Source organism: Aethalodelphis obliquidens, unplaced genomic scaffold (genome assembly GCF_003676395.1).
Source record: "Aethalodelphis obliquidens isolate GAN/ISIS:26980383/991018 unplaced genomic scaffold, ASM367639v1 scaffold33, whole genome shotgun sequence".
In the NCBI taxonomy this organism is placed as follows: Eukaryota; Metazoa; Chordata; class Mammalia; order Artiodactyla; family Delphinidae; genus Aethalodelphis; species Aethalodelphis obliquidens.
Window position 1 is genome coordinate 3,904,153 of NW_020837977.1, and position 544,552 is coordinate 4,448,704.

The 544,552-nt window shown below is 39.5% G+C and overlaps 3 protein-coding genes and 2 pseudogenes across 14 annotated transcripts; 4 read left to right on the forward strand and 1 right to left on the reverse strand.

The window, feature by feature from the left end:
• The first annotated feature begins 5,212 nt into the window (after positions 1-5,212).
• ELOC (elongin C) lies at positions 5,213-23,231 on the forward strand. Its single transcript, XM_027127893.1, has 4 exons — positions 5,213-5,387; positions 14,407-14,460; positions 16,369-16,512; positions 21,391-23,231. Exons 2-4 carry the CDS (start codon positions 14,457-14,459, stop codon positions 21,579-21,581), a joined length of 339 nt encoding a protein of 112 aa, XP_026983694.1. The 5' UTR covers positions 5,213-5,387; positions 14,407-14,456; the 3' UTR covers positions 21,582-23,231.
• Positions 23,232-49,561: 26,330 nt separating this feature from the next.
• On the forward strand, positions 49,562-125,658 carry UBE2W (ubiquitin conjugating enzyme E2 W). 2 transcript variants are annotated; one of them, XM_027127894.1, is made up of 7 exons: positions 49,579-49,660; positions 90,797-90,888; positions 98,376-98,478; positions 107,714-107,869; positions 108,346-108,395; positions 111,088-111,163; positions 120,206-125,658. In XM_027127894.1, the coding sequence occupies exons 1-7, from the start codon at positions 49,646-49,648 to the stop codon at positions 120,305-120,307; spliced, it is 594 nt and encodes a 197-aa protein (XP_026983695.1). In that variant the 5' UTR covers positions 49,579-49,645; the 3' UTR covers positions 120,308-125,658. The 2 variants fall into 2 exon arrangements, with proteins under 2 accessions (XP_026983696.1, XP_026983695.1); XM_027127895.1 differs by lacking the exon at positions 108,346-108,395 and having other exon boundaries at positions 49,562-49,660.
• Positions 125,659-139,542: 13,884 nt separating this feature from the next.
• LOC113631586 (uncharacterized) lies at positions 139,543-139,688 on the reverse strand (annotated as a pseudogene).
• A 23,546-nt stretch (positions 139,689-163,234) lies between these two features.
• STAU2 (staufen double-stranded RNA binding protein 2) lies at positions 163,235-472,967 on the forward strand. Of its 11 annotated transcripts, none has more exons than XM_027127896.1 (16): positions 163,979-163,997; positions 171,900-171,965; positions 190,804-190,933; positions 195,751-195,896; positions 206,276-206,435; positions 214,841-214,976; positions 275,613-275,772; positions 277,037-277,144; positions 279,207-279,419; positions 287,380-287,517; positions 295,992-296,123; positions 310,346-310,406; positions 340,822-341,129; positions 364,866-364,979; positions 470,637-470,725; positions 471,854-472,967. In XM_027127896.1, exons 3-16 carry the CDS (start codon positions 190,894-190,896, stop codon positions 471,945-471,947), a joined length of 1,899 nt encoding a protein of 632 aa, XP_026983697.1. In that variant the 5' UTR covers positions 163,979-163,997; positions 171,900-171,965; positions 190,804-190,893; the 3' UTR covers positions 471,948-472,967. The 11 variants fall into 11 exon arrangements, with proteins under 11 accessions (XP_026983706.1, XP_026983704.1, XP_026983703.1 ...); XM_027127897.1 differs by having other exon boundaries at positions 195,766-195,896; XM_027127898.1 differs by lacking the exon at positions 190,804-190,933 and having other exon boundaries at positions 163,956-163,997; positions 195,766-195,896.
• Positions 185,278-185,371, forward strand: LOC113631583 (uncharacterized; annotated as a pseudogene).
• Positions 472,968-544,552: the final 71,585 nt, after the last annotated feature.

Sequence of the window (544,552 nt, forward strand, 5' to 3'; positions counted from 1 at the left end):
AGCAACTAAGCCCGTGCGCCACAACTACTGAGCCTGTGCTCCAGAGCCGCGAGCCACAACTACTGAGCCCGCGTGCCACAACTACTGAAGCCCATGTACCTAGAGCCCATGCTCTGCAATAAGAGGAGCCACCACAGTGAGAACCCCGCACACCGCAACCAAGAGTAGTTGCTCACAGCAACTAGAGAAAGCCCACGCAAAGCAATGAAGACGCAGTGCAGCCAAAAATAAAATAAATTTATAAAATAAAATAAAATATATATGTTATTGGCATAGGGGAGGAACAAACTAATAGTCAAAAATAGTATCACCTTCGCAACTCCAAATCCTGTCTACTTTTTTCTGGGTATCCAGAAGGATAAAATTATACTATTTCTTCATGGATAACTTCACTTTCTTTCTTTTGTTTGTTCATTGAAGTATAGTTGATTCACAATGTTGTGCTAATTTCTGCACATTATATATTATAGCAAAGTGACTCAGTTACATACATATATACGTTCTTTTGTCATATTCTTTTCCATTATCGTTTATCCCAGGAGATTGGATACAGTTCCCTGTGCTATACAGTAGGACATTGTTGTTTATCCATTCTAAATGTAATAGCTTGCATCTACTAACCCCAAACTCCCAGTCCATCCCTCCCCCTCCCTCTGCCCCTTGGCAACCACACCTGTTCTCTGTGAGTCTGTTTCTGTTTTGTAGATAGGTTCATTTGTGCCATATTTTAGATTGCACATATAAGTGATATCATATGTCTTTTTCTGACTCATTTGCTTAGTATGATAATCTCTAGTTGCATCCATGTTGCTGCAAATGACATTATTTCATTCTTTTTTATGGCTGAGTAATATTTCACTGTATATATACATATATATACACATATATATACACACACACACACACATATATATATATACACACATATATATATACCACATCTTTATCCATTCATCTGTCGATGGACATTTAGATTGTTTCCATGTCTTTGCTTTGTAACTTCCCTTTTTTAAAGTTATCTTCCACTTACCTTTCAAAAACTCTTGTTTTAGTGTAATTCATATTACAAACAATATCAATTAGCCATTATTGTACTGATATGTATGTAAATTTTTCTGTTCATACAGTGTTTTTCTTTAATAGCTTTAAAAAGATAAACTGAGGCATGCTAAAATTTTTGAGTTTATTTGAGCAAAAATTTATTCAAATCGGACAGCACCAAATCTGGAAATGGTCAGGAGCATTCCACTGACAGGAGCTAGGGGCAAGGTTTTTATGGAGAAGATGCACATGCAAAGCAAGGAAATTATTTGATTGGTTATAGCTTATGCCACACTGTGAGGCATGTAGGATCTTAGTTCCGCAACCAGGGATCTAACCCATGCCCCCTGCAGTGGAAGCGTGGAGTATTAACCACTAGACCGCCAGGGAAGTCCCTGCTTATAGCTTATGCTGTTGCATTATTTGAGAAAATCTAGTTGGCTGTTTGTGATTGGTTTGTGATTGGTTGAGGTATTTATAAGAATTGAATCTGGCTTAGCTTTTGGGTTGCTCACTAAACTACCAAGGCATCAGCGCCATCTCAGTCTAATGGCCTCTTTGTATGATTACTTCAACAATACATTGAGGGACTTCCCTGGTGGCACAGTGGTTAAGAATCTGCCTGCCAATGCAGGGGACACGGGTTTCGAGCCCAGGTCCGGGAGGATCCCACATGCTGTGGAGTAACTGAGCCCGTGCAGCACAACTACTGAGCCTGTGCTGTAGAGCCCGCGAGCTACAACTACTGAGCCTGCACGTCTACAGCCCCTGCTCCACAACAAGAGAAGCCACCGCAGTGAGAAGCCCACGCACCGCAATGAACAGTAGCCCCCGATCTCAGTAACTAGAGAAAGCCTGCACAGCAACAAAGACCCAACGCAGTCAAAAATTAATTAAATAATTAATTTAGAAATATATATTGAGAGAACCTGAATTTTTATCTTCTGTTAAGCTTAGTTTCTTCCTACAGAAACTGTAAGCAAATGGAAATAATAATATTTGGTCTACTCAAGGTTTCTAAGTAGCTAAAATGAGATGATATTCTGAAAATTCTGTGCTATAGAATTATATGAAAGTGTCATTCATGGTTAAAAAGATTTCCCAATTCTTCGGCTTCCCTGGTGGCGCAGTGGTTGAGAATCTGCCTGCTAATGCAGGGGACACGGGTTCGAGCCCTGGTCTGGGAGGATCCCACATGCCGCGGAGCAACTAGCTCCGTGAGCCACAACTACAGAGCCTGAGCGTCTGGAGCCTGTGCTCCGCAACAAGAGAGGACGCAATAGTGAGAGGCCCGCACCGCGATGAAAAGTGGCCCCCGCTTGCCACAACTAGAGAAAGCCCTCGCACAGAAACGAAGACCCAACACAGCAAAAATAAATTAATAAACTTCTACCCCCAACATCTTTAAAAAAAAAAAAAGAAAGATTTCCCGATTCTAGTAGTTTAGAGACAATTTTTGAATATATACTATTTGAGTGCGATTTTAGAATGATACTAAGGCTGTTTACAAAATAAGCCTTGATTCCCCATTCATATCATCTGAGAGGGTCCCTTTAAAGATGGAGGGTGATGGAAAAATTGAAAATGGCTATCACTTGTAGAATGTATGACCACCATTATTGTATGTATTTTTTGTGTGTTTTTTGGCTGTCTTTCCTCCCCATCCACCAGCCCCCTTCCCCTCCTTTAACATGAGCTAAAGGGCAGAATGGTGTGATGGAAAAAAGAAAAGAAAAATTGTGGTAAAGCTAGTATTTTGATAAGGACCCTAAATGCTTCTTTATGCATTACTAGTTTCGAAAATAAATTACGAGAATCTTCGGGGAAAAGAATTTGTCAACAGATTATCAAGATCTTTTAAAATGTTCATATTCTAAAGAAATAGAAACATGGTCAAAGATTTCTGCAGATACTGAACACAGTATTACATGAAGTGATTTAAAAATGGAAATATGGTCAATGTCCAACATTTAAGGAAATAAGTGAGTCATGGTACATTTAGACAATGTTAGTATATACTGACAATAAAAATGATGCTTGTTGAGATTTTGGTTACAGAAGTGTGGGTTATTGAGGTTTGTTAAGTTGGAAAATAAATAGTATAAATAACCATATATATACACTGTATAATCTATGTAAAAGTGTATTAAAAAACCAAATTTATCTGTAATTTCTGCATTTTTATAAGCATATATTATATTATTTCTGCATTTTATAAGCATATATTATATTGATTACATAATCAATAAAATTTTTAAGTAAAATTTTGTGTTTTTTAAAAAACAGTCCTAGACTAGATTAGCCCTAAATCTGGCTTTAGCTGGCCTCAGTTTCCTCACCTGGAAAATTCTATCATTCTCTAGGTAACTAATAGTGACCCTTATAGAATGTGATAATGCAATGAGGAAAAGGGAAAGTTTTGGAGAAAACAACACTTCTGAAGTAGAGGAGGAAAAGTATAATTGAAAATGGGCCCACATCCTTCTCTTCTCACCCCATTGCCTCTCCTCCCCACCAAATTCTACTCTGAGCTATTATAACCAAAAAACTTTGTTTAATAATTTTTGCAAAGGCTTTGAAAAATTTACCCAGAACGGTCTGTCCGGTATTGCTTTTGCAACACCTTTTATCTGCCAAATGAACTAAAAAAGTCTTGCAGGCAAAAGTCACTAATTAGGTCAACAAACTTTGGATCGCCTGTATCTGTTTTCCCTTTGCGGACATCATTACACAACAGTAGGAGTTGAGCAACTTGCAATGGTGAGAGTCTTGGCCCTACATTCCTTTCATGCCACAGTCCGGTAAACAGAGGGTGAACTTTATTTAGCTGTTTCACCCTTCCTGGAAGGGTGCCTAAATTTCACCAAGGGAAAGAGAGCAAAGACGGCTCTGATTTACAATAGTTCGACTTACAATTTCTTGACTATACGATGGTGTCAAAGCTATATGCATTCAGTAGAAACCATACACAATTTGAAATTTTAATCTTTTCCTGGGCTACCAATATGCAGTATGAAACTCTCTCCCCGGTGTTGAAGCTCCTAATCAGCCACCCCAACAGGAGGGTAAACAACCAATACACTTATACAACCATTGTGTCTTTCACTTTCAGTACAAGTAATCAATAAATTACCTAAGATAATCAACACTTTATTATAAAATAAGTTTTCCATTGGACGATTTCTGCCCAACTGCAGGCTAATGTAAGCATTCTCAGCACATTCTAAGATAAGCTAGGCTAAATTATGTTAGGTCTATTAAACGCGTTTTCGACTTACGACATTTTCAAATTCCACTGGGCTTATCAGGACATAACCCCATCTTAAGTGGAGGTAAGATTTGTAAAAATGATAGGTGGATGGGGGTTGGGGGGAAGCGCGCCGGGGAGAGACCGGGAGAGAGAGGAGAGGAAGGAGGGGCAAAGGGGGCGTGGAGTGACAAAGATGGTGTCAGAACTGACTACTGGTGGCAGGACTTTCGGTGAGTGATTTCAGAATCCAGAAGCTGAGCAACCCTGTGGCTGGGAGGGGGCAGGAGGTGGGGGAAAGGCCTCAGAGTGGGGGTGGGGGGCGTGGTTAGTTTTCAGTAAACACTGAAAGGTACCGGGAAGAGAGGAAATGAGGCCAGCGATTTCGCGAGCTGTTGGGATGCTCTTCAACAAGCTCTGCAACTTTTCAAAAAAAAGACAAGCTGCTTCATAAAGAGCACGATCTTGTTAGCATAGCAACCGCACTCCCACTATCCAATCTTTCCTCTGCAGATAGTCTCCGACCTCTACGCGTACCCCCAAACGAGCGGCAGGAACAACCTCCAAAATTACAAGGTTCTTAACATTCAGCGTGAGAAACTACAAGTCCCAGGTTGCAGTGCTGCCTCAACCAAACACGACACTACCCGCCAGATAAACTACAAATCCCAGGATGCAATGCTGCCTCGGCCCCCACCCCCCCAGCCCCCCGACCCCCAGCACCTCTTTGAGGATGCAGTCCCCGCGGAAATCAGATCAGGATTGGCGCTGCATGCTGGGAGTCAAAAGACCCAGAATAGGATTGGTTGAGACTTTCCAGGGGCTACCGTCCTTTTAGGCTTGGCCTGTGGGAGAAGGGAGGGGACGCTGCGCACTTCCTGTAGACGCTGGCGGGCGACGGACTCAGGGAGTCCCCGCCTCACTAGGTACTAATCTCCCGCGCGTAGAAAGCGTCCGTGACCCAGCGGAAGTGATTCCTCCAACTGCCCCGGAACCCACGGCGGCAAGCAGCTGGGGGTGGGGGGGCGGCCCTGGTGTAGGGGCTGTGGCGGTGCGCGTGGACCCGGTGCGGTGGCTGTGGTTGCTGCGTGGCTGACGAGTGAGTCTCGGTCTGGGGTGGGAACGGAGCTCCGGGCCTGCGTGGGGGACGGGGGAGGCTCCTAGTGGGCGCGCTCGCCATCCCACTTCCCACCCCTTCCCATTTGGGCGGGGAAGGAACGGAAGCTCTTAACCTTCCCTGGCCTCTTCGGCTCTTGGTTTGGGGGAGGGGAGAGGAGGGCGGCGGGACCTTTCCTGGCGCCGCTCGGTGGGCTTGGAAAAGGGTGGAAGGAGGGGCGGCGGCCGGCGAGACTGGGCCTCCTCGGGGTTAAACGCGGGCAGGGTGGAGTTAGGAGCATGGCAGCCCTGTCTCTTTCCCTTTTTGCTTTCCCCGGGTGCACTCAGATTCATTCTTTCCTTGGGGTCAGCCCCTAGTTATAGAAGAGGGCTTTCGCTCTTCCCAGTTGCGGGACCCCGAGAAGTTTACCAACTTGTTGGGTGATCTCTGCCCGACTTGGTGTTTTGGGGCTGCCGTGCATCTGCCTCCCAGTCTCATCTGAAAGGAGGTATCTAGTGTCAAGTACAGTGGCCATTAAGTTTCTCTTATGGAACCTCTTTAATACAGCTATGGAGTTTGAATTATTAGTGCGAGCATTTCTACTCTGCATCGCCTTCAGTGTGGAAAACAACCGCAATCCTTTAGAGTTTTAAAACCTCATTTTCAAACTGCCAGATTTGCTTTCTGATCCCCAACTAGTTTCCTTTTTTGCTTAGTGGACTAAAATGATACGTCTCGGATCTCGTTGACATTATAATTGTGGTATAATTCATGATGTTGAAATATCACTGTTCACACGTGGATTCATTCATTTTGGAGATACAGTGGCAAGGAGACAACTATGGTCCCTGTCATCGTGGGTATTAAGTGCTTATTGCCAGTGATGATTTTGGCTTCATGCTTAATTTTTAAATGACTGTCCTTTTTTTTCTTAAGTGTGAGATTTACCTAATAACTACCTACCATTCCAAAAAATATATATGGATATAAATTTATTTCAAATGGAAGATACTAGTTTCATTACATTATGGTAATTCTGTAATATAGTCAGTAGTTTGTAGTCAGAAGTTATAGTCAGTTCTATGTATCAAGTTCCAAAGTAATATTTATATCTTATAAATTGCTTGTTTGGGTTTTTTGGGTAGATTTTTTTCAATACTAGAAAATAATCTGGAAAATCTTTGTATTTACACTGGTATGTGTTAATGCATTTCAGCTAACCTGTCCTAAATGTTTACTGTTCCGTTATTAAATAAGATCAGAAAAAGCTCACCCAGTGATGCTCAAAATTTCAGGCCTTGGTGATTAAGAAAACAGTAGTGCCATTCACTCAATTCTTTATTGAGCATCTTTTGTATGCTAGGTACTAAATGAGGCCTGCCCTCACCGAGCTTGAAAGGAAAGAGGCTATACATTATGTAAGCAAATACAGTTTCAGGTGGTGATAAATGTGAAGAGACTGTATCTAGATTAGAGTTAGATTAAGTTAGAGGACTAGGGTGTGGTGTCTGCTTTTGAAAGGAAGTGATCAAGGAAGACCTACCTCTCTGAGGAGTTAATGCTTTGCCTGGAGACTAAAATAATAAAGATCTGAAAGAAGAGTTTTTCAGAGAGCAGTAACTGTAAATGCATAGACCTTAAGGGAGGAATGAACTTGACCTATTAAAATACTTAGAAGGCCAGTATGGCTGGACGTTAATGAAGGAAGAGTGATGGGAGATGAGATCAGAGTGGTTAGCAAGGAGTACCTAAGATGGAACTTTACAGTCCTTGTTCTGTGTGTAATGAGAAGCCATTAGAGGATTTTGTGCAGGGGAGTGATACCTGGCTTATGCTTTTGATGACTGATTGCTGAGTGGCAAACTGAGAGTTGGAGGAAAGTGGAAAAACCAGCTCCTAAGGAGGCTGGTAGTTCAGTTGCCATGTGGTAGCTTGAACTAGAGATGTAGAGTTGGAAGTTAGTGAAAAGTGGTCTGATTTGGAATGTAATTTGAAGGTGGAGCCAAATGGTTCTTACCTTCGCCCCAGGACAAAAAACAATTTGGAGGAGTCACCTGTTTTGCCCGAGCATCTGGGTGAACAGTAGCACCATTTACTGGAATGAGGAAGACTGGGGCAGGTGAACTGGTTTCTGAGGAATAAAGCAGGAGTTCTGTATAGAGTGTACTCAGGTGGATGACTTTATACCGCTCAGAATATGTGCAGTAGGCAAGTAGGATATCCACTGCTGTTGCTCAGGGGAGAAGTCAGGCTAGGGAGGTAATCTTGGAGTCATATTTTACATGTGATATTTAAAACTATGGACCAGAGGACATCAAGTAAAGAGTATTAGTGGAGAAGAGGGCAGATGTCTGGGAGCACTCGGGTCAGAGGAAGAGCAAACAGTGACAGAAGCAGAAAGGCCAGGAGGGTGTGGCATCCGTAATGCTAAGGGAGGAAAATGTTTCAGAAAAGAGGGCGGAGTCAACTGTAAAACCCTAAGAGTAAGATGATGATGAAAAATTGACCCAGAGGGGACTTCCCTGGCAGTCCAGTGGTCAAGACTCCGCGCTTCCAATGCAGGGGGTCCGCGTTCGATCCCTGATCCAGAGCTAGATCCCACATGCATGCCGCAACTAAGACCCCCGTGCAGCCAAATAAATAAATATTTTTAAATGAATAAATAAAATAATTTAAGAAATTGACCCAGTGACCAAGTAGTTGAAATTTGACAAGAGCACTTTGCATGGACTAGAGGTCTAAAAAGTCTGATCAGTATGGGTTACAGAGAAGTGTATGGTAGTGATGATGTTACAGCATTTTGATATGTTGAATTGTGGCAGGACAAAGTCCTTGGATCACTGTGCTTAGCTGGAAAGGTTGGCCTTGCATAGGAAGGATGATTTTTACTCAACTTTTGAAACAGGAAGTATATGGTATATAGATGCAGGTAGGATGAAGGTGGAAAGATAAGGCAGTTGAAGTGACTTGTTTCTGTTTTGCTGGTGAAATAAGTGAAGTTGTCAGGGTAGGGAGGAGAGGTATGTTGGAGGTTTAGGGGATGCCGTGAATTTTCTCAGAGTAGGAAAGCCAGTTGACTAGGTAGGAGGATCAGTCCGACACCAAGTATCTGTTTAAAGTGTGTGGCCATAAATTTAAAATTGAGACCAGTCACAATGGTTGTGACTTTTCTTCAGCCAGTTCAGTCTTTGGTTGAGGCCTGAGCTCGGTGGAGAATCGGGTTTGGCCAGGGTTGGGATTTGGGTGGGTAGCTACGTCAGAGGAGAGGGCAGGGAGTTAAGGGTGTAAGGGCGCATGGTGCCAGTCTTCATGAACTCTTCACAGTGGGATGAAGCAAGGTCAGGGTTGCGTTTATATTTGTTCACTTTCAGCCCATCATTTAAAGGTTCTTTTTAATTGTTTTATTGTGTGTAGAATCTATAATTAGGTACACGCTATATAGTGAAGTACTTGTTCATACTTTTTAGACCAAAACAAAGGAGTTCAGAGATCACTGTCTAAGAGGGAGATTAGGTAGGTTACAGGGTAAGGCAGACAAGACAGCCTCAGTGGGAACACACAGCACTCTAGAGCTCTTGAGTTGTGTGCTGTGTGGGAGTGACTCTTGCTTAATAAAGTGGGAAATTGGGAGTTATGGGCAGTTTGTTGTAGAGGGAGGGTGAATTTCACATGGGTTCAGTCATGAAATGGTAGAGCTGGAAGGGACTTTAGGCACAGTTGAGTCCAATTTCCTCATTTGGGACATGAAGAAACAGAAGTCTTATCATTTAACCTATCTGGGTCTCAAGATAGAAATGCGCAGAGTAGAAATTCAAATATGGACTTCTAACGACACTGAGTTACTTTGCCAAAAGTATTAAAACTGCCTGCACAAGAGTTAAGTACTATAGGAGCATTGTTATAAGTTGAATAAGCCAGAATGAGAATTTTATCTCATCCTGAGATAAATAAATTCAGCGACACTATAAGCACATTCTAGGCAAGATATTCTGATGTCTTGTTACAAACTGGAATTGTGTAACTTCTGTCAATTTGTATTAATGGCTAAAGCCGCTCTTCTTGCCTCTTCAGATAGGCCTAAACATTAGATAATTTTTGGTTAATGTAATTTACTTTGTTTTCCAAATTAATCATATTCTTACATATTGTTAAGAATAAGTCATCAGGCTGACTGACGATTGTTTCCTTCATGAGTGGCTTAGTTCCACATACTTGTTTCTTTTTAAAAATCAGTTTTAAATCATGGTTTCCTAGTTATTTGTACTTTCAAACACGTATTTTTATGATTTTTTTTAAAAAATTGAAGTATAATTGACGCACAGCACTACGTTAGTTCCAGGTGCACAGCATAGTGATTCTATATTTCTATACATTACAAAATGATCACCACAATAAGTCTGGTGCCATCTGTCACTATACAGAGATATTACAATATTATTGACTATATTCCCCACGCTGTAGATTTCATCCCCATGACTCAGGACTCCTAACTGGCAGTTTGTACCTCTTTATCTCCCTTGCCTACTTCACTCATTCCCCCACCCCCTCCCCCGTGGCAGTCACTGGTTTGTTCTCCTGTATCTGTGAGTCTGTGGTTCTGTTTTGTTGTGTCTGTTCATTCATTTTGGTTTTTAGATTCCACATATAAGTGAAATCATGCAGTTTTTGTCTTTCACTGTCTGACTTATTTCACTTAGTATAATACCCATGTTGTCACAAATGGTAAGATTTCATTCTTTTTTATGGCTGAGTAATATTCCATTATATGAGTAATCTTGTAGCATGTATGTGTGTGTGTATCATATCTTTATCCATTCATCTATCGATGGGCACTTAGGTTGCTTCCATATCTTGACTATTGTAAATAATGCTACAGTGAATGTAGGGATGTGTGTATCTTTTTGAATTAGTGTTCTTGTTGTCTTTAGAAAAAATACACAGAAGTGGAATGCTGGATCCATGGTAGTGCTTCCATGCTGTTTTCCATAGTGGCTGCACCAATTTACAGTCCCACCAGCACTGCGTGAGGGTTCCCTTTTCTCCACATCCTTGCCAAAAATGATGATAGCCCTTCTGACAGGTCTGAGGTGGCATCTCATTGTGGTTTCAATTTGCATTTTCCTGGTGATTAATGATGTTGAGTATCTTTTCATGTACTTGTTGGCTGTCTGTGTGTTGTGTGTCTTCTTTGGAAAAATGTCTATTTAGGTCCTCTGCACTTTTTTTTTTTTTTGCGGTATGCGGGCCTCTCACTACTGTGGCCTCTCCCATTGCGGAGCACAGGCACGGGATGTGCAGGCTCAGCGGCCATGGCTCACGGGCCCAGCCGCTCCGCGGCATGTGGGATCTTCCCGGACCGGGGCACGAACCCGTGTCCCCTGCATCGGCAGGCGGACTCTCAACCACTGCGCCACCAGGGAAGCCCATCTGCTCATTTTTTAATTGGGGTTGTTTGGGGGTTTTTTGATGTTGAGTTGCATGAGTTCTTTATATATTTTGAGTATTAATCCCTTATCAGACAGATTGTTTGCAAACATCTTCTCCCATTCAGTAGGTGGCATTTTAATTATGTTGATGGTCTTGTTTGCTGTGCAGAAGTTTTTTACTTAGTTTGATGTAGTCCCATTTGTTCATCTTTGCTTTTGTTTCCCTTGCCTGAGGAGGCATATCCCAAAAAATACTGCTAAGACCAATGTCAGAGAACGCACTATGTTTTCTTCTAGGAGTTTTATGATTTCAGGTCTTACATTTAAGTATTTGAGTTTATTTTTATATATAGTACGAGACAATAGTTCAGTTTGATTCTTTTGCAGTAGCTGTCCAGTTTTCCCAACACCATTTATTGAAGAGGCTGTCTTTTTTCCCACTGAATATTCTTGGCTCTTTTGTCATAGATTAATTGATCATATAAGTGTGGGCTTATTTCTGGGCTCTCTGTTCTGTTCTATTGATCTATGTGACTGTTTTTTACATACTGTCTTGATTACTGTAGCTTGTAGTAGTGATTTGAAATCAGGGAGCATGGTACCTTCAGCTCTGTTCTTCTTTCTCAAAATTGTTTTGGCTATTCAGGGTTATTTTTATATTTTTTTTTTCCAGCAGAAAACATGAGGTTAATAGGTGAGAAATCCCTCACTTTACTTAAATGACATCAACCTGTACCTATCATTCTAATCTGCTTTTTAAAAAATTAACAGTTTATCTTGGTATTTCCATGTTATTATATATATAGGTTTAACTTTTCCTTTTCACTGCCCCATAATATTTCAAAAGTATAAATATACTATTTTTGTTTAGTATCACCCATTTCCCCTTCCCTCCAAAACTTGGTTCTTAGCAAGTTTTAATGTTTTAGTTTTCTTATTACCATTGGGGTCAAACATTTTTATTCAGGTCTATGAGCTATTTGTATTTTTTCTTCTGCTATTTTTCTAGAGTTCAGTGGGGTTTTTTTACATTTGGTTCTTTAAACTGTAGTGTGTTTTTGTGAGTGATGTCGGTTAGACATCTAACCTTATTTTTTCCAGGTAAATAACCAATGTAAAAAAGCAAAAAGATACAAAGAATAGATTTGCAGCTGTTGCTCTCATCTAGTTAGCTAATCCAAGCAAGTCAGCTGAAAAACTATTAGAACTAATAAGAGTTTGTGAAGATCATGGAATACAAGCTCAACTTACCGAATTTAAAAGGTTTTCTTTAAAACACCAGCAATAACCTTTCAGAAAGTATAATCGAGAAAACAGATCCCATTCATATGGGAACTGTAAAGTACCTAAAAGTAGACCTAATGAGAAATGTGTAATAACAAAATGTGGACTTGCCCAACTCCTTAGCAAAAACATGTTTATCACACTATTGTAATTAAAACAGTGGGGATATTGGTCAGGTATAAACAGATTGATGGAACAGAATACAGTCTAGAAATCCATGTAGTAATATAGTATATAAGGGTAACATTTCAAATCAGAAAAGGGATGGGCTGTTTAAAGATCTTTTTGGTGTTCAAAGATACTAGGATAAAAACTGATTTCAGTGTAGGCCCTAGGCTCACCTAGAATTTCTAAGTATTTGTTAGATAATAAAAATCTAAAAAATAGAAAACTATAAAAAAGTAATGTTTCTATATAACACTCTAAAAGCACAATGACATCGAGTCTTTGTTCATGTCTTCTGCCTGGAACTATTCTCAACCCACTGTCCAACCACTTCCTCTTACCTACCTAATGCATGTATACCTAATTCGGTTGTGGAGTAGATGTTCAGATGTTCACACTGAGATTTTGTAGCCCCAAACTTAGATTTGTATAGGTTATTTGTGGGTTAAGTCCAAATTTAATCATATTTCAAATATTTTTAACTTCCACGTAGGAATCAGTGTTTACTCCTAATTGTTAGTGTTGATTTACTCTTTCTTTGTTAGTGATGGGGAGCTCCCTCCTCCCGCAACCTTGACCCTTGTGTAAATGATGGAATTGATTTACTCTGTTAAGAAGTCTGTAGAAAAACTGTTGCTACCCAAAGGGCTTCTCAGGTGTGACTTTTCATGGTTGCTTAGCTACTGCTGGTTAAGTAAACAACCTGGATGTTTTGCTCTGGAGATTTTCCAGAGAAAAGTTGGCACTTGAAATTCTTCTTCTAGCTTTTCTAGCATGTTTTCCTTTTTTTGTGTTTTAGAAGGAGTACAAAGCAGTATGAACAGAAGAAAATAATAATGACTGATAAATTTTTTAATTGCTTACTACTTTGACCAAAAAATGACAGAGTACTGTTTTTAAATTTTAGATAACTATCTAAGGATTTATATCAGCACCTCTCAGCAGTAGTGGAAAAGAAGTTTTAACAGGAGCCAGAATTTGTTACCATGGTGGTATGGAATAATGGAAGGGAGCGTAGGCTCTAAAGCAAACCTCCCCAGGTTTAAATTCTCATGTTGCCACTTAAGCTGTAGAAGCCTTGAGCAGGTAGCAGCCTCCTCATGTTTTCTCATCTCTAAAATGGGAATGATAATTCCCCTGTGGAAGTGTTGTTTTAAAATAAGACAATGTATGCAAGGCATTTAATGCAACGTTTACACTCATTAGGCCCTCAAATGGTTGGTAAAAACGTTACATTGCCCCTGCTGCCTTTCTCTCACATTAGACATGGTACTTTAAATACCTCCCTACATGCTTGGGGAGTGTTCTAGACTAACATTTAATTTTTCCCCTGACTCTGTCAACACCTGGAGCATTCAGCTTCTCTATACATCAATGATGTTTTTTAAGGTGAGGGATTACATAGGTTTATTGGTCAGGAATTTCTTAGAGAACAGGATAATTAGGATACACTGTTTTTCTGATAATGACATAAAAAATAATATTCGGATGAAAAAATCCTCCTTCGAAGAAATGCTGTTAAAATACAAATTACTGAAAACATGAGCTCTTTTCCTTTGGTAGTCATTTCTTTCGTGAAATTTAAGATTTCTCAAAAATTAAAATTTTTTTTAACACTTCGTTGTTACATCTCAGAACTTTGGTAGCCTCTGTGCAGAAGGGATGGAACACTAAAATGTATTATAGATGTGCACACTTACATAAGAAGAGGGCAAGCCTTACCTTTTTTATTCACAGGAAAGCTACTTCACATCCTTGGATTTATCATGTTGTCATTCATTTAGCAGATACTTGCTTTAATGTTTGCCAGTATCTAGTAGCTATAGTATACAGAGATGATTAAGGCCAAGGGTGTCTCCTTCAAGTTCAGTTCAGCTCCTAAGGAACAACATATGTGTTTTTAAACTGTTGTCAGAATAGTTACCTTAAAAAGGCGGGGGGAAAATGTGTATTTAGACTTTACTGTCCTGGAGGTGATCATCTTCTCTCAGATGTTCAGAAACTTGATACTGTTCCATATTGTGGTGGCTGGGAAACTTACATAGCAGAGAGAGTCCTTGCACTTGTAACACCAAGGACGTATTAAAAAATAATGGGAAAACATGTTATTCTGGCATTAATCTCAATATAGTATTGTTATATTTCAGGAAACTACTAAAGTTCCTGTGGACTCAAAGTAGAATTTCATAAGAACATAATGGGTAAGTTATATAAAAGTCATTTTGTAGTTCAATTAGTTGAAGCTTTCTTCTCAAAGATAGGCCTTTGAAGTCAGTGAATGCAAGTAAGAAAGTAGAGTAGACTGAAATTAGTTGTTTAAATCAGCAGCTTATGTTTATTATATATTTCTAAAAAGCAGATCAGTAACATTATTATGCCAAATTTAATTTGTGATTGCTAGTTATTGAAATTAGAAACTCTCCCAACATACATAGAAAGTGGTTTCTCTTGCCAAAAAAAAAAAAAATACTGGAAGTATAAATTTAAATAATTGATAATTTTTATTTTTGTTCTCAGAGGTTGGCAAAAACTGCTAAAAATCTGTACTCTTGAATAGTCTATAATTAGAAGTTACATGCATCTTTATGAGTCCCCCAGCTTTTTATTATGAAAAATTGCAAGAATAATACACTATAGCCTTCACTAGTTAACGTTTTGTCATATTTGCTTTTCCTGCGTGTATACGTTTGTATGTGTTTATGTACCCACATATACACACAAAAACACACATAAGCTTTTTTTTCTGTTCTATTTATTAATTGTACATGTAATACTCCACACCTAAATGCTTAAGCATGCATCTCGTAATTCAGTCCATATTCAGAATTTCAGTTTTTTCAATAGTGTTCTTTACAGTGGGTTTATTATTTTTAAATCCAGGGTCCAATCAAGGATTTACTTATTGCATTAATTTATCTCTTTTGTGTTCTTTAAACAGTTCCCTACTTTTGGGATTGGGTGAGGAGTGAGGTCTTTCATGACTCATTTAAATTTAGATTTGTCTGAGTATTTCCTCCTCATTAGATTCAGGTTAAACGTTTTTGGCAGTGGTAGTACGTAAGTGACTTTGATATTTGTTAATCTCAGTTTTAGGGATTTCTAAATTAATAACAAATGAATGAGTAAATGGATGTTTGTAACTGAACAGTACTTCAGCTTCATCCTCTGTACTTCTCCTCGCTAAGTCTTCCTAAGTTTTTAGAATAAGCCTTAAGATATTTTCTTTCAGATATTGGTACCATAAAAATTAAAATTCTGTCGGTACAAAATTGTAAAGTTATACGTGTGAGAAAAGATCTTAAAGGGTTGTATAAAAATACATACTCCCTCAGAAAGTTACGTTGAGCCAGTTCCTGTGGCTGAAGCCGGCATGGTGGCATTGAGGATAGCTGGTAGCTACCTCACCTCTACTTTGAATTTTTAAAGATTGATTATTTGTCTGTAGTCATTGTTTCAATATTCATGCAATAATTTAAACTGGGCAGTAAAATTTTTTGATCGTTTTTTTATGGATCAAGAGTAAAATGCTGAGTAATGAAGGCCCTAAATTTTAGAATACGGGGCTTGTCAGAAGTTGCGCTCACATGGCATATGAACATTTATTCATAAACACACTATGCATCTTACTTTAAAAATGAGTATTTCAGGTCATAGAATTAAAGTTTTACTATTTGAATATTTTCTTTTCGTCTTCAAATTTAAATGTGCTGCTGTGTTCACAAATTGTTAATACTTCCATGAAAAATACTGGTAAATTTTCATCTAAAGTAAACATCCTTGGGAGTTCCCTGGTGGTCCAGTGGTTAGGAATTGGCGCTTTCTCTGCTGTGGCCCATTTTCAATCCCTGGTTGGGGAATTAACATCCCAGAAGCCATGTGGCCAAAAATTAAAAATAAAAATAAAGTAAACATCCTTGAATGTAAAGTTTATTCTGATATTGGAAAATATTTAGAGAATAATAAAATAAGGAGTTAAAAAGTTTAAAATCTTGGTGGCTATTACTCTCCAGAAATGTTTCTGCTCTGAGTTATTCATATACTAACCTTGGTAAACCTGTTTATTTTTAATAAATTTTGTGATTCAAAAATTATCTTACTACATACTTTAGATGGAGAAGAGAAAACCTATGGTGGCTGTGAGGGCCCTGACGCCATGTATGTCAAATTGATATCTTCGGATGGTCATGAATTTATTGTAAAAAGAGAACACGCGCTAACATCAGGAACAATAAAAGCCATGTTGAGTGGCCCAGGTAGGTACATTTCTTTATTTCCTCTTAATATATCCTCACTTTTTTAATGTTTGATGAATGTGTTTTCAAGTTGAATTAAATGACTCATAACATTAAAAGAAAGATAGTAACTGTTCTAACATTAATTACTGCATGGTTATGTTGCATTGGGAAAAAAGTGGCTTCTGCTATTTCCTGTTTTCAGTTATTTACCATAGTTTCAATAAAACCTAATTGATTCTTTTGTAATAGGAAGGATCATTTTCCTATGTTTCCATGGTCAGTTCACCACAGAAGGACTCTGGTGATTTTTGCTCCTGGTTACATGTAAAGTTTACCTATAGAAGTTATTGCTTCCCACATATCTACTGTTCCCATTTTACCTCAAGAAAATTTTTCTTGAGGGTTGGAATTTCCGGAGCATAGGGTAATTCTGTGTTTAACTCTTGGAGGAAACGCTGAACTGTCTGCACAGTGGCTGAACCATTTTACGTTCCTGCCAGCCGTGTACAAGGCTTCCAGTTTCTCCACATCCTCCCTGACATTTGTTATTTTCCATTTTTCTGATTGTAACCATCTTAGTGGGTGTGAAGTGGTATCTCATTGTAATTTTGCTTAGCAATTCCCTAATGACTGATGAAGTTAAATATATCTGCTTGTGCTTGTTGGTCATTTGTATATTTTCTTTTGACGCATATCTATTCAATTTTGTTGCCCATTTTTTAATTGACTTGTCTTTTTGTTGTTGAGTTTAAGATTTCTTTATAAATTCTGGACACTTTATAAGTTCTTTATAAATTCTGAACTTTATTAAGAGTTCTTTATAAATTCTTTATACCTTATGAGATAAATGATTTGCAAATACTTTCTTCATTCTGTAGGCTGTTTTTTCTTGATAGTATCTTTTGATGCACAGAAGTTTTTTATTTTGATGAAGTCCAATTTATTTTCCCTTTTGTTGTTTCTGATTTTTGGAGTCCTGTCTAAAAATGCATGGCCAAATTCAATGTCATGAAGATTTACCTTATGTTTTCTTACAAGAGTTGTGTTTTAAGCACTTACATTTAGGTTCTTGATTTTAAGTTAATTTTTGCATATAGTGTGAATCAGCTTCATTCTTTTGCATGTGGACATCCCATTACTATTTGTCAGAGAGACCATACTGAATGGTCTTGGCATCCCTGTTGATAACCAGTTGACCATAGGTATGTAGGTTTATTTTTGGGCTCTCGATTTTCCATTGATCTATGTATCTGTGGTTATACCAGTATCACGCTGTTTTGATTTCTGTAGCTTTGTAGTAAGTTTTGAAATTGGGAAGTGTGAGGCCCCCAACTTTGTTTTTCTTTTTCAAAATTGTTTTGGTTATTTCGGATCCTTTGCAATCCCTTTTCTATATTTTTTACTATGGAGATTTTAGAACATACACAGACTTGGAGAGAATAGCATAACACACCTTCCTGTACCCATCAACTAGCTTCAATAGTTGTCAACATTTTGCCAGTTTTGTTTTGTCTATTATCCTAACTTTTTTTAAAAGAGTATTTCAAGCAAATTCCTGACATTAGGTTATTTCACTTGCAAAATCTATGATAGTCCCCCTGCAACCTCCCCCCTGCTTTTTTTTCCAGACTATCAATTTTACTAGAAACAAAGTTATTTGTATAATGTCCACATCCAGGTTATACTTAATCATGTTTCATCTTGTAAATTCATAATTAGAACTCTAGAGCCTTGAACAGAATCCAGTTTATCTTTCTAGCAAGAATACTTTATAGGTGGAACTCTTGTAGTCCTATTGTATCATGTCTTTTAGCAATGTCAAGACTGATCAGTGGGTTCCAGAGTTATCAAGCTGATTTGTCCATGAGCAATTCCCCAGTCAGACTTTCATATAATATTTAGTTTTAGCATTCACTGTGATTATTGCTGAGATTTACTTCATTTGGAATTATAAAACAGAGATTTTCTAATTCTGTAATTTCTTCTGCATTTATTAGTTAGAACTCTCCTATAAAGAAGAACTATTTGGTTACGCTGAAATACAGTCTGTACGGGAAAGAAAAGATAAATGCTTGATTTTTTTTTTTCCCCTTTACGTGCAATTTTTCAGAGTAAAGAATTGGTTCTCCAGCATCCTCCAACAGTAAAGAGTGTTTGTTTTGTTTGTTTTTTTGCATATATACTTTTTATTGGATATTTTTCAGTTAGGTGCAGTCATTCTTACTGATGCTCAAACGGCTCCGTTTTTATGCCAGAAGGAGCAGATCAGGTTGGCTCCTGTGTCCTTTTGACACAGTTTTATTAGCCTTGAATAGCTATACTACTTTCTGTAATAAAAAAATTTCTCAGGTTCATTTTGTACATTATTCCTCAATGCTAAAAACAGCCATTCATTAAAGAGCCCTGGGGTTTGGGGGGGGTGGGTTTTTACGGTTTGATTTTTTAATGGAAAATGGTACTTAGATACCCCACTGTGGGTGCTAGCAATACTCATTGCTCCTGGGTTGAAGTGCTTTTAGACTTTTCTACTGGACAGAACTAGGATGTACTTTAGGGGAAAAATCCCGATGCCAACAAAATTTTAACTAAAAATTGAGATTAAAGGACTTTTACAAAGTCTGATCTCCTTTAATTTAAAAACAAGAGTTTTATCTTTGAAGCTTCAAACTTTCGGCACCAAACTAATGTTTGCATGAAAAGGAATGAAGTACTGATGCATGCTACAAGGTGGATGCACCTTAAAACATTATGCTGAGTGAAAGAAGCCAGACACACATTGTTGTATACTTCCATCTGTATGAAATATCCAGAATAGATAAATCCATAGAGACAGAAAGTAGAGGGGAGTTCCCTGGTGGTCTAGTGATTAAGGATTCAGTGCTTTCACCACTATGGCCTGGGTTCAGTTCCTGGTCAGGGAACTGAGATCATGCAAGCCGCGAAATGTGGCAAAAAAAAACCCCAAAAACAGAGAGAAAGAAAGTAGGTTGGTGTTTTCCAGGGGCTGCGGTGTGGGTTTTATTTGGGGTGGCGAAGATGTTTTGGAACCAGATGGAGAGGATGGTTGCTCGGCATTGTGAATGTACACTGAATTGCACATCTTAAGTTGGTGACTTTTATATGAATTTCTTTTTTCTATTATTATTAATTTTTATTGGAGCACAGTTGCTTTACAATGTTGTGTTAGTTTCTTGCTGTACAGCAAAGTGAGTCAGTCATACGTATACATATATCCACTCTTTTTTAGTTTCCTTCCCATTTAGGTCACCACAGAGCATTGAGTAGAGTTCCCTGTGCTCTACAGTAGGTTCTCATTAGTTACCTATTTTATACATAGCAGTGTATATATGTCAGTCCCAATCTCCCAATTCATTCCACCCCCTCTTTCCCACCCAGTAACCATAAGTTTGTTTTCTACATCCGTGACTCTACTTGTTTTGTAAATAAGTTCACTTGTACCCTTTTTTTTTAGATTCCACTTGTAAGCGGTATCATCTGATATTTGTCTTTATGTGTCTGATGTCACTCAGTATGACAGTGTCTCAGTCCATCCATGTTGCTGCAAATGGCATTATTTTCTTTTCTTTTGGCTGAGTAGTAGTCCAATATATATATATGTACCACATCTTCTTTATCCATTCATCTGTCAGTGGACGTTTAGGTTGCTTCCATGTCTTGGCTATTGTAAGTAGTGCTGTTGTGAACATAAGGGTGCATGTATGTTTTCGAATTAGAGTTTTCGTCTTTTCTGGATATACGCCCAGGAGTGGGACTGCTAGATCATATGCTAACTCTATTTTTAGTTTTTTAAGGAACCTCCATACTGTTCTCCATAGTGGCTATACCAATTTATATTCCCACCTGTTATACGAATTTCACCTAAAGAAAACACTAATGTTTGTCTAGTGTCAAAGGCTTAATAAGTGCCTATTGGTAATATTTCATACATACATTTAAGAAAGAGAGTTTTCGTTATTGGCAAACAAAAATTTACCTCATTGCTATGAATTATCTGCTGAATCCTTCTTTCCTTTCTCCGCATCCCATCCTACCCCCAACCAATAGACAATTACTAGAAAACTTTTAAAATACTACATTCTCAGAAAGTACATTTTTCTGCCTTTTATATTCAGTGCACAGTGCTAGTGCTAGACTGCCAAGAAAATATTTTATCCCAATAGTAAAGAAATCATAGAGCTAAAGAAATTGAGAGATCACTAAAAACAGTGTATGAACTGTTATTAAACAAAGGGAGGAAGTAGCTTATGAGAGCTCATTAACATGACCGTATTTTTAAAAACTAAAGGGGAAAACAATGCATTTACTCTCTTGAAAAGATTCTTTAAGGATAGTGTTTTCACTTATTTATATTTACATGACAACATAGCACAGAGCTCTTGCTGGTCTATAAGTACTTAATTCCCTAGACTGAGTCGTTTTAATAAAGATTTTTTTTATGTTTCTACTCAGAAATCTACATATTTCATTTGATGCTAGTTGGGTTTATCCTTTTTGCATTATATTAGTTTTGCTAGGGCTGCCATAACAAAGTACCATTGACTGGATGGTTTAAACAGAAATTTATTTTCTCACAGTTTTGGAGGGTGGAAATTAGAGATCAAGGTGTTGACAGAGTTGGTTTCTTCTGAGGTCTCTCTCCTTGCCTTGTAGATGACTGTCTTCTTCCTGTGTCTTCCCACTGTTGTCTTACCTCTGTGTGTCTGCAGCCTCATCTCCTATTCTGATAGGGATGCCAGTCATATTGGATTAGGGCCTTAATTACCTATCTCCAAACATAGTCACATTCAAGTATTGGGGGTTAGGACTTAAACATATGAATTTTGGAGGAACACAGGTCAGCCCATGTATCACGAACAAATTCCTTTTCTTTTCCAGGTCAATTTGCTGAGAACGAAACTAATGAAGTCAATTTTAGAGAGATCCCTTCACATGTGCTATCAAAAGTATGCATGTATTTTACCTACAAGGTTCGCTACACTAACAGCTCCACGGAGATTCCTGAATTTCCAATTGCACCTGAAATTGCACTGGAACTGCTGATGGCTGCAAACTTCCTAGATTGTTAAATAAAATAAATTATAATAAACTGTTAACTTTTTTCAGTATTTAATACCTGTAGTTCAGTTAGTAATTTTTTCATATATAGCATGTTGCCTGTGTGCAATTGAACTTTAAAGTTCATTGCAAAGCAGATTATCTTGTTCTTTTGCATAGCAATCAGAGTTGAAATTTGTTTGCTACATCAACAAATTAAGGACATTTTCACAAATTGAGAAATAAACAAATATGCCAATTCGTAGGTGGTTTTGCCTTATCCTTTGGATGTGATTTTTAAAATTAGAGCAGTGGTGATATAGTAAATGCTGAAATTTAGGCATAAATTCAACACGTTCTACAGGTAAATAATGGGGCTACATATTTTTATGTTTTTAGTGTTTTTTTAAAAACCTATTCTGATCTTATAGCTGTCATTAGCATTACTAGGGTTATGCAATTGCATATAATTGCATTATAAACATGTTTATAACTTAGCCAAAATATTGATTTTTTATAACTGTCAAAGACATGAGAGTTGAAATTTCTTATGTGTCTTTTGATAAACTGCAGTATTGTTTAAGTGTATCTTGTCTTTTTGTTTATTGCTACAATTTAAGAACTTTATTTAAAATCAATTTTGGAAGATTACTAGGTACAGCTTTTGGAGCAGAGACTTTTTGAACTTTAGCCACATGGTCAACAAGTAAACTACATGACTTCAGTTTCATGTGCATTGTGCATTGTGGCCAATCCATTGTATAAAGTTTCCTTTGCAGTATTCATTCTTACATAGTCCCTTGTTGTGATTACACTTCTCATTATTTAAATATGTTTTAAAAGACTCACTATGAACTTTTTCATCTAGATCCTAAGAGCAAGACTTCTCTGACAATTCCAGTCTTCCTCCATTCAACTGAAATATTATAAAATAAGAAAAACGTGGAGAGATGCAGTGCAAATCTAATAATGCACTTTGATCTAGTATATTAATTATCTTCTATTAATTAAAGTATGTCCCACTAGATATGATATCCATAATCTGGGTCTTCTACTGAACTCAAACTTATAGAAGAGGTCATTCAGCTTTTACACTAAGACAAAAAAAGTTTGAAGAACTATAATAGAGCATCTCTGCTTAGTCGTGGAAAAAGAAGCACTAGAGTTGGGTTTATTATTGTCTCTATCTTAGTAGTAAAACAAAGCTGTTATTATAGGGTCTACAAATTTAAGTCTTCAGCTTACTTAAGACTGGTTCAATATGGACCAGTTTTTCTGGAACCTGCAAAGACCATAAACAAGATCAATAAAAGTAATTTTTCCTCTTAGAAGACCTAACATTGTTATTGAAAGCAATTAAATATAAATGTTAGTTGCATATATTTTAGTAACATCTTAAGACATACTGTTACATATTTTAGTATAGAATTACCAAGTACTAGAATTATATTCTGCTACTTGGTGACAAATAATGCCAATTATAAACCTAAGTGGTGATCTTAAAGGTCAAGGTGATAGCTAGAATACAGTTTAACTTTGACCCATTTTAGTAGGTTACTTTATATGTTAGGTCCAGAAGTTACCTTAAGTTCAAAATATTGAAATAGAACTGAAAGATTAGGAAAAACTGTATAGCTTGCGGCAAATGATACTTGCATGTTAATAAAGACTATTGACTGAAAGGTTTGATGAACACTTGGTGTTTGATCTTTTTAGCCTTAATTTTCTCTTTTTCTGAGGATGTATGAAACTATTGGCTTCAGGACATCTTGCCATATGATTGAATAGCAGGAATTTTTATTTGGTTCAATTTAAGAGATGATTTTATATAGTATTGAGACCTTAAATAGTTTTCTGACACTTGGTGATTAGTTTACTTTTTGAATTATGTGCAAATCTACCCAATACTTTTTCTGCACAGAAAATAGTACCACAAAATCAGTTACTATTTCATTTTTGTATTGTCTAGATTATTTTATGCTTTTTTAGACTGCTTATCTTTCATGCAATTATTATTGGCAGATAAGTCTCCTTTTGAAGAGCTGTTAATATTGAGGAATACAATCTACTATAAGTAAATTCAGCTCATGTTAAAAGAGAAATACATTTAGAGACATCTTGCTATATATGGAGCTGTCATCTTAGCTGTGGGTCGTTTTGCTAAACTTATCAATTCTTTCAAAATGGTACAGGTATTCTGAGAAATTATATAAAGTTGCTGTTAAAGATCGAAGAGTGTTTAAAGCTAGTAATTCCTATCTGTGTAGAGGAAAATTCATACAAATTAACAAAGCTTGGTTGTATTTAGACTTAGCAGTGCTAAGTTGAGCTTCTGCTTAGTTATATCTAAGTTTGGTAAAACACAAGATCTGGAAATCAATAGATGCAGTTGATTTTATATATGGTGTTTTATTTGCAATATATAAATCTCATTTAATTCCAGGCTAGTCATATTTGTGCTAAGTCTTTATATTCCTATTAGGCTATAATAAGAAACTCTTAAATATTATATATCACACCTAATGGTTTGTTGGTTTAAACAAATATTTATTAGTCTAGAAGTATTTTGGTATATCACAGCACCAAACTAAGAGTTAAAAAGTATAAAATCTTGTGCTAGTAAGCCAAGTTATCTTGAACAGGGGACTGGTTCTTCATTTCACTTCTAGGAAATTAAGGAGACTACACATCAATAGGGTGATGTTTACCACATTTTTTAATGAACGAACAAGATTGTGGATGTTGCTTAAATCTAAGATTGTAACATTACAGATGATCAGATTAGAAGAATTATAAATGAGAAAAAATGCCTTTCTTGCTGCATCTTTTAAGTAACAGTCTATAAATTTCAGCTTTTGCTACTTTTGATTAAGCATTAAATATTACACAGCAGTACTAAATACATTAACTAGATTAATTTAGATACTTGTTTTCTATTGCCTGCTATATAAAGAAAATTCAATTTTAGTGATGGTCATCATTAACTTTATGATACAAAGGGAAATTTATGTGCAGTTTTCGTACCAGTATATGCAATGCCAGGTCAACCCTAAACTCAGTTTTCATTTATGCTCTAATATAGTATTTATCCTAAATTAGGTACATATGTATTTTCTTTATTTACTCCATATTTCTTTATCTGAAAACAGAAGACTTTTGTTTTAATGCCCTATAGAATCTTCAGTTTCCTTTCTCCACATTCCCTTAGTGGCCCACCGGCCCCCCTCCCTATACACACACACTGTATGTTTCTTAAACTGGGAAAATTATTTTTTTTTTTTACATCTTTATTGGAGTATAATTGCTTTACAATGGTGTGTTACTTTCTGCTTTATAACAAAGTGAATCAGTTATACGTATGTTCCCATATCTCTTCCCTCTTGCGTCTCCCTCCCTCCCACCCTCCCTATCCCACCCCTCTAGGTGGTCACAAAGCACCAAGCTGATCTCCCTGTGCTATGCGGCTGCTTCCCACTAGCTATCTACCTTACGTTTGGTAGTGTATATATGTCCATGCCTCTCTCTTGCTTTGTCACAGCTTACCCTTCCCCCTTCCCATATCCTCAAGTCCATTCTCTAGTAGGTCTGTGTCTTTATTCCTGTCTTACCCCTAGGTTCTTCATGACATTTTTTTCTTAAATTCCATATATATGTGTTAGCATACGGTATTTGTCTTTCTCTTTCTGACTTACTTCACACTGTATGACAGACTCTAGGTCCATCCACCTCATTACAAATAGCTCAATTTCGTTTCTTTTTATGGCTGAGTAATATTCCATTGTATATATGTGCCACATCTTCTTTATCCATTCATCCGACGATGGACACTTAGGTTGTTTCCATCTCCAGGCTATTGTAAATAGAGCTGCAATGAACATTTTGGTACATGACTCTTTGAATTACGGGTTTCTCAGGGTATATGCCCAGTAGTGGGATTGCTGGGTCATATGGTAGTTCTATTTGTAGTTTTTTAAGGAAAATCCGTACTGTTCTCCATAGTGGCTGTACCAATTCACATTCCCACCAGCAGTGCAAGAGTGTTCCCTTTTCTCCACACCCTCTCCAGCATTTATTGTTTCTAGATTTTTTGATGATGGCCATTCTGACCGGTGTGAGATGATATCTCATTGTAGTTTTGATTTGCATTTCTCTAATGATTAATGAAGTTGAGCATTCTTTCATGTGTTTGTTGGCAGTCTGTATATCTTCTTTGGAGAAATGTCTAAGGTCTTCTGCCCATTTTTGGATTGGGTTGTTTGTTTTTTTGTTATTGAGCTGCATGAGCTGCTTATAAATTTTGGAGATTAATCCTTTGTCAGTTGCTTCATTTGCAAATATTTTCTCCCATTCTGAAGGTTGTCTTTTGGTTTTGTTTATGGTTTCCTTTGCTGTGCAAAAGCTTTGAAACTGGGAAAATTTTAATGTTGCTTTGAGATAGAACTCATTGTCTTAATCACCATATTGTTCTATAAGTTTTGTGTTTATGTTATTATTCTAATATAGGACACAGTTGCATCAGTATTAGGCTTGTTTCCCCCTCTTTATAGTACTAGATGCTTAGCATCATTTTTAATACAAAAATGTTACATTTATTTAGGTATATATTTATACGCTAACACCCTTATTTGTGATAGCATCTATTGCTTCATTATTTAGAGAAGCATGTATAAGATGACAGCTTATAAGAAAAATTCAAATTTCATGTTTTTTTATTCAACCAGAATTGTCTAAAATATTTTAATTTGAGCCGCCTTTTACATCATGAAGTAAAGCTTGTGATTAATTCTGCCTATGCATACCAACTGGCCCAGATCAACTGTTAGGATTTTTTAAATACATCAGTAGAATTTTAACTATAGGCGTATTAAATGTTGATGCAAACTTATCAAATATATTTTCCTTTTGAATCAGTATAGTGTCATTTCTGCTCTAGAAAACGTCAAGGATCTGTGCATCCATCTCAAGTATAATTTTGAATTGTAAAGTACATTTTCTTCAGACCATCAAAGAAAATTTTTGTTTTTCCATAATTTCACTCAGCTGTTTTTGAAAATGCATGTTTCCTTAGTTTCTTACAGCCACCATTTGAATCAGCCAATATGTTCCTTTTTGATATTTGTTTTTTGTTTTAATGAGGATCCAAGACAAAAAGTTACGGTAATCCAAGGTCACAAGCTAATTTATGGTGAGATTCTAGATCCAGATCATAGTTCGAATTAGAACAAACATGGTGCTTAGATTCTAGAAACACCCTATGAATGGTACATCTAGAAAAGATGTTTGTTAAGAGTACTGAAATAAATAATATACAGAATATTGAAATGGTGGAATTGGGATAGGGAGTTAATGCATGAGATGGGCTTGTAAAGTAATAAATGCCTTTTAAAGTACATAACATTTCTATCCAAATGAACATCATCCTTAGTAGGGCGATTGTTGCTCAAAAATGTTTCTGGAACTGACTTCAGAGCTTATAATAAATGTTCTTTTGAATAGCCTCAGTGGTGGGAGATGCTTTTCTTTGAATGTTGTGCAACAGTCAATGAATGTTTTTGATCCAAACCTACTGAATAAAGATGAGTGGCCAGGCCAGGTCAGGAAGAAGATATATAATTAAAGGAATTAGAGTAGCTTTCTCATGTAGCCAGTAGTCATGCCAGGAGCATGACATGTCACAAAACCAAATTTAAGAAAGTTGCATCAGAGTTGTGATTCAAATGGGTTTTATAAAATTGCTACCTTACGGTGTAAAACATCATCTGTGTTACTTTGTTCAGAGTAGACAAGGTTTAAGCCTTGTGCCTCCAGCAGTTTGGTTTCTCTGCAACATCATATTAACAGACAGTTTGGGGAATTCCCTGGCAGTCCAGTGGTTAGGGCTCTGCACTTTCACTGCGGGGCCCAAGTTCAATCCGTGGACGTGGAACTGGGATCTCGCAAGCCGGGCTGCATGTTCCCCGCCCCCGCCCCCCCCCCCAAAAAAAGACAGTTTTTCTGTTACCGGGAAGAGTATGATCTACCTGATAAAGTACCATTCCGCCCTTAAATACTGAAGGAACTCTCCAATGAAAACTTACATTCCTAAAGAGCTGAGTCTATGAAGTTACTTTGACTGGTGGAATGGCAATAGTAAAGTCATAAAAAGCCAAGAGCTAATGAAACCACAATTTAAGTTATGTGATTGTTCTTAAATGGAACTGTTTTTCTTCTTTTCCTAATGGCAATTTTTGCCTTATCTTCTAAAAATTAGCTTGTAAGAAAACAGGAATAAAGAAGGGAATTATTTCATATTGTGAGGGGGTGTTGATCTCATTGTCTCTCCCAGTCCCTAGCAGGGTGCTTTAAACATGGTAGATGTTCAATAAATGTTGACTTGAAACAAGCTCATTGGTGTGGAAAGGCAGTACCTCAATCATATTCCACTGGATCCTTAAGTTTTATGTCTTAACGTTGAAATAAAATCTGTCTGAGCCTAACTGCAGATGTCTGCACATCATCTAGTCTGCCATTTGCAGGGGAGAATACTGAATGCGAAGGCAGGAAAGCTGGGTTCAAGATTGTTGTTGCTGCACTAGATTCTTGGTGTTCTCCCAGGAAAAATAATAGCAGTCTCTGAACAAACATTTCTCCAAAGAAGATGTACAAATGACGAACAATACCTGAAAATTTGCCCAAGTCGTGAGGCATTAGGGAAATGATAATCAAAACCACAATATGATATTTCACACCCCGTAGATAGCTATAATAAAAAAGATGGACATTAACATATTGACCAGGATGTGTAAAAATTACAACTCAACCTTGCAGGTGGAGATGTGAAATGGTGCAGCTACTGTAGAAAATAGTTTGGTGGCTCTTCAAAACGTCAAACCATGTGACCCATCATGGTATAGGCCTAGGTATATACTCGAAAGTACCCGTTGGAAGTTTTTAAACATCAAAATAAATAGCCACAGGGCTTCCCTGGTGGCACAGTGGTTGAGAGTCCGCCTGCCGATGCAGGGGACACAGGTTCGTGCCCCGGTCCGGGAAGATCCCACATGCCGCGGAGCGGCTGGGCCCATGAGCCATGGCCGCTGAGCCTGCGTGTCCGGAGCCTGTGCTCCGCAACGCGAGAGGCCACAACAGTGAGCGGCCCGCGTACCGCAAAAAAATAAAAAAATAAATAGCCACAGAGAAGAAAGTTATGATTGAAGACTACTCTTTAAAGAAAGGATAGAGTAACATTTTATGAGGTGCAGCTATCCATCCTAAGCAAATTCATAGCCTTTATTATATATGAGAGAATGAGAACACAAACTAAGCATTAAATTCAAAATGTTTGAAACTAATGCCAACAAAATCAGGATGAAAGAATTAACAAAAATAGCAAAAACAATTAGAAAATAGGAATTAGTAAATTAGAAGGACATTTATAAATAGAAGAGCTGGTTCAGAGCAGTAGAAAAACATGGGACATATCAAGAGAAAAATGAGGAAGCAAAAATATATGGATGATATAGAAAATAATACTCAACATTTGTTATGAGAAAGTTAATACCCCAAAACAGAGAAAAGCCCTTAAATTATAAGAGATTATTATTTATACCAAATTTTTTAATTGTGATTGAGTGATTTTCTAGGAAAATAGAAATTATGAAAATTAAACCAAGACAAAATCTGAATACATCAATAACCATGAAAGGAAAGTGAAGTAGTTGTCAAGATATTTCTCCCAAAGAAACGTAAGACTAGATTATTTTTTTTAATCTTCACGGAGCATGATTCACAAAGATAGCAAATTTCTAAATTCCTGTTACAAAGTTAGTATAATACTGATATCAAATTCTGAGATAACAGACTTAAAAAAAGAAAATCCTATAGGCCTATACCACAGGTATATAGAGACAACAATCCTAAATAAAATACTAGCAAATCAAATCCAGACTGTAGTCAAAGTATACTATACCATAACTAAATGTGGTTTATTCTAAGTAAACATGGATTGTTTAAGGTAGGAAATTTTATTGATATAAATTTACTGAAAAAAATGTAGGATCATTTCAATAGAGGTTTAAAAATAATTTGGCAAACTATCATTTCCACTCCTAATTTTAAACTAATACACTACGAGTAGAATGTTTCATTTATTATTTTAAAGCAACATTAAGCTAAAGTTATCATTCTTAACAAAAAACATTTATCAAAGGTGCTCTCATTGAAAATGAGGACCACTTAACAAGTGTGGGTGAGGATGTGGAGAAAAGAGAACCCTCATGCACTGTTGGTGGGAATGTAAAATGATGCAGCCACTATGGAAAACAGTATGGAGGTTCTTCAAAAATTAAAAATACCACTACTGTATGATCCAGCAATTCCACTTCTGGGTATTTATCCAAAAACAAAACCAAAAACACTAACTCAAAAAGATATATGCACCACCACCCCTGTTCATTGCAGCATTATTTACAATAGCCAAGATATGAAAACAACCTATGTCCACCAAAGAATGAATGGATAAAGAAATTGTGGTATATAAATACAATGGAATATTATTCAGCCTTTAAAAAGAAGAAAATCTTGCCATTTGCAACAATATGGATTGACCTTGAGAGCATTAAGCTAACTTACATAAGTCAGAGAAAGACAAATACCATACAATCTCACTTATATGTGAAAACAAAAACCCAAGCTCACAGATACAGAAAGCAGATTGGTGGTTGCTAGAGGTGGGGGGTGAGGGGTGAGCAAAATGGGTGAAGAAGGTCAAAAGATACAAACTTACGGGGTTTCCCTGGTGGCGCAGTGGTTGGGAGTCCGCCTGCCAATGCAGGGGACACGGGTTCGTGCTCCCGGTGCGGGAAGATCCCACAAGACGCGGAGCGGCTGGGCCTATGAGCCATGGCCGCTAAGCCTGCGCACCCGGAGCCTGCGCTCCGCAACGGGAGAGGCCACAACAGTGAGAGGCCCGCGTACCTCAAAAGAATCGAAAAAGATACAAACTTCCAATTATAAAATAAGTCATGGGGATATATGTACAGCATGGTGACTGTAGTTAGTAATGTTATATTACACATTTGAAAGTTGCTAAGAGAGTTAATCTTAAAACTCATCAGAAGAAAAAAGATTTTTCTGTGTATAGTGACAGATGTTAACTAGACTTATTGTGGTGATCATATTGCAATATACACAAATATCAAATCATTCTGTTTTACACCTGAAAATAATATAATGTTACATGTCAACTATACCTCAAAACAAAAAAAAACATGAGAATACTTGCTATCAATACACTATTTAGCATTTCTTGGAAATATCCAGACATTGCTGTAAATTTTTTTTATGTAAGTATAAATACTGGAAAAGAGGAGACAAAAATATCTGCAGGCAATATAGAATCTCACAGGAAAATCCCAAAAGTCTCAACTGAAAGATTCTTAAATCTAAAAGAGAGAAGTAGAAAATGTAGTGGACATTTGTAGAATCTTTTCTTTTCTTTTCTTTTGGCTGCACAGCATAGAAATCCCCATCCTGGGTTTGGGAAATACCATTATCTAAATTCAGGTGAAGGGGGCATCCCCACACCCTGCTACAGAAATCAAGAGACTTCTTGGGGACTTCCCTGATGGCGCAGTGGCTAAGACTCTGTGCTCGCAATGCAGGGAGCCCAGGTTCAATCCCTGGTCAGGGAACTAGATACCACATGCATGCCACAACTAAGAGTTTGCATGCCACAACTAAGGAGCCCATGTGCCACAACTAAGAAGCCCACCTGTCGCAACTAAGACCCAGCACAACCAAATAAATAATAAATTTTTAAAAAAGACAGAGACTTCTTCCCTGCCTCCTGACTGCCAGGGCACAGGAACATGACCAAGGAACCCTCCACATCCTTCCAATAATTGCCTTCTCTTTTCTACCTAGGCTTTCTGTTGAGAATTATAACTCCTACAGAAATTGATATTAAGGGTAGGTTGCAGGCAGCAAACCCTCCAGAAAATGGAGGAATCTAACTGTGATTACTTTGCCCAGGTAGGGCCCAAAGTGGTGGCAATTCCACAATATTCATAAATGGGGATCTGAAATCAAACAGCTCAGGAAAGTTAAATAGCTATTCAAGTTATTTCTTGACTGTTGAGGACAGGGCTTTGGATGATTTCAATGCACCTATGAAAGAATAAGATGGAAGACATCAAGAATTAATGGTGTGAAACACAAAAGACCCCGGAATAGCCAAAGCAATGTTGAGAAAGAAAAACGGAGCTGGAGGAATCAGACTCCCTGACTTCAGACTATACTACAGAGCTACAGTAATCAAAACAGTATGGTACTGGCACAAAAACTGAAATATAGATCAATAGAATAGGATAGGAAGCCCAGAGATAAACCCACACACATATGGTCACCTAATCTATGACAAAAGGATAAAAAACTAAAAATAGATCTACCATGTGACTCAGCAATCCCATTACTGGGCACATATCCAGAGAAAACCAGAATTCAAAAAGGTACATGTACCCCAATGTTCATTGCAGCACTATTCACAATAGCCAGTACATGGAAGCCACCTAAATATCCATCATCAGAGGAATAGATAAAGAAGATGTGGTACATATATACAATGGAATATTACTCAGCCATAAAAAGGAACAAAATTGGGTCATTTGTAGAGATGCAGATGGACCTAGAGACTGTCATACAGAGTGAAGTAAGTCAGAAAGAGAAAAACAAATATCGTATATTAACGCATATATGTGGAATCTGAAAAAATTGGTATAGACGATCTTATTTACAAAGGAGAAATAGAGACACAGACATAGAGAACAAACGTATGGATACCAAGGGGAAAAGTGGGGGTGGGATGAATTGGGAGCTTGGGATTGAGATATATACACTATTGATAGTATGTATAAAATAGATAACTAATGAGGACCTACCATATAGCACAGGGAGCTCTACTCAGTGCTCTGTGGTGACCTAAATGGGAAGGAAATCCAAAAAAGAGGGGATATATATATATATATATATATATATATACACACATGTATAGCTGATTCACTTTGCTGTACAGTAGAAACTAACACAACATTGTAAAGCAACTGTACTCCAAAAAAATTTTTAAAAAAAAGATGCATGCACCCAATGTTCATTGCAGCACTATTAACAATAGCAAGGACGTGGAAGCAAGCTAAAAGTCCATCAGCAGAGGAATGGATAAAGAAGATGTGGTATATAAATACAATGGAATATTACTCAGCCACAAAAAGAACAAAATAAAGCCATTTGCAGCAACATGGATAGACCTAGAGATTGTCATACTGAGTGAAGTAAGTCAGACACAGAAAGACAAATATCATGTGATATCACTTATATGTGGAATCTTAAAAAAAGGGGTAAAAATGAACTTATTTGCAAAACAGAAGTAGAGTCACGGATGTAGAAAACAAATTTACGGTTACCGGGGATAAGGGGGAGAGGGATAAATTGAGAGATTGGGACTGACATATACACACTACTATATATAAAATAGATAACTAATAAGAAGCTGTTGTATAGCACAGGGAACTCTACTCAATACTCTATAATGGCCTATATGGGAAAAGAATCTAAAAAAAAAAGAGTGGATATATGTATATAACTGATTCACTTTGCTGTACACCTGAAACTAACACAACATTGTAAATCAACTACACTCCAATAAAAATTTAATAAATAATTTTTAAAAATCTAATGGAAATAATTTCAGGAAAAATTAAAAACTCATCAGTTGATATTTTGTTCTGAACAAAAGCCAAATGTACTAAACTCAGTTTCTGATTTTATCTTACCACTAGCCTGTACTCCAATTATCAGTTAAAATGACTAAACCCTGTTTTCAATTAAAGAAAACAAAAAAGAATTAACGGTGTGAATTTATAGCCTGAGAAGTGGAATGGTTGCTTTTCTTTTTTATTTTTTTGGCCACGCGTGTGGCTTGCAGGATCTTAGTTCTCTGACCAGGGATCAAACCCGTGCCCCCTGCAGTGGTAGCATGGAATCCTAAACACTGGACCACCGGGGAATTCCCTGGAGTGGTTGCTTTTAATGGTACTGGATGGCTTAAAGAAAGAGGACAACCTCAAATCCCACAGATTTCAAGGCACGGTAGAATTCTAGGAAATTTCTAGTATTCTGTTATTTAACCACAGATAGCTTTCTGATCATTTTAAAACCAAACTTGAAGATTGATCCAATAAGCCGAATTAAAATGTCAGTTCAGTTAGTGTCTGGTGGTTATATGTCTACCATGTAAAATTTAAGATATTGATTGAGAAAAGGGTGGTAACCTAAAAAACTGAACAGGGATCATATTGAACCCCTCATGACCCTCCTCAACAGTTAAATCAATCTGCCACCATCTTTTGGTAAGAAGCAGGGACTCCCTTATACCTGGAGATACCTTCTGGGGAGAGGTAATTCTCACCTCACCTGCTGTTGTTTCAGAGTAAGAATACAAATGGATCCCTGGGGACTCGCAGGATTCAGCATCAAAGTTAATGGAAGATTACTGCCAACTCCATAAAGACAAGATCACCAGGAGTTTAGATCCCTCAGGAATAAAAGTTTAAGTCACGCTACTGGGTAAAAAACTCCAGCCAGGAAGTTTACTGGCTGAAGGCAAAGGAAACAGTAATGGAAGAGGAAAATCATAAAAACCTGCTTTGACCTTACTACCCGTTGTAGAAATAACAATTACAACTTTTCCTTTATATTCTTCCCTGCTATGCCCTGTGTATATTTATATGTGTTAACTACCTTCCTTTTTTGTTTTTCCCACCATCTCCTTTTTCCACCACTATTTTATTTAGGTCTTTTGGAGGGTTAACTTTATAATTAGCCCTTGAGGGGATCAAAAGAGAACTAGACAAGAAACTGATATTATTTAGAGAACTCAGATTTTTTTTTTTTTTTTTCCGGAACGCGGGCCTCTCACTGTTGTGGCCTCTCCCGTTGCCGAGCACAGGCTCCGGACGCGCAGGCTCAGCGGCCGTGCCTCACGGGCCCGGCCGCTCCGCGGCATGTGGGATCTTCCCAGACCAGGGCACGAACCTGTGTCCCCTGCATCGGCAGGCGGACTCTCAACCACTGCGCCACCAGGGAAGCCCAGATTTTTTTTTTAATTCAGTAATTGGCAAGACAGTTGCTCCTCTTCAAGAAAAGAGGGGCTAGTGCTTATTTTTCCCAGTTTTACTGAGATATAATTGACATGCAACACAGTATAGGCTTATTTATCCATTCCACTGTTGATGGACATTCAGGTTGTCTCCAGTTTTGAGCCGTTACAAAAAATACTGCTATGAACTTTTTTGTACATGGTTTTTAGGGCTCATATATACACACTTTGTGTAAAAGCCAGAAGTCAATTTGCAGATTCATAGGGAATGCATATGCTTGGTGTTATACGTTTTCAGCTAACGGTTTCCTAAGGTGGTCGTACCAATTTATGCTTTCACCAGCAGTGTATGAGAATTCCGGTTACTCCACTCTTACCAACCATTCTTACCAACCAACACTCAGTATTGACATTTTTATTTTAGCCATTCTAGTGGAGGTGTAGTTGTATTGCCTTTATTTAGATATTCTCACCCACACACCTGATGCTCAATTAATCTACGACAAAGGAGGCAAGACTATATAATGGAGAAAAGACAGCCTCTTCAATAAATGGTGCTGGGAGGGGACTCCCCTGGTGGTCCACTGGTTAAGACTCCGCACTTCCACTGCAGGGGGTGAGGGTTCGATCCCTGGTTGGGGTACTAAGATCCTGCATGCTGAGCGGAGCGGGCAAAAAAATAAATTATATATATATGTAGTTCTGGGAAAACTGGACAGCTACACATAAAAAAATGAAATTAGAACATTCTTTAACACTATACACAAAAATAAACTCAAAATGGATTAGAGACCTAAATGTAAGACCGGGTGCTGTAAAACTCTTAGAGGAAAACATAGGCAGCAAACACTGTTTGACATAAATCACAGCAATATCTTTTTCAATGCATCTCCTAGAGTAATGGCAATAAAGACAAAAATAAATGAATGAGACCTAATTAAACTGAAAAGCAATAAAAACAAATAAATGAATGAGACCTAATTAACTGAAAAGCTTTTGCACAGCAAAGGAAACCAATAAACAAAACGGAAAGACAACCCACAGAATGGGAGAAAATATTTGCAAATGATGCAACCAACAAGGGATTAATCTACAAAATTTACAAATAGCTCATGTGGCTCAATATCAAAAAAACAACCCAATCAAAAAATAGGTAGAAGCAACTATACTCTAATAAAAATTAATTTTAAAAAATGCACGGAAGACCTAAGTAGGCATTTCTCCAAAGAGGACATGCAGATGGCAAAGAGGTACGTGAAAAGATGCTCAACATCGCTAATTGTTAGATAAATGCAAATCAAACTACCATGAGATATCACCTCACACCAGTCAGAATGGCCATCATCAAAAAGTCTACAGACAATAAATGCTGGAGAGGGTATGGAGAAAGGGAACCCTCCTACACTCTTTGTGGGAATGTAAATTGGTACAACCACTATGGAGAACAATATGGAGGTTCCTTAAGAAAGTAAAAATAGCGCTACCATATGATCCAGTAATCCCACTCCTGGGCAAATATCCAGAGAAAAACATTGAAAGGATACATGCACCCCAATGTTCATTGCAGCGCTGTTTATGATAGCCAAAACATGGAAGCAACCTAAATATTCATCAATAGATGAATGGGTAAAGAAGATGTAGTACATATATACAATGGAATATTATTCAGCCATTAAAGAGAATAAAATTAATGCCATTTGTAGCAACATGGATGGACCTGGAGATTATCATACTAAGTGAAGTAAGTCAGACAAAGACAAATATCATATGATATTGCTTATGTGCGGAATCTAAAAAAAAAAATGATACAAATGAACTTATTTACAAACCGGAAACGGGAATTCCCAGCAGTCAGGGGTTAGGACTCCGCACTTTCACTGCTGAGGGCCTGGGTTCAACCCCTGGTCAGAGAACAAAGATCCCACAAACTGCGAGGCAGGGCAAATTAAAAAAAAAAAAAAAACGGACTCACAGACTTAGAGAATGAACTTATAGTTACCAGGGGGAAAGGGTCGGGGAGCGGGAGGGATAGATTGGGAGTTTGGGATTGACATGTACACACTGCTATATTTAAAACAGATAACCAGGGCTTCTCTGATGGCGCAGCGGTTGAGAATCTGCCTGCCAATGCAGGGGACACGGGTCCAATCCCTGGTCTGGGAAGATCCCACATGCCGTGGAGCAGCTAAGCCCGTGAGCCACAACTACTGAGCTCCCACTTCCATGAGCTTTTGCTTAAATGATTCTAAAATTTAGGACCACATTTTCCCTTACCCAAGGATTTTTTTTTTTTTTTTTTTTTTGCGGTACGCAGGCCTCTCACTGTCGTGGCCTCTCCCGTTGCGGAGCACAGGCTCCGGACGCGCAGGCTCAGTGGCCATGGCTCACGGTCCCAGCCGCTCCGTGGCATGTGGGATCTTCCCGGACCGGGGCACGAACCCGTGTCCCCTGCATCGGCAGGCTGACTCTCAACCACTGCGCCACCAGGGAAGCCCCCCAAGGATTTTTAAGACACTAATTCACTGTTTGCTAATACTAAAGTGGAGGATTCTGATGATAAACTGATTTGTTCTCCTTGATTTTTTTAAGGCAATATTTACAGTTTTTCTTTTTTCTTTTTTTTGAAGTATAATTGACTTACAATATTATCTTAGTTTCAGGCATGAAACACTGTGATTCAAAATTTTTATAGATTATACTGCATTTATAGTTATTATAAAATATTGACTGTATTCCCTGTGCTGTACGATCACCACCCTTTATGTTTAAATTCCAGTATTTTTATTAGGCTATGTCTCTGCGCTGATTGAGCTGTATTACCTTTTCAAAATTTTCATTAAAACACACTTTTAATCTTTCCATCAATTTTTATGATAAAAACTTTCAAATGTTGAGAAAAGTTAATAGTACAATAAACATCCATATGCCCTTTACCTAGATTTAGCAGTTGTTAACATTTGACACATTTGCTTTATCTATATCTATAGCTATTATTTTATCAGTCAGGATTCTCCAGAGAAACAAAGCCAATAGGATATATCCATATCTATCTTTCTATCAATCTGTAGCTCTATATAGATATAAAGTTCTTTTTCTCTCTTTCCTTCCCTCTCTCTATAGATAGGTAGATAGATAGAAATATATAAAACAAGATTTAGTTTAAGAAATTGTCTCATGCAGGACTTCCCTGGTGGTCCTGTGGGTAAGACTCCACGCTGCTCCCAATGCAGGGGGCCTGGGTTCGATCCCTGGTCGGGGAACTAGATCCTGAATGCTGCAACTAAAAGATCCTGCATTCTGAAATGAAGATCCCGAGCGCCGCAACTAAGACCCGGTGCAACCTACATAAATAAATAAACAAATATTTTTAAAAAATAAAGTCAACTGGATTCTAGATGTACTCATCTACAAAGTACAGTTGTCCCTCCTTTTCCCAGGAAATTGGCTCCAGATGACCCAGAAGCCCCTGTGGATACAAAAATCCTCCAATGCTCAAATTGCTTATATAAGATAGCATAGTACAGGGACTTCCCTGGTGGCACAGTGGTTAAGACTCCACCTGTCCCTGTAGGGGACACGGGTTCGTTCCCTGGTCTGGGAAGATCCCACATGCTGCAGAGCAACTAAGCCCGTGCACCACAACTACAGAGCCTGTGCTCTACAGCCCGAGAGCTACAACTACTGAGCTCACATGCCGCAATTACTGAAGCCTGCGCACCTAGAGCCCGTGCTCCACAAGAGAAGCCACCGCAATGAGAAGCCCACGCACCGCAACAAAGAGTAGCTCCCGCTCACCGCAACTAGAGAAAGCCCACTCACAGCAGCAAAGACCCAACGCAGCCAAAAATAATAAAATAATAAAATAAAATAAAATAGCACAATATGGATACTGTCGGCCCTCTCTACCTGCAGGTTTCACATCTGCGGATATGGAGAGCCAACTGTACTGTCACAGCAATACCTTGATTAGTGTTTGATTAAATAACTCGGTACTATAGCCTAGCTGAATTGACACATCAAGTTAACTATCAAAATTATCTATATGGGACTTCCCTGGCAGTCCAGTGGTTAAGACTCCACGCTTCCACTGTAGGGGGCACGGGTTTGATCCCTAGTGGTGGAACTAAGATCCTGCATGCCATGAGGCGCAGCCCAAAAAAAAAAAAAAATTATCTATATATTTCTCTATATGTCTATAGCTCTCTCATTATATAGAATACATATACGTGTGTGTGTGAAATTTGCAATTTTCTGAAAGTTGCAGAAATCCTGACACTTCACCCATAAATACTTGAACATATTTCTCCTAAGGACGTTATTCCCCAACATAACACAATACAGTGAGGACAAGTTAATTCAACTGATTGGATAACAGTAAAATTTCCCAAACTGTTCTAATAAATTTTAAATCTAGCATTTATTGAAGATTATTTATTGCCTTTAATTGTTTTGTCTTTTTATTTTTCTTTAATTCCAGAGGAATCCTCCACTTTTTTATTTTTTTGGTCACACTGACATTTTTGAAGAGCCCAGGCCAATTGTGTTCTAGAATGTCTCACAGTCTGGATTTGACTGATTGTTCCTTCATGATTAGATTCAGCTTAAAATTTTAGTCAAAGAATACTAAATGCATAATGCTATATTACTGCCTAATCCCACCAGGAGGCACATAATTTTAGTTTGTCTCATCATTGGTTTCATCACTTGGTTCAGACACTGTCTGCCAGATTCCTCTATTAATAAAGATAAGCTTTCCCCTTTAAAATTGACAAGGAATCTGAGGGTTGATACTTTGTGATTATCCTGTTCCGCAACAACATTTCACCTAATAGAATTTGTGTCCATTGATGCTCTTTGCCTGAATCAGTTACTACATTGGTGGTTGTAAAACAGTGATCTTCTAATTCTATCATTGATTCTCTCTCTGTGTTTTTGGCTGCATTGGGTCTTCATTGTGCGTATTATGATTTAAGAAGCTAATAGGAATCTTTCTCCACATCAAACCAAAGGTATGTGACCCACACAGCCTTCCCTCTTTAAATGCCTAACATTTTCAAATATCCTCCTCTACTGACTCCTTTTAGCTTATGATAATCCTCAAATCACTTTCTGAAAACAAACACGAAACAAAACTTCTCCCTATTCTTGACCTTGCACTTGTCACTAGTGCAGTCTTATCTCCCTTTTTCTCATCTCCTCCAAGCCTTTGATGTCGCTTTTTTTAAAAAATATAAATTTATTTATTTATTTTCTGCGTTGGGTCTTCATTGCTGCACACTGGCTTTCCCTAGCTGCGGTGAGCAGGGGCTACTCTTTGTTGCGGTGCACGGGCCTCTCATTGCAGTGGCTTCTCTTTGTTGCGGAGTGCGGGCTCTAGGCGCGTGGGCTTCAGTAGTTATGGCACGAGGGCTCAGTAGTTGCAACTCGCAGGCTTAGTTGCTCCACGGCATGTGGGATCTTCCTGGACCAGGGATCGAACCCGTGTCCCCTGCGTTGGCAGGCAGATTCTTAACTACTGCTCCACCAGGGAAGTCCAAGCCTTTGATGCCTCTTTATCTACACTTACCAGTTCGCTCCACAGTTCACTACAACAAAAAGTAATCTGATGAAGAGCATTGACGTACTCCACATTGCCAATTCAGTTTTTGTTTGTGTGTGTTTGTTTTACAAATCTTGAATGAATTTACATTATTGATTACTTACTCCCTCCTCAAGACCCTTTTGACTTCTAGGCCACATTTCTCTTAAATGTTGGTGTTCCTTTAGCCACTGACCTCAGCATTATGTTTTTTTTTCTCCCCTAAACTCTCTCTTGGAGTGATCTCTTTATTTTCATGGTTTCAAATGTAATCATTTTACTGAATGAGCTGGACTCCATGTGGTGCTGTCTCCCATTGTCCTTTAAAACCTGCTCCGTGGGTTTTCCTTGCCTTGGATGAAATCTCAGGAAGGTTCCAGAATATCTGCAGTCCCTCTGTCAGAAGAACAGTTTCTTTAAAAACAAGAACAGTTTCTTATTAGTCATTAAAAATTTCAGGCCACGGGCTCCCCTGGTGGCGCAGTGTTTGAGAGTCCACCTGCCGATGCAGGGGACATGGGTTCGTGCCCCGGTCCGGGAAGATCCCACGTGCCGCGGAGTGGCCGGGCCCGTGAGCCATGGCCGCTGAGCCTGCGCGTCCGGAGCCTGTGCTCTGCAACGGGAGAGGCCACAACAGTGAGAGGCCCGCGTACCGAAAAAAAAAAAAAATTTCAGGCCATCTAGTATTACATCATAATCCAAAACTTCACTTAAATGAAAGCTCCCCCCTATCCTCTCCCAGCTTAAGCCTGTGGTGTAGAATGTCTGCTGAATATATTCCAGTTGAGATGTAGTAGTGGACATCTGTACTTTTTGTCTCTCTTGCATCTCTTATCTCCCCTCACTCTAGTGTAAGAAGCTTCTTTCTTATGGGAGGTCTCATTTCATGTGATTTGAGTGGGGCTGGCTCCACTCCCACCCATGCTACAGCCCAGGCCTGATCAGTCAGATCACTGATTGGTTGAGAGATGAAGCTGATTAGAGCTAAGTCAATTGGACCCCCCTCCCAGATCTTTGCTGTTAGAATAATCCACTGGGGTTACTGAGCTGGTAGGTTGGCTATGAGTCTGGAGACTAGAGGCCATCTTGAACCCCACAGAGACTGACAGAAAAAGGGCCCTCCACATCAGCTGAGCCTCTGTTCCCAGGATTTCCTAGTGAATTCATTTGAGATAGATTTTACAAGTTTCATTTTTAAAAGGCATGACAGATGACCTATGGGAAACTTTAAATCCTCAAATATGTCCAAAATGGAATCATTTTTTCTTTCCCTTCTATTTTCATTTCTTCTGTCTGTACCAATTCCTTTACTTTCAAATCAGAAACCTTGCATTCAACTCCTTCCTTGTCCCCTATATGCAACAAATCTCAGTCCTGTCTGTTCCCCTTCCTAAATATCTCAAGAGTCCTTTTTCTACGTTCCCTAGTCCAAGCCCTCATCCTCCATCTGTCAGGCCCTTGCAATAGCCTCCTTTTCTGATTTTTCTTTTCTGATCTGACCTGATCAAATCTGTTCAGAACAGTCATTTCAAAATATAAATCTGGCCTCACCACCTCCCATCTGAAAATAACTCTAATTTGCCAAATGATTTCTTTCTTCTTCTTCTTCTTCTTTTTAATATTTACTTATTTGGTTGCGTGGGGTCTTAGTTGTGGCAGGCAGGCTCCTTAGTTGAGGCATGTGGGCTCCTTAGTTGTGGCATGCGAACTCTTAGTTGCTGCATGCATGTGGGATCTAGTTCCCTGACCAGGGATTGAACGCGGGCCCCCTGCATCGGGAGCGTGGAGTCCTATCCACTGCGCCACCAGGGAAGTCCCACCAAATGGTTTCTAAGATAAAGTCCAACCTTGCCAGCCAACAAAGCCTTCCATGGCCAGATCTTGGCTGCCTCTTGTCTCTCACCTCCTTCCATCAATGATTTAAGGTATTTCTTAAAAATTTGATTTAAGAACAGGTTTCCATTTTTTTAAATGTACACCTGTAACTTATATAATACTGTACATCAACTATATCTCAATAAAAAAAATTGTGATGACAGTACAAAAATTCCCTATATTCCTCATTTAATTTCTCATATTAACATCTTATATTAGTATGGTTCATTTGTTACAATCAATGAACAAATATTGATACACTATTAATAATTAAAACCTATACTTAAGTCTGATTTTCTGCATTTTAACCTAATCTCCTTTTTCTATTCCTAAATCCCATTATATTTAGCATCCTGTCTTCTTAGGTTCCTACTTAGGCTGTGACAGTTTCTCTCAAACTGTCCTTAATTTCAATGACATCGACAGATTTTAGGAGTACTGGCACATTGACAGATTTGAGGAGTACTGATCAGGTCTTTTGTAGAATATCCTTATTTAAGATTTGCCTGATGTTTTTTTCTCATGATTAGACAGGGGTTATGTGATTTCGGGGGTGGGGGGGAGACCACAGAGGTAAAGTGTCATTTGCATCACATCTTATCAAGGGTACATACACTCAACGTGACTTATCATTGCCGAGGTTGACCTTGATCACATGACTGAAGTAGTGTTCGTCAGGTTTCTCCACTGCAAAGTTACTTTTTTTTTTTTGCGGTACGCGGGCCTCTCACTGCTGTGGCCTCTCCCGTTGCGGAGCACAGGCTCCGGACGTGCAGGCTCAGCGGCCATGGCTCACGGGCGCAGCCGCTCCGCGGCATGTGGGATCTTCCCGGACCGGGGCACGAACCCATGTCCCCTGCATCGGCAGGCGGACTCTCAACCACTGCGCCGCCAGGGAAGCCCAAGTGTTACTTTTATTTTAAAACCTCACTTACATGGGTCATTAAGAGAATGGGTTTGGAAGGACAATATGGCATACTAGTTAATGAACTCGATCTGTAGACTAATGGAGTTAGAGTTTCCAAGGTAAGATTCTGACTCTTCTATTCAGAAGCTGGGTGACTCTGGCAAACTACCTAGTCTCTCTAAGCCTGTTTCCTAGCCTATAAAATGGGAATTGTTTTAAAGATTAAATAATACAGGAAATACAAGTGCCTCTCACAGTGCCTGTGTGGCACATATAAATACTCAATCCAAGGTAGCTGTTCTCTTGATGGTCATTAATAAGGGCAGATCTGGGAGGATGCCATGTGGAGAAGGGCAGTGGTGGGGCCGGGAGATACAAGGTTTCAACCTTGAGTATTTGTGTATGGCAATTTCAGTTCAGAGCACAGTGTCCAGTCTCTTCTATATTCACAAACTGGTGTGAAATTTGGGGATCTTGACATGGGTATTTCTCAATCACTGTCATACACTCCACTCCTTAGCCAGCATCTCATCCGTCCACTGCAGAGAGAACAGAGTATTTCAGAAGAATAACTAGGCATCACCTCTCATCCATGTGGTGATGTGCCGTTCACCAAGCTCCTTCACATCTATGATTGCATCTGGACTCCACCACCAACCACGTTGGCATTTTCATCCCCATTTTACAGATGATGAAACTAAGGTTCAGAGAAATTTATTTTGTTTTTAATTTATTTTATTTTTGGCTGCGTTGGGTCCTTGCTGCTGCGCACGGGCTTTCTCCAGTTGCGGAGAGCGGGGGCCGCTCCTCCCTGTGGTGAGTGGGCCTCTCATTGCAGTGGCTTCTCCCGTTGTGGAGCACGGGCTCTAGGCTCATGGGCTCAGCAGTTGTGGCGCACGGGCTCAGCTGCTCCGCGGCATGTGGGATCTTCCCAGACCAGGGCTCGAACCCGCGTCCCCTGCATTGGCAGGCGGATTCCCAACCACTGCACCACCACAGAAGCCCGGTTCAGAGAAATTTAAATGACCAACTCCAGGTCACAGAACTAAGAAGTAGCAGAGTTGGGATTCAAAGTCTAGCCCTCTGATTCCAAGTCTAGTGCCTTTTCCAATACGTGTTAAGTGGAGATAGGCGAAAAAGAGGCACACACACGCACACACACACACACACACACACACACAAAGGATGGGAAAGGTAGGCAGGAGGTAAAGTCATAGGATAAGAAAGAACTGTCTGGCAGGGACAAAATCACTAGGGCTGCTATCCCTCCTTAAACAGTAGAGGAAGGGTAAATATGTGTTTGGGCAATGATGGCTTTATAAGTAGATAAAGAAGGACAGTATAAATTATGATAACACAATTGTGGGATTTTTTGACAAGGAAAAGAATTTATCTGGAAAGCTTTGAAGAAACCATTGACTCTCCATTTTACAGATTAAAAATCTAGACCCAGGGAGACACCTGAGCAGCCTCTGATCTTATATCATTAATGGGAAAGCCAGTCTGAAGGCCAGCTGGGACTTACTGTTATGGCTGTTTTGTTAAAATATTGAAATGCTCTTCTCTGTTTTTAACAGCTTTATTAGGGTATAATTCACATACCATAAACATCACCCATAATAATTACTCAATAATTTTCGGTAAATTTATACAGTTGGTCAATCATCACCATAATTTTTAGAACATTTCTATCACTCCCAAAAGAAAATACTGAAATACTTTTATAGTGGTGAGTAAATAGCCACTGCCCGCAGATCCCGAAAAGAATCTCCTTCTGTGGCCTCGGAATCCCCCCCACAGCTACCCATGATCTAAATACAGGTACCTGGCCCTTGGGGCAGGGAGCAACCAGGCCCTTGCTCCAGCACTGAGCAACTTCTGTTCTGCACAGTTGGTACCTGTGCCACATCCGTTGTTAAGTAAGTTTAGTGTCACCCCTGGGAAGAATCAAGGTAAATAATCAACTCTTCTGGTTCCCAATCCAGAACTTTTCACATAGCACACTGCTTTTCAGAAGGACCGGAAAATAAACAAGTGAAAAAGAGAAAACAAGGGCTATGAAATTGTGTCTCCATAAAAGATAGACAGGTTTTGAAAAGGGCAAAGGGTATCCATCATCACCTCTTCAGTAGAGGTGTTCTTACCTTGAGGTTTACAAACTTCCGCCAAGGGATGGACTTCTGAGGGTCAGGTAACCCCCTAAAATACAAAATTTTATGAGTATGAGCATTTTTCTGTGGAGTGGGCCCATGGTTTTCATTCGGTTTTTAAAGGGTTCCTCTTTCCCCGCAAAAGGATAACTTTCTAAGAGGTCTAGGGGAGAAGCAAGCTAGGAATGTGCTCAAGGTCTGCAGACCTGGGTAAAAGAATTCTTGACAGGGAGACAAAAGGAAAGCTGAGAAAGTGAAGACAAGGTTCTCCGGAGTCACAATCTTATCTGCAAACCAGATATGTATAGAAATCAATCGTTTTTGACATGTAAAGTAAGTCACGCAGAATAGGTCACATATACAAACCATATACAAACCAAATTATTTTGTTAATTTTCATTGTCTCTTCTTAGGAGATCCACATGAAATGACTAGTTTAGATTCAAAATTATAAAAATAATACTTTTGTTTTGTAGATATGCTTTTTTTAAAGTATCACTCTAAATCATGAATTTGGAGTTTTTGATACTTTTTTTTTTTTGTCTGCGCCCCTGCGGCGTGTGGGATCTTAGTTCCTCGACCAGGGATTGAACCTGGGCCCAAAGCAGTGAAAGCACGGAGTCCTAACCACTGAAACGCCAGGGAATTCCCCTGATACTTTTTGAAATCCCATTTACAGCTCAGTTGGATTACATTAGCATTTTTAAATTGTTAACTAAAGCACCCCAGTATTTCTACAAAAATTACAATGAAACCAAGTTCCTTATTATACTTATAAAAGTGATTTTTTAAAACTCAAAATAGTACATCATGTCCATTGCATTTTATCTTAGACTTTTAAACATAGTATTTTTTTTTTTTTTTGCGGTCCACGGGCCTCTCACTGTTGTGGCCTCTCCGGACGCGCAGGCTCAGCGGCCGTGGCTCATGGGCCCAGCCGCTCTGTGGCATGTGGGATCTTCCCGGACCGGGGCACGAACCCATGTCCCCTGCATCGGCAGGCAGACTCTCAACCACTGCGCCACCAGGGAAGCCCTAAACATAGTATTTTAAACACATCATTTCAAATTTTGATTCCCTCTGATAGGTGCGTGGAATTTGACACCTGGAAAGAAAACTTGGAGATTTCAGTCTGATTTACTCATTTTATTGATAAGGAAATAAACCCAGAGACATTAAGAGCCTTGACCAAGCTTGCTAATGACAGAGCTGGGCTAAGAATACAAGCCTTGGATTCCTGGCCTGTTGCCTTTTCCAATCCAATAACCAAGCTGCTGGTTGCTAAACTGCCTCTGTTTCTCTGATGAGATCAGCCAGTGGGAGACTAAGAATAAACCACTCTGGGGAGACACAGACTCAAGTAAGGACTCGTCAGCTCTGCCTCTTCATCCTCCAACAAGCATATTCTCATAGGACTGCTCCTAACTCACCGGTCTACTGAATCACTAGAACTCAAGCATTCATAAATCACATGACATTATCAATATTGCAGGATTTGCCCATTGATCCCTTTGTCGGTCCTTTAAGAAATTAGACTATTTGGTTTCCCATATTTCTTCTTTTCTGCCAGAAAGTCCAGCTGCTTTTAGTCCCCTGTGTCACAGGCTCTGCCTTTTCCTTGGCAGGGAAGACCTCAGGCACATACACAGCTTGTGTACGTCCTGGTTTTTCTCTTCCAGGGAGATGGAGGTGGGGGTAGTTTGTGAGGTGAAGGAGAATCACTTCCTTGAACCTGATGGTCATTTCTAATTGCTATGGAAATTAAAAAATGAACATCATTATCAAATCTAACAAAGACAGCTATTATTCCTTAATATTATCTGATACCTATTTTCTGCTTAAATTTCTCCAGTTGTCTCCAAGATATCTTTATTTTTTAAGAGAGAACTTTTATTGTTTTTATTTTTTGGCTATGTTGGGTCTTTGTTGCTGCTCACAGGCTTTCTCTAGTTGCGGCGAACAGGGGCTACTCTTTGTTGCGTTGCGTGGGGTTCTCATTGCGGTGGCTTCTCTTGTTGCAGAGCATAGGCTCTAGGCTTGCGGGCTTCAGTAGTTGTGGCGTGCGGGCTCAGTAGTTGTGGCTCGCGGGCTCTAGGGTGCAGGCTCCGTAGTTGTGGCACACAGGCTTAGTTGCTCCACCACAGGTGGGATCTTCCTGGACCAGGGCTTGAACCTGTGTCCCCTGCACTGGCAGGCAGATTCTTAATCACTGCGCCACCAGGGAAGTCCTCGTATAGAGTTTATGAGAGCTCCACTTCCTCTCCTACTTTTGGAATTGTCAGGCATTTTGTCTTTTGCCTATCTGATAGGAAGCTCCACTCTGTAAAGAAATGAGATGTGTAAAAAACAAACAAAACAAAACAAAAACTGAAGAAATGAGATGTGAGCCTAGTCCTCAAACACTGTATAATCAATTGTTTTAAATATAAACATTTCATGCTTCCTGGAGATAATTATATGCTCCCGCCCCATCTGAAAGTGACTGTTTTAGCTCCTGAGTACATGAGGATCTTTTATATATCAATGAAAGAATGAAGAAGGTAGTGAGGTAATTATGTACTATTTACTATTTCCTGGAAAGATATGACTGGTACTGACTTTTCCCTCCTATGAAGATCCTCTTTAACACATATAAAATCCAAGGGACCAGATGTTGATTTTACTGTGAGGAGTATTAGGATTCCTGTAACCCTTTCTTCCTTATTAGTATTTGTCATGGCAGGTTGTTGATTCTGATGATGTCATAATGCTTTGTTTGTGGGGTCATCTAAAGACACATACCTTAGGAAGAATTGGCTTTTAAACAAAGTAAACCTTAGATGGTAAAACGATCAATTTTCTGAGATCATAGGGATAAAGATCTCCAGAAGAAAATATATCTGGAAAAGCTTTCCTCTTTCATGATATGAGTTTTACTCAGTTGAAATGTAGGCAACACAACTGGGCTGACACCTGGTATGTTTCTGGATCATCCTTGGTTGCCAGAAGCCTGCAAACATTCCTCAAGGACACAGTCATTTTGCACAACAAAGGGAAAACCAGCCCATTTCTGGCAATCGGGTGGAAGTCTAAGAGGAAGAAAAGTATACCAATATAAATTCCTCTCTAGCGATGAAGAATAGGGTGTTTAGTATTATACCATAGAATAAGTAGGGTATTTTAAGGATCTTTTTTCCTTTTTTGAACACATTTTACCTTAGAGAATTTCACAGAGAACATAATGATCTAAAGAGTGGGAAGGATGATATCTTACATTGCTCTTATATTTAAATCTTACATAAATTTCTTAAAAGAACTCCAAGTTAATAAAATGACAGATTTTTAAGCTTTCATTCTGGTAAACTAAAAGCCTTCTACTCATGTATCAGCCACCTACATTTAAAAAAAAAAAAAAACAGAACAGGAAGTGCAAGCATTTGGCTTCCATTTTCCTTTTATAAACCAATAACATCTTCAGTTCTATGTGGCTTCTGATAAATGTTGGCAGAACTGGTGCACTCCCAGAATAAATTCTGTGTACTCAGCTCTCCCTACTCATATACATCCCTAGGTGGAACGACCACAAAACTGCCCACTACAAAACAGGCTGAAGAGAAATCTGGATGTGACAGAAGGTATGTGTATATTATAGCGTGACACTGATACATTAAAAACAATTTCATGTCTAGGGTCAAATCTCTAACCAAGTGTCAGTGCCGTAACACTATAACTATTACTGATACACGTGAAGTTTCAAACTGAGGGGCTAGGGTAACGGGGCAGAAATTGCACACAAACAAAAGAAAAACTTCCAAATGTTCTCTTCCCCTTCAGGCAAGTTTCAGTTCCACAAATCTACCCTTGCCTTTAAAATATCAAAGTGCTGTTCTGCCCTCAATTCTCATCCCGTTGTGCAAGGAAATCTGTGTCTCTCTTCCCCAAATTAGGAATATGAGAAGACTTCCAGGTCCGTAAAGACCAGAAAGCAGCCCTGCGGCAAGTTTTATCTTGCCCCAAAGCTGTGAAAGTGGGCATGGTAGTGTGGAAAAAGCATCCGAATGGAAAAAATCTGTAAACCATACACCTGTGGTTGGAAAAACAAAACAAAAACCCCAAAACCCCCAGATCTGGACATCAGGATCTCGAGGTATAGACAGAAAAAAGAGAACAATCGTGGCTCGGGTCAAAACCCGAGTAGCGTTTCCTAAGCGATCGGGGTAGCGAGTGGGGATCTTAGTGGAGGCTGGGGAGCTGGATGTGACCGAACGTACCGACACCGCCATTCACCGCGGCCGGGTCCGCGCCTCCCCCTCCGGACGCCTACTGCGCCAGCCAATCCCCTCGCGCACTCCCCTTCCCATTGGAGGCCCCGCCCCCCGCGCCCGGGATGCTGGGCCCCCGCGGCGTGACGCAAGCACGGCAGCTCCGCCCCCTGCGTCTCTGGCCTCGCCGGTCTTGGGGGGGATGGTTCTATCATGGCGTCAATGCAGGTAAGAGGAGTTTGCAGCATCTGGGCGGGCTCCGGAGCCACAGGGAGGATCCGAGCGTTTCGTCCGAGGGGGTGTCTGGGACTCTGGGCACCTGGGCCGGCTCCGGAGCGGCGCCGGTAGCCGGTCCTTCCCCAGCGTCCGGGTGTTGGGAGGGGTGAGAGGCGGCGAGAAGAAGGGGGTTTCTCGGTCGGTCGAAGCGGACACCAGCCGGCCGGGAAGTTGGGGGATAAAGAAGGCTAAGGGGAGGAAAGGGCGAAGTTTGATGTTCGCTCAGGGGCAGTGGTCTCGGAATCATCTCCAGCTCACCCGGACGGCTCCCGCTGGCCTGACCCCCGCCCCAGGGATGTCTTTTCCTCCGCGGTCCCCGGCTGGGCGGAAACAGCTGCTGTCGCCGTTGTCGCCGGGGCAGGGGCGGCCCTGAGAGGGGCTGAGTGTGGGGAGCTGAAAAGGCGTTCCCGGAGAAGGCGGCTGGCTGCAGAGGCGTTTCGCGGCCTCTGTTCAGGCCTCCCACGCCCGGCCTCCCTGGCCTGCTCGGCCCCTCGACTCCCCTTTTGACTCTTAGTCCTTTGCCCCAGGGGTACCTTCCTCTTTCAGCCTCCGCACTCTCAACGAACATACGTCCAGCAGCCCATTTTCTCACTCTCCCCGAAGCTGCAGTTAGCCCATCAAAGTCATTTGCCGCCTAATATGCAGTCTCCCCGAGAGACAAGCCACCAGCTCCCCATAGCTCCCGGGATAGATAGCTCGCCCTCAAATCTTTTTATTTCCTACGGTGCCCCACCCTTGCGGTCACGGTTAGGCTACAGCCTTTTACCCCTCTTCGCCAGATCTTTAGTGGAACCTTAGTTTGGTAGGAGGTGTTTTATTAACCCGTGTTGTATTTACCTGCCTTGGCAATGCGTGGTTTTCTGGTTTTCCAACTTAATAGGCTCCTTTTTACCAAATCCAAGGAGTTTGATTTTTTTTCAGGCAAAGATGGCATCCACAGTTGCAGTTTTGTAGAGATTAACTCTGCATTATCTATAGCTTGCATTTAATTTACAGATGAAGACTAGCTCTGTCAAAACATAGAAAGAGAAGGCAGAACTCCCGTTTGGAGTGTCATCTGAGCGCTTTTTAGAGTTTTAACAACATCTTAAAGAAAGAGACCACGTTTTTCTTGGAAGGATTTTATGCTTTTGTTTCTAGAAGAATAAGCACGTTTCCCTGTCCCTTTTTTCCTCTTTTTAGGAGAGAAAAGTGCTTTTCTTTCATCTCTTCTCTTTTCTGAATCTTCTTCCTCTTCTGTGCACGTATTTGCTTCACATTTACTTCTGTGCTTTTGTGTTGTCTGTCCCCTTTCAGCCTCTCCATTCAAGACTCTTTTTACTTTTGCTTCTCCCTCTGGACTTTCCTGCAGAATAGAAAAAGAAAACTGTATATAACATTCCTAGTTGAAGAGATGTCATGAAGTAATCCAGAGAAAAAACAAGAACAATTTCAGGAAACATTATACTTTACCCTAATCTCCCCAGAGACGTTAGAGAAGTTTCATCATTTGGGCCAAAAAAGGAACTGTAGAACACTAGTTGAACAGTAGATCGGCTATATGACCAATTTAAGATTATTTGTATTGAAAGATTAAAATCCACTATACTTGTGATTATATTTGGCAGGAGGATTATAGGGATAACTAATTTGCTGATTAGATTTAGACTTTTAGTGTCTGGAGAAGACAGATTTCAGTTTTTAAGAGAGAAAAACTTGAGTCGGTACAGAACAATGTTGACAGTCTTGAATTTTACATGGCGACTTAAGCAATGGAAACAATACTAGGCAGTGCAATACTGCGTTTTTCTGCATCCCAAGTACTACCTCTGACTGTCTTTTCATCCTTTATTCCTTTGTGTCTTCTGATTAGAGGAATGGAAAACTGATGTTTCCTATTTTAATTAAAACTAAATTCTTCCTTTTATTTGTATTTAAAAAATACCTGATACAGATTTTCTGGTAGTATCTTTTTTATTAAAAATTTTTTTAATCGAAGCATAGTTGATATACAATAGTTTATGTTTCAGATGTACAATGTAATGATTCACAATTTTTAAAGATTATACTCCATTTATAGTTATTAGGAAATATTGGCTATATTCCCTGTGCTGTACAATATATCCTTGTAGCTTATTTTATACATAGTAGTTTGTACGTGTTAACCCTGTCTCCCTATCTTGCTCCTCTCCCTTTCCCTCTCCAGTGTTAACCACTAGTTCTTTATATCTGTGAGTCTGTTTCTTTTTTGTTATATTCACTAGATTTACTTTTTAGATTCCACATGTAAGTGATACTGTACAGTATTTCTTTCTCTGACTGATTTTATTTCACTGAGCATAATACTCTCCAAGTCCATCTATGTTGTTGCAAATGGCAAAGTTTCATTCTTTTTTACAGCTGAGTAATATTTCATTGTTTGTGTGTGTGTGCATGTGCGCACGCCGACATCTTATTTATATGTTCATCTGTTGATGGATACTTAGATTGCTTTCATATCTTAACAATTGTAAATAGTGCTGCTTTGAACATTGGAGTGCATGTATCTTTTACATTAGTGTTTTCGTTTTCTTCTGATATATACCCAGGAGTGGAATTGCTGGATCAAATAGTAGTTCTAATTTCTGTTTTCTGAGGACCCTCAATGCTATTTTTCATAGTGGCTGCACCAGTGTACATTCCCACCAACATTGTACAAGGGTTCCCTTTTCTTCACATCCTTTTCTGGTAGTATCTTGAAAAATATTTTAATATAGATAAACTGAGCTTTTTGAAACACAACACTTTCTGTGTGGTTATTCTGTGTCTTAGAACAAAATTTTTTCCTGACCATCTTAATGGCAAAATTTAACTCCTCAAAACAAATAAATTATACATAAAACTACAGCTTAATTATGAAATTTGTTCATTCACTCATCAGTTATTTTTTTGAGGGCCCACTATGTGTCTGGTATTCATCTAGGTGCTGGGGATACAGCAGTGAACAAAAGCAGGCAAGATTTCTGCCCTTGTGAATGTAATAGTCTGGTTAGGGGTAATGGATAAGAACAAAATATTTAAGTTAATCGCTATTATATTAGAAGGTGATAGTGCTATGGAGAAAAATTGTGGAAGGAGGTTAGGAAATATTTTTTGGATTTTAGTTTGAGTGCTTAGGAAAAAATAAGCTATACATGAATGCTGCTCTAACCATGTCCTTACCTAAAAAAGTTTTCAGTAGATTTCTTTATCTTAACCCGCACCAGGATATTATTGCTGATGAGGAGGTTACTTAAGCTGTAAGAGGAACTGTATTTTAAAAACATGCATATTATACAAATGTAACATAAGACTTGATTACTTACATTGATAAAAATAAATAAATGAATAAAACAAATTAGCCTTTAGGATCATCAGGATATCAAGTAAAGGTAGACTTTGAATTTCTTCTTTGGAGAGTATGTTGTTGTTTTATCTTTTTTAAAAAAATTTTATTGAAGTATAGTTTATTTACAGTGTGTTAATTTCAGGTGTACAGCACAATGATTCAGTTATACATTTATATATATCCTTTTTTAGAGTCTTTTCGGAGAGTATGTATTTTAAAGTTGATGTTGTAACTACTGCAGTATACTCTATCAGTGCCTCTCAGCCTTTTTTTAGGCTGTGGCACACACAGAAAATACGTTTTGAATTGCACACCAGGGTGGGTGAGATTGTTGGAGGCTAGAAGCACCTGGCCAAGCAGTTCAGAGTGAAACACTGGGGATGAGGATCAGTATTCTGGTACACCTGTAATGCTGGGGAAGCTCTGCTCTGTAGTTTTGCTAGAGTTGTTCTTCAATATATAGTTCAAGATTGTGGTTTTCAGATTTATATGAGCCCTTTGAGATGTTCTTTCCCATTTTTTTATTTTTCTTTTTTCTTCCTAGAACAAAGTCACAAATCACCAAGTAAGATATGATTAGATTATGTTTTAAGAAACCATTCTTTGAGAATGGTGGGTTCATGGTGATACTTAAAATTGGCAGGAGTTAGAGTAAAGAAATAGATTTACGTTTAATTTTGATGATTCTAGAATTCTTAAAATATTATGTGGAAAGTTGTCGATAACAAATTTTTAGATTTAGCATTTTCGGGACTTAGATAATTTGGTACAAACTTTCTATCCCCAAACTACAAAAGCATTATTAAAGTGAATTTTTATGTGATTCAAAAAATATCTTAAAAGTGTAGCAATATTAGGGTATTCTGTTTTCAGCTAAACCATAAAACAGTATTTTTTGTGTTATGTTTCTTTTTTCATTTTGTACATAATCTTTTTTTTCCCTATTGGCTCATTTCATAAAATAATTAATATTGCCTCCTGGATATTTCTGATTTTAGAATTTAGCTGTTTGATTCAGCCTTTATGTTAGAAGTTTTTAAGTATACCTGGTATACTTTTCTAATTTAACCATCTAGATTTACTGATGTAATGAACTACTTTTACCTTATGTCTTAAGATCTTAGAAAGTCAGTGTATAGTAGTTGATATTTGTCAATTCCAGAAATAGTGATATAATTGAAAGAAATGGTCAGTTGAATTACTCTTGCAGATTTTCTGCGTTATCTTCCTCTCTCTTACTTAATTGGGTCTCAATTATTTTGGATTATTCACAACTCTGCATTGCTGTTTACTCAAATAATTGGTGTAGTGATTGAGAGAGGTAGAGTGTGGCCTCTTGCTGACATTATTGTTGTCATGTTACCTTGACAATTAGATTTCATATGACTGTTGACATCATTATGAAGGGTTACAGCATAATTAAAAGTTAGAAAACTGACTGTCATCATGGATCCTGAGGCTTACTGAGCACTGGAGACTTGGGGTGTATAGCTAGAATTACAGTATCTGAGAAGGTTGGCTAGGTACTCTGGCTAGGAATGGGGCTGACAGAGAGCTGTTGGAGCAAGTGCTGAAGGAAAAGGGGAACAGCATAGAGTAGAATTGACGGTGTTCTGTGTGAATGAGAAACATAAGTAGATAGTAGACTACATTGTGAACAAAAGCATAAAGTTGGGGTCATCATCTTAATTCTCAAAGCAGTCATTGTGGTATTTTTCTTTTTGCTATTAATCAATTACTACTTTACAAGATGCCTTCTATTTTTGTCCTAAAGTGTTGGTTTGGGTCTTTCATTTAACTTTTTAGGTCTCTTCCACTCCTCTGGGCCATAGATTCTATTAGAATAGGAAAAAAAAATCCTTTCTCACTGTTCCTTAAATGTGCACATAGTGACTACAGTAAATGCTTGTCAGTTACTTGACATAGCAAATTCTGCATTAATTTAGTTCTATTTTAGAGAAATCCAAAAAATTTCACAATTTGTTTGGAAACACAAACGATCCCGAATAGCCAAAGCAATCTTGAGAAAGAAAACGGAGCTGGAGGAATCAGGCTCCCTGACTTCAGACTATACTACAAAGCTACAGTAATCTAGACAGTATGGTACTGGCACAGAAATAGAAATATAGATCAGTGGAACAGGATAGAAAGCCCAGAGATAACCCATGCACATACAGTCACCTTATCTTTGATAAAGGAGGCAAGAATATACAATGGAGAAAAGACAGCCTCTTCAGTAAGTGGTGCTGGGAAAACTGGACAGCTACATGTAAAAGAATGAAATTAGAACACTCCCTAACACTGTATACAAAAATAAACTCAAAATGGACTAAAGATCTAAATGTAAGGCCAGACACTATAAAACTCTTAGAGGAAAACATAGGCAGAACACTCTAAGACATAAATCACAGCAGGATCCTTTCTGACCCACCTCTTAGAGAAATCTAGTAAGCAATTTTCTTATAGTAAGGTTGAATACCTATAAAGGAATAACAAAATTCATATTTATAATTACATGTGTATTCCCCCCAAAGTTTGATTATTTTCTTGATACATGTGTTTGTCATAACTTTGTTTTTGAAAGTATTTTCATTTTCTTCCTCTCTGGATTCTTATTCCAACCTTGTAAAATGGGAAGTCAGATAATCCCATTTCATTCTATTAGAGAGAAAGAGTGACTTTTGATAAGTAATCACTTACTTGGGAAGTGACTTACCCAAAATTTCATAGCAACTGAGTAGTGAAGCTGAATTGGAAACCAAGCTCTAAAATCTACTGATGCTGTTAAGTTGGAGGTAATGAACATTAACAAGTTTGGTATTGTTGAGAAATCATTTGGATAATTATTTAAATCTTCAGTCAAGAATTTAGCATTTACTAAAAAATATTTTATAGCTTCTATAGTTAAGAAAATGAGAGGAAAATATTCCTTATACTTTAAAATATAAAGTCACTTTATCAAAATTTTTACAAAGATTCTTTATGCATATACTTGTGCACTGAGTAAAATTATAATGGCAAATCTTTACTGTTCAAAGATAATCTTTATTAAGGAGAATTTTTAAAGGGGTGATCTGGCATTTTTCTGAAAATATACTTCTGCATAGTATTTATCTAAATTGAGCATTTGTTAGATGAATTTTATTGCATCTTTATATTATTGTCTGCTTCATTATTTTACCTACATAATACATTATCATGTTTGTCAGGTGTTTTAAGAATGTTTTTGTTTGATAGCCTTTATTTGGGAATGCAGTTTTTGGAGTACCAACAAATGGTGCATACCTTTGAGTTACTTTATTCTGAGAAATACTGTAGTTTCATTCAGTTGCTTTTGTAAAACTTCATTAGAAAAACGTGCTCAGGATCTGGAATCAAAAGACCTGGATTCAGGTTCTGTTTCACTACATAACAGTTGTGTTACACAAAAATCAGTGTAGTGAAGTGGTTAAGACAAAAGTAGATTAACAGAGAGGTAAACATTTGTAAAACTCCTTTCTTGGTTTCCCTTCCCAAACTTGTTCTTTCTATAGTATTCCCCATGTGGTACATGGCAACTTCGTTCTTCCAGTTGTTCAGTCAGAAACCTTGGTTTCATCCCACTCCGTAGTCAAACCATCAGCAAATTCTATCCAGCTCTACCTTCAGAATAAATCCAGAATGCAACTCTCCGCTCTTCTGCATCATTACCTGATGTAAATCATCATCATCATCTGTCATCTGTATTATATCAACAGCTTCCTAACTGGTTTCTCTGCTTCTGCCCTTGTTCCCTTATAGTCTTTTCTCAACTCATCAGATTCTTTCAAAACAAAAGTCAAATGTCACTTCACTCACATCCTTACTGTGGCTTCCCTATTGTACTCAGAATATAATCCAAAATCCCTGTTAATGACCATTGCCCCACCCTCCTCACTTCTCTACAGCCTTATGGGCCTCCTTGCTATCTTTGCCCCTGTTATTTCCTCTGCTTGGAGTGCTCTTCTCCACATATCTGATGGCTCACTTCCTTTTTTTTAAATCTCAGATCTTTGTTCAAATGTAGTTTTCTCAGAGAAGCCTTCCTTGATCACCCAGTACAAAACAGTCCTTCCACTGTGGCACTTGCAGTGCCCCTTTCCCTGCTAAATTTCATCTTCATATCCCTAACATATTGTTAATTAATATACTATTTCTCCTGGACATACCCCAGTGCCTGGCATGTAGTAGGGCCTCAGTAAATGTCAATGGAATAAGCATAGCTTTTGGATTCAGATAAACTTGGTTTGAATTCTAGCTTTGCCATTTAATATCTGTGTAACCTTTTTTTTAACCCATCCTATGGGGTAAAATTACAAATTACTTCATGTTATAGTTCTTTGGAATTGTTTGTGAGTTATATCTTGTAATTCTATAGGCCTCTTATTTTAAACTACCTCTATCAAGTACTCACTTTAAAAAAATTTTGATTCCTGGTCCTGTGTTGGCTACCAATGGAAAAAAACAAATTTCCTTTATATGAAGCCTCTCCTTGTATTTACACACCACAGGAAGGAGAGAGGAAGTATGATTTCTAATTAGCATGTATTCTTTGCCAATCTTCTTCAGAATTTGAGAGTTAGCCAAGTAAAATTTTGAGCCTCTTACATCAGTTTTACATGGCATGTTCAGTTTTTTTATTTTTTTTTGGCCGCGCCACATGGCATGCTGGATCTTAGTTCCCTGACCAGGGGTGGAACCCATGCCCCCTGCAGTGGAAGAGCAGAGTCCCAACCACTGGACCGCCAGGGAAGTCCCAATTTTTTTCTTTTTTTAATTGAAATATAACTCACATATCATAAAACAACCTTTTTTTAAAAGTATAAAATTCAGTGGTTTTCAAAATACATTCACAGCCATTGTCACTAAAAGAATATACTCACAAAGTCACCCCCAAAAGAAACCCCATACCCATTAGCAGTCAGTCTGTTCCCAGTGTATCATGTTATCCTGTCCCCCACATCCCCACCTCCACCCTTGGAAATCCCTAATTTGTTTTCTATCTTTATAGATGTGTCTATTTGGGGCATTTCATATAAATGGAATCATACAATATGTGGTCTTTGGGACTGGCTTCTTTCACTCAGCATAATGTTTTTGAGGTTCGTCTATATTGTAGCTTGTATCAGTACTTCATTCATTTTTAGGCTGAGTAATAGTCCATTTTATGGTTATACATACCACAGTTTGTTTATCCGTCAGTTAATTGACATTTGGTTTGTTTCCTGTTCCCATCTGTTAATTGACTGTTTGTATTATTTCTGCTTTTCTTTTTTTTGAATAATGCTGCTATGGGTATTTATGAACATGTTTTTGTATGGACATGTTTTACTTGTCTTAGGTATATACCTAGGAGTGGAATTGCTGAGTCATTTGGTAACTCTTATGTTTAATTTTTTAAGAAACTGCCAGATGTTTCCGTGGCAGCTACACTATTTTACATTCCCACGAGCAGTATGCAGAGGTCCCAGTTTCTACATATTCTGGCTAATATTTGTTGTCCATTTTAAAAATTATAGCCATCTTAGTGGGCGTGAAGTGGTATCTCATTGTGGTTTTGATTTGCATTTCCCTAATGATTAATGTTGGACATCTTTTCTTGTGCTTATTGGTACATTTCTTGGAGAAATGTCTATTTAAATCCTTTGCCATTTAAAAAGATAAGTTATCCTTTTATTGTTGAGTTGTAAGAGTTCTTTATATATTCTGAATTTATCAGACATGAGATTTGCAGATATTCTCCTATGTGAGCTGTGTTTGCACATTCTTCATGGTATCCTTTAAAGCACAAGTATTTTTAATTATGATGGAGTCCAGTTTATTCTTTGGTCATTTGTACTTTTGTTTTCATATCTAAGAAATCATTACTTAATTCAAAGTCATGAAGACATACTTTATTATACCTCTCTTCTTCTGAGAGTGTTATAGTTTTAGCTCTTACATTTATGTCTGATTCATTTTGAGTTAACATTTGTATATGGTCTGAGGCATATTTAGCTTTTATAGCATTAATATGGCAGGTTGTTTTCTTTTTGAAGTTGTATAGGTCCAAGATGAGAGTCCATCAGGTTTGATAATATCCTGCTGGATTCAACTTATTTCTCTTGGTGAGTGGAGCTTTTAGCTCTTTTTCAGATAAGAATTTATATTGCAGCCCTACTACTAAAAAATGTGATTATAATCCTGATAAACTATTACTGAGAATATTTATGTATTCATATATCGGCTTTTATTATAATTGAAATAGACACACGAACTTTGGTTTATAGACTTGCAAAAAGCATTGAGCCATTGGGCATTTTAGAGGTCATCTAGTCCAACCATCGTACCTTTAAATCATTGCTGCGTTTTGTGATTAGAGCTAGTTGATAAAATGATTACTTTTGTACTGCATGAAAGGAAGCTATATTGAGCAAATTGATATATAGTTTTTTTAGTATATAGATTTGATATGAGAAAAATTGTTATATTTCCTTAAATAGGAAAACCAATTTAAGGATTTTAGTGGAGAAAATTATGTAGCTGGGCATATTGGTGCCATCTTTGCTCTTTATGTTGCTGGAAACCTCAAATTCCTATCTTTATAACAGTTAGTTTGAGCTACTTGATTTGATATTTCTACAGTCTGTCCACATTATTCATGAATTCTGTATTTGTGAATCCACCTACTTGTAAAATTTATTTGTAACCCTAAAATCGATTTCATGGTGGTTTTGTGGTGATTTGTACACATGTGCAGAGTGGGAAGATTTGAGTTGCTGATGTGCATGTTGCAGCTCAGGTAAAACAGGGCAACTTTGCAGCTGTCATACAGTAAACAAGTGTCCTTTCTTGGATCTGTTTAGTGCCACTTCCTTTCACATGTTGCTTTTAGTGATTTCACTGTTTAAAGTGGCCCCCAAGCATAGTACTGGAGTACTATTCGGTGTTCCTAGTTGCAAGAAGACTGATGTGTCTTGTGTAGAAAATATGTGTGTTAGATAACCTTCATTCAGGCATGTACTGTTGCCCTTGGGTTCAGTGTTACTGAATAAACAATATATATTAAGAACTCCAAACAGGAACGCACACAAATTAAGGTTGAATGTATGAATGTGAGTGGAGGATCACAGAAACCTAACCCTGTATTTCCCCTAGGAACAGTGTTTCACTGTTTGCTAATTAAGTATTTGCTGTGACTTTACAGAATGTAACTACTGTGAATAATGAGAATTGACTGTATTTTGATTTAAATTTCAGTCCACCTTTGATTTGAAATGTACTGAAGCCAGGTTAAAACTGGCAAAATGTAATGTTACTACATTCAGGTTCCTTGTTTGCCTTTTTCCATTTTCTACTGTAGATAACTACCGTCCCCCAGTTTTTTTCTTGAGTTACCCACACAATCCAAGTTAGTGGTTTTCAATTTTGGCATTATATTGAAGACACCTGGTGAGCTTTAAAAACAACAGCTATCCCCCGAGATTGATTAATTGGTCTGGCAGCATCTTGGGTATTGGAATTTTTCTCAGCTCCTTGCTAAGTCTGATCTGCAACCAAAGTTGAGAACTCAGCTACAATGGGAGAATTTAGCTGTGCAAATTATGTAAATTGGATAAGATATAATAAATCTCCAGATTTAGGTTTCAGGAGATGGTAGACATTTCAAAGTTGATACTTCTGGAGAGATCTTTTTAAAAACCAAATTTGAGACTATTAAAATGTTTATGTTTCTGGCTGTTTACATGATCACAGTTCTATCAAAGAACATCCGTTTTCTGTACATATCAGAGCAAATGTTGACTGCCTTTTCAATTTTTGTGAAATCTCTTGTTTGGTGGCCATTTTATACAAAGAACGTATCTGCCCTGAAAGTTCTTTGTGGAGGAGGATTAGTAAACAAAGTACATTAATATGCTGCTGCTGGGTGGTCTTCTAGGCTTAGTTATGAGCTTAGTGATTCTTCTGTGCCAGTTGTCTACCTAGACAAACTTACAAATTTTATATCAGAAATCTTTGGAGTTGAATATGAATAATTTCAGTCTTAAGAGTTTTTTTGTTTTAGTTTGGTTTGGTTGTTTTTGATTGTTTTAAATAATCTTAGGAGGCCTGTATTAAAATGTGAATAGCCCTTGGAATGTTAGTCTTGCTTTTAGTCTTTTGGCCGTTATTGTTGTTACCCCATGCAGCTCCCATTTTAGGCCTATGCTGAGAGCTTTTTGTCAGTCTGTTAAAATCACTGAGAATCAGGCTGTTTATGATTCTGGGTCCTGGGTCTATCTTTCCTGTCTTTAGGCTGAACTGGACATTGCTGCAAATTTGTAGATTCTGTCAGTAGCCTTTTCCTGTTATGAATACTTAATCTTTTTACTCACTTTTTAATAGTGAGCTTCCACTTTGAATTCTGGGTATTTTCACAGTTCTCAGTCTTGTCTTTTCATTGTTTCTGAGATTTTTTTTTAAACTTATCTAGCTAACTTACCTAGTTAGTCCTTCTACTCTTTGTCTGTCTTCTTGTTTATTTATTTTTTAAAACTTTTGGCTGTGTTGGGTCTTCGTTGCTGCGCGCAGGCTTTCTCTAGTTGCCGCAAGCGGGGTCTACTCTTCGTTGGGGTGTGCGGGCTTCTCATGGTGGTGGCTTCTCTTGTTGCGGAGCATGGGCTCCAGGTGCTCAGGCTTTAGTGGTTGTGGCATGAAGTCTCAGTAGGTGTGGCACGCAGGCTCTAGAGCGCAGGCCCAGTAGTTGTGGTGCACGGGCTTAGTTGCTCCACGGCATGTGGGATCTTCCCGGTCCAGGGGTCGAACCCGTGTCCCCTGCATTGGCAGGCGGACTCCCAACCACTGTGCCACCAGGGAAGTCCCTGTACTTTTTGAATTCAGATTTTACTCGAAATCCCCGTTAGTTCTTTAAGTCTTTATATCTGGCATCATGAATCCACCAAACTTAGCCTCAGTCTCACAGCTGTACACACTTTTTCTTACCTTGTGTGCCCTCACAGCACCTTTTACCTCTTTCATAGGATTTTTCACTTCTGCCTGTACTTACTATAAAGGTACTTTATTAGATTTTTAAGTCACTAAGGGCAGTGTGCTACTAGTAGTAAGCACTCAGGTGTTTTCTGAGTAAATAAATAGAACAGCAACTCAAGTAAATACTTTTTTCAAAATAGGTCAGAAGTGATATCAGAACATTGCTTTTTTTGCCCTATCTCTGATTCCTTTGATGTCTGTCTTTTGCTTCAGCTTCTGCCCTGGCCCGATTAAAGAAACTAAAGAATTGAATCGAATAGGAAAAAGTATATAGTATTTTAAAATTAATGTTCATTTCCTGTTAATTATATACATCTCTTTCAACTAGATTAATATTTGGTTTGTAATTCTTTCACTTTGGACATAATGCTTCAATGGAAGTCTTCTTTTTTTTTTTTTCCTTATGGTAGGTTTTTTCCTTAAGCTTCGAGTCTACAACGCTTATTTTGACAGCAAATAATTTTAGGTCTTGCTTCATTGAGACTAAAATTATGTGATTGCTCTCTCCCTAAGTCCAAATATGTTGTGTCTCAGGATACTTCTCATTCCTGAAATTGTATTCCTTTTCTAAATGTTTTATTCCTAGGGTGTGTCTGGGTGTGGATCTGTTTGTGCATGTGGGAGGAGGAGGTATGAGGTTTTATTGGGTGGAGGGGTTTTGGTATAGGGAGTTTGTGATTGATTCTTTCAGATGTAGCAGAGGACAGAACATCTGTTGATGGTCTGTGAAGTGTAGACTGGACTTACTGATAAGCGTTATTACCCATAAACATAGTATTGACTTAAAGAAAGCCATAAAACATAAGAGTTATGAGTTTAAATTTTATTCAGGGTCTCACTGAGGACTATAGCCCAGGACATAGCCACTCAGTTAGCTCTGAGGAAACTGCTCGAAAGAGGCAGGGGAGAAGCCAATTTATATATGATTTTTGGCTAGGAAATACATGCAGTCAAGTATACATCTTGGTAAAAGATTACTGTTAATCACCGAGAACAGATATCTCAATTGAATGATTTTAGTGCTTTTCTGTGTATGGGGAAGATACAAGCATCTGGGATCATTGAAATTCTTCCTGAGATATGCATCTATATTTAAGGGCCTGTTTATCCAAAGCTCAGAGTTCCTTATCCTGTTTTTCACTCTGAGTTCCTCTCAGGTTGTACTGTTGGTGGGCAACTGCAGTGGGTTACTACTTAACTCTTGTAGAACTGGGTGGTGAGCAACAAGCACTCTTTGTTCTTTATCTGTGGTAGTGACAGTTTTTTCAAAGTGACAGAGCTTTACTTCAGATTTTTTCAATTTAAATTATAATGGAAGAAATTGGTCAATTTGGAATACTTCTACCAAAAAGCATAAAAAACAACCCTTACAAGGATATAGATGTCTGGCTTAATCCTTGCAAGCCTCTAGTTTTCATAAATTTGATGACAGTGATTGAAGTACCAGAGGAAACTAAGACAAGTTAATGGTGATGGCTTGGAAAGGATTATCTGTGATCCTGAATAGCAAAAGTGGTGTGAATAGGTGTTACTTCTTCCTTTTTTTCTCAGCACCTATTCTAAAATTGACTGTTGTATCTGATTGTGACTGAAACCAGATTTTTCTATTTAAGATACATTGAATTTTTTTTTTTTTTCTGGCTTGTGGGATTGAACCCGGACCACCACAGTGAAAGCCCGGAATCCTAACCACTAGCCCACCAGGGAGCTCCCCCATTAATGTTTTTTATTATCTTATTTTAGATCCTCATAAACTGGCAAAAATTAAGACTAAATTTTTTAAAATTCAGCAGCCCTTGTTTTTGTAATTGAAAAAAACAATTGAAAGGTAAATTGATAATTTCTTAAACTGACAATGTAGGATGCCAAAATTGATTTTTTTTTTTTTTTTTTGCGGTACGCAGGCCTCTCACTGTTGTGGCCTCTTCCATTGCGGAGCACAGGCTCCGGACACGCAGGCTCAGCGGCCATGGCTCATGGGCCCAGCCGCTCCATGGCGTGTGGGATCCTCCCAGACCTGGGCACGAACCCATGTCCCCTGCATTGGCAGGCGGACTCCCAACCACTGCGCCACCAGGGAAGCTCGTGATTTTATAAGTCAATCATTTATACTTTCATATTTCTTCATTCTTTATTAGAATGAAACTTGGTATAAATACATTTTATGTTCTCTTTATTGTTTTAATAAACTGAGTTTTACATTGCTGTCTGAAAAAAACGAGTTGTTGGTTTTTAAAAAAAAAAATTAAATCCTAATGGCCTTGTATTTCTAGAGATTTTACATATTAATGTTAAAGAAGTTGTTGACTTCTGAGTTTGCATAGAGTGAAAGAAACATACTAAAGGTATTCTTTCTGAGAATCTCAGAATCATACTGTTGCTATTTTTGACAATGTGTAATTTGTAAGCAAAAATTGTTTTAAAGAAGACTTAGAGATTTGAATTGATCTTTATTTAAAATAGTGGTGTTTATACTGTGTAGCTTTTTTTTAAAAATAAACTTATTTATTTTAAATAAATTTATTTATTTATTTTTGGCTGCATTGGGTCTTCGTTGCTGTGTGCGAGCTTTCTCTAGTTGCGGTGAGTGGGGGCTACTCTTCGTTGCGGTGCGTGGGCTTCTCACTGCGGTGGCTACTCTTGTTGCGGAGCACAGGCTCTAAGCGTGTGGGCTTCAGTAGTTGTGGCTCGAGGGCTCTAGAGCGCAGGCTCAGTAGTTGTGGCGCACGGGCTTAGTTGCTCTGCGGCATGTGGGATCTTCCTGGACCAGGGCTCGAACCCATGTCCCCTGCATTGGCAGGCAGATTCTTAACCATTGCGCCACCAGGGAAGCCCCTGTGTAGCTTTTTAATAACACATTGTTATTGTCTTTTATAAAACACAAATTGAAACTTCTGAAGAAAATCAGTTTTATTTTGGTCACTTACATACACATGAGATATTCTGCTGTCTACCTTAAACACCAGTTCTTAAGCGTATTGCTGTATTCCTTATGTTAAAAAATCTTCCCGTCAGCATTAAATGTGATTCTTTTTTCTTACTTTCTAAAGTTAATGAGTCTAACTAGTATTATAAAAGTTTCCATCTACATTATCAAGAGAAAATGTTGGTGGAGGAAATCCCTAAAATCACAGCATAGCATAACCGAGCATACACATACTGAGGAAAAACAAATGGCTATATACATTGAATGTAACAAAAAAAGTTGCCGAAGCTGTCTTTTCATTAGATGGATATTTGGGTTTTGTGAGGTAACTAACCTGGAATGTTAAGGTTAGTAGTTCATTTTATAAATTATTTTATTTATTTATTTTTGGCTACGTTGGGTCTTCGTTACTGCACACGGGCTTTCTCTAGTTGTGGTGAGTGGGGGCTACTCTTCGTTGTGATGCGTAGGCTTCTCATTGCGGTGGTTTCTCTTATTGTGGAGCACGGGCTCTAGGCGCGTGGGCTTCTGTAATTGTGGCATGTGGGCTCAGTAGTTGTGGCTCCTGGGCTCTAGAGTGCAGGCTCAGTAGTTGTAGCGCACGCACGGGCTTAGCTGCTCCACAGCATGTGGGATCTTCCCGGACCGGGGCACGAACCTGTGTCCCCTGCATCGGCAGGCGGACTCTCAACCACTGCGCCACCAGGGAAGCCCTGGAAAATATTTTATACTGACTAGCTTTTCCCCAATACTATTTTTAATTAAAACTGGAAATTTATTTGCCTTAGATAAGATACAAGGTAATGATAACATGAGTTATGAACATATTTGGTTTTATAGTGGTAATTTGTTCATTTGGTTAACAAAAAGTTTGTGCTAAAAACAGCTTATAGTTTTTTGGAACATTTTTAAACCATTATAGTTATGTAGGGATATGAATATATATAAAAAACACTACTCACATTAGATGAGGTTATTATAATATCATACAAGATTTATGAGATAATATTGAGAAGTGCTTAGAACCATAATGAGAATATGTATATCACTTGTAAAATTACAGAAAAGTAATTATAGGTATATATGACTGAATTAGGCTGACAGTATGTGGAGGAAGCTTTAACTTGTGAAAATTAAGTAGAACCTGGGTTGTGGAATTTTTGAACTAAAAGAACTCTAGAGAGGGACTTCCCTGGTGGTGCAGTGGTTAAGAATCCGCCTGCCAATGCAGGGGACACGGGTTCAAGCCCTGGTCCGGGAAGGTCCCACATGCCATGGAGAAACTAAGCCTGCGAGCCACAACTACTGAGCCTGCGTGCCACAACTACTGAGGCCTGCGTGCCTAGAGCCTGTGCTCTGCAACAAGAGAAGTCACTGCAATGAGAAGCCCGTGCACTGCAAGGAAGACAGTAGCCCCTGCTCGCCGCATCTAGAGAAAAGCCCGTGCGCAGCGACAAAGACCCAACGCAGCCAAAAATAAATAAATAAATTTATTTTAAAAAAAGAACTTTAGATAATTTAAGTTAATCTTTTTTTTTTTTTAATGAAAAAATGGGCCCAGAAGTTAGGTAACTTGCGTAGGTTTATGATACTTAAGGTGTACCTGCAATTCAAGAAGTGGCCTCCCTAATTTAAAGTATTTGTAATTTGTACTTTTCAGATAAATCTGCCTGACAGAATAAAAATGTTCTCAAATTATTTATAGTATCAATTTTATTTATCCAAGATGAGTGCCATTGCAAAACCAGGTTTTATGTTCACTGAAAAATGTTGAACGTGGAATAGTAAAATTTGCAGTACAAATGCAGTACATCTTTAAGAATACATATTTGTTAGAAGAGTATTCTAACAGTAACCAGATGTGTGTTCCTTTGAGACTAAATCTAGAGGAAGGATAAATCTATGTAACTAAGATCCATCTATTTTTACAGCTTAAGAAGAACCTTATAAAATCTTTTTAAGTCACAAAACTTTAAAGATAAAAGTTGTGGAAGCTGCCTTTTGGTATAGAGTGTTGAGCATCAGTACTTGTTCTAACAGTATGTCATGATCTAATTAGCAGTATTCCTGTTTCCACTTTTTTACCATTGTAAGCTGCATGTGTGCTGCTCCCTCTCCCCCCACACCCAGTTTTGTGTTATTCTTTAGGGTAAGTTTTCAAGAATGCTGTTACTAAGTCATAGAATTGGTATTTTCTGGGTCTCGAAATACTTGATAGTGAATTGAAAGTTGTGAAGGAGCACACCAAAAATGCCAGAAAACTTTGCTCTGGGGGTGCCTACAAAAAGAGGGCCTTGGGAGTAAAATGTGATTAGTATCGCAGAAATAGGAAGGGAGCCAAGTTTGGTACAATAGAATCAAAGGGGGAAAGGTCTTCACATGGAAGATTGTAAGTGATAAGTCTGTGAAATTAGACCTCCAGTAGGTTTAATGAGCAAGTGGCTTGAACTCTGAGAAGCTTGCAGGGATTGAAGTTTAAGTGAATGTATTAGAGGGGAAGTAGAGGCAATGGGTGTTGACCGAATTCATGGAGTTGGACAGTGAAAGGAAAGGAAGGAATGGACAGAGAAGATAAATGATGACTGTTTTAAAGCTAGGAGAGACCCAAATGATGACTGAGGGGAAGGGGTTATGGACTGGGAAAGAATGAAGTTATTAGAAACCAGATTATTAACCCTGAGAACAATATCCTGGATGAGTTGATAAGGCATGAGATCCAGAGAGAGAGGTGGGAGGGTTTCAAGAAGGGGAGAGAATTTTCTTTCTCTGGGAGTTAAGTGAAGGACCAGAGATTGACTTTAGGGGTGGTGTGATTTTTATTTATTTTTCTTTTAGTTATTGGCTAAAAATAGGGAAACAAGTTGGCAGTTTGCATATTTAGCATTTTTACTTAGAAGGAAGCTTTTCATTAATGAATTTTGGAGAATATTTGTGACACAGTTTATAGATTTGAGCTGAAAGAAAGCCAAAGTTTATTATTTAAAATATTACCCCAGGGAATTCCTTGGTAGTCCAATGGTTAGGACCCTTTGCTTTCACTGCCAAGGTCCCAGGTTTAAAAAAAAAAAAAATTCCTCTAAACAAATGAAGTTGATACATATTTTCATGAGCTTCAAAATATTTTTAAAAATTTCAAAATATTGTTAAATTTGCTGACCCATCTCATTCTAACAATCTGAGATAGATATTTAATTATGTAGAAATTAAGCTACAGATTATTATTTATCCAAAGTCACACATATTATACACTCCTGGAAAGCAGGTGTTGAGTTTGCCAATTGAATATATCCTTTATAGCACTTGTATTCTTTCTTTTTTGGGGCGCTGCACCACGTGGCTTGCAGGGTCTTAGTTCCCCCACCAGGGATTGAACCTGGGCCCCTGACAGTGGAAGCGTGGAGTCCTAACCGTTGGATTGCTTGGGAATTCCCATGCGCTTATATTCCTAAGGCTTGAATTTTACTTACATTTTTAACAAATAAGTGACAGATCCTATTATCCTAAATCCTAATTCTTGTCTTTTGTGATAGATCTGCAGTTTGATTTGTAGGTCAAACCAAACTTTGCACTCAGCATATTTATTTAAGGCTTGATGTGTGCCAAACCCTGGCTGTAGTCTACGTTTTCCACTACATAGCATGTTTTATGCTTTATGACATTGTTGTTTCAGCAACTTTATTAATACTTATTAAAGCCTCTCAATGTAGCCCAGCGTAACCAAATCTGGAAGGTATAATAAAAAATTTGTAATTGTACCTTTACAAGGAAAAAACCCACCGCATTTAAATATTCTTCCAGTGTCAGAAAAGGTTAGCTAAAATGAGACCTCAACTCTTATCAGGCTTAGTGCTAATTACTGCTTTTTACCTATAGCATGAAATGTAGTGATCACAAGGGCAGAACAGTAGACTCAGAACTGTATTTTATTTCATTCAGAGTCAAGGTTTCTGGGTAACTTAAATAATTTATTTGGAGCATTAATTTCCAAAACACCGGACAGATAACTTCTGAACTAGCTTGAGAAATTCGGGTTTGATATTTTATTTGGAGCATTAATTTCCAAAACACTGGACAGATAACTTCTGAACTAGCTTGAGAAGTTCGGGTTTGATATTGTATTTGGAATGTTAATTTCCAAAACACTGGACAGATAACTTCTGAACTAGCTTGAGAAGTTCAGGTTGTGAACTCATTGCCTCCTGGAGCTGAGGTAGTTTAAAAAGTACACATGATGGATCCATTAGGTTCATGGTAGAGAGCATACCCAGCCTAGAGTTTTAAAAGGCCAGGGGACTTCCCTGGTGGCGCAGCAGATAAGACTCCGTGCTCCCAGTACAGGGGCCCCCGGGTTCGATCCTGGTCAGGGAACTAGATCTACATGCACACTGCAACTAAGGAGCCTGCCTGCTGCAGCTAAGACCTGGCGCAACCAAATAAATAAATAAACAAATAAAAATAAAATAGAAGGGCAGGCTTCACCTCTGGTTGATTCAGTTATTTTTGTCTATCTGAATATTCACGAGAAGCTTGAATCCACAGGTCCAAATCTCAGCTGCCTCCAACGCCACATAGACAGAGACTGGCTGACTCTACCTAGTCCTCCTCCTGTATTTGTTTCAGATTAATAGTACCACCATTACTCAAGCTAACATCCTGGAGTCATTCTCATTTTTTTCTTTCTTACTCCCCCCATCATTTACTATTGAATCCAGTCTTTTGTATCTTGATTGTTCACTAGTAATGTCTCACCTGTTTATTTTTCTAAGTAGTTTTCAGTATGGCTTCCTGGCCTTCATTCTGTCTTAACTCCTCCAGTACAGCTGCCACACTGTTGTCAGTTATCATTCATTTTATTAAATTTTTATGTATGTTCATTGTTGAAATGTTGGAAAACTACAGATTAGTAAAACGAAAAATCACTACCCTGAGAAGATCAATGGATGATGAGATTAAGGGGTTAATTTTTAAATAGTTTGGTTTCTATCTTTTCCTTATAAACATGGCATTTAACATTGAAAAAACAATTCCCTTGTAAAGTCAGTCCCTAATCCTAAACATCTCCTCACAGATATTTCACATATCAGTTATCACTCCCCTTTCCTCTTTTTTTTTGATTCGTCTCATAAATATTTACTTATGCTAAAGTTTCTTCTCCGTCCTTTCACAACCAAGCTTTTTGAAGTGGCCTTAAAAAAAAAAGGGTATGATGCATAAAAAAGAATTTAAAAATCATAAGTGACTATTTTAAGGAATATTAATAAAATAATAAAGAATATTAATATTCATCTAGCTTAAGAGATAAAAGTTACCATTCCTTTTGAAGCCACCTCTATGTACCTCTTTTAATTGTACCTCATTCCTTCTCAGAGTAAATTGCTCTCCTGGATTTTGTTTATCATCCCCTATTTTTCTTTACTTTTTTCTGACTTGTTTAACCTTTTAAGATTAATCCATCTTGATGGATGTAACAGTACATTTTTTAGACTAAGTACTATTCCATGTTACAAAGTCTTTTTTTTTTTTTTTTTTGCGGTACGCAGGCCTCTCACTGTTGTGGCCTCTCCTGTTGCGGAGCACAGGCTCCGGACGCACAGGCTCAGCGGCCATGGCTCACGGGCCCAGCCGCTCCGCAGCATGTGGGATCTTCCCGGACCGGGGCACGAACCCGTGTCCCCTGCGTTGGCAGGCAGACTCTCAACCACTGCGCCACCAGGGAAGCCCTACAAAGTCTTTTATAATGGTTTATTTTACTCCTAATTTATTGTGAACATAGCTGCTTTAAATATTGTAACACATCTTTCCTGATGCACATGTGCATGATTTTCTCTGGGGTATGTATATGTATCTAGGAGTGGACTTGCGGGGTTGTACTATGTCTTTGTTCAGTTTTACCAGCTAATGTCAAAAGCGGTTAAATAAGTTTATGTTCATGCTGGTAGTACCGGAGTTCCAGGGATACCACATACTCCCCATTACTTAGTATTGTCTGACTTAATTTTTGTGAAAGACATCTCATTGCATTTCTATTTCACATTTCCTTGATTGATAAAGAGGTCAGATATCGTTTTTATTTGTTTATGGGCCATTTGTGTTTCTTCTATGGAATGCCTATTGACTGTTTTTCAGTTTGGTTATCCTTTATTGATTTTTATAGGAGTTCTTTTTTTGTGTTTTTTTGTCTTGTTTTGTTTTGTTTTTGGCAGTACGCGGGCCTCTCACTGTCATGGCCTCTCCCGTTGCGGAGCACAGGCTCTGGACGCACAGGCTCAGCGGCCGTGGCTCACGGGCCTAGCCGCTCCGCGGCACGTGGGATCTTCCCGGACCGGGGCACGAACTCGTGCCCCCTGCATTGGCAGGCGGACTCTCAACCACTGGGCCACCGGGGAAGCCCAGGAGTTCTTTTGTATGACTAAATTCTTTTCTCAGTTTAAGAGTTGATTTTTCACTTTCAGTGTCTTGATGAACTGCAAAGAGAATTTATCAGTCTTTTTCCTTTTTGGTTTGTACTTTCTCTGTTTTAAGAAATCCTTTTCTACTGTGAGCTCATGAAATTTTTCTAAAATTTTGTCCTAAACTGTTGTCTTCTAAAAGTCTTGCAGTTTAGTCTTTCACATTTAAATCTTTAATCCCTTATGGGTTGAGTTAGGCATCCAATTTCTTCTTTTTTTTTCTTTTAATGAATACACAATTTGTCTTAGCCCCATTTACTAAGAAGCTTTCCTATTTGGTCAACAGTCAAGTTTCCAAGTATGTGTGGGTCTGCATCATCTGGGTTATCTCGTCTGTCCCATTTGGCCTGTATGTGTCCATATTTGAGTTTATGATGAAATCTTTTTTTTTTTTTTAACATCTTTATTGGGGTATAATTGCTTTACAATGGTGTGTGTATGATGAAATCTTGATGCCTACCAGGGCTAATCCTTCTGCCTTTCAAATCTAGATGTCATTTTTGAAAAAATCCAGATGTTAAAAGAAATTAGCAAAAATGTAAGATAAAGCTACTTTAAAAAAAATGAATAATTGAAAGGAGTTTTATATTTCACTTAACTTTGCCCTTCCTGATCAGAGTATGTTTACATATGTTTGTATATCATATGTTTACCTTTATTTTTAAGAGCTTATGCTTCTCATTTTATTTTTTATTGAAGTATAATTGACCTACAATACTATGTTAGCACAACATTTAATATTTCTGTACACTACAGAATGATAATGGTGAGTCTAATTACCATTTGTCACCATACAGTTATTACAGTATTATTGACTATATTCCCAATGTTGTACATTTCATTGCTCTGACTCATTTATTTTGTAACTGGAAGTTTGTACCTCTTAATCTCCTTCACCTATTTCTCGTTCCCCCACCCACCTCCTGTCTGGCAGCCACCTATTTGTTCTCTATATCTATGAATCTGTTTCTGTTTCTTTTTGCCTGTTCATTTGTTTTGCTTTTTAAATTCCACATATAAGTGAAGTCATATAGTATTTGTCTTCCTCTGTCTGACTTGTTTCACTTTACATAATACCCTCGAAGTCCATCCATGTTGTCACAGATGGCAAGATTTCATTCTTTTTTATGGCTGAGTAGTATTCTGTTGTGTATATATACCACATCTTTATCTTTTCACTTTTCGATGGACACATAGGTTGCTTCCATGTCTTGGCTATTGTAAATAATGCTGCAGTGAACATAAGGATACATATATCTTTTCAAATTACTCTTTTTGTTTTCTTCGGGAAAATACCCATAAGTGGAGTTGCTGGATCATATGATAGTTCTATTTTTAGTTTTTTGAGGAGTCACCATGCCGTTTTCCATAGTGGCTGCACCAATTTACATTCCCACCAACACTGCATGAGGGTTCCCTTTTCTTCAAACCCTCCCCAACATTTGTTATTTCTTGTCTTTTTGATAATAGCCATTCTGACAGGTGTGAGGTGATATCTCATTGTGATTTTGATTTGCATTTCCCTGATGATTAGTGATGTTGATCATCTTTTAATGTGTCTGTTGGACATCTGTATGTCTTTTTTGGAAAAATGTCTGTTTAGGTCCTCTACCCATTTTTTAAAAATTAATTAATTTAGTTTTTGGTTGTGTTGGGTCTTTGTTGCTGCGTGCAGGCTTTCTCTAGTTGTGGCGAGCGGGAGCTACTCTTGTTGTGGTGTGCGGGCTTCTCATTGCAGTGGCTTCTCTTGTTGTGGAGCACGGGCTGTAGAGCACAGGCTTGTTAGTTGTGGAGCATGGGCTTAGTTGCTCCACGGCATGTGGGATCTTCCTAGACCAGGGCTCGAACCTGTGTCCCCTGCATTGGCAGGTGGATTCTTAACCACTGTGCCACCAGGGAAGTCCCCCTCTGCCCATTTTTAAATCAGGCTGTTTGTTTTTTTGATGTTGAGTTGTATGAGTTCTTTGTATATTTTGGATATTAATCCCTTATCAGATAACATTGTTTGCAAATATCTTCTCCCATTCAGTAGGCAGCCTTTTTGCTTTGTTGTCAGTTTCCTTTGCTGTGCAAAAGCTTCATATTTAGTTTGATGTAGACCCATTTCTTATTTTTTTCTTTTTTGCTTTTGTTTCCCTTGACTGCAGCAACATCCCCCAAAATATTACTAAGACTGATGTCAAAGAGTGTACTCGTTAAGTTTTATTCTACAAGTCTTTTGGTTTCAGGTCTTACATTTAAGTCTTTAATCCATTTATAGTTTATTTTTATGCCTGGCATGAGATAGTAGTCCATTTTGATTCTTTTGCATGTAGCTGTCCAATTTTCCCAACACTGTTTATTGAAGAGGTTGTCTTTTCCCCATTGTGTATTCTTACATCCTTCCTTGCAGATTAATTGACCATGTAAGTGTGAGTTTCTTTCTGGGCTCTCTTTTCTGTTCTATTGACTTATGTGTCTTTTTTTGTGTCAGTACCATATTGTTTTGATTCCTGTATCCTAGTAGTATAAGTTGAAATCAGCAAGTGTGTTGCCTCCAGCTTTATTTTTCTTTCTCAAGTTTGTTTTGGCTATTTGGAGTTTAGTGTTTCCATACAGATTTTAGATTTGTTCTAGTTCTGTGAAAAATACATTGGTATTTTGATAGGGGTTGCATTGAATCTGTAGATTTCTTTAGGGAGTATGGTCATTTTAGAAATATTAATGCTTCCAATCCATGAGAATGGTGTATTTTTACATTTGTTTGTGTCGTCTTCACTTTCTTTCATCAGTATAGTTTTCCGAGTAAAGGTCTTTAACCTCCTCAGTTAGATTTCTTTCTAAGTATTTAATTTTTGATACAATTGTAAATGGGAATGTTTTCTTAATTTTACTTTCTGATAGTTTCTTGTTCATGTATAGAAACAGCAGATTTCTGTATATTACTTTTGTATCCTTCAACTTTACTAAATTAACTTAATAATTTGAATAGTTTTTTTGGTGGCCTCTCTATAGGGTTTTCTATGTTTAGTATCATGTCATCTCTAAACAGTAATGGTTTTACTTCTTCCTTTCCAATTTGGATTTCTTTTGTTTCTTTTTCTTATCTGATTGCTGTGATAATGCAAGTCTTCATATATAATACATTTTGTATTGGAAACAGTTATTTTCATAAAACAGTGTCTGTTAATAAATGATGAATTTATTTTTAAATAAATTAACAACATTTAAATTTTCACAGTTGTAATTTCTATCGCAGTAAATAGCAGTATATCTATATTTTCCCCCTATAAGCAAAAGCTTTTTGGGTTACTCAAAAATTTGTAAGTGTAAAAGGCTCCTGAGACCAAAAAGTTTAAGAGCTATTGCTCTAAAGTAAACATTTAAAATTCTTAATATATACTTTGTTAAGTACACGTTTAGCTATATTCCACACCTTTTGATAGGTAATATTTTTGTGATAATTCCTTTTTTTTTTTTTTTTTTTTGGCTGTGCTGTGGGGCTGTGGGATCTTAGTTCCTCCACCAGGGATTGAACCTGGGCCCTTGCCAGTGAGAGCACGGAGTTCAAACCACTGGACCGCCAGAGAATTCCCATGATAATTCATTTCTGAATATGTTCTAGTTTCCTTCTTCTTTGATCATTGAGTTGTTCGAAGGTGTGTTTTAAAATTTCCAAATGTATGTGGGTTTTTTCCAGTTCTTTTTGCTGTTGATTTCTAATTTACTGCATTGTGGTCAGAGGATGCGATTTGTATCACAGTTCTTTGAAATTTGTTGAGGTAGACTCTATGGCTTCACACCAGTTTTTATAAATGCTTTGTAAGTGCTTGAAAAGATTTTTTTCTCTAGTTAGTGGTAGTATTTTTAAAATGCTCTATTCATCAGTGAGCAGGTAGGAAAATAGTAAATACTCTAGATACTTTTAGGTAGAGAGAGATTTCATACAGGTAATAGGTTACAAGGGTATGGTTAGGACTAGAGCAGCAAAAAGGGTAGAGAGGGTTTGAGAGGAAGAGGGAGGTTGTCTAGGTTGTCTAAGGATCTGGGAGTTGTTACTACCTATGGCTGGAACCAAAGAGCCTGCACTTGCTACTAAGCTGCTGGAGCACTGGTACAAGTTACTGCTACTTGGTAGAACCATACACGCTCCTGCAACTCAGCAAGAACCCAGGAGCTCAACTTTTGCTGATTTTTCTGGAATCTACAGCTGCCAGCTCTTGACTTCAGTAGGAAACACCTTCTGTTGGAGGTGTTTCAGAACCAGGAATAAAATGGGAGGGGGAATGGCATTTTTCTTCTACTTTTTTTCCCCGCAGTACCTTCTGTTGGCAGAATGGAAGACAGGGGAGTCTGACAGAAATAGTTTACGGGCTTTTTTGTCTGCTTGATCTATCCATTACTTTGAGAAATCTTAATAAAATTTCCTACTATGAAGGTAGATTTGTTAATTTTCCTTTGCTTGTCTATTTTCAAAGGTAAGTTGGGTATATACAAGTTTTTTTTTATCGTTTAAATTTATTTTTTTACATAGCAGGTTCTTATTAGCTATCTATTTTATACATATTAGCGGGGTGTATACAAGTTCTATGCTTTTGATGAACTGAAGCTTTTATCATTATATAGTTTGTTTTTTTAAAATCTCTGTATTTTTGGTCTTAAAGTCGGTTTTACTTGATATTAGTGTAACTTTGTCAACTTTATTTGGCCTGGTATCTTTTCTGTCCTTTGATTTTGAACCTTTCGGTGCCCTTATCTTTTAAAAATCACATAAACTGTATATTGTCACCATCCATTTATCTTTTAATTAAAGAACTTTCATTTTTTTGCTGACTAACTGATATAATGGAATTTTTTTCATTTTGTATGATTTTCATTTATCCTTTTTTTGTATCTGTGTCTTAGTATGGATTGATTTCTTCTTCCTTTTTCTCATTTTGCTTTTTCCACCTCTCCACATCTGGAACTTATACACTCCTATTCTTTTACAGGTTACCGTAGTTATTTTTGCATTTATTTTGCTGTTATCATTCTAGTTTTTATTTCATACTTTTAGTTACGAAAATTTTAATCATGAGGAAAAGTAGAAAAAAGTACAACATCTCTAGTCTTTATTAAGATTCAACAATTAACATTTTCTGTATTTAGTTTTTCTTTCATTTATTTTTTTGTTTAATAAACATTTTTTGTTTTTGTTAAGTCTTATTAAGAAATAATGCACATACCATGATCATTCAAAGTATACAGGCTAATGGCTTTTATTATTCAGAGTTGGGCAACTGTCACCACAGTCAAGTTTAGGACAGTTTAATAAATGTTTTTACTAAAGTATGTGTAATATACAGAAAAGTACGCAAATCTAAATATAGAGTTCACATATTCACAAAGTGAATGCATCCTTGTAACCACCACATGAAATAGAATAATACTCATAATACCCCAGGAGCCTGTCTTATGACCACTCCTGATGACTGCTTCCTTTTCCCAAAGGTAACCACTGTCTTGACTGCTAATGCCATAGGTTGCTTTTGCCTGTTTGTGAGCTTTATGTAAATGAAATTATATGATACAGGTTTTTTTAAATGTTTTGTTTTTTGTTTGATTTCTTTTGCTCAACATTAGTTTATGGGATCCATGTTCTGTGTAGAACAAATTCATCTTTATTGCAGTGTATGAATATATCACAGATTATCTACCCAATTTACTGTTGACAGGCATTTGAGTTATTTCTGGTTTGGGCCTGTCATGAATAATGCTCCTATAAATATTCTTCTACGTGTGTTTTGTCGAACATATGTATGTTGGGTATATACCTTAGAATGAAATTGGTGGGTCAGAGCATATGTTTATTATATTCAGGTTTACAAAGTAGCACCAAATCGTTTGCCAATTTACACTTCAGCCGTGTATGAGATTTCCATTTCTTGAACATATATACTTGTCAGCTTGGTCTTGTCAGTTTTTAATGTTAGCCATTTTGGTAGATATATGTCATTATTGTAATATGGCTTTAATTTGCATTTTTCTGTTCCCCACTGAGGTTGACCCTTTTTTCCTATATTTATTGGTCATTAAGATGCTTTCTGTCAATCATGTGTTCTAGTTTCTCACCAATTTTTCTGTTCAGTTTGTCTTTTTTTAAAAATTAATTTGCAGGAATTGTGATAGCTAATTTAAATACATAGTTATCAAAATCTAAAGTTTTATCAGTATGTTTGCACTCTTTTCAAAATATAAAATGACCTTGGAAGGGTTTAACTCCCATCATGTGCCTACCAGTTTATATGTTGATTGCCCTAATCTTACACATTAGGCATTTCTGGCTAATATACTTCATTGCAAATCCAAAATCTAAAAAAAGGCTTAGACTCACAGATATAGAGAACAAATTAGTGGTTACCAGTGGGGAGAGGAAGGGGGGCAGGGGTGAGATAAGAGGCACAAACTATTACGTATAAAAAAAGCTACAAAGTTATATTGTACAACATAGGGAATATAGCCAATATTTTATAATAACTATAAATGGAGTATAACCTTTAAAAATTGTGAATCACTATATTGTGCACCTGTAACTTATATAATATTTTACATCAACTATACTTCAATTTAAAAAAAGAAGGAGGACTTCCCTGGTGGTTCTGTGGTTAAGACTCCGTGATCCCAGTGCAGGGGGCCCAGATTCAAACCCTGGTCGGAGAACTAGATCCTGCATACCACAACTAAGAGCCCGCATACTGCAACTAAAGATCCTGCACGTGGCAACTAAGACCTGGCGCAGCCAAATAAATAAGTACATAAATATTTTTTTTTAAAAAAGCATAGGAAGAACACTGACATAAATCACAGCAAGATCTTTTTTGACCCACCTCCTAGAGTAATGAAAATAAAAACAAAAATAAACAAATGGGACCTAATAAAATTTAAAAAGCTTTTGCAGGGCTTCCCTGGTGGCGCAGTGGTTGAGAATCTGCCTGCTAATGCAGGGGACACGGGTTCGAGCCCTGGTCTGGGAAGATCCCACATGCCGCAGAACAACTAGGCCCGTGAGCCACAACTACTGAGCCTGCGCGTCTGGAGCCTGTGCTCCGCAACAAGAGAGGCCGCAATGGTGAGAGGCCTGCACACTGCGAAGAAGAGTGGCCCCCGCTTGCCACAACTAGAGAAAGCCCTCGCACAGAAATGAAGACCCAACACAGCCAAATAAATAAATAATAAAGCTTTTGCACAGCAAAGGAGACCATAAGATGAAAAGACAACCTTCAAAATGGAAGAAAATATTCACAAATGAATCAACGGACAAAGGATTAATCTCCAAAATATATACACAGCTCATGCAGCTCAATATCAAAAAACCAAACAACCCAATTAAAAAATGGGCGGAAGACCTAAATAGACGTTTCTCCAAAGAAGACATACAGATGGCCAAGAAGCACATGAAAAGATGCTCAACATCACTAATTATTAGAGAAATGCAAATCAAAACTACAGTGAGGTATCACTTCACACCAGTTAGAATGAACATCATCAGAAAATCTACAAACAATAAATGCTGGAGAGGGTGTGGAGAAAAGGGAACCCTCTTGCACTGTTGGTGGGAATGTAAATTGATACAGCCACTATGGATAACAGTATGGAGGTTCGTTAAAAAAAACTAAAAATAGGGGGCTTCCCTGGTGGCGCAGTGGTTGGGAGTCTGCCTGCCAATGCAGGGGACACGGGTTCATGACCCGGGCTGGGAAGATCCCACATGCCGCAGAACGGCTAGGCCCATGAACCATGGCCGCTGAGCCTGCGCATCTGGAGCCTGAGCTTCACAACGGGAGAGGCCACGATAGTGAGAGGCCTGCGTACTGCAAAAAACAAAAAACTAAAAATAGACTTAGCATATGACCCAGCAATCCCACTACTGGGCATATACCCAGAGAAAACCTTAATTCAAAAAGACACATGCAGGGCTTCCCTGGTGGCGCAGTGGTTGAGAGTCTGCCTGCCGACGCAGGGGACACAGGTTCGTGCCCCGCTCCGGGAAGATCCCACATGCCGCGGAGCGGCTGGGCCCGTGAGCCATGGCCACTGAGCCTGCGCATTCGGAGCCTGTGCTCCGCAACAGTAGAGGCCACAGCAGTGAGAGGCCCGTGTACCGCAAAAAAAAAAAAAAAAAAAGGCACATGCACCCGAGTGTTCATTGCAGCACTATTTACAATAGCCAGGACATGGAAGCAAGCTAAATGCCAATCGACAGATGAATGGATAAAGAAGATGTGGTACATATATACAATGGGATATTACTCAGCCATAAAAAGGAATGAAATCAGGTCATTTGTAGAGACGTGGATGGACCTAGAAACTGTCATACAGAGTGAAGTAAGTCAGAAAGAGAAAAACAAATATATATTAACACATATATGTGGAATCTAGAAAAATGGTACAGATGAACCAGTTTGCAAGACAGAAGTAGAGACAGAGGTAGAGAACAAACATACAGACACCAAGGGGGGAAGAGGGAGGTGGGATGAAATTGGAGATTGGGATTGACATATATACACTAATATGTATAAAATAGATAACTAATGAGAACCTGCTATAGCACAGGGAATTCCACTGTACAGTAGAAACTAACACAACTTTGTAAAACAACTATACCCGAATTAAAAAAACAAAAAGTACTTTAAAAAAAAATAAAGTGGAAAAAATAAATAAATTTAAAATGGCTTAGAAATCAAAACTTTTTGGAAGTTGATTACAAATTTTTCTTGTGAAACCTGAAATGAGTGGGTATGAGATTGCGTAGTGTTTTTTAAAATTTCATATGCTATAAACATTCACATATTTCAGTGCTAAATACTAATTAGTTTGGTGGGGTGCGTTGTTATTATTTTTATAAAATCCAGAAAATTCTTAATTTTGAAACATCTGGCCCCAGGAATTTTTACATAAGGAATTGTGAGCCTGTGTTGTTTTATACAGTCATTGTTTAGATTTACTTACATATTTACGTAGTTTTGCTTCCTATGTCTTCTTGCATCTTTCACCTGTCATTTAGGATTATTTTCCAGAAGGAAATTAAGATTTATTGTTTAGCTGCTCACTGTTGGTGGTAAACTCTGTTCTATCTGAAAATACCTTCTTTTCACCTGTGTTCTTGAAACTGTATCTAGTTTTGCTAGGTGTAGGAGTTAAAATTGTCAATTATTTTCACTTAGATGAAAGATAAAATTCCACTTGTTTTCTAAATCATAGTATTATCTGACTTCAATTATTGCTCTTAAAATGATAACCATCATTCTAATTTTACGTATCTTTGTAGGTAATCTTCTATCTCTAGTTTTAAGATTAGCTCTTTTTCAGTTGGTGTTCTGTACTTTCACAGTGATATGTGTGAGTTTGGGATTCTTTTTATTTATGCTGTTTGGAATTCATCCTGGACTTGGACTTGAGGATTGATGTCTTGAACAATTCTGGGGAATTCTCATGCATTATCTCTTCAAATGTTGCCTCCTATTCTCTTGTATTCTCTTTGTCTCATGTTTTCACCTCTGTTTCTCTGTTATATCCTGGAAAAATTCTTCAGACATCTTCCTAGGTGTTAATTCTCTCTTCACCTGTGTTTAACCTATCCACTGAGTTTAAAAAGGTTTTTTTTTTTTTTTATTTAGATACATTTCACATGCCATAGAATTCATCCACTTAAAGTGTACAATCAGTGATTTTTTTTTTAGTATATTTACCCAGTTGTACAACTGTCCCCATTATCTAATAGAAAATTTTCATCATCCCCAGAAGAAAACCTTGTACCCATAAACATTCACTCTCCATTTTCTTCCCATCTGCTGGCAGACACCAGTCTAATTTTTATATCTATAGATTTGCCTCTTCTGGGCATTTCATGTAAATGGTATCAACCTATATGTGGTCTTCTGTGACTCACCACTTTTACTTACCATAATGTTTCTTAGGTTACTCCATGTTGCAGCATGTATCAGTACTTCATTCTTTTTTTTTTATGGCCAAATAACATTCCATTGTATGAATACAACAGATTTTGTTTACCTGTTCATCAGTTAATAGACATTTGGGTAGCCTCTATTTTTTTCTGTTATGATTAATGCTGTTTTGAACATTTGTGTTCATGTTTTTATGTGGATATGTTTTCTTCATCCATTGAGCCTTTAAATCTAATTATATAAGGAATATACTTCTACATTCTTGTTGTAAAAGAGTCATAATATGACAGTATATAGTGTAAACAGGGGTGTCCTCTTTCTCCTCCATTTATGCTGCTAGGAGGGAACTACTATAAAATAGCTGGATGTGCTTCCGTCTCTCCCATGTGCGTTTATATGACGTTTCTATAAATCTCTTGCTTTTGTTTTAATATAAAGGAATTATATGTATTTTTGAGGCTTTTTTTTTTTTTCCATTTCAGTATGTTTTGGGATTCTTCTGTTGTTGTTAGTACACAGAGATCCACATCATTCTTAATGGCTGTGTAGCCTCATTTCCATATGCTATAATTTGTATAATTATTGTTAGACACATATATTGTTTCTGGATTTTGCATACAGTGAAGCAGTCAACATCCTTATTAATTTTTTTTTTTTTTTTTTGTGGTACACGGGCCTCTCACTGTTGTGGCCTCTCCCGTTGCGGAGCACAGGCTCCGGACGCGCAGGCTCAGCGGCCATGGCTCACGGGCCCAGCCGCTCCGCGGCATGTGGGATCTTCCCGGACCGGGGCACGAACCCATGTCCCCTGCATCGGCAGGCGGACTCTCAACCACTGCGCCACCAGGGAAGACCCTTATTAATTTTTTAAAAAAGCATTTACCGAGGAAAAACATTTGTCAGGCACAGTTTTGAATGCTAGGATTACAAAATAAGTAGACCATAATCTCTGCCTTAGGTTGCTCACAGTTATATAAATGCTACAAGAACATTAAGTAAATTAATTGGGGATCTGGTGCTTTTCCAGCTGGGAAGATAGATTTTTATTGCATCAGGTATTTTATGCTATTGTCTTCTGAATAATTTCTCATTTGGTTCTTACTACTTTTTTAAGTATTTTTCTAGATTCTGAAAAGACAAATTGTTGCCTCAGTGGATAGAAATTATATTCCCCAGGATTTTTTTTTTTTTTTTTTTTTCTTCTGTGAGTTGCCTGGGGCATTTCTTCCTTAACCACTTGATTAAATTCTTGCCTAAGGTTCTCAGCAGGAATTCAGACTCAGACCCATGTGGGTGTCTGCTTGAGATTTTGACATTTCATGGGAGACGTTTTTTCCTTCCTATACCCATTGCTAAGTTCTAAGCAGGTAAATTTCATTGTTATCTCTTTCTGTGCTGTTTATCTTATTCACTATTACACTGAGGGGTCATAGTTTTATGCAGGTCTTCCGAGAGATTCCTCACTTTTTGGTCTTGTCCCCCTTGGGTTTGGTACTCCCCTTGGGTTTCGCAGAAAACCCCAAAGTGAAATCCAACCCTGATCCTTTGAATATTTCAAAGTTCGTGTGTTCCCTTTGTTTTTGTTTTCTGTGGAATTATTCAGAGTATCTACATTGTGCTGGAAATAAAATTTTGCTTAGTCTTTAAAGGCATTCTTCCTTTAGCTTTCAGTATACCACGGTCCTGGTTTTTCTCCCCTTTGATCACTCTCTTTTTGAACACTGCTGTACCCTGAAAGCATGTAGAGATTATTTACATATTTGTCTCTCTTTTTAGACTGTGGGCTCTTCACAGACAGGACTCATTTAGTCTTGTCATTTTTTTGCATCCCAGTCTGATTTTTGAAAATGTTAGTTTAATTTTAAATTTTTTATTCTTTTGGCCATGCTGAGCAGGTTGTAGGATCTTAGTTCCCTAACCACTGATCCAGGTCACTGCCAGGCCCCCGGCAGTGAAAGTGCCGAGTCCTAACCACTGGGACACCGGGGAATTCCCCAAAATGTTAGCTTAAAATAAGAATGAACGCCTTGATTTGTTGAAGGCTTTCCATTTCCTAAAAGGGGGAAAAGTTTCAATAAATAAATGTTAGAATTAAGGGCTATAGAAGTATACTTAGGAAAAAAGTATTTTTTTCTTAATTTGCATGAATCAAATTCTACCTTATTTTAAAATAAGGTAAAATCATTTCAGTGCCGTGTCATCTCACCCTGAAAGAAGAAAAATGTTGTAATTGTTTAATGTTGTTGGGGGGAAAGTAGTAATTTATTAGTGAAATGATGTTAATGTATATGGTATTCTTATTATTTTTTCTATCACGTCCTCCTATTGTTAACCTTCCACCTTTAGTTGATTGTTAGATGAAATTAGAGAAAACATGTTGGACATTTTATGTACAGTTGCATTAGCAATCATTGTTGTAAAGCTCTACATTTTTAATGTTTTCCCCACTCTTGTTTATATTTCTTCCTACCCTAAATAAGGATTTCTACCCTTTAGAATAGTTTCTCAAAGTGTCAGTTTTAAATAAAATTTTGCAAGATGTGAGGCCTAACTCTCCAACTCCTTAACTTGCTCCATTTTTCATCACATTTTAATATACCATACACTTATTTGTTTTTGTTATTATTTAATTCCCTTCCCTCACTAGAGTTTAAGCTTTACAGGGCCAGGAATCTTGTCAGTTTGTCCATTGATGTACTGCCATTATTAGTATCTAAGAGGGATATATTCTCTCCTGGTTTTGATTCATAACCATAAGAGTATCATTTAAATATTTTGTGGCTTGGTTTCAACATATATTAGTGTGGGATGATACTTACACAGATACATTATGTAGAAGCTGAACTGTTTTATATATGAATGAGCTTTCTAGGATGCTATTTAAAATACTTAGTCTAGGGGCTTCCCTGGTGGCACAGTGGTTAAGAATCCGCCTGCCAATGCAGGGGACATGGGTTTGAGTCCTGGTCCGGGAAGATCCCACGTGCCCCGGAGCAACTAAGCCCATGTGCCACAACTACTGAGCCTGCGCTCTAGAGCCTGCGAGCTACAACTACAGAAGCCCGTGTGCCACAACTACTGAAGCCCGTGCGCCTAGAGCCTGTGCTCTACAACAAGAGAAGCCACCACAATGAGAAGCCTGCACCCCGCAACAAAGAAGCCTGTGCCCCGCTCACTGCAACTAGAGAAAGCCCACATGCAGCAGCGAAGACCCAATGCAGCCAAAAATTAAAATAAATTAAAAAAATTTTTTAAAAAATACTTAGTCTATTTTTCTTTTTTTTATTAAGAGCATTTCATTGAGCGTGGTATTCTTCATTAAACACTAAGGTTCTCTGTCATACAACTGTAGTAGTACTTTTTTATACAGTCATACCCATCATCCTCAGCTGTCTGAAAAAGCAAAACTTGAACTAATATATAAGCATGAGCATTGATGAAAATGATCGGAAGCCGAAGAGGTAAAAATGGCATCACTGGGATGACACACCATGTTTTAGCACTGTGCTGCACATAGTGTGGTCTGTGGACCTGTTACTGGGCTGTGCTTTTCATTTTATGAGGACTTGGAAAAATTGTACCTAATTTCTCCGGTTAATTTCAGTGGGGGAGTATAGTATGGTTTAAGAGCAAATGAAGCAATAAGTGTTAGCCAGTGTTAAATGCCAGCACTGAAGATTGGTTAGGATTTGTTACACGAAAATAATGTGATATATTCACCAGAATAAGTAAACCCTTTTGCTTGGTAATGTATGGTGGGGCTAAGGAGGGGGAAACAGCAAATAAAAGAGAAAGAAAAGAGGAGAAAGAAAGAGAATGTCAGTGACTAGAGGTTAGATATTATGACAAGTTATTGATAGTCAAAGAGCAGATGACAGTTAAAAAAGTGAAAACTGGGGCTATCAAGCTATCAGAACTATATACTGAAGGATCATGTGGGCTTGTAGACCTCACTGTTGTCTGAGGATGTCACAATAGAGTAATCATTATTTTTAAAAAAAACCTTTTTTTTACATCTTTATTGGAGTATAATTGCGAGTAATCATTATTAACAGACTAAATTATGTACAATACACATAATGTCAGGGATCTGTATTAGAGTTCAGAGTTTTACCATGTTGATTTAAAATTGTTTGGATATTTAAAAGTGTTAGTCTTCATTTTATCTCATTTCCTGATCATGCCAACACATTCAAACTTGGTTTAACATTATGGGTCTATGTTGGGACAGGCATTGATATTATCAGTTGGGGGAAATGGAACAGGACTGATTAGAACATAGTGATTACGTGTTTTTGTTTTTGTTTTTTTTCTTTTTTGGCTGTCCCACACGGCATGCGGGATCTTGGTCCCCTGACCAGGGATCAGACCTGTGCCCCCTGCAGTGGAAGTGTGGAGTGCAACCACTGGACCGCCAGGGAATTCCCATAGTGGTTACAGTTTTTAAAGTGATCTTTAAATTGCTTTTACTCTTTTGTATAAAAACTGTATCTTGGGCTTCCCTGGTGGCGCAGTGGTTAAGAGTCCGCCTGCTGATGCAGGGGACACGGGTTCGTGTCCCGGTCCGGGAAGATCCCACATGCCGCGGAGCGGCTGGGCCCGTGAGCCGTGGCCACTGAGCCTGCGCATCTGGAGCCTGTGCACTGCAACGGGAGAGGCCACAACAGTGAGAGGCCCACGTACCACAAAAAAAACCAAACTGTATCTTGAGCTTTCCGAGGACTTTAAATCTCAGAAGGCTAAGAGTAATAATATATGTGTCTGTTTTATTCTGTTGGCCTTTTTGTGTCCCCACACTCGACCTTTGCTGTGAAGCAGCTACTCTAGTGATTCTTGGAGAAGTGGTAGTGGAGAAGAGGAAACGTTAAGCTCCTGGGCAGCCTTTTCATGTTACATAAATACTCTCCTCGACCCCTATAGTAAGCGCCAGTCATAGGGAAGAGGAAATCTCAAGAATAATCCCTCATGTGTACTGAAGTGGGAAAAAGTTTTAGGCACTGAACTTGTGTCACTCTTAAGTGCAGGGTCACACATCCTAGGATGTTGTTGTAGTCTAGAGATTCTCAGCCATCGTATGATGACGTACAGGAATGCCATTCAACATCTTGTTGATAATAGTTAACTGCAAAATTTGTCAGTGGTTTTCTTACCCCCAAAAGTAGTAAATTTCAGTGGATTCATATCACTTAGATTCATTTGCATTCATGAGGAAGGAGAGAAAGGGAGGTCTGGCTGGACTATAGAGCCACTGAAAAGCCAAGCCAGTTCTGAAAGTGTTAAATCTTTTTTTTTCATGGTATTTAGGTATATCAGGATCTTTTTTACTGAGTATATAAACCCACTTGGATCTCTTAGAAGAGCTCAAATTCCTGTGCGTTTTCCAGACTTGAGCCAATGCAAGATGAGGGCTAGATAGAATTTTTAGGTTTACTCTAGATTTGGGATGCTTTAAAACATTTAGATTCTGGGCCTGACCTTTTTGCCTTGGAAGACAGATGTACTGCTGTACACAGTCTGGGAATAAAGTGCATATTTATTGATTGAGATCATGTATCGCCGGGTACGTGTTAAATATTGAGAGAACAATCATTTTAGGCATATTAAATTTACTCAGAAAATTAATTTTTATTTTTCAGGTGGTTCTAGTACTTAAAGAGTTAGGAAAATCAAGCTTTTTTTTTTTAAGTGGGTTATCTACTCTAGCCACTTTTAAAAAAAAATATTTATTTTATTTGTTTATTTGGTTGCATCAGGTCTTAGTTGCAACAGGCAGGCTCCTTAGTTGCAGCTCGCCAGCTCCTTAGTTGTGGCATGCGAACTCTTAGTTGTGGCATGCATGTGGGATCTAGTTCCCTGACCAGGGATCGAACCTGGGCCCCCTGCATTGGGAGCGCGGAGTCTTAACCACTGTGCCACCAGGGAAGTCCCCAGGAAAATCACACTTTTATTAATAACATATATCATACATTTTTTAATGCACAATTTTTCCCCTACTTTAACATATCTGAAATCAAGATATGTCTAATCAGTGGTGTGTAATTGTTTAATTGGTAGCAGTTTTCCTTTCCTAGTATTACATAAAATAATAGTGCATCTTATGATTGATTGTCTAAGATTCAGAGAACCATGGTACGTTTGTAATATATGTAATTAATTTTCCCATACCTCTCCGATTTAGGGACAGACAGGGTAGTATTTGGCTATGAACCTTTGGAACTGTTAATTTTTCAGCCCCCTTAGCTCCCAGTAGTTTGTAAGTAGTTCTGCTTCTTTACTTAGTTACCTTCTGCACGTTATTTTCCAGTTGTCTCAATTCTAGGCTCTCATTTTCACCACTGTCTAGGAAAGCAGCCAATGTTGCCCTGATGGTCTAATAATCTGGTGGTATCACTGCTTTTGCTAGTGTTCTAATGCACGTGTTTCTCATCTACTTTTGCTAACGCTTTGTCTTCAAAGTTAGGAGGTGAATGCTTCCTCATGTGATGATAGCTTTCTGTTGATAGATGCTACAAGGTATGATCTCTAAACACATGGTGTTATCTCTAAACAGTTACGCTAGTTCTTCACATTCTCAAGTGAGTATGAATTTTCCTTTATTTTTACATTGAACTCTTTAAGTCCTCCTTTTTTAGCTTCTGTGTTCATATTCAGGGTTCTTAGAACCAGTTTCTTAGAAGAGCCAGAGGACCCTTGAGGGACCTGTTTGCTTACTTAAAGACACTTCCTGCCCTCTTTAATGATTATTGTTCCGGGAAGGATCCCTAAGAGTGAATTCCCTGTTTCTGTGAGCCTGCCAGACACACTGTTTGACCTTCTACTCTTACTTTTCTTTTCCCCGGTAAGTTTTATTAGTACACTGGTAAATCATTCGTTTTATTAGTGTGCTTAGTAAGTACTCATTAACCCCCCAAATGTTCATCCTGCTCTGTCTCTTTATTGCAGAGGATGTGGATGTGCAAGGTAGTTTATTGCCTGATAGCAGAGACAGTAAGGGACTGGCATGAATTATCTTTTTAATGTAGTGACTCCACCCCTCAATTAAAAAACATGCTCCAGTGAATGTCTTGGATTCTGACCTGTGATACTGAAATTGAAATGACGAAGTGGATGATAGCCCCTTCTAATGGGGAGAGGTTGGAGCAGAGGTTCTGTATTAATCATCTTTCGCTGTGTGACACATTACCCCCAAATTTAGTGATTTGAAAGAACAAGCATTTATAATCCCATGTAATTCAAAGGGTCTTGAAGCAGAGAGCTGGATTCTGGCTTGAGTTTGCAGGCAGTATACTGGCCCCAGCTGTGGTCATCTGAAATCTTGGCTGGAATTGGAGATTGCAGGTTGGAGATTCTTCCAAATCATCCATGGTTATTGGCAGGTGGCCCTAACCTTACCGCGTAGGCCTCTGAATTGGACTGTTCACAATATGGCAAGTGATTCTAGAGAGAATGACCCAGATGTAAATCATAATCTTTCATAACCTCATCTTGGGAGTGATATACCATCATTTCTGCTGTATTCTATCGGTTACACACACCAACTCTGGTACAGTGTGGGAGGGAACTACACTAGGATGTGAATACCAGGAGGCAGTTACTTGGAGATTGTCTTGGAGTTTGGCTATACCACAGGCCCCTTTCTTTGTGGACCTATAATAAGTAGTGTCAGGGTGGGGAAAACTTTTCTTTTTCCACAGTGCTCTTCACCGTTATCTTCAGGAGACCAAGGAATAATTACACCAACACGATTCTTCTTAACTTGCCTTTATATCCTGTTTCAGTTGGTAGCTATGCAAATCGACCTTCCTTTATATCTTAATTCAATAACAAGGGCTGTCTTCCTTGTCTTAGTAAAGTTTTCAAGATTGGAGGATTTCCACAGCAGTGTTTCCCAAAATGTAGTCATTGAAAGGAGACTTTTCCAAGATGCCCTACACTGAGAGGATTCCAGTACTTTTGGAAGCCTGTATGTTGTCTTCCTCCCCTTAGAGAATCATTGTGCAAGTTCGTATATCAGAAGTCTCTGAGAATTCCTGCTTTTAAAAAAATCCTTTTTTCTTTTTGTTGTTGAGCCCAGTGTTTCTGAAAATTTACTTGATCACAGAACCCATATTTGTTGACAGAAGTAGAATAAATCAAAAACCCTCTTCTAACATAGACACTTATCATAAATATAATCCTCCTTTATTTAAAACAAATTGTTTATGCAGCTTTATTTCTATATTTTGGATAATTAAAATTTTTCTAAACTAATTTTCAATTTGTAATTTTGCATTTTAGAAGGCAGCTGAGGTCAGAAGTTGCAATTAGTTGGTATCTTATTTTCCATGTTACTAGCAGTTATGATATTGCACCATCTGAGGAAAAGTTTTCACTTTTGGCAATTTAAAGAGCCATTGATTCTCAGCAAAGAAGGGAGGAGTTTTCTATTCTGTAGTATTGTTAGATGGTGGTAAGCTTATTTAAAGGCGTTATGAATTGAAAAGATCTAGAAACATTGCTGTATTGATAGTAATATTTCATTGTCTAGAAAAATCAGAAACTAGCTTTTAAGTAGAGAGTTGTTTGGAGTTCTGAACAGAAATCCATGCTTGTGTGCTTTAATCCAAGAAAAGATGTTCATTAAGAATTTTTATAATGTTACGTGCACTTCTAATAACATTGGTTATTTTGTTTTTAAACCTGTAAATTATGGGCTGCTGTGGTTTTTGTTTTGCATTATTGTATACTGAAAAAGAATGTCCACTGATGATAACAAGGGAAGAACTGAACAATAAAAGCTGTACAAACAAGAATGCAAATACATAGCCATTTTTGGGCATCTAGTATGTGAAAAAATAACTTTATGTATCTCAGGCCCTGGTATGTTATATTCTGGTGTTGAAAGATTAAATTATATGTGAATGATCCTATTTTAAGAAAATAAACAGGGGCTGTAAATTGTAAATTAAAATTATTTTAAACTTTTTCAAAAGACTTTTTAACTTAATATAGTTCTTCTCGAAAGCCTGTCTGTCTGAAATGATGCATTCTTTAAGGATTATGGAGAACTGTGGTTTTTATAATTGAAACGCAGTAAAGGAAACCCTGCTAAAACTTTTAAGCATTTATAACCTTATAACTTTAATGGAGTAGTTCTGAAGTTTTACAGGTAGCTGGCTGCTCTTCATAACCACTTTACAACATCTAAGTTTACAAATATATTTAGAAATATTTTGACAATAGATTGTGAGTTATAGGACAGGCAATTAAAAATTTGAGAATTAGGCATGTAAAATATATAGAAGATGTAAGGGGCTTGTAAAGGAAAAGGCGTGAGCATTTGGACGAAGTTTAATCAAGGATTTCAGACTGTGTGAATACAAGTATATTATGTTGTAAGGGAAAAATGTACAAGTTATTACTGATATTCTTTTCTAGAAACGACTACAGAAAGAACTGTTGGCTTTGCAAAATGACCCACCTCCCGGAATGACTTTAAATGAAAAGAGTGTTCAGAATTCAATTACACAGTAAGTGTTTAAGCTTTAAAGTACTTGTTTGTTTTTCTTTTGTTATCAATGTAATATATGAATATATACTCATTTTAAAAATACAGAATTATTTTCTTATTTCATCCCATTCTCTTCCACCAAGAGGTAAGTACAGTAAACAGATCTTATTCTGTGCATTTATATATACAATTTCACTTTATAAAAGTTTCCTGCTAATGAGGCAGCGTTTAAAAACTTTGGTCTGACTTTGTTATGAAATGTTCTTCACCTGTAATAGAGCAGTTTGGTATGAGGTTATTTATCAGACTTTTCAAAAACATTTAAGGCTCTGAAGAGAATGACAGTCAAGAGGTATCTCTATCCCTGTCCCCTGAACATACTACATAGTTGCTTTCTTTACAGGAGGGTAGCTAAATGAATGTCAGACTCTTAGCATTCTCATTTAATAATAAGAAACTTTTCCATGAGGATGAAAAAGTGAAGGGTAGAAGGAGGACATAGAAGTATTCTCTAATTTAGCTCCTTCCGTGGGAGTGGAGCAGAAGTCTCTTCCCAGATATGTGCCAAGAAGAGTAGAAATATGGGTCCCCTCTGTTAAAAATGAGCACTTGAATTAGTTTAAAGTGTTTTCAAGAGTATCATCCTAAGATTTCACAACCCAGTGTGGTCTATCCTTACCACTCCTTTGATCTAACAGTTCTGTTAGACAAGGGTAAATGTTCTAAAATGGGAAATTTTTAAGCAATTGACTCTCTCCTTAAAAAAAAAACTCCAAAAATGTAAAAGGGGTAGAAGCCAACAAGAAAAAGTTTACTATAGACCAACTTGTAGGACAAACTGAACAATTCAAATATTTAGTGATATTCTGGGTCCAAAGAGCAAAAGTGACCAAAGCTCTCACAACAGGGACATATTTATTTTCAGAAGAAACAATTTTGGTTACCTTTGACTTTGAGTCAGTACTTAAGACAGGAGCCAAGCTTTAAGAACAGGAATATGAAGAAAGGATATGTTGATGTTTGAATGGATATACTGATGTTTGAAAATGTAGTATGGGGGACTTCCCTGGTGGTCCAGTGGTTAGAATTCCATGCTTCCACTGCAGGGGGCATGGGTTCGATCCCTGGTCTGGGAACTAAGATCCCCCATGCTGTACAGCACAGCCAAAAAAAGAAAAAAGAAAAAAAAGAAAATGTAGTGTGTATTACTACATATTATAGATACTATAGAGTATCTAGCTCTATAACGATCTCTTTGAAACGTTGCTGGGTTCTCAGTTGACTGAGCAGTTTTAGATTCACTGCCAAATGAGTGGAAGGTACAGAGATTTCCCATGGACCCTCTGCTCCCACACATGCCATAGCCTCTCTAATTTATCAGCATCCCCCACCAGAGTGGCACATTTGTTAGAACTGATGACCCTACACTGACATGTCATAATCACTCAAAGTCTGTAGTTTACATTACAGTTCACTCTTGATACATTCTATGGATTTGGACAAATGTATAGCGACATGTATCATCATCATGGTGTCATACAGCACTTTCACTGCCCTAAAAATCCTCTGTGGTTCATCTATTCATCCTTCTGTCCCCTCCCAGCAATGCCTGGTAACCAGTGATCTTTTTACTGTCTCCATAGTTTTCCCTTTTCCAGACTGTCATATTGTTAGAATCACACAGTGTGTAACCTTTTCAGACTGGCTTCTTTCACTTAGTAATATTCATTTAAGGTTCTTCCATGTCTTTTCATGGCTCTCAATTGACTTTTCATTTATCTCAAACAGGATTTAAAATGGAGCACACATTTAGAGTATAAAGCATTTGTTCTATATGATTAAACAAGTGACTGTTTTTTGTTCTATATCATTAAACAGGTGGATTATACTCCATTTTCATCTTTTTCCTCTTTACCTTTGTTAACCTGCCTCAGAATATCCTATAAGAGCTAGCCCTATAGTTTTCAAGGAAGTAGGTACCAATCGTTTCCACTTTCAACCTTTATTTTTTGGGGGGTGGGGAGGAACTACACAACACAATGATTTATAAAAAGTTAAAGGACCATCTTACGTTTTTAAAATTGAAATATTTGTATAGATATTTCTACCACAAATTATAACTACTGGGACTTCCCTGGTGGTGCCGTGGTTAAGAATCTGCCTGCCAGTGCGGGGGACACGGGTTCGAGCCCTGGTCCGGGAAGATGCCACATACCGAGGAGCAAGTAAGCCCATGCGCCACAACTACTGAAACCACGTGCCACAACTACTGAAGCCCGAGTGCCTAGAGCCTGTGCTCCACAACAAAGAGTAGCCCTGCTCACGGCAGCAGTGAAGACCCAATGCAGCCGAAAGTGTAACTACCAAAATAAACAGCATCTTTGCTACAGAATAAACCCGTCACTTAGAGATGTTTGTCAGGCAAGAATTTTTCTTTTAAAATAATTTACTGTAAATGAACCACAAAAGTTTTATTATCTTTGGACTATCTTCCAGGATATGAAAATAGACTTATAAAAATTAGATCTTGGGAATTCCCTAGCAGTCTAGTGTTTAGGACTCCCCTTCCACTGGAGCATTATCTCCAAAGTGGATGAACTACAAATCAAAATTTTTTTTTAATAAGTTTATTTTTGGCTGCATTGGGTCTCCGTTGCTGCACCGGGCTTTCTCTAGTTGCGGTGAGTGGGGGCTACTCTACGTTGCGGTGCGCGGGCTTCTCATTGCGGTGGCTTATCTTTGTTGCAGAGCATGGGCTCCAGACATGCGGGCTTCAGTACTTGTGGCTTGTGGGCTGAGTAGTTGTGATGCACGGGGCTTAGTTGCTCCGTGGCATGTGGGATCTTCCTGGACCAGGGCTTGAACCCGTGTCTCCTGCATTAGCAGGCGGATTCTTAACCACTGCGCCACCAGGAAAATCCAAACCAAATATTAATCTAGTTGAAAGAGATGCATATAGTTAACAGGAAATAAACACTGATTTTAAAATACTATTGTATATATACTTTTTCCTATTCAGTTCTTTAGTTTCTTTAATCAGGCCATGGCAGAAGCTGAAGCAAAAGATAGACATCAGAGCAATCAGAGATAGGGCAAAAAAGCAATGTTTTGGTGTAACTACTGACCTATTTTGAAAAAATTATTTATTACTTAGGGAATTCCCTGCCAGTCCAGTGGTTAGGACTCGGCACTTTCACCACCACATCCCAGGTTCAGTCCCTGGTCTGGGAACTAAACTCCTGCAAGCCGTGCAGTGTGGCCAAAATAAAGAAAAAAAAAAATTGTTGTTTAAGTGGGATTATATGGGATGGGGTATATGGGTAAACGAAGATGATGAAAGCACGTTAAGCTTTTTGGAAGACAGTTTGGTAGCATGCAGACCTTAAAAAATAATGCGTATCATATCCTTTGACCTAATAACCTATACGCTGTCCTAAGGAAGGAACAGAGATACAGAAAGATTGACTTAGAACTAATTAAGTTGGGAAATGGTTTCTCAGTGTAGTAAAGTAAAATGGCACCCCTTGAGTTACAGTCCACAGACATCATATCGTGTAAGGCAGAAATTTTGTGTAGTCATAATTGCCTTTGAACATCCCTTGAGAGAGGCTGTATTGGTATATATCCTGTATTAATATATCCAACAAAGCTAGTTCTTCCTTCAGAGAGGCATAGATGGCTGTTTCTTTGATTAGGAGCCATGAATGTGTGAAAAATACCTGTTTTAAACATTAGAATCACAGAACAATGGGTATTCACAGGAGGTTAAGAAGTGAGACTTCTCTCATCATCCTTACTCTGGGGCGTGTGTGCTTGTGACTGGAATTGTGAACATTGATGATTTGAATGTAATGTAATTTAAGTGTACACCTAATGCAGCTCTACTGGACTTGGGTCCATTGATACAGAAACTGCAAAATGACTAGAATGAAATGTACCCTAAAAACTTTAACAGTGATTATCTTTGGGTGATTTTTGTTTTATTTATGCTTATGTAAATTTTCTGTAGTGAACATACGTTACTTTTTAAATTAGGAAAACGTTGTTTTAAATTATCCTGCATGATGTTGAGAAGTATGCCTTCTTTGACCTATCTCACCCATATATTGCAAGGTGTCTTTAAGACCTTAAGAGCTATGCTTGGATAGGTCACATGTCAATTTATGGTATGTTATGTGTCCTAAGAATTGCCTTATAAACAGAACGAAAGGGCACCGAGAAGTCCTGTGATTTTTTTCTTGGACTGTCCCAGCATAGTAGGTGGGAGTGGGCGGTGGGGCTAAAAAGGAATGTTCATGGCTAGGAAGGACCTAGTTTGGTGGGGTTTTTTTTGGTTGGTGGTGGGGGTTTTTTTGTTGTTGTTGGTTTGTTTTTTGGCTGCACCATGTGGCATGCGGGATCTTACTTCCCTGACCAGGGATCGAACCTGTGCCCCCTGCAGTGGAAGCATGGAGTCTTAACCACTGGACCACCAGGGAAGTCCCTGTTTGTTTGTTTTAAATTTAACTTTAGTTGATTTACAATGTTGTGTTAGTTTCAGGTGTACAGCTTCAGATTCTTTTCCATTATAGGTTATAAGATACTGAATATAGGTCCCTGTGCTATTATACACAGTAAATCCTTGTTGTTTATCTATTTTATATATAGTGGTGTGTATCTATTAATCCCATACTCCTAATTTATCCCTTCCCCTCCCCTTTCCCCTTTGGTAACCATAAGTTTGTTTCTTATGTCTGTGAGTCTGTTTCTGTTTTGTAAGTAAGTTGATTTGTATTATTTTTTTAGATTCCACATATGAGAAGTATCATATAATATTTGTCTTTCTCTGTCTGACTTACTTCACTTACTATGATAATTTTTAGGTCCATCCATGTTGCTGCAAATGGCAATATTTCATTCTTCTTCGTAGCTGAGTAATATTCCATTGTATATATGTACATCTTTTTGTTTTTGGTTTTATATATATATATTTTTTGAAGTATAGTAGATTTACAATTTTGTACCTATCTCTGCTGTACAGCAGAGTGACTCAGTTATACACAGATATACATTCTTTTTTTTATATTCTTTTCCGTTGTGGTTTATCACAAGATATTGAATGTAGTTCCCTGTGCTATACATTAGGACCTTGTTGTTTATCCATTCTAAATGTAATAGTTTGCATCTACCAACCCCAAACTCCCAGTCCATCCCTCTCTCTCCCCCTTCCCCCTTGGCAACCACAAGTCTGTTCTCTATGAGTCTGTTTCTGTTTTGTAGATAGGTTCATTTGTGCCATAGTTTACATTCCACATGTAAGTGATACCATATGGTATTTGTCTTTCTCTTTCTGACTTACTTAGTATGATAATCTCTAGTTGCATCCATGTTGCTGCAAATGGCCTTATTTCGTTGTTTTTTATGGCTCAGTAGTATTCCATTGTGTATATGTACCACATCTTTATCCATTTATCTGTCAATGGACATTTAAGTTGTTTCCATGTTTGGCTGTTGTGAACAGTGCTATGAACATATATAGTTCATAAATATGAACTATAGTTTGAATTATAGTTTTGTCTGGGTATATGCCCAGGAGTGAGATTTCTGGATCATATGGTAATTCTATTTTTAGTTTTTTAAGGAACCTCCATACTGTTTTCCTTAGCGGCTGCACCAATTTACATTCCCACCAACAGTGTAGCAGAGTTCCCTTTTCTCCACACCCTCTCCAGCATTTATTATTTGTAGGCTTTTTGATGATGGCCATTCTGACTTGTGTGAGGTGATACCTCATTGTAATTTTGATTTGTATTTCTCTGATAATTGGCGATTTGGAGCATCTTTTCATGTGCCTGTTGGCCATCTGTATATCTTCTTTGGAGAAATGTCTGTTTAGGTCTTCTGCTTATTTTTTGATTGGGTTGTTTGTTTTTTTGATATTTAGTTGTATAAGCTGTTTGTATATTTTGGAAATTAAGCCCTCGTCCATCGCATTGTTTGCAAATATTTTCTCCCAGTTTGTAGGTTGTCTTTTCATTTTGTTGATGGTTTCCTGTGCTGTGCAAAAGCTTATACGTTTGATTAGGAGGAAGGACCTAGTTTTAAAGAGAATAGGTTTTTTGTTTTTGTTTTTTTAATGCAGCTTTTGCATTATATTTTATTTACTGTGTACTGGTTCTGATGTCAGGAATGTACTAGGTTTTTTGCATATGTAACGTGATGTATCTTTCCAACAACACTTCGAGGTGACTTTTTTTTTAACTCTAGCAGTTAATTTTTAAAAATACCTATTTTACAATTGCAGTAGTTAAAACAGGAGAGGTAAAACAGCTTACTTAGGGCCCCACAGCTAATTAAGGGACAGATCTGTCTAATTTTACTGTAAAATATTGCCTCTTGGGTCTGTGGTTGCATCTTTTATTACCATATAAGGTATTTAGCGTGCATTGTGAAAATGAATGGCCATGTTCTTAAGGGTTTATATGTGTTCCAGCGTGATTGCTTTCAGAGAGTAGGCACATTTATTATTTTACATATTTCTAAGTCCATAATATGTGAGGTGCTCAACAGAACCCCAACAGTATATCCTCAATCTTCCTTTTGTTTACCTGTATTTAAAATAATAAGTTTTTATGCCTGAAAAGTATAAGATTACAGGAATTGACCAGGTATACAATAATTATAAGTGGCATGGATATAATTAGGAACTCATTTTGCTTCTAAATTCTGCCCCGTCATCTTTGTCATAATAATCTCTATTCCTCTACCCGCACTTTTTTTTTTTAAAGAACAAAAGATAGTTCTTGTTATAAGAATATAATTATAAACAGATTTATATTCATGATTGTTATATATGAAAACAAAGTAAGCTTACATAGATGCCATAGAAATCTATTTGGGGTTTTATTAAACAATTGAAACATAATGAGAGACAAAGGAAGGGCCTTCTAGAACCTTAACTAGCTATCAGAGTAAGTGTACCGACGTCAAGTTAGCTTCCTTTTTCCTGTTTAGCCTTCTCTAGAATGCCGATGAGAAAATTGGTCTGATAGCTACACTCCTGTAGTCATTGCTGATACTGATTTCTCTCTTAGCTTCTAAAATAATTGATATCAGAAAGGCAATTGATTAGTTTGATGTTATCTATAAAATCTTTTCCATAATTGTAAAGATAGTCTGAAAAAATAAGGTAGCATAAATTGAGTAGGAAGAGTGCGGGCTTTGGTGTCAGCACACCTAAGCTGGGTTTTATTTTGTTGTTTTTTCCGGACCTGGGTTAAAATTTGGCTCTGTCCTTTGTTAGCTGTCTCACCGTGATCTGGCTCTTTAACTGGAGTGTCAGAGAAGGAAACAGGGCCAGGGGTATAAATACCTACTCCTGGAATTGTTGGGAGGACAAAGTGTGTTGTTATACACGAATGACTCTCGTCCCAGTGCCTGGCATAGAGGAATACTCGGTGTTCTCTTTTCTCCTTCTCACCCCAATCCTTTATAACTGAAGTTTAATTTTTTTTTTTTCTATTCTAGGTGGATTGTAGATATGGAAGGTGCACCAGGTACCTTATATGAAGGGGAAAAATTTCAACTTCTATTTAAGTTTAGTAGTCGATATCCTTTTGACTCTCCTCAGGTAACAAAATGTTTTGCTTTTTAAATTTTTATTGTATTTTTGGATTATAGCTAAATTAGCGATTTTTGACTAAGTAAAAACTTATAAAAGAAATTCATTATAATTATGTGAATAGATTTGTTCCTTTATCTTATTTATAATATAATCAAGATCATATGAACATTTTACCTTATTAAGATTAGGGCTTTGCTGCTTTTGTGCTTCTGGAAACTTAAGACTGTTTCTTATCCATTCATGTTAAGCAGAAAAAAGGGATGGAAATCTAACACAGGCCCATGGGTTGTGGGAGAACTTAGCATTTGGAATAACTGGAGGCACGTCTTCCTGGATAAGATGATGATAGAATGACATCGTTAAGAGGCAGGTGCTTTTTGGGAAGGAGCACGTCTTTGATTTCGCATTGGCATGCTGTCTTTGCAGCCTTTTAGTATTGCACGGGCAGAATATATTATTACAAGATGTTAAATATCTAGACCTCAGCCCCAAATCTGATGATTATAATTTGAGGCAGAGTCAATTCAGTTAATGTCTTAAAACTTGGACAAGGGATAATGGGGGTAGAGAAAAAATTTTAAGAGCTGCTTAACTGTGGTGAATCATTAATCCTTGGAAGTTAGAGAAAAGGAGACTCTAGGATGAATTCCAGATTTCTGGCTTGGTAAGATGGGTAATGAATTACCAGTAGCAAAATGATAAGACAGGTGCCCAACTCTGTGTAGCATTGCTAGGTAATGAGGTGTTGTGGATAGTGAAATTTCCCAAATAACTTGAAATTCAACATGTGAGGTGCTAAAATACGCTATTTTTGAGGAAAATCATATTTCATTGCTACTTTAAATAGAATATACCAAACAGCTTAATCAATTCTCTTAGCCATGTAAGAGTATAGATGGAAGTCAGTTATTGTATTGTGCTATAAATAAAGAGATGATTGTTTCAAGGCATAGAATTAAATGGAAACGGACTCCTTGAGTTCTAAAGTTTCCATGTGAGCAGAAAATTAAGAGGTTGGGGGCTCCTTTTTATCTTTATCATAAAAATAAGGCAAAGACGTATGTATTGTCATGACCTCTAGACTTCTATAATAACCATGTGTAGACTGTAATCAAAAACCAAAGCAGATGTATTCCTTCTTTCCAGAAAATGATCTTCATTTTCTGTTGTTGGCTTTCAGCTTATCAGCATCATCTTACTGTTATTGCTTGAAAGCAGTGAGGTATCCACTTGTCACCTTCAACCTAAGTTCGTTGAAGGTATGTGAGGGAAGAATACACTCACCAGCTCAGAAACTTTGCCTAGGGGACTATTGGAGAAGTCTTACTCTGGGAACTCACAAATTTTTCATCAGAGGGAAATAATATTTCTGTAAACATGAAACCAAGTGAAAAGTGTTCTCTAAACTCTCAGTTTTTAATTCTAAATCAAATATCAAACTTAACCATCAGTTGAATTCCATCTTTAATATTTCCGTAAGAACCATTGTAATAAATTCTATCATCTTATCTCATATTCCTTTTATCCTCCTTCCCTGGTTTTACTCCTGCTTGCTGGTCTGATTTTGGTGTTCTCCAGGTTCTTTTTTTTTTTTGACATTATTATTATTATTATTTTAAAAATTAATTATTTATCTTTGGCTATGTCGGGTCTTAGTTGTGGCATGTGGGCTCTTCGTTGCAGCATGTGGCCTTCTCTCTAGTTGTGACGAGAGTGGACTCGGTAGCTGCAGCATGTGGGCTTAGTTGCCCCACAGCATGTGGGATCTTAGTTCCCAACCAGGGATCGAACCCATGTCCCCTGCGTTGGAAGGCGGATTCTTAACCACCGGACCACCAGGGAAGTCCCGTCCTCCAGGTTCTTTATTCAGCGCTCCCTTTTTCTTCTCACTTTTTAAAGTCTTTAACCATCTTAAGCCACTAACTCCCAGATCTCCAACTCTGTGTACAATCTCTTTCTGAGGTTTAATTTCACACCCTTGTTGGACATCTCTACTTGAACACCTCCAGATGTCCAAATTTAACACAGCTAAACTCAGTTTTTTCTAATAACAAAATAAAATAAAAAAAGAATTTTTTCTTGGGTTTCTGTCCACCTATCTTCTCATGTTAAATTTATTTCCTTTCCCTCACTCTTAAATGCAGTTTTTCATATCCTTTCACAGACTTAAGGCAGTCCACCATTTTTCTTACCTTATCGTCAGCGCCGTGTGGTCCAAGTGTTCAGCTTTTATCTGGACTATTACAAAATAGCCTCTAGTTGTTTCCACTCCTAGCCGTCCTTTCACAGTGCTGTTAGGTTTATTTGAAGGTGCAGTTACCTCATTGGTTTTCGCACATACATCCACCACCACCATCCCCACCTTTCTTGGTAAATCCTGTGATGGTTCTTATTTCCTGTGGAGTCAAATCAAGCTTAGCAGTCCAGTCCCTTTATGGTTGAGTCTGACCTGAAGCATTTTAGCCACACATTACCTCCATGCCTTCTACTGTGTAGTAATACTTGTGTCATACTTTATTAATGTAACCATTAAGTAATGTTATCTCTGAAAGTGAAAGATTACACGTAGAATGATGTGGAAACCCTAGGGCGGTTGTTCCCAATCTTTTGGAATAAGAGGATTCCCTTTTAACATCAGTTAATTTATATTTATATATATATAAAATATTCTAATATCCATGATTGAGAAAATAATAGACCACTCTGAGTCCAGTAATACTTTTAAATTATTTTAAAATTCTATTAATCACATCATCTGTATGATTATAAAATAATTATAACATGTCCAGTAATCAAAGCTTGATGTACATATAGATTTCAAGATTTTTCTGATAACTAAAACTTTCCAAAGGTCCATCGTATTGCTCTGGATAAGGGCAGTAAAATTCCCCATTCCCCAAAGATTTTATTTGTTCAGATGTGGAAGCATTGGCTCTTGTTAGGTAATTAGTCTTTCATTTTCCTATGCAATAAGCAGTACTAAATTTACCACTACTTACAAGAGTAGAATTTGAGGACATATCCGTAGAATAAACATCTCATTGTGAAATTATTACTTTTGTGTCAGTGAGATCTTTGCCTATAAATGAGATCTGTAAGACTATGCATAAAATTTATAGGCTGTGTTATTTTCTTCTACTAGTTATAATTAATTTCACATGTATCTCACTTCACAGTGAAAAGGCTACCTATGTAAAACACGGTGTTTGGCCCAATCATTTGCTTTAAAAGAAACAATAGCAGGAACAAAAAACTTTCTCAGTTAAAATGGGAGCAGAGATGAAGTACCTTTTCATCACTGTTTTCTAGTAATGTGCACTTACCAACAGCCATACAGAAAATAAAATTCTTTCTATATAGTGTATTCTGTTTCCTTATGCTAGGATACAGGTAAATGGTTGGTTAATTTAACATGTATTGAGCATGAACTGTGTACTTTAGAGATGGCAGAGAGCACAGAAATTAAAAAGGAATTGGGCCTGACTTTAAAAAGCCGATAATCTGTTTAGTATTTGGAGAGAGAGACATTTATTCATTCATTCTGTAAGTATTTACTGAGCATGTATCATAAGACAAACGCTTTCCTAGGTGCTGGCAATTCTGTGGTGAACAAAGTGGCCCTCCAAAAACCCTCCTTATGTGGAGTTTGCATTCTTGTAGAAAGAGAAGGACAGTAAACAAAAAGCAAAATATATAAAGTATGGAAGATGGTGAAAAAACGTAGAAAAGAGGAGTCAGGGTGTTGCAGCATTGGGTAGAGTGATCAGGAAAGATTTCATGAGAAGGTGACATTGGGGCAGAGATCTGAAAGAGGTGAGTGCATAAGCCACATCAAAGGGGTGAGAGAAAGGGCAGGTGAAGACAAAATGCAATGGTCCTGAATCTGGAGCATGCCAGGTGGGTCCCTGGAGTGTTGTATAATCAAGAAGAGGAGAGTAGGGCCTAGGTCAGAGAGAGAATTGGGGCTGGAAGGTCCATCAGAAATTGGATAGGACATTTATAGCCCATCGTAAGAATTCTGACTTTTACTCTCAATGAGGTAGGAAGCCCTTGAAGATGCTGAGCAGAGGAACGACATGCTCCTGCTTAAAATTCAAGGGAGAAACTTGGCTGTTATGTGGCACATTGACTTCTGGAGGCACAAGGGTACCCCTACTGCAGTGATCCGGGTGAGGGGTGATGGTGATTTGTACCAGAAGGGTAGCAGTGGAGGTTGTGGAAGGTGGCAATATTTTGGACTTATTTTAAAGATGCTAAAAATATACTTGCCTTGATCATAAAGCTTTAGAAACACTGGGGCAAAAGAGTAATCACTTTCCCCTCACTCCCATTCCCCCTCCTATTCATGCCCCTTTAACACGAACCCTTTTGTTGTGTTGCTTCAAATTCCCTCATTGCAGAGATCCAGAACTTATATTCATAGTGTCCTCATCCTTTTGCTCGTGGTCTGATTCTCCCTGATTTGGGAAAGCTATCAATATTCATGCTGCTGATACATATTAGATGACTAAAAGGGGAGAACTGAATTGAAAACTATGCTAAAATTCTTATCCCCAGTCACTTTTGTCAAATATTTATCATTCATTTATGCTAGACTACCTATGTCATATATATTATTCATAGTTAGGTATTTGATTTAGTTTATTAAACTCTCTGCTTGTATGTTCAGTTTTTATAGTTGCCCTTTAAATATTGTCATCTACTGACAATTTTAATCAGAGAAAACATCCCCTCATATTGTCCCTGTAGAAACCTTTGTATCTATATTGTAGATTGGCTCTATAATTATAGCCTGTTTTGTATTGCTCATTCTGTGTATATTGTATTTTCACCTAGCTTGATATACCGTATTAGGTGTCTGACTTTCTCATCACTTCCAGAGCACTAGTCTGAACACATTAGTATGCCTTCATTGTGGTAAGATCTCAATACTGTGAGGTCATACAGTATTGAGCCTGAAGGCTTTGGAAGCCCTCAGGTATGATTACCATGAGTTTCACATTAGAAACAGTTACCTAATATCCATCCTTTATATTGTTACTGTTGGTGGCTTTCAGTTTAGACTTTTTAGTACCCAAAGGTTACCCAGAGGTTGGCTTGCTTAAAATTTTAGGTTGGATGTGGGATGTGCGAACTTACCTCCAAAATCATAGGGATCCTGAGCAGAGTTCTTTCTCCATCTCACCTGCTCCTGAATTTGAGCCACACTGGTGGGGGATATTTGGAAATTTACAGACACATGAGGACTTCTTCTAATGCAGACTCAGAACTTCAGATGTGGTTCACAGGCATTAGATTTAACATCCTTTCTAAAATTGTGACTTTTTTTCCATTTAATAGCTTGTTATTAAAAACCTGTAATTCCATTTTACTCAGTATGGTTTATGCAGTGGGGAACGTGTGCAGTCTCCGGTCGCTGTTCAATCTATGTGACTACTTTGAATCTGAATAAATTGTTTAAAAAATTAATTAGCAAAATTATTCCCTTTGGTTTCAAATTCATCGTATTCAGTTATATTGTCATATCTGTTTTAGATAGTTTATCAGCTATTTGCGATTCCCCCCCAGAAAGGTTTTTGAACTCTGGAAACAGCTTAAAGTCTTTTAAGTTTTCAGAGCCTACTTGGCTGTATTAAAAAACCTGAAATGTGCATTCCCTCCTCTGGCTTGTACTGCATATTAAATAAACAAGGATAGTTAAGAGTGTGGTCTTGGGACTCCCCTGGGCGCAGTGGTTAAGAATCTGCCTGCCGATGCAGGGGACACGGGTTCGAGCCCTGGTCTAGGAAGACCCCACATGCCTTGGAGCAACTAAGCCCGTGTGCCACAACTACTGAGCCTGCGTTCTAGAGCCCACGAGACACAGCTACTGAGCCCGCGTGCCACAACTACTGAAGCCTGTGCTCCGCAACAAGAGAAGCCACCTCAATGAGAAGCCCACACACCACAACAAAGAATAGCCCTGGCTTGCTGCAACTAGAGAAAGCCTGCGTGCGGCAACAAAGACCCAACACAGCCAAAAAGAAATAAATAAATTTATTTTTTTTTAAAAAAGAGTGTAGTCTTGAAGAAATTCAGCGTTGGTTACTCTTCTGTCACATGCAGAGAACCAGAATAGCAAAGTTTGCATCAAAACTGTCTGTGCAGACTACTTACCAGTCTTTTACGTGAATAAACTTGAAAAAAGTTTTTTCTTATATTTCAGGAATTCATCTGAATTCCTGAATGGAATTCAGGAAATCCTGGATGGAGCCTGTCCATGTTTAGACAAACTTCTAAAATTCTCTATCTGCCAGGTTGGGTTCTAGGGGTTACCTGTACCATGTACAACAAGTTAGTTCCCCTGTTTTTGGTTGCTAGAAGTTTTAGGCTGGTTGCATTTGCCCTGAATGCAGCAGGTTTAAAAGCCCCTGCTTTTTTTTTTTTTTTTAAGCATTCTTAAGATCTAATTTATTTTAAGTATTAGTAAGGTCTAATTTATTTTTATTTCAGTCCCCTCAAACTTCAAAACTGTTTCTTTCTCCTTGATTTCTGGCTCTCTTCTCTGCTTATAGAATGTCTGCTGCTTGTGCCGTAGGTGTCTTCCACTGCTCCCCATCCCCTTTCTTTCTCTTCTCTCCTCCTTTACTTTTGATTCATGCATACTTCTTGGCTCTCAGACCGAGTGATTTAGTTTATAATCATTTCTCTCCAAAAAGAATACTGCTTTCCTTCTGCTTTGTGAATTGGCTAGTCAAAGCATCTCGTGATAACCTTTTGGTTGGCTGTCTGTGTATTTTCCTTGATGGTTGTTGATACATTGCTTCATTTGTGCCAAAGGAAATAACTTGGCAGTTCTTACTTTTTTGGTACCAGAGCACTGTTCTACATGACTTGTTTTCAAAAAGACCTTACTGGAAAAGAAATAGCCTTTAAAAATAATTGTGACCAGGGAGTAATGGGCACTGCTGTGTTCTTCATGAAAATATCCTAGTAGTCAAATGGCATTTTGTGGCAAAATGAACACCCCAGGGCTTCCCTGGTGGCTCAGTGGTTGAGAGTCCGCCTGCCGATGCAGGGGACACGGGTTCATGCCCCGGTCCGGGAGGATCCCACGTGCCAAGGAGCGGCTGGGCCCGTGAGCCATGGCCGCTGAGCCTGTGCTTCTGGAGCCTGTGCTCCGCAACGGGAGAGGCCACAACAGTGAGAGGCCCACGTACCGCAAAAAAAAAAAAAAAGAACACCCCAAAGCAGATGCATATTCTGTGAGATTGTAAACTCCCACTCTAGACATCCACAACACATTGTGGGAATATCAAATGCATATAATATAATAAACTGTAGTTCACATTTATTAAAAAATTAATTTTAAAATAATTGTGGATGGACTCATGGAGGTGCAAGAGCTTTAAGCAGTCATTTCCCTTTGCAGAGCAGCACTTTTTGAGCAAAAAGTGATGAAAAAGGCACTAATTCTGATGGATATAATTGAGATAAATGGTACTTCAAACAGAGCTGTGCCCAAGTCTTTCAGGGGGTCTTCTACAATTGGGCAGGACAAATCACTTGATAACTCTTGTTTTAAGACTTTACTTTTAATTTTCAGCTTTACTTTAGCTCTTTTTTCATGGGAATGGAGGGTGGATCACCAAAATTTAAAGAAAAAAAAAAGAAAGAAAGAAACACAAATATATGAAGTCATTCCTTTGAGAAAAAAATTCCTCTTCCTGTCTTATATTAGCTTCAGCCAAGGAAATGAGGCCCATATGTTAGCAGTATATTTGAGAACTCCTACTTCTATGAAAGAGTGCTTTGTTAAATGTAAATATTTGTAAAATTGTAATAAAACCAGATATGTAGGTAGAAATTTAAAAATAAAAGCAAAACCTAGCTTATGGTAATTTCCCATAGCATATCACATATTAAAATATGGCATACCTTATTCTGGCCACCCTTATTTCACTGGCTGTCTTCTGCTCTATAAAGGAAAAAAGAGGGCTTAGTCCTAGAGCAATATATTTCATCAGTTTGTCATCACTTAAGGTAGGGTTTCTCCTTACTAAGATTCCGCTATGTCTGAGTATGAGGTAATTTGCAGGGCTGAGATATACTTACTGTAAGCCTAGTTTGGGAACTATTGGTTTATATTTGATGAGTTTTATAAAAATGCCATCATACCTAGTGAATCAGAATCTGGGAAAGTGGGGCTCTTGAATTTGTATTTTTAACCAGCTCTCCAGGTGATTTTCTTTTTTTTTTAAGGGCCAGATCAGGAAATAGGAATTATTCCTAAGCAACAATAAAAATTATATATTATACTGCAGTATAAAATTCACTTAAAAGATTGACAGATTAATTTTTATATCAAAATAAATAATTTATTATGAACTAACATATATCTAAGCATTCTTAAATATGAGACTTTTACTTTGACCTATTATGGGCTATGCTTACAGATTCCTCAGGATGTATGAATTTACTCTCCTGCCTATTCAGATGCTTAGGTAGATATGTTTAAGAAACAGTATTATTGAGACATTGAATTATTAGGGCAAAGGAAGGAAATATTACCTTTCAAATCAGTGCTGAGGCAACATGGAGAAAGGGGAAAACGTAGAAGAACTGAGTAAAAGAAAAGGCAGAGACAAAACAGCAAGTAATTGGGAGATTCATTCAAGCTTTGTTTTTTCATCTATAAGCACATAGATATTTGCTGATTAGTAAGTGGCAGTTTGTGCCCATCATAATGCAAGTGTGAATTTAGAGGAGGTGGAAGATGTAGCAGTCATTTCCTTTTGCATATAACACCTTGGGTAATAACATTGTTATAGGTGGAAGTGGTGTTCCTATAGCATGTAATTCATATTGTCCTAAAGTTGAATACTTTCGTTTGAAATTTTAGTGTATTTGATTTGTGTATGCAGAGAACAATGAGTAGTTTGAAAAACCATTCTTGTAAATATAGTTGTCTTTCACTAGTCTAAAAATACATGGTAATTTAGAAAATTTTAAAAGGAATTTGTGAAAAATATCTGAAATATAAAATAGGTAATCTGGATTCTTTTCCTACTACATGGTCATTCATAGTAGTGAAACCAGTACTTATTGAATTGATAAGAATAAAGCAGTTGTTTATCTTGTTCCTGGCATTGATTTTATTTGTTTTTAATTTGGTTTTTAAAATATTAACTTACCTGGAGAATATTTTATTTTTCGGTAACATAGAATATTTGAGTATTAATGGAATTTTGTTCTTTCTTAGGTCATGTTTACTGGTGAAAATATTCCTGTTCATCCTCATGTTTATAGCAATGGTCATATCTGTTTATCCATTCTAACAGAAGACTGGTCCCCAGCGCTCTCAGTCCAATCAGTTTGTCTTAGCATTATTAGCATGCTTTCCAGCTGCAAAGAAAAGGTAGGACTTTTCAGAATTATTCCAGGTATAGTTCTTCTTTTAGTTTGGGTAGAGAAGCTATTTTAATATATAATTTATTTGAAGAAGAGACTTAATGCTTTCTATTATGAAGTTATAGGGAACGTTTTAGTAATAGATTGGCAAATAATTTGATAATAGAAGTCAGACATTGTTTCATATTTCTTAAACAGGAAGTTTCTGCAGATGTTCTTAAATAATCTGAATTTTGTTTCTGTAAGCATGCACAGGGCAAAAGTGTACAAGAAATTATTGTTTCTAGATTTCACAGTGGAAGGACCCAGGAATAAGCATTATGGCTCCCTTCTCCCCTCTGCTGGCTTCCACCCTATCAGTCTCTTTTAGGGGATTTCCCAGGAACCAGAGCTCTCCTATCATAAAGCCTAGGTTGAAGGAGGACTAGATTACCAGTAGAATTTTCAGGACTTTTCCTCTTATTCTCCTTTACTAATCTACAGATTCTGTGTCTGATGGAGAAAGGGAGGAAAAGACCAGAAAGAAAAACCATGTGAGTTAAATTTAGAATACCCTTTTAAAGTATCTAAATCCTCTCTGTGTTTCTGGCCCTCTTGTCATTCCTGCTTGAGGGTTAGTGTCTTGTCATTCCTGCTTGAGAGGTTTTAAAGCATCTCTTCTCCATGGGGGTTTCCTTTTGTATTCTCTTTAAAGGAAAAACCGAATTTACCTTAGAGATTAGGGAGCTGTGGGGTTATTCATTTATTTTAGCAGGTTTTTTTTCTTCTCCAAATTCAGCTGTCATTTTTATTAAATTAATATTTAGAAAACATTTAGATAGTATTTCATTTTTAAATGGTAGGTTATCTAGATTTTGAAACACTCTAAGCCACTTGTTTGCAAAGTAAGTTTCTTGGAGTGTTAGTTCCATAAGAGGTTTCTTGGTGTTAGGTTTAAAAGAAAATTTTTTTGTTCAAATAAGAATGGGAAATAATGGGTTAAATTGTATATGTATTTTTTAACTGTAGCATAAGAGCCCTTAATATGCAATGTTATGTACAAGAGGAAGAATGAAACTTCTGGCAGTTAAACTGTGATACACCATTAGTTGAAAGACATGTATCCCCATTTAGGAATATTAAGAAAAAAATGTACATCTTAGAATAGATGAAATAGAGTACATGTTATCTAACGTTAGTATCACCTGTTAACTTGAGTTTCCTCCCTGTTGTTAGCTTTTCTGAGCTGCATTTTAGGCCACACTTGTGCTTTTGTTAATCCCAAAGGCTTGGAAACAAGTTTCATTCATTTATTGCTTCCATGTTTTCTCCTCTCCCTATCTCCACCTCCACCGCACATACAGGCTCTGAACCTGCAGGTGTGGCACAGAGCAGTTTCCAATCAAGGGGCTTCTCTTAATGTCTATAGAAAGATGAGGCAGTAACTCTAGGGTTTAATAAGAGAAGTTAAGATTAACACGAGTGGTGTCTGCGCATAGCCCTTACATGTGCCTTTTGATTACTAGCTTTGTTTACATTTAAAGGTAATGATTTCCTGTTAAAAGCTAGAAAATTATTACGTTCTCTAACTCCTTCATCCTTTTCTAACCCTCATCTTTCCCCTCACATTCTAGTTGTCTGCTGTTAGTGTTTCTTGCGTAGTTGGTATAAGACTAATCATTCCATTTAAATTATTGATAAACTATATTATATAATATAAATGTAATTATAATTTATTCAACCAAAACGATAATCTAGAAGTCAGAATTCTGGCAGCATTAGTTTTGTGGAAAATGATAAAATTCAGACATTATTAAGTACCTGCTATGTGCTGTTGTTACTGTGCTAAGTACTAGATTACTAAGAAGAAGAGGAAACGTGTTTTGGCACTGAGGGGAATCTAGCACCAAATAGGCTTTAAAAAGTCTTTTAAATATTCGCCGAAAGCTGTTCTATTAAAACAGGTGAATTTTATTCTGTGGTGGACATGGTTCCGTGAGTTTCACTTTCCGTTGTATTCAGAGAGTAGTCAACTCCCTGAATACAAATTTTAATTTAACTGTAGGCATTTTTTAGTCATAACTCTTTCGTTCCAGTTTCTTTTTTCACAAAAAGAAACTTGTTTTTTGAAGATTGGGTTCTGATAAATAGATGAGTTTATTGTTTGTTACAGTAGTAGCAGTTTATTCCACATGAACACAGGTTATGACTTTACAGGACAAACAATAGCAGATCATCTATTCTTTAAAGTAGACATATAATTTCATGATAATTTTTCAGGAATTTTCTCTAACTGTATAAACAGGGTAATCTTGGTATAGTTGTTTAGTGTCTTATGTTCTTCTCTTCCTTTCTGTTAAATGACTGTTATTATTATCTCATAAGAGTTAGATCATAGTTATGTACATGAATTTTAGGAAGTGCCAAGTGGACTGTCAGTTTTCCTTCCTGCTACCTAGGTAGTCCTGTTCACCATTGCTATTTGGTTGGACCTATCATATTATCTACTAACCTGCCCCCAGTGGCGTTAATACAAATTTGACATGTTTCCAAATCTTTGTAGAGAGGCACATATTTCTTGTGTCTGATCAACATCCAACAGTTTTCAAGAAAATTCTTTCATAACCTGTCTTCAGTGTTGTTAGTTGTAGTTACAGCTATTTCTGATGTAACTCCTTGCAGAGCTGCCGTATGCTTCTAATATTGTTCTAGTCAGGGCGTATGTATTGCAGAAATGCTAATGTGTCTTTTCCCCCCTTTGCCTCTTACATACATTTTGGAAACCGAATCCTTTGGTCTCTCCTTGATGATACTTGTTTACAGGAAAACAATAATCCCTTGTGGAGGATTATAAGTTGCTAGGGTTTCTCAGACAAACCTAGTTAGGTAGAGTTTTGATTAGCTCACAAAAGTAATTATTAAATTATTTCTAGGGAGATAAGATAAATGAAACCAAAATTCTTTACAACATAATGCTGCCACTTTAGGTTGATAGTCATTGTCTAGTAATCCCATTGGAACCTAACCCAAACCACATATGCACACCTTTTTTTTTTTTTTTAACAAGTTCAGTGTCAAGAGGTTACATTGCCTGGAATATATTATTTTTTCAGTTATGACATCTGCATTTATTTTGTTTCTTATGCATTCTGTAATATTTTTGCTAGAGCTTTTATTAAAACTATCTCCCCCTCATGTTTTCCTGTTTTACAACTTCTTACCTATTTAAATTCTTTTTGGTTTCAGAGACGACCACCAGATAATTCTTTTTATGTTCGAACATGTAACAAGAATCCAAAGAAAACAAAATGGTGGTATCATGGTAAGCAGTTTTATCTTAGAATGATAACTTCTCAGTATTTTGATTTGAAAGATTATATATATGCTTGCTTGGGAAAAAGAGAGATTATATAACTGATGTTGTACTTTTGTAATATGGAGATGAATCTTTAAAATAGTTTAAGATATTTTATGGATAAGTTAGACTAGATTTTTAATGGGGCACGTAAAATCATGGCCATCATACAAGTAAAATCTAAAATCGCTTTAACATTCTGCTCTACCATTGTATTGCAGAACAGAAGTCCTTAATAATATTAAGTCAAATCAGAACTAGCCTATTGGGAAACCTGTTACTTGATATAGAAGTTATGACGCCTTGTGTACTCATTTAGTTATGGTACTGTTGTTAGGGTGGAGGATCACATTGTTAGAGATGGCCCGTTAACTTAAAGAAAGCTCTTCCTATTCTGATAGTTATTCCTGAAAACATTTGAGGTTCTACTGATTGTAGCTTTATGAATACATTATGTTTAATAATTTAATTTCTATTGTTTCTGTTGGGTAATGGTAGCTTAATAATTGAAGGCTGCTAGCATCTTTTCTAAGCTGACTACTGCTTCCTCAAAGAGGTATTTGAAATTAGGAACAGAAGGTTTACATTCATGAGAAACCATAAAATTATTTATAAAAATTATTTTTAAAGTATTATAAAAATGTATATTCTTTACAAATTATTGGTTCAATGTAATTCAGTAGAATGATAGAGTGGGTGCTTTTAAGGTTTGGAAGAAAGATGAGAAGAGCAGTTTGAATTTTGAATTAAAGGATAATGAAGGAGGATATGTCTACCAAACACCAAAAGATAATAATGCAAGAATAGACATTGAAATAGAATTACTCTTTTCGGGCTTCCCTGGTGGCGCAGTGGTTAAGAATCCACTTGCCAACGCAGGAGACATGGGTTCAGGCCCTGGTCCGGGAAGATCCCACATGCCGCAGAGCAGTGAAGCCCATATGCCACAACTACTGAGCCTGCGCTCTAGAGCCCGCGAGCCACAACTACTGAGCCCACATGCCACAACTACTGAAGCCAGCGTGCCTAGAGCCCATGGTCCGCAACAAGAGAAGCCACCTCAGTGAGAAGCCCGCGCACCGCCTCAAAGAGTAGCCCTTGCTCGCCACAAGTAGAGGAAGCCTATGCGCAGCAACAAAGACCCAATGCAGCCAAAAATAAACGAATAAATTAATTAATTAGAATTACTCTTTTCTAGGCCTTTCTGTATGTTAGATTTGAATATGTGATAAATAGTGTGTCACAAATAAATGAGAAGGGGAAAAATTATTTAGTAGTAAGTAATCCTTTTAACCTCATATAGAAAATATTTCTTTGGATTGAATTAATAAGCATTTAAAAAATACAACAATAGAAAAAGTATGTTTTAAAAAGTTAGGTATCAACTCTGGAGGAAGGAAGAAAGAATTTCTGAACTTAAAAGGAATCACAAATTAAACATTTAGATATATGAAAATTTAAATCTCATATAAAAGCATGGAGGGCTTCCCTGGTGGTACAGTGGTTAAGAATCCGCCTGCCATTGCAGGGGACATGGGTTCAAGCCCTGGTCTGGAAGATCCCACATGCCGTGGAGCAGCTAAGCCCGTGCACCACAACTACTGAGCCTGTGCTCTAGAGCCTGTGTGCCAAAACTACTGAAGCCCGCACGGCTAGACCCCGTGTTCTGGAACAAGAGAAGCCACCACAGTGAGAAGCCCGCGCACCGCAACGAAGAGTAGTCCCTGCTCGCTGCAACTAGAGAAAGCCCGCGTGCAGCAACAAAGACCCAACGCAGCCAAAACTAAATAAATAAAATAAATAAATTAAAAGAAAAAAAGCACGGAAAAACCTCAAATCACAGTCGATATAAAGTTAAAAAAATAAAATTGTGAAAGATGTAGCTTGATTAAAAATAAAGACCATTTATAATAGTTGCTTAAGAATAAATTAATTACAAACGTGGGCAAAAAAGTTCAACACAGTAAAATAATGACAGATTTAATATTCTGAAACTTATTGAATTGGCAGAGTTTTATAAAATGAATGCAGTGTTGGAGGAGGAGAATAAAGGGTAGACTAAAACAGTGTTTTCAGGGGACATCCCCCGTGGTCCAGTGGTTAAGGTTCCGTGCTTCTACTGCAGGGGACTCGGGTTCGACCTCTGGTCAGGGAACTAAGATCTCTGCATGCCCCATGGCAAAAAACAAAACAAAACAAAAGACAAAAAACTGTTTTCATATTTGCTGGTGGTATAGCAAGTTAGTGTAATCCTTTAAGGAAACAGCAGTTCAGCAGTATTTAGCAGTTCAGCGATATTTAACAAGCTTGAAGTTCAAGACTGAACCTTTTGTCTCAGTTACTAAACTTCTGAGAATCCATCCTTGGAAAATCATCTTTAATACAAAATTGTTTGATGCATGAAATGTTCCACGGAGCGTTATTTATGATAGGCACTCTATTCCTTATCCTCTGTTGTTCCCATGTGTGCTATTTGCCTGGAAGGACTCCTTCCACTCTTCTTGGGAACTCTTTCACCAAAGCCTTGTTGATTACTCCCTCCTTTAAGGAATCTGATCAACTTTATTACTGTACCAGAATGCTGGTTTTGTTTCACTTTTTAAGATATCCCCAATAATTCTGATATAGCTGGTCACTTGATAACTACTGTTTCAGGGATTCTTAAATATAAAAGGACAGGTTTCCCATGGGAATTCTTTCTGAATACTGAAGGTCCACTAAAACTAAACAAGATCCTACTTGAATTAATTGGCCATTTCCTTCAGTTTACATTTCTGGCTTCTCATTCTTGCACATCGTCTTGCCTTTTAGGACTAAATACTAAGCTGTCTCTTCGCTCTGTGCCTTTACAAAGAACCTTTTCAAAAAGAAAAAACATTCCTTGAGTGTCACAGTCCCCTTTACCTTTGCATAATAAGTTCTTAAATTCATCAAAAATTAAGATTAGTCAAGCAAGAATGTTGACAGATACAACTAAATCAAACATTTTTTAAAATGTCAAAGTTGCCAAGATAGTAGTCATTCTATTTCAGACCCAACCTCACTAATAATAGAAAAATTCCCCAATTGTCTTTTCCACAGTGTTTTTAAACCACTTTTAAGTCTTTTTGTTAAACTTGAGAAGAAATTGTCTTAGAGTGATGGAATTTTTTAAATATGTATTTTTTTTTTAATAACATCCTACAGCTTGGCTTGGCTTGTTATTCTTTTTAAATTTATTTATTTATGGCTGTGTTGGGTCTTCGTTTCTGTGCGAGGGCTTTCTCTAGTTGTGGCAAGCGGGGGCCACCCTTCGTCATGGTGCGCGGGCCTCTCACTATCGCAGCCTCTCTTGTTGTGGAGCACAGGCTCCAGACGCACAGGCTCAGTAGTTGTGGCTCACGGGCCTAGTTGCTCTGCGGCATGTGGGATCCTCCCAGACCAGGGCTCGAACCCACGTCCCCTGCATTGGCAGGCAGACCCTCAACCACTGCGCCACCAGGGAAGCCCCTAAAATATGTATATTTTGAAAGTACAGTTCTCTTTGCCACTCTATCCCACCCCATTGTTAGTATATTCCCATTTTTCCCTTCCTTAGGGAAATTTCCGTAGGGAAATTTCGAAAAGATAATCATCTCTTAAGCCCTCTAATGCTGCCTTGTGTAGTCAAAAAGACTTATCAGAAGGCCTTTACTTAAGAATACTTCCAGAATTTCTTACTGCTTGCTTTTTTTAAAAAATATTTATTTACTTATTTATTTTTATTTTTGGCTATGTCGGGTCTTAGTTTCGGCGCGCGGGATCTTCATTGCATCACGTGGGCTTCTCTCCATTTGTGGTGTGTGGGCTTAGTTGCCCCACGGCATGTGGGATCTTAGTTCCCCAACCAGAGATCAAACCTGCGTCCCCTGCATTGGAAGGTGGATTTTTAACCACTGGACCACCAGGGAAGTCCCTTATTGCCTGCTTTTGAATAAGAAAACTTGCATAGTAAAACTGGAAATATAAAAATTCTTTAAAATAAAATATACTTCATAGTAGAAGTTATTTTTCATAGTTAATGGCTTTTATCTATTGCTTGTGAAAGCCATACTTTTATAACTAAAGTAGAAGTCTTTTAACAGTTTAAAGGTGGATCATCTCCCAAGTTAGCCAAGAAGTACTAAGAAAAGAGGCTTTTCAAACTAAATTAACCTCTTACATAATGTAAAATAGTACAGGGTTTGTATAGGAATTCATTTTCCCAGTAAACAGATTAAAAGTATCCCCCTCAATACAAATTAGCCGTTTTAAAAAGGCACCTGATTGTAATTCAACTGAATCATGACTATCCTTTTCTAGTTTCCTGTCCCAGGTACAGATAAATTTTTTTTGTTTACAGATAATCCTGTTTAAAACCTCCTCAGTTCATTGCCTTACAGTGACCGTTCTTATCTCACTGTGTTTTTGGCTCCTGGTTGAATCCTATATGCCCGAATCATTCCTCTCCTGCATTCTCCCTTAAATGGAAGGTTTTGCTCCATGAGTGAGTGTCATACGAAATCAAAGAAGGGTAGTTAGTGTTCGTTATACTTTGAGATGATGGAGCACCCGCTCTGTCATACAGATGGCTGGGTACAGGGACTCTTCCTTTACCTTTACAAAGCTAAAGCATTGCAGCTGTGTAGTGTATATTGTCTTCTCCTTTATACATTTCACAATAACAGTTATAAACAATATCAAAAATAGCCCACCTTGGTGTTATAGTTGAATTTGGAAAATCTTACCAAAAAAGGTAATCATACTCATTTAAGCAGAAGCACATTAGCTTTGTTTTGGAACTTTTGAAGTTTCAGCTTATGTTTTTCTGCTTAGCTCCTTTAGTTCCAGAAGATCTTCATTGATTATGTTCTCCTTATAACTAATGCCAGTTACCAAGAAATACAGACTCTGGTTATTTTCTTACCATCATCTAATTCTGAAAGGATTACAAGATCAGAGTAGCGTCCTGATGTGACCTGCAATGCTAAACAAAAAGATCAGAGACTGAACAAAGACTTGCTTGGAGTTGGAAGAACTCACTGAAACACTTAACATTTCAGTTTCTAGAAACCAAGCAGAATTGTAGGCCTCATGTCAAGCTCCACAGCCCCTCTGTGTGGTGCTGACGGACATACTTGGGTCAGCATGGGTCAGAGTGTTTGTCAGGTGTAATCAAAGAGGCAAGAGAGGTTTTGGTTCAGATAGTGAGTGACATCTGTGTACCTCAGAGGGGGCTTCCAGGATGTAGGATGGAGGCATTATTAATGAAGAACAACAAATCTGAAATTGAGTTGATCTGGTTTTAGAAGAGAAGGACTCAGCTGACACACCAAAATTGAGCTGCCAGATACCACTGCTGGATTCTTGAAAGAAAGCCTCTCTGAGCATAAATTTGTGATCTTCCACATTATTAGTATACCTTGAAAATTAGGCCAGCCATGCTACCCCACTGTTACTGTCTTTGTACACATCACACCGTATATTGCATTTCTTTTGAGATTCTTCTCTAGAACGCAATAACTTGTTAAAGTGTAAAAAGTCATTGGTATGTGAATACATAGTCCTTGTTGTTAATTACTTGAAGTTGACTATCAACCTGTTGTCCAGAGCTCTCTTATAGTTTCTGTTCACTAAGGAATTAAGGTCATTCCTGCACTGGAATGCAGATATTCTGTGTTGCTGATTAAGGTGGGGGTCCATATGCTTTGAAAATCAGTTGAGCTGAGAATAGGGTTAAAGTCAAGAGGCCTAACCAAAATAGGTATTTGAATAAGACAGCTCATCTCAGCATACAAAAGGCTGAAGAATTCACCAATGATCCAGGTATAGAATCTTCCTTAGAAAACAGATCTGTACCCAGTTCGGTGCACAAATTAATGCTTGAACTTCAGAGTTCTGTATCGTAAAACACATAATTGTTCTTTAAAAAGGTGAAAAGTATCTTTTTATGAGATCACAAGAATACTTCAGTGAGATAGCCAGCTAGAGTCCATTCATGATACCCATCAGTTTCCTGGGATCAATATTAAACGTATATGACTTAGTTTCATAAACGGTTGCTTTTCACAGTTGGGAGTACAGATCTGTGGTTCCTGAAGCAGTTTCCTTAAGTGATAGATAATTGAACGATATAGTTTAAGACGGCTGCTGAGTGCGGGCTGCGGAAAAACTAGGCTTATCAGAACTGAATTGGCATAATGTTTCAATACTATGTCCAGTAGACTGATGAGATGGTAATTTGGGGAGGAGTAGAGCAATATTTTTTATAAAACTATATACACTGCATTCTGGTTCCATTCAGCTGGAACATTTCCTTGTAGGAAAATGAGGAGATAGGAACCCAAAATTGTCTCAGACTAGTATTAGCCAACTCCTTTTCTCCCTGCCTAATAACTGTCCATAGGTTTACCTATGTTAGTTTTGAACCTTTTTATTTGTACTACCTTTTAGGGTTACAAAACCACTTTCTAAATTCCTGAGTCCAGACTTTCACTCTAGTCTAAGTCTTTGCCCTTTGTTTCCTGCGGGATAACAACTCTATTGTCTACTGTGTAATCTTTCTTGAATCAGTTTATCGAAAGAAAACTTTTAACTCCCAAACTGTTGAGACACAAACTTAACTGTAAAGATTTATTTTTGTGTTTCTTGGAGGTAGCATCCCTATCTACTGACCTCTTACTATGTTCCTTTTCTTCTAGTCTTCTTTCCCTGGGAATATCCAGGGAGATGGTTTCCAATAGAATGTGATGGTTTTTATACTTTGGGGAAAATTGAATGACCACCTTCTAATATAGTTCTCTCATTCACATTTCCCAGAAGCCCAGTGAAGTTAGCCATGGTAGGTGTCACCTCTTTGGAACTGGTATTTTATGTATTATATTTGAGGGTACAATCTTAGTAGGTTCTTCTGTAGTTCCAGAAAAAATTTAAGTGGTTTATTATGAGATTTTTTTTTTCAGGCCATAATTTTGCCACAAATACTTTAGCCAAGAGGTTAAACATATTGTGTTCTTTCACCACCTTTTATAGACCTGTATTTGTCTTGATCCAAGATAGATTTACTCTACCAACTTTTTTTTTTGGAAGCCAGTCCTAGTATCCAATAATCCTTTTCATATTGCTGGGAAACTATTTTCCTCCTGTTAACAAACGAGTGTTTTGCTTCTTAGTGATTCCCATCTTATTTAGGGAAAAGGTAGACATGGGTTTGGCTCATAACCTGTCTTCATACTGAACTTTTACTCATAGATTCCTTATTACATATAGGCATCATGGATATGTAATGTTGTAGTCCCTTTGGGTCCAGCTGTCAGAAATAATTGAAATCCATCTTCAGAACTTATTTAATAAGCTTATTTCTCCAAAGATAGAGCAAAGCAAGTAGTATCGTGTTAGTCCTAAACTTCTTTTAACATCTGACCCAAGATGGGGATGGGGGTTGGGATTGGGAGAATGGCTTCTCATAGATCTCCTAATCATTTTGGTGTCTGGTAGCACATTCATACAACAGCCTACTATACTGAAAAACTTTCAGAGTTAACAATCTGATAAAGATACATTTATGGTTCCACCTATCATAGATGATATGTCTTTGGAGATAAAACCTATCTAGTTAGCTAGATAGCTTTATGTTTAAGTTGGATTTTATCTGTCACTTTTCTTATTGTAAACATTGTTATGTGGTACGTTACTAAACTTCATCCCCAGTAGTTTGACATACTATACTAGGTAGAGTTTAGTGCCATCTTTTAGCTTAGAGATTTAAATGTTTTAGTATTAATTTCAAGAGACCCTAGTGTTACAAAATACTCTATTGGAGAAGTGATGTTTTAAGGAACCTCCTCATACTCTTAAGCTTATTCTGATCCATGACAAATATATCCTCTTTATTCCAAGATCCACAGTCATTTAAGAAAGAGATACTTTAATGTGACAGTTAGAGGCTGTAAACTATCTACTTGTTCTCTTCTTAAAGATGTTCTTATTTATTTATTTATTTAAAGGATTCTAATGATTTAGATACAGTTTATTTTTAAAATTTAGTCTGTTTCACCCTTTAGATTACCCTTAACGTATAGGATCATAGAATGTTTCACTAATTTGCCCAGCATAGAAATCAGATTTACTGCTTTTTAGCTCTCATTGAGTCTTTATGAATGAGAATTTTATTAGCAATATATCAATCCTAACATGGGATGGTTTGTGTAAAATATTTTGGCCAGTTGTTTAGAATTTTCTCCTTGAGAGTTTTCACAACTTTTGGGTAGTTGCCACTAGTCTTACTTCTTTCTAGAGATTCTTTCTGAAGAATAACCAGTCCTCAAAATCCTTCAAATAGGTTTTGTGAAGTAAATTTTGTAAAATAAGTCATCAACTCCCCAGAATTTATATGTGTTACATAAATGTGTTGAGGCTATCAGAAGGTGTTACTATACTTGTGGGATTGTTTTTTTTTAAATGACCTCCTTTGCGTGTATATGTACACTTGCTGAAAAATTTATTTTCTGAAGAGAAATTAATAACATTTACGACTGATTGATTTAGAGATTGTAGCTCATATGTGAAGTTCCTTCTTTCAGTGACGTAACTTGTATTATTCTGTGTTAAGTAGCATAACAGTGTTGGTCAGGAGTTTACTTCCTGTCTCATTACAGTTTTAAATTGTTGCCCGTAAAAGAATTCTCTTATGATTGGTAAATCATGAATATGTGCTAACATATATCAGTTTATTATTTGAGATAAAACTAACATACTGATGATAATATCATTTTAAGATTTGTGTAAACTACCATTTCCCTGAAAGAGTACAGCTGGATTTGCTTGTCACTATATACTCTATACTCGAACACAAAATGGACTTTTTTATTTGCAGGGATTGGGGGAGACAAGTCAGAAATGTAAACCATGTTCTTCTTGCTACTTGAAATTATTTCTGTATTAGACTAACTTGCAGATTTTACTTATGCATGCTTGACTATTTTAATTATCTTTTTTCTCCTTTTCTTAAAGATGATACTTGTTGATGCCACTGTTATCATCCTCCTAGCAGAAGATAGTCCTACTGAGAAAATGAGCACTTTGATCATTCAGTCTTTGAACTTTAACCTTTGACTGGAAGTGACCTATAGGCAATGAAGACTACTTCCTTTTACTGCATTTTTACTCGTGTGCATTCTGGGCGCATGTTGATCGCTGGTTCAGTCCAGGCAACTGACATGCTTTTATTAGTCATACAGTATTAATGCAGGTGTCAGGAAATGTCAAATATAATTCCATTTTTTATTTTTATTTTTTTAAGCTTTTGGAAAAGTTCCAGGTCCTCATGTATTGTGCAATAACAATGACTTCCTTGGCGGTTTTGGGACGTTCATTGCCGGCAATGGACGTTGTAACAGGAAAAATTTTCATTAACTCCTGCCACCCAATGATTAATGCATGATAGGGCCTATGAAATGAACTTATCATTATCAGTTAGAGTGGGATTATAAATAAAGTGAGGGATCCAACATTACTTTGAAAGTCACCCCAACTGCTTATATTTGGATTCTATGCACTGTGAACCTAAGGTTAACAGCATGAATTAACATGCGTCTTTAAAGGACTGTAATGAAAGATCATTGCGTATTTATTGAATTGTTTATATCTGCTGTCAAATTGTTTTGACATGGATAGTTTTCAAGTGACATTGGCAGAGAGGTACAATATGTTATCCCTATGGTGAAAATGAATTCATTTGTTGTATATAGTTCCTCAGTCTCTGAAGTAAAGGTGTGAGTAATATAGGGTATGAATGGTTTAATCAGGGCTTTATTTTGGAAGTAAGAAAAATGGCAGTGACGAGTAAACTGCTGCAGTCCATGAGTTGGGCTTGTCGTTTGTACGTTAACAGTTTTCCCCAGCAGATGACACTCTGCTACTTCCCGCTAGCCGTCAGCATGAGCCCTGCTGCCTCGACACTATTTCATTTATTTGTGTTTGGAAAATCCATAAACATTTTTGTTTGCAGTTTTGTTTCTTTTGTTATGTTAAGTCAAGTTTGAATGTTACAGTACTTTAATTGAAAAACTTTTGTCAAGTTTTTTCTTGTAAATTTTCTTTACTTGTAAGTATCATCTTGTCCTTCAATCCTGTACCCTAAAATAAGAAATACATTTTTGACAGAGGCTTAATGTTTTAACAAAAGAGTGTGGACATTTTTATTTTAAAATTTAGGCAGAAGTACACTATAGAATGGTATGTTTGCTTATTTGTTTCACACAACCATACAGTTTTGTTCTGGAGGGATTTGTTTTGTTTTGCTTTGTTTTGTTGTTATTTAAGACTGCTTACAGCTAGATAACATTTTTCTATAGAAAAAAAAAATTGTTTGAAAGGTCCAACTCTCAGTACCATGTAAGTTAAAGATACTGCAACTAGGTTCTCTTTTTAAAAAGCAATTAATGTATTTTATAAATTACCTTTTCACATATGCAAAATCTGTTTCTACTACAATGTTATTTTTACTAATGCCTATTGTTGCACTCTTTTTTGACATATCCTGCAGTGAATATAATGGATCAATTTGGGCTTAAAAGTGAAAGCCAGTTGGCTAAAAGGTTTGAAATATGTACCCCAGCAAAACCATCCAATCAATAATTGGCAAAGAATATTTTAAAAATTGTTTTTAATCTCTGTATAGATGACATTTTGTAGCTTTGTACATGTTGTTAATTAAGGGCATATAATTTTACACTCTAAAAGTATAATTGTTGAACTCAGGGGTGGGTAGACTTCTAAAATATGTCTGCTGTAGAAATAACTTGAAAAAAAAGTTTAAACTATGGCCAGCCACCAAATTGTGGACACCGTTTATACTGCTGGTTAGCAACTACCAGTGTTTAAACTTAAAAAGCATTTTTGTTCTTGACTAGAGATGTACACAAATTCTCACAGTAGTCTCTATCAGTCTTATTAGTTGGCTGATTTAACCAAGACAAAAAAATGTTTTTTGGAATGCTTTGAACTACTCTTAGTTTTTAACTGCTTTTTAATATGCAAATTGCAGCTGTAAATTATGTATTTTTCATATTTTACGTAACTGCTCTAAACTACTGATTCACTTGATCATTCTCTGGGGTGGGGTGAGGGTCTCTCTCCATACTGCTGGTCCTCTTACTAAAATCCTTTTATAAAGAAATGACCTGTGACATTTATTCACCAAAGGAATTAATATACCAGGTCAAAGGTTAACAATGCTATTGTATAGATTGATAGGTCATATATAGCCTCAATTGAGTTTTTTAATACAAATAATAGTATTTTAACATACCTCGCTCTCTACATAGAGATACCGTACAATAAATTAAAATGACACAGAGGAAAGCAAAGGAAAACCAAATAATTTTGGTACATTTTATGGTTTAAGGAGAAGAAGATAGGATGAAATATCCTGAAATATAGACCATTCAAAATTTGCAATCTGGTAACACCTTATGCGTTACTTCCTTGAATTTAGGAATCATTGAAAACTCCTGTGCACTTAGATTTAATTAAGTTAATTTTAAATATAAGTTACATTATTAAAAGCATAAGATGTTTACCTGAGTCATTGCTCAAGAGAGGGCAATTAACGGCTTTGTAATAATAAAAAGAATATTTCTCTGTATTGCGTTGTTGAATGTCAGCCAGAATAACTAAGAAAATGTACATAGGAACATGGTACTTCCCTCTTCCCTGCATTCCCTCTATGAGGCACTATCTGCTGCATAGGTCTACAGAATTATACCTTCAGATTTAGGACAATACGTACTCTCTTCTTTTTTATTTATTTATTTATTTATTTTAAGGCCATTCTGGTTTGCCAAATTCTGTTACGGCAGTAGTACATTCAGTTCCTTATTTTGCATGTTTAGATCATGAACTTGGTGCCCTTTCCAAAAAAAAAAAAAAGAAAAAAAAAATTATGTCAAGTAGGTAATTAATGCCATAGATTTTAAAGAGAGAAACGGTTTTCAGTTTTTTAAGATAAATTTTTAAAAATAAATTTTATGGCTGTTCTCTTAAGGAATTTAATATTCATCTCTAAAGGACTTACTTGTAATGTACAAATTCCTCCTTTTTAGCTAGCAGGGAAATAAGGCTTTTTTTAAAAACCCAGAAGAAAATGCTAAAAATAGCTTTTATATAGAGTTCATCTGGAGAAAGATCTTAATACTTATTGTTTTGACTAGGTATATAAATATTTCGTATAAAGTAACTAGAATAGTTTACTACTTTTTCCCTTCAGAAATTTTAACTATATGCAAAAATATATATCATTAGATTCCTGTGGTGGATAATCATTTCTTCAGATTCTAAAACAGGTATCTAGCGACTGCTTAATTGTTCCCAGATTGCATCAAAGATGAATTGAAATGAGTAATGATATGAAAATGGTATGTAACCACATATTACTTGTTTCTAGTAATCAACTCTTATTTTTTAAAAAGCCTATTGTTTTTGAGGATTGAGGTATTTAAAAACTTGTTAAAGCTTCTTCCTAAAAATAGAAGAGAAGAGCAGGTACTGTGTGTTTAAGAAAAATTTTTTTTAAATAAAGAATTCAGTGTCACTAGTTCTAAGCCTTTATGGTTACTGCTGCCTACATTTCTCAATCTCACTTTTATTTCGTTTTTTGTACATATTTTAGCTGAATGCTTAAGATTTGTGATTGTGTACATAAGTTTATTTTCAAAAAGAGCTGAGGCTTGACCATATGAGTCTTTTCTGAGGATTCATTGTTATCAAAATCAGCTACTGCACTATTCTGTTATGCTAATGCCTTTGCATGATTAAGATCTGTGAACAAGGTATCTTTTCATCTGCACCTCCTGGCCCTAATCCTCTTTACAGTCTTTATTTTTATTCCGCCTTTATTCTTCTTCCTTCCTGCCTCCTCACAGATACCAGTGATCAGTCTTCAGTGTCCCTCTGACCGCTCAGATTTTCTCCCCTCTTCCCTCCCTTCTTTCCTTCCTTCCCTTTCCTCTCCCTTTCCCTTTCTTGAGGTTAGGAAATCTAGAGAAGGAGGATTATTAAAATTATATCAGAAAAAAATTTTAATAAAAAGATTCTATCCTACAAATAAAATAATTTCTGATACCTAATCTTAGTCCATCAGTAGATGGCTAAATTTGTTGAATAATTGACTACTTGATAAATAAGCTGTTGTTAGCTGTAACTTAGTTCTTAAATAGTGATATTGAGGGAATTTCATTTACTTTTTGGATGTGACTCTCTCAAAGCCTAATTATTGCCCAAATGAATTCAATTACTTATTTTGGTGAAAGTGTTTTTCCATTTAAGTTTCTAAACCATTTTGAGACTTGGAGCTATGTTTTAAAAATAATAATTTGTGGGAGACTTTTACTTTCTCAGCATAAATTAAAGACAGGTTTATATACATCATTATCATTAGAGGCCCGTGGAATCTAAACATGTACTTCAAACTCAGATCTCTGTCCTTCAAGTTGAAATTCTGGTTCTGACTATGGTCCTGATAATTGAGGTGTTTATTGTGACTTTAATTCTCAAATGTTAGCATTGGGACCTATGGTTGGGGATGAATCTCCAAAATTATTACATGAATATCTTTCTTATGAAAAGTTTGTTGTTAATAAAACTGTGATATCTGAAGCCATTTTGAATATGTGGAAGGAATGTCTGAATAGAAGCCAGTACAGTACGTCTTCACAAACCTAAAGAACTCGAGTTTTGCAAGTTGAGCGCAGTTGATTGGGAAAGGAGAAATAGTTCTTGTTCTGTTTCTTGGCACGTACACCATCAGGGTTTTGAGAAAAGTTTGCTCCCACAGTAATTCTCAGCTGTTTTCTCAAAGGCAAAAGCACGGTTTCAAAACTCACTGGGCTGTGGCTTGTTAGATGTGACTTCACTTGTCAGATTTCCTGACGCATCAAATTACTGAATAATCTTGCCTCTCTAATTAAAAACCTGAAACAGGACGAATAAAGAACTTGGTAGATTGTGTCAGATAACCCTGGAAATGCAGGTCTCTTCATAGTTAATCACAGATTGTTTACATAATGCAAACTGATTGTCAGGCTCCAGGAACATAGTTATTTGAATAGATTATTAGGTCAGTTATCTAGTAGCCAAGAATTAGGTGCATGTTCAAGTCATAATGGATATGTTATTTTTAGTTGGTACCATTTTTCTCTGAATATTCAGAAATATAGATTGTGCATTTTATTAATAGGAATGGAAGCTCATGCTTGAAGATTTGCATAGGGCGGATGTATGTATTTTATAAAATCAAGTTGTACAATATGTAAAGCTACTGCTTTTTAAATAGAATATAAATGTTGACAGATAAATATATTATATATTTTTAAATACATGTATCGAACTTTTGTTAGTTGAATACAAACTACATTGTGTGCTTTATGGAATTCAGTAACTTTTAATAATAAAGCAGTTGTCATTGATTTCTTCTTCTGTAGACTTCAATGCTAAATTGGATAGATATTAAACCTTTTTGTAGTTTATGATAATGTGAAAATTTATATAATAGTTCCTCTTTATAAAAGACTGTGATCTTGAAAGGATTATGGAAATAGTAACATGTTCATTTCCAAAATGAATACAACAGAATGAAGATAGTCACTGAAGCCACTTGGTTTTTTATTTAAAGATGATCTTTGCTTAGTAGTGTAACCTAGTGTATTTTAGTGGTTCTTCATGCTTTAACTGAGTCCTGATAAAAGACTGGGCATTTTCAGAAAAGATGGAATTGAGACTGGAGCACTTGCTCAGAGTTACCATGACTCTGATGCTCCTGAGCTTCAAGTTGTACGATTCATGAGGACATGCTTTTCCCAAGTATACAAACAGATCAACTAGCTTACATAAATGACTGACTCCTGAAGCTATGAGAAGAGAGAAGGAGGTAAGCAGAAGGGCATATCTCCACATCTCAGTTATTCCTGGCAGGAAGAGATTCAGTATGTCCTGCTGCTATTCTAAGTTTTCTTTTCACAGGGGATCTACTTACCCAGGAGCGCTGTACTTCTCACTGGGGCAGCTGTACTACCGTAAAGCTCTCTTAGCCCAACAAGCTGTTTCTGCAAGCCCTAAACAACTAGATTAGTAGCTGGTTAGATAGATGCGGGGTTCATCTTTCTTTGTACTTCGATGGCACTCTCTCCTTTCATTATAATCCTTAAAATAATTTCTACCTCCGACAGAAGGTATAACTTTTCTTCACTGGTTTAAGCTACTGTGGGTAAGTGGTTTTGTTGAAACCCTCCCTATATTCCACAGTACTTTACATACTAACGTAACACATGGCAAAATTAAACATGAACTGAATAAAAGGGTCAAATAAGGAAAGCTGAAATAAGGAAGTAAGGTGGAGAATATCTTCTCATACGTGTAGTTGATCAAGGACCTAATGTGGGTAGATATATATCATCAGGCAAGACCCTAATGTGGTTGGCTATATCCTGCAGAAAAGGCAACTTAACGTGAAAAATTTCTTACCTCCACTCTCAGCCCCCCAAATGCCTCTTTCTTTTATCTTTTTTTTTTTTTTTTTTTTTTTTTTGCGGTACGCGGGCCTCTCACTGTTGTGGCCTCTCCCGATGCGGAGCACAGGCTCCAGACGCACAGGTTCAGCGGCCATGGCTCACGGGCCCAGCCGCTCCGCGGCATGTGGGATCTTCCCGGACCGGGGCACGAACCCGTGTCCCCTGCATCGGCAGGCAGACTCTCAACCACTGTGCCACCAGGGAAGCCCTCTTTTATCTTTCATATGGTGGGGTTTTTTTAACCTTTTTTTATTGGGGTATAGTTGCTTTACAGTGTTGTGCTAGCTCCTGCTGTACAGCGAAGTAAACCAGCCATATGTATACACATATCCCGTCCCACCCAGGTCACCACAGAGCACCGAGTAGAGTTCCCCATGCCATTACAGCAGGTCCACTAGTTATCTGTTTCATACCCAGCGGCACATATATGTCAATCCCAATCTCGCAATTCATCCCACCCCCTCTTCCCCCGCTGGTGTCCACACGTTTGTTCTCTACATCTATGTCTATTTCTGCTTTGCAAATAGGTTTATCCGTACCATTTTTCTAGATTCCACATATATGCGTTAATGTACGATATTTGTTTTTCTCTTTCTGGCTTACTTCACTCTGTATGACAGTCTCTAGGTCCATCCACGTCTGTACAAATGACCCAATTTCGTTCCCTTTTATGGCTGAGTAATATTCCATTGTGTGTATGTATGTATGTATGTGTGTGTGTGTGTGTGTGTGTGTATGCCACATCTTCTTTATCCATTCCTCTGTTGATGGACATTTGGGTTGCTTCCATAACCTGGCTATTGTAAATAGTGCTGCAGTGAACATTGGGGTGCATGTATCTTTCTGAATTATGGTTTTCTCAGGGTATATGCCCAGTAGTGGGATTGCTGGGTTATATGGTAGTTCAGTTTTTAGATTTTTAAGGAACCTCCATACTGTTCTCCATAGTGGCTGTATCAATTTACATTCCCACCAACAGTGCAAGAGGGTTCCCTTTTCTCCACACCCTCTCCAGCGTTTATTATTTATAGATTTTTTGATGATGGCCATTCTGACTGGTGTGAGATGATACCTCGTTGTAGTTCTGATCTGCCTTTCTCTGATAATTAGTGATGTTGAGCATCTTTTCATGTGCTTCTTGGCCATTCATATGTCTTTTTCTGTTATAGTTAATTGCATTCCTATCCAACTTAGTTATCAAAATGAAGAATCTAACACTATTTACTAGTCCTCTCAGACATTTTTCCGTCCTGTTGAGCCTACGTTCAAACCATCTCTGGAATTTCTTCCCCTTTTCTCCAGTCCCCTTGTCATTATGACATCACTGCCTGGTCCTGATGTTCCGAGGCTGCTCTTCAGCCCTCCACATACCTTGTTCCGTAAGCAACAGTGCCACAAGACCACCTGTACTTTGCTGATGTTCTCCGCTGTTCCTAGAATGTTCATTTTCTGCTTTTCTACCTGCAAGGTCCAGTTCAGATGTAGTTATAAAGTTACCGTCTTTGTCCTTCCCTCTTTACCCCCTACCAGTCTTCTATCTGGAACTCTTTACACTGGGATAATGTCTCAGTTGTGTTTGTGTATCCAGCATGTGGCACACAGTACATAAGCTTTTTTTTTTAAATATTTATTTATTTATTTGGGTGTGTTGGGTCTTAGTTGCCACATAAGCTTTTAATAAATGTTAGTTGAATTAACCTGATTGTGCTTGTATTTCTATCCTAGCTTTTTCAAGAAACTTAGGCACTAGCAATTTTGAAACATAACATCTAAACCAAACCACCATCTGTGTGAAATGTTATAGCAAGACACCCTACCCTTCCTGTCCCAGAGAATTTGAAAAAAATTGCTTTAAAGTAAGTCATTTGTCATCCTTAATAGGTTTTGCTTTCTTTTATAAAATGCTTTATCTCTGAGGGAAATTGCTTGAATGTATTCACAAATTAAGAATATAATTGTTTTAAACTAAATATATCTAAGGGACTCTGAGATCAATAAAGGTAAACCTGACACTAAGGTTAAAAATGGACATTAAGCAAATACTTAGTGATGACCTCTCCTATACCAAGAAGGATGGCAGATGAGAGAAAGCATATATCTTCCAAAGGCCTATGATAAGGGCGATAAGAAATAGATAATACAACAGTGACGATCCTGAAGGGGTACAGATAAGTGGCAGTTTCTGATAATTAGAGGAACACGTTGTTTGCAAAAACTGTTGTCATGACTTGAAAAATACAAACTTTGTGGATGGGTTCTAGGCAAGCACAAAGGTGACAAAGTACTTTCAAAGCTCTAGGACAAGACTTGTATGAAGGTCAGCCCAGAGGATGAGGTGTCTGGTTCAGAGACTGGGGGAGCAGAAGCCAAAGGCCAAATGATAGAGGGCTTTACGAGTCAGGGTAAGATTGAAATGGATTTTTCAAAGTTTCCACTAAACAAAGAGATGAGCCTAGCACTCAGAGATGCCTCTGTTCTCAGGGCATTTGTCAGTTGGGAGAGAATTAGGAAACTGAGCCATTGTGTGGGCGATATCACAGGGAAGTTTGCCCAGAAAACAAAGCCCAGGGTATGCCCCAAATGAGTCTGAGTCACTATACCAACATCCTACCCATCAAAACTAACTTAAAGAGGGCGGGCCCGGTTTCCTGGGAGCCCAGCTGGCCGGGCTAGTCCTCCAGCAAAAAAAAAAACCTAAAAGCCACAACCCGGTAGAATTCCACTCCCAGAGTAAAGGTCACTTGAGGAAACAGCCCTGATTCAGACTTGCACCCTGGAGTGGTTTGGGGAATGTCAGGCTGTGGACCTAGATTAAGAAGAGGTCCGTGACCGGCCGTGTCCTCAGGAGGTGATCAGAAGCAACTGAAACTCCTCTCTGGAGAAAGCTATTCTCTTCGTAGACCTCAAATTATTCCTCCAAGGGATTTATTTCAATACAGTGATCAGTACACAAGGACTATCTGGGAAACAGGACATCGTGATAAAAAAACAGAAACAGCAGACTTAGAAAGCATTGGAGGTATGCGGTAGGGAGTGACACAGTCTGACGTGGTTTACTGCTCTGCATGCCACACTGTGTTGGGAGTTTCTCAAGAACAAGAACCTGTCTTGTTCAACTTTATACTCATTCAAATATTGAGTGCCTCCTGGGTCCCAAGGAGCTTATGATCTGGCAGGGAAGGACAGTGGTGTCATAGGGTAATAAGAGAATGCTGAGTGAGCATCACAGCAGGACCAATCACAAAGTAGATAACTAATAAGAACCTACTGGGGGCTTCCCTGGTGGCGCAGTGGTTGAGAGTCCGCCTGCCGATGCAGGGGACACGGGTTCGTGCCCCGGTCCGGGAAGATCCCACATGCCGCAGAGCAGCTGGGTCCGTGAGCCATGGCCGCTGAGCCTGCGCGTCCGGAGCCTGTGCTCCGTAACGGGAGAGGCCACAGCAGTGAGAGGCCTGCGTACCGCAAAAAAAAAAAAAAAAAAAAACCTACTGTATAGCACAGGAACTCTACTCAATACTTTGTAACGACCTATACAGGAAAAGAATCTATTAAAAGAATATATATGTATATATATACACATATGTACAGCAGAAACAAATGATTTACATTGTCAATCAACTATATTCCAATAAAAATTAACTAAAAAAAAAAACAAAACCAGGAGCAATCAAAGCTGACTAAGGGAGTCTGGAGAGAATTCCAGCGGAAGTGGAGAGTATTTGCCAGGCGTATGAGATAAAGCACACAGCAAATGCAAAAACCCAGGGTGAGAGAGAACAGTGTTTGTAGCATTCAATTGGGATGAGGGAATGGTAGAAATAAGAGATAAAACTAGAGCTAGAACATGAGAGACCAGGTTATAGAGTTTTGATTTTATCTTATGGGCATTAGTGACTGACAGATTTGCACTTCAGAAAAATTACCTTGGCCACAGGTTGGAGTGTGTTTGGAAAGGTCACAAAACTGGCAGAGAAAACAAGAGGCTTAATCCAGACAACAGGTGATGCTGACGTGAATTGATTGCAAAGTATTGGCATAAATATAGACATACACATCAATGGAACAGAAGGGAGAGTCCAAAGGTAGGGTCAGTTGATTTTCAACAGAGATTCCAGGGCACTTTTAGAAGAAAAGAATATTCAACACGTCGTACTAGAACATTTGAAGAGCCACTTGCAAAGAAGAAAAATCCCACCTCATACCATATACAAACATTAACTCCAGATGAATCATAGACCTAAATTAAGAGTAAAAGCTGTGAAACTGCTTTAAGAAAACGAGAAAATCTGACATCTTGAATTTGGCAAAGATTTCTTAACTATGACACAAATTATTGAAAACAATTGATAAAAGAAGATGCTCAACATCGCTAATTACCAGAGAAATGCAAATCAAAACTACAATGAGGTATCACCCCACACCAGTCAGAATGCCATCGTTAAAAAGTCCACAAACAGTAAAAATGCTGGAGAGGGTGTGGAGAAAAGGGAATCCTCCTACACCGTTGGTGGGAATGTAAATTGATACAGTCACTATGGAAAACAGTATGGAGGTTCCTTAAAAAAAGTAAAAATAGAGTTACCATATGATTCAGCAATCCCACTCCTGGGCATATATCCAGAGAAAACTCTAATTCAAAAAGATACGTGCACCCCAGTGTTCATAACCCCACTGTTTACAATAGCCAAGAAATGAAAGCAACCTAAATGTTCATCGACCGAGGACTGGATAAAGAATATGTAGTGTTTACACACACACACACACACACACACACACCCCACAATGGAATATTACTCAGCCATCAAAAAGAATGAAATAACACCATTTGCAGCAACATGGATGGACCTGGAGGTTATCATGCTAAGTGAAGTAAGACAGAGGAAGACAAATATATGATAGCATTTACATGGAATCTAAAATATACAAATGAAATTTACAAAACAGAAACAGACTCATAGACAGACATAGAAAACAAACTTATGGTTACCAAAGGGGTGAGGGTGGGGGGAGGGATGGATGGATGCAGAAGATGTGGTGTATATATATACACAATGGGATACTACTCCCATAAAAAGGAATGAAATTTTGCCATTTGCAACAACACGAACAGACTTGGAGGGTTTTATAAGTGGAATAAGTCAGACAGAGTAACACAAATACTGTATGTTATCACTTATATGTGGAATCTAAAAAATAAGACTAGTGAATATAACAAAAGAGAACAGACTTACAGATATAGAGAACAAACTATTGGTTACCAGTGGGGAGAGGGAAGGGGAAAGGGGCAAGATGTGGATAAGGGATTAAAAGATACTACTATGTATAAAATAAGCTACAAATTGTATGGCACAGGGAATATAGCCAATATTTTTTAATACCTACAAATGGAGTATAGTCTTCAAAAATTGTGAATTAATATGTTGTACACCTGAAACTTACATACTGTTGTAAATCAGCTAAACCTCAATAAAAAAATAAATCAGATAAGTGTTTGCCAGAGGGTATGGAGCAGTGGGAACAGGCATGAATAAACTTTCGGAGGTGATGGATATGTTCTTTATCTTGATTATCTTGATTTCACAGATGTGCATGTATATAATTATATATATACACACATATGTATGTATATATATGTGTGTATGTGTATATAAACTCATTACACACTTTTTTCTTTTGTTCTACATTGCACACTTTAAATAATTTTAGTTCATTTAACATCTTACCTCAATTAAACAGAATTATGAGACTTTCAAATAAAAGATAAAGGATGATGATGGCCTAAAACAGAGTATGAGAACGTAGACACATTTAACTGTAATCCACTTGCTCAGAATCACAGCTGAAAAGTGATAGAGCTTGAATTTAAACCTGAGTGACTGACTCCAAAATTTCATGCCCTCAGTCAATATGCTTATACTTCGAATGACCCCCCCCATATTCTTGGGTTGGACAACTGAGTAGAGAGCTGTGACCTTCACCGAAACACAAGGAGGAGAAGCAGATTTGGGAGAGGAGATATGTTTATATTCCCCATAGCACCAAGTATGGTAGCTTATATAGTCAATTACTGAGAGGAGATGCAAGCTGAAGTTTTTAGGTGACAATGATAATGAAATATTTAGTGTGCTATTTTCTTAGTTCATGAGCTATTGCCTATTGTCAAAAAGCTGGAAAGGAATTTAATATTTTCTAGTCCAGTAAGCTAACCAAATGAATTATTTCTCAACGTCTTTGAAGCGATCACTCCTGACTACCTTCACTGATGGGAATTAACCTAACTCAGACAATTATTGCACTTTTGAATAAACCTTATTATTAACAAGTTATTTCTTCCGAACTGAAATCTGTCTCCACGTTGGACTGATTTGTGTTGAAGTCTTTACTCCCAGTACTTCAGAATGTGACTGTATTTGGAAATAGAGTGATTGCAGATACAATTAGTCGGTGAGATCCTACTGGCATAGAGTGGACCTTAATCCAACATGAGTGGTGGTGTTCTACGATTGGAGAAGACCCAGAGACACACACGGGGAGAACACCAAGGATTGCCGGGAACCACCAGAAGGTGGAAGAGGCAGGGAAGGAGTCTTCCCTAGGGCCTGTGAAGAGAGCACGATCCTGCTGACAGCTGACGTTGGACTTGTAGCTCCAAAACTGTGACAGAATAAACACCGTCCAGTTTGTGGTTATTTGTTACAGCAGCCCTAAGAAACTAATACACACTGCTCACCTCTTTTTTCTAGTTCTGCCATCTGGAGACACATAGACTTAATCCTAGTCCCTTCTCCAGATGTTTCCAAATGTTTTGAGAACATATTTCTCTTTCAGGAAAACATCTCCCCCACTGGTATTTTACATGACACATTTTCATATCCTTTCGTCATTCTTTTGTAGGGTCAAGATTTTCAAGGATGCTTTAAAGTGTGGTAACCAGAATTGATCTTACTCCTTCAAATACTCTGATAGAGAGAATGGAATTTACTCTCTGGTTTAGGTCAGAGAAGTTTAAGCTGTTTCTCACAGCTCTAGGAATTCCTTGGAGGTACCTCAGGGACACACTTGAATATATTTCATATTGATTTTCTGCATATGTTTGCGTTAAGAGAAAGGGTTTGCTGTTTAGAACAATTTGAAAAACACTGGTTTAGACACTGCTTTTAGTAACACCTGTGATTGAATTCACTTTTTTGGGCAGCCACATCACACATGATTTTGATTGGTAAAGCTATGTTTTTCATTTTGCTTATATCTGTATAGGTTTTTTTTTTTAATTATTATTATTGTTTGGTCCCAAGTAAAGTATGTTACTTATTTGTGTAAGGCTTCATCTTGTTTAGTCCTGCCATTCTATTGAGCCTTGTGTTTTTTGTTTTCTTTTTCCATCTTGCAACATACTCTCTGCCTCCTTTTCGGTATCACCTTGAAGCATTTGTTCTACCTCTTTTGATGTTTAAAACAAGCAAAGGACAGCAGCTTACAGAATCCTATTTAGTATCTGTAGCTCAGTGTATTCTTTAAACTACTATCTAATACTTTTCTGTCACACATTAAACTATCACCACTCAGGCCATATTTCTCTCTAGCTTTATCAAAGAAAGGAGATGCCGGTTTTCTGGGGCAACTTGTGTTTGGTGAGTTTATGCTGGTTCAAAATGATCAGTCCTTTGGTTTCTATTTGAATTACTAAATTCTACATATTGCCAGGCAATTTCTGATCTATTGAAATGTACACATTCCACTCTAAAAAATGTATCTCGAGTAACCAAAAGGTGAGTGTGTCACCACGGGGGTGCACTGCTCCCATCTCCCTTTGTGAAACAACTTGCTGGTCAGGTGCAAGCAGTGCAGTTAGCTGGTATCCACCAACTGTAGCCTTTCAGGGATAATCTGCCTCTGTTTTTAGAGCCAGTCACCCTTTTCCCAAGCATCCCCCAGCCAGTAACTGAGCATGTGGAAGCCTGGCCCCTTCAGCTCAAAGTGGGACTTCTCTAACAAGTAATCCTTGCTCTAGGTCTTCCCATTAGGATGGTGAGACTTTGTCAGATCTGCCTCTCTGCATCTCGTGCTCTCCCTACCCAAATCTGCTTCCTGCTCCCTTTCCCTTCACAGGTTTCAGATCTGCATCATGGCTTGGTTTTCCCAGCCCCATCCGTCTTTATCTTTCAAGCACTACACAACCCCCTCCCCTCAACAAACCTCTCACACCCCTAACTCAGTGTCTGCTTCCTGCACAACCCGAATCAACAGAGTTGGCACTGGGTGTTGTCAAGAAGATGATAAGATGGAGTTTGCGACCCAGTCCCTCACTCGCCCTGACAATGAGGTGGTGACTTGGAAGAATGTTCCATTGGAGGAGACTGCCTTGGACAGTACAATGGTTCAAGCCTTTGGAAAATATGAGAGAACAATGAATATAAGGACGATGGAATTGGCTGGTTGTTACTAGATTGTGTTGACCTCTGTCTTGGTCAGTTTGGGCTGCTGTAACAAAACCCCATAGATGAGTGGATGAAACAACAGAAATTAGTTTCTCACAGTGTTGGAGGCTGGGAACTCTAAGATCAAGGTGTTGGCAAAGTGGATTTCATTCTGAAGCCTCTTCTGGTCGGCAGCTGCCGTCCTCTGCTCACATGATCTCGTCTTCATGAGCTCACAGAGAGACAAAGAGAGAGCTCTGAGAACATCACAGCCTGCGGGATCTCAGTTCCCCGACCAGGGATTGAACCTGGGCCATGGCAGTGAAAACCCAGAATCCTAATCACTAGGCCACCAGGGAACTCCCTATAATATGGTATTATTAACAGTAATCATGCTGTACATTAGACCCCCAGAACTTATTCATCTTACTGGAAGTTTGCACTCTTTGACTAAACTCTCCCCATTTCCCCTACCTCCAGCCCCTAGTAACCACCAACATTCTGCTCTCTGTTTCTATGAGTTCAGCTTTTTTATATTCTACATTTGAGTGATATCATATCATATACAGTATTTGTTTTTTTCTGTCTGACTTATTTCATTTAGCATAATGCCCTCAAGGTCCATCCCTGTTGAAGCAAATGGCAAGATTTCCTTTTTTGTTTTGGGTGGAAAAGATTCCATTATATATATATATATATATATCTCACAATTTCTTTGTCCATTCATCTATAGAGGGACATTTATGTTGTTTCCACGTCTTGGTGATTGTGAATAATGCTACAGTGATCATGGGAGTGCAGATATCTCCTTGAGATCCTGATTTAATTTCCTTTGGATATATACCCAGAAGTGGAATTGTTGGATCATGTGGTAGTTCTATTTTTTATCTTATTTTTTAAATAAATTTATTTATTTTTTATTTATTTTTTGCTGCGCTGGGTCTTTGTTGCCGCATGCAGTCTTTCTCTAGTTGCGGTGAGCGGGGGCTACTCTCCGTTGCAGTGCGCGGGCTTCTCATTGCAGTGGCTTTTCGTTGCAGAGCATAGGTTCTAGGCGTGCAGGCTTCAGTAGTTGTGGCACGCAGCCTTAGTAGTTGTGGCACACAGGCTTAGTTGCTCCACGGCATGTGGGATCTTCCTAGACCAGGGCTCGAACCTGTGTCCCCTGCATTGGCAGGCAGATTCTTAACCACTGTGCCACCAGGGAAGCCCCTTCTTGAGGATTTTTATATCTGTATTCATCAGTGATGTTGGCCTGTAGCTTTATATCTTGTATTGTCCTTATCTGGCTTTAGTATCAGGGTAATGCCGGCCCCGTAAAATTGAGTTTGGGAGTATTCCCTCTTCAATTTTTGGAAGAGTTTGAGAGGATCAGCATTAATTCTTCTTTAAATATTTAGTAGAATTCACCAAAGAAACCATTTGGTCCCAGCTTTTTTTTTTTTGGTTGGGAGACTTTGGTTACTGAACCAATCTCCTTACTCATTATTGATCTGCTCAGATTTTCTATTCCTTCATGATTCAAGTCTTGGCAGGTTATATGTTTCTAGGAATTTAACCATTTCTCCTAGTTTATTCAATTTGTTGGCATATTATTCTTAATAATACCCTACCCATATCTTGCCCCTCCCCCTCCCTCTCTCCTTTAGTTTGTTCTCTTTATCTGTAAGTCTGCTACTTATTTTGTTATATTCACTAGTTTATTATTTAGATTCCTCATAAGTGATAGCATACAGTATTTGCCTTTCTCTGACTTATCTCACTAAGCATAATACCCTCCAAATTCATCCATGTTGTTGCAAATGGCAAAATTTCATTCTTTTTTATGATTGAGTAGTATTCCATTTTGTGTGTGTGTGTGTGTGTGTGTGTGTGTGACATCTTCTTTATCCATCCATCTGTATATGGACACTTAGTCTGCTTCCATATCTTGGCTATTGTAAATAATGCTGCTGTGAACATTGGGGTGCATGTATCTTTTCTAATTAGAGATATATACCCAGGAGTGGAATTTCTGGGTCATATGGTAGTTCTATTTTCAGCTTTTTGAGGAAGCTCCATACTGTTTTCCACAGTAGCTGCCCCAATTGACATTTCCACCACCAGTGTACATGGACTCCCTTCTGTCTACATCCTAAGGAGTCTTAATTATTGTAATAACGGTCTAGATTTGCAGCTGAAGGGGCTTGAACTTCAGAGAATTCTGGAGATGTTTAGAACATAGAGCCCCAAAGGAGTAAAACAGAAGCAACCAATGAGAATATTGCTCATTATATATCATTAAATGAAAGCGAGAGTAAACCTAATAATGTACAGCGTAGTGACTATAGTTAAAAATAATGTATTATGTACTTGAAATTTGCTAAGTGTAAATCTCAAGTGTCTCTCACACACACACACACAGACACACACACACACACACACAAATGGTAACTATGGGAGGTTATAGATATGTTAATTAGTTTGGTTGTGGTAATCATTTCACAGTGTATACATATCAATGTATCAGAACATCACATTGTACACCTTAAATATATAACATTTTATTTGTCATAAATAAATGCAAGAATGGTTGAACAGGAGGCTGAGCTTGATAAAATGTGGTCAGCTCGATAAAATTACATGACTTGCCATGTTTTCAGACAAGAAACACTATTTAGACCCAGGACCCATGGACTGTAAGGCTGGTTCCAGCCCCCAGAGGAAGAAACCTGCAGCACCATGTCAAGTAGCTCCTATAACGATGCCCCCAGTTCTTCACCGAAGTTACCTACAGTTAGTTAGTCAGGTGATTATACAGTGAGGAAAGGAGGATACCCAGACATTTCTTGGACTGCTGGACAGAAGAAGCCTGAAATGTCATCATGGCTGCCCTATCAGAGAGGTCATACATGGGGGGTCAGGAAATAAATAGGGTCCTTGGCAACTTCTAGCTTACAGTGGGTCCACTGGGTCTGTGACCCTGCTCTGTGGTTACTCCCCCATACCTGGATGTATACCTGGGATTGACTTAGATGGCAGTTGAAGTAAACCTTATACGAGTCCATCAGGAGTGGTGCGGTCAAAGCCATCATATTGGCTAAGGCCAAGAGGAAGCCCCTGCTACTGTCTCCCACCACTTGGCCAAAGTAGAATGTCTTTTTTAAAAGTCACAAACTTCTTCAGCCAAGGTGAAGTAGCCAGGATCAATTTAAAGAAGTAAAAGAACAGAAAAGCATGGAAAGAACTAAAAAGCTAGATGAAATGTATGAAACCATGGTTTCCAAAACATGGACTCTCAGACAAGAAAGGAAGTGGTCCTGAGAGAAGGGAAACGGGTGCGGCAAACCCTACACTCAGCACAGCTTTCTGCCTGGCGAGTGTTTCCAGGCTGCTGTGCAGAGAGGGGAACCAGGTGGAGCCCAGCAGCCTCCTGATGTGAGGAGACAAAGCTGGAAGGCAGGGGAGGCCCAGGGTAGCGAGAGTTGTCAGGTCCAAGCTCTGGGGAGCAGAAGCACCGTGGAGAGAGCTCCAGTACCACTTGCTGGTGGCAGCCAGCAAGTCCTCAGCGTGTGAGGAACCCATCTGGGGCTGGGGAAGGAAGGGCCCAAAAGGAGCAACTCCCAGAGATCATGAAAAGCTGGGAAGAGTTTGTGTTCTCACCAGCCAGAGTGGAAAACCCTGTAATTCCTGGGCCTAGGGTGGAATATTCAAGAGAGCATTGCCTAAGTAGTGAGGAAAAATGAATCCCAAACTCTGTGCCCACCACAAAAAGCCCAGAAGGCAAGTGTCAAGAGAATCAAACTCTTTCCAAGCAACTTCATTGCATTACAGAACAAAGCCGTAGAATATTTGTGGATATTCTCATTATTCTCATTTTGATGCTCCCGGAATTACATCTGTAGCTCAGTCTTCCTCTATTCACAAAGCTGAACAGATTTTCATGAGCTCGTGGATGCTGCCCAGCGACGGAAGAGATAATGTTTTATATCTCTGTCTCTTTAAGAAAAAATTATAACTTCTTTCACTATAGCATTGCTGAGTGTTAAATCGATTCAACTCAGTCTCCTTCCAGTAAGATTTGGAATGGAGCCAGAATTCATGTTTTAGGGGAATAAAGCTCTCCCATACGATTCTGACACAGAGCCAGAATCATCTGAGGATGACTAGTTTAACGCATTTCCAAGTTTCTTAGGTTATGAGCAATGTTATTTCTCCTTCTTTTCCAGAAGGACAGAGACAAAGTAATTTTCAGCTGTAACTCAGTATCAGGAGTGTAAATACTTGTCTGGGAGAATAACACAACAAGGGAACAACAACAGTATGTACAAACTTTAATTCTCTTTCAGAAAGAGAGGAAGTTATTTAAACTGCTAACTAAAAATTAAGAGGAAATACAATTCCTATTTAGAATAAATATGGGATTTTAGTTGAGAGAATTGTTTTGAGATCAGTGACAAATCTCCCCAGTCATCAAAAAGGAATTTTAGATTATTTTTACACTTGATCTTAGCCAAAAGTCTGAGAAGCGATTCAGATAATTTTTAATGTTTGCAAACATCCTTCCCATTTCTCCATGTTTCAAGCTAGACCCGGGCTTTGTAGTAGGGCTATTTCTGTTTGCAAGTGAAACTAACTTAAGCTAAAAGGGATTAGTTGGTTTATAAAACCAGAGCATCAGAAGTGGCACTGGCTTCAGAAAAGCTGGAAACAGGGCTCAAAGGTGGTGGTAGTCAGGGCTCTGTCTTCCCCTCCCAGCTCTGCTTGGCTTTTATTCTACAAATTCTCCCCAAATGGTGAGCAAGAAGGTCACTGACAGCTATACTTCCCAGCTTCGCAGCCCCAAGAAAACCCTTTCCCAGTGTTTGTAAAGCCATCTTAAAGTGGACTCTGCTTGTTCTTTTTTGGATCTTATGTCTGCAACACCCCTCAGTCATCACTGAGCCTGGGGGTACCGGGTACTTTGACAAGTCTGGGTCTCGTGGCTGCCCCTGTGGCAGTGAGTTTACAGCCCCATCAGGACCACGTGAAATTGGCAAGGAGTATCCCAACACAATGAGAATGAGGTTGGGGTACTGAATGGGCAGAAGACATCTACCTACAACGGTCCACTGCAGGATGTTCGTATTGCCCAAATGGCAGATAGCAGATTGCCATTTGTGTGTGTACTTATCTAAAATATTCCAACCTGTGAGGTTGTGTATGAATATAAAATATCTGGCGAGTGGGGAGAGACGTAGCAGCTGAGGAAAGCCCTGCCATCCAGGTTTCAGTGGCTTATGTCTAAGCTTTTTTTTTTTTTCCAGGTATAATTGACATATTAGTTTCAAGTGTACAATATACGGTTCGATATTTGTATATATTGTATATATTCCAAAAGGATAAACACAAAAAGTCTGGTTAATATCCATCAGCACACATATTTACAAATTATTTTTCTTGTGATGAGAAATTTTAAGATTTGCTCTTTTAGCAGCTTTCAAATATACAACACAGTATTATTAACTATGGTCACTGTATCATACATTACATCCCCAGGACTTGTTTTATAACTGGAGGTTTGTACCTTTGGACTCCCCCTTCACCCATTTTGCCTATCCCACCTCCTCCCCGCCCTCGGGCAACCACCAATCTGTTCTCAGTCTGAGTTTGGGAATTTTTTTTCGTTTCCTTTTTTAGACTTCAAATATAAGTGAAATTACATGGTATTTGTCTTTCTCGCTTATTTCCCTTAGCATAATGCCCTCAAGTTCCATCCATGTTGTCACAAATGGCAAGGCTTCCTCCTTTTTTATGGTTCAATAATATTCCATTGTGTATATGTATATATACCACATTTTCTTTAGCCCACTTTTCCCACATTTCTACACTTCCCCTAGGCCTTTTGTACCTTATATGAGCATTTTTTCACTATTGGAAAGAAAATAAATATTTGCTAAGTGATGCTTAAATGGTGATGGAAAGCTATTTTTTTTCTTTTATTATGTTTGTTGGGACTCAATCTACTCAACTTGACAGAGTAAAACCTGCTTTCTGGCATTTTGTTAACAAAGTCAGTATTAACCTATATTTTATCATCAATTGTATTTTCTATTGAGGAATGTTTGAAAGATATTGATAAGAGACATCATAAGGTATTGATAAGAGATGTTTCATAGAGATATTCATTGTATATTTTAGAGGTAAATTATATGTATTTGTCCTCAATTCACTTGAATTCTACTATTTAAAACGATGGATATGGGACGTCCCTGGTGGTCCAGTGGTTGGGACTCCACGCTTCCAATGCAGGAGGGGCGTGGTTTTGATCCCTGGTCGGGGAACTAGGATCCCGCATGCTGTGTGGTGAGGCCAAAAAAAAAAAAACAAAGAGAATGGTTAGGTGTCTAATACACAAACACATTTATGATTACCATTATGGGATATAAATGATATATTAAGTTGCATAATGCTTTAAGTTCCATTCAAGCAATAGATTTGAAGGTAAAAATGGTATGACATATAAAGTTCCTGTATGTAATATGTTAAAATAGAAAACTAATTATGAGCTTGCATAGAATGACGTGTCACTTACAATGGATTTATTTCTAGGATCTAACAATTCAAAGACAAAGGGCTGGAGGTGACCTGTTATTCAACACTTCAGTAAAACCAGCAAAGATACTACTAAATGCTAATTCAAGCACATTTTCAAGTTTTTACTGTTTTATAATAAATCTTAGACAAGATAGGTTAAATATAGGATGCTAATTGAATCTTATAAATTATTAAAACTGTGCTAAATATCCTCGAGCTTACATAAAATATAGCTCTATGGTAGACACTAGACAATATATTACTTGAGGAGTACAATTGAGAATGACAGGATTTGTGCTAGAATTAGTAACCTAGAAGTAATTTTCAAAATTCAACTTATGATAATTGAGATTATATACATTATGCATCATTATCTTCACATAGCAATATAGTGGGGGACTTCCCTGGTGGTCCAGTGGTTAAGACTCCGAACTTCCAATGCAGGGGGCATGGGTTTGATCCCTGGTCAGGGAAGTAAGATCCCACATGCTGCGCAGCATGGTAAAAAAAAAATAATAATAAAATAAAATACTAGAAGGGGAAGTTCCCTGGTGGCCTAGAGGTTAGGAGTCCAGGATTTCACTGCCATGGCCCGGGTTCAATCCCTGGTCAGGGTACTGAGATCCTGCAAGCCACACAGCGTGGCCAACAAAAATAGGTAATAAAATAAAATATGTTACTAGAAGAAAGTGATTCTGTACGTATTAGAAAAGTCACAAAAACAGAAGCTCACTGTAGTGAACACCAGGTGATTATTAGAAGACGTTCCTAATCATCTGATTTTGAGATGTCGTGCTCAACTGTAAAAATGGATAACTTGAAATTATAAAACTTTTATCTTGGCGTCAATATTTAGGATCCTTAATTAATAAATCAAATGATTTATAGTGATTCATAAAATAAATAATTTAGCATATCAACTAGATTAGTATTAACTTTTAAAAAGAACGAAGGTAACAGACCAGTTAGAAAAGTCATAAATTCCAAGTCTTAAAAATAATTTTTTCTCTTATAACTTTCAATACAGTTGGTAAACTGCTACAGGTGCAGGAAAGTAAAGTGCAAATAATTGTAAAGATAATAAAACCACCCATAATTCCACTTCTCAGAGATAACTTTAGCCTTGGATTGAAATCAAGCATAAAAAAGCAGTGTGATTCAGCATCTTAGGTCATAGGAAAATGTCACATTAAGACAACAGTGAGGGACTTCCCTGGTGGTCCAGTGGGTAAGACCCTGCACTCCCAATGCAGGGTGCCTCGGTTCAATCCTTTGTCAGGGAACTAGATCCCGCATGCATGCCACAACTAAGAGTTCACGTGCTGCAACAAAGAAGTCCACATATTGCAGCTAAGACCTGGTGCAGCCAAAAAAAAAAAGAGACAACAATGTGATATTAATACCACTATGCACCACTTAATTAGAATTAGCTAAAATCCAAAGCACTGATAACACCAAATGCTGACAAGCTGTGGAACCATAGGAATTCTCATTTATTGCTAGTGGGAATACAAATGATACAGCCACTTTGGAAGGCAGTTTGGTGGTTCCTTACAAACTAAATAACATCTTACCATATGATCCAGCAATCACTCTTCTTGGTGTTTATGCAAAGAAGTTGAAAACTTATGTCCACACAAAAACCTGCTCTTGAATGTTTAGAGCAGATTTTTAAAAAAATTTTTATTGAAGTATAGTTGATATACAATATTGTGTTAGTTTCAGGTGTACAGCAAAGTAATTCAGTTTTATATACATATATATATATATACACACACACACACACACACACACACACATACACACATACACACACACACACATATATTCTTTTTCAGCTTCTTTTCTATTACAGGTTATTACAAAATATAGAATATAGTTCCCTGTGCTATACAGTGGGTCCTTGTTGTTTATGTATTTTTTTTAGCATTATTTTTTTAAATTAATTTATTTTTGGCTGCGTTAGGTCTTCGTTGCTGCCCGTGGGCTTTCTCTAGCTGCAGAGAGTGGGGACTACTCTTCGTTGTGGTGCGTGGGCTTAGTACCTCTGTACCTCTGTACTAAGAAAGGATAATAATTACTTACTTTAGAGCATTGTTATAAGACTTAAATCAGCTAATACATTAAAGTGCTTCTAGTAAATTATCTATAAATGTCAGTCATTATTAATTCAACCTGCTCCTTCCTCATTAAGATGCATTAAAGAGTTCTCATTCAATTTTATAGTATTCTGTTTTAAATTTTGGTATTTTAACTTTACTGTAATCATTGTGTATGAATTTCCTATGGCTGCTGTAACAAATTATCACAAACTTGCTGGCTTAAAACAACAGAAATTTATTATCTTACAGTTCTGAAGTCAGAAGTCCAAAATCAAGGTGTTGGCAGGACCATTGTCCCTCTGGTGGCTCCAGGGGAGAACGCTTCCTTGCCTCTTCCACCTCTTGGGGTGGAGGGCAGGGCGATGTCCCAAGTGTTCCTTCGCTTCTGTATACTGTCTTCAGTGTGTCTGTTCCCAAACTCCCCCAACGCTTATAATTGCATTTAGGTCCCACCCTGATAATCCATGATAAGTTCCTCCTTTCAAGATCCTTACCTCCATCACATCTTTTGTTATAAAAGATAATGTTCACTCTTTAGGGATTAGGACAAGGACATGTCTTTTCAGCGGCCACCATCAGTCCACTACGCATGGCAAAGTGGGCTGCAATAGCCTTTTGCCATCTTGTGTAGGAACCCAACACCACTTAGCATATTGTTTCCCTGAGGGAATGAGATTGACATTCCACAGGCCAAATAATTTCTACAAGTAAACATTTTCTTAATTTTTTAAAAAGTATTTGAAATGTTTTACTGGTTTAAAAATTTTTTTTCAAGAGTGGTAGGTGCTTGCTCAAGATGTTGAAGAGGTGTCTATGTTTTGGTACACAAACCACACTTCTTGAAGCTCTCTGCATATCTCTTCTCAGCGTCCATTTCCTCAGCTTCAATGTCATTTCTCTGACATTGTTGTCTAACCAGCACCACTGCCCTGGTCCCAGTCTCATTCCCAGTCACTTTTTTATTCCTTTCATCGCCTTTGTTTCTAGTCCTCTGAAGTTCACCTTCTTCCTCCCCCGCCCCACCCCTCCATTCCCTCCTGTTCTCCATATACACATATAACCTGAGCTCACCCTCTAATAGACAGGACAAAATACTACCCTTATGCTGTGCTAGAACTTGTTTTTATTTCCCCTCCATTCCCCTTCCCTCTCTTCCTTCTTCCTTCTTATTTTATATATTCCTTCCTTTCTTTTCAAGTTCTTTGTCTACTTGCTTATTACTTGTCATTGTTTTCCTCCCACCTGGAATATAATTGTTCCTCAGTACATGCTTTTCAAATGAATGAGTGAATGAATGAACTAAGGTAAAAGTTTCTCCCTTCCTGTCCCTTTTCTCCCAGCTCTTGAGGGTAATGAATATAAACAGTCTGGTCCCTATGTTTTTAGCTACTTTTCTACACTTTTACTATGTAAATATATACACACAGCCTGGGTCCACTCTCTAATGTATAGCACTACATGCTATATACAGTGCTGTGGAATTTGCTGCTTCTTTTCTTTAATTCAAAAATGGAACATGGAGCAGAAGCAAGAAGAACTACAATCCTGCAGCCTGTGGAACAAAAACCACATTCACAGAAAGATAGACAGGATGAAAAGGCAGAGGGCTAAGTACTAGATGAAGGAACAAGATAAAACCCCAGAAAAACAACTAAATGAAGTGGAGCTAGGCAACCTTCCAGAAAAAGAATTCAGAATAATGAGAGTGAAGTTGAACCAGGACCTCAGAAAAAGAATGGAGGCAAAGATTGAGAAGATGCAAGAAATGTTTAACAAAGACCTAGAAGAATTAAAGAACAAACAAACAGAGATGAGCAATACAATAACTGAAATGAAAACTACACTAGAAGGAATCAATAGCAGAAGAACTGAGGCAGAAGAACGGATAAGTGACCTGGAAGACAGAATGGTGGAATTCACTGCTGTGGAACAGAATAAAGAAAAAAGAATGAAAAGAAATGAAGACAGCCTAAGAGACCTCTGGGACAACATTAAATGCAGCAACATTTGCATTATAGGGGTGCCAGAAGGAGAAGAGAGAAAGGACCCAAGAAAATATTGGAAGAGATTATAGTCGAAAACTTCCCTAACATGGGAAAGGAAATAGCCACCCAAGTCCAGGAAGCTCAGAGAGTCCCATACAGGAAAAACCCAAGGAGAAACATGCTGAGACACATAGTAATCATACTGGCAAATTAAAGACAAAAAAAAAATCATTGAAAGCAGCAAGGGAAAAACAACAAATAACATACAAGGGAACTCCCATAAGGTTAACAGCTGATTTCTCTCGGCAGAAACTCTACATGCCAGAAGGGAGTGGCATAATATACTTAAAGTGATGAAAGGGAAGAACCGACAACCAAGATTACTCTACCCTGCAAGGACCTCATTCAGATTCGATGGAGAAATCAAAAGCTTTACAGACAAGCAAAAGCTAAGAGAATTCAGCACCACCAGACCAGCTCTACAACAAATGCTAAAGGAACTTCTCTAAGTGGGAAACACAGAGAAGAAAAAGACCTACAAAAACAAACCCAAAACAATTCAGAAAATGGTCGTAGGAACGTACATATTGATAATTACCTTAAACGTGAATGCATTAAATGCTCCAACCAAGACACAGGCTTGCCGAATGGATACAAAAACAAGACCCATATATATGCGGTCTACAAGAGACCCACTTCAGACCTAGGGACACATACAGACTGAAAGTGAGGGGATGGAAAAAGATATTCCATGCAAATGGAAATCAAAAGAAAGCTGGAGTAGCAATACTCATATCAGATAAAATAGACTTTAAAATAAAGAATGTTACAAGAGACAAGGAAGGACACTACATAATGATCAAGGGATCAATCCAAGGAGAAGATATAACAATTATAAATATATATGCACCCAACATAGGAGCACCTCAATACATAAGGCAACTGCTAACAGCTATAAAAGAGGAAATCGACAGTAACACAATAATAGTGGGGAACATTAACACCTCACTTACACCAATGGATAGATCATCCAAAATGAAAATAAATAAGGAAACAGAAGCTTTAAATGACACAATAGAGCAGATAGATTTAATTGATATTTATAGGACATTCCATCCAAAAACAGCAGATTACACTTTCTTCTGAAGTGCGCATGGAACATTCTCCAGGATAGATCACATCTTGGGTCACAAATCAAGCCTCAGTAAATTTAAGAAAATTGAAACCATATCAAGCATCGTTTGTAACCACAACACTATGAGATTAAAAATGAATTATAGGGGAAAAAATGTAAAAAACAGAAACACATGGAGGCTAAACAATACGTTACTAAATAATCAAGGTATCACTGAAGAAATCGAAGAGGAAATCAAAAAATACCTAGAGACAAATGACAATGAAAACACGATGATCCAAAACCTATGGGATGCAACAAAAGCAGTTCTAAGAGGGAAGTTTATAGCTATACAAGCCTACCTCAAGAAACAAGAAAAAAATCTCAAATAAACAATCTAACCTTACACCAAAAGAACTAGAGAAAGAAGGAAAAAGAAAACCCAGAAGGAAAGAAAACCCAGAAGGAAAGAAATCATAAAGATCAGAGCAGAAATAAATGAAATAGAAACAAAGAAAACAGTAGCAAAGATCAATAAAACTAAAAGCTGGTTCTTTGAGAAGATAAACAAAATTGATAAACCATTAGCCAGACTCCTGAAGAAAAAGAGGGGGAGGACTCAAATCAATAAAATTAGAAATGAAAAAGGAGAAGTTACAACAGACACCACAGAAATACAAAGCATCCTAAGAGACTACTATAGCAACTCTATGCCAATAAAATGGACAACCTGGAAGAAAGGACCAAATTCTTAGAAAGGTATAACCTTCCAAGACTGAACTAGGAAGAAATAGAAAATATGAACAGACCCAACACAAGTAATGAAATTGAAACTGTGATTAAAAATCTTCCAACAAACAAAAGTCCAGGACCAGATGGCTTCACAGGTGAATTCTATCAAACATTTAGAGAAGAGCTAACACCCATCCTTCTCAAAGTCTTCCAAAAAATTGCAGAGGAAAGAACACTCCCAAACTCATTCTGTGAGGCCACCATCACCCTGGTACCAAAACCAGACAAAGATACTACAAAAAAAGAAAATTACAGACCAATATCATTGATGAATATAGATGCAAAAATCTTCAACAAAATACTAGCAAACAGAATCCAACAACACATTAAAAGGATCATACACCGTGATCAAGTGAGATTTATCCCAGGAATGTAAGGATTCTTCAATATACACAAATCAATCAATGTGATAAACCATATTAACAAATTGAAGAATAAAAACCATATGATCATCTCAATAGATGCAGAAAAAGCTTTTGACAAAATTCAACATCCATTTATGATAAAAACTCTCCAGAAAGTGGACATAGAGGGAACCTACCTCAACATAATACAGACCATATATGACAAACCCACAGCAAACATCATTCTCAATGGTGAAAAACTGAAAGCATTTCCTCTAAGATCAGGAACAAGACAAGGATGTCACTCTCACCACTATTATTCAACATACTTTTGGAAGTCCCAGCCACAGCAATCAGAGAAGAAAAAGAAATAAAAGGAATACAAATTGGAAAAGAAGAAGTAAAACTGCCACTGTTTGCAGATGACATGATACTATACATAGAGAATCCTAAAGATGCCCCCAGAAAACTCCTAGAGCTAATCAGTGAGTTTGGTAAAGTTGAAGGATACAAAATTAATGCACAGAAATCTCTTGCATTCCTATACACTAATGATGAAAAATCTGAAAGAGAAATTAAGGAAATACTCCCATTTACCATTGCAACAAAAAGAATAAAATACCTGGGAATAAATCTACCCAGGGAGACAAAAGACCTGTATGCAGAAAACTATAAGACACTGATGAAAGAAATTAAAGATGATACCAACAGATGGAGAGATATACCATGTTCTTGGATTGGAAGAATCAATATTGAGAAAATAACTATACTACCCAAAGCAATCTACAGATTCAATGCAATCCCTATGAAATTACCTATAGCATTTTTTACAGAACTAGAACAAAAAATCTTAAAATTTGTATAGAGACACAAAAGACCCTGAATAGCCAAAACAGTCTTGAGGAAAAAAAGCAGAGCTGGAGGAATCAGACTCCCTGACTTCAGACTGTACTACAAAGCTACAGTAATCAAGACAATATGGTACTGGCACAAAAACAGGAATATAGATCAGTGGAACAAGATAGAAAGTCCAGAGGTAAACCCACACACCTATGGTCAACTAATCTATGACAAAGGAGGGAAGGATATACAATGGACAAAAGACAGTCTCTTCAATAAGTGGTGCTGGGAAAACTGGACAGCTACATGTAAAAGAATGAAATTAGAACACTCCCTAACACCATACACAAAAATCAACTCAAAATGGATTAGAGACCTAAATGTAAGACCGGACACTATAAAACTCATAGAGGAAAACATAGGAAGAACAGCCTTTGACATAATCACAGCAAGATCTTTTTTGATCCACCTCCTAGAGAAATGGAAATAAAAACAAAAATAAACAAATGGGACCTAATGAAACTTCAAAGCTTTTGCACAGCAAAGGAAACCATAAACAAGATGAAAGGACAACCCTCAGAATGGGAGAAAATATTTGCAAACGAATCAATGGACAAAGGATTAATCTCCAAAATATATAAACAGCTCATGCAGCTCAATATTAAAAAAACAAACAACCCAATCCAAAAATGGGCAGAAGACCTAAATAGACATTTGTCCAGAGAAGACATACAGATGGCCAAGAAGCACATGAGAAGCTGCACAACATCACTAATTATTTGAGAAATGCAAATCAAAACTTCAGTGAGTTATCACCTCACACCAGTTAGAATGGGCATCATCAGAAAATCTATAAACAACAAATGCTTGAGAGGGTGTGGAGAAAAGGGAACCCTCTTGCACTGTTGGTGGGAATGTGAATTGGTACAGCCACTATGGACAACAGTATGGAGGTTCCTTAAAAACTACAAATAGAACTACCATATGACCCAGCAATCCCACTACTTGGCATATACCCTGAGAAAACCATAATTCAAAAAGAGTCATGTACCAAAATGTTCATTGAAGCTCTATTTACAATAGCCTGGAGATGGAAACAACCTAAGTGCCCATCTTCGGATGAATGGATAATGATGATGTGGCACATATATGCAATGGAATATTACTCAGCCACAAAAAGAAACAAAATTGAGCTATTTGTAATGAGGTGGATGGACCTAGAACCTGTCATACAGAGTGAAGTAAGTCAGAAAGAGAAAGACAAATATCATATGCTAACACATATATATGGAATTTAAGAAAAAAAATGTCATAAAGAACCTAGGGGTAAGACAGGAATAAAGCCACAGACCTACTAGAGAACGGACTTGAGGATATGGGGAGGGGGAAGGGTAAGCTGTGACAAAGCTGGAGAGTGGCATGGCCATATATACACTACCAAACGTAAAATAGCTAGTGGGAAGCAGCCGCATAGCACAGGGAGATCAGCTCGGTGCTTTGTGACCGCCTGGAGGGGTGGGATAGGAAGGGTGGGAGGGAGGGAGACGCAAGAGGGAAGAGATGTGGGAACATATGTATACGTATAACTGATTCACTTTGTTATAAAGCAGAAACTAACACACCATTGTAAAGCAATTATACTCCAATAAAGATGTAAAAAAAAAAAAAGGCAGCCGTAGACAATATGTACATGAAAGTGTGTGACCGTATTTTAGAGAAACTTTATTTACAAAAACAGGCAGCAGGCCATTTTTGACCCATAGGCTGTAGTTTGCTAACCCCGCTTTAAAGCATTAAACACAATTTTTAGACACTGGGCTGTCAATAGTCATTTCAAGATGACGTTTTAGATCTTAGAATTAAGAAAATGGAGTATGAGAGACTGGAGAGAAAGACCTACAAAAATAGGGTCAGTTGGTGGAATGTATGTCATTATACCTTTGGCCAAACCCGTAGAAAGTACAACAGGAACAGTGAACCCTCATGTAAACTACGGACTCTGAGTGGTAATGCTGTGTTGGTGCAGCTCCATCAGCTGTCACAAATGTAAACAGGGTGTTGGTTCAGGTGGGGGGTGTGGACAGTGGCAAGGCTGTGCGTGTGGGGGGCAGGGGTACATGGGAAACCTCTGTACCTCCTGCTCAGTTTTGCTGTGAATCTAAAACTGCTCTAAAAAATAAAGTTTATTTTAAAAAATGATCCATTGATGATTAAAGATGGGGTGGGCAGGAATTAGCAATGTAATGGCCTTTCTTTTTTTTTTTTGGTTTTTGTTTTTTTTTGAGATTTTTTTTAAACATCTTTATTGGAGTATAATTGGTTTACAATGGTGTGTTAGTTTCTGCTTTATAGCAAAGTGAATCAGTTATACATATACATATGTTCCCATATCTCTTCCCTCTTGCGTCTCCCTCCCTCCCACCCTTCTAGGCGGTCACAAATCACCGTGCTGATCTCCCTGTGCTATGCGGCTGCTTCCCACTAGCCTTTCTTATTTTACCTATAATCTTCCAGTTCCTAGCTGGGAACTGGAGCCTTTAGCTCCACCTACAGGCAGAGTCCCTCTGTGTGAATTTCAACCGTGCCTAAATGTTTCCCAAAACGTGCTCCATGGATGTGCTCCCTGCCAAAAAGGTCTTAGAGTCAAATAAGTTTGGGAAACAGAGCATAACCTATCCCTTCTTGGAGACTTCATCTATATTGACAGAAGAAAGCCTCTGAGAAAGTCTTCACTAAAGAAGCTTCTTTAACTTTGTTGAACTCACAGCTTCTTAGACATTTAATCAAAGAATCCATTCCTCACATAACATCTATTAATATCTGTTGAAATGATTCCATGGAATTATAGTACATGCTTTCTGGATCAGTCCTATTTATGGTCTGGAATTTGGTCAAAAGATTCCATACTCGTTATTGTTAATCCTGTTTTCGACTGGTTCTGGCTTTGTATTCTGAATTTAGGGGATCCAAGGATAATTCTGACAGTACCCATTGAGCCTGCTGCTAAAAGAAGTGCTGGAAAAACTGACCTGATAGGATCCAGTGATGAGTGTTTTAATTCCTTTTGTTCTATAAGGGGGAGACACAGACGCTTACTCACTGGATAAAAGTGGAAAAATGGCACCAACTTGGGAGTGGGATTGGAAGGCTTAGATCATTTCTGACCTAAGGGTGTTAAGTAAGCAACCAGCTGGCTTCAGGCAATTGACTGAGCCCGCATCCTAGAGACAGAGTGGTTACGTTTCAGGCTGCCCATTCACAAAGCCCTAGCTGAGGGCTCAGTAGGGCTGGAGATCCAGTGCCTCTTCTGCTCACTCTTTTCTTGGCACAAAGGTGATGTCTCCTTAGTAACACTTGTGCTTATGGAACTGTGTCCACCCCGAGGGGTACATTTAAAACATTCTCATAAAGGAACTTGTAACATAATAAGAAATATATATTTGGTCTTGGCCCCGAGTTTCTGACACAGAGCTCCTAAAATCCTTGTTATTTCCTGAATGATAGGGGTGTAGGATCGTCTTTTATTATACTATTTAGTCTTTCCTGACACAAGAGCTTCTAAGTCCCTTGGAATCTCCTGAGTGAAGTGTGTGTCTTTTTTTTTGGTTTTTTTGTCTGTTAATGAGATGACTAGTAGCTGGGGCCCCTAGATAACTACAGGAGGTAGGTCGGTCACCAGAAAAACCAAGTCGTGGCTAAAGGTTTAGAACTTTCAGCCTCATACTCCCACCTCCATGTTGGGGAGGGTACAGCCAAGAAGCTACTGCAAGCAGGGAGTACAGTGTGACAAAATCTGATTTTGTAGATCGGTATCCGCAGCTTCTTGAAGAACCTTTACTAGAATGGAGTGTGAGAGTAATTTAGGGGGAATGTCTGGTTTTGAAGGAGGCAGAGGGGAGAGCCTGTTTGGGTTCAGCCAGGACCCAGAGCTCACTATTGATCTGTGGACGAAGAAGGTCACCCGCCATGGTAAACAAAGGATATGCTGGCTGGCCATCAAGCAAGTCCTCAGGCGCTGCAGCCATCCGCCCCGCCCTCCCACGGGATTCAGGATGACAAAAGCAGGATACTGTCCCTAGATAGTTAAGCCTGTCGACTGAAAAAAAAAAGCACAACCTAAAAGCTGAGAATTGTGTTTTATTTGGCAGACAAAACTGAGGACTTAAGCCCAGGACACAGTATCTCAGATAGCTCTGGGAGACTGTTCTGAAGAGGTAAGGGGGGAGCCAGGATATACAGGAGTTTTTGCAACAAAGACCAGGTAGTCAGAACATCAAAAGATTACTGTTAATGAAAGAAAACCAGATATCTCAAGTTAAGGAGTTTAGCACTTTTCTATGGGAAGATGCAGGAGTCCGGGCTCACTGAAATCGTTCCTTTGATGTGCACCTCAGCTCTCTGGGGCCAGTATCCTGTGTTTTCTCATCCTGAGTCACCTCAGGGTGCACTATGGGGGGGTTGGTGGTGGCTGCAGTGTTGGATGGCAGGCATCCTATTTCCATCCTGAGTTCCCTCAGGGCTCACCATCAGGCAGCTGTCATGTGATGGCTTGACGGCTGCAACACCCTTTGTTTACCGAAATGGCAGGCAACAGTTTTTTCCTTGATAAGGTCCGTATTCAAGGAATAATTTAAATGAACTCAGACTCTTGCATCTTCCTGAACCACTGGACCACCAGGGAAGTCCCAGTTTTTCTTTAATTAACAGTAATCTTTTGATGTTCCTACTACCTGGTTTCTTGCAAAAACTCCTCTATATCCTGGCTCCTGCCTCACCTCTTCAGGGCAGTCCCTCAGAGTCATCTGAGAGGCTGTCTTCCAGGCCAAGTCCTCAGCAAGTCCGTCAAATCAAACGTAATTCTCAACTTTTAGGGTGTGCATTGTTTTAATCAACAGAACAAGGACAGATAATTATACTTGACCTAGACACAAAGCAGGTTGTTTCTGAGGGAACAGCCAGCCTTGTGAACGGGATAATAGCCACTACAATATCTGTTTACCCTGAGAAGGGAGACGGCCTAACTCCCTCTGAAAACACCAGTGGAACACTCCAGATGAAGCAGCCGATATGCTTCATCTGCAAACCACGTGGGACTGGCTTCATTCTAGTATACTCACCTGCTGACTACGCCCATCACCTGAGTCACGGTGAATGTTGTGGTTAAGGGGGCCCCTTTTGCCTTGGCACCTCGTGTAACCTTAGTGTTGCATAATCGAGCAACAGTCTGGAATTTGCTACCTTAGCTTCTCCTCACGGGTCTTACAGATGCCTATAAAAACGTTAGGTTAATTAACAAGAGAATGGGGAGAGGCAGAGGGAAGAGTCAAGGGACTGGTGTTAGGAAGATGAAAACTTTAAAATTGTTATTAAGAAATAAGGTGAATGAAGGAAATATTGATGGGGTGAAACAAAGAGACGAAAGAGTCATGGAACTCATCCCAGTAGGGTGGAAAGATTTAGATGGTTATATAAAAATGGGTCGCATAAAACTGACATTGATGGGGTTAAAACAAAGATCTTACCACTGCACTGTCAAAGGTTGGGCAGGCCAATGGGACTCCCAAACCAGTCAGCTTTATTTACCCAGTTTGGAGACATTTTAAAAACTGGAAAGCAAAGTTTACAATGAGAAACCTGACCTGCAGCCCCTTGGGGCAATAGTCAGGTTAGTTAAGATAAAGATTGACAAAAGGGTCAAGGTCCCTTGGTTCAACTCCCTTTGCTGGGAACCCACAGCCATACACACAAGAGTGGTAAAATATGGTCAGAGGATGCAGAAGAGAAGTTTCCAAGTCCTTGATGTGGGAGCCCCATGCACTGAGCCCCAGCCATATTGGTGAAACCCTGCCGTTTGGGCCACTCAGATGGAGAGAATGAAGAAATGTGATTTGCTGTGTTTTCGGCTGTGTTGGATCTTCGTTGCTGCACGCGGGCTTTCTCTAGTTGTGGCGAGCGGAGGCTACTCATTGTTACGGTGCGCGGGCTTCTCATCGCAGTGGCTTCTCTTGTTGCAGAGCACGGGCTCTAGGCACGTGGGCTTCAGTAGTTGTGGCATACGAGCTCAGTAGTTGTGGCTCATGGGCTCCAGAGTGCAGGCTCAGCAGCTGTGGGACACGGGCTTAGTTGCTCCGTGGCATCTTCCCGGAACAGGGCTCGAACCCGTGTCCCCTGCATTGGCAGGTGGATTCTTAACCACTGCGTCACCAGCAAAGTCCCTGTTTTTTTTTTTTTTTTTTTTTTTAATATTTCTTTATTTATTTGACTGTGCCGGGTGTTAGTTGTGGCATGTGGGATTTTGTTTTTTCAGTTGCGGCAAGCAGGATTTTTAGTTGCGGTGTGAGGGATCTATTTCCCTGACCAGGGATCGAACCTGGGCCCGTTGCATTGGGAGCAGCATGGAGTGTTAACTACTGGACAACCAGGGAAGTCCCTGATGATTGGAATGTTTAAGTGGGTTTATGTAAAGAAGTTGTGTCTCCTTTACCTTCCACAGTGTTTAGTCTAGTGGTGGTCCTGCCAGTGTGACTCTTGGAAGGTCAAGGGCACACTCCTCAGTGCAATTGCAGGCAAATTAGGGAGCTAGGAGCATAGGGTCCCAAAAGGTTGGAATGGCTCTGAGGAGGAATGGAAAACGCCATTCAAACTCAGTAAAGTTTGGTGGTCAAAGTTGGGGTGAGGAGGTTGGAGCAGCCAGGCTTTGAGGTCACAGTGATTTATTATCCACGGACAGCTGGGACTGCCCTAAGGGAAGACATCTGGAGAGATGAGGATGCAGGGCAGGTGCATCCCTGGGCTTAGAGGCTAGAAGGTACTGGATAGAAGTCGTGTATCAGGTCTTAAGAAATGGGGTATGTGTGTGTGTGTGTGTGTGTATTGGAAGGCAGGTGGCAGGATGGAGGTTAAACCCAGCAGAACCCTGTGGGGATCCTGGGCATGGAAGCCTTTCTCTGTCTCCCGTTTCTTGTTTGTAGGGGATAGGCTTTAGCCTCCATGACCTTTCCTGAGTTCCAAAGGTTCAAACAGTTGCTAAACACGGAAGGGAGGAGATGTGGAGACAAGGGAGGAACACTCAAAAGAAACAATAGTGCAGCCTTGGGGCAGGGTCCTTGTCCTGGTCCTCAAGGGATACACATGACAATATCTTTAAGCTCTTCTACATTCCTAAAACCCCCAACAAATGGAAGATGTTAACTACTTGATGAAGCATTCTTCATTCCAGAGAAGATCCCAGTTTGATAACCTTGAGAACCACAGAAACGCATCAGGAGACCACCTGAGGCCAGATAAAAGGAGCACAGGCCCTGCACACACCCCGATCCTTATCAGCAACCCCACCCTTGAACCATTGTTATAAAACTCCTCACCATATCCCCCAGGGTTGGAACACACAATTTTTGAGGGCACGAGCCCTCTATGCCCCCCTTTGCCTGGCAAAGCAATAAAGCTATTCTTTTCTACCTCACCCAAAACCCTGTCTCTGAGATTCGATTTGGCACTGGTGCACAGAGGCCAAGTTTTCAGCATCAGAGGGAAACATGCTGGAACTTGGGCTGATGAGGCAGACAAATCCTCTGGCCCTACACAGCAGCAGGGGTCCAGAGTGGCACCAGACGATCTTAACACCCCAACAGATGTCACTGCCACTGGCAGGTGGAGGGGAGGAAATAAATCTTTTCCCTCTACCCTTCTAAGTTCTCAACTGGGACCCCTCTAATAAAAGACAGATTAACAAGAGAAAAGCAAGTTTATTTGATGCAAATTTTATGTGACACAGAAGTCTTCATAAGGAAATGAGGACCCAAAGAAGCAATTAAACTTGCGTGCTTTTAAGCTCGTTTTGATGAAGAGTGGAAAGTCGGGGAAAGATGTGATGGGACAGAGGTTATGAGGTCAGTGGAATAAACTGGCTGAAACTTAGCAAGGCCTGTTCATGCGGATTCCTCTCTGCGTCCTTTCATCTTTGTGAGATACGGATACTCCTTCCCTCTGGGTATAGAGGGAGGACACATCTCACATATGACCTGTTCCAGGGGAAGGTCAGAAAGTCTTGTACATGCTGTTTCTCTCTCAAGTTCCTTCAGCTTAAAATATTCAATATGCCAAGCTTCCATATTTTGGGGTAGCCCCAGTCACAGACATGTACATTGAATTAGTAAATGAACAAATGACTTGCGTCTGCCGGTGATACAGGGGTGGGGCTGGGAGAGGAAGGAACAGCCTGTGCCCTGGGTGATGTGCACTCCTGACGTTGCCAGTCGGCCTGACCTTGTCTGGCTGCCTTCTGCTGGTCCCTCCCTGGCAGCATGGCGCACTGCCAACTGCATAGAAACACAGGGTGACTAAATGTACAATCACACGTTACTGCCTGGGCCTCTCCTCCAGCGTCCAACCTACCCCTTCCTCTCTTCTGCTGCTGCAGCTGTTGACTGCCTAAGTTGCTCGAAGCCTCCCCCTTGACCTAGGGAGGAGAGTGGACTAGAAAAGTGTGTGAAGTCCTCTGGAACCTGGTTTCTGTGATCTCCATCATTCAGGTGTGCAGCTGTCTTCAGTAGTTGAGGGAGGCGTTTGATGGGTGAAGAAGCTGTTTTGATTCACGCAGACCCAGGTGTCCACGGAAGGAAATTTTCAATGTCACCTTTATTTTAACGCAAGAGCAATAGAGTGAAAAGACAAGGTAATGTATTTCAGTGAATGTGCGGAGTTTTAAACGTGACCCTAAAGTTCTTTGACATGCCTGCCATGGAGGGTCGGAGTCAGGTCTTGCCTTGAATGTGGGCCCTGTGACTATCTGACCAACAGAATATGGCAGAATTTGCAGCACATCTGCGCCTGCTTCTGGGCCCAGGCCTTAATAGTGTCCTTGACTTCCTGTTGTTTGGAACCCAGCCACCATGCTTTGAGGAAGCCAAGAAGCTCCACAGGCCACAGGTAGGTGTTCTGGCTGACAGCCCCAGATGAGGTCCCAGTAGATGGCCAGCATCAACCACAGGTGTGAGTGAGTGCGTCCTTACGTGATTCGGGTTCCCAGCCTGTGAGCTGCCCTAGCGGATACTGCAGGGAGTAAGGACAAGTCATTGAGCCTGGCCCAAAGTGCCTGAACTAAATAAACCACTGTTGTTTTAAACCACTAATGTGGGGAATGTTTATTGATTCACTTATTTACACGCTGCACTGCTTGTGGGATTCTTAGTTCCCCCAACCAGGGATTGAACCCAGGACAGGGCAGTGAAAGCACCAAGTCCAAACCACTAGACTGCCAGGGAATTCTGTGGGGATGATTTATTATAACTACAACATACTACTAATTCAGAATGTCATCAACAGTTACCAAAGAGATGAAAGAATGAGAAGGTATAAATAGCTGGAATGTTCAGTTTTTGTCTTCCTTTATAAATGGGAAGGGAGAAAGAATAATGAAGTCTTTTGAAAAGGGGATGGGGGTGACAATAAGGAAAGACAGACGACAAGGTGATTGCTAAAGGAGGTCTTTCAAAACAGACACAAAATAAGTGTTGGAAGAAAGCATTGAACTTATTTAAGAAGCAACACCTGCCACCCCCCGACCCCCTGTGTTCAGAGATGTTACACAGTTATTCCATTGCAAGGAAATTTAAATAATTATAAACAGGGCACAAAGAAAAGTATCAGAAATTTAGGGTAACAATGGTGGAATAAAGCCAAATTATAAATTCTCTCTCCGAAATTTTCCCCACACTATCAACCAATTTTCTGGTTCTCTGGACACCAACTTAATGAGAAAACTGTTTTTCTTTACTATTCATACCAACATTTCTAATACCAGATGTATGGATTTCTCTGGGTCTGGTATTGTCACTGTAAGCATCTTTGTTGCAAACATTTTTACGGCACAACTAGTTGGCCATAAGGCAAATTTGCCATAAAACATAAAATCATGAAAAATAAAATGGGACATCAAAGAGGACATAAACATAAAACATGAGAAATGAATAACAAAATTAAAAAGACTTTATTGCAAAATACAAAATAGTTGTATTTAAAACGTGTGTAGATGCATGGCAATACTTCACAAATAACTGATTTTATTTTCTAGGTTGTACCTAAGCACTTGCCTTCCAAGTGTTTTGTTCAGAGTATCTTATACTATTTTTTTCTTCTTGATTTGTCTCCTTGTTCAGCATTGCATCTTCCTTTTTGCTAATATTTCTTCCTTTATTGAGAGGTATCAGTTTCCAAATACTAGGATGCATATTTGTTTTTTTTTTAAATCAACTTTTATTAATGCATGCCAAGATTACACTAGATTTCTTTTAATATTTATTTATTTATTTAGGCTGCATTGGGTCTTCATTGCTGCGCGCGGGCTTCTCATCTGTGGTGGCTTCTCTTGCTGCAGAGCACAGGCTCTAGGCGCACGGACTTCAGTGTTTGCAGCACGTGCGGGCTTAGTTGCTCTGCGGCATGTGGGATCTTCCCAGACCAGGGCTTGAACCCGTGTCCCCTGCTCTGACAAGCGGATTCTTAACCACTGCGCCACCAGGGAAGTCATAGGATGAATGTTTGTCAGTGCATATTTGTGTTGTGAAAGTCTTCTACACTGTTGTGTGTTCTTGGCGTGTTGTCACATGTCCGTTGACAGATGTTCCGAAGTTCTGAGAGAAATGTGGGTTCAACTCTGCACCTTTGGGGCCCTCAGCCTCTTTCTTCTCCAATGTAGTGTGTTTCAAAATAAAAAGTCAACTCTTGGGGCAAATCGTTGTCCCCTGTCAGCTCAATAAAGCCATCGATAACGTCACTGACTGGAAGAAATGCAAACACTTAGTGCATTTAATTTTTGTGTTAAATTCGGCACCTGTTTCATAGTGCAACTTTTCTCCAATATCAATGATTTTGTGGTAAATGTTTTTTGCCATACGAAATGAACGGCCAGTTATAGTTGTATTCAGGTATATGGTAGAGAAAGTGATGATACTTGCTTTCTCAAATTCGGTCATTGAGGATTCAGGATCTAATGTGGGACATAGATTCATTAAAATCTGCTGTAAGTCTCTTCAGCTTTCCCTGGAAGTAAGACGAACAGATGAGGGACGCTGCCATTTGTTATTAATACATGTAAGGGTGCCACATATCAAAATTTTGCCCACATCATCTTATCCTCTATTACATAGCAAAACATTTTCACCATTTTCAAGAAACTTATACTCATCAGGAATTGCATAACCATTTCTTTTTTGGGGGATAGGAGGAGTTGATTCCTCTTTTGCCTCCAACTTCTAATATTGCAATGATAAATTTGGTAAAGATGGCATTAGAGAATCAGCTGTTGTATCTAAATTAGTTAAAAAATCAATACTTTATTGATTATTCAAAATATTTATTGAACAATATGTTTGATAAGACTTAAAAGAACCTCTGTACACTTTATTAAATAAAATTTTGTTTCCTTACTCTTAATGATTATATTTGCAATGTAATTTACTTCTACTGCTTTTTAGTACAGTGTTTAGGTAGCTGATACTCTAGTAACTATTTTGACCTCATTATTATGAAAAAAAATTGAGTCCCAAGCAACTGATTTATTAGTGAGCAGGCAGATACACTGGAAATTTCCAGAATGGTATTCTAATATAGGTAAAGGACTGGGAAGTGTTTTTTATCACACATTTGTCTATTCACTCATTTCTCTGTAAGTTTCATGGGGACGAAGACTTTGCCGATTATTTTCATTGCTATATATCCCTGGGCTGTGACTAGTACTTGGTATATAGTAGGTACTCAGTAAATGTTTGTCAAATTCACTAATCCATTCATTCAGCCAGCATTTGTTGATCACCACAGGCACTGTGCTAGATGCTGGAGAGGAAAAGATGGGGGAAATCTTTGTTCTTGTCTTCAAGGAGCTGAGGTATACTGGAAGAAACAAATAATGTGTAGTGATAAAAATATGTTTAGATATATGTAAAAGAGAATAACATACAGTGGGTGCTGGGGGACGAGATGAATTTTACAGGAAAATAGAGGTCAGGAAGGGGTTGTTATAAGAAAAGAGAGGACATAGCTGGAAGAGAAATCATGTTTTGTGGTTCTAGAATCTGTCCTATTCAAATTGCTCAAACCTGACCCTGATGAATTTGAAAGCATTATCCTTTTCTGATGGTTGAATATTTGACTTCAATGGTTCCTGGTAAAGACACATGGATAAATCTGTTGCTTTGTTTTAATCAGCTTCTAATAGGACCACACCTCTTTAAATATCTATTTTTTTCAACTCCTACACAAACATCTCATTTTAAAGTTAAATCCCAAGATCATAGATTGACATGTGGATTTCCATGCCACTCAGGTGATTTCATGTCCTGATGCTATCTACACACCTTGAGCAATTGAAAGTGCTGATTCAAGCTCCAAAACAATTTTCTCTCTGATAATTATGGCTTCTAAAAATTCATCCTAGGGACTTCCCTGGTGGCGCGGTGGTTAAGAATCCACCTGCCAATGCAGGGGACACGGGTTCGATCCCTGGTCCAGGAAGACCCTACATGCCGCGGAGCAACTAATCCCGTGCGCCACAACTACTGAGCCTGCTCTCTAGAGCCCGAGAGCCACAACTACTGAAGCCCGAGCACTCTAGGGCCCGTGTGCTGCAACTACTGAAGCCCATGCCCGCGCACCGCAACGAAGAGTAGCCCCTGCTCGCCACAACTAGAGAAAAGCCCGCATGCAGCAATGAAGACCCAATGCAGCCAAAATAAATAAATAAAATTCAAAAATTAAAAAAATAAAAATTCATTCTAAGGGTTGGTGGGTGGGCCGGGACTCTGTGGCTCCAGGGCTGGGGGTGCCCAGGCAAGTCAGCTGGAAAAAAAATAACAAAAAATAAAAATTCATCCTATTTGGGGTTTAAATGTAACACGCCCATGGTCTCCTAGTTAGCAAGTAGATAACCAGAGACTTAAAATCCGTTATAAGAAAAGTTACAGTGGAGATAAAGTTTTCAATTAACTTTAATGACCTGAATAAGAGGGAATGACATTTCTGAACACTTCAGAGTCATTTCTGAAAGCATAAACTCATCTATTTATTCCAAAAGCATTTACTTCCACCCCCTAGCTCTTGGATGCTGGGACTACAAAGATGAATGAGCTACAGAGCCTGGCCTTAAAGAATGTACTGTTTGGCATGTGGAATCAGGCTCAAAAACACTCTAATGTACCTACTATGTCAGAAGAGAGAGAACAACAGCACTGACCTGCTCAGAGGAGGTAGAGAATGCTTTCAAGGAGGTGATTTCGGAATGATCTGAAGGACGACTTGCTCCTTGGGTGAAAGGAGGATGGAATGCAGGGAGAGCGAGTAGCCCAGGAAAGGCACAGATGTGGGAAGCTTGTCCTTTGATACCGCTGGTGTGAAGGGCATGTACTCTTTCATTCAACAAGTATTTGAATGCTAGGCTTGAGCTAGAAGTCATTAATCAAGGACTGATGCAGATTTAGGGAGGATGCACCACGTTAAGTTTGAGGGAATTGGCAGATGTGAAAAGAGGGAAGGAGCATCGGAAAGAGTTCCAGGAGGAAAATGTAGCAGGTAGCTGATCTCTTTCCATGGGAGATTTAGCGCATGCCAGGTCCTACTTAAAGGGCTTTATACATACTATCACATTTAAATACATGTTATCACATGTTGTCTCCTGTTGAACAAAAGAATAAACTGACTCATTGGGTAAGTAACATGTCCATGGTCTCCTACTTAGTAAGTGGATAACCTGGCCTGGTTATCTAATTTGAACGCCCTTGCTTTTAACCACTGTGCTATACTGTCTTCCCAGCTGTTCAGGAGAACTATCGGTTTTACGTGATGACTGAAATCACAGGCCTGGTAGACATTTCTCAGGCGGAGAATCGATACTGGGAAGCAACCCTGGGAATAATAATGCAAATGGATAAATTTGTGAAAACACAGTAATAATTCTATTTCTACACTTACTTTATTGCCACATTATTTATGATGCCATTTACTAAATGGAGTGTTGAATTTCACTGGGCTTAACTGGGTTAAAGTTATCCAGACATCAGTAACCCACATCAAAACCAGGACGACTCAAGAAGTAATTCGAGTTTTCTGGCACTCCTGCCTCAACAATCTAGAATCTAGGGCACTGTTCTAAGATGATCCTCCTTTTTGGTTCGAAGGGTTTCTTTTTTATGATTTTTTTGGCTGAGGAAGCTGTCTGGCCACGCTGCGGATCTTGGAGTGCAGGTGATTACTGATCACTAGTGTTTTCCGGGCGAGACAGTGGCGCTAACCCCCTCCCCTTTCCCCCCCTTCCCCCTCCTCCTCCCAGGCTGGAAAGGTGCAGGATCCGCTAAACCGTGCTTCGCACAGTGGCGGCCGGAGCAGACGCGGGATGGTCGCACGCCCCCAGCAGAGCAAAGGGGGGCAGCGAGAAAGCCTGGGGAAGGTACGGGAGGGGAATCGGGGTGCGGACACCACCTGGAAAGAGCAGAGGTTCAATTGGGCGGGGGAGGCATTTGCCGAGTGCAGGTGTGGAAGAGGCTGCCCCAGGCCCACCCTTTGCAGCCGAGGGGGCGGGGAGCCGGGTCGGAGACCCGGAGACTGCGGACGGGGCGCAGTCCTTGGGCGTTCCCTCGCCCTCCTTCCCAAGGCCCCGGGGGATGGCCCCTCGCCCCGCGGCCCGGCCTGCCGGCGCCAGCACCGCAGCGCCTGTAGCGGCCGCCGCTGCGGCGGCCGGCCGGCCGCCAGGGGGCGGGAGCGGCGCCGCGAACAATGGCCGCGCTCGGCCGCGGACCTGCGAAAGGAAGAAGGGAGGGAGGGCCGGCGCCGGCACGCGGCGCGGGTCTGCGGGGGCCGGGGGCGCGCGCGCCGGGCAGGCTGGGGAGCGAGAGCGGCTGCGTCGGCGGGGGCGCGCGGCGCGGGCCCGGGAGGGCGCGGCGGGAGCGCAGGGGAGGCGGGCGGAGGCGGGGGGAGGAGGCGGGGGGCGGGGAGCCCGAGGGGTGGAAGCCGGCAGCGGCGGCGGCGGCGGCCGAGCGGGGTCAGTTCTCTGTAGTGTTTGCCAATGTTGGAGTCGTCTGCAAAGTGTCCCCGGCGAGAAGGTAAATACCCTTGTGGGGGACGTCCGGAAGGCCCCGACTTCCGCCCCGCTGGTGGGGGAGACAGAGGGCGCTGGGGAGCCCTGCGGGTCCGCGGCGCGCGACGAACCCGGAGAAGAGCGGCCCCTTCGCGGCCTCCCCTCCCCCGCGCCTTCCCTCCCTCCTCGGGCTCTCTCCGGGCGGGAGGGGGAGGGGAGGAGGATGGCGGGGGCTGGGGAGCCGGGGAGGAGACGAATGAATTGGGGGGGGGGGGGGGGGGGGGGGGGGGGGGGACGACACAGGTGTCCAGAGGGGAGGAGCCGGGAGGAAGGCGAGGATGCCGGCACAGACGGAGGGTGGAGGGGTGGAGGGCGGGGGGGGGGGGGGCAGGGACCTGGGAGGTGGGGTCGTTGGGGCCGCGGTGGGAACGGCCGGAAGAGGGGACCGCGGGTGGAGCGACGGTGCCGGAGAGGGAGGGGGAGGGTCCCTGTGTGGGGGAGGGCAGGACTGGGGAGGGGAGGGGTCAGAGGAGGGGAGATGGCGGGAGGCCCATCCCTGGAGGGTCTGCGGGCCATGGGCCTGGGGGCGCAGGGGGAACGGCGGGGCGCGGGTGCGCCGGGGGCTGGTGGTGGTGGCTATTTCTGTATAATGGGCAAGTGATAAATACGTAACGCGCCGAAATGGGGAAGGTAGGTGGGGCAGAGGGGGCAAAATATATCCTATGACAGGCAAGTTCGGCCGTGACTCTTACGAACTACCACGGTGAGGGCTCGGCTTAAAGGGGTGGTTGGCAGTTAATGACCTTGCCGAGGTGAAGGCAGTTGGGCGAAGAGACAAAGATCAGTTACAGAATCCGCTGTGCGAGGGCAGAGCCTCCAGCCCCTCGCGGGGCGGGCCGGGGACTATGGGGATTGTGTCGAGGCGGGTGTTCCGCGGAGGCAACTGAGGAGACGCTGAGCTGGGATTCTTCGGGGGTGGGGGCGGGCAGGGATAATGGCCTTGGGTTCTGGAAGTCCCTGGAAATATGTGCAGAATTTTGCACTTGCGGAGAATTTTCTTCGGAAAGGGTCTTTCCTTGGCGTGACGTCCCGCCGCCCCTTCCCCAGAAGGTTTAGAACTACTTGGGTAGAGAAGGACCGTTCACTTAGGGAAATGTACTGAAGGATTTTAAATTGGGTGGTTCCTCCAGAAAGGATAGAGACGATCTTTTAAAGGTGTTTCACTGTTAGCTGAAAACCTTTATTTTTAATGTTTGATTTCACAATTTTGAAATTTGAACTTCTTCTGAGCATTACTTCTCTTCTGATGCATCCTTGTGATTTAAGGGAGCATGATGAACATTTTAAATCAAAATTGTGATGGGCAGGCGAGTTAATAGTAACCTTGTAGGAGAAAAGATTGCAGCATTGCTCCTGGTGGCTATTTCTTCTCCGTCCTTGCTTTCTTAACATGATTCACACATACTGTTGTGAACTGAGCTGTAGTAGGAAAAAAAAATCTTTTTTAATAAAGCCATCAAAACCCAGACATTCTGCATCTCGATTGTTTTGTAAAATGGCAAGTTTTTCATTTTTCAGTTTGCCTATGTTTTACTGCAAAACAGATAACACATACCACTTGAATTGTAGATTTGCTGCCGTTTGCAGCAGGCCTGTATTAGATTTGTGAAACACTTAAACGCCAAACTATGTGATGTCTGTTTTTTTTTTTTTTTGTCCTGCTATGTTTTCAGCTCAAGGCACCATTGCCACGTTCCATTGCATGGCAGTGTAGTTGAAATTTATTCCTAAGTGATCATGAGTTGGTAGGATATAGTGCAGATTTCCTCACACATCACTAAATTTTTCCTTAAGAACCTGTGTTTTGTGTTTGTAAAAATGTTGCTGTATAATCCAAGTATGTACTGTTAACTTCAGATATACTGCCACGTAATTTTTTTTTTTTAAAGATTTTATTTATTTTTTGGCTGCGTTGGGTCTTTGTTGCTGCGTGTTGGCTTTCTGTAGTTGCGGCGAGCGTGGGCTACTCTTCGTTGGGGTGCGTGGGCTTCTCATTGCGGTGGCTTCTTGTTGCGGAGCACGGGCTCTAGGCACACGGGCTTAAGTAGTTGTGGCACGCGGGCTCAATAGTTGTGGCTCGTGGGCTCTAGAGCGCAGGCTCAGTAGTTGTGGCACACGGGCTTCGTTGCTCCGCGGCATGTGGGATCTTCCCAGACCAGGGATGGAACCCATGTCCCCTGGATTGTCAGGCAGATTCTTATCCACTGCGCCACCAGGGAAGTCCCTGCCATGTAATTTTTAAGTTTCAGTTTTTTATTTGGAAGTAACTTCAAGTTTACAGTAGAGTACCAAGAATAAGAATAATACAAAGAATACTCATGTAACCTTAACTCAGAGTCACCAATTTATCATTTGCTTTCTCTCTGTCACACACATAATATTTTTTTCCTAGATCATTTGAGGGTCAGTTATGTACATCATGGTCTCTACTCCTACTTACTTAAGCATGGAAAACCATATAAATTTCACATTTTAGCTTACTTGGCTTGCCTGGAATGAAATTCTGGGAAGGAGTGGCTTGGTCTGATTTTCAACAAAGAATAAGAATATCAAAAATATCAAAGGTGTTCATCACCATTATTAGTATATAAATAATATAGGAATTGAGGCTGAGTGGTTTTCCTGTGTTAGGATCAGGTTCTGGAAGATACAATTGGCCGGTGTGTTGGGGTTTTTTCCTTGTAGTTAACCTCCTCTTTACTTCTAATACTCTGTTTTCTTTTCTTTTGTATACTTTGAGCACTGGATATCTGATCGTTTATGTATGCAGATCATAATAAAGGGGAAAAGTCCAGATATTGCAAAATTGGGTTTTGTTAATATTAGACTGAATAGTGGGAGACAGGCTTAGTATAATCAAATCATGTATAGATATACTTGTGCTTCTTCTAGATACTCAAGAAAATATTAGATGAGTGTCTAGAATCCATAGTAATTATAATTTATATTTGTGTATGATTGATTTTGAAGAAATCCCTGAAGTTCTATATAGAATCCTTGCCATTATGTTGTTTTAGAGGTCAAGCCCTTTGTTAAGGAACATTTTTAAGGAGTCGAGCTTTTATTTATAGTTTAACATATAATGGAAAGAAGGAGACTTTGAACCAGACAAAACTGAGTTTTAATCCTAGCAGTGTGACTGGGGAAGTAACCCAACTTGTAGAAAAATGGGGATAACACCTGCATCCCAAGGTGATGAGGATTAAATGAGCTAATATAAAAATGGCAAAATATGGCACCTGGTATATATAAAATTGGTGTCTGGTAAATGTTAGTTTCCTTTTTTTCTTAGCTGGTATTATGTGGGGTTTTTCACTGGAATGGTTCATGGAGTGAGACTTCTATATACTTAGAATATTTCATAGGCTCTTAGGAGATAGTAAAATTTATACTAAATAGTTTTGATTTTCTTACATAAAAATAATTTTGGGGGGTACCTACTTTAAAAAAAAATTAAAATGAAAAGCTTTTTTTAAAACACTTTTTAAGGAGCCCATGAATTTTTTAGAGTAAGAAGCTTTGAGTTGTTATTTAGTTTTGTAGTAGTTTGGAGTGTAAGAATGGGGATAGTAAATGTTTTTGCTTTTCATATTGTCAGGTAAGACATTTAAGAGAGGATTGCCTGTCAGTCGTGGGATGGGTGCCAATATAAAATTTATAGATATGTTAATTTAATAATGCCATTTTATAAAGCAGGATTTAATTGTTGAGGATTTTATAGATTTAATTTTGCACAGCTTTCAATTAATCAGATGAGCAAATTGTAATTCATAATAAAAGCAGTGAGTGATATCAGCAGTACATTTCAGATACCTGTTGGACCTTTAATTCTTCATGAGTGGCAAGTCTTCTCCAGTGAGTAGTGCCTTCTCACCATAAACTGCTCTGCCTGTTTTCATTTAGTAGCTTGGAACCTGGAACTGCATGTTCTAATGTGCCTGACTGGATATCACTGTAGGGCATTTTGGGGACATGTGAATAGGTTTTTCTAAAAGTACACAGTTGTAATTGGAATGAATGGTAGCTGGAAACTTTTGACAGAAGAGGAAGAGGTGGATTTTATGAAACCGTGGGTAGTATAAAATGCTCTGCATTTTATTGATATGACTTGATATTTTATCAAATTCTTTTAAATATAGGACAGTAGACCTGGCATGTCTTTAAATAAGACATGAAATGTTGAAGAGATGTGCCACTGTGGGCATTCCAAATTGCCTACGGTATAGTTATAATCTTTATATTGATATAGATCTAATACAACTTGTTTGTGGACAACAATGTGTTCAGAATTTTTATCCAGTTACCTTACAGAGTACTGTTAGAGACATATTAGTTTCATGTTTTAACGTATACAGATTTTTATAACTGTGAAGGAAAGGCTTACAGAATATTTTAAATTGTATGGTCAGTTTTGAGTGAATACGTGCTTTCATTTGTGCTATTTCATAAAACTGCTTTATGTATACCACAAGATCAGAACTTTAAAAAATGTACCCCTGTATCTTATTGTGCCTACTTCTCAGGATCAGCCACTAGTATTACCAAAATCTAATACTGAAGAAACACGTACAGGTCTATAGACAAGGATTTGTAATTTTTAGAGGCTTACATAAAGTAAAAACAAAATGAGATTTCTCAAATTTGGTAAATTCTTACTAAATAATGTTAAATTCTGGAAAATAAGGGACATTAGATCACTGAGATGCTTTTAGTTGTTTGTTCATGTTCTGATGTCCAAATGAATTGTTTTCAATTAAAAAAAAGAAAACTGGTTAGGTTTGTAGTTTTAGTTGTAGATAGTGTATTTTAATACCATTTGATTAATGCTACACTTTTTAATGATGTCATCTTTTGAATAGAGTGTAAATGTTTAAGTTTCATAATTTACTCCTTTCAAATTCTGTTATTCATTTGCTCATGTTGAACAGGGAATTGACTTTTTTGGTCTACCTAAATATATTAATTAATACCATAGAATTATAGAATTTGAGTTGAACGGAAGTATCTTATTTATTGTTACAAATTACCCCAGAAATTAAGAACTTAAAACAAATATTTATTATCTCAGTTTCTGTGGGTTAGAAATCTGGGTGCAGCTTATCTGGGTGCCTGTGGTTCAGGGTCTCTTAGGAGGTTGCAGGTAAGCTGTCTTTGGGGCTGTAGACTCATCTGAAAGCTTGACTGGGGGAAGATCTGCTTCTGAGTCATTCATGTGACTCTTGGCAGGATTCAGTTCCTTGGGGGGTACTGGACAGAAAGCCCTAGTTTCTGTTGGGCTGTTGGTCCAAGGTGTCCCTCAGTTCTTTGTCATGTAGGTCTGACTACAGGGCAGCTCACAATATGACAGCCAGCTTCCCACAGACCAAACAGGTGAGCGAACGAGAGCAGGTGACACCCACGAGGGAAATGATGGTCTTTTTATAACCCAGTCTTGGAAGTGGTAGCTCATTATTTCTGCTGTATTCTATTTGTTGTTTGCCTACCAAAGGACTTACATTCACTTTTTAAAGATTAAAAAAAAAAAAAAAAAGGAAGAAAATAGAAGCAAGAGAAAGAACTCAAAGATACATAAAGCAATTTACCAAAGCTCAAAAGGTAATCTCCTGAAGGGGTTTCCCTGGTGGCGCAGTGGTTAAGAATCTGCCTGCTAATGCAGGGGACACAGGTTTGAGTCCTGGTCTGGGAAGATCCCACCTGCCATGGAGCAACTTAAGCCCGTGCACGTCACAACTACTGAGCCTGCGCACCACAACTACTGAAGCCCACGTGCCACAACTTCTGAAGCCCGTGCACGTCACAACTACTGAGCCTGCACTCTAGAGCCCACGAGCCACAACTACTGAAGCCCGTGTGCCACAACTTCTGAAGCCTGCGCACCTAGAGCCTGTGCTCCACAACAACCGAAGCCACCGCAGTGAGAGGCCCACGCACCATAACAAAGAGCAGCTCCCACTCTCAGCAACTAGAGAGAGCCCGTGTGCAGTAGCGAGGACCCAATGCAGCCAAAAATTAAATAAATGAATAAATAAATTTATATATAAAAAAGGTAATCTGAAGAGCTTGGACTAAAACTTAAATTCACTGGTGCTCAGGTCTTGTGCTATTTCTACAAATGCGATTCTCTTGGAAAATAAAAAACTGGTACAGATGGTGAGGTCACTATTGTAAGAAATAATTGAGGAGCTTCCCTGATGGTGCGGTGGTTAAGAATCCTCCTCCCAATTCAGGAGACACGGGTTTGAGCCCTGGTCCAGGAAGATCCCACATGCCGCGGAGCAACTAAGCCCATGTGCGGCAACTACTGAGCCTGCGCTCTCTACGGCCCGCGAGCCAAACTACTGAGTCCGCGTGCCAAACTGCTGAAGACCGTGCTCCTAGAGCCCATGTTCCGCAACAAGAGAAGCCACTGCAATGAGAAGCCCACATGCCACAACGAGTAGCCCCCGCTCGCCGCAACTAGAGAAAGCCCACATGCAGCAACGAAGACCCAATGCAGCCAAAAATAAATAAATAAAATTTTTTTAAAACAAAGAAATAATTGAAAATTTTGAAAGTCATTTTGAATTGACTCTAGTTTGTCATTTTGAAAAAATTGTAGCCAAATATATATATATATACACACACACATGTATTTTCATATGGTATCTGTGTGTATATATGTATTTCCAGAACCTTTGCTTCTGAAGGAAAGTTCAGTATTAAAAATTTTATAGCATAAAAATTTCTACCGAAGTGATTGGATTTAGCTCTTTTGGTATATGTCAAAATTGTGTTGTTGCTTTTTAGATTATTTTTTTGGGGGGACTGTACATAATTTTTAATGTAACTTTTCCCATTACAAAATCCCATTATTTATTGATTTATTTGGGTTTTCCTGCCCTTTTTTTTTTTTTCGCGGTACGTGGGCCTCTCACTGTTGTGGCCTCTCCCATTGCGGAGCACAGGGTCCGGACGCACAGGCTCAGTGGCCATGGCTCACGGGCCCAGCCGCTCCACGGCATGTGGTATCTTCCTGGACTGGGGCACGAACCCACGTCCCCTGCATCGGCAGGTGGACTCTCAACCAGTGCGCCACCAGGGAAGGCCCCTGCCCTTCTTTGATACCTATTTTTAAATTAAGTGTAGAAGACATTTGCTACATGAAAAGAAATACAACCATGGCGAGGAGGTTAGACCCATAAGGAAACAAATCCAAATGTAACAATGGGATGTGTCAGGATGGTAATTTTCTTTTCGAAAATTTTATGTAAAATTTTGATATGCATGCTATTTTTATAATGATGATAATAAAATCAGAAACAGGAAAAAAAATGCAACTAGGTAATCTTACTATGTGCTCTTTTCCATACTACCTAAGAGAATATGTGTGTGTTACATCTTCTTTAGGCTTAATTTATCTTGTAGAGGAGGGGAAGAAAGCTGTTTAAAACGTTACTGGAGCAAGGGAAGTATATATTAAATATTAATCTGAAACTTTTACATTGTTTTAACAGCTTCACTTTTGCTGAAATTGTCGTAGAACTCTAGAACCAGAAGGGACTTTGTGCAGCCTAGATCTGCACTGTCCAGTATGGTGGTCACTAGCCACAGGGTGGCTATTTAACTTTAAATAACATTAAAGAAAATTTAAAATTTACTTTCTCAGTTGTTCTAGCCACATTTCACGTGCTCAGTAGCCACATGTGTCTAGTGGCTACCGGTTTGGACAGCAAAGATATAGAACATGTTTATCATCATAGAAAGTTCAACGCTGATTTAGATCTACTCTATTTTTTGTATTTGATTTTGGTCACGGGCATGTGTTTAAAGTGCTAATCATTGCGATTACCAACTAAGTTGAACTTATTTCTTCATTTTCATTTTCTAGTTTTTGGAGCCGTGAGGGATACAGCAGTTTGGTCAATATTGTTTTAACATGCTTCAAATAAATCAGGTGAGTTTGTGTTAAGGCATGTCACACTTATATGGTGCTTGGGCCATAAATCGTGGAGCATTTTAACTCAGCTTTTCTATAACCATAACCTGCCCACTGCTTTATAGAGCAGTTACATGCTATATATTCATCATAGGAAGACTGCAGGGCAGGTTGTGTAAGGATTATAGCGATAGTCCTGAAAGTTAAGTTTTAAGTGTGCAGAGCAGAAGGTTTTTCTGTTCTTTTTGATGTCACATCTCCAGGACTTGTTGATGTGTTCAGAATGCTTACAGTTGTGATCTAGCTTCAGTAGGTGGCAGTTCTGCAGACTGAAAGCATTTCTAGTGACACATCTTGCGAAGTGGTTGTATCAGTGTGTTAAAAAAAGAGTCCTTTTCTAGGGCACTGGAAAAGGCTGGAAGAAGGTGGTCTGCTAAATAAACTATAGCATACAATGCCTTAGACTCACTGTAGAAATATTTTTCTTAGGTCTTGACATTTCCCCAAGAACTTTATACATTTAATCTTATCCTTTCTGAACAAAAAGGGCATTGTATCATAACTATAATATAAGAAAGCACATTGATTTATTTCACATTTGCAAATCAAGAGAGAAGAAAGTAATTTGATTGCAAGAAGTAGTTAATTCTTTTGTGATTTGAGGAAGTAATACATGACCCCTCCCAGCCCCCGCCCCATCCAGCTCACTTGGCCTAAGAAATCTCCAGTTCCTGTGTATCACACACCATCTCTAAGCAAATGACTTCTCAGTTTATACCTGGTCTAGACTTCTTTTCTGAGCTCCAGACTTGGGTAGCAGTTACCAACTTGATCTCTTAACTTGGATGTCTTTATGCATCTCAGACTTAACGTGTGCCCAGGAAGCAATCTAAATGCTTCAGTCACACTAGACTCTTTCAGGTCTGAGGTTGAGCCAGGTCGCTCCAGCTTGACCTCTTCTCACCCACCACGTGCTCGGTTCACTTGACTCCCAGGCCTAGGATTTGCCTCATAGCACCCTGCCCTTCTGTTTAATGACATCCTGACATTCAAAATTGTATTAAAATATGTAATATTATTTAACGTCTGCCTTCCTTGTGAGATGTTGTGCTCCGTGAAGGGAGTGACTTTGCTTGTTTACTCCTATATCCCCAGGGCCTAGAATAGTTCTTGTCGTATATGATTTTCATGTATTTGCTGAACGAGTGGATGAATGGTGCCAGGCTTGTCACTAAAGCAAGGAGATCTCCGTCCTCGTCCGCAGTAACCACATAGCTGTGTTGTCCGTTTGGTATTCCGTGATGCTGCGTTACACAAATGCCATTAATGTAAAATCTCTCCCTTATGCACAGCCTTTGGTTTTCTCCTTGAACTAGACAGTTTTCTTGTGCCACAAGTATTACGTTCATCAGTGACGTTACTAACATGGGCTGAAAGGAATCATACTGTGCTTAGTGCTTCCTGTGCCTTCATGGTTGCTGTCAAGTCCCATTAGATGCATTGATGGGGCTTTATGAGATGTGACATACAAACTGTGCTGTAGGTGTGAAGTTCCCCCCAAGTGACTGTACAGATACCTGCCATTAATTATGTGGGTACAGTTATTCTACTATAGACAGATGGAAATGATCATTTTATGTCAGGCAACATCATTGAAAATTATAGTTTATAGATTAGTCCTAATGAGGATTTACTAACCATCTGTGCTACTGGTTGTGTTGAACCAGGCATTGCAAACAACTCCTAGGCAGTGCTCTGCGTGGCCACAGCAGCTCCCTGGGCTTTGGCTAGAAAGTGTCCACAGTGCCTGGAGATACGCATGCTTTGCTTGTAACAGATACGTGTTCCTTGGCTTGCTTCAGGACCCTCTCTTGACTAAGTTTTTAAAACTTTTCAAGTCTGAGGGGAAAAGCTAACCTAATTTGGAATAGTAGAACTTATAGAGAAGACTTTGTTTTCATCCAGACTTAAAAGTCACGTTGAATTCTTAAACATATGAGTGATTTTTCTGTTTTATTATGTTCACAGTGACTGCTTTCCCATTAGAGGTTTCTCAAGGTAAATGTGAAAAGGCATGAAAAGGCAATTGAAGCTGACACTCATCTTGAAGCAGTTGAGATTTTTACTGCATAATTTTCAGCACTGTCTTTAGGATTAATAAATAAATTTGGGGAGGTCTTTTGTTAAAATGCCTGAATAGTACTAGCAAATTATTCCATATGTGTTCCTAGAACTAATTAAAAACTAGGCTATTGAATACTAAGTTACTTGGTAACCTTTGTGATATTAATTCTGCCTGACATTATTATTAGGGAACATAGGAATGTTCCATGTTCGGCTACCATAGTGACACATCTGCCTTTAAATTGTGCTCCTCATTTTTACTTTTGCCTTTTAAGAGTGTGTGTTCTTATCCATGTACAATTCATGTAGAAAAATTATGTGGTATAGATAAGTAAAAAGGAAAAAAAAATCACAAGTAATTCCACTATTCTTTTACAGAAACAATCACTGCTAACATTTTGGGGTGTATACTTCTAGATTTTTTTTCTATGCAGGTATGTTTTTATGTGAATATATGTTATTTTAAAAAAGTGGGATTAGGTAATACATAATATCTGAAGTGACTTAATCCATAATTTGGAAGTACTAAGAGTTATTTAATCAAATCCTTATTGTTGGACAGATTTTGTATTCTAGTTAGTGCCACAGTTAGTATTTTTTTTTACATATACCTGTGTTCCTCTGTCCATTATTTTCTTGCAATTAATTATTAGAAATGGAAATACTAGTCAAAGGAGTATGCAGATTTTAAAGATATTTGATGCATAAATACCAAAAATACAAAATTGTATCTATCAGAAGTTTATCAGGGGCTTCCCTGGTGGCGCAGTGGTTGAGAGTCCGCCTGCCGATGCAGGGGACACGGGTTCGTGCCCCGGTCCAGGAAGATCCCACATGCCGTGGAGTGGCTGGGCCCGTGAGCCATGGCCGCTGAGCCTGCGCGTCTGGAGCCTGTGCTCCCCAACGGGAGAGGCCACAACAGTGAGAGGCCCGCGTACCGCAAAAAAAAAAAAAAAAAAAAAAAAGGTTATCAGAATGGCTGTTTCCTTATTTTCGTGACAAATTTTCAATCTCCATTAATCTGTCTGACAAAAAGTGATCTTTTAATTTGCATTTCTATGATTTGCTTATTTTTGTGTTTTGTCTTTTGTGAATTGTGTCCACTGTCATCCTTTACCTTTTATTTGTAAAAATTCTTTGGATTATATCCCCTTGAGAGTTTATAATCCTTAGTTTGTAGTTTTTTCATTCATTATTCAACAAGTAACTAATGGTAGCCTGTTTCCGGGATACCACTAAGTAAGAGTTTGGTGTATTTTGACCTTTCTCCCTGATGATTAATTACAAGCCCCTAGGGAGAGGAAACTCATTTGAACATTAAGCTGTAGCAAATATAAATTGAGAAGGCCCATGTGCTGTGAAATACTATTTAAAAATTAGTGACCGAAATAGGGAAAATGTTTTGGGATTAGTTGGTGAGGCACACTTGACCGGGCAGTGTGTCCTAAGGTGTTGGGAAGTCTATGTTAGGCAGCTGTAGCCTTGGGAGAGCCCAGCAGCCAGGGATTAACAGAGGTTTAAGTAGTGGTTCCTTTTAAAGAGGTTTGGTAATCGCCGTTAGGAACACAGAAGCTAAGGGGAAGCTTTTTTTTTTATATAAATGTATTTATTTTATTTAATTTTGGCTGTGTTGGGTCTTCATTGCTGTGCGTGGGCTTTCTCTAGTTGCCGCGAGCGGGGGCTACCCTTTGTTGCGTTGCACGGGCTTCTTATTGCTGTGGCTTCTCTTGCTGCAGAGCACAGGCTCTAGGCGCGCAGGCTTCAGTAGTTGTGGCTCGCGGGCTCTAGAGCGCAGGCTCAGTAGTTGTGGCTCGCGGGCTCTAGAGCGCAGGCTCAGTAGTTGTGGCGCACGGGCTTAGCTGCTCCGCGGCATGTGGTATCTTCCCGGTCCAGGGCTCGAACCCGTGTCCCCTGCATTGGCTGGCAGATTTGAATCACTGTGCCACCAGGGAAGCCCTAAGGGGAAGCTTTAAGGCCTGAATCAAGTGGAGTAGGAGAACAGGGAGGACAGAACAATTTCAGTGCCAGAAGAGTGGAGAATCCTATAGGGCAAGAGGGAGCCAGGTGTTATACAGAAAGAATAAAGTTGTATCAAGGTGTACTGTAAAGTGTAAAGCCAGGGTTTGGTCATTAAGAAACAAAAAGCCTAGAGTTGAAGGGATAATGGTACTATCCTACAGGTTTGTTGTGAGGAGTAATTGAGATAACAAAGGCCAAATGCTTAGTGTTCTAGTATTCTTGCTACTGCTGTTGATAGTACTATGACTGGTGTTATTGCTATTGTTGCTCTGGAGATTGATGAGAAAGGAGGGCAGACATTTAAGTTGGTCATTAGAGTAATTGTTGGGGGGAGTGAAGCACTTTGGACATGTCTCAAGCCCAGGTCAGCTACAAGTGCTCTCCTTCTCTTTCCTGCCATATGCACTGGAAACTCTATCCTTTTCGCTTTTAAAAGCTGCTGATACTTACTCTTAGTTTTTCTTAGTAAGTAGAGTAGGGTCTATTTACCATCTGCCTATCTCTCTTGAAGTCATAGGATTTAGTGTACAGTTACTGAATTAAAAAAGTAGTAAACACAAGGAGGTTAAAATGTATAAGAAGGATGTTGGCTTTCTGCCATGTTGGCGTAACAAGATTTATCCTCTTTGTAGCCAGCTTCCAAGATGGCCCCCAGTGATCTCTGCCTCCTGGTATTTACACCATTGTGTAATCCTCTCGCACATCTGTTTGTGTGGCCAATAGAATATGGTAGAAGTGATGGATCGTTTCCAAGGATAGGTTATAAAAGACATTGTGCCTTCTCCATCCTCCTCTCTCCCCCTCACTGTCACCCTGCATTGCTGACTCTGAGAGTAGTTAGCTGCCATGTTGTGAATAGCCCACTGGAGAGGCCCACATGGTGAGAAATTGAGGCCTCCTGCCAACAGCTAACAAGGAACCAAGACCTTTAGCTAACTGTGTGACTGAACCTTCTTGAAAGCAGATCCTCCAGCCCTTGTCAGGCTTCCAGCCCTACCTAGACTGCTCTCCATCAACATCTTGACTGCAACCCCTTGAGAGATTCTGAGTCAGAACCACCCAGCCAAGCTGCTCCTTGATTGCTGAACCTTAGAAACTATGTGAAAAAAATAAATGCTTATTTTTTAAGCCATTAAGTTGGGGGTAATGTGTTATGCAGCAGTAATATTCTCTTTCCCCTTAAATAACTTGAGAACATATTAAATATGTGATCAGTGGTTTTTAGACATTGGATGACAGATGGCAGCAGGCTGTGATGCCTGAGAGAATAGAAACAAATGAGGTAAGCCCTTCTATTGCACCAGTTTACAGTAGAGCCTGGAAGTTGTTTACAGGCTGTAGTGCAAGGAGGAATCAAAACAGAGCCCAATTTTGTTGGGATTAGGAAACAGAGATAAGAGTTTAGGAAGGCCAAGGTGGTGGTTAGAGTTGTAGGTCAGAGTACTGGAGAGAAGGGAGCTTTGGGGGAGAGTGGCGAATATATGTTAAGGAGTACACTCGAGCACATACGTATTCTGGAGAGCTGCAGAGGGTTCTTCTTGAGTCTTTGGCTCAGTTCTGATCTGTAGATGCATGGCAGGACCTACTCAAAGTCAGGGAAAGAACTACTGGAAAGCAGTAAGAAAACAGTTTCTGGAGCTCACACAAAACTGGGAATAGTTTGTGTCTCCATTATCTAGAGTGTAAATACCTTGTAATACATTGGAAAGAGTCTTCAGAAGGCTTCAAGTTATCCCAAGTAATTTAACTGTGCACCAGAACAGTCCAACACTGTATAGAGGAATACAACACAATTCAGAACCCAACAATGTAAAATTCCTAGTGTTTGTCATCCAATTCAAAATTAAAATGCTTGCCTCACCTTGAATAAGGAATAGAGCATCTAGACAGAAGATCAGTAAGGAAATAGAGGACTTGAACAACACTATAAGCTAATTAGACCTAACAGATACATACAAAGCGTTCAGCAACAGCAACATACAAATTCCTATTAAGTACACATAAAGCATTCTCCAGGCCGTATGTTAGGCCACAAAACAAGTCTCAATATGTTTTGAAAGATTGAAATCATACAAAGTATCTTCTCTGTTCACAGTGGAATGAAGCTAGAAATCAGTGACAGAAAGAGTACCAAAAACCTCAAAAATATGTGGAACTTAAACAGTACACTCTTAAATAACCAAGAGGTCAAAGAAGAAATCATAGGGGAAATTAGAAAATAATTAAAGACAAATGAAAATGAAAACACAATATACGATAATGTATGGGATGCAGTGAAGGCAGTGCTCAGAGGGAAATTTATAGCATTAAACACCTACATTTAAAAAGAACGATCTCAAACAAATAACCTAACTTTTCACCTTAAAAGAACTAGAAAAAGAGCAAAATTAAACCCAAAGCTAGCCAAAGAAAGAAAATGATAAAGATTAAAGTGGAGATAAACAAAATAGAGAATGGGAAACAATATAGGGAATCAGCAAAACTAAAAGTTGGTTCTTTGAAAAGATAACTAAATTGACAGATCTTTAGCTAGACTGACAAAAAGAGCAAAGACGAATATAACTAAAATCAGAAATGAAGGTAGTTACATTACCATGACCTTAGAGAAATTAAAAAGATTATAAGAGAGTACTGTGAACAACAGTTTGGATACCTACATGAAATGGACAAATTTCTGGAAACACAGATTACCAAAACTGACTTAAGAGAAATAGAAAATATCAACAGCCCTATAAGAAGTAAACAGATTGAATCAGTAAAAAAAAAAAATCCCGGGACTTGCCTGGTGGCACAGTGGTTAAGAATGCTCCTGCCAATGCAGGGGACACGGATTCGAGCCCTGGTCCAGGAAGATCCCACATGCCGCAGAGCAACTAAGCCCATATGCCACAACTACTGAGCCTGGGCTCTAGAGTCCACGAGCCACAACTACTGAACCCACAAGCCACAACTATTGAAGCCCGTGCACCTAGAGCCTGTGCTCTGCAACAAGAGAAGCCACTGCAATGATACACCTGCACATGCCGCAACAAAGAGTAGCCCCCGCTCGCCGCAACTTAGAGAAAGCCCGCGTGCAGCAACGAAGACCCATTGCAGCCATAAACAAAGAAACAAATTTATTTAAAAAACATTCCTCACAAACAAGGAAAAGTCCAGGACCAGATGGCTTCACTGTTGAATTCTACCAAACATTTAAAGAATTAGCACCAGTCCTTCTCAAACTCTTCCAAAACATAGGAGAGGAGGCAATACTTCATAATTCATTGTATGAGGCCAGTATTACTCTGATACCAAAGCCAAACAAAGACACCAGGGGAAAAAAAAAACAAACTACAGATCAATATTCCTTATGAATACGATGCAAAACCCCTCAACAAAATACTAACAAACTGAATCCAACAATATATATAAAGGATTATACACCATGACCAAGTGTGATTTATTCCAGGAATGCAAGAGTGGTTCAGCATAGGAAAATCAATCAGTGTAATACACTGCATTAATAGAACAATGGAAAGAAACCCTCACATGATCACCTTTCTGTATCAGTTGATACAGAAAGCATTTGACAAAATCCAACACATGTTCATAATAGAAACACTCAAAAACTAGGAATAGAAGGACACTTCTTCAGCATGATAAAGTGCATTTATGAAAAACTCACAGCTAACATCCAGTTCGATGGTGAAAGACTAAAAACTTTCTCCTTATGTTCAGGGACAAGGCAAGGATGCCTGTCCTCACCACTGCTATTCAACATTGTACTGGAAGTTATAGCCAGAGCAGTTAGACAAGAAAAAGGAATAAAAGACATCCAAATTGGAAGGAATAGGTAAAACTATTTTTATTTGTAGATGACATGTTACCATGTATTGATATATAGAAAATCCCAAAGAATCTACAGAAAACCAAATAGAGCTAACAAATGAATTCAGAAAAGTTGTAAGTACAAGATCACACAAAATACAATTGTGTTTCTGTATACCAGCGGTATAGAATCCAAAAAGGAAATTAAGAAAACAGTTCCATTCATACTAGCATCTAAAAGCATACAGGAATTGAAAGACCTGTACTCTGAAAACTGTACAACACTGTTGAAAGATATTGAAGAAGACCTAAATAAATGGAAAGATATTTTGTGTTTATGGATTTGAAGACTTAACATTAAGATGGCAATACTATGCAAAACAGTGTACATATTCAATATGATGTCTATCAAAATGCCAGTGACCTTTTTTGCAGAACTTGAAAAGCTGATCTTCAACTTATGGAATTTCAGTGGGCCTAAATAGCCAAAACAGTCTTGAAAGAGAACACGGAGGGTCCATACCTCCCCCATTTCAAATCATATTGTAAAACTACAGTAATCAAAACAGTGTGGTTCTGGCGTAAGGAAAGAGGTATAGACCAATGGAATAGAATTGAGAGGCTAGAAATAAACTAATACGTATATAGGTGTAGGGCGCGGTCAGCTAACTGCCACGCAGCAGGAAGCTGAAGTAAGCTGAGTCATCCTTCCTGTGGCCACTGCGCTTGCGCTAAGTATACTAATGAGGTTTTAAAGTAGCGACCTATCCGATGCTGGCTCACAAGTCGCACCATCGGCGAAAGCCAATCACATATAGGCAACTGATTTTTGACAAGATTGCCAAGACCACTCAATGCAGGAAAGAATAATATCTTCAACAGATAGTTCTGGGACAACTGGATGTCCACATGCAAAAGAATAAACCTGGATCCCTACCTCACACCACATACAAAAATTAACTCAAGATGGATCAAAGACCTAAAGATAAGAACTATAACTCTTATAACTCAACAATAAAAAGACAAGTCAGGGACTTTCCTGGTGGTCCAGTGGTTAAGAATCTGCCTTCCAATGCAGGGGATGTGTATTCGATCCCTGGTCGGGGAACTAAGATCCCAGATGCTGTGGGGCAACTAAGCCCCTGTGCACCACAACTGCTGAGCCCGCGTGCTGCAACTGCAGAGCCCATGTGCTCTGGAGCCTGTGTGCCACAACTAGAGAGCCCGTGTGCTCTGGAGCCCACATGCCACAACCAGAGAGAAGCCCACACACCACAACTAGAGAGAAGCCTGCATGCTGCAACGAAGAGCCCACGTGCTGCAACAGAAGATCCTGCGTGCCGCAACTAAGATCCGATGCAGCCAAAAATAAATAAATATTAAAAAAAAAAAGACAACCCAACTAAAAATGGGTAAAGGACTTGAATAGACAGTTCTCCAAAGAAGATGTACATATGGCCAACATGCACATGAACAAATACTCAACCTCATTAGTAATTAGGGAAATGCAAATGAAAACCACAATTAGTACCCCTTCAGGCTCACTAGGATGGTTAGATTCAAAGAGACCAACAGTAACAAGTGTTGGTGATGATGTGGAGAAATCAGAACACCTGTACAGTGCTGGTGGGAATGTGAAGTGTTTCAGCTTCTGTGGAAAACAGTTTGGCAGTTCTTTAAAAAGTTACACATACAATTACCATGCAATTCCACTCTAGATGTATACCTAAAAGAATTGAAAACAGGTACTCAAATATAGGTACACACATGTTCATAGTAACACTATTTACAATGGCCAGTTGGTAGAAGCAACCCAAATGGATAGATGACTGGGTAAACAAATTGTGGTACAAACACACCATAGAATATTATTTAGCTGTAAGAAGAGATGATGTACTGATACATAGTACAATGTGGTGAATCTCAAAAACGTTTTGCTAAGTGAAAGAAGCAGACACCAGGGTCACATATTGTCTGATTCCATTTATATGAAATATCTAGAATAAGTAAATCTGTAGAGACAGAGCACAGGTTGGTTGTTGTCAGGTCCTGGGGGTAAGGAGAAAAGGGGAGTAACTGCCTAATGGGTACCGAGTTTATTTTGGTGTGATAAAAATGTTTTGGAACTAGGTAGAGGTGGTTGCACAACATTGTGACTGTACTAAATGCTACGATGTCTTCACTTTGAAATGGTTAATTTGATGTTATGTCAATTTCAATGAGAAAATTAAAATGCTTGCAAAGAAGCATGGAAATATGACCCATAACTGGGGTAAAAAAAGATCAATCAATAGAAAGAGACCCAGAAATGACAATGATGATTGATTTAGCAGACAAAGCTGTCAAAAGAGTTGCTACTAATATGCTGTCAGTGTTCAGGAAGGGAGAAGAAAATAGGAAAATGAAGAGAATAGAAATAAAAGATACAAAAATATGCTTAAATGGAAATTCTAGAAATGAAGAATGTAGTATCTGAAAGAAAAAGATACTTGATGGAATTAATAGCAGATGAGACACTGTAGAAGAAAAGATAAGTGAGCTTGAATACGTAGGAATAACAACTGTCCAAAATGAAGCACAGAGTGAAAAAACTGAAAAAAAAAATGAACAGCATCTATGAGCTGTTGGATAATATATAGTCTAAGATAAATTAATTAGATTCTCAGGAGAAGGGAGGAGGAACAGGAAAATATTAGAACAAATAATGACTGAATATTTTCTGTGTTTAGTGAACTAAAAAAAAACCCCCAAAAACAAAAAAACTATAAACTCCATAGATCTGTAAAGCTCAATGAATCTGATTTGAAAGAAACATTTAAAAACCCACACTAAGGCACATCATAATCAAATGGCTGAAAATCAGTGTTAGTGAAAGGAAATCTTAAAAGCAGTCAGAGGGAAAAAAAAGACATCAACAGAGAAATAGGGACAAGAATGACAGAGTTTTTGTTGGACACTGCAAGCCAGAAAAGAGTGGAGTGACATTTTTAAAAGACTATAAAATACTTGTCAACTTTGGATTCTGTTTCCACTGAAAATGCTTTCCGAAAAGAAGTGACTTGTCATACAAAGGAACTTATTTACAAAACAGAACTAGACTCACAGACATAGAAAACAAATTTATGGTTAGCAAAGGGGAAAGGCAGGGGAGGGATATATTAGGAGTTTGGGAATAACAGATACACACTACTATATATAAAATAAACAACAAGGACCCACTGTATAGCACAGGGAACTGTATTCTATATCTTGTAATAACCTGTAATGGAAAAGAATCTGAAAAAATATAGATATATAACTAAATCACTTTGCTGTGCACCTGAAACTAACACAACATTGTAAATCAACTAAGTTGTAAAACAACTTCAATAAAATAAAAACTTCAGAGGAAACAAAAAAGTGACTTTTTTTGTTTTGTTTTTAAATTTTTAATTGTGGTAAAATATATATAACATAAAATTTACCATTTTAACCATCTTTTTAAAAATTAATTTGTTTCTTTTGGCTGCATTGGGTCTTCGTTGCTTCATGCAGGCTTTCTCTCTATTTGCGGTGAGCGGGGGCTACTCTTCATTGTGGTGTGCGGGCTTCTCGTTGCTGTGGCTTCTCTTGTTGCAGAGCACGGGCTCTAGGCACACAGGCTTCAGTTGTTGTGGCACGCAGGCTCTAGAGCGCAGGCTCAGTAGTTGTGGCACATGGGCTTAGTTTCTCCGCGGCATGTGCAATCTTCCCAGACCAGGGCTGGAACGCGTGCCCTCTGCGTTGGCAGGCGGATTCCCAAGCACTGCGCCACCAGAGAAGTCCCCCCATTTTAACCATTTTTAAGTGTATGGTGGCACTAAGTAGCTGAACAGTGTTGTATAACCATCACCGTCACCAACACCCATCTGCAGAGCTTCTTGATATTCCCAAACTGAAACTCTGTACCCATTAAAACACTAACTCCCCATTCTCCAATCCACCAGCCCCTGTCAACCACCATTCTACTTTCTGTCTTTATGAGTTTGACTGCTCTCAATATCTCATGTAAGTGGAATTGTACAAGTCCTTTTGTGACTGGCTTATTTTACTTAGCATAATGTCTTCGAAGTTCATTCATGTTATAGCACGTGTCACAATTTCCTTTTTAAGGCTGAATAATATTCCATTTTATATATATACCACATTTTATTTATTCACTCATCCATTGGTAGACATTTGGGGTGCTTCCACCTTTTGACTGTTGTGAATAATGCTGCAGTGAACATGGGAGTGCATATATCTGTTCAGGTCCCTGCTTTCTGTTATTCTGGGTCTATTTTTCCAGGAGTGAAATTGCTGGATCCTATGGTAATTCTGTGTTTAATTACTGTTTTCCATAGTGGCTACACGATTTCACATTCCCACTAATAATGAACAAGGGTTCCAAGTTCCCCATATCCTCACCAATACTTACTTTTTTCCTCCCTCCCTTCCTTCCTTTCTTTTTTTGGTAATGGCCATCTTACTAGGTATGAAGTAGTATCTTATGGTTTTCATTTGCATTGCTTTGATACTAGTGATTTTAATATCTTTTCACGTGCTTGTCGGCTGTTTGTATATCATTATTGGAGAAATGTCTATGCAAATTCCTTACTCAGTACTCCCCCACTACAAGAAAAATTATAAAGAATGTCCTTCAGGGGCTTCCCTGGTGGCGCAGTGGTTGAGAGTCCGCCTGCCGATGCAGGGGACACGGGTTCGTGCCCCGGTCTGGGAAGATCCCACATGCCGCGGAAAGGCTGGGCCCGTGAGCCATGGCCGCTGAGCCTGTGCGTCTGGAGCCTGTGCTCCACAACGGGAGAGGCCATAACAGTGAGAGGCCCGCGTACCGCAAAAAACAAAAACAAAACAAAACAAAACAAAATGTCCTTCAGGCAGCAGGAAAATGAAAAAGATGCAAAAAGCAGAAATGGTAATTACTTGGGTAAATGTCTAAGTTTTTTTTAAATTAATCTTTCTAAAAGGTAATTTATTGTTTAAAGCAAAAATATGAAGGTACTGTGTGGCTTTTACATAAAATTACAATGCATAATAACAGTAGCTTGAAGGTTGAGGGAGAAAGGGAAGGATGTTATTAAAGATTCTAATGCCCTTGATTAGGTGGTATAATATAAAGGTAGACTATGATAAGTTAAAGGTATATATAGTAAACTCTAAAGCAGCCAGTAAAAGAGCAAAACAAAAAGTTATAACTAATAAGCCAAAAAAAGTAGATAGAATTGAATATACAAAATAATTCAGCAGAAACCACGAAAAGATGAAGGGAACAAAGACCAGATGGGAAAAATATAAAATAAATAGCAGGATGATAGGCTCAAACCTAATGATATGTATAATCACATTAAATGTAGATAGTCTGGTGTTGCTTCAGCAGCACATATATTAAAATTGGAATGATACAGAGAAGATGTACAAATTATGACACATAAATTTGTGTAGCGTTTGATATTTTTAAAAAAGTAAATAGTCTAAACATCCCAATTTAAAGGCTAAAATTGGATTAAAAAGCAAGACCCAACCATATATTTGCCTGTAAGAAATAGTAACTATAAACACAAATAGGTTAAAAATAATGAAAAAGATATAACATGCTAACTTAGTTGAAAGAAACTTGGAGTTTCTTTAATAAAACTTGGTTTTATTAATATCAAAATAGATTTGAGAGCAAGGAATATTTATTACCTGGTAAAAATAAGATCATTTCATAACAATAAAGGGATCAGTTAATTAAGAGGACATACCAATGCTAAATACTTACGTACCTAAGCTCAAAACAAATGAAGCAAAAACTAATAGAAATTCAAGGAAACATTCACAATTATAGTCAGAGATTTCAGTAACCCCTCTCAATAATTGATATAACAAATGGACAGAAAAATTACAAAGATTTAGTTAACTTGAGTAACACTGTCAACTTGACCTGGCTGCATTTACAGACCACTTTACTCAAGAAGAGCAGAATACACATTTGTTCAGAAGTTCACACAGAACATTTACCAAGATAGACTATATATTCTGGGCCATAAAACAAGTCTCAATAAATTCAAAAGGATTCAACTCATACAAAGAATCTTCTCAGCTCACAGTGCAGTTAAATTAGAAATCATTAATAGAAAGATCCTTGGAAAATCCCCAATATTTGGAAATTAAATAGCATGCTTATAAGTAATTCATGATTAAAAGAAGAAATCAAAAGGGAAATTATAAAGTATTTTAAACTGAGTAAGAACAGAAGCACAACGTATTAGAAGATGCTGCGAAAACAGTACTTAGTGGGAAATCTGTAGCTCTAAATATCTATACTAGAAAGGAAGAAAGGTCTCAAATAAATGACTTTAATTTCCACCTTAATAATGTAGAAAAGAACAGATCCCAAAGGGAGCAGAAGAAAATAAGAGATAATCTGAATAACGCTATATGTAGTAAAGATACTGAAATTTGTACTTAAAAAATGTTCTCACAAAGAAAACTCCAGGTTCAGATAGTTTCACTGGTGAATTGTACTAAATACTATAGGAAGAGATAATATCGATTCTACACAAGCTTTTCAAAAATATTTGAAGCGGAGGGAATGTTTTCCAAAGACTTTGATGTCAGCATTACTGGGATACCAGAACGAGGCAAAGACATTCCAAGGAAACTACAGAACAATACTACTCACAAACATAGATGTACAAAATTTAAACAGAATTTTAGCAAATCAAATTCAACAAAATTTTAAAAGGATATTATGTCATGACCATGTGGGATTTATCCCAGGAATGTAAGGTTGGTTTAACATTCAAAAAAACCAAATAATATATATAATTCCCCACATTAACAAAGTAAACAGTAAAAAGCACAGTCATTTCAATAGATGCAGAAAAATCATTTGACTAATCCAGTAACCATTCCTGATTTTTAAAAAAGCCTTCAGTAAACCAGGAATAGAAATGAACTTCCTCAGTATGAAAATGGGCATCCATGACAAGCTTTGTTGGCTGATATTATTGGTGGAAAGATTGGACACTTTTTTTCTAAAATTAGAAACAAGTTAGAGATGTCTACTTTCATCAGTCCTATTCAGCATTGTCCTGGAGGTTGTAGCTAGTGCAGTAGGGCAAGAAAAGGAAATACATGGTATTCACGTTGCAAAGAAAGGAATAAAACTGTCCTAATTCACAGATTACCTGATTTTCTATGGAGAAAATTTGATGGACTTCTACTAGATCTAATGAATCAGTATAGTAAGATTGAAGGATACAAGATCAATATGCAAAAATTGGTTGTACTTCTGTACATTAGCAAGGAACAATCTGAAAAAAAACCCCATTTACAACAGTATCAAAAATATGAAATACATATATGGATAAATACAACAAAGTAAGTTAAAAGAATATGTTCAGTAATATAAAATACTGCTGAAATGAAAGGATACCTAAGTAAATTGAGAGATCCATTTGATCCTCATTATTCATGTATTCTGTATTTGTGAATTGGTCTATTCGCTAAAATTTATATGTAACCCCAAAATAATACTTGCAACGCTTTTGTGATCATTTGCTGACACCTGCAGAGTGGTGAAAAATTTGAGTTGCCCTTTGTGCGCAATCTGAACTGAGGCTGAACAAGGTGACACTCTGCTTTCTTGTTTCAGTTCTCCTGCAATAAGCAAGCGTCCCGGTTTATTTAGTGCCACATTTTTCACATTTTTGTGCTTTTTGTTGGTGATTTGGCTGTTTAAAATGGCCCCCAGGCGTAGTGCTGAAGTGCTTTGTATTGTCCCTGAGCACAGGAAGGCTGTGATATGCCTTAGGGGTAAGATGTATGTGTTTAGATAAACTTCATTCAGGCAGGAGTTACTGTTTTGAGTTCAGTATTAGTGGTACAACAGTATACATTAAGTAAGGGATTTTAGCCAGAAACACACATAAAACAGTGTTATTTATTAATTGACTAACAAAAAATGTTATGACCAAGGGCTTACCGGAACCTAACCTTTTATTTCCTCAGAAGCAGTGATTCAGTATTTGATAGTTTACTGTTTGCAGGAACATTAAAAAACATAGCTATCATTGAGATATCATCATCTCAATAATGAGAATTGACTATATGTCATGTACGCAGGTTGGAAGGCTCAACTTTGTTAAAATTTCACCACATTAATCTGTAAATTCAGGGGAATTCTATTCTAATCCTTGAAGGCATTTTTGCCTAAAATAATTTCACATGGAATTACAAGAACTTAGAATATCTAAAACAACTTTGAAAAAGAACAGTATTGGGGAGCCAACACTGCCTAATTTCAAGAATTTTTATAAAGCTATGGTAAAAATTGCATTTGCATAAAAATGGACAAACAGATCAATGAAACAGAATAGGTAGTCCAGAAATAAACATACTTACATATAGATAACTGATTTTTGGCAAAACCACAAAAGCAATACAGTGGGAAAAATATAGCCTTTTCCACCAATAGTGCTTGAACATTGGATATCAATATACAAAAAATGAAATTTAATCTATACTTTGCACCATGTAGAAAAATTAATTCAAAATGGTTCAGAGACCTAACTTTGCAACCTAAAGCTTCTAGAAGAAAACACAGGAGAAAATCTTTGAGACCTCAGGTAGGTAATGATTTCTTAGATACAACATCAAAAGCACAATCTATAACTGAACAAATTGATACATTAGACATTATTAAAATTAAAGTCTGCTTTTTGAAAGACTCTGGTAAGAGAATGAAAAGAGACGCCACACCTACTAGAGAATGGACTTGAGGATATGGGGAGGGGGAAGGGTAAGCTGTGACAAAGCGAGAGAGAGGCATGGACATATATACACTACCAAACGTAAAATAGGTAGCTAGTGGGAAGCAGCCGCATAGCACAGGGAGATCAGCTCGGTGCTTTGTGACCACCTAGAGGGGTGGGATAGGGAGGGTGGGAGGGAGGGAGACGCAAGAGGGAAGAGATATGGGAACATAGGTATATGTATAACTGATTCACTCTGTTATAAAGCAGAAACTAACACACCATTGCAAAGCAATTATACTCCAATAAAGATGTTAAAAAAAAAAAAAAGGAAAGAGATGCCACATACTGGGAAAAATTTTTTGCCAAGCATATTCCTGATTAATGACTTGTATTTAGAATATACAAAGAACTCTTCAGATAAAACAATAAGAAAACGAAATGACCTAATTAAGAATATTCAGATAGACACTGTACTTCATATATATATAAATGTAGATAACATATAAACAAATGAAAAGATGCTCAACATTATTAGTTTTGAGGGAAATGCTCATTAAAACCACAATGAGATACCATTACACACCTATTAGAATGGCTAGAGTTAAGGAGACTGACCATTACACACCTATTAGAATGGCTAGAGTTAAGGAGACTGACCGTGCCAAATGTTGGTAAGGCCATACTATGTTTTAGCAGTGTTTAAATCCCAAGGTGGCTTCACTTGGAAAAGTCAGAGATTGTAGACATGACACTATGGTCTGCTTTGAATCAGGTCCTTGGGCATCTTCTTTCTGTCAGAACCTTGGTACATACTTTAGAAGGGACAACAGTAATTAAGAGTCTAACACTTAACACTGTAAACTGTTTACAACATTTGGTATGGCTCTGTAGAATAATTTTTTAGGTATAAAAGTTATGCATATTCAAAAAAAAGTAAAGACAAAAAGGTAAAACAATGCAGTACTTCAAAGCAGAAAGTGAACACCCCCCTGCTGCCAGTCCCGCTTCTTTAATGCATGCACATGTTTGATTTAAAGAAAATAAAAATAAGATTAGACAATGAGCTGTTACAGCTTTTTTCATTCAACATTTTGTAATGTTTTCCCATGTCACTACATCATTCTTTTTTCAAAGCTGCATAGTCCATTGTAGCTTAGGTAGCCAGTCAATTACTGATGGATAATATTTAGGTTGTTTATAGCTCTTGCAATTACAGTCTTACTATGTAGGTTGTCATTGTGTATCTTATGCGAGTGTTCCTGCAGTATGAATTACCTAGATGTACAATTTCTGTTTTAAAGATAGATGCAATTGAAAAACTTTAATCAATATTCCCAGATTGCCCGCCAAAAAATTTGTACTTATTTATGTTTGTATCGATAGAATTTGCACCCATTTTCACACATCCTTGTCAATACTTATCTGATTTTTTTTTCATTTTATCAGTCTCATGGAGTAAATTATATCTCATTGGAATTCAAATTTTTATTTCTTTAAACACTAGCTTTTTGAACAGGTGTTTACTCAATACATTATATGAATTGATTTTGCATTTTTTTCTGTTGGATTTTTAAAAAAAATTGATTTATGTCATCTTCATATTTTATGGATTTTATTTTTATCCTCTTCAGTTTTTCTTCACATGTTACAAGTATTTCTTCCCTAGTTTGTTGACATTTTTTAGTGTCATTCATGGTGTGTTCTGCTCTATAGAGGTTTTACATTTTTTGTGTTGTTAAATCTGTCAGTTTATCCCATTATGTCTTTTAGGTTTCTTATCTAGAAAAGCCTTCTATGTTACAGGATTATGACAGATATTTAGCCAAGTTTTCTTGTGCTTTTGTCATATTTTTATATTCTGCATTTGAATACTTTTGGAATTTATTTTTGTGTCTATATGAGATAGGAACTTTAATTTTTCTTAATTAACAGACAATTATAATAGAGCAGTTTGATCCTTGGGTGGTGATTTTGCTTGGACCACCTTAGGTTATGGTCTAATTTGAAGTTATAATATAACTTGGACAGACAGTTATATTTCTATGGACAGACAGTTATATTTCTGCTAGAAGGCAAGAACCTGTGGAAGGTAAATTCCTTGCTTTTTTGACTCTGTTTTCTTTCTTTTTATTTTACTTGGGAATTAGGAAGAGTCCCTTCCAATAGCAGGGAATAGGGAAAGGGGAGCCAGCAAAGAGACATAGAAACTGTGTCCAAGTCATTTTCTGGGACCAGGGATGGAAACGGATTCTTCTGTGGAGAGACTTGGCTCGGCAGGTGAGGTAGACTGTGATTTACTAGCAACAGCTCTGGCCATGATTTAACTACCTTAAAAATGTTGCTACTCTAAGTTCTGGCTTAGGAAACTTGGTGTTTTGGTGGATTCTGGTCACACAGTTTTTTCTGCTATATCCTATTCTGCATTTATAGTCTGCTAATGATCTACTTGAATTTGCCAGAATGTGATGTGTTTATTGTGCTTTCTCCTGCATGTGTGCTCTGGAAAAGCCTGGACTGTCTTTCTTTCTTCCTTGCTAACTTGGTGAATGCCTACTTTCCTTAACTAATCTAATCAGCACCTCTTGAAACGTACCTTTCAACACCCCGTTCACCTAAGGAGTCCCTTCTAACAGCCTTATTATAGAACTTTTCATGTTGTAGTTTAGTGTATTTGTTTCTCGTATGTGTCTGTTTTTCTACCAGACTCTGAGCTCCTTTGGAACAGGGATTTTGCCTGTTAATTGAAAACTGTGAACTGCATTATCTTGGTTCATTTTGAAGATTCAAGTCCCACAGAGTCCAGGACATTTTATAAAGATATAAAAACAATCTATCGCAAAAGATTTATGTCTCCGTTTTGCTGAGTGTGCAGATCCTGTTATTATGAAAAGCTATTTTACCAGTGTTACGTATCAAAGTTATGGAGAGTTACATGTAAACAAATTTTATATCAATAAAGGTAGAATATTCCCTAACAAAAATATGAGAAATCTTAAATGTAATTTATATCACACTTGGGGATTTTTCAGTGGAAACAAACTTAATATGTTACAGTAAGTCGAAAAAATAATAACAAATACCTGCTTTTTATAGAGTATTAAAGAAGTATATTTGTATGAATAAAATCAACTTATCCTAACGAACATTTTAACTCAGAATATTTTAGCTTAGGAAGCCATGGAAAAAGTTTATAAAGTATCTCTGTATGCATATTTGATGATAGTGTGCTTTAACAGATTACTTATAAGCAGAATAATAATGCATTCTTATTGTTAACAGTATCTTACGTCATTTCATTCAACCAATACCATAGTCCACTAATACGAAAACAACTATTATTTCTGTTTTACTGTCCAGGAAAGTGAGATTTGAGTACTTTCTCAAGGTTACGTAGATATCAGTCAGTGGCAGAGATATCCAAAACAGGTTCTTAAATAGATGGCATTTGTTCTCTCAAAAGCAAAGTTTTAGAATTGTGAAATTCATTATCATTAATTTTATTTACTTCTAAGTAGGTATCTACTATTCCAGCCACCAAATTGACTTGAAGCCTATTTCAAAATAGCTTCATTGAGGACATTCTTAAGTCTCTTGAAAATGTATACTTATGCAACAGTGTACATATTTCTCACTTTTTGTACTTGTTGACTTTTCTAAAAAGTAATATATAAATTAAGTTGATAGGTCCCCAATTTTTTTTTTTTTTTTTTTTCGGTACGCGGGCCTCTCACTGTTGTGGCCTCTCCCGTTGCGGAGCAAAGGCTCCGGACGCGCAGGCTCAGCGGCCATGGCTCACGGGCCCAGCCGCTCCGCGGCACGTGGGATCTTCCCGGACCGGGGCACGAACCCGTGTCCCCTGCATCGGCAGGCAGACTCTCAACTACTGTGCCACCAGGGAAGCCCGATAGATCCCAATTTTTATAGACCAATTTGTTTTGTAATTTTGTAGATATTTTGTCAAAATTTTGGTTTAATTTTGATATTACTGCTCTACCATTGATCTCTGTCAAGTAGTTAATAAGATTTCAGATTGAATAGAGGAACAACTATGGAAAATAAAATTTTAATCATTTTGTAAAATAAAACATATGAACTAGAACTAATTATTTTTAAATTTACCAACTTTAAATGTTTGGGTTTTAGTTATAAAGTTTTATCAAAGTGAGATCTTACATGTATTTTGCACACCTTTCACACCAAAACTTACATCACACATTAAATCCATTGTGGGATTTCCTTAATGGATTCCATGAGTCCATTATTGGATTCATGTTATTTTTATGAAGCAGAAAGTTAGAATTAATGGAATATAAGTTTAATACCATGTTATTAGCACTTTCCTTTAAAGAATTTAGATCAGATTTTCTTACCAAGTTTACAGAGCTATAAACTTATCTTTTTTTTTTTTTGCGGTACGCGGGCCTCTCACTGTTGTGGCCTCTCCCATTGCGGAGCACAGGCTCCGGACGCGCAGGCTCAGCGGCCATGGCTCACGGGCCCTGCCGCTCCGCGGCATGTGGTATCTTCCCGGACCGGGGCACGAACCTGTGTCCCCTGCATTGGCAGGCGGACTCTCAACCACTCCGCCACCAGGGAAGCCCTAAACTTATCATTTTAATGACATTTAAACATATTTAAATCCTAGGCTATTAATTTTTATACTGTAAAATATAAAATTTTTATATTTTATGTCACATTGTTCTTGCTATGCTCCTAATATTTTTTCCATCATAATAGATGAATATGCAGCATTACTAAGTTATGAAAATTGTTATAGTAGCAGTATAAATGCTATTTTAGTGTTATGCAAAATTGACTCATTTTTACTAGACTTCAGTATTTTCTCATTTTCATTCTTCTCATTTTCATTCTTCTTTTGCTTTTTGATATTCAGGTAGCTGTGTTGTCTACTGTACTTGAGTATTTAATGCCATGGTATGCAAGGACCAAAATTGATCATAGTACCAGGTCACCTTATATTTTATGTAATGACTGACTTTCTGGTACAGTTTATAAAATGTTTATTTGAATGATATACAATGGAATAAGTAAAATGCAGATTTCTTCAACCTCCCTTGACTAATAATATTCTTTGCCTTTTTGTGCTGTTCCAGAAAGTAATAACTGCTAGGTTTATTTATTTATTTTTGGTTTGTAAGCCACTTAGAATGGTTTAATTGTAGAATTAGCTGTCAGCTGTATTGGTCCTACAGTTGATTGCTTAGATTTTTTTTTTAAACTTATGCCTTATTAGGCAATTATAAAATAGTTTCTTAATCATAATGATTGTGATCAAGTTATTATACCAAATTGTTAGTCCTGTAGAGGGTATTAAAAAGTTAATTAAAAGTATTAAAAAGAATACTATTTTCTAATTAAATCTTGCCATAGAAAGTTTATAGATGAAGTTCCTAAAATCTGCTATTTCCATTTATTTAATGTATTCCCTATGTATTGTGACTGCAGTTTAATTGAGCAGGAAGTAATCCATTTGCATGTTTTATGCTTGGGTTTTAAAGTGTTTTTTAACATTGATTCATGGGAGATGAAAGAAAAACTAAAAAGCAGTTAAATATGTCTGTAAATGAGATGAAGGAGAAATATAGGATAAAATACTGTAGTGTTAGGAAAATATTCTGAAGCTGTAATAATAATTGTGGTAGAATTTAAAGTACCATGCATTTAAGAATCTTAACCTTATAACAATCTGTGAGTTAGTTAAGTAGGATAGATTATTGCCCTTATTTTATAGATAAAGAATAGTAGGCTTAGTAAATTTAAGTAAAAATTATTAAGACATTTCAGGTTAGGGAAGGATTTCTTGAGGCAGAAAAGGCCCAGACCATAAAAGATTGATATTATGCATAAAATAATCAATAGAAAAAAGGACAGAAGCAGTTCCCAGAAGAGGAAACCCAAATGATCAAAAACAAAGTTTTGTCAAACATCAGATTGTCAGAGATTAAAATATCTGACTATGCTGCGTGTTTTCAAGGTTGAAGGGAAATAGTAATTCTCATGCTGCCAGGGGAAGGTAATTTGGTACATTCCTTCTGCGTGCTGTTTGCTAGCATGTTTTAATTTGTAAGAGTGAAGAATTGGAAACAACCTAAATGTCTACTATCAGTAGGGAGAAGATTAAAAAATTTATGATAAAATGTTGTGATGGAAATTATACAGCAGTTAAAAGTAATGCACTGGATCTATGTAAGTTAACTCTCTAAAACATAATGAAGAGTGAAGAAAATAGTGAAAATGATATGTTTATTATATTACTATTTATGTGAACTCTAAAACTACATATATCAATACTGTGTATTTTTTCATGGATATGCATGCATTCATACAAATGTATTTTAGAATATTCTGGAGGGATATATTTTAAATTCACATAGTGGCAGTTTCTGGAAAAGATAAAGGGAACTTAACTGGAATGTAATACTGTTTTTTCTTTTTTTTGTTTTTTTTTTAAAGTAAGACAAAGCAAACATAGAAAGTGTTAATTTCAGTTCTGGGTGATAAGGGCATGGTCATTTGTTAAATTATTCTTTCTATTTCTTTTCAAAGTTTCATTAAAAAAAGAAAAAGTTACTAAAACACAGTAGTTGGGAGAGCTAGTAATTAAACTTAGGACTTGATTCCCAAGTCTAGAGCTTTTTCAATTAATATGTTCCTTCAGAATGAGAAGGAAAAAAAGGAAGATCAAATGATGAAAAAGCAGATAAAATTTAGTTTCATAGCAATAAGAATAAGAATTATGTGTTTATGCTAAAATTTCTTGAGAGGAAAGGAAAGTTACAGGATCAATTAAAAATTATAATCTTATATTGTTTTAAATCTTTAAGCATGCTGTTATCATATACATGTATAGAGAGCAATTTAGGTACTTAGGAAAAAAAGTTACCTTAATTTACTGTTTAAAATGTGATACATATTTCTGTTGCATGTAATGGAAGACTTCAGGTGATTTGAAATTTTTGTATAAAATTCATGAAAATAATTTAATCCAAATATACAATCTGATTTCAATCTAAAAAATTCAAAACTAGTTTTTCTTCCATTTTGTAAAGTCGTTCTTCACAAAAACTTTACAGCCTTTTTATTTACAGCTTCTCTCCAAGATAAAATGGCAAACCCCAAAGAGAAAACTCCAATGTGTCTGGTAAATGAGTTAGCCCGTTTCAATAGAGTCCAACCCCAGTATAAACTTCTGAAAGAAAGAGGGCCTGCTCATTCGAAGGTAAGGTTTTGAAGAGAGGTGGTGAGACATGCTTATCAAAGTCTATCAGATTTATCATCTCAGGTTTTAATTGTGCTTTTTTGGGGGGAGGGGGTAGTGGATGGCGTAAAGGCTCTTAGTTCTCTATCAAAAATATTTTGCACTCTGTAACTAAACAATTTTATAGCTCATTATGGTTTACAGAGCTCTTTCAGAGGCAGTACTTCATAAAAACCTTAATGAAACCACATGAGACATGGATTTTTGATTTCCTTTTAAGAAACTCAGGCACGGAAAAGTTTAGTAACTTGCTTTATAGTTCATGAGTGCCAGTGCCAGCGCTTGAACACGTATTCTGTGGCTCCCAAGTACTGTGCTTTTTCCATTACGTAGTAACTGCGAACAGAAAAATGGATACAGAGTAAAATACAACAACGTTACTTAGTGAGATGTCTTTTCCAATATGATTTTTAATTTTAAGAGTCACCATTTATAAAATTTGTATATACCAGTTTTGTTGTTATCTATGTATTCAGTTATAATATTCTTTTAAATGGAAAATTGATTTATATTTTTATATAGCCTCACACATATATGTTTTTACGTATACATGTTGCAAAGAAATCTATGACTGATGCATTTATGTTTGAGCTCTATTAATCTGTTTTTAAAAACTCAGTTGTGCACAAATTTCCTTGGCACATTTTTAATCTTGGATATTGGAGATTATGATAATGATTATAAATTTTTGTATACAGTGTGGAAGCAATTGATTCTCTAAAAGTTGGTTCATCTTCATAAAGCACAGGATGATTATTTCTAGCATCTCCTTCAAAGTAAGGAAAATAAGATGAAACTGAAATCCATCAATTTTATTCCATATTAGAGGCTTTTATGAAGGATTTCTGGGCAGCACTTTAATTTGTTCATAATATTTTTTGTTCAGAGAAGAAGGTAGTGGCCTTGGTCTACCTGTCTAGTCTTATACCCTGATCCTCTTCCATTCCCGTTAATCATATCTATTTCATACTCATTCTTTCTGCCCTTAATCATGTTGAACTGTTTTCATTTCTTATAATGTCTCATGTTTTTTCACATCTGTCAGGTTTGAACACACATCTCACGTCTTTCAAACCTTTGTGAAACTTCTCTGCTCCTTCCGCTGGGCCTCCAGCAGGTTCCGACTTTCTTAGTTGTAGTCATTACTGTGCTGTGGTACCATGGTATTTGTTGGTCATTATTATTGTATGAGACTGAGCTTATTTAGGGTAAGAAATATTTTATTCTTCTACAGTTCATGGTTCCTGTAGTATGTGTCCTCTTTGCTTCTCATGGCCAATTCCAGGTGTTCTTCCTTGAGATAGACCCCCAGGTTTGAATTTCATGTTAATAGACTGACCCCCAGTGTAACATCACGGTAGTCGTTTGCTGACCTCTGGGTGATTCCATCACATTTCTCACGGCTCACTTTCACTCTCTACAATACTCATCCTGTTTTAATTTTTGATGATATCATTGTCTAAATGATGGTTGTTCCAACATGCTGACATTTCAGTTTCTTGCATGTCTCCAATTATGTTGTCTTCCACTCTCCTTCAGCCACTCATTCCTGTGATCACATTCTTGATTTTTTTCATTACCAATAACTGCAAGAGCCTGCATAATTACAATCTCAAGCATTCATTCGTCTCTGACACCTACTTCATTCCCTCTAGTGGTCTGACTTCAATAGTCCTTTCACACCACAGATCCATTGATTCCACCACCGTTTTACTATTTCTTACTTCCCTCAGTCCTCACATGTTTATCTAGCTTAAATTCCATATGCATTGTATGTACCCTCAACTCTCTTCCCCCCTTGGTTAGTACATGCTTAGCAAAATCGCAACCCAAATCCCAACTCTGCTTCCCTTCTGAGTTACCGATGAACGACTTGTAGAGGCCAACCCCTCTATTTCTGTACTAAATCCCAACCCTTCTCACCTTTTCAAGGTCATTCCTCTAGCTTTCTCTCCCCTCCCCTCCCTTAAGTTTCTTCTGTGTCATTAAATTCCCCTTCTAATGCGCCAGGTTTGTTGTGGTCCACATTCTTTTTTCTAGACAGTCCCAGATTCCTTTGGGTTTTAAGGAGATCTAGAGATCCCTTTGACAACCTACACCTACTGCTCTGGGTGTTTTGGTCATAGACCACACCATTTAGCCTGTTGCTCATTTTTAAAGAGTGAGTACTAGAATACTTAGCATATTCTTGAATGAAAGATAGTATTTATGAGTCTAAGTAATATTAATTAATAATTATTGTTAATATTAATTGGCTAGGTCTGGATCCTTTTTGTGGAAAGCAAAGTCCTTTGCATTTATGCATGTCTACCAGTGGTTTTAAGTGAGATATAAACTGTATTTTAATGAAATAAATGATTATCTCTGGCATGAAAAATTTAAACCTAGTCCCAACTCATTAATTTTCTTGGGACATTAACCAGTTATATGGCAATTTCCATATATATACATATATATTTTATACACACACACACACACACACACACACACTCTCTCTCTCTCTCTCTCTCTCTCTCTCTCTCTCTCTCTCTCTTACAGTAGTGGTTTTCAGCCTTGGCTATTCATTGGAATCACCAAGGGAGCTTTAAAAAATACTTATGCCTGAGTCTCACTCCCAGAAATTCTAATTTAATTGGTCTTGGATGAAGACATCAGGATTTTTTTAAAGCTCTCAAATGACCCAGATGTGCATCCAGAGTTGAGAAACACAGGATAGAGATTAATGTCTTCAGGCTGGTATAGAATTGTCTTCTTATACATACTTCATGGGAGGTAGTGATCTATCTACATGCTTTCCTCTTTCCTCCATTGAGTCTTACAGAATGTGAACAACTTGTACAACTTTTGATGTGTGATTATTAAATAAAAGATTATATATATATTTAAGAAATTATTTATTTATTTATTTTTGGCTGCGTTGGGTCTTCGTTGCTGCGCACAGGCTTTCTCTAGTTGCGGTGAGCGGGGGCTACTCTTTGTTGTGGTGCTCGGGCTTCTCATTGCTGTGGCTTCTCTTGTTGCGGAGCACCGGGTCTAGACATCTGGGCTTCAGTAGCTGTGGCACGTGAGCTTCAGTAGTTGTGGCTCGTGGGCTCTAGAGTGTAGACTCAGTATTTGTGGTGCATGGGTTTAGTTGCTCCGCGGCATGTGGGATCTTCCCGGACCAGGGATCGAACCTGTGTCCCCTGCATTGGCAGGCAGATTCTTATCCACTGCGCCACCAGGGAAGCCCTAAATAAAAAATATTTTAATGTTTGCCTTGTCCCCTTTTGTTTTTATACTCACTTTTTAATTGAACTCTGAAGTAATTTGTTACACTTTATATTAACGTGAATTACTATGACATTGCTGTATCTCTTAAGTACCTAAATCCAGTTCTTTATTTTTCCTATGAATTGTTTTGATTTTCTCAAATCTCAGAAGGCTATTATAATATAGAGTATAAGGAAGAGAGCCATGAATAACATAAAGTGGTATTTTCTTTTTTTACTTTATTTCCCTATTTTGATGAGTTGTGTATGTGCATGGCTAAGTGTTAAGAAAGCTGCTCTCGTACTGACACTTTGAGAAGGTTTACTTTGGAATAGATATCACTGAGGGAGGCAGTATTACCCAGTGGCCTTGAAGCGAAGTGTTTTTTTTTTTTTTTTTTTTAATTCTTGCTAGATTTCCCAAGCGTGATCTTTGCCCTGCATTATCCAGCTTGTGTGGCCTTGAACAACTAATTTAGAATCTCAGCTTTCTCATCTGTAATTTGAGAACTATGATACCTATTCTAGTGTAGTATAATGGAATGATGATTTGTAAATTTTCAGCAATTATGTTGATGATGGAGGTACCCAGATAATTGTCTCATTGCATGTTAGTTGTATATAGGATTAAAAAATCCTTGGTAAAATGTCTATTGAGTATTTATAGTATGACAGACACTGTTCGTTATTGGAGCTTTCTACTCTGCTGTTTCCTGCGATGCCTCTCTTTGTATACTCTGGATTCAAGTCCTTTATTAGATATGTGCTTTGCAATTATTTCTGCTTCTTTGTGGCTTATCTTTTTTTAACATTGTCTTTTGAAGAGCAGTAATTGTTAATTTTGATGAACTCCAGTTTATCCATTTGTTCTCTTATAAATTTTGCTTTTGGTATTATATCTAAGAAATCTTTGCCCCATTAAAGGTCGTAAGATTTTCTTCTGTGCTTTCTTCTGGATGTTATATAGTTTAAGTTTTTACATTTGGGTCTTATATTTAGATCTAATTGCCAGTTTGAGTTAATTTTTGTATATGATGAGTTATGGAACAAGATATATATATATATTTTTTGCATATGGATGTCCAGTTGTTGAAGAGATTTTCCTTTCCTTACTGCATTGCCTTGGCACCTTTGTCAAAAATCAGCTGTCCATATATATGTTTGTTTATTTCTGGACTCTGTTCTGTTCTGTTGGTCTATTTTCCTATCTTTATGCAAATACTATGCTGTTTTGATTACTGTAGCTTTATAATCTGGTAGTACCAGCCCTCTAATTTTGTTCTTCGTTTTCAGAGTTGTTTTGGCTATTCAACATCCTTTGCATTTTCATATGAATTTTAAAGTCAGCTTGTCCATTCTATAAAGCACCTTGCTGGGATTTTGAATAGAATTGCAATTAATTTATAGCTCAATTTGGGGGAAACTAACATGTTAGAAAAACTGAGTCTTCCAACCTATGAACAGAGTATCTCTTATTTATTTAGATATTCTTTAATTTCTGTCAACAGTATTTTGTAGTTTTCAGTGGACAGGTATTTCTCATCTTTAGGTTTATCTCTTTCATATTTTTGATGCTACTTTAAGTGGTATTGTTTTTCAAATTTCAATTTATAATTCTTATTAAGAATTGTTAGTATATAAAAATACACTGATATTTTTCTGTTTTATATATTTTATTTTATACATATTAAAACATTGAAATATATGTATAACATTTGTGTATAAATATACACATATGAGTATGTAGAATAAAAGTGCAAATACAGAAATCAGAAAATTCCTACTTTTTCCATTGTAGGTTAACTTTATTTGATACTGTGAAATAGTGCTAAAAATAACTGCCTCTCTAATATAGGGAATCTGCATAGTGCCTAAGAATTTAGGAGAGAGAAATATATCAGATTACTTTTTTTTCTAAAAATTTTTAATACAATTTTTAAGGTTACTTCCATTTACAGTTATTACAAAATATTGGCTATATTCCCCATGTTGTACAATACATCCTTGAGCCTATCTTACACCCAGTAGTTTGTACCTTCCACTCCTCCATCCTTACATTACCCCTACCCCACTCCCTACTGGTAACCACTAGTTTGTTTTCTATATCTGTGAGTCTGCTTCAAAAATACACTGATTTTTCTATATTGATCTAGCATCTTGCAGTCTTGCTAAACTCACTTATTAGTTCTAGTAGACTTTTTCTTTCTTTTTTTTTTTAAGATTCTGGTCGGTGTCCCACAAGCTATTTGTAAATAAAGACAGTTTTAAATCTTACTTTCTAATCTGAATGTCTTTTATTTATTTCTCTTGCCTAATTGCATTGTCTAGAACTTACAGTGCAATGTTGAATAAAAGTAGTGAGAGCAGATATCTCTTAACTTGACTTTATGGGCAGACATTCAGTTTTTCTTCATTAATTTTGATGTTAGATGTAGCTTTTTCTGTAGATGCCTTTAATCAGATTGAGGAAATTCTTTATTTTATTTTTTTATTATTACTTTTTTGCTGGGAGTTTTAACATGAATAGATGTTGGTTTTTGTCATATGGTTCTTCTACATTGATTGAGATGGTCATGATTTTTCCATTTTTTTTTTTTAATTTTTCCATTTTTAATCTCTTAGTATTGTGAGTTACATTGACTGACTCTGAAATGTAGAATAAACCCTTGCCTTCCTGGGATAAAATGCTTGGTTATAAAGTATTATCTCATTTCTATATTGATAGATTCCATTTGTTAATATTTTGTTGAGGATTTTTATGTTTATCTTTATGAGAGGTATTGGTGTGTAGTTTTATTTTGTTTTCCCTGGTAGTATCTTATTCTGGTTTTGGTATCAAGGTAACGCTAGCTTCATAGAATAAGTTGAGAGGTGTTCCTTCTGATTCAAGTTTTGGGAAGAGTTTTTGTAAATTGGCATTATTTCTTTCTTAAATGTTTGGTAGAATTTATCATCAGAACCATCTGGGCCTAGAGTTTTCTTTGTGGAAAGATTTTAAATTACAGATTGAATTTCCTTAACATTTATAATGCGTTCAGGTTACCTGTTTCTTCTTGAATGAGCTTTAGTAACTGTGGCTTTTAAGAACTTAGGTTGTTGAGTTTATTGGCATAAAGTTGTTAAAAAAAAATTCCCTTGTTTCTTTTTAATATTTTATGAATCTGTAGTGATGTCACCTCTCTCATTCCTGATACTGGTAATTTGTGTCTTATCTTTTTTTCATGATTAGTCTGCACAGAGTTTACAAATTTTATTGATCTTTGTGAAGTACCAGCTTCTGGTTTTATTTTTTTTTCTCTATTATTTTTCTATATTTATTTTCTTATGTTTGCTTTTATGTTTATTACGTTTTTTCCTATTTACTTCAGGTTCGAGTTACTCTTTTTCTGGTTTCTTCAGATTAAAGCTGAAGTTAACTTACTTGAGACCTTACTTCTTCTCTAGTGTAGGCATTTAGTGCTAGAAATTTCCCTTTAGTACTGTTTTAGCAGTGTCATCTTTTGAAATGTAGAGTTTTCATTTTCATTCAGTTTAAAATACTTTCTATTTTCCCCTTGGTTTCTTCTTTTACCCATAGGTTATTTAGAAATGTGTTACGTAGTTTCCAAATATTTGGAGATTTTCCAGAGATCTTTCTGTTCTTATTTTCTAATCTAATTCCATTGTGTTCAGAGAGCATACTGTTCATCACTTGACTCCTTAGAATTTGTTGTGACTTGTTTTATGGTCCAGAATATTGTCTGTCTTGGTAAATTTTTTGTGAGAAATTGAGAACAAATGTATATTTGTTCTTCTTGGGTAGATGTTTTAAAAACATTGCAGTCAGGTTATGTTGGTTGATGGTGTTGTTCAGGTCTACTGTATTCTTCCTGATTGCTTGGTCATTGTTATATCAATTATTGGGAGAGAGGTATTGAATCTCTGACTTTAATTGTGGATTCTTTATTTCTCTTTGCAGTTCTGTTAGTTTTTGCTTCATGTATCTTGAAACTCTGTTATTAGTCGCCCAAGTGTTTAGGATTGTTAATCCTCTTCTTGATTAACTGGCCCCTTTATCGTTATGAAATGACCTTTGTTATCACTGGTAGTAGTCTTTGCTCTGGAATCTACTTTGTCTGATATTTATATAACCATTCTGACCTTTCATTGCTTTATGTTATCATGATAAAGTTTTTTCTATCCCCTTGCTTTTAAACCATGTGTCTTTATAGTTGAGGGTAGCATACAGTTGGATTTTGTTTTTTTTATCCAGTTTGACAATCTCTACATTTCAAATGGCATTTACACAATTTTGTTTTAATTTTCATAACCATTCTCTGTGTTCTTATTACCCCACTTTCACTAAAGAAGTAAGAAAACAGAGGGAAAGAATTAACTTCCCTAATGTTACACATAGTAAATGGTGGATTGTGACTTCAGCTCATAAACAGTATGTCCCAGGAGTCCTACTCAAAATTATCAAATTTTTATTGTAGTGGGACTCTTTTTTTTCTCTCCAGTTTTATTGAGATATAATTGACATAAAATGTTGTATTAGTTTTAGGTGTACAATGTAGTAGGATTCTTAAGAGGTTTCAGAAAAGCAGAGGATTGACTTGGATGCATTTGCATTTTATAGAATGTTCATGTTGGTGATGGCGCGGTTTGTGGGATCTTAGTTCCCCAACTGGGGATCAAACCCAGGCCCTGGCAGTGAAAGTACGGAGTACTAACCACTGGACCACTAGGGAATTCCTAAGAAGGATAGTTTGAATGGGAAAGTCTTAATGTTAAAGGAGTGATATTAGGATGGTCTTACAGTAATTTAGGAGAGGGATACATTGATACTCTTCACTAAGATATTGGCAAACATTACAAAGAAAGGCCAGATCTGAAAAATATTTTTGAGGTTGAATCAACTGGATGCAGGGGAGAATGCAGAGAGAAATGGAGCAGGCAAGGAAGACCATTCAAAGGTGTCTGGCCAGTGAGACTGGGAAAGTGATGACATCTGGAAGATTAGGAGGCAGGAAATCTGAGTTTATAGGGGCTTTAGACTAAGGTGGTGACAACAGAAATAGCAAAGAACAGTTTTGAGGTGTTGTTAAATAAGTCTTAGGAAAACAAGGATAAACGAAGAAGCTATTGAGGTTTTGAACCTGAATTAATGGAAGAATAATGGCTGGAAAATTCTGGAGCATGAACTGATTTGGAGGAGAATGGGAGAGAGAATGTTTTCTTTGTGGCAGAGTTCTTTGTTACATACTGTAAGTTGAAAGCCAAAAGACCTGGTCATTGAAAAGTCGTTTTAAAATCGGGGGTCAATGAATTAAAGATATGTTTTAGGTAAAAATTTTAAACTGAATCAGAATAAAAGAAAAATTATTCACTTTTAATAAATATGTACATATTTTGAATTTCAAATGCTTATAAATATTTTCAACTCTGTATTTTGAAAAATTGAAAACCTACAGGAAAAACTGAAAGAGCAGTATAATGGATCTTTCAGATTTACTAATCATTCAGTTATTTACTGCACTGCTACATTTACTTCTCTTCTTGCTCTTCTGTATAAATACATACTTCTTCCTTGAACAATTTGAAAATAAATTTCAACCATCATGACATTTTATCCTTAAATACTTGTATATCTATCTTGTAAGACCAAAGACGTTCTTCTTCATAACCATAGTACTATAATCACTCAAGAAATTTAAACTTGACTGAGCTTGTTTAGTATATTATAGTCTATAGTCAAATTTCCCTGGTTGTTCTCTAAATGCCCTTTATACTTTTCTTCCCAGTACGAATCCAGTCAGGGATCATACATTGTACTTTATTACACCCCATCATGTCTCTTCAGCATCCTTTAATCTAGGACAGCCCCCATGCATTCTTTTGTTTGTTTTTTTCTTTCATAATATTGACAGTTTTGAAGAGTTTAGGTCAGTTGTCTTATAGAATATACCATAACCCAGATCTGCCTGATTGTTTCTCTATGATTAGATTCAGGGTAAACATTTTTAGCCAAGAATGCTACATACTTCTCATTGGATCATATCAGGAGGCACATGATGTCCCTTTGAATGATTATTGATGATGCTAACTTTAATCACTCTGTTGTTAAAGGTATTTTCTACCTGATTTCTTTCCTGCAAAGACATTTACTTCTTCATAATTAATAAGTATTTTGAGGTTCATACCTTGTATTCCTACAAAGTAGTAAACTGTCTGTGGAGTAAAACAGCAGATTGTATGTGTATCCTGTAACTTGATCCTAAATTTTAAAGGTGAACAATAGGTTTTTGGATGCATATGGAAATCCGGTGTAAATGGAATGTTAGGATGTGCAAGGGGAGGGGTGGGTGTGAAATGAAGATGGACAGGTAGCTCCTTTGTGCCGTGTTACAAGGGGAACAATCGAAGGTTTTTAACCTGGTGGTGTTTGGAGTGATGCAGTTGGATTTGAGTTTTCAAGATAGTTCGATTTAGCAGCAGTCAGTTGGCTTAGATATATTATTATATCTAAGCTAAGATACATCTAGTGTAGCAGTGTCACTGGCAGAGAGAGGAAGGAGATTTGAGAAATATTCATGAGGTTAAAATTGACTGAATTTGGTGACTGGTTAAAGGTCGGTTGTGGAGGATTGAGAGTTCCTTGATGACAGAATATTTAATAGGATTTCCTGACTCACTGACTAGATTGTGCTAGGTATAAAGTTTAAGGAATTAGATTTTGTAAAAGTTACAGAGACACAGACCTTTTGGATTCTCGTATAGTTTCTCTTACTCTTTGTTCTTATTCTACTTTTTTGAAGACTGACTGACATTAACAGTATGATTCCATTTAGGGAAGCGATTTCTTCTTGATACATTCTACCCAACATGTACACTTAGAGCTGCTGTTAAGCCTTTGGATAGAACAGAATTTGGCACAATCTCTTAAAATTCGTTCACTAGTTAGAATAAGATTTTTGTTGCAAATGATCTGTAAGCTCAACTCTTGCTCTAAAATTTTGATTCTGTAGTGTATCTATTTTTCTCTCAGACAGCACACTTTATTTCCTGAAAAATTTCAATGTTTTCTTTGTCTCTGTATGTTTTTCCAAGATGTTCTCAGTGCAGCTGAGTCTTGGGGAGCAGACATGGGAATCCGAAGGGAGCAGTATAAAGAAGGCCCAGCAGGCTGTTGCTAACAAGGCTTTGACTGAATCTACGCTTCCCAAACCAGTTCAGAAGCCGCCCAAAAGCAGTGTTAACAATAACCCAGGTATGGCCCTGACTCGTTTCCTCCTGTTGTCATCTTCTGCATGTGCTGCTCTCTGTATTTTCCTTCATACAGGCCCATTGCATAGTCAACAGGTATTGACAGCACAGCTGGTAAAGACAGCCGAATAATAACTGAAGGTGAGAGAATGAAGACGGTAATTGTAATTATTTTAAAAATTTGCTTTAGTGGATACTCTGAAGGTGCATTATTTACTTTTTATGTGTGACAAAAAGACATTTGGATACAAAGAACAGAAAATAGGACTGAGTTTGTTTTTCTAAAGCAAAGATAGAAATGATCAGTTTCTCTTTCTAAATGTATAATATATAATTTAATAATTAAAAAGTTATTCTTTATTTTAGTTTAATAGAAAATTATAAAATTAGCCCTAAGCATCTTATTATTTTATTTGTTCATGTAGAAATGGTTGCCATTTACATTTAGAACATTCACATGGAGTTTAAGAAACCCACAAATCCGAAAAACCCACCTGTGTGTAATATACTGCTAAGTAAATGAGTGTTCTAATTTTAATCTCCTAAGAATAATTTTAAAAAGTTGTTCTAATTGCATGCAGTACCAAAAACATTATGTGTCCAGTTATCTCTTGGGAAGCGCAAACCTGTATCAGACACAGTGCATGAATTAGTAGCCTCAAATTAATGAAGTTCCGTAAGTTTAGTGCCAGCCCTGTGTCCATTTACTCATCTGTTAACCTATTAATGCAAGTGGCTACCTTCTGACCGATACTGCTTTAGATGGAGTACTTTTGTGACGGAGTGAAAAAAGACACTTGCCTGCCGGCAGCGACTCTGTAGTCTGTTTAATTATAGTTCACGTGCTTATGGTCAGAGTCAGGTCAGACACTTCTTTCCCACATGGCATGTGTTAGGTAGACAGTCTCCTCTTGCAAGGACTGCCTTTTCCAGAACTCCATGACTTTCCTAGTAGTAGTCCTTTTGCATCTGTTCAGCTGATTCCAGTATTTATTAAGTATGGGTAAATAAGCAAAAATATTATTATAATAAAAAAAATCAATTCAGCTTGAAGCTGGTAAGAGACTGTCTACTTTCTTAACTTTTAAAACTCTCTTCAGATTACTGGTTGATCATTAGCACCACACCACCACCGCCTCTATTAAGCATTTGTTTGAATATATCTAAGAGTTATAAACCATTGTCCTTTGCTGTGGGGATTTTAGTCATTTACATAAAACATGTAACTCAGTGGTAAAGATTAAGTACCAAGTGAGTAATAATAGGCATCGGTATTATAAGTAATGATAAACATGGACTGAAGTAGTTGAGGTGAGATGTAGGTCATGAATAGAGAGTAGGCACGTACGTATAGAGGAGAGAAAAGAATATTCCAGGCTGAGGGAATACGATGAGGAAAGACATTGGAATAGGAATCTGGATGATGGGTTTTGCAAAAAAAAATTTTTTTGTAGACGGTTTTTAATTAGAGCAGGTTAAGTGGCTAGTAAGAGGCAAGACGAGAGATGTAGTTAGAAAGTAGGTTGTGATGGACTTGACTGCAGCTTTAGGAGATAAATTTTATCCATAGTTTGGATTAATTTTCACGAGCAGGTGGATGATGTGTTTAAAAGAGCAGTTTAGGAAGTTGAGTTTGACATGTGAATGGAAGGTGGAAAATACCAAAAGCAAAATCAGTTAGGAAACCACTGCCATAGTTTACGGGTGAAGAAAGAAAAGAAACACACGTGCATGGAATGCTGTTGCCCCCTCCTCTGCTGGAATATTGGCGCGGCAGTTGGAATGGACAGAAGGACAAGTGTCCATTTGTGTTGTGTGCTGAGCTTTGGGTCAGGTCCACTTCCAAGGGTTGTAGCCGGAGGTAAACTAGCAAAGGAGCCAGAGGAAGGAAACAGGAGAGTCTGTCTTCCTGGCCTTTCAGACCAGTGGAGATAAGAGTTTCCACCGTGGAATGTTGCAGTGAGCTGACAGAACGAGTAGATTTTGGGGGGTAAATTTTGATTTTATTTATTTTTATTTTTTTGTATGACATTTTACACGTTTATTCACTGTTGAGGTAAATTTTTAAAATAAAGCCTAATATTATGTTCTGGCAAGTGCACAGATTATGGTTGTTGAGCCTTGATGGCGTTTTGCACTGTGAACACTTTGCAGGCTTTACCAGTACCTCAGAAGCCTCCCTCATGCCCTCTTTTAGTGGTTAAACATCTCCAAAGGAACCACTCTTCTTCTCTCTGTCATCCTAGATTTGTTGTGCCTGCTTGTTGGAATCATGCATCATACTTTTTTGTGATAGCTTGTTTTTCTCAGTGTCATGTTTGTGAGATTCATTGTGTTGTGTGTTAACAGTCTAGTATTTCTTTGCTATGTAGTATCCCACTGCATGGATATACCACAATTTACTTATTCATTATACTAATGGTGGACATTTGGGTTGCTTCTAGTTTGGGGCTGTTAGAAGTAAGATTGCTATGAATATTCTTGTATGTATACATTTTTGTTGGCTGTGTAGCTAGGATTGGAATTGTTGCGTCGTAGGTTTTGCATGTTTTCAGTGTTAATACATAATGTCAAACATATCACATTTCACTCCCACTAGCAGTATATGAGAGTTTTCCACATCCTTGTCAATATGGGGTATCTTAAAATTTCTACCTGTTCTTCTGGGGATATGGTGGTATTTCACTGTGGTTTTAATTTGCATTTCCCTAATAATTAAAGTGATCACCTTTTCATATGCCTGTTGCCATTAGGATCTTCTCTGCTGTTGATATATTTTTCCTGTTAAGAAACTGCCTTGTCAGTTTTTAAATTTTTTCAATTTTTTATTGACTTATAGGGTTCTTACGTATTCTGGATTAATATACTTTGTCAGATATGTGTATGGCAAATATCTCCATATTCCTAATGGTGCATTTTGATGAACATAAATTTTTATATTAATAAAGTCTAATTTATTAGTCTTTTCCCTTATGGTTAGTGCTTTTTAAAAATTGAAGTCTAATTGACATATAGCATTATATTAGTTTCAGCTGTACAACATAATGATTTGGTATTTGTATATGTTGTGAAATCACCAGAATATCTCATTAACATCGGTCACCATACATAGTTATTAAAATATTTTCTTTCTCATGATGAGAACGCGTTAGATATATTCTCTTAGCAACTTTCAAATATAAAATACAGTATGATTAACTATAATCACCATGCTGTATATTACATCCCCATGATTTATTTATTTTATAACTGGAAGGTTGTACGTTTTTGACCCCTTTCACCTATTTACACCTCCCCCCACTTCCCACCTCTGGCAGCCACCAATCTCTTCTCTGTATCTATGAGTTCTGTTTTTTTGTGTTTTGTTTTTTTTAGATTCCACATGTAAGTGAGGTCATATGGTGTTTGTCATTCTCTGTCTGACTTATTTCATTTAGCATAATGCCTTCAAGAGCCATCCATGCTGTCACAAATGGCAAAATTTTTTTTTTATTGCTATATAATAGTCTATTGTATATATGTATCATCACCTCTTCTTTATCCATTCATCCATCAGTGGACACTTAGCTTGCTTCCATGAACGTGGGGGTGCATATATCTTTTCAAGTTAGTGTTTTTGTTTTTTCGGGATAGATGCCCAGAAGTGGAATTGCTGGAATGGTGGTGCTTTTTTTGTGCTCTTTAAGACATCTTTATCTCCCACAGAATTGTGACGATAACCTCATATTATTTTTAGAAGTTTTATTATTTTATCTTTTAAATTTAGATCTACAGTCTGTCAGGAATTGAGGTTTATGTATGAGGTGAGGTAGGAGTCAAAAGATTTTTTTCTTCCTTTTAATATATAACTTAGCACTTTTATTGAAAAGACAATCCATTCCTGTCTGCACTGCAGAGGAGGGGAGATCTAGTCCTGACTTCACAGGAAGTAGATGGACCTTAAATAGTAGTTATGTCCCAGAGAGGAGTTAAATTTAGTACAGCATGGGTAATCTGCTGTTAATGAGGAGGATATCATAGAACTACTTTGCTTTCTCCTTCCTCTTATTTTTTTAAACTTTTTTTAGAAATAATTTCTTATACATATAAATTTTGTAGAAAGAGTACATAGAGCTCCCAGGTACCCGTCACTCAGAAATGGTTAACATTTCTGAATCTTTTGAGAATAAGTTACGGACATGGTGTCCCATTACCCATTATTTCTTAAGTACACAGACACTGTCCTATCAGGAAGTTAACATTGATTTGGTATCACCGTGTAATCCACAGACTCCAGTCACACTTCACTGATGGTCCCAGTTACATCCTTTGTAAGACCAGCATCTAATCAGCATCATAGACTGTTTCTCTTCATTCCACTTCAGTCTGAAACAGTTCCTCAGTCTTTCTTGTTTTTTATGACCTTGACGTTTCTACACATCATTTGTAGAATGCGCCTCACTGGAGTTTGTCTGGTGTTTCCTCATGATTTATGCAGTTTTAGCATGAATATCATCACAGAAGTGACCTGGGCTCATCTCGGTGTTTCATATCAAGAGACACATGATACTGATTTGTCCCATTAGTGATGTCTTTTGTTTCTTGGTGAAGAGTATGTCTGCCAGGCTTCTGTATTGTAAAGTTAATTAATTTTAAGTATGTTTTATTATTAAATAATATAATTAACAAATATATTTTAAAATAAATTTATTTATTTATTGTTTATTTTTGGCTGCGTTGGGTCTTCGTTGCTGCACGCGGGCTTTCTCTAGTTGAGTAGCGGAGAGTTGCGGAGGCTACTCTTCATTGCGGTGCGCAGGCTTCTCATTGCGGTGGCTTCTCTTGTTGTGGAGCACGGGCTCTTAGGCGCATGGGCTTCAGTAGTTGTGGCAAACGGGCTCAGTAGTTGTGGCTCACGGGCTCTAGAGCGCAGGCTCAGTAGTTGTGGCGAATAGGCTTAGTTGCTCTGTGGCATGTGGGATCTTCCCAGACCAGGGCTTGAACCCCTGTCCCCTGCATTGGCAGGCAGATTCTTAACCACTGTGTGACCAGAGAAGTTCTGAACAATTATTTTCTGAGGAGGTACTTTGAGACTATATAAACATTCTGTTTCTTGTCAAACTTTCTTTCACCTACATGAAAGACTGATGATTGATGATTCTTGTCTGAATCCATGGTTACTCTGAAGGTTGCCAAAGGGTGATTTTTAATTCCATGTTCTGTTTCGATTTATTAGTTGGCATTCTACCCAAGAGCTTTCTTGTCCCTGTCATTTTTTTTGTTAGTTTATTTATATCACTATAGACTTTTGGATTTCTGTTTTACCTACAGGTTTAGGATCTACAATCGTCATTATTTATTTTGATGCTCAGATTGTCCCAGATTTGGCCAGTGGTATGACCACTTCAAGTTGACTCCTGTGTCCTTCAGATAATTTCCTCATCATTCTTTGGGCATTTCTTTCTGGCACGATAAGATGTTCCTGGGTCATCTTGTGTTTTCCCTGCCCTGACTCCAATAATTTCTCCAAGAGCCCTGATTTATTGATTAATCAATTCATTCTTTCAGCAAATATTTATTGAGTGACTACTATGTTCCAGGGACTTTTCTAACTTCCTACAAAGTTGTTTCTTTAAGTGTTAGTAATACATGGCTCCTTGAAAACTAGTTGTGGCATCTTGTTTTTAATCTGTCACATGATAGGAGTCCACAATTGTTGTTATATACGTTTGTGTATCTAATTAATTAGTCTTTTTTTATCATTGGTAAATATAGAAATTTCCTTTAATGTATCTAAAAACCACTAAAAACTGATTATGTGTTTACAGTGTCAACTCTATAGCCATAAAATACATGAGGATTCCTATGCAATGATTATCTTTATGCAACCTGGGTCTAACCATCACATGTTGAAAACAATGGTACTTAGCATTTCCTAGAGACGGCTCAAAGTTTGAAGTTATTCTTTAAATGTTTTCTGTGAGAGCATTACTATGTAAGTAACGAGAGGTATGCACATGTGGAGATGTCAGTCTCATTCTGTAGGAAACAGATGGAGTACTTCACTCTAAGGAGTTGAAACCTTCTCTGTGTGGTTTGTGCTTTTCTGCTTCTCTTCTACTCTCCTTCACAACACCAGTCTCTGGCATTTCTATGAAGAAAATGTACTGTAGCCTTACTTTCAAATGAGGAATTTGTATGAGATTATTTCTTTATTTAAATAATATGAATACAGTACTTTTACCTAGTTTAAAATGCAATTTTGGTGTGGATGGCAGACATAGTATGTCCTACCAGTGCATTAAAATCATCTCACTGTTCATTTTCAAACACATTACTTTCCTGTTTATTGCCATCCTTAAAGGATGAGGTCTTTCAAGCTTTTTTTTTCTTTTCTAGTTTTCCCATTTGAACGTTATCTATTTGTGCCTGTATGATTGTTGCAAAGTAGAATTCATAATGACATAAATTGTACAACTGATTAATCTGTTAATTAGTAAACTGAAATCTTTATGGAATAAGAAAAATGGAAACTTCTAAAGGCGTGGATGGCTCCTTGGTGTTAAAAATTATCTTTGGAGAACTGTTAGGCAGTTTTAACTTTACTTTTAAACATGAACCTACCCTCTGGCCTAGCAATTCCACTGCTAGGTGTATACCCAAGTGAAAAGAGCATATAGGTCTGCTGAGAGACTTACTGAAGAGTGTTCAAGGTGGCTTGATACTTAATAGCCTCAAACTGAAAACAACCCAGATGTCCCATCAAGGGCAGATTAGATAAACTGAGCGGAATGCTTTTCAGTGGGAAAGTTTGAAAGTGATATTCAACAAAGCATTATGTTGAGTGAAAGAAGCAAGACAAACTAATACACATTTAGATTTGAAGAATAGGCAAAACCAATCTATGATGACAGAAGTCAGAATGGATAACATGGGGAGGTGGGTATTGACTGGGTATTTCTGGGTGATGGAAATGTTCAGATCTTGATCTGAATGTTGGTTGTATGAGTGTTACATGTATAGTAACTCATGGAGCTGTATGCTTAAGGTTTGTACATTTTACTTATCCTTCGGTAAAATGCTGTAAGAAACAAAGAAAGAATCCCTTTGTGCTTGACTTACTCTTCCTCTGCCCTGAGTGTTTGTGTTAAATTTGGAGTTTGGACTAATTCGACTTACTACTTAACATGTTAGCTTTTCTTTGCTGTTTTTCTTATCCTTATCTTTTTCTTTTCTGCTTTCTCCTTTGTCCTCCCGCCTCCTTTATTTTTTCCTTTTTCTTAACCTTGGTTTAGTTCCTGTTCTTATTATGCTCTTCAGTGGTTTCATGTGAATTCTTTAGAGATGAGACATAAAATGAGCAGCTTATGACTCTTGATGGCTTGCTTATGACCTAGCAGCCAGTTGTGCATTTGTGTCAGGCTCCACCACTCCTCAGCTAGTACTTTGTGCCCCAGTTTCTCTGCTGCAGTAAGTGGATCCATTTTTGTTCATGATGAAGGGGAGTCTTAAATGTATGGTGCAAAAGGCATAATTCAAATGAAATAATACAGAATTTACATGAGAAATAAATTGTACTCTCTATAAAACCTTTAGATTCATTTTTGTGATTTGGAACATATATGTATATTTACTAAATAACCTTTTTTGGCACTGAAAATAACTTGACATAATAACTGTACATTGTGTGTTATATTTTATGGGATTTTTCAAACTTTTACAAAAGTAGAAAAGATAAGCTATTGAACATCCCTGTACTGGTTATCAGGCACAACAGTTACTCACACATCCCATCTTTGTTTCTCATCTCTCTGTCCTCTGAATTATTTTGAAACAAATCTCAGACATATCACTTCATCCATAAATGCTTCAGCATGTATCTTTTAAGATTATCCACAGAAAGCATTACTTGTATTTACTGTTTTGTCCTGTTGTTGGTTATAGAAAAAACTCAAAATTTATTTTCATTAGATAAGTCCAAGAGTTACTGATGACCCTGTACATATTGCTAATTCTAGTTGCTTGATAACCAAAATATAACTTAAAATATTCACAGATGATAATGCTTTTAATGATTAAGTAGTTGTAAGCTTTCTGGAGTAAGGAACCTTGAAATTCAGTAGTTGCTTTATAATATCCAAACGAAGCCATCTATGAATCTTCTGTTTTCCTTGTTTTGAAACAGTGGGACTATAAAGTTGAATTTTTGGTCATTAATGTACAGAAAATGTTGCAGCAACCCCAAAGAGATTTCACTAGAAACGATTTTCCTGTTTATGTAGCTTGTTTATGCACCCCCCTTAGAAAATCAGGCAGAAGGGCATCCACTGCCACCGTCTTCCATTGTAATTATATGTAAAATAAATATGGACTGCATGATTTATTATGGAAATATTTCACTTGTGTGCCTTTAATATTTCTTTTAAACAGGTAGTATAACACCAACTGTGGAACTGAATGGGCTTGCTATGAAAAGGGGAGAGCCTGCCATCTACAGGCCGTTAGATCCAAAGCCTTTCCCAAATTATAGAGCTAATTACAACTTTCGGGGCATGTACAATCAGAGGTTTGTATGTCTTCTTTGGTTTTGTTCTTATTTATTATTTTACGCATATTGTAAAAGTTTCTGAAACTCAAAAGGTATTTTTGTTGTAAAGAAAATTCATGTGGGGCATTTTGCATGGAATTTAGATACGTCAAGCTTATCAGGAATACTTAAAGTAATAAATAAAGAAAATTAACTTTTTCAGGAGCTGGTTGTTGCTGAGTCATAAGAGCCCTGTGTTTGCTGCACGCAGGACCATGTTTTAAAATCATTCCACAGTGTGGTGTGGGCTTTCCAGTTATCTTGCTCATTTAGTCACCAAGCAGATGCTTAGCTTAATTAGTGCTTTTCTTAATTTTTCCACATACATTGCAAATATGACTGTTTATAACTTATAGGAAAGTTGTTAGAAGGACTTACTAAGTATTTCTGCACATTGAATAATTTTGTGATAGTTATAAGTGTAACAGAATTTTCTTTTGCAAGCATGGCAGAATTCTTTTAAAAAGTTCAGGGTTTTTTTTCCTGATCATTTATAAAAGTCATATAACTCATTGTTGAGAATGTGGAAATGCAGAAAGTTAAAAATACAAATAATTTGCGATCCCAGAATTAAACACCTTTAATATTTTGTTGTACCTTACATTCTTTTTATTCTTTGCATATAAATATATTTAACCAAATTGAAATTATCCTTTATATGCAATTTCTGTATTACTTTATGGAGGTATAATATATGAACAGTAAAATGCACAGATCTTAAATATACATCTTGACGACTTTATTTTATTATTTCATTTATGTATATATGTATTTATAGTCTATTTGATGACGTTTTTACATATTTATATCCTCCTGTGGTCACCACCCCATCAAACTCCAGAACATTTGCATCACCCTGAGAGTTTCCTCACACTTATTTGCACTTGATACACCTCCTCCCAGAAGTAACCGCTGTTCTATCACCATAGGTTAGTTTTGCCTGCCCTTGAACTTCTATAAATAGACTCATACAGTATTTATTCTTTTGTGTCTGGCTTTTTTCACTTCATATAATGGTTTTCTTGTTTTTGTTTTTTGATTTTTTGAGATTCATCCATGTTGCATTTTTTGAGATTCATCCAGTTTTTGTTGCTGAATAATGTTTCTTTGTATAAATATATCATCATTTGTTCATTTTGAATATGCAGTATTGTGCCCTCTTTTCACTTTATACAGATAGCATTTTTCCTATCTTTAAGTAGCCTTTGAAAAATATTTTTGATGGTTATATAATGCTTCATATGGCTAGGGTGTACTCTACCAGTATTTAAACAGGTATAAACAATGAATACTTGATAAGTATATAAAAAAAAATACCTGTTTTTGATCATCTAGATTGTTCCTCCCCCCCCCCCTTTTTTTTTTTTTTGCGGTACCTGGGCCTCTCACTGCTGTGGCCTCTCCTGTTGTGGAGCACAGGCTCTAGACGTGCAGGCTCAGTGGCCATGGCTCACGGGCCCAGCCGCTCCACGGCATGTGGGATCTTCCCGGACCGGGGCATGAACCCGCATCCCTTGCATCGGCAGGCGGACTCTCAACAACTGTGCCACCAGGGAAGCCCCTCCCCTTTTTTGACAATTATAAATAATGTTGCAGTAAAAATTATATCCAAGTTTTTGTTCACATCACTGATTATTTCCTTAAGATATATTACTATAAGGGGAATATTGGGTTAAGAAGAGTAATTTATTGATATTACCTGATTACATTAAAGCTTATACTAATTTCTTATAGTATGTTTTGTACTATTCTGACAACATTGAGTTTAAAACACATTGTCTTGTTTGATAGTTAAAAAGTGGTATGTTTAATTTTTTTTGCTTTTATTGATAACTTATGAGGCTCAGCAGTTTTTCAAATATATTAGTTACTTGTCCCTTTTGATTTGTCTATTTTAATTTGCTAATTTTTATTGCATTGCTTGATCAGTCTTCAAATGTTTATGTGTTGAGGGTATTAGCATTAAGTCTATTCTATTTGTTTGATTTTCCTGCTTTTAAAAAATTGGCTTTTAGTTTTGTGTTTGTTTTTAATGTACTACAGTTTTAAATGTTACATGGTCTAATCTATTAAATTTTTGGTGTAATTTCTCCCACTGCTTCTATGCCTAAGTAATTCTTTCTCATGTGTGATCAGATATTTGCTGATACTTAAACATTTTTTCTTTTTAACTGAGGCATAATTGACATAACATTGTGTAAGTTTAAGGTATACAATATATTGATTTGATGCATTTATATTGCAGTAGGATTGCCATTGTAGTGATAGCTGATAACCTCTATCCAGTCACATATCATTTCTTTTAGTGTTGGGATGCTGATGCTTTTAAAATCATTTTGTATATTTACCGACCAATTATTACAATTCAGATATTAGGAGAAGTTACTTATCTAATCAACAGACAATCTAATACTTTTTGGAGTCTTGCTTGGTAGTGGAAAAATTGCCATTTAAGATCTAGTCCTATTCAAATTGTAAATGGTTCGTTTAAATATTGTTCAAGTTCTCTAAGAAAACCTTCTGCCTCTCCCCCCTTCCTCCCCAATGTATCTGGGGGGAATTTTCTGTATTGTCCTGGTGGGAAGGGAGGGTGCGGGCTCCTCTCGTCTTTGTGGTAATGTCTCTTGTCCACCAGGTAGCTGGTACCTCTCTTGCCTGCCCTGCTGAAACCTGCAGTTGGTGACTTGTAGTCCATCTTTTCCCCCCGGTAATGCTGTCAGAGAGTATTTACCATCTTCCCCTTGCTGTCTTGGCCTAAACTCTTAGCTCTCCTCGGCTCCTTTGGATGTTGTTCCATTCTCACCCTCTTCCGTCTAACTCTGGAACATCCACTGGCAGGCTTACCAGCTCTCAACTTGGTGCCCACCCTGCATGGGAGGCAAGAGGGATACACTGTTTCTCTTATAGTCGCTTTATTTCTCTTTTTTCTGTTACATAACCACTGTCTTTCTCATCAGTCTGAGGTGACCTAATATAAATAAAACTATTTGCCTACTTGAGTACAACAGATAGGTGGGATCACCTGAGATAGGACCACCTTGTCTGTTTTATACTTGAAAGATGTTTTACTTTTAATGTACTATAATGAAGACTCATGAGGGTATTATATTTAAATGCTTATTGTATTTTGATATCTGTAGTCCGTTATTTGAAGTGAAGTTTTGATTAATGAACTTATTATTTTTAAATGAAAGAAATCTAGTTCTAAAACAGTGGAAAATCAGACAGTAATCTCTGTCCTGGGTAAGGTGACAATTTTGATGAAGACCTAAAGGAGCAGGGGGAATAAGCAGTGTGGATGTCGTGAGAAAGGGGAGAACGTTCAGGCAGAAGAGACAGCAGCGCAGAGCCCCTGAAGTAGGCGTGTGCCTGGCGCGTTGATGCCACCACCAGGACGCCAGTGTGGCTGGAACAGAGTGGACCTGGGGGAGAGGAGTTCGGATGTGAGAATGTGACAGGAGTCTGGTGGTTTGGTTTGATTTTTTTTTTTTTTTTTCTGTTTTAGATTTTCTGTTAAGATTGTTGTCATTTTTCCTTTGTTGGCAATTTCTAGTGTCAGGATCTGATTCCATGGATGTCATGAGGGCTGCAAGAATTTTTTAATGACTTCTCTAGAGGGTTGTACCTTAGGCCATTCCCATTTAATGGATCAAGTGGACTTTCCCTTCAGAATTGGAGAGTCTTTAGATCACAAAGGGTAAAAAGAAAATAAGGAAGTACTGGTAAGCTGCCAAAGCATGTTTCAACTTAAAAGCTCTCTGCTCACAAAAGGTCAGACCTACCCATTACTCACTAGGCTGTTAAAAGTATGGTTTCACATATGACCTTAATTTGCAGATGGCAACACCTGAATGCTTTACAGGGAATTTGGAGCCAAAGGTCAGAGGAGACATTCTTTCCTTGTCAGACTCCACATGAATCAGTAGCTTCTTAATAAGGCAGGGACTGAAAGGTTAAGAAGTCTAAGAAACAAGTATCATTTAGAGGGATTTTTGAAAAGGTCTTTTCATTTTCCATTTAAAATAATATCAATTAATTAGATATTACCCATGCTGTCTTTTAATCTGTTCTTTTCTGATGAGGTGTCTCCACTTGAACTTATTCAAAGGCCTAAGGAGGAACTCATAAAAAGGTCTCCCTCCACCCCATTTTATGATGGCTGGAGAGAAAAGATTTATCCATGAGCAAACTCTGTGGATACAACTCAGATTCTAAAATACCTGTGTCTCCCTTTGCTGCACCCAAGATGTTTGACAATGAAGATGTCCAGAAATCTTTTTCTTTCTCATTTGGGGCACTGTTCACTAATGACAGAGCACAAGATATAAAGATTGGAGAACAATTTTATGCTTTTGTTCTCCCATCTTTGTTATAAAAACTTACATACATTATCTCAAGGAGTAGAATGGCTGAAATCAGGCCTCCAACAAATAATTTATCAATTTTTTGTATTCACAGATTAAAAAAGCATTATTGCATGGCTAATGGCCGGAAAGCCCTCTGATCTACAGATGCGGATTGCCAAAGGGCCACAACCCAAACTATATTATATGAGAATGGGAATTTCCGCTGTATGTGACTGGGAGGTCTCTTGGGGAAGTCTTCAGGCCTGGTTGATGCAGAGCTTTAGTGTTGTTTCTCCTCATTTTCCGTTTCTCTCTTTCTAGCTCTTGTCTCATTTTTCCTGTGCTTGACTTTATTTTCAAAGACACTCTCTTCCCTTTGCTGTACCTTATACGCTACATAGTCCTTAGACTTGTACTGGAGGAGGAACACATTTTTGTTTTGTTTTTGGATAGTTCTTAGAAAAGTTCCGAGTAGCCTGTTCATCCCAGAATTTGGGGATCCCAGAATTCATTCAGACCACATTTGGGATGAGGGGATACTTTCATTGACTAAGCTTGGGTTTGTGCCCAGCCTGGAGAAACAGGGTTTAGTCCCATCCAAACGGCTCTGCAGAGCACAATTATTTTATACGGTGGTTCCCTAAAGGCAAAGATTCAGAGGGAAAATCATTTCCATTACAGTCAGAACATTTGGTTCAAATCCTGGTTCTGATGCTTTCGGTTATGTGATCTCGGACTAGACCCTGGACCTCCCTTAGTTTCCTCATTTGCTAACTAGAAATAATAATACCAAATGAAAGGACTTTAGCAAGATTGCACTCATTCAGCAAACATTTACCTAATGCCTACTCTTTGCCGTGTGTTGTGTTAGATACTTTGATGAAAGACAATCTGATAGACTCTAGTCTGCTAGAAGAGGAAGACAATGAAAAGAAACTAACACAGTGATAGATGCGTCCATTGAATGCTATGGAAACATTGAGAACAAGCAGGGCACTCAGTTTGGGGAATTAAAGAAGCCTCCCAGAAGGAATTGACACCTGAACTGAATCTTCAAGGTTAATGAGGCATAAGCCAGGAGAAGAAGGTAAGAAAAAGCAATCTAGATTTTGGGAACAATGGCAGGGAATCCTGAGAAGTGTAGTTTATTCATGGACTTGCAGGCAGTTTGGTTTGAGTGGAATGAAAAGGCTGAAGTTCAGGCAGGTCGATGATGTGGATGCCCTCAAGTGGCATGCCAAGAGGTTTAGATTTTATCCTGAAGCCGATTGGAAGCCTTCGAAGGATTTTAAGCTGAGCGATAAAATAATTGTACGTCTGTTTTAGGAATATTGCTTTCACAGTATGTGGAAAATAGTTTGGATAGGCTGAAAATTCAAGGGAGAAAGATGTATTACGAGGATGCTGTAATTCAGGCTTAATGTGATGAGAGCCTGGAATAGTGGGGATGGAGAGGAGGGGACAGCGTCTAGATATTTAGGAGGTAGACTTGGGGATTGATTTAAAAAATTTTTTTATAGTTAATTTTTATTGGAGTATGGTTGATTTATAATGTTATGTTTCTGCTGTACAGCAAAGTAAATCAGTTATACATATATACACTTTTTAAGATTCTGTTCCCAGATACGTCATTAGAGTGTATTGAGTAGAGTTCCCTGTGCTATTGTTATCTGTTTTATATATAGTAGTATGTATGTGTCAATCCCAATCTCCCAGTTTATCCCTCCCACCCCCAACTCCCCTTGGTAGCCATAAATTTCTGTGACTATTCTGTTTTGTAAATAGGTTCATTTGTAGGCATTGGTTGATAGAGGGTATTAAGGATGACTTTCACACATCTGGGTCACTGGTAATAGTGTTCACAATGAGAGGAGTTGGAGTAGATCTCTGGAAAGATGAGGGATTTGGTTTTGACTGTGTTGAGTTTAAATTGCCTGTGAGATATTTAGGAGGAGTCCATTTTATCATTCTTTAAAGCCTCACTGAAGGGCATTCGAAGATTATCTTTGGCTCTGAGGGTTTGTTGGAGGTACTTATGGGAGGAGGAACTTTAGGGTCTAGAGCTTTCAGAACAGGGATGTGTAATGTATCTTGGAGAAAATGGCATTGTTTAGGATACAACCTACGTTTGAGTGACACATCTGTTCTTCATTCATCTAGTATTTATACTTCTTTCCCAAAAGGATTTGGTTATATTAGGTGCCATCATTCAATCTGGAACAATTTCATGGCATGCGCCCATGCCAAGTGCCTCTTGTCCTCAGGTATGGTTGGTGTGTTCTATGTCAAAACAGTATTTGGTTGCCTTTGGCTAATGTGTCCAGTTCCTGGTCCAGTCACTTGTAGCTAGGTTAGTAAAGTAGTTTTCTCTCACCATGTGTAGTATGAGTCACAGCAAGTTAAATAAGGAAGGCATTTGGACTGTTTTGCCAAAAAGTTACTTGTTCTTATAGGCAGATCCGGGTACCTACTTGAGGCGTCATAGTCTGTTCCCCCCACCTCCAGTTCCCCTGGTTAAATAAGCCTATGAGACTTGGAACTTTATGGACAGCTACGGCTATGAATAGAAATTTGATAGGTGAAAAGTTTTCTGAAGTATCTGAACTGATTTTATTTCAATATGTTAATTATCAGTAAAACTAGAAATAGTCAAGATTTTAATTTATGAAATAGCTTATTTCAAAGTTCTGTTGTATCGGCTGATGACTAGCTGCTAATTATCATGATGTTGGTGTGCCATTTGTTTTGAGCTTGTTCAAACTATCAATCTAAGTGTTCTTCACCAGTTTGTAATGCCCTTTCAAAAGCATGTTGGAAACAGTTGAGAAACTTTGAATATATTTGTAGCAATATCAAGTATAGAGCTACAATTTTGCTTTCTGCCACAAGATGGTGCTTGTGTACTGTTAAAACAGCATACAGACTGCGCATGTTCACTTTGGTTAGTACTCCGAGGTCTGTGTTTAATTGATTAGTGAGAGGTTAAATCATATGAAATCACCAGTATTTGACCTTTCTTTGACCTGTAAATATTCCAGTTTCATGTGGTTCAACCTAATAGGAAAAATTCGGCCAAGTACACAACTCTAAAGCCTCTTGGATAAGTGAAATAAACATGAAGTGGTGAAAATCAGGAATCCATTCTATATATAATTTTACCTTCTGTGTATTACATTCTTGGTTTGGGGGATATATTCTTTCTCTTTAATCATATGCTTTATTCATGGAATGGATGTCGGAACTTTTCAAAATGATACTTCTTTTTTTTTTTAAAATAAATTTATTTATCTATTCATTCTTGGCTGCACTGGGTCTTCACTGGTGCTTGTGAGCCCTCTCTAGTTGCAGCAAGCGGGGGCCGCTCTTCGTTGCGGTGCGCGGGCCTCCCATTGCGGTGGCCCCTCTCGCTGCAGAGCACAGGCTCCAGGCACGCAGGCCTCCACAGTTGTGGCACGTGGGCTCAGTAGTTGCGGCTCGCAGGCTCCAGAGCGCAGCCTCAGTGGCCGTGGCGCACAGGCCCAGCCGCTCCGCAGCATGTGGGATCCTCCCGGACCGGGGCTCGAATCCGTGTCCCCTGCATTGGCAGGTGGGCTCCCAATCACTGCGCCACCAGGGAAGCCCAAAATGATACTTCTTTTAAAAATGATATTTCTGGGCTTCCCTGGTGGCGCAGTGGTTGAGAGTCCGCCTGCCAATGCAGGGGACACGGGTTCGTGCCCCGGTCCGGGAGGATCCCACATGCCGCGGAGTGGCTAGGCCCGTGAGCCACGGCTGCTGAGCCTGTGCGTCTGGAGCCTGTGCTCCGCAATGGGAGAGGCCACAACAGTGAGAGGCCCGCGTACCGCCAAAAAAAACCCCAATATTTCTTTATGAGGATATCACTATATAGAATAGATGTAGAACTGAAAGACTACAAGACAGAACTTTTAATATTTCCTCATATTTTTACATAGAATCATATTAATTAAATTAGGAATGTTTTTCATTTGGGGGAAATAAGTCTAAACCCATAATAGAGAAACATTAAAATATATTGTCTTTTAAAACTTTCATAAGCCAGAGTAGAGAATTTGAATAGGTTACCAAAGCAAAGATGAGGGAGAATGAACTGGAATTCAATGAAGCCAGGAATCAGACAGCCAGGGAGATGATTTCAAGGTAAAGGAAGGATTATTCTGGGTCAGAAGCTCTTGTCTTAGGCAGGCTGTGTTTAAAATTAAGAATAGGAGCTAGTAACTGAAAGAAGAAAAAAAAAAAGGAACTAGTGGGCATTGTAACCCTTTAAAACAAAATTCACTGCTTGGTTAGACTAGATGTGACACTCTTCATTTTATAAAATAGAAATACAGCTTTTTTCTTTGAAGTATAATATGAAGAGGGTCTCCCAACGTATGTTTTCCCCGAATATTAGATAAAAATCAAATTATTAAAGAAAACATTTTGGAGGCTTATGTTTCTGGCTGTGATGAAATAACTAGGACTAGATTTACCTTCTCACCATAAACATCTAGAAAACTTGGGTAAGGTTTTTACATTATACATGAACTGATACAATGTGATGTGAAGAGAAGTTGTAAGTTAAAGATGTATACCGATGCATAGCAAAAAAAAAAAAAAAGAATAGCTAAGAATACAATAGTGGAGATAAAATGGAATCATAAAAAACTTGTAATCTAAAAGAAGGCAGAGAGAGGTAGAAAAGAGGAGTAATGAACACATGGGATAAATAGAAAACAAAGACTAATGTGATAGATTTAAACCTAGTTATGTTGATAACTATGTTAAATGTAAATGGTCTAAAACACTATAGTTAAAAGGTAGAGAATGTCAGACTATATAAGAGAGTAGGAGAGACAACTATATGATAAGTAAAGAAATTCACCTTAAATATAAAGACAGATTGGCTAAAAGGGTGGAAAATGATATTCTTTGCAAACGTTAATCAGAATAAAGCTGGAGTGGCTATATTTATATCAAAGTAGACTTCAGAACAAGAAATATTATCAGGGATAAAATTACCAATAATAAAAGGGTAAAATCATCAAGAAGGCCTAACTGTTCTAAATATACATGGACCTAGTAACAAGCTTAGAATAAGTAAACAGAAAAGCAGTAAGGCTGCTGCTATGGACTGAATTGTGTACCCCCCCAAAATTCATATGTTGAATCCCTATCCCCCAATGCAATGGTATTTGGAGATAGGATTTTTTTTAAATTTAATTAATTAATTAGTTTATTTGGTTGTGCTTGGTCTTAGTTGTGGTAGACGGGCTCCTTAGTTGTGGCATGCAGACTCTTAGTTGCGGCATGCATGTGGGATCTAGTTCCCTGGCCAGGGATCGAACCTGGGCCCCCTGCATTGGGAGTGCGGCATCTTAACCACTGTGCCACTGGGGAAGTCCCTGGATATAGGCTCTTTGGGAAGTAATTAGGCTTAGATAGATTTTGAGGGTTGGGCCCTCAATGTGGAATTAATGCCCTTATAAGAACAGACACCAGATAGCTAGCTCCCTATTCTGCTCCTCCCCTCTGCCCCTACGTGAGGACATAAGAAGTTTGATGTCTACAAGACAGGAAGAGAGCTCTTTCGTCAGAAACTGACCATGCTAGCACCTTGATCTTGGATGTCTAGCCTCCACAACTGTGAGAAATTTAATTTCTGTTTAAGCCTCTCAGTCTATGGTAATCTGTTAAGTGTCACAGCTCAAGCTAAGACATTGATAGAATTCAATAACACTGTCATCCAGTGTTATGAAACTCTCCATTCAATAACAGCAGAATATGCATTCTTTTCAAGTGCACGTGGAACATTCAGCAAGACAGGTGATATGCTGTGCTGTGAGACAATTTTCAATAAATTTAAGAGAATTGAAATAATATAAACTATGTCATCTGATCACAGAGGGATTAAGTTAGAAATAAATAACATAAAAATATCTGGTAAGTTCTGGTAAATATTTGGAAATTTATCAAGACATTTCTAAGTAATGCATGGGTCAAAGGAGAAATCACAAAGAATATTAGAAAAATGTTTTGAACTAAATGAAGGTGAAAATGAAACATTGAAATATGTGGGTACAGTGAAAGTAGTGGTTGGAGGGGAATGTATGTTTTTAAATGGTTACGTGAGAAAAAAAAAGATCCAAAATTAATGCTTTAGGCCTCTACCTTAAGAAGCTAGAAAAAGAAGAGCACATTAAAAATCAAAATACAGAGAAGGAAATGATAAAGATAGGAGCAGAAACCAATGAAATTGGAAGTGGACAAACAATTGAAAATATCAGTGAAATCAATGAAATCAAAAGGTGCTTCTGGGAAAAGATTTATAAAATTGATAAGTTTCTAGCTAGACTGATAGAAGAGAGAAGGTGAAGATGTATTTATTACCAACATCGGAATAAAAGAAGGAATTCTACTAACATTAAAAATTATAAGGGAACTTCATGAATGACTTTGTTTATAAATTTGATAACTTAGATCGTTGATTGGCAAACTGTGACCTGCAGACTCATTGCCTGCAGTTTTATTGGAACATAGCCATGTCCACTTATTTATTTATTTATTTATTGGCTGCACAGCTTGCAGGATCTCAGTTCCCTGACCAGGGATTGAACCCATGGCCACAGCAGTGAAAGCCCAGAATCCTAACCACTAGGCCACCAGGGCACTCTCAGTTCCCAACTCATTTTATGAGGTCAGCATTATCTTGTACCAAAACCAGACAAAAAACTTAAAATTTTTGATCAGTATCCATCATCATCATAGATATAAAAACCCTTAACAAAATATTAGCAATTTGGGCTTCCCTGGTGGCGCAGTGGTTGAGAGTCCGCCTGCCGATGCAGGGGACACGGGTTCGTGCCCCGGTCCGGGAAGATCCCACATGCTGTGGAGCGGCTGGGCCCGTGAGCCATGGCCGCTGAGCCTGCGCGTTTGGAGCCAGTGCTCCGCAGTGGGAGAGGCCACGACAGTGAGAGGCCCGCGTACCTCAAAAAAAAAAAAAAAAATTAGCAGTTTAAATTCAGCAACATTTAAATAATTTAATACACATGATTAAATGGAATTTATCTTAGGAAAGCATTAACCATATTAATAGACTAAAGGAGAAAAACCATATGAGCATTTAAAAAAATTTATTTATTTTTGGCTGCGTTGGGTCTTTGTTGCTGCACGCGGACTTTCTCTAGTTGCGGGGAGTGGGGCTACTCTGCGTTGCGGTGCGTGGGCTTCTCATTGTGGTGGCTTCTCTTGTTGTGGAGAACGGGCTCTAGGGCGCGCAGACATCAGTAGTTGTGGCTCGCGGGCTCTAGAGTGCAAGCTCAGTAGTTGTGGCGCACGGGCTTAGTTGCTCCACGGCATGTGGGATCCTCCCGGACCAGGGCTCGAACCCATGTCCCCCGCATTGGCAGGCGGATTCTTAACCACTGCGCCACCAGGGAAGTCCCGCGCATCTTATTAGACACAGAAGAAGCATTTGTTGAAAGTCAGCACTCATTCATGATACAGACTCATCAAACTAGGAATGTAAGAGAACTTGCTTAATCTGATAAAGGACTTCCCTAAACAACTTCTAGCTAACATTATGTTTTTTAGTGAGAGACTGAGCACTTGTACGATGAGAACAAGGCAGTGATGTACACCGTAATCACTTCTATTCGACATTGTACTTGAGTTCTAGCAAGTGCAGGAAGAAGAGGAAATAAATGGGGGAAAATATTGGAAAAAGTAGAAATAAAACTGTCTTTATTTGCAAGTGACATGATCCTGTATGTAGAAAATTATAAGAAATCACAACTAAAAAGCTACTAAATAGATGAGTTGAGCCAGATCACAGGTTACAAGGTCAGTATACCAAAAGTCAACAGTATTTCTATTTAATAGTAGTGACAACCGGAAAATTTAAAAAGCATAAAAGCACATACTCACCGTTAGATATAACAAAATATGTGCATAACCTGTATACTGAAAGTGAGAAAATATTGCTCAGACAAATTAAAGAACACTTGCTATTATTAAAATGACAGTTTTCCTAAAGTTAACATGAAGATACAATGCAATCTCAATCAAAATCCTAACAGGTTTTTTTTTTTTTTTGGTAAAATTGATAAAATAAAATTAACATAGTGTGGAGATGCAAAGGTTCTGCAGTAGCCAAAACGGTTTAGAAAAGGATGAGCAAATTTGGAGAGCTCACACTACCTGACTTCAAGATTTGCTATAAAGCTACAGTAAGACAGACAGTGGAATATTGGCATGGGGAATAATGTACCCTCATACCTAGGTATTCACGGAGGGATTAGTTCCAGAACCTCACTCCCAACCCCTGCAGATATCATAATCTGACATTGCTCAAGTCCCTTTTGTAAAATGGTTTAGTATTTGCATATAATCTATGCACATTCTCTGGTATACTTTAAATTATCTCTAGATTATGTATAATACTTAATACAACGTAAGTGCTATAAAACAGTTGGCAGGGCATGTGGAAAATTCAAGTTTTACTTTTTGGGACTTTCTGGAATTTCTTTTTCTGACTATTTTCTACCCACGGTTGGTTGAATCCATGGATGCGTGACCCACAGATACGGATGGCCAACCATATAGATCATTGGAACAGAATAGAACAGAGGTTGGCAAACTATGGCCCATGGACCAGATCTGGCCTGCCTGTTTTTATATGGCCTGCAAGCTAAGAATGTTTTTTACATTTTAAAATGGTTGAGGGAAAAATCAAAGAATGATATTTCATAACATATAAAATTTAGATGAAATTGAAATTTGTATCTGTCAGGGAAATTTTATTGGAACACAGCCATGATCATTTGTTTATGTTTTGTCTATAGCTGCTGTCATGCTACAGCAGCAGAGTTTGAGTAGGTTTGACAGAAATTTTGTGGCTTGCAGAGCCCCAAATATTTACTATCTAGCCCTTTATAGAAGAAGTTTGCTGATCCCTGGAATATAGAGTCAAGAAATAAAAAACCCACATAGGGTCACTTTGTTTTTTTCAAAATTAATTTCAACAAAGGTGTTAATAGGCAAAGGCTACTCTTTCCAACAGCAGTGATAAAACAGTTGCATACCCAGATGGGAAAAAATGATCCTCAACACTTACCTCACACCATAGACAAAAATTAATTAGAAATGGATCATAGATCTACATTTAAAAAGTTGTAAACTTTCTAGAAGAAAATTTTTTGTTACTTTGGATATAGGCAAAGATTTCTTAGAACACAGAGAACACAAATCATAGAAGAAAAAGTTGAGAACTTGAACTTCATCAAAATTTAAAACTTCTAGTACCCGAAAATCACTTTTAAAAGTGAAAAAGCAGGACATATACTGGAAGAAAACATTTGCAGTACTTATGCTGACAGAGGATTTGCATCCAGGATGATATAAATGAACACTTACAACTCAGTAAGACAAGTATGAACGAAATATTTGACTAGACACTTTAATGAAGAAGAGATAAGAATGGCTAATAAGCACATGAAAAGATGCTTGAAATCATTAGTTATCAGGGAAATGTGGCTTAAAACCATAGCTAAAATTTAAAAAGGCTGATAATACCAAGTGACAGGGTGGGGCTACTGGAACTCTCGTACACTACTGCTGGGAATATTAATGGTATGATCATGCTGTCATGGTTTGTCACTCTCTAGTTAAACATACACTTACCATGCCACCCAGCAATTCCACTCCTGGTGTCTACCTAAGAGAAATGAAAATATGTGGCTATTCAAAGACTTGTACTTGAGTGTTTGTAGCATTTTTCTTTGTAATAGCCCTGAACTGGTCATATCCACCACCAGGTAAGTGGTTAAACAAATTGTATCATAACTGTGCCATGGAATACTACTCAGTAGTAACACTTCTGATCCAAGCCACAGTATGGATGAATCCCCAAAACATTATGCTGGACAAAAGAAGCCAGATACATAGGGTATATACTATAAGATTCTATTTTTGTGACATTTTAGAACAGACGAAACTAATCCATTGTGACAGAAAGGTGGGGATTTCTTCTATAAGATATCAACACTTTCTTCTGGGTGATGGAAATGTTCTATATCTTGATTTTTGTGATTGTTATATGGATGTATATCAAAACTCATTAATTATGAGCTTAAAGTAGTCCCATTTCATTATATGTAAAATTTATCTCAATAAAGTTGACTTAAAAAATACATTTTGTAATTCTCAATTTTCTTCGAAGCTAAAAATATTTCTCAGAAAGCATCTCATTTTTGCCTCTCAAGCATTTGGCTAAAACCACTGTAAATGTCTTACTAGGGGCTAAAATAATATTTACCTCATAGAGTGTTTGAGGATAGGATACGTCTGTAAATTGCTTAGCTTCTGCCTTTCCTCAGTAAACATTATTTGATTGTTAGTCGTTATTATACTGTAGGTAAAACAGCCTAGTTGCAAGTGCAGCCTCTGGAGTTGAAATGGTAGCTGTGTGGATTTGAGCAGGTTACTCAAGCATTCTGATTCTCAGTTAACTCACCTGTAAGTTGGAGAAAATAAATTATGCTTCCTCATAGTGTAGTTTTCAGGATAAAATATAACAATTCCGTGACCACACATGGCCCATTGCCATAATGTTTTTAGTTCCTTAAAAATAATTTAAATAACAGTGTATTTGTACTAGGACATTATTATTTTGAGAGATTTAAAAAATTTCACTTCTGCCCAATTAAAAAAAATTAGACTATTTTTCTATTATTATTTGAGTATATACTTTAGAGAAGGGGTGACTGATTTTGTAATACAAATATGCATACTTTTGGCCTTTTGTTGGAATTTAGTTGACATTGGAATAATACTGCCCTTGCAGCCCAGAGAGTCATTTTTCCTTTGGAAAACTACTGTGTACTTCAGCAGTTATTAACTTAGGATTTAAACGCAAGCCTCAGAAAATCTGTGCCTTTTATGTAATTGTTTGCAGCGTTTTATACACATACCTCTTCTACCTTGTCATAGCTTTATAGCCATCCATTTTACCTTTGATCTTTCAGCTTTCTCACTTTCATTCCCAAAGAATGGCTAGCCTTTGTTTTCTTGCCACTGAGTTTGTATTCAAGTACTAATAACTTGGTAATAAATTTCCCATGTTACAAGTTCAGAACTTCATACTCCTTTGTTCTGTTGTTGAAGGCAGGCAGGCAGGCCCAAGGCTCACCACTGAACTTTGGATTAGAGAGTGTTTAAAATATCTGGTATGTTTATTAAATAAAAAATATTTTCATGCCACACAAGTTTAACATTTTTTATACCCTCCCCCCCAAAAAAAACCCCACAAAACAAAAGCAGAAGTAAACAAAGCCAGTTCTTAAATTAAAAAAATTACTTTTTAAATTCTGGCTTGACCTTTGAGTTTTGTTTAGTCATTTTTAAAAAAAATGCTCTTGAGATCCATTTTGAGTTCTTTATACTAAAAGTTTATGCATTATTTTCCATAAAGGTGAATATAAGGAAATTAGCATCAAAAGAATAATTATATCTTTTTTTCCCCTCAAGTTTATCATGATTCTTCAGGAAAGTGCAGCCATGACTTAGATGTGATAAATGCTAAATTTATGATTTTTTTTTACAAGAATTGATCTTTCTAGTCCTAAATTTGTTTTAAAAATTTAAACAATTTTTATCCTAGGTTAGGGGAAATAAACCACATCCTCTATTCTTTTATTTGAGACTAATTTTGTTCATCTATTGTTCAAGCTCTGAAAACCAAGCACAATAGTTAGTTCCCTTTGTGTTTGAAGCAGCACTGTCTCACAGATGTCTTTATCTTTTTGTTCACTTGAGCAAAATCTTGCTTTACCAATGCTTATTGATTTACTTGTGTTTTAAGGAAATATCTGGGCAAAATGACGGTTCAATTTATGAAGCTCTTTTTAAAGTGGCAAGTCACAGGTAGATGAGTGGGCTTTCAGTTTTTAGAATTGTGCAAAGAAGATTTATGTAGGTTGCTCATATTAGCTCTGAGAAATTTGAAAAATTCTGAATCTTTTTTTCTTTTGTTTTGGAGAGTTCCTTCATGAATTGAGAAACAGTGTTATCTACCAGGTGTTTCTCCTTAATATCCAATCACTTTTTATGTATCTCCTTCAACTATTGATTTTTAGTGAAGAGTTTGTGAAGTTTTTAATGTTAATTGGATTTAGAAAGAAATTTAAATACAGTTTTTAATGCAAGTGCTGTGACTTTTAATAATGAGAGTTTATGTTACATGTTTATAGAAGTTTCTGTAATAATAGACTTTCTTGGAAATGGAATATTGTGTCTAATAAATTCTGGGCAAGATTTGGGTGATCATCAAAATAGGCCATGTTCCAAAGTTTGTTTCTGTGTTGGTTACTGGAAACTTAGAATGTATTTTCTCATAGAAAGATTGTAATAAATGGTGGCAAAGTTCCCAAGATAGCCTATAAAATCTCATTTTAATTACAGTGAACAGTGTACCTTGTAAATATTTCTAACTTTGGCTTCCAGGGAACCTTTTCCCCTTGATGCCACCTGATCAATAGCAGTGAGCCTCTTGCAAGTCTGACAATGGCAGGAGTAGAAAAGAAAGGAAGGGGTGATGGAAAGAGGGAGTTTCCTCCTCTACAGCTTTAATTTCAAATTGTTTATTAATGGAAGCAGATTTAGTCAGCCCAATAGAAGTGCCTTAAGGTTGGGCATGCTTTAAGAGAAGGCTTTAAGACAGGAGTGGGCTGAATAACCAGATTTAGAAGCAACAGAAAGGCAACTGAAGATGAAAAAGTGATAAAGGGATTGACTTAGTCTAGGGCATTGTGGGTAAGATAAGCCTTATAGCAGTAGTACGGAATCTAATGTTCAGTGCAACGTGAAGTTGTTAAGGAGTGGGAATGGCATGCTAGAACAAAAACAATTCCCATATTTTGCAGGGAAATTTCTACTTTATAAAATAAAATCCACATCATCCAAATTTGCTTTTGTACACGGGTTCTGATTTCTCCACATTCTCAACACTTGTTGTTTTCTGTTTTTTTGGTAGAAGTCATCCTAATGGGTGTGAAGTGATCCCACCAATTTTAACACCACATCTCAGTTCCTGATTCTTGTCTGGGGTTTTTTCTGATGTTTTTTCTCTGATTCATTGACACTAGGAATATATTTATTGCTAGATTGATTCATTCAGTATGTCAGTGTCAGTCAGTGAGAGTTCTTGATCAGCAAGATGCAGGTGAACATGAAGATGACATCATCTTTACTCATGAGCTTATAGCCTAGTGGGAGAGGGTAGACGATTATAATTCAGAATGGTAAATGACATGATGGTGATTACTACAGACACCTTGAAAGTATACTAGAGCGTTTTTAACTTATTTATCATCAAGATCAGGAATAAGGCACACCATCTCCAAAACTATTCAGCATTGTCCTAGAGGCATTAGTCAGTGCAGTTAGAGGAGAGAGAGAGAGCAATTTAGGGGCACAAGTTTTAGAAAAAAATTCAATCAAAGAATTCAGCAGGGTAGCATGGTGTAAAATTAAAATCTAGCATCTAGTAGCCTTCAAATATACAAGGAATTATAGGTAGAGTATATAATGATAGAGAAAACTCCGCTTATAATAACAACAAAGAAGAGAAAATAATGAGGAATAAACTTAAAAAGAAATATGCAAAAATGCATGAGGAAAACTTTAGAGTACTCTTGAAAGACATAAAAGTAAACCTCAGTGAATGAAAAGTTATTTTTGGTGTTGGATAGGCTGGCTCAACATCATAAAAGCTAGTTCAAAAAATAAAGTAAATGAAAGTACAGAGAAAGAAGTAATGAAGATTAAAACAGAAATGAAGTAGAGAATAGAAAAAAGTAGATCTAATTGATAAGTCAAAACTGTAATTTTTAAAATTAACAAAATAGACAAACCACTAGCTAGCTATCAAGGAGAGAAAAGGGAGAAAGCACAAAAAAAAAAAAAAAAAAGAAATGACAAGGAGGAATATCACTATTGGAACCGAGAAAAATTTCAACAGATTACAAGAGACTACTTTGCAGACTTCTGTATAAATATATTTGAAAATGTAGGTGGTATAGATAAATTCCTAGGAAAACACTGTGCACCAAAGTTGACCCATCAGAAATAGAAATAGAAAGCTTAAATGCATCAGTATCCATTGGGAAAAAGTAGAGAAAGTTAATAAGCCCATAAAAAAGCAACAGGCCCATGTGGTTTCACAAGGGAATTTTATCTACCAAGTTGTCAGACCAGATAGTTTTTAATGTTATACTGACTAGACAAAGATAAAGGGGAAAGTGGAATCATTGCTTTACATGTGTTCTATAGATTTGTTATATAGTATTTTCATTATTATTTTTGTTAGTAATTCTGTAGTTCCAGTTTGTATTTTCCCTTTCTTGTTACAGTTGTTTAATAAAGGTTCAATTTCAGAGTAGAAGGGTCGTCTTCTTTTTAAAATTTTGTTACTAATTTTTAGTTTATTATATTGTGATTCTTGACTCTTTTTTATAATATTTCTTTTTGTAGACTCTTACTCATGCTTTCTTGAGATGTAATGTAGTATCAGTGTGACTATTGCAAATGCACTTGAGAGGAAGTATAAAAGATGTGAAGTTTGATATATATATACACATATATATGTATGTATATAGTGTGTGTGTGTGTATATCTTGTATAAGATTTTGTTGTTTAGGTCTTCTAGTATATCTTTATGTATGTTTTCCCCATTTGATCTGTGATGTACCAAGAGTGTTATGTTAAAATGTCTTAGTATTTGTGTGGCTCTACCCATGTTTCCTTATATCTCCTGTAGTCCTTGTTTCATAAGGTTGTTGCTGCACTATTTGGCACATTGATGTTCATATATTATTGAAAATTGAAGATTTTAGCATTAAAAGATGTCCTTTGACATTAGTGCATCTTTAGCTGACATTCTACTTTGTCTGATAACAGGAGAATAATTGCTGTTTTCTTTTTATTTCCATTAATCTAGTATGCCTTTGTCTATCCTTTTCTTTTTTAGCCTTTCTCTGTTTTTGTCATGTCTCTTATATATAGCATATAGTTGAATCTTGCTTTGTGAGACAAATTAAAAATCTTTTCCTTCTAAGCCCAAAACATATTTGACTTGAGAAACAAAGACTTGTTTTGGATAATCTGATTTGGGATTGGTTGACAGTGTATACTGTTGGGTGGGTGTTTACCATAAATTAAGTGAGCTAGGTCTGCTGCTCCAAGGTTTTAGTGAAAATATATTTGAAGTGTGTGATAAGGTAAAAACATTTTATGAAATAAATATTGTATCAGCAGAAGAGTATTGTAATTAACAATATTTAAATTTTCTACCCTTTGTGAGTATACCAAATTAAAGAAGGTGCTGCTAGGTGAAAGAATAACAGATATAATTAATACTTATTTAATAAGTCTTAGTAATGCCTTTTTGGAATACTTCCTAGGACTGGAATACTGAATAATTGTTAAATGTGTAATACATCCTAATGTAAGTCAGGTAGTTTCTAGTTCTTTGCTTTCAGTAAATTGTAAGAGTACCCAGTCAAATTGTCAGTTGCCACATTGTTAAACATAATTTTTCATGGTAGATCACAGTGTAAGTTGTGACACAGAAAAAAATTTTGCTATAACAAAACTTGGGGGTGATTTACTTCTTAATGTGAATAACGTTTTATCAGTGATTATACCTAGAAAACTGTGAAATAAGAATAAAATTGAGAACCTGTCAGATATAGTAATATACATTGTTTTAAAAAGCCCTATCTATCTCACGGAGAAGCATGCCCACTAAGATTTTACTGTTCTTTTTAAAGAATTACTTATCAAAATTTGTAATATTTATGTTCCATTGCTTATCTGCTAATAATAATTACAATAGTGGTTCATTCCACAAAAAATTTTTTTTATTGTTCATGCATATGATCACAGGAAATACAAACTTCTAAAAATTTCAATTAATATCCAACGTAATAAAAAATGTACAGGAGTTCTTTTACGAGGTATGAGCATTAAGTTTGAAGGCCACTGCCATGGACTTATCTGAAGCAAACCTGAATTAGCGATGGCCGTTGCAGAGGCGCAGGGGTGTGTACATTTTTATCTTGATTTTCACACGCATAGGCAAATATGGCAGCTTGAGGAAAATGGATTATTTAAAAAGTCTTGAACATGAATATACAGTCATAGTTGGTCTTTTGAGCTCAGTAACACTCAAAAGTGACATCTCATTTTCTTTCTATGGTATTTAATATAATTCTCCTATTTATGAAATAATAAAATTGTATCCATCATCAGCATTTCTGGTGTAGTCCAGGTAAAAATATTTATCTTGACCCATTCGAGGGCAGCATGAATTTATCTTTGGAATTAGCTTTCACAATGTATGAATGCTTTTGAGTCACAGACTCGATGTAAGCATCATTTAAATAAAGTGTGAAGTTTCTTAGTTAAAATTAAAATCTTTCATTTGGAATTTTTGTAATATATTAAAAAAAAATAGCCGTATAAAAGTAAACCCTTTTTTACTTTCTTCTCTCACTTCCCCTGTCCTTTGCAAGTACATTAGAGCTTTTATAAATTTGGAAAGTTGCTCACTTTTATTCTAAATTTAATATTTACTTTGATTTTTAGCTGATGAATTACCAAAGTTAGAATTATAAGGTGCTCTGTGAAAAATGGATTTGAAGACAAATTTGGGAAATGCTGCTTAGTATATCCCTCTGAAGATTCCTTAAAGATTCTTAAAGATGTTGTGCAGAAAATTATTTGTCTGAGTGGTTCCCAACCCTGAGTGAATATCAGGCTCTCCTGGAAAGCTTTAACACGTCTGATGGCAGGCTCTATCTTGAGTAATTAAATCAGAATTTCTGGATGGGGAATTTGGACACCAGTGTTTTAAAACATTCCCCTGGTGATTCTAATGTGCAGTCATTGGAATACTAACCCAAACACACGTTACCCTCTATTAACATCAAAGATTACTTTATGATATGTTGATTTAAGTAGTCATAGAACTTTTGAAAGAGTTAAAATAGAAGGTGAAAATTACCGTTAACCACAGTCCTCAGGCAGTCAATTGTTCTGGACAGCCAAGTGTTCCAAATTGCTGAGGATTTTACCCCTTTTTGAAAACTAAAACTTTTTGTATTTCAGTAATTGAGAGAAAATTTTCTAACGGTTATAGCATACATTTTTCATGTTAAAAATGCTACAGTTATGAACGTAAAGAATCTCACATGCTGACTCAGTGTCAACCCTATAAACGACAACCATGACTGTAAGCCTCCTGAGATTGTGGTTTGTTCTTACGCTAGACATCAGTTTCTTGAGCATCAGTCTGCTTTGTTATTTTCTAAATCATCCTGTGCAGTCAGGTTGTCATCTTATTTCCTGTTGCATGTCAGTGCAGATTTGTATACAGTGCTTGCCCCCGCCTGCTAATTTAATGTTCTTAAACTGCTGTTGTCTTAGAAACCGATATTATGGTTAGAATTGGGAGCAGAGTAAGAGTAACAAGGTTTCGAATTGGGCCCTGTGGTGCTCCTATAAGTGAGAAGTACCTGAGCTTTATTTAGTTCTTGGAGTTTTTGATGTCAGAATTTACTTTTCACTTTATACATTTTGAGTTTCTTCTGCATTTTAGGTAGAATGAAGTTGCCAGTTAACTGAATACAGATTTGGAGAATTACATATTTATAAAATATTTATATATATTTATTTAATGACATGAAGTACTTTGGGATTGGGCAGAAATAACAGTTGCTTTGATAAATTTCATATAATGACTTTCTCATATGTAATGGAGAAGGTTTCATTTGTGTATGATTTTTCCCCCTTCTTTTTCTTTTTATTATTTTATTTATTTATTTTTAACTGTGTTGGGTCTTTGTTGCTGCACGTGGGCTTTCTCTATTCGCGGTAAGCGGGGGCTACTCTTCATTGCAGTGCGCGGTGCGGGCTTGTCACTGCGGTGGCTTCTCTTGTTGCAGAGCACGGGCTCTAGGCCGTGGGCTTCAGTAGTTGTGGCATGTGGGCTCAGTAGTTGTGGCTCACGGGCTCTAGAGTGCAGGCTCAGTAGTTGTGGCACATGGGCTTAGTTGCTCCGCAGCATGTGGGATCTTCCAGGACCAGGACTTGAACCTGTGTCCCCTGCATTGGCAGGCGGATTTTTATCCACTGTGCCACCAGGGAAGCCCTCCCCTTTCTTTTGAGTTTAGGAGTTCTTTCTTTTCTCTCTCTGTCTCTGTGAATGTGTGTGTTAAAAAAATAAAAAGTCTCGTTTCCAAAATGAAATTTGCTAGTAAATAATGTGTACTCTTATGAAATTGTCTGCAGAGTTTGATAATTTTTTTCATGTCATCGCTACAAAGATATTCCTTTATTGACTTGACCTTTTTATTTGGTATTGCATCTTTTCTCCAGTCTAGCATCCTTATGTACCTTTTTCTGTTCCTTTATTGCCCTTTGTCTCCACAGTCTCTTCTTAGGAACCAAAAAGAAAAAAAAAACAGAACAAAAAAGCGACCTTTCTTTTATAATGTAACCATCTCTGTTCACTGATTTAAAAAAAAAAAAAAGAAGAAAAATAAATAGGACGGCAGGATATTTTTCTTTGGAAGAAAAAAGCCTTTTTCTGCGACTTGTGGATCTGAAGTCAACAGAGATAGATGTTGGTTCCATATAAATTATTTCCTGACATTATTGTCTGAAGTATAAATAATAAATATCCTACCTTGAATGATATTTATTTATTTTACTATTTAAAAAATTTTTTATTTTATTATTTTTGGCTGTGTTGGGTCTTTTTTGCTGCGCGTGGGCTTTCTCTAGTTGTGGCGAGCGGGGACTACTCTTTGTTGCCGTGCGTGGGCTTCTCATTGCGGTGGGTTCTCTTGTTGCAGAGCACAGGCTATAGAGTGTGCGGGCTTCAGTAGTTGTGGCGCGCAGGCTCAGTAGTTGTGGCTCACGGGCTCTAGAGCGCAGGCTCAGTAGTTGTGGTGCACGGGCTTAGCTGCTCCGTGGCATGTGGGATCTTCCCAGACCGGGGATCTGGCAGGCAGATTCTTAACCACTGCACCACCAGGGAAGTCCCTTTAATGATATTTAAATGGAGGTGGCCTTATCATCTGACAAGGATATCCGAGAGAGGTTTCCTTTCATGGCTTGATGTAGATGAGTGACTTAAAACTTTTTCGACTAACCTGTGGTAAGGAATATTTTTTTCAGTAGTGTGACCTAGTACATATTTATGTATGCATACACATATACAACTAAAACAGATTTATGAAGCAGTAATACCCTAACATGTGTGCTGTAGTCTAATATTTTCTATTTTGTTTTATTAAAAATGCTAGTTGTGATTCATTAAATTTATTTCATGACTTGTTGATGGGTCATCATTTGTACTTTGAAAAACACTAATCTAGATGACTTCTAAGATTTCTTCCAACACCAAGATTCTATGTTACTATGAATCCATATTATAGAGAATCAAAGTTAATCATAGAACAGCTGGGGACCAAGTTAAAAGAGGATAATTAGACATTTTTTAAGACATCTTGATGTCCAGCTACCTCAGAGGTGTCATCATTTACTGAAAAAGTATAGATGCTACAAGTAAAATTTGTGGTTTAGTTAATACTGTTGGACCAATGTTTAATTTTTAGTTTTGACCAATGTACTGTGGTTATATAAGACGCTAACATTAAGGAAAGTTATGTGAAGGGTATATGGGAACTCTTTGTACTATGTTTGCATCTTTTTTTTTTTTTTTTTTTGCGCTACGCGGGCCTCTCACTGCTGTGGCCCCTCCCGCTGCGGAGCACAGGCTCCAGATGCGCAGGCTCATAGGCCATAGTTCACGGGCCCAGCCGCTCCGTGGCATGTGGGATCTTCCCGGACCGGGGCGCGAACCCGTGTCCCCTGCATCGGCAGGCGGACTCTTAACCACTGTGCCACCGGGGAAGCCCGCATCTTTTTAATGTATGTAATATTATTCCCAAGTAGAAGTTAAAATATAGAAGAGCATCTTTGACTAATTTGCTCTCAAAAGCGATATCCCAAACCTTAGCTTTTGTTTTGTTTACAAGTTTTTATTGTGGTATATTGATAATACATTATTAAATCACTGTTCCCAGCAGTAAGTTTTTACTATGATTCTTAGGAGTTAGAGAAAGAAACTAATCAGTAATTTGTATTAAAGTGGAGTTTGATAATCCTACTTGATAGTAGCCTGATAGTTCTTTTTGGGAGTTTAGAACTAAGAGACAAATTAGTAAGATAAATTGTTTGAAGAAGATTTAAAATTGGGGAGTGAGGTCAGGGGCGTTTTTCTTTTTTTAACAATTCCCATTGTGATAGAAAAAATAAGGTATTATATAATGAGGAATATGTGAGTATAGAAATAATCTCTAGAAAGTTATGAAAGATCAGGGTCAGCAGCCTGGAGTTGTATGTTGAGAAAGGGGTCATAGGGAACAGGGTTAGCCAGTCTAAATGAAAATAGGATTCTTTATGTGAACATTTGAAGCAAAAAAATTGTCATGAAGTGATGAGGCATTGGAAGGTGCCACTCGTTGGCCATTAAAAAATAAAAGAATCTAAAAAAGAGTGGACATATGTATAACAGATCCACTTTGCTGTACACTTGAAACTAACACAACATTGTAAACCAACTATACCCCAGTAAAAATTTTTAAAAATATATTTTTAACTGGCAAAGTTGGAAACAAGAATGCAAGATATGTGGGAAATGGTCTGATTTTCTAACTACTTTTCCTGAGCTCGTGACTCTTGGGCATTTCTCGAGTTGTACCAAGAGACGATGAGGACCGCTGTTAGCTTAGCAGGAAATGGAGAATCGGCAAAAAAGAGTTAGCAAAGAACAAGACATAACCTTTCAACACAGGTCATTACAAGGGAGGACCAAGACATTTTTCTTTTTCCCTTTTATAATTTTTTTACTGAGTTGTAATTGACATAAAATATTATATTAATTTCAGATGTATAACAGTGATTTGATACTTTTATTAAAAAAAGAATACAGGATATGTAGAATATTTGGAAATCTTGTTCTGTGTTTTGCATCTTGAAACTATTACACCAGTTGAACTATTCTTTGTTGGTTTGATGCCTTTAGCAACTATATATTACATTCATCAAAAAAACTCTTATTTAAAAAAAAAACAGAACCTAACCCGTTTCCGAAAGAGTATTATCATTTACAGTAAGGAAATAACGGTAATTTTTAAAGGCAGAAGTTGAAAGTTCAAAGAGAATTCAATGCATATTGTGTATTTATTGTATACCTATCACTGTGCTGAGAGCAGTAGGGTGATTCAAAAGAAATACATGAAATTGCCCCCACTTTTGAGGAATATCTGTCCCATTCAGGGAGATAAGATAGTAGCAGTAAAAGTTACTGTGATGTTTAGAATGTGTACAGCCCTACCAGCTTCTCTGCACACTGACGTGATAATTCTCTAAGGTTTGTATTTTTGTCCCCATTTTATCTATAGGAAAACTGAAATTCAAGTTTAATTTGATTTAGGCCATATATGTAGTAAGTTATAAAATTGGGGTTTAAACCTATTTCTGTCTGACTCCAAAACCCATTCCATAAAATAATTTTGTTATTGAGTATTTTGGATATTGTGAAGGAAAATCATGAGTCTCATTTCAAAATTTTTTTTTTTTCCCTGGAGTAAAAGTCACCATGAACTTAAGTCATTCAAGAAAATAAATATTAGGAATGGAAGTGCATGTAGGTTGTAAATTTTCAAGATACATATAAGGAAAATTTAAAATAATTTAATTATTTTATTCTTTCTACCTTGTTTCCTTCTTTAAAAAAACCTTTTTTTTTTAAAATAATTTTAGATTTACAGGAAGTTATAAAAATAGTGCAGAGAGATCCCATGTACTCTGCACCCAGTCTCCCCAGTGGTTACATTTTATATACCTATAGTACAGTCCTAACTTAGGATATTGACATTGGTACAAGGTGTGTTTTGTAGGTCTGTGCCAGTTTATCACATGTGCAGATTTGTGTAACCACTGTTGTAATCAAGATACAGGACTCTTCCCATCACTGCATGGATTTCTTTCCTGCTATCCCTTTATAGTCTCACCCTCACCCCTGCTTCTCAGCATCCCTAACCCTTGGCACCTACTAATCTGTTTTCCGTCTGTATAATTTTGTTATCTCAAAACGTTATATAAATGGGATCATACAGTATGTGACTTTTTGAGATTGGCTTTTATTCACTCAGCCTAATGCCCTTGAGATCCATCCACGTTTTTTTTTGTACGTCAGTAGTTCATTCCTCTCTATTGCTGATTAATATTCTGTGGTATGGATATATCACAGTTTGTTTAACTATTCACCTATCGAAGGATGTTTTGGTTGCCTCCAATTTTCAGCTACTACAAATAAAGCTGCTATGAACATTATGCATAGTTTTTGTATGGACATAAGTTTTCATTTCTCTGGGATAAATGCCCAGAAGTGTGATAGCTGGGTCGTTTGGTTAAATATATGCTTAGTTTTCTAGGAAACGTGCCAAACTCTTTCCCAGAGTAGCTGAGCCGTTTTGCATCATAACTAGGAACATGTGAGAGATCCAGTTTCTCCTCATCCTCACCAGCATTTGTTTTTGTTACTCTTTTAAGTTTTAGTCTTTCTGATGAGTGAGTAATGATGTATCATCGTGGTCTTAATTTACGTTTCTCTGATGGCTAGGGATGTTGAACTTCTTGTTGTTTTTTTGCCGTCATATGTCTTCCTTGGTAAAATGTCTCTTCATGTCCTTTGCCCATTTTCTGTTGGATTGTTTGGTTTTTTACTGTTGAGTTTTGAGTTTGTCATGTAATCTAGATATGAATCCTTTGTTTGCAAACCTTTTCTTCCTGTCTGTAGTTTGTCTTTTCATCCTCTTAACAGGGGCTTTCACCAAGCAAAAGTTTTAAACTTTGATGAAGTTCAGTTAGTCAGTTATTTTCTTTTGTAAATGTGCTTTGTTTTCTCGTCTAAAACTGCTTCACTAAGTCCTATGTCTGTTTCTGGGTTTTCTATTATGTTCTCTTGATCTTAGAGAATGTTCCATGAGCACTTGAGAAAAATGTGTATTCTTTTGTTTTTGGATGGAATGTCCTATAAATATCAACTAAGTCCATCTTGTTTAATGTATCATTTAAAGCTTGTGTTTCCTTATTTATTTTCATTTTGGATGATCTGTCCATTGGTGAAAGTGGGGTGTTAAAGTCCCCTACTATGAATGTGTTACTATCGATTTCCCCTTTTATGGCTGTTAGTATTTGCCTTATCTATTGAGGTGCTCCTATGTTGGGTGCATGAATATTTACAATTGTTATATCTTCTTCTTGGATTGATCCCTTGATCATTATGTAGTGTCCTTCTTTGTCTCTTCTAATAGTCTTTATTTTAAAGTCTATTTTGTCTCATATGAGAATTGCTACTCCAGCTTTCTTTTGGTTTCCATTTGCATGGAATATCTTTTTCCATCCCCTCACTTTCAGTCTGTTTGTGTCTCTAGGTCTGAAGTGGCTCTTTTGTAGACAGCATATATATGGGTCTTGTTTTCGTATCCATTCAGCCAGTCTATGTCTTTTGGTTGGAGCATTTAATCCATTTCCATTTAAGGTAATTATTGATATGTATGTTCCTATTACCATTATTTTCTTAATTGTTTTGGGTTTATTATTGTAGGTCTTTGACTTCTCTTGTGTTTCCTGCCTAGAGAAGTTCCTTTAACATTTGTTGTAAAGCTGGTTTGGTGGTGCTGAATTCTCTTAGCTTTTGCTTGTCTGTAAAGGTTTTAATTTCTCCATCAAATCTGAATGAGATCCTTGCTGGGTAGAGTAATCTTGGTTGTAGGTTTTTCTCCTTCATCACTTTAAATATGTCCTGCCAGTCCTTTCTGGCTTGCAGAGTTTCTGCTGAAAGATCAGCTGTTAACCTTATGGGGATTCACTTATGTGTTATTTGTTGTTTTTCCCTTGCTGCTTTTAATATTTGTTCTTTGTATTTAAGTTTTGATAGCTTGATTAATGTGTGTCCTGGCGTGTTTCTCCTTGGATTTATCCTTGGATAAATATATCCATATCCTTGGATTATGGGACTCTCTGTGCTTCCTGGACTTGATTAACTATTTCCTTTCCCATATTAGGGAAGTTTTCAACTATAATCTCTTCAAATATTTTCTCAGTTCCTTTTCCTCTTCTTCTCTGGGACTGCTATAATTCAGATGTTGTTGCGTTTAATGTTGTCCTAGAGGTCTCTGAGACTGTCCTCAATTATTTTCATTCTTTTTTCTTTATTCTGCTCTGCAGTAGTTATTTCCACTATTATTATCTTCCAGGTCACTTATCCGTTCTTCTGCCTCAGTTATTCTGCTATTGATCCCATCTAGAGAATTTTAAATTTCATTTATTGGGTTGTTCATCACTGTTTGTTTGCTCTTTAGTTCTTCTAGGTCCTTGTTAAACGTTTCTTATATTTTCTCCATTCCATTTCCAAGATTTTGGATCATCTTTACTATCATTATTCTGAATTCTTTTTCAGGTAGACTGCCTATTTCCTCTTCATTTGATAGGTCTGGTGGGGTTTTTTTTTTTTTTTAATTTTATTTATTTATTTATGGCTGTGTTGGCTCTTCGTTTCTGTGCGAGGCTTTCTCCAGTTGTGGCAAGTGGGGGCCACTCCTCATCGCGGTGCGCGGGCCTCTCACTATCGCGGCCTCTTTTGTTGCGGAGCACAGGCTCCAGACGCGCAGGCTCAGTAATTATGGCTCACGGGGCTAGTTGCTCCACGGTATGTGGGATCTTCCCAGACCAGGGCTCGAACCCGTGTCCCCTGCATTGGCGGGCAGATTCTCAACCACTGCGCCACCAGGGAAGCCCTCTGGTGGGTTTTTATCTCGCTCCTTCATGTGCTATGTTTTTCTCTGTCTTTCTCATTTTGCTTATCTTACTGTGTTTGGGGTCTCCTTTTCGCAGGCTGCAGGTTCATAGTTTCCATTGTTTTTGGTGTCTGTCCCCAGTGACTATGGTTGGTTCAGTGGGTTGTGTAGGCTTCCTGGTGGAGGGGACTGGTGCCTGTGTTCTGGTGGATGAGGCTGGATCTTGTCTTTCTGGTGGGCAGGTCCACGTCTGGTGGTGTGTTTTGGGGTGTCTGTGGCCTTATTATGATTTTAGGCAGCCTCTGTGCTAATGGATGGGGTTGTTTTCCTGTCTTGCTAGTTTTCTGGCATAGGGTGCCCTGCACTGTAGCTGAGTCGTTGAGTGGAGCTGGGTCTTGGCGTTGAGATGGAGATCTCTGGGAGATTTTCGCTGTTTGATATTACGTGGATCTGGGAGATCTCTTGTGGACCAGTGTCCTGAAGTTGGCTCTTCCACCTCAGAGGCACAGCACTGACTCCTGGTTGGAGCACCAAGAGCCTGTCCTCCACGTACAATAAAAGGGAGGGGGGGGAGAGAGAGAGAGAGGGAGAGGGAGAGAGAAGATAAAATAAAGTAAAATAAAGTTATTAAAATAAAAAATAATGATTAAGGAGAAAAAAATTTATTTAAGTAATTAAAAACAACAAAAAAACCCGGACAGAGAACCCTAGGACAAATGGTAAAAGCAAAGCTATACAGACAAAATCACACACAGAAGCATACATATACACACTCACAAAAAGAGAAAAAGGGAAAAATATATATATGTCGTTGCTCCCAAAGTCCACCTCCTCAATTTGGGATGGTTAGTTGTCTATTCAGGTATTCCACAGATGCAGGTACATCAAGTTGATTGTGGAGCTTTAATCCGCTCTCCTGAGGCTGCTGGGAGAGATTTCCCTTTCTCTTCTTTGTTCTCACAGCTCCCAGGGGCTCAGCTTTGGATTTGGACCCACCTCTGCGTGTAGGTTGCTGGAGGGCGTCTGTTCTTCGCTCAGACAGGACGGGGTTAAAGGAGCAGCTGCTTCGGGGACTGGCTCACTCAGGCCGTGGGGGAGGGAGGGCTACGGAGTGCGGGGCGAGCCTGCGGTGGCAGAGGCCGGTGTGACGTTGCACCAGCCTGGGGCGCGCCGTGCGTTCTCCCGGGGAAGTTGTCCCTGGATCACGGGGCCCTGGCAGTGGCGGGCTGCACAGGCTACCCGGAAGGGGGGTGTGGAGAGTGACCTGTGCTCGCACACAGGGTTCTTGGTGGCAGCAGCAGTGGCCTTAGTGGTCTCATGCCCGTCTCTGGGGTCCGCGCTTTTAGCTGCGGCTCGCGCCCGTCTCTGGAGCTCCTTTAAGCAGCGCTCTTAATCCCCTCTCTTCGAGCACCAGGAGACAAAGAGGCAAGAAAAAGTCTCTTGCCTCTTCGGCAGGTCCAGACTTTTCCCCGGACTCCCTCCCGGCTAGCCGTGGCGCACTAACCCCTTGCAGGCTGTGTTCACGCCGCCAACCCCAGTCCTCTCCCTGGGATCCGACCGAAGCCCGAGCCTCAGCTCCCTGCCCCGCCCGCCCCGGCGGGTGAGCAGACAAGCCTCTCGGACTGGTGAGTGCCGGTCGGCACCGATCCTCTGTGCGGGAATCTCTCCGCTTTGTCCTCCGCACCCCTGTGGCTGTGCTCTCCTCCGCGGCACCGAAGCTTTCCCCCTCCGCCACCCACAGTCTCCTCCCGCGAAGGGGCTTCCTAGTGTGTGGAGACCTTTCCTCCTTCACAGCTCCCTCGCCAAGGTGCAAGTCCCGTCCCTATTCTTTGTCTCTGTTGTTTCTTTTTGTTTTTTGGCCCTACCCCGGTACATGGGGAGTTTCTTGCCTTTCGAGAGGTCTGAGGTCTTCTGCCGGCGTTCAGTAGGTGTTCTGTAGGACTTGTTCCACATGTAGATGTATTTCTGATGTATTGGTGGGGAGGAAGGTGATCTTTGCATCTTACTCTTCTGCCATTTTGAAGCTCCTGCCTTCTTTGTTCTTTAGATGGAAGCTTAGATTATTAATTTGAGAGTTTTTCTCTTTTCTAATGTACATATTTAGTGCTATAAATTTCTCTTAGCACTTCTGAGCTTCAGCTCACAAATTTTGATACGTTGTATTTCATTTACATTCAGTTCAGTATGTATATGCTTATTTCCCTTGATACTTCTTCTTTTACTCAAGGATTATTTTAGAAATGTGTTGTTTTGTTTCCAAATGTTTGGAGATTTTTCCTGTTACCTTTCTGTTCACTTATGTTTAGTTTGATTCCATTGTGGTCAGAGAGTACACTCTATGATTTCACTTCTTTTAAATTTGTTGAGATTTGTTTTATGGTGCAGTATATTGTCTATATTATCTATATACTGGTATATATTTCATGGGCACTTGAAAGGAATATATATTCTGCTGTTGTTGGTAGAGTGTTCTATAAATATTGATTGGGTCATATTGGTTAAAAGTGTTGTTAAGTTTGTAGCTTCACTGATTTTCTGTCTGGTTGTTCTATCAATTGTGAGAAGTTTATTGAAGTCTCCAAATAAAATTGGGGTTTTATCCATTTCTCTTTCAGTTGTGTCAGTTTTTGCTTCACATATTTTGCAGCTCTGCCATTTAAGATTGCTGTATCTTCTCAGTGGATTGACCCTTTTATCCTTATGAAGTGTCCCTTTTTGTTTCTGGTAATTTTCTTTGCTTTGAAATCTGCTCTGATATTAAAATAGTACTGCTTTATTTTGACTAATATTTGTATGATACACCTTATCTATCACTTTACTCTCAACATAACTATAGTCTTATATTCTAAGTGAGTTTCTTACAGACAGCATGTAGTTGGATAATGTTTTTAAATTCACTCTACCAATTTCTGTCTTTTAGTTGGAATAGTTTGACCATTTATGTTTAATGTAATTATTGGTATGTTAGGGCCTAAATCTACAATTTTATTTTATTTTTTATTTCATTTCATTTCTGTTTTTCATTTCATCAGTTTATTAATTTCTGTTTTTCATTTGTCTATTTACTTTTTCCTGCCTTCCTACGGGTTGCTTGTGCCTTAAGTATTCCATTTTTATTTATCTAGTGTCTCAGGGTGTATCCCTTTGTATAGATTTTTAAATGCTTGCTCCAGGTATTATGTTATACATATATAACTTATCAGAGCCTAGTGGTGTCTGCATTTTACCAGTGTGAGTAAAGTTAGAAACCTTAGCTTCCCTATGAGTCCCTTTACGGTTTTTCATTTGTAGTATTGTTTTAAATACGGACTTTGAGAATCATATCAGACAATGGTAGTTTTTGCTTCAAGCATTAAATATAGTATAGAAACCACAAGAGGAGAAAAAAAAACTCCTCTGTTTATCTATAATTATTCTCTTGTTCTTTTTTCCTTTTGGATGTTCCAAGATCCTAGCATTTTCTTTCCATTTTAAGATCTTTCTGTTGTTAGTCTTTTACGATAGGTCCACAGGCAACAAATTTTTTTAGTTTAACTTCATCTGAAAATGCCTTGATTTCTCCTTCATTCCTGAAGGATTAGCCTACTGGATGGTGAATTTTGTGTTGACAGTTTTTTTTTTTCAGTACATGATAAATGCTGTGTCACTTTCTTCTGGCCTCCATGGTTTCTGATATGATATCCACTGTAATTCAAATTGATTTTCCTTTATTGATAAGATGTGATACGATATTGTTTCTCTCTTGTGGCTTTTACAATTTTTCTTTGATTTTAGCTTTCAGGAATTTGTCTTGGCATAGTTTTCTTTGGGTTTATCTTGTTTGGCGTTTGCTCAGATTCTTGAATCTGTAAGTTTACATCTTTTGACAAATTTGGGAATTTTCCAGCCATTTTTGTGGAGGAATTATTTTGTAACTCTATATACTTTTTCTTTTCTTCTTCTGAGACACCGGTTGCACAGAGGTTAGATCGTTTGTGATAGCCCTGCAGTTCTCTGAGCCTTTGTTCATTTTTCACCCCAATCTGTTTTCTCTCTGTTATTCAGGTTGAGAAATTCATGTTCTATCTTCACATTCACTGATTCTAATTTCTGTCATCTTTGGTCTGCTGTTGAGCCTTTCCAGTGAATTTTTCATTTTGGTTACTCTGTTTTTTCAGTCCTTAAATCTCAACTTGGTTCTTTATATCTTCTGGTTTTTGTTTTGTTTTTCTGGAGGCTGAGACTTTCTTTTTTTGTGTGTGTGTGTCAAGTATGTTTGTAATTGTTTATTGAAGTATTTTTATGATGACTGAAAATACTTGTCAGTTGAGTCCAACATCTGTGTTGTCTTAATTTGGTATCTGGTGATTGTCTTTTCTCATTAAAGTTGAGATTTTCCTGGTTCTTGGTATGATGACTGATCTTGCTAGAATCTGGACATTTTGGGTATTATGTTATGAGATTGTGGAGCTTATTTAAATCTTCTTTTTAGGAGGCTTTTTCTGACACTGGACCAGCAGGAAACTGAGGAGTTTCTCATGTTATTGCCAGGTCTGGATGGAAATACAGGTTCCCTACTTAGCGTCATTGATACCTCATAGGGGAGAAGGAGGCTCATTACCTCTGGGTAGGGATGAAAGTTCCAACTTCACTTGGCTTTCTCTGACACCATTCCAGCAGGGGAAAAAGAACTCCTCATTATAGCTGGGGAGGATGGAAATCTAGGCTCCTTATGTAACTCTTGCTGGCGGAGATAGGGTTGCAGCTTTTTTATTGCTGAAGTATAGCAATTATTGTCTAAAATCTTTCTGTCCTGCATGATTGCCCTTTTCTTGGTCCTTTGGCTAGAGAGAATAAGCCTTTCTTTGTGTGTGTGTGTGTGTGTGTGTGTGTGTGTGTGTGTGCGCTTCGTCTGTACACACTGACATTTTAAGATTGCTGGCTTCTTAGCACCCAGTTCAGGATATATTAGGCAAAAAGAAATCCTGATATGTTGTTCATCTGGTTCCAAGTTCTCTAGCCAGCTTCCCTTCTTCCAGCCGTCAGAATTTTCTTAAGTTTATGGTACATGTAATGACCTGGAGTTTTAGTTGTACTTAGCATGAGGAAAGGAAAGAAGTACATCTACTCCATCTTATCCTGGAACCCCTTATTTCCTTTTATGTGTATAAATTTTATTAGACTTTAGGAATAAAGCATCATATATAGCTAATTTGATGTTTCAATAAAGATAGAAGTTTGTATTGCTAGAAAACTTTTCACAAAGATTTTTGAATAATAGGACTACCAAAAGTAGAAAGGAAGGTAGGTGTCAGAATCTTCTGCTGGTAAAAGACCACAGCAAGTCTCATAAAATGTACTTTTCAAAATCCATGTCTAATTTTGCATTCTGCCTTCTTAGCTCCTCATTTTCTTGTTACCTTCTAGGACAAGCACATACAAACCTTTGATTTAAATTATCTGTAGTCACCTTTGAGAGGTGCTGCTACTAACATTTTGTATGGAAATCATATATAACCCCCTTTCACTTGTAAGACTTTCCATGTAACTATACCCCTACTTAATAAATTTGCTTAGTATTCACTGTAGCAGTACACCATAATTTATTGTTATTTTTGTGTGGAGTTTGTTGCTAGTCGCCATGAAGTAACAGTAGCACGAATAATAATCATGGGGAAGTTACGAGGGTCCCAGAAATTTTCAAGCAGAGCAGTAGTTCCTAGTCTGTGGTTTCCATTTCTTTTTAGAGAGTGTAAAAATAAAGCCATTTGGGACATTGGTCCTGCTTGATAGGGTTCACTGGATCTCTCACTTTTAGACTTACACTGTGAGAGGCTGTAGGGACCTTGTCCTCTATGCTTGCTGCCTCCTAGCCTGAAGCTACTGTTAGGACTGAACTCTAGGTGCATGTACCTTTTTTGTTAAGAACTGTTTTTATTTTTTGTTTATTTATTTATTTTTGTGGGTGAGTCATGTAGCATGCGGCATGTGGGATCCCAGTTCCCCGACCAGGGATCAAACCTGTGCCCCCTGCAGTGGAAGCTCGGAGTCCCAACCACTGGACTGCCAGGGAAGTCCTGTACCATTTTTGTCTTAGATGGACATTTGGCATTGCAGGGGACACCCAGATTTAATGTCCCACTTCACCCAGCATCTGCCCCCACAGGAATGTTAATTCCCTCACATGGGAATTAGATGCAAGTATGTGTGTAATAAATGCCTGGGAAGCAATACTCATTGGAATACTGCGTATATGGAATTAGGCTTTTCACCAACTTTACTACGCTAATCAAAGGATGTGGCTACCCAGCATGGAGAACGTTCATTAGACTTCTGTGTCTGTTCTCAGTTCAGTGGGAGGCACTTTCAGGTTTCTGGCTTTGGCCAATACGTAGAGGTTCCTGCCATTTACTGAGACGGGGAAGAATGGAGGAGAAACAGATTTGAAGCAGGGATTAAGACCTCAGCTAAACGTTCCATTAAGACATCCAGGGGGAGTCGTCAAGTACAGTTTGATATAGGAGACGACTTCAGAGGCGGGATCTAGATTAGAGAGGTCATAATGGGAGCTGACTGCATACACAGTGCCCTAGAAGGCCCTGGTCTACCAGGCCTCCCATGACCTCTCTGACCTCATGTACTGCTCTCCACCGTGCCAATGCCACTCTAGCCACACCTGCTGCATTTTCCAAACCTGTCATCCAGACTCAGAGTTTAGAGGTGTTTATTTTCTGTTCCCTCTCACTAATGGAACCTTTTTAGTCATGCCATTCATGGCCACCCACCTGACTCCACCCTGACATTCCCAGTCCCCTGTCCTGCTTTTTTCTCTGTGCCGTTTACTATATCATCTGTACTATCTTTGTGTGACTAAAATGTATAAAGCAGAGAGGAACAATGATATGATATGATATGAGGCAAAGCAGTTTAGATCCTCCGGGGCTATCTTATGGCATTTGGTCTCCATCTTAAGAGGAATGGGAGATGAAGGTTTTTAAGGAGGAGGAAACGTGACCATAGGTGCATAGAGAGGCAATAGGAGAAGGGTAGGAATGGTTGTGGGGCAATCAAATAGGAGTTTGTTGTGTTAGAATAAAGACAAAAACAAAAAGCAAAACATTTAATGATCCGTGCACTCTGGTAAGTGTTAAAGAAACAAGAATGATGGAGCATGATTCCGTCTCGCAGTGAAGGAGGTGAGTCTAGATGGTTAGAGAGATGATTTCAGTCCAAAGATAAGTGCTCTGAAAGAGGAAGGTCACAGTGTTGTGGGAGCATAAAGAGTATATTTGGTCCAGAGGGTTCAGGTTTGTAAACTTGAATTAAATATTTGAGCAGCTTTCACAAATAATCTCACAGAGTTTTAAAGTTTAGAACCTGAAGGGATATTTTTCTCATCTCTACTGATGAGAAAATTTTCCAAGTATGTTTTAAGGAATTTTAGTTTTGCGGGATGTTAATAAGTACTGCTCAAACTGAGTAAATTTGGAGAGTCTGGATTAAACCAAAGGATTTCTTTACTGCACAACTTCTCAGAACTTATGACATGCTTATGTACATTATAAATCTTCTAGAAATGTGTCTAATGTATAGCATTTCCCAAACTCATTTGGCCATAGATCCTGTTATGTTAATGAATCATCTGTGGATGCAGAACAGACTTTAGGAAATGCTGCCTTACATGATTTGCTTAAGATCTTAACTAGTTATAGGTAAGCTACAACTGCAGTACAGTTTCCGTGACTGTGTCCTGTGATTTTTCTTTTCCTAAGACATTTCACTGTTACCATACAGAATAGCATTAACTATGAAAATGCCAGAATTCTTGTGGCCACATTTTAATACTATTTTACACGTGGGGTGAATGAAATTCTAGATTTGGCATAAAAATAACTAAAACTCCATGATAGTTCAGTGGGCAAACATTATATAGAATCAGTTTAATTCCATGTGAAATTTATGACCTAGGAATGTGTAATGAAATAACACTTTTCTGTCTTTGTGTTAGTTCTTTTTTGTGGCTTTGAAATATTAAGAATTCTTCATTTAACTTTCTTAGTTTTGGGTCAGTCGTTATTTTGGCAGATAATGCTGTTTTAGAACTTCATGTATTGGAAAAATAATGGTAGAGTAAAAATGCAACAATATTTATAATTCTATTATTAAAAAGAATGTTTGGGAAGTATTACTGGCACCTACTTCTCATGTATTTCTAGATCAGGGGTTGGCAAACCTTAGCCCATAGGCCAAATCCAGCATGCTGCCTGTTTATTATGGTCCATAATCTAAGGTTGTGCTTTTAAAAATTACTGAAAAAAATCAGAAGAATATTTTGTGATGTGTGAAAATGATACGAAATTCAGATTTCAGTCACTATACATAAAGTTTTATTGGATCACAGCCACGCTCATTCATTGATGTGTTGTCTGTGGCTGCTTTCACACTCCAGCCACAGTGCTGAGTAGGTGGATACAAACTGTATGGCCTGCAAAGCCTGAAATATTTACTGTCTGGCTCTTTGCAGGAAAAGTTTTCTGATCCCTGATCTAGATTAATGAGCAGTAAGGTTTATGGGGTTATTTTATAACTCTAAGTATATGAAATATAGGGAACTATTTTTTATATATAACCAATTCTAATAATTTCCATTTATTTTACCCTGTTGGTTCTATTCGTCTCTTTTTTTTTATGGTAGAAGATGTATGTTTTATTTTAATTTTAATTAACATTTGCCTTTTTCCTATTGATCAGTAAACAGTATATAATGTCATATATTGTGATAGGAAGCACTTGGGTTTGGGAAGTATTTCTTTGTAGGATAAACAGAAATTTGGAATAATTCTATATTTTCCCCATTTACTTGGTTTATGGGAAAAACTGTTATATTTGAAGTTGACATTGATAGACTAAGTCTTTTTAAAAAGTAATTATTTCAAATGATCTTATAAGCAGCAGAATAGCATTCTTATTGGATTTCGCTGGCCCAGTGAATCAATAAGTGACTTTTCCTCCTAATGTAGCCAGAGTAAATATTCTTTTTTTTTTTTTTTTTGCGGTACGCGGGCCTCTCACTGTTGTGGCCTCTCCTGTTGCGGAGCACAGGCTCCGGACGCGCAGGCTCAGCGGCCATGGCTCACGGGCCCAGCCGCTCCGCGGCATGTGGGATCTTCCCGGACCGGGGCACGAACCCGTGTCCCCTGCATCGGCAGGCGGACTCTCAACCACTGTGCCACCAGGGAAGCCCAGAGTAAATATTCTTAAACTCCTTCACCCCTTTGCTATAAGTGTTGCTACTAGTTTAATTTTGTATGATTTTAAGTTTCTATCATGTACTCTGTTTGAACTCTCTTCTGGCTCTGTAGAGGGTTGATTTAATTTTTGTTTCCAAATATATGAACACTTTTACAGATGAATTTTTTCCTCCTGTAAATTTTATGGTTTGGGAGAAGCAAAAACAATATCAACCCAGAACAAGAATAATGAAATTATGTCTGTCTTGTTCAAAGTTACCTAAAACATGGAAGTTTTTAAGAGTAAGCTTGAAATATGTACATATCTCTAAAGTGCTTAAACATGTCCTTTTCAGTATAATTTTTAGTTTGAGTTGTAATACAGAAACTTATTTTCATTCTGAGTCAATCTGAGAGGGTTGTAGAGAATAGGTATCAAGTGTGGGTCATTACATCTCACTATTAACACTTCATTTATGAGGAAGAAAACCAGCTGAATATAGTAGGCATCTATGTCTTTCATTTAGCACCTCATCCCTTTCCCAGATCTTTTCATAATAAATTCTCCTTGTTAGCACAGATGAAACTAGGATGATGTCCTCCCTTCAAATAGCATAGAAACATTATATACAATCTCCTGATTAAAGAAGATTGTGGCAGATTGAGTATTCACAAACTGTGGTCTTATTCCTTTGTTGGTATAGGTACAAAGATAAATTGGGTAAAATACACTATTAAAGAAGATTGACGAGTGGATTTAAAAATCCAAAGGAGCCCAGAACCCAAAGAACTAGTAAAATGAGTGTATCATCACGTGGAAAGATTACATATTAATCTACAACACCAAGATGGATGCCTTCTAATAATATTAAACTTTAATTTTTTCATGTTTACACCAAAATAATGGTTATAATTCATATCAATCTTTAGGAAGTAAAAAATATATTGTGACATTTTTAATGGAAACTATTTGTATGTTCAACAAATAGTTTTTCTGTGTTTTCAGAGATAGTTAATTTCATTCAGTTTGGCCAGGAATGTCAGAGATACCCAAAAACGACTCTTTAAAATAAATAAGCCATGGGATAGTGACTGCTTTTAAGCGTATCTTGGAAGATATTAAGTTTAGAATTTTAGTGGATGCAACTTCGTTAAACTGCCAGTGAAATTGCAATTATAATTAGAGTTACTTGGGTGGTCTATGTTGGGTACCGGTCCGGTCCGTGGCCTGTTAAGAACCGGCCTGCACAGCATGAGGTGAGCGGCGGGCAAGTAAGCGAAGCTGCTTCTGCCGCTCCCCGTCGCTCCCCCTTGCTCGCATCACTGCCTGAACCATCCCCCCCCAGCCCCGTGGAAAAATTGTCTTCCACAAAACCGGTCCCTGGTGCCAAAAAGGTTGCAGACCACTGGTCTAAGTCTTTTTTTAAATAGTATTTCAAATGACCCGAGTAGTTTTCTTACTATATTTGGTTGGCTCAATTAATCAAAGAGTGATTTTAAAAAAAAAAAATCAGTACCTACAATACTTGTCTCTTTTGAGATAGAATAATTGTTATTTAAGAAAAGGGAGGAGAGTGGTTTTCCTTTAGTCATATAGGTTTGGGAAATGAATCAAGAACAGTTTAAACATTTCTTATTGTGCAGCTTCTCAGAGCTGTTATTTTTTTGTGTATATTATTCCAAAATTTTTTTGTATTACTTTTTTTTTAATAAATTTATTTATTTATTGTTGGCTGCGTTGGGTCTTCGTTGCTGCACGCGGGCTTTCTCTAGTTGAGGTGAGCGGGGGCTACTCTTTGTTGCAGTGCGCGGGCTTCTCATTGTGGTGGCTTCCCTTGTTGTGGAGCACCAGCTCTAGGCGTGCGGGCTCAGTAGTTGTGGCACATGGGCTCAGTAGTTGTGGCTCACGGGCTCTAGAGCACAGGCTCAGTAGTTGTGGCGCATGGGCTTAGTTGCACCGCGGCATGTGGGATCTTCCTGGACCAGGGCTCGAACTGGTGTTCCCTGCATTGGCAGGCGGACTCTTAACCACTGCACCACCAGGGAAGTCCCTGTATTACTTTTATATAGTACTAAATTTTAAAAATTTGAATATTAGTGTGAACATTTTACCAGGTACCCTGTGTTCCGGTACTCAATCTGCCCTTGCCAGTTTCGTGCTTATCCTTTCAGGATATCCTCTGGCCATATGTGTATATTTACTTTAAGAAAGCAGCATTCTATGACAATATTCCGAATCCTTTTAAAATTTGAGATACACCTTAAAGATTATTCTATATTACTACATAAGGAGTTGCATCATTTTTTGTAACTTCAGTATGAAGATTTTAGAAACTTATAACCATATGGGTCTATTTAACCTCTCAGCACATCTGTTACACTGTGGTTGTCATTTGTATTACATCTGCATACTCTATGAACCCCACAATGTTATAATTTGGGATTTAAATAGTCTACATATTTTAAAGAAATTAAAAGGAAAAAAATAGCCTTTCACATTTTCTCACAAGTTGACCATTCTCGTGCTGTTCATTCCTTTCTCAAGATCCAGGTTTCCATCTGGCTTCACTTCAGCCTCGAATTTTCTTTAGCATTTCTTATAGCCCCTCAGGTTTTCTGGCAATGAATTCCCTTAATTTTTAGTAACTGAAAATGTCTTTATTTTGCCTTCATTTTTGAAACATATTTTCAATGAATATAGAATTTTGAGTTGACAGCTTTTTTATTTTCAGCACTTTAAAGATGTTGTTCCACTGTCTTCTGGCCTCAGTTTTTTTCTCATGAGAAGTCAGCCATTCAAAAACAAACACACAAACAAATGTATTTGCCTTAACTGATAAAAAAGGAAGTCAACCATCATTTGAATGATTGTTCCCTGTATGTAATATGTCGTTTTAGTTTTTAGTAATTCAGATATACGTCTTGTGTGGTTTCCTTTATGTTATTCTAGCTCACTGAACTTGTTGGCTGTGTAAATATGTCTTTCACCAAGAGATGTTTTTGGCTCTTATGTCTTTTAATATTTTTCTGCCGTCTTTTTTTCACTCCTTTCCTCTGGTAGACCTTTTAATATTGTCTCACAGGTTCCTAAGGCTCTGTTCACTTTTTTCAATAATTTTTCCTCTCTGTTTTTGGATTGTATAATTTCTGTTGATTAATCTTGACTCTGCCACATCCTTTCTGTTACTGTGCCTACCTAGTGAATTTGAAATTTGAATATTATATTTTTCAGTTCTAGAATTTCCATTTGTATTTTTTAATAGTTCTCTGCTGAGATGTCCCATACATTTATCCATTAAAATCACATTTTCTTTTTATATCTTTGAGCATAGTATAACTGCTAATTCTAACATCTGGGTTATTTCAGGCTTGTTTTTTGTTGATTGTCTTTTATTATGAGAACAGATCATTTTTTCCTGCTTCTTCATATGCTGAGAAATTTTGGACGTTTTGAGTTACATGTTGTGGAAACTAGGTTCTGTTACGTCCCTCTGAAGTGTAGTAATTTTTTAAAGCAGGCACTTAATTTGGCTGAGGTCTACTGACAACATTTTTTTCTGATTGGGCAGCAGCTCAAATTTCAACCTGTTAGCTCTGCTGCTTTGAGTCTGTCCCATGCCAGTGTGGCTCAGGGGTCAGTAGAGATTTGGGCAGAGTTTTATACACAGAATTTGGGGTTCCCTTTCTCTAGATCTGCTATTTTTAGGATTTCCCCCTTATTTTCTAGTTGAAGGAGACAGTCATTTTCAGTGACTATACTTGCGCTGAACCCTTTTTATCTCTGGGTCTTCAAGCCAATAAGACTGTGTGTTCTCTGTTGGCATTTTAGCTGCCTCACGTGGAACAGCCTGGGACCTGCCCTCAGGTTTAAGCTGTTAAAAAAAAAAAAAGAGAGAAACTCATCCTGTGCTGTTCCTTTTTTCCAGATGTTAACCCCACTCCAGTGTTGCCTGTTTTGTTCATTCTTCAGTTTTTCATATTTTGTTCAGTTTATAGTTTTCTGCAGGAGGATTGGTCCAGTCAGAGCTTACTTGGCCATACTGGAAACAGGACTACTGCTTCATTTATTTTAAAAACTGTTTAGCATTCCACTGTGTGATTGTTCTATAATTTATTTAACTAATTTTGTATTCATGGACAGTTGTTTTGATGTTTTGCTGTAGCAATGTTGTAGTACAGATATCTTTGTGCATACGTTTTAGCCATGTGCATAGGTACTTTGGATACATCATTAAATAAAATAGACATTCCTGCCCTGTTGAAGCTTACATTCTAGTTAGGGGAGGTGGGCAATAAAAATTAAATGCAGTAAGGATATTTTATAGTAGGTTAGAAAATGAAAGGTTAGAGCAGAGCAAAGGGATGAGGATTACAGTTTTAAATACAGAGGTCTTATTGAGAAGGTGAGATGTGAGCAAAGGCTTTAAGGAGGAGAGAGAGAGTGAGCTTTGAGGATGCTCTGGGGGAGAAGCACGAGATCAGACGTCGCAAAGGCCTGAAGGTGAAAGCCTGCCTGTCTGGTGAGTTGGAGCAGCGGGAAGGAGGCCAGTGCGGTAGGAGTGGAGTGAGTGGAGTGCTGAGCGCTGTGAGTGGCAGTCAGTGATAGGACTTGGAGGCAGACGGATGTAAGGCCTTGTCAATACTGGAAGGATGTGGGCTTTGCTCTGAGTGAGCTGTAGAACCATTGCAGGGTTTTGAGCAAAATGGTGACATGATCTGACTTATGTTTTGAAAGGATGTCTTTGGCAACTAAGAGGAGGAGGTTATTACAATAATCCAGACTAGAAATGAGGCTCTTTTGAATCTTTTGGGGGTTTTGCCAACCTAATTTGGGGAAAAGTCATACGTTTTTGGCATTTTAATTTGACTTTCTTTGTCAGTGAAGTTGAGCATCTTCTCATGTGTAAGAGTTATTTATATTTCCTTTTCTGTGAACAGTGAGTTTATAACCTTTGCTTGTGTTTCTGTTCATCTACTGGTCTTTTTTCTTGCTGATTTGTAAGTCAGGTGATTTCCGTGTAGAGCCCAGGATGAAAACTGCAGATCCAGCCTGTCCTCCTCGATGTATCAGGCCTCTGCCTCGAGGTCACTGATCACACCCAGCGTTGGGAAGCACTCAGAGTCCACCGTCACAAGCAGGTGCATCCGCTCCTGGCGCCTTCCCCAGCCGGACCCCACAGGCATCCTTTTACTTAGAACTCAGCCGGCAGCGGTCCCGATTTGCTTTACCCCCACACAGCTTAGACCCTGGCCCTTGTTAGGCCAGTTTGCTGCCCACAGCCATTCACTCTCCCGCTGGGGGGACTGCAGTGTGTGGTGGAGCGGTGAAGGGGCTGCGGAGCCAGCCTGCCTGCCTTTGAAACCTGGCTCCCCCAGGCCAAGTTATTCAGCTTCTCTGTTCTTTGGTTTCCTCAGCTCTAAAGTAGAAGTGATAATAGTATTTACCTCATAGGGCTGTTGTGCGGATTAGACGAGTTACCTTATGCACAATGCTGGCAGAGGGTGAACGGCTCAGTAAACGTTAGCTGTGATCACTCACTCAGTTAACAAAGACTCCTTTTAAGTGCTAGGTGTCATGCCAGATACGAGACACTAGGACTACAGTGAATAAGACCCCCCTTTTCCCTGTGTCTGAACAGAAATCAGTCCCTTTATAGCCCTCCTAGAACATCACCCCCAGAATAGTATGTGAATCATTCTCTCTAAGCATTTCCTTTATTGAAGAAGTTTTACGGTCTGTTACAGGGTTCACAAGCATTTCAGGGGAGTCCTTGCCTTCTTAAATCTGAGAAGTAAAAGAATATACTTATCTTGATGTTATTAGAATTACATTTTTGATAAAACAAGAGTCAGATGACAACCAGGATGATAACATTAGCTCTTCATCTAGTTGACTTCATTGTAAGTTCACCAAGCTCTGAAGTATTCAGTTTCTGGCCAGGGTTTCTTGTGCGTGTCTGGGTGATTTCGCTCCCTGGGGGCTCATGCACTTGTCAGTCTTGATGCCTCTAGGGCTTAGGAGTTTCCAGTTTTACAATCTCAGATTACCTTGCAGATTTCTCTCCTTGTCTCACAAGAACTGTCACCCTCTGCAAATAAGACTGTGTAGTCTTTTTTGCGAGCCTTTCTTTTGTCCTCCTGAGTGAACTTTTCAGGAGAATAATAAAAGTAAGTAAAAGAGAATAACAAAAATAAATAGAATTTGCTCAGGATGCATTCTGATTTCACTCCTATGTAGGCCTCAGATTTTCAGAATTCTCTATGTTGCTTCCTCACATACTTCTGGAACCTTATACACACTGGGGTTTGAATGACCCATTGGTTTTGCTTGACATCCTGTGTTTTTAAGAACGTATGGAAGGCTTTCTCCAAATCAGTAAAGGCAGCAAGACATTTTTTACTGTATTGAACTGTGTAGTTGTCTACATTATCACATTTTAAAACGAAAATAAAACTATCTCATGTTCTGCTCTTTCCTAAATCCAATAAGTTTTTTATGTTGCGTTTCAATAGTCTGTATTTCTAATGGAATATAATAAACTGATATTATACCTAATATCACCAGGTATTTTCCACTCTCATTGCTTGTGTGCTTTTTCTTTTCCTGTAAATTTATTCATTCATTTATGGCTGCATTGGGTCTTCGTTGCTGCACGCGGGCTTTTCTCTGGTTGTGGCGAGCCGGGCCTACTCTTCGTTGCGGTGCGCGGGCTTCTCATTGCAGTGGCTTCTCTTGTTGCCGAGCACGGGCTCTAGGCACGTGGGCTTCAGTAGTTGTGGCTCACAGGCTCTAGAGCGCAGGCTCATTAGTTGTGGCGCATGGGCTTAGTTGCTCCGTGGCATGTGGGGTCTTCCCGGACCAGGGCTCGAACCCGTGTCCCCTGCACTGGCAGGCGAATTCTTAACCACGGCGCCACCAGGGAAGTCCCTGATTGCGTGCTTTTTCTCTCTCTTTTCCTCATCCCTTGTCTCCCTCATCGAGATGAAAATGAGCACCTTCACCTGTTTAGCTGTTCTCTTTTACCTCTGGGTCAGGTTTAGGATCTTAGGCTACTGTTTGGACTATATATTTAATTATCTCAGGTATTATTCTCATGATGGCTTACTGCTTTTCTCAGTTTAGGTTTCCTGGGAGCTTATTACTCATTCATTTCCCAGGCTTTTTCTTGGCTTCAGTTATCAGAGCCTTGACCCTCTCGCTTTCTTTATTTTCTCATTATTTGTTGGCATTCTCACAGTCTCTGGTCAAGATGCACTTCTTCAAAGATAAATGAGTTACTAGACTCCTACACTGTGGTTGACTGACAGGTCACAGAATAGTTTATATGGATAGAACAATAACCCAAACATGTAAATAGATGTCCCTTAAGACACAAAACAGAGAATTTTAAAAGTTGTGGTAAAAGTAATATTCATTATTTTACATTAGATTCATCTGAATATTTATTTATTGGTTTTTCCTGGTTTTCATAATATCTGGACACGTCAGTGTGTCTTCTGAACACTACCTGATATTTTGAAGCGCATTGGCATCTCGAATGACTGATGAACCAACGGGCAGTGTTCCTAGGGAGACACGGGATGCTCTTCTCCCCGGTATGGTGGGAGCCCTGACGGGGCTGCCACCCAGCATGTGAAGTGAAAGCCTAGAGGCCTGCCAGCATCACTGCGGCCCTTCCCGGGCCTGCCGCAGCAGACATAGTAACGTGGAGCTGGTGGCAAGGCCCCTAGGTTGTTTATGGGAAATAAAAAAAAAAATACATGAGAGGGGCTGAAGTATCATAGAAACACTGTGGCGTATCTGAGAAGGACGATGGGTTAGTCGCCAAGAAAGAAGAAGGACAAACAACTGTAGTTTCCTCCTATGTTCTGGCACAGAGTGTAACTTGCCCAGGGTCACAGGCCAGTAGCGGACCAAGCTGGCCTCCAGCCCAGGATTGGGTTCTTCAAAGGGCATGCGTGTTCTGCTGCATTCTGCTAACTCATGTAAACATCGCCTCTTTTGGAATATTAGGACATCATGGCACACTTATTCAACAGTAACCTCAAAAGCTACTTTGCACACACAGGAGAATTCGCAGCATGACTGAAATGCAATTTCTTATCCATATTGTGAGCAGGAATAAACCATCATAATCAGAGGTTGGAACTGGTAGCCTTGTACAGTTCTAAGTATTAGCCTTTTCCCGTGTGTGGCAGTCAGACTGAATATCAGTGTCACAGCTTTACCAATATCGTCTGATTTGTTGCCATGCCGTGTTTTTGCCTCAGGGTTCATGGCAGAGATGAAGAAGATTTGGTGATTCTCAGCTTAGTGCATGTCCTGGAATAAGGCACAACTCATACTATAGTATAATGATGAAAAGCATACCGAGATCATGAGCATAGAGAACTGCATTCCACATAGTATTCCTGGGAGGATTTGTGCAGAAAAGTTAAACAGTTAGTTTAAAATGACTGAAAATTCAATTGCTTAGCATTACCTCAGAGTATTTGTAGTTTAAAAGTAGGAGAGTTTTCTAAAGGTCCCAGGTACTCTTCTATTTTAGCAAAAGGTGCCTTTTACACTTCTTATACTGTAAAAGGATCCAGGTAGTTGAGAAAGTCCTTTTTTCCATTTCTTTGAAAAGTAATCTTTGAGTTAGAGGGTGCTATTGGCTCCAACGATCGGTGTAATTCCAGTAAATCATCTGGTATGGATTATAATAAAATGCCAAGTGTATTACCAATAACCAGAAGAAATTTCTAAGACTTTTCAATGATTATTATCAATAATCTGAGACTACTTGCATTGCCTGAATCTACCTGACAGCATACCTCCATGTGGCAATTTCAGCTAATAGATTATATTTCTACTTTCAGTTGCTATGAAGTCCCCCAAACTCCGCATTTGTTGTTGTTGGTGGGGCTTTAATGTATATGCTCTTCTAACGATCGTGGGAATATGAAACAGAATGGTTATTCACTTGATTAATCTTTATTGCAGGTGAGAGGATAAAATGTACTTTATAAAATACTTGATTAAATGTACCTATTTCTTGGCATACATCTTTAGATGTTTAATTATAATTTTTATGTGTTGGAGCCAACATTTTCCTGTAGAAATACAGCTCAAGATTTAATACCGGGCAACAGTGGAAAATGGGATTCAGTATGAAAATATTTGCTTTATGTAAACCTTTTTATGAATGTAGCTAATGCATAAGTGAAGTCAAGCTGTAAAAACAATTAGCTGGGAAAATACCAAGTAAATTTTTTATATTCCAGTGAACATCTGTTAACTACACATTATTGTTGTCATTAAACTATATGCAAATGTACAAGTAGATTCACTTAGATTTGGGTAAAAAAGATAAAGTACTAGAAGTATGCAGTGCGTATAATTACTGTTTGCATCTCCAAACAAAGCACATTAATCTTTCTGCAATGCTGCTGATGTAATGTCTCCATGTTGCTTCTGGGAGTATTTGAAGTGGGCAAGCATCCAAAGTTGATAGTTAATTCTGATCAGCAAAGGCTAACTAGAGTAGACGTCTGGGTTGGACATTGTAACAAAGCAAGCAATTTCTAAAGCTCTTGGAAGATTCCGGTGCAGACTCTATCATGCATTTATTTGAATCTCTTATTCTAGACATTACAAAATTAGTTTATCCGCACAGGGTGTGAAACCCCTTCTAAATTTATGATTTGTTATGTTTGTATTTTTATAAAAATTCAAACTTCTCAAAACCATCTACTTTGGGGCTTAAGCTAATGAAGAAACAGAAACATTTAAAATATTTTCTAGAACCAGTCTCAGGAACCATTTTGTTGCTGGGAAGGATTTGAGAGATTTTCTTCACCAGTGGTCTTGAAAGAACATTCTCAGACAGCTCTTAATCAAAGATGATCTGTTGATGGAATTGAATAATGAGAATCTTTTTACAACGCAAAGAAATAATAAGCCATATTTTCCATAATTTTCTTAAGCTAAGGATCTGCTGTTAGACTACTAGCATGCAGTATTTAGTGAGTACATATTAAAATTTTAAATTGTATTCCTTTAAAACATTTTACAAAAGCTTTTGAAGTGCAAAGTGCACTCCAAGTGCACATAATTTGAAAATTGCTCCTAAGTAAATGCACAGATATGTTATGATATTTCATGAAAAATACTATAATTTCCCCCTTATTTGCCACTTGAATCAGATTGAGAAAGTTGATACAGACAAAAACTTTCATATTACTGATGAGTCTTAGAGAAAATAAGTCCTCTTACGCGAACAGCTTATAGATTGAGTAGATGGCGCTTAAATCCAACTGATCTTAATGTAATCTAAAGATCTTTTCCTCTGTTCACTCTCTGAGTGTTTATTTAAGTTTATCAAGCTTGTAAAAGTACTTGATAAACATTTTTAATTGTATTTCTTAAAATGTTAAGTAATCTTTATTATATTCAAGATAAAAAGCTTTTAGCAGATTAAACAATAACCTGCGGGAATACACAGACTCTTAACTAAGGCAGCATGTCTCCAAGTGTGTTTTGTAGAATACACATGCGAGTTCGCTACAAAGGGGGTTTCATTACCAAAAATATTTAGGAAACACTGTATAGTGTTTTTCCCTCTTGAAGACAGGACAGTTCAGACAACATAAAGCCTATGAGAAAGCAGGTTCATTAACCTTAAAGCTATGTTAATAGATACCTTGCAAATTAATTATATATCCACTGTGAGAAGTTAGAAAAGGGATGACTAAAGTCTGAGGAAGGAAAATGAATGTAGAAATAGATGAATTAGAAAACAGAAGAATAATAGAAAAATATGCAGAATCCAATATCTTGTTTTTAGAACCAATAAAATATTTAAATATGTAGCCTAATCAAGGCATGCAATTCTGAGTTTAAAGCACAGATGTGCAAAACATGGTCTGAGATGGGGGAACACTGCAGATGCACAAGAAATGAAGATTCTCATAAACGACTACTTTGTTTAACTCATGGAAGACGATTTCAGAACCTTGGATGGATGGGATGCTTTTGTAGGAAAATATAAATGATCAAAACTGACCTCAAAAGGAGAAAATAAAGAACTGGTTGCTCTAGATGTAAAAGGATAAGTATTGGAATAGCTAACTGCCACCCCTCGCCCAGCACCCTGAAGGAAAAGCACCTGACCTCGGTGGTTTCACAGGGGAATCTTACTGAACCTTCGGAAAACTGGAAACAGATTATTCTGGGCAACCAAAAATAACCTTGGTGTCTAGCTCAGCAATGCAAGTTTGAGATAACAACAAAGGATAGAGCTTCAGATCAATATTATTTGTAGAATATCAATGGAAAAATCTTAATTGAAATATTGGCAGACAGAATTTGGCGGTACATTGAAAGAAGAACCACCGTAACCAAGTGGGATTTATCCTGGGAATGTAAAATCATTTCACGATTAGAAAATATGTTAATAAAATTCACCTTATTAAGAGATGAAAAGTAAAAATTGTCAACTACACAGATGCTGAAAAGACATAAAAAATCCATTCTCAACTTAGAAAATCCAATACATTATGAATAACTGAATATTACTTTAACACTGTAAACTGTGTACTCTGTAGATGCACCCACACATACTCTCCCTGTCTCTCACACACACACGACCATCCCTTCTTTTTTTTGACCGCACCACGAGGCATGCGGGATCTTAGTTCCCCGACCAGGGGTCGGGCCCACGTCCTCTGCAGTGGAAGCATGGAGTCTTACCCACTGGATGGCCAGGGAAGTCCCATCCCATCCCATCTTAACCCACCTCAACTGCCAGCGTTATGCTTAATGAGGGCACACTAGCCACATTCCCATTAAAGTAAAAAACAGGACCATCCGTTATCAACTGCTGTTTGGTATTCAGTTGGAGGTATGAACCCACGCAATTAGGGAAAATAAAAGGAATGAAATGTGGAAAGAAATAGGAAGAAGTATCATTTTTTTGCGCATCAGTTGTGATTTTCTGGAAAATTGCAAGAGAACTAAAAACTTGTTAGAGGCAGGCAGGAGAATTCAGTAAGGCAGATGGGACCAAGTTAACATTCAGGAATGAAAAGTCTTCGTATTCACAAGCAAGGGAAGGGAAGGAGACCCCTGTAAGGAGGTGCTCTCTGTCTTCAGCGTCCATAAAAATCACCAAGGCTGTTTGGGAATCATGTTGATTCCTGGACTCGCCCAAAGAGTCTGATTGTCAGCCTTGACTCTGCGTTTTCACAGGTGTTCCTAGACCCCTCCAGGAGGACTCTGATGGTTTTTGTGTGGGACCCACACTCTGAGAAATGCTGCCCTGAGGACCCCACCCCCATTCCTGTACCGTCACTCCTCACTGGGCTGCCCGTGGTGCCAGCCATTTACCTGTCTCAGACGGTTTGCTGCGGTACCTGGAGGGACACAGGGACAGCACACCCTGGCAAGAGAGCCCCCAGCTTCCTCTGCCGGGGACCCTTCTTTACTGTCACAAGTTCTAGCACTGGGCATCGGCCACCACGTGAGAGGCACGCCTGGCTGCTCCTGCTACACGCCCGCCGTCCAGTGGGGTGGCAGGAAATAGGGGGTGTCCTCTGTTACCTGTGCTTAGGGAAAACACTGAGCAGAGGTTCAGGGTGGTTGCAGCCTTTACTGACTTGCCAGGTTCTGCAGGGCTGCATCTCCCTGGAGTTTATCACTCTTTTCTCAGCAGTCCTGTAGTCAGTCACTTAATTCCTGTGCTTTCCAGTGCTTCCTTGCTTGAATGATCACTCATCCTTAGCAGAACTGTAACTGGTTAAGTCCAGCTCCTCTGACTCTGTACTTGTACCCAGGAAGCTACAGAAAAACGTAACTGTGCTGACTAGTCCCATCTTGAAATAATGAACACGGCCCTTAGGTGGCTTTCAGCACTGCCGGCAGTCCCCTGTATTCTTCTGGGCAATTCAGTTTCCTGTGTTCACAGATGACTTGTCTAGACTATGCAGTGGCCTGCCAGCCCCCCTCTTCTTGCCTTTCTTTGGGCAAACAGCAGTGAGAGACTTTTAAGTAATAAGTCCGACTGTGTCACTTCCTTGCTTAAAGCCCTCCGATGGCTTCCATCGCATGAGATTAAGTTGTGACTAGTTTTCTGCCCCTCACCCCTTGACTCACTTCTTCCAGGTATAAGAACACTTGATGTTTCTCAAAAAATGCCCCATATGTTACCACCCCAGGGCCTTTGTACTTGCTATCTCATTTGCTAGGAACACTTCTTCCTCCAGGCATCCCCATACCTAGAATTCTTACTCCAACCACCTCTTTATTCAAATGTCACATCCTAAAAGAGGTTCTCTGTTCTGCTTTACTTTTCTTCCTAGCCCATCTTACTAGTTGATACTGTTTGATTGATTGGTTGATTGATTGTCTCCTGAGGCCTGTCTACCATCCCTAGGGATTAAAGCAGTCCCTGGCATGAATTAGGTCCTTAATAAATATTTTTTGAATAATTTAATCCACATACGCCCACCAACCCCCACCCCTGGCAATCAAACAAGGGCAGGAAGAAGACGAGGTTATTAATTTCTGAGTGTTCAGAAGGGAGGGATGACTTTTATTCCCTCTCCCTTGCACTCCCCCAATTTGGCAGGCTAATTTCTGGGAGTCTGCCAAGAATGTAAATAGGAACAGGTGACATCACCTAGGAAGACTGTCTTGTCTATGAGAAACAGAAGTTTGAACCTTAGGGAGTATGAACATTTTTTTTTTAAAAAATTGGTTTTTATTGAGGTAAAACTCACAGTCACATAAAATTCACCATTTTAACTACTTTAAAGTGTACAGTTCAGTACACTGAATTACTACACATTCACAGTGCTGTACAACCGTCACCACTATCTAATTCCAGAACATTTCATCATGCCCATAAGAATCCCCCTACCCCTGAACAGTTCCTCCCCACTTTCCCTCTTCCCAGCCCCTGGCAACCACTAATCTACTTTCTGTCTGGTGGAGTTGCCTATTCCGGACATTTCATCTGAATGCAATCATACAATATGTAGACTTTGTGTCTAGCTTTCCCTTAGTGTAATGTTTTCAGCGTTCGCGCACATTGTATCATGTATCCGTGCTTCACTCCTTTGTATGGCTCCTCAGTACTCCATTGTTTGGATATACTACATTTTGTTTCCTGATTCATCAGTTGGGTGGCCCTTTGGGTTCTCTCTCCTTTATGGCTGTTATGCATAATGCTGCTATGAACACTTGTGTGCCCATTTTTGTTTACACACCTTCAAAACTTTCTCTTCAGTTTTGCTGGGTCAGATGGTAATTCTGTGTTTAACTTTTAAGGAACAGCAGCGGCTGCACAGCTGTAAGCATCCTAGTGGGTGTGCAGTGGTGTGTCATTGTGGTTTTGACTTGCAGTTCCCTCATGGGAACGTTAGCGTTTAAGCACGGGTGCCCGAAAGGTGGGTTACTAGAGGAGGCAGAGCGTGAGAGAGAGCAGTGGTGCTGCCAACAGCTCGGTCTCCTGGGCTTACGGTGCCCCAGCTTTCTCTTTGGAACTGATGTGACCACTGATCTAAGGTTGGCTTAAATTGCCTTGATGTTCCAAGTCTATCATGACCTCTCCAAAGTTTATAGTTAGTAGCTCTGCAGTTTAAAGTGCTCATTTATCCAGTTCATTCAGACGCAGCATAGTGTAGGGGTTAAGCCCATAGCCTCTGGAGTGAGACTGTTCGGTTCAGACGCTGGCTCAAGTGGGGTGGCCTTGGACAAATAAGTGAACACCTCTGTTCCTCATTTCCATGCGTGTGAAGTGAAGTTGAGGTTGTTACTGTGACTGAAAGAGATGAGTATGCACAGAGCTTCAGATAGTGGCTGGCACATGGTGAGTTCTGTGTGTCGGCTGTAATCATGATGATGGTGATGGTGGCGATGATGATTTATCTAGATATCCATTTAGGGAAGGGGCAAGAATAGTTTTATGCTGGATCCAAGTTTGGGATCGAGGGTGGTAATTGTGTGTTTATAAAGTGGTGCTCGTTGATAGCATGCTCTGATTTCCATAGTCCTGTTGTGATACTGGCGTCAGTGACACAGTACAAACCATTGACTCTTGTGGCTCGTAGTCTGTATTCCACAAGTCATTCCACTAATTCATCAAATTTACATTTTGAGTGCAGGTTTACTTTTGTTTGGACAGGGACTAGACTGACTTCAATAAAATATTTTCTTTTGTTTATATACCAGTATAACCATATTATTTTTAAAATTTTGAAATTATGAAAGAATATATCATTTATAATTCCATCACTTCAGAACACCCTATCCCAGCCTTTAGTGCATATCTTTCTATATTTTCCCTCATGCATCTTAAACATAATTATAATTCTACAAATAGAATAGAATATCCTTACATCTCTTTTAAAGCTTATTTTCAGCCGTCCTGTGAATCTTTTCTGATAGATCCTAATTTTTGAAATTTCTCAAGACTAAACATTCAGATCCCATAAAAGATATAGCTTCAAAATTTATAGATGTGAATAGAGAAAGAACTCTCTCCTATCTAGACGTTTTATATACATACAAGCTTGAAAATGTGCCAAGGACTATTTTATAGCTTTATGATAAAACCTATTATTTTTCAATAGCAAGAAAAAGAATGCTTAGCTCTGCCAAAACATGTACAAAGAGTCAAAATAATCAGCAGGGCATTTGATTTCTAAGTTTTGGCCTTTATAGTTCTTTAAACATAAATTCTGCAAATATTTTACAGATAAGTAAACTGAGATAGAAAGATTAAGTGACATTTCTGTTTTCAGTCAATGTTAGAAGTAAACACAGAAATCCACAGCCTCTCCTTATTAGATCAGAAGATAACACGTTCATATATTTAAGACATAAACCTGTAGAGGAGACATGAACGCTTAAGCTGGGCTGAGATTTATGATAATGCTATCAAATGAAATGAGGCAATTATTTTTCAATTTTTAAAAGTTCTAATGTTATTTGGAATATGTCTTTCTCACCTTGTAAAAATGATACTTAGGAAGGTGGAGATGATGGAGAAGGCAGTCACAGAATGGTAGGGAGGATTTTAGTTGTTTAGAAAGATAAACACAAAATGAGTCCACAAAGAGGGCATTAATGAGGTAGATTTAGGGAGAATGGCAAGGATCTATGGTATGGAAAGTTGTTATAACTGACAAGTCAAATATAAGAATAAGAATACACATATTCTTGTAGGAATACTATGGAAGAATGTAAAATCTTCCCTTTGCTCAAAAACCAAAACAAAACTGTATAAGGAATGCCAAGTATTAATTCAAAGGAGCCAAATATCATTCTTTCTTTATTCTTGTAGTGACTTGTGAAGTCTTGAAGACAGGCCAAATCTAAAGACTTTTTTGAGATCTAAAGAAAGGGAAACTTTTATTTTCTTTTATTTGAAATTTTGTTTGTTTTTTATAAAAGTTCCGGTGGACAGAGGGCAAAGAGGAATGGGGGGAAAAAAAGCGGTCTTAACAAACAGTCTTTATAAAACTTACACTGTCAGGCAGTGTGGCACATGAGCCCATTTTTCTGGCCTTTCGCTCCTGCCTGTTTGTGTCCCTGCTTGGCTTGACGTACCCTAAAAACAGAGTTTCACTGTGGAGGTCTGTTTGTTCAGCACCTACTCGGTAAGGCACCTCTGAAGTCTGTTCGTGGACCTTATTAGGTTAGAAAGAACGCTTGCATTAGCTTCTCTGGCCCGCCAAGGACATATCTAGTTTAATAAACGTATATGAAGAAAAATAGAAGAAGATAAAGCAGATTTTCGGGAAACTACTTAAGAGTTTCCTAAGCTCTGAAGTTAGGCAGACTTGAGTTTGACGCCCAGCAACTTTGTTGGGGAGATTTGCTACCTCTCAGGGTGACCATGGGGGCATGTGTCTCACCAGGCTGCCGTGAGGATTAAATGAGAAAGAGATGTAAGAAACCTAACCGTGGTGCTATAAGGAATGTGAGCAGTCCTTTGCTTGCATGGGGTGTGAAACAGTCATCAAGTCGCATCAGCCACATTGTAGGCTGTGCTGACCTGAGGAGCAGGTGTCTCAGCCTTTAGTGTGCAAACCCACCAATAAAACCTGTGCAACTGAAGACTCTTGTTCCATCCTCAGAGGCTGATTCAGCAGGTCAGGGTTAGAACACAGGTATCTGCATTTGTAACAGGCCCTAGAGATGATTCCTACGAAATCGGTATCACACTTTATAAAATACACTTCGGAGGCTGAGGGTAGAAGCCGTTTGACCTTGAAACTTTAATAGCCTGGATGGGTGAGTTTCCATGGCTCATCTTTTTTTTTTTTTCTTTTTTTTGTGGTACGCGGGCCTCTCACTGCTGTGGCCTCTCCTGTTGCGGAGCACAGGCTCCGGACGCGCAGGCTCAGCGGCCATGGCTCATGGGCCCAGCCGCTCCGCGGCATGTGGGATCTTCCCGGACCGGGGTATGAACCCGTGTCCCCTGCATCGGCAGGCGGACTCTCAACCACTGCACCGCCAGGGAAGCCTCATGGCTCATCTTTTAACAGTAAAAGATAGGGATCTAAGCACTGATCATAAAATTCTAATTGAGGAAAATCATTCAAGAACAGCAGTGTAAGATAAGGTAAGTATGTATGTGCTAATTTGTGGAAATAAGTGCATCACTTATTAGAAGCACTTTACCAGAAATAAATAAAAATATAAATAAATAAAAATAGAAAAAGGAACTCCATTAAATAGAGCCTATCAACCTTTCAAGTTAGTAAACTTGAGCTTCTTTACCAAGGGAAATGAATACTTAGAGACCAGGACCTAACACGAAAAGAATTCTTCATCTTCTCTCCTGTAATTCAATCTGGGAGCCATTAATGAGAGTGCTCTGGTTAATCTTAATTGTCATGATGATATGAGGAGATGTGATATATAAGGTATTCAAACCACGTGGGGTAGATTATTAAGAATCATTGTTAAGTAAGAGGATGGAATGAAACTGGAATGAAACAAGTCAGGCGTCGGGTCTTGGTATTTCCTGCTGTTAGTGCTAGAATATTTTACTTTTTATGTTAAAAATGCAACATACCTAATTTTCCCTCTGATATTTATACAGTATAATATATATGTACATACGTATCCACATCAGGCACATGCACGTACATAGAGCCATATTTGATGCCCCAAAAGGAAGAGGCCCCAAGGGCTCTTTAGTGTGCAATTAATATTTTGGTCTGAAAATCAGCAGATTGTTTCAGTATGGTTATGTGTTATGACATCATATTCCAGTAAAGTTATAATGAACAGAAATTTTGTTTGTCTCTGTGGCAAACCGAAATGAGTTTTGTAATTGTCAGCAGGCCTTAGTGATTATAGTGGCGCCCACTCCCTCCACCATAGTTAAAGGTCTGTTAGCATTCCAGTTGTGGACCTCTATTTTCAGAAGTGTATAATTAATTGTAAACATTTGCTCTGTGGGGAAAGCTTGCCATGTGGGATCTCAGTCCAGAAGTAAATTTCTGATTTCAGGTTGTCTGTTTTGAAGTTTTAGAGTGAAACCAGTTAAAAATAGGCATAAAGTTCTGTGGAGGTGGGAAAACTGAATTTTGTGGGAAACAAAATGAAAATAACCTGCATTGATGATATTAGTCTGTCAAAATTCTGCATTAAAGGGATCTAAAATAAAATAGGTAATAGGAAATTGTGTACTTCAGTGCATCACTAGTTACTGCAGTCAAAGAGCAAAAAAGATTGTGGTTGTAATGCTTTTTAGTCTCTGCACGTTAAAAATATCTTTTACTATAAGTGATTTTTTTCTTCCTTTAACTTTTTTATATTTGCCAATTAAAAATGAGAACATATGACATACAGTAAAAACACGTTTAAAGTATTTTATCTTAATAGAAAACTGTGGGCCAAGAAAATTGACTTTAAAAATTTAAAACAGTGACTTTTTCTTTTTTCTTTCTTTTCATACTCACTCTGGATTTCTCCACAACATTTGACATTGTTGATTATCCCTTCCCCTGACATTGTGTTATAATTTCTTTTCTAACTCTGACCCTCTTTCATCTCCTTCGCTGCTGTCGATTATTTCCCCTGCCTTTTGATCGTGGGCATTAGTCAGATCCCAGCCTTAGGCTGTCTTTTTTGGTTCTTTTACACTTACCCTTTCCAGGTGCTTATCCACTCAACATGGTTTCAATTATTACCTCCCAAATCTGCATCTTCAGTACTGATGTACATTTCTAGTCCTTCACCTTCAGTAAACCTTCACTGATTAGTCCCATCTGCCTGTGAATTCTTACAGAGTGGGCTCTATGCAGTTTATCTCAGGTTGAATATAGAGCTCTGCCACTTGGATGTCTAATAATCATCTACAACTTTAGTAAGACCTCGACTGGCTTCTCTTTGCTTGAAAAGAGACGCTTTGCAGCACAGGAGTGATTTTTAACTTAATTTTTTAGTGTTGCAGTTATACACCCAACATTCCATCAAAATCGAATCTGTTAGTTTTGCTAACTTGCCCAGTCCAGTGGTCACAGTTCTCAGTCAGCATTTCACTGGACGTGTAAGCAGCATCTGACACGACTGACTCCTCCCTCCTGCTAGATATACTTCTCCCATTTGGCTTTCAGGAAGGGCACTCTGCTTGCTTGGTTTTCCTCCTGTCAGTCACGCCCTCCCACAGAGTTCTCACTGTCTTGTGGCTTTAAATTTCACCGACATATTGATGATACCCAAATTCTATCTCCGCCTTGGACCTCTTTCCTGGAGTCCAGACTTATGAATCTGCCTGTCTTCTTTGACATCTTCATTTGGATGTCTAACAGACTGAATAATTTAACATCTCCACCCCAGAGCTGTTGATCCCAACAAACCCATTCCTTTCGCAGTCTTCACCGACTCAACGCACGGGCGCTCCACTGTCTAGTTGCTCATGTCAGAAACCCTGGGGTCTTCCTCGACGCCTCTCTCATATTCCATGGCTAGTCCTTGGGTAAACCCATCTTCTCCACTTTTGAAATTCATCCAGAATCCAAGTACTTCTCATTACTTCCGAAGCTGCTACCCTAGTTCAGGTTTCTGTATTATTGCAGTAGCCTCTTAACAGATCTCCTTGCTCCTGTCATCATTCCCCTACAGTCTGTTTTCAACATAATAGTCAGATGATCCTTCCAATCAATGGAAGTCAGATTATGTTGCTTCTCTCTTTAAAATCTGGCCATTTGGGGCTTCCCTGGTGGCGCAGTGGTTGAGAGTCCGCCTGCCGATGCAGGGTACACGAGTTCGTGCCCCGGTCCGGGAAGATCCCACATGCCGCGGAGCGGCTGGGCCCGTGAGCCATGGCCGCTGAGCCTGCGCGTCCGGAGCCTGTGCTCCGCGACGGGAGGGGCCACAGCAGTGAGAGGCCCGCGCACCGCAAAAAAAAAAAAAAAAAAATCTGGCCATTTCATTCGGGGTAAAAGTCAGATCCTTACAGTAATTTCTGAGGAAGGCCCTGTGGAATCTGGCCACCTCTTCCCATCTCTTAGCTTTCCTTCCTTTACTCCCTTGATGCTAACCAGGTGGGAATCCTCTGAATTACTTGAACACGTATCTGTGTGGTTTCCTTCCTCATTTATATCTGGCCTTTACACAATTGTCATCTTCTCAATGAGACACTCACTGGCCACTGTCTAACCCCCTCCCCGTCCCACCCCACCTGACATTTCTGAACCTTTCCTTCTTTTTCTATTCAACGTGTAGTTCTAACATACTAGATATTCTACATATTTATCTTATTTATTGTCTGTCTTCTCCACTCTAATGTGTGTTTTTGTTCACTGTGATACTCCCCCATCATAAGAAGGTGCTCCATAAATAATTGTTAAATTAATGGATTTTATTGCATATCCTCTTAATTTCTCCTAAGTTTGTTCTTTCTTCTTACAGCCCTCTTTATCCCATCATGTCTGCATCATTGCAGCTTTTTAGTCACGCATCCTTACCTCAGTCACATTAAACACAAACCTGCTAAAAATTTTCACCTTAAATACAATTTATTGTGATTCTTTCTGCTTAAGAATTGGCTTAAACTCTCCACTCTTTCTTATGTTGACTCTGATCTCCTTATTACTTTGCAAAGTACTTATTACTTTGCAGTAGGAGCTCCATCCTACTACTGTTCTTCCCATGTCTAATCATAATTACCTTCTGCTAAAAGCACAGTAATCTGCGTGTTGTCACCTAAATGGTCTTGCTTGTCACTCACCTCTGTGGCAGGTCCCAGTCCTTCAGCACCAGACCATTTGGCTCACTTCTGTCAAAATGTGACTGAAAACTTCTTGCCAGGAAGTCTTCTGTGATAAAATTAAATAATTTTTACAATATTTATGTTTAATGTTTTCTAAAATATGTTTTTCATGGAGATCAGCATATATACTTTATTATCGATAGATGTATTGACTCACATTTTATCTTTTCTAAATACATTCGAGAGGTTAAATCTTTATTGGGGGGACTTCCCTGGTGGCGCAGTGGTTAAGACTCTGAGCTCCCAGTGCAGGGGGCCCGGGTTCGATCCCTGGTCAGGGAACTAGATCCCACATGCGTGCCGCAGCTAAGGAGCCTGCCAGCCACAACTGAGGAGCCCACCTGCCGCAACTAAGATGCTGAGCAACCAAATAAGTAAATAAACGAACAAAAAAAATTTTATTGGGGTTAATAAGAGGGTATAGTGCATTCTATGGTTGGTGTCATTTTAAAGAAAATAAATCTTACTAATGATTATAGAGTGATTTTTTTTTTTTTTTTTTTTTGGCTGCGTTGGGGCTCTGTTGCTGTGCATGGGCTTTCTCTAGTTGCGTTGAGCAGGGGCTACTCTTTGTTGTAGTGCGCGGGCTTCTCATCGCGGTGGCTTCTCTTCTTGCCGAGCACGGGCTCTAGGCGTGCAGCAGTAGTTGTGGCTCGCGGGCCCTAGGGCGCGGGCTCAGTGGTTGTGGCGCACGGGCTTAGTTGCTCCACAGCATGTGTGATCTTCCCAGACCAGGAATTGAACCCATGTCCCCTGCATTGGCAGGCGGATTCTTAACCACTGAGCCACCAGGGAAGTCCCTACAGAGTGATTTTATTGAGCTAACAGTAATATTTTTATTTTCTTACTTTAGGTATCACTGCCCAATGCCCAAGATCTTTTATGTTCAGCTGACTGTAGGAAATAATGAATTTTTTGGGGAAGGAAAGACTCGACAAGCTGCTAGACACAATGCTGCAATGAAAGCCCTTCAGGCACTGCAGAATGAACCTATTCCGGAAAAGTCAGCTCAGGTGGGTCACTGCTGCATGTGGCAGCCTGTTTCTTATAGTTGCCTAGGGAGACTACTGAGAAGACAAACAAATGCTTTTTTACAAATAAGGGAAATCTCTGCTGATAGGAAGGACCACCAGAGTAGCGATCTGCTGTGATTTGCTCCTCAGCTAACCTGTGTGCTATATTAGACTCTTGTGTTCCTGCTGGGATGACCTTACCTTTGAGCACTTTGGTTCACCCTGTGGAGTTTCCAGGCAAGGGAGGATTTGGGAATGTGAGCAAGGATGAGAAATAATATTCATTTACCTTGCATCGAATGCTACGGTTTATTGAGCATGGATTACATTGTATTAATTAATCTAGAATCAAGGAGTTTAAAGTGGAGGAGATCTTTATGAACTTTTTAGTCCTACTTTATTTTACCAGAGAGGTTATTGAGGCTGATCTTCAGTAATTTCACTCGTTCCCATGGCTTCAGCTACTTTCTCTGTTGACTTCAAAATAGTATCTCCAGCCCAGGCGTGTCTAGTAAGTCACCTTCTCAGCGAGTTCTGCACTTAGTTATTTGAAACTGTGCGGTTCAACCTGTACAGTTTCCCTTTCCTCAAGCCTGTTGTTCTTCCCCCTTTGAGATTTATCTTAGTTACTGGCAGACTTAGAATTTTTGTCCTTGTACACTTTCATTATAACCCTTATCCGTTTGCTTATCTGTTTTCCCACTAAGTCATAAGCTTCTTGACAGCAGGAATACTGTCTCTTGATCTCTTTAATGCTTATACTGTGTTCAGTATATGTGAGGCCCTCCAGAAGTAAGTGTTAAATAGGTGAATAAGTAAATTGACACAGAGCTCCGAAATCCTGGTTTGCATCCTGCACTCTTTCTGCAACTTAGTCTCCATAGAAGATTAAATATCATATACCAGTGGAGGTAGTGTGTGTGTGTGTGTGTGTGTGTGTGTGTGTGTGTGTGTGTGTGTAATGGAGGTCTCTAAAGAGAACTGGGTCTGAGGAGGTAGGATAAACTCAAATTAGTGAATGGTTGAGTAAGAGATTTCCACACTCAGCATTTATCCTTCTACTTTGAGGAAAAAAACTAAAACCAAATCACAAGAAGCCTCACAGCAAAGCCCTCGACTATGGTGGTTACATAGAAATCCACAAGATCCAGTTTCTGGTTTCCTGTTTCCTGTTGTATTTTAGATAGGTTCCCTTGATTGTTAAATACATGTAAAGTTTGTTACAAAGTGAAGATTCAATGTCATCCTATTTTTTGTGATTTAGAATGGTGAATCAGGAAAAGAAATGGATGATGACAAAGATGCAAATAAGTCTGAGATCAGCTTAGTGTTTGAAATTGCTCTGAAGCGAAATATGCCCGTCAGTTTTGAGGTATGTGTTCAGCAGAGATCTCCCATTTTTCCCTCCTTGCTCCTTATTATTTTAAATAAACAAACAAATAAGATTGACAAATAAAATTTCAGTATCCTGAAAGAATTAATGTGCTTCCTGACGTTTGAACTCTCTATCATGAAATGATACAAGCCCTGAGAAAATAGAACTTATGGATTCCTGCTGATTCTCTTTGCCTTTTCTGTATTAAGCCATTTGTGTACATGATATTTCACGTTTCATCATAAAATTTATTTGCTGAGTTTAAGATAATTTGTAGTAACCTATAAGACTTGGTGTTTTTGATAAGATCACATTGAAAATATTCAGTATAGTTAATATTTAGTGACATGTATATATTAATATCTAATTTCTTCTAAGTTTATGGAGGCCAAAATATGTTTAAATTTAACCTTTACTAATAAGTCACCAAGAAGTAATTAAGCAGCTCTCTAGTTTACAGCTAGATAAATGTCACCAAATATTTTCAAAATCGTGTGACATTTAAAAGAGAAAAAATGTTAAATTGTTATAATACCTCCTTTATTAAGAGGTCACTAATTTTGCAACTCAAATATCTAGAAAATAGGCCAAACCCAGGAAATAAACTGAAACAGTTGATGAGTATCTGTCTTCCTTCAAATTATGTGATGTTTACCAACTAGAAAGCTCCCACATTTTACTCTCACTGGCAGGATCTACTTACCTCGACTGGGAACCTGTTTGCTTTCTTAGACACAGTCCTAACAAGTTGGGTTATCTGATTTCTCAGTCCATAGAGATTAAAGGCAGCAAAATGAGGAAAGCAGGAAGAGAATGTACTTGAGGGCTTGTTGGTCCCAGCAAGAAATGATAGGGAAAATATGGAAAACCTATCAAAAGTAATTGCATATAACTCAAAAGTCATTGGAAGATGGGGCCTTTTAAAGGCTACAGTGAAGAGGAACAGTTTTAAAAGTCTTAGATGTCCTTAGAGACATCAATATAGTATAGTATAGAATATCTGATGTTCATAATGATGATCTAATGTGAACAATAAAAGGTTAAATATTTAGTCAGTAAAGTATATATGTATATATTTTAATTGAGGAAGATGTCCATCAAAGTGGTTAAACAGTTTTGGTGTTTCAACTTGTAAACTTAAATTATTTGGAAAGTATGCTTATCATAAATTCCTTATCCCCAATAATATTACATTATTGAGATATTCTATGTTTTCCTAATTGGTGTCCAATATTAGAAGACAGATTTTTAATATAATGTTCAATGGTAAACTATTTAAATAGGGTATTTTTGTTTTTTTTAGGTCAGCCTTTTGAAGGAGACTATAAAGCACTCAGGTTTTGGAAGGCATTTTTCCTCCAAAAACTGGTATAGTTTAAAAAGAGCACATTAATTCAGGATTTAGGAACATTTGTAGCAGACAGATTCATAATCCGTTACTCTAGAAAGTTAGGTATTTCTATGGCATACCTACTTACCTATTTAAGGTCATGTCACAGAGCGTAAACATTCCTTTTTGTAATCAGCCTTTGTTGAGGTCTCCATCAAAATTAGATTATTTTTCATACATAACCTGTTTTTGAGAAGCTTCCACATGCAGGATGCTTTATGGGTTATAAAACTCCTGGCACTCCAGTAACTTACTCTTACAGAGGAGAAAGATATGTACACAGTTATATGCAAATTATCATTCTGGATGGCCTGTGTACCTAATGTAATATGGTATGTTTTATGTTCTTAATTTTCTGTTCCATAAGAAACAGGGTAACCATAATTAGAATTGCCTGTTTTAAGCTAGTAAAACACAATTTTGACCATGAATTGAATGTGTTTATTTAGATTTCTGTTTTTTCAAATTCAGTTCCTTTAGGCATCGTAAGTATCATCAATGAATAGCCCCTGTATAATGACTTCGTAATAGCCTTATTGAAGGAATCTATGATTTTGGCATAATTCTTAATAATTTCAATCCTGATTATGATATGAACATTAAGAAAGATTCATGCCATAAGAACACATCTTAAGTGCCTGTACTGAATACTTTACTTACATTCAATAGGTTATTAAAGAAAGTGGACCACCACATATGAAAAGCTTTGTTACTCGGGTGTCAGTGGGAGAGTTCTCTGCAGAAGGAGAGGGAAATAGCAAAAAACTATCCAAGAAACGTGCTGCAACCACTGTCCTGCAGGAGCTTAAGAAACTTCCACCTCTTCCTGTGGTTGAAAAGCCAAAACTGTTTTTTAAAAAACGCCCTAAAACAATAGTAAAGGTAAGTATATGCTTGTGAACGTTAGTTTTACTATGTAAATGTTATAGTATCTGTAGCTAAAAGTTTTTTCATAGGCCAGGCACTTAAACCTGTGGGTTATAAACAGTCCCCAAATCAGGGTTGGACATGTGTCTATAAATGAATAACAATTCTGTTTTGCTTTTAGACACTTGTATACCTGTGTTTGTTCATGAAATAATAATACCTTAAATAGTTATCGTTTTTTATGGTTTAAAAAATACTTTCCCATTCATGATTACCTTTGGTAAAATTCTCATCATGATTCTGTAAGGCAGGTGTTACCCCTCATTTTACAAATAAGGTTTTATGGGACATAGTCAAAGAATTTGCTCACTTGTATTCACCTATCATGTGCAGCAGCCTGAACTACTGATCTGTAACCCAGTGTTCTTTCTGCAGACCACACTGCTGTATGGTGACTGCTTAGGATTTCAGGACACGGGGGTTGGATGCAGAGTCATAATCATATGAGTAATCCTCACACTGATGACAGCAGAAGCAGCCAGTAAATAGAAAGCGCTCAGTGCGCCAGACATGGTCCCAGCACTTCACATGCTTTATCTCATTTAATCCCCGTAGCAGCCCTAGGAGGTCAGCGGGGCGATTTGGTTTCTATTCTTTCAGGCATGAATACCGTGTCAAAGAGAGCACACAGCTTTTCAAGGTGTTGTAACTCTTTCTTTTACTGAATCAGATTTTATTTACGTTAACCAAAAAAAAAAAAAAAAAAAAAAAAAGGCGGAGGTCAGAGGAGTGAGATGAATTAGCACTTAGCACAGAACGGTGCCTGCAGACACTCAGCATGTGTGACGTGAATGGAGCGAGAGCTCTGCTCCCAGAGAAAGCCTTACGCTGCCAGCGCACGAGCGGCTAGCTCAGCCTCGCGTATTTAGCAGACTTCTTCAGAGCATCGAGGGTGACGGAAGTGAAGTACATTTTATCTTTGATGGATTTCTTTTGTTTAGATCCTGCAGTGGTACACTTGAAATATTTCTGTAGGTTTTAGATTTTTGTACCTTTGCTTTATTTAAAAATACATGCAGACGTATTTACATAAATACACAAATACCTGTATAAACAACTACGTAAATACTTGTTCTTTTTACTGAATACTGTCACTACTTCACCGAGAGGCTGTAGATTATGCATTTCCTGAAATAGCATTCTACGTTGTGCTGCAAGGTAGACTAAAAATAAACGCCAAATAGATCCACTCCTCATGAGTCATAGTGGTTTTGAGGACTGGCTTTCATTTATATGCTCTAACCACATGGTCAGGGAGTAGGATATGGTTGTTAAGAAAATGGCCATCAGAGTCAGAAAATGACCTTGGAGTGTGAATCCTTGTGACCTGAGCAAGTTGCCTAACTTTTCACTTCTCTGTTTATAAAGTAGGAATAATAATTGAACTTGCTTCACAGGATTGTTATGTGTTACTTGAAATAATACATAGAATGCATTAGTCATTATTATTAAATATTTATTAACAATACAAATAATAAGTACTCAATAAATATTAGCTATTGTTATTTTGTATCTAATTCTATTCACATTTTATATGTGCATGAATGTATCCATGGTCTGTTTTCCTAAATCTTTATACATATAAAATCTATAGCTTCTCCATGATGGAAGAACAGTGCTCTGCATCAGAATGGCAGTGCAAAACTGGTCACATTAACCTCCACCTAATCTATTAAACTAAATCTGATCTTAATAAATTAAGAATAATAAGCCTTTAGTCTAGAAAAGATCTATCATAGTAGAATATAAATGTAACTCTTGTTACTTTTAACCATAGCCATTAAAAGCAAGAGTATTGTTTAAATGTTATTCCACAAACGGGGGGGAGAAACGTTTTGAATTTTAAAAATAATTTGCTACTACCTCCAGTATATAAGCATGTTATTCTAGAACTTTCTTCCTATCCACCATTTAGATCTCAGCTTAAACTTGACTTCTTCAGGGATGCCTTCTCTGATCCTCCCCCAGTCCCAGATTTGGTTCGCCCCCTGCAATTTTCCTCACATACATCACACTTGGAGTTTCTTGTACCATGTCTGTCTTATGTTAACGTCTGTAGATATTCTCTGAAATGTAAGGTTATTTTGAGAAAGCAGCATGCATACAATGAGTTGGAATCTAGAGAATTTTGAGTACGATCAGACCTTCCACTTACTGGGCCAGTAAGTGGATCAGCTTGGACGGTGTCTTGGTTTTCAGCATTTTAGTCACTTCCCTAAATGTCTTCTACATCTAGGGTCTACCATTCCTTATTATGCAGTAGAAGTAGAGAAAATAGCTGTTGATGATTTACCTTGATTTTATTTAGAATAATGAAATTATCACATTGTCTCATCTGATCCTCTTAATCACTCTGTGCTGTAGATATTATCCCCATTTTACAGATGAGGTTCTTGGCGTTTAAGAAACTTCCCTAAGATCACAGAGCAGAGGCAGGTTTCAGGTCCAGTCACATCTGATGCCAGTGCCCATTTGAAACTGGTTGGTTGTGAACTCCTTTTGGATTTTAATTTACTTTACAGAGTCACCTTGTTAAAATGTAATACTGCCCTGATGGTGTCTTTGGGTTTAGATTCTGTTGTTTAATGTAGCTTCTCTTCTATAAGATGAGGCCTCAAAGAAGGTTTTCTGATGTTGGAGATAAAGTTTTCTGAATAAGACTGTCCTTACTGGTTTGTAGAATGATAATCTAAGACTTGCTATCCAAGGAATAACTTCATTTTCAAGGGTGCTGGTAGTTAATTTCAGTCAAGGGAAGAAACCAGCCATTCTTAGTGTTCTCAGAACTCCGTTATTCTCTGATAGGATTTATGCATCTGGTTCTTTGTCATTGGAATCTGTATCAACAACATCTTTGGAACCTACAGACATTCTTATAAAATAGGCAAATTAAACAGGAATAAAGACAACATACCGTTGGAAGTACATGTTTACGTGACCATCTTCATGGACATCTTCTAGTGCGAGACCCAAGAGCTTCCCTTTACCTTTTCATTGGCATTTCAATCTTAGACTTACGGGTTATTATCTGTATTTGTCTTTTCTCATCAGTCCTTCTATACTTCTATTACAATATATATTTTTTTCATTTTCTTCGTATGTAAGTAGAAACCAATATTTTATCAAAAGCTAAAATTTTCCTTTTCTTTCTTCTCCCCCTCTACCCAACTATTGCAGTATTGAAGTTCTCAGTCTTTTCCCTCTCTTACTCTCTCCTAGGCTGCTCTTCATACTTCTAGGGCTTCAATTCAGTCCTTATATAGATGATTCCCAAATATTCTTCTGTGCTCGACACTGCCTATTGGGCCTCTCACTTAATAGTTCACAGGCCCCTGAAACTCTGTCCAAAACTCATCGCGTTCCCTTCTGAACCTCTTCCTCCTCCTGCATATTCCTTATCATAGTGACGGGCATCCCCATCCAGCTGCTGAAACAGAATCCTGGGAGTCATTTTTAACATCTCTCCACCTCCTTGTATAGAGTCAATCATCAAACCCTATTGATTCCATCACTTAAATATTTCCTAAGTTGGTCCATTTCTTTCCATTCCCTGCCGCCCTTTTGATCCAACTCACAGTCATGTCTTGCCAGAACTACTACAGTAGGTTTTTTGTTTTTGTTTTTTTTTTAAGATGTTGGGGGTAGGAGTTTATTAATTAATTTATTTTTGCTGTGTTGGGTCTTCGTTTCTGTGCGAGGGCTTTCTCTGGTTGTGGCAAGTGGGGGCCACTCTTAATCGCGGTGCGCGGGCCTCTCACTATCACGGCCTCTCTTGTTGTGGAGCACAGGCTCCAGACGCGCAGGCTCAGTAGTTGTGGCTCACGGGCTTAGTTGCTCCATGGCATGTGGGATCATCCCAGACCAGGGCTCGAACCCGTGTCCCCTGCATTAGCAGGCAGATTCTCAACCACTGCGCCACCAGGGAAGCCCCTACAGTAGGTTTTTAATTGGCCTTCTTCCTACAAGTACTTTTGACATCAAAAGATCTTTCTAAAAGGGTTGTCTTTTAGAAATACTGATCAGATCATGTCATGCCTCTACTTAAAATCTTTTAGTAATTTCTCATTGTTCTTTGGGTAAAACCCCAAATCCCCAAAACATAATTTAAAGGACCTTGCAGGATCTGACTTAGAGGCTGTACCTGCAGCACCAAGCTAGATATGGTCGAGACTCAACAACTACGGGAAGAGCTAAGACTATATAGTGGCTCTTCTGTGAGTGTAGTGTAACATATATAAACTGTAACTTAGTGATTACCCTTGTCTCTAATACCTGTTTTAGAGTAAATTTTCACAGGTGGATATAAAGTGCTGACCATATGACATGCAAACCTTCATTTCTAGGAATAATATATGAAGAAACTTAGTTTGCATGCAGAAAAAAATATTTGATTTGCAAAGGTTTATTTTTTGTTTGTTTTTAAACCTTTTAGAAGCCACTAAAAAGGCTATACATGAACTTAAAAAAAAAGCTTTTATCAAGTTTTATTCATAAACATTGCCTTATATAAAGTTAAAAATAGAGTGCCTTCTAAAAGGTTTATATAGGATGTGTATGTAAGTTAAAAAGCATACTAAGTAAGAGTAAGTAAAACCTACCACCCAGCTTGAATATAGAACATTTCTCGGTAAGGTTGAAGCTATCTGTATACCCTCTTCTGTCACATCCTGATACCACCTCCCTTAGGTAACCTGCCATCATTAGTTTTGTGTTTAATGTTTCCTAATCTTACAGTTTTACTACATGTTTGTTTTTCTGGAAAATGGTATTTGGTTGGTTTCTAAAATAGCTTTATTGGGGTGTAATTGGCATACAGTGAACTGTACATATTTAAAGCATACTATTTCATATGATTTGATATATGTATACACTTGTGAAACCATGACCACAGTCAAGACAATGAACCTATCCATTGCTCCCCAAAGTTTCCTCATTCCCCTTTGGAATCCCCCCACCTTCAATTCCCAAGCAACCACTCTTTTTTTTGACTGGCTTCGTTCACTGGGTATAATAATTTAGAAATTCATCCATGTTGTTACAGCTATTAATTGTTGGTTCTGTTTTGTTGCTAAGTAGTATTATATTGAATGGATATACCATGATTTGTTTATCCATTCACTCTTTGTTGGATATTTGGGATGCTTCTAATTTGGGGCTATTAAAAATAAAGCTGCTGTGAACATTTGTGTCTAAGTCTTCTGGGCATATGCTTTTTTTTCTCTTGGGTAATTACTTAGGAATAGAGTGGTGTGGTCATTTAGTAGGTATATGACATTTTAAGAAACTGCCAATAGTTTTTCAAAGTGATTGAACCATTTTGTTTTCTCAGCAGCCATGCGTGAGAATTCGAGTATCTGCACATCCTTTCTAACACATAGTATAGTTAAATTTCAGTTGTTCAAATACATGCATATTGATATCTCATTTTGGTTCAGATTCCTCTAGTGACTAATGATAGAGCATTTTTTTGTATATGCAGTAGCACATGAAGCTTGCTGAAGTGTTGTTCAGATCTTTTGCTCGCTTAAAAAGTTTTAAGTAATTAAATAATAACAAATAATACATTTAAAATATAAATTTATTACGGAATTTTGAGAGGTCTTTATACATTCTGGGTACAAGTTTTTTTTTAATCAGATATGTGGTTTGCAAATATTTCTCCAAGCCTGTGGCTTGTCCTTTTTAAAGAACAGACGTTACTAATTTTGACGAAGTTCAGTTTATTATCATTATTATTATTGAATGTGATTTTGGTGTTGTATCTAAGAAATTGTTACCTAACCAAACCAGAAGAATTTCCCCTATATTTTCTTCTGGAAGTTTTAGTTTTAGATATTACACTTAAGCCTATGAACCATTTTGAGTTAACTTTTGTGTGAGGTATGGATTGAAGTTTTGGTGCTTTTCTACATGTGAATATCCAATTGTTCCAGTACCATTGGTTGAGAAGACCACCCTTTCTCCACTGAATGGCTTTTGCACCTTTGTTGACCATGTATATGTGGATGTACTTCTGGATGCTGTTCTGTTTCATTGATCTCTTTGTCTGTCTTTCTGCCAGTACCACACATACTATCTTGATTACTATAGAGTTATAATAAATCTTGAAATCAGGTAGTCTGATTCCTCCAACTTTGTTCTTTTTTCAAGGTTGTTTTGGTTATTTGTCCTTTGCATTTCCATATGAATTTTAAGTATTGGCTTATTAATTATTACCCAAAAGCACATGCTGGGGTTTTGATTGGGGTTGATAGATTGATTTTGATTGATTTGATAGATTTGATTGATAGATCAGTTTGAAGAGAATCAACATTTTAAGAATATTGCGTCTGCTGATCCATTAACATGTGTGTCTGTCCACTTACTGAGATCTTATTTAATTTCACCAGTGTTTTGTAGTTTTAATGGGCTTTATATAAATTATATCATACTTTGTATATTCTTCTGTGCTTGCTTTTCTCACTTAACATGTTTTTCTTAAATTCATTCATCTTGATGTATGTAGCAATACTTAATTCATTTTCACTGTTATATGCCGTTCCATTGTATGAACATGCCATAATTTATTTTTTCTTTTATAGAAGAATGTTTAGGTTATTTCCAGTTTTTCTTTTTTTTGCTATTTCAAATAACGCAGCTGTGGATACTCCCATACAAATGAGCTAGCAATTTGGGTAACAGTTTTCTAGTTGAAGAGGCTACTGAGGAGTGGGTTATTTATTGGCTTTACTAGGCATTGCCAAATTGTGTTCCAGTTTATATTATGACCAGCACTGTGTAAGTTTTTGTTTCTCCCCACCTTCACCAGTTGAGGCTGTTGGACTTCTTTTGCTAAATTGATAGGTATGAAATAGTGTCTCACTGTGGTTTTAATATGCATTTTCTGAGTCTTAATGAGATGGATTATCTTTTTATATGTTTTTTTTTCCTCTGTTAAGTATCTGTTCATCTCATCTGCCCATTTTTCTTTTATTTTTAAAAGTATTTATTTATTTATTTTTGGCTGCATTGGCTCTTAGTCGCGGCAGGTGGGATCTTCTTTGAGGCATGCAGAATCTTTCATTGCAGTGCGTGGGCTCTTTGTTGTGGCACGTGGGCTTCTCTCTAGTTGTGGGCATGGGCTGCTCTAGTTGTGGTGTGTGGGCTCCAGAGCGCATGGGCTCCAGAGCGAGTGGGCTCTATAGTTTGCCGCACACGAGCTCTCTAGTTGAGGCATGCAAGCTCAGTAGTTGTGGCGTGCGGGCTTAGTTGACCCATGGCATGTGGGATCTTAATTCCCCGGCCAGGGATCGAGTGCACGTCCCCCGCATTGGCAGGTGGATCCTTTACCACTGGACCACCAGGGAAGTCCTGCCCATTTTTATTTTAACACTTTTTTTTTTTGGCCACACCTCATGGCTTGCGGGACCTTAGTTCCCCCACCAGGGATAGAACCCAGGCCCTTGACAGTGAAAGCAGAGTCCTAACCACTGGACCACCAGGGAGTTCCCCATTTTTATTTTAGATGGTCTTTTTCTTAATACTTTTTAGGAGTTTTTAAAAATATATTTTGGATACTGGGTATATCTTTTTTTTAACTTACATGTATTTCAAATATCTCTTCCCAGTTCATGGCTTGTCTTCTTACATTCTTTTTGGTGTTTTTTGATGAATAGAAGTTGTGAAGCAACTCCTACTGTAATAAAGAGTTTAAAAGGATAGTTGACCAACTTATCAATAATACTTCTGAGCCCTGAATCCTGTAGAAGCCTAGTTTCAGATCCGTTTTCTAATTTTCCTTTATAAATTTTCATTTATTTCAGACAGAGTTTTGGGGTGCAGGGGAGGAGGTGAGAACCATGGTTTCTTTAAGGATCTAATAACAAGTTTTAAAAGCAGGTCTTATGTTTTGAAAATTTTTCTTAAATTTTTTTAGGCTGGACCAGAGTATGGTCAAGGAATGAACCCCATTAGCCGCCTGGCTCAAATTCAACAGGCCAAAAAGGAAAAGGAACCAGATTACGTTTTGCTTTCAGAAAGAGGAATGCCTCGACGTCGGGAATTTGTGATGCAGGTATTTCTAACTTTTATATTAAAAGATTTTTTTAGCTATTGAAAAAATTTAGAAATCCTGAAGCTGGAATAGAGATATGGTGGAAACGAAAACTAGGAATTAATAGTAGAAGGTAATAAAACTGTTTACATTTAAAGTGTTCATTCCCTCCAGGCCCATCTACCCACTTGGTTGAAACATTCAAGTGTCAAGGACGTGTTAGAATAGATAGTATGCGTTTCTAAGGGGCTGTGAGCTCACACAGAGTTCATCACTGGGAATGCCTATCTGTAACTTAATGTGTTGCAATTTGCAGCTGGAGTCTATTAACTACTGGGAATAAAAGACAGATGGAATTAGAAACAAAATTTAGAAGGGTGGACGTAGTATGTGGAACAGGGCCAAGAGCACGGGCTTTTGGGTTATTAGATAAATTAGGAAAAGGGAGCTAGCCGGCTACCTAACTGTGGTGAGGACTGAGGAACTCGGAATTGCTGAGAGACTTAACTGCTGCGTTGTGAAGCCAAGAAAATTGAAGAACGGTTGCTGGTGTATTGGTCGATGGGTGGGGACTGAGAATGAGGGAGAAGGCCTAAAATGTCCTCCTTCGTTTTAAATCCTATACCTGTCCACCTTCATTTGCCAAGTCAAGCCCCGGTATCACAGAAACTTTTCATTTTTGTTATGAAAATTTCAAACATAGCCAAAGGTGGATATATTTAATAGTATGCTTTAGAAAATAGTATAATGGAAGAGTATAATGGCATCTTAGGGGAAATGCCCACCATCCAAAGCCAACAATTATGATTTCTGCTGTACTGGGCTTTGGCCGTCAGTTTTTCTTTCCTCCCTTCCTCCCACCCTCCTTTCCTCCTTTTCCTGAAGTATTTTAAAGCTGCTTTCTAACCACATGTCATTTTAGCCTACGTACTTAGTGTGTATCTCTAAAACATATGGAAGTTTTTCTTACCTTTTCTTACATTAGGCATGGTTCATTAGAATCATCTCACGCCCAGTCTGTGTTTAAATTCTCGTTGTCCCAACTGTTTCTGTTATAATAGGCTTGTCAGAGAACCTTTTTCCAGTCAAACCTGTGGCTCTCATTTGTAATAAAACCCAGTTACAATCAACAGATGTTAATTAAGTGCTGACCCATGGCAAACGTTCTGGACTCGAATAGTGTATCTCATGTTGATTAACTTTCGTGCATGTCTAAATTTTACCTTCCTTCCTAATTTGTAATCCCCACGTTGCTTTATCTCGTAGTACCCAATATGGCGGTATGTATGTAGTAGGACCTTCATAAACATGTGAGGTATATTTGCTGCCTGCCTGATGGAGAGCTAGTATGTTAGGCTTTTGTTGGCGATATAAACTTACGATGTAGTTACAGGTGAACCACGGTTGGGAACTTAGACATCCAGAGAGGGGGAATTCTTCTGTGGTTTGTGAACACATTATTGTCTGGATGTCACTGGGACCCGCAACAGTGTGGTTCCAGTATTTTCACTTTGTTAAACATGTGCACCGGTTTTCTTTTTACATTCTTGACTTTAAAGAATTATAGAAAATATTCTTTGAACTCCAAAACTTGAGGGGAAAAAAAAAAATCCCCTACATTTTAGACCTGTGTCAGGAATAACAAGCTGGCTTCGACTTTATTAAACAATTCCTTTCCTGTGGAGTATATTGAGTACCCCTTTTGAAAGAGGAATTTAGAATATCTTAGGCGAGCTTCCATTTTATGGGTATTCATAAACATTCTAGTCAAACAGGAACATTTGGCTGTACTTCTAAATGTTTTCACACTGAATTCATATTGTTTTTTCCTTCTTCTGAAAGCCCCAGTGGATTCATTACAGTATTGCAGCAACTTCATCAAAGTAAAGGCTTTTGTATAAACTACTTAAACAATGTTATCATTCGTTATAATTGAATGTGGAAGCAAACTCTCTAAAGATAATGCACTCATATTTATCTATCGCCAGAAAATCCCCACAAACAAATGTGTGTTATAAAATGGATGTAGTTACTTGTATTGATTACTAGGTAAAGGAAAATCTCTGATGACATTATTTGGGTATTTAGGTCCAGAGAAAATTTCTTAAAGTTTTTTTTTTTTTTTTTTGGGGGGGGGAGGCATATTTTAATTTTTCAAGAGAAAATAACGATAACTAAATTGTATATCAGCACGTTCTGTTACTATGTGTCGTATGATGTTAATTTTTCTACCTGTGATTAAGATCTCCAGATTTTAAAAAATATATGTAAAGGAAATTTCATTTGTGACTCAGTGAAAGATAATTAAGTTTTTGGTAAATGCTATTTTAGAATTTTTTTGTTGGTTTTTTGAGGACTTGATTAATTAAAAATAAATTTTTTTAAATAGTATCTTGGGGTTTTTTTTTGTTTTTTTTTGTGCTGTGTGGCACGTGGGATCTTAGTTCCCTGACCAGGGATCAAACCCGTGACCCCTGCAATGGAAGCGTGGAGTCTTAACCACTGGACTGCCAGGAAGTCCAGATGACTTGATTAATTTAAATGATTTGTTTAAAGACAAAAAATCTGTCTGTCTTAAATTTATTGCGTAGCAAAATAATTGAGCTTCTTTGCAGAAAAATTAACATTTTAATGTAAAAGTCTTACAATAGTTATAAAATTTGTGAGCTTTGTAGGAAGATGACTTTTGGAAGTTTACTTACATACTTACTTGACTTTTATAATGCAGTGATTTCTTTTTTTTGAGTGACCACTGTGAGTGCTGGCAGGGAATCAAAGTCCTTTCGCACAGTGGTCTTTTTCAATAGTAACAAATAACTCTGGGGTAACCAACTACTCACAAGCTATTGAACCATGCAACTGTAAAAACTTGTGTCAGACAAGGGGTGGGTGAATGGGAAAAATGAATCTGGAAGCACCTGTTCTGGAAATAAGTCTTGAGGTGTCAGAGTAGGTCAGACGGAAAGCCAGCAGACATAGATTTAAGGTGAATGCTGTGATGGGAACCCCATGGCCCAAGAGCAGGAACCTGGAGCCAGAGGGCCTCAGGCCTGGGCAGGTAAATGAGACTTAGGGATGAAGCAGCAGCAGATTTGAATGAGAATGACAAGACGTATATAGCTTGTGAAAACAGATGAAACATCTTTCGCTGCTCAGTTATCTTTTGCTGCCATTTACTTTGGCAAGTCTTGTGACCCTCAGAGCAGTAGAGGAAGCTTCTGACGTAGCTGGCCTAATCTTTTAGCTAGCATGCATTCCAGCAACAACACAGGGTCTGGTGAAGCTGGGGAACAAACCAAGCACTGGAAAAAACAACAGGTAGCAGAGGCTGGCTCTTGCCAGGGACTCAAGGACACACAAGGCCTTGATACATCGGGTCAGGTGCAGGCCAACAGATGTGGGAGGTGTGTGTGTTCACCCAGCTCCAAGGATAGGCCGTGAACAGCACTAGATCAGTGCTTCTGAGTGGGGTCCATAGACTACTTGCTGATTTGTCATAATGTGGTGGTTTCTGGTTTCAGGAGAAGCAGCAATGAAATGTTTCAAAAACATTGCACAGATCTGAACTATAAGATTTGTGATAGTTGTTACAGAGGTTCTATAATGAGTACATTTTCAGTGTCTCATATACTGCAAGAAGTATGTCATTTAGTTCATCTTGAGTTATACTCTGTTTAGAAAGTGCAGTTCTTTGTCATATAATTTGGACATTATTTATAATTGTTAAGTTTTTTTTTAAGCACTGTGTTGCATATCCCTAATTCCTTAAAAGGAGCTGGTTCACTGAAGCTTAAAAGTAGTGATGGAAATAGTAATACAAATAAAAATCTCAATAATGGTGTAAGAATAAATGGCAAACAGTACACATGTGTGGATACCAGATGGAAATCTATTATGTTCTGACACAAGTGAACTAACAAATGTTATGATTACACACAAAAGCCAAAAAAGAAAAATATGTGTAGAATTATCATACATTGTATCTGAAAACTAGTTTTAGTTGTATCACATAGCCATTCATTGATAGTACCCAGTATAGGTGTCGTTGTGAAATTTTATTAAAGTGACATGAAGCTATTGAAGTTTTCTAATTTTTTTTAAACAAATTGCAGTGACATTTGATAAAACAATTCAAAATTTCAGATATAGATTGCCTGTTCAGCTTTCTTGCTCATTTTTCAGCTGTTTTTTTTTAAAAAATTGATTTATAGGAATCTATTATATATTCTGGAAATGTGAACCTTTTGCAGTTATATGGCATTTCAAATATCTTCTCTTGTGCTGTGACTTGACTCTTCCTTTTCTAATGATACTTTATGAGGAATAGAAGTAATTCATTTTAAGGCAGTCAAGTTTATCTCTCTTTTCCCTGATGTTAATTTTATAATAAGTCTAGACATCCTGAAGAATAATGCCCCCACCTTGTTCTTCCTCAAAAGGATCTTGGCTGTTCTTTGCACCTTGCATTTCCATGTAAATTTTGGAATCAGCTTGTCAAATATTGTGAAAATATGTGTGGGATTTTGATGGGAATTTATTGAATTTATAGGTCAATTTGAAAAAATTGATATTATAATATTGAGTCTTCAATGCATGAGAATGGCATACCTCTTTTAGGTTTATCTTAATATTTCTCAATAATGTGTATTGTTTTATGTGTAAAGATTTTAAACATCATAGATATTTGATTTTTGTTTAATAGAAATTGTATCTTTTAATATTTTTCATTTTCTACTTAATCGTTGATGGACTATACAAGGGCAGTTGGCTTTTGTATACTGTCTTTTATACAAGAACTTGTACTTTCATAAATTCTTATAGTTTACCCATACATTTTCTTGGATTTCCTCTGTAAATATTATTTCTGCAAGTAATGACAGTTTGTTCTTACACTTCTAATTCTTAAACCTTTTATTTCGCTTGCCTTATTGCTATGTCCAGGGTTTGCAGTAAAATGTTAAATACTAGTAAAAATGGAGGGCATTTTTGTCTTGTTTCTAATTTCAGAACTTCAACATTAAGTATAATGTTTGCTGAGGTTTGAGTTCTCTTCCTTCCCTAGTTGCTAAGAATTTTTATCATGAATGAATGTTGAGTTTTAGCAAATGCTTTTGCTTCATTTATTAGGGTGATCATATGATTTGTCTCCTCAACTGATTAATATAGCAGATTCCATTGATTTCGTTTGAGTTTCGAATGTTAGACTTACCTTGCATTTTTGGAATCAACCTAACTTAGTCACAATTTTTCTTCTTTTTAATATTGCTTTGTTCAATGTACTATTATATGGTTTAAACTAGCATTTATGTTCATGAGTGAAACTGGTCTGTAAAATTTTTTTCTTATACTTGTTGGATTTTGGAACCAAAGTGATGCCTCATTGAATAATTGGGGACTGATTCCTCTTTTTTTATTCTTGGATGAATTTTTGTAAGATTAGCATTATTCTTAAATGTTGAGTGGAACTTGCTGGAGAAGCTCTCAGAAGTTCTCTTTGTGGAAAAGTTTTTAATTGTGGTTTTAATTTCTTTAGTAGTTACAGATCTATATAGCTAAGAGTTTATTCTCTGCCAGTTTTGGTAATTTGTATTGTCTAGGAATGTTTCCATTTTATGTAAATAGTCAAAAAAATGTTAGCTGAAATATTCAGTATCCTTTATTATTTTGTAATGCTACAGAAGCTATAGTAATCTCCCATTTTCATTCTTATTTGTGTCTTATTTTATCGTGATCAGTATTACCTTTGGTTTATCATTTTATTAGTCTTTTCAGGGAACCAGCTTTAAGCTTTTTGAACTTCTCTGTTGTACTTTGTTTTATATTTCCTTAATTTCTGCTCTTGTCTCTATTTTTCTATTTTCTTTGGGTTTATTTTGCTGTTAATCACTTCTTGAGATGGATGGTTAGCTTATTACTTTTCTGCCTTTCTCTAAGCTTTTTTTTTTGCGGTACGCGGGCCTCTCACTGTTGTGGCCCCTCCCATTGCGGAGCACAGGCTCCAGACGCGCAGGCTCAGTGGCCATGGCTCACGGGCCCAGCCGCTCCGCGGCATGTGGGATCTTCCCGGACCGGGGCACGAACCCGTGTCCCCTGCATCGGCAGGTGGACTCTCAACCACTGTGCCACCAGGGAAGCCCTCTCTAAGCTTTTATGGCTTATTTATTTTCTTCTAGACACTCTTTTAGCTACATCCTTCAAGTTTTGATATATTTCCATTATTCCATATTTCCATTATTATTAAAATATTTTCTAATTTCCGGTGAGATTTCTTCTTTGCCCATAGATTATTTAGATTGTTTAATTTCCAAAATTGTGATTATCTTCTTGTCTGCTTCTCTCACTTACTGAGAACAACGTATAAAAACAAATTCCACTCTCATTGTGTATTTTCTATTTCTCCTTGTAATTCTTTCCTTTTTTGTTTTCTAATTTACTTTTTATATTTGTATTATCTCAGTACATGCAAGTCTAAAAAATCATTACCCAACTCAGGAAATGTACACGTGGATATAAAATGACTGATGTGTATTTAAATATGTTGATGTACATATATACATGTGTACATCAAGTGTTCACAAAAGGTAACTGTGGAATAGTTCTAATGATAAAAAGCTACCATTTATCGAGCAGTTATACTCACATACTGTAACATACACTGTAGTTTACATACATTTTTGTGTTTAATTTTCAAAGCAACACTATTAGGTCATTTTATTATCCCTCTTTTACTGATGAAAAAACTGAGGCTTAGATATAGTAAATAATTTGAATCAGTTCATGCAGCTAGGAAGTAGTAGAGTTGGATTTCAACTAAATCTGACTTGGAAGGCTTTGTTCTTAACCACAGTATTGTACTAACCTTTATATATTAATTGTCTTCAGGAACTATTTAATGTAAACCTTTGTAAACGATATCATTTTTAAAATTTATTTTTTGGATTAAAGACTTTTATTGACGTATGGTTATTGTACAATATTATGTAAGTTACGGGTGTACAATGCAATAATTCACAATTTTAGTTATTATAAAGTATTGGCTATATTCCCTGTGTTGTACAGTATGTCCTTGTAGCTTATTTTATACGTAGTAGCTTGTACATCTTAATCTCCTACCCCTATATTGCCTCTCCCCTCCTCCCTCTCCCCCCTAGTTTGTTTTCTGTAAGTCTGTTTCTTTTTTTGTTATATTTACTAGTTGTATTTTTTAGATTCCACATATAAGTGACATCATACAGTATTTGTATTTCTCTGTCTGGCTTATTTCACTTAGCATAATACCCTCCAAGTCCATCTAAGTTGTTTCAAATGGCAGAATTTCATTCTTTTTATGGCTGAGTAGTATTCCATTGTGTGTATATACCACATCTTCTTTATCCATTCATCTGTTGATGGACACTTAGGTTGCTTCCATATCTTGGCAGTTGTAAACAATGCTAATATGAACATTGGGGTACATGTATCTTTTTGAATTAGTGTTTTTGTTTTTTTCGGATATATACCCGGGAGTGGAATTGCTGGGACATATGGTAGTTCTTTTTTTTTTTTTTTTTTAATAATTTTTATTGGCGTATAGTTGATTTACAATGTTGTGTTAGTTTTAGGGTACAGCAAAGTGAATCAGTTATACATATACATATATTCATTCTTTTTTAGGTTCTTTTCCCATATAGGTCATTACAGAGTTTTGAGTAGAGTTCCCTGTGCTATACAGTAGGTCCTTATTAGTTATCTATTTTTTGTATAGTAGTGTGTATATCTCAATCCTAGTCTCCCAATTTATCCCTCTCCCCCATTCTGTTTTTAGTTTTTTTGAGAAACCTCCACACTGTTTTCCACAGCGGCTGCACCAATTTACATTCCCACCAACAGTGCAGGAGGGTTCCCTTTTTTCCACATCCTCGCCAACATTAGTTATTTGTGTTCTTTTTGATGATGGCCATTCTGACAGGTGTGAGGTGATAGCTCATTGTGGTTTTGACTTGCATTGCCCCCATGATTAGCGATATTGAGCATCTTTTCATGTGCCTCTTGGCCATCTCCACGTCCTCTTTGGAGAAATGTCTATTCAGGTCCTCTGCCCATTTTATATTATTTTAAGTGGCAGCAGCATGAACTTCAGCCTTTTCAGTTTATTAAGAATACTAAATGTAGTCGTAATCAACTCTCTACAGTGTGAATTTTATTTTTATGCTTGTATCAATAATACAAGTTTATTGTTTAAAAATCAAATAATATAGAAATATGTAAGGAACTAAAAATCTTCTAAGATTCTGTCATCCTGAGGTAACCCCCACTGACATTTGAGGACCATGTTTCCATACTTTTCTCCATGTATATATTCATATATATTTTACATAAAAGGGATCTTAATTGCCATTTTTATTATGGACTGAACTTTATATTTTTGAATGCTAGAGAGCAGAACACATTGCTTTATGGTGTTAAGGTTTGTTACCAAAGCAGCTATCATTAATTTCTTACTTTAATCTTACCAGGTCAAGGTAGGCAATGAAGTTGCTACTGGAACAGGACCTAATAAAAAGATAGCCAAAAAAAATGCTGCAGAAGCAATGCTGTTACAGCTTGGTTATAAAGCATCCACTAGTCTTCAAGATCAACTTGACAAGGTGAGAGTTAAATTTACATGGACAAGTTCTATCCTGTCAGGGTACAAAAGTGATGAGCAAATTCTGTCCCAGTGTTCCTTGACTCTAAGTACTGTCTTAACTGGTGTTAAAGTAGATGTCAAGTTTTAACTTTTCTAAGGTGGTACTCTATCTTCATCTCTTTAAAGATAGATTCTCCAGGTATAAAATAACAGCTGTTTAGGGTTCAAGATAAAATATTATAATCTTACAATTAGAAAATACTAAAAGTTCATTGTATCATTATACATATCTTATATAATACCAATGTAATAATTTTTAGCTTACTGACTGATGATTTTTGCCTTATGTACACAGTTTTAATTCGTGCTTTTTTAAGAATAGAGGTTGTTAGCCTTTATTTCTGGAATACAGCTGAAAACACTAGAAATAAAGATCCTGATTACACCTTTAGGGCAGGAGCTATATAGGACAGACACTCTATAAACTAATTTTTCTGTTTACTTTAAATTAAGGGTAAACTCAGAGGGTGTTTATTTTCTGCCAAGACTTGTGTTCATGGTCCCCTATTTCTTCTGCAGCAGGTAATGACATCATTAACACCTACCTCTGTTGTAAGAGAAGCTGAGAACCTTGAATTCAGGACTTGGCAGATAAACTAGGCAGGAACCGGCTTCATTTCACTTTGTATTAAATTATCATTTTATCTATACATATGTATAAATTATTTTTATTAAATATTTTATTTGTATGAACATTCACAAAACAGGCATAATAATTATTTCTATCATAAACAATATGCTTTTTTCCATGCCATTTTCTCACATAAGGATTCTGTTTCAGGGATATTTTCAGTTTCTGTAGGAACACCTTTCTGAAGGCTAGAGTAGAAATGATATCATCTGTTAAAAAATATTTAGATATGCTTTTCTTTTTAAGGTACTGTGAATATCTAGGAAGTTATTTTGAGTGATTAAAAATTATTTGTCTGTGTGATATCACTGGAGATTTCAATTCTGTTTTTATAACCTGGCTAATGAATGCTTTTTCTTCTTTTAAAAGTATTTGTAACATGAAACCTAACGTGTTCAAGTTTCTATAGTTCCTATATTGTGTATATGTTGTTTTAACTTAACACATTTATATTGACTTAAAATTGATAGGTGATTTATAAAAATATGTCAAAATAAATCTCATAGACATTTATTTGTAAGTTACGTGAAAATAAAATAGAACAAAAAACTGGCATTAATTTCATTAAGTTGAAAAACGTTTTTTGCTTACCCACTGTGTTATTAGTTCGGGTTCTCCAGAGGAACAGAGCCCAACAGAGAGAGAGAGAGAGAGAGAGAATGTGTGTGCATGTGCGTGTGTGTATCACACAGAGATTTTTTTAAGGAATTGGCCCATGCAATTTTGGAGGCTTGGCTAGTCCAAAATTTGCTGGGGAGGCTGGCAGGCTGGAGACTCAGGAAAGAGCTGCAGAGTCCAGAGGCGATTGGCTAGAGAGCTGCCTCTGGCTCCAGGGAAGGTCAGCCTTTTTCTAGGCAGGACTTCAACTGTCGAGGCCCACCCACATTATAGAGAGCCATGTGCTTTACTCAAAGTTCAGTGATTTAAATGTAAATCTCTTCCAAAAACACCCTCACAGAAACACCCAGAATAACATTTGACCAAATGTCTGAGAACTGTAGCCCAGACAAGTTGACACATAAAATTAACCACCACCCCCACTAAATGCCAAACACTTAAAATTGAAGATAACGGGATGACTGGAATTTTGTCCCTGCACGCAAGAACTGACCAGTAAGTGTTAGGGGTGAGGAGCTTTAATCATATGACAAAAATTATAGTATAATTAAAATTCTAGATATGTGAAGATGAATCTGGAAAGTCAGGAATAGCCGAGACCACTGTTTTTATGTGAAGTAAAAGCTTTTGAATTATTAATTTGAGATTTGAACTTGAAAGTGACATGATCTGGTTTGCTTTCTTCAAAAGACAGTCCTGTAAGTAATGTAGTGAATGGATTTGGGCAGGACAGGACTGAAGGCAGGGAGGCCCGTGCTAGCAGAATTGTTCAGGTGAAAGATGCTGAGAATCTGAACTAAGGCAGTGGTGGTAGAGAGGAGAGGGGAAAGACACCAGCAGTCCTTCTGAGGTGTACATGATGAGATCTCAGTAGCAGATAATGTGCGCGGGGGTACAGGAAGAAGGAGGAGGAAAGAATACCTGCAAAAGGGGCAGTAGAGAATGATTTTAAAAAGGTGGCAGTCGTGTGCTGCAGAGATCGAATAAGAGAAGGAGTGAATATGATGACTTGTCAATAAGAAGATCTTTGGAGAATGTAGCAAAAGCAATTAAAAAAAAAACCCCCTGTAAAAGCAGTTTTTAAAAAGTTGGCTTTTAAAAAAAAATAAGCAAGATATGTACATGATTTTAAAAGAATTTAAATAGCACAAAAGAGTAAACAGTGAAAAAAAAAATGTTAGTCTCACTTCACCCTGAGACCCTCAGTCTCTTGGTCTCTCTTCCTAAAAAGTTATCTCCCACAGTGAGTTAATATTTGTACATTGTGTAGAATAGTGTCTGAAATATAATGAATCTTATGTAAGGATTTGATAAATAAAGATGAAATAAATATCCTTACAGAGATACTCTATGTGTATGCACTAACATACCCCCTTTAAAAATATTCAGATTTATCGAGTTGTGGTTCAGTAAATTTCGACGTGTGTGTGTGTACATGCACTGACCACCATCACAATTAAGATTTATAACATTTCTGTTACCCCAAACAATTCCTTAATGCCCATTTATAGTAAGTGTCTTCCCCTTTCCTCAGCCCCTGCCAAGCACTGGACTGATTTCTGTCTCTATAATTTTGCCTTTTCCAAAATGTTGTATAAATTGAATCGTACATTATGTAGCCTTTAGTGTCTGGCTTCTTTTTTTTTTTTTTAATAAATTTATTTAGTTTATTTATTTATTTTTGGCTGCATTGGGTCTTCATTGCTGTGTGCAGGCTTTCTCTGGTTGTGGCGAGCCCCTTGCTACTCTTTGTTTTGGTGCACGCACTTCTCATTGTGGTGGCTTCTCTTGTTGCAGAGCACGGGCTCTAGGCGTGAGGGCTTCAGTAGTTGTGGCGCGCGGGCTCAGTAGTTGTGGCTCGTGGGCTCTAGAGCGCAGGCTCAGTAGTTGTGGCCCATAGGCTTAGTTACTCTGTGGCATGTGGGATCTTCCTGGACCAAGGATCGAACCCGTGTCCCCTGCAATGGCAGGCAATTCTTAACCACTGCGCCACTAGGGAAGTCCTGTGTCTGGCTTCTTATTGCTGAGATTCCTGCACGTTGTTGCATTTATCATTCATTTGTTCTGTTTTATTGTTTGTCACTATTTTATTCTTCACCAACATTTAGGTTGTTTGTAGTTTGAGGCTATTATAAATAAAGTGGTTACAAACATTCGTGTAAAAATCTTTATCGTACATATTCTCTAGTATATCCTATAGGTACACAGTTAAATAATAAGTACCGTGTCACTTTACAAGAAACTGAAGATGTTTTCCAGAGAGGCTGTACCATTTTGCATTTCCACAAGCAATGTTTGAGATTTCCAGTTACTCCACATCTTTTCCCGCTCTTGTTATTGTCATTTAGCTTTGATCATGCTAGTAGGTGTATAACATTATCTCTTTGGATTTTAATTGCATTTTCCCTAATTAATAATGCTGAGTAGATTATCATGTGTTTATTTACCATTCATATCTCTTCCATGAAGTATTTGTTCAAAATTTTTGTCTTTTAAAAAACTGGATGTTTTGCTTCCTTATTATTGGGTTGTAAAAGTTCTTTATATATTTTGTGTGCCAGTCCTCTATCAGATGAAGGACTCCCCTCTCCTCCCTTCCTGCCTTCTCTCCTTTTTTTATGTACGTTCAGGCACCACATTTGTTTAAAAGATGAGTGCTTTCTGCATTGAATTCCTTAGCACCTTTGTTGAAAATCAATTGACCACATATGTATGGGTCTGTTTCTAGAGTCTCTATTCTGTTCCATTAATCTGTACGTCTGTTCTTTAGCTATTACAACTGTATATAGAGTGTAGCTTTTGTGCTACGGTTTCAAATCAGATAAAGAACTCCATCTTTGTTCTGCTTTTTAAAAATCTTTTTGGCTAATCTAGGGTCTTTGCATTTTCATAATAAACTGTAGAGTCAATTTCTACCAAAAAATATCCAGTTGGGATTTTTCTTTGGGGTTGTGTTGACTATATAGATCAGTTTTGCATAAACTGATACCTTAAGAATATTGAGTCTTCCAGTGCATGAACAAGAACTAGCTCCCTGTTTATTTAGGTTTTTGGAAATAGATCGCAGCAGTGTTTTGTACTTTTTCATAGAAATATCTTGTACATTTTTAATGTTTATCCCTAAGCGTTTCATGTTTGTGGATGCTATTGTTAATGGTATTGGTTTTTAATTTCCAATTCTTCTTTTCTAGCATATAGAAATACAGTTGTCTTTTATATATTGACCTTGTATCCTGTGACCTTGCTAAAATGACTTATTAGTTAGATTAGCTTATTTTGTAGATTTTTTTGTGATTTTCTGCATCGATGATGTGTCGTCTGTGAATAAAGACAGTTTTTTTCCCTTTCTAATCTGTATGTTTTTTATTTATTTGTCTTGCTTTATTGCCCTGAGTAGAACATCCAGAACAGTGTTGAATAGAAGCGATTGATTGTTGAATAGGAAAGCAGATATCTTTACCTTGTTTCTGATCCTACGAGGAGATCATTGTCTTTCACCATTATATACTGTGATGCTTGTAGGCTTTTTTTTTTTTTTTTTTTTTTTTTTTTTTTTTGCGGTACGCGGGCTTCTCACTGTTGTGGCCTCTCCCGTTGCGGAGCATAGGCTCAGCGGCCATGGCTCACGGGCCCAGCCGCTCCGCGGCATGTGGGATCATCCCAGACTGGGGCATGAACCCGTGTCCCCTGCATCGGCAGGCGGACTCTCAACCACTGCGCCACCAGGGAAGCCCCTGTAGGCTTTTTATATATGCTCTATATCAGGCTGATAGTTCCTGGTATTCTTGCATCGTTGGGAAGTTTTTTTCCCCCTTAATTATCAGTGAATGTTGAACTTTGCCAAATGCTTTCTGTGCATCTGTTGGGATACGCATATGACTTTTCTGTTTAGTTTGTGGATATGGTGAATTTTTTTATTGATGGATTTTAAAAAATTTATGTGATACAGTTTTCCCCCACTATCTGAAAGTATAGCATTCCTGTGAAACATTTTGTAAGCCAGAATGGCCTAAAATGAAGAAGTGTTTACCTTAGGACACATCTTGGTAATGGGTACACAACGTAAATCCAGATAAAGCACAGATCTTCAGACGCAGTTCAAAGCTATGGCGGCTGGATGCTGAGATGCTGAATGTAGTTGCCACTCTTGGTGTGCACTGCCACAGTGATGGTTACCTGTAAAATAAACGCTGAATGGTATTTTTGGTTTTTCATAGAAGTGAAAACCCTCTTTGGATTTCTTTTGGTCAGCAATAACAGGTACTAGTGCAGGTCTTTCATAAAAGCAAATGGCATAAAGTAAACTTCGAAAAGGTGGGGGATAGCTATATGTACATACATAACAAAGATTACTGTTTTAACCATTTTTAGGTGTACATTTCAGTGGCATTAAGTACAATTACAGTGTTGTGCAACTATCACCACTGTCCACTGCCAGAAAGTTTTCATCATCCCAAGTAGAAATACTGGTTTTAATATCACTGTCAGGGTAGTGCTGGCCTCCTATAGTGAGTTTGGAAGTATTTCCTCCTCTTTCATAGTCTCAAAGAGTTTGGTATTCTTTCTTCCTTAATTGTTGGGTAGAATTTACCAGTGGAGCCATCTGGGTTTAGATTTTTTTCTGTAGGAAGGTTTTAAGTATAAATTGAGTTTAAAAAATAGATATAAGACTACTCAGATTATCTACTTCTGCTTGAGTGAGCTTTGGCAGTTCGAATCTTTCAAGGAATTTGTCCATTTCGTCTAAGTTGAGTTTAATGGTATAAAATTGTTCATAACACTGCCTTATCATTCTTTTAATGGCTACAGCATCTGTAGTGGCATTTTCTGTCTCATTTCTGATATTGATAATTTGTTCTCTTTTTTTCTCCTGATCAATCTGGCTAGGGGTTTATCAATTATTTTTATCCTTTCAAACAACCAGGTTATGGTTTCATTGGTTTTTCTCTATTTTTTTATTTTCAATTTTATTGATTTCTGCTCTTCATTTTATCCTTCCTTCACTTGCTTTGGATTTAATTTTCCATTCTTTTTTAGTTTTGTAAGCTAGAAGCTTAGATTGTGGATCTGAGAACTTTCTTCTTTTCTAATATAAGAATTTAATGATATGTATTTCTCTTTAAGCACTGGTTTAGCTCTGTCCCACAGATTTTGACTAGTTGAGTTTTTATTTTTATTCATTTCAAAATTTGTTCTAATTTCCCTTTGATTTCTTCTTTCAAGTCCTGTGTCTCTTCTGATTTTCTGTTTACTTCTTCTATCAAGTGTTAATGTCTCCAGCTAGAAATTTGGATTTATCTACTTTCAGCTTTATCAGTTTTGTTTTATGTACTTCGAAGCTATGTTGTTACATACATATACCTTTAGGATTGTTATGCTTTTATGATGACTTGGCCACTTTATTATTATGTGATTTTTTTTCTCTCCCTGGTAATATTCCTTGTTCTGAGTTCTTCTTTGTCTGATGTTAATATAGTCACTCCAGTTTTATTTTGATTAGTGTTTGTGTGGGATATTCCCCCCCATCATTTTACTTTTAGCCTATCTGTGTCTTTATGTTTAAATTGGTTTCTTTTAGAAAGCATATAATAGGGTCTTGCTTTTTATTTATTTATTTATTTTTATTATTTTTCTTTTTGCGGTACGTGGGCCTCTCACTGCTATGGCCTCTCCCGTTGCGGAGCACAGGCTCCGGACGCGCAGGCTCAGCGGCCATGGTTCACGGGCCCAGCTGCTCCGCAGCATGTGGGATCTTCCCGGACTGGTTCACGAACCCGTATCCCCTGCATCGGCAGGCGGACTCTCAACCACTGCGCCACCAGGGAAGTCCCAAGGGTCTTGCTTTTTAAAATATAATTTGACAATCTCTGCCTTTTAGTTGGGGGTGATCAGACCATTTGTACTTATTATAGCTGTTGATGTGGTTGGATTTAAATCTACCATCTTATTAGTTGTTTCTGTTTTTTCCATTTACTCTTTGTTCACTTTTTTCTCTTTCACCTTTGATGTGGTCATACATTTTACTTCTCTCTATATAGTATAAAACCCACAGTTGTTACTAATTTTGCTTTATATAGTCAATCTTTTTATGTGGTTAAAATCAGGAAAAGTATCTTACATTATTTTCATTTTTTACCATTTTCAGAATTCTTCATTCATTTGTGTAGATCTAAATTTCTTTATGGTATTATACTCTTGCTTGTAGAACTTCCTTTAATACTACTTGTATTAGCAGGTCTGCTGGCAGTGATTTCTGTCAGCTTTTGTTTGATGAGAAATTTGTTATTTCGTCTTCATTTTAAAAGTTATTTTTGTCTGGGTATGGCGTTCTGGGTTTTTGTGTTTCTTTCAGCACTTTATAAGATCTTGTTCCACTGTCTTCTGACTTGCATAGTTTTTTATGTGACGTCTGTTGTAATTCTTATCTGCCTTTTTTTCCCCCTCTTGGTGTGCTTTTTTTCCCCCTCTGAAGGCCTTCAAAATTTTCCTTTTTCATTAGTTCTCAGCAGTTTGATGTGTCTAAATTTGATTCTTTCCTTTCTTCCTCCTTCTCTTCTTCCCTCTTCTCCCTCCTTCCTCTTTCGTTTCTCCCTTTTGCCTCCTTTTCTTCCTCTTCCTCCTTCCTTTCTCCTTTTTGTATTTTTCCTGCTTAGTGGTCTCTGAACACATTGGATCTGGGATTTGTTGTCATTCAGTTATTTCGTCAAATACTCAGGTATCATCTTTTAAAATATTTCTTCTTCCTTGTTTTCTCTCTCCTTGGGAGTTTCCAGTTACACATTTATTAGCCCATTGGTGTTGTCTTAATAGATCCAGAATCTTCTGTTCCTTTTTATTTTTCACTCCTTGTTTTTTTTCCTGTTTCTCAGTTTGAGGAATTTCTATTGATTTATCTATAATATTATTGATTATTCTCCAGCTATGTTCATCTATTAATAATGACATCAATATTAATTTTCTTCTGTGATATTTATCTCCCTAGGATTTCCATCTGCTTTTGTTCTACTATAATTTCTGTTTTTCTCCTGAAATTCTCCAAATGTTCATGCATGTTGTTTGCCTTTTACATTAGATCTTTTAAGCTATTAATCATGGTATTGTAAAATTTATTTCTTAGAGTTCTAGCATCTGGGTCATCTCTGGGTCCTATTTTGTTGACTTCTCCCTCTTCTGACAAAGGGTTATTTCTTTTTGCAGTTTTGGATGTCTCATAATGTTTGAATGAATGTTGGACATTGTGTATTGAGAAACATTAGAGGCTGAGTTAAATAGCATTTATGTTGAGAAATAGGCAAATCTCTTCTTCTGTCAGACTGTTACTATGGAAGGTGAAATCAATCTAGTCAGTAGTTGGGCTTGTTTTGGGTTTTGTTGTTGCCACAGTCTGTTAACTTCAAGTTCGTTTAGCAGTGGTTTGCTGTTATCTGTGTTTTGTTTGGGGTGAGGTTTGGGGAGGGTTTTTCCTCAATGTTTCTGCTCCATCCTCAGGTTGCAGCAGTCCTTTCTTTGCTCTGCCATGAGGTGAGGGGTATCTCTATGCTTTGTAGTCAACTGCTTCTACTTATTATTTGATCATAGGATTGTGTTGGGTAAGGGAGCATAATTCTTTTTTTTTTTTAACATCTTTATTGGAGTATAAGTGCTTTACAATGGTGTGTTAGTTTCTGCTTTATAACAAAGTGAATCAGCTCTACATGTACATATATCCCCATATCTCTTCCCTCTTGCATCTCCCTCCCTCCCACCATCCCTTATCCCACGTCTCTAGGTGGTCACAAAGCACCGAGCTGATCTCCCTGTGCTACGCGGCTGCTTCCCAATACCTATCAGTTTTACATTTGGTAGTGTATATATGTCCATGCCACTCTCACTTTGTCCCAGCTTACCCTTCCCCCTCCCCGTGTTGTCAAGTCCATTCTCTAGTAGGTCTGCATCTTTATTCCTGTCCTGCCCCTAGGTTCTTCGTGACCTTTTTTTTCTTTTAGATTCCATATATATGTGTTAGCATACAGTATATTTCTGACTTACTTCACTCTGTGTGACAGACTCTAGGTCCATCCACCTCACTACAAATAACTCAGTTTTGTTTCTTTTTATGACTGAGTAATATTCCATTGTATATATGTGCCACATCTTCTTTAGCCATTCATCTGTTGATGGACACTTAGGTTGCTTCCAAACCCTCAGAGTGGGAGAGAATATTTGCCAATGAAGCAACTGACAAAGGATTAATCTCCAAAATTTACAAGCAGCTCATGCAGCTCAATATCAAAAAAACAAACAACCCAATCCAAAAATGGGCAGAAGACCTAATTAGACATTTCTCCAAGGAAGATATACAGATTGCCAACAAACACATGAAAAAATGCTCAACATCATTGATCATTAGAGAAATGCAAATCAAAACTACAATGAGATACCACCTCACACCGGTCAGAATGGCCATCATCAAAAAATCTACAAACAAAAAATGCTGGAGGGGGTGTGGAGAAAAGGGAACCCTCTTGCACTGTTGGTGAGAATGTAAATTGATACAACCACTATGGAGAACAGTATGGAGGTTCCTTAAAAAACTAAAAATAGAACTACCTTCCGACCCAGCAGTCCCACTAGTGGGCATATACCCTGAGAAAACCGTAATTCAGAAAGAGTCATGTACCACAATGTTCATTGCAGCTCTATTTACAATAGCCAGGGAGCATAGTTCTTGATTTTCTTGTCCAACCTCATTCTCAGACAGACTCTATGGGCCTGGGGCTCAGAGGTGGGTTTTTCCTACTACTTCTACCTCCTTCCCCATGGGAGCCAAACTTTACTTTGGATCTGTAGGTTGTGTTGGGTGCAGTAGAGTTTTCCAGCCCCTTTCCCAGCATTTTCAGACATCTGCTTTATATTGGCGCAGGGTCTTTCTCTCAAGAGGGTTTTCTACCCTCCTTTTTTTTTTTTCTGGGAGTAGATAGCTTTTGCTTCTACTCTTTACCCGGAAGCAGTGAGTCTTTGCCTGAGCTTTCGGGTTAATAAAATTTCCTACCTCTACCCCAGAGGCAGATAGGATTTGTTTCTCTCCTTTCTTAGTGGCTTGAGCTTTTGTCTTTGTATGAGAGAAGACTAGAGGAGTGTGCAAAGTTCTTTGCTTTTCTCTCTGTGACAGACATTCACCTGCTTCATACCTGTCCCACCAAGTGAGGCTCTCTCCGGTTTCCTGATGTACCTCCAGTTGTCCTGAGCTCCCAGAGGAAGCCCGTGGAAAAGCACTTCTCTCTGGAGTTCCTAGTTTTTCTAAACTGTTGTGCTAACCCACATGCAGTCTTTCAGAATTTACTAACGTTTCATCTGCCTTCTTCTTACCAGCATTTTTGGTATTCATCTCTTCCTTCCTTGCTCTGCCAATGTTGAAATATTTTGTGAGCCCAGCCTCTCCTCAGAGGGGTTTGTCACTCTCTAGAATTCATGTCATTTGTTTGCTTTACAATCTCAGATCTCTGATGGGTTCAAGGAAAGTTAGGATTTTTACATTGTCTGGCTCTTTCTCATTGTTACATTTCTACATTCTAAGGAAGAGTGGAACACTCTCTCTACCTTTAAAAAAATATACTGATCTTGTAACTTGATTTTTTTTTTTCACTTACATCTCGTGGTTTCACTTATAACTTGGAATTTGTTCTATATCAAGACATAACTGGCATGTGCTTTATTCTTTTTTATATTTGTTTATTATATATTGGTCAGAGTAATATACGTAGTACTCATATATGTATAAGAAGTCGAGATTTATTCAAGATTAATGGTATAAAGACTCAAGTTTTATAATAAAAAACCATGCTATCCTGCACTGCAACTGACCATTTCTGTTTCCCTTTTTCCAAAGGCAACCACTCACTACCCGTTTTAGTTGTTCTGTTATTTTCTACTGTCAGTAGCTTATACTGAGATTTCTTGGTGTTTTTTTGTTTGTTTGTCTTTCTTCTTAGGTTATTATCTGAGTTCCTGCTATGGAAAATGAAGATTTAGTTCTCTTATTCATACTCCACATGTATACTTTTCTATGTCTGTCTAATTTAACCCCAGACTCTCTGCCAAGTAAACACATCGTGTACTTTTTTAGTTTCTTGGGTTTTCTTTCTTGGAGCTCTTTATCCTTCTCTTCTACTTTGGATTGTTTGTTTGCTGGATCTGCTAAAGACCCACTATTTTGGTTCTTTTCTTCACCATTTCACTGAAAATTGCTTTTGCCTCTCTCCCTTGTTGAGTTGCCTGTTTTCTGGACAGTTTCCCTTTTTCTTCAGTTATTTCCTTGTGTTGATGGAGTACATGCTCTAGTAGCTTCCTGATAGAGGATACATAGGGAGTAAATTTTTTTGAGATCTTATAGGTCTGATACATCTTTATGTTTCCCACACAGTTGATAGTTTTTCTGAGACATAATTCTAAATTAGAAATACTTTTTTCACAGAGTTTTGAAGGCATTGCACCAATGTTTTCTACCTCTCAGCATTCCTGTTGAAACTCCAAAGCCTTCTGATTCTTCAGCCTGTTATGAAACCTTTATGTTTCGTCTCCCTCTTGATGCTTTTCTAACTTCTTTTCTCAGGAGTTTGGAAAATTCATGGGTGATTGACTTGATTTGTATATTCTTTTATAAATTGTGTTAGGTGTTTGGGTTTCAGTCCAGAAATTCATATACTTTAAAAGTGGGAAACTTCTTATATTTTTTCTTTGATAATTTCTTTCCTTCCATTTTTGCTAATGTTTCTTTCTAGGTTACCTGTTAGTCTAATGGATGATCTTCTGATTCTTTATTTTCTATCTCTATCTCTTTTTCTTTATGTTCTGTTTTCTAGGAGATTTCTTCACTTTTGTCTTCCAGTCGTTCTTTGAAGTATTTTGCTTCAGCTATTGTATTTTTTATTTCCCAGAGCTCTTTCTCATTCTCAGAATATTCCCCTTTATAACCTCCTGTTCTTGTTTAATGGGTGTAATATTTCTCTCTCTTTCTTTCTCTCTGAGAACGTTTTTTTTTAATCTTTTTTTTTTTTGAAGTTTTATTCTGTTCCCTGTGTTGTCCTCACCATCCTTGTGGGTCGTAGGCTGGGTGTTGTCTTCTGAGGCCCAGTGAGGAAGGGAGCTGGGGAACCTTATCTTCCAGAATGTAAGGATGTAGCTTTGGACTCCATCTCCGTATTTGCAGTGTGGCCTGTAGATCCATCCCATCCTCAGCTGTACCTGGTGTCCAGAGCCTCTCTGTTTTAGGCCTTTCTGAAGAGGAAACCTTTTAGGAAATCTGTCTCCTTGGGGTCAGAGAGGTAACCTGGAAGTCTCATAGCATTTTGAAAGAGCTCCAAACAATCCTTCTGTTTTCAGGCTCTTCCAGGATTCATCTTTAGAAGTACCAGGTGTGCTTCTGATTCCCGAGGCTTTCTGGGGTCCTGGAGCACAAATGGATTTACTCTTTGTGAGCTCTTTGCTGGCTTCTTGCTCTGCAGGTGAGGTTTCAGCCAGCTCACATCTGCTAAGTTAGTTGCAGCTAATCTGCTTTCCAGGTTACCAACTTTGACTTACCTCTTCTGCTGTTGCTTCCTTTCATATTCTGGTGAGGGTAGGGGCAGAGGGCAAGAGAGAGAGTTTATGGCTTATTGGATTATCAATTTAGAGTTGTTTGGGGAGAGAGAAGAGATTACTCTTTGTGGTCACTGTGTCATGTTTAAGCAGAAACCTTACAAAAGCAGTTTCATGAGAGTGTTGGGGTAGAAATCAGAGAGCAGCAGGCTTGGGAGTCAGTTGAAGGTGAAAAATTAGGCTTAGGGAATGAAATCTAATACTTAAGTAACTTTGGTTATTAGTAGAAGGAGAGAAAGGGAGAAATGAAGTGCTAAATGTATTATTACCAACTTCGACTGAGCACTCAGGTGCCTGAGGATCTGTATTCTTCTAACCAGCCAGCTCTTTCTTTCCCTGAAGTGACTTATTCCTTGCAGTGTACACTTTCCTCAGATTTATAACCCCCTCCGTCAGCTCTCCTCTCATTCTGTGGTCCTGTTTTGTGCTTCACAGAGAACTTGTGAGTGGGAGTCTCCTCAGGCCTTCCCGTCCACGTGTATCTGCATTTACCCACGTTTTCTCCTCCGTCCTTTCACAGTTGTACACTATTTGCTGGAAACGTAGTTTGTGTTTATATATGGATTTAATTTATCCCTTTGATCTTTGACATCTGATAACATAAATACTGCTTATAATAGGAAATAGGCCTTTTCCCCTCCTGGAGTACTTAATAACACCAGCTCCACAAAAAGAGAATGTAACCAGTTAAAGTCACTTATAATGTGATTAAAATACTTACTACTTCAAAATATCTGAGCTCAGAATGTATTTTACACTAGACATTGACCAAATCATCTGGGAAAAGCCAGGATATTCCAGATTTCACTTAAAGTTAGGGTTTAGTTTTCAGTTTTTTTGCCCATGTCATTAGCAATATTCAGTGACCCTTGTCAGGACTTTTCCAGTACAGACATAGTAATATTTCTATTGTTAATTTGACTTCAGAAGTGATAAAGAAGCCCTTTTAGTCACTTTAGCACTTGTGATGATTATTGTCTACTGTTTGAAAAAGAATTATTTACTTCTTCACCACCTTGGTAGAGCCCATGTTGTATAAATATAATACATATACTAAATATGGGGCTTTATTGATGACTTAAATTATAAATTTAAATAAACAGATAAAAGCAGGAGACATAAGAAACAGATTCGAATGTAGAAAAGGGATAGATGGTACCGTTCATGTTGGTTATTCTTGTGTCCGTGGTTCTGGGGTCAGAGGTGGAGAGAACGAGCAGAATAACCTTTGCCCTTGCTTAATTGATGAGTCAACTTTTTTCTTTTTGAATTTGAGTCTCTTTCCCCGGACTTAAACAATTGGTTTAATTTTTCAGACAGGGGAAAACAAAGGATGGAGTGGTCCAAAGGCTGGGTTTCCTGAACCAACAAATAACAGTAAGTTTCTATTTTTATATTAACTATACTTGGTGTTCATCAGTGGTTCAGTGACTTGTCCCTCATTGGGTATTTACTGGGTCTGTTTGGACCTGAGATGAGACGTTAAGTGTTATGGGGGATGCACGGAAGTTGTGGTGTTTGCTTTCCTGGAACTGACAGAAGACACAGGTACTCATATCTTTAACATGGTTCAGTCATTGCAGACGGAGTACTATTTTATCCATAAAGGAGTGATGTTCTTTTTTTATAAGTTGTTTTTGTTGTGACATTATTACAATAGAAAAGAATCAAGAAAGAAAAACAATTATCTATCAGCCCATTATAACCCAACATCAACTCTTTTCACAGTTCTACTTTTTAGGTACACACACACACACACACACACACACACACACACACACACACACACACACACACACACACACACACACTTTTACATAATTATAATATAGATGAAAGTTTGTACTGGGTTTCATTTAACATTGTAATACCCACATTTTTCAGGTTGTGCTGAGTCGTTAGAATTTTTGATATTTTATTAAAGTCACTAATTGAAATATCAGAAATGTAAGAATAAAATTGCTTACAATTTTATTCCAAATATACTATATCAGACATTTAAAAATCCACTTCAGGTTATTTCTTTTTTCAGAGGTACATGATCAAGCTGTTATGCATTGGAAGCATAGATATTTTGCTTGATTTCCTCCCCAGCTTTCCCAAAAAGCATCTGTTGTCACTGAAGTGACTATTTTACTGTTAATCAGTAAAACAGCACAGCCAGCCAGTGAAGACCTCATCGAAGTGAAGGCCCGAGTGAAGTCAGGTCTCTCTCATTTCTAACCCTAGTTCTCTTCTTCATAACCTTCAGAAGCTGAATTAGCTTAAATATGTAAATCGTCATAATGAAGAGTATTCTTTCATGTTAGCAGCTCATCTCTTGATGTATAATGAAATTTGTAACAAACTCTTATCAAAGCATGCTTATGAGAATTGAATTCTTGGATCACCAAAACTAGCCTCTTGGAAAGACTATTTCAGTGAGGTAATAGTATTCATGAGTTACTTTCTGGGAATAATTTAAATAATGTAATATGACTCTGGGCCTTTTGTCTCTGTATGTAAGGATGATGAATGTGATAGGCTTAGCACATTGCCCAAAGAAAAAATGGAATCAGTTCAGGATTCTCAGAGAGTTTGTTTTTAATTCCTTTGATGTTTGAATATATACGATTATAATTACTTGGTCAAGGAATGTAAGAAACATTCAGTTGATCTCAGTTTTATGTAAAGTACTTAGCACAGTATCTCTTTCTTAGTAAGCACATAATGAATGTTAATTTCCTTCCATGCCTTCTCTCGTTTTTTTAATAAAAATTCTATAATTCTGTGTAAGCTCGCCAAAAATTCCATTCTTATACTTTTTATCTGTCAGAGTTTTTGCATGTACATGTGAACCAAAGAATATGTATGGTTTATATTTGAATAGTTACTTTTGGCATTAGATATTTTTTCAAAGAACATAAACATTATGTATTTGAATATGGAAGTCAGATAGTTGTTAACTTGATAGTTTTAACATGAAAGCACATTGTAGCTAGCCTGCAAACTCCCATCGTTAAACAGTGATATTTTGACCCTCATCTTTATGTCTGTTCATTTTTTTCATAATTTGCTAAGGGATTTGGAACTCCTTTGCAAGTAGGGGAAGAAATATCACAGAGAGGCCAGTGAGTTTCAGTGATGAGAAATGCATAAAAGATTTGCTTTAAACGTAATGTTAGAAGTGATAAAGCGATTTGAAGCCCCCTCAAAATTTAACCAAACTGTTAACACTCTAGGACTTCCTCTGGTCTACAGTAGAGTAGCTCAAACTGAGAATTTGAAAGAAGGATGATCACCCCTTCCCAGTGTGAGGAGGTGAGAAAGCTGATACAAGGTTCTTCTGTGAGTGGCCTGCAGGTTACCACAGACAATGAGGGCAGCCCAGCTCTGAAATTTAACTGTTTCTCTTCCCCAGAGCTAGTTCTCTCTAGTGGAGCCCCCAGGTCCTCTGGAGCCAGCTCGTAGCTACTTAAATACAACGTTAGGAAAAAGTTGGTTGCTATGATGACTCCATTACCTAAAAAGTAATTTGAATTCATATATTATGATAATGTTTAGGTTAAATTCTCTTCTACTTAATCAATCCTTAAGTTTGAAATTCTGCCCTAGGTGGTTCCTGTCCTGTGGACAATACCTGTGTTAGTGTTTTGCAGGCAGGGGATAGAGCAGGGGTCTCAGTATGGCGCATGTGGGAAGACAGGAATTTGAGAGACTGCCAGAGCTGCCTGCCTCACTGCCATATTGTCTGACCTTGAGCAACTCAGTTTACGTCTTATTTTTCAATGTGCTCTGTTAAGAGTTACACATAATCAATTTATAGTATTGAGTATCTTTAATTTTCTAGCATTTGTAAAATGATTAATCATCCTTGAATAACATATGAAAAGGTAACATCACTTTGTAGAAAACAGAATGTCATCATAAAGTGACTCTCTTTTTTTTTTGATTGAACTTTACGTTACTTCACAAGTTGTAGATAAAAAGAACAAATTTTTAGCCAACAATTATTTGGATAAATATTATGAAATTAACTTGGAACCACAGTGTACAAAAATTAAAAGAAGAGGACTTCCCTGGTGGCACAGTGGATAAGAATCCGCCTGCCAGTGCAGGGGACATGGGTTCGATCCCTGGTCTGGGAAGATCCCACATGCCACGGAGCAACTAAGCCCGTGTGCCACAACTACTGAGCCTGCGCTCTAGAGCCCACGAGCTACAACTGCTGAGACCGCATGCCACAACTGCTGAGTCCGTGTGCTGCAACTACTGAAGCCCACGTGCCTAGAGCCCGTGCTCTGCAACAAGAGAAGACACCGCGATGCGTAGCCCATGCACTGCAACGAAGAGTAGCCCTCGCTCACCACAACTAGAGAAAGCCCGCATGCAGCAATGAAGACCGAACGCAGCCGAAAATAAAAAAAATTTAAATCTTCAAAAAAAAATTAAAAGAAGAGAAGACAGAATTGGAAAGGGGGAAGAAGGCAATTTTAACCTGGCACAGCTAGCACCTAACTGTAAGTAGACAAAAAAAGTTAATGTACATGTGCATTTAATTTTTGAAGTGGAAGATATTTTTTTAAAACATTACAGTCATAAGAAACTGCTAACAGTTACAACAAAAAAAATAGTTTAAATGGTTTTGCAAGTGATTGTGATTTCAGAGCCTGGCTCCTGGCTTGATGGCCTGCAGATTTAAAACATGGACCTAATTTTTGCATGCTTCACAAGCCTTTCTTCATTGCACTGAATTGCAGAATGTAGACTCTTCTCAGTGTATTTTCACCCTGTGAATCACTGTCATAGTCGTGTTGAAGTGCAAGAACACATAACTCTGTAATGTGAGGTTTGTGTTAAATTTAGCGTGGGGCAATTTTATACTTGGCACACACATAAGAAGCTAGATTTTTACAGATGAATGACTAACAAGTTTTTTAAAAGATCATGCATTTTAAAGACTTACTGACGGCTCATGGAAAACTTTGTAAAATTTTTAGATACAGTTCAGTTGATAAAATCTTTTTTTTTTTTGTATTCACATTCCATGTTTCTTATTAACACAGGGTTTTACTTAAAAGCAGGTTCATTGTTTCTTAAAGGTAAACTCTAGCTTAATTCGAAATTGGACTAAGCTCAAAAGCATTCACTGGTATGTGCCGAATCCACCCACTAAAAGATTGTTCGGAGGCATTTTTCACATAAATATTTTTCCGTTAACCTTTTAAAAAGTTTTATTTAGCCCCTGTGAAATACGCTGGCTCTTCTAAGGTTCATTAGAGATGACCCAAGACAAATACTTTTGGGATGGGAAGGAATTCTTAATAACCTTTTCAGTATTGAAGTTGACTTATCAAAATTTTTGTCACTTTTATGTTATATCCATGTATTATTAAACTCTGTACATCCTGAAACCAGGAGGATAAACCATCCTGGTGACATGACATTAGAGAGATTGCATGCTTGTATCCCCTATGCTGTGTGCTGTATTTAGAACCTCTACATTTTGGAGGGGCGCGGGTGGGTGAAGTCTGTACTTTTAAGAGAATAGATGAATAGATCCTTTAAGTGTTTTGGGAGAATTCCCTGAACAGTTCCCTTTTGGGGCTCCCATAACAGAAGCCACTTTGTAATGACAGTTAAATTAGTTGGAGCCAATAGGATTTAAATACAGAGCCAAGTGATTCAACTGAATTATTTATTTAGACATATAAATACTATGTTGGAAATCTAAGAGTGTAGCTGACTTGTAGCAGTCTATTTTATTTTTTCTTCTTCCAGTTTCATTGAGATATAATTGACGTATAGCACTGTATAAGTTTAAGATGTCCAGGCATAATGATTTGACTTACATCATGAAATGATTATCACAATAATTTTAGTGAACATCTATCATCTCATACAAAATTAAAGAAGTAGAAAAAAATATTTTTCCTTATGATGAGAAATCCTAATATTTGCTCTCTCATCAACTTTCATCTGTAACATCCAGCAGTGTTATTTCTGTGTATCATATTGCACACTACATGCCTAGTACTTATAACTGGAAGTTTGTACCTTTGTTGACTGCCTTCACCCAGTTCCCCCTTCCTTACCTCCCACCTCTAGTAGCCACATATCTGATCTCTTTTTCTATGAGTTTGTTTGTTTGTTTTTGAAGTATAATTGACCTACAACACTGTGTTAGTTCCTGTTACACAACATAGTCATTAAATATTTCTATAAATTTCAAAATGAGCACCACAGTAAGTCTAGTTATGACTTCACCATACAGAGATATTACATAGTTATTGATTATATTCCCCACACTGTACATTTCATACCCATGACACATTTATTTTGCAACTGGAAGTCTGTACCATCCTAATCTCCCTCATTTATTTCTTTCCTCCCCCAACCCCCTCTAGCAACTACCTGTTGGTTCTCTGTATCTATAACTCCTTTGTTATGTTTGTTCATTTGTTTTGTTTTTAACTTCCACATGTAAGTGAAGTCATACAGTATTTGTCGTTCTCTGTCTGGTTTGTTTCACTTAGCATAATACCCTCTAGGTTCGTCCGTGTTGTTGAAAATGGGAAGATTTCATTGTTTTTTAGGGCTGAGTAATATTCCATTGTATGTATCAAGTCAATCTACGGATTCAGTGAAATTCAGTACAATGAAGAAAGCCCGGGAAGCATGCAAAAATTAGGTCCACGTTTTAGATCTGCAGGCAGTCAAGTCAGGAACCAGGCTCTGCAATCACAGTCACTTGCAAAACCACTTAAACTGTTTTTTAGTTGTAACTGTTAGCAGTTTCTTATGACTGTAATATTTTAAAAAATATCTTCCACTTCAAAAATTAAATGCACATATACTTTAACTTTTTTTGTCTACTTACAGTTAGGTGCTAGCTGTGCCAGGTTAAATTGTCTTCAGGGTACAAAATTCTGTTGCTTTTCTGTACACTAACAATGAACTGTCACAAAAAGAAATTGAAAAAACAATCCCATTTACAGTTGCATCAAAGAAAATAAAATACCTAGGAATAAATCTAACCAAGGAGGTAAAAGACCTGTACTTGGAAAACTGTTAAGACATTGGTGAACATACGTTTTTTTCTAATTAGTGTTTTCATTTTCTTCAGATAAATACCGAGGAGTGGAATTGCTGCATCATAGTTCTGTTTTTAATTTTTTGAGGAATCTCCGTACTGTTTTCCATAGCGACTGTACCAATTTATATTCCCACCAGCAGTGCATAATAGTTCTCTTTTCTCCACATCCTTGCCAACACTTGTTATTTGTTGTCTTTTTTAAAAATTGAAGTATAGTTGATGTACAATATTATATAAGTTTCAGGTGTACAGGTGATTCACAATTTTTAAAGGTTATATTCCATTTATAGTTATTATAAAATATTGGCTGTATTCTATGGTGTACAGTATATCCTTGTAGCTTATTTATTTATTATACATAGTAGTTTTTACCTCTCAATCCCCTACCCTTATCTTGCCTCTCCCCATTGGTAAGCGCTAGTTTATTCTCTACATCTGTGAGTCTGTTTCTTTTTGCTGTATTCACTAGTTTGTTTTATTTTTATAGATTTCACATGTAAGTGATATCGTACAGTATTTGTGTTTCTCTTTCTGACTCATTTCACTTAGCACAATACCCTCCACGTCCATCCACATTGTTGCAGATGGCAAAATTTTATGTTTTTTTATAGCTGAGTAGTGTTCTTTGTACATATATACCACATCTTCTTTATCCATTCATGTATTAATGGACACTTAGATTACTTCCGTATCTTGACAGTTATAAACAGTGCTGCTGTGAACATTAGGGTGCATGTATCTTTTCAAATCAGTGTTTTCAGTTTTTTCACATAAATCCCCAGGAGTGAAATTCCTGGATCATATGGTAGCTCTATTTTTAGTTTTTTTGAGAAACCTCCATACTGTTTTCCATAGTGGCTACAACAATTTACATTCCCACCATCAGTGCAGGAGGGTTCCCTTTTCTCCACACCCTCAGCAACATTTGTTATTTGTGGTCTTTTTGATGATAGTCATTCTGACAGGTGTGAGGTGATATCTCATTTTGTTTTTAATTTGCATTTTTCTGATGATTAGCAATGCTGAGCATCTTTTCATGTGGCTATTGGCCATCTGTATGTCTTCTTTGGAAAAATATCTTCAGGTCTTCTGCCCATGTTTTAATGGAGTTCATTTTTTGATGTTGAGTTGTATGAGCTGTTTATATACTTTGGATATTAACCCCTTATCGGTCATATCATTTTCAAATATTTTCTCCCATTCCATAGCTTGTATTTTCATTTTGTCAATGGTTTCCTTCACTGCACAAAAGCTTTTAAGTTTAATCAGATCCCATTTGTTTATTTTTGCTTTTATTTCCTTTGCTTTAGGAGACAGATCCAAAAGTATGTTGCTACAATTTATGTCAAAGAGTATTCCACCTATGTTTTCTTCTAGGATTTTTATGGTTTCCATTCTTAGATTTAGGTCTTTAGTTCATTTGAGTTTATTTTTGTATATGGTGTTAGAGAATGTTCTGATTTCATTCTTTTACATGTAGGTGTCCAGTTTTCCTGGCACCACTTATTGAAGAGACTCTCTTTTCTCCATTGTATATTCTTGCCTCCTTTGTCATAGATTAATTGACCAGAAGTATGTGGGTTTATTTCTGGGCTGTCTATTCTGTTCCATTGGTCTTTGTTTCTGCTTTTGTGCTAGTACCACCATACTGTTTTGATTACTGTAGCTTTGTAATATAGTTTTAAATTAGGGCACATGTTCTTTGTTCTTCTTTGTCAAGGTTGTTTTAGCTATTCAGGGTCTTTTGTATTTCCATACAGATTTTAGAATTATTTTTTCTAGTTCTGTGAAAAATGCCATGGACACTTGGATAGGGATTTCACTGGATCTGTGGATTGCCTTGGGTAGTATGGTCATTTTAACAATATTAATTCTTCCAATCCATGAACATGTATATCTTTGCATCTGTGTTGTCTTCAGTTTCTTTCATCAGTGTCTTACAGTTTTCTGAGTATGGTATTTTACCTTCTTAGTTTAGATTTATTCCATTGGTATTTCAATAGGGGAATGAGAGACAGTGTTAAGCTTGCTTTTGTTTTAGGCATACCAGTTGAGTTTGTAGTTAAGGGCCCATTCATTTAAGGAAAAATAATCTGAAACTAGAAGGAAAGTCTTTAATCAGATTTTTAAAAATATTTATTTATTTAGGTTGCGTCGGGGCTTAGTTGCAGGCACACAGGTTCTTCATTGTGGCACTCGGGCTTCTCTCTAGTTGTGGCGCGCGGGCTCCAGAGTGTGTGGGCTCTGTAGTTTGCAGCATGCAGACTCTCTAGTTGATGTGCACAAGCTCAGTAGTTGTGGCGCACGGGCTTAGTTACCCCGTGGCATGTGGGATCTTAGTTCCCTGACCAGGGATTGAATCTGTGTCCCCTGCATTGCAAGGCGGATTCTTTGCCACTGGACCACCAGGGAAGTCCCTGTAATCAGATTAACACAGTGTATCTTTGTGAAATATTCTCAGGAAAGATTGAATGAATTAAAAATTTTTCATGATTTAAAAGACTTGTTTGAATTACGTTTTTACATACAAAAAGATTTCAGATACATGTTTTTTTAAAAAATGAAACCATATGAACCATTTTAGGATACATTTATTGATTGCAGTATGAGAGTGTTTTTAAGCCTAAGAGCAAAGGATGAAATCGTAACTTAAAAAGAGATGGGTTTAGATACATAAAAACTAAAAATGAATTCAGGGAACAGCATAAGAAAATAAAAAGGTAAATGACAAACAGAAAGCATAACTTGCAGCATATGTAAGCACCAGGTTAAATATACCCAAAGGACACCTACAGGTTAAGTAACTTCCCAATAGAAAAATGGCCGAAGGACTTAGGGAGTCATTTAAAAAAACACAGAAATTAAGTAATGAAAACTGTTCAGCAATCAGGAAAGTCCAGATTAGAAATAAATGTTATATAATTTCACATCTATATAATTGACAAGAATTTAAAAATGATGATTCTAGCCACTGAAGAAACAGATACTCACTTACTGCTGAGAAGATTGTGAATTAGCACTGCCTTTCTGAAGAAACAAGAATGCAAAGCTTAGGCCCAATTTTTTCTAAAGCTTAACTAAAAGGTATGGAAAAATATAAGAGAATGTCTTTTCCATAATAAACATACACAGGTTTATAATCAGAAAAAAATTGAAGTATATTTAAAACACTGACAGATACAACAAACTTTGGCCTGAATTGCACAATCTGGCTGAATTTAAACAAATGGTATATATTAAACAGCTATGGAGGTAGTTACTGAATACCTAAGTCTACTTGGGGAGACTTTTATGACTTTTTTTAAGAGGAGAAAATGAGTAGTTTTCTAAAGTTTGAATGAAATTTCAGCTTCTGAAATTTGTTTTGGAAATCTGAAATATGTGCTCCTTATTCTCAGAGCCCTGCGAGGATCAAAGGTGTTTAAAACTAGTATTCTTATAACCAAAACAGAGCAGAGCAGGGACACACAGAGGAAAGTCTCCCAGAGACTGAAAGCTGAAGTATTAAGAGCTACTAAATTATTTTCTGTGTTATCAAAGAAATTCTACAATAAACATAGGATAAAATAAGGGTAATTCTTGTAAGTACTCATTCATCAGCTTGTCTAGAAAGATGGAGGTTTATAACTCCCATATAATATATTATAATTTACCAAGAAATGTTAAACATGTATTATTTTTAAAGAAAAAATATAGGTAATACTTGATACGTAATGAATTTAACACATACAAGTTATGAAGCATGATGATAAAATGAGCACTTACGAATCCACTGCTGCATTTGAGGACCAGAACGTTACCAATGTTGTTACCTTCACCACTTTCTTGTCCCTTGGCCTACCTTGCTTCTCCCCACCTGAGGTAATCACTCTCTGGATTTTATATATAGTCACCCCACCCTTTATTTCGTATAGTTTTATCAAATAAGTATGAGTCCTTAACAGTATTTGTTTCGTTTCGCTTTTTTAACTTTAGAAACAATGACATTATACTGTATATACTTTCTGGAATATTTTCTCCCATTTCAAATTATAATTTAAGATTAATTTATTTTGTTAACATATAGTTATTTCATCCACTGTGTGCATATTCTATAATTGATTTATCTATTCTCCTATTAATCCACTTGGGATATTTTCAGGATTTTGTTATTATAAACAATATTACTGTGAACATTTTCGAGCAGTAAGAGTTTCTGGGAACATACCTAGGAGTGGAATCTATGAATTACAGGGTATGTGTACATTCAGATTTACAGGAAATACTGTCTGCTTTGTAGTGGAAGAGTGGAGAGCCCTTCAAAATATCTAGTAGAAGTAGAAACATTTTAAATCACTTTTGTACCTCTGAATTCATTTTAATGATGAGTTTAATTGGACTTCAGTTCAAATTCCACTATATTGTTAATCTTATTTTACTCTTCTATTTTTACGTAGTCTTTTGAGTGGATAAAAATTTTAAATGCAGAAAAGGTGAGAAATCTCCCTGTGCTTTTGTCCCCATTAGCAGTTTCCACCCTGTCTCCCAAACAAGTAATTTTTGATTAGTTTCTTTAATATTACTCTAGAATCTTTTTACACATATAGAAACAAATTCAAATATGTATTATTTTATCCTCTAGCATTGTAGACACACTGTTCTATAATTTTCTTTTCACTCAACAATATGTCCTGAAGATCCTTCCATATTGATAATGTGTAGGACTTTATTATTTAACTAGTTTTGAACTGATGGGCATTTGAGTTGTTTACTGTCTTTTTATATTATAAATAATACTGCTGCATAAAGCTCATACATACATCCTTTTAAATGTGTGCTAGTGTATTTGTTGGATAAATTCTTACAAGTGGAAATACTAAGTCAAAGAATATGTGCGCTTATAATTTTGATAAATGATGCCAGATTATGCTCAATAGAGATTTCCCAGCTTACATTCCTACTAGCAGTTTATGGGATTTCCTGTTTCCCCACAGCTTCAGTAACAGGGTGCTCTCAAACTTCTGGACATTTGCCAATCTGATAGCTAAACTATGGTATTCTGTGTAGTTTTATTTTGCATTTTTCCTTTTGTGAGTGGGATTGAGTATATTTTTTGTACATTTATGGGTCATTTCTATACTTTATTTTACTTCTACACTATTTATGTCAATGATATAGTTATATCTGTTGCTCATTTTAAAATTAGATTGTTGGTCTTTTTTTTTTCCTTACTTGAAAAGAGCGTGTGTGTGTGTGTGTGTGTGTGTTTGTGTTTGTGTGTGTGCCTTTATAATACGACTTGCTAATTTTTTCTTGTTCTCTTTGTTTACGGTGGAATTTTCTTTTTTTTAATATTTTTCATTTTTTTAACATCTTTATTGGAGTATAATTGCTTTACAGTGGGGTGTTAGTTTCTGCTTTATAACAAAGTGAATCAGCTATACATACACATATATCCCCATATCTCCTCCCTCTTGCATCTCCCTCCCACCCTCCCTGTCCCACTGGAATTTTCTTTTAAAGTTTGGTTTTCTTTTTAATGTATTTGAATGGCCTTTCTTTTATAATCTTTTATAGTATTTGTAATCTTAACATAGTTAATAATGCCTTCCCCGTTCTGAGATTATATAAAATCCTTTTAAGTTACTTTCTGGAACTTTTATAGTTTTATTTTTTGTCCTTAAATCTTTGATCCCTCTGGGATTTATACTGAAAGTTGGATCCAACTTTAATCCCCATTGCACTGAGACTTGACTGTTATCCTAAGATTCTGTATGCATTTGGTATTATTCTGGACCTTCTGTTCTCTTCTGTTCATTTGACTATTTATGCAGCAGTTTTAATCATTGAGTATTTTGTTTTAACATGAGTAAACTTAAGCTTTGTTTAAAACAAATGTGAAAGAAGCTATGCTTGGCCTATGATCTTTCTGCACATACTACATGCATTATAAGTAATTGAGAAGATAAAAATCTCCTTGACATGAGAAATGAGAGGAGCAAGGGTAGTCAAAGCACCAATTAAAAGCACTAAAAGAAGCAGCAGGGAACTGTGTGGTTGAAGGCAGTTAGGTTTAGAAATGCAGCGGCGACAGTCTCCCTAAAACGTCTGTGTGTGATCAGTGTAGCATTCATTCATTCATTCAGAAAGTATTTATAGACTGCGTTGTACTACTTTTTGTTTTATTGGTGATTTCAACGAAGTTTTTAAAAGTTGAAATTGCTTCTTGAAAAGCTAGTCAATCTGTAATATAAACGTGGTTAACTACTCCCCTTCCCCCCATTAGAAAAGGAGGGGGAACTTTTAAAAAATGAAAAGTGTAATTTGAAAAAAAATCTATTGTTTTTTATTTAAAAATAAAACCGTATAGTGCAGTACCTGAAATTGTCAGTGTTTAATATTTGGACAAACGAAAAAAAAGTGTTTTCACTTTTTTCCCACTGTATTAATGGTCTTAGATATCATCTAGACTTGTGGTTCTCAGCTTGGTGTTGCTGCACTTTATATAATAATAGGTGTCATTATTGGTGTTACAACAACCTAATGGAAATAATGCATTCATTCTTAGAAGATTGCTTTGCTTTGGGTTAGAGCGATGAATGTCTGAATTCATATCTCAGACAGTTCTGAATCTCAGATTGGCACTGTTTGGTAGAAGGAGCAGGAAGATGATTTATTACTAAAGAAATGCAGTCTGTCTGAAAGGTAGATCCTTGAAACATGGTATGCATAGAACAAAAAGAAGACAAAAGTCCTAAGTGTGAAAAGGTTGGAGAACATCCAATCTCTTATTTTACAAATAGGAAAATTGAGGCTCAGGTGATTTTATAACTTGCCTGAGGACACTCAGTTAGAGGTAGTGAAAACTTGAACTTGTGTCTTCTGATTCTGAGGTCTGCATTTGTCACTAGACAACATATTTATTTCTATATCTATCACTTGCTGATAATTAAGGAAATTTTGAATAATGTTTTCTTAAAGAAATTCCACTAAAATTAAGTATGCATTTTCTTGAAAGAATGTTTCATATATCAGGTACCAGAATCTTTTAAAAAAAACATTTAGGATGTTTCATAATGTGGAAAATGTCCAAACTATTGTTTCAGATACCAGTTTGATATTTGGGTGGATCATGTAAAAACACTAAAGTGGCTGAGGAAGCATGTGCACTGTTTGTTTTAACAGTGGAACAGCCATCTGCTTTACATGACTTTTCTTAAGACTTAAAAAATTTACGAATAGTCCGTTTTTAAAAACACTCTCAGGCTTTTGGGGTGATGTTATTCAAGTGTATTGTTTTATTCCAAGCTTTCTGGTTTGTGTTAAGATGATTCATAGACTTTTAGAGCTGAAAGAGATTTTCAGGTTCTAGTCTAATTCATTTTACAGTTGAAGGAAACAAGGTAAAGAGACAATCTGCAACTTGAACTCTGATAGCTAAGGCTTCAGTGGAGCACACTTACCACTGAACTGTGTCATCTTTTCTTTGTTACATTTTGTGCTAATACACATTTTTTTTTTGCTACTCTAAAAAAAATTTTAGTTTTTAAGAGCAGTTCTAGGTTTACAACAAAATTGAGAGGGAGATTCAGAGATTTCTCATATAAACCCTGTCCCCATATATGCATAACCTTTCACATTATCAACATAACTCACTAGGTGGTACATTTTTTTTTTTTTTTTTTTAACAAAGGATGAACCTACATTGATATATCATGATCACTCGAAGTCCATAGTGAACCTTAGGTACATTTTATAGGTTTGGGCAAATGTGTAATGATATATATCCATCATTACAATATCGTACAGAATATTTTCACTGCCCTAAAAATCTTTTGTACTTTGTCTTTTTCTCTCTCCCTACCTCCCTTCACCCCTGACAACCACTGTTTTTCTTATTGTCTCCAGAGTTTCGCCTTTTCCAGGATCTCGTGTAGTTGGAATCACAGATCTGTAACCTTTTAAGACTGGCTTTTTGCACATGGTGATAAGCATTTAATGTTCCTCCATGTCTTTTCATGATTGATAACTCATTTCTTTTTAGCTCTGAGTAATATTTCATTGTCTGGGTGTATCACAGTTTATTCACCTACTAAGGGAAGCATCTTGGTTGCTTCTACGTTTTGGCAATTATGAATAAGGCTGTTACAAACATCTGTATGCAGATTTTTACATGGACATAAGTTTTTAACTTCTTTGAATAGATACCAGGAAACATGATTGCTGGTAAGAGTATGTTTACTTTTGTAAGAAACCACCAAACTGCCTACCAGAGTGGCTGTACCATTGTGTTGGAGTTGCTTTAACTCCTGACCAACATTTGGTGGTGATGTCAGTGTTTCAGATTTTGGCCATTCTAATAGGTGTGTAGTGATATCTGGTGTTTTGGTTTGTTTGTTTGTTTTTTTGCGGTACGTGGGCCTCTCACTGCTGTGGCCTCTCCCGTTGCGGAGCACAGGCTCCGGATGCGCAGGCCCAAGCGGCCATGGCTCACGGGCCCAGCCGCTCTGTGGCATGTGGGATCCTCCCGGACCGGGGCACGAACCCATGTCCCCTGCATCGGCAGGCGGACTCTCAACCACTGCACCACCAGGGAAGCCCCTATTAAATGTATCTTTTGCACATATTTTCTCCCAGTCTGTGACTTCTAATTCTCTTGATAATATCTTTTATAGAGCAGAAGTTTTTAATTTTAATGAAGTCCAGCTTATCAATTATTTTTTCATGGATCTTGTCTTTGGTGGTATATCTGAAAAGGCATTACCTACCATACCCAAGGTCATCTAGATTTTGTCCTATGTTATCTTCTAGGAGTTTTATAGTTTTGCATTTTACATATATTACTATGAGTTTTGTGAAGGATGTAAGGTCGGTGTCTAGATTAATTTTTTTACATGTGGATGTCCAGTTTTTCCAGCATCATTTGTTGAAGAGACTGTTTTTGCTCCATTGTATTGCCTTTGCTCCTTTGTCAAAGATCAATTGACTGTGTTTATGGGGGTCCATTTCTGGGCTCTCTCTTCTGTTCCACTGATCTGTTTGTCTATTCTTTCACCCGTACCACATTATCTTGATTACTGTAGCTTTGTAGTAAGTCTTGAAGTCGGGTAGCATCAGTCCTCCAGATTTGTTGTTCACCTTCAGTACAGGCTTGGCTATTACAGGATTTTTGCCTCTCTATATAAACTTTAGAATCAGTTTGTTGATATCCATAAAGTAACTTGCTGGGATTTTGATTGGGATTGCATTGAATCTATAGGTCAATTTAGGAGGAACTGACATCTTGACAATATTGAGTCTTTTTATCCATGAACATGGAATATCTCTTCATTTATTTAGCTTTTCTTGATTTTGTTCATCAGAGTTTTGTAGTTTTCTTCATACAGATCTGTATATATTTTGTTACATTTATACCTAAGTATCACATTTTTGGGAGGTGCTAATATAAATGGTATTGTGTTTTTAATTTCAAATTACACTTGTTCATTGTTGATATATAAGATATTTACTATCCATAATTTTATTTTATTTTTTTGAATTTTATTTTTTTATATAGCATGTTCTTATTAGTTATCTATTTTATACATATTAGTATATGTCAATCCCAATCTCCCAATTCATCCCACCACCGCCACTCCCCCACCCCTGACTTTCCCCCTTGGTGTCCATGTATTTGTTCTCTACATCTGTGTCTCTATTTCTGCCGTGCAAACCGGTTCATCTGTTCCATTTTCTCTTAACAGTTTTTAAGTGTATAGTACGATAGCGTTAACTGTAAGCACAATGTTGTACAGCAGATCTCTAGAACTTTTTCATCTTGCATGACTGAAATGCTGTACTCATTGAATAGCAGCTCTCCATTTCCCCTGTGTCATTCTGCTTCCGGTTTCTGTGAGTGTGACTACTTGATGTACCTCATCTATGTGAAATCAAGTAGTTTTGTCGTCTCTGACTGGCTTATATCACTTAGCATCAGCTCCTCAAGGTTCATTCGTGCCGTTGCATGTGATGGGATTTCATTCTTTTTTATGACTGAATAATATTCTATGATGTTTATAAACCACACTTTCTTTATCCATTCAACCATTGATAGGCATTTAGATTATTTCCACTTCCCGACTGTTGTGAATAATGCTGCAGTGAACACTAGAGTGCAAGTATCTCTTTGAGAACTTGTTTTCAAGTTCTTTTGGATAAATACCCGCGAGCGGGATTGCTGTTTCATGTGGTAGTTCCTTTTGTAATTTTTTGCGGTAGCTCCACCCATAGTGGCTACCCCATTTTATATTCCCACCAACAGCGCACAAAGGTTCCAGTTTCTCCATACCTTTGTCAACACTTATTTCCTTTTTGTTAAAATAACGGCCATCCGACCAGGTGTGAAGTCATACTTCATTGTGGTTTTGCGTTTGCATTTCTCTAATCATCAGTGATGTTGGGCATCTTTTCATATCTGTTGACCATTTGTATGTCTTCTTTGAAGAAGTGTCTGTTCAAGTTCTTTCTTTGCACATTTTCAACCAGGTTATTAGTCGTCTTGTATTAAATTGCAGGAGTTCCTTATATATTTTGGATATTAACTCATTATAAGATAGATGGTTTGCAGGTATTTTCTGTCATTCCATAAATTGCCTTTTCACACTGTTCATTGTTTCCTTTTTTGTGCAGAAGCATTTTAGTTTGACATCATCCCGCTTGGTCTGTTTTTGCATTTTTTGGCCTGTGCTTTTGGTATCACATCTAAGAAATCATTGCCTAGACCAATGTTATAAAACTTTTCCCCTATGTTTTCTTCTAGGAGTATTATAGTTTGGGGTCTTATGTTTAAGTCTTTAATCCATTTTGAGTTGATTTTTGTGTATGGTATAAAATAAGGATCCAATTCCATCCTTTTGCATGTGGATATCCAGTTTCCCCATTTGTTAAAGAAACTGTTCTTTCCTCATTATGTAGTCTTGGCACCATTGTTGGAGATCAGTTGACCATATATGTGTATTATTTCTAGGTTCTCTAATCTGTTCCATTGGTCTGTGTGTCTGTATTTATGCCAGTATTCTAGTGTTTTGATTACTGTAGCTTTCTAATATATTTTTAAATCGGTAAGTGTGATGCCTCCAGTTTTTTTCTTCTTTCTCAAGATTGATTTGGCTATTCAAGGTCTTTTGTAGTTCCATATGAAATTTAGGATTTTAAAAAATTTCTGTAAAAAAATGCCACTGGGATTTAGATAGGAATGGCATTGAATCGATAGATTGTTTTGGTAGTCTGGACATTTTAATAATATTACATTTCACAATCCATGAACACAGGATCTCTTTTCATTTATTTGTGTGTTCTTTCATTTCTTTCAGCAGTATTTTATAATTTTCAGTGTATAAGTTTTTACCTTTTTGGTTAAGAAAATTCCTAAATATTTTATTCTTTTTGATGCTATTGTAAATGTAATTGTTTTTGTAATTTCCTTTTCAGATTGTTTATTGTGAGCGTATAGAAAAACAACTGATTTTTGTCTGTTGACTTTATGTATTGCTACTTTGCTGAATTCATTTATTAGTTCTAGCAGGTTTTTTTGTGTGGAATCTTTCACATTTTCTCTATATAAGATTATATAATCTGCAAATAGAGATAATTTTACTTCTTCTTTTCCAGTTTGCATGCTTTTTATTTCTTTTTCTTGCCTAATTCCTCTGGTTAGAAATTCCAGTATTTGTTGAATAAAAGTGTCAGAAATGGGGATTCTTGCCTTGTTCCTGATTTTAGAGGAAAAGCTGGACTATTTTTTTTAATGTATTCACTCTGACCCCAAATTTTTATTTTTCAGAATTTGTCCTTCATAAATCTTGTTTCCTTAATTTCTGCTGTGGACTATTTTTATGAAGTTTATTTCTCTTGCAGAATGAAGCCTCTGGTTGTCAGCTCTCAGAGGAAGCATCTTTAGCATGCTCATGGTCACATAGAATGACAGATTTCGTAGGGCTCTCTTTTGTTCTCTTTCTGATCTGTTAAGCTTTTTGCCTCTATTATGGTATAACACTCAGCTGTTAGGCTCCACTAATTGCAGCATATAGCCCTATTGTTTTCTTAGAACATAAATTGCTCTCATTCTGATACAGTTAAATTTGGTCCCTTTTCAGGAGAGTTTTAAGTATCAGTTGTCTTCCAGTGATCTGACTCTTACTTTATTTATTTATTGATGGCTGTGTTGGGTCTTCGTTTCTGTGCGAGGGCTTTCTCTAGTTGCGGCAAGCGGGGTCCACTCTTCATCGCGGTGCGCGGGCCTCTCACTATCGCGGCCTCTCTTGTTGCGGAGCACAGGCTCCAGACGCGCAGGCTTAGTAATTGTGGCTCATGGGCTTAGTTGCTGTGCGGCATGTGGGATCTTCCCAGACCAGGGCTCGAACCCGTGTCCCCTGCCAACCACTGCGCCACCAGGGAAGCCCCTAAGGAGAGTTTTTGAAGCCAGTATTTCAGATTTGTTCTGTCCCTTTGGGCATTCTTCTTAGCTGTCTCTTTCCCTGGTTCTTTCTGGGAAATTAGCTGGTTTACGTTGGAACTTGCTGCTGCTTTCATGAAGCTACTAGACTCCTGTGAATTGCTGAGCACCCAAATCTCCAGTGTTTTCAAGAGTGCCCTTAGGCTTGAACTTCCCTACATTCCATTTAAAATAAAGTCACTTCCTTTGGGAAGGCTTCAGAGCTCTGTTCTTAATGGACTACCTCACCCCTGGGCAGAATTCTGAGTCCCTGTTCTGGAGTGGGAATGGGGACAGTGGCCCACTTCTCTGAGAGTGACACCCCTGCTTTGTGAGCAGGGTGTTGGTCAGGGGAGGTAATCTCTGGTGTTCTTGGTTTGCCTTTTCTGACATGAACTTCCATCCTATGAGCAAGCTGAGGAGAGAGCAGTCAGTTCTCAAGTGTTCTCAGCCTGCTGTGCCTGTGTGGAGCTTTCACTGTATGAGTGGTGGCTGGGTGGAAGAAGGGATTGCCTGACTTTTTGTCTGTATACATGAGGAATTTAACTTTTGAAGCTTGGAGCTGGGGGAAGTGAGAAGTTCTGGTGGCCTGCCGTTCTGGTGAGATACCATATTACTTATAGGCGGTTGAGGAGAAAAAGAGCCCCATCTTTGTAGCTGCATGTGGTGGACAGAATGGGTCATGGCTCAAGTGCCAAAGACTTTTATTCTTATTGAGATTTGTTAGATTTTCCTGAATAAATGTGCAGTGATTTCTGATACAAAACCTGGAGCTAGGCTAGGTGTCACAGGTTGAGGGCATAGTCCTCTACAAGACTGCTTCACCTCAGACAACAGCCACTATTGGGAGGATTTCCAAAGCCACCCTCACTTCTGACCAACTGGCTATAAATTCAAGGCTTCCCACTACCCTTTAGATTTGATAATTCACTAGAATGACTCACAGAACTTAGGAAAGTCTTTTACTTACGATTACAGTATTGTTATAGCAAAAATGATTCAAGTCAGAACTAGCTAAAAGAAAGAGACACATAGGGTAAGATCTGGAGGGTCCCAAACACAAAGCTTCTGGTATACTTTTTTTGATGTCCTTTTCCCATGGAGTCAGGAATGTGTCACTCCCTACCCAGTGATGTGTAATATGCACAGAGTATTGCCTGCTAAGCACTCAGTTTCCAGAGTTGTGCAATTTTTGTGGACATTTATTTCACAGGCATAACTGATTGAGTCATTGGCCATGAAGTTGATAACAATCTCCAACCCTCCTCCCCCTCCTCAGAGGTTGGGCTGCTACCATGGGAGTCAGAGCTCCAACCCTCTAATCACATAGTTGGTTTTTCTGACATAACCATCCCCCATTCTGAGTCATCTTGTTGGCATAAACTCTGACGTGGTCCAGGGGGTGCCCCATGAATAACAAAGACACTCCTGTCACTCATGAAATTCCAAGGATTTAGAGGCTGTCTCCCAGGAAGTGGGGACAAAGTCCAGCCAAATTCTCTATTACATGGGAGAATGTTTTATTTGTTATATGCCCTTATATTCAATTTCCAGGGACTTAAAAATATTTTAAAATGAATATTCTCTAGTTTTGGCTGTTTGTTGGGGTGGGTCCGTAGATCTCCACATGTCATCTTTTGGAAATAGAATGTCCTGCTTTCTTTTGATTAATATTTATAAGATATGTCTTTTTTCCTCATCCTTTTACTCTCAGCTTACCTATATAATTATATTTGAAGTGAATTTCTTTTAGGCAGCATGTAGTTGGGTCATATTTTTAATCTACTCTGACAATCTCCTTTTAATTGGTATATTTAGATCATTTATATTTAATGTAATCATTGATATGTTAGGACTTAAGTCTGACATCTTATTTACTTTTTCTTTTTTTTTTTTTAAGTAGGGTTTTAAAAATATTTATTTATTTATTTTTGGCTGCATTGGGTCTTCGTTGCTGCGTGCGGGCTTTCTCTAGTTCTGGCAGACAGGGGTTGTACTCTTCAGTGTGTCACACAGGCTTAGTTGCTCCGCGGCATGTGGGATCTTCGCGGACCAGGGCTCGAACCTGTGTCTCCTGCATTGGCAGGCAGATTCTTAACCACTGCACCACCAGGAAAGTCCTTATTTACTTACTCTATTCTTCTGTTTTCTTTTTCTTACTCCCTATGGGTTACTTGATCACTTTTTAGAATTCTAGTTCAGTTTCCACACTCTGATTCCTTTGGTGCCCAAGGTGGGGGACTCCTTTTTATTGCTGGATGGTGTAGGAATTCTGGTCCCTGCATGGCCTTCACTGACACCACAGTGGGGATAACCTTGTTACCACTAGGTGATGATTAAAGTCCTGACTCTCCACTCTTCCTCTTCTGACACCACTCGTTACTGCCAGATTGGGGTAGAAGTCCAGGCTCCCTGTGTGGTCTTCACTGAGACCATGGGGTGGGATCATAATCCCTGCTTCATAGGGTCATTGTGAGGATTACTGAGCTAATATATGCAAAGCCTGCTATCTAGTAAGGACCGCATGAGTTTTAGCTATAATTATGACTGTTTTGTGAGCTCTTGTAACAGAGGCTCAGGATGCTAACAGAAGGATACTGTTGGGGCTGCTGTGTTAGGCATTTCAGTATGTGTTTCTTCCTGCTGAGGGATTGGTCATTTGTGTCATGCGGCAATATACATAATCCGTTTTTAGTCTTTTTTACGTCTTAGGGAAATAGTCACTAATGGATTTTTTCCTGTGAAGAAAGATAACTAGTGAGGATGATCTTTATTTTACCAGCAATGTTTTTATCCCGTTTGAATAAACTTAATAATTGAACATGACTCATTGTCTTCACAAGCTGCTCTCACACTTCATTATCACCGCAGAAGTTTTGTCCTACTCAGTAGAAATATTCACAGTTGTATCTTCATGGAAAATGTTGAGCCTTGAACACATTTCTGCTACATAAGCCAACTGAGACCTTCTTTACTATTAAGATGAATGTGAGTTTATTCACCATACTCAGGGTCCTGCCCTTCGTAATTATAAACTTTTTATTTTTCTCTTTTAAAGAAAATAACAATTCAATCGTGGGTTTGAAAACTCTGACTGGCCCCTTTCTTTGGCTAAGCTAGTGTACATTTGTGTAATAGAACTGGCTTTCCAAAGGCCAGTTCATTTCCAAATTGCCCAGTTCATTTCAAATTGTTTTCTTAAAAAATGAAAAGATGAATATTCAAAAAAACTCTTTTGTTGCTGTTATTGTTGTTTTTGTTTTATTAAAGAAAATGTATCATTTACCATTTCGTTCCCTCCCCCCCCTAAATTGCACAGCTGATACAGTCAAGGCACAGTCTCCTTCAGGTGTGCTGGCGGCTGCATCATGCTGTCCTGTCGGGCCTCTGCCCTGGAGTTCCACCTCTGTGGATCAGGAATGGACTAAGCACTTTTCCTTCTTGGCACTGTGCTCACCACAAGACTTGCATATCTTCCGAAAAGTTCTTTGTCAGTAGTTTTATTCATGAGCATTCACCAAATTAATAACTTTTCACATACATCATGTTAAATGGAGCAAAAAAAAATAAGACCAATAAAATACACAAATTAACAAAGTCAGTGCTTTCATCCAACTCAAGGGCAAGAGCCAGGTTAATTTTCGTTTTTTTTTTTTTTTTTTTTTTTTTTTTTTGTTCCCCCGGCCCCCCCCTCCCGTGGCCTCTCCCGTTGCGGAGCACAGGCTCCGGACACGCAGGCCCAGCGGCCATGGCTCACAGGCCCAGCCGCTCGACAGCATGTGGGATCTTCCCGGACCGGGGCACGAACCCGTGTCCCCTGCATCGGCAGGCGGACTCTCAACCACTGCGCCACCAGGGAAGCCCAAGCCAGGTTAATTTTCACCACTGATTTAAGTTATGCTTTTTGAGTACATTAAAATACATCATTTTGTTCATTCATTCAGTAATGACTCTTTTTTAAATGTCGCTGTTTCTTTTAATCCAGATAGGTTTAGTCTCATCTGTACCATAAGATGTGACCAGATTTTCGCTAGTTGAGACTTCACCTGCCAAGGTGATTCTGAAACTGACCTTAAAAAAGGAACTTCTGACAAATTATTTACCTGTTTGTTTTACTTTTTCATTGTATTTCTTTTATCCAGCATTTCCTTTCTTAGTTTAATTTTCAGAAGTTTCCCTCAAATTTTGCATTATTAATATTTGTCTCCATTTAAATAGTTGCTTAAAAATCAGGCAGAACTAGGGACCCAAGGCCCTCCACTGGAAGACCAGCTAGATAACGAGCTGTGTGGGAAGAGAGAAGTGGGGTCCCACCAAAATATCCCCGTTTCATTCATCTCAACAGCAGGGCCATGGGAAGGAGGGATTTCTAAGTTCCAAACAGCCTAGCATCTTAAAGATCATGCAGAGGATGGATTGTCTATCCCTCTACTCGATGAGGATGGCCATGGTGGTCCAGTAGGTTCTTTCTTGGGTCGCATGTACTCTCACCTAATAAATGACCTCAAGCTTCTCTGGCAAAGAACAGAATCCCAGCCATGGGGCCCACACCCCCATCAGGTTCTCTCTTACTCTCACGGAACGAGAGGCCAAGCAGCCAGAGCCTGGGGAGCCAGGGCTGCACGTTAGGCACATCAGTGGTCAAAGCTGGAGCCCTCAAGGTCCTCTCTACCTTGAGGTCTCAGCACTGCTTTGTTCTAGGACCTCTGTTCTGGGAGATGCCCAGAGCAGCATAACGATGCTTTCATGTAGTTGGGTTTTTAAAACTTTTTAAAGTTGTAAAAATGGTACAGAGAGGTTGTGTGTACCCATCACTCAGCTTCTCCCAGTGGTGACATCTTAGGTAATTATAGTACATTATCGAAACGAGGAAATTGACACAGGTATGATACAATGAACTAGACTACAGACCTTACCTGGATTTTGTGAGTTTTCATATAAATGTCTTTTTAAAATCACTGTCAAACTGGTAAATCTTGCTGTTTTTGCTCATTCTTTTCTCAGATTTCCTGTTTTGAACCAGCAGTTTATTTTCCGGGTTTTAGGAATTTTTCAATTATAATTTTTTGAAACTTTAAACTTAAGGTTTTTTAAATTAGAGTGATGAGATTTTGCCACCATCAGGACACACAAGGGAAATTCAGTGAGTAGCAAATGCTAGGAGAGGTGGACTTTACTTTTACAACAGGAAAACCAGTCACATCATGTATTTATACCTGACTGCCACTTGAAACTTTGGACGAGAGAAGATTAAAATAAAACTCATTAAGAATCTATTTTGCCAGTAGCAACCAAGTAACTTTTGAGATAGCCAGTTCTAAATTGGCAGGCACACACCCTCAAAACCTGGGGTGTGTTTTAAGATACTTGATGCCAGTCAGGAAGCAGGACTCTGTCTTCTGAGGTAGTACTAAACAAAACGTCTGATTGGAGAAGGAACAAAGTTCTGAGGCATCAGCTTTCAAAACACATAGAAATAATTGGCTTTCTTCTTAAAATGTGGCGAGTCATCCTTGATGGTGTCTACATAGGAGCAGAGTCTACCCACACGTGTTAAATCTCAGTCCGAAGAACCCACCACCGTTTCTGCTCTTTCTTTCATTTACGAAAGTATTTTACCTCTGTGTGAATTATAACTTTTTGTTATGAAAAACTCACTGTGACAGAGTAGAACTGAGTACTCTTGGGTATTTGAATATTTATAAACAGAACATGGAGTCCAACAGTATTGTGGCAAGAATTCAAGGTAATTTATGGAAACAAGCAGTAAGATTTCTCTCTCAGAGCTTTGGTATGAAAAGTGACAAGTTCAGGGCTTCCCTGGTGGCGCAGTGGCTGAGAGTCCGCCTGCCGATGCAGGGGACATGGGTTCGTGCCCTGGTCTGGGAAGATCCCACATGCCGCGGAGCGGCTGGGCCCGTGAGCCATGGCCGCTGAGCCTGCGCGTCCGGAGCCTATGCTCCGCAACGGGAGAGGCCACAACAGTGAGAGGCCCCCGAAACCCAAAAAAAAAAAAAAAAAAAAAAAAAGTGACAAGTTCATTTTATTAAGCAATAGCTATGTGTTCATTCCACAGACTTGCAGAGAAATCCCTCTTTATAGACTAATAGTAACCACTTGTACCAGTGAAGTGACATTATCTTTCTTGCTCTGTTGACTTGCCCTGTTGTTCTGATACCCCTGATACCACTGTTCTTCAGCCTCTGGAAGAGTTATGATGTTAGTGAACATCAAAAGGCCAGGTTCTGCTAAGTTTGTTTATCTATACATATGATAAGACGTTTTAATAGATCTCAATTCAAAATGTCCTCTTCAGCTCTTCCAGTAAGAACTGGAGCTCCAGGAAAATGCTGCAGGAGGCATTGCGTGCTGGAGGGTTTACACACCTATTTGAGAGAAACGTAAACCTAATGGGGAAAGCAAGTAAAAAGGGCACCATGGCCTGGCATTCCTTATTTGTAAGATGTCGCAGTCCCTGGCAAGTTGGGGCTTTTAAAATCCTGTGTGAACATTGTATAATCTAGGGAGATTTTGGTGAGGCAATCTCTGGAACATCTAAGAACAACCATGATGACATTGGTCAACCGTGGAACCAATCTGGGTAAACTTCAGTCTTGGAGTTTACTTCCTGGATTAAACCTAGGTGTTTGGAACTGGCTGGACATTGCATTTTGTGCTCTTCTTGTTCTTTCAGGGGGCCGTTTAATGTAATGTTTAAGTATCCAAGCTCTAGTGACAGACTACCTGGAGTTAAAGTCTAGCATTGCTAATCATTATCCATACGACCTTGGCTGTGATTTTTTGTTGTTTTTTTTTTTCTTGGCTGTGTTTTGTGACTTCTCTGTGCTTCAGTTTTTTCATCTATAATATAGAGAAATAAAAATCCATTTCATATGGTTGTTGTGGGGTTTAAATGAGATAATGCGTGTAAAGAGCTAGAATAGTGCCAGTGTTGTATCTGCGGTGTAGCCACGTACAGTGGTTTCAGATCGACAGTATTGAGATGGGAGTATTGGGGCTTCCCTGGTGGCGCGGTGGTTGGGAGTCCGCCTGCGGATGCAGGGGACGCGGGTTCGTGCCCCGGTCTGGGAGGATCCCACGTGCCGCGGAGCGGCTGGGCCCGTGAGCCATGGCCGCTGAGCCTGCGCGTCCGGAGCCTGTGCTCCGCCACGGGAGAGGCCACAACAGTGAGAGGCCCGCGTACTGCAAAAAAATAAATAAAATAAGATGGGAGTATTAAAGGCAAAATCAGGGACGGAAGATAGATGATGGGAGAACAGGTTCAGGACATCTGCAGATAGAGGGTAAATATAACAGATATAACAAGCCTGAGCAAGGGAATACCTTCCAAGGCCATGAGCAAAACCGAGGTCAAAGCCAACAGGAAAAAAGGCTTGGGCCTGTGAGGTGGTCACATGAGAGAAAGTTTATCTGTGCAGTAATCAAGTAAATGTAAATTAATATAACAATGAATGTTGTAGAGTGGCAGTAATTATTTAGAATAACTAAAACCTGTTTTGACAGACGTGTAGGAAAACAGGTTTTAGTCACCCATTGCTAATAGAAGAATAAATGGATATAGTTTTTCAGGAGACAGTCGAAAGTCCTTAAACATGTATATCTGAGCTTACTCTTTGAATCTGCTTTTCGGTCTTTACCCTACTGAAAAGTGACTTAAATTTACAACAGGAAGAACCTAAATGAATTGTGACTGATCCAAACACTGTTACTAATATTCATGTTGAAAATCATTCGGTAGTTGACTGCATAAATCCACAAGTGCCTTTACAGTCTTTCAATGGCTGTTACATCACTTGAGCTCTGCAGAAAGGAATCTTCTTTATGCATGAAGAAAAGTCGATTCAGGCTTTACTGTAGAATAAGGGAGCCTGTACTCTGCATGAGTTCTAATACTGTGATGTAATGCCTCTCTTGAGTGTTGGGAGAGCATTTTCTTTGCTTTATAATATTGCTTTTGGCAAGCCCATTACTTCTGTATAATAGCAGTACTGAGATAATGCTGTTAGTTTCCTGATTTCTTAAATTGAGTATAGAATTTAGAGTCATACATTGAGTTATTCTTTAAGTAAGAATTACATATGGTGTTTTTGCAGCTAGTGAAAAAATTAAAAAATTAATAATATGACATAGCACTTAATCAAACTGGCAAATATTTTTACTTTGTTGAGATAAAATTGAAGTATAATAAACTGCACATATGTGTACGGTTTGATCAGTGTTGACATAGGACTGTTTTTGCTACACTTCTGATACCAAATGTATAGGCATTTTTTCCCTCATACCAACCCATTCTCCAATTTTCCAGGCACCAACAGGGTGTCCTACAGTTCAGTTCTGACATTCCCCGGAATTAGCACAGACTCCGCAGATTAAGGGCTCCGCCACACAAGATGCCCCACTTCGGCCAGTCACAAGTCCCATGTTGCCACCGGTACTCCTGACCAACTGGCTATAAATTCAGGGGGTTCCCACATCTCCCTTCTCAAGTTCGATAATTTGCTAGAACAGCTCACAGAACTTGGGAAGATACTATCACTGGTTTATTATAAAGGAATTTAAAACAAAAAGCCAGATGAAGAGGTACACAGGATGAGGTTCGAAAAGCTCTAGAGCACAGAAGCTTCTGTCCCCATGGAGTTGGGGAGCCCGATCCTCCCGGCATGTGGATGTGTTCAAAACTCAGAAGGTTCCCAGACCTCCTCATTTAGGGGTTTTGTGGTGGTTCCATTATGTAGGCATGACTGATTAAAATGCTGACCACTAATGATTGAACTCAAATCTCCAGCTCCTCTCACCTCCCCAGATGTCAGGTGGTGGGGCTAAAAGTACCTTTTTTTCCTATTTTGGTATTAGATATTATTAAAAAAATCTTTGCCACTTAACGGCACTAACAGAGAACAGTGGCAAGGATTTTTTAATAATAATGTCCAGTACCAAAGTAGGAAAGAGAAACTTGCATATATTAGTACGGAAGCGTGAAATTGGCACTGCTGTTGGAGTTGTACCAACTTGGAGCAGTTTGTTAGTGTCAGAAAAACTAAAATGCGTATTCTTCGAACTAGCAATTCTGCTTCTAAGTGAAGGAAATCAATCTTCATGTGAATAAGGATGTAATTGCAAAAAATATGTTTCACTATATTGTTTTAATTGCATGAAAAGGAGATAAATTAGATGTCCAACAATGCGGAATTGTTTAAGGAAACAATTCATATAATGAAAATTTAAGCCTTAAAATTATTAATGAAAGTATATTGTTTTGTAAACAACAAAAGGATCATGTGGTTTTTTGTTGTTGTTTTTTTCTTTTTGCGGTACACGGGCCTCTCACCGCTGTGGCCTCTCCCGCTGCGGAGCACAGGCTCCGGACGCGCAGGCTCAGCGGCCATGGCCCACGGGCCCAAGCCGCTCCACGGCATGTGGGATCTTCCCGGACCAGGGCACGAACCCACGTCCCCTGCATCGGCAGGCAGACTCCCAACCACTGCACCACCAGGGAAGCCCTCATGTGGTATTTTTATGTTTTAACTTATTTTTTCAAGTTAACAAAAAGGTATATAGGAAACAAGACTAAAAGTATATTTTTAAAGCCAAATGAAAAAGTAGTTTCCTCTGGCTAGTGAGATTCATCTGTATTTTTTCCAATGCATATGTTTTCTTTTTAAATTTTTTTGTTGAAATTTTTCCTGGATATAAAGCTAACAAACACAAAGGCATAAAGTAAATCCATAAAATGGGATTGGTATGTTATTTTAAGCTATATAAATCACTTATTTTTTTGGCTGCGCCGTGCGCCGTGCGGGATCTTAGTTCCCGGACCAGGGTTTGAAGCCAAGCCCCTGCGGTGGAAGCACCGAGCCCTAAGCAACTGGACTGCCGGGGAAGTCCCATTTATTTTTAAAAGCAACTCCTTTATGTTTAATGCCGTCAGGATGAAGTCTCCTGGAGCTTCGCCCCTTCCTGCCGCCTCCTTCCCCCGTTGCAGTTCGCACCTCCCCCTTCTTTTTTTAAAAATTTATTTATTTATTTATTTATCTTTGGCTGTGTTGGGTCCTCATTTCTGCGTGAGGGCTTTCTCCAGTTGTGGCAAGCGGGGGCCACTCTTCATCGCGGTGCGCGGGCCTCTCACTGTCGTGGCCTCTCTTCTTGTGGAGCACAGGCTCCAGACGCGCAGGCTCAGTAGTTGTGGCTCACGGGCCTAGTTGCTCCCCGGCACGTGGGATCTTCCCAGACCAGGGCTCGAACCCGTGTCCCCTGCATTGGAAGGCAGACTCTCAACCACTGCGCCACCAGGGAAGCCCCCGCACCTCCCCCTTCTTGCTTTCCTGGGCTTACTCTGCTAGTGCCCGCGTTTGCTCATGCTGCCATCTGCCTTCAGCCCTCTTCCTCCCTGGCCCAGTTCTCCTCATCCATTGAAATGTGCCGTCAGTACCACCTCCAGGAAGCCTTTGCTGAGCTCCTACCGCTCCCTAACCCACCTCTCCAGAGGCACTTACCACCCTATGTTATTTATCCCTTTCATTTTCCTCTCCAGAGAGACTGAGGGTGACTTGAGGTCAGGACAGTATTCGTTAGCACAGTGCCTGGAACCTAGTAGTCGGAGCTTAACTGGTGTGTGTGTGTGTGTGTGTGTGTGTGTGTGTGTGTGTGTGTACAGTAGAAATAAAGATATGATGGGATCAAACAAGCCAGAGTATTGGAAGAAGTGTGAATATATTTGCATGATGGGAGCATGGGTTCCGCATGAGTATTTTAGTAGGATGGAGAGGTGAGGAGGGGCCAGGTCACTGAGGGCTTCATATGTCATCCTAAGAAGTTTAGATTTTATCATGTAAGTGAGGGAGCCAGTGAAGACTTTAAAGTAAGAGGGTGGCTGGTCTTAGCATTTCCCCGAGTGTTAGATATTATTAATATTATGTGAAAAGCCTGGATATAAAATAAATTTGGGAAATCCTGGGTTAAACCAAGTTGAATAGATTTCTGTTCTTCTGGACTTCTCAGTCTTTACTGTGCTCATGTGCATTTTTAATCCTCCAAAAGGATGTTTGTGTGTGATATAATTTTCATTATTTCCCCAATTTATTTATCATGGAACCCTTATATTGGGGGACTATGTTATAGAACACATTTTGGGAAATGGACACTGGGGAGACTAGCAGCGGTGAAACTTTTAGTGGTTGTTAAAGTAACGCTGGCCAGAAACACTGAGGGCTTGTATCAGGAGTTTAGTGGTCGGAAACGGGGAGGCAGGACCAAGGGAATTAAGTTGTGTCTCTCAGAGCACATCCTCCAAAAGTGGTGATTTAAGTAATTTTAAAAGGTAATATGATTTGAGAGTCGTTAAAATCTGATCCAAAGATATTAGAACAAGCAGTGTGAAATGTGGTTTGAAACCTCTCTGAGACAGATGGTAGTCAAAGGAAAGTGCTGTTTTTATATGTTTACAACCCTGCCAACTGCTGACACAGCCCCAGGCTCACTCCTCTTGATATTAGAACCTGTGTGTGGCCTGGCTTGAACTAATGCACTTGGTGATGACGGGGCAGATTCTAGACTGCACACGGCAGTTACTTGTTTGTGGGTGACTCAAAGATGGTTGCCAGGAGTCTAGGTTGGGCAGCTGAGCAGGTGGATGGTGGTATCATGATGAGGTAAGCCAGATAGGAGACAGTTTGGGGGAGAAGATGCTCTGTCGCTTTTTGACATGTTCATGAGGTAGAGTTGACGGTGGGACATAGGAGAACACCAGTAGGCCGTCAGATATAGGAGTTTGTTCCTCAGATGGTTTGGACTGACCCAGTCTTCATTTTTACCCACTGTGTCTCAATTGCTGCATATGTTAGGGATTTTGCAGCAAAATCCATGTTAGGGATCTCTTTTATGAGATCATAAAATATTAAGTTGCAGGGTGAAGACCCTGCACATTCCTAATCTTATCCCATGTTGCACTTCCACACATCAGTTACCTGTGTTCCTCCACAGCTTCCCTACCACATACACTTTCCCCTGAAGTCACTTCGGTGGCTTGTTTATACTAATGATTTTAGGAATATTGAAACATGCGTTATTCACCTCCGAATAGGAGACTGCCGTTGCCTCTGCAAGCGTGGGGAAGGTGCTTGCTTACAGCGTTTCTCACTGCTTAGTCACTGTGTCAAGTGAAATCCTTGAGTTAATAATGTTATATAACATGTTTCTGTTTCACTTATTTTACGTGTAATAACAGTGTTCCTTTATTTTACTTGTAGCTCCAAAAGGAATTCTTCATTTGTCTCCTGATGTTTATCAAGAGATGGAAGCCAGCCGCCACAAAGTCATCTCTGGCACAGCTCTAGGCTATTTGTCACCCAAAGATATGAACCAACCCTCAAGCTCTTTCTTCAGTATATCTCCCACCTCGAGTAGTTCAGCTACAATTGCCAGGGAACTCCTTATGAATGGAACATCTCCTACAGCTGAAGCCATAGGTTTAAAAGGAAGTTCTCCTCCTCCCCCTTGTTCTCCAGTACAACCTTCAAAACAGCTGGAATATTTAGCAAGGATTCAAGGCTTTCAGGTATGAATTAAAAGCAAAAACAAGAAAACAAAACAATCCATTAGCCCCAAATCCTTCATCTCTGTCCATCAGAAAGCTCATTCTTGCCTGCTAGCGTGACTTCTATGCCACTTACATTGTAAATTATTAGGAACACAGAGGACAGAAAAACGAGTCATGCGCACATGCCTCATTTTAAAGATCTTTCATTCTCTCCAGTAATTCTTTTGCCGCCTGGCTCTCCTCCATATTCCTTCTTCTTCTGTTTTTGTTTTTGATTTGTTTTTTTTTAAACATTTTTCATTCTCTGTTCTGTGTCCTGCTTGGGTGCATCTATTCCCTCACTCTCCTCCCCAAACAAAAGTGCTGCCTTCATACATTTGGTATTAGTATTTAGCACTAAGGCCTCCCTCATTTTACAGTAGGGTTTTTTCTAATGATGATTTTACTTTCATAGCAGTTTTGAATTTGGCATTCTATGGCTAGTAATGATTCAGGTATACCACTAAGGTACAACATCCTAGAAGTCTATTATCTTAGGAGTTAGTTAAACATGGTATTAGAACAGTAATGCTTTCTAGTTGTCTGAGGCATAAAAACATGTATCGTTTTACTGGATCGTGTTTTGAACCATCTAGGGTAGCGCCTACCTTAGACGGTACCAACAAGTCTGTTTCACCGGGCAGTCTAAATCTAGCTTAGAGTCCGCTTGTTGTGTATATGAATTTGGGGCTGGAAACCTTCCCCCTCCCTCCCGTTTAGTCAGTGTTCCCTTTTGGAAAAAAACCCAACAATCCTTTATGAGTAGAACTTTTTAAAGAATTGATAACTCTAGGAAGAGGAAATACCTGTGTTCTGACTTCTTAGTTGCCTTGAAAATCCTGTACTGAGCTGTAATCACTCACTTGACTGGGCGAACAGCAGTGTGCTTGTGTGTAGAAAGAGTGGACTGCTCCCTCAGATTTCATTATATTCACCCCCCTTTCCATCTTAGTCTTACTCCTTAAGACCAAAAACTGTAATTTCCTTTAGAAATCTTCTAGAAGATCTGTATTGTGTAGAATGATCATGTATTTATAAAAATTTTACAAATTTAGATACAAGAGAGAAGATCATGTGTTTTACCAAGGGGGTATTTTGCATGTTTTTTTTGTTTCTCATCACAGAAACCTGATTCTTTCACATCTATTGCCAGGTAGTCGTTGAGTGTTTTTACTTAGACTATTAATATGAAATCTAAAAAGCTGTTACCAGTTTGGGGCTCTGTCATCTGAAATTTTAAACACTTAACTTAAAAATTAAAATTTAGAACTTGTTTTCGTTGTTTACCTTAAGAATAACAATACATCACTGTTTAAAATAAAAGGACCTTGATTCACACAGTTAAAGTACTGGAAAAGAAAAACTAAGCAATTTTTAGTTCTATCTATAATTTGCATAAGGTGAACTAGAAATAAACTGTGATGAAAAGGAATTCACTGTTTATTTACAAGTCTAGTCATTTAGAAATGTCTGAAAGTAACACTGCATTTGCATTTTTATAGAAACAAAGCACAAATTGCACTCAAGCTCTGAATTGATTTTTTGGCTGGAGATGTTCCTCTGATGTAATTTTGCTGCCAGAAGAACTACTTAAATTTGTATTTATTTGTTAATTCTTAGCAATGACAACAACTATAATTTTAAAATACCTTTACTTTAGTCAAAATGTAGAATCTGTTTCTCCTATATTTGGGCTGAGTACTCAGACCTTTTTTTTTTTTAAAGCTTATGCTGAGATAATACACTCTTACTTATGGACACGTTAAACATTTCCAAATTTGTGTATGGTGATTTTTACATACTAATGAAGATAAACATGGTTTTAAAACGTTACTGTGCTGCTTTGGTCAAATGAGCTCGGTGTTGCTATGAAATATTGTTTTGCTGACGGGCTGCAGCCTGCAGTGTGTGGTGAACAGACTGTGGGAAATGGCTTCCCTTCCCTGTCAGGTGCCCAGCGCGTCCTCATAATGTCACGGTAGAAGAGTCTTTGTGGTTAAGAGTTTTAAAGCCTCTTTCTTTATAGGTAACTTTCTCAGGTACATTTACCTGGTAGAAAAACATGTAGATTGTTTCTATTTCTTAAATGTTTTAATTGGACTGTAGTTTAGAAATTATAGGGCCAGCTTGTTATGGATGACATGCTGTTATGTTATTTTCATTTCTGGAATTTAAAAACAATAAATTCTTTTTCTCTGTTTCTAGGTTAGTACTTTTAAAATTTTGTTACTGTACACTGAATAGATATTATTGCTTATTGAATATTGTATATAAACCCTTCTCTGGCCCTCTGTGCTCACTGACATTTGATTTAAGCCTACCAGAGCCATTGTATGTGACAGCTATATTGTATTACAAAGTAAAAAAATATATTAGTGTACTGAAAACGACGTTGTTTTAACTTTTAAATTTTTTTTCCTTAATTGAAATTTATAAGTTACAAAAAGCTTATTTGCTCACCAGAATGTAGGTATTAAACTCACATCCTTTTGCTTAAATCTACAGAATAATTTATTATACAATTAAAGTTATTATGAATAAAGCTGACTTCCTAGGTCAGAATATGACTGAACACTTGCACATTCTCAGTAATTCTTTATCCTTTCTTGGGCTCACCTAAAGTTTTTAATCACATTTTAGATGCAAGCCTTTGGATCTCTATCACAAGTGAATATTTATTTTTTGAATTTTTATTGAGTACATTTTTATTATCTCCTTTTAAAACCTGAATGTTCTTATTGATTTATTATTTTTTAGCAGAAGAAAGTTTTATATCAGTAGTTCTGTGAACCTCAGACTTTGTTCAGCCCAGTTCGTATGCTTCTATAACTTCTTTGCATTTCATAAAAATTCATTTGAAATGTAGTTATACCGTAGTGTTCAGGGCTCCTTGGTGCGTACCTTGATACCCTTTAATTACAGTGCCAAAATATTTCAAAATCATTCAGCTTTTTAAAGAAGATTGTTACGGAGACATTTTTGAAATGTTCTGCTTTTGAGCTGAAGCAGAAGACTGTTTTTTTGTGTTATAATTTACATTATTCTAAGTTTTTCCATCTTTAATATGCTTTTCCATATATTAAAAATCTCTCTGAATAATTAACTATAAGCCGTTTCATTGTTTAAATGAGTCATTAGAACGTGATTAGATTGGAAATTAAAACGAATTATTTTAGTCAATTATCCTTGATAGATGGATTTAATTTTAATCTTTTAGTCTGTACCCTTCCTTGTGACTGTCACCCACTGAACAGTGTTGTTTTTAAAACCTTGGGAGTAAAATTTGATAAACTAGATTTGTTTTTCTCACATAAAGAATGTAAAGAAGCACTTAGTTGGTGTCTTAGTTAAACCATAATTAGTTTATTTTATAAAAATCAAGCAGTGTTTTGTAGGGGGCTGTTCATTATTGTGAGTTTATGATGCTGGTGCCATTTTTAGCGAGATGAGAATGTCAGTAGAAGGCTTAGCAATACCTATTTAATTAAAAACTTTCTTTTCAAATACAATTCAAACATAATACATTTCAACTATAATAATATATCTCCTTTTTTGAAGTTTAGTGTGATTATAGCAGACTTCTTTTATGGTGATGAGCTTCTTTTAAATATTTATTTTTGACATGTATGACACATAGCATATTTTAACAATACGACCTTAGTACAGATTACACTGAGCTGGGGCATGGGGAGTGGGGCTTGGCCAATTTGAGAATCAACCTTTTCCCTTTCTCTTTTTTCTTATTTTCCCTATACCTCACTTTTTGTAATCCATATATTTATAATCAAAGTAGCTGTTTGCAGCTTGTTTTTTTAAAGAGTAAGGGATCCGTTTTTTTTTAAAGAGCCGTTTCAGTAAACTTTTATAGATTCCTAATAGGAAAATATGGAGAAAGAAATCATGCATATACATATACTCTTCCACTTAGAAATATGTTTTTCCCCCGTTTCTAACTTGTCCTTGAAATATAACTCACCGTGTCACTTCTGAGCCCAAATTTTCATCTACACTGTTACACAAATGTATAAAGTGATGAGAAATTACTCAGAGTACGAGGAGCAAAACATACATGGGTTTAACACGGGGTCAAGAGATTCTGCTCTGATTCATAGTCACTTCTTAAAAAGCCCTCTTGGATTTAGCCTCTGCTGCTTTTCAAAGACCTTGGAGAAATTGGAAGAATTCTCCTGAAGGCTTGGTTTTCCTGTAGGGACCCTAAAACTCGGGTTTGTTCTTCAAATGGGCAGCCTGCATTCATGCAAACTGACTTATTGTCTGGTTTCTTTAGGCCTTGATATACTTGGCCAAGCCCTTAAGGGTATGCAGACTACATATCACATAGCCATACTTCATAAAAACCAGTAGAATTACAGGTCACCTTACTTTGCTGAAATTTCCAACTCTTTAGAGAAAAATATTACATTTGAAGAAAGAAATCCTGATCCATATAAAAACATACTGTGATGAGTAACAGTAACACAAATAAGAATCAATCAGGCTTCAAGTAAACAGTCTACTATTACTGCATAAACTCTTCAGGACTAACTGACGCCACCCTAAATCACTGCAGAATGTAATCAGAAAGACAAAGGTACTCATTTTGAGCCTTGATATGCCAGCACATACATAGTAAGACACATATTTCAAAGAAAGAGTAATATACAAACACAAAAGAGCTGTCCTGGCACAGTGACTTTGAAATGAGCCACTGAGGTGCAGAAAAAGAAAGTTGCCATTATGTGTCATCCCCAAGTAGAAATAGCTGTAGCCTTTTCTGTTTGTACCGGAAGAGATTTCAAGTCAGCATGAGAATTCTATTTGGAATTATTTGAAAACCAATAATCAATTATTTCTTCAATCAATTTGAAGAAAAGGAAATTATTTTTCATCTAAAGGTGAATTTCATTTCCTTTTGCTAGAAAATGTTGGCAATGATGTGATTTTTACTTAGTAACGTAAGATTAATTGTAGTACCCATCAGGTACATGTCAGTGCATGTCAGGCTGGTATCTGTATGCCTATGTTCATTCTAAGTCATGTTGAAATTATCTATTTCCCTCTCTCCAGCATTCAGCTATGGCTGAGCTTTTTTTTTCGTGAATGACAGCATCTAAAATTTCAGATATATTGTTCTCTTCTCACCCAGGACAACTCTTGAGAAAGAGAACAGTATGTGGAATACTGAGTGTAAAAGATTTCTGCACACGGAAAAAAACTGCTCTGACATACCAGGGGCATTAGGAGATATATGAGTAAACAGGGAAACGAAACTAACGTTTGTTGACTGTCTCGTTATGTATCAGATAGTGAAGGAGGCATTACCTACATTATTTTATGACACAGCAGAAGTGCCTGGTACGTTTTTGCTTCTTGCTTACAAATCTTCATTTGATTTTAAATCCAGCTATTGTATAGTGTTTGAAGCCTGATCCCTGAAGGTAGGACTAGTGTTCATGGTAGTCCGTGGTCTTCTGGATATCGTTTTGGTTTAGTCATAGATTTCATTAATAAATTTATTTATGCCCTCCACTAGGTACACAACTGAGTCTGAGTTATTTAAGAATTCTCTTTTGAGCTGGAAGGAACTTTAGTTTTTATTCAAAGGTATAACTTTATGATGTAAATACACATTTGAGGGACTACAGAAGTAAAGCATCCTATTAGTAATGCAGTTTACTCATTTCCACATAGAGAATTATTAGTTAATTTTAAACCCTTATAGATTTTAGGTTCAGGAAAGCTCTGGCGTCTTGACACGGTCACATCAAAAAGCAGATACAACTGTGAGAGATAAGAGATATTTGAAAAACTTTTAAAATGTTTTTTATCTGTAGTATTGTCATTTTTTTTAAGTATAAGAAAAGTTCAGAATCATTTTATCTGTAGTGGAACATTTGAGAAAACAAGGAGTACAGCTGGAAAAGGATACACAGTTCACAGCTTCAGAAACTCTTATTAAGAGAAAAATAGTGCATTAAGAATAGTTTTCAGTCATTTCAGTATGTATGTGAAGAACTGGATGGATGTGAAGTTAATCTGGGTATACAATATCATCTCATGGAATACTGGAATTGATTTAGCTGAACAACAGGAACTGGAGCGTTTGTTTATTCACTCTGGGCCGATACTTAATACATACCTACACGTGCCAGGTAGCATACCAGACAGTGGGTACAGGAAGAGTTATGGTCAAGTTGGAGACAGACAGACAGGAAAATAAAACCAATATACAGAAGAGTGGCCGCTATTACAATTGAGTCTGGTCTCCAGGGATCAGTGTTTGAACATTACACAAAAATTTAATTTTTAAAAAATTAAATATTTGTAGCATGCTGCAGGAAATAACGTAGGTAATGCCTGCCCCGCATAGTAAGTGTCATCACTTGAGGTATGATTAGCCATGTCAAGAATCATGGATGGGAATGAAGAGCTCTGACTGAAGGGATTAAGAAGAATTCATAGCTGAGGGACATTTGAATGAACTTTAAGAAGTACATAGACTTTTAAGGTGAATAAGAAGAAAAGAAATTGCAGGCAGAAACAGCTGACTCCTAAAGACAAAAGGGCATGATGTTTTAGAAAATGCTTAAGAGTTCAAAGTGGAAGTGGTTGGCAAGTAGGCTGAAAAGACGTGTGCTGCTGAGAATTTGAATTTAGCTGTTAGCCAGAGACCACCAACTTCTTTTTTAAAGGGTAGTGACATTGGTTTTGTATTTTAGAAAGATAATTCTGTAAGCATGTGGAGGAGGAACTAGACAAAAAGATTGGTAGCAGAAAGACCAATTAGAGTGACTTTGCATGAATCCAGTAGAGAAATAGCAAAGATTGAATGAAGCAAAGCTAATGGTCGTAGAGGAGTGGGGCTGAGGTGCAGGCATCCACGGTACAGTTGAGAGAATTCAATGATCTCGGCTGCTAACTTCTGTGAGGATGCTTTCACTGTCCTGGTCAGGATAGAAGCTACATTTAGATGGCATTGTAGAGTAATTAGAGACTCTTTGAGGATGAATTGACCATTCATTTCAAGAATTTGAGAATGAAGTAAAGTAGGAAGGTAATACGAATGTTTTAGGAAAGGTTTTATTTTTAGTATGAACGTGATGAATAAACTTAGAGGAGGTTAATGAGTTCCATTTTAAACATGGCGAATTTGAGTTTCCTGTGGGACTTTCAAAGGCAGTTGTCCAGTAGGCATTCATCAGTGGGTCTGGTGATCAGCAAGAGAGCATAGGACGCAGAGATTGGGGAGTGATCGATGTACAAATGTAATTGAAGCCATAAAAGTAGTAAAGGGCTTCCCTGGTGGCGCAGTGGTTGAGAGTCCGCCTGCTGTGCAGGGGACACGGGTTCGTGCCCCGGTCCGGGAAGATCCCACGTGCCGCGGAGCGGCTGAGCCTGTGAGCCATGGCCGCTGAACCTGCGCGTCCGGAGCCTGTGCTCCGCAACGGGAGAGGCCACAGCAGTGAGAGGCCTGCGTACCGCAAAAAAAAAAAAAAAAAAAAAGTAGTAAAGATTGACCAGGGAAAGTGGGTAAAGGCCAAGGAAGAGATTCCTGATGAATACCAACAATGTGAGGGATTCATTCATTCATTCCATCAACCAAAGTATATTGAGCACCTGCCATGGGCCAGGTGCACTTTTTGCACTGAGGATATAGCATAAATGACAGTCAAGGGTTCTGCCCTCGTGAAGCTGACATTAGGATGGGATTGTTGGGGGTGGGATGTGGAGTGTGGCCAGGGGAAAGGGGGAAGTGGAAGGACAGACAGTCACATCTGAACACGTCATAAATTCAAATGGTTAGTCTCCTAAGGTAACAATTACTTGGAAATTAATTGGGAGATTAATTATGATTATTTGTGAGAAGTATGAGCAATGACTTAGTATCTCTAAGTGTTGTATCAGATAACTATGCTTTTGAAATGTTTTGATCAACCTTATTGAGGTATAATTTACATACAATAAAGCACACCCATTTTAGTTATACAGTTTGATGAGTTCTGAAAAATGTATACCACCATGTAACTACAACCACAATCAAGATGGGAATATTTCTATTACTGTAAAGTATTCCCCGGTTCCTCTTTGTAGCCTGTTTTCCTCACCTCTCTGTGGCTCTGGGCAACCAGGATATCTTTTTTGTCACAAAGGTTAGTTGTGTCTAAAATTTCATAAAAATTGAATCATCCAGCCTGAACAGTTTTGTTTCTGGCCTCTTTCACTGGCTGTAATGTTTTTGAGATTGTCCATGTTGTGTATGTCAGTAGTTTCTTCCTTTGTATTGCTAAGTACTAGTCCATTGTATGATGTACACCACAAATTATATATCAGTTTATCTGTTGATGGACATTTGAGTTGTTTCCAGTTTGGGGCTATTATGAGTAAAGCTGTTTGTGAACATTCATGTACAAGATTTTGTGCAGACATGCTTCCAGTCCTCTTGGAAAAATACCTCAGAGTGAAATTCCTGGGTCACATGGTAAGTATACATACAAGCTTACAAGAAACTATCAGATTCTTTTTCAGTGTGTTGTATCATATTACATTCCTACCAGCGCTGTATGAGGGTTCCATACATTGATATGATCAGTCTTACTCTGTGAAGGGTACAGTGGTATCTCACTGGTATTTTAATTTGTATTTCCCTGATGACCAATAATATGCACTTCTTTTCTTGTGCTTGTTGGCCAATTATATATCTTTGTGAAATTTCCACATCTTTTTCCCAGTTTCTGGTTGCGACTTTTTAAAATTATTGCGTCATCAGAGTTCTTTATACATTCTGGATACAGGCCCTTTCTGTTGCAGATATTATCTCCCTGCCTGTGACTTGTCTTTTCGTTATCTTAATAGCATCTTTTGAAAAGTGGAAAAGAAGTTTTCAATTTTGATGAAGTTCAAGTTTACATTTTTTTTCCCATAAACTGTGCCTTTTTGGTCCTATCTAAGCAATTTTTGACTACCCCAAGGTTGCAAAGATTTTCTCTGCTTTTTTTCTAGACATTTTGTAGTTTGTGCTTTTATGTTTAATGCTGATATCTATTTAATTTTTGGGGTATGGTATGGGTGAGACTTGAAGCCTATTTTTCCCATAGGATAACCAGTTGTTTCTGCACCATATATGTAATGTGTTGTTTCACTCTAGCTGCTCTTAAGATATTCTGTTCATCTTTGGTTTCACCAGTTTGGCTGTGCTATGTCTAAGATTGTTTTTAATCCTGCTTGGGATTCATTTAGCTTCTTAGATTAAGATAATGTTTCTCACTAATTTTGAAAAGATTTTGGCTAGTTTTTTCAAAAGATTTTTTTGCCCTTTTCTCTTTCCTCTCCTTTTGTGACTCCAATTACGTATATGTTGGGCCTCTTGATGTTGTCCTTCAGGTATTCGAGACTCTGTTTATTTTTCTCCATCTTTGGATTGTGTAAAACTTCCGTTGATCTATTTTCAGATTTACTGACTACTTTCTCTGCCCTCTCCAATTTGCTGTTAAGCCCATGTAATAAATTTTTCACTTCAGTTATTGTATTTTTTTAATCTAATGTTTCTATTTGGTTCTTCTTCTTTTTTTTTTTTCCTTGTTGTGATTCCATATCTGTATAGTCATTGAGAACACATTTTTAAAAATTATTTGAACATCTTTATAATAGCTGCTTTGAAGTCTTTGTCATCTAAACCCAACATCTGGGCCCATTAGGAGTCAGTTTCCTCTTGACCACCTTATTTATGAATATGCTTCATTTTGATTTCTCTGCATGTCTGTAATTTTTGTTTGAAAAATGGACATTGTGGACATATTATCATATGTTATAGCAACTCTGGATCGTCTTTTCTTTTGTAGATTATTGTTTTTCTTTTTGTTTTTGGTCTAGTACTCAGTGAAGTTGCCTGGACTAAAACTTCAAGCTTTGCCTCCACCATGGTGATATCCCTCAGCTGATATTTCCACTTAGTTTCTTCAGCTTCCAGCTGCAGCCTTTCCTCTTGCAGTCTTTCTGTGCCTACCTAATTATTTGGGCACATTTAGGCTTAGGTTTTGGAGCTCACCCTTTGCATTTCCTAGCTTCTAGCATTCCCCCTCCCAGCCCCCAATTTTCAGCTGATCTGCCAGCCCATGTCCTCTGATACTTCAGGCCAGTAAAGCTTTAGCTTTCTGTCATTTGAGCTGTGTGCACTTGAGGGACTGCACTCAATCAAAAAAGTGTCAGAATTTTAGATCTTAATGGACTTCTCACTGGTTTCTGCCTATTTCTACGTCAGGTCTTCTAGTGTCTTTCCTGTACATGTAAAGTTTTGTAGTTAGCAGGGATTTGGGTAGAGTTTATATTCAGATTTAGTGTTTCACCACGTCTACTGCTACCTCATTTCTAGAATTTCTTCCCTCAATGACCAGCTCATCTGCCACCCCTAAGCTCTTTCCACTGCTCTCTCCAGCTGGTAAGACTGCAGTTTTCTACCAACAGAACTACAGGAAGTGAAGAATGCCCTCAGGCAAGAAAAAGCCATAAACTCACAATTCTTACTCCATATAGTTTTGGTGTTTTAAGGGAAAACTCTGCCCTGATATCTTCCTGCTTTTGATCACATTCCACTGTCTTCAGATATTTTATTTTATCGACATCGTGTATTGTTATCTGCAAGAGGCTTTGTCTGGTGAATTTATACTTCCATTACCAGAAACTGGAACACAACCAGTTGTTCTTAAATACCACTGAATATACCCATTAATTAATTAATCACTTAATTACTAACTGGCCATCTTGACATCTGTCCTAAGCAAATAATTCAAAATATGGGAAAGCTACAAGGATACTTGTCATTGGATTTAGGGCCCACTCTAAATCCAGGATGATCCCAACTTAATTTCCTATTTCAAATAAGGTCATAATTAAAGATACTAGAAATTAGGACTTGAACATATCTTTTGGGGGCCACTGTTGAACTCACTGCATATTTATTGCTTTCTTAAATTGATATATTTATTGCTTTCGGCAAATTTGGGAAATTTTTGGCCATATTTTCTTCAAATAAATTTTTTGCTACCTTTTCTCTCTCCTCTCCCTCCATTTACATGCATTTTTTATACTGTCCCAGAGAATCCTGAGGCTTTATTCATTAAAATTTTTTCTGAATTTCAGATGGTATTGTTTCTGTGTATCTATAAGTTCTATATCTCTTTCATCCAGTGATTTTTTTTTCTTATTTTGGGTATTGTATTTTCATTTCTAGACTTTCCATATGGTTCTTTTTAGTTTCTGTTTCTCTGCTGATATTACCTATTCATTCATTTATTTTAGACATATTTTCCTTTACATCCTTGAAAATAGTTATAATAGGTTCTTTAAACACCTTTTATGTTCATTTCAACATCAGATATATTGGATTCAGTCTTAATTAATTAATTGCCTTTTCACTTGATTGTGTGTCAGGTTTTCCTTTTTATTCTAGATCAAGTAATTTTGGATTGCATCTTGACTGTTGTTAATGGTACATTATAGAGACTGGGTTCTGTTACATTCATACTTTGAGTTTTCTGAGGCCCTTAACCTGGATGGACTCAGACTCCAAACTTTGTCTCATACTGAACTTTCTCTTCTTTTGGCTTCTGGGATAGTAACCTCTCTTGGTTTTCCATAAGTTCTCTGTCAAAGAAGAACCTAACAGAATTGGCTTTTAGGTGGTTACTGCTCCCTTTTAGAAGAGTTTCAGTGGAAACTTTCTATAATAAAGTGAATGTGGGGTGGGGGGGGCATTGAGTTGGTAATAGCAGTACTTTCCTAGGGTTAAAATAGAAATAGCTAAAAAATAATCTGTCATAGGTGGTGTTTGCTACCAGTTTGGATTTGCAGTTTAAGCAGCAACTTATTTCCTCTTACCTTTTGCAGATCAGTAGCATTTATTGATATTTCTCAGTTCAAGGTTCTTGGTCCCCATTGGTAGGCTTCCCAGGCATAGACCTATATTACACATTTTTTCTCCCTAAAACTCTAACTTAAAGAGGAACCTTTAACTTCTCTTTTTCATGATGCTTTGGATATTATAATTTTCTAGGCTTTTATGCTTGGAAAAATTTTTTCTGCAACCTTTTCACTTCCCGTATCAGAGACAGAAAGTACCACATTGCTCAGTGACTTAATTTTTCTAATTAAGAGATAATTTAGTCTCCACTGATTCCCTTCTCTTGTGTTTGAAGATTCTTTTAGTATAAAATTCTGATATGCATAGAAAAATTTGTTTATTATCTCCTCTAATAGCCTCTTGGCTTCTTTCAAGTCTCCTTTATTCTGAAGCACTAAAGGTTTTCTCTTCTACTATAAATGGCCTTTAATAAATAATAAAAACTTTAGAGAAAGGCAGAAAAATACTACAGAGTTTGATGTTAACAATTATATAACCATAACATAAATTTGTCAGTACTAGGGAATTAATGATGACATAATACTATTAACCAATCTACAACTCTTATTCAGATTTTGTCAGTTTTCCTACTAATGCCATTTTTCTGGTCCAGGATCCAGTCTAAGATCCCATACTGCATTTAGTTGTGATGCTTCTTAAGTCTCTTCCAATCAATAACAGTTCTTTAGTCTTTCATGATTTTGACAATTTTGAATAATATTGGTTACTTATTTTGTAGACTGTTCTTGAATTTGGGTTTTCCTGATATTTGCTCATTATTTGATTGAGGTCGTGCATTTTGGTAAGAATATCACAGAAGTGATGTGCCCTTCTCAGTGCCTTATATGCTCAGTTTATAATTGTCCTACATATTTCCTCTGTATATATAAGAACTACATCAGACAGTGTTATAATTTTAGCTTCAAATATCAAACATAACCTAGAAAATTCAAGAAAAGAAAGTCTATTGTGTTTACCAACATTTTTACCCCTTTCAGTGTTCTTTCTTTCTTCCCAATGGAGTTCCAAGATTCCTGCTTTTATCATTTCCCTTCTGTTTCAAAAACTTACTTTAGCCATTCTTTTAGGGTAGGTATGCTGGTAACATACTCTCAGTTTCCATTCATTTGAGAATGTTTTAGATTCCCTTTCATTGTTTAAGGATATATTTGCTGGATATAAAATGATGGGTTGACAGTTTTTTTAGTACTTAAAAAATGTTGTTCCAATTCCTCTGGCCTCCATGGTTTCTGTTGAGAAATTACTGTCGAATTGTTTTACCTCTATAGGTCACTGCTTCCAGGATAGCAGTTTAAGTTTTAAAAGTTTGATTATGATGTGTCTTGGCATGGGTTTCTCTGTGTTTATCACATTTGGAGTTTGTTCAGCTTCTTGAAGCTGTAGATGTATTATATCTTTTACCCAAATTTGGTAAATTTTCAGCCATTATTTCTTCAAATTCTTTTTTAGCTGCAATCACTATCTCTTCTCCTTCTGGGACTCTGATGACACAAATATGAGATCTTTTGCTGTGGTCCCACATGTTTTTGAGGCTCTATTCATTTTTTCTCAGTCTGTTTTCTCTGTTGTCCAGATTGAGGAATTTCTATTTTTCTATCTTCAAGTTAACCGATTCTTTCCTCTGTTCTCTCCCTTCTGTTGTTAAGCCCATCCGTTGAGTTAATTTTGGTTTTTAGGTTCTAAAACTTCTATTTTGTTCTTCTTATATCTCTATTTTTTTGGTGAGTTTATACATTTTTTTCATTTGTTTCAGGTATGTGTGTCATTGCTTTTTTTTTTTTTTTTTTTTTTTTTTTTTTTTTTTTTTTTTTTTTTTTGCGTTATGCAGGCCTCTCACTGTTGTAGCCTCTCCCGTTGCGGAGCACAGGCTCCAGACACGCAGGCTCAGTGGCCATGGCTCACAGGCCTAGCCACTCCGCGGCATGTGGGATCTTCCCGGACCGGGGCACGAACCTGTGTTCCCTGCATCGGCAGGCGGACTCTCAACCACTGCGCCACTAGGGAAGCCCCTGTCATTGCTTTTTGAAGCATTTTTATGATAGCTGCTTTAAAACACTTGTCAGATAAGTTTAACAAATATGCTGTCTTGGTGTTGGCATCTCATGATTGTCTTTTCTTATTCAAGTTGAGATTATTCTGATTCTTGATATAATGAATGATTTTCTGTTGAATCCTGGACATTATGGGTATAATAAGTCTCTGTATCTTATTTAAATCTTCTGTTTCAGTAAGCCTCCTCTGGCAGTATGCCAAGTTGGGTATTGGAGTGCTGTCTTTTTACTACCAGGTATGGGTAGAAGTTCATTTCCCCCACTTAGCCTCTGTTGACAGCCTGGTGCGAGGAAGGGGACTTGTCACAGATGGATGGTGCGGAAGTCCTGACCCTCCACCATGCCCCCCCGATACCACTCCAGTGAGAAGGGGTAGGGTGCCCAACATTACCAGATAAAGTTGGAAAGCCTGGGAATCCAGCAGGTATGAAAGTCTTGACTCCTCATTCAGCCTTCTGTGTCGTGTCATCACCTTAGTAGGCGAATTGGGTTACCTCATTCCATTCTGGCAAGAGTGGAAGTCTAGGCTCCCCAGTTGACGTTTGCTGATGGGGCTAAGGATGCGGGGGTGTGCCACTTTTTAATGGTGTTTGACTGGAGGAGGGCCATCATTGTCTAAACATTTTCTCTCTTGCTTACGTTATTCGTTTTCTGGCCCTTTGGTTAGAGCAGGCTTTCTTGTGGCTTCTTTTCCTATACCCACTGACATTTCCAGGGTGCTAACTATTCTAGCACCCAGTCCAGGATAAATAAGACAAAAAGAAAAACCAGGAATTCACCACTGTGTTGTTCCTTGGGTCGTGAAATCCCTACCGGGTCTTCCTCTTTCTCTGTACCTTTCTGAGTCCTCTTACGTTTGTTTTATGTATGTATCAAGGGATTTTACTTATGCTTAGCAGAAAGAATAGGGAAAAGTAAATCTGTTCCATCTTGTTTGGAAGCAGAAGTCATAAATGGTCTTTTCATCATGAATTTCATTATATTTTAAAAACAAATATAGTATGTTTCTAAAAGCTATAATTCCTGAGTAGGAAGAATATATTCCAATATTTTTGTAAAAAAAAATTAAATGCCATTATGAACTAAACCAGTATGTAATGAAAAGATTTGTAAGGTCTTTGATACCCACTTTTTGAAGTGATAGTAAATACAGCAGAATTTTAATACATGAAAAGTAGTAGAATTGTTTGGCCTTCTTGGGAGAAGATTTTTCATGTTTGACTTTGGTGGTATACTGAGTGCCTGTATAACTGTAATTTTCCTTTGACCTTGGAAGAAGATTTCCTTGTTAAAAAGTTATTTCTCTTAAAAGCTTTTGCACAGCAAAGGAAAATAAAAACAAGATGAAAAGGCAACCCTCAGAATGGGAGAAAATATTTGCAAATGAAGCAACTGCAAAGGATTAATCTCCAAAATATACAAGCAGCTCAGTATCAAAACAAACAAACAACTTCTTTAGGCAGAAGACCTGAATAGACATTTCTCCAAAGAAGACATACAGATTGCCAACAAACACATGAAAAAATGCTGAACATCATTAATCATTAGAGAAATGCAAATCAAAACTACAATCAGGTATCACCTCATACCAGTTAGAATGGCCATCATCAAAAAATCTACAAACAATAAATGCTGGAGAGGGTGTGGAGAAAAGGGAACCCTCTTGCACTGTTGGTGGGAATGTAAATTGATACAGCCACTATGGAGAACAGTATGGAGGTTCCTTAAAAAACTAAAAATAGGACTACCATACGACCCAGCAATCCCACTACTGGGCATATACCCTGAGAAAACCATAATTCAAGAAGAGTCATGTACCACCCCACAATGTTCACTGCAGCTCTATTTACAAAAGCCAGGACATGGAAGCAACCCGAGTGTCCATCAACAGATGAATAGATAAAGAAGATGTGGCACATAGATACAATGGAATATTACTCAGCCATAAAAAGAAATGAAATTGATTGAGTTACTTGTAGCGAGGTGGATGGACCTAAAGCCTGTCATACAGAGTGAAGTAAGTCAGAAAGAGAAAAACAAATACCGTATGCTAACACATATGTATATGGAATCTAAAAAAAAAAACAGTTCTGAAAAACCTAGGGGCAGGACAGGAATAAAGACGCAGACCTACTAGAGAATGGACTTGAGGACATGGGGTGGGGGAAGGGTAAGCTGGGATGAAGTGAGAGAGTGGCATGGACATATATACACTATGAAATATAAAATAGATAGCTAGTGGGAAGCAGCTGCATAGCACAGGGAGATCAGCTTGGTACTTTGTGACCACCTAGAGGGGTGGGATAGGGAGGTTGGGAGGGAGACACAAGGAGGAGGAGATATGGGTATATATGTATATGTACAACTGATTCACTTTGTAATAAAGCAGAAACTAACACACCATTGTAAAGCAATTATACTCCAATAAAGATGTTACAAAAACACATTCCAACAGGAAAAAAAAGTTATTTATTTGCAAAGCCTGTAGATTTTAATGAATTTTTTTAAAAAGTATTTATTTATTTATTTTAGTTTTGGGTGTGTCGAGTCTTAGTTGTGGCACGTGGGATCTTCAGTGCGGCGTGAGGGATCTTTCATTGCAGTGCACGGGCTTCTCTCTAGTTGTGTGCCGGCTCTAGAGCACATGGACTCTGTAGTTGTGACTCGCTTGTGTGCTCAGTAGTTGCAGGGCGTGGGCTTAGTTGCCCCGTGGCATGTAGGATCTTAGTCCCCCAATCAGGGATCAAACCCATGTCCCCTGCCTTAGAAGGTGGATTCTTAACCACTGGACCACCAAGGAAGTCCCAAGCCTGTAGATTTTAATGCAGCTTGTAAATGGATGTGTGTGAGTATATCAAAGCATGAGTACATACTATATAAAAGAGGGAGGCTCTTTTTCTGGTAGATGTGTAATCGACTTAAAAATCACCTAGTGTTTTCTTTTGAGGGAAGTGTAAAACTAAAATAACTATATTTGTGTGTGTGTATATATATAATTTACATCTTAATTAGCTGCCTCATTAGACCTTCACTGGCATAGTCAATGGAAACAGAAAAGCAGTGAACAAAAATTTAGGATCTGTGTCATGTACAAACTCATCACTTAAAGTAAGAATGCAGGGGCTTCCCTGGTGGTGCAGTGGTTGTGAGTCCGCCTGCCAATGCAGGGGACATGGGTTCGTGGCCCGGTCCGGGAGGATCCCACATGCCGTGGAGTGGCTGGGCCCGTGAACCATGGCTGCTGAGCCTGCACGTCTGGGGCCTGTGCTCCGCAATGTGAGAGGCCACAACAGTGAGAGACCCGCGTACCGCAAAAAAACAAAACAAAACAAAAGAATGCAGTTATCTTCCTTAACAATCCTGACAGCACATCTGTTGTTGCATTTGTTAGTTTTTATCTGTGACTTATACTAGAAATAAATCAGTACATCACTGGTAGATTTTGTACACCAAATATAGGCATGTAATTTTCAAAGCTTTTCCTGAGCATAGAATTTCCAAAAGAGAGAAAAGATAATTACAAGTTGAGTCTCAGTCTGTATAATGTGATTTCATTCATTCACTTGTCCCTTTCGAGGCATTAATGTGACAAGCATATTGCATGCAGAGTAAAACAGATTACTCATACAGTTAAAACACTCAATACATGACTGAACATGTTAAATATATGTTTACGTTTTAGTTACAAAGGACTTGCCTTTAGTTATGAAAAGGATTGGGGAAAGAAGCTTTAGGGAAAGTCAGTGACAGACATTATCCTAATGTAATATTATTCTTCATAATTATACATCATGTCATATCTTTTATTGTATTATCATGGGATGTGTTATTCTAATAATAAGACTAATATTTATTTTAATGCTAACCATAAGCCAGGCATTGTTCTAAGTGCTTTTCATGGAGAAACTCCTTTTATTTTTTTATTTTTATTTATTACTTTAAAATGAATTCGATAATTATAAATAGATAATAACATAGATTTGTACTGTTGCCTGTAGTTAACCCAAATAAGTAAGATGGTTTACATGTTCTCAAGTCATCTAAAAAAGTAGTTAAGAAATGTTTAATACCAGTTTACCCTACTTAACTAGTGTAATATTTGTCAAGCAGTATTGTTTTAGTGCTTTGCCAAGAATATGCTGATTTTCATGTTAATAAAGATTGAGGTCTTTTGTATAGCTAGTGTGCAGGCCCTGCAAGAATCAAGCATGTTTTGAGTATCGTAAGATCTGGTACTGAACTGTTGCCCTTCAGCTCCTTGCTGTCTTTACCCCTCCTTGCAGGGCTTCCATGCAGTAGCTACAGTGTGATCCCTGCCTGCTGCTTCGGAGTAAACCCGTGAACCTGAGGTGTGCTAATCAAGCACGTTTTCTTGATACAGTGATTGTGTTCTCACATGTGAATGTACAGGCCTTTATCTTTCCTTAATGATCTAATGAGCAGCTTTCTTTGAACATGGATCTTTTTCACACCCTCTTCATTTTTGTCCCACGGGGGGTGACCGTTAAAAACATCTAACAGACAAGCAGTTAACCAGTTCCCTGATGAGATTAGTAAAATATTTAGTAGTCCTACAACATCAGGGAATTTCTCAGCCCTGCAGGAAACAATTTGATTCAACTTTTTTTGGAGGTAGGGGGAAGGAAATTTAAATTTTCGTTTGAATGGCCCCCTCATGTTTTCAGATGGGCATGAAAATAATTCGCATACATAGCTTTTCATGTAAATTATTTTAAAGCTTATAGCATTTTTCTTTATTTCTTTTCTTTTTTTTTAAGGAATGGGATTATTTATTCAAATCAAGTCAAGATTTGCCATTTAAACAAAACATCACAAATTGAGTAGCTTTGAATTCTTTATTTTGTAAGTTATCTGAATAGTTGAAGTGATTTGTATCTCTCCTTTCAAGAAGAAGAAATTTCTACTAGACAGGCAAAATCATTATCAGAATGCACAATTATAGCATCTCATCTGGGTTTATATGATTGCAAATCAAACTAGGGAACTTATTTTAAAATAAAAATTATAGATTTTCAAATTTCAAAGGAAGCCACATTATTTAATTTACATATATTGAAATTTCTGACCCATCTTTCAGTGGAATGATTTTTGTAAGTCCGTGAGAAAGAAACGAAATGTCAGTTTGCTGTGGTTGATGGTGTTTTAAATCCAGAGCAAGTGCTGCAACAGTATAAAACATCAAGATTAGTTGCTTACATTTTAGAGTATGACAGATAGCAAACTGATACGATTCATAAACAATAAATCTTAAAATCAACATAGGAGATGGCTTTTGTAATCTTCTAAAATTATCTTTCATCAAAATCAAGGCCCATGACATTGTATATTGGAAATTTTAGGGCCATATTTGTAGAAACAGTGCTTTGTTGTAGCAGAAACATTTCACCCATCAATCCTGAAGATTTGTGCTTTATAGAATGTAATGGAGTTTTATTACCCTAATTGTTTTAGCCTAGAGTTCTAAGATTCCTGGCTTCTGCTGCTGCTTTGAATCATAGGAAGCATTTTTCGATTTAGAAGGATGAATTTTAAAATGTCATTCACACATTTCTTTTCTTTTTTTTTTTTTTTGTGCGGTACGCGGGCCTCTCACTGTTGTGGGCTCTCCCGTTGCGGAGCACAGGCTCCGGACGCGCAGGCTCAGCGGCCATGGCTCACGGGCCCCGCCGCTCCGCGGCATGTGGAATCTTCCCAGATCGGGGCACGAACCCGTGTCCCCTGCATCGGCAGGCGGACTCTCGACCACTGCGCCACCAGGGAAGCCCCACACATTTCTTTTTTTGAAATTCACAATTTTATGAACTCTAATGTTTTTATGTCCAAGAAGAAAATAAATAACTGAGGAGCCATATCAAACTTGTTTTTATGAGGGATTGATTGTGTAAAGTGTGATTCTTTCTTAAGGCTTTTTACCTATATATTATTAATTTTTGTTTAATTTGAAATTGTGTCCTCAAACAGTAGTCTCCTATATTTTTTACATATTTTTATCTGTTTGAGGGGTACAGTCTCAGTGCAGTGGGGGGGTAAACATGGAATGACTATTTCTCTAGTCACCACTTTCCCCCATGCTGTGTCAAATCTCCCGTTCATGTTTCTTTATATCTTTGGCAAATCCCATAGTTTTCTAGTTACCTTTAGCTTTAAAAAATCTAGTCCAGTTCACCATAAAACTCCAAGCTCATGTCCCCCCATTGCCAGCCAGTTGTTTTGGTTCAAGACACGTAGGGGAAGGAGGGTATACGGTGATTTCTTTTTGTTATCCTCTCACGCCAGCACCTTTGAATATTTGTGGTTAGTGGGGTAGGAGCTTGATCTGCTTCTGAGACAGCTTTCTCCACACTCTACCTCTGTTTCATGCCCTAGTTACTCCTCTGATGTTGGAAGCCTGAGAGGCGGACTAGGGAAGGGGAGGGTGCCACCCTTAGCCTGGTTTCATCCATTGCTGGCTTCCACATAGATGATGTTCATCTTTTTTTTTTCTTCTTTTTTCTTTATTGAAGTATAGTTGCTGTGCAATATTACGTAAGTTACAGGTGTACAACATAGTGATTCACAATTTCTAAGGTTTATACTCCATCTGTAATTATTGTTCATGATTTTCTTGAAGCAGTGTTTAGTTTCTCCCAGTTCCCTCTGTTCCTGAAGGGCAGCCATGTTTCCTTCGGGCTTTACCAGTGGTGCATGCCCCTGGCCCTGCTGTTGGTAGGTGTCACTTTGCTTGGCCTGAGTAGCCCCTTGGCTTCTGCTGAGACACGTTTTCATTCCCTCCAAGGGCCATGGGGATCTACGTGAGCATCTTCCTTCATCCTTTTTTGTTTTCAGGGATACTGTGTGCCTAGGGCTCCTTCAGCAAGCTCTCAGATATCTCCAAACTCAGTCTCTATATTTTCATCTGCTTCCAAATGGCTAGGGACATACATCAGACTCGGTCAAGATTTCTTTTCGGGGCTTCCCTGGTGGCACAGTGGTTGGGAGTCCACCTGCCGATGCAGGGGACACGGGTTTGTGCCCCGGTCCGGGAAGATCCCACATGCCGTGGAGCGGCTGGTCCCGTGAGCCATGGCCGCTGAGCCTGCGCGTCCGGAGCCTGTGCTCCGCAACGGGAGAGGCCACAACGGTGCGAGGCACGCGTACCAAAAAAAAAAAAAAAAAAAAAGATTTATTTTCGGTGGGGCCCTATAGGTTCAATTCTCAGCAAACCTACTGCCAGGGGACGAAATGTGTCTCCCTTTCATAGAGGTACTCCCCATCTCTGTCAGCTGTTTTCTTAGAGCTGCCGCACTCACAGGAAATACCGTATTCCTCACAAGGCTGACGGCCAAATGATCCCCTCCCACTCACCTGCCTTTTCCTAGTGCCTCTTTGTATTCTTTATGGTTGGACCAGTTCTGCTATTAACAAGCAGGTGGGAAGAGAGAATAAGACCCGGCCCTAAATGTCAGCAGCTGTCTAGAGCTCCTTTTGTTGTTGGCTGTGGGTCCTGGTGTCAGTTTGGGAGCAATAGGAAAAATCTCAGTGGGATCAGGTTCTTCTGTGAGTAAGAAAAAGCCCAGCGACTTAAACAAAATAGATGTATATTCTTCTGTCACATCAAGGTCCATCAGCTTGCAGTCTAGGGCCAGTGCCATGCTTCTGGTCCATGAACTCTTCAGGGACCCACGCTCCCTCCGGCTCACCACTCTGCCATCTCTAAGTTTCGGCCCTTGTCCTCATGGTCAAAGATGGTCATGTCCACATTTCCAAGCAGCAAAACAGGTGAAGAAGAGCCAAAGGCACACACCTGAAATCTCTTAAAAGTTTCCAGAAAGCTACCGCAGAATTTTCATCTGCATTCTCCTCAGTCACAGCTACTAAGCATAGCTACAAGGGAACCTGGGAAATATCTTTACTCCGTGCCCAGCTGAGAATTACTGTGGAAAAATATTGGAGGACAGTTAGCAATCTCTGTCACATTTACTGGGTGCTGTGACATTTTCTTTGGAGCTGTGTGGAAACTTGCACCTTGGTATTTACCTTGTAGGTATGAGTTCTACATGTACAGTAATATTTAATGCCTGCAGGATAGATAATATTCTCTAGGGTATTGCAGGCTCACAGTGGGTTAGGAGAAAAGTCAACTCTTTCAGTCACAGTATCCAAGCCACTGATGGAAATGAAGTTTGAAATTTATTTTTTGACTGGGACTGTCTTGTGCTATTTTTGTCCTTCCTAATTTTCATTTCTCTAGAAGAAAAAATAAAGCTGCAGTAAGTTGGCTGATATATGAGTGTGTTCACTGTCAATTGGATATTTAGGAGAGTGTCATGTCTTTCATATAGACTTTCATTTGATGTGAAAGGGTGATTATATTTTATTTTAAAAAGCATGTTTTATGATAGCACTATATCAGACATAATATTTTAACTGTGCCATAAATGGTCGTGAACTGTATCTGTTACAGTGTCACCATTGATTGGCTTTTGCATAAACCCGTTACGTGCGAAGTTTCATTTTCCCCCATCATATTTCACTGCTGCATAGTGAACCACAGGTCCACATTCTTGAACTCATACACACCGTGACCTTTTAATTTGCTCAGGAGGTACAGTGAATTCAAACTGTTGTCAAATCTTTTTCCCCAAAGTTAATTTGGAAAAAATATTTTTATAACAAAATCTTTAAAGTGCTTTGGAAACAGAGCTTTGTATGTTGGCTTGATTTGAACTCTAAACTACTTCTTATAGATTCCAGGAAGTTTCCCCACCTTCACGGATACTGATGGCCAATCTTAACGACCTTACTGGTTTTAAAATGTTGAATTATTAAACCATTAGACTAGGATTTATATTGTCGTTTTCTGTCAGATCCATATTATATGTATATATGTACATCTGTAGGCGTATTTTTATTAATTTATTACAAAAGCAACGCTATTTTTACTTTATTAGCTTAAAATCAAAGTAAACACTGCTTGAAAGAACTTTTTTGAAAGTAGATAAAGGGAAGGATGGAAATTTTCCCAATGGACAGATGGACTCATACTTCCCCCACCACCCGCCCCCCCATACCCTACCTCTGATAGAGTGTCTTACACGTGGTTTTAATAATGGTTGGTTGTATGTAACTAAAAGAAAAATGATATTATAGTAACTTTATTTTCATCTGCACATTTCAAATCATTTCAGTTTTACTCAATTTGATTATACTGTCAAAATTTCAAGCAGAGCATGAGGTAGTGAGATGTGTGTGTGTGTGTGTGTGTGTGTGTGTATTCAACAGTGATTTTATAGGGACTATAGTGTAGAATAGAAGAATGTCACTACCAATCAGGTGGCAATCACACACACATAGAGTCAAAGATGAGGAAAATTCAGGTTGACAAAATTTCATTAGACTCAAATGAACTTGACTTATGCTTACCCCTGAGTCCTTTATACATTATGCAAAGTTGGACAAAAAAGATGGGTGTAGCATTTAGTTGTGAGTTTTTCTACCGGCTCTACTAACGTAGAGCACTCTGCAAAGCATTTCCTAAACTCTCTTAAAACTTCGCAAGTCCTTCAAATGGAATTAATAGATTTTCCATAGATCTTCAAGTCCCAATAAGGTTTTAAATATTTGAATTGCGTTCTACATAAATTATTTGAAATTTTTCTTGAAAGCTAGAACCTTTGAAAAGGACCTGTTGCATCTGGCTCCCTCTTACAAGTGGTGTTCAGCAGATTTGCATGTGTTCTGTTATAGGTTCACTACTATGATAGACAAAGTGGCAAAGAGTGTGTGACCTGTCTGACATTAGCCCCTGTGCAGATGACTTTCCATGCTATTGGAAGCTCCATTGAAGCCAGCCACGACCAGGTATAATATGCCACTGCCGTTTTGCTGCACTATGGCCCAGCTAAGAAATCAGAGGCCATCAGAATGGAAGCTGTGTGCACACACACAGCTTTGCTTTCCCTAATACGTTAGCCACTAGTGCCGTTTGCTAGACCTTTGAGAAATCAAGATTTTGTGTGTGCGTGTTGGGAAACCGATACCTTAGGAGATTTAAATTAGTTTAGACTTCTCGTTAGTGGTTCATTATTAATTTAAATATAGAATTCTCTTATAAGGAAGAGGTAATTGCCCTGTGTTATTTTTATTTTTAATAATTTTATATGGAAAGAAGGGTCAGCAAAACATGTAGACGGATAACACTGGAGTCTCACTATGATACATCCTCTAACTTGGGATATTATTAAAATGAAGTTCCAGTGTTGTTTTTACTTTTAAAGTTCTGTTTCTGAGATAAAGCTAAAAATCTGAAAAGTATATTTTCTTAATAAACAAATTCCTTTGATTGTTTAGACAACAGCTTGAGAATACATCCTGTTTATAATACATATTTTCAATTAAAATAATCATCAGATTAGACTAAACTAATGACCTAGGTCATAGAATTTCTAGTTTGGAGTCAAAATTAATAGACATACACAGTTTACTGTATGACTAACCAGCTGTGTTTTTTAAATTAACCATTTACATACAGAACAATCATAACCCACTTTCATATCCTTTTCCCAGTAAATTTGAGAATTCCTAATAGTCTTGCCTGATTCTTTTTTTCTTTCTATCTGAATAGTGCCCTTGCATGGAGAGAATAAAAGAGCCTAATAGTGTAACTTCTCAAATACATAGTTTATTGTCCAGCCCAGACAGGAAAACAGTCTTAAGGGCATACCTCTCTAGTTCATGATGTCCCCGCCATTATGGGTTTCCAATCATCATTTGATTGGTGGCAAGGTATTGTGGTGTTCCGGAAAGAACCACTAATTGGTCAAAACATCTGAGTTTTAGGAAGTAACCACATCATATGTAAGCTCCTACAGACAGCTACCTGGGTGGATGCTATCATCTCTTCGGGACTCTGTTTCCTAGGATGCTACTTGAGGGAGTTGAGTTAGTTGACCTACAAGATTCATTCCAGTGCTACCATTTTATGATTCTATAACGGATCTTCTTTCTCTTGGTTGAATGAGCCCAACCAGTAATAAACAGTTAATAGCATGTCGATCTGGGAAGCAGCTTAGACGTCTCTCCAGCGCTTCTCAGGGTTTTGCGCTGATGTGTGCTCCAGCTGCAGAAGAGGGTATAGCAGGGCTCTGAGGAACAGGGGCTAAACTAGCTAACAGGAAGTATTACGTTTCCCTGTATAAAACTATAAATGAGCTACACACCAGGTGCTGAGAACATGGTAAGAATGTTAGACATGGTTCCTGCTCCTACGGAGCTTACACTCCAGCACCTTTGAATAATTGGCAAGAAGTCTAGCTGCTGCTGTATCTAACTCTGTATCCACGGATGGCAGAAACAAATGGCAAGAGCGGCATGAGACAGCCATCCTGCAAAGGTCTCTCCTTAGGCAAAGCAATGAAATCATTCTCAGAAACCCACACACCTGAGAAGAGCAACTCACTGTTAGTGGAGGTAGTTTATTGTTATGAAAGAGCACTGGACTGGGAATGGAGACGGGACTCGAACCCAGAGTTGCCAGGAACTAGCCGTGGGACCTTGTCTCTTCACCTCTTGGAACTTGGCTTCTTCATGAGCAAAATAATGAGGCTGTTCAGGCTTGTGCCCAGACCATATGCCAAGGCACTCAAAGTCCAGGGCTACAGTTAGCCCATATGGCACTTTAACAAATTAGGAAAAAAGGTACCTCTTCCTCAAAACATTTTACTGCTATCCAACAGAAAATTGTCATAATAGATAAATCCAGTCACCACGGTGTGAATGCCCTCCCCATCAAGGTGTGCAGTGCGCAACCTGCACAACCGTACAAAATGGTCTTATTCTGCGTCTATCTGGAGTGTCAATTACTCAATGGTAAGTAAATAAAGACATTTTTATATAAAGTAAATACAACTGCATTATAGATGACAAATTTGCATGAAATTTTAAGATGAAAGAAAGAGACTTCCAGGAAATGTGTCGATAATGGTCCAATGGGTGGATGGATAGAGGGATGGATGAATGGAGCCATGACTAGAACGACTATCCTGTATATCAAACACTCTACTTTGGTGGCCTCAGAGGTGCAAAGTGGGGGTGGGGGTGTGATCCATGCACCTCCCTTGTGCTTGGATCATTGGGTTCCCTGAGGAGAGCAGACACAGAGTAAACCTCTACTCCACATCCTCTGGCTTTTCTACATTGTGTTGAAAATGTAGAAAAACTAAGGGTCTGTCTAAGCAAGAGTTACTCCTTCACCATACCAAAAGCATAAATTTGACCTGGTAAGTTGGAAAAGATGGGCCACTGAATGCTTTCTCACCTGTTAATTTGTAAATACTAGAAAACAGGAAAGCACTTAAAGCAAGAAAAATTACTGTTATTTAAAAGACATCATTCGAGCCACTGCAGTTGAACAAGAGAATAAGTATTCTGAAAAAAAAAGGATACGTAAAATGTAGAGGCGATCCTTCCTGCGAAACTCAGGTTGTTCTTATCTGTATAGAAAATGGAGGTGAGAAATGGAAGAACTCTCTAGCCTTGAACCTTTACAGCTTATCTTTCTTTGTTTTTGGTGTTGGAGCTCCCAATGTTTATTTTAGGTTAACATTGTTGGCATCGCCACGTATGTTAGTACAGTCTTCCCTCACTGTGATATTTTTTAATTTTTTCAAATTAATTTTTATTGGCGTATAGTTGATTTACAGTGTTGTGTTAGTTTCAGATGTACAGCAAAGTGAATCAGTTATACATATGCGTATACCCAGTCTTTTTCAGATTCGATTTCCATATGGGTCATTACAGAGTATTGAATAGAGTTTACAGCTTCTTAATTAAAAATATGTTTAGCGCTAGGAACCCAATGAAGTGGAGACTGAACGTATTACCAGTGCATTCCCTCGCTGTATAGGACAGGGACCATTAAGTGAAATTTCTCTATCAAGGTCTATATAGATATGCAAAATGGTTGGGGAAGAGATTCAGTATCTATATGCTGGTGATGTCGAAATGTATGGAGCTCTTAATTCTCCCTTCCCCCCCTCCCAAACCTGCTTTTCCCTGCTTTTATCTCCTTTTTCTTTTATCCATCCCGGTAAACGACCATCTACCTTGTTGCTGGGGCCAAGCCCCTTGAAGCATCTTCGCCTCCTCTCTCCCCTTCACGTGCCACATCTGGTCCTAGCATCTCTTCCTCTAAATTACATCTCTGATCTGACCACTTGTCACCACCTCCAGGGTTACCATTCTAGTTTAAGTCACTAGCACTTTTAATCCAGACCACTGCAGTAGTCTCTAAACTGGCTTCCTTCTTCTATTTTCGTTCCGCTATGGGCTGTCTGCCACCCAGTAGCCAAAATTATTTTTAAGATAATCATTCAGTCACGTTACTCAGCGACTTAAGAAACTTCCAGTGGCTTCTCATCACACCTATTATAAATCCAAAACTTTTGTTATGGCATACAAGTTCCTGTGTGGTTTGGCCCCCTCTACCTCTCCAATTTCAATTCCTGCCATTCTCCTTTTCACTCCCTCCCAGTCTCACTGGCCTTGTTGCCAGTTACATTGTAATGGACGAAAGAAACCAGACTCAAAAGACTGCGGTAGGTTTGATGTGTGTGACATTCTGGAAAAGGCAAAACTATAGACAGATCGGTGGTTGCCAGGGGATGGGGAGGGATTGACCCTAAATTGTCAGGACAGAATTTTGGGGGATGATGGAAATGTACTATATCTTGATTGTGGTGGTAGAAACACAACTGTATGCATTTATCAAACTCACAGAACTGTACACTAAAAGGGGTAAATTTTACTGTTTGAAGATTATACCTCAATAAGCCTAACTTTAAAAAAAGCCGAACTCATTCTTTTATCAGTTACTCCTGTGGTATTGATCCCAAGGAAATGTGGAACGATGGCGTCCCCTTTCCTGGAAACGCACTATATTTAACTAATAGCCTGGTTTAGAGCTCCTTCAAATACCAGTGGCTAGTTAAGGCTTGCTTCAGACCTCCTAGAATAATTATTTGTCTCCAAAGACTGGTCTCAGCCTGCCACTGTCTGACTTTAGGGAAAGGGTCTGTCGGCCAGTGTTTCCTGTTTGGGAACTCTGAATTCTCATCCAAGCAGTGGACAGTCATTCAGGGCGGTGTCTGCCTGGAGGTCCCCACGTGTTTGGGTGAGAATGTTCTACAGGTGTTTGCCTTATTCATCACAGTAAATGTGATATTATAAATACACATTAGTTTAGAATGTTTAATTGTCCAGAATATAAATGTAGTTTAAATTTATAGATGTTGATTTTTTTAGACACATTTGTTAGCTGAACAACTACGTGGGAATCCTGCACTAGATTCTAGAGCATCCAAAGATAACTGACTGACAATCCTTGTAATAAGCTAGGTAAATAACTTCTCATAGCCTGCTGAGCCAATCATCTTGCGAAATTTAAGATTTATAGATCATATGGTTTCAATGAAGAGCCATCATCCTAATTCGTAAATTGAATTTAAAAAGACACACTTATTTGTTAAGATTGAGCTAGTGAGGGTTGTGTTGAGTATTTTTCAGTATATCCTATTTGGAAATTAAATTTATATTGTATAGTGTATATTAGTAAAGCAAAATTGTTTGTAGTACTGCAGAAAGGATTTTAGAATATCCTGTCTTGGTACAACTCAGCAGATACTATGGGTACTCTCTCCTGGCCCGATACCCTTTCTATCAGTACATCTTTTTTTTCTTTTCTTCATCATTCTTAAATGTTACTGAGTACCTCTCCCTCTCTGTCTCTTTTAATTACATCAGTCACCTTCTGTTACAGCCTCAAAGTGATAAACTTCCTTCCTTGTCTTTATATTTTCTTTTTTTTCGTTTGTTTGTTTTTTGTGGTACGCGGGCCTCTAACTGTTGTGGCCTCTCCCCTTGCGGAGCACAGGCTCCGGACGTGCAGGCTCAGCGGCCATGGCTCACAGGCACAGCCGCTCCGCGGCATGTGGGATCCTCCCGAACCGGGGCACGAACCCGTGTCCCCTGCATCGGCTGGCGGACTCTCAACCACTGCGCCACCAGGGAAGCCCTGTATTTTCTTTTTATTCATCTTCATTCAGACTGAATTATTAATCTCACCATTTCACAAATACTAGGTAAGCAGGCATAGGTTAGTCAAAATACTATAGCTTAATTCCTGGTTAATAGCGTTGTCACTCCCTACCTTACTTTGTTCACGTTAGCTCTGGAACTCACCTGCCTCGTATAAATAAAAGAATGAACTGATAAATCAACCACCTAATCAAGTACTAACTAGCCAGTGAAGTATAGCATGTCTATTAGTACTTGCTGTAATCTGACCCTAGTCATCACAAAGTGAGGTTATTGTATAGAGTAACTGACAATGCATACTTGACACATTACTTAGAATTTGAAAAATCAACAATTTTACAAGAGAAACAAGAACCAAATTTCTTTTTTTTTTTTTTTATTATTGAGGTATAGTTGACTTACAATATTATACAGGTTTCAGGTACACAACATAGTGATTCACAATTTTTAAAGGTTATACTCCATTGATAGTTTTTATAAAACATTGGCTATACTCCCTGTGGTATACGATATATCCTTGTAGCTTATTTATTTTATACATAGTAGTTTGTACCTCTTTATCCCCTACCTCCATCTTGCCTCTCCTCCCTTCCCCCTCCCCATTGGTAACTACTAGTTTGAACAAGAACCGGATTTATGTATAATGTGTTTACCATGTACTACTATATATCGTGCTAGGCTCGACATACATTATTTTGCTTAATTCTCATGGTAACTCTGTGAGGTAGAAGCTGTACCATTTGATTATTTGCTTCATCTGCTACATTGCCTTTAAGGGTTTATGTCCAGATTAGTAACATCAATCAACCTGTGTGCTTTGACTAGAATTCAAGGCAGACTTCTCAAAGAGCAACCATTAAGTGTAACAATTTACAAATCTTATGGGTATTCTCTTCTACTTTTGATTAATTAAATTCTGCTCAAAGTTCTTTTTCTGATTAATTACAAGTCTCTTTGCCTGAGTAATTGTGTCATAATGTCTTACAGTTGTATAGTAATTTAAAACTAAAAGAGAAAAAGCCTTCTCTCGTATCTAAGTATATACTATCATAGCAATAGTACATTGATTGATTGTAGACTTTGTACAGAACTTTTGTAGTGCTAGAAGGTCTTAAATGATAATACATCTACTACCTTGCCCTTTAGTCTAATGGAGTGCATCAGCTAGGATGCTTTTGGCTACAAGTAACAGAAAAGCTGACTCATTTTGGCTTAAATAATAAGGAATCTTGTTATCTCACATAACAGGAAGTTCAGAGGAAGGGTGAACTCCAAGGTTGGTTGATAAAGCAGCTCAGTGATGTCAGCAGGGAATTGGGTTATTTCATTTCTTAACTCTGCCATCCTCTGCTTTATCCTCTGTGTCATGGAAAGATGGCCACAGGGGTTCTCTGTGTCACTGGCCACATAGCCACATCCAAAGGAAAACACGAGATCTGATCTTCTTTCTCCTTTTAGGGGCAAAGACATCTGTATCTGGAACTCCCCCAGCTATCTTTCCTTCGTAGTTCAGGCCTGCATTGGGTCGGTGACATGCCCATGTCTAAACTAGTTACTGGCAAGAGAAAAGAGACCACTACTAGTTTAAATGCTTGGGGTGAAAGGGTTATTGAGGAATCAACCACAAGGACTACTACAGGAGGGATAAAATACCACATGAGTAATTTAAAATTTTCTAGTAGACCCATTTAAAAACTAAAAAGAAACTGTTAAGTTTAATCTTAATAATATATTTTATTTAGCCCAATATATCTAAAGTATCATTTCAAACTGTAATCAACTTTTTAAATTACTGAGATATTTTGTGCTCTTTTATACATCTCACTTTGGACTAGCCACATTTCAGGTGGTCAGTAGCCGCATGTGTGTTGGACAGGATGAAATCCAAGGGCATTATGACTCAGTCCCTGCCTATGTCTCCAGTCTTATCCTTGACTATTCACCCTGTGCCTAACTTGCACGCATGCTTTTATACCCTGGCCGTATTGAGTTACCACGTCTCCTGTTCTCTTGCATCTGTCTTTATTGGCACTGTTCCCTCTGTCTGGACCGTTCTCTCCTTGCTCATAAGAGAAACTTTGTTTTATCCATCAGCAGCCAACATGTCACTCCAGTCAATAAGCCTTCCCCAAACCTACTTTTTACATCATCCCACCATTACCTTTATCAAACTGTTTTCCCATTATTTGTTTCCATATTGGTCTACCCCACTGGGCAGGGACTTCAGTGTGGTCCAGAGCGGTGTCTTCTTTGCCTTAGTATTCTCCATGTCTATGCTCTGGCACTGAGGAGTAACTCCATACATATTTATAGGATGGAAATGAATTGAGTTTCTAAGAAAAATTAGAATGACTTGGATTTGGTAGGGTTCATCTGATAGAATTGGTGAGAGAAATGGAATGTTTGGCCCAGGATGCTTTCTCTGGTGGTGGCTTTACAGGCACATGTTTTGTGAAAGCATCCTGAGGCCCTCCATATGTGACCTCAGCATTTACATACTCTGAATCCATGTAACTGTCATCAGGAATCCATCATATATCTCCGTTAATTTCTCTACTGATCTGTTTGTAACTGAATTTTTCTAACCTGTCATGCATATGAGTACATCCTTCTCGGTGTCTAAATTACTTTTCTCAAGTTCCAGGGCTGCCTCCTGTTTCTAGCATTTCACAGTGTAATATACAAGTCAGTGTTCACTGCATAGTGTCATTTGGGACTGCATCCCTCGGAACATAAAGAGGCACAAACTTCATAGGTTTGAGCAACAATTTCCCAAGACAAATAAAGCAGCTTTTTAATATAAGGGACACTTAGGAGTGACGTTGCGTAATAACAGCCCTCACTGCATTATCCTAGAGGTACCTGCGATAGGGTTGTGGCATTCTTTGTATTACATAGGTTCAGTATAAGTTTTGAACTTCACTGTTCCACTTGCTCCACTGTCAAGCCACAGTGCTGAGGGCCATAGAGTTTCGAAAGAGAGGGTATAATCGCTGCCATTGGCAGCTTCTAGGAAGTTCTGGAGCTGCCACAATTCAACACATAAGTTGATTTTTGTTTACTTTTTATGAAATAAGATGCTGAGAGAGATACTAAAAAGGTACATCAAAATGTTTGTTTGGGGAAAGTGCTTTCATATTTGTTGATTTTTGTATTTCAAAATATTCTCCTATCTGAAACTTATCCCATGATTATAGGATTAAAATTTCTTCCCCTGGCTTTTCATTTATTATATAAAATTCCCATTTTACACAAATATATCTTATACTTAAGGAATTCAATCATATCTTTTTTCTTTACATTTTGTATTTCACTAACTAGTCCAGTAGTTCAAATAACCTTTTTTTTAACATCTTTATTGGAGTATAATTGCTTTACAATGTTGTGTTAGTTTCTGCTGTATAACAAAGGAAATCAGCTATATGTATACATATATCCCCATATCTCCTCCCTCTTGTGTCTCCCTCCCACCTCCCTATCCCACCCCTCTAAGTGGTCACAAAGCACCGAGCTGATCTCCCTGTGCTATGCAGCTGCTTCTCACTAGCTATCTGTTTTACATTTGGTAGTGTATATATGTCAATGTTACTATCTCACTTCATCCCAGCTTACCCTTCTCCCTCCCCACGTCCTCAAGTCCATTTTCTTTTTTTTTTTTTTTTTTTTTTTGCGGTACGTGGGCCCCTCACTGTTGTGGCCCCTCCCGTTGCGGAGCGCAGGCTCCGGACGCGCAGGTCCAGCGGCCATGGTTCACGGGCCCAGCCGCTCCGCGGCATGTGGGATCCTCCCGGACCCGGGCAGGAACCCGTGACACCTGCATCGGCAGGTGGACTCTCAACCACTGCGCCACCAGGGAAGCCCCTCAAGTCCATTTTCTATGTCTGTGTCTTTATTCCTGTCCTGCCCCTAGGTTCATCAGAACTGTTTTTTGTTCTGGATCCCATATATATGTGTTAGCATACGGTATTTCTTTTTCTCTTTCTGATTTACTTCACTCTGTATGACAGACTCTAGGTCCATCCACCTCACTACAAATAACTCAATTTCGTTTCTTTTTATGACTGAGTAATATTCCATTGTATACATGTGTCACATCTTCTTTATCCATTCATCTGTTGATGGACACTTAGGTTGCTTCCATGTCCTGGCTACTGTCTTTTTTTTTTTTTTTTTTTGCGGTATTCGGGCCTCTCACCAATGCGGCCTCTCTCGTTGAGGAGCACAGGCTCCGGACTCGCAGGCTCAGCAGCCATGGCCCACAGGCCCAGCCACTCCACGGCATGTGGGATCCTCTCGGACCGGGGCACAAACCCGTGTCCCCTGCATCGGCAGGCAGACTCTCAACCACTGTGCCACCAGGGAAGCCCCCTGGCTACTGTAAATAGAGCTGCAATGAACATTGTGGTACGTGACTCTTTTTGAATTATGGTTTTCTCAGGGTATATGCCCAGTAGTGGGATTGCTGGGTCGTAGGGTAGTCCTATTTTTAGTTTTTTAAGGAACCTCCATACTGTTCTCCATAGTGGCTGTATCAATTTACATTCCCACCAGCAGTGCAAGAGGGTTCCCTTTTCTCCACACCCTCTCCAGTATTTATTGTTTGTAGATTTTATTGATGATGGCCATTCTGACCGGTGTGAGGTGATACCTGATTGTAGTTTTGATTTGCATTTCTCTAATGATTAGTGATGTTCAGCATTTTTTCATGTGTTTGTTGGCAATCTGTATGTCTTCTTTGGAGAAATGTCTTTTTAGGTCTTCTGCCCATTTTTGGATTGGGTTGTTTGTTTTTTTGATATTGAGCTGCATGAGCTGCTTGTATATTTTGGAGATTAATCCTTTGTCAGTTGCTTCGTTTGCAAATATTTGGTCCCATTCTGAGGGTTGTCTCTTCGTCTTATTTATGGTTTCCTTTGCTGTGCAAAAGCTTTTAAGTTTCATTAGGTCCCATTTGTTTATTTTTATTTCCATTTCTCTAGGAGGTGGGTCAAAAAGGATCTTGCTGTGATTTATGTCATAGAGTGTTATGCCTGTGTTTTCCTCTAAGAGTTTTATAGTATCTGGCCTTACATTTAGGTCTTTAATCGATTTTGAGTTTATTTTTGTGTATGGTGTTAGGGAGTGTTCTAATTTCATTCTTTTACATGTAGCTGTCTAGTTTTCCCAGCACTACTTATTGAAGAGGCTGCCTTTTCTCCATTATATATTCTTGCCTCCTTTATCAAAGATAAGGTGACCATATGTGTGTGGGTTTATCTCTGGGCTTCCTATCCTGTTGCATTGATCTATTTTCTGTTTTTGTGCCAGTACCATACTGTCTTAATTACTGTAGCTTTGTAGCAGAGTCTGAAGACAGGGAGCCTGACTCGCCCAGCTCCTTTTTTTTCCTCAAGATTGCTCTGGCTATTTGGGATCTTTTGTGTTTCCGTACAAATTGTGCAGTTTTTTTGTTCTAGTTTTGTGAAAAATGCTATTGGTAGTTTGATAGGGATTGTATTGAATCTGTAGATTGCTTTGGGTAGTAGAGTCATTTTCACAATGTTGATTCTTCCAATCCAAGAACATGGTATATCTCTCCATCTGTTTGTATCGTCTTTCTTTCATATGTGTCTTATAGTTTTCTGCATATAGGTCTTTTGTCTCCTTAGGTAGGTTTATTCCTAGGTATTTTATTCTTTTTGTTGCAGTGGTAAATGGGAGTATTTCCTTAATTTCTCTTTCAGATTTTTCATCATTAATGTATAGGAATGCAAGAGATTTCTGCGCATTAATTTTGTATCCTGCTACTCTACCAAATTTGTTGATTAGCTCTAGTAGTTTTCTGGTGGCATCTTTAGGATTCTCTATGTATAGTATCATGTCATCTGCAGACAGTGACAGTTTTACTTCTTCTTTTCCGACTTGGCTTCCTTTTATTTCTTTTTCTTCTCTGATTGCTGTGGCTAAAACTTCCAAAACTATGTTGAGTAATAGTGGTGAGAGTGGGCAACCTTGTCTTTTTCCTGTCTTAGAGGAAAGAGTTTCAGTGTTTCATCATTGAGAATGATGTTGGCTGTGGGTTTGTCATATATGGCCTTTATTATGTTGCGATAGGTTCCCTCTATTCCTACTTTCTGGAGAGTTTTTATCATAATAGTTGTTGAATTTTGTTAAAACCTTTTTCTGTAACTTTTGTTTTTTAGCTGTTTTTTTTTAATTGAGATAGAATTGAAATATAACATTGTATTAGTTTTAGGCGTACAACATAATGATTTGATATATGTATATACTGCAAAATGGTTACCACAAATTTAGTAAACGTCCATCATCACACATAGTTACAAATTCAGTCATATCTTCAAAAAATGTTTCAGGAGGGAAGGTCACCAGGAACAGCTTCTCACCACTGGATAGTTATTACTCAATGGACTGGAACAGGAATCAGCAAACCACAGCCCATGGGCCAAATCCAGCTTACCACCTGAACTAAGGATGGCTTTTAGATTTTGAAATGGTTGGAAAGAAATCAAAAGAAGAATAATATTTCATGAGATGTTAAAATTATATGGAATTCAAATTTTAGTATCCGTAAAGAAAGTTTTATTGGAACACACTCATGCCCATGTGTTCAGGTATTGTCTGTGGCCACTTTCACTCCAACAGCAGAAATGAGTAATTACGACAGAAACCATATTGCCTGCAACACCTAAAATATTTACTATCTGCCCCTTTACAGAAAAAGTTTGCTGATCTAATCCCCGAACTAGAAGGAAGAAACATTAGGCATGCACTTTTTGAATTTTGTATCGAATGTTATTCTAAACATGGTCACTCAGAGTTCATTCTCTTTCAGAAAGGAGCTAATCTTCTGGAAATATTGCCTGTATTATAGCACAGTTAGATTTGGTTGTGAATTTTGGATTTATTTACTCTACAATAGAAACCAATTTTATTCTCTAAGGGAAAAATTAATTATCTTTCTTCATCAGTATTTATCAGAGCATTGAAAGAAAGTTTGCTGGTAGCAAAGGTTACTTTTGTCTCCTTTTTGAAATCCCACTTAGAAAAGCTTCATAGCTGCATTTTTATTTTAAGTAATAAGGAATATTCTGTTGTTTCCATAGTGATCTTTTTTCATGTCAGATATATAAGCAGTTTCCAGAACCAACAGTGAGTTATAGGGGAAGGTAGTGGGAAAATTGAATATTACGTATTTTACAACTGACTCATAATTTCATTTATCCTTAGTACAGCATGGCCACGTTTCTAAAAGGTTATATGTATCCAGTGATATTGTGCACACAAGTGACTTGCTAACTTAACCTATAAAATAATTTTGGACTATAGTCAAGACCCACGAATTTACCTTATTGCTTTCCTTCTCTTGCTTTTTTTTTCCTGAAGCGATGAATAACAGCTAATCAACAGAAAGTTGAAATTTTAGGTATTAAAAAACATGACTTTTCCCCAACTGCACTAGAAATGATTTTCAGCATGGTTATTTGCTCTGTACCTCACCTTACCTGTAGCTCAGTGTTTCACAACAGATTATCTCTTTGAAGATAATTTCATGTTCATGATCTCATAGGAGACAAATAGAGTCCAAAAGTGCTTCCTAGATTTTCTCCCTATACGTTTTATTCAGTTTTAGACCTGTATACATACTCCATGTTAGTAGTTCCTTAATTTTTTTATTATTAATTTGTTTTATTTATTTTTGGCTGTGTTGGGTCTTTGTTGCTGCACGCGGGCTTTCTCTAGTTGCGGCAAGTGGGAGCTACTCTTCGTTGTGGTGAGCGCAATGTGGTTCTCATTGCGGTGGCTTCTCTTGTTGCAGAGCATGGGCTTTAGGTGTGCGGACTTCAGTAGTTGTGGTTCACGGGCTCAGTAGTTGTGGCTCACGGGCTTAGTTGCTCCACAGCATGTGGGATCTTCCCCGACCAGGGATCAAACCCATGTCCCCTGCATTGGCAGGCAGATTCTTAACCACTGCGCCATCAGGGAAGTCCCAGTAGTTCCTTAATTTTTAATTTGGTATTCTAATTTCAAATTATTTTAAGTAAAGATTTAATATTCCTACTATTCTCTAGGTCTAGATATTTGTGGTTGATTTGAAGATCGTTGGGGAAATATCCTAAAAACCTTTCTGTTAACAGTTCATGCTAATGAATCATAACCAGATACATTATTGAGCCAATAAGTACCATATGTATATAATTGGCTAAATGGATGTGAAAGTTATAGTGGAAAACTGTTGCCTATATAGACTTTTTTAAAGTGATGATCAATAGAATATAGTTCCCTAGGCCACAGATTTGAGAGCATTATTGCCCACTGGAGGTCACTTTTATAACCTAAAGAGTATTACCTTCCTCATAAACTCAAATTACAGTGTTGTGTTTGATTTATTACAGTATTTAAAACTGAAAAACAGTAACCTTCTCTCTCTTAGCAGTACACCTTCAATTAAGTCATGCCTCTCCCCATTTCCAAAACTACTTTTTAGACTAACCAGTTACTGGTTATTTTTCAGAATTTTCAATTTTATTCTTTCATTGCTAATAGTTATTTGACCTGGTCTCTTTGTTTCTAAGTTAGCAGCTAATGCCTCTTCATATTTTTTAAATACTCTTTAGTGAATTGGTTTCTTTTTTGCATCCTCTGATGGAAGGAATATAAAGACATTTTTTTAAACCCCAAATATTTAACATGTATGAAATTTAATAATAAGGGCCAACGTAGTGATTTTTAAATGTCTCTATTGCCCTTCATAGGCTGTACAGTGATGTGCTACCAGCAAACCTGGTACATTTTGGTAAGAAGTGTCATCACTCTACCAAGACCCACACTTACGTTTCTCACTCTAAAAGGCTGATATGCTGACAGACCTTATAGCTGGCTCACCTAACCTCACATGCAGAGACAGGTCCTGCCTCTACGGAGGTTCTTGCCGTAGTAGGGAGCACAGAGTAAGAAAATCTCCAGCTCAGGGACAGAGTCGTCTGTCTGCCAGCTCCTTGTTGCTGATACATTTCTGCTTCCAGACAACTGTTTGCTGCAGTCTTTATCTAGTTATTTCCTTACTGTCTGCCTGACTGAACCTACCTTACCTTGAACTCTGACTCCTGGTTACTTACCTAGGGTCTGCCCTGTTTGTTTGTCTCGGCCTGCTAGTACTTTTGTTCTCTCTGATCTTGTACTGCCTAACCAACCCTTGAGATTGGCTTCTGACCGTCTTCTATTCTTATACTTTCCTGCCACTTGGCAGATAGTTTCTGCCCCATGTTTCATCCTCTGTCATCATGGCCTCATGTCCGGGACATCCGGGATCTCTCCACAGTCTAGGAACTAATGGATCATTTCTTGGGCCAGCTAGTTTTGTTGTCTAGTTTTGTTGTCTGATTCTTTTGGTTGGTGTCCATGCCACACTAATTATTAAATATTTTTAGTATCATCTCTGCTTTCAGAGCTATATGAAAGAGTTAAGTTCTTCAAGGAGGTAGGGAGGTAGGGAAGACATTCTAAAGTGATCCTTTTTCTTAAAAGATTTTTGAGAGTGTCCATAGGAAATCAAGAAGCATTTTAGTTTATTCCTTCAGCCGTCATGTACTAAGCACCAGCTGTATCTCTGCCACTCTGCTAGATGCTGAAGAAGTATTTACTATTGTGTAAATAAGGAAAGCCCTCAAATTGACTGTAAGGAAAAGTTAGAGACAGGGTATATGGGAACTCTCTGTGCTTTTTGCTGCATTTTACTGTGAATCTAAAACTGCTCTAAAAAATAAAGTATTTAAAAGGAAAAAAAAGTTGGAGAAACAACAAAACATATACAGAAACAATTGAGGACTGATTGCAAAGCAACATGATTTAGTGTCAGAAATGTTTTAAAATCCATTTATGCATATATGAATTTTGAAATCTACTGTAGCATATGGAAATAATCAAGAGCAGAAGAATTTACCTGATTAAGCTTCTTTTAAGAGTTGATGGACTGTGAAATGAAAGACAGATTATAAGGGCTTTCCATATAGGGGAAACAACATGAGAAAAAAATAGGAGCATGGAAGTTGGCAAGGAATATGTGGGGGAAGAAAAACTCAACCTGGCGGAAGCTCCAGGAATAAATGTTGTTGCATAAGATCAAGACAGTTGAGTACATTCTTGACATCTAGATGGAGCAGTATGAGTTTTATGTTCTTTGCAGCAAAGAACCATGCTTTGGTCAGGAGCAAGGGATATGATTATACTGGTGTCCATAAGGTCAGTCTAGTAACCGGATGCAGGACTGACTGTGATGAAGGCTTCTGTCATTGTAATTCAGGAATGAATGGGTGCTGATGACCTTGATGGGTGTGACTCTAAAAATGGCAAAGAAAACAGCATTGCAGAGAAAGAAGCAGCAGGCCTTGGTGACCAGCTGGGTATGGTGGAAAGAAACAGAGCAATTAAAAATAGCTTTAAAGGCAGACTACCAATATGGCAGAATGAGAGCTGGGCAAATCTTCCTTCCAAAAAGCAACAATAAAACTGTACAGAATTGTCAAAAACATCAATTTTAGGATCAGAGGCATTCACAAAATTGAGAAAAGTTTATTGATGGAAAAACTACTGAACTTCAGGTGAAAGGTAGAATTCTGTGGTGTTCCTGCCTGGAGCTGATCTCATTCCCCACCTCCAGGCTCAGTCAGCACATTAGTTATGCAAGGGCAAGGAAAGCCATGGAAACCAGCAGTTTCACTGGAGGAGTGGCCTTACTTGATTTGAAGTGGAATGTGAAAAACCCATGCCAGTGGCATTGTGAATAACAGTAAACATCTTAGTAGCAAACAAACAGGAAAGGCTAGCTAGCAGCTCTGTGAACTTGAGCTTACAGTCTTGGTTGGGGTCAACATTGGACCAACAGGCTAATCAGAAATTTATCAGGGAGACTCAGAAAGTGATATAGTGATAAGGGTCCTCAATAAAGTCAACACAGCTAATCAGAAGACTTCATACACATGCAGGAGAGAACCAGAGAGGGCTCAAGCTATCTACACATCCCAGGCTGAGTTTAAAAGGAAATGCAAGAGGGCCTAGCAGCAAGTAAAAGCCAAGGTAGACTTGAGAACTGCCTGTTCTTTGAATGTGGTCTCCAACCCAAACACAGATTCATTGGCAGGGAGTAGAAGCTTTATTGGCATAGGATATTTAAGCACAACCACCTGTCCAATCATTGACTGACCACTAAGCTATACAGACACAAGGGTTGCTCCTAGGAAACTGGGTTTAAAAATTAAAAAAGAAAACAATTTTTTAAAAAACTGAGAAGAGACACAAGCAGCCACATGCTGTGAGGGGAATGGATTGCACAGATTTAATCTAGGCAGATTAATAAACAAGCAAGAAAACCACAGCAACAACAGCAATCCTGAGGAGAAACATTAAAACCCAGAGTAACTACAATATAGTATCTAAATTTTTAGTTTTCAACAAAAAATTACAAGGTATATGAAGAAAGGAAAGGGTAACCAGTATTCCCTGGAAAAAAAGCTGTGGGCCCAGATGTTGGACTCAGCAGACAAAGACTCCAAAGGTGGTATAATAAATACGTTCAAGGAAGTAAAGGAAGCCAAGTTTAAAGAATTAAAGGAAAACATAGTGACAATGAGTCAACAAATAGAGACTCTCAATAAAGAGAGAAAAAAATTTTAAGGCCAAATAGAAATTCCACAGGTAAAAAGTAATTACTGAAATGAAAAATTCAGTAAAGGGATTGAATTCAACAATAGATTTGAGATGGCAGAAGAAAGAACCAAAAGAGATGGCTTCAAGACAGATCAAAAGAAATTATCTACTCTGAATAACAGAAAAAGGAATACAAAAATTAACAGAGCCTCATAAACTGTTGGACAACATCAAGCAACATATAAAAAGGATTAAACACCATTATCAAGGTTGATTTAATATCTGAAAATCAGTTGCTGTTTACATCATACTAATAAAGGAGGAAAAGCACGTGATAATCTCTGTAGACAAAGAAAAAACATTTGACAAAATCCAACACCCATTTCTTTTTTTTTTTAAAGAGTAGAACTCATAGATGTGAGTCATTTTTATTTAGCTTAACCGACACCCATTTCTGATTAAAAACTCTGAACAATCTAGGAACAGGAGGGAACTTCCTTAACTTGATAAAGGTCATCTACAAAGAACCTACAGCTAATGTCATCCTAATGGTGAAAGACTAAATACTTTCTCCCTGAGTTTGGGAACAAAGCCTGATTTCACCACTTCTACTCAACATTGTTGTAGAAATTGCAGCCAGTTCAATATGGGGAGCAGGGGAGAAGGGAAGAGAAAGAGAAAAAAACAAAAGACATGCGGTTTGGAAAGGAAGAAGCAAAACTACCTTTATTTGCAGATGACATGATCCTGTGTGTAGAAAATCCTAAGAAAAATACAACCAACCAACCAACCAAACAAACAAAAGCCCTATTAGGACTTAAAGCAAGTTCAGTAAAGTTACAGGATATAAATCAATATACAAAAGTCAGTTGTATTTCTACATACTAGAAACAAATACTCCAAAAATAGAATTGACTATTTTATTCACAGTAGCTTTTAACCAAAGAGATGTTGACTTGTACACTATAGAACATTGCTGAGAGAAATTAGAGCAGATTTAAATATGTGAGAGACATTAAATTTTCATGGATTAGAAGACATTATTGTTAAGTTGGAAATTCCCCAGATTGACCTATAGATTCAATGCAGTCACTAACAAAATTCCAGAAGGCTTTTTTTTTAGTAGAAGTTGACAAGCTGATCCTAAAATTTATGTAGACATGCAAAGAACCCAGAATAGCTAAAACATTTTTGAAACAGAAGAAAAAAATTGGAAGACTTACACTACTCAGTTTCACATTTAACGATAAAGCTACATTATTCAAGTTAGTGGCATAAGGATAGACATGTAGATTAATGGAACAGAATCAAATGGAATAGTCCAGAAATGAACCTTTATAATTTATGTTCAATCAATTTTAAACAAAAGTGCCAAGGAAATTAAATGGAGAAAGGATAGTCTTTTCAACCAATGGTACTGGAAAAGTTAAATATCCATATGAAAAAAAAAAAGAATTTAGATTCTTACCTCGGCTGTATACAAAAATTAAAGGGCTGGGGCTTCCCTGGTGGCGCAGTGGTTGAGAGTCCGCCTGCCGATGCAGGGGACGCGGATTCGTGCCCCAGTACGGGAGGATCCCGCATGCCGCGGAGCGACTGGGCCCGTGAGCCATGGCTGCTGAGCCTGCGCGTCCGGAGCCTGTGCTCCACAACGGGAGAGGCCACGACAGTGAGAGGCCCGCGTACCGCAAAAAAAAAAAAAATTAAATGGCTGAATAGACTTAAATGTAAAGCCTGAAACTGTAAAACTTCTGAAAAACTCACAGGAGAAATTTTCATGAGCTTGGGTTAGGCCAAACCTTCTTAGATTAAGCATCAAAAGCACAATCCATAAAAGAAGAAATTGGTAAATGGGACTTTATCAAAGCTTAAAACTTTTGTGCTTCAAAAGACACCATTAAGGGGACTTCCTTGGCGGTCCAGTGCTTAAGACTCCACACTTCCACTGCGGGGGCGGGGGGGGGGGGCACAGGTTTGATCCCTGGTCGGGGAACTAAGATCCCACATCCTGCGCGATTCAGCCAAAAACATAAAATTTTTGAAAAAGACACCATTAAGGAAATGAAAAGAAAAGCCACCAACTCGAAGAAAATATTAACAAATTATATATCTGAAACGTGACTTGTATCTAGGATATACAAAGAACTCTTATAACATAATAAGGAGCCAACTCAATTAAAATTGATACATGATGGGAATTCCCTAGCTGTCCAATAGTTAGGGCTCCACGCTTCCACTGCAAGGGGGCATGGGTTCGATTCCTGGTCAGGGAAGTAAGATCCCACATGCTGTGCAGCATGGCCAAAAAAAAAAGTTAAATGATACGTATAGACAGTTCATCAAAGAAAATATACAGCTGACTAATAAACACCCGAGAAGATACTCAGTGTCATTAGCCATTGGGGGAATGCAAAGTAAGACCACAGTGAGATACCACTTCATACCCACTAAGACGATTTTACTAAAAAAGGCAGACAGTTACAAATGTTGGCAAGGATATGGAGAATGAGACCTTCATAGATTGCTGATGGGAATGGAAAATTGCACAGCCACTTTGGAAGACAATTTGTAAAAAGTTAAATTTACTCCAGGATCCAGCAATTGCACTCGTACATCTACCCAAGAAAAATTAACATATCTTTACACAAAGATGTGTATGTGAATATTCATAGCAGAAGTATTCATAATGGCCCCAAACTGGGAACAATCTGAATGCCCACCACTGGTGAAAGGATGAACAAAATGCTATAAAGCCATACAATGGAATACTATTTAGCAATAAAGAGGGATGGACTGATACACGCTATAACAAAGACAACCCTCAAAAACATGCCATGTGAAAGACACCAGACACAAGAGATGACATATTGTATGATTCTATTTATATCAGACGTCCCAAAAAGGCAAATAATCTGTAGAGACAGAAAACTGATCATGGGTTGCCTTGGGCTGGGAATGGTAGCAGACTGCAAATGGGCACAGGGAAATTGTTTGCAGTGATTAAAATGTTCTAAGATGAGACTGTGGTGATGTTTCTACAACTTCCTAAATTTACTGAAACTCCTCACACAAGATGAACTTTATGGTATATAAATTATACCTCAATAAAGGTGTTAAAAAAAGCTTCGAAGCCTCGGAGAGGATTATAGGGCCATTTATGATCATGGCAGTTTTTGCGGTACGCGGGCCTCTCACTGTTGCGGCCTCTCCCGTTGTGGAGCACAGGCTCCGGACGCGAGGGCTCAGCGGCCATGGCTCACGGGCCCAGCCGCTCCGCGGCATGTGGGATCCTCCCGGACCCGGGGCACGAACCCGCGTCCCCTGCATCGGCAGGCGGACTCCCAACCAGTGAGCCACCAGGGAAGCCCGATCATGGCAGTTTTGATAAGCAATAATTTATTTGGGTCAGGAACTCAAGAAAGTCTCCAGCAGACCTCATGGGGATTGGGGGTCGGGGCACGGGGAGGGGAGGTTCCTGTTTGGGCAGAGGTGGAGTGCGAGCTAGGTATCACCATGCTCTTCCAGGCCCAAGACTCCACGAATCTGCTCGTCCTCACCCCATTAACCCTTGCATGTACCTAAGCCTGAGGACTTGAGCTATGACACTTTCTCCAAACTCTCTGGCCTCTTATTTCCAATATTCTTTGTTTTCAGCTTTGTGACCTGCCTCAAATTTCCTATGTTCCCGACCTCACTTCCTGTTCATTATTATTGCTCCACCCAAACTCTTGATCATCATGTTTCCTCCCACCCAGCCCAGTAAACTGAGCCTGGCTTCTGATTGTTCCCTTTGCTTAACTTGTTTCATTAATTCTTACATACATAAAAAAATTTTTTTTCTCTGCCATTTTTAACCCTGGACTGCAGTCTAGCTCTGATTAAGCCTGCCACACTGCCTCAAAAGAAAAGCCCATTCTTTGATTCTTTGGCAGGATGATGACTTCGGTTTTTGACATACTCAGTGTCAGTTCCAGGGATGATATTCAGTAGATAACTGAAAATTTGAGATTAGAACCACCATGAGAAATTAGGGGTGAAGATATAGATTTGGTCTTCACCTAAGTATAAAAAACAGGAATGAGCTAAAACATAGACTTTGTGAAGTCCTACAAGGTAAAGGGCTAGAGAATCATCGGAAGCCAGGAAAAGTCCAGGGTTTTTTTTACGAGTTAGAAATTTATGTAAGAAGATTTTATTTTACCTTGAATCCTCTAGGTTAATCATTGTAGTGAAAACTAACTGCTTGAAAAAAAACCCAGTAGATATGGAACAGACCCGTTTGGAGAAATTACTTAAGGTTATCCCCAAACTATCTAAAACCCCCAATGTGAAAGAAAAGTGTTTGATCATATTCTATTTAGAAGCTGACCTTTGCTCTTAGATCTTAAAGGAAGGAGACAGTCCTCGAGCAAAACACAGACCAAACTGTGAAACTGCCTCCCACTAGGTGGCAAAAGTAAGCTGCCAGAGGGAGAGAGAACAGCAGGGCTCCTACACCCTGCTTTGTCACTTCTTCCTAAGCGATGTGTCCTTAAAACCGTCATTTTGAAACATTCAAACACTCTATACATTTGACATACATAGTCTGTATAATCCTAAAGTTTCCTGTGAAGTAGAAGAAGGAAGGGTCAAGATATACCTTGTGTTGAGTTTGGGTTGCAAACATTTATGAATGTTTTGGGACACCACGTAAAGTACTAAAATATTTACATAAAATCCTAAAGAGAAAATGACTGTGGTCATTCACAGTTTTGTCCCAAGAGTCCTTGGGAAATACTAACTATTGAAGAATTCTGAGCTAAACGATCAGTTCTGTTTTAAGCGAGCTACTGTAGCTGGTGGTAGCTAGTAGGAAGCTCTCAGAAGTCCTCTTTAAACCAATATCACTGTAGGTGGCTTTCTCGAGTTGCATGAATATAAAAAGTTTCTGGAGGGCTCATTAATTACGTAGGACTGGGAATATGCTTCAGGATAGCCTGAGACAAAATAGCATGTTTGAAGTATGCTATTCAAAGATTTTTTTTGTTAGGGTCACCAAATAATGGTCCACTTTTATTTTCAGTATTAACATTGCTAGCGATTTCCCTTCTCTGAGGTATTTTTTCTTTCTTTTTATATATGTTTTACTGTGTCCTTTTGTCCCCACATGTCTTTGAAAAGGCAGCAGTTTTATTCTGACAGAAACTGACTCCCCCAGTAAAGTTTGTAAGCTCAGGCCAGAATCACCAGAGAGCAGTGGAGTTTCCCCGGAACTGTAGTCCTGCACAACCAGAAATAGTATAAAGTTGCGGGGCCATTTCTCAAATCTCAGTCAAGAGACAAATTTTTAGTTTCTTCCCCTGAAGTGCACGCTCAGATATTAGCATTGCATCACTCGTCACAGTGTTCTTATTTAATAGTCTGATTTTTTTTTTAAGCAGCCATTTATTCATCCATTCAACAAATATTTATTCAGTATCTCTATGTGCCACAATGAAAACAAAACAAAACACTGTTGCTTTTTGAAGCGGAGGCAAGGTGCTTGGGTGTTTTGTTGTTGTTTTAAATGAGTAACTTTCAAATTGTGATTCACTGTTTAGGTCAGTTCCATGAAAGGAAACCCTATTTTATTAATTCTTCCATTACAGGCTTTTCAATTTATGTAGATGACAGAACTCTGAACAGAGAATCATGTATCATCCCAGGAAATGAGCCTTGCTATTACTTTAAGCCTCATTGATTTGGAGGTTTTAAAATTTGACCACTTCAATAGAGTAGGAAAGAATATATTCAACAAAACTTCATTATAAGCACTTCAGTGTGCCATATATCCATTCCTATTTTACGCCAAATGATGTGTCCCATGCACGCTTTGATATGCAGTATATCTTTTTCATAGTTACAAGGAAACCTATCATTCAGGGCCTCTTGCGCGGTCCCTGGCATCAGTATTGTTACGGGCTTCTACTGTCTCATTTCATGAACGAGGCTGATCTCTAGTCTCACCTTCAACTGAGTTTGTAATTGAGAGATTAATCATTTCTCTTATTTGCTTTTGAGAGGAGATTATAGGCAGTAATGGTTTTGCTGCTGGTTTCTACAGTGACTGCTCACGTAAGAATAAATCCAGAATAAAACGTTATGATTACATAAAAGTTAATTCACTCAATAAACCTTTATTGAATGTCTGCTGCATACAGGGCAGTGTGATGATATGTGTCTCAAGGTGTATATAAGAAACGGATGCTGCCCCTAAAGATTGATCACCGTGATTAGAAGAAAGGCTGTGATGCATTAAAGCTAACTGGCCTGTGAGAAATAGAAGCAAAATGTTGAAGAAACTTGTGGGACAGGAATGATTTTGACTAAGAAAATTTTATGCAGAAGGTGGCCTTCTCTAGAGAAGGAGAAGGATGAACCAGATTTCCCTCTAAACGATAGAGAAAACAGGCATTTAGTAAAAGGTATTTGGTCTGGCAGCTGGGCTAGCATGAGCCCAGGCACTGGTGGGTAGCGGGGGTGGGGCTCATGTAGGGGACAGGACACTTTGGTTAAAGTGTAGCATTGGTCTTCAGATCCTAGTGGGAACAAGGGCTAGAATGAGAGATAGAGATCAGACCGTGAAGTGTCTTGGACACCAGGACAAAGAATTTGGATCTCATCCAGCAGGTCATAAGAAGCCATGAAACTATGCAAGCGTGCAAAGCAGTCGTGGCTCATTCACTGGCATAGGACATATACAACAATTAATATTAAGCAGCAAATAATTTAGCAAATTAATTCAAGAAATACCTTTTTTTTCTAGCTCTAAAATTCTGTGGAATAAATAATAGAGTGCCCTCTTGATAATATAATTTGTTATTACATGGTTCAAATCATTTAGTTTTTTTCTTTAATTGAGAGCAAATATCCTAAAATATTATGCAGTAAAGTCCTACTGTAACATCATGGGTGTTAGTTCTGACCCTCTATCATTAGCCATAAAAAATATTAGGTAATTAGATCTTGGGTCTTTTGAATACCATTGAAAACAGCCCTAAGAATCATCTCCTGTGTGCCACTTCTGGACACCCCCCTTTCAGTGGCTGTAGAAATGGAAACTCCTTCTCTCTTGTTCCTTTGTGGAATAATAGGTACTTTCCCAGGATTAGCTGCTCCTGGAGAAGAAACAACTGATAATTGAAAATGTCTTAATTTACATTTATATTTTGCTTGACATTTGTGGGCCAAAAGACAAATTACAAATGGCCTTGGTCAACAAACAATAATCTTATTAAACATGCTTTGGAAATACTTGTTGAATTTCATACTTCTTTTTTTCTATTAAGGCTGAAATTATGGATTCCATGATAGGTAAGGGAGAATAAAGGCAGAGGGAAGTCTAAGGTTCTTTCTCTGGAAAAATATGTTAAACATTATAATACAATATGATCAGGAAACTGACCTAAGCCTTTACCTTCAGAAGTTTAGAATCTGGGAAATGTTTTACTTATTCATGCTGGGGAAGATTTATAGAAAAGTCAAATGTACTACTATACTTATTTCATAGATAAGGCATCTGGAGTATGTGTATATAGGGTGTATAACATAATAGCAACAAATGTAATAGATACTTAAAATTTTAAGATATGAAATTAAATACATTGAATATAAACATACAATTCTAAAATAGGTCACACTTTGCCATTAATATCTATTTTCTTTGTTTAGAGATATATTTCCATTTAAAAGCCTAATGTTATTCAAGATAAATTTTTAAGACGTAAATTCCTTAATTCTGGTTTTCATTTTAATGAGAGTTCAACACTTCTATGTAGTAAATATCCAACTGGGAAGGTTTCCGCAGTTTTTTTTAGTAGGAAAGTTTACACAATAGAAGTGTCTTCTTATTACCAAATTAGTTACTTTGAAGTATCTGGCAGATTACATCAGTCTCTTATTTGAATTGGTACTACAAGAAGACATCTATTGTACACCATTAGTGATGCATTAAATTGGTTATTTATGTTTTAAAATCGAAGCATGGTAGAATCTTTTGTGTTTGCCTTCGAAGATTACTGTTATAATAAAACATTTTGAAATGAGTAAAGTTGCCCTTTTGGTTTAGTTAATGCATCACTGGAGAACCTAAAGATTTTAGCCTCTAACCACCCATCTCCTAGTTTAATAGAATGTGAGAAAACTGTAAATCCCTTTATATTTTAAGGAAAAAAATTGTTACATATTATTTGTCTAATCACTTTATATCCACAGCTAAGAAAATAATAAAAGAGAAGACTTATTGATCACTAGTCTCAAGTGTAGTCTTCTAAACATTTGAACATAATAAAATTAAAGTGTGCTGTGCTATTTTATCATGCTCATATATTGTAATAGTGGTCTTGTGGGCACTAAGATCATATAGTTACTGTATCACTGGAATTGTAACTAAACCATGTATCAGAAATCTTACTTTCTAGCTTCTATTTAAAAATTTGTACAAATGATGAAAAGCAGAGGACCAATAGTAACTTTTACTAATTACTGGCAGAAATGAGTGTATTTTGCTAAAGGTTTCCCACAATATACTGTGTAACCCAATACTAGTTATAATTTAACTCTAGGAATGGTTAAAACTTTTTGTCTGTTTAGTGGCTAAATACATACTAGGCCATATTAGGTGGACAAGTAGATTGGTAGCGAATAGGTCTCATGACTTTTTTTTTTTTTTTTTTGCGGTACGCGGGCCTCTCACTGCTGTGGCCTCTCCCGTTGCGGAGCACAGGCTCCGGATGCACAGGCTCAGCGGCCATGGCTCACGGGCCCAGCCGCTCCACGGCATGTGGTATCCTCCCAGACCGGGGCACGAACCCGCGTCCCCTGCATCGGCAGGCGGACTCTCAACCACTGTGCCACCAGGGAAGCCCCCTCATGCTTTTTTGAATCCCTTATAGTACTAGACACATACATAATTTAATAGAGAATCTCAATGATAACCTCACCTCTGACTTTCCCTGAGGAAAAAAAGGATAAATAAAATAAAGGCGTGGAGCCCCAGCTCCAGAGCAATCCATGAGAGCACTGATCTCTTATCTATACACTGCTTGTCTTAGACAAAGAGCTGTTTCACTTCTGATCAGAGTCATTCCGTACCCCTGATGTCTAGAGCCCATATTCTAGGATTTTCTATGTCCTCTGGGACTTGGTTTCTCAACAGTTACCTTTATCTTCTCCAGTGGCTTCTTTCCATCAACTTGCAAGTATCTCCCTCATTTAAAAACAACCTTCCCCCTCCACTATACCTTCCTTTTTGAGCTTTAATATTATTTTCTTCCTTTCCTCCATTGCCAGACTCTTTGCACTTTATCACCCTTTTACTTACTGGTAGGCAATCAGTGAATACAGTATGATTTCCATCCCAACCACCATTACAAGTGCCCTGGCCATGGTCACCATAGTCCTACCAATTGCCAAATAAATACCAGGGCCTATACTCAGCCCTCATCCTATTTGACCTTTCTGCAGGATTGCTTCCCTCCTTCATGAAACCCTCTTTTCCCTTGACTTACCTCTTCCTTTTGACTCCTTATCTTTTATTGGCCCCTTAAGTGCTGCTGTACCCAAGTTTTTTTACCCATGCTTCCTTGGTTCCTTTTGTGTCCTGTCCACTTCCATGACTTGCGTTATCATCCACATTTTGATGTTTTCCCAGCCTCCATATTTAGCTGTGACTCCTTGTATCAGTGAGGGTTCTCCAGAGAAACAGAACCAGTAGTATGTATACGTAGAGAGAGAGAAAGACATTTTAAATAGTCGGCTCATGCAGTTTTGGGGGCTGTCAAGTTCAAAGTCTGTAGTGCAGGTCAGAAAGCTGGAAACACAGAGTCGATGTTGCAGTCTTGAGTCTGAAATCTGTAGGGCAGGCTGGCAGGATGGAAATTCTGTTATAGGGTTGAGGCAGAATTCCTTCTCTGAAAACCTGATTTTGCTCTTAAGATCTTCAACTGATTAGATGAGCCCCACCCACACTATCGAGGATAATCTCCTTAAAATCAATTGCTTATAAATATTAATTACATCTACAAAATACTATCACAGCAACATCTAAACTAGTGTGTGATAAAGCAACTGGACACGTAAAATTAACCATCACGTTCCCTTTACCACGTCTCGGTACATTTCAGCTCTAGGGGTAGTTGGAAGACGCACAGATCGAGATTTGACAGTTGGTTCTTGTACTCACAGGTTGGGTTACCTTGGGCAAATTTCTTGATCTCCCCAAATAGCAGTTCCTTTGTTTACAAAACAATAATGATTGGTCTGTTTGTCTTCATGGTAAACTTAGTCTTTTTGTATCAGCCCCATGCCTATCATATGCCAGTTATGTAAATATGAATGAATGGAGGGCATAATGAATGAAAGCAGGAAAAAGACTCGAGTTTTGATGTCACCCACGTGGAGAGCTGAGATTCAGACTTCAGGATCAGATTAACCGTTCTTACCAACAAATTTCTCTAGTAAGAGTAAAAAAAAGGAAACGTGCCTACACAGTACATGTACTGTGTGTGTATGTGTGTTTCTTTATAGATAGAATGAATGCAAGCCACAGTGTTTACACACAGATATACTGTATAGTGTATATGCTGTGTGGCCGTTCATACAACAAACATTACGCATCCCCAAAGTGCCAGGCCGTACACTAGGCATGGGCCACACAACATTAAGAGTTTCCTGATTCTGCCTTTATTCCTTTCTTCACTGGCCTCCGACATGTGAAGGATAATTGTCTGGAGAAATTAATTATAGGTGACTGCAGGTTAGCAATAACGCTTACCTTTTGTCCTCCAGAAATGACAATATTATGTATCAGTTTGGCTCTGCTGAATACTCCTTAAATAATATAAATCATGTAGAAAGTTGACTTAATGATGTGATTCTATCCTATAGGGACATTTACAAACACAGTATATGTGATGCTAATTACTAAAGGGGTCGATATTTTGTTATGTTGCCACCTATAAATGTGAATTAATGTCACCAGCTTTCACTATATATAATGTTGAAATACATTTTAGAGATTCGCAGAAACACCTTTATATTTTGACGAAGCCCATGTGGAATGTTTTATTAGCAACTTACTAAAAAATAAGAATTCTGTTATATAATGGTTTATGATACAGAAACACTTGAGTGTACTATTAGTATTCTATTATAAATTTGAGGAGGAAAGAGAAGGTTCAAAAGATTATAGTAATGCCAGAGAGTACATCTGTATAATTGTTGTAAAGTTTGGTATAACAAACTCATAAGCTGATTGAGATGATGTACAGTTGTACCTGGAGAGAAGTAATGTGTAGGGGTCAGTTGCAGGTATAATTGATAATTGAAAAGTTGTCCTGTAGTGCAGGTAGATTCTACTCCAGCTGTTAAATTACTAAATGACGAATGATACTACGTAGCTAATAGTTTATACATTTTTCTCAATTATCGTTAAGAAAATATAATTGAATATTATTACCTGTATCTTTGTTTTTGTTTTTTTTTTGCGGTACGTGGGCCTCTCACTGTTGTGGCCTCTCCCGTTGCGGAGCACAGGCTCCGGACGCGCAGGCTCAGCGGCCGTGGCTCACGGGCCCAGCCGCTCCGCGGCATGTGGGATCTTCCCGGACCGGGGCACGAACCCGTGTCCCCTGCCTCGGCAGGCGGACTCCCAACCACTGCGCCACCAGGGAAGCCCTTATTACCTGTTTTAATGCACATGGCCTTTCCCAGTAATAAGCTCCCAAGAATTGACAATGGTATCTACTATTGAACATTGATTCACTTGTGCTGTGGTTCACTAATGTAAAACCCTGATAGCCGTAGTAATTTAGACTAAATGAAACAAAGCAGAAATTAAATAGGCTTTATCACTGTAGTAGTAATTTTGGATGTTTATTCACCTGAGAAACAGTCTTACGATTTTTATGATTACATAAAGATCTAAGCTTCAGATTAAGGCCGAATCTACCTCATATAGTATGAAATGGGGACTTGGCAATTACTAAGAGACTTAAGCCAATTTAATAGATTAAGTAACCCACTCTCTGTGGCGTTGAGCCCAGAAGATAATTGCCAGTTCTTTGCTTCTTAATGATCGTTCAGTGTTGGGAAGAATCATCTGGAGTTTAAAAAATGCCAGATAAAATAGGAAATTAATGAACCTTTCCTGATGAAAGTAGATGCTTCATGGAAGCATTAAATCTATGGTTTTCATATGCTTGTGCTGAATTTTATACTAATTCTGTTGTTAATATATTAATTTTGACAACAAAGTAATAGTAGGTTTTTGAAATGGAAAGAACTGTTAGCGACCGTTTAGATCTGTGCTGTCCAGTATGTTAATCATTAGCCCACGTGGCTACTGAGCATTGGAAATGTGGCTCTTCCACGTGAGATGTGTGCCGTAAGGATTTCAAAGATCTAGTACCAGAAATAAATGTATAAGATCTCATTAATGACTTTTTATTGATTAAATATTGAAATAATATTTTGGATATATCAGGTTAAATAAAAATATATTATTAAAATTAATTTCAACTGTTTCTTTTTACTTTTTAAATGTGGCTATAAAAATTACATATGTAGCTCATGTTATATTTCTGTTGGACTGTGCTGGTCTAGATAAACTCTTATTTTAAAGATGAGGAAATCGAAACCCAAAGAAGTAAAGGGACTTACCCAATCTTGCACAGCTTATAAGTGGCAGAGCTGAGACTCAAACCCAGGCTTTCTGATATCTGACCCAGCTCTTTCCATTCTGACACTTCCTTCAGATGTGGCAGTTAAAACACACACACACACACACACACACACACAAACACACATTCCAGAGCGTATACATCTCAGTAAGTGTTGATTCCTCTAAAGTGGTCATCTTAGCATCTTGGGAGGCAGTGTATGTTCATTTATTTTAGTGATACATGTAAGTTTCCACTTTCAGAAATGTCTTCAGAATTTTCCAAACATTTTTGGTAGCAATTTTATTACTTTTTGTGGTGGCTTTGATTTTTAGAAATAACTACAAATTATTTGGAGATGTTGGCTAAGTAATATTATTGTTATCTGAAAGTGTGATCATAAAAGAAGGCAGCTTCATATGTGTGTGTGTGTGTACCTGTGTATGTGTGTGTGTTTGTGTCGGGGAGAGAGAGCGAGAACACATACACTTGAGGTAGACAGTCTTGTGAAAGACAATTCCAAAATGGAATTCTCCAACTGCATTAATTGTTGTTTCCCTAGATGAATATTAATAAGACAGTGCTCATTTGAATACATAATTTCTGAGATATTTTAATCATTGTTATTTTATAGTCACATTTTTCATGAGATAAACCCAAGAACTAATGTTAACTATACACATATATATTATATATATTGAGCTTTGTGAGTTATTCCTACTAGTAGTTCATGATTTATTTTAAGGGCCCCTGTCTTTGAATGTGGGTAATGTGGGTAACGTAGGTAAATTAAGTAATTAAAAAAGCATGACTTTTTATTGGCATTTTGTTTAATAACTGGAAGACTCTATAATATTACATTAAATAGAGGAGACACTAAATAAGTAATGAAATCATTTGGTAAAGTAACTGATATGTGTTTTTTAAAATAACTTGTTAGAAAAATGTAAATGTTTAAAATAAACTTCTTTTTAAAATTTTAACCATTTCTTATACTCATTAACCAGTAAAAAAAAAAAAAAAAAAACCCTCTCATTTCCAATTAAATGGCAGAGACTTTTACTTTATTTACATGTGATGCTAAGTATTTGTATAACTGAGAGCAGAAAGTATATCACCGACCACAATGAAGAAATCCTTCTGAGGCCTGTTATGTGGTATGGTTTTTATAATATGAAGTAACATACTTGATATAATATCTGTAAATTATTGAATTTACAATTCAATAATTTATTACTCTATATTTCATAGAGGAATAAACATATTCCTCTATATTTCATTAAATTTTATATATAGTAATATACTTAGTGCTTAGAATACCTAAAGGGACCAGTCCACTTCTAATTTGAACAGATCAGTTTCCTTACATGGGTATTTTGGGTTATAGCCAACCATCCCAGCATGTGATATAAAGTAGATTTATTGTTTCAATTGCAAATAAAAAATCATACCCAACAAATAAGAGTAAAAACTCTTCCTTTTATCAATAGAATATATTAATTTAGAAATGGGAACAGACTTAAGGTTTTTATTCTAAATAGATGATAAAGGAACTTTGAGATTATAATAAAATGTTATTATACTTGACCCTGGGCGTTCTACAGTGTCTTGTGATTTGTTTATCTCCATTTTATTGACACAACACAATTGGAAAAATGTTGTTTTTCCTTCTGTATGCGTATAAATCAGTAATCTATAAAATTTAAAATGTTACTTGTTAACAAAACTTTACATTAAAATTTAAGTTAACTTTTCTTAATAATTTTTAGATTCTAATTACAGTGCAAGTGGCTTACAGTTTGTTGATAATACAGATCGTTTTAAAAGAGTCTTTCCTCTGAGCCAGGTCATAGATTTTTAATAGAAGGTCATACAACTACTGCTGCATTTTCATATTGTTCAGAAATGTGACAAACTTTAATATTCAGACCCACTGATCAGACTGAGCTAGCTTTATTTTATGTCTTCTTTTGACATTTGCCATAGATGGACTTGAAAATCATTCAGTCATCAAATTTCATTGTATACAAAGATGAAAGAAGTATCTATTCGTAGAGGTAAAATGTCAGTTTGGAAAAATGTTATTTTGAAAAATTGTACGTGCTCATTGTAAATCACTTGCAGTTGCGACTACTATACTTGCTTCATCGTGTATGTCTCTATTTAAGCATCTCTCTATTAATCTGTCTTCGGGGGGATGCCTTTCAAAGGAGCAGACATTCCTATACTCTTCCCCCCCCCCAATAATTTAGCACGCATGTCATTAACTTGAGTTCAGTATTTGTTTATGGTTCCTCTGTTTCCTTTTGAGGTAAAATTTACGTACAATAAAACACACAAATCCTAAAGTGTACCAGTTGACAAGTTCTGACCATATGCCTGCGCAACTCAAACCCCTATCAAGATATAAAACATTACCATCACCACAAGAAGTTCCCTCAGGTCCCTTTTCAGTAAATCCCAGCCCTCGCCACCATCAAAGGCAACCGTTGTTCTGGTATTATTCCATGATATATTAGTTTTGCCTGTTGCAGAACTTTATATAAATGAACTCATATAGTGTACACTCATTTGTGTAATGCTGCTTTTACTCAGCAAAACATTTTGGGGATTTATCCATGTTGTTGCATGTATCCATGGTTTTTTGTTGTTTTTTTTACTGCCAAATAGTTTAGTATTTTATTGTAGGAATAGGCCACAGTTTGTTTATTCATTCTACTTTTGATAGACATCTGAGCCGTTTCCAGTTCTTAACTACCCTGAGTACAGCTGCTATGAACATTCTTGTAGAAGTCTTTTATGGATATGTTTTCATTTCTCTTGGATCAATCCCTAACAGTGGAATTGCTGGGTCATAGGGCAGGCGTACATTTTATATAAGACACCGTTAGATGCTCCCAGCAACCGCGTGCAGAGTTCAGTTGCTGCACATCTTTGCCAACATTGGGCGTGTCCTTTTCATTTTATCCATAATGGTGGGTGTGTAATGATGTCTCATTATGGTTTTAATTTGTTGTTCCCTGATGACTAATGATGTTGCGTACTTCTACATGTGTTTAATTGGTCATTCATATATTTTTCTTTGTGAAGAGTCTGTTCAAGTTTTTGCCCATTTTAAAATAGGTTGTTTGTCTTTTTATTAAGTTATAGGAGTTCTTTATTGGTATGCTAGATACCAATTCTTTGTCATGTATGCTTTGCAAATATTTTTTCCTCAGTCTTTGGCTTCCTTATTCATCTTCTTATCAGTGTATTTTCATGAGCACCAGTTTTTAATTTTGACGCATTCCTTAAAGTTTTACATTATGATTATTTATCTCTGCTTTAAGAAACCTTTGCCTGGTCCTGATTTGTGAAGATATTCTCCTTTTTTTCATCTAAGAGCTTTATAGTTTTAGCTTTTACATTTAGGTCTAAGATAGATCTAAAGTTAATTTTTGTGTGTGGTGAGAGAAGAAGTCAAGGTTTTGTTTGTTGGTTTGTCTGTTTACATGTCGTGTTCAGTTAGGGAATCCTAACAGAGTTGGATTACTTTGATGTTTTGTTGAAAATCAAGTGACCAAATAAGTGTGGATCTATTTCTGGGCTCTCTATTCCGTTCCATGAATCAATTTGTCAGTCTATATGCTAATATTACTGTACTTTATATTAAATGAATGGTGATTTTTAATAGCTTTATTGTAGCTTTATAGTAAGTGAATGCCCATGTGTAACAGCTGCATATATGCTGTTGTACGTATGTACCTTTATTTTCTTGCCAATTTTTAATTTAAAATTTTAATTTAACTTAATTTCCAACTTTGTACTACCATAAAAAATAACTGCTACGGAAATCCTTACACATATATCTTTCCCTGCTTGTTGAATTATCTCCTTTCAAGGTTAATTTCTATATGTGGGAATTCTGGGTCAAAGGATGAGGACATTTTTCATTTTGATATATAAACCCAATCTGTCTTTTATACTCCCATCAACCTTAGTATTAGAGTACCTGTTTCCTCTTACCACATGAGGAGTTAAACTTCTAAAAGGTAAATTTTGATAACAAGAATTAGTGAACTTGGGCCCTCTGGTTGTGTGTGTCTGTTTATGGGATTGTCATTTACTTATGATTCCTCCTAATTTTTGTCTCTGAATTATGTGGAAAGTATTTTCCAACAGGGTACATCTTGCCAATATGAGATGGTTAACTAAGCCTCAGGTTCTATTTTCGCTTTTGTTGGTAATGACTGTGTATTGATGGGAGCAGTAGGTGAGATTGACTAAGCTGGTGAGCATCGCTATGACGATGGAGCCACCTCTGAGAACTTTCACTGAACTCTGTACTTCGGCTCTCAAAAACAACAGAAAAATCCTTGAACAATAGAAAATAGTCTGGGCTCGTTTAATGGATACCTGGTAATTTTCTGACATAATAGTAGCTTGTGTTGCACAGTTTACAATGCCAATCTGAATCAGTAACAATGAAATGCTTTATTATTTTTGTACTCTATATTTGGACTAAACTCTTAAATGTTTAGAGTTGGAAACAAAGCTTGGTACGGGCCCTCTTTTCACCCCCCCGCTCCACCCCGACTTCTTGGTGATGTGGGGAAGGAATTTTCCATTAACTCTCTTTGTGGCCAGTTTAAAGAAAAAAAAAAAAAATCAAAACATGCCACATCAGGAAAACACTGAACTATGAGATCTTGCCCAGCTTAACAGTTTCTTTCCTTAAGTATTTTTACATTGCTAAATGAAGCTTAAATCTGATTTATTTCTTAAGGGTAAGTATAATGAATGTTGAGCTGGGACTCAGCAGATGGACATTCTAAGTTCTAAGACATCAAGAAATACATATGTGATCTCTGACAGATTACTTAAATCTCTACTAAATCGTTGTAGGCCTCAGTTTCCTCATCTGTAAAACTAGGGGCCTGATCTTTGTTATCTCCAAGATCCCTTGCTGTTCTATAATTCTTTGATCGAATCTGTTCTAGATTTCTAACTTAGCGTAAACGTTGGTTTGAAAAACAGTAGATTTTAAATATAGCTTAGCTAAATATTTTGGGTTAGAAAAGAACATAAGTACAAAAAAATTTTAAATGTGTTTAAATCCCTTAAACTACAATTTCCCCAACTGCGCACACTGTGCATTCTGTGCCTTCCTAAATAATGTCAGAGCTGAAGCCTAGGGTAACTTTTTTTCGTGCAAGCACACACAGAAACGTTAGGGGAAATAGACTGTGTGCCTTTTCGAATCACCTGTTGAGAAAATGGGCAACTATTGACAAGTCTGATTCATGGCTGAGTGACTGCTCTGCTAGCCTTCACATGATCCCCACTGAGCAAAATCTTTGACCGCCTGCTAAACGAGGTCTGTTTGAAGTTTCTTTTTAACATTTCCAAAAGGTTAATTCAGCAGGATGTCTCCACTGGGGTTCTCCATGTCACCAAATCAGCAGCTGTTGAAATCCATTCACTTCAGCATGAAATGTTTTCATAAGTGCTTTTTTTATTTGTGACAACAGCAAAGTAAACAGAAGACTAAAATTCTACCTCATTCAACATGTACATGTGTTAAAACTGCTTCTGATTGCAGTTTACATTCGTGGTATTTATTTGCAAGCATTAATACCAACAGACAGTTTCACTACAGAGCGTTTTCTTTTCAAAGTAATTTATCTAAACATTCATGCTTTGAATAAGTAAGAATTTATACTGTGTCTTTAAAGCAAAAGTTTGTATTTCTTATGAAGCCCTGATTTTTGTGTGTGTGTGTCCATAACTGGTTTAGGATATGTTTAAATCTCCAGATGAACTATTTGTTAAGTTTGCAAATTTTAGTAGTGTCATTGTAAAACACAGTAGTAAAGTATGGTAGTATTTATAAACTCTTTCAGAAATTTCCCACTTTAAAAGGAAAAATATTAAGTTTCCAGGGACATAATTTAACAGGATAAAGTCATGTAAAATTCTTGAGGTAAAGAACTGAGGGCTGGCAAAATCTGATGGTAAAGATAAGACGCACAAGGTCTACAGATTATATTGAATTGTTTAAATAGAGCTGTCCTCGGTAGAGCTGGGATCTCTCCACATATCCTTAATTGACGGCAGAGTTAGGCATGAGGACTGCTACATTTTCTCACTTTGGTTTGAGCTAAGTCCCTTTTTCTGTTTATTCTGGCTTTAAAAGACTTAAGTGTAGTTTTATAAGTTCATTAACTTGCTTCATTCTTTGAGATGCATTTCACTTCCATATTATCAAATTTCATGACATGCAGAGAATTATCAGATCAACCCATTATACAGCCTAGCAGCATGAAGTCTTTTTCCATCTACAGGGAGAACATTGTGTAAATCGGGCTCTCGGGTTTCAGCGAGAGGCAGAGGGTTACACGGTGTCCATTTGTCAAGTTGATTGCACTGCAGTGAGGTTACATTAGCTTGTCTTTGAACAGAAGTGAAATCTTATGCAAAGCTCCCCTTTCTGTCATTTACACTAACATCCATCCTCTTAAACCAAGGCCTCGGAGAAAAACAAAGTGATGGCACAATATAATCAGTCACTCAAGTTGTCTGTCATCTGTTTTCTTAAGGAAATGACTTTTAAGTCAGAGCAGAGAACTGTAGAAAATTAACAAGGGTTGTAGTAGTAAAAGTAGGTGGAATTTTTTTAAACTGCAGATGTCTTTTTGAGAAGATTTTATATGCAGAATGCCAAAAAAGATTCCCCCATCCTCTTTCTTTGATAATGAACCTCCTGAAATGTATTTCTTCTAGAACAATAGACCTACTGCTGTTAACAACTGGAGTCTTTTTTGCTTAATGCGGCTACATGTTAATGCTCCCGAGAAACTTTCTGAAAACTGAGTCTACAGAACTCTCAGCCTCAGTGGGTCCTCCGACCATCAGCTCACCGCCTTTCAGTTCAGAGCTGCCGAACTTCAGTTACCTAACGGCAAATCTTGCCGATAGGAGGCTGCTTTGGGGTAAATGGTACTTTAAATGTAAATTATTGGCATTTCATTACCCAATATTACACTTAGATAATTTCTTTAAAACTGTTCGCCTCTGTTGAAACCCTAACTGTATTGCCAGTGATGGCCAATCTAAGGCTGGTGATCAAATTTGCAAGTTTTATTTCCCTAAGCCTGTTTTATGGGCTGAAACACTCAGGTCATTTGCACCCTGTCTCATTCATCATGAAGCAGTTAAACTCAGATTGTTAAACCAGGAGAGATTAGCTGACAGACAACAACGGTACATTAGATTAAGACCTCCTTCGGTTGTACTGAACTATTTATCCATTCCATTTGTGTGACATTTATAGCAAACTGTGTCTTTTTGGTGGATTTTAAAAGAAGCAGGGAGAGAATTTTAAAACAAGGGGAAATAACCAGTCTTTTTTCAGCAAGGTGATTAATATTTTTTATCTTTTTCATTTGGTCTATCAGTCACTAACACTGAAGACCTCCTGAAAAAGAAGCAACTTGCCAGTGTGCTTAAATGTAGACGAGGTCCCCCTTGCCTTTGCTCTGTAGACATATTTAATAGTTACATTGCTGTTCTTTTTTTATTTTTTTAATAGATCTTTATTGGAGTATAATTGCTTCACAATACTGTGTTAGTCTCTGCCGTACAACAAAGTGAATCAGCCACGTGCACACATACATCCCCACGCCCCCTCCCCCCGAGCTTCCCTCCCACCCTCCCCATCCCACAATCCCTTCTGCCAAAGTATTGCTAAGAGCACAATCTTTTCTTAAAAACTATTCTAGAAAATCTCTGAAGAATTGGTAGAAAAAATTGACCCATACTTCTCAGTACTGGGGGATAGAAACTTGGATTTTCATTTCAACTTGTACTTACTTTAATTGTAGTCAAATGCATTTTACAAATTTCCACTGTTAGTAACCCCTGCAACCCCCCCCCCCCCCCCGTGAGTTACTAAGCATTGTATTATAGAGAAGCTTTATTGCTTTCTTCCCTTTTGAAACTTACGTGAAGACTTGGAATTGGTGAACTCCTGAGAAACCCAAGAGATCAATCTTGATTTGTTTATTTTTCTTAGCGAAGATTTTAATAGCCTGGTATAGCTTTTTTCTCTTTTAAGAGCATTCCTTATTTCCTCTGTTGAGGAATGAAATATTGTTAAAAGCAACTCATAAATGAAAAAGCGAAAAACAGTTTAAGTAACTGAATCTTTCACTGTCAATGAGGAGACCTCAAATTTAAAAGACTGATCTTTAATTTCCCGTTTCCTCATATTTCTTCCCAATTTAACCTCAAGGTGATTTTTAGAGATATGGCTTGAGTGGTCAGTTTACCTTTGCTTTGGAGGAATTTATTACTGCTCTATTTCCTTTATTACAACTTTATTTCCTTGGACTAGCAGAGACATAAATGCTGGATTCTTTGTAGTCAAAAGCTATGTTATGATGAATTCCGTCTACTAAATAGGAAACTTGTACATATTTTTTTAACCTTTGAACATTCACAACTGGATGCAAACATGATGTCAATAGCACAGTAAAAATATAAAAAATATATATGTTGTTTTCTGGCTTTAGTCCCATCTTTTTATTTGGAATTTTAAATTATGTTTGTATATAAAGGTAATTTAAAAATGTATACTCTGTGTAAGAGTACACTTACATCACCCCGTTGTTCTTTTAAAGGACAAGAAGGGTTTATGGTAAAATTTTCATTCTCTCACCCATATATTTCTTAACATTTACTGAGTACAAACTTTGTGCCACAAAACTGAAACTGTTTTTGCCTGGATTAAATATCTGCATCACACAGAATGTTTTTCCTTTATAGTAAACTGATTTTTTCCCCAAATTAGATAAGAAAATTTACATTTCAGAATCACTGATTCTCCCAAATATTTCATCACAGTTAATACGTTATGATTCATTAGAAAGCATGAATTCATCTTTATGTTATATATAGGTTGTACCTAATGAAAATTTATATTCTGGTTTTTAAGTAACTTTAATCTCTCCTTTCTTAGATGCCAAATGTTGGTTTTTCTCTTGCTGTATCAGTTGTTCATCTGAATCAAGCTAATTTGGTCTAGGATTATTTAAACCACTGTTCAACATTGATAATAATGCCACAATATTGCCTTGTACAGATATAGTTAAGGCTCTTAAGATGCTTTACATGTGCAGTTGGCAAGAAAAGTGTTCTTTTTCACGTTGCAGAGTGCGGCAGGAAGAGGCAAGAGTGGGACATAGACAAACAGACAAATCAGATCCCCTCTCACCCTCTTTATCAAATAGAAGGGCACTCCAGGGTGTTTACGGGAAAGGAGAGAAAAGTACATTCTTCATCCGTAATCACTGCCATGTTTGGGAGCCCCCTCTATTACTACAGAAAATTCATAAGCCGTCTGGTCACCTCTTTATTAATTTCCAGTGACAGCGGTTTTCAGTTTGGGGAGGAAACACCAGGGTTCCTCTCTTCTATCAATACAACCAACCTCCACTCCCACCACCCACCAGAGTGAATAGCAGGCTCTGAGTCCCAAGGTCCTTCCCAGAAGTAAGTTCTGGAGAATTCTTTCAAAAGGAAGTTCTTTGCATCATTTCCCTAACTGCCGTATGGATAGCATTGGCAGCTTGATGGACAAGAGAGTTCTTAAGCTGTGGCTCTATTAAAATACTTCCTCGTTTGAACGATGCCACAGGTTGGGGGGAAAGAGCATATTACATTTGTCAGTGCCACCAATTTCAAGAGTCAATGGCCAATGAGAGAGGGAAATTCTGAAATATTAGATACGGTTTTCTGTGACCATTATAAGAGATTTTCTTGGATTTCTAGCTTAAAACAACCTTTTAAAAGCAGATCTGGAGAATAGATATTTTTCAGGAGAAACTGAGAGAGCATTTTCTGTTATTAGAGGTCATGTTTGGTAAAATAATTATTTTGCTTTTAATACAAATAGATAGTTAATAATATGGAAAACCAGTCTCTAGTACAAGCTTACAACTTCAACTCCTTGCACATAAAATTTGTTAATTTTTCTCTATTTATCTAATGTTTTGAGTAACCTAGAAAGGAGGTAATGTGGAGGAAAGAAAACGCCATTGAATTATTCAGGTGCTCATTTACTTGAAATAAATCACATAGAAATTTATTTGCACGAAGAGATATACTAATAGTAAAATTTAAAACTTCACATTTACCTTTAATTAACAGATTTAGTTATTTGTTCGTTTACTTATTTATTCAAGAAAAATTTAGGTATTTGTTAGGGGCAGGCCCTGGAGATTCAGGAGCCAGCACACAAGATTCCTGTTCTCACTGAGAGCACACAGTCCACAAACGGAATGACAGTGTGTCATGTACTTCGTTGATGCAGTTTCAGTTTAGTTGTCCGTGGAGAGAGGCCTGGCCTCCATTTTTTTCCTCCCTGTCTGGACTCCTTATCAGAAGAATCAAAGATCCTAAACGGTACACCCCAAACTTCCTTACCAGCCTCTCCTCCCAGCTATCCCACAGACACTCCGGCTTTGGCCAGACCACCTCATTTTCCTCGGGCTTTCCTGACTCTTCATTTTGTTTTTGCTTTTCCTCTCATAGTTATATTGGTTCTTGAAATCCCATTGCAGAGGTCACCGTTATCCAGAAGCATGTTTCTTAATTCTCTAGGCTGGTTCAGCGCCCTCCCTTCCTGAACCTCCATGCCCTTTCCACCTCTCTCCTGGAGCCACCTGGTCATTGGATTGTAAACTCCTCGAGGGCTGAGGAGCGTCTCCTAAGTCCACGGAATGGTGCGGAGAAGAGAGTCAATGGCTCTATATCATATTAAACTGATGAATCATTTTAGAACAAATTATTATTTTAAAAGTGTAGCGATGTAGTTCTCTAAAAAGCAAAACAGAGCAACATTTTAGAAACTGCCTGTAATGCCAGTTGCTGGTGTCGAGGATGGCGTCATGAATTCAAATAACAGGCACTGTCCTGGCAGTGCTGGCTGCCATGCTGCTGCTTTTGCCCATGGGATTCAGGACGTGTCCATCTGGATTTGATCTTGGAAGAAGGATGAAGTACAATTATGATGTAAAATTACTAAATAATTAACAGGGTATGGAAAAAGCAAATACCTTAAGGTTATGTCTTCTACTTCTGTCAGAGCCAGTTGTCAAACCTTATTTTATTGGAGAAAACTTTGTAGGGAACCTTAAACTAACCTCCAGGGTGCGTAGTTTTTGCATTTTTAATTGCCATGGAGAGCTGACTGCCTTAACTGAGTCACACAATGAGCTAGTAGCAGAACTAGGGGTCCCAGGCTGCTTCCCTCTTCTGTGCGTGCAGGAGACAGAAAAGCAGAACCTTTTCTCTATAACTTGGGTGTTGGTAAATGGGACTAACGTCCACCTTAAAAACTAAGGTATCATACATCCTTTTACTGTAAGTAATAGGTGGGTTTGGTAAAACATTATTTAGCCGTCCCGATATCAGAATTCATGTAATAAAAAGTCATACATTAACAAGGTTCTACTGAGCTAGATTTCACTTGTATTCCAGAAAGAATGTTTTAAAGACCGAAAATATTCAAATCCATCCAGCTGACCTGTATTCCATTATATGATCACTTACACTAGAAATATAGATTTGGAACTAACCTTTGCCTTTTAACATTTCAAGGAAGTTACGTTAACTTGAACTAAATTCCAATGCTCTGTAGCAATTCTAGAAGCAGCTTCAAAACAATGACTTCTTCCATACTCCTGTACTCATAAATATCAAATTTTTTAAATTTGTTTTTCTATCATGTCATTATGCTGGCTTCTAAAATCTTACCATTTATTAGCAGTATCCGAAGGGACCTACTGATAGGAACATGGGGACTTGATGAGCTCATGGTCATTGTCATCCCTGACTTTGTATGAAATGTAGCCTTTTAAATTGTCGTTGACACTAAAAGTGAACACTAATGGCATCTTAATATGAGACTAACTCTGGACATGACTGTATTTTTCGTTTCCTTGCAAAAACTGCTCCCTTGCTGACGGCATGGCTGAAACAAAACCCTTAGCATTTAAAAGTAAAGAGCCAGAGTAATGACTCTGTAAACGCCACTTCAGTCAGACTCTGATACCAAATACAGCGTTACGTTCGATGCATGTAGGCATGGCCTTAGAATGTCCCACACAGTGAATCTCTGAGTCTCGCATATCAATCACACCTCCTTCACATACCTGGCCTGGAGCCTTAATGGAATTCCTCCTCGTTATTGCAGTGATAGCTCACTTCCTCTGTTTTTCCAAGCGGCTGCTTATTGTGCCAGCTTCTTCAAGGAGCATTTTCTTACCTAAGCAACGCTGTAATGTTGTAATGTATGCTGACAGTTCATTTATACAGTCCTTCTTGTTCCAAATGTTTTTATGTTCAATTACTGAAATTTAATCATCAGAAGAGATTGCATTTTCTCTAGATCATGCAGCTTGGCTTAAATGTTAAGTTAATAGTAAATTACTGAAATATAAGATTTCAAAGGTTTAAAAATTCAGTATCAAGAAAATTCATTAAAGTTTGAACTGATCACCTTTGAAATTATAGATAAGAGCTGTGTAAATGGTCACATATAAATCACATATTTTAAGAGAAGTGAATTTGACATTATAACAAACCGAGTCAATGATTGTTCATGATTGTCAAGACAAGTTGTGAGGGTTGGTTTGGGTTTTTTTTTTGGTTTTTTTTTTTTCCTGATTTCTTCAAGTTCTTGTGGACATGCTTTTCGGTTTTACTTTACAGCCTCCTCTCCTCTTAATGTTATGTTGTTAAAATTCCTTCAAGCCAAGTGATTCTTTTTAATCTTTTATCAGCATGTTGAAACACTTTTTCTGTAACTCCATTTTTATGCTACTAGGAATAGATGCCAAAAAGGGAAGACCTACCACTCTATCCTCCAAAGTTGTTTCTTGTTTTAGGCTTTCAAATTCTTCTGCTGACCGCTGACCACTGACCACTCTGTGCATGGGGCTTTTTAAAAAGTTACCTGTGTAAGGTACAAAGCAAATATTAAATATTGTTTTTGGTTCTGATACAAGGAAATTAGAAAAGGTATGGGAGCTCTGTTTACCATTCTTTGTCGAGAAAACCACCAATTAAGCCGTCCCAGTTGGCTAAATAGCGTCATTTAATCTGAACCCAATTCTTCGTGTGATCCTGAAAATGAAGTTCGTAAGTTTTATTTAGTGAGTGGTTCAAATCAATTAACTATACATAAAAATATTGCAGTCCTCAATTGTTGCTATATGATAAAATTTCTATACCGCAGTTCACGAGTCTTGATCTTTCTATGAAAAAATTAAGTAGTATATATAGCTTGTAACCTAAATAAAAGACTTCTGTTAAAAATAAAACAGTACATTTCATGCAAATACGTAGTCTAGATCATATTAAATGAAAGGTTATGTACTGAAATGACTTCTGCTACTGTTTCTTAAAAGAACTTTTTTGGTTTAGGGTGTTTGCGTGAGGGTGTGTGTTTGCATGTAGTAAGTTTGCAAAGTGCGAAGGCAAGGACTTTCTTCTCTTTCCTTTGGATTCCTTTCATACCTAGAAATATGTCATGTATGCTGAAATAAACCAACTTGTTTACCATTCAAATGTGTATTACATTTTTGAACTCAAAAAAAAAAAAAGAGGTTTTTTTTTTAGATCATGAGTCTTTTTCCTTTGTTCTTTATGTTTTGAAGTTAAAACTAGTAGCTGTGGTGGCCCCAGTGGGAATTCTCTTGGATTTGGATTCAGGGAGAAATCTGCCAGCTCACCTAGACTCCCCGGCAGTACGAGCACAGGTCAGCCGCTCTGCCTGTCAGTAATGAGGAATGTAGTATCTGCCTGGCAGAGTGATAGTGAGCATTAGATGAGATCATGTGTATAAAGAACCGAGTGCAGCCCTACACCTGAGAGGAGCTTTATACATGGTATAGACTAGCAGCAGCAGCAGAAAGGTAAAAAAGTACATTTATATAAAAGGAAGAACAATCCCCCCTGTGTGGGATAGCACTCAAAAGACTATATATACAGAGACCAACTGCACAGTAAGGAAACTTCACTGAGAAAATGACCTACCTTCTGTACTAGACCTTAAGGAAAACAAAAGTTCTGCCCTGTAGAGTTGTTTGAAGAGGAGGGAATTTTTTTTTTTTACATCTTTATTGGAGTATAATTGCTTTACAATGGTGTGTTAGTTTCTGCTTTATAGCAAAGTGAATCAGGTATACATATACATATGTTCCCATATCTCTTCCCTCTTGCGTCGAGGAGGGAATTTTTGAGTCATCCTGCACTTTGATTCATCCCCAAGACTCGGTAGTCACATGCAGTGAAAATTCATTATGATGTTACCACAAGCAGCAATTCCTACCTTTAAAAATCATAGCTGAGGGCTTCCCTGGTGGCGCAGTGGTTGAGAGTCCGCGTGCCGATGCAGGGGACACGGGTTCGTGCCCCGGTCCGGGAAGATCCCACATGCCGCGGAGCGGCTGGGCCCGTGAGCCATGGCCGCTGAGCCTGCGCGTCCGGAGCCTGTGCTCCGCAACGGGAGAGGCCACAACAGTGAGAGGCCCGCGTACCACAAAAAAAAAAAAAAAAAAAAAAAATCATAACTGAAAACTCAAAGCAATGAATGTTTCCCCATATTCCTGAAATATGATCCTATTTAAAACAAATGTTAGTTCTTTCTGTAGTTATTTATTCTGTTATTACACTTTAATCAGGAGTATTATTATGTAACTAATTCAAAAACAGGCCTTTGGTTGGGGCAATATTATATAAATGTAAGGTTGGAGAAATACCCTTCTAGCTTGAGAAATGTTTTTTGGGTTCACCTCCCTACCACCAATAAGTATTTTCATCCAGTATTTTCATCCAGAATCAGAAGTGAGAGCGGACTCTAGGCAATGACTCTGAAACTTGGGCAAGCCTTGAAATTCCCAGGTACACTTGTTAGAACACGGATTTCTGGGTCCCATTCCAGAAATCATGATTCAGTAGGTCTGGAGTGGAGCCGGAGAATTTGCTTTCTATCGAGTTCCCAAGTGGTGCTGATACTGCCAGTCTGGGGAATCACACTGCCCTGTGTCATATTTTCAACCACACAGAACTTGTTAATGTATTGATGTTATGACTTTTGTCAGATATTTTATAGAGATGATTGTTCTATATACATGGCCGTCTGTTCTCTGCACTCAAAGATATTCAAAGAAGATCAGAAGAAAGCTGAAATGGCTATATTAATATGAGACGAGTAGATTTTAGAACAAAGATTATTACCAAAGATAAAGATGATCATTTCATGTAAAATAGATAGCTAGTGGGAAGCAGCCGCATAGCACAGGGAGATCAGCTCGGTGCTTTGTGACCACCACCTAGATAGGGATAGGGAGGGTGGGAGGAAGATGCAAGAGGGAGGAGATGTGGGGATATATGTATATGTATAGCTGATTCACTTTGTTATACAGCAGAAACTAACACACCATTGTAAAGCAATTATAGTCCAATAAAGATGTTAAATAAAATGGGTTTTCCAACTAAAAGAAAAGATCATTTCATGTTAATAAGTAGACCAGTTCATCAAGAGGACACAATCCTAAATGCTTATGCACTTATTAACAGAGCTTCAAAATTTATGAAGCAGAAACTGTTAGAACTGCAAGGAGAAATAGACAAGTCTACAATTACAGTCAGAGACTTCAACACCCCTTGCTCAATAACTGAGAGAACAAGTAGACAGAAAATCAGTAAGGGTATAGAAAACTTAAATACTATCAACCAACTTGACCCAACTGACATTTACAGAACACTCCACTGAACACTATACACATTATTTGCAAGTACACATGGAACATTCACCTCTACAAACCATATTCTGGGCCATAACACAAGCCTCAATAAATTTAAAGGGATTCAAGTCACAAACTATGTTCTCTACTACAATAGGATTAAATTCAAAATTAATAAAGGAAAAATATATTGAAATTTTCCTATATTTGGAAGCTAAAAAGCACACTTCTAAATAATGGATGGGTCAAAGAAGAGATCACAAGGGAAATTAGATCGTATTTTGAATTGAATGAAAACAAGAATACAACTCATTAAAATTTGTCAGCATAGTTAAAGCAGTAATTATAGGGAAATTTATAGCACTAAGTGACTATATTAGAAAAAAAAGGTCTCAGATCAATGGCCTCAGCTTTCACCTCCAAAGATTAAAAGAAGGAAAGCAAATAGACCCAAAGTAGAATAAGTGAAATAACAAAGATGAGAGGAGAACTCAGTGAAATAGTAAACAAAAAGAAAAAAGGAAATCAGTGAAACCAAAACCTGGTTTTTGAAGATCAATAAAATTGATAAACCCCTGGCTATAGTAGAGGTCAGGACAAAAAGAGAAAAGACACAAATTTCCACTCTCAGGGACGAGGGGTAACATTACTGCAGATTTTACAATCATTAAAAGGATAATAAAGAAATATGCACAGCTTTATGGCAATAAATTCAATAATTTATATGAAATGAACAAATTCTTCGAAAGGCAAAAACATTCCAAGATGTTACTACTGATAGAAATTTCTGTTCTTATGTTGGAATGTGGGGTCTTTGGGGAAGAAATTTTTTTGGCCACATGGCTGGCGGGATCTTAGTTTCCTGACCAGGGATTGAACCCGGGCCTCTGACAGTGAAAGCGCTGAGTCCTAACCACTGGACTGCCAGGGGATTCCCAGGGGGAGAAATTTTATAACAAGTCCCATGAGCAGAGAACAGTTGGGTAAAGCTGACTATTCAGTAGACCCAAAGAAATACAATAGCCCTTGCCACACGCTGCGCTAATAATAACTTCACCTGGTCTTACAGCTACAGCTGCTCTTGCTAGCATTTCGCCCTGTTTTCCTTTTATACTTGGCCTAAAACTCTTGCTCAGAAGGTGTTCCCTTTTCTTTATTGCCATGTGGTGTACAAATATGATGATGCTATTTCCCAGAAATATGCTTTTGTTTGCTAATAAGAGGATTAGAAAATAAAGTTGAGGAACATTGCCAAAAAGCAGAACAAAAAGACAAAGAGATGGAAAATAAAAGTAGGAAAACAAAAGAGGTCCAACATCCAAATATTATGAGTCTCAGAAACTAGAGTACAGTACAGAGAAGAAGGAAGGGAGTTCCCATATTGAAAAAACCCAGAGTGCATGATGAAATGGGTGAAAATCGCTCCCCACTAAAGCATGTCATTGTGAAACTTCACAACATTGAGGACAAGAAGAAGAGCTACAAGCTTCTAGAGATCACATGTAAAGGCTCAGAAATCATAACGGCTTTGGGTTTCCGAAAAGCAGAGCAGGAAGGTGACACTGAAACAAAGTTTCAACAAAGGAAATTCTAATTTCCTTCAGAATTCTGAAGGAAAAGAGTCACCAACTAGAATTCTCTACCAATTCAAACTATCCATCAATAATGAGTGAACCAAATAAAGATAGATTCAGACATGCAAAGTCTCAAAATATTTACCTTCTGTGCCCCCTTTCTCAAAAACCTCCTTGAAAATATGCCCCCTCAAAGTGAGAGGAAGAACAAGATAGGACACAGGAGCTCTGATATAGAAACAGGGCAGAGGCCATGTCCAGGAGGAGGATGAAGGGTGATCCCAGGATACATCACGTATAATGCGTAGTGGAGCGGTATGATTCAAGAGCTAGACACCTTGACTGTTGTGATCATTACTGGAAGTGTACAGTCTTTTTAACCTGAAGACCTTATGCCAGGTGAACCTGGCCCAGATCCTTTTCTGTATTTTTTTTCCCCCCTTAATCATGTATTAATGAAGTTCCTACCTTCCTCCCCATGTCCTGCTTCCTGATCGTCTGAGGACACTTAATTCACTTCCGCCAATATATTCTCCTGCGAGGTGGAGGTAGAACATGGTGAGTTTAAAATCAGAGGATAGAAACCACAAAAAACCAAACAGCCCGTTTCAATGGGCCAAGGACTTAAGTAGACTTTTCTTCAAAGAAGGTATTCAAAGGGCCAATAAGCACATGAATAGATATTCAGCATCACTTATGTTGGGGAAATGAAAGTAAAAACTGCAGTAAGGGGCTTCCCAGGTGGCGCAGTGGTTGCGAGTCCGCCTGCCGATGCAGGGGACGCAGGTTCGTGCCCCAGTCCAGGAAGATCCCACATGCCACATGTGGGGTGCAGCGAGTGGCTGGGCCCGTGGGCCATGGCCGCTGAGCCTGTGCGTCTGGAGCCTGTGCTCCGCAACGGGAGAGGCCACAGCAGTGAGAGGCCCGCCTACCGGAAAAAAAAAAAACTGCAGTAAGGTACTACTACTTCCTACTCATAAGGATGGCTACTGTCAAAAACACAGAAAATAAGTGTTGGCAAGGATGTGGAGAAATTGGAACCCTTGTGCACCGTTGAAGAGAATGTAAAAATGAATGATGCAGCTGCTGTGGAAAACAGTGTAGCAGTTCCTCAAAAATTTAAACATAGGATTACTATGTGAGCCAGCAATTCCCCTTCTGGGTATATACCCAAAAGAATTAAAAAGCAGGGACTCAAAGGGTTATTTGTACACCCATACAGCATTATTCATAATAACCAGAATGTGGAAGCAGCCCGTGTCCATCCACAGATGAATTGATAAATAAAATGTGGTATATACATATAATGGGATATGATTCAATCTTAAAAAGGAAGGAAATTCTGATACTTGCTACAGTTGAGGACATTTTGCTAAGTGAGATAAGCCAGTCAGAAAAAGACAAATACTGTACAATTCCACTTACAGGAGGTACCTGTCTTCATAAAGATAAAGTAGAATGGTGGTTGCTAGGGGTTGGGAGTACAGAGTTTCAGTTGGGGAATATGAAGAAGTTCTGGAGATGGATGGTGGTGATAGTTGCACAGTAGTTGAATGTTAATGCCACTGCACTGTCCACTTTATTTATTTACTTGGTTGGTTTCCTTTTTTGGGAGTATAATTGCTTTACAATATTGTGTTAGTTTCTGCTGTACGATGAAGTGAATCAGCTCTATGTATACCTATATCCCCTCCCTCTTGGACCTCCCTCCCACTGCCCCCCCCCCATCCCGCTCATCTAGGTCGTCACAGAGCACCGAGCTGAGCTTCCTGTGCTTTATAGCATGTTCCCGCTAGCTATCAGTTTTACGCATGGTAGTGTATATACGTCAATCCTAATCTCCCAATTCGTCCCACCCTCCCCTTCCACCCCTGCATCCACATGTCCATTCTCTACGTCTGTGTCTCTATTCCTGCCCTGCAAATAGATTCATCTGTACCATTTTTCTAGATTCCACATATATGTGTTACTATACGACATTTTTCTTCTTCTGGTTTACTTCCCTCTGTATGACATACTCTAGGTCCATCCACATCTCTACAAATGAGCCAATTTTGTTCCTTTTATGGCTGAGTAATATTCCATTGTATATATGTACCACATCTTCTTTATCCATTTGTTTGTTGTTGGACACTTATGTTGCTTCCATGTCCTGGCTATTGTAAATAATGCTGCAATGAACATTGGGGTACGTGTGTCCTTTTGAATTGTGGTTTTCTCAGGGTATATGCCCAGTAGTGGGATTGCTGGGCTGTATGGTAGTTCTATTTTTAGTTTTTTAAGGAACCTCCATACTGTTCTCCATAGTGTCTGTATCAATTTATATTCCCACCAACAGTGCAAGAGGGTTCCCTTTTCTCCACACCCTCTCCAGCATCTACTGTTTGTAGATTTCTTGATGATGCCCATTCTGACCAGTGTGAGGTGGTATCTCATTGTAGTTTTGATTTGCATTTCTCTAATAATTCGTACTGTCCACTTTAAAATGGTTAAAATGGTAAATTTTATGTTATGTGCATTTTGGCACAATAAAAATAAAATACAGAAGATAGAGAGCAGCCTACACCTGACCACAGTCCTGCCAGATGTCCGGTTCTTGGTCGGCACTGTGGCTGTGACCTTGGCCTACAGGTGGTGAGACCTCTGTCTCTCAGGACTCACTCAGCTGCCCTCTGACTTCTGCAGTAGACGCTCTTGCAAATCCTCAAAGAACCTGAACCAGGCTAGGCCCCTGTTGAGTCTGCCTTCTCCTGACCTTCCATCTAGTAACAGCAATATTGCTCGAATTTCTTTAAACCGCTAGGTCTGTGCTTGCTGTGAGGTTTTCCAAAACTAAACCCAAGTGTTGTTTAGGCGGTAGGATATAGATGGTAAAGTTATAAAGAAAAACCAAAGAATGTTAGCACAAAAAACAAGATAATGGTCACTCATAGGAAGGGAGTGGGAGGCAACTAGGGAAGGAGATTTTAGGGCTTTTTCAAGATACTAGTCGTGTGCTGTTTCTTATCCTGAGACGTGGGTACATGGATGTTTGTTGATTTTTTTAAAAATAAATTTGTATATATGCACTTTTTGTATTATACTTTTCATAACGAGAATTTTTTAAATTTATTTATTTTTATTTCATTTTATTTAGTTTTGGCTGCGTTGGGTCTTCGTTGCTGCGCACGGGCTTTCTCTAGTTGCGGCAAGCGGGGGCTACTCTTCGCTGCAGTGCGCGGGCTTCTCATTGCAGTGGCTTCTCTTGTTGCAGAGCATGGGCTCTAGGCACGCGGGCTTCAGTAGTTGTGGACCGCGGGCTCTAGAGCACAGGCTCAGTGGTTGTGGTGCACAGGCTTAGTTGCTCTGCGGCATGTGGGATCTTCCCGGACCAGGTCTTGAACCCGTGTTCCCTACATTGGCAGGCGGATTCTTAACCACTGTGCCACCAAGGAAGCCCCTGTAACGAGAATTTTAAAAAATATTTTAAGTAATTAACATCAGAGTGAATGTAGCCGCAAGAATGGCGTACTCAAATTTACGGTGGTAGCTTTACTTCTCAGTGTCACGTTGAACTACAAGAATTATATGAGTCTGTATTTTAGTACGCTTTGTAATCTGTTGGAAGGAATTGCTTCAGTCTCTGTGTGTAAGTCACAATGCTTGGCATCTCTGCTATCCTCCACTTCTAGTTTGGTTCCCACAGATTTTGTGTTTATTTGGTAACAAAGACTTCTTAAAGTAAGCCAGTTATATTTGAGTTTGTGATTACAATCTGTCCTAAGCATTACCTGTAATAAACTGCAAACGCTTTTAGATTGGGCTCTTGAATATAGCCATCCCATGGCCACATATTATTTCTACATATTTAATTTGGGAGGTGCTTAAATCATAGATTGGACCTCCTTTCTGCATGTGTTTTGTGCATGTTTTATTTCTGCATGTGGACTGAGAGTCTCATATCCATAACACAATTAAGTCCTCCCTTCTTTTTTTTTTTTTTGCGGTTATGCGGACCTCTCACCGCTGTGGCCTCTCGCATTGCGGAGCACAGGCTCCAGACGCACAGGCTCAGCGACCATGGCTCACGGGTCCAGCCGCTCCGCAGCATGTGGGATCTTCCCGGACCGGGGCACGAACCCGTGTGCCCTGCATCGGCAGGCGGACTCTCAACCACTGCGCCACCAGGGAAGCCCCTCCCTTCTTTTACGTCACCACCCAACCTAGTACACATGAATACATCTGTACTCATCACACTTCTATTGATATGTATTTACTTATCAGTGCTTCCCATCAGGTTGTGAGCTCCTCAGAGAGCAATGATCATGCCTTATTCCTTATCTTTATTTCCTCATTGCAAGATCATGCTGGGTAAATAAATATTGTATTTTGGGCAGAGGGAACAACATGAACAAAACCACAGAGGCCTGAAGGAGACATGAGGGCATAGAACGATTGCCGCATAGCCAGAGGGACTGGTGTGGGAAAGTGCGGTGGGGTAGAGGCTGGAAGAGTAGGCTGGGGGTGGATTGTAATAATCCTGGATTGCTACTTGTAGAAATTTGAACTTGATTCTGTAGATGATTGTTAACAACAGATGATGTTCAAGACATGACATGTTGGATCTGTGTTTTAGAAAACTAGCTCTGTCAGCACCTGTGTGTTTGGTGACATGGGAGAGAGATTAGAGTCAGGGAAACCAGTAAGGAGGCTGACTAGAGCAGTAGAAGGAAAGGCACATTGACTCTGTGTTTTTTGGCGTTTTTTTTCCTGAAGCCGTTCACTTTAATATATCTGTGTTCCTAAAGGCATTTTGAGAGGGATGTAAAATTTTTCAGAAACTTTGGAATAAGAGAATCTATTTCAAATATGCACAGTAAAGTGTTCTTTTTCAGCCTCCACACACATATATAAATATCTACATATGTATGTAGATATATATGCATACACATATATATACGTGTAGATCGTGTTTAAATATATCTGTATTAGAAAATAATCCTGCTCAAAGCGTTGATAGTTGTCATTAGTTATACATTTTATAATTCTTAACAGTAGTTTTCTTAAGGACTCGTTTAGCCCATTTCTCTGCTGTATTACAATTTTCATTTTTATATCACGCATTCGTTTTTACACAACAGCAAGTTTCAAAGCTTCCCCCATTGTGTGTGTACATGTGCGTGTGCACATGCACTCATGAACTCAAGTTGTGGGTAAAGAAGATGAGGCAAGATGGGAGGACTACAGGAAGAGAAAAAAAGTTTAGGGAAGAGCTGGAGGAATCCAGCCTCAGGCCATGCAGGAAGGTTCCTTGGTAAGTTTCCATTCTGATCCTAAATTTAACTTACTGAGGAACTGTTTATAAGTTGATCCAGAAATAATCAGTGTCTAAAATTCAATCTGTTAAAAAAAAATTCAGGCACAATTGGGGGAAATTTGAACACTGGCTGATGTTTTACGGTATTAAGGAATTGTTAACCATTTTTAGGTATGATAATGGTGTTATGGTTATGTTTTTATTTATTTTTATTTATTTATTTATTTATTTATTTGTGGTACGCGGGCCTCTCACTGTTGTGGCCTCTCCCGTTGCGGAGCACAGGCACCGGACGCGCAGGCTCAGCAGCCATGGCTCACGGGCCCAGCCGCTCCGCAGCATGTGGGATCTTCCCGAACCGGAGCATGAACCCGTGTCCCCTGCATCGGCTGGCGGACTCTCAACCACTGCACCACCAGGGAAGCCCATATGTTTTTTGGGGTTTTGTTTTGTTTTTTTTTTTTTTTAATTTTTTAAATTTTTTGGCTGTGTTGGTTCTTCGTTGCTGCGCGTGGGCTTTTCTCTAGCTGCGGTGAGCGGGGGCTGCTCTTCGTTGCAGTGCGCAGGCTTCTTATTGCGGTGGCTTCTCTTGTTGTGGAGCACGGGTTCTAGGCGCGCGGGCTTCGGTAGTTGTGGCTTATGGGCTCTAGAGCGCAGGCTCAGTAGTTATGACGCAGGGCTTAGTTGCTCCATGGCATTTGGGATCTTCCCGGACCAGGGATCAAACCAGTGTCCCCTGCAATGGCAGGTGGATTCTTAACCACTGCGCCACCAGGGAAGCCCCGTGGTTATGTTTTTAAAGAGTCCTTATCTTTTGGAGATTTATACTAAAACATTTACCAATGCAGTGATATAGTGGTTGAGGTTTGCTTTAAATTAATCGAGGAGTTGGGAAGTTGGATGGGGGTTTAGAGGAAACAAGATTGGCCGTGAGTTGGCAGTTGTTGAAACTGGGGCATGGGTTCATGGGGGCTCGTTATACTATTCCATCTACTTTTGTACACGTGTAAATTTTTTTAGGAAAAGAAAGAGACAAGTGAAATCAGTGAACTAATTCAACCACTCAGGCTCATAGGTCTTTGATTAATAATCAGATATGCAGCCATCCATGAAGTTCAGCCATCTGTCTGTCTAATCTATTTGTCCATCTATCCATCTACAGGCTTTGACTTATTTCAAAAAAGATTTAAAGTGACTTAAAAAACTTCTCAATGACATTGTTTAAGGGGAGGAATTGAGGAACTAAGAAAAAGGCTTAAAGATAAGACTGGGGTGAGATATACAAAATGCACACATTGGGTTTCTGTACATTTACTAGAGATGCATCATGGATTTGCCCATTAACTCCTTGGCAGCCCTTGTAAAACAAAGAACATGATCAGTTTTGTGAATTATAGCATCATCTGGTAAATCTAGTTAGCAGGTGACTTGAAATATACTCGTGTAAATAGTTTATATTGCTGTATCTTGAGACCTGTTGACAAGGTATAGGAAAGTGGAGGGAAAGAAAAACTAACATTTATAGAGCATCTGCTACGTGTCAAGTATATGCTAATACTCATATACATTGTCCTTAACCTTTAACCTTATTCTGTTAATAAGGATTCTTAATTGCATTTACTTTAGAAGGTATCTTTTTTTTTTTTTCTACTTGTTCCTAAAGTCTGGGCACTTGCAATTCCCTTATGTACGTTATTTCCTTACTACAAAAAAAAAAAAATACACACACAGTCCTACACACGCGCGTGTATTGCTCACATTAGTACCAACATTTGAGCTAACTTTTAGCATCAGACAATAGACACTTGATAATGGTTGGTTTGTAGAAATTCTTCTATAGAGAAAGTTATCTAAATGGTGCTTATTCTTCATATTTTCTCTTTTTTAAAATTTATGTAATTTATTTTATTTTTGGCTGTGTTGGGTCTTCGCTGCTGCTCATGGGCTTTTCTCTAGTTGCAACGAGCGGGGGCTACTCTTCATTGCGGTTGCGCGGGCTTCTTATTGCGGTGGCTTCTCTTGTCGCAGAGCACGGGCTCTAGGTGCGCAGGCTTCAGTAATTGTGGCACGCGGGCTCAGTAGTTGTGGCTCGTGGGCTCTAGAGCGGAGGCTCAGTAGTTGTGGCGCACGGGCTCAGTTGCTCCGCGGCATGTGGGATCTTCCCGGACCAGGGCTCGAACCTGTGTGCCCTGCATCGGCAGGCGGATTCTCAACCACTGCGCCACCCGGGAAGCCCCTTCATATTTTCAACCTTGTGCCTCAGCATGTCCAGACCTGATAATTTTCTTATGCCTCCAAAACCGCTTTGGCTCTGATGTTCCTTGCCCCAGAGGAGGGCAGCCAACACTCATCCGGTTGCCCAACCTGTTGCCTTAGAAACTTGGGCAACCCAGGCTGCATTTCTGACACCTTCCCACCTCACTCTCATCCTCCTCAGCATACCAGTAGCCGTCTGCAGAACTTCTGTCCGTCCTCATGAGACCTGCCCTCAGCTGAACACTGTCATCTGTAGCCTGACTGTGGCAATTGTCCTCCCTGTTCTTACGTCTGTCCCCCTCCAGTTATTTCTACGTGGCAGCCAAATTGATTTTCCAAAGTGCAAGGCTGTTTGTATCATTTGTCCACTTAAATACTTCAAAGAAGTGGCCTTTAAACTTTTGGGCTGTGGCTTACAATAAGAAATAAATTTAACATCATGACCCAGTACACACATAAATATATAAACAAGTTTTATGTTTTTTATTCTGTCCTGTCCTATTCTGTTTTGATCTCTTTTGTTGAGAAAGTAATGCTGGTTGAAACCCATGAAAATGATCTCATAGCTAACTAACAGATGAGATCCTACAGTGTGAAAAGCACTGCTTTTTGTGATTTTTACTGCACAAAGGATAAAAACCAACCTCTGTAACGAGGATGATGGGGCTCTTCATACCCTGCCACCTGCTCATCTCTGTAGCCCCAAGCCTTGCCTCTGCCACATCGTGTCCCAGCTTTCCTGAACCCCTGACAGTCCCAGAGTGGTGCTGTCCTCTTTTGTCTTTGACAACTCTCCCATCTGCCTGGTTAACTCTTCCCATCCTTCCTGTGACAGCTTCAATGTCACTCCCTTTAGGAAGTGTTGCTTGTAACATTTATAAGTGTTTATCATATACCAGTCACTGTGCCAAACCCTTCACATAGATTATCTCATTTAAGCTCCAATTGCCAGAACAGGTGCTCAAGAAGTATTTGTTGGATGCATTGATCTCATATCATGCCCACCCCCAGTTGTTGTTTAGGACTAGAATGGTCTGTAATTAGTATTTTCTCTATGCTCGAATTTCTACAGTGCTTAGAACCCACTTGTGAGCATCTATCTCTGTGTGTCCACTGAACCTATGGCCAACGGGTCCAACCATGGGTACAAGGGCCATGAGAGATGTTACCATTTCTTCAGGAAATGAGAGGGAAGTGCAGTTTATACTCAGTCATCTGAGAGCCTTTAGATGATAACGTCTGCCACAGAATTTTATGTTGTTAATTCATTTGTTCGCTGGTTCCTTTTAACCTAGTTTCATCTAGCAATTCCTATTATTAGAAGTGTACTGGATCAGACTATAATGCTACACAGCCGTGATCAAGGAAACTTATATTTTTAATCTGAATAAGGGTCACAGTGCCAAGTCACAGTACATTACCCATAATACAAAGCCAGAAGGTAAATCGGTTAAAAAATAATGAAATTACTTTGCTCTACAGTTAGTGAGTCAGAGCCATACACGTCCTGGGAAATGGAATGAACACTGTAAATGGTTTCAACTTCAGGTAATTATTACTATTTACCAATAGTAATGACCCACAGCAGGTAAATAGTCCTTGAAAGGCCATTGTAAGGTAAAAATAGCCCAAGTGTGCATAAGTGTACACTCGATATGTTTTTTAAAAGTTGAATACATCTGTGTGACCAGTAGCCTGAAGCTAAGAAGTTATAGATAACATCAAATCTGTCTCAGATATATGTGTTCAGATGTATGTAGGAGGGTCTGATAAATTCTCTTCTGGCTGGTCTGAGGACATTTAGTGCTCTTCTGACAATATGTGTTCTTCAACAAGAAAATAAAAGAGCCAGCACAGCTCCCATTGGTAAAAATAATCATAATTTCCAATATATTAGTATTTTTTTAAAAGAATTAACATATGAGTTCCTAAACTGATATTATCCAGTTTCTAAAAATCAGTAATCACTTAGGAACACATACTTTCTTGGCCTTGCTCTTTAGAATGTGTAAATATCACAGTAAATTAAAATTTTAGTGTTGGCCCGTTAGAACTTCATTTCATACCATCTCTTTTTAGTTGTTCATGATTCCCTGAATCAACAATAAAATGGAAGCCAGAAAGCTAGAGCGAGAGTGAACTGGTTTAGTAGTTAGGGAACCTGAATTTTGGTCCATATTCTGGTTTTGAATATCTGTCTGGCCACTGGCATATCATTTAACCTCTCTGGGTCTTGGGTTCTTGATCTGTAAAATGGGGGTGTTAAAAATCATAACATGATCATTTGCAGAGGGATCTTCAATGATTCTAAATTAGCATTAAATGAGACCCTGATCATATATCAATGGGAAAACCCTTTGTCAATTTAAAGAAATTCAGTAGATGGTTTTGATTCACCTTATAGATTTCTGTCATATAGAGGATATGGCATCTCCAAGGTTTTTAAGACATCTCAAAAGTAGAACAAAATCCATATAACCAAAATATTATCTGCTGAATTCAGAGTATCTATCCATGGATCTCTAAATCCATGACCCATGGAAGCAACCTAAATGCCCATCGACAGACGAATGGATAAAGAAGTTGTGGTACATATATACAATGGAATAGTACTCAGCCATAAAAAGGAATGAAATTGAGTCATTTGTTGAGACGTGGATGGATCTAGAGACTGTCATACAGAGTGAAGTAAGTCAGAAAGAGAAAAACAAATATCATATATTAACGCATGTATGTGGAACCTAGAAAAATGGTACAGATGAACTGGTTTGCAGGGCAGAATTTGAGACACAGATGTAGAGAACAAACATATGGACACCAAGGGGGGAAAACCGTGGTGGGGTGGGCATGGTGGTGTGATGAATTGGGCGATTGGGATTGACATGTATAGACTGATGTGTATAAAACTGATGACTAATGAACCTGCAGTATAAAAAGACAAACAAACAAACCAAAAAAACAACTAATGCTAAACTTTCTTTGGGTTATTTGTATGGAAATATGTTAATATAAATGTTTCAGACATCACATGAAATTTCTAAAAATCCTCTATGTTCTGGTATAACGTTACAAGTCATAATTCTAGTTATTACTTTAAAATGTATATCTCAGAAATAACTAAAAAATAAATAAATAAATAAATCCATGACCCACTGAATTTACAGATGCTTTTACTGAATCCATGATTTACAGTAAAAGTACTTATTTATATATTCTGTGTCTCAATTTTAAGCCTCAGAAACCAAATTTCTGTTCATCAGTTGCTGCCCAATCCACGGGAGCTAGGAAGTTTGGAAACAGGTGCTATCACAGTACTGGTCAGAACAAATCTAATTGAATCCCCCCAACTTAGAGGCTGCTTCACTTTTTAAAAAGGTCTTACTGAAGTAAAACATACCATGGGGAAAAGTCCATAAGTATACACTTGATGGATTTTCAGAAATTGAACACATCTATTTAACCAGTAGCCTGATCAAGAAACACACCGACATCCCAGAAGCCCCCACTGTGTCCCTTTCAGTCACACCCCCTTCCCCAAAGGTCCCAACAATATCATTTAATTGTGCTTGTTTTTGTACCTTGCATAAATGGAATCTTGCTGTAAATACTCTTTTGTGATTTCTTTCACTCAATTTTATATTTATATATAGTGTTGAGTGTAATTGCAGGTCGTTCATTGTCATTGCTGTTTAATATCCCATGACTGGACTACCCACAGTTTATCCTTTTCAGTTTTTGGCTATTATGAATATTGTTATGTACCTTCTTTTATATCTTTTGGAGAACATACGTACCGACTTCCAATGGGGAGACTGATCCGTTTTTAAACGTAGCCTTCTGTGATACATTGGCATATGGACTATTGATCTGTTGGAAGGTTGGGTAGAAATTAGCTTTATAATATATCAAAAGGCATGAATTACTTTTAGCTCAAACCAGCCTACTTTTTTTCTCTTCTCTCCCCAACAGACGCACCCATTAAGATGGGAGGTAAATGGGACACACCTCCTGTGCATGAGGAGGGACAAATAGAGCAAAGCTGAGGAACACTCAGTCCTAAGCAATACTTAGAGATAGAAAGTGGTAGTTTTTGGTTTTGCTTTTGTTTGTTAACAGAGCAGCAATTTGTGGGTAGAAAAAGCTTAGGTAGGGTAAACTTAAAGTTTCAGATTCACCAAAACTTTTTTCTAATGTTTTTCCCTTACATATCATGGTAAGTTGACAGTAATTAGATCATGAAATAACCCATCCCCCAAACTTGGTCACCCAACTTTCATTTATGCTGTACTAGACAGTCTCCCTTTTACTGCCCCAAACGATGCAGTTCTGATGTATGTTGGCAGGCATTTCAAGAGAAAAATGCCTGCAGACTCTAGGAATACGATGAAGGTCTAACCATTTTCAGACACTCCTCTTCGAGCTTGCTGAGATATTTGGGGGTTTGTTTTGTTTTTTTTAACCATTTAGACCACTCGCCACTGTAAATTCTTAAAGGATTTATAGTTGATAAATCATTCTTGCAGAAAATATTTCATTTGATTGTCTTGGCAACTCTCTGGGGGTAGACGAGAAAGGTTGTGTGGATCACAGAGCATATGAAAATGTTCTATTCCAATTTGGAAAGTGCCATCCGTTTGCAGCTGATTTTATTATAGGTTATTTATTATTTTTGTAACTGGCAATTTCCACACTTCTCCATCTCTCTTCTCACAGTACCCCTTGTTATTTTCCCTTCGACATAGGGGGTGAGGCAGCCGGTAGAATGCTGCACTTCGCTTTCTATTGCTTGGGGCACCTTCTGATCAACCTTTTCATTTTATTTTTTAGCCAGTAAGCACTTAATCCTTCGGATGGGGTTATATTAGAAGGTGTTAGACTAGGCAGCAGCTTGTCATATGGCATCACTGGCAAATCCAGGCCTCGGGCTGTTTCTCTGTCTCCCAGGCCAGTGTTCAGATCACTAGAAAACGTTAAGCTGCAGGCCCCAGGGGGAAAAGGTGGTAGTCACTCACAGGGTTCCTCTGGCTTCTTTGCATATCCCTGTATCTGAGGTCTGCAAAAATGCCCAGGGTACACATGACTTGGTCTTGAGGCGTGTGGATTTTTGCCCTATATTCCAACCACGTGACTCAGACCACGTAAGCTTGGATGGGATGATGCTTTTTAAACACCATACTGCACGGGCACTCTGCCGCCCTTTAATGTGTACATGTTCTTTCATTTGACTAGCCTATACATTTGTTTCCACAGAAATATCGTTTGATCTGGGATTTTCAGAGAGTATTCAACCTATTTTCCCCAGTCTGCAGCTTTACGTATTCCAGAGACTGAGTATTCTCATTTAGATGGTAACATACAGAACGGTATTGCTGAACACCGCTTCTACCCACCTTAAGCTGCCAGCCTGAGTCGTGCGGGGGCTTTCTCATCACCTCCGGGAACAGATTTCTTGGGCTGCGAGCACTGTCGATACTATAGTTCACCATTATTTGAAGAATGACAGTTTTATGGAAGCGCTTCTTCCTCCATCATGCTGGCATTCACCTTGGCTATTACAGATTATGTAGAGTACCTTTTTTTTTTTTTCCTGAAATAACTTAAACTGGGAGAAGATTCTGTGGTACATTGTTTCATTTCTTAAACGTGCCGCTGAGTCATTTCCCCTTCGTAACTGAGCTAGTTTTCACCAGTACCTTTAATTACATCAGTTCTTTTTTAATAAAGCTCACTTTTATTGACTTTCTAACTTAATGAATTCTTCTTGGTGAAACAGGAGCTTACTGGCACAGCATATAAAATGACCCCTTATTACAGCTGAAGGTGGGTTGCCTTTTTCTATCTCCTTTCTCTATTAGCAGTGTATGTTTCTTCTTTTTTTATGCCGAATTCAATCGACCAAAACCTTTCTCTCTCTATTACATGGAATTACCTTACAAAATAGAATTCTTAAAAGCTGTACTGTACATTAAAAAAAAAAAAAAGATCTTTGGTAACTTGAGTAGTATTTTAAATGGCACTTAAGGAAAACTCAAGGAGAATTCTTGTGGTAAAGCCAGTAATTATATTGTGAGTAATCATTCCCTAATTTGTCTTATATATTCTTTTACTGATGGTTTTCTAATAGGACACACTTGTAGCTAAACACACAGGATAAAAAATTCATTCTACTGAAGAATAAGCAAAGACATTTTCATTTTGCCTGGGGTTGCTTTAGTGTGAAGCTAGCTTTCATTTACCTTCACCGTGCCCTCCCCCAGCCCTGTCTCCCTATACCCACCCCTCCCCCCGTGGTTACCATGTGTAATTCACAGTTTTATCTCCATGTTAATAGTCCATTAGCAGCAGCGTTTTGATTGGGTGTTACCCAACTGTGTAGCTTTTTGTGAAGCTTTATTTTAAACCCAGTGTCATCCCTCCTTAGCACATCAGTTTTCCTTCTCATGTTTGGACAGATCTGTCTTTCCCCACCCAGTTGTAGTACTCCACCACCCTGTCCTATCACCCCACACACTGATTAGAGGCAAGTCCATTCTGCATTCCCTTCCTGCATCTCTGCTCCCACATGGTGTTAACGGGGGTGGCCTTTGCTTAACCAATGTGGGGATGTGCTATCTGACAAAGTCAAGGCGAGGTCCCCTAATCTGAAAATCTCTTTTCCACTCGTCTTATCCTATTGCACAATGCCCCACATCATACCTGTGTTCCCTGTTGCAGTACTTTGCATTCTGACATTAACGGCTACTATGAAAACGTAAATATTTTAAGAGAGGGCTAACCCACCTCACCTTAGCTTGAATGTCTCCCTTCCTTCCTTCTCTCCTTCCTCTCTCTCTCCCCCCCCTTCCCTCCTCCCTCCCTCCCTTCCTCCTTTCCTTCATTCCTTTCTTCATTCTTTTCTTTCTTTTTCAGTTGCAGAGGCAATTAACCAAGAACTGCAGTCTGAGAAAATGAAACATAAGATAGTTGAGTTATTGGGGAGAAGAGAGAGAAACAGAAAATCCAGGGAAACGGGGCCCACCCTAAAATGGCATTCTGGAGTGCTGATTTAGGAGAACTAAAAACCATTAGGGTTGGGGGTGGGTAGGAGAGAGAAGTGAAAAAAGTGAGAGCAAATGGTGACATCAGACCATGAAAAAGGGAGACTCTAAAAGAAAGCAGCCTGATCTCCTACTCAGTTTTATTGGAAGCATGCCTACGTATCATTCCTGGAAACTCGTGGTGGTACCGCTTCAGCAGTTCATCTTAATGGGCTACTCCACCCACTGCCTCTATTACTTTTAATGTACTATTTAATTAGATTCATTATCCCAAGCCCACGGCATAGCTTGCTTGTCCCATGGTCCCGTTCTTCTGTCCACTTACGCAGGTGCTATCACAGCTGGGCATGGGGTGTTGAAGCATGGGTTGATGGATCCAAAAACCTTCCCTAACTCCCTTCTGCCTGAAATTCTTCTCTTTATAGAGACAAAAACAAACAAACAAACCCCACCAAAGCAAGACTGGTAGTTCTTTTCCCAGACTCCCTTGCAGCTGGGGGTGGCCATGTAACTGAAATTTACCATCAAGACATAAAGGGGTACCTGCCTACAAGCTTTTGAGAAAACTGGCTAACAGCCTAATCCAACCCTGAATGTAGTAATTTGAAGAACAAATCTGGACTTCTTAATGAAGAGTCAATCCTTACAATGACCCTATAAAAGTATAGCATGATATCATCTTAAGAAGAAACTAAGATTCAGAGACGCTAAGTTGCTTGCCGGAAGTGACAGAGCCTGTGAGCTTTAAGAGAGAGACCTAAAACCAGAGCTTCTGAATTAAAATGGGACAGTCAGGCCCCTTCCACTGCTTTGTGCTGCCTGTTTGTCACCCTTCCATAAAAATAAAATGTATCAGCACATTTAAAAGTCACATCAATTAGATACTCACTCGTAAATCTGTTCAGCTGTTCCCCATTTTTCCTGGATCGCAGCTTGGTTCTCCACGCAGCTTTGCTTTAACTCTAGCTTTAATCTGATTCTTCCCAGGTGCCCTCTGTCTGGATATTTTTTCATGTGTGTTCTTGCCTAGCAGAAGTAGTCACTTGCTAATCTACTTTTCACCCTGTTTCCTTTGACCCACATTATTTTTTCCTTTCTTGAATTGACATGGATAGAATCCATGCAACAGCACTAGCCCTCTCCTGAAGAAGAACCTGTCTACTTCAGAGACGACAGAAAATAGTGTTTCAGGGCTTCCCTGGTGGCGCAGTTGTTGAGAGTCCGCCTGCCGATGCAGGGGACATGGGTTCGTACCCCGGTCCGGGAAGATCCCACATGCCGGCCCGTGAGCCATGGCCGCTGAGCCCGTGCGTCCGGAGCCTGTGCTCTGCAATGGGAGAGGCCACAACAGTGAGAAGCCCGCGAACCGCAAAAAAAAAAAAAAATAGTGCTTCACTTATTTCCCTGTTTTGTCAAATAGGCATCCTACCATGTCTGTCCCAGAATCTTTGTATCTCCCAATCCTTCTACTCAGTCTTCTATCCAAACATTCTTTCTAAGATGACACAGAAGAAACAGGTACACCTTTTTCTCATAGGAAATCTGGTAGTCTGGTGGATAGAGCAGAAGATGTGGCTTCTTGCCCAACCCTACCATCATTTAAATCTGGGGCTGGGTCACTTATCCTCTCCGTTTGTCTTCGTTTGGGCTGCTTTCACAAAATACCAGAGACTAGGTGGATTAAGTAAAAGAAATATATTTCTCATAGTTGTAGGGGCTGAGAAATCCAAGATCAGGGTGCCACGATGGTCTGTTTCTGGGAGGGGCCCTCTTACTGGTTTACAGACGGCCGTCTTCTTGCTGTGCCCTCAACCTGGCAAAGAGAGAGAGAGATCTTCTCTCTTGTGTTTCTTCTTGTAAGGGTGCTCATCCCATTCATGAGGGCTCTAACCTCATGACCTAATTAGCTCCCAAAGGCCTTATCTCCAAATACCATCACATTGGGGATTAGGCTTCAACCTATGAATCTGGGCAGGGGAGTCAGTCCCCAGCCCTGTCCTTTGTTTTCCTATCCGTAAAAAGGGATAAATGATATCTTTCCCACCTTACCTTAGAGGGACATTATGACCAGGCATAGTCCTTGATCTTGGAAAATCAAAGATTAGAAGGCACACTGAATCCACTGGAGGAGATAGTCTTGTAAACAGAAAGTCTTGATTTGTGGGAAAGAAAAGTGTGCATATGATATGGGAACCCAGTCTGGCAGTTCAGAAAAACCTTCCTGAGGAGTTTATGCCTGAGCCTTGACAGACAAAGGAAAAGGAGAAAAGGACATTTCAGGCAAGAGAGACTGCACTGACAGAGAAATGACACAGAAACAAGACGACGGGTCTCAGCAGGGAACAGGCCTGGTATTGTAGGCAAGGACTGGGCCACCGTTAGCCTGTTGAGGGCAGGGATGATGTCCCAGTTATCTTCGTACCCCCGGCATCTAGCAAAGCACCTGGTATCAAGGGAGGTGGAGGTCAGTCATTGTTTATTGTGTTGAATGAATGGAGGGCTTACAGGAAATCACACAAATACCTATAATCGAAAGTAGACATTGGCAGGGACTGTAAGGGAGATGCAGATACCATGTCCCGGGACACCACTGGTGAGAGAGTGTGAGGGTGAGGGGGGCAGAGATGGCTCCCCAGAGAAGAAGCCTTTGAAACCGGCCTTCGAGGCTGGATGGTGAAGTTTCTCCGAGTCGCTTCTCTCGTTTTGCTCTTCTGTGTCACATTCTTCTACTTACCAACCTCTCGACACTGGCTTAGGTTTCCCTCGACCCCCTTTTCTTCCTGGCTTCCTTCCTGGATTATTTCTTTCATCCTGCTTAGAAACCCTTCATCCTCTCTAACAAGCCAGAGGCTGGAAGGTGTTGCTCAAGCCCTTTCACCTCTCCTCTACAGGAATTTTATTACAAAGACTGGGGAAATAATAGCTGGCGAAATTATTATTTTTTTAACCCCCAGAACTACAGTGTAAAGAAAGAAGGACTCACATTCTTTGGCCACATTAAAAATGAAAAGAACATACAAATAGTAAAGATGATGGAGTCAATTCATGAAAAACAGCTATGGGATTACCCCATGGTGTTTCTCATTAAAGCAATGCAATTTAGGGACTGCCGTTCGGGTTTGTGAGGTCTACAGGTATGCTATTCTAAAATGCAAAAGCCCTTCCCTAGCATTTGATGAACTGGTCAAAAGGTGAAGATGAAAACATTTGGGCATAACCCTACCATAGCATATACTGCCTTTAAACTCAGGGGTCAGAAAACCAGAACAATGAAGACACGAAGAAAAGGCAATGGAGAACAAGGGATATTAAGTGCCATTGTGGTATAACTAAGCACTACGTGTACACACATATACCTGTGTGCGCACACACGTGTTTCAAGGATGACAGCTAAGTGAGGCTATGATGGACATATGGAACTATTCACGTTCAATGTCAGTCGCAACAAATCTAAAGTGGCCATTCCTGGGAAAGTTTAGGAGAAGGAGAGTTTTAAACCATTAGCGGAGAGAGAAGTTAATCACCTCCCTTAATAAATATATACAGCTACCTAAGCTTGGCTTAAAAGAGATAATTAGTGTGAAGAAATAATTAAGAAATGAAAAGTAGGGACTTGCCTGGTGGTCCAGTGGTTAAGAATCCGCCTTCCAATGCAGGGGATGCAGGTTCGATCCCTGGTCGGGGAACTAAGATCCCACATGCCGTGGGGCAACTAAGCCCACTCGCCGCAACTACTGAGCCCACGTGCTCTGGAGCCTGTGTGCTGCAGCTAGAGAGAAGCCCGCATGCTGCAACAAAGAGCCCACATGCTGCAACTAAGACCTGATGCAGCCACGTAAATAAATAAGTGAATAGTTTTTAAAAGAGAACTAAAAAATGAGTCGCCCTAATACCTCCACTAACAAAGAAGATGGGCCTAGCACATTTTCCAGTCAAATACATTCCTACTAAATGTAGAAACTAAGGAAGGAGGCTAGGCTGTATTCTAGGATATCATAAAGGAACTGTGATTTACCATCAAATACTTAATAAAATATTATCACAAGTGCTGGAAAACATAAACTATGCCTCCAAAAAGATCTGAAATGTTTATCATGTCTTTCAACCGTTGAGCATTGAATCAGATACCCCAGCACTGTTTGGCCACGCTGCCCGAGTGACCAGGAAATTGGGCCAGACCGAAGCTGTCGGTGCGTGTGGGCTGACACACACACCGGCCCACACGGGTCCCCCCAGTGGAGGGACTGGGGGTCAGCTCTCTGCCACCTGAATTTCCTCCTTTGCAGGTCTCTGCTCTTTGAGGAGCAAGGCTGTATAAAACTTCAAGAAGAAATAATAGTTTCTTGGCAAGCGTAGAAAACATCGTGTTGATGTTTATTCTTCCATTTACTTTGGTTCCATACATAAATTATGCTGAGAAAATAACAGTGTCCTCCAACAGGCAGTGAGCTCATTTGAGCTGTATCTTCCTAAAATGATATCACAGAAACAAATCCACCCCCTCTAAAACTGCTTACAAAGAGTAGATCTTTTCTCATGCTGAAAGAGATTATTCTTATTTGCAGGTTGATGATATAACTTCATCTATCTTCCCAACTTCCGTTCTTTTAAGCATGTTATTACAAGCCCTGTTCAACTTGGATTCCTTTTTTTAATGTTTCCTTTGATTCTTCTGTTTCCATCTTTTTAATGCTCTGTTTTTAAAAGTTTCCTTGCATTTCCTGAAACCCTTAGAGTGTTTCAAGAGAAACATTGAGCTATCTAGGCTGCAGTTGTGTGTGTGTGTGTGTGTGTGTGTTTAAATCCAATGCTCCCTGCAAACAAATGTTGTATTGTACATTCTATGAAGCTGCTTCCTTTCCTTCTTGAACACAGCACCTGGTGTTACTGGTTTCAAAGAATATTTCAAGATTGGCAGTTGGAGTCTCTTCATAGAAGTGTAATGGCGCTTCCCAGAAAGCTTGAAAAATGATATTCAAAGTGAAGGAGAATAGAAAGTAGGTGTCATCCTCCAAAAGAACAGTGAGCAGCTGCAAGGACCTTCATTCAGAGAGGATTCGCAGAGAAAACGGAGACTCTGAGAACCAACTTTATCCTCAGCGTGAGCTTAGAAGATTGAGTAGCCTCTGGAAACAGGGCTCTGCCTGGCCTATCTGCCAGCCTGTTTCTTGTGTTGAAACAAAAAAACAAACAAACAAAACTAGGGCCTGCTGTTTCAGGCCATATCCCAGAAAAGTTTCATTCAAAAGCTAGAAATTGTTACAAATTTTCAGGCAACTTGGGAAGCATTGTTTCAAAAATCCTGACTCTCTATTCAAAGGAAAAAAGAATGGTGGAGTAAAAAAGTTTCATAGGGCTTCCCTGGTGGCGCAGTGGTTGAGGGTCCGCCTGCCGATGCAGGGGACACGGGTTCGTGCCCCGGTCCGGGAAGATCCCACATGCCGCGGAGCGGCTGGGCCCGTGAGCCATGGCCGCTGAGCCTGCGCGTCCGGACCCTGTGCTCCGCAACGGGAGAGGCCACAACAGTGAGAGGCCCGTGTACCGCAAAAAAAAAAAAAAAAAAAGTTTCATAATGAATCTGGCCTTCAGTAGAAAGAATCGCAATGCACCATCCTCATGTCTTGACTTCGTACCACCGGCCCCCACTCCCTGGTCCGTGCACATCCAAGACGAGTGAACCTGCTCCCTGGCAAGGTTCCAATGAAAAATACTCCAAGTCAATTCCATGAGCCGTAAGGTCCTTTCCTTCTCTTGCTCTGCATCCCGCAGCTTGCGGATGTTCCTTGCAGCTGCTCACTGATCAGAAATCATTTTGCAGAAATCAAACTTTGGTTCACCCCAGATATGGGATAAATCAGAACCAAAGGAAATTACCTTCTTGAAAGTCTCCCTCACAAATGGAGTAGATAGTTCCACTCCTCTGCGTGAATATGCTTTCCGTAAAAGGAAGGTCTGAATTGTGGATTATACATCAATAAATAAACTTTTAGCAAAGTCGTGGGAAGAGTAGCAGATTAAGGCCTTGACCACTTAGAAAGATTTAGGAACCTGAGCTGTGAACATTTGTTATATGTCATCTGCTTACATAATAATTACGGTGATTTATTTTTCTACAGTCTTTCTCATGAAGCAATATCCTTTACAATCAAGTACTCAGGGCTTCCCTGGTGGCGCAGTGGTTGAGAGTCCGCCTGCCAATGCAGGGGACACGGGTTGGTGCCCCGGTTCGGGAAGATCCCACATGCCGCGGAGCGGCTGGGCCCGTGAGCCATGGCCGCTGAGCCTGTACGTCTGGAGCCTGTGCTCCACAATGGGAGAGGCCGCGACAGTGAGAGGCCCGCGTACCGCAAAAAAACAAACAAAAAAAATCAAGTACTCAGAAATTCATGCATAAAGCATATTTACCCTTCAGAACTGGTACACTAGAAATAGATATAAGGATTACAATTTTTCTGGACAACATTGTTATAAAAGCCATTTTTATTTGGTATCTCGCTGGTTCAAAGCAGGTCAGGAAAGAGTACAAATGAACCAGTACAAGTCCAGCCCATGTACTTTGCCATACAGAAAGATCTAGGGGCCATTATCACTTTCAAAGGCCAGCATATTGCTTTGATAAGGTATAAAGTAAGATAAAACTAGACAGTATTAGTCTTATCACTCTCTAGCAAGTGTCATAATGACTAATTAACTTGTCCATGGTCACACAGTCAGGAGTCAAAGCCAGGTCTGTTAGACCCCCCTTTTCCATTTTGGCTCAGTGAATGCTGGTAAGTAAGCAGAAAGTAGGCAGACAGGCAGACCAGAAGGAAGAAAAAGAAACCTTCTCATTACCTCCTAATATGACTGCCTTCAAGCTAATTATCTAACGTGCAAACGATGTTCAGAGAAGTTCCTTCCACATCATTGGCTACACACTTTGGAATCCCAGAGTCTTTATCGCCTGATCGATTGTGTGCATTCCAAAAGCACTCAAATGAGGTGCATATATTTTTACATAGTAGGTATCATAAAGACGCTAAATTGACTAAAAACACATTTTGGCAAATCACCATGTAGGTGACACTTGAAGTTCATGGATACAGCAGGAATAAGGAAAGTCTCTTACATATTTTTTAGGTTTAAAGTGTTTTGTTATTAGTAGATGTGGACAAAATGTTATAAATGGGGGGTAGTGGTTAAAAGATTGACAGAGAAGGTGATGTGACAGGCTTGGGGTAGGTAATCCAACTAGACAAAGAAGCAGGGAGGTTGGATTGGCCAAGGAGAAGGCTGGGAGCAGAGCTGCTGGGAACAATAGAGCTGGAACTCTAGGTGTGGCACCGCAGCCGGGCAGGGACCCAAGCCTGAAGTCCCAGGGGACTGGGCCAGTTCCACCCCTGCAGGCTCCGAGTTTAAGAGTTCCTCTACATTCCACAGATGGGTGAAAGCCTGCGGCTGGGTCCCTGCCTGACCTCTGCTTCTCTCCACCTCATTTTCCCCCTCCTACACAGTCCCCATCCTCCTCCCACGGGCTGCCATCCTTACTATCTGTTGACTTCTTGGGCTGCCACCAGGATGACACGACGTAAGGGGCATCCTTGTCCTTCGCATATAGACGCATTTGCAAATACGCAGAAGAAATCGTGTGTCACCTCCAGTGGCACCCCATATATACCAAATTAGTTAGGCTTCCACATGGTTTCTGATTTTCTTCCAAACCAAAGAGAGAGGCTGGGACATTCCCCTACTTATCCAATAAGATATAGCTCAGGTCTCAATTCTTGTATTCCTCCCCTGAGCCTCACCTTCCACCGAATTACTAACTAAGGCTGGGATACGTTATTACTCCTTCAAAACCAACACTTACCAGAAGTATTGCAGTGGCCTGTTGAGTGTTTTCCTTCTCCGCTAGCCCATGAGCTGTTTGTGCTCCATCACGTACATCTGTGTGATAGTGACAGCTACTATATACTGCACATCTCCCTTGTGCCAGGCACCGCGGGAAACACTTTGTGTGCACGAACTCATCTGAGGACACTCATTGAAGAAACTAAGACTCAGAGAGGTGAAGCAATTTCCCCAAAGTCTCCCAGCCAGATTCCAGGCCAGACTGGTCTGACTCCCAGCCCATATAATCACCTACTACATACCAAAGAACCTGCCACACAGTTATTCAGTGAGTGTTTGTTGAACTCAAATGAAAGAAGGAAAAGAGTTGGGGGAAGATGGGGAGGGGAAGAGGTGCACCCCAAAAACTAAAGCTCAGAGCTGTAGTTCAGACTCCCAATCCACAGCTGATGCTAGTGTGAACAGCTAAACCATTTGGAATGAACTGCTCTCAGAAGCATATTGGAAATCTGTGGAATGTGGCCGACATGTCCTAAGTGTGCTAGGACTATCTTAGAGCTCCTTATGGCATCGCTGTGAAGAATCTGAAAGCTATGTGCGGAGCCTGGCACTAAATCATTGTGACTCTCATCCTGGAAGCAACGGATGCTTCTGTGTCACCAAAGCCAAGCCCTCCAAAGCAACTCGGGGATACCACCAGACACCTCCAGTCTAGAAGACCGTGGGTCTAAGAGTCCTCAGAGCCTTAGCAGAGGACAGGAGCCATCCCTCTCACTTAAGCGTTTTCCTCAAAAGCCCTTTGTAATTACCATCTAGCCAACCTTTCCCTCTGTTGGTTTACTCATGTCGATTTCTAGGAAAGGTTGGAAAGGAGTTCCCAAGCTAAATATCATCACATATGTTGAAACTTGTTCAAAACTTCTCTCATCCCCTATAGGAATTTAGCCTTCATGTTTAACGAGAATTAAGAGACCCACGTATTGATTTAGTCCTTTGTGCTGTCTATCAACTCACGCCCCTTTTCTCAGTTGGAACAGATGGCCTTCCCCAAACCACCTTAATCCAAACAACAACAACAAGGCCCTTTTCTTCCAGTTCTTGCTTGGTTCAATATACAGACAACAGCTACTCCACAACGCCCAAGGGGGTGGGGTGGGGGGAGTGCTTGCCAGACACACAACTCGTCGGGTACCCCAGGCTAAGACACTGAGACTCTTAAGAAGATAAGGATACAAAACTGGGATTGAGTTGGAGCTCTGGTTGACAGCCATTGCTGAGGAGAGGATGAGGGTGAAGTGAGCTGTGCTGACCTGTAGGAATGGTCTAATAGGAGGAGAACGAGCCAGTTCGACTCTGCCCTAGATTCCTCCTGCAGCAGTCCTCTGATCTCCATTGTATATTCCCGACCGGAGCTGGGGACCACGAGGCCTCCAGAGTCACAGGGAGCCATGCCCGAGAGCAGCCGCTCCTCCAGAGACAGTGGCCACATTGAGCACATGAAGACGTGGAAGCAAGGACAAGGATTCCTGAAATATGTTTTGAAATTCCTCTTCAGTGCATGTATTCGGCAGCATACCAGGGCCCTTAGTAACAGTCCGGCGGGTGCTGTGACAACAGCGTGGGTGTGAGGACAGCAGCGCGTGGGGGATGCAGCCATATCTGGGGACAGAGCTGCATGAGTCAGGGCTGGGTTTTGATTTCAGTGGGAGCCCTGCACACGCTAGGACCCCTGTTTGTGGACTCTGTGGCGGGGAATCACCTTAATGAGAACAGACTTCATGTAGGAGCCTCCACTTCCTGGCAAGGAGAAGGGTAAAAATGCAGCTCCATAAACTAGAGTGCCTCGCAGCTATTGACAGTTGTCCCTGTAGTTTGGGATCGACATGTACACACTGCTATATTTAAAATAGATAACCAACCGGACGCAGTGTGTAGCACAGGGAATTCTGCTCAATATTCTGTAATAACCTGAATAAGAAAAGAATTAGAAAAAGAATAGATACATGTGTAGAGATAACTGAATCACTTTGCTGTACACCTGAAACTATCACAACATTGTTAATCGACTGTACTCCAATATAAAATAAAAAGTTAAAAAAAAATAGTTGTCCTCTATAATAAAGCCTGGACATGCAGTGGGCTCTCAGAACAGATTTAGGAATTTCTGATTTCGGTACGGAAAAGGTATTCTCTAAAGCTATGTCGATAGCCTGGAAAATTATGCCTCTTTTGTACAAATATAATGATAAAGCCTATCTGAAATGGTTCCTATTCTCTGGGTTTGTTGGAAATTAATTTGTTTCATGCTAGGTGAGAAGCATCTCTGCTCCTCTTCTGTGACTATACACTCAAAGTAAGAGCGCCCTTTATTTGATTTTGTTTTTTGGCTTTTGTTTTGTTTTGTAAATTATATCTGCCCTCTATCTTTGTAGTATAAAAACCTTGGCAAGTTAACATTAAATCAGCAGTTGTTGGTCATGAGAGAAAAATGAAGAAAGGAAACCTCTTTAAAGAAAAAAACAAAAAACTTCCAAGTCCAAATTTGATTACTTTCACAAAAGTAGGCTTCCATTCAATGAAAATTTTTGTTAGATTATTTAGTCATCGCGGGGAGCTGGAGTGATTAAAATGTTTTATAAGGCACTGTTGTTTTTCATGGAACTTTAGTATGGCCCTGTTCCCTGGCCACAGGAATGTAAGAACTTCTTGGCAAATACCCTGCCTAGGACCGGGTGGGTAGATGTATAATTAACGTCAAGTGTTACTGCCCTTCTCCAGCGCCATCTGCCCATGGACCAGCCTCAGCTTCCTCCTATTCTTTCTGTATTCAGAGCTTGGTTTATACCACTTTGGTTCTGAACACATCAGGATAAAATGCTGGTTTCCCTTTTGAGAATACACATGATAAAAATCGGGTCATGTAACAAGAGAAACTTCCTTATATCTTTGTTAAAGGGGTTCAGAAAGAGCCAGCATTTTTATTACAGTCAGAGATGGTATTCAAGTGAGTAAAGATTTTTTTTTTTAAAAAAGAACATTCTATATCGACTTTTTTGTTGGTATTTTTTTGTTGTTGTTCTGTTTTTAAGCTTCTTCCTTGAGCTTTGCTGGACAAGTATTGGGAGGGATGTCTGGCAACTGTTAATGAAACAGCAGGCTCTTTTTTCTCTCTCTTTGTTGTTTCTATGAACTTCCTAGACAGGATTAAGTCCAAAGAACTGATAAAGTAAAAAGGTATTTGTGCATTAAAATGAAAGCAGGAGTAAAAGTAATATTCCCGAATATCTTAGAATATTGAATTGGGGTTAGAATAGAAACCATGAGATTCAGATACATTATCATGAAGCTGAATTGTCAAATCAGAAAAACCATAATTGTGAAAACCAAAATTCCAAGTCAATTCTAGGGCCAATTTTATTTTATGGAAGTAAAGCTGAGAATTTGAATTAAATAGTAGTTCCTCCCGTGAGGTTCCTGGTAAGGAAATTTAAAAATCAGATTAAGGAATGAAATTTTAAAATAGTTTTTTTTTTTTTTTAAATTTTTGGCTGCATTGGGTCTTCGTCGCTGCGCGTGTGCCTTCTCTAGTTGCAGCGAGCGGGGGCAACTCTTCGTTGTGTGTGGGCTTCTCATTGCGGTGGCTTCTCTTGTTGCAGAGCACGGGTTCTAGGCACGCGGGCTTCAGTGGTTGTGGCACACGGGCTCAGTAGTTGTGGCTTGCAGGCTCTAGAGTGCAGCCTCAGTAGTGGCATACGGGCCCAGCTGCTCTACGGCATGTGGGATCCTCCCGGACCAGGGCTCGAACCCGTGTCCCCTGCATTGGCAGGCGGATTCCCAACCACTGCGCCACCAGGGAAGCCCTTAAACTAGATCTTAATGGAGATGATATTCGTCAGATGGATGTTAGTATGCCCGTACTGGTTGTTAAAATATCGAAATACTTCTGTACCCATTGGTAATAGCTGTGGCCTCAAGTCCTCAGTGCCTGCCACCAACCCCATGGCTGCCCAGGCCCCTCTCTGAGATCCCCCATACTTCATCTCCCCAAGACCCAGCTACCAAAGGAGTAACACCCAGTGAAAACGGGGTGTCTAAGACCCTGCCCCAGCCCAGGGCAGCAGTCAGCTTTGCTTGGTCAGTGCCTATGTGAACTTGTTAACCAAGATAAGCTGTCATTCAGTACTTTGCATATAGCATGCCTGTCCTGGTGGAAATCATATAAATTAAAACAGCTCAAATAAGACAATCTCAGTAGAAGGGAAAGTCAGACGGATACAAATATGACACCAAAGAGGAAACTAAGAGTGGTATTTAAAGGCCAGATTAAATAGATTGTGCACAAAGCCTCGGAGTCACTGGGACGTGGGAGAAGATGCAAGTCACCGTATAGTTTCTCTCGGCCTGTTGCTTTGCCGATTCACAAATGTCTGCGAGAACTCTTTCCCTCCCCCATTCTCTTATTTTGGCAGCGTATCTTTTTTGTACCGAATCATCAGTCTGGAAAGTCTAAAATGAGATTTCTTTATGACAGCATTACACATGGAAATATGAGAGGGTGCCTAAGTATGAATGGTTCATTTGAGATGAAGACCCAACTGCATGTGTGAGAGCGGAGGCTGTGGGGTCGCCTGGTGCGGGCTCGCCGGTCCTGCAGCCCCCAAGGGCCTGTACTTGGACACCAACCTGCAGGCTATTGTGTTATTGACTGGCATTGAGATGCTGCCATCAGAAGGGAAGTGCTCTTTGGGTTCTTGACGTTTCTTTCTGTGTATTTATTTCTAAGCTTGATTAGGTCTGTAATGTCGTCGCCTCTTTCCACTGGGAAATGGTCATTTTTGTACCTTTCGGTGCCTTGGATTAGCAAGAAAAGACCAGAGAGAATTATGAACAACATCTCAATTCATGGATATAAAGTGCCCTCGAGGAAAAATCATAGCATTTCAACGAGTGCCCAATGCAAATTAAAGAGAGATGTCAGGGCTAAAAGAATGTCATTAGCAAATTCAAGTATCGATGCCTTTATCAAATCAGAGCATTAGAGATTTGGGGAAAGAAAAGGACCTTGGTTTCAGTTGGCAAATGTGGTTATGTTACCAAATCCAAGCTCGGTCTGCTTGGTCCACACAACAGCCAATAATCAGGAGATGAGGTGTTGAGGCAAGGAAGAGCGACTTTTTTCGGAAGGCTGGGCGTCCGAGAAGATGGCGGACTAGCATCCCAGAATAGCATCTTATCGGGGATCTGAATGCTAGTTTCTTTTACAGAACAGAGAGGGGGAGGGGATGAGGAAGTAAAAAGGCCATAAGTCTTGCAAAAATCTCCTGGCTTGGCCAGCCTCGGGGAGCAAATATGTTAATATCTTCTTTTCTGCAGCCATTCACAGGTGGGCAGGGTCACAGTGTCTCCCTGTCAGCTGAACAAAGGCACTTTAGTTTAACATTCAGGCAGAAGGGCAGGGTTCCCTGAGGCAGGCCATTGCTTACAGCCATGGACAGCATCCTTTTAGTGATTATAGTGACAAAAGCAACGAAAAGCAAAGGTTAAAGTGAAAGAAACAGAACCAACATGGAGTCAGAGCTTGCTCTTCCCTGTTAACGGTTATTCAATACACTGTGTGTGATTCACTACAAAATAAGAACTTTCTCTAATACTCCTCAGATTTGAATTCAGCAGTCCCCGTACTGTTTCCGTTTTTGAATGGAGGCCCAAATGTGTTTGTGTATACATTTTCCATATTTGAAAAATGTAAGTGTTGTCCTAGAGAAAACGTCCATGCCTCTAAAAGTATAGAATTGGATCAGCCCAGGTGACCCACATATGAGTGGTAGGAAGAGAATAATTATCTGGTAAGATGGAGTGGAGTGGAACCTCGCCAGGACCTCCAGCTCTGGGCCGCCTGCTCATTCCTGCCTCATATCTTGGCTGTTTGGCCCCCTCCCCCTCCTGCCTTGAGGAACACCTGCTCCCTCTCCCTCCCACTTGACAGATTCTTCCTTTCACGTGCACACTGCCTGTTTCTTTACACCCTCCTTGAAGCACAGACGATGCTGTGCACTTAGGAAGTATTCAGAAGATACCTGACTGAATGAATGATTGATAACTCTGGACAGACTTCAGTTATTCTTTCTCCATGTAATGCAAGCCGAGAGGTCCCCTTTCTTACCCTGGATTAATTTAGGCTCACCTATTTTAAACAGGTCCTGTTTAAATTCCTCCATACCACCAAGTGGAATCTAAGTAGACCTCGCCATAGATTTTAGATTGTCCTTTTGTGCTTAATCTCATGCAGTAATCATGCCCTGTTTAACTTTTAATTCAACAATGCTCGGTGGCAACAAGACTGAAATACATCTGCTCCCAGATCTGAATGTTGTAAGAGTGTTTGTCTTACTGCTAAGCCTGATCCTGCCCACCAGAGAGAGTACATCTTCACAATTAATTTGTGCCAGTAAGTGGATTCCTTTTTCACTTGGACCTTGACATCGAACCCATCTTTTTAGACTCTAAGAATAGCCAGTGAACTTTGATCTGGCTGACACCCTCAGACACAAGGCGTCAGCTTCTCATCCATCCATCCATCCATCCATATTTACTGAACATGCACTATATTCTGGGTTTTGTGTTGGGGCTACAGAGATAAATACAACACCTTCAGTAGCTCATGACCTGGTGGGTACAAAGGTGTGTAGTGTTGCGTATCACCAGTGTGATAAAATTCTATAATGGGTATATGGGCAAAGCATTCTGGAGTACAAAAAGCAGAACAGCTCATTCTTGGGGAATTTGGGGAGTGTTTTAGGGAGGAAATGACAGTTTAGCTGAATCTTAAATAACGAGTAGTGGTTTTTCATGGGAAGGCAGGCAGGAAGGGCCCTCTAGGCAGAGAGAACAGCCCAATCGAAGCCACGGAGCACCCGCTGGGCCTCCTTCTGGGGGCTGTGAGGACACTCTTCCATTCCTGCCCCGACCTGTGGCCGCCCCAGAGCCCCTTGCGAACATTTCCCACACCCTTCCCAGGTCAAGGGAGATCTGGTCAGAGACTTCAGACTTTGCCGTGGCTGGAGTGAGCCTCAGGGGCAGGTTGGCTTCTGACCCCTGACCGGTGGTCCTGGTTCCTGGACCCTCCACCTCAGCCTCACAGCCTGAGAGAGAAATAGTTTGACCAGAGACCAAAGCCCTCAAGTTCTCCAAATCATTGTGGCCTCTCCTTTGTGAACAATTCCTGGAGGAAACATCCCCACCATTAGATGGCAGTGAGTCCCTGCCCCAGCCTGAGCGGAGCAGGCAGTGGGCTTCCTGGCCTGTACAAAGAGATGGGATTCAGGTGGCCCTTCTGCCTGCAGCAAGGCAGGTGTTTGGTGGGTTTGCACATGGGAGAATTCCAGTATCATGCTTCAAGCACTGAAGAGGATGACCAGGCTAAGTACTTCCATCTCTGCTCAAGGCTGAATCCTATCTTGAGGCCTGAGCTGACTTGGAAGAACTGCCAAAATCACTCCTCTTCTAGCCTGGAGAGGACCCAGTCCTCCCCACCAAAGTAGTCTGCCTGCTTCACAGCCACCCACCCACCAGCCCCAACAAGGACAGACCTGTACGTCTCCCCTCTCATCACGCGACACGAGAGGCCAGTCTCGCTGCTGGCCTTATTGTAAAGTCAGCGAAGCAATCTTCTGTGGGCATGAGTATACATCTACAGGCCATCCATCTAGAACAGGGGTCCCAACCCCCGGGCTGCCGACCGGTACTGGTCCGTGGCCTGTTAGAAACCAGGCCGCATAGCAGGAGGTGAGTGGCGGGCGAGCGAAGCTTCATCTGCCACTCCCCATCGCTCCCATTACCACCTGAACCGGCCTCCCTATTGCTCGCGGTACAGCTTGAACCAACCCGCGCCCCCCCAACCCCCCATCCGTGGAAAAACTGTCTTCCACGAAACCGGTCCCTGGTGCCAAAAAGGTTGGGGACCGCTGCTCTAGAACATCTACAGCCCAGTAAGCTGAGATGATATTGAATTGCCTTTGAAAGAATGTCCCCATTTGTCTTTTCCTGGTCTCTTACTCTGAGCCTTCTCTCTTTAAAAATGGTTAAATGGCAAATGCCACTCAAATGTAAGACTTCACCGTGGACTGTTATTACATTTGTTATGTTGAAGAAGAGAGTGGATGGGTAAATGGTACTCTTGGGAAAAGGGCCCCAAGGGCCCATTCCTGTGCATCTAATCTTCACTTTCCTTCTCTGTTGCTACCACTGAGTTAGGGTTTAGAATAATCTCCCTCAATACAGGTGTAAACAAAAATCACATGAAGAAGTCTTTTAAATCCATTTTTATGGTGCCATTATCAAGAAGCATACGTAGATAGCATAAGGATTATAAGAAGAAAAGGGAATCCTTGTATACTATGGGTGGGAATGTAAACTGGTGCAACCACTGTGGAAAACAGTATAGAGGTTTCTCAAAAAATTAAAAATAGAACTATCATATGATCCAGCAATTTCACTCCTGGGTATTTATCTAAAGAAAACAAAAACAGAAAAGATATATGCCCTTCCATGTTCGTTGCAGCATGATTTACAACAGCCAAGACATAGAAACAGCCTAAGTGTCCATTAATAGACAAATGGATGGAGAAAATGTGGTGTGTGTATGTATGTATATATATATATATATATATATATATATATATATATATATGAATATTATTCAGCCATAAAAAAGGAGAGCCTGCCATTGGTGACCACATCGATGGAACTTGAGAGCATTTGCTAAGTGAAATAAATCAGAGAAAGATATATACTGTATGATCTCAGTATGTGTGAAATAAAAAGAAAAAACCAAACTCATAGATACAGAGAAGAGATTGGTGGTTGCCAGAAGCAGGGGCGGCGGTTGGGGGGTGATGGCAGTCGGGGGCAGGGAGGCAGGGGGTGAAATGGGTTAAAAAAAAAAAGTATAAGTAAGTATGTGGGTTGAAGGTAGAGCCACTTAGTATTTTTTTAATTAGCTCGAATCTGCAAATGAAATAGGCAACCAGCTAATCCAAGATGAAATATTATTCTTTAGGGTCCTGCAAATTGTAAATTTGTCCAGTGGGTGTTATATCATAGTTACTGTTTAATGTTTTGGCATGTGTAGTAAAAAGCAACTTTATGAATATGTGGCACTTTAAAAACGAACATGCAACCTAAAGTGCAGAATTTGTAGCTGCTAATTTGGACTGGCAAACGGAATTCCTGTTTTACGGCTCGCAAATTTAATAACCTCTATTTTATAGATAATTTATTTATTAAGGATAACTCCTTTTTAAATAGTCTAATATTCTGGTGGTTGTTTTTTTTCTTCTAAGAAACATACTTAGAATCAGATGGTCTTGAGTAAAAGGAAGACAGCGTTCAGTGAAAGTGCCCATTTGTTTTCTGGCCATGCAGACGTGCACGCAAGTGAAGGCACGCAGCCGTGTCCTCTGGAACAGAGTGGTCGCTGGGGCAAGTCATCTGTTCAGGGGACAGGCACCCCAATGGGGAGAGTGGCTTGGCTGCTCTGACCCACACCTAGGACATTTGTCTTCCTAAAAAAAAAAAAAAAAAGACATGTCTAATGAATAGCTTTGTGTCTTTTAGAAAGAGATGTTATTTGTGTTACCAAACCAGAGGTTATATTTCTCTTTAGTATAAAATGAAAAATAAAATCTACCTATCCTAAGAATTCATTGCCTCTTAGAAGAAAAAAAAAAACGTTTCTCCTTCTGATTTCTCAAAAGAGCTATCCAGTTTCAAACTGGTTGATCTACTCCAGCCTCAAAGCACTCAGGCTGTGACAAGCCCCTATGCCGATTTTCATCAGCTTGATTTGGGTAGCGAAGTGCCTCTCAGTTTTTCCCAGACAGCTCTTGGAATCTACAGAATATGTTTTCTGAATACATTTCCACCTTAAGCGTAGATGTAGAGTGTAAATGACGTGAATAGTGAGCAAAGACATGGGAATACATGTTTATATACGTATTTATATGTCGAATGTTAGCTTTTGCATTCTTGTTCAGGTTCACGTGTTTGGGGCAAATAATTACCAGCAATGGTTCATGAATATACAATATTTTATATGCTATTACAGGTGAATTTGGCCTGTATGGAAATGTGCTTTCCCTTTTACAATAATTGCTAACCTCTAAAAAAAAGAAAAGCACAGGTGTGTCTTTTTTTTTTTTAAGCTTTTGTGCTTTGTAATCTCATTTTAAAAGTGAGATATAGAGATTACATTTTTGCTAGGAAACCTGCAGCTGTGAGTCTTATCTTTGAGAATTATTCCTGCTCTTTTGCAGTTTTTCCTAAAGACACCGGGTTAGAGTCATTTACTAACCACAGATACAAAATGCATTAGGTTTTAACAGCAGATCTAAATTAAAAACTCAGTAACTTGGAACAAATGGACCCTTTAGCTCATTTTCAAGCTAAAATCCTGGTTACATTTTATTGTTTCTAAACCTTTCTTACTGCAAACCATCAGTCCACCAACTTCCTTCTGGCTCATTCGAGCTTTGAACTGTACCTTTACGGTGCTATAAATTAGCATGTCACCGGGATACACTGTAATTTGCATTCATTTCTTTCCAGCTGAAGTTGTCTATCTTTGAAGACATCTTTACAATACTTCGAATTCGCTCAGAAAAACAATACCCAACTAAAAGATGTAAAACATAAATTTAAAAAGCATGTTTTGGCTTTTATCTCAAGATGGAAAATAAAAGTGGTCAAAGTTATGTGCTCAGCTCTGTGATCCAGAACTCACTTTCTAATACTTTAGTCCCACTGTTTCAGGCAGAGACGTCTTAGCAGCAGGAAGTAGAAAGAAGAGCACAGCCCCGCTCTCACCCACCTGAACACAAGGAGCCATTTTAAAGATACGGTTACAGGGGGGATGGTCAGGGTCATAAAACTGTCAATGAAATGCACTCTCATCAGGGCTTTCCGTGGGAGGCACGGCAGGAAAAAGCGAGAAGTCTCCGCTGAGGGGACCGAGGGTTCCTTACAGCCCTGCCAGGGGGCCTCGTGAGCAAGTGTCAGCCCCTCTGTCCTCTGTCGCAGAGCTGCTGCCACGATGGGGCAGGAGAGGGGTGAGAGGAGAAGCAGGGGATAACTGGGGAGGCTCCTGAGGGGGAAAAGCCCACACTGCTGTCCTGAGCTCCTGAAACTCTAGAAAGCGACCCTTCCGGATGCAGCGGGGAGCTGGTTGTTCACCCGACACCTGTCGGTCAGCATGACCGCCTCGGCTCTGGCCTGGGCTCATTCCCTGCATCCGGCTGCTGGTTTCCACCGCCTGCCCTGCCCTTCTCCACACTGCATCCTGCAGCAGCCCATCCTCCAGGGGAATCTGTGTTCCAAGCTTTAAAAACAAAATTACCGGGAGGGTAAGAGAAAACCCAAGGCTTCAGTCCTTGGGCAGCATGCCACCAAACTCCTTGAACTCCAGCTCTGGGTTTTGTGTCCCTTTGAAATAGACACGGTTTGGGTTGAACCTGTACTTCCTAGCATCTGGAGAAGAGGAGGAAGAATATACTATTTTTAAAAGGAACTTTCTGGAAAGTGTACAAAACCTGATAATTAAAAAAATAAAAGCCAAACTCTCAGCTGCACAAACATCCCTTGTTCTCTTCCAGCAAAGGTCTGTCAGGAGTGCCCACCTTCCTCTCCCTGAGAAGAGCAATTAAGGGGACCAGGAAGCATCGCTGGGTTGGTCTCTTTTCTAGCAAAGCCTTTTCAATCACCTCCTTTGATGTAGCGGAGTGTGGGAGGGGAGTTCAACCAACCTGCTTCGTGCCTGCAGTCCTGTTTGCAGGCACTGGGTTAGAAGAGTGTTTTCTCTCTCTTAACATATTTTTTTGCATCCGAGTGTACACATCTGTCTTTATACCCAGCCGCTCTCCTGGCCCCAAACAAGTTCTCTGTGAGTTTCCCCAACCGAGCTCAGTGGGATCTCTGTCAGCTGCAAGATTTATGTCATCTTGTTCAGTCCTGAGAACTGTTCCTTCAGCTTTTCACATCTGGATTTAATTGGAAAGACATTAAGTGCGCTGGAAAAGCATATTTTAGGGCAGCTCTTTATAGACACCCCTATTAAAGGGGCTGACGGCTGTAGGTTCAAGTGGGATGAACACAGACAACATCTCAAAAGTAGAAAGCCTGGAATTAGGAGAGAGCGGCTGGGGAGGAGAGCATCCTGTTGAAGGATTCCATTTACCCAGTTGCTTAGGGAGGGACATGCAGCAAGATGCCCAGCAGCTGCGTGCCTGGCCCGGCAGCACGTAACACCAGCACATGGACCACTGGGCCTTTTGGCGTTTTCACAGACGGTTCCTCCTGTGCCTGGTCTGCACACCCTGTGTGCCGGTGTTTGGACGTGTCGTACACAGACGTTTCAGAGGAGCGAGAGGGTGGTGGACAACTGCACGAGCCGGCACCTTCTTGCCTCCTGTCCTCTCTCGGGGTGGTGATAGAGTCCCCAGGCCACCACACCCCATGGTGTCTCCGTACAGAACAACAGAAGCTTCTAGTCAGCTTGGAGCAAAGACCGAACACACACTTACTGGTGTGATTTTAGCAAAACCCCTCACTCTGTCACCTCCCCCTGGTCTGGCGCACACTGGTAGCTTTTAAATAAACACATCCAAGGCAGAAGGCAGAGGTGACCTGGCAACGATCGGCGCTTTACAAACCGTCTGTCCGTTTTCAGACTTGTGCTTTGTGCGCAAAAGGAAAAGGAAGAGCTCAGAACAGTTGTCATCAAAGGAACACCTTTCTAGTCTTGATCTGTGTTACATTTTGAAGCCCTGAACTTTCTAGTTGCGCAGGAGCAGCTTCAGTTTTCTGAAGTCCTGGTCCCCAAATGTCCTATTATTAGAGGGTAAAATGGGCATTTAGTTTGCTCTCTTTGGACTCTAGCTCACGTCATCCGCGGCCTTGGTTAAGCAGGGGTTTGCAACCTCCTTTGAGCCACGGCAGTCTGGTGAAACCTGCGGACCTTTGCACAGAAGAATATTCGCTAATCCTAACCCTAAAAATACGTAAGATTTTTAAAAAATTATATTGAAATCAAGTATCAAAATACTCAATTATCAGGGCTTCCCTGGTGGCGCAGTGGTTGAGACTCTGCCTGCCGATGCAGGGGAACGTGGGTTCGTGCCCCGGTCCGGGAGGATCCCACATGCCGCGGAGCGGCTGGGCCCGTGAGCCATGGCCGCTGAGCCTGCGCGTCCGGAGCCTGCGCTGCGCAACGGGAGAGGCCACAACAGTGAGAGGCCCGCGTACTGTAAAAAAAAAAAAACCACATTGTGTGTTTGGAGAATTTGGTCTAATGATTGCTTTATTTTTATTTTATTTTATTTTTTGCGGTACGCGGGCCTCTCGCTGCTGTGGCCTCTCCCGTTGCGGAGCACAGGCTCCGGACGCGCAGGCTCAGCGGTCATGGCCCACGGGCCCAGCCGCTCCGCGGCATGCGGGATCCTCCCGGACCGGGGCACGAACCCGCGTCCCCTGCATCGGCAGGCGGACTCTCAACCACTGCGCCACCAGGGAAGCCCCACAATGTGTTTTTTAATAAACAGGGGCAAAATTTTTTTAGCCAGCCTGTTCTGTTAAATGCAGGGAAACCTGTCCCTGGACTCAGGTGCTCCAGCAGGTTCAGACAGAGCAGGTACATCAATGTCCTGTCAACAAGACCTGCCAACCATACAGGTGGGTCAGGTGACCACACCCCCGAAGGAGGTGGGGACAATGGAGCTCTAGACCTCAAGGGCTACCGAGGAGGAATCAGGCTGCTGGGCTTGCCAATCCTTATTCTTCAGTAATGCAAGGGAGGTGGTCCCATATCATTTTAAACATACCACTTATCTTGAGTACCAGTTGTTTTACTAACAAAAATATTAATTCTAATACCCCTTCTGCTATAAGGGGAGGAGGCCGGCCAAGGATTCCAGATTTCTCTTATCTATTGCCCTTGGCCAAAAGTTAGCCCAGGCTCAGTGTTCACACAAATACAGGTTGAGGGGGAGAGAGAAGGCATCCTTAGTTACTCACCTCAAGTCAGACTCCTGTGCATTGTGGGATGATTCAGCGGAGCTGCACAGACACGCGTTAAGCTCCCGCTCTGCTAGGTACTGGGTGTAAAAACACAGGTAAGAAGACATGCCTGTAGTTCTGAGGAGCTCCTAGCCTACCGGGGTAGACAGACAAATAGATAATTCTAGTATTAGGTAGAAAGTATTAGGTGTCTGCACAGAACAGACGTTTGGTCCCAGTGAAAGCCCTTAGCCAGTTTCCTGGAGGAAAGATGTCTACATTAGATCTGAGAGTAAAAGTCAGATAGGTTAAGACAGGTGGGGAGTCCATTTTTTTCTAAGCAGAGACAGCAGAGGAGAAAGGCAGGGAGGTAAGAAAGAACATTATGCATGTAGGTAAGCTACATGCAAGTTGAAGCTACAAAAAAGGAAATAACTGGGAGAAGGGGAGAAGCAGAAGCTAAAACTTGGAGAGGCCCATTGTGGTGAAGCCATCGGGAGCCATATTGCCACGCTCACGTGGTCAGCTGGCAGTGAAGAGCCCGGAGACGCTCGTGTTAGAGAGAGTGGGTGATCAAACTGGGTATTTCCTTAGAGTAATCGTGGAAAAATGACGTTTTCACTGGTTTGTACAGTGATCATAGCGTTCCGTGAGTGTTGCCTTCATTAAAGGAAACATTTTAACATCATAAATGAATCCCTTAAATGTATTCCTCTAAATCCAGAAGCCAGTGTTAACTGGAAAGTTCTCTGAGATGTCCAATGGCTTTAAAGAGGGGATTGAATTTTTTTTTTTTTTTTTTTTTTTGTGGTACACGTGTCTCTCACTGCTGTGGCCTCTCCCGTTGCGGAGCACAGGCTCCGGACGCGCAGGCTCAGCGGCCATGGCTCACGGGCCCAGCCGCTCCGCGGCATGTGGGATCTTCCCGGACCGGGGCACGAACCCGTGTCCCCTGCATCGGCAGGCGGACTCTCAACCACTGCGCCACCAGGGAAGCCCGGGATTGAATTTTTAATAACTAATTTGATGACGAGAAGTTGGGATGGTGTTGGCTGATAATCCCACTGCTAGATGTCCCCTACCCAGCTCAAGGGAATGTCGCAGTGAGTCTTAAGAGGGAAGACCAGCCCTACACCCTCCCACTTCATTTCTACATGGGGATGAAGTGTCCCCTAGCCACCTGGAGGAGGGAGGAAACCTGAAAACGATGCTAACTTCCAATAAATGTGGCTTCCCCGTGAATGGAGGGGGAGGCAGATCTGTTATTTCAGGAGGCCCACCTCCCCCACCAGGGGCAGCTCCCGTGATCACCTCCCTTCCAGACCCTGGCCACTCAGCCTGACTTCCTGTTCTCTTTAAAGTAGAGGTTACCCATAACTTGTTACAACTCCTTCAGAAAGCAATTTGACAATATCAGAAATTTAAATTTATCTTATAGATGTATTTGCACAAAAGGTACGTACAAGGAATATCCATTGCAGCATTATTTGTAAGAGCTAGAAACAATCGAAATGTCTAGTATAGGGGCTGATTAAATAAATTATGATACAGCCATACGGTAGAATTCTATGCTGTTATTAAGAAGAATGAGATAGGATTGTTTTTGGTGACCTGAAACGATGTCCAAGGTGTCTTATTACTACATGAAAAAGCAAGTTGCAGAAGAAGAAGCATAGTGATTCCATTTGAGGAAAAAACAGAGAGTTCACATATATATATATAAGGATATATCAAATAAAATACCTGGAAAAATGCACACCAAACTGTTAATTAGCGGCTACTCCAGGGTGTGGGCTTGGAGTTAATTGAAGGGTAAAACAATATGGGGGACTTCTCCTTAACATTTAAGTATTTTTCAAAGTTTTACAATGAGAATTATTCATTTTTTAATTAAAAATACTAGTTTTACAAAAAGCACCGTTCTAATTTTGTCTTTAATTTTTGTTTTGAAATAAGTAGAGATTCACAAGAAGTTGCAAAGATAGTACAGAAAGGTCCAGTGTACTCGGTACTACTCAGTTTCCCCCAATGGTTCTATTTTATTCACCTATACGATATCCAAACCAAGATATCATCGACGCTAGTGACATGTGTGTATTGTAGGTCTATGGCCAGTTTATCACATATGTAGATTCATGTAACCACCACCACAATCAAGATACGGAGCTCTTCCATCACCACAAAGATCTCCCTGGTCCTATCCCTTTATGGTCTCACCTTCTACCCACTCCTCCTCCCACCCCCATCACTAACCCTTGGTAACCACTGATCTGTTCTCCGTCTCTATACTTTTGTCATTTCAAGAGTGTTATATACATGGAATCATATAGTATGTGACCTTTTGGGATTGGCTTTTTTCACTCAGCCCGATGCCCTTGAGAGCCGTCCAAACTGTTGTGTGTACCAGTAGTTCATTCCGGTATGTGGCTGAGTAGTATTCCATGGTATGGATTACCACAGTTTGTTTAATTGTTCATCTATTGTGGGATATTTTGATTGTTTCCTATTTTGGACTATTATAGATAAAACTGCTATGAACATTTGTGTACAGGTTTTTGTGTGGACATAAATTTTCACTTCTTTGGGACAAATACCCCAAAATATGTTTGCTGGGTTGTATAGTAAGTTTATATTTAGTTTTTTATAAAACTGGAAAACTATCTTCCAGAGTGGCTGGCCCATTTTGTAGTCCCATCTCAAATGTATAAGAGATCCGGTTTCTCTGGACCCTCTCCATCATTTGGTGTGGTCACTACTGTTTGTTTTAGCTGTTTTAATAGGTTTGTAATGATACCGTAGTCTTATTGGCTAGTAATGTTGAGCATCTTTTTTTTTTTTTTTTTTTTTTTTTTTGTTGAGCATCTTTTCACATGTTTATTTGCCATTTGTAAATCCTCTTTGGTGAACCTTCTCTTCATGTCCTTTGCCCATCTTCTAATTAGATTGTTTGTTTTTTACTTATATATTCTAGATACTAGTACTCTGTCAGTCACACAGGAGCTGTTACCACTTTGTATGAAACCAAGTGGAGACAGAATAAGGTTCTAGATATTGGTTAAGTTCTATAGTCCTACTTATTCACCTATAACTTCTGACTTCATTCTCAGTTGATAAGGAAGTCTGGTTTACCCTTGATAAAGATTTTGTTTCTGTTTTTATTCCCAAGGTTGGGGTTCACTAGAAACTCTCTACCCCATCCTTTGTCATTCAGAAACCCAACCTCTCCCTCCCCCACTGAAGAACCTCCTAAGAGGTGTAGAGACCCTGGGAAGGCTTCTTGCATGAAGACACAATGAGAATTAACAAAGTAAGTGCCCCTTGCCCACTGTTGGCATGTGGTCCATTTGCCCTCTGGAAATATCTTCACAGAGAGGCCATCTTGAGGAAGGGAGAAAAATCTGGGCATTTCTTGGCAATATTTGTGTATAGACAACCAGTCTTAACATCTCCAGGTCACCCTGCTGGGCTTTTTGAACCAGGTAGCACACGTCCCCTGACTACAAGTTGAGTGTTAATTCCATGCCAGTGTTGGTGCTATAGCTACAAAACAAATAACAGCCAACTCTGCCCTATTCTAGGGACTTACCATTTTAGCACGAAGAGGCTTGCAGACACCTCAGCAAATGAGTGCAATAACATGGTACCACTTGTGAGTACTAATTGAGGCTAATTACCACACCTGCCTCCTCTTCTCCTCAGCTTACAGCCAGACTTAGTTACCCAACCTGGAGTTGGTTGTAGTCATGGAGTTAGGTATGGTCATGTCACTAGGTTCTGGAGCATGAGGGCTTTGAGTTCTCTTTCATAAAATCCTCCTATGTACTATCTTCCATTTTATTTTCTCTTCCACTGGCCGAATGTAGAAGACCATAATGCAAGCCTAGAGGAGGACAGAGTCACAAGATGGAAGGGGTGTGGGACCTTGATTGACCAGGGTCCACTGCCCAGCAATACCCAATTGGTCTTTCCATGAACACTGAGTCTCTGGGGTGACTGTTTAGCAGTTAGTTTACCTTGACTAATACAGGGCACAGAAATCACCAGTCACTATTCTTTTCCAAATATAGAGGAGGCTTCACAGAAGAGGTACCTGATTTCCCACTTATCCCACATTGCCTCTGAGATTCTCTAAGTACTTCTTACTTTCACAGATCAGGGTATTGCCTTGTTGCTTTTTATGTTTGTACTTATTCATTAATTTTCCTCTTTTGAACCATCACTTTACCCTTATTTGGCTAACAATACTAGCTCTACAAGGCCCTAAAGTTGCGTGCTATTGAATTCCAAATAGCTTATTGCTTTTAGCACCCTCCTCCCTTTCAGCAAATTCTTCTAGCCTTTTGATAACTTAATTCCTATCCTTTCCACATATTTATCCAAAAGGCAGCTTTTAAATTCTGGCTCGGTGACCTACTCTTCCTCCTGGGCTTTGATACTACCAGATGCTTGAGGGAAAACATCCCCAATATGCCTACAAGCTATTTCAATATATAATTCTATCCAACTGAATGTCAGGCATTTCTAAAGAATGCTGTTGGTTGATATAATGTCCCTTGCCCAAGTTAAGGTTTTGATTTGAAATTGCTTATTGGAATGCCTCATGTTGCATTTTCCCCAAATTTATAAATCTCTCACATTTTCTCTCCAATTCATCTTGCCTCCTTAAAAGATTAACCATTAAGAATGGAGTTTAACATGATATCTTTAGAAAGCAAGAGAAGAAAAATATTCTGCTTTTGAAAGGGAATGTACCCTCAGGCAAAAGAAAAAATCGCTGTCTCTTAATACACATTGGGAACTGCCAGTTGTCACGCTGACAGTTTAAGGTGGATTAGGATTCCATCACTGATCACTGCATAAATTCTTATACTTATAACCTTACATCTTCATCTGCAGCCAAACAATTAGGAAAAAAACAAACAAACCTGTGTTTGGATATATTAGAATGTCAACCCTCTTAGAGTACTAGCAGTTTCTTGAAACAACTTAGGAGAATTTTGTGCTTAAGTATTTGGCAGACCGAAGCCATATCCCCAAAAGTATACTAAAGTACTTCTCATTTGGGGGTGGAGGTGGGGGGAAGGAGACCATTTGTGATATAATTATTTAAACACGAAGTAAATCTCTTTGTTTGATTATATTGTCTTAATGAAGATGTTTTTAGGAAACCAGGATACTAGTTTTTCCTTTGAGATGCTTATTTAATTATAAACTTTAACAATTACTTTTAATGGAGTTTCTAAAAATTACCAAACCAAGTGTGATATTAGTGATGTGCTTTTCTTTCAGTGGTACCTAGAAAAAGAAGATAAAATTTACTTCTTGAACTTTACAATGACTACATTTAGCTTAAAAAAAGGAAGACTTTCTAGAAAAAAACTAAAGTTAATTCCAATAACGTTTCTTCCAAAGTTGCAATGATGTAATTGGCATAAAATAAGTTTACAATGTGTGAGAATATCCACACTGGAGACCTATCACGCTACTTAATTCTCTGCATTTGAAAGACCAACATGTAACAGCTACTCACTTCAGCTGAATAATCAGTCTTTAAACGTCAAATGAATGCTTACTTCTGGGTTTCAATAAATGGAGGAAATGAGCTACTCCCTAATTTCCATAGGGAACTTCTGAAAATTATTAAAACTATACTGTGTATATGAGATGGCTAGATATTCTTGAACTTGGTCACTGTTTTTAACCATTCGTTCAGTCATTCAGCTAATAAGTATTGAGTGCCTGTTATTCTAGGTGCTGAGTATTTAGCAATGAACAAAACAGACAAATCTCTGCCCTCACGGAACTTACATTCTAATGGGGACGTGGACAATAAACAAGGAAATGGTTAAATAGATAAATAAAAATTTAGGGCCAGTAAGCACTAAAAATTAGGCAGCGTGAGGAGATGCGAGAACGCCAGGCTGGGAGTGGAGTGTGTGGCCCCTGAAGGGCCCCTGGTCTCAAGGGGTGACAGTTGAGGAGAGAAATGGCTGAGGTGAGGGACAGAGCCCTGTGGAGACCTGCGAGAAGAGCCCCAGGTCTAGGGAGAAGCACGTGAAGGTCCTAGAAACAGCAGTGAACTCAGGGTTCCCTGGGAAGAGCAGAGGGGCTGGTGTGCCTGGAGCTCTGTGGTTTGGAAGAGTGTAGTAATGAGGTTGATGAGATTGAGCTGCAGATGGGGAAGGTCACAGAGGGCTTCGGGCCCAAGTCAGAAATTGGGGTTTCGTTCTAAGAGCAACTAGAAGCCCCTGGAGGGCTTTGAGCAGGGTCGTGACCTGTTCTCATTTACTTTTCACATCTGTCTTTCCAGATATGTTCGAAGGATGGGCTTTAGGTGGGCAGAGAGAGACACAGGGAGAGAGGTTAGGAAGCTACATCAGGAGTCTTGCTGGGAGGTGATGGTGGCTTGGGTGAGGCTGGGGCAGAGCTGGTGGTAAGAAGTAGTTCGATTCTGGCTGCATTTCAAAGAAGAACCGGCAGAACTCGGTAATAGGTCAGATGTGGGAGGTGAGAGAGAAAGGAAGCAAGTGAGGCTGATTCCTAGGGTTTTTGCCTGAGCCACTGGTTGAACGGGGGTTCCCTTTCCTGCCAGAGGTGATGACTGACGATGATAATCAAGAGTTCGGATTTGGGCAGGTTTGCAATGCTTTTTAGACCCCTAAGTGGAGAAACCCGCCAGGCGGCTATGTGTGCGAACTGTAGGGCAGACGGCTAGGCTGAAGATGGGAATTTGGGGCCATCAGCATTTATAAGGGATTTAAGCCATAGGCCTCAATGAAATCATCTAGGGAGAGGCTATCCAGAGAGAAGATAAGAGGTCCAAGGATGGACTTAAGGATCAAGACGAAGGAAAAGCCAGCAGAAGACTGAGAAGTGGTGCCTGGTGACGTAAGAGAAAAAGCAAGCGGACTGGAGATCCTGGAAACCGAGGGAAATGTTGCCCTTTAATATTAGGAAACACACCAAGTTGCTGATTAACGTACTTTCATTTAGGTTCTGGTTAGCCCAGTGAGTATCTGGTGCCAGCCTATCTGGGTTCCAGCCTTGACAGTCATCCTGAATTAACCCAGCTCCAAATCTGGGCCCCCCGCCTTAATGGTCCCCCTGGTGAGGTCAGTCCTGCCCGCTCTGAGTCCAGCCGGGGTCGCCACTCACCCTCCTTCCCAGACGAAGTCCAGCCGCCTTTGCTGCCAGCTTTGCTCCTTCTCAATTCTCACCCCCACCGCCCTTCATGCCCCCAAAGACCACAGCTCAGGAGAGCATAAGAGGAAGTAAGGGGATGATCAAAGAGGGAGCCCCACATCCTCAGAGTCTGCACCCAGACGCTCGCTCTCACAGGGCTGCACGCCTTGGTCTGGCTCGTGCCGTTTCTTGAGTGCCCGAATGGTGGTGCCTCCTATCACTGGGTTGACAGGTGGTACAATATAGTAGTTAAGAATCTGGCTCCAGAGCCAGGTCATCTTTGTCCAAATTTCAGATCCATCAAGATCAAATCATGTTGGTCTTGCGTAAATTCCTTCATCTCTGTCCCCCTGTCCTCTTAAACTGGGGATGAGAGTCAAGACTCCTTGTGGTGACTGTGAAGATAAATGAGTTAGCAATGGAACGTTCTTAGAACAAAGCGAGTGTCATGAGCACGGAATGCCATTTAAGAGTTGAGATTGGGCTTCCCTGGTGGCGCAGTGGTTGAGAGTCTGCCTGCCAGTGCAGGGGACACGGGTTTGAGCCCTGGTCTGGGAGGATCCCACATGCCGCGGAGCAACTAGGACCGTGAGCCACAACTACTGAGCCTGCGCGTCTGGAGTCTGTGCTCCGCGACAAGAGAGGCAGCGATAGTGAGAGGCCCTCGCACCGCGATGAAGAGTGGCCCCCGCTCGCCGCAACTAGAGAAAGCCCTCGCACAGAAACGAAGACCCAACACAACCAAAAATAAAAAAAATAAAATAAATAGAAAAATAAATAAAATTAAAAAAAAAAAAGAGTTGAGATATTTACCTGCCCAGAGTCCTGTGGCTGAGAGGTGGTGGAGCCAGTCGGTAAGCCAGGCTCTTCACCACGTTGCTGCCTTGCCTCCGAGCAGTAAGCAGGGAGCTGGAGATGGTGCCAGTTAGGGATTTTTACCCCCAGAAGGTCAGTTGTTAAACATTTACCACAGGGGCTTCCCTGGTGGTTCAGTGGTTAAGAATCCACCTGCCAATGCAGGGGACATGGGTTCGAGCCCTGGTCCGGGAAAATCCCACATGCCGCGGAGCAACTAAGCCCGTGCGCCACAACTACTGAGCCTGCACTCTAGAGCCCGCGAGCCACAACTAATGAGCCCACGTGCCACAACTACTGAGCCTGCATGCCACAACTACTGAAGCCCACGCGCCTAGAGCCCGTGCTCTGCAACAAGAGAAGCCACCGCAATGAGAAGCCTGCGCACCATGACGAAGGGTAGCCCCCGCTCGCCGCAACTAGAGAAAGCCCGCGTGCAGCAACAAAGACCCAACGCAGCCAAAAATAAATAAATTTTAAAAAGTATGATATTAAAAAAACAAAAACATTTACCACATAGGACGGTATGTGGCAGACACCTCCAGGACATTCCATCAGTTAATCCCTGTAATAGGATGGTTTTACCGACTCAGTCTTCTAAATGGAGATGCTGAGGAACGACAAGGGAAAGACACTTTCTCACGTGACCCATCGTGAAGCTCAGGTCCAATTTTTACCCCTATCAAGGAAGACTCAGCTTTCCCCTGCAAACCACACTCATCGCAGGTGACACAGCTCTACACGTCACCTCTCCAACAACCCTTCCCACCCCGCAGACGTGCCGGTGTTCTTCCCCTGTGTGGCCTTGTCCTGACTCAGAGCATCAGAGAGCCTGAGACACGAGGGACCTCACGGCCACCTGCTCCGGGCACGGCCTCCAACCTGACAGCCGGCCTGGCAATGGGCGCCACCCGGTCCTTCCTCAGAGTCCAGCTTGTGCTCCGCGGACACAAGGTTCCTTCCTGTTCTGAGACCAAATCTCTCCGCCTGTGGCTTCCGCCCCTTGGGCTTGGTTCAGGCTTTCCCAGAAGGCGGCGCCTCCCTTTTCTACACCACAGCTTGAAACCCGATCGTGTCCCCAACCCCTCCTTCCCTCCCAGCTCCAGCCCCTTGGCAAGAGCAGCTCCCCCTGCCAGCATCGCTCCACTCTCCCTGTTCGCCTCCGTGAAGAAGGCTTTCTCACCCTAAGTCTCACCCCAAATGTGCCCTCTCTGTGACACAGGTTTCTCCGGGGAGCCCTGGGCGCCCTTCTCGAGCTGCCGTCGTATGTGCTCTCTCTACAGCATCATCCGCTAGCCTGGCGTGGTCTGCACGCTTTCCTTCCTGCTGGGAGGCACGCCACGAACAGGCAGGGAGTGTGTCCGCGGAGCTTAGTTTCCTGGTGCCCAGTGCGGCGCCCGGTTCCCAGTGACTCTTTGTGGAATGAAGGACGGTACCCAGTCGTGACTCAGACAGACCAGACCCCTCCCTCTAGGAAATAATCACAGGCAGTGGCAAGCGTTATAAGGATAATGAGCACAGTTATGTGAGTTTTTGGAGCCGTCAGGGAGGCCTCCCTGGCCTGAGATCTGAAGGCTGACAAGCAGCTGGTCTTGAGGAGGGGGTGGCTTGAGGGACCGGCCAGCATGAGTCCCTGAGATGGGGGCGAGCTTGTCACAGTCAAGGAACAGAAAGGAGGCGGCGGGCACAGCGCAGGAGCGAAGGTGCCTGGACCCCCGAGGGCAGAGGGAGGTCCTAGAAGGGTTTAGGTGCCTCGATCTTAGGGTGAAGCCCACTTTGAGAGGGGTGGGGAGCTCTTCGGTTCTGGCCTGATTAGGCCTGCAGCTCAGCTGGTCCCACTTCTCAGGCCCCCAGCCTCCCCTTTCCCCCGACGTCTCAGGCAGGCCCTCGGGCCTCCTTTTCGGGCCCGACACCAGCCTGGTCTCTCTCGGGAAAGAACCTGGTGTCAGAGTTTACACCTCCGTGTGGCTTCAGTCCCCCTGTTAAAGGAGTGGTGCTTTAGAACAACACAAGTTTATTATCTGACAGTTCTGTCATCAGAAGTCAGCCACGGTCTCACAGGGCTGAAATCCAGGTGCCAGCAGGGCTGTGCTCCTCTCTGGAGGCTCAGGGGGAGAATGTTTCCTTGCTTTTTCCAGCTTCTGTAAGCTTCCTGCATTCCTTGGTTCCTGGCCCCTTCCTCCACATTCAAAGCCAATAACGTCACATGCCTCTGACCCCTGACCCCTCTTCCGTCATCATGTCTCTCTCTGACCAATGCTGGGAGGGGTTCTCTAATTTTGAGGACTCATTGGATCCGATTGGACTCACCGGGAAATCCAGACTAATCATCCCATCTCCAGACCCTCAGTTTATCCCATCTGCAAAGTCCCTGATAAAGTAACGTTCACAGGTCTCTGAGATTAGGGCTCAGACATCTTTGAGAGGCATTATTCTGCTGCCACAGGACTCCTAGATCTTAAAAGGTCAATCAAATACAACTCGTAAACTGATGGGATATAGATTTGAAAACCAACTTTAATGGACACTACTGGGACCATCAGGGAAATTTTAACATGACCTGGGTATTTAGATGATAGAAAGGATGTACTGTTAACTTTGCTAGGTCTGATAATGGCATGTATCTTTACCTGATATGTGATTTGGAATACTACAGGAAAAACATGAAGATACATGAAACAAGATTGGTAAAATCCTGACAATTCTTGATCTGAATGATAAGCCTGTGAGCGTCCAGTGTACTATTCTTTGTACTTTTGTGCATGCTTGGACCTTAATCAGGTATCAGTAGGAGGCTAAGGAGGCATTTGGGATGGAGGTGAAGGTCTATTCCGGCCCCTCCCTCCTGCAGTCTGACCACTAGGATGGCCACCAAATGCCCCAAGAGAAAGTCAGACTTCTGCGGGCCTCACCCATTGAGAGAATCAACAAGGCCCGCAGGCCACCTGCCTTTACCACCTACGACTCTACTGCAATACAGCCAAACGTTCAGAATTAAACAGAACTTTATACGTTATATTGTTTGACCATCATTCTCTGTTCCCACCCATCCTTCCCCACCAGGCAATCCAAGAATACATTAAGGGCAGTAAAAATTGTGAAACAACTATAATGTAAGTTTTTATCAATCACATACTCAAACCCAAATGAAATTCCTGAAGAGACAGAGCAGTGTGTGCCCATGCTCAGCGGGAATGTTTCTCATTCTCTTCGGAGGAGAATCTCAAAGGACCAAGAAATCCCAAAAGAACCTTCGGGGCAGCAGAGGGGAGGGCTGCCGAGGCAGAATTCGGCCACGATTGCCCCGTAGAGCCAGGCCTCCTTGGGCGGAGGAGGCTCCCCTCTGGTCCTCTGTTTCAGGATGTCCCCATCTCGAGGGTCTCAGGCAAAGCCCCCTTTGTGGGGTCCTCCCAGGGAGGGTTTCCCAGGCACTTCCTCTGTAGCCTTACAGGACCCCAGGAAGGCTGAGCTTTGAGCGCTGGTTTCAGCCCATGATTGACGTTTGGAAAAGACAGTAACTATCCTCTGTATTCTTTGGAGGCAAGTTGTGGGGAAGGAGAACCTTCTCTCACACGGAGAGCTGCAACCCAGCCCTGCTTCCCTGGGATGGTCTATCCCATGGTGCCCTGGCCGCAGAGCCTGCGGGTAGGGGTGGAGGGGTGCAGACGGGGAGGAGAAAGAAACTCCGTGGAGAGAAGTTTTGGAGGAGACCCTGCAGGGGGAGGAAAGCAAGGGAGGGCAAGATGAATAGGAGAATAAAGAGAAAACAGGAAGAAGAAACGTGTCTGCAAGCACTTGCCTGTCTGGGTGAGCTTCACATGGAAGCCGAAGGAGAATCCATCAGAGAGTATTCCTTGAAGATGTCCTGTAAACACACTGTGACGATTTCAAACAGGAAAATGGCCCCAACAGACCAACGACCTGGGAGACGGGATGTAAACACGTTGAAGTTGACTCACAGTTCAGGGAGGTAAATGGCCGGGGCTGTCAGAAATTCACAGGTGGGACACAGGCTGGGAATCCACCACGCTAAGAAGTCAGAAAGCCTGCAGGAACAAAGGCGTGGAGGTAGAAAGCCCCGACGTCTTCCCAGACAGGAGGTAGATCAATCTGACCAGGGCGGAAGATCCATGCGGGCAGGGCTTCTGAAATACTGGTGTGTCTTTAGGCCAATAGGCCAGGGAGCTTGTTGATAGCACTGACACCTGCCAGGTGTTCCTGAGGCTGGTGACTGGTCTGCTGTTTGGGGAAAATCACACCCTAGAAAACACACTAATGAAACTGCAGCAAGTGAGGTTGTGGGGTAGAATGGTGTCAGCTGATGGAGGGCCCTGAATGCCAGGCCAAGAATATAGGATGTTATTCTGGGGCTGGGAGTTATTAATGCTGTTGATGAAGGGGGCAGCATAATGATAGGGTTCTCTTAGAAGAGAGACAGATGAGCAATGTGCTGGAAAAAGTTGATAGAAATATACAGGAAACTGGACATAAATTAACATGGAGACAGAGAGCATAAAGGATTTTATGACTAAATGTTGGGCTCAACAGAGAAAGTTGTATACTAAAGGCCTTCATTGATAAAACACCACTATAGCCCAGGCATTAACCTCTCAAACAATTCGACATGGTAGGTGTTGTAGTTTCCAGTTTACGGATGAGGAAGACGAGGCTCTGAGACATACAGTCACTTGCATAAAGACACCCGGCTGGTCCGCAGTGGAGCTGACATTTTAATCTAGGCCCGACAGACTCCAGATGCCATGCCCGTTCACTTCCTTGTCCAGATGACTGGAAGAGTGTATTAGTTTTCTCTTGCTGCTGTAACAAATGAACAGGCTGAGTGGCTTAGCCCAACGCAAACGTGTTTGTCGTCTTAGAGCTCTGTAGGTCAGAAGTCAGACAGGAGTCTCACTGAGCTGAAATCAAGGTGTCGGCAGTTCCTTTTGGGGGCCCTAGGGCTGAACTGGTCTCCTTGCCTTTTCCAGCTTATAGAGGCCACACACCTTCCTTGACTTCCTCCATCTTCAAAACTAACAACGTTGCATTTTGTTGAGCATGTTTTCCTGGCCACGTCTAAAGCCAGGAGAGGTTCTGTGGTTTTAAGGAGTCATGTGGTTAGATTGGACCCACGTGCATCATCCAGGATAACCTCTCCATCACAACGTTCATACCTCAGTCCCATCTGCAAAATCACTTTTGCCATATTCAGATTCTGGGGGGTAGGACACCTTTGTGGGTGATTATCCTGCCAAGTTCAGAGAGAGATGGACACTTGCCTTTGTGCCCAACACCATGTTTCAGTAGACACCGTTACCAAGGGGGGTTTTTGTTGAAGCAAAAATAATTAAATGAAAGACAACACACACATTTAAAAGGAATGCTATTGGTAAAACAGAAACAGCGTGATTGGAGGAAGCCATGGCAGCATGGATGTCGCTACTCAAGTTTGTCCTAAACACTGAAAACATGCCTTAGCACAGTTAATCCTGCTTCAAATCCAACTCTGTATTATTGTCAAGGCTGGCAGCTACGTGGATTACCCAACAGTAAGCGCCTCATTGCTGAAATAAAGGTGATGGCTAAGTCTATAGTTTAAGTGCCCAATTTTGTACTAATTCCCCAAATTCTGGAGCCAAGATTCCTATTCTTTGCCTTAGGAGACTGTCCAAGGCACGCCTTAGCCTCCCGACCACCCACACCTCTTTTTTTTTTTTACACAATGAGTAGCCATCACCTTAACTGACATCCCTTTGTTCCAACAGTAAGAGCTTTTTTATAAGGTACCAATTTTGTGGAAATTACCTGAACCAAGAGGATTGTGTAAGCATACATGAAAGTGTGGACTATAATGAAATTGTTAGAAAGCAGGGCAGCCAACGGTTTAATTAAAGCTCAGTATAATCAACTTTTTATTTTATTTTTAAAGTCTTACCATTGATTCATCTGAAAAGTAATAGACTGAGGCTCCTATCATAATGTGATAAAAATTTAGAAATACGATTTTCTCTTTGGGGTTTCTTTTATTTTATATAAAGAGAGACTTGGCATTTTGTTATAGACCATTCAAAGTAAGAAAATGATAACTTAGAAACGTTAAAATTCACATTCTTTGGGCAATAAGACATCAAGCCTACTGAAGAAAAGACCTTCTGGTTTTTCAGTCATTTTTATTTTTATTTTTTTGCGGTACGCGGGCCTCTCACCATTGCGGCCCTTCCCGCTGCGGAGCACAGGCTCCGGATGCGCAGGCTCAGTGGCCATGGCTCACGGGCCCAGCCGCTCCACGGCATGTGGGATCTTCCCGGACCGGGGCACGAACCTGTGTCCCCTGCATCGGCAGGCGGACTCTCAACCACTGCGCCACCAGGGAAGCCCTCCAGTCATTTTTAAATGACTTCACGGAGAGTCGGTCTCAAAGATTGTTGGGAAGAGAAGTGAGGGGAGTCCTCAGCTGCAAATGAAGATGTTTGCATTTCCTATCATTTTCTCATTAAAGGAGACTGATTTAATGAGCTGCATATATGTCCAATGCGTGTGTTCTGAAATGAATCCAGCAGTTAGACCTGCTCCCAGGAAGAGTTCCATATGAACAAGCACTTTAGGGGGAAAAGGCAAAACAAAACAAACCTTGAGCACTTACTTCAAAATGAAGGCCACATTCGGACATGTATGGTTACCATTGACTTTAATGGGAACAGCCTGTCTGTTCCTGGGATTCAGGATGTGAAATCGGTGGGAAAAGTGTGAAATGGAAAAAAAAGAAATAAAAGGATCCATTGGGCATCCTGTTCAAAGACTCTGAAAAGAACTGCGTGTCATGAGGGGATGAGTTAAAATTCACATTTTGCTAATGAACCATTGTTGTCTCTCAGAGAATGACTTAACACTGCTGTGTTGTCATTACAAACTCTTTAGTCCCTGCAGAAGGAAGCAAGAAGAACAGGCACTGGTTTCAACACAGTTTGCTGATCGACAAGAGAAAAGTTAGAAATTACAGAAATGGCTGGAAAGGCTCACCCCCATTCTGTGGACACACACACACACACACACACACACACACACACACACACACACGTGTGAACCAAGACCAACAAACAGGCATGGAAAGTATCTTATTGGCATCATGTTTCTGGCATTGCTATAACTACGCACAAAACAAGCGATACACGAAATGGCAGCGACATCTGTTTTAGAACCTGTGGGGCTTTATTCCCAAAACAGTTGTAAAATCTTTTGGCGACAAAAATATTTCTATGTATCTATGCAGATGCCCTCCTCTAAGGGAAACACACACACACAAATGGCTACAAGTGTTTAGCTGAAAAGACAGGAATAAGAAAAGGAAATGTCATCCACTTCTTTAAAACACTTTAAAAATTTTTCTCCTTTCAAACAAAGCTACATCTATTGCCTTGGATACACCTTAAAAAAAAAAGTCCCGGAACATATAAATTATCATAAAGCTAAAGTTTAAGATTCTAGTTGGTAGACTGTGGTAACATACAAAAGGATGCTGAGTGAGTTTGTTTTGATTTGCTAGGAAAACATTTTCTGACCTTGGAAATGAAATCATATAGTTGTCTGTTTGTTTATGGTCAAAGCCATATGGAGGGTTCTGGGTACTTATGTTAGTGTATCTTTGAAATTCTCGAATCCACAGTGTGTGGGAAGTTATACAACTTGGGTTTAAGCATCATTCAGGATGTTGTTCATTAAGGAACCCAGATTTACCTCCTCCCCACGACTCCCCAAGGTTAGTTTACATTTATCACATGGCAAATTGTCCGTGCTGAGAGGGTGACCTGCAGGCAGCAGGAGCTGAACATCTTTTATCTCTTTACCATCTCAGTAATGGACAAGGTAGAAATTGCTTCTTTTTAAAAATGTTTTATTTAAGTATAGTTAATTTACAATGTTATGTTCGTTTCAAGTGTACAGCAAAGTGATTCACTTATACATACATATATGTATATATATATTCTTTTTCAGATTCTTTTCCATTATAGGTTATTGAGTACGGTTCCCTGGGCTATGCAGTAGGTCCTTGTCATTTACCTATTTTATGTAGTGTGTGTGTTAATCCCAGACTCCTAATTCATCTCCCCCCAACACCACACACTGTCCCCTTTTGTAACCGTAAATTTGTTTCCTGTGTCTGTGAGTCTGTTTCTGTTTTGTAAATAAGTTCATTTGTATCATTTTTTTTAGATTCCACATATAAGTGATATCATATGGTATTTGTCTTTCTCTTTCTGACTTACTTCACTTAGTATGATCATCTCTAGGTCCATCCACGTTGCTGCAAATGGCATTATTCCATTCTTTTTTATGGCTGAGTAATATTCCAGTGTGTGTGTGTGTGTGTGTGTGTGTGTGTGTGTGTATGAACTTGCTTCTAATCGGACTTCAACTATGTCTCCCCAAATGAAGGCTATTTGACTTTTCGCTCACTCCAAAGTGTCCTTTAATATTACGTCACATGTTTATAACATGTTCTTAATGTTTTGTAAAGCAACTGGCCTCTAGCAAGTAACAATTTATTCAGCTCAGGTAGTTTAAACATAAGAATTTTGTTTACCATCTTCTGGACAGATTTGGACGAACACAGTAAAACATTTTTGTGCACTGTTCAATTTTAGTTTTTGTTCGAAATGCTACTCCGTTGTATGTTGTTCTTTGAAAAGACCGATATTTGGGTCATGCTAAGTGTTATGTGGCTATTTTGGGGGTTGCTGCATTATCCTATTGTTGCGGGCGTTTTGCTGTAGAGGGCGAAGCAAACCCATCTCACTCCATGGGCTTTCTTACTCGCTAAAGTGTCCTTTCAGGGGAAGTAGTGGGTGATGAGTGGGGTGGGGAGTGGAAGGAGAGCCCGATTCCTCACGGAGCTCATGAGGAGCTGGGAGGAAGCAGTGGGGCCAGGGCTGTATTAGTGCCTGTCAGAGCAGTGCCTGGTTGGCAGCCCCTGCCCATCTCGACTTTCCTGAACCGTCTGGCTTATCTCTCCCTCTAAAGCACAGCCGAGCCCTCTTTCTCTCTCCGCTTCACCTTTGCAGTCCCAACACCTCCTCTCACTGGATAGCCTCCACCCCACAATCCGAGGCAGACACTGCACCTCGTTTCTCCCTCCTCCCAGCCACCACAGGAAGGTGACAGATGAACTCTTCTGAGAACGACGGGAGGGAAGGCAAGGAATTGTGGCCTTTGGGTCATTCTAAGTGGTGAAATAATTGCTATAGCAATTTAGTTTTAACCAAACTGCGAGTGTTATAGGAGTGCCAAATGAGGTCTCAGAAGTCAACCCAGGGACCCCAAAAAAGCTGGAGACTGGAAACTGTGTGATTGCCCACAAGGTAATAAAGCCCTTCTCTAGAAAATGGAGATCATTTCATGAGCTTACCTCAATTCATTATCATGGGAAATAATCAATAGAGTGAGTATAGAGGAGGTTATAGGAGTAGTTTTGAAATAATGATATTGAAAGGAGTTGTGCTGAAGTTGCCTAGGCTGAATGTGAGCAGTTTGTATGTTCGAAGGAAATAAAGTGATGTGACCAAGGATGTGGGCTGGGTTCACATCTCTCTCTGCTCTGCCACTTACTAGCCGTGTGACCTCGAGTAGGTTGCTGAATTCCTCATGGGAAGGACCTACCTTGCAGGGCTGTGGTAACACCTGAGGTCACGCAGGTAAGGGACCTGGTCTCATGGCTGTGGCAGAGGGATGCTCATGAAATGGCAGTACAGAGAAGATAAAGTGTCTTCATTGCCTTTTATAAGGTAGAAAGAAGTCCTCTCAGATTTATAAGCGATTGTATTCAGGGTTATCAATAAGATGTGGGCTGAATTATCTCATCAGACAGTAATGAAGGCTGAAGACAGTTAAGGGAATGTTATTTGGAAGCTTTTAAACATACCTTTGGAGGGAAGCAGTCACACAAGAATTCTGAAAATCCTTCATGGCATCGAGTGAAAGAGCGCTCCGCCATTCCAGCTGGTAGGACATTCTTGGAGCAAATGACAATCATCTTGACAGTGCTTGGGGACCTGCCTGTCATGTTGATTAAATCATCCAGGAGATTTTGCAAGAGCTGAAACACCCAACCTGCTCCCTGAGACCTCGCCTTCATCTCATATGTGCATCTCTTTTTGGGTGGATGCGAACAGGTGTCACTGGGTCCTGGACTCGGTGAAGTAAGACATTTGGTTCCTGGTATTCAGGCAACAAGTATTTCCAAAGCAGCTAGTGGAACTGGGCTACAATTAGCCTATGAGTGATTTTCAAAAAACGATTTCGTTTTGGTTGTCGTTTTGGCCTTATTGGGAATAAAACAGGACCAAGAAGCCCTGGAGCTCTCAAAAGTCTCATTCAGCAGTACCAACCACATTGCAGATAGACTATTATAGGAGGCACTGAAATAGCCCTCTATAATAATCCATTTGGGAAGAAATTGATAAAAATCAGCATTCCTACCAATAGTTCACATATTAACGGATCAGAACAAAATAGTTGTTCATTTGTTCAAAATTGTTGCATATACAAAGAACTCTCTGTTCATTCGCCCACCCCACGAAGCTGGGCTATCTGGAGAGGTCCGCCTCGGACTGGTCTTAACAGGTTGGTAGCGAGCAGGCCGGGCTCCTACCTCCGTGCACGCACACAGAAGGCGGGACTGCAGATCTCAGGTTCACGTGATGAGCCCACAAGGATGTGCACACCCACGGGACCATTCTCAGCAGAGTCACCCGGGAAGGCTGCCCAGCTCCCTCAGCGTTTCAGGACTTGAAAGGACCTCAGAGGTCATCTAATTGAATTTAATAAGAATCAAATATCTCTGCAAATTACTTTCTTTTAGGCGGAAACTTGTCCAAATCTGCGTCTTTTGAGGGTGAATTTAACTTTTGAAAGCAGCCAAACTTCACTCAAAGCCAAGTCTAGGGAATGAGGTAAATGGTAGGGATGGACAAATGAAAAATAAAGTGGGGCTGTAAAATGACAAAACGGGTTCGCTCCAGTGATCCACAAAGTGGTTCTGAGAGGTGATTACAAAAGCACCTAGAGAAGCAGATGTTCCTCGGAGTCCTGCTGGGTACAACCCCCCTGAGGGCAGGGGAAGTTTATATCAGATCTTTACAAATGTGCACACCCTTTGGCCCAGAAATTCAGTTTCTAGGAATTTATCACAAGGAAATTATTGAGACCGTACTCAAAGATTTTTAACCATTAAGAAGCTTAGTGCAGTGTTAATAACAGCTTAAAAAGTGGGTGTGGCCTCAATGTCCAACACTAGGGATTGGCTAAATACAGAAAGGCACATAAAGTCAGTGAGATACTGTGCAGTCCTGCAAAATGATGCTGCTGAAATGTTTCTGTTGAGGTGGAAAACTGCTCATGTTCCATGACACGAGCAGGTTCTAAAACAGTGTTAGGATATGACCCAGGTTAGAGAGTGTACATATGGGGAGGGGATAGAAAAGGATATGGAAAGATGTACACCAAGTTGTGAGTGGTGGGTAAGACTGTGAATATTTTCACATTCTTTCTGCTTGCCTACCTATTATGATTTTTCTGTAATGAAAAAGGATTTTTATAATCAAAAGATAATATAAGGAAACATTAGAGAGAGGAGAAAGAGGTTCTACTATCCTTAAAGAGGAATGATGATGTACCTGTGTTCATTTGCTAGGGCCTCCATAACAAAGGACCACCAACAGCAGGAATTTATTGCCTCACAGTTCTGGAAGTTAGAAGTCCAAGATCAAAGTGTTGGCAGGGTTGGTGCCTTCCGAGGGCTATGAGGGAGGAATCTGTTCCATGCCTCTCTCCTAGTTTCTGGTGGTTTGCTGGCAGTCTTTGGCATTCCTTGACGTCTGTTGCGTCACTCCAATCTCCACCGCCTTCTTCACACGGTGTTCTCCCTGTGTGGGTTTCTGTTTCTGAATTTCCCCTTTTTATAAGGACACTGGTCATAATGGATCAGGCCACGCCCTAATCTAGCATGACCTCATCTTAATTATATCAGCAGTCACCCTATTTCCAAATAAGGCCATATTCTGAGTATGGGAGTTTAGGACTTCGACATATGAGTATTCAACCAATAACAGTGCCCAGTGAGATGGCCACATTGCTCCTACGCAACTAATGTTAGTGCTTACCTGCCACTACAGCCTACACCAGCTGCCGTATAGTAGGAGCCTGTACCAAGATCAGGGGTAGCGGGGTAGGGCGCTGACATCCCCACAAGGACTCCGGGTTCAAAGAGGTAATGATGAAACAGAGAGCCCAAGCACGGCCTCCCCCTGCCCACCCAGGCTGGGGCTGCAGGCGTGAGTGAGAATTCAAATTAGCACGTCTGAACTGGGGAGACCAGCTTAGAGATCTGAAAGGAAGAAGTAGCCTAAAAAAAAAAGGAAAGGATATATTTTTCCTTTTTGGTTGAATATAGGGGTTGAGATTTAAAAGACAGAATGACAGAGAGAAAAGAGAGGAAAAATATTACAAATATTACACAAAAATCTGCACACAGATGTTGATAGCAGTTTTATTCATAATCGCCAAAAACTGGAAGCAACCAGGATGTCCCTCAATAGGTATAAAAGGATAAAGAAACTGTGGTACATCCACACAATGGAGTATACTCAGCAGTGAAAAAGAGATGAGATGAAAAGACATAGAGGAGAGAGGAACTTTAAATGCATATTGCTTAGTGAAAGAAGCCAGTCTGAAAGTGCTACATACTGTGTGATTCCAGCTGTATGAATTTCGAAAAAGACAAAACTATAGAGATTAAAAAAAAAATTACTAGGGGTTGCCAGGGATTGGGGGGAAAGGGAGGAGGGGTGAACAGCTGAAGCACAGTGGATTTTTAGGGCAATAAAATTATTCCGTATGATACCGTAATGGTGGACACGTGACATTATACATTTGTCAAAATCCATAGAATGTACAACACAAGAGTTGTAGACTCTGGACTTCAGTTAATGATAATATATCGATATTTCATTGGTTGTAACAAATGTACCTCAGGAATGCAGGATGTTAATAACAGGGGAAACAGTGTAGAAGGTGGAGTGGGAGAGGGTATATGGGAACTCTCCCTGCTCCATTTTTTCTGCAAACTTAAAACTGCCCTCAAAAAAAATAAAGCCTATTAACTGAAAAACCAAAAAGATATATTTCACATAAAGAGATGTAGAAGAGATCATGCACTCAGCTACCCAAAAGGGGCCCCTGGCAGATAAAAGTTTGAGCAACTGGCAGAGTTAGCTGTTTGTCAGAGGCAGTTGAGAAGATACAGATGACCAAAGTGTGACCCAGCAGGATCTCCAAGATGCAAACAACTTTGGCCACTCACACCTATCTCAGACACAACAAAGCTCTTCTAATTGACCTGAGAAGTGGTGGGGTTTGGGGAGGGGAAGAAGAACCAAATTCTTATTCAAAGAAATAACAATTTGGACCGCGCACTAGAGTGTCAACAACTTATGCAGATCTTATCAGCATCACATTTTTTGGTGCCTCCCAGCTATTCAGCGAGGCTCCACCAGCCTGTCAACACCCTTCAGCATCCCACACATCTGCATGCATCCCGCATCCCCGGCATATCCACACCACAGGAGGCTCCGCCGCAGCCAGGCCTGCCTTTCCCGGGCCCCATGGAGCGCAAATTTTCTCTCTCCTCACAGGATACCATCATACCATCCCCTCGGTATGCAAGGGTGTATTCGGTCCATTTCTGGACTCACATTCTGTGACTTGCTTGAGGCTACATGTCTATAAAATTGAACAATACATTTCTGCTAACTTTGGAAAGCTGGAAAAAAATCTGATGTTCTCACATCTGGAGGAAGACAATGTGTAGTTTGAGTAATGTGAGGAGAAATGATGCAAAACTCATCATCAGAGAATGACAGGCTTCTACTAGGCGTTTTCTACATTTGCGGATAAAACATTGTGATTTTACAAAATTATGGATAAGGCATGAGATTTATGGAGACTCCTCTCTCCACCTCTTCCCCCAGACACATAAAAATAAAGCCTTCATAGTATATGCATTGCTCCATCATAATACAGCCTCTTAAATGTAGTTTTGTTAAATGATACAGAAAAGCATTTATTTAGACTAATGAAAATGATAGCCTTTACTATATATCAAAGCTTTCTTTTGCCATTACGTACCTATTTATTACATGAAAGTCAGTAACTGGATCTCCTTGTCTGTGTGTTTGTTTTCGTTTTTAGGCAGCTTTAAGTGCCTTGAAACAATTTTCTGAACAAGGACTGGATCCAATGGAAGGAGCAATGAATATTGAAAAAGCTTCTCTTGAAAAGTGAGTACATCTTCTGTTGTATTCTTACATTTGTAATTTTGTAACTGTATGAAAAATAGACATAATAATAAGGTGAAAAACTCGAGACAATAATATCTATACCCTACAAAATTATTCCTAATACAATTCAATGCAAATAAATGAGAGACAGTCTATATGGTCATATTTGTTTCCTGTAAATATGTCTGTGAAATTTTTAATCTACTGATTGATCATTATTTCTGCATTTTAATGCCTTTGATGGAAATACTTCTGTGGGTTTTGCTGACCACGGAGATTTGCAAGACTTGCAAAAGGTGAATCTCATTTCAGACTGTTGAGCGTTCTCTTGACTAAACCATTTTCTGAGGTAAATATTTTCATTCACATTCCTGCTAGGTAGTAGGCACAACGGAGAGGGGAAAAAAAAAAAAAGAAGCTGAGAGGAGGGTTCCTTCCCCTTGGCTGCATTTTGTTTTCACACTGTTGTATGAAACACAAGCGCACGTTGTCACAAAAGTGTGGCTCCCGGGGGCTACAGAGGCCAAAACGCAGATTTAATAAGAATTTCTGAAATCCAACTCATACCTCTTTTATGATATTGAACATAAGGTTTGATCTGAGAGACTGAACTTAAAGTCTCTCCAGAGACCCAAAAAGAAATTGCAAGCCATTGTATTTACAACAGTGAAATTCAAATTCTTTCAAAGCAGAAATAATAGCAGGTGAGATTTCAGAACTCACACAGGAGATAACATCTTTAGAATGAAAAAAATTGGATAACCTAGGAAGTCAAAACCAAATATACTAATCCTGCAGTTAAATAATCTTAACCACCCCCCCCCCCGCCAAAAAACACAGCATTTGGTCATTAATATTTAAAAGGTGAGAGCGTGAGAAAAAAACATTTGGTAAACAGACGGGGCATTTTAAGTTGTCTATAGATTGGCAACCATTTATAAGCTAATTTAATCAAAACCATTTCCACATGATCTCATCAGTAGACTATCTGAACATAAATATTGTTGTTTCACTTTAAAATGTCACTTTTGTGGTGACCTTTGAATCCTGTGTACCATCTGCTAATAAACATGTCTGAAGATGTGCAACCCCGGACCTTCAGCTCTTGTTAATGTATTAATCTTCCAGACAAGCCCAGCATCTGGGAGAGAAAGCAGACAATAACCAGACACACCCGGGCTCCATCGCTCAGGACTGCAAGAAATCAAGGTCGGTCATCTAGCAGCTCCCAGAGCTACGGCTGCCACCGCATCCTTATAAACCTGTCAGCACGCATGAGGGTGTCTGTGTTCAAGGAAATGAATGACTAATGCCATGATCTGAGTCTTATGTGAAGACAGCACTATTCTAACACCAGAGATAATAGACATAGTACTGTTTATTCAACTGGGGGAAAATAAAACTTTGAGCATTTCCCTTGGAACTTGAGATCAGATCATAACTCATTTGCCCAGAGGCAGCAGAAATCTGATCCTGCTACTGGAGCTTAAAATAACAATTAATGAAAAGTGTTAGAAACAGAGGTACAATTCTTAAATGATTAATAGAGAAATTGGGTTTGGTTCTGTTGTTACGATTGTTTTGTCGTGGCGCTTGTGTTCACTTATATTCTCTCTCATTTTAAATAATGCCTGACGATTCAAAGATTAACCAATGATGTGCTGTGGAATGTGACGGTCGTTGTCTTCATATAGAGTCACACAGTTTCTCTTTTTACGCAGATATTTGTAATCTTCATCCTATATCAGTCTGAATAACTTCGAGGCACACCACTTAAAGATGTATGCCAACAAACATGGTTGAAATCAGGTCAGACATTTGATTACAAATATGAAATAATGTTAGGAACAATTAGTTTCAATAGACTCCAGGAATTCAAAAAGAAAACAAAAACCACTTGTGGGTCTTGAATGCCATCATCCTATTAGCCACTAAGGAGGCGTCTTGCCTCTCCAGCCATTTCTGTGGATTCCACGTTCACAGTGGACATTGCACCCACCCCATCCGTGTGTTGTAAGCCACTCACTGTTTGCATCCAAAGTGTTTTCTGATAACTGCCTCTGCACTTGGGGCAGTGAGTGGGATCAAGAGAAATAGCGTTCATGGCGGGGAAGGGAAAGCCTGTGGCTGTGGGAGGAGCCGTAGAGGTCCTGCCAGTTTGTAGCCAGCCACGCTCTGGACCAGCATGTTGGAATCCAGCGTGGAGCCAATGCAGTAAAAATGTGGTCGGTGTCTGTGTGAAGTGTGGTCAGTGTTGTTCTTTCCTTGCCTCGTTCTCCTCTCTGAAACATCACCCCAGCGTAACCCATCTCAAAGGCCATTGCCCACCCGGCCCCTGTCACCCTGCACAGCGGTGACACTAGCGGGTTCTCGTGCCACTGGCCGTCTCTGCGAAACCGCAGGGCCGCCTCCCGGGTGACTCGGAACCAGGTTCCTGACCAGCCAACATCGTCTCATTGTTCCCGTAAGATTTCACGAGCAAAACCAACACAAATCATGATCTGGCTGACTCACACGCGACTGGACGATAAACAAACAGCAGCAGAAGGAAATCACTCTAGGGTTGTTTTTAAATGACTCCCATGTGGGGAAGTCTGCCAGCATTGACAGGGCCGGGTGCCCTCGGAGGAAATAGGTTTTGCTCCATAAAGCTGGGCCCTCGTGGACATCACAGCCCATTTGTAAAGTTGGGGTTCACGAAGATCAGCCGGGTTGAACAATAAGTCTGCTGCCCGGCACCCCGCGCAGAGGGCCCTAAATCATCCCCTCGGAAGGGGGCAGGCCCTTTCCTCCCCCTGCGCCTTCAGCACCTGAGGCTCCGGCCCTCAGTCAGCAGTGCCACTTCAGGCAGGATCTTTAAACCGCATCTTCGGTTTCCCAAATGCCGTAAACGCCGACCACCTCTCACGGCCCACGGTCCCCAAAACACCAAGGCCGTCAGGGCCGTCGTGGGAGAGGGATGAGCTCAGGGCACAGACAAACTGATCAGTTCTCACAACCCAAGTGTCTGAGGCATTGGCCTCTGGAGCGATCTGACGGAGTCGCCCTCAGAGCTGAGCGCACCAGAGTGGCCACGGGGGTGGGGGTGGGGGTGGTAGGGGATGGACCTTTGCATCGGATCTCAAGTTTAGTGAGAGGATATTTATTCAGAATCCCACGCATCTACCTGCTTGAAGAGCCCGGGGAGGCCTTTAGATATTTTCCCTTTAGAGAGTTTGCTAGCAGCCCTTCCTGGGAACCGTTTGGGTTTTCTTTGGGTTGAATTAGCAATGCAAATGATGGGTGGCCTGCCATCCCTTGCCATGTTATATATCATTGGGGGGAAACCATTAAGTAGATTTATTGAAAGAATGTTTCTTCAACACAAGGAGATCTTTTTGATGAAAAATGGAACTCGTTATTCTCTAAAGGACACAGGTTGACTTATCTCCTTTATCAATTACAGTGTCTGCTTTCAGCTTTTCTCAATCAGCACTAGGCTTTGTAGTCACTTCCCAGTGCTGAGGCCAATGTGTTTTATGAAAAAGGTTGGTTTTTGCATTTTAATTGGAAATATAATATTGTGCTTTGGAACTCTGACCAGCCCTTTCCAGCACAACTTGCCGAAGATCAGTGGTGAGACACCACCCTTCAGGCTGTGACAAGGACCCTCCTCCACTTTCCCGGGGTGACCTCTCTGAGTTGCCCTAATATTCTTCTGCCCAGCAAACGTTCTCAATGGTGATTTTTTTTTTGACAGCTTCAATCAATTTCCTGTACCATAAAATAAAAATAGATTAATGAGAAACTTACTTTATCATACGGAGGTTTTCGGGACTCCCAGTGGCCTTGGAAATGTGGTCCAGACCAATTGATTGGTGTTTAAATCTTGCTGCCGTTGAGTTTTCAGTGCACCTGCCCAGGGTGCCTTTCAATTTCCAAAGGCCACTTGTTATCATTACGGCAAGGGTGGTAGAAAACCTAACAGTTTTGCACACGGAGCGAAGAAGTCATTAATGGCAAGATCCCATGTGAATTTGTCTCAGAGTAACCCCCGACCTACCCCACCATGATATAGGTACCTGATAAATGGATACATCAAATAAATGAATAAGTGGACAAATGAATGATCTATCAAAACGATAGAGAAACCTGCTGAAGACATAAATTTGAAATCTCACTGCTTAACCTGACACAGAGATAGGCACTCATGATAATATATGGCATTACTGTTGACAAGATTATGGTACCTTCAACCTCAGGGGCACTCTGGCATTTCTTAACCAAAAATATAGCGAGTCAAAAAAACCCTTTCAGAGGACTTTGGACCCATGAAGACCCACCATCCTGCCTCCCATCTTACCATTTTTGCATGTATATCCCTTCCCCAGGCCAGAAGATTCCAATCCTCACCACCAGATACGTTCCTGTATTTCCACCATCACAGATACATGTCTCACAAGGAGGGGCATTGTAATATCTGGCTCAAAGCAAAGACTTCTTAGACTGAGTCAAACCCAGCTGTTGATTTCTGGCAGACACCACCCAAGTTCCAGCTCACCTTGCCGAGACTCATTGATAAATTGCCTTGTTGGGATGACTTTCCTCTTACGTCCTAACCTCTTAACATAACTAAAAGCTCCCTTGACTGGGTGCCCAGCACACTCTGATGTATGCTGGGAATGAAGAAAATAAATAAACAAATGAAACTACTTCCCTCTCAGGAATGCACATTCTAGCTTGAGGGAGAGGCAGACCAGGAACTGAGCATGAGAGGTGAGCGTGTTCTACTCAGAACCCCTGCAGTATAGCTTGCTGTTTGTGTCTCTGAGTCGTTATTCCTCCCCTCACTCATCTCACTATGCTTTGGGCACCATGCTGTATTCTGGTGACACTGTCCAAAAGCCACCACGCCTGAACTCTAGTAGTATTATCTTATCTCACCTCCACACAACCCACACGTCTACTGACCGGACCCACCCCCAGCCCCAAATATACATATACCAGGTGAAGCTGTTGAAGCTCACCTACACTCAAGGCTGACCAACTGAATTGACCCCTCGTTGTATCTCCTGGTGTGCAATGGTGCCCACCTTAATATGGTAAGTACTCAATAAATGTTGAGTAGATGAATGACCCTAAAAGCCCTGCCATGGTGGATTTGCCAGCCTAAGCAGATCAGTGGTGACCTGGACGCATGGATGGAGAAGCCTGGCCTATTGGATGGAACCTCCTGCCTGGGAGTAAACTTCTAGTTCTACTTCTGTTAATGTATAGTCTTTTTGAAGTCATTTAACATCTTCGAGTTTCAACTTCTCATCCAAGACAGCAGGCATAAGAAGATGCAGAAGTAGATGGTCTATTCTTTAAAGTGTACAAGTTATGAATGTAGATTCAATATTTCAGAGTTAGAGAGTGTGAGGGAAAGAGCCATGGTCTAGGAGTCAAGAGTCTGAAGTCCTGGGTCAGGCACAGAGGTGACCTTGGCAAGGGAGTTAGCCTTCCTGGGCCTCAGTTTCCACATCTATAAAATGACAGCCTCTAAGAGCATTACAGCTCTAAATTTATATTACCGTTAATTCCTCTATTACTAGTGGTATGCGTGAATTCAAATTTTGCCTCTAATATGTGAATTTTTAAAATCAAACACCTGCAAGGAAAAATACTACTCATATCAGTTAGGATTCTTTGGCTGTGAATTATAAAAACCTATTCAAACCAGCAATGGAAAATGTGTTCTAAAGCTACAGGGGCATTTTAGAGAAGCTCAGGGCAGAAATGCAGAAATTAACTGGAGCCAGGAAGTACAAAGCTGTGGGGAAACCAGGAAGATTTCCTTCTCCCTCTCTCTCAATTCCCCACCTCCCTCTGAATGTGTGAATCATTCCTCTGTCCGCACCAGCTCCTGCCTCTCAAGTACACATACCAGAGAACGTGGCTACCAGTAGCGCACAAGTTTACAGCCACCTGGAGGAGCACTGAATCTCTCTCTGGATTTCATTCCCGAGGTTGTAGGAAGGAACTCCTGATTGGCTCACCTTGGACCAATTGGCTCATCTTGAACCTGATTGGTTCACCCCTGACCCACTCGTACAAATATGGCTGCCCCAACTCTGCCCCTCCGGAATAGGGCAGAGTAGTCAGAGAAGGGAGTTCGGGGAGAAAACCCAATAGGTGCCCGCCTTAACTACCTCCCAGGGGACAAAGTGCATTATAATCATGTGCTAGTTCTTCCTTTCAATGTAAACAGTGACGCTTAAATAAGTAAGTCTCCCAAAAGTCATAGATTGGTCAGAGATTTATGAAGGCTGTACTGTTTTGTTTAGTTTTCTTTAATCCTTTCGGTCTTTACTTTCAAGGGTCTGATGAACCACAAAGCTATCCTGAGTGAGTCACAAAACAACCTAGGAGAAAAAAAAAGAAAACTTCCCAGTGATCCCAAATTAGTGTATTTTTAAAAGCCTCCTTTCCTTCAGCACGAATAATGAGATAATTAGGCAGTAGAGTCGTCATCCTTCCTCAGTGATTACAGAACCAGAAGATCGGCGGCCACATCCCTGCTTTTGTTATCCTGAGGGGATCTTAAATGTCGGGGCATTTCTGATTCTTACAACTGAGATGAGTAGAGATGGAGGTCATCTTGGTCTAATTTTCATTCAAACTTTACTCTTACGGGGACTTCCCAGCTGGTCCAGCAGTTAAGACTCCGTGCTCCCAATGCAGGGGGCCTTGGTTTGACCCCTGGTCAGGGAACTAGATCCCGCATGCCGCAACTAAAGACCCCGAGTGCTGCAACTAAAGATCCTGTGTGCCACAACTAAGACCCAGTGCAGCCAAATAAATAAATATTTTTGAAAAACACTTCTAAGTTTTCAAGGGAGCTCAAAGAAGGGAGGAGACTTGGTTATTTAAGTGGGTGGGAGGAAGCAGACAATAGAAAGTATCAGAAATTTGGATTCAAAAGTAAAGTGGGTGAGAAAGCCAAGTGGCATTGGAGAAAAATGGGGACGTGAAAAGTTCTGGAGAAGGCATCTATGATAGGAACAGACTCAGTGTTCCCTGCAGGTAAGTCTGTGAATGCTTTCACCTCAGCATCAGGAATGAGCAGTCAACATCTTCTGTTTCCTCTTGAACCTGCCCCTAAATCTACACGGGTCATCATTTTCCAGAAAGATGTTTGGCCACTCGGGTTTCCTTATTCCCAGAGTGCGGGGGGCGGGGGGAACTAGATCCTTCTTCACCAAGTTGAGATCATTATCAAGCCCCCAGTTTTGGCAAAGATCAGGCTTGGATATGAACTCCAAGGGGAATTTAGCTGATGGGGTTATCTCTGATATCAGAGAAGGTCAGGACTCTTTTTTTTTTTTTTTTTTTGGCCTGGAACCAGAGTAGCTTCCACAGTCATCACAACATAATGCACAACAGCTCTTCAAGTGTTCATCCCCGCTACAGCCACTTCCTCTGTCTTAGGAGGAGAAGACACCACTAGCCTGGAAATGTCTGGCTAAACATATCTTCCCTTCTAGTTTCCAACCTTAACCAAATTCTAATCTATTCATCAATCAGCAATATGGATTGAGTCTCCATCCTAGAGTTAGTGATTGTGGGGAACCACCTGAAGCTTCAAGTAATGTCTCTACCCTCAAAGAGCTTCCAGTCCAGACTTCCCTGGTGGCGCAGTGGTTAAGAATCCACCTGCCAGTTCCGGGAAGATCCCACATGCCGCAGAGGAACTAAGCCCATGTGTCACAACTACTGAGCCCACGAACCGCAACTACTGAAGCCCATGCACCTAGAGCCTGTTCTCCGCAACAAGAGAAGCCACCGCAATGAGAAGCCCGCGCACCGCAACAAAGAGTAACCCCCGCTCGACCCAACTAGAGAAAGCCCGCACGCAGCAACGAAGACCCAAAGCAGAAAAGAGCACTTCCAGTCCAACTGGGAAGATGAAATGGCAACCAGATGCACAGGAAAAAAAATGCAAGAAGGCAAATAGATACACTTCATTAGGAATTGATTTCAGTTTCTCCTGCTTCCACAGTGATTATGAGAAGCATCGTGGGGAAACACAGGCCAGTGACCCAGGTTTTGATATTGAAAAGAATGTCTACCCTGGATTCCTGCTTTCCAGATTAGGTGACCTGGACCAGCCAACCTTCAACTAAGGTGCTGTAGGAATACAGTTTGCATGTTTACTTTTTCTGGGGTAAGTCCCCGTGATAACTGAGGCTTTATGAGCCACCATCCCCTCCACAACCACAACTTCCACCACCACCACCAACCTTCCCAACTACTGGTGTATAATCTTGATCCACGTTTTACCAAGAAAGCAGTGTTGGATACGGTTAAGAGTTGGGAATCAAGAGTCAGACTGCCTAGGTTCAACCTGGCTTTTCCACTAACTCCCTGTATATTTCTAGGTAAGTTCCCTTAACTTTTCCAAGCCTCACTTTCTTCAGCTATAAAGTGAGGATGGGACTTCCCTCGTGGCGCAGTGGTTGAGAGTCCGCCTGCCGGTGCAGGGGATGCGGGTTTGTGACCCAGTCCGGGAAGATCCCACATGCCGCGGAGCAGCTGGGCCCGTGAGCCATGGCCGCTGAGCCTGCGCGTCCGGAGCCTGTGCTCCGCAACGGGAGAGGCCACAACAGTGAGAGGCCCACGTACAGCAGAAAAATAAAAAATAAAAATAATAAAAATAAAGTGAGGGTGGCAGTGCTGTTCTGTGGGTTAAATAAATGAGTTTTACGAGTTAAGACGTGAAGTATTTTGAACTGTGTGTGGCACAGAGCAAGTACTTGATAAACATGAGTTATTGTTGACCAAATGCCAATCTGTGAATTAATCAATAATTATGGATCGATTCCTGTGTGTCAGATACGATAGGTGCTGAGAAGAGAAAGAGGCTGAGGTGAGTAAGTCACAGCCTTGTTTTGCATTATGAATTTTGGTTTCTTAAAGGCAATTATAAAACATGCACACAAATAAATATTACTCTGAATGTTCTCCAGAGACCTGGGCCAGGGAGCATCTACAGGAAGCCCCTGTGGGCCACTCAGACAACAGGATCATCATCTTTGAGATGCCTTCTCCACAAAGCCAAATATCTGGGGTGCCTAATGCCTCTTGGGACTCATTTGGTGAGAATGACCCACAGGTCAGAGAATTATTTCTGACAAAGGGATTACACGTTCCCCACACACTTCATGCTACACTTTTTGCCCTAGACTCCTCAGGGAACTAGGGGAAGATGGCAGAAGAGGCCTACCAGTGACCCAGAGAGGCACACACAATGTTGGAAGTCAGGAAACCAAGGCTGGTGAGGTGCCTCTGAGGTGTCACACCCGGGCTGGTCTTGGCATCTGTTGGTAAGTTTCTTGGTGGTAAAGAGAAAGAACTGTAAATAGCCCTGTCCCCATGGCCACTATGGAAAAGGCAGCTTATCCCTCTGTCCTACCTGGTTACAAATATGCCATCACTACCAGGGTCTTTTTCCCTTGTTTCTCAGTATACCATCCTGAGAAGGAGAAGTAGAGGCACAGGAAGTGGGTAATAAAATGGTTATTTACAACGGAGTGGAGATAATGAGGGTCCAAATGAGGGCAGCAGCAAGAGGAGGGAGAATAGGAAGCATAAAAAGGTAGGTTGGGGGTTTCCCTGGTGGCGCAGTGGTTGAGAGTCCGCCTGCCGAGGCAGGGGACACGGGTTCGTGCCCCGGTCTGGGAAGATCCCACTATGCCGCGGAGCGGCTGGGCCCGTGAGCCATGGCCGCTGAGCCTGCACGTCCGGAGCCTGTGCTCCGCAACGGGAGAGGCCGCAGCAGTGAGAGGCCAGCGTACCGCAAAAAAAAAAAAAAAAAATTTAGGTTGGACAGGCCTAATCACCAGATGGATGTAGGGGTGGGCTGAGGGGGGCCATTCTAGGCTGGCTCCCATGCCCTGGCTTGGGGAGCCGGGTCAGTGGCTGTACCATTCACTAAGATAGGAAATACAGGGGAAGAGCAAGTTGGTAATGAGTTCAGTTCTGGACTCGTCGAGTCTGACGTGCCGGCGGGGCATCCAGAGGGGGACTGAGGAGATACTATCAAAGATCAGGAGAGACATCAAAGTTTAAGAGAAGAGATTTGTGAGCAATAAGCACATGGGTGGTAACCGTGACATGTGACCCAAGAAGGTCCTCCAGGTGGATCCTGTAGAGTAAGAGAAGAGCAAAAGCCAAGGGCCAAAGCTTGGGAAGCACCAACACTGAAGACACAGGCTGAGAAACAGAAGCTCATACAGGAGTCTGAGAAGGAATGGACGTGGTAAGGAAACGATGGCCGGGGGGGGGGAGGACGGGATGGTCCAGGGCGCCAACTGCCGCAGAGAGGAAATGACTGGGCAAGAAAAGGCGGGAAAAGAGCCCCTAAGGTCTGGCACATGGACGACCTTTGTCAGACCTGTTCAGGAAGCAGGAGCAGGGTGCAAGGAAGGGCAGCCTGACTCTCCTTTTGAGGGGCTAAGCAGCTCCTCAAGCCAAGTCTAAGTCCATTGTCTTCTAGCTACTTGATATCCTCGTGCACTAGACATAAGGGCTGTAAATGGGTACAGCTTTCTGGCAATGTGTGTCCACATACTTGGGGAAGAAAGGATGCTGCTGTCAGTACCTCTGCCCACTCGCCCGCTTGGGGCCACGCCCATGGGAACTTGCAAATGAGCGAGTGTCATTCGGATCTGAGGGCTCCCCAGTGACCTGTGACTGGTGGGGGGTGTTGGCTGCGTCTGAAGACGGGGTAATGGCGGATAGATGGGCATGAGGTGCCCAGCCTGTGGGTGCTGCCCCTCCGAGGTGCCCCCAGCTGGAAGCTCCTTCCCACTTGGCAGGAAGTTGTCCTTCATTCTGGTGGGCTTGCGGTCTTAACTCTGCTTCTACTTCGAGAGGAGAGCCACGAAGAGGGTACTGGTTTAGACTCCATTGGAAGTCAGCCTGGTGTGAGGGTCCTTGGCAAGAGTCGTGCAGGGGACTCAGGTTGAGAGGATGGGGCTTGTGCGGGCACAGACTGGGACACATTGACTTACATGGAAATGTGATCATTAAGCTTGAATGATGGTGGACTAACAATGGCTATAAATGGTCACTCTCTCCATTGAGTTTCTTTCCCCTCCCCTTGAGTCCGGGCTGGCCCTGTAATTGCTAAATCAATAGAATCTGGTAGAAGTGATGTCGTGCCAGTTCCAGACTTAACTTTGCAGGTCTAGCCTCCTGCTTCTTCCCTGTTGGGTCACTCTTCCGCCTCTCACTCTTGGAACCCAGCCACCATGCTGTGAGAAGCCCAAGCCACAGGGAATAGGCTATAACCACACAGAGGCACATTGGTCAATACCCTTAGTTGAGCTCCAGCTCAGCATCAGCTATGTGAGCGGGCCATCTTGGAGGCTCCAGCCCAATAAAGCCTCAGATGACCACACCCCCCTGCCACCATCACGTGGAGAAGAGGTACCACCCAGCTGTCTAGTCAACCCACGGAATTGTGAGAAATTATGCTTCTCCATCTTTGGGGATTGTTTGGGGATGACTTGTTATGCAGCTGTAGGTAACTGGACAGTTTCATTCATATTATCTATAGATCTGAACCCAAATGCTGGAGTAAACTGACAAAGGCAAACCTTAAATCACCCTTTGGCTTCCGTCTCTGCTGCACAGAATCCTTCCCACAATTCCCTGTAAGTATCAAAACAGGGTTGGAGTTCTCTTTCACTCCCTCTGTCTCCTTGTTGCGTGAACTGGAGAAGAGGGGGGCCTTCTCCAAATGAGTGAGCAGAGCCACTTGGGGTTGAAGCCATTTTCACACAGGCGTTTGAACACAGCACTAATTTCTTTTTCTCGTCAGTCTCCATAGGAGAGGGCCAGATGCCAAGACTAGGTGAGCCCAGATGGCTAAGTTCCCATTCTTTCTTGCACTGAAGGCTAATTTTAGTTACGTGCTATGACACGATCACAATCACTGTGTGTTTGTGGCTTTAGTCAGCATCATTGATTCAAGTCTCCCAGCCCTGGGTCCACTGTGAGCCCCGCTCAGCCCTGCAGCTACTCCAAACCCTCCGGCCACCATTAAGCTCCAGGCCGCCATGATGTGCTGCTATCTTGTGCTCTTTACTGTTGCTCTGTCTGTATTAACTTTTCCTCAATATCTCATCTGTAAGCTCCTCAAGGACAGCGACAATGACTCGTTTTGGATTCTGAACCCTTGCTGGGCAGATCAGGAAAGGATGACACAAGCCTGAAGCCCGCTCCTTCTTGCCTCATGGGAATCCAGAGTCAATACCAGTTCACTAGGAGAGTGTGGCCTGTGGACCAGGGCTTGAGCTTGAAACAAGAGTGCCTCCGAAAGTTCTGGTTCAGTACACTGGCCAAAATCCCACTTTTCTTACGAGGTTGCAATATTATTAAAAAGCGTCCTTTGACTGGTCAACTCAAATGAATTCATTTATAAAAGGCCCAATTTGCTTAAAGCTCACACTACTGTTATAACTTTTTGTATTTCAGGTTTAGCGTAATTTCGAACATGATGGTTGTATCGTTTTCATATTGTCTGGAACATAAATGATAGCAGGAAAATCCTATTAGGAGGAAAAAACAACGTTAAGTAAGGTGGTCTGTGGTGAGTTATCGTGTATGGAATTAATTTCACATCCAGGTTTGGATGATCTCATAAATTGTTCTTTTGGTTGGCAATTTCACCCTAGCCTGCTAAATTGAATTATTTCCTTGTAATTCAGACCCCCTGTGTAGCCCATAACGAAGAACACATTGTACGTCTTGGCTAGCGTGGCTGGTGGAGGACAGATGCCCACAGTTGTCTGAGAGCCGCCAGCACTGAGCTCAGCCTCACATCCTCAAGGGACAATCGGTGATATTGTCATCAGAGCATTGTTGCAATGTCAGGGCTGGGGGTGAGGGGCAGACAGAGACAGGAAGGGACCCCTAGAACACTGAGCCTGACGTGGCGTGGTCACACTAATGAGATCTCTTTCAGACAGTTTGGCAAAACACCTATAGAGAAATGGGGCACCCCAGAGATCTATGGCATCTCAGAAAGACAGTGGCTCAAGAGACCAATGGTGCAGAACCCAATCACAGAGCAACGGCTTCCGTGATCGCCTTTGGAGGAGCAGCCCTCACGTATTTGGAGGACAAGAATGGCTTCCTTGGGGCCAGAATCTCAGATCCTTCAACTCTAGTAGAGAGGAACACACTTACAAGAGAATGAGCCTCTAGAAATAAAACCTGCATAGCCGAGGTGTCTCCTTTTGACTCTGTGCGGTGTAACAAAGAACAGCGCTCCAAATGCCCTCTTTTCCTCTGGGTGGGAAAGGGGACAAATTCTACTAACCCAGCCCAGAACCAAGCCCTCTGAAAGCTGACAATGACCTGATCTCCAACCCCCAGGTCAGAGAGCCAATCTCAATGCCCGTGTAGACTTAGCTCCTTCTGAAATTTGCAAATAAAACAGCTGTTTAAAATCTGTTGCCTCATCAGAAACGGTGGAAATTAATCCAGAAACCGTCTTTGCAGCTGAATCCGTGGCCCTGACTTCTCCTCTGTGTCCAAGACCCCGTGTCCCGTTCTCACAGCCAGCGTGGCTGGAAGAGGATCGTTTGCTGCCCTCCACTTGGCCACCCTTGTTGGGTGGAGAGGCGGCTCTGGATCTGCACTGGGAGCTGTCATCATATACCTCTGAGGCTGCAGAGGAACCCAAACTTTATTCAGAGGAAAGTGCTCCGTAGGACTGTTGCCATTTACGGGGTGACTAACCCTCTCGGTTTGCCCAGGACAGGAGTCTCCTGGGACCTGGGATTTTTCATGCTAAAACCAGAAACACCAAACAAATAGGGATAGTTGGTGCCCTGCTCTGCCAGCATCCATCCTCTGGGAGCCGGGAGAAGTCCCTGCAATTGCACAACAGCCGCCCTCTAGCCGTGGGCGGTCCTGCCGCCCCAGGAACTCTAGGCCATTGTTCTCGCCACCATCCATCACGACGAGGTCTGAGATGTGTAACCCTGGACTCCACTTGCTGGAGCCCTTTCAGCAAGCTATGCCTCCTAATGCTAAAGAAAATGAAATCATATGCCAAGCGTCTAGGTTATTCTCACTGTGGTTCTCCGTCGCCTCTCGGAGGGCACATCTCCCCGGGCAGCCTATTCCGTGATCTCACACGTAGGCCAGTTTGGAGTCTTAGCAACCCAAGTGTGTTGTAAGATCTGCAAGAGCTGGTCAACAGATTTTCTCCTGCCTGAGGCCATCTGAGCATCTTTATAGGATTCTGAGTCAGAGACCTAAGCTTCGTCCAGGATAGTGCCCTTACTAAGTCTGGAAAAGATACACAGATTCTAAGGAGTGGAGACATTTGTTTTTGTCAGGAGATGGTATGTCCTACCAGGAAAGAATGCAAAACACAAGAAGCACAGGCTCTTTGTCACGTGGGAGCCCTCAGCCCTGTCGGCCCATCTGAAGCACCTCGTTCGTGGGCCAGGCCACTGAGGATGGAACAGGGGCATCCCAGGTGTTCTCTTTTAACTACTGTGGCCCCAATCCTGCTTCCCCCCACTCCAGGACTGCCGGCAGCACAGGGCGGAGAGCAGGGCACCCAGAGTCACAAAGGGCGGCATTTAAGACACAGTGACAGTGACCACTTGATCCTAGGATGAGAGACTTCCTGCTGTGCGCAGTTCTTGTGAAGCTTATCCACTTACCTGAAAAACTAAAAAGTTGGAACATCACTAGGACAGCGCCGAAATAACATAATTTTCTGCAACCGGAAATTCTAACGAACTTGAAAATTCCACAGTAGTCTCTGGATTTTGAGAGTTTTGTTTGGGGACTAAAATTACTGATCACCCAACTCACTGAGCCCCAGAAGAAGAAGGAAGAGAACCTTTCAAAACCTGTAGGTCTGGAACCTGATTGTCAATGATCTGAGCCCCATTCTGCAGCCTGATTTTCTGCAGCCTCTCCAGACCCGTCTAGGCCAGGCCAACTTGTCCTCTCTTCATCTTCTGTCCTGCACCTGTGTTTTCCTCACCTCCTCCTTACTAACATGTCTGCCCCTCCCCCTTCCCTCCTCACCCTCCTTTCCAGCTCAAGTCCTCCTCCTGTGTGAAGCCCTCTGGGATTCTCCAGCCTCTGTCTGCTCAAACGCATGGGCTGCCTTATTCATTCTCTCCTTAGCAGATGGTAAGCCCCAGGTCCCACGTGTTGTCATTTAAGTGGCTACATGTGCATGCCTGTCCCCCTCACTGAACTCCAAGCTCTCTGAAGGCAAGTTCTGTCTGTTACTTTCTGGACACATCCAGCCAGATCTGGCCCAGAGGAGAAACTCAGATGTGATTGCTGATATCATTTGATCAAATGGAAACTCCAATCAAAAGCCGGTGACATATGACATAAGGATTTACCCAAGAGAAATGAAGACCAAAATGCCTGTCCAAGAATGCTCACAGCAACTTTATTCTTAATAACCCCTAACTGTGAACAGCCCACATGCCCCTCAGTAGGAAATTAGATAAACATAGAAAGGATCATACAATTTCATCATTTGGATGAATCTCAAATGCATTATACCGAGTGAAGCCTTGCACAAGAGTCCATGCTAAATGACTTCATTTATATAATGTTTTGGAACAGGGAAACTCATCTATAATGAGAGCTATGAGGGCAGTACTGGGGGACAGGGTAGGGGATTGACTGGGAAAGGGGAATGAGGGAACTCTCTGGGGTGATGGTAATGTTCTGGGTATATGCATTTGTCAGAGCTCAAAACTAAATACTTAAGATTTGTGCATTTCATTGAAGGTACATTTTTATCTCAAATTAAAAAACATTAACAAATATTGAATATTAATAATGTGCACGTTGGGACTTCCCTGGAGGTCCAGTGATCGAGACTCCACCCTTCCACTGCAGGGGGTACGGGTTCAATCCTTTGTCAGGGAATTAAGATCCCACATGCCATGCCTCAGGGCCAAAAAAAAAGGGCACGTTGAAGAGGGGAAATATACTGATGTGTACAATTTACTTTGAAATGCATCAGAAAAGAACATGTATTGAGAATGGAGAGAGGGCTGGATGGATAGATATGTGATGAAACAAACATAGTTAAATGAAGTGCAGCAAAACAGCCGGTGCCTGTCATCACCCAAACCATCGCCTTTAGCCGCTGCCTCTGCTGGGGAAGGGGAGCTGGAAGGATGAACGCCTCCTCTGACAGGGCTTTGGGGAGGAGGTGGGATTGGGGGCCAGCAGATTTCTAGGGAGCCAGGAGGGGAGCAGAAGGGAGGAGTGAAGCTGGAGCTTCAAGGGGGCGGGGTGGGGAGGGTGGAATGAGGAAGGAGCCGGCTGGAGCAGCCTGGCTCAAGGCTCGGAGCTCCAGCCACTGCCCCAAGGGCTGCACCCTCCTTGGCACCTACGGGGTACAAAGAAATGTTGAGTGAATGGCAGGCTGTTGGGCTCGCCCCATCCCTGGGCCAACAGCCCTTGAAATCCAGAGTCGAATTCATGGTTCAAAGGACTATCTTTTCTTAGGAAACACTGATAATCCAAACCATATCTAACCTCATTCCTCCCTTTGATAGGGTGACTGGGCTGGTAGATCAGAGCAGAGTCATGGATTTCATCCAGCTGGATTTCAGCAGACGTTGCAAACTGGCAGCCCTCCGGCTGGATCCAGCCCACTGATGTGTTATGTGTTTTGTTTTGCCTCCCAGAGGGCTGGGTTTTGTTTTGTTGTTTTAAGTTTAGTTTAGTTGCCAGGATATTTAAATCACATAAGATCTGGATTGTCTGCATCTCTTGAAACGTTGGAAGATCCAGCAACCAAGGGCCTATGTGGTGACAGTTGGCAGGAATGAGTGGCAGCTGCCCCCTCAGAGGCCTGGCCCTCCTTCACTCCCGTCCCACAGCTCACCCTATGGGCTGGGGCACGCCAATCCATGCATATCATGTCACTTGTGTGGACAAGAGAAAAGTCACAGTTGGCTGATGGCAACACTAAACTAACATTAATGTGATAAATATTGACTGAGCACCTACCCAGTGTGTTTGGTCCTGGGAACACAGTGGAAAACAAATGATTTAATCCCTTTTCTAAAGGGATTTAAAATTTTCCTTTTCTAAAGGAACTTAGATTCTAGAGGGATAGAGAAAGAAAAAAAAAGAGAAAGAAAGAGAGAGAGAGAAAGAAAGAGAGAGAAAGAGAAAGAAAGAAAGAAAAGAAAGAAAGAAAGAAAGAAAGGAAGAAAGAAAGGAAGAAAGAAAGGGAGGAAGGAAGGGAGGAAGGAAGGGAAGAAAGGAAAGGAAGGAAGGAAGAAAACAGTCATCACAAACCGTGATAACTGTTCTAAAGGGCCTAGATGAAAGAAAAGGTACAAGAGAGCATGGTTGGGGGCCGGGGAACCTGCCCTAGACAAGCTGGTGGGGAAGGCTGTCTGGGGTGACATTTTTAAGCTAAGTGCTGAAGGATGAGGAGATTTGGGGAAATTTTTTGAGGTGGATGAAAGGCCTTAGATGGGGAATCGTTTCTTTCAGGAGCTGAGAGAAGCCTGCTGTCAAAGATGTTTGGGAGAGAAGGCAGCGGGACAAAGTTGGGGAGGTGAGCAGTGGACAGGACTTGTAAACCAAGTAAAGAGTTTAAATTTTATTCTGGGTGCAATTGTAACCATTGAAGGTTTGGGGCCAGACGGATACACAATCAGACTTACATTTCATAAAACCAATCTTGTTATTGGTAAGGAATGCAGGGAATATGGCCAGAGGTCTCATTAGGAAGCCATTGCCGGTGGTAGGGGAGACATGATGGTGGGTTGGTTGGTGGAGGAAAAAAATAGATACGAGTACATTCTGGAGAAAGTAAATTCAGCTGGTTGCAGCAGGAGTTACCCTGGAAATCCTATCCATTGGCTGCATCAACATGCAAACTGAGGGATTTAGACAAAGATTACCTAGAATGATACAGCTCAATCTTGGCTTCTTGGAAGATGCAAGATGCTTTCACATAAATTATGGCTTCCCTTGGTAGCAGGATGTAACCTAAAGCCGTAAGCAGTTCATTGCAAATGGAAAATGTCTTTGAAAATTCATATAGATTTTTCATTCTAGTCTATAATGTATCTACATTTGATCTGAGTTTTTAAAGTTGTAAATGACATAGAATCAATAAACAAAAAAGAAAAAGACCCAAATATTCCTCCCACTGTCCCTGGTTAATGCTCTTAACCTTGGCTGTACATTGGAATCACCTGGGAAGCTTTTAAAAATACTGACGTCTGGGTCCCCCTCCCAGAGAGTCTGATATCTGGATCTTTTTTTTTTTTTTAATGTTTCCTACCATGGATGCACTTACAGGGCTTAGAACTACTCTGCAAGTCAGCGTTTTTTGGTTTTTTTTTTTTTGCGGTACGCGGGCCTCTCACTGTCGTGGCCTCTCCCGTTGCGGAGCACAGGCTCCGGACGCGCAGGCTCAGCGGCCATGGCTCACGGGCCCAGCCGCTCCGCGGCATGTGAGATCTTCCCGGACCGGGGCACGAACCTGCGTCCCCTGCATCGGCAGGCGGACTCCCAACCACTGTGCCACCAGGGAAGCCCTCTTTCATTTCTTAACAGTTTTATTGAGGAATATTTTACATGCCATTAAATTCATCCATTGTAAGCATACATTTTGATGTATATAAATCTATGTAGTACTGCAATCATCACAACCAAGTCTTAGAACATTTCCATCACCCCGAAAAGTTCCTTCATGACTCTTTTAGCCAACCTGTGCTCCCACTCCCAGTCCCAGGCAACCACTGATCGATCTACTTTGCATCTCCATAGATTTGCTGTTTCTAGAAATTTCACATAAATGTAATACGTAGTCTTTTTTGTCTGGCTTCTCTTACCTACTGTAATGTGTTTGAAGACCATCCAGATTGTTGCATGTTAGGGAAGCAGCCATCATGCCACCGGTCACCCTTCCCCCAGATTGTGCAATCAGTGTGCCTAGAACACTTCCTTATATGGAGGCCAGCTACCCAGCTGTTGCCTGGCCCCAGATTCTTCTTCCTTATTAGGAGAGATCTTTCTCTGTTCTGAGGATTTAGTGAACTTCCTCGTACTGCCAGCGTGTGCAACATATGGCAGCCGGCCAACCCTACTAGTATATCTGCCCACTCACCCACACTTACCCACCATGGGAAGAGAAGCAGGTCTCCACCTGCAGCATGAGGGGTCATATGCAGTCCATTGCCCTGTGTCAGTTATGGGGAGGGACCTGCTGGCCGTGGGACACTGTCACACACTAGAGATGCTGACCTCGCTGCATCTTTTCTCCTTTCTGTGAGTAAAGAGTTGTTTCAATCAGTGCCTTGTGCGTTGAGTCCCCCTTGGCAACTCTGAACCCGTAGGTGATGCAGTGGGCGAGGTCTGTGCGCTCCTACTTCTGGTGATTGGCGTTATCATGCTCTTCCTTGTCCTGCATGTGGTGGGAATCCTCACTTGGGAGTGATAGCTGGTATTCCTACTTGACATTCCATGTATCAACAGTCCATTTGGCTTTATTACTAATTATTATTTTATTATATGGACACACCACATATTGTTTATCCATTCACCTGTTTATGAACATTTGGATTGTTTTTAGTTTGGGGCTATTATGAATGTTGTTGCTTACACAAGTTCATGTGGACACGTTTTTTCTTGGGTAGATATCTAGTAGTGAAATTGCTGGGTTATAGAGTAAGTATATATTTACATTTTTAAAAATTATCAAACTTTTTTCCAAAGTTTGACTATATAATTCTATATTTCCATCAGCAATGTGTGAAAATTCCAGTTTCTCCACATACATACCAACACTTGGTTTTGTTAATCTTTTGAATTATAGCCATTATAGTAAGTGTGTACTGGTATCTCACTGTGGTTTTAATTTGCATTTCTATAAAGGCTGATCAAATTCATCATCTTTTCCTGTTCCTATTAGTCATTTCTCTTCTGTGATTATCTTTGTTAATGCTTTGACCATTTTTAAATTGGGTTGTTTGTTCTCTTACTATTGAGGTTTTTTTTTCTTCAGTTTAAAAATTGTGGTAAAATATATATAACATAAAATTTACCATTTTAACTATACAGTTCTGTCATTAGTATATCCACATTGTTGTGTAACCATCACCATCATTCATCTCCAAAATTTTTCCGTCTTCCCCAGCTGAAGTTCTGTAACCATTAAACACCAACTCCTCAATCACCTTCTCCCCAGAACCTGGAAACCACCAGTCTACTTTCCATCTCTATGAATTTGACTACTCTAGAATCTTACACTATTTGTGGAATCATACAATACTTGTCCTTTTGTGAGTGGCTTATTTCACTTACCATGATGTTTTCAAGGTTATTCATGTTGTGACATGTGTCAGAATTTCCTTCCTTTTTAAGGCTGAAGAATAATTCACTGTATATACTACGTTTTGTTTACCCATTCATTCACTGTGGACACTCGAGTTGTTTCTTACTGTTGAATTTTAAGATTTCTTTATATATTCTGGATTTAGCCTAATTTATCAATATTTTGCTTTCATGTTATTTATTTTTATTTTATTTTTTTATAACGTCTTGATCATATTTTTGGTGTCACTTTTAGGAAATGTTTTCCAAACCCAGGGTCATATGTTCTCTACTGGAAGTTCTATAGATTTAGCTCTTACGTTTAGATCTATCATCTACTTTGAGTTAAATTTAGTGTATGATGTAAGGGTCTAAATTCATCTTTTTCACTTGGATATTCAATTGTCCCAGCACCAATTCTTGGAAAGCCTAACCTTTCTCCCACTGAATTGTTTTGACACCTTTGGAAAATCAATTGATCATAAATGTAAGGGTTTATTTACAGACTTTCTTTTCTATGCCATTGACCTACATGTCCATCCTTATGCCAGTACCACATAGCCTTCATTACTGTAGCTTTCATATGATAATTTTAAAAATTAAACTTCATGGCAAGCTTTTGAAATTTTCAAATTTACTTTGTCTGCTTTAAGACCTTTGCATTTTATATGACTGTCTGCAAACAAAGAGAGTTTTATCTCTTCCTTTCCAGTCTGTATTCTTTTATTTGTCATGTCTTATTGCACTGGCTAGAATTTTTGGTTGAATAGAAATGGTGAGAGCAGATATTCTTGTACTATTCCCAATTTTAGGAGGAAGACATTCAATTTTTGTCACTAAATATAAAGTTAGCTGTAGTTTTTGTTGATGCCCTTTATTGGCTTGAGCATATTACTTTCTATATTTAGTTTCTTGAGCATTTTCATCATAAATGGGCATTGGATTTTGTCAAATGCTCTTTCTGCATCTGTTGAAATGTTCATGTGCTTTTATCCCTTCTATTATTATTATTGTATTGATTATTTGACTTTAGGATGTTAAACAAATCTTGTATTCCTGGGATAAATCTTACTTGCTCATGGTGCATAATTCTTTTAATATGTTCCTGGATTCAGTTATCTAATATTATGCCAAATATTTTTACACCTATTCATAAGGGATATTGGTCTATAGCTCTTTTTTTCTTGTGATGTCTTTATCTGGCTTTGGTATTAGGTTAATACTGCCCTCAATTAATTAGTTAGTAGTTGTTTCCTCCACCTATATTTTCTGAAGGATTTCTGTAGAATTGATATTATTTCTTTATTAAATGTTTATTAAAGCTTACTAATAAAGCCATTTCGGCAATGAGCTTTACTTTGTGGGAGGATTTTAATTGCTGATTCAATTTCTTTATAATTGAAATTATAATTTCAATTTTTATAATTTCCTTTTATAATTCTGTTAAGATTTTGAAAATTTCTTCTTGAATCTGTTTTAGTAATTTATGTCATTCAGGAGTTTGACTACTTTGTCTAAATGGTCTGATTTGCTTGTACGAAGTTGTTTATAATATTCCCTTAAAAAACTTTTAACTTCTGTAGGGTCTTTAGGTATGATACCAATTTCATTTCTGATTTTGGTATTTTGTGCCTTCTCTGTCTTTTTTTTCCCCTTCGTCAGTTTAATTAAAGACATCAAATTTATGGATCTTTTTGAAAAACTGACTTTTGGTTTCCTTGATTTCTTCTATTATGTTTCTCTTTTCTATTTGTTCATTTCTATTCTGACCTTAATTATTTCCTACATTGTAGTTACTTTAGGTATAAATTTTTTTCTAGCTTTTTGGGAGGGAAAATTAAATGACTGACTCTAGGTTTTTTTTTCCTTTTCAATATAAGCACTCAAAGCTATAAATTACCCTCTCAGCATGCTTTAGCTGAAATCAAAATTTTGCTATGGTATGTTTTTCCAGTTTGCTTCAGCTCTAATTTTTATTTCCCTGTGATCTCTTTGTTGACTCACAACGTTTTATAAATAACCTGAATTTTGCCTTCATACCTACTTGACGCAAGATGTTGTAGGAAGGAATTAAGTGAGCAACAGAGTATGTGACTGAAACCAGTTCTGTCTTGAGGTCCATTTTCTAATGCTAGAGGTCACTGTGAGAGGCAGCACAGCTGAGCAGCTGTGATCATGGACTCTGAAGCCAGGTCAACATTTTTGAATCCCATCTTTATCACTTACTGGATCTGTGGCCTTGAGCAAGTTATTTCATGCTTTATGGCTCCGTTTCCTCACTCTATATCATAAAGTTGCTGAGAGGAATAAAGGAGCGATACCTGTTAACACTTAGCGTCTGGCATGTAATATTATGTTAGCTCATTAATAACCGAGCCTAAAGAATCCCTCCCTTTTAACTATTAAGAGTGGCCAGTGGAATTGGATGGAGAAAATCTACAGGCATAGTCAAAAATAAGTTTCTGTGTTCTGATAATTCTTAGAGAAGAAAGTGTCAGAGCTGAAACCAACACAACTTTTTATTTGAAAGGCATAGTCTTCTGTGAAGTGTGAATACACATAGGGTAGTTTTGTTTTGTTTTTTTTTTTGCAGTACGCAAGCCTCTCACTGTTGTGGTCTCTCCTGTTGCAGAGCACAGGCTCTGGACGTGCAGGCTCAGCGGCCATGGCTCATGGGCCCAGCCGCTCCGCGGCATGTGGGATCTTCCCGGACCGGGGCACGAACCCGTGTCCCCTGCATCGGCAGGCGGACTCTCAACCACTGCGCCACCAGGGAAGCCCACACATAGGGTTTTTTAAAAATATCTCAGATAAAAGAAACAAAAGGAGGCCAACTTTTGTAGCCTCACACAACACACACACACACACACACGAACATCTTGCTTATATTTTATAGCATAATTGGTATCATGGGAATCTCAAGTACCTGAGGTAGTTTCAGTGTTCCTTTGCAATGTCACCCAAGTCTTTAGATATTTTTTCCTACTGACTCTCACCATTAATAATTTGTTAAGGTGTCTGTTTCACCACCAAGGTACAAGGTCTCTAAGAGCGGAGACGACAGCTTTTCATCGGTGCCTGGAATATAATGGGTGCTTAGTAAATATCCGTTCAATGAATATATGTATGTGAATGAATTAACATATACTTAAAATAAGCAAACTCTAGAGACATTCACTCCCCTCCAGGCCCTTGTGGGTATTTTATTTTGGACTGTTTCTTAGAGCAGTCAGTGAAGGAGATATTTCACTGGTTAAAGTGAAAGTGGCCAATGTTGATTTAGGGGGATGAACAAATATATGTGAGCCTTTGATGTGTCTGAACCCTCCTGTGGCGTCTGGAAGAAAAATTAGTTTCCAAAATAGTTCCCCATTATAGGTAAATAACACTGTGGTGGTTAATTTTATGTGTCAACTTGACAGGGCTAAGGGATGCCCAGATAACTGGTACAACATTATTTCTGGATGTGTCTGTGAAGGTGTTCCTGGGCGAGATGTCACGTGTGAGTCAGTAGACTATGTAGAGGTTGCCCTTGCCAATGTGGGTGGTCCTCATCCAGTCCACAAGAAGGGAAAGGAAGGGCGAATTCCCTGCCCTTGGACATTGCAGTTCCTGGTTCTCAGGGCTTTGGACTCGGACTGAATTATACCACTGGCTTTACAGACAGCAGATTGGGGGCTGTCTCAGCGTCCTAACCATGTGAGCCAATTCTTGTAATAAATCTAATCTATCTATCTACCTATCTATCTATCTGTCTATCTATCATCTATTATCTAATTTCCTATCGGTTCTGTTTCTCTGGAGAACCCCAACTAATACACACACATTATGGTTGACTACCTAAAATCTGTTTGACCTCAAGTAATTAGCCTAAGCCTGTTAGTCTAAACCAACTATGTAATTCTATTCTTTCAATGATGGCTCAGGACCCACACACAAGCCAATTCTGTCTGGTGAAACATAAGAGGAATTCTTCTAGGAGGCTGCTGTGTACGTTTCATCTCTGCTGTGAGAAAACCATGGGACTAGATACTATTTCTTCTTCTAATGCACATGGTCTTGTCTGGATACACCACCTGGAAGAGCTGCATCAACAGCACAAAGATGAAGCCAGTCGAGCAGGGGCAGAGCAGAGAGATGGAAAGAGCCTATGATGCTAATTGGTGGTGCTATCAAGCTGTTGAATCAAATAACCTGAATCCAGGTCTACCCAAACTTCTTCTTCTGTGAGATAGTAAATTTCCTAATTATTTAAGCCACTTTGAGTCAGAGTTGTGTGCACTTCAGACAAAAGCACCCTTAAACACTAGGAAATATTATACAATCATAGATTATTATTGTTGGAAGAGAACTTGAGATAAACAAGGTTAAAGCTCTCATTTTAGGGCTTCCCTGGTGGCGCAGTGGTTGAGAGTCCGCCTGCCGATGCAGGGCACACAGGTTCGTGCCCCGGTCCGGGAAGATCCCCCATGCCGCGGAGCGGCTGAGCCCGTGAGCCCGTGAGCCATGGCCGCTGAGCCTGCGCGTCCGGAGCCTGTGCTCAGCAACGGGAGTGGCCACAACAGTGAGAGGCCCGAGTACCGCCAAAAAAAAAAAAAAAAAAAAAAGCTCTCATTTTAAAAATGAGGAAATGGAGGTCCAGAAAGATTGACCGACTTACTTAAAGTCACATATAGAATGAAAAGCAGAACCAGGACTGAACCCATTCTTCAGGCTCCTACTTACCACTCTTTCTCTAAAATTTGGTAATATATAATTTCATGGTCAAGAGAAGGGATAACTAGAGAACAGACATGTTCTGAGTATATTTACCTGTAACTGCCCTCCGGAAGCTTCTGGAAAAACTTTTGCTTTTCTAAACAGATGCAACCTCTTCTTTCTTCTTCCACCTTCTTTCCTTCTGGAAAGAAGGCATGATGCCTGGAAGTGCTGCAGCCATCTTGTATCAATGAGACACAAAGCCAATCCACTTAAAATGCAGAGTGAAAGGATAGGAACCTGGGAATCTCCTCACCAGTTCCAGAATGACTGATGTGAGAAAAAGATTCATATTTGTATAAGTTGGGTTTATGAAACTTAAAGTCAAAAGCATTCCTAACTGACACTATTAACCATTTTTTTCATACCACACATATTCCAATAGACTGTCACTGACTCCACCAACCAGAATTCAGCTAGAAAAAATTTTTAAAGATTATGTGAATTTCTCCCTGCATTTACTATTCTTAAAATGTGTCTGATTCAGTTAATTTTTTTTCTTTTGAAAAAAGTTTAAACCTCCACAAAAATTGTAAGAATACAATAGACTCCTATGTTCCTATGTACTTTTCATCTAGGTTCACCAATGGTTAATGTTTTGCTACATTTCTCTCTTCCTCTCTCTGTCTCTGTCTCTATTTCTCTCCCTCTCTCTCTCTTTCATAGATAGATAGATAGAGAGATAGATATAGATATAGTTGTAGATAGATATAGATAAAGATATAGATATCTATATATATAACATGTGTAATTTTTTCTGAACCCTTTGAGAATAAGTTGCAGACATCTTGAACTTTAACATCAAAATATTTCTACATGTATCCCTCAGAAACTAGGATAGTCTCTTATATAACTACTATTTAATTATGAAATTCAGGAAATTTAACATTGGCTCAGTACTATCACTAAAACATGGGTCATATGCACATTTCACAAATATCCCTATGTTGTTAATGGTGACTTCTGTCTTGAGGAGCGTCTGGTCCAAGATGACACATTGGTTTAGTTGTCATATCTCTTTAATCTTCTTTATTCTGGAATGGTTGCTCAGAATTTCTTTGACTTTTACAAAATTGATTTTTTTTTTTTTTTTTTTTAAAGAGAACTGGCTTGTCGTTTAGTAGAATTTCCCTCAACCTTGGTTTATCTGGTAGTTTCCTCCTGATTAGACTCAGGTTACACGTGTTTGGCAGGAATGAACATTGGTGATGCGGCATCCTTCTCAGTGCATTGTGTCAGGAGGTATGGGCCAGTTTTATCTATTACTAGAGGAGTAAACTTTAATCACTTGATTACAGTGGAGTCCAGCTTATTCTTATAAATCTACTGCCTAAGCCCTCAGTGGGACAGAGAGTCATCTTTCTTAAGTGATTGGTGGCCTACATGGAGTCATTCCCATGGTTTCCAGGATAGACTCTGAATTACAGGGCCCTTAGGTAAGGGATGGGTTCAGGACGTTCTTTGGAAGCTGGATTTGGAATAAGTGGAGATCACTCGCTCAAAGATTCAATGAGCCCATTGCCAGACTGTTTTGCAAGTCTGTGGAAAAGGGTTAATAAGGACACAGGACATCTGGTTTCCCTTAAGGAGAGTGGAGCTTCCCCCAAATATCACTCCTTTACACCTGAAGAAGTTAAACGGTCCTGTTCCCATGGAATCCTCAACCAATGTAGCCCTGATCTGTGATTTATATAAAAAGTAGCTGTTCCTTAATTTTCCCCACAATGGCTTCATTCTTACCTTATGAACCTGCTTTGTCAGTGTTCGCTTTGATTTATGGAAGATTTCAAACTCCCCAAATAACTATTCCTTTTCTTTTCATTAAAGTTAATCCCCACAAAGACACTTTCATCCGCTGATTAGTCATGCCCCAGTGAACCTTGCTAACCAGAGGCTAAGTTATTGATGTGTTAAAGATGTAATCTCTAAGTCTTGGGACCACTGAAGAAACCCCAACATGTTATTTGACAGTCAGAATCTCACAATGTATGGCCTCCTTTGAGCAGCCTTGGTCGCACGCGTTCCTTGGGGTCCATAAATCTCTCTGGCCCAACTGCCTGTGAGGGCTGAGTTATTGCGGGGCTGAGTTTAAGCTGCCAACACACACTGCCCTGCACCCCAGGATGTCATTCATGGTGCCTTCTCCAGACTCCAGTTTCCATTCCCAATAACATGTATTCAGCATCGAATCTATTACACCAGAAGCAGCAGCCCATTGTTTTATGCCCTGCCTGTGGCCTTCCTCATAAATTTGCACAGACTTAGAAATCAACAAGACTGCAATTTGGGTGTGATATTGGCCTCCTCCTCCTACCCTCTTCCTACCTGTTAATTTTGGGTGATATGTATTCTTTCTTTATTTATCTTTTTTGCGGTACGCGGGCCTCTCACTGTTGTGGCCTCTCCCGTTGCGGAGCACAGGCTCTGGACGCTCAGGCTCAGCGGCCACGGCTCACGGGCCCAGCCGCTCCGCGGCATGTGGGATCTTCCCGGACCGGGGCACGAACCCGTGTTCCCTGCATCGGCAGGCGGACTCTCAACCACTGCGCCACCAGGGAAGCCCTGTGATATGTATTCTTGGCTCAGCCATCAGTGAGCCTTATTAGATGGTGACGAGGTCCTATCTGCACAGAAAAGCAGCCTTCATGGAAATGGAAATGTGTAATAATCCTTCACCAACTAATTTTAAATTTATAGATTAAAAAAGTGTATCTTAGACCTTTTTACATATATGAGGTTCAGTTTGGTCCTGTTAAGGCCAATATTTCTCATCTGGCAGGACAGTTCATGGAGCTGCTGCATGTTCATGGGGACTTGCATTATAGGATGGTTAGTGTTTAGCATCTTCAATGCTCACAGTAAGTGGCAAGAGAGACTCCTAGTCATTGTGACAATCTCAAATGCCTGTAGATTTTTTTTCCCCTGCAAACATTTTACACTGTCCCCTGGGAAGAAAGCACTCCACTCCCTGCCCCTAGCTAAGAACCACAGCCTTAAACAAAAGAAAAACAGAGCAGTGGGTACCACCTTTCCAATATATAGACAGAAGACCAATCCCAGGAAAATACATCCTTGACCCTGGCATTAGATCCAAGTTGTTGTTGTTGTTCTTTTTCAAATAGCACTCATGGTGAACCCCAAATGTTGGCTTGACTTATCTCGAGGCTCAGGAAGAAAGTTGCTTCCCGGCTCATTCAGGTTATTGGCAGAATTCAGCTCCTGTGGTTGTAAGACTGAAGTTCCCGTTTTCTTGCTGGAGGTCTGTCAGGACCTGGCCTCAGCTTCTAGAGGCCACTCCTATTCCTTCGTAGGTGATCCCCTCCACCTCACACCAGAAAATCTTAAATCTTTCTCACGTGGAATCATTCTGTCTTCCTCTTCTGCCAACAGTTGGAGGAAACTTTCACCGAGATCAATAACCGGCCTACATTCTCTTTATTGAGATGTGCCCACTGATCATTAGCTTGGATGTTGGGGCAATGTCAAATTGCTATAAAATTTTCTGATGGTTTACTGTCAATTTCTGTACCTAACTCTTGGAAAACAGTTTCTTTTCTTTTCTTTTTTTTTTTGAATTTTATTTAATTTATTTTTTATACAGCAGGTTCTTATTAGTTATCTATTTTATACATATTAGTGTATATACGTCAATCCCAATCTCCCAATTCATCACACCACCACCCTGCCCCCGCCGCTTTCCCCCCTTGGTGCCCATACGTTTGGAGGACAGTTTATTTTCTAAAATAAAAATCATTTAAAAACTTGTTTCAGTTACACAAGAGATAGATGAACACATTCTTCCGAAAACTCAGAGCACTGCTGTGATATTGTAGTTTATAATAAAAGATATATATTTGGTCTTCATCTTTGGTTCCGGCACAGAGCTCCTAAAACCCTTGGAATATACTAAGTGATGAGAGTGATAAAGGTGTCTGTTACATTAATAAGGTGACTTTTGGAAAGCCGTTAGGTAACCTAAGAATGGGGGCTGCTTCCCAGGGGAACCGAGCATGTGATTAGAGGGTTGGAACTTTAAGTCCCACCCTTGACCTTTGGGGAAGGGAGAGGTCTAAAGACTGAGTGCAATCACCATTAGGCAATGATTTAATCAATCATGTGTCTGTCTGCAATGAAGCCTCCATAAAACCCCAAAAGGACAGGGTTCAGAGAGCTTCCAGGCTGTGAACACGTGGAGATTTGGGGAGAGCGGTGCGCTCAGCACAGAATCTCTGTGTCTCTTCCCACATACCCTGCCCTGTACGTCTCTTCCGGCTGGTTGATCCTGAGTTATACCCTTTAATAATAAACTGGAGATATAGTAAGTAAATATTTGCCTGAGTTCTGTGAGCCGCTCTAGCAAATTAATTGAACCCAAGGAGGGGGGTTGTTGGAACCTCTGATCCCAATTGTCAGAAGCACCGGGAACGACCTGGACTTGCTATTGGCCTCTGAAGCTGGGAGTGGGCAGTTTTGTAGGACTGCACACTGAACCTGTGGGATCTGACACTATCTCCATGTACATAGTGTCCGAATTGAATTGAATTAATTATTTGATGTTGGGGAGCACCCTCACTGATAAGCATTGGGTGCAGAATGGGAACTGCAGACAGCTAACATCGTCCTGAGCCACCTTTCCCCAATTTCACCACCTTCTCCTCTTTCCAGAAGAAACCACGGTTATGAATTGGTGGATAAGAAAAAACAGATAAACTAATTTAAAAATGGTTAAAGAATATTAAGTTTTTAAAAGAGAAAATACAAACGGCCAATAAACATATAAGGAGTTAGTCTCTTTAGAATGCAGGGAAACATAAAACAATGAGGCCCTAGTTCACACCTATGGGATTGGCAATATTTAAGTTTGATAATATCAGTGCTGGTAAAGATGTAGGGAAAGGGAAACCTCAGAGGGCTTTAATTAGATTCGTAGATTCGTATCACCTTAGGGGCAGCTATTTAACATATCTATTACAATATTGCAACTCAGATTTCCTACTCCATGACCAACTGTTAGACGTTAAGGTAGCTTCTCTGGAGAAACACCTGTACCTCAGTACAAGGGGGCACCTGCAATACCATCAATGCAGCATTGCTTGTAAATGTGAAAGTTATAGATATGTATCACATGGGGAAATGCCTAAATAGAACAAAGCATGGTACCTTCAGAGAAATGAATCACATCTATATGGATCAATAGAGATAACCCTCAAAACATATTGCTAAGTGATAAAAGCCATGTTCACATTATATGTACAGTATGGTAGTAATTTGTATAAAAACACCCACATGAAATAATACTATGTATTTTCTGGGTGTGCATATAAATGTATGTAAGGTGTTAAAAGTGATCTGGATGGGGCTTCCCTGGTGGCGCAGTGGTTGTGAGTCCGCCCGCCGATGCAGGGGACGCGGGTTCGTGCCCCGGTCCGGGAAGATCCCACATGCCGCGGAGCGGCTGGGCCCGTGAGCCATGGCCACTGGGCCTGCGCGTCTGGAGCCTGTGCTCCCCAACGGGAGAGGCCACAACAGTGAGAGGCCCGCGTACCGCAAAAAAAAAAAAAAAAAAAAAAAGAATTAGTTTGGCCCCAAGAGACTCAAAGCCTTAGCTAATTAATTGATTGATTGATCAAAAAATATTTTCCTTAAATTCCAAAGAGTTGAGCATGCCACCTTCTGCTTATTTTACATCTAAGAACTGTGGTCCTGGTAGCTGTAAGTATCTAACAAATGTCAAAATTTTACTAAGACAACCTAGAACTACAATGGCCATTATGGGGAATGTTCCAATTAAACAGAATGGCTCATTTAACAAGTGCACTTGAAAGCCAGGGTTCCCAAATTAAACAAACTGAAAAGGATACTTATTTTAATTGGCATGCAGAAGACTCCAAAAGGCTTCAAAACTCCAAAATAGCTTCATTGAAAGATTTGTTGCAAAAGTTAATGAAAAATTAAAGAGGTAAGAGGAACCTAAAACCAAAGACTATAAGACTGACATAACTCCTATTGCTGTCCTCTACCCTCCTTTATTTGAGCACTCATTCTAGTAAGTCTCTGTCTGAATTGCCTTTCTACTCTGAAGATATTATCAAACAGTTACCTTTTTAAAATAAGACCGCTGGAGGATACAAGCTATCCTCTTCAGGTACCTTTTACTCTTTGGTCAAAGGCTGAACAAAGGACCATAGTTAAAGAATTTCCTAAACCCAGGAAGGATCCTCAAAATATTTTGTAAATGGATCATCTCCTGAGATAAGTGGATTCATAAAAAGGCAGAAAACAGGATGGGTGGCCACTGGTTTGAGTGAACTCATGACCAGAGCTGAGCACTTTGAGAGGACTTTGGAGGCGCCCCCGTATTTACCCTATGGGAGGGGGCTCCCATATGGCCCCCTCTGTGAGTTGATGAGTCTCTGAGGGATTTTCTAGTAAACTGCGACATTATTCCCTTAAACAGCCAAGGGAAACTAAAATGAAAACTAATGGAAAACACTGCCAAATTCTGGTAGATGCCAAAGCCTACGGAGGGAGGTCCTGGGAAAACTGGTAGAAGTCAGCTAAGGGTGGGAATTCTTACCACAGTTGGCTCTCCCAAATCTCTGCGTGTAGTACCCGGTAAAGAGAGAAAAATAAAATATCTTTTGCACCCTCTTTGGGGATACCTCTTGAGTCCATAGGGTTGTCACAAGATATTTAAAGGATTTTTGAAAATGCCTGATAGGAATTTTTTTTTAGGCTTTCTCCCCTAAATTAAATGTACCCAGAGGGAAAGAAAAACATTCCAAAGATAAAGCTCTAATTCTTTTGATTTTTCCCTCTTAGTTGGAAATCTTCTCCCTGACGTAAAGAAGCAAATTAAGAATAATGTAGTTGGATGAGCAGTTCAGCCCCTTGTTATCATTTAGGCTACAACCCAATTCTTGGAAGAATTAGAAGCAACTATCTTTATCCTACAAATCTTTGCAAGACCAGAAACGCAGCTCTCAAAACAATTCCACCTACCCTTTTAAACAATTAACCTCACCTGTTCATCACAAAAGGTTTGTAGATATTGTAAAAACTCTGGCCTTAGGGAACAAAAAGTCCTTCTTGGGGAAACTTTCGTTCTTTCTCTGTGCTTTTGAGATATAAATATTCTACCTGGTCTTCTCCAGGAACTCTTATCTAGGTCACCTCTTTGAAATGAAAACTTCAGGTAGGTAACTCTTAGCAGAAGGAAAACAAAAGGGGGAAATATTATTTGAGATTTAGGCAAATGAACAATCTGTGTCTTCTCCACAAATATTAGCAAAAGCTTTGCCTGAGCAGGGAATCTTATTTCATCTGCTAAAACCACAATTTGAATACAACTTATTTTATAAATAGTGACTTCTGTATCATTGTACCTGATTTATAGCCAAAATCTTAGAATAGAAGCTGTAAGATCTCTGTTTACATCTCTGTATGTTTACATATGTACACATATGCATGTTGTGGATGTGTGGTATTTTTCTCCCTCTAGATGGAAGTACCAAAATTCATTTGTAAAAGAGCTCCATTTAATTGGTTTAAAGAAAATGAAATGCTTGTATGAATTAAGTATTCCTAAAATTCTCAAAAATATAATAGAAACTAACTCAAATACTTTTCAGGTTCACGTGATCTGGGAAAATATTCAGAATTCAGTTGTAGTAATGTAAAAGGCAGTTCATAATTGTTTACTTCTTTCACTAAAAATTAAGGGTTTTGAGCATTAAAAATTCTAGTGCAGTTAGCTCTTAAGCAACATGGGTTTGAACTATGCAGATCTACTTATATTTTTTTCAATAAATGTGTACTATAGCACTACACTATCCACAGTTGGTTGAATCTGAGGATATGGAACTGTGGATACGAAGGTCCATCTTAAAAGTTATACATGGGTTTTCTACTGCACTGGGGGAGGGGGCTTTAGCACACCAATCCCCACATTGTTCAAGGGCCAACTGTATATGTGATTAAAACTACTAGAAATAATAGGGGAAACATATCTGTATGCAAGGGAATAGAAAGTATTTTTGGTAAAAGATGGTATGTGGAATAGAGATGCAATTTGTTGAGGGAAAAGAAGGTCATTTTGTTCTAAACTGAGGCTGGTTATTTCAGAATGAGAGAGAAGTAAAACAGGACAAAACCTGAATGTAAAGAATAAAGTTGTAGAAAGTATGTGGAAAAAGAATTTTTGGAAAGGAATTTTATGTGTGACCAAGCTGGCTAAGGTTAAAATGACTTTATTTGAGAAAAAAAAAGAGTTTTTTGAAAAATTTATTTATTTTTGGCTGTGTTGGGTCTTCATTGCTGTGCGCAGGCTTTCTCTAGTTGCTGTGAGCAGGGGCTACTCTTCTTTGCAGTGCACAGGCTTCTCATTGCAGTGGCTTCTCTTGTTGCAGAGCGTGGGCTCTAGGCATGTGGGCTTCAGCAGTTGTGGCACATGGGCTCAGTAGTTGTGGCACACGGGCTTAGCTGCTCCGTGGCACCTTCCCGGACGAGGGCTCGAACCCATGTCCCCTGCACTAGCAGGCAGATTCTTAACCACTGTGCCACCAGGGAAGCCCAAAAACAGAGTTTTAATACCAAAAGAAAGCTGGTGCAAAATTAAATTTTGGTTTTGGTTTTCTCTCTGTTAAAAGGACAAAATTTTCTTAGACTGTTGGTCAGCTCTTGATAAGAGATTGTAAGAGGTTTTTCTTTATCTTCTACAGTAATCTGCCAAGAAAACAAAGATTGTCATCAAGTTCTTGATTATTTGAGAAAACTGGCTTAAGAAAGTGATTCCTTCACCAGGGTCTTTCCTTGACTAACTTGAGTTTGATTTGTTTGGGTTTTAGGGGCCATGGCTCTGAAGTGCACTCCAGACTTATAATAATTGTAAGAGTCTCCCTGGTGCACTGTATTCTCTCAAAAGCTTTACATGCATGTTTGCAGTCACTGACGACCAAGCCAATGCTCTCCCTAAGACTGGAACATGAAAAAGGGAATGAAGAGAATGACCAACTCAAAAAATGTGAATCAAAAGTCATTACCTGTGAATTCCAAGTTCAACAAAAACTGAGAACTTCAGAGTGGTAGCTGGATGTAGCACTCACGCCTTGAATTTTGGTCACATCTCTCAGTTAAGCTGAGAGTTTGATCAAAAGGGGAAATTGTTTAAAAAAGAAACAACGGGCCCAAAATGGAGTCACTCGTGCTAAGCCCCACATGAGCAAACCAAGACTTAATATTATATCTAACCTATTTTCAGTTTCAGCCTCTCCCAACCTACTTTCAGTTTCAGCCTCTCCCAGGAATGTGATCTTTAACCAGTCAATCTGGAATTACCTGGTCAGCAGTAGTGAGGTAATCTGCCTGATAGACCCCTACCCTCCCTCAAAGGAAAGTGACCTTCCCTGAAACAATCCACTCTTTGTTAGAATAATTTCCTTGCCTCCTTTTCCTCTGAGTTCCTTTTTTTTTTTTTTTTCTTGGCCGCACAGCATGTGGGATCTTAGTTCCCCAGCCAGGGATCGAACCTGTGTCCCCTACATTGGAAGCACAGAGTAGAACTAATATCATTTTACTGTTTTTCCTGTTGCTACCCCCTCCTTCCTCTTCAATCTCAATCTTTTGTAGGAAAGTAATCCCAGGTTAGCAAGAGATTACTGTATTGTTTTTCTTGAAGTAAAGTGGTGAATAAACTCAGTTCTCTTCTTTTTGGACTGTGTGGTAGCAGGTTTGCTGGGCTCTTAACCTGAGGGGGAAAATAGAGTGAGTAATGGCTTCACTTTCCTTTCTCTTGGCTGTGAAATGAACTTAGCTTTAATGTGACAAAAGTAGAGTTTGTGCTAAAAGTCAGTGGGCCCATCGTCAGTTTGGGGACACACAGTCTCTTCCCTCAGGCTATAGGAGGCACCATGGATCTCACCTCGGATCACCTATTCCAGGTCTGAAGGTATCTATCAGTGTGAGCAAACTGTCAATGGATGTAATTTATTTAGCCTACCAGAAGCCTTGGCCAGTCTCCACAACTGCTAGTAAAAATATTCTGTTACCATAGATGGGATTAAGTGTAATGTTTGTTATGGATCAGAAACTGACTTAGAAGCAGGAAGCAAAGGATAAGACAAGCTCTGGGCAGAAAAGCACAGACAACAGAATCCTCTATTACCTGTCATCGGAAGTGGTCTTTTAAAAACCACTTTTGCAAACCATACAATGTACGAAGTACATCTTCAGTTTTGCAAGGGACAAAGTTAAAAACTCAGGAATCTGACAGATCTGTCCTTGGGCACATTATTTAACCTGTAAGCCTCATTTTTTCTAATCTGTTAAATGGAAATAACTGTACCTTTTCATTGGGTGATGAGGATAAATGAGGTAACGCACTTTAGATTAGTCCTCTGATAAAACGCTTAGTCTTACTTCTGAGAGGCAAATACCAACCTGATAAGGATGAACTACAGAAAATCTTGATGAAACTGTATGTTACGCCTGGAAAATGTGTGTTCCAAAACATATAGTTACCATCTTCGTGAAAACTCTGGGTTTCTTCCAGCAAAATAAATGTCATTTGGTGGTACCACTTTCACCCAGTGGTCTGAGCTTGAGACCCAGGGCTCAGCTTTGGAGGCTCAGCTCCTCCCTCCCCACTCCCACCTTGTTACCAAGTCCAAGCTCGCTCTGCTCCCCACGTGACAGGCCAATAAGTCGGGAGACGAGGTGTTGAGGCACGGAAGGCGACTTTATTCGGAAAGCCCGCAGCCCAAGAAGATGGCGTACTAGGGTCCCCAAAATACCATCTTATTGGGGTCTGGATGCCAGTTTTTTTTTATAGAATCAGAAGGGAAGTAGAGTAAAAAGGCAACATAGTGAGGGAGAGGCAGGGAGGAAGTAAAGTAAAAGGGCCATCAGTCTTGCATAACATCTCCTGGAATAGCCAGCCGTGGGGAGGGGATGTGTTAATTTCTTCTTTCTTGCAGCCATCCACAGGTGGGTAGGGTTCCCTGAGGCAGGCCATTATGTATGATTATAATAATGAAAGCAACGAACAGCAAAGGCTAAAGTCCAAGAAGCAGATCCAACATGGAGTCAAAATTGGCTCTTTCCTGCTATAACCTCACCCCATCTACTCATCTGGTCTTGTCTCCAAATATTGGTCCCTTTTTCTCTCTGCCTTCCAACGCTTGCTTTAGATCGGGGATTGGCAAACTTCTTCTGAAAAGGCCCAGCTCGTCAATATTTTTTGCTTTGCCAACCTTGTAGTCTCTGTCACAGCTGCTCAACCCTGCGGTTCTGGCACAAAAGCAACCATAGGCAATTAAGTAAAAGAATGGATATAGTTGTGTTCCAATAAAGCCTTATGTACACATACAGGTGGAGGGCCAGATTTCACCCACAGGATGTGGTTAGCTGACCCTCGACTTGGACCCCCGTGATCTCTTAAAGATTAGGACTGTGCCCGCCCCCCAGGCCTCCCTGTAGACCTGATCTAATCTTGTCACTCCCAATTTGAAACTTTTCAACGGCTTCCCATTATTTTTGCAAAGGGTCATCTTGCACCACATCACTAGAATCGAGCTGCTTTATAAAATGCAGAGTTCCAGGCCTTTCTCTGGAGCATCTCTGGGGGGACAGGCTGGGAAGCTGGATATTAATGAGCCTCTCGTGGAGTCTGAATGCAGCAGTTCTCAAAGTGGGGCCCATGGGTCCCTGAGGGTTCACCATTTGCTTTTGGGAGGTTTGTGATGCAGGGTGGGAGGAGAGCCTCACAGAGAAGGTGATAACTGAGTTGAGACCTGGAGGAGGAAGCCACCCTGGGCAGACCTCTGGAGAGAGCGTTTCGGGCAGAGAGAACAGCAAGTTGAAAGCCCCTAAGGCTGGCATGTCTGGGGAGGAACAGTGAGAGAGGAGGAGATGAGGCCAGAGAGCAAGGGACCAGGGCAGATGGCGTCGAAACTTGGCTTTAACTCACGACAAAATGAGAGCTGTTGGGGCTTCCCTCGTGGCGCAGTGGTTGAGAGTCTGCCTGCCGATGCAGGGGAACGCGGGTTCGTGCCCCGGTCCGGGAAGATCCCACATGCCGCGGAGCGGCTGGGCCCGTGAGCCATGGCCGCTGAGCCTGCGCGTCCGGAGCCTGTGCTCCGCAGCGGGAGAGGCCACAACAGTGAGAAGCCTGAGTACCGCAAAAAAAAAAAAAAAAAAAAGGGAGCCGTTGCAGAGTTTGATCGATCGAATTATGTGAGCTATTCCAGGAATTTAGCCATCTCCTCCTCACACGCTTCTTTGTTTCCTTCCTCACTCTCCATCTGAGCATTTCTCTCTCTCCCCCGCTGTGGGCTGCAAGTTCCTCGAGGACCCAGCCTCTGTCTTACCTGCGTTCATCCTCAGCAGCAAGCGATGCCCAGGGCCCTCCCCGCGTGGACTCAACGAACACCAAGGAAGGTAAAAATGCCTTTGCCTTCCTCTGTGGCTGGGTTCTGATTTTGGTTCGGTAAGAACTTCTTGAGAAAACAATGCAATCTTTTTCAAAGAAGCATGAAAACAATTTTGTTTCCTATGAGTGGCTTAATAAATGACCTATTTATCTTTTTAAAAAAAATCCCACCGTGAGAAACACTTTGCCGGAGAACAAGAAATCAACATGCCTTTCCTTTGTGATCACGAATACATCTGAATTAAAAATGAGTATTTTCCGGAAGCAATTCTGTGGCATTCGAGAAGCAAATCCCACTCTTCTGGATTGGGTCATCAGGGAGTTTCACAATTCTCTTTTCCGCTCTTCTCAGAACGTAGCTGGCCTCCTGTGGTTGTGGGACATCTCCTCCACTTCCCAGTGAGGATCTTTCGGGGCCAGCGTTTTCCTCAGCACCATCTGAGGAGGGAATGAGGCACCGTTTCCATTCACCACAAGAGCAGCTTCCCGGCCGAACACCCCAGCGCTACAGGCTTGGCCCCCTCTCTCCTTTCTGGCTCAACCTTCTCTTCCTCTCAGAGTTCACAGCCAGTCACCACTGGATGGGAAACCTAGGATCCCAAACACACCTGCCTGTGCGAGGCCACCAGGAACACCCTGGCCTCCATCCCTTTACTTCCAAAAAGGACCTAAGGGAAGAAAAATTGCCCACATTCCTTTCCAAAGCTGGAAGCGTAATGAACTCTAACGGAGGCGATTTTAGGAAGAGGAATGTCACTGCTCAAAGAAATCGCAGTATTTTATTCAACATCTATCAGTGTGTGTGTGTCCCACACAGTGCTTTTGTTCCCACCAGGAGCTGTCTGTTCTTTTTATCTGTATTTATAAGAAAAGGTCTAGATGGATCTAGAGACTGTCATACGGAGTGAAGTAAGTCAGAAAGAGAAAATCAAATATCGTATATTAACGCATATATGTGGAACCTAGAAAAATGGTACAGAGGAACCGGTTTGCAGGGCACAAATTGAGACACAGATGCAGAGAACAAACGTATGGACACCAAGGGGGGAAAGGGTGGGGGAAGTGGTGGTGGTGGGATGAATTAGGCGATTGGGATTGACATGTATACACTGATTGTATAAAATGGATGAGTAATAAGAACGTGCTGTATAAAAAAATAAATAAAATAAAATTCAAAGAAAAAAGAAAAAGTCTAATAGCCCCTCCTGCTCTGTATCTAAGAAGTCATTTCCCTTTGGGACAGCAGTTTTCAGAAGAGCTGACTAAGAGTTTCCTTAGTGCTGGAAGATCTGTAATTCCTTCCCTCTAGATTGGAAAAAGCCGTATGTTATGAGCCCCAGGGGCAGGGACTGTTGCTATTTTCTGTTTATGTGATTGGTGTAGGGCCTGTCATGTGGAAGGGATGCTCCATTAATATCTGTTAAATGGAGGAGTGTGAGGTGTTACATAATTTTAAAAGATTAACTTATTTGCTCCCCAATATTTCTTTCTACCCCATAACCTTTGCTCCACCCCGAGACAGACCACCACAGAGACGCATTCATTGCCTCAGGGAAGGTACAATTGGGAAGATGGGACTTGGGAATTTTTGAGGGCATGTGGGGCAGAAACCATTGATTTGGACAAATGCCTTATGAACTAGATTTCCTGAGTTAGTGGAGAAAAAGTGGAGAAGTAAGGATAGGGGGGGAAGGATGAGCACGCCGCCCTTTCTCCCCCAGCATTCCTATAAGCCACATCCCAAGTAGAGAGCTGACAGCACAAACTTCAGGGATGCTTGAGGAACCTGAGATAGATGAGACCAGAGATCTGGCCTTGGGCTGAGCCCAGGAGGAATTGGGTACCAAGATCCCAGAGCAGACATGGCTGTGATGGCCTCACCGGGAGGTGAAGGATGTTGCCCATGAGCCCGAGGGCAGCACTGAATGGGGACCACTTGCCTCTGTGGACCCAGCCCCAGAACATCCCTGGGGCTGTAGGGGACACCCAAATAGCTGGCAACCACCCAATCTGCTGCCTCTCTAATTGCTTAGAGAAGAACAGTGCCTGGCACAAAGTAGGCATTCAATAAATATTTATTGAACTAATGTATAGAGGTGCTCAATGAATATTTTCTACAAGTTGTTTGAGTACATTTTAACCCACTTTGTGTATGTTACTCCTCTATAAAGTGGAGACATTCTAACACCCTCACTAGAGACGAGAGAAATAGCTCATCCATTGGTTATCAGCCATGCACCCTACAAGGCATGGTAGGGACCACACTGACACAGAAGACATACTCCCAGAACCCAGTATTTACTGGCTGGGAGGACAAGGCTTGGGGGGTAAACGGAGAAAATAAGAAAAATAACTGTGTAAGAGCCAAATGAGGCTGATCGTTATTGTCAGAGGAGCAGAGTGTAGGGTGAGATTATGGAGGAAGGGAATATTGAAATATAAGTAGTACTGAAGCGAGAGAGAGGGAATTCCCTGGCTGTCCAGTGGTTAGGACTCTGCGCTTTCACTGCTGAGTTTCGATCCCTTGTCGGGGAGCTAAGATCCCACAAGCCCCGTGGTGCAGCCAGAAAAAAAAGTGTGAGAGAGAGGGAGAGATTATGGAGAGGAGGTATGGCTGGGGAGAGGAATTGGATGAACAAAGAAGTCGAATCAGGAATGAGCATGGCGTGTTCCAGTTACAATAGACCATCAGTGTGAATGGCTGCAGTGGAAGGTTAATGTCAAGATCTAACCATTAGGCTAGAGGGAGGGGCCAGCCAAATTGTGAGAGTTCTTAATGCCAAGCTAAGGAGTCTGGACTTAGCACAGAAGCAAGACCGGTTAGCTCATTTGCAGGACCTAGCGCAAAATGAAGATTCAGGGTCCCTTGTTCAACCATGTACGTTTCAAGACAGTGCAGCAGAGCATTGAACCAAGTGCAGCGCCCTCCTGAGCCCACGTCGGGTGCTGTGTGACCACCCAGTGGTACCCCCAGGAAGCCCCCAAGCTGTGTAAGTGTTGAGAGGGCACGGAGAAATTGTGAGCAGGAAAATGCCGAATTAAAGTGATGGGTTAGAAGGACTCGCCCTGGGTGCCTCCTCGGTGGGTGGGGACAGGAAGTGGCAGAGAATACCTATTAGGAAATCAGCGGACTTGTCAAGCACAGAGAAGGTTGGTGGTTGTAGAAATGGGAAGAGGGGGCGTGTGTGATGTGATAGGATGGAACAGTCTCCATGGGCTTAGGTGGGGAAGAGCCCAGGTCCTCCTTAGTGATGTCAGAGCTTAAGCCTGCGTCTTGGAAAAAGTTAGAATCATCGAGAGAAAGGGTAAGTGTGCAAAAGGGAGCTGGCTTTGGGAAGCTGGTAAGGAGTAAGCAGTCTTAGTCATGCTGATTATGAGATAAAGGCGGGCCTCCAAGAAGAAATGCCCTGATGTCCTACTGCCAGTTGAAGATGAGACAATAAAGTTCAGGTTTGGAAATGCAGATCTGAAAGAAGTGAAGAGCGTTGTGTAACTGTTGAGGTTGTGAGGCCATATGCCATTTGTCAGGAATGGCTAGATAAGCAGGGTGCTAAAAAACAGATGAGTACTTTAAAATAATATTTTCTGCCAACGCTGAAAGGAATGGGGCACTTAGTCATGATGGGGGATTCAGCAGCCTGGTGGAAGGTTTTTCCAATTGCTATTTCCACAGCGCAGTTGTGCAGAATAACAAAAATCTGTTTTGATCTTTTGGTGCTATGACATGGTTAAAAGAAAAAAAAGGCTGAAGTACTGGTAAGAGCTTATCAGCGTTAACTGTCAAAGGGCCCATGTGACAGGTTCTGCCATCCCAACTCCCCACCTTTTCCGCACTTTTTAATGATCCATTTATTTTTCAGGCAATTCTTTCAGGAATTTGAAAGTTTAAGCAGGGGTTACAAGGAGAACTAACAGGAAATGTCTCATCTTTCCAAGTTTATTGTTGAGAGTGGCCAGATGTCATTTGTTTGTGAGTGGGAAATGGGAAGTTAGATCACAGAACCTGAAATTTAAAACTCGGTGTTTTTAAAAAAAAAGGGGGGAAGGGGGAGTGGAGAGGAGAAACACACACAGGGAAGCCACTTTGCCTCCTGTGACTTACGTTAACAGTGTAGGGGAGCAGTGCTCCTAGCAAGACGCTAATATGAGAACGTGTTTTACTGTCTGCAGGCATCTCTGTCTTCAAGGTCTGTGTGCGCACAGCTGGTGTCCGCCTGGCCCGCCGGGGTGTTTGTGAGCTCTCTGCAGATCTGCCGTAATTATAAACCCCATGAAGGGCCAGGAATGGAGGCCAGCCTTCTTATTGGTCATCATGCCCCAAAATAGAGACTGCGAAAGGAACTTACAAAGAGTCCTTCGGTATTTAGCACTTACAGAAGCAATTATATTGATTTTTTTAAAATTATATTTGTAGCCTCTGTGGTTTAAACTCTGGGTCAAACACTTCCAGATTGTTCAGGTTGGCTGGCTCACTTCTGGCCCCTCATCTCTAATTGCTCACTGACTGTCCTGGAAATACCCTCTTCCTAGTCTCTTGCTGTTGCTACAGTGGGTTTTGGCAGGCTCCCTCTCGGCCAGGTGTTTTCCCCAGCAGTTGCCATGGCAGCAACCTACAACAGAGGTTCTGAGGGGCTTGGAATAGACAGGCCGGAGGTGGGGCCTGAGTTCCCTTCTCCAGCCCACGATTTGCTGATCCATCTGTCATCCTCAGAGAGAGAGCACGAAGTCCAGGATTACACTTCCTGAGAAGATGACAGGCTCCAGGCCAGACGCACAGACGTAAACTTGGAATTGGTTATTGGATCACTGGGCCCAACATGGGAAACTTAGATGAGTGAGAAGGTACAGAGCACAGGGATCCAACAGCGGCTCAGAGCTCAGAACTTCTTGGTCAGTTCTGCAAAGGAAAAGAAACCTCCCACCCACCTGCCGGGCTTTCAAGGGCAACAGGGAAGGTTCTCTTCAACTCCACCCCTCTCTTCCATTCAAAGTTATTTAGCAGGTTTTTCTCCCTTGGGCCCTGCCTAAGATCCTCAAATCCCCACTTTAGTATCCTCTTGAGGTTAAATCATTAAGGTTCATTTATGCAAATACTGAACAGGAGAAGCCAGCCCATTGCCTAAGCTCATCCGCCATATTGGTTACCTAGGCATTTACTGTCAGAGTGCCCGAGGGACGGGAAACACAAGAGGTAAGCTTTTTTTTTTCATTAATGGTTAAATATATATATAGTGTCTGTGTGTATATATGTATATATGTGTATATCTATGCACACACATATATGTATACACACACATATATATACATGTATGTGTATATGTACGTATATGTTATATCTATACACACACTCATATGTATACACACACATATATATACATATATGTATATAGTATATATGTGTGTGTTTGTATAATAAAATTTACCATTTTAACCATTTTCCAGTGTACAATTCAGTGGCGCTAAGCACATTCACGATGTTGTGTAACCATCACCACCACCCATTTCCAGAAATTTTTCATCAACCCAAACAGAAACTCTGTACCCATTAAACAATAATTTCCCATTCCCCATTCCCCCCAACCCCTGGTAAGCTCTAATCTACTTTCTCTCTCTATGAATTTGCCCATTCTAGGTACCAACAGATAAGTTTTTAGAAATAACTTTGTTGTTTTTGTGAAAATAATACATATTTTTTTATACACGCCCAAGGAACACAGAAATGTACTAAGGAAAATTATATCATAACGTACCGTTGTCAACATTTGATGAACATCTTCCCCGACATCTTTGTGTGCGTATAGACTTACAGAACCATAGGGGTCAGATAAATTTGACAAAGATGAGATTATTTAATACATGGGTGTCTTAAGTTAAACATTCAACTTTTCTTGAATTTAACAGAAAAAAAAAAGTAATCGAAGGTATTGCCAAACTTTAGATAAGTGATTCTTCACAACAAAAATATTAACTCTGAAAAACGTCCTCTTCATTAGTGAGAACAGTGAATATGTCGGACCTCTTATGATTTGTTGATCGTGTTTCTCAACTTTGGCTGCAGCGAGAGAAACCCTGTGCTGAGTGCCGGGCGGGCATCTTCCTCTGCCTCCTGGCTTCCCCTCCTTCTCAGCAATAAAGCTTCTTGTTAGTTGGATTATCACTTTTACCTCATCCAGGTGATGTCATTTGCATTCAGAACAGGCAAGTTCTGCGGGTGAGAAGAAGGGAAAGCAAGGGGACCCGGGGGGCCTGAGGTTGAGGCGGATGGCTTCATTCCATGGGGCCATACGCTTGGACCCTTCATCATCATCAGAGCTGAATAATGGTGCTGATGAGGGCAGGCAACTTTTCTGAGAGCTGACCATGGGCCACGGCTTACGTTAATCAACCACCTTCCAAGTATTAAGTTCCTCAGTCTTTACATCCAACCTAAGATCAATGCAATTGGCTAGATATTTTTGTTATTATTTTTGCTGTATGGATAAGGAGTGGAGGCTTGGGGAAGGAACTTGCCCAGGTCACAGAGCTGTAAGACTTGGGATCCCAGGCAGTCTGACTGTAGAGCTCACACTCTGTGTTCTCTCCACCAACTCTGTAAGGGAACAGCCATTGGATCTACAACTTCAACAAGGGGGCTCTTCCTAGTAGGAAACCGGAAGGTGAGAGAGATGGACGAGGGGGCAGTCAACCCTTTATGTGGACATGATGTGTCCCCATGATTTATCTATTTGCTCTTCTCCATAATATCCTTATTTGACAGATGAGGGAGAGACATGTCTTGACTCCTCCAGGGGCACAGCTCGGGAGTCAATTCTGGGGCCAGACTCTTTCTATTCTACTCCCTCCTCTGCTCTGAATGATGCTCCCTGGTCAATTTTAGTAGGGGGAGGGACTTCCCTGGCGGTCCAGTGGTTAAAACTTCACCTTCCAATGCAGGGGATGTGGGTTCGATCCCTGGTCGGGGAGCTAAGATCCCACATGCCTCACGGACAAAAAAACAAAATATAAAACAGAAGCAATATGGTAACAAATTCAATAAAGACTTAAAAAAATTTTTTTTAGTGCGGGGAGAGGGCTCCCTTTAAAAACAGAAGAACCCCTTTTGAATCAACGTCTTCTGTTAAACGCCATATAAAGAAAATTCAAGGGTTTTGTATTAGTTTCTTGAGGCTGCTGGTAACAAATTACCTCAAACTGAGTGGCTGAAGAAAACAGAAATGTATTCTCTCAGAGTACTGGAGGCCAGCGTCCAAAATCTAGGTATCTTCAGGCTGGGCTATAGGGGAGGATACTTTGCATTGTGCATCTTCTGGAGCTGCTGGTGATCCTTGATGTACCCTGGTTCATAGATGCATCGCTCCAACCTCTGCCTTTATCTTCACATGGTCCTCTCCTCTCTCTCTTTTTTAAACATTTTTAATTTTAATTAATTAATTTTTTTTGGCCGTGCCACTCAGCTTGCGAGATCTTAGTTCCCCGACCAGGGATCGAAACTGTACCCCTGCGGTGGAAGCGCGGAGCCCTAACCGTTGGACCGCCAGGGAAGTCCTTGAAAAAATATTTTTAGAAAATTAACTGAGGTCTGGTCTAAAGGTACATTGATGGTCTGAGGCTTGAGGTCTCCAGGTCCCCAGGAAGCTTATGCCAGTGGACAGATTGTGGTTTTACTTCGTCCAGGAGACCCTTGCCCACAGATCCTCTGCCGTACTAATCCCTAAAATTCTCCTTTTCTTTCCTTTCTAGTCCATCTCATACCAAATTTGAAGAGGCTTAAAATGGATTCTTTTTTGGTACCGAAGAGTTTCTCTAGGACGAAGCCTTTTTCATCATCCTGTCTGACTCAGAGCCCACCCCTCCTTGAATCCTTCCCTACTCATTCCAGGCTTCAAAACTCAAGCCTTGCTCTGAAATCCCAAAGGCTTTATTGCTATGCTGCCCACCAGCACTTAGCACACACGTCACCGCTGATGCTGGAAGACAGATGATGCAACGTCTTGTCTCCCTGTATCTCCCATCTGGATGTGAGCATGACGGGGTGTGAGATCGGTGCCGCTTGAATGACACCTGAAGCCCCCGGTGTTCCTGGAATCCCCCAGATCAACAGGAAGACACTCCTCAGAATTCAACAGCTTCAGAAATTTAATTCATTTCAGAAGAGTTGTCTTCCATTGATTTTTATTTCCTCAAAACCGGTTGTAGAAATCCCTAACGTTGCTCTTTTTGAAATAGCCCACTGTTTGTCGTATTATTTGGACCCCATCCTTGTTTTCAGAAAAAAATGTAAAGCCTCACATGCTGGGATTTGACACCTCTTTATCTGTGACTAATGTTGTAGTCAGAGAATCAGTGTGATCGGCACTACTAGTCATGCATTGCTTCTTCTCAGCTCCTTTCTGCTAGGAAATGAAGCAGAATTCTTCTACAACCCCCATGCTTGGCGCTCCCACCACCCAGCCTTAGTCATCACCAAGTGCGTGACCCTTCCTCGGCAGTCCCTGCCAACAGCTCACACTGGACCAACACCAGTCAGGCACTGCTCACCTGCTTTCACATGGAATTTTTAAAAAATTGAGATATAATTGACAAAAAACTGTATTAGTTTCAGTTGCACAACGTGATTCAATATATGTATATACTGTGAAATGATCACCACCTAAGTCTAGTTAACATCCCTCATATACATAGTTACAAACTTCTTTTTCCTTGGGATGAGAACTTTTAGGATCTACTCTCTCAGCAACTTTCAAATATACGGTGCTATTAGCTATACTCACCATGCTGTACATTAGATCCTCAGGACTGACTTATTTTATAACTGGAAGTCTGTCCCTTTTGACCCCCTTCACCCATTTCGCCCATGCCCCCCTACCCACTGCCTCTGGCGGCCACAGATCTGTTTCTGTATCTATGAATTCAGGAGGGTTTTTTTGTTTTTGGTATTTGGTTTGGGGGTTTTTTAGATTCAACATGTAAGTGAGACTATATGGATTTTGTCTTTCTCTGTCTGACTTATTTCACTTCGTGTAATGCCCTCAAGGTCCATTCATTTTGTCACAAATAGCAGGGTTCCCTTCTTTTTATGGCTGAATAATACTCATATATATATTATATATATAATATATATTTTTAACCTATAAAGTATATATTATATCTATATAATATATATCTATAAAGTAGATACTTTACATATATATAAATATAATTTTCCTTAGCCACTCATTTACCAATGGACACTTAGGTTGTTTCCACATCTTGGCTATTGTAAATAAAGCAGTAATAAATGGTGATGCAGATATATTTTTGAGTTAGTGTTTTAGGGGTTTTTTTTGGATAAATACCCAGAAGAGGAATTGCTGGATCATATAGTCGTTCTATTTTTAGTTTTTTGAGGAACCTCCATACTGTTTCCATGTTGGCTGCACCAGTTTACATTCCCACCAACAGCGCACAAGGGTTCCCTTTTCTCCACATTCTCACGAGCATTTCTCTCTTACCTTTTTATAGTAGCCATTCTAACAGGGGTGAGGTGATACCATTGTGGTTTTGATTTGCATTTCTCTAATGGTTAGTAACGCTGAGCACCTCTTTATGTACCTGTTGACTATCTGCGTGTCTTTTTTGGAAAGATATCTATTCAGACCCTCTGCCCTTTTTTTTTTTTGTGGTACGCGGGCCTCTCACTGTTGTGGCCTCTCCCGTTGCGGAGCACAGGCTCCGGACGCGCAGGCTCAGCGGCCATGGCTCATGGGCCTAGCCGCTCCGCGGCATGTGGGATCTTCCCAGACCGGGGCACGAACCCGTGTCCCCTGCATCGGCAGGCGGACTCTCAACCACTGTGCCACCAGGGAAGCCCCCTCTGCCCATTTAAAAAATTGGATTGTTTGGTTTTTTGCTACTAAGTTGTATATGTTCATCATATATTTTGGATATTAACCCCTTATCAGATATATGATTTTCAAATATTTTCTCCCATCAATAGGTTGCCTTTTCATTTTGTTGACGGTTTCCTTTGCTGTGCAGAAGCTTTTTAGTCTGATATAGTCCCAGTTGTTTATTTTTGCTTTTGTTGCCTTTGCTTTTGGTGTCAAATCCAAAAAATCCATCACCAAGATTGATGTCAAGTAGCTTACCATCCATGTTGCTTTCGCATGAATTTAATCCTCTCAACAGGGCAATGTACTGAGTTGTATTATTGTCTCCATTTTAAAATGAGAACACTGTGGTCCTGAGAATTTATGTCACCTGCCCAAGGCCACAGAGTTGGACCAGGACACCTGGCCTTGGAGTCTGTGCATCTGACCACTGTTGGCACTGCTGCTTGGCCCCTGACCACTGTGTCAACCTGCTGTGTCATGAACCCAGCCCCCTAAGGTCACACTGCGCCGCTTGAAAGAGCTAGTGGCACCTCAATGACATTCATCTGAGACGTTGTGATGTGGAGCATAAAATACAACACATCTCAGTTAGTATGACCAGAATCCCATGGGTTAGGATGCAGGCACTGTTTTTATCCCTACTCTACTCATGAGGAGATTGTAGGTTTGAGTGACTTGATTTGCACAAGGTTACCCAAGTGGACACAAGATTTGGGGGTAGGTGATGGACACAAGATTTGGACCCAGCTCTCCTATCCCTAAATTGACTGTTCCCAGGAACATGGTTTCCCACAAATGCTGGGGCAGTGCCTACTTGGTCTGTTTCATCACCCTGACAAAGCTCACTTCTCCCAAAACATCTTTTGCTGCCCTCTTGTCTGAAATCCCTTCTCCCAGCCTGTGTCGGACTCTGTCCCTGCAGGATGTCCTCCACCTGGCAGGGCTGGAGGACGTCCTCCCATAAAGGCAGGACTCACTCTTTATTCCCAGTACCTGGCCTGGAGCAAGGTGCTCACCAAGTGCCTGTTGAAAGAATGGGTGGATTTGTTTTGGGTAAGGACGTTTTCCCAGAAAATCCCAGTTAATATGCAAACGTGTTGCCTGGCAGATCCAGCTAGAATTTATTGGTTTCCTTCCAGGGGTTTTGAAGGATGACTTGATAGAATTAAAGGATAAAGGGAGGGGCTTCCCTGGTGGTGCAGTGGTTGGGAGTCCGCCTGCCGATGCAGGGGACACGGGTTCGTGCCCTGGTCTGGGAAGATCCCACATGCCGCGGAACGGCTGGGCCCGTGAGCCATGACAGCTGGGCCTGCGCGTCTGGAACCTGTGCTCCGCAATGGGAGAGGCCCGCGTACCGCAAAAAAAAAAAGGGGGGAGACCTTGAGTTTAGGTGAATGACCAAGGAAGAGAGGTGGGCCCTGGATAATTCAGATATAGGACAGGGACCATGAATACTGTGGAAGAGGGAAGAGGAAGTGGTCCTGTCCCAAGGGTGGAATAGGCCCCAACCTCTTCAATGTCGCCCTGGGCTGGCTGGTCCTCAGGACCCTGTGAGTCTGATTACCTCCACAGACAATGGATGGGGCCCACTGGCGGTTCTTCCCAGCTCCAGAAAAGGGTTCAGTTTTCCCCAAAAGGGTCCCGGGAACAAGCTGAGTTACAAGCCCACTTGTCCTCTCAGATTGTCAGAAGTCTCTCTTTCGGGACTTTCCTGGTGGTCCAGCGGGTAAGACTCCGCACTCCCAATGCAGGAGGCCCGGATTTGATCCCTGGTCAGGGAACTAGATCCCGCAGGCATGCCACAACTAAGAGTCCACATGCCGCAACTAAAAGATCCCGCACGCTGCAACGAAGACCCCGCAACTGAGACCCGGCGCAGCCTAAATAAAGAAATATATTTTAAAAGATATCTATTAAAAAGAAGTTGTCTTCCTCTCATAGAACAGCTAATCATGAAAGGAGAGGCAGCATCCAACATCATGGGACCCAATTCTCACCCCCTCCCCAAGTTCATCAGGGAGCTCTGCCCACCCCATCTTCTGGCAAATTTTCTCCCCCATGCACGGAGATTGGATCACCCTCTACTACTCGTTCTGTGGCTTATCTTTTCCATTTAAACATATTGGATGTCTTTCACTGTCAATTCACGTAGATCTGCTCTCATCTTTCAAAAATAGTTTCACCGTATTTCATCACACGACATACCAGACATACCACAATATACTAAATCAGTCTCCCACTCATGGACACAGTTGCTTCCAACTTTTTGCTGTTGCCCGTAGTGCTATGATGAACATTTCTGTGTACAGAACGGCCTTGTTTTTCAAAGAGATTCTGTGAACGACTGTGCTTTCTTACTATGGCTTTTACTGAGTCTTAGAAACCCAGCTTGGAGCTGTCCTCCAAGCCATGCCAGACAGCGGATGAATCATTTGAACAGTGCTGCTGAGGAACGTCAGTGAGAATCTGGACTCCACAGAGTGCCTCCCCTGGCCCGCCTCACGCCTCTCCTTCTGGGCAACGGAGGCACCCCTGAATCATTTTCTGTAATGCCAAACGAAATCCCCAGATAAGACGGACACCCTCATGCCTCACAGAAGGCGCTCCCCGACTCCCACGGAGATAAAGGGATGAGTGCTTTCTGAATCAGAGTCCACGGTTGTCCAAGGCCCTTGCGTGCTGCTAAAAAACCTCTCTGGGCTCGTTGCTGCTGCTTCCACAGCCAGACTTAGCACTTCCTAGAAAATCGTCATTCCATTTACTCTTTATTCTTGGGACGGATTATTATGTCTCATAAACTCTCGTAACGTTCAAGGTAGTTTTTCAGTAAATCTCACGAGACGTCTACATGAAGCGGGAAAGATGTTCTTTATTTTATGTTTTCTATTTCTGTGCGGAGGCTAAAAATCCATAGCTCCATTTTCATTTAGGGATAAAAGCCAGCAATAGACAATTCCAGCGAACCCCATGCTGCTTTACAGTCCTTAGCATTAACTTGCTAAAAAGTCAGTGTAGTGGTGGGGATCCCCAGAGACGGGAGAGCCGTTTGCTCATCACACATTGAAGTGTACACATTTCTCATACTTGTCATTTACAGTCTTCATTTTTGCCACTTCCGTGAACCCTTTGCAACGTTAGTTCCTACTATTTTTTAAAAAAATTTTTTGCCTTACTGCGTAGCTTATGGGATCTTAGTTCCCCGACCGGGGATCGAAGCCAGGACCCCTGCAGTGGAAGCGTGGAGTCCTAACCACTGGCCCGCCAGGGAATTCCCCTTACCTTACTATTTTTAATGACTTTTTAAAACATAGCTTCATCCGAATTAATATCTTAAATAATAGGTTTGGTGTGCTGGTTGTATTTTTTCTAAAGTATATTAAAATTAAAAAAATGGAATATCAGCTAAAATGCTCTGGAGTCCTAAACGGTGGCATACTTTGATGAACACTGGGCTGGATGGGGTCCCAAATTCCAGTGTCTTCTAAGGTTAACAAAGGCTCGGGAATTCCCTGGCGGTCCAGTGGTTAGGACTCTGCGCTTTTCATTGCTGGGGCCCGCGTTCGATCCCTGGTTGGGGAACTAAGATCTTGCAAGCCAGGGGGCCAAAAAAATAATAATAATAAGGTTAACAGAGGCTGAATACCATTCAGACATCGAAGCACTGCAGTGTCTATTTGCATTTTTATGCATTTTATGTGCCACAGATCTAGAAATTGAGGGTTGGGAAAGATGGAGAGATGACCTACTTTTGACAGGCAGGGCAGCTAATTGGAAAAGGTGTGAGCTTTGGAGTCACGCCTAGTTACAAATCTTGGTGGCATTAGACAAAGTTCTTCATATGTAAAGAGGGCATATTAAAAGCCACTTTATAAAGTGGGGCAAAGATGAAATGAGATAATAAACGCAAAGTGCCTGGTTGAGGGAAGGTAGCCATGCCCAATGGCGGCCAGTGTGACCTGCAGTGCAAGTCCAGATGTGGGCATCACCCAGGGTATGGTGGTCTTAATACTGTAATAGCAATAATTATCCAACTTCTTGCTCCTAAAAGGAAAAATATTACAGGTTTTCTAGTCCCAAGTACAAGAGTTCACTGCCGAGTTTGGAAAGCAGCAACAGAGGGGAGCAGAGGGGCTCAGGACATTGAGGCCTGACCTGAGCCAACCGTGGGATCTTGGGCCAATGACTTAACCTCTAGGGATCCTCAACTTCTCCAGCTGTACAATGGGGCTAACAATATCTGTCCACAGACCTGCTGGAAGGAGCAAACACGACACATGGGAAAGTGCCCCAGGCACGCGGTAGGTCCTTTGAGCTGTGTGCCAGGCCTAGCCAGCATCTGAGTGTTATTAAGTCGGAACTTCTTCTTTCCTTGGCTTCAGGGATTAGGGGCACAGTGAGGAAGTTGTGATGATAAACAAAATTTTTTTTAGAATTAAAAAAAAATATGTATTCATTTATTTTGGCTGCGCCGGGTCTTCGTTGCGGCACGTGGGACCTTCGTTGCAGCATGAGGATTCTTAGTTGCGGCATGCCTGCAGGATCTAGTTCCCTGACCAGGGATCGAACCCAGGCCCCCTGCATGGGGAGTTTGGAATCTTACCCACTAGACCAACAGGGAAGTCCCGATAAACAACATTTCTAGCTGGCAGTAGCAGGGGACCGTGGTAAACATATGAGATGGCCATTCTAGATTCATGGACACTGATGGCGTGTGGCAGACCTTCAGACTCTTTGAAGCTGATGTAAGTTTAGGTGCAGGGATATTTATTGTCTCTTTGAGCAACGGGTGGAAGAAACAAAGAACATTCAGGAAAACCAGCAGGGGTATCAAGCATCCCCCTTGCCCGCCTCTGTTATATTTTGCTCCTCTGTGCTGGTCCTCTGTCGTCCTTAACACCCTCCTCGTGGTGTGAGGTCTGCCTTCCCTGACCCACGTGGGCGTGGTGGTATCGGGTGAGGGGATGCAAGGACTCCACATCAGCTGAGCAACCACAGCTCTCACAGAAGATGCGCTCAGAGGTGGTGCTGAGAAAACAACTCTGCTTCCTGCAGAGACTTCAAAAGCCCACACCCTGTCTACCGCTGCACATTTCTGCAGCTGAAGGAGAAACTGTTGGAAACAGGAGTTTCCCTGATGTCACTGGGATGAGGCCGACTGTGTTCTCCCAGAGACATCAGGGAGTTGGCTCAGGAAGGGCTGGGTGGGAAGTGATGCAACACTGAATAGAGGCTCTGGGCTCTTTGAAAAGGGAGGGCAGGTGGGGCGCCGGGTTCTGAGTTGACTGCCTTTCACCTGCACTTAATGGCAATGGAAAGTTCTAGTCCTAAGAATAGAGGGTATGGGGAGCAGAGATTCAGAGAAAAGGATGATCAGGGCAGGGAGAACTGTGCAAGGGCCTCTGAAATCTTCCTCTCTCCCCTCATGCTACCCTTCTCCATCCCCAAAGAAGAAAACCTTTGTCCTATTTACTCAGCTTGGTGCTTTCAATTCCCAATTTTATTCAGTTCTTCTAGGGTATGTTATCGTCCCAAGGGGAATCCTTTAAAGATGCTTGGAACACTGAAAGGAACCAGAGCTCCTTGGAAAAATAGCTGATTTCTGATTAGGGCAGGAAATGTCCAGGATGAGCCTCCACGATTGTGCCAGAAAGCAGGGAAGCTATCAAAACTGGCCTGGGAGCCAGATGGAGAGTTCTACTGGCCAAAGATGGGACATTTTTAGCATCAAAAAGAATAATGACTACAATGTATTGAAAGCTGGAAAATACAGAAAACTCAAAGTTCATAATGATTTAAAAAAACAAAAAGACTCCTTATTGGTCACTATTAGAGGTTGTTTGGGTACCAACTCAACACTCTGAAAACTGATAGAAATAAGAATATCCCACCTTTCCTGCATGAACGGTATCTCAGAGTAGCCAAAGAGCTGGTACGGTAAAGTTCATCTTTACGACAAAATTCTCCCTGATAATAAGGAATAATAGAATTAGAAAATCATGACTTTTGCAACCCCTAATAAGATAATGGATTTAGAAATGATCATCAACGGATGCTAAAACTATCTAGTGAAAGGTTGACAGGGAATTTTAAAATAGATAATCTATGACAACACCTACAAAGTAAACAAGGTTCATAGGTGAATTTGGTTGTTATATCTGTCTTCAGAGAAGTATGAATAACTAGTTATAATAAGACATTTTTGAAACAATCTGGGAAATTTGAATAGTGGGACTGAGTATCAGATCATATTAAGGGTTTATTGTTTATTTTGTTAAAGGTGATAATGGCATTATGGTTATGTTTTTTAAAATATGCTTACCTGTTAAGGGCACATACCCAAGTTTTTGTGGGTAAAATCATATGTTCTCTGGTATTTCCTTTAAAAATGCTCAGAGCAAAAACGTGTGGGGGGTGGATGAAACCAGATTGACAAAGATGTTGATTATTGTGAAACTAGATGATGAGGATGTAGGAGTTCATCATATTCTTCTCTCTGCTTTTAGTATGTTGAAAAGTTCTAGAATTTAATTATAACTAACTAATATTTATTTATAAATAATATATAATACGATATTTAATAATACATTAGAAATATATGATATATTTTCTATAATAAAAATGATCATGATTTTTTAATGTTTCAGAAGCTATTTTTATTTTCAATGCCGGGGAAAGGTGACATGTGGATTGGTTTATCAGGTGAAGATGCATGACATCTTAGAAGGCAGAGTCCAAAGAAAATGGGAAAGAAGTCGGGCAAGATGCATACCCACCCCTGTGGGTGCCAGGCTTCCCGTGAAGAGTGCAGCTGGACCAGGGCCAGCTCAAAGGCACCAGATTCCTAAGGTGGGAAGGAGGGTTGGTAGGACCTGTAACCATCTAAGAAGGCCTGAGGCCCAGCTAGGGGCTCTGCCTGGGACCCGCCAGCTCAGCATTCAGACCGACCTCACTGGTGGGCCCCAGGGTCTGGATTCTGGGCTGTTCTTGGTATATCTGGAGGTACTAGGCCCTAAGTTCATGAACTAGAATGAATAATCCCAATTTCAGTTTGTTCATTTACGACGAGCTGAACCGTCAAGGATCAGATATCCGCGGCCACTGAACAGCATGTTATGGGGAACCGACACCCGGTGGGAGAAGATGGCGGTGGCTGGTTTCATCGGGCTGGGATACTTTCCGACACATCTGTCTCCACCAGAGGGAAAACTGCCCCAGCAGCTGCCCGGGACTTCCTTTCTGGTATTAAGAGAACAGGGCCAGAAACACAGACGTGTGTGCCCCTGATTTCACCTGTTGTAGGAGTCCCCTCCTGGCCACCTAACCCTCTTCCTTTCTCCATATCTTTAATCAGGTCATGGTTGAGCCATTCCATCTCCTTAGAGGAACTTTCCCTCGTTATTTTATTTGATATCAGGTCTGAGAGGGCAAACCCATTTCCCCTTCCTGAGTTCTGTTAGGATTACTCATGTTGCCCCTTCCGGGTCTAGACAAGGATGGTACTAAAAATTAACTTTACCCATGATTTCTGTAGCCTAACAGTAAAGAGACTGTGCTAGCACCTCTACCTCAGATGTCAACCAACTGTGTGACCTTGAGCAAACAGCCCCTCTAAGACTTGGTTTCTTAAAAATGCAACACCCTCGACATTACTGTGAAAAATAGATTAAATAGAGCATCTGGTAAAGTGGCTTTCACGTAGTAGGTGCTTGATAAATGATAGCTGTAATTGTTGTATTATAATTACGACTGCAGTTTAGAGTCGACCCTGACAGTAGTTTTGTTCACGGGGGCTAAATTGAATGCCCAAACTAGGAAGCTTAGACATGCTTCCACACTCCAAATGCAAACCTGGGGTGTTTCTCGATGGAATTAAAAGTGGGACTGAGCCGTGGAATACAGGCTAATCCCATAAACAAGGTATATTTGACATGTCCACTCTGCTTGCTTCTCTGATCTAGCAACTCCAGAGTGCTGAAGGTGAGGTGGGGGGGACACGGAGAGGGCTAACCTTGACCACGGTGGTCACTCGCTACGCTTGGAGTTAGCATGTAGGCTCACACCTCTTCTGGTTCCCCAGCAACTTGCTTCCCTACCTGTCCTAAGACCCCACCATGCAGCTGTCTCCTGCCCCAGTAGCCTCCTCGGCAGGATGGTATTAATGACTGACAACGCTCAGTAGATCACCCTCGAAGGGACACATGCTTTTGAGCTCAGCATAAAGCCCTCACTTAGCTCAAAATAGCAAACGCGTAACGATTCGTGTCAGAATCCCCAAGTGCCTGGCACCTAGTAGGTGCTCAGTAAATATTTGTTAAGTGATTAATGGAGGGAATTTCAGGCACCATAGTGAATGGCTGAGGGACATAACATGCCTTAGGCCTGGGGACTTTCCTGGGACCATTCCAATCACTCTACAGAGGGTGGTTTCCTGTTCCAGTTACTCAGAAGGCCAGCCCTTAGGAAGGGCACCAGACCAGTATTTCTTTAAGGGTTGAGGCAGATTCCAGCCTGAGCTGTAGGAGATTTCCTGCTTCACAGTGCTTCAGATCCATTAAAGCTGCTTTGGTGGATGGGTTCCCAGTGGGAGTGATAGAAAGCTCACCATTTAAGTCAGTTAGGCTTTGGCTGCCCAGGCCTGAAAAAAATGCCCTTGGGACTGATCCTGAAATGCCTGAGGGTAAGTTAAATGGCTTAATAGATCCTGGCAGCTTCAGAAAGGACTAATGGTCCCGCATTAATTGGGTACATACAGTGAAGATGAATCTCTGAAAAGGTATTTCAGATTTGCCCGTTCAGCTCTCACTGGCTTCAGAGCATCACGTCAGTCGACCTCCAGACTGATGCTGATTCTTAACGAAGTATGAATGCTTGATATTTGCATCGACCTCCATATTCCTCATCCCCTTGCTCGTCCCCTCTGCAAACATGGAGTGAATACCTACACGTGCCAGGCCTTGGGCCAGGGCCTAGAGATAGATGACGTCCCTATCCCTGTCCCCCATGAACCTGGATTCTAGAAAGCAGAGGATGAGGACGAGAAACAAGGAGACGAGTGCCTTGTTAGGGGCAGATCCGAGGAAGGCGCAAAGGAAGGAGGCGTGGTCCTGCCTGGGGTGGCAGGTGGCAGCGACGTTACCGGTTGCTTGGGGACTGGAGGAACGTTCCAGGCCTCTGAGGTGGGCAGGCGGGAAACGGGTCCTGGGAGGGGTGGGGCAGCGCGCCCACAGAGCCCGAGCGCATGACTCACTAGGGCTTGGGAGTTGCAGGGGGCACACACGAGCTGAGGGAGGGAGTGCGGGCTGGAAAGGTGGACAGGAGGACTGCGGAGGAGTCTCTGCTGGGACTGAGTCCCTGGAGGACTGGGACCCAGACGTGCCCAGCGCAGCTTTGCGCGGTGAAAAAGACGCAGACCAGAGTACGCAGAACGCACGCGGGAGGCGGCGACCTGAGAAGCAGGGAAACCCCTTTGAAGGGTCAAGGAGGCGAAGCACGGTTTAAACTCTTGCCGCTCTCTCTGTGTCTGCTCACTTAAAACCTCTCTGAGCTCCTTCCTCAAGTTGAAGAACAAATGATAAGATATCTAAAAACGCGTATCTCAGACGCTTTGGTTGTAAGTGACCGAACGCCAACTTGAACTGGCTCAGGCAAAAGAAGAATCGATAGGAAATCTCATGTTTCCGGGGAATCCTCTGGGCGGCGGGAATGCTTGCTGCTGGGAGGCTGCCTCCCCATCTCACTCATTTCTGCTCCCATTTCTCCACGTGGCACCGAAGCATGGCCAGCTGCTACTGCCACATCGGCTCTCAGCGCTTCCCCACCGGAAATGCCTGCAGCTCTGCTTTTAGTTCCACTTGGACAAACCCTGGAACTTTTGGGCAGGCTGGTGCAGGGTACTATTCCACTGAGGAACAAGGGATGAGATACCGGAAAACAGTGGTAGCTCCCATTCAAAACTCAGGGTTGTAGCTTGAGAAGGAGCATTTCGTAAAAGTATGGGTGCAAGGCGGTACAATTCCTAGAAAAAGAGGAGAGATGCTGGGCAGAAAAACCATTACGGCAGCATTACAAAAATACTTTGTAGATAGAAGACACCATGCAAGTAGAAGACATTGTTCACACTCTGAGAGCGGGACTTCTTTGGATTCATCTCTAGTTTCATTGTTTAGAATAGGTACTGACACATAATAAGGACTTCATAAAAAATGGTATGAGTTATTAATAGATATCAGCTCTTGAGTTAGGAGAATTAGCAGATAGCATAGATGCAGGGGAGTCAAACTTCATCAGGGATTAGGTCTAAAGTCTACATGTACTGTGGAAATGACATGTAATCAATATAACCCTTAAAACCCTCCCCCTTCCCCCCGCCCAGGGAGACACCATATTGAAAAACCACAGACCATCTCTCAGTAAGTTTAACAGAATTGTTTGCCCTCCAAGTTGGAACAGATCACTGTTTCCTTTGGTTAAACACCAGATGGTTTTTATTTAAGAGTAAAGCTTTATGAAAAAACTACATGAACCTCAGAGTCCCATTCAGCGTGGTGAAATGCTCAGGACGGGGCAGCAGGTTTCCTTCTTCCATCTCCTGCTTTCTCTGGATGTGGACTCACTGAATGCAGTGGCAGGTGGAATTGCTTGCCTTATGTCATTGTTATTTTTATTATTCTCAGTGTTACTGAGAATTGCTGAACAAATGTAGTTAGAATTATGTAAATCAAATAAGTGTTTAAGTGTCCTATTCTCTCGTTTATTTATTTGTATACAGTCTGGTGTTCATCTACTAGAATGTGTATTCAATGAGTTTGAAAGCCTGTCTGCCCTGTTCACTACAGATTCTCCAGCAGCACTGGCACAGAGTAGGACCTCAGTAAGTACGTGTTGAAGGAATGCTCCTATTGCACGAGGAGCCATGCTTGGTACTGAAGAGGTAGGGGGCGGGGAGATAAAAAGACCAGTGAAACCAGCCCTTCCTTCGGGGCAGAGTCAATCTAATAAAGGAGATAAGCTATGAAGTGCCTGAAAAGACAATAGTACCAAGCAGGAAGTGTTCAATGTCAATGAATAATAGAAGGAAAAGTTCTGGGGGACTCTTAGAGGAAGTAAGACCTATCTCTAGGGACCGTCTTCCTGCTTTTCTTCTCAACTCCATCCTGTTTGCTTCTCTATTCACCCAGAGAGATCTCAGCTTCCTGCAGCCTGGAGCAAGTTCAAGCCCAAGGATTTACTTCAAACATATTCTGGTGCCTGGAGCCAGCTTCCTGGGGACCCCTCTGCTCCGAGATATGCCTAGAGCGGGGAGAAATTCTCACACTGGCTGGCAATCAGTTGATATCAAATATCAGATTTATCTGAGCTTGGAGAAACCTGACATTGTAATGACTGGCTGTGGCAATGAGGTGATTTGGTGACCTCCTGGGGAAGAGGGTCTTACTTTCCTTCCCCACGATGGCACACGCCTGCTTTGTAGGGTAGGACCTTGGGCTGTCCGACTGCCCATGTGAGTTTGCAACCCCTAATTCCAGAGCAGAGCTGCTGGGGGCAGCCCCACCTCTGTCCTCACAAATCTGTCCATCTGCCAACAGACTCCCCCTTCTGCTTTCATGGGCAAGACAGTCTGACCTGCTCTGGTCTGGGAAGAGTTTCTCTGCTGGTGGCTTTAGACTCATGTCCTGATGGGGACCAAGTACCTGGGATCTCGGGTGCAGTGAACACCACCAGGTGTTCACCGTACAGGAGGAGGCTACCTGCTTTACCTGAGGGCCAGGTCACTTATAGCCCACCTAGAATGCAAAATTTATTTTGTTTAATTGCAGAAAAATTAGAAAGTATGTATATGTGACCACTGTACACAGGAGAGTTTTTAAATTCTCTCTCTCTCTCTCTCTCTCTCCCTCTATGTATATAAGTATACAAATACAAAAATAGGATATTATCATTTTGTAACCTGCTTTTTTAACTTTTACCATATCATGAAATCTTTCAATGTTAAGAAATACAGATTTGCCACATTATTTTTAACAGCTACATAATATTGTGCCGTGATTTATTTAATAGCATCCTATCATTGGGTATTTCATTGTTTGCCATTTTTTTGCTGTTATTATAGGCAATGCTGTAGTAAACCTTTTTGTATTGAATATGTACTATCACACTCTTTTTTTTTTTTTGACATTGCTCCTTTTAAAAAAAATATTTATTTATTTATTTGGCTGCAATGGGTCTTAGTTGCGGCACGCAGGATCTTCCGTCCAGCATGTAGTCTCTCTAGTTGTGGCACACGGGCTCTAGAGCACGTGGGCTTAGTTGTCCCGCAGTGTGTGGGATCTTAGTTCCCCCACCAGTGATCAAACCCACATCCCCTGCATTGGAAGGCAGATTCTTAACCACTCGACCACGAGGGAAGTCCATCACACTCTTTTTTGATAATTTCCTTAAGAGAAGTTTGCAGAAGTAAGATTATAGAATTAAAGAGTATGCACACTTTAATGTTGGATCAGTTTACATCTGGCCGGGGATGGGTGAGAGGGTCACTGGTGGGACACATAGCTTCTGTCTCTACCGCTCTGAGCTCTTGTGTCTTGTATTAATTTTCATTTTTTTACTTTTAGTGAGTTTGCCATTTTTTCATATGATGAATGTCTCTTTAAATCTCTTCTTTTGGGGATTGTCTATTTGTGGAAGCTTTTTTAATGTGAAGCTTTTTAATGTCCATTTTATAGGGTCAGGCAATTCAAAGTATTCTAGTTTTATTAATGTCCACCTTCTCTTTCCTGTATTTTCTGCCATTTCTGGATCTGACCTATGTTGTTCCCCCCCTTCCCCCCTCATTGCACATTCAACATTGGGTCCCTGTCCCCTGGCCTGTCCCTGCTGTGACCCATCGTCAGAATGACCCCCAGCCCACCTGACCCCCAATGGCCCCAGACATCCCTCAGGACAGGATCTGGTCCATATTTCAATCTTATAAACACTGGTGATAAGCCTGGGCTGAGCTGAGCACTGAGGGGTTAAAAATGAATGAAACACAACTGTAATTCTCAGAGCTGAGCATCTATTAGGAGAGTCAGACACGCCATATGTCACTAATGCAAGGCAGACTCTGAGACGTGCGCTAAGAGCAGTGAAATGGGTCTGGAAGAGGAAATAACTAATTTTACCTCTTGGATCTCAAATGATTTCTTAAAGAAATTGAGGTTTGAGGGGAAAGGTATTTCAGGCAGAACAAACAGTCTACCATCAGGAGAAACCACTTATTAAATAACTGCCCTGTGCCAGGTTGGGACATATGTTATTGCTAATTCTTCCAATAGCTACACACAGTAGGTATTATTCTATTTCACAGCTGAGGAAAGGAAGGCTTAGCAAGATTAAACAACCCACTTAAGGCTGTTGGGTTGTGTCAGAATGGGGATTTGAACCCAGGTCTGTTAACATTTCTTCGTACTCTTCCAATGACTGTTTGAACAAAAGTTGTAGGTTAGAGAGTGTGCAGAGCACAGGATTCTTGGGGGATCGTGAGCTGGCCTGTGCCTCTTGTCCCTACTGTCCAGCAAGGCTGAATTCAAGTATCACCTCCTCCAGGAAGCCTTCCCTGACTTCCTCAGGTTACCTAGATGTCCACCCTTATCCCCTGCTCCCCTACACTTGTAGGCGTGACCCTGTGCCTTCCTTTCCCATGGACTTATTCACCGTATATGAATTGTCTACTCATCGGTTTCTCCCTGCTTGACAGTAAGCTCCTTGAGGGTGGGGCTATGTCTGGTCATCTTTGCATTCCCAATTTGTGAGTGACAGAGTCACGGGGCACTGGGTGTGGAGAGGAGGGAATGAGCAGGTTCAAGGCAGCCGGGTAGGATTTGATGACAGGCAGGGAGGGAAGAAAGCTCTGAGGATGTAGGGTGACTGGGAAGAGTGGTGTGGGAGGAGAAGCAGGGTGGCTGGATGGTCCTCTGCCCTCCCTCAGGGGTAGGCGTCCAGGAGTGGGGAGGCAATGCCATTTGAAGTTCATGGATCTAATGCCATCAGGGACCCATTATAAAAGTAACATCGGTCTGTGGGTAAACTCCTTGCCTCTGGTCTGAAACTGTCTGGGTCCAAGTTCCAGCGCTGCCACCTGACCCCCTTAGCACACGTGGCAATGTAAAGACCTGTCTGTGTCTCATTTTTCTTCACTGCTAAACTCAGGCTTTAATCCTGCCAAGCTCCAAGGCTGGGACTGGATGGAGCTGAGATAGTGTGGGCTCAGGGCTAACATCACCATCCTCCTTTCTCTCTGGTCATCTCCTAGCCTCTCAAGTTCTGCCTCAAATGCAGGGTGTAGGCAGAGTGTGTGCACTTCTACTGGGGGCTTGAACTAGCTCAGTCTGAGGCTGAGCTTGTGTTATTAAAAGATCTGTAGGTGAGGTTTTTGTTTATTTAAGATTTGGGGGCTCAGGGATCACAGGACCTGGGTCAAATCCCAGCTCCAGACTTAGTGGCTGTGGAATCTTGAATTTGTTACCTAACCACTCTGAGTTTCAGATTCTTTCCCTATAAAACAGGGATGATTGGGCTTCCCTGGTGGTGCAGTGGTTGAGAGTCTGCCTGCCAATGCAGGGGACATGGGTTCGAGCCCTGGTCTGGGAGGATCCCACATTCCGCGGAGCAGCTGGGCCCGTGAGCCACAATTACTGAGCCTGAGCGTCTGGAGCCTGTGCTCCGCAACAAGAGAGGCCGCGATGGTGAGAGCCCCGCGCGCCGCGATGAAGAGTGGCCCCCGCTTGCTGCATCTAGAGAAAGCCCTCGCACAGATACGGAGACCCAACACAGCCATAAATAAATTTATTAAGAAAACAAAAAAACCCAGGGATGATTATAATAATAATAGGACATGCCTCCTAGGGTTGTTTGTGAGAGTTCATTGAGGTAGTATATGACTTCTCATGAGACAGAATAACTTTCACATTTCTCTGTGAGTCTCCTTGTGCTCTGACTTCTGTGCAGGAATCTGATGACTACTCTTCTCCCCACTGCTGCCCATCCCTCCATCCCAGCCACATAGGCCTCCCTGCTGCCCCTCAAGCCAGCTTTCATCTTGGAGTCTGTGCACCTGCTCTTTCCTTGGCCGAACTTTTCTTCCCCGAGGTCTTTGCCAATCTTTCTCCCTCACTTCATCATATCTGCTCAGTGTCACCTCCTCGGAGCAGTCTCCCCGGATCTCCCCACTCAACTTGTTTCCCTCCAGCCCACCTGTCACTCCCTATCCCCTACCTTCTTTTTCTTGATTAGCCCTTACCTGGTATAAGATTCACGTTTATTCTTGTGTTGTCTCTCCCTCCTAAAAGGTAAACTGCCCGAGCACAGGGACCTGGTCTGTCACCTAGAAGAGCAACCGGCACAGAGTAGGAGCTCGATAAATATTTATGGAATGAACATGTGAACAAACAAACTTCTTAGCACCTACTAAGAGCACACCCCATTGAGTGGTGTGCCTCTCCCCATTGTCACTATTACTCCAGAAAAGCAGAGTTATTTGGGTTAGGCCACGAACTCTAGAGTGCCTGGGTTCAAATCCCAGCTCTGCCTTTTTCTACCTGTACAGCCGACTGTAGGTTCCCTGGACCTCGCCTTCAGGGTGTTTTGAGGAGTGGATCAGTCAATGGTGTGAGGCCCTAGGGCAGCGCGTGGGCAGAGGAGGTACGTCATCATGATCGTGAAGTCCATGGTTCACACTCAGCCACACTCACCAAAACACTCAGGTTTTCAGAAAAATGGGTGACATCTCTCCCCTCTTCTACACTTTATGTTTCATTTTTGCTTTTTTTAAAAAAATGGAGGTAAATTCAAACAACATAAAGTTAACCATTTTGACGTGCACGCTTCAGTGGCGTTTGGTACATTCACAATGTTGTGTAGCCCTTAACTCTATAGTTTCAAAACGTTTTCATCATTCTAAAAGGAAATCTTGTATCTATTAAGTAATCACTCCCTAGACCTCCCTCCTTCCAGACCTTGGAAGGAAACCACTAATCTATTTTCTGTTTCTAGGGGCTTACCTCTTCGGGATAAGATTTCATATAAATGGAATTATAGAATAAATAACCTTTTGTACCTGGTTTCTTTCACTTAGCATAATGTTTCTGAGGTTTATCCACATTGTAGCATGTGCTGATATACTTTACTCCTTTTTATGGCTGAATAATATTCCATTGAAAGGATACACCACATTTTGTTTTTGCCCTTCATCCGTTGATGGACATTTGGGTTGTTTCTACCTTTTGGCTGTCTATGAACATTTGCGTACAACAATCTGTTTGAATCCCTCTTTTCAATTCTCTGAGGAATATATCTAGCAGTGGAATTGCTAGGTCATATAGTAACTCTATATTTAACTTTTTGAGAGACGGCCAGACCATCTTCCAATGCGGCTGCACCATTTTACATTCCCACCGGCAATGTGTGAGGGTTCCAATTTCTCTACATCCTCACCAACTCTTATTTTCTGACTTTTTGATGATAGCCATCCTACTGGGTATGAGGTGGTATCCCTCTGTGGTTTTGAGTTGCATCTTCCTAATGATTAATGGCATTGAGCATCTTTTCCTTTACTGTGTGTTGTTGAACCAGAGGCAGGACTTGGCTCAGTTTCCGTGCGTGAGGTTGTGCTTCACAGGCAAATGCATCTAGAGAATGCGATTCTTCCCCTTAGGTTTTCCCTTCATCATCAGGGTGTGGGATTGGCTTTCTGGTTCCTGTTTCACTTCCATGTGTGGTGGAGGAATTGGAGCTCAACCTCCTTTGTTAAACAGGGACGTCAGCCACCGACTTAGAGTGAGGGCAAGTAAGAAACAGGAGTAGCTGGGTGCAGACTCCGAAACCAGATTACGGGTTTTCTAAACCTGACTCTGCATCATCTATATGACCTCGGGCTGAATGAGTCAATGTCTGTCTCTGTGCCTCTGTTTTTTCTGTAACTGAGCTTAATAATAGTAACTGCCTCACGGGGTTGTTGTGAAGATTAGATGAGTTACTATATGAAAGCCAGCACTCAGTCAGAGTCTGCTATTTTTATCCCCGGCATTCTGTACTTCGGCTTCAGCTGGACACGGCCCATCAAACTCATGTCTGTTCTGCTCTGCTCCCCAGCCAGGTCCTCCGAGTTCTTTATGGACCGTTTTCCATTTGAACTACATAAAGACTCTCTTATCTGTTGTTTGTCTGTCTTCAAAGCGAAAAGAGTATGGTTTCAGTTAATAGCTCTTCTTGTGTCTAAGCAAGACTTTGATGAAACTCTTTTAAAACTGTGCATCTCTGATCATCAGACACGGGGCCAGGAACACAGAATGGAAGAATTAGAATGTGAAAGGCCAGTTTAGTCCCCCAGACCACAGCTGCATGGGCACTGCAGACAGAAAGGAAAACCTGCTTCTCCTTCCGACTTGGGCCTCCTGACACCGTCTCTGGATCCTGCCTTGTCCTGCACTAGAACTTCAGTCCCCTTGGCATGAGACTTGGCCAACCTAAACCCAATGTTGTAGAAAATCCTTCTGGGGAACTCCACCTGGAACCTTTCCTAAGAATGGCTTCCTCTGCCACATCTGCTGTTCCTTCAGCTACCCTGATTCTCTCACGCCCTCACTTCAAGTCTTGAAAATCTTAGGCAGGGAATCTCTTACTTTGAGGAGGAGAAGAAAGTCACTTTGAATGTTTCCTTTAACTATTCATGACACAGCCTGTTTTCCAGCCTCAGGGAGCAAAAAGTGTTTTAGATGGTGGGAAACATTCTGGCCAGGACAGGAAGCTGGGTACCGAACGGAGTGTGAGTTTGAGGGCGGGAGGGCTGCCCATGGCAGCATCACCAGTTCTGGGCTAAAGGGTGCATCTGGGGTGCTTGGTTGGAGCCGTTCATGCTCACGGTGGGACAGGTCAACCACTCCGGGATAATGCTTTCATCCAGCGGCAGCAACTCTAGGGCTCTGGTCCAAATCCTGGCTGCGTGTCCTCATCTGCATAGTGGGTGAATGAATGCATTCTGTGACCAGCACGGTACTGCGCCGGTTCTGATCAGCTTCATGAGCTCTTCAAGCTCAGACTTTTCTAACAACTGACCCAAGAGAGGGCAGCCCGGGCTCTTCACTCGATGGGTACCCGTGAAGATGCATCTTGGCCTTCCCAGGGCAGGCCCAAAACTGACACGTGGTTCCCTACTCTACTCTCTGCGGTGCTGCAGAACTTCTTCCCGGGATGCGCAGCTGTGTCCACCCATCTCCAGTTTGGTGAATCAGGGGTGGGGCTGCAGAAATCTGGAAACCCAAGTTTCCCACAGCTTCAAATTCAAGTTCTTCTATTAGGCCTCACCTCAAATTACATATCGATTTAGATTCGTGGATTCTTTGTCCTGTCAGTCACCGCTCTTCTCGCGTTGTCTGCAATAGTGACCTATAAGAGGCTGAGGGCTAATGTGGGTGGAAGCCTCAGAGAGAGGCCATTGGCCCCAAAGCTATGACCTTTCAAACTCCAAAGCTGTGCCCATCTCCTTTGCCCTGCTGTCACATGGTGTGAGCTTCCTTCCTTTCCTCTTTGATCATCCTGTGGGAGAATCACACGGTGATTGGGCCTGGTGGTAGAGGTCAGAGATGAGCAGGTTGGCAAGAGGGACACAGAACTGCATCTGCAGGTACTTGAGTGGGGACTCATACACCGACGATTACAGAGGGAAAGGAATATGTCCATATATCTACATATCTGTGCACTGAACGGCTGTAATGGGGCACCTATGCTGGATAGGCTCAGGGCTGGGGACAGGACGGTCTATTCTCCATATTCCTCAAATATACCTGCCCTCCCTGCTTCTGCCTCAGCGCCTTCTCCTGGCTGTTTCCTTTGCTTAGAGCCCTCTCTCGCAAGATTTCTACATGGCTCACCCTCTGACCTCCTGTAAGTCTTTGCTCAAAATTCACCTTCTCAGTGAGACCCACCCCATTCCCCTGAGGCTCCTTTATTTTCCTCCCAATCATGAAACACCTTCTATAATTTTCCTTATTGTTTATGTTTACTGCCCATCTCACACCACTACAACGTAAGCTCCCTGTGGACTTGTTTTATCACTGACGTATCCCCTGTGCCTGAGACAGGGCCCGCACATCTCATAGTGAGCTTGCACTACTTATTTGCCGAATGAACTACTAAGTGACTGAATGACTTGTAAGGTACCTTTTAGCTCTAAGAAGCTGGGAATTGGATCATGAAGGGAAAGAAGACTGCATTTGGAATCAGAGGGCCTGGGATTGAGTACTAGCTCTGTCACTCATAAGCTAGGTTACCTGAAGAAAATTCGCTGAAAACATAGGAGTCTCAGTTTCCTCATCTATAAAATGGGGTTAATAATGGACAATATTTGTTTTGTGTTTGCTGTGTTCCAGTACTTACCAAGCACACTGCCATCTTAACCAAGTTATAGTGGGACAATCTAATATTATGAGTCTCCTGATATGATACAATATTCAGTACACAGTATCACCTATAAAGCATTCTTGCCAAAAATATTTAACTTGAACCTAAACGAGCCTTTTGGCCTAACTTCCAGTTTACAGGAAAACCAGAGATAGAGAAAATACTGTCTAGAAAAACCAGAGATTAAATACTGTCATAAAAAAAAAAAGACAAATTCAGAATTTGGGACATTTTTCAAGACAACTGACCCTGGAAGAACATTCCTTCATGAAATTAATGATGAAGTTGAAGGATTGTTCCAGATTAAAATAATATAAAGAGACATGCAATGCATGATTCTTGATTGGAGTGTAGTGTAAGAAAGCATCATTTGGATAGGCAAAAACTAGAAAAGATAACACTGATAACCAGTTGAATGGATATATAAATGTATATATATATATTATAATGGTATATGTTGTAGCAGTACAATACGTTGTACAATATTCTATTTAAGTATATATTAACGTACTACTGCATCACACTACATAAATGTATCTCAAAAACATAATGTGAATTAATAAATCAGACCCAAAAGAAAAAAAAATCAGTTGGACATACATTTGAGAACATTTGAATATGGCCTGAGAATTTAAATGACATTAGGAAATCCTTGGGGTTTTTTTGTGTTGTTTTTTTGTTTGTTTGTTTTTTTGCGGTACGCAGGCCTCTCACTATTGTGGCCTCTCCCGCTGCGCAGCACAGGCTCCGAACGCGCAGGCTCAGTGGCCATGGCTCACGGGCCCAGCCGCTCCGCAGCATGTGAGATCTTCCCGGACCGGGCCGCGATCCCGTGTCCCCTGCATCGGCAGGCGGACTCCCAACCACTGCGCCACCAGGGAAGCCCTGTTTTGTTTTTTTAATTTGGCTGTGCTAACTGGCTTGATCCCTGACCAGGGACTGAACCTGCACCCTCGGTAGTGAAATCTTGGAGTTCTAACCACTGTTCACATTGTCAGGTGTGATATGGTATTATGGTTCTATAAAAGAATAGCCTCACTTTTAGGAGATTTCTACTGAAGCCTTTTGAGATAAAGTGTCATGATATCAGCAAATTGCTTTATAATGGTTCTGTAAGATAGCTAGCTAGCTAAGTGATAGATGTAAATAAAATCAGTATGGCAAAGTTTACAACTGTTGAATCTAGGGGGTAGGTGTATGGGTGTTCATTGTACTGTATGTTTTTCAATTTTTTGTATGTTTGAAAATTTTCATAATAAAAAGGTGGAAAAAAGATTCCATGGAACTTCTTTGTTTACACAGTGGCAGGGATCAGGGAGAGGAACATCTGGCCCCAGACATGAGCCCGTAGTGGTGCCCCTGCCTGTCCTCCCTTCCCACACATGGGTCCCTGGGCAACGCCTCTGCCACTTCTGTAGTGTGATGGCCAGTGACTTGTGTAATGTCCTGGAGGGGAGCTCTGTGTGTAGAAGAGACACTATTTGTGGTTACTTTAAAAAAAATTCTATTCAATTTATTTAAATAATACTCTGAGGAAAACCCCCTAATTTTCCTTAAGCTTTTAAGTTCAACTGACAGCTCTCATTATTTTATTTACAAATCCAGTAAATTTTAACAATCATTCTTAAAGGGGCTTTTTACATTTTGTTAATTAAATCCCCTTATATATTTTAGATCAGATTTATAAATGTAGCATATTTGGTTTTATTTATAAACACTTCAAATACCTAAAAATCAGAACATTCCCCAATACTAAAACAATCCTATTAAGTATAATAAATTAAACTTAAAAATCCAGTGCATCTCAAGTTCTCATAAACATTCCAATATTTTTTATAAACCTAGTAAAATCACAAATCTAAACAATTACTCAGTTATACATTTTAAATTGCAATCATGAAGATAATATACTAGACTCCTTAATGCCAGCTCCTCTTAAACATTACAAACACTCAAAATGCCCAATATACACAAATCATTGCAAAATCCAATCGAAAAGTATTAATACTTAATTTGAACCCTTTCCAAGGTCAAAAGACACTTACTCATGGAGGAAACAGTAAAGTTGAACCAAGCAAGTTGTAGTTTCCATCTCAGCGGACTGAGGTGTTACAGCAAACAGAGATTTTGCTGTGTTCACAGACTCCAGTTTTCCTCATGATCCACAGACAGGTTGAGTTGAACCCTTGCCTTGTAGAGGGGTTTGGAATCTCTGGCGTTGAAGGTATATATAGCCCAAGTCTCCCGTCTGGTCTGAGTCTGCAACTCTCTGCACCAAGGTTGCTTTATCTTATTTATTTATTGCCCAATTCTGTTCAGAATCCCCCCACTCCCGTATATTCTTCCTATCTAGTAGGACCACAACTCTCATGGCTATTTAATGATACACATTTGGATTCTGTTTCCCTAGTGGCTTTGTGTAGCTCCACACTCGGGATCACAAAAGTCACGTTGGGGCTCTGAACCCACTTACTGTACTGTCTCTGTGACACACTAAGGTAGCAGACTGCCCAACCACGTCCCTGGGATAGGGCACAGGTCTTTTCTAACTCAAATCCCCAAAAACTGTCCTGGCCCTTGTCACCTCCTCACGTCTCTGTATGAGGGAGGGACGGAAGGCTCTTTATCTATGGACCACAGAATCTATATTCTCTTTCATGGCCTCTTGACCATGTTTCCCCTGTGAGTCCCTCAGCCCTAGGAGTATTTCCATGGTGTAAAGGTGAGTGGGGGACTTCCCTGGCCATCCAGTGGTTAAGACTCTGCAGCTTCCACTGCAGGGGGCAAGGGTTTGACCCCAGGTTGGGGAACTAAAATCCTGCCTGCCCCATGGCACGGACAAAAAAAAAAAAGGTGAGTGGATCACTTAACTCATCTTAAACCCCCTGATCCCAAATACCTTGTGTACATCTATTCTTTCCTCTAAGGAATGTTTTAAATTCCTAAATTTTTAGAAGACAAATGCAGAAAGAGATTCCCGGATTTCTTTTCTTTATCTTTTGACTTTTAGGAAACTATGAAGTATTTCAAGCATGCAAAAAAAGAATCAAAGTTAATATAAAGAATGCTAGCATAGGGCTTCCCTGGTGGCGCAGTGGTTAAGAATCCGCCTGCCGATGCAGGGGACATGGGTTCAAGCCCTGGTCCAGGAAGATCCCACATGCTGTGGAGCAACTAAGCCCATGCGCCACAACTACTGAGCCCGTGCGCCTAGAAGCCGTGCTCCACAACAAGAGAAGCCACCACAATGAGAAGCCCATGCACCACAACGAAGAGTAGCCCCCGCTCATGGCAACTAGAGAAAGCCTGTGTGCAGCAACGAAGACCCAACCCAGCCAAAAAAAAAAAAAAAGAATACCAGCATACACACTTACTACCCAGTATGTCAGAGTTTAGCGTTTTTCCATATTTCCTTCAGAGATACATATATATGTATGTATATATATAGGAAAAATATGAAAAACATTGTACAGTTGAAGCCCTTGCATACTCAGTGCTCATCTGATCCTCCTCTCTCCCCTGAGGATAGCACTATCTGGAAATTGGTGCTTAGCATTTTGTGTATACTTTTATATTTACTATATGCATGCATAACTAAGCATGAAATAGTTTTGCCACGCGCCACAGCTGCTGTGCTCTGGAGCCCGTGTGCCACAACGAGAGATCTCGTGTGCTGCAACTGAGATCCAATGCAGCCAAATAAATAAATAAATATTTTAAAAATTGGTAGGATGTGAATAATCCTGCTATTTTAAAAAAATAAAATAGTTTTACATATTTTTGAACTGTAAATAAATAACATAGTGCATCTTTCTGCAATGTACTTCTTGTATTCAACAACACATTTTGAGACTTATACATGTTGATGCATATAGCAATAGTTCATTCCTTTTTTCACTGCTTTACAATAATCCATTGAATGAACATATCACAATGTATCCGTTCTTCTCCTGATGGACCTTTTGGTCATTTTCAGTCTGTTTATACAAACGTAATACACTGGTCGTTCTTACTCACATCCTCTCGTGCATGTGTGTGAGGATTTCTCTAGACTTTTTATCTAGGGTGGGGTTGTAGGGTCCTGCTGTCTGTGCCACTTGAATTTTTCTGGAGATGTCAAAGCTTGTACACTCTCTCCAGCAATTATGAGTTCTTGTTGCTCCACACCCTGGACAATGTACTTTAGACTTGTTTCTCTTTTGCCAATAGTGTTAGGCATGAAATGATATCTCTTTGTGGTTTTAAATCCCATTTCCCTGATTAACAGTGAGATCTGATTACAGATCCTTGACTGTGAGGTTTTCTTCTCCTGTGGCCAAGAGCAAGGGACAGCCCAGCTGTTTTAAGGTGGGGGACAGACACAAGGGTGGGAAGGAACTAATAGCTTCAACAACCATACAAAGGATGAATTTTTTTTTAACTGTTTTTTTTTAAAATTTTATTTATTTATTTTTGGCTGTGTTGGGTCTTTGTTTCTGTGCGAGGGCTTTCTCTAGTTGCAGTGAGCGGGGGCCACTCTTCATCGCGGTGCGCAGGCCTCTCACTGTCGCGGCCTCTCTTGTTGCGGAGCACAGGCTCCAGACGCGCAGGCTCAGTAGTTGTGGCTCACGGGCCTAGTTGCTCCGCGGCATATGGGATCTTCCCAGACCAGGGCTTGAACCCGTGTCCCCTGCATTGGCAGGCAGACTCCCGACCACTGCACCACCAGGGAAGCCCCAAAGGATGAATTTTGTTTTGTTATTCTATAAATATACAGTGGTTGCCTCGCCTGGAGGAGGTTCCATCCGCCACAGCCACCCTGTTGTCTGCCTATCTTTTTTTTATCACCCCTGCACTTCCCCCTCCAGCAAAGCTTCTCTCTCCTGATTGCCCATAATTGACCCAGAGTCGTAGATGAGGTTCTGGGGTATCCTTGGCTCTGAAGGCGTGGTACCTGTATGGAAAGGTCTTCATCTCTAGCCAGTGAGTTTTGTTTGGTTATCAATTCCAGGTTGGAGTCACCTGTGTGGAATAAGCACTGCAAATCTGGACACACTGCCTCCAGATTTGTGGTAGCTTCCTCTCCTCTCTAAAAGCCAGGATTCTAAACACACTAGACACTCAGTGTTTCCTGGGGAAGTGCAAAGACTTTCATGGAATTCTAATCAGTGAACAACATCACTTTTTTATACCTATTGGTTTTATGACTCCACTCCTCACTGACTGGGGCCTTTTTTTTTTTTTTTTTCCCACAAAGAAACAAAGTGGTATTAGAATTTCAATCACTTCTCTTCTATCTTAATGTACAAAAGCCATTAATGCTGGCATCTGGTCTCCTCACTTGGCCCAAGAACTCCCTCAAGAATGTTAGCTTCTTGACTTATAGAATTCAAATTGGGCCCTGGCAAATTTTAAATGATGGCATGTTGTCTTCAGTACATGGCATGGGTATTCAAAGACAGGAATCCGAAAACTTGAATGGTAAAATTTTATTAAATACATTTATTTATTCTTTTTAAAGAAGAGCTTCATTGAAATATAATTTACATACCATACAATTCACTCATTTAAAGTGTACAATTCAGGGCTTCCCTGGTGGCGCAGTGGCTGAGAGTCCGCCTACCGATGCAGGGGACACAGGTTCGTGCCCCGGTCCTGGAGGATCCCACATGCCGTGGAGCGGCTGGGCCCATGAGCCATGGCCGCTGAGCCTGCGCGTCTGGAGCCTGTGCTCCGCAACGGGAGAGGCCACAGCAGTGAGAGGCCCGCGTACCGCAAAAAAATAAAAAATAAAATAAATTAAAGTGTACAATTCAAGGAATTCCCTGGCAGCGCAGTGGTTAGGACTTGGCACCTTCGCTGCCATGGCCCTGGTTCAATCCCTGATTGGGGAATTAAGATCGCGCAAAGCTGTGAGGCAGGGCCGAAACAAATAAATAAAGTGTACAATTCAATGGTTTTGGGTCTATACACAGAGTTGTGCAACCATCATCACAGTCCATTTTAGAGTATTTTTATCACCCCAAAGAAAAACCCCATACATTTCAGCCATCCCTCCCCAGCCCCCATCTCCATTCCAGTTGTAAGCAACTACCGATCTACTTCCGGTCCCTACAGATTTGCCTGTTCTGGACATTTCATACAATGGAATGACACAGTAATGTGTCATCTTTTGTGACCGGCTTCTTTCACTTAGCGTAATGTTTTCAAGGCTCATTCATGTCGTAACACGTACAGCACATTCATCTGTTGATCGAAATGTATATTGTTTCCACCTTGCGACTGTTGTGAACAGTGCTGTGATGAACATTCATGTGTAAGCTTTTGTTTAAATACCTATTTCTAATTCTTGGTGGTCTATACCTAGGAGTGGAGTTGATGGGTCATATGGTAGTTCTGTGTTTAACTTTTTGAGGATCTACCAAACTGTTTTCCCTAGCAGCGGCACAATTTTACATTCCCACCAGCAATGCACGAGTGTACCAGTTTTCTCACATCCTCGCTAACATTCATTTTCTGTTGTTGTTGTTGTTTTTAAATTATTATGATAATTATAATGGGGATGTGGCGTGGTATCTTCTTACAGTTTTGATCGGCGTTTCTCTAATGACTAATGACATTGAACATCTTCTCATGTGCTTGTTTGGTCATCTGTAGATCTTCTTTGGAGAAATGTCTATTCAAGTTCTTTGCTCATGTTTTAATTGGGCTGTTTGGTTTTTTACTATTGAGTTGCATGTATTCTTTCCAAACTTTTTTTTTGGCTGCGCCGTGCGGCATGCGGAATTTCCTTCCCCAATCAGAGATCGAACCCATTCCGCCTGCAGTAGAAGCGTGGAGTCTTAACCACTGGACTGCCAGGGAAGCCCTTCCATAAACATTTTCTGAGCACAAATTGTGTACGACACATGGGTAATGGCATTTGGGAGGAGAAATGCAAAGATGAATATGGTAAGATCCCTGCCTTTTTTTTTTTTTTTTTTTTTT

Excerpts from the sequence above, each read along its gene's own strand:
- ELOC (XM_027127893.1), top strand. Across the intron at positions 16,513-21,390 it reads AGCCATGTTGAGTGGCCCAG|GTCAATTTGCTGAGAACGAA; the intron begins GTAGGTACATTT and ends TTTCTTTTCCAG.
- UBE2W (XM_027127894.1), top strand. Across the intron at positions 90,889-98,375 it reads GTTCAGAATTCAATTACACA|GTGGATTGTAGATATGGAAG; the intron begins GTAAGTGTTTAA and ends TTTCTATTCTAG. Across the intron at positions 108,396-111,087 it reads AGACCAGAAAGAAAAACCAT|AGACGACCACCAGATAATTC; the intron begins GTGAGTTAAATT and ends TTTTGGTTTCAG.
- STAU2 (XM_027127896.1), top strand. The coding sequence starts at position 190,894 with ATGGAAACGGATTCTTCTGTGGAGAGACTTGGCTCGGCAG. Across the intron at positions 214,977-275,612 it reads CGGGGCATGTACAATCAGAG|GTATCACTGCCCAATGCCCA; the intron begins GTTTGTATGTCT and ends TTCTTACTTTAG. Across the intron at positions 296,124-310,345 it reads TTCAAGATCAACTTGACAAG|ACAGGGGAAAACAAAGGATG; the intron begins GTGAGAGTTAAA and ends TTAATTTTTCAG.